This window comes from Homo sapiens, chromosome 18, assembly GCF_000001405.40.
Source record: "Homo sapiens chromosome 18, GRCh38.p14 Primary Assembly".
NCBI lineage: Eukaryota > Metazoa > Chordata > Mammalia > Primates > Hominidae > Homo > Homo sapiens.
In genome coordinates, this window is record NC_000018.10 from 53,937,977 (window position 1) to 54,514,692 (window position 576,716).

Sequence of the window (576,716 nt, forward strand, 5' to 3'; positions counted from 1 at the left end):
GAAGAGCAAGGTATTATCTTCAAAGCTTATCCAGTGACTTTAGAGATTACCTCTAATTCATCCTAGAATTCCTATGAATTATTTTTTCTCTCAGAAAAATATCCCTCTGTTACTTTTTCTATGCTTTAAACTGGTTGCCACCTTTGATAAAATAATACAGGCAATGCTACAGTGACTTTTAATACTTTTTATGCAAATATTGTCAAAGGTTTTAGAAAGTCTATTTTATTCTTATGTTCCCTTTTATCTACATGCATATTTATTCCCTTGTACAACTCTAGAAGATCAAAAAGCTGTCCCAATTTGAGAGGAAAAATTACAGTGCTACAGAAAGAGCCAGAGGCTGTTCCTCCACAGAGCTTGAACTAAAATGGAATAAAATTAAATAGAAAACTTTTTTTCATGGGGTATTTCCAACAACTTTGGATAGTCTTTTGGAATTTGGGCCAGAAATGTGTTTAAACATGTTAAATATGAAAAAAGTTTGGTGGGGGAAAAAAGTAGGAGTAGAATATTTTGTAAATATGAAGTTTTGTGCTTCATCTTTAAAAATGTTTTCAAAGAAACTTAAATTTTTAGACCAACAAAATTCAGAGTATGTACAATTTCTATTTGCAGTGCAAATAAAATTTGATTTGTAATACCGAAATTAGTCCAAATTTCAGATAAGAGAAAATTAGTTATAAAATATTTCATGAAGCTAAATCTAAACCATAAATGTTAATAAAAATCACTTCTAGGTAGCTAATGTTGTTACAGAACATTACATGACTTCCAACTCACTGGCCCTTTGTGGAGCCAAAATAGTACATAGCAAACATACTGAACAATAAAATAATATATGATCAATACTCTTGCATAGAATTCACCTTTGGCCAAAAAGCATCAGAGCAAATTAAAATCTCAGAGCCTCTTTATCTAGTTATTTAAATGTAGTCTAGAGGATTTTTAGTTCATTTCCATTAATATATATGGAAAGTCAAAAAGTCTTTTAATTAAGAGCCAAGTCTAATCACCTCTAATGCTTTTGCAATATCTTTGACAGAGGATATCCAAGGACATGAAATTGAACAATTCACATGCCATGTTTATTAAATCGCTTCAGAATAAGATTGTCTATTCCCACAAGACAATCAGAGAGGTCAAAAGACTCCATCACAGATTTTCACAATCCACCTAAATCCTCATGTTTGCATATGATCTATGTTAATTCTAACAATCCTTCATTGTTTTAAGGAAAGACAAAACAGAAGTCAGTTGTATTGATTAACACCAATTAATAAGTATGAACCAATTATCTACTAACATGATAAAGGATATAAAAAATAAGCAGTATGTCCTTAAAATACAGCTAATGATCTCTAATGTCAGGTAGCACAGGCCTTACACGTAGTAGGTACTCAAAATATACTGATTTGCATGTGACAAATAATTCAAGATTATACCAAATTTCATGCTAAACTATTTGGTAGACACTGGCAATTATCACAGGGTAATCAGACCAACAGCATCAGCATCGCCTGATGAAACCCCTCCCTCTACCTCGGACCAAATTGAATCCGAAACTCTAGGGTGGAACCAAACATCACTGTTTTAATAAATCCTTCAGGTGAATCTGATGTGCACTACAGTTTGGTAACCACTGGCATAGACTATAGAAGCTAGTTGTTCTGGAACAGCAAAGGAAATTACTGAGGCCAGAATGACCAGAAAATGCTTCATTAAGGAGGTACTTGATGAAGCTGCTTGTTCAGAGTCAGGCTACTTGCTCCCACAATGCAATTAAGATGATGAAAGGACCTAAAGCACTGATTGTTATAATCAGAAAGATTAAACAAACTTGGTCTGTACTCATGCTGACATCATTTACATAAGAAAAACGAGGGTGCAATTGCTCTAGGTAAAATAACATGGGTGAAAGAACTTTTTGGGCAGCAGAAAATGCTAAAGTATGGTCAGGTTTTGAGGTGGAGAGCAAAATAGAACATAAAAAGATTCTCTGGCAAAATCCAGCTGACACTAGCTAGATGCATGCTCATAACACAGGAGACCACACTTCCGAGCCTCCCCTGTGGTTAGAGGAGAGCTGATGACTGGGTTCTAGCCAATATAATGTCACTTGCCTGTGATATTTGTCCCACCTAGGCCTAAAAAGCACATCTCCATGTGATTTTGTGACCCTCTCTTCCCGTCCTTCATGACAGTGGAAACTCCAGGTTTGAGAGTGGGATTATCACACCATAGAAGGAGCCTAGATCCTTGTACCACTGCCTGAAGGAACACAACCCAGCAGAGCCACCCACGCAGGAGTAGACCAGGAACAGGTGTAAAAAACAAACCTTGTGTTAAGTTTCTGAGATTTTGGAGTTGTTACCACAACATAGCCTAACCTACTCTTACTAAAACACAGAAATAACCAAGTGATGTCACAGCATGTTTGTGACATTCAAGGGAAAAATTCATCAAAGCCAAGGAGAAGCCACAAGATCCTATCCTACTGTTCTAAGCAGTTGAATCAATCAAATTCTCAGAGCCAGAGAATTGTCTTTTTAATTTGCAAGTTTGGCCAATGGACTCTTTTTGCCCCTTCACTTACAATTGAAATTCAATAGACATGTACAGTGGGTTCTTCCAGTTCAGAGAAGTAACACTCAGAGTATTCCCTCCTAAAAAGACTTAGTCTTCTAAGTGCATGATGGAACAGGTCATTTGTCCTCAAGCCCTCTGAGTGAATTGGATTTGATAAATATTTTCACTCTGGCAGCAAAATAACAGCAGTGGCTTCACAATCAAGAGTTGAATGAAGGATGATAATTTTGGCCATTCCTGCATGATCTTCCGTAGTCTTTTTGTAAGTAACTGAATCTCCATACCATAATACTAGATAGTATGATTCAGTCAGGGTATTCAGAAAAGCCACTCTAGGTATCCTGATTAGGAGATTGCAACAGGAAATTGGAGGCTTACACAAACCATGGGAGGGCTGCAGGAGCCATGGTCAGGAGGGCTGCTGGATTTCAGGAAATCGGGAGTCAGAGGGTAGTCTCACTAATAATTTCAGCTCCCTGCTGCCCCAGTTGTGGATCCTCAGATGCATAGAAGTTGCCATGATGATATCAGTTGCCCACAGTACAGGAAGACCCCAGAAACCACTCACAAAACTCTACATCTGCCATCTATCAATGCCCACATACCTTTCCTCAGCTGGTGCTGGAGAAGAATGGCTTGTCCCTCCCATACACCTTCCAGACTTTACCAAAGTGACTCTCATTTGCATAAAGTAACTGAAACCTGGCTGATTAGGAATTTGAAAGGTTTAATTTCCGTGTTTCTAGCCCCCAACGTACAATGGAAAAAAAGAAGAGTAGGAACAGTGTTTATTAACAGACAAAAATCTGACTCAGAATGAGATGTATAAATGAAAAAGACAACAGTGGACATGAAGCTAGTTAAACCTTCTTTGTAAAACTACTCTTGGGGCTGTGTTGGCATCTTGGACACATGCCCAAGTGAAGCCTGGCTATGGCAGTTGAGGTGGTTGCCTTCAAATATATTGATTGCTTTCCCAAAGTATTGGTGGCAACTGACAAAAATCAACTCTGGTTAACCAGAGGGAATGTCTAGAGAAATTTCTCTTTACTATTGGACATTTGGTTTTTCTTGTGTTAATCAGTTCATAACAGAAAACCAACTCAGATTACTTTAAACAAAAAGGCAATTTCTTGACTCCTATATGTAAGAAATTCAGGTGTAGAGCAGGCTTTAGACATGACTAGAGATCCAGGAATTCAGGAGATGGTATCAGGGTGTTGGGGCTGTGTTTCCTTTTTGCATCTCATAGCTCTGTTTTTCATTCTTGGTTTTACATTCCAGAGCAATTCATTATGTGGCAGACAAGATGGCAACTGCAGGCTCTCACCTATCTGAATTTGGCAACCTCAAAAGAAAAAGAAAAAAATCTTCTCTCTTTAAAATCACTCCCAGAGAGGAATTTGATTGCTCTGGGAATGGGACTTTTATGCCAAGTGTCAGATTCCAGCTCAAGCTGAGGACCAAGGGGAGTGAACATGAGCTCATGTGGATGATCACCTAATGTGCCTCATGTGGCATGGTTACATAATGTACCCCATATGGCATGGTTACATAATATGCAGAGTTGTGTGCCCTCACTCCAAACCTGCTGAGTCATGCTGTGCCAGAAAGCCACACTGGCCTACTCCTAAGTGAAGCCATCTCCCTTACACTCCACCCCCTAGGCTGAGGGCATCCTCCAGGCAGGGACACATGCCCACAAGGCAGAGCCCTGAATTAATAACCCACAACAATACAGAGAGCAAAAGCTCCAGGTTATGGCAGGCAACCACCCCATGGTGATGTTATCCAAATGTTGCTTTATACATTAAGCCAGGTTTTCCACTCCCCTGCCTTCAGGGGTATTGGGGCAAGTAACAACAGGTTACCATTCATCCCCACACCTGGTCAGAGGAGGTCATCCTTCCTCCCATAGGTTTTGCCACATGGCTTGCCCCCACATGGGCCAGTGACCAAATGGTCACTTCTGTAACTTCTAGGTAGTTAACCACAAGCTTAAGCCTTGATAGACTTCCCAGCTATTGGTACACATTATCATAGGTGTCACCTCCTTGGTGATCACCATCCATACTGCCCTGAGGTCAGCCCATTGGCTACTTTGTCCACACCCAGTTTCAAAACATATGGTGTCAGTACTATATTGGACTGCAACAGTGGTCAAGCAACAGTAGCACCTTGGCTAGACCCGTCTGTGTACCATGCCCTTTCAGGAATGGGGGTATGCCCTTCCTTAAATGGTGAAGGCTCAGGGTCTAGGAATGACTCAGGCCCCATGGCCTTATCCTGCATTAGGGTCCCAAGACCTCCCGCAACTCTGCTGCTAAGAGACTTGTACTCAGCATTCTCCACTGCTCCAAATAGGTTCCCCACTTTGCCAAAGTGGACGTCTGAGCTGTCCCAGTGTGGGGGCCCATTACCCATGAACACACCCATCCCACTATAAGGTACGTTATCCATATGACGACTGTAGCCCATTCTGCCACACTTTCATAAGCCTAAAGGGCAGCATACGCAGTTACTAATTGCTTCCCTATCAATGAATACTGGAGCTCAGCTCCATAGTTGGGACCAGAAGCCTACTGGCATTCTCAAGTAGTCCATGTGCTGGTCCAAAACTATCTGTGGTCACATGCACAACAAGTCTAAATGGTGCCCCTGGTTAATTACCCATAGGGCTTGTGCCTTCTGAACAGCCCACTTGGCTGCTAGAAAGTCTGTCTCAGCCTCATCATCTTAATTCTAGGCAAGGGGAGCATTGCCACTTCCAAATCTGCAAGAGAATCAGAGGTTAACATAATATCATTAACAAGACCATGACATATGGTGAGGCTATACACATAGCCCTTCAGAAACCCTGTGAAAGTCCATTGTAGCCCTCCCAGGAAGGCAAACTGTTCCTGACTCTCTGGAAAAGAATGCATTAGCCAAGTTCACCATGTAGTGGTACTGTCCAATTCTGTCATCAAGCAGTCCATCAAATCTGTGATAGATGGGATAGCTGCCAAGTGGTATAAAACATCTACCCCAGAATGTATTCATGTATGGGAGAGACATACACAGTGCATGAGTGGGGAGCCAAGCAGCTGACGCTGAGGTACAGAGATACAGGTTTCACTTTCACTGACTGGTCTTCATAACCATCTATGCAGCCTTGCCTGGAAACTTATCTGGGTGCAGGGACCAGTGGATTGCCAAGTCCACATGTGGCCTCCAGTCATCCTGTGTCCTCCCAAGTTGGGAACCTTGGCCAGTTCCCTCATAAAACAGGAAAGGCTTTACACCCCTGCCTGGCTGCAGCACCCAGTCTTTGAACTGAAATGCCCAGGGGGGGACCAGGTCACTCAGCAATGTCCTCCTCCCCCTTGGGCATTTTCTGGAATTGCTTCTCTGGAGACAACTGTCTCCACAAAGTTAAGAATACTTCATTGGGCTGCTTATCAATTCTTTCCTGGTCAACCCTGGCCAAAATCAAATCTATGCACCTCTGTGAGTGTGTCACTCATTGGGGCCCCCTTTTCTCCCATGGCAGGGGCTCCTGTGGGTGGGGTATCATCTTCTCCTTCTTTACTTTGTGGACACCCAGGTCCTGCCAATGGCCTCCTTGGTATGAGACCAAGTGGGGGTCTCCAGCCGAGACAATGGAATCAGGCCTGCATTCACAGCAGCCTCTAATTCTTTTTGCAAGTTCTGGATGCCCCACCTGCACCTGGAGGTCCCCATTCATGGAAGTCTCTAATTCTTTTGCTGAGCTGTGTAGCCAGGCCTCCAGGCATCCTACCTGCATCTGGAGGGCTCTTACCTGTGCTGCATCCCTCAGGGACTGGGTGTGTACTTCTCATAGCACAGTCAAAAATGCCCATTTAACTCTGCCGGCAAAAGCTCACTCCTCAGTGCTCTGCACTCCCAGCTGCTTCAACACCTTCTCCATGCTCGTGGAGGACCCATCTACCACCACCCAGGTCTCCACCGGAGCCCATCTGAGTAGCACAGCTTGGGATCCTGTTCGTGATGCCAATTGTTATGCCAAGTGTCAGGTTCCAGCCCAAGCTGAGGACCAAGGGTAGTGGGTGGACCAGTGGCGGGTAGCTAGAAAAATACTTGAGGAATCCTAAACAGTTTTGACATGGCTTTTACTTTCTCTCCAGGCATGAGCCATGGGCACAAGCCATGGGCCTGAGCCTAGGTGCAAGCTGAACTGGCACAAGCCCCATGTACAGCATCAGCAGGGTAGTTATACCCTTTATGAACAGTAGTGGCTCCAAGCCAAGCACAAACTCACATGGGTGATCACCTAATGCACCTCACAGGGCGTGATTACATAATGTGCCTCATGTGGCATGGTTACATAATGTGTGGAGTTGTGCACCTGCGCTCCAAACCCGCTGAGTCACACTGCAGTGGAAAGCCACCTTGGCCTACTCCTGACTAAAGCGCAGCCATCTCCATCTCCCTTACACTCTACTTGAACCAAATGGTCACACATCCATCCCTAAAGCCAATCACTCTGGCCAGAAGAATGGATTGCTCTGATTGGATAGGTAAGTTTCAATAATTGATAGCTCCCCAACACTAGCAGCCCCCAACCCTCCACAAAATAATCAGACAAAGAAGACTAGGAATGCCCGCTGAGATAACAATCCACATCAATTGGACTGACTGGTGATAATGGGTAGAAGTGGAGAACTGGAGAAGCGAAGGGAGACCAGATTTGTGTACAGTCATATTTTGCTTGAGGAAGGGGATACTTTAAGAAATGCATTATTGAAATGATTTTATCTCTATGTGAACATCAGAGTGTCTTACGCAAGCTTTGATGGAATAGCTTACTGCACACTTAGGCTATGTAATATAGACTGCTGCTCCTAGGCTACTAACCTGTATACCATGTTACTGTACTGAATACTGTAGGCAATTGTAACAATGGTATTTGTATATCCAAACATAGAAAATCAATAATAAAAATACCATATAAAAGATTTTTTAAATGCTCACTTGTCTGGGGGTCTTACCATGAATGGAGCTTGCAGGATTGGAAGTTGTTCTGACTGTTTCAGTGAGTGAATAGCAAGTGAATATGAAGTCTACTACTGTAGACTTTACAAACACTGTATACTTAGGTTACACTAAAATTTAAAAATATATTTTTCTTTCTTCAATAATAAATTAAACTTAGCTTATTGAAACGTTTTTACTTTACAAATTTTTAGACTTTTTGACTCTTGTAATAACAGCTTAAAACACATTGTATAGCTGTACAAAAATACTTTTTAATATTCTTATTCTGTAAGTTTTTTTCTATTCATTTTTTAAATTTTTTACTTTATATTTTGCTAAAACCTAAGACACAAACACACACATTATCCTAGGCCTAAACAGGGTCAGGATCATTAATATCACTCACTGTCTTCTTCCACCTCTACTTTTTCTCCCACTGAAAACTCTTCAGGGGCAGCAACAGATATGGAGCTGTCATCTCCTATGGTAATAATGCCTTCTTCTGGAATCCCTCCTGAAGGACCTGCCTGAGGCTGCTTACAGTTAACTTGTTATATAAGTAGAAGGATTATACACTAAAATAATAATTTAAAAGTATGGTAAATACATAAACAAGTAACATAGTAATTTATCAAGTACTATGTACTGTATATAATTGTGCTATACTTTTATACAACTGTCAACACAGTAAGTTTGTTTATACCAGTATCACCACAATCATGTAACTATTGTGTTGTGCTATGGTGTTATTACAGCTATGACATCACTAGGCAATTAGGAATTTATCAGTTCCAACATAATCTTATGGGGCCACCGTCATACATGTGGTCCACCATTGACCAAAATGGCATTATGCAGTTCATGACTGTATACAGTGCAAGAGGATGAAGTCATCTAGAAGGGAAGAGGTGGGAGGGGAAAGGAGACTGCATAAAAAGGGCAAGAAGGATGAGAAAAAAGAGGGAAAAAATAGAACAGAAGCTCAAATGTCTTTCCCCTTTGCCTTTTCTCTTTCCACTGCTCCCTCTTCTCTTGTCTTCTTCTCCATTCCCCATCATCTATCTCCTCAACTCAGCTTTCTACTATGCAACCTCAGGAGCAGGATTTCCTCACTTTTCCCAAGAACTTTAAGAATTACTCATCTGTTAATAATCATTCTCTCTTAGTTTATGAACTCTGGTTTCTAAGAGAAAGAATCCTATTTCCTCAGCTTTGGTTAGACGTGCAGTTCAGAGCAATCAATCAGCCACATCCTGGTGACAAGGTGTTATGTTTCAAGAAATGTAGTCCTGAGATGCTCATACACTCTAGTATGTTACAGCTTAACCAGACACATGTGTCTATGTTGTCATTGCTCTCTAGAGATTTCCATATCAGAACACTGAATACAAGGCATAGGAATAACAGTTGGGAAAAGTGAGTCTAAGCCTTTCTCCCGTATCTATAAAAATTTTGACTTTTAAAATGTAGCTCAGATGTAAGTGGGAAGAAAATAGGACAAATAATGAACTCTGGATCTGTTGTGGACAGGAGGATGATTTAAAAGCGTTACATAAAAAGAAAACATGGCATCCATATTTCTGTCTAAAAAGAGATTCATTTTTATCTCAGACCTCAGTCTGACAACAGTAAGAAGTTTTTAAGAACTACCTCCATGACCAAAGAACAGGTAATAACTGCCATTGAAACAGAAAGGTAAACAAAGAGAACACAAAGCCTGTGCAAACAGAACAGAAAATTATTCCCGGGGATGAAGGCTGGCAGCGGAGATCTTCATGGTATACTGTGTTCCTGGACTTTCCACAGGTACTGGTCCCCAGGGAACAGGACCCACCTCACCCATGTCTTTTATCAGCTTGCCAAAGCATTCCAAAATTTCTAAACAAAACTCATCAGGCTGGAATGCATACATAGGTCAGCGCCGCACTACTTTGTCTACTTTGCCAGTAGACAGAGCTATTCATTAGCCAGGTCCCAGTCCCAAGTCAGAGAGCTGATCAGTATCCCACTCCTCCTCCCTGTGATTCCATAACCCTGTATGTCTCTCTCACAGTGTGACCCTCTTTGTTTCCCAGAATCAGCATGGGGACTACATAGCTATAAGTCCTCTTTTCTTACTGTGTATTAACCAGTCTTTCTATATGAGTAGTTCTCCATATTCCTCTTCCCAAGGTTGTCCTCCTTTTCCCACCAATAAAGCCACATGTATTCCTTTCCCTCAGAGCTTACCTATTTTCTATTTTAGCCATTAGAGTGGCTGGAAGATTTGTATTGTAGCTACAATCTCTAACAAGCTCACGGGTTAAAAACAGAGGGAAATTGAGCTTCCTGCTCTTATGTCAGGGAGCATTAACAGAATCTTTATAAGGCCATGTGTTGCATAACAAATTGTAAGTAGTACCATAAACAAGGATGAGATGCTTACAATTAATTTTCCAAAAAAGGAATAATAGGCTGGGCGCAGTGGCTCATGCCTATAATCCCAGCACTTTTGGAGGCTGAGGTGGATCACTTGAGGTCAGGAGTTCAAGACCAGCCTGGCTAATGTGGCAAAACCCCGTCTCTACCAAAAATACAAAAATTAGCTGGGTGTTATGGTAGGCACCTGTAATCCCAGCTACTTGGGAGGCTGAGGCAGGAGAATTGCTTGAACCTGGGAGGCAGAGGTTGCAGTGAGCCATCATACCATAGCACTCCAGCATGGGTGACAACAGTGAAACTCCATATTGAAAAAAAAAAGTAATAATAAATCTAATCCATAGAAAAGATATTCCAGTTCAGACCCAGAATGGTATAAACAGGAAAAAAAATCAGAGCCTGAATACTGTAAAAGAGAAAAGAATATAGCTTTTCTTTAATTATACTTCTTATTGCTTTTCACCAGTTTGTTGTTGAAGAGGAACTGGACATTATTTCTACAACCATCAGTTACTAATTTATTGTTTGTAAGCTTGTAACTAATTTTATCACAATCTCCACACAAAGTTCTTCCAATACTGAGGATTCAGTATTTTTCCATTAAGTATTTGTTAGTTCCTTCATAAAATTAAAGTAAAAAATATTATCTTCAAGGGCTATTAAAGACTTGTATCTAAGCAGGTAGTAACTACACCACTGATAATTGCAGTCATGAATCTGGATTTTAGAGTAGACAGACTTAGTAAGTGTTCTTCCCAACTAATCATTACCTTTCTGTCTGGGTAGACTTCATATTACATGTGGAACTTCAGGTCTTAGTTACAACTGAGTAACTAAGTTTCTTTCTATGTGTTCATCAAAGACAAAACCAAATTTGTTTTCTGGTGGGAAAAGCTCTTGGTAAAATCATGAGCTTATTATATATGCTTAGATTTCTTGGTCTACTAATTTGTTAAAAGTCCTCTATTATATGAAACATGTAGCGAGGGAAAATTGATGTGACATGGATTATACTTGAATCTGAAAGATATTATGCCAATCACAAAATACTACATATTAACCTAATTTGATTTATATAAATTGTTGTCCACAATAAGCAACTCTATAGTCAGAAAGCAAGTCTGTGGTTGCCTAGGGTTGGAAGAGTGGGGAAATGGGGAGTGAATGCTAATGGATGAGGCTTCTTTGGGGGATGATGAAATGTTCTAAAATTAGATTCTGTGATCATTGCTGAGCTCTGTAAATACAATAAATTCTATTGAAGTATATACTTTGGTGAATTTTATAGTCTAAATTACAGCTTTTTAAAATAAAAACAGATGGCAAGGAAATGAAGGAAGCATTTAGGTACATTGAGACTGGGACTACTGGAGACTGATGTGGTGGATAAATGCCTTCCAGGAGCATTAGCACCATGGGAGAGTGCATGAGTCTGCCTGGACCTCAGAAGGCAACTGACAAAATGCTATGGTCAATCATGAGAGCAAAACCCATAGGAAAATAGCCTGCTTCCAATAGGTACCAATGGTCATTTGGAAGGATAGATAGTGCTCACTGTCTCTAGTGCCAGCAGGAGATGCTTTTATGCACCCTCCACACCTGTTACCACTGACGATTCCTGCCCAACCCTCTCCTTGAGCTTCCACATGCTTAAATGCCCTCAGTCATTTTACTGAAGTCATTTGGCTGAAAGATGTGTTTCTTAACAAACCACACATTCTAGGTGAGCAAACACGAGGGGCTAATATATTCTATATGAGTAAGAAGATGAACTTTCGGTATGCATGAAGCAGAAAAGTCATCTTCAAGGCAAGATCATGAGGGCAGTATACCTGTGGGACTGAGTAGCCAACAATACATCTAATTGCTGTAACAGAAAATTCCAGAATGACCAGATGGTTAAACTGATGTGTCTTGGTGTAGAAGGAGCAAGAAGTATAAATCTAGAGTTTCTAGCAAAAAGAGAGAAAGTGACTAGGGAAGTAGTGTGGGCTTCAGTGGTTCCTAAACACTTTGACCCAATATACTGGCATCAGCTGGGGAGCTTCCCAGAATTCATCACAAGATATAGTCAGTTCTGCTATAATGTGACATACACATTCCTAAATTCACCATGCTGTGCTAACTTATGCATCAGAAACTATGAGGCTTATGGGGAAACAAGGTGAAGGGCAGATAACTAAGGTAACACAAAAAAAATAAAATAAGACCTTAATAAAAGCCAGTAGTGCAGCTTTTTACTTGTTATATGGTCAAGAAACACATAAATACTATAATAAATATAGCAATTGACCTTGAAGAAGACCTGAACTTTGTTTTCATCCAAAGGGTTGCAGCTTGTGAATTACAGTGAAGTGGTAGAAGGAGGGTTATCTGGCATTGCACAAAATGTTACAAGACCAAGCAGGAATGAGTGCAGCTCATAACACATTCAGTGAATGGAGGTAGCTGGTACCTGACTGAGGGCTGTGTGTGTGTGTGTGTGTGTGTGTGTGTGTGTGTGTGTGCGTTGTCGTCTACCTACAAGGCTTAGTTGGCTAGGTATAGATTCCTACATTTTCCTTGTACTTCCCATGTACAAAAATAGTCCATGCAAACATGAAATTTACATTATGCTCCAATTATGTTCCAATTTCATTGGAACAAATTCACATTTTTAAAACAGACGTCAAAGCAGAATTATATCTATTCTGATCAGGAGGTCAAAGAGACTGTATTTTTAAAGTCCCTTAGACACCAATATCCAAGCAGCTCCCTCTAGTGAACCAGGTTGCTCAGTTCTTACCTGTAATAGGCATCAGAGCAGGCCTGAGACTATACACTGAAAGGGACTAATTTGCTTTTAGAACTTTAGACATGAATCACAAAGATCAGCTCTCACACCCTAACCTACAACAGTGGAGAGCTGATAAATTCATTGTTTAGGTTCCTCATCTAAAATCAGGGAAATTAAGACTTTGAGAAGTTGAAGTTTGGTAAAGAATTTAATATGGGGTGCCAGGAATAAAGTCAAATCACCAAAAGATGGAGTTTGCACCTCACTCTTTACCTTAAATTCAGACAATCCCAAAGCATGCAGAGAGAAGGGCCTCTCAGGATTTAACACAATTCGACTGTGTTTTAGAATTATTTATGCATGTGTCTTATTCCTTCACTAAACATGTGATAAACAGAAACTTTATCTTATTTGTCTTTGTGTTCTTAATAGTACCTAGCACAAGGTTTTGTTCAGATACTCAAACAGTATGCTGAATAGAATAGCAGATGATACAACAAAGCAAAATAGATTAACTGAATAAATGTGCTAATCTATTGGCTCAGGTAGGAAATTCCACTGCAAATGGCTGAGCAGCAACACATAGCAACAGAAAAAAATGAAAATTGGACTACCATTTATTTGTGTATTAAGAGTCTCCAGAGTTAACTGAAACCACTGAAGCTGCTGGAGCTTCCCATCTGAAAATGGGACAACTCCTGCTGGCCTCATCACAGGTGTCAAGTTAGCCTTGCCATGTCCCATATGCATGTGCCACTCTATGTTCTTTTCCTGCTCTTGTCTGTGGGTAGGGAGTAAACTGCTCCCTGTAAATCTATTCACACTCTTTCACACATTCCTCGAATATGTATGGCTGTCCTGGAAAGCCATTCCCTGAAAGGGTTAAGATGCCTCCTTTAAACAGTCATAGAGCAGCAGATGGCACATTTGCTAACCAAAATGATGTTGCTCTCACTTGGGTCTAAATTTCCTCCCTCCACCTGGCATCCCAGACAGCTGTGTGAGCTCCATCTGCCCACCTTGAATTCATCAGGTGAATGCTCCATTTCCTTAATTGAGGTTAAGCTAACCCAAGTAATCAAAGACAAGTATGGAATGTTCCCTGTCATCACCATGCCACTGATATATATAACACCCATTCCTGCAGTAGTAAGCCCCACTTTAATACACAGAAAGCATAGCACAGTGAATGAAAAGACAGATCATGATAGCAGACAGGACACTTTTCAAGGGTTCATGGCTGACCGCAGGTGTCATTCTTCCTCCTTAAAGTAAGTGCCTTAGGAAAGCTTCCATTCACCCACAAGAACACTGACAGGTAACAGATACCTCCCAAATCCATGCCACCACCACCTATGCATATTTTATATGAGGGTCTCTCAGGGAACAGCTGGTGCTGGGCCTGCAGATCCTCCCACTAGCCCTATATTCATTTGTCAAGGGCTCTAATTGCCAAGCATTGATCTGGGCATAGAGAATACAATGGAGTACAAGATAGGCGAAATTCCCTGTCTCATTATGCTTACATTTCAGTGGGAGACAATTAATAGGTACACAGATAGACATATTTGACACTTCGTTATAAGAATTTTGAAGACTACAGATTAATAGTTACTGAGGACAGAATGGAGGATAGCAAGTTGTGGAGGGAAACAAAATCCTGTAGGTAGCGGGGTAATGACTAGGTAAGAAAGGATACTACCATAGTCTGAGGAATGTGGCTCCCTAAGTAAATGCCACTTGGAATGAGACTTTGCTTCTTTGGTCACTGAACTCTTCCTTTATAATTACTGAAGCCATAGATGGAAGGCCATACATACATAGTTGGTGATAATAAATAAAAAGTAGTCCATAGATTAGTCCAAAATGAAAAAAACATATATAGCAACATTCTCCAACCAAATTGGGGGCAGGGGAGAACAAGAAAGAAAAAAAAGTAACAACAGAAGACTACTGTTATGCCTACATCAAAAAGTCCGAAAGAGCACAGACAATGTAAAGTCACGTCTCAAGGAACTAGAGAAACAAGAATAGACTAACCCAAACCCAGCAGAAGAAAAGAAGTAACAAAAAGCAGAGCAGAACTAGATGAAACTGAGAGAAAGAAAAAAATACAAGAAATAAATGAAACAAAAAGCTGGTTCTTTGAAAAGAAACTAAATCGATAGACCATTAGTGAGATTAACCAAGAAAAGAGAGAGGCTTCAAATGAACTCAATTAGAAGTGAAACTGGAGATATTACAACCAATACCACAGAAACACAAAAGATTATTCAAGGCTACTATAAACACCTTTATGCACACAAGCTAAAAATCAAGAGGAAATGGATAAATTCCTAGAAATATCAAACCTTCCTAGATTAAATCAGGAAGAAATAGAAATCCTTAACAGACCAATAACAAGCACTGAGATTGAATCAGTAATTTAAAAAAAAAAAATAGCCAACAAAAAAAAAGTCCAGGACCAGGTGGAGTCACGGCTGAATTCTACCAGATATTCAAAGAAGAATTAGTACCAATCCTACTGAAACTATCCCAAAAGATAAAGAAAGAATCCTCCCTATATCATTCTATGAAGCCAGTATCACCCTAATACCAAAACCAGGAAATGACATAACAAAAAAAGAAAATTACAGACCAATATCCCTGATGAACATAGGTGCAAAAATCCTCAACAAAATACTAGCTAACTAAATCCAATAGCATACCAAAAAGATCATGTACACCATGATCAAGTAGGTTTCATCCCAGGGGTACAGGGATGGTTTAACATACAGAAGTCAATAAATGTGATACACTACATAAACAGAATTAAAAACAGAAAACCACATGAACATCTCAATGGATGCAGAAAAAGCATTTGATAACATCCAGCATCCCTTTATGATAAAAACTCTCAACAAAATAGGCATAGAAGGGACTTACCTCAAAGTAATAAAAGCCATCTGTGACAAACCCACAGCTGACATCATACTGAATGGCAAAAAGTTGAAAGCATTCGCCCCTGAGAACTGGAACAAGACAAAGATGCCTACTTTCATCACTTCAGCGTAGTACTGGACGTCCTATCCCTAGCAATCAGATGAGAAAGAAATAAAGAACATCCAGATTGGAAAAGAGGAAGTCAAACTGTTTGCCAATGATATCATATACCTAGAAAACCCTAAACACCCCTCCAAAAAGCTCCTAGATCTGATAAATTCAGTAAAATCTCAGGATACAAAATCAAAGTACACAAATCAGAAGCACTGCTATACACCAACAGCAACCACACTGAGAATCAAATCAAGAGCTCAATCCTTTTTGTAACAATTGCAAAAAAAAAAAAAAAAAATAGGAATATACTTAACCAAGGAGGTGAAAGATCCTTATGAGGAAAACTGTAACACGCTGCTGACAGAAATCATAAATGACACAAACAAATGGAAACACTGCCCATGCTCATGGATGGGTAGAATCAATATTGTGAAAATGAGCATACTGCCCAAAGTAACCTACAGATTCAATGCAATTCCCATCAAAATACCATCATCATTCACAGAACTAGAAAAAAAAAATCCTAAATTCACATAGAGCCAAAAAGAGCCCACATAGCCAAAGCAATACTAAGTAAAAAGAACAAACAGAGGAATCACATTACCTGGCTTTAAGTTATACTACAAGGTTAGCATTATTAAAACAGCATGATACTTGTATAAAAACAGGCATGTAAGCCAATGGAACAGAATAGAGAACGCAGGAATAAAGCCAAATACTTACAGCCAACTGATCTTCAACAAAACATTAAAAAAAATAACAAATTGTGGAAAGGACACCCTATTCAATAAACGGTGCTGAGAAGACTGGCAAGCCATATGTAGAAGAATGAAACTGGATCTCCATCTCTTGCCTTATATAAAGGTCAACTCAAGATGGATTAAAGACTTAAATCTAAGACCTGAAACTATAAAAATTCTAGAAGATAGCTTTGGAAAAACTCTTCTGGACGTTAGCTTAAGGAAAGAATTCATAACTAAGACACTAAAAGCAAATATAACAAACATAAATAAATGGGACTTAACTAAAAAGCTTACGGACAGCAAAAGAATTAATCAGCGGAGTAAACAGACAACCCACAGAGTGGGAGAAAATATTTGCGAACTATGCATCCAACAAAGGATTCATATCCAGAAAGGAATTTGCTTGAGTTCTACAAGAACTCAAATCAGCTAGAAAAAAGGCAAGAAAAGGCCAGGCGCAGTAGCTCAAGCCTGTAATCCCAGTACTTTGGGAGGCCGAGGTGGGCGGATCACAACGTCAGGAGATAGAGACCATCCTGGCTAACACGGTGAAACCCCATCTCTACTAAAAATACAAAAACAATAAAAATAAAAATTAGCCAGGCGTGGTGGTGGGCGCCTATAATCCCAGCTACTCGGAAGGCTGAGGCAGGAGGATGGTGTGAACCCAGGGTACAGAGCTTGCAGTGAGCCGTGACCGTGCCACTGCACTCCAGCCTGGGCGACAGAGCTAGACTCCGTCTCGGGAAAAAAAAAAAAAAAGCAAGAAAAAAAAATTCCATGAAGAAGTGGGCAAAGGACAGGAATAGACATTTCTCAAAAAAAAAAAAAAAAAAATACAGATAGCCAACAAACATGAAAAAATGTTCAACGTCACCAATCAGGGAAATGCAAATTAAAACCACAATGAGATACCACCTCACTCCTACAAAAATGGCCATAAGTAAGAAGTCAAAAAACAATAGATGTTGGTATGGATTCGGTGAAAGGAGAACACTTAACACTGCTGGTGGGAATGTAAATTAGTACAATCACTATGGAAAAGAGTATGGAGGTTCCTTAAAGAACTAGAAGTAGAACTACAATTCAATCCGACAGTCCCACTACTGGGTATCTATCCCGAGGAAAAGAAGACATTATATGAAAAAATCACATGCACATGCATGTTTATAGCAGCAAAATTTGTAATTGTAAAGATACAGAACCAACCGAAGGGCCCATTAGCCAACAAGTGGATAAAGAAAATGGGGTATATAGAGAGCATGTGATTTTACTCAGCCATAAAAAGGAATAAAATAATGTCTTTTGCAGCCAGTTAGATGGAGCTGGAGATCATTATTCTAAGTAACTCAGGAATGGAAAATTAAATATCATATGTTCTCACTTATAAGTGGGAGCTAACCTATAGGGATGCAGTCATAAGAAAGATAATGGACTTGAGGGGCAAGGTTGCTAGGGGAGTAAGAGATAAAGGACTACATACTGGGTACAGTGTATACTGCGCTCAGGTGACAGGTACACTAAAATCTCAGAAGCCACCATTAAAGAACTTAAGCATGTAACTAAAAACCACCTGTACCCTAAAAACTATTGAAGTATGTTTTAAAAATTAAGACTTTTTTTTAAAAAAAACCTATTGTCCTATAAATGTAAACATTCTCTTGTAAATAACTTCTGGATTAAAAAGGAAATAAACTGTGAACTGAAATTCACTCTACAAATATTTACTGAACCCCCATTAAGTGCTAGTGTCCCTTCTAGATGCTGGGAATTCTCCATGAACAATGGTCAAAAAATGTCTGCCTTCATGGGACTTAATTTTAATGAAGTTTCACTTTGCTTAAAATGAACAGTAAAATCACTGCTTTTCACAACCAATGGGATGTGGCCAATACAATACTCAAAGGTAAATTTATAGACTTAAATTCATACGCTAGAAAAAATTTTAATGTTTATCAAAATGTTAAAAGTGCATATTTCTGACAACAATTCTATTAGGAATCTGACAGAAATACTTGACACCTGTGCAATTATATATGTACAAATATGCACATGGCAGCATTGTTTATATTAGCAAAAAATTTAAAAATTTAAAGTAGAATGTTTAATTATGGCTAATCTTTAGGAATCATCAGTTTCCATCCCAGATAATGTGATAGTCATGAGGTCTTTGTGTAAAAGAAGAGGAAATGTCATCTATAATGGAGATCAACAGTGAAGAAGGGAGGGGTTCTTCTCTGGTGCCTTTTAGTCTTTTACAACATTTCACAAAACAGTATAGGTAAGGAAGAGGCTAATCTATAATCAGAGAAACAAAGGTTACAGCTGCCTGTCATGTGACTGGGATCCCATAATCACCTTTAAGTCCCAAAATAATTTAAAGTTGCAACAGGTTTGATTTTGAATTACTTATTCTTACAGCTCCTACCGGCCAAAGATGGGACAATTTAAGTGACAATACGAGTAGTAATTCTGATGGATTGAAACACATCAGTTATGTTTAAATCTATGAATTCATGCTACTACTAAATACCTCATTAATTGTATTTAGTGAATGTTCAGGAACCAGTCCAAAATATTGATAACAGGTAATAAAAGCAGAGTGGGGAAAATTAAGCAGGTACCCCATTTTGTTATACAAAATGTACCTCAAGGTAACCATAATTGATGAGGAAAATTTTCTCATTATAGAATCATTCTAATTAAAAAGCAAAAGATGACCAAATTAGATTTTACATTACTTAATAAACTAGTGATCATCAATGGTTGCTAATATTACAAAAGGAGATAAAACTAAACATTATGTTCCTCCTGATAGAAGGTACCATTTATGAAGCAGTCTTGCCAAAAGAAATCAAACTTGAATCTGATTAGCCCACTAGGTTGAACTACCAATTTACAGGAAGTACAGAGGACAAAGGAACCTGTTACACTACACAACATAGACACAATAGACACGTTGTTGGAAAACTCTACAAAACAAAGGACTTAGCTTCTTCAACAAAATATCAATAAAAAGAAAAAAGAGAAAAAAAAACAGATTTTTAAAAAAGACTTAAAAGACCTTATTTGGATCCTGATTCAAAAAAACCTCAAAGAGTAAGTATTGACTAGTTATTCAATGCTATTAAGAAATTGTGGGGTTTTTTGGAATTGTGTAATGCTGACATTGTGGTTACATTTAAGAAGAGTCCTTATCTTTTAGAGATACATCCTAAAATATTTGCATGTAAAAATAATGATATCTGGAATTTGCTTCAAAAATCAGGGGAAGGGGCATAGAGTAATGGGAAAGTTATAATACGCTCAAAAGTTGATAACTGTTGAATCCCAGAGATATATACACACAGGGGTTTATTATACTGTTCTACTTTTGTGTATGTTTAAAATTCTTCATAATTAAGAGTTAAAAGCTGGTCAGACTGCATGAAAGTGACACCGAGCCCCAAAGAATTAGATAAACATCCTCCGGTTTCCATTGTCTATTATTCTACTAGGGAAAAAACATAATCTTATGTTTTTAACTTGTCTCGTTCTTTTCTTAAGTCGCTGAATTTGGGAAAGTTTTGTTTTCTTTATTTCAGTGAACCAATCTGTTTTCTCATGAAGGAAAATCAATAGCAACTTGACAGGATCTTTCCAGTCCTTTTCCCAACTCATCCACGGCTTCGGCAGCAGGATGCCCATAAAGTATCCTATTTGGGGTTTTCCCTCCTGAACTGGTTCTCTTACTTCAAGACACACACTCATCATTGGCTTATGCATGGCCCACATTCCTTAGTTATTTTTATAACTCAGCACCTGCAAACTCATAAACCAAAACAATAGCCAAGACCTTGCAAATAATCTACAAATAGTCACGCATCTCTCCTTATATCAAATTCCTGCCTCCTCCTCTACCTGCTCAAAGTAACCATCTTCCTAAATTCCATATCCATTATTTCCTTGCTTTCCTTTTTAGACTGTTCACTTGCATTCATTTTGCTTGTTTTCAACTTAATACAAAAGATATGCCATAATATGTTGGGCCTTATTTTTTTCACATAGCAGCACATCACCAAGATTCATCCATATTTTTGGGTCACCGTGTAGTTCATTTGTTCTGCCTACTGAATATGTCATTGTATGATTTTTTTCCACTTATTCATCCAGTCTCTGAATGGGCATTTGCATTGTTTCTAGAGTTGTACTGATCAGAACTGTTATAAACCATCTTGTATATGTCTCCAGTTGTGCAAGCATGAGTTTCTCTTGTATGTGTTGCAGGATGAAACCTCTGGGTGACAGGAGATACAAGACAGTGATGCCTCCCATTCACTTTCCATCTGTAAAACCTTTCCTGCAGAAACACAAGCCTTATGTCTATCCCACAAAGGTGACCGTCCTATGCTTTGTCTATCATGGTTTGTTGCTGCTCTTTCTACCAGCGCTAATTTTTCCAGCCCTGGGGTAATCTAAGACATTTGTTTTCACATTTAGTGCTTCCGAATAATTGAAGAAAAAGTACTAGTGGAATCACTCTGAGCTTGGAGAGCTCCAGACATCTTTAATTGGCACAACTTTTGCAGGCAAAGTGATAGAAATTAAACTGACTGCTAACTATCTGCATTTCTTTTCTATGCTGCAATCAAGAAAAAAGATGCGACCTTCTTCTCAATCCACACAGAAATGAAATCTATTCCAATTTTCATTTTAAGCACAATATTGACAAATTTATTCTGATATATTTAATGTTGTACTTATGGTTTCCCCCTGCTTTTCTAAGGGGACAGATTTTAAAATGAGTAACTCTTGGGACACTACCAACATTTGTCAATCTCTTCAAATGAACCCTTCTCATATATTATAATACAAGCAAAACCACTACTTGAGGAAATAAATTGCTCCCTGACTTGAAAGAGAAATTAAGGAATGTAGAGTTTTCCGCCATCTACAGAATGTCTATACCATTTGCTCACCTCAAGTTAACTCTCACCTCTAGGATCAGGCACCAGCAGGGTGATGTGGAGAAATTTTTTTCTTCGTACTTTAATCAGAGAAAGAGAACATAAGTACTTGAAGATTCATAATATTAACAGTCTCATTAGAGTTTCTTAAATGCTGTTTTAAATTAGGATAATTTTAAATTATGTGATGTAACAACTATATAAACATAAAATGCTTTAATTAGAGACTTGTTTGTGTGAGAAAGAAAAAAAAATCCACTTGAAGCATCAATCTGGCACTCTGCATTAACTTCCAACAGCCACAAATTCCCACTGGACCACTGAACCTAAGCAATAAGGCTATATCCATCATCCTGTCTCTAAAATTTAATCTTCACTTGTTTGTAGCCAGGTCTCTGCTCTTTAAAGAAAAAAATCAAGGCAAATAACTTGAGTTGAATTCTCATTCAAATTCATAGCAACTTCTAGTGTTTCTGAATTTGCTTAATGTATCACACTAATCACAGTCCTTCTGGGCCTCCATAAATATCATGCTATGTTACTGACAAAATAAAGGTTTTGGAGTAGCTCAATCTTGAAGGATGATAAAACAAACAAACAAAAAAACTCAAATTCTCCCTCAAGTACTTATTAACATTTAAAATCACTTTCTCATTTTAGAATCTGATGAAAGCTATGCACTCCTCCCTTCAAAATATATAATTACAAAAAAGGTTACATACACATTCAGAAGACTTGTATACCTACTGATGACCACAACAACCTGCCCTCCTTGAATCCCCACACTCAACATTATGTCTTTTTATTATTATATGGAATCTGACCTTATGGGTCAGATTCTAACTCTTAAGGTATAAATACTCATTAATTGGTAAGTATGTATGAAGTGTCTACTATGTGCCAAAGATTGCGCTAGACCCTGGGAGTACAATAGAGAACGGTTAGACCTGGTCTCTGTCCTCATGGGCCTCATTATCTCGTGGAAGAAACAGATATTAAATTAATCATACCAACAAATGGAGAATATGAATCGTTTAAGAAGTACAAAAAGGAGGACAGAGTGCTAAGAGAGCCAACAAATGCGCATCTGGCCTGATCAGGAAGGTTTTTGAAGACTTCTCTGAGGTTGTGACAACAGAGCTGAGGTGAGTTAGCAGGTAGAGAGATGGAAAGAACACTTGAGGGAATAAGGACATCAAGTTCAAAGTCTTTGAGGGAGAGGGAACATGGTATATACGAAAGAGTGCCCAAGCACAGACAGTGAGAATGAGGAAGCAAGCTGAGGCTGGAGGGATAGGCAAGGAAAACTCAGGCAGGTCTTACAGCTATGTTGTAAAATATTTTTTTCTTTTACTTTGGAGCAATGGGAAGTCAGCAAACAATTTTAATCTGGGAGGTGTGCAACATAATCAGATTTGAATTCTGACAAGTTCATCATGCATGCAACATGAAAAATAGATTTGCAGAGGACCATAATGGATGACGGAGACCAGCTTAGAGGTCATTGCCATAGTTTAGTAAGATAAATAACTAGAAGAGGGTGGTGGTGACAAAAGAGATGAACATTGTTGGATTCAAGTAATATTCAGTTGGGATAATCAACAGGATGCTGTAAAAGATTGGGTTTTTCACCATCTGCCGATACATAGAACAATGCCTGCCACACAGTCGGTGCTCAACAAACATTTGTTGAGTGAATAATGAACCATGTGACAAATAATGGCTAAACATAAATTGTCAAAGAATTTTATATAAGTAAAATTGCTGAAAGAATGTGACGTACAAAAGCTGCAGAGGTAGAAACAGGTTAATAAAAACAGTAATGTGTGAGAGGAGAATTTGAGTTGGTTTGACCCTGAACTGGGGGAAAGGGTGCTTAAGGGTCTGGTTTGACTTCCACAATTTCTATAAAGTGAAAACAAGGTAGTGAATTACAAGGAACAGAAAGCCTGATAGAACAAGGAGAGCACTTTTCACTTTTGTTTAAAGTTAACATTCTGTGATTGTGTAATTTCCATGGAACATGACAAAACAATGATTTTGGAGGAAGATGTGGTGGAATACAAACATAACTTTCATAACCAGGCTTGTGCACCTCTCAGCAGTCCCATAATCATACAGCTTAGAAAGTGCCTTTGTTTTAAAGTCCATAAAAGCAGGTTGCTGTGTGGAAATTTTAGAAAACTAACCACTGGTGTGGGAACAGGACTCTGCAGTTTCTTGTCTCTGTCACAGCCATGACCACTGGAGTCCAACCTCAGATTTTTAATAAATCTCTGTGGAAATTGGCCCCTTGTACACTCAAATAATTCACCTTGATATCACTGCATGCACAACAGCATATGTATGATGGAAACAGGACAAGCTGTATGTTTTCCAACCTAATCATGTACTAAAATGTTCGTAAGATTCTGTTCCATTAATAAGAATGCAAATTAATGCATACATAAGGGAGATTCAGTCTTACTTCTAGATTCTTTATGCATTGAAAAAATCTTGATCTTTATTACCTTTGATTTGCTCTTAAATGGAAAGTTAATTCAATGACCACACTTGCTGTATATTTTGAAACCATATTTTTAAGAAAGTGTATGCATTACATGGAGGCTTCATTCTCCCAATAGTGCTTTCCATCCAAAGCTGCCATTAATAGGATTATCAGTTTAAAGACAGGCTCATCAATAAGGCTAAGGGTACTCAAAAGTCTCTGAATTTTTCAGAAGTGAAAACAAAAATAGTGGAATCAAGGACACAGCATTCAATGAATCTTTTAACTTGTTGCAGGAAGTCAGGGACCCCGGAGGGACCGGCTGAAGCCATGGCAGAAAAACATAAATTGTGAAGATTTCATGGACATTTATTAGTTCCCCAAATTAATACTTTTATAATTTCTTACACCTGTCTTTACCGCAATCTCTGAACATAAATTGTGAAGATTTCATGGACACGTATCACTTCCCCAATCAATACCCTTGTGATTTCCTATGCCTGTCTTTACTTTAATCTCTTAATCCCATCATCTTCGTAAACTGAGGAGGATGTATGTCACCTCAGGACCCTGTGATGATTGTGTTAACTGCTCAAATTATTTGTAGAGCATGTGTGTTTGACAATATGAAATCTGGGCACCTTGAAAAAAGAAAAGGATAACAGCAATGTTCAGGGAACAAGAGAGATAACCTTAAACTTTGACTGCTGGTGAGCCGGGTGGAAAAGAGCCATATTTCTCTTCTTTCAAAAGGAAATGGGAGAAATATCACTGAATTCTTTTTCTCAGCAAGGAACATCCTTGAGAAAGAGAATGCGGCCTTGAGGGTAGACCTCTGAAATGGCCGCTTTGGGGGCAGCCGTCTTTTATGGTTGTAGCTGTAGGGATGAAATAAGCCCCAGCCTCCTGTAGTGCTCCTGTGCTTATTAGGAAGAGGAAATTCCCACCTAATAAATTTTGGTCAGACTGGTTGTCCGCTCTCAATCCCTGTCTCCTGATAAGAAGTTATCAATGACAATGCATGCCCAAAGCTTCATTAGCAATTTTAATTTCGCCCCAGCCCTGTGGTCCTGTGATCTTGCCCTGCCTTCATTTACCTTGTGATATCTTATTACCTTGTGAAACATGTCATCCCTGTGACCCACATCCTATTTGTACACTCCCTCCCCTTTTGAAAATCACTAATAAAAACTTGCTGGTTTTGCAGCTTAGGGGGCATCACGGAACCTGCCAACATGTGATGTCTCCCCTGGACACCTAGCTTTAAAATTTCTCCTTTTGTACTCTGTCCCTTTATTTCTCAGACCGGCCAATACTTAGGGAAAATAGAAAAGAACCTACATGAAATATCGGGGGTGAATTTCGCCCAATATCAACTGAGAGGTGATCTCTCTTATAGTAGCATTTCCCCCATCATCATCTAGGCTGGAGTTCCCTAACATTTATGTTAATAGGAGCTATTTTTAATTTTCCCTATGGTCTTAAGATTTGAAAGGTAGAGGACTTCTTGATTTATGTCTGGAGAAAAAAACACAGAAAATGAAATCTGAGTAAAGATAAATTTAAGGCTTTAGTATTTGAACACATCAGGGCAAGGAAAGATACCATCAATTTTTCTGTCATCCTCTCTGGTCACTGATGGATTGACTAGTGCAATTGGCTTGAAATTATGCCAAATAAAATTTTAATGCCCACTGACCTGCTATTTGGAGATTCCATAAGCTAAGTTTCTTTGTTAACTGTTTGTGTAGTAGCTTGACCCTTAGGCAGGTTGGGAACACCCAGCCCAGAAAACCTGTGTAATGAGAATTAGGAGCAATGGAGATAGAGTGTAAACTCTTAGCAACCAGATAGTACTCATTGCAAGCCACTTCTCCCATCTTCACAAATGATTTTGATCCTCAAAGGTGGTCCAATCCCACCTACTTTACTACATTCCTTACTGTATTCACCACAGAGATGTCTGGCTCCAAATATGTGAATGCTGCCTCAAAGATGGGTTCTAATAAATGGCTCTATTTAGACAAGGTGAAGATTAAGATTACTTTGGCATTCTTATATACTCAACTCTTAATTATCCACATTAATAAAAGAATCAAGGGGATAAGAGTTCAAAATTAAGGATAATACAAAAGTAATTTATATTTGGCTTTAGTATTCATTATGTGATTTTGAGGGTAAGCAAATTAACTTTCTAATTATAATTTGGCTTTTCAGAATGAGTTTCTATTCTTCTCAATTAGCTCGTGTTGAAAGCCAGCTAGTGGTGTGCTAGAAGTCAAATTAAATTTGACCTGGAATTTATAAGTTTCTGCAAATGGCTCACCCATAAATTATCAAAGTCAATTTTTTCTGCTTCACAGAGGAGGTCCAGGCCACACCAATAGCCTATGGAGAGCCAAGGTTTAAGGTAATCTAATTACATAGATTCAGAATCAGATACAGTATCGGATATCACAGACTTCAAGACAAGAGTATTACTTGAGAAAGTCATTTCAACAGGGAAGCATAACAATTCAAAACTTACATCTAATAACATAGCCCCCAAAATATGTAAAGTAAAAAAGGTCTCAGAACTAAAAGAATAAATGGACCATCTCGTTCACAAGGGTTTCTGTTAATTCTCTATCCATGGCAGGTTGGCACTTTCCTCTAGGGTGGGATGCCCTCACCTCACATCTTCTGCTCAATGCTCTCCATCCCCTGGTCTCCTAAGGCACTGTCTCCCTCTCCAGTTGGACTATTTTCTTTTCCTGGATATTTTGGGCCTGAACCTTTAGATATCAGGACTCTAATTAGCAGAAAGCCTTATGAGCAAGATGACAGTTTTCATCAAAGAGAAAGAGTTCTCCAAAAGGTAAATTAAGAAAGAGGGTAAAGTATGTATTTAGTGGCTTCCTCTTAGAAGGAAAAAAAAGAACTGGAAAGATTTGTTAAAATTCAAGTCAGAGTCATCCTTCCACAGATTCCAACACTACCTAAAAATGGAGCCATCTTCACTCACAGTCGAGACATTAAAACACAAGAAAGCATGACACTTGCTGGTCTAATCCTAGAGAAGTAACTGAGGCATGGGTACGTGCTGCATGCATGGAAGGGAAGTCAGGTCAAGGAGAAGCTCTAGACCCAGTAGAGCTCAGAAATGAACATTTCTAGCACTATAGGACTTCCTCCTACCTTGAGTGAAGAGCAGTGATGAGTTCACATCCTGCAGCCAACAGCCACCTCTGAGGAACAGGTGTCTGATCATGGACAGGAGAGTCAGAAAAAGAGACAGACTACCCAAGAAAATCATGAAATTCAAGGATGGCCAGCTTTGTCTGAGGCATCCCCATTCCATTCCCTCAGGGTTCCTGTCATCCCAGCCAAGTGCTGCCAATTACGCTGGTGCTTATGGCCTGCCTCACCCTGTGTTCCTGTATGAACTGAAACACAAAATAAAAATAAGCACCATCCAGACATTAGTTATCAATGCAATAAAGAATCAAGAATATCTAAACAGCAGTAGCTTAGGGACCACAACTAGTTGAAATAGTGCACTAGAGCATTTATTTTAATGCTGATGTTTGCATAGTACCACACTGTGTAACTTAGAATGTAAATGTCTCGGGAATGGTAGGGCAACGGGCACTATTGATGGAAATATCTTAGTATGAGATGGTGTGCTAAACCATAGTTATCTTACAAATGATGTTTTCTCTACCTCCATTTGCATTCATGGAAAAAAAATTGAGTAATTGACATTATCATTTTTACCAGCTACCATCATTCATTGAATTGAGCACAAAAAGTCAAATAGTCTGTCATAGGTTCTCACCTTTTAGAATCTATAGAAGACAATATTCTTAGGGTCTAAACCCTGTTAGCTTGGACAATGAATATGAAAAAAAAAACACTGAGATTTTTCTTTATTTTAATCTTCAATAAGCAAATAATTGCTATCTAAAAGTGTGTCTATTCCTAACCAATTTTGTACAAGGAACTGTTGTGAGGATAGAGTGAGGAGATAATGTGAAACAGCTGAGGACTCTAACACTCAACTCGAAGGATAAAGGATGTTATTATTCAGCTGTGCTATTGGGATTTTATTAGCCCTTCTACTCAACACACACAGGAACACATACATATGTACACACATGGATGCACACAAACAGTGTGTAGAAGAAGAACACAAAGTAGGAAATACACAGAAATGACTGAATGGAATCAAAAATTAGGAGATGACATCAAGAACCCTATAAATGGACATTGTAGAAAAGTTATTGTTCAACTCACTCAAGTTGATCTGAAACACAAAAATCGTTTGACTACATGGAGCAGCCAAACTTGATGCAGGCAAAGATATAGTCTAAGAGACATTTTAAAAAATAATTGGAAGGGTAACAGTTGGCAAAGCAGAAAGAGGCTAAAATGATGGTTCAGGGTTGACTTACAGTGTCTGGGCACCTAAGAGGCCCAGAACCGTGATGAAATCATAACAGGTTCTCAACAAATGTTGTGTATTTGTATTGCAATCAAAATTTTGTCAGATTTGATTTGCTCTCCCCAAGCAGTCAGTGTTCTAGCAGAGCTAGAGTTTTATCGCTCTTAGTAATGCAAAGTTATGTTGTTGCCTAAGATGTAATGTTAAAATACATTTCACTTTATTTATAAAATATATAGGTTTTAGGAAGGCTGTAAGATATATTTGATATATATTTGGGACTCTAAAGATTTTCCTAAGCTTCTATAATCTTTAGTCCAAATATATCTGATCTCAGTCTTCACCCAGTAAATTACATTTGTAGTAATAGTTTAAAAAGAAAAGAAATTGTAGGATACTATTTATAGCTTCAAAGATAATTATACCACTTAACATTTTTATGATGCTTTATAATTTACAAAGGGCTTTCACTAACCTATTATAATTCCTCACCTTTTCTTATGTTTCTGTTTCCTGGTTTTGAAATGCCTACAACACAATACACCAAGACAGGCCTATTATACCCAAACTGCATATAAAAAACTGCAGCTGAATAATTAAATGAGGCAATTATTATCAAAATTTTATGACAAAAATCACTAAAGTCAGAGGTAGATGAATCCTCAGAGTCTGAGAATATAATCCAAAGCAATCTATCAAGATAAAAAATTACTCTTTAAGTATCCTGCTTTATTTTTCCAACTTCTGGATCTGGGTAGGATATAGTAGGTAGAAATAAGCTCACACAACAATTATGGAATAAAATAAATCAAAGTAAGTAATCAACACCACCATAAAAGTCATATTGTTAATGGCATTGAATATCTATTGAAGTAAAGATGACTAAGTTAATTTAATACAACAGAGGATAAAGTCTTAGGTGAGCTGATATGAATGCTTCTTTTCTACCTTGGAGGCATCTGCTGAGTATTGATTTAAAATTGAACTTGCTATAGGAGAAAATGTCTTTTGGGAAAAGAGAAACTAGTGGAGTTTTTGATAACTCCATAGGGGCTAGAATGTGAATTGGAATCTAGACGATCACCAAGGTCATATCCCAGTTTTCTGAATGAGACATTTACTGAGTCCAGGAGTAGGATGAGAGGCTAGATGCTAAGAAGAAAAGGCAACATAAAGTCACCCACAATTTCTGATGCTTAAGAAACAAAGTCTGGCTTTGGGGAGGAACCTACAACAAACATTCAACAAGTTTCATCTTCGAGACATTTGGAACCAAAAGAAAATGAAGTATAAGCTCAAGACAGCCTTAACAGACCTAATTAAACTTATTTACCCATTATTCTCTGGAGAAAAATAAAATCAACTTCAACATTTATTATTTTATACACTAATCCTGTGCATAGTAAATACATATATATTAGACATGTGAAAAGGTAAGAAATGTGACAAATAGTCAAGAGAAAAAACACACTATAAGCAGATCCACAGGTGATACACAGAGTTAAGACTTTAATATGAATGTTAAAACAAGAGATAAAAATGAAGGAAAAGACAATTTCAACAAATAATTGGAATCAATAAAAAATACAAATAACATTCCAGAACTGAGAAATACAATAAATAAAATTAAAAATTTATTAGACACATTAGCAGGTTTGGCAAAGCAGAAAACAAACTCAAAGATAGGTCAATAAAAATATATATAATTGAAACACAGACCAAAAATACACAATAGAACAGAGAATAAGAGACAGGTAAGACATAGTCAAATGGTCAGACATTCATGTAATTGAAGTTCCAGGAAAGAAAAAAGAAAATGAAGCTGAAATAATATTTGTAGAGATGATGGCTAAAAATTTCCCAAAACTGATAAAAATAAATGTCAAATTAACAGATTTCAGATGTATTGGTAACCCCAAGTAGTATAAATAATAAAGGAATCACATCTAGGCACATCCTCATGTAATTGCAGACAATAAGAAAACTAGATGCAACAAGCTCAAATATAAAAACAATTTTGCAATTTTTTTAAACAAAATCAAGGAAACAAGACAATAAAATGATACCTTTAAGGTTCTAGGGGCAAAAAATCTACCACCTTACAATTCTAACTCCAGTGAAAATATTCCTCAAATGTAAATCTATTTTCAGACAGAGCCCACCACCCCCCCAAAAAAAAGTAAAGAAGTCATATTCAGCAGACTAACACTATAATATACCAGCAAATTCCCCAGAGGTAAAATGAACCGAGATAAAAGCATTATTAAGAACACTAGAAAAGAAATATTAGGGTAAATATAAAATATTCCCCTTTAAATCAGCAATATTTAGAGTGTCTTGTGGAGTTTTAACATAGGTAGAAGTAAAATACATGACAATAATATGCAAAGGATAGAAAGGGGTAACCATATTTAAACTGCTCAAGGTTCTTGCCTTTTGGAGAGGAAATGGTAAAAATACAAATAAGGTAGACTCTAATTAATCAAACTTACTTTAATCTCTAAAGCAGTTGTCTGCAAATCACAGCCTGTGAACAAATCTGGCTAGCAACTTAGTTTTATAAAGTTTTATTGGCACACAACCACAGCTATTTGTTTACTTGTTATCTATGTTAGCTTTCACATTACAACTGCAGGGTTGAGTAGTTTCCCAGAGATCACACAGCTCCCAACAACAAAATATTTTCAGAAAAAGTTTGCAGACCCCTATTCTAAAGGAAAAAACAAAGTCCATGACTCAAAAAGTTAACAGAGAAGGTAAAATGCAATTAGAAGCCATGATTAGGACAAGAAAAGGCAGGAAAGAAACAATACATAAACATAGAATTAAAGCAAAAACAACTGGTAAAATGGTAGACATACGCCTAACCAACAATAGTAGGCTAAATACTTCAATGAAAAGAAACCAGTCTGGCGGCACAGGCCTGTAGTCCCAGCTACCCGGGAGGCTGAGGTGGGAGGATCAACTGAGCCCAGGAAGTCCAGGCTGCAGTGAGCTGTGATCACACCACTGCACTCCAGCCTGGGCAACAAAGGCAGACTCTGTTAAAAAAAATTAAAAAAAATAAAAAAATAAAAAAAAAGGCAATGAATTTCAGGCTAGACTGAAAAATATGTAACTGAGCAAAAGACACACATTTTAATTTTAAGAAAGGACTGAGAAAGATTTACCAGGCAGACAAAAAACAACAGATAGCTAGTATAGTGACATTAGTATCAGACACAATAGACTTCAAGGCTAAAATATTACTATGTAGATAAAGAGTAATTTCATCAGGAAAACATAAACATCCTAAATGTATAATAAAATAGCCACAAAATATATAAAGCAAAAATGTATCTAAAGGTCTTAAAGAAACTCTAAACTTCTAAAGAACTTGAAGAAATAGACAAAGGACTGATCATAGTTGGAGAATTTAACACACCTTGCTCAGTAACTGAAAGAACACACAGAGCAAAAAAAAAGCAAGGATACTGAAGATTTAAACAACCTATGTAAACCAAATTGACCGAGTCGACAACTATGAAAGACTGTATCAAACGGCTTAGAGTTCTTACGGAACATTTATCAAAATAATCCATATGCTAATCCATAGAGCAAGTCTTAACAAATTTCAAAGGACTGAAATAATACTAAGGTCTGTTCTCTATCGTGGCCTGCAACTAGGAAAAACATACAGAAAGCTAACTAGAAATAAAACACGCTTCCAAAAAATCCATGCCTCGAATAAGAAATCATAATGGAAGTTTAAAAATATGTTGAATGGAACCTAATAAAGATATGATATGTCAAAGTGGGATGTAATTAAGGATCTGGTCATGGGGAAATTTATAGCTTTAAATGCACATAAAAGATTGAAAATCAAAATCTGAGTTTTCATTTTAAAAAGCTAGAAAATAGCAAATTAAACCCAAAGAAGAAAGATGAAACAAAAATAGGAGAAAATACAGAAAACAGATATTATCTTTAACAAATGTGGAAACTCAGGTAGAGAGAAGTAAATTGCCCAGATTGCATTATTAGCAACGGGCAGCACTATGACTTGAATCCCGGTAGTCTGATACCAGAATTTATACTTTTAGTGGTTATCTGAACAGACTCACAGAAAGACCCAACCAGGTTTTGAGCATCATAGCTAAGCAATATTCCACTGTGCACTATTGAAGCCACCACCAATGCTCTCTCCAGCTTAGTATGAGATTCTGCCTCTACTGCTCTGGCCCTGACTATTGATGACTTACCAGGTGCCAACCTGGTCTATAACTGCTCCTGATATGAGCCCACTATACAACTGCCACTTAGACCCATATTTTAAGCAGCCTCACTGTAACTCCTGGCTCTAATCAAAGTTTTAGTTGCAGCCCTGCCCCTAAACGTGTCCTGCCCTGGAAACTCACTCTGGCCACACTCATACCTCAGAAGCTCAGCCAGTGCTATTCTCCATCTCCCATTGCCTGGACCCACTAGAATCACAAAAATGTCAACTAGGGAAATAGACCTATCTGTCTCCCACTTTGGCCACAAAATCTACAGAGTGAAACAACATAGAGAATACTATACAGAGCTTTTGGGTGGGGGGAGTGGGGAGGGATAGCATTGGGAGATATACCTAATGCTAGATGACGAGTTAGTGGGTGCAGCGCACCAGCATGGCACATGTATACATATGTAACTAACCTGCACAATGTGCACATGTACCCTAAAACTTAAAGTATAAAAAAAAAAGAGCTATACAGAGCTTTTCACTGAGCTGCTACAAAGAAATTCCAAATAAATTTGAGCAGAAATTTCCTTACAAGTTGTTCCATGGCATTTTTCCGTAAAATATACATAAAGAAGGCAACTTGTTGCCAATTACCCAAAAAATTAACTAAAGAGTTGGCTTCGGGGTTTTTAGTTTTTGTTTTGCACTGCACAGTTGTTTGGGAGACAGTAGATATTAACTAAAAATATTTTGGTATCAGAGTATGTAGTAAAGAATGACCCTGACCAAAGAAGAGATAGGGCCTTTGTCCTGGACTTCTGGGAGGTAATTTCTGAGCCCTTGGAATGTTATGCCTCATATGAGTGTCTTTGTTTGCCTGGGAACACTGAGTCATCCTAGATGCTCCAACTGTATGACTTAGGGTGAGGGCTGGCTACACCCATGAGGTCTTAGAGCGGGGCCTGGTCACACCAGAAAGACCAACAATGTAACAGGGTGGTTGCTTTCTATATACTGTATCAGGTGACCTGGAGGCTGAAGTCAACTACATGGACAATCAATCATGCCTATGCAATGGAGTCCCAATAAAAAGTCTGAACACTGAGGTTCAGTGAGCTTCCCTAGTTGGCAATACCCCATATGTATTATCCCACATAGATGCTGGGAGGTGATGTACCATCAGTAGAAGGTAACAGGAACTCATTTGGTACTCTCACAGACTCTGCTCTATGTATCTCTTCACTGGGCTGATTTTAATCTGTATCCTTTTTTCTGTGGTAAACCATAACCGTGACTATAACAGCTTTCTGTGAGTTTTTCTAGTGAATTATCAAATTGGAGAATGATTGCTGAGAACCCCTCCAACTTGCATTTGGTGTCTAAAGTAAGGGCAGTCCAGGGGGCGGCATCCTGTAAGCTTTGTAGTTGGCCCAAACTTCTCATACAGGGCACGGTCTGAGTTTGCTAGTGTTCTACCAGCCATTTTTAATAGAAAGTCAGGCAAGGTTAGAGATTGTTTATATCACTGTTTTATTAATATGTATCTGCCCTTCCATCCTTTGTCACAGACATGCTTTACAACATCATTAAAATTATATATTCCATGTCAACTGGGCCCCTGTCATTTATACAAACACAAAAGCAAAGAAAAAAGTTTGAAAACTGAGTCCTTCTACAGCTCCCAAGGTCCCTATTGTCTGATCATGCCATCTTTACCCAACTCCTTTGCCTCCTTGACCTTGATTTTAAGCAGACTCCTTCCTGCCTCACCACATTCTTTGTTCAGGCCTCTGTGACTTAATGCATGCAACTCCCTTCCCCATCAACTCCTTCCATCCCCTCCTTCCTGTTTAATGTCACCATGTTTCAGAGAAAGAAATTAAGTCATTGCTTCTCCATTATGTAGCCATCATTTATGGCAATAACCTCACAAGGTTGATAAGGCTTTCAGTGAAGTAATATTTATAAAGGAGAACATTACTTGACACATAGTAGGTACAATGTTAGCCTTAGCTACTGTTAATATTACTATTACTCCTATTGCTATTGCATGACAGTCATTTTTGACCCCATTTTATAGTGTCTATGACAATTAAGCTTTCAATTGCATCTATAATTGTTATTCTCTATTCTATACCCATTACCTTCTGGATTATTGTGCCGTTAGGGCAAAATCCATGTCTGTTATTTTCCTTTGCTGATAGAGATTTCAGGTACAAAGTGCGTGCTGAATCTTTTTGGCCTACTGATAGATTCTGAGAATATTGGAATGATAGCACATAATCTACCCATGTTAATGAGGGACACAATATTTGAACCCCTACAATATGTCAGTGTGTATCATTTATTCTCCAGGGTCCTGGGTTTTAGAGTTTTATAAAGATTTCAGATTTACAGCCATGACAATTTGTTACTAGAAAATATGAAAGAAACTATAGACACTGGGCTCTCTGCTTCATGTTCAATTTGCTCATAAAAGATATACTAGTATTCATCAATACCAACTTCTCCTATACTTGTAATCACAGGAAAGACAGTACTTCCCAGTATTTGAAAACTGTTTTGTGACCCCTTGCTTTCTTCTGTTTCTCTTGAGGATTGGTGACATTGCAAATAGTGGAGTCTTTCAGTCTAGGTCCTAGAGCAAAGCCCAAGTCAACTTGCATTGGACATGAGAGAGAAACTACTGTGGTATGGAGTGACTAATATTTATGGATTAATTTGTCATGGCACAGTACATAATCTCTTCTGGTTGGTACTCTAAGCAAATAGGAAGAAAAAAGCAGTTCAAAATACTTGTATCATTTTATTAACACTGCCTTCTTGTACCACAATTTTTTTAAAAAACCACTTCAGTTATGATTGACAAAAAGCTGTACATGTTTAATGTATACAACATTAGTTTGCAAATGCAATCATAAAATCATCACCATAATCAATGCCATAAACATATACATCAACTCCAAAAGTTTCATCTTACCCTCCTGACTTTGTGATAAGAGCATTTAACATAAAAATTTGCTAAGAGGGTAGATACTAAGTGTACAAGTATTGTCAACTATAGTCACTATGCAGTATAGAAATTTCTTTTTGGTTTTCTTTTTTCATTTTACAATGGATTTAATTATTTCTAATCAAATAATGGATTTGATTATTTGCAATGGATGTGATTTTTTATATTTTATTATACTTTAAGTTCTAGGGTACATGTGCACAACATGCAGGTTTGTTACATAGGTATACATGTGCCATGTTGGTGTGCTGCACCCAGCAACTCGTCATTTACATTAAGTATATCTCCTAATGCTATCCCTCCCCCCTCCCCCCACCGCACAACAGGCCCCACTGTGTGATGTTCCCCTTCCTGTGTCCAAGTATTCTCATTGTTCAATTCCCACCTATGAGAACATGCGGTGTTTGGTTTTTTGTCCTTGCGATAGTTTGCTGAGAATGATGGTTTCCAACTTCATCCATGTCCCTACAAAGGACATGAACTCATCCTTTTGGATGGCTGCATAGTATTCCATGGTATATATGTGACACATTTTCTTAATCCAGTCTATCATTGTTGGATATTTGGGTTAGTTCCAAGTCTTTGCTATTGTGAGTAGCGCTGCAATAAACATACGTGTGCATGTGTCTTTATGGCAGCATGATTTATAATCCTTTGGGTATATACCTAGTAATAGGATGGCTGGGTCAAATGGTATTTCTAGTTCTAGATCCCTGAGGAATCACCACACTGTCATCCACAATGGTTGAACTAGTTTACAGTCCCACCAACAGTGTAAAACTGTTCCTATATCTCCACATCCTCTCCAGCACCTGTTGTTTCCTGACATTTTAATGATCGCCATTCTAACTGGTGTGAGATGATATCTCATTCTGGTTCTTATTTGCATTTCTCTGATGGCCAGTAATGGTGAGCATTTTTTCATGTGTCTGTTGGCTGCATAAATGTCATCTTTTGAGAAGTGTCTGTTCATATCCTTTGCCCACTTGTTGATGGGGTTGTTTTTTCCTGGTAAATTTGTTTGAGTTCTTTGTAGATTCTGGATATTAGCCCTTTGTCAGATGAGTAGATTGCAAAAATTTTCTCCCATTCTGTAGGTTGCCTGTTCACTCTGATGGTAGTTTCTATTGCTATGCAGAAGCTCTTTAGTTTAATTAGATCCCATTTGTTAATTTTGGCTTTTGTTGCCATTGCTTTTGGTGTTTTAGACATGAAGTCCTTGCCCATGCCTATGTCCTAAATGGTATTGCCTAGGTTTTCTTCTAGGGTTTTTATGGTTTTAGGTCTAACATTTAAGTCTTTAATACATCTTGAATTAATTTTTGTATAAGGTGTAAGGAAGGGATCCAGTTTCAGCTTTCTACATATAGCTAGCCAGTTTTCCCAGCACCATTTGTTAAATAGGAAATCCTTTCACCATTTCTTGTTTTTGTCAGGTTTGTCAAAGATCAGATAGTTGTAGATGTGTGGTATTATTTCTGAGGGCTCTGTTCTGTTCCACTGGCCTACGTCTCTGTTTTGGTACCAGAACCGTGCTGTTTTGGTTACTGTAGCCTTGTAGTATAGTTTGAAGTCAGGTAGCATGATGCCTCCAGCTTTGTTCTTTTGGCTTAGGATTGACTTGGCAATGCGTGCTCTTTTTTGGTTCCATATGAACTTTAAATAGTTTTTCCCAATTCTATGAAGAAAGTCATTGGTAGCTTGATGGGGATGGCATTGAATCTATAAATTACATTGGGCAGTATGGCCATTTTCACGATATTGATTATTCCTATCCATGAGCATGGAATGTTCTTCCATTTGTTTGTATCCTGTTTTATTTCATTGAGCAGTGGTTTGTAGTTCTCCTTGAAGAGGTCCTTCACATCCCTTGTAAGTTGGATTCCTAGGTATTTTATTCTCTTTGAAGCAATTGTGAATGGGAGTTCACTCATGATTTGGCTCTCTGTTTGTCTGTTACTGGTATATAAGAATGCTTGTGATTTTTGCACATTGATTTTGTATCCTGAGACTTTGCTGAAGTTGCTTATCAGCTTAAGGAGATTTTGGACTGAGACGATGGGATTTTCTAGATATACAATCATGTCATCTGCAAACAGGGACAATTTGACTTCCTCTTTTCCTAATTGAATATCCTTTATTTCTTTCTCCTGCCTAATTGCCCTGGCCAGAACTTCCAACACTGTGTTGAATAGGAGTGGTGAGAGAGGGCATCCCTGCCTTGTGCCAGTTTTCAAAGGGAATGTTTCCAGTTTTTGTCCATTCAGTATGATATTGGCTGTGGGTTTGTCATAAATAGCTCTTATTTTGAGATACGTCCCATCAATACCTAATTTATTGAGAGTTTTTAGCATGAAGGGCTGTTGAATTTTGTCAAAGGCCTTTCTGCATCTATTGAGATAATCATGTGGTTTTTGTCTTTGGTTCTGTTTATATGCTGGATTACATTTATTGATTTGCATATGTTGAACCAGGCTTGCATCCCAGGGATGAAGCCCACTTGATCATGGTGGATAAGCTTTTTGATGTGCTGCTAGATTCAGTTTGCCAGTATTTTATTGAGGATTTTTGCATCAATGTTCATCAGGGATATTGGTCTAAAATTCTTTTTTTTGTTGTTGTGTCTCTGCCAGGCTTCAGTATCAGGATGATGCTGGCCTCTTAAAATGAGTTAGGGAGGATTCCCTCTTTTTCTATTGAAAAGGAATTTCAATAGAAATTCCAGAAGGAATGGTACCAGCTCCTCCTTGTACCTTTTGTAGAATTCGGCTGTGAATCCGTCTGGTCCTGGACTTTTGGTTGGTAAGCTATTAATTATCACCTCAATTTCAGAGCCTGTTATTGGTCTATTCAGAGATTCAACGTCTTCCTGGTTTAGTCTTGGGAGGGTGTATGTGCAGAGGAATTTATCCATTTCTTCTAGATTTTCTAGTTTATTTGCATAGAGGTATTTGTAGTATTCTCTGATGGTAGTTTGTATTTCTGTGGGATCGGTGGTGATATCCCCTTTATCATTTTTTATTACATCTATTTGATTCTTCTCTTTCCTTCATTAGTCTTGCTAGCAGTCTAGCTAGCAAGAAAAGATCAACAAAATTGATCCTTTCAAAAAACCAGCTCCTGGATTCATTGATTTTTTGAAGGGTTTTTTGTGTCTACCTCCTTCAGTTCTGCTCTGATCTTAGTTATTTCTTGCCTTCTGCTAGCTTTTGAATGTGTTTGCTCTTGCTTTTCTAGTTCTTTTCATTGTGATGTTAGGGTGTCAATTTTAGATCTTTCCTGCTTTCTGTTGTGGGCATTTAGTGCTATAAATTTCCCTCTACACACTGCTTTAAATGTGTCCCCGAGATTCTGGTATGTTGTGTCTTTGTTCTCGTTGGTTTCAAAGAACATCTTCATTTCTGCCTTCATTTCATTATGTACCCGGTAGTCATTCAGGAGCAGGTTGTTCAGTTTGCATGTAGTTGAATGGTTTTGAGTGAGTTTCTTAATCCTGAGTTCTAGTTCGATTGCACTGTGGTCTAAGAGACAGTTTGTTATAATTTCTGTTCTTTTACATTTGCTGAGGAGTGCTTTATTTCCAACTATGTGGTCAATTTTGGAATAGGTGCATTGTGGTGCTGAGACGAGTGTATATTCTGTTGATTTGGGGTGGAGAGTTCTGTAAATGTCTATTAGGTCCACTTGGTGCAGAGCTGAGTTCAAGTCCTGGATATCCTTGTTAACTTTCTGTCTCATTGATCTGTCTAATGTTGACAGTGGGGTGGTTAAAGTCTCCCATTATTATTGTGTGGGAGTCTATGTCTCTTTATAGGTCTCTAAGGACTTGCTTTCTGAATCTGGGTACTCCTGTATTGGGTGCATATATATTTAGGATAGTTAGCTCTTCTTGTTGAATTGATCCCTTTACCATTATGTAATGGCCTTCTTTGTCTCTTTTGAGCTTTGTTGGTTTAAAGTCTGTTTTATCAGAGACTAGGATTGCAACCCCTGCCTTTTTTTTGTTTTCCATTTCCTTGGTAGATCTTCCTCCATCCCTTTATTTTGAGCCTATGTTTGTCTCTGCATGTGAGATGGGTTTCCTGAATACAGCACACTGATGGGTCTTGACCCTTTATCCAATTTGCCAGTCTGTGTCTTTTAATTGGAGCATTTAGCCCATTTACATTTAAAGTTAATATTGTTATATGTCAATTTGATCCTGTCATTATGATGTTAGCTGGTTATTTTGCCCATTAGTTGATGCAGTTTCTTCCTAGCATCAATGGTCTTTATAATTTGGCATGTTTTTGCAGTGGCTGGTACCAGTTGTTCCTTTCCATCTGTAGTGCTTTCTTCAGGAGCTCTTTTAGGGCAGGCCTGGTGGTGACAAAATCTCTCAGCATTTGCTTGTCTGTAAAGTATTTTATTTCTCCTTCACTTATGAAGATTAGTTTGGCTGGATATGAAATTCTGGGTTGAAAATTCTTTTCTTTAGGAATGTTGAATATTGGTCTTCACTCTCTTCTGGCTTGTAGAGTTTCTGCCATTCTCTCTGGTTGCCCTTAACATTTTTTCTTTCATTTCAACTTTGGTGAATCTGACAATTATGTGTCTTGGAGTTGCTCTTCTCAAGGAGTATCTTTGTGGTGTTCTCTTTATTTCCTGAATTTGAATGTTGGCCTGCCTAGCTAGGTTGGGGAAGTTCTCCTGGATAATATCCTGCAGATTGTTTTCCAACTTGGTTCCATTCTCTCTGTCACTTTCAGGTACACCAGTCAGACTTAGATTTGGTCGTTTCACATAGTCCCATACTTCTTGGAGGCTTTGTTCATTTCTTTTTATTCTTTTTTCTCTGAACTTCGCTTCATTTCATTCATTTGATCTTCAATCACTGATACCCTTTCTTCCAGTTGATCGAATTGGCTACTGAAGCTTGTGCATTCATCACATAGTTCTCATGCCATGGTTTCCAGCTCCATCAGGTCCTTTAAGGACTTCCCTGCATTGGTTATTCTAGTTAACCGTTCGTCTAATCTTTTTTCAAGGTTTTTAGCTTCTTTGCGATGGGTTCGAACTTCTTCCTTTAGCTCGGAGAAGTTTGATCGTCTGAAGCCTTCTCTCAACTCCTCAAAATCATTCTCCATCCAGCTTTGTTCCATTGCTGGTAAGGAGCTGCATTCCTTTGGAGGAGGAGAGGTGCTCTGATTTTTAGAATTCAGTTTTTCTGTTCTGTTTTTTCCCCATCTTTGTGGTTTTATCTACCTTTGGTCTTTGATGATGGTGATGTACAGATGGGGTTTTGGTGTGGATGCCCTGTTTGTTAGTTTTCCTTCTAACAGTCAGGACCCTCAGCTGCAGGTCTGTTGGAGTTTGCTGGAGGCCCACTCCAGACCCTGTTTTCCTGGGTATCAGCAGCGGAGGCTGCAGAACAGCAAATGTTGCTGCCTGATCGTTCCTCTGGAGGTTTCATCTCAGAGGGGTACCCGGCTGTGTGAGGTGTCAGTCTGCCCCTACTGAGGGGTGCCTCCCAGTTAGGCTACTCGGAGGTCAGGAGCCCACTTGAGGAGGCAGTCTGTCCGTCCTTAGATCTCAGACTCCATGCTGGGAGAACAACTACTCTCTTCAAAGCTGTCAGACAGGGACATTTAAGTCTGCAGAGGTTTCTGCTGCCTTTTGTTCGGCTCTGCCCTGCCCCCAGAAGTGGAGTCTACAGAGGCAGGCAGGCAGGCCTCCTTGAACTGCAGTGGGTTCCACCTAGTTTGAGATTCCTGGCCACTTTGTTTACCTACTCAAGCCTCAGCAATGGCAGGCACCCCTCCCCCAGCCTCGCTGCCGCCTTGCAGTTCGATCTCAGACTACTGTGCTAGCAATGAGTGAGGCTTTGTGGGCGTGGGACCATCCAAGCCAGGCATGGGATATAATCTCCTGGTGTGCCGTTTGCTAAGACCATTGGAAAAGCGCAGTATTGGGGTAGGAGTGACCCGATTTTCCAGGTGCCATCTGTCACAGCTTTGCTTGGCTATGAAAGGGAATTCCCTGACCTCTTGCGCTTCCCGGGTGAGGCGATGCCTCTCCCAGCTTCGGCTCACACTCAGTATGCTGCACCCACTGTCCTGTACCCACTGTCCAGCAAGCCCCAGTGAGATGAACCCAGTACCTTAGTTGGAAGTGCAGAAATCACCCATCTTCTGCGTCGCTCACGCTGGGAGCTGTAGACTGGAGCTGTTCCTATTTGGCCATCTTGGAACTGCCCACGGTATAGAAATTTCTAAAACTTATTCATCTTGCATAACTACAACTGTCTATCCTTTGACTAATACCTGTTTCCTTCTCCCTTCTAACCCAAATCTTTGGCTATCACCATTCTTTTCTCTGCTTCTATGAGTTTGACTTCTCTCTGCTTCTGTGAGTTTATATTCCTTATATAAGTGGGACCATGTAGTATTTGTCCTGTGTCAGTCTAATTGATACAATTCTTAAAACAGCAAAGAACCTAGTTTGTTTTTCTCCCTACAGTTCTATTTTCAGTTTACTTTATTACTTTTATTTCAGTTTACTTTTATTTTATTATAGTTCTTTCAGTTTATTATAAAGAATTCAAACAAGTGTAGAAAATTGTACAGTTAACAGATACTCACCACCTAAATTCCACATTTAACATTTTAGAATATTTGCTTTATCACTTATCTATCCATGTATCAACCCTCTTCTCCCCTCCATCCACTTACACCTTCTACATTTTGATGCATTTTAAAGTTAGTGATATCAGATTACTTTCCCAATTCTCACACTTCACACATAACGATGGCCCAAGATCAATATCCAGGAAGTAATGAGTAAAGGTTTACAACAGATACCTATTAAGTCCCTATGTGCTACATACCTGAGATACAAATAAGTGAGCTTCAAGGCCAAAACAGCAAGATGTCCAACACTGCCAAACACTTGCCAACACAAACATCCTCTCACCCTCCTTCAAACAGTGAAGATGCTGAGCTGTCCATTTATAGCATCATTTGTTCTTTCACAGCTGCTTATAGAAAGTGCAGTTCTCAGCTTCAGACACTGAAGTCCAATGAATCAAACATAATGAGTCTGACATGTCACTGACTAAAACCCAGGCAAAATGCTGTGGGTTCCACACCATTGCCTCAATTAAAGTCATGTCTTAGATTTTCATTATTTTGTTGCTATAGACACTTTAACAAATTGTTGGACGTTATGTTTCCATTAAAAGTTTTCTTTGTGCTTTTCCTGTTTTCTCAGGATTCACTGGTAAATATCTTCAATGATATCATCTCCCAAAAGTAAAGTAGGTTTGAAGATAATAAAAATAACTTAAATATTTTAACATGTAATATTAATACACAAAGTCTTATATAATGTAAACCGCAGTATTGTATACATTCCATTGTTATCCTCCCCTTCACATTTTTAGGTATATAAAAAATTGTAGTTGTCATCATCACCATTTTACAAATGAGAAGACGGAATATCAGACAGATTAAGCCTCAGAGGTGATAAGCTATGGATCTGGAGTTCAAAGGCAGGCTTCTAGCTCCAAATCCCATAATTTTCCCTCTGCATTTGATGTAAGAATAAAATAAAAGTGTTTGGGGCAATGAATAGTTCAACCCTATGTGAAATGTATAGCTTTGACACACTAACTCAAAGTGTTAAATATGTATTGTATTTCATGTGCATGTATGCAGATATGTTGTGTGTGCATGTTACACATGGATTTAAGTATATATACACCCATATGTAACAGAAAAATCATTTGGACAGTTTCTTCCATGTCACAAGTTTTGTGCTAAGGGCTTTACAAATATTTTAATTTCATGCTCAGAGAACCCTTGTGTGTTGAGTATTATTACCCCTAAGGTACAAAGAAAACTGAGGCTCAGTGTAATTAGGCAATGTGCTCACTGTTGCACTGATAATATGTAGCCAGGACTGTCTGGCTACAAAATGCATGCTCTTGAGCATAATACAATAGTCAGTGGAATCATTTTGAAACACTAGCTAGAAGAAAATTGAATAAGTGTTCACATATTACATTTGTGTATCTATTGCCAAAAAATTGTTAAATTGAATTTTAAAAAGAGGCATGGTCATTGTCTTTGTTTACTCATTTATTTATTATTTATGCCAGGAACATGTTTCAAGCTGGTGATGATGTGATAAACATGACTAGGATGGTCTGACTTCAAGAAGCTTGAACTCTCATGGAGAATGCTAGCAAATAATAATTTTTTAAAAAGCTAAATTTTTCTCTAGACCTGCTTCACATACCCTATTTTTCAGTTGTTAGTGACTCTGTCTTTCCAGAGGTTCATCTTTGGAGGCATCTTTGATTCATTTTTCTTAGCCTTATAGTTTGTCAACTAATACTGTTAGCTCTACCTACAAAATATATTTATAATCCAAACTTTTTTTTTCATAATTCGAACATTTATTTCTGATTCTGCTGCTACTACCCTAGTCCAAGTCACAATAATCTCAAGCAGATTACTACAATATTCTCTTAAATGGCTTCACATTTACCTCCCCCCAGTCTATTCTCAACACCACAATTAGAAGGATCCTGTTAAAACTGTAAATAAGATCCATTCATCTGCTCACAATGTTGGTAGCTACCAATTTCCCTCAGGAGAGAAGCAGAAGTCCTCAATCCAATTAAAATATGGGTGAATGATCTCAATAGTTGTATCTCCAAGTAAGATATAAAATGGCTGACAAGTACATGGAAAGATGTTCATCATCATCAGCTGTCAGGAAAATGCTTATCAAAACCACAATGATACCACTTTATACACACTAGGATGGCTCGAATCAAAAAAGACAAATAAAAAGTACTGTCAAGAATGTGGCAATGCCAGGCGTGGCGGCTCACGCCTGTAATCCCAGCACTTTGGGAGGCTGAGGCAGGCAGATCACAAGGTCAGGAGTTTGAGACCAGCCTGACCAACACGGTGAGACCCCACTGCCCCTAAAAATACAAAAATTAGCTGGGCATGATGGTGCATGTCTGTAATCCCAGTTACTCAGGAGGCTGAGGCAGGAGAATCACTTGAACCTGGGAGATGGAGGTTGCAGTGAGCCGAGATTGTGCCATTGTACTGCAGCCTAGGCAACAGAGCAAGACTGTGTCTCCAAAAAAATAAAAATAAGTAAATAAATAAAAATAAAAAGTGGCAAAATTGGAGAACTCGTACACTGCTGGTGGTAGCCTAAAAATGGTGAAGCTTCTTTGGAAAACTATCAGTTCCTCAAAAGGTTAAAAACAGTCATAATATGACCCAGTAATTCTACTCCTAGGTATATACTCAAAAGAAATGGAAATATATGTCTACACAAAATCTTGCACATGAATATTCATAGCAAAATTATTCATAATGGTCAAAATGTGCAAACACAAAGGTACATCAACTGATAAATGGATAAATAAAATGGAATACAAAATACAAAGACTACCATGAAGAGAAATGAAGTTCTGATATGATGTACTATAACAAACCTTAAAGACTGTATGCTAAGTTTTAAAAGCCCATGACAAAAGCCCACATACTATGATTCCATTTATACCATTTATAGAAAATGTCCAGAATAGACAAATCTATAAAGTTGGGGCTGGGAAGGCTGGTGGGGGATGGGCAGTGATTTCTAATGGATATAGGTTTCTTTTTGGGATGAGGACAATGTCCCAAGATTGATTGTGGTAATGGTTGCACAACTATGAATATACTAAAAACCACTGTATTATATACACCTAAAATGTGTTCATTTTATGAACATGTGAACTATGCCTCAATAAAGTAATGAGTTGTGTGTCTGTGTGTGGGGGTGCCTGGATGAACAAATTCCTTAAAATAGCTTCTGAGGCCCTACATCATCTGGTCGCTGCCTCCCCCAGTAGTTCTCTAGTATATCCAGATTCTCTTTCCCAGTCACTCAGCAGGAGCCAAAGAGGTCTTTTTGCCCTTTCTCAGACATATTACTCATCCTTCAGCCTCAAGACCTTTGCACTGGCTGTTACTCTCCAGAGTGCCCTTCTCTGACATATTGACATGGCTCACTCCTCCACTTCCTTCAAATCTTTGCTAAAATGTCATCTTGTATGTGAAACATAGATTGTAATACCCTTCCCCACCATGCGTAACAAATTCCCCTTATCTTGCTCTATTTTTTCCCCAGAACATTATCTTTTTGTAGTAAAGGCTTTGGATGCTCACCCATATCTGATTCTCTTCTCCTTTCAAGCATACAGAAGAATTAATCTTCCCTGCACCCCGAACCCACCACCATAGAAATGCAGACATGTGATTAGTTCTGCCCAATGGGTCATCAGCAGCACTGACATGTGCCATTTCTACACCAAGATATTTAACTGTCAGTACAAGGCCTTCTAGTGATTTCTTGCACAACTGTAGTAATCACAAAGCCGACTTCATTTGCAGATTGAGATGCTGAAGATTAAAGCATTCCAGATTGTAAAAGCACTACAGAGATGAAAGTTTCCCTGGAGAGTCATCCGGACCTACAGCACATTTTTCATGGGTGATCAATTTTATGTGAGATTACGGGCTGCTTGATACTGCAGCATAGTTTAGCCTATGTTGATGGGTGTATCTAATAGTATTTATTTTTATTGTTCATTTTTTCTTTAGTGTCCTTCTCATCCCACAAGAATGCATGGCATAATGCCAAGGGGTTGCATCTCTTTTGTTACTAGTCTCTCTCTAAACCCCTGAAACACTACCTGGCACATCTTAGATATTTATTAGATGAACAGAATGAAGTAATATATAATTTTAAAAAGCAGGCTAGGTGTTGCAGCTCAAATCCCAGCAGTTTAGGAGGCTGAGGGAGGAGGGTCAGTTGAGGCCAAGAGTTTGAGACCAATATGGGCAACATAGTAAGACCCCAGTGCTACAAAAAATTTTAAAAAATTAGCCAGGCATGGTGGTACATGCCTATAATCCCAGCTACTTGGGAGGCTGAGGTGGGAAGATTGCTTAAGCTCAGGAGTTTGAGGCTGCAGTGACCCAAGGTCTTACCACTGTATTCCAGCCTGGGGAGCAGAGTGAGACTATATCTATATATTATATATTATATGTAAGTTTATATATATATTTAATACATATTAAATAAAATTTCACAAGTGTTGTGAAAGAGAAATACTCCACAGTATTAGCAGGGTGACCTCACCTATTCAGTGGATTAGCATAGTCTTCTCTAATGAAATGACTTTTAAGCCAAATTCTGAAAATAATCAATAGTAGTGAGTTAGGTGATGAGAATTACAGAACCAGGAGGCACTGTCTTGCAAGGCTCTGAGCAATTACAACTCGGACCAGTGCTAGGAAGGAGTTACAGTGTCATGAGAGCCTATGATGGGAGGATTTGGCCCCTTCAGGGCAAACGACAGTGTAACAAAAGTCATTGGTAGGAAGGAAGCAAAAATAAAATTAGGGGAAAAAAGTGAGATCATATACAATCAAGTAAATTTGAGGTACAACAATATGTTAACAATTATGGCAAGAATATAACAGCATATATTAAAGAATTTACAGAAGGCATTATGGAAGAGTGAGAAATGAGCTGGAATTTTAGCTGCAGATGAGGATGAGAGAGCAAAAGAAAGCAGGATACCCCACTGCTCACTGGGGTCTGATGCTATGCAGAGCAAAGATCTCACATAAACACAGACACAGGAATGCCATTAGCAAAGATGTAAAACCGTGGTGAAACCAACGTAACTACAATTGAAGGGAGAATTTTGAGGGCAAACTCCTATTGCAAAAGCAAATGGGATAGATAAGATGGGATCAGTTCCTTGGGAGCTGCTAATGCCTGGACTGAGAATATGATCAGAGCAGTGTGATGAAAAAAGTATTTAGGAAGATGACTCAGGCACCAGTGGCCGAACAGCCCAAAAGTTTTTAATGAGAGGGAAGTTGAATGGCCCAAACCACTGCTCCATCTAGCAAATATTTATCAAGCAACTACTATATACAATGTAAATAAGGCATTATTTTTAATGTCTAGAATATATTCCTTAACTTTCTGGTTCTGATATTTCTAATAAATGTGAATGTTTACACGTACAAATAATTACTCAGATGCCCTGTGAATGTCAGACTAAAACTGTAAATTGGGATCAGATTGACTTATATCAAAACCACTGGACAATTTAATTTCTACAGTCCCTTTACCTGGAGAGATGCTTACTTAGAATTCCTGTTTTGAATTAAGAAGGACACACAGTTTAGTTGCCTCTAGGGATTTGGGCCTTTTAGAGGTTATTTTTAGAAAGATTTGTTTTGGGAGAGGTCAGTTGGTCTACAGTTCCAGCTGAAAAGTTTTATGGCTAGAGCTAATTAGTTTCCTTAGTATTATTTTTGGCCCTTCTCTAATCTCTGTTAATAACAGGAAAATACACAGAAAATTGCTCCAAATCCACAAAGAAATAGGAGAGTCATGGTGCCTTAGTAGAAAGAAGCTACAAGAAGAAATAAGTCAGTTAAAAGGAACATATTAAAAACAAGTAAAATAACGTATGATCAATAATATGTAGTCTGAATATTGAAAACATTTTAGATGGATTATATTTCAGAAGATCATAAAATATCTTGACCCCTCCCACTTAGAAGTATCACAAAATTGCCCTACGATCATAAGTAATTCTCTTTCAAGTCTTCCAGAATGCCAGGATGATATATAGTTGCCATCAGTCAAATTGTCTGAGTGATGCTTTAAGTATATATATAAAGTAACACGTATAAATAATGAGATAATTTCAGAAAGAACTACATACTTATCTTTTTTTTGCTATAAGATGACCTATCAATTCACCCTTAAATACTAATCCTGATGAAAGTCTTATTTTAAAGAATTTTTTGCAGATACTTATCTTGGATACAGTATACACTGAATAGCAATAGAAATAATACGCTCTAGGACAGTACGAAAACTAATGTGTCAAAGTTAACATTTCATAAGGTGTATTGAAAAAAATTGTATAGAGTTCTCTTAAGAAGATTCGGAGAATTCTGGTTCTGCCAATATGGAGTAGCCCACTCCTCCCAGGTCCTCCCTCTTGCAATTGAAAAACCCTGGACGTAACACAAGCATAGGAAGACTCTGAAAGGTGAAAACAGAGGCAGACAATCTAACAGCCTTAGGAGTTGTGGAACTCATGGAAGCAAGTTCTCTGGGTTTCTGTATTGCTTCCTGTATGTTCCAGATAGGAGCTTACAGTTGTGGCAGGGTCAAGCAGAAGTGGATCTAGCATGCATCCTTCCCACCCACACCTCCTCCCAGAAGAAACAGACAGGGGTGATCAAATTCCCCCATTGGATGGTCTCTACATGGCCAGGCAGAGAGCTAATCTTGCATGTCCCAAACAGGAAGCAGGTAGTGTTTTTATTCCCCTGCCAGCATTGTGACCATGGAGCTGAGTAGGGAGCTGACCATAACCCTTCCCTGTTCAGCAGAAATAGGTGGTGGCCTGAGTTCCCCACCAGGAAGTGCCCATGTAGTCCAACGGCAAGCTGAGCCTCCATCTCCACCTGCTACTACAACTGTGATGAATCTTTAGGAACTGATGTGGAATGGAAAAAAAAAAAAAAGCCACTCCTAAAAGGTTGCAACTCTGGGATTCCATTTATACAATAGTCTTAAAGTGACAAAATTACAGTAATGCAGGCTGGGCGCAGTGGTTCATGCCTATAATCCTTGCACTTTGGGAGGCCAAGTGATCTGTAGATCACTTGAGGTCAGGAGTTCGAGACCAGCCTGGCCAACGAGGTGAAACCCCATCTTTACTAAAAATACAAAAAAGTTAGCCGGGCATGGTGACAGGTGCCTGTAATCCCAGCTACTCAGGAGGCTGAGGCAGGAGAATCACCTGAACCCAGGAGGTGGAGGCTGTAGTGAGCTGAGATCACCCCACTGCACTCCAGCCTGGGCAAGAGTAAGATTTCATCTCAAATGAATAAATTATATATATATAATTGTGTGTGTACACACACACACACATATATACACACATGTATATACACATATATACATACACACACACACACACACACACACACACACACACACACACACACACATATTACAGAAATGTAGAAAAGATCAGCCAGGGCCCAGAGGTTGGGAAGCAGGGAAGGGGAAGGAGGAAGAAGCTATACAGCAAATGAGAGATCCTTGTGAGGATGGAAATGTCCTATATGAATGTCAGTATCTTGGCTGTGATACTGTATTATGTTTTTTGAAGAAGTTACCATTGGAGGAAACTTGAGAAAAGGGTACATGGAACCTCTGTATTATTTCTTACAACTCTACATGAATCTGCAGTTATCTCAAAATTAAAAGCTTAAAAGGGATTTAATCAACAGGTATGAGATTATTCATTAAGGAATCTTCCAATTGTCAGATTAAACATTATTATTTTGTATTTTAATATAAAATTATTCAATTTCAATATAAAACTATTGTTTCTAAACCAAAATAGGAGAGGTAGTTATCTCCATTTTCTGGAGATTGGACTAAAAAATTTTTCTTCATCTAATAGACTAGATACCAAAATTCTATCACATTAGTATTCATTCAATCATTAAACATTTGTTAAGAACCAACTATGTACCCTGCTCTAAGTTATAGGAATAAAGTAATGAATGAAACAAACTGAATACTTGCTCTCTGGTGCTTACTTTATGAGAGAAGTACTCTGTATTTCATTCATGTTGGTCAACTAGTTCTTTTTCACTATGTAATCAGATTAACTTTCTCTCAGGCCTTTGCCAAGATATAAACCAATCACGCTGAAAGGTTGTGTTTCCTACCTACTACTTTGTTAGGTTGAAATACTTCTTTCTTCCTTTGCATTAATAATCCTTAGTGAAACTAAAAGGATATCTGAAGATATAGTAAGGTAGGAAGCTGAAAGAATGTGAGTCACTTAGGATTTTACTGGAAAAGCTCTCTAAGCTGAAAATGTTTCGAGTAGGATCAGTTCTCACTGTGTGTTAATATCTATATCTATACATGGGATATAATGTGATGGAGGGAAACTAGAAGTAAATCTGAGACTCTTCTTACTGGCATTGATGATTTCAGGTTTTTCAGTGACCCATCTATGGCATCGTTTTGAGTGTCACAAGGATAAAGTTTACATTAAAACACAAAGGGCTTTCAGAGGAAAAACTTAATTTCTAAAATAATGTAATTAGTTTTTTTAATAAACACTTGATTGCATTTTTTCCATAAATACACAAACACCTACCACAAGCACTATGAAGAATGCAAAGATATTGTATCATAGATACACCAATAAGCTCTTAGTCTTAAAGAACTTAGCCAAATCTGAAGTAGGGTATATATGGATACAGAACATGAAAAGATGGTTCATAAGGAACCAAATGGACTTGTCCTCCCATATGTGGTGTCCAGTATAGTTCCATGATCCATGACATAAACCCCATGAGACTATAAAGATCGAAAAATATGAAAGTCAGAAACACAAATATGGAGGCACAATGAGCTTTGCAAATAGCCCTAAAACAGCAGCTTTTTTATGACATGTATTTACATGTGGTTTGCCATTTTATGCATGTCCTTGATAAGAACAATATGATTGCATGCTTCATTACCATTCAAGTACCAACTGGAGGCTTCACAGATTCTACCACTTTGTATACAGACAGCATAAACAGAAGAAATACTTAAACTTTTCTATTTCACATTGCAGCCATAAAAACAGATTGTTTATCCAGCTGAACTCTTTCATGTGAGACACAAGAGCACTATAACCAAATACCGAAACTCAATGGCAGGGCCCAACTCTTCCTAGAAATACAGTAATGAACCAAGAAGCAAGTGGTCTTAAACTCAGTTTGGCTTTTCCACTAGATAAAGTAGCCATCATACTAACTAAGTACATAATCTTTATCTTGACTCTCCTGCAGTGAGGTTTTTGTTGTTGTTGTTGTTGTTTTGTCTTTTTAAGACCAAGTTTCGCTCTTGTCACCCAGGCTGGCGTGATCTCAACTCACTGCAACTACTGCCTCCCGGGTTCAAGTGATTCTCTTCTCATGTCTCAGCTTCCCGGAGTAGCTGGGATTACAGGTGCACGCCACCACACCCAGCTAATTTTTATATTTTTAGTAGAGATGAGGTATCACCACGTTGGCCAGGCTGGTCTCAAACTCCTGACCTCAGGTGATCCACCCGCCTTGGCCTCCCAAAGTGCTGGGATTACAGGCATGAACCACCGTGCCTGGCCTGCAGTGAGGATCTTTAACAGTTATCCAGATCCACCCCAGGTGTCCATTTTAGCAGTAATACTTTACCCCCTTTACAGTTAATCATGCACATAACAAAAGTTGCAGATAGATCAATGGAATTCATAAACGCCCTAACTCCAGGAATTAAGAGAAAATTTAACTTGGTATTTTGAATTCCCACTCAATTCAGTTAATTCAGAAATGCCTGGGCTGGGCACAGTGGCTCACGCCTGTAATCCTAGCACTTTGGGAGACTGAGGAGGGCAGGTCATGAGGTCAGGAGATCGAGACCATCCTGGCTAACATGGTGAAACCTCGTCTGTACTAAAAAATACAAAAAACTAGCTGGTAGTGGTGGCGGGTGACTATGCTCCCAGCTACTCAAGGGCTGAGGCAGGAGAATGGCATGAACCTGGGAGGCACAGCTTACAGTGAACCAAGATCGCGCCACTGCACTCCAGCCTGGACTATAGAGCAAGACTCCGTCTCAAAAAAAAAAAAAAAAGAAAAGAAAGAATACCTGGAAGTAAAAACAATGAAATCAAGTACAAGTTGTACTGGAAAAAAACACCATAAACATAATACTATTCCATGTGCAAAATATCCATGTGCAAAATATATTATAGTCATACCCATTTTGACAAAACATTCATCCATGCATTTTAACATATCTCTCAAACTACATCATCCAGCTCAGTGTCCCTGATTTAAGAATAGTATATCAAGTAAAGCCACTCAAACATATTTAGCACTGCTTTGATAACAGTCCATTAAAACTATTCGTAACTCTCTGTCTCTGCAGTAAATTAGATCTTGGATCACCTTAATGCCAGAACTGCTGTGGTCAGCACCATTAGAATGAACACATAGAGGCAGCCTGTGCTTCATCTGAAAACTCTGCTCCTTTGTCTTATTTGAAATTACATCCTTCATCCCAAGACCTGAAAGGGCTTGAGTTGTTGGGTAAAGCAAACATCTCTGTCCTCTCTCAGACTGCTACTGCCAGGCATCAGCAGGAAGGACTTTTGCAGCCTAAAAAGGAGAATTTGGCCCATCAGTTTAAATGACCTCGAGCTATGTTATTTGATGGCAACCAAGAGAGTACAGTGAAATGTAACATGTAGGATTTTACAAGAAAGGAGGGCCAGGGTGGGTTTTGTTCCTCTTCTCAGATAAATTTGGTCCGTCGGTTATTCTGTGGAAAAGGTACTCACTCTCCTCCAAGGTCACTTGGATAGGAACCACAGATTTCTAGGAAAGTTATGTTATTAAATTGGCTACTTACACATAAAAGGAAGATCACATGGCAGAATTTAGCCCAGGATGTTCTGGACTGGGAATAAAACAATCCTTTGGTAGGGAATCCCAGTGCTAACTAGATATTCCCAAGATCTGAGAACATGAAAAGCAGGGTACTATACGGAGTTAGGGGAAATTGCAGGGCTAACAAATTCATGGAATGACTCATGGCAAAGTATTTGCGCAAACTGGTTGCAATGAAACCACCTAGGGAATATCAGGGCTATTTCACTAGATAGAGGCCACTGGTTTTGACTCACCGTGAAAAAATGCAAGATCTATTTGTGACAACTTGGATGAACCTAGAGGACATCACATTTAGTGAGATAAGTCAGGCACAGAAAGACAAATACCACCTGATCTCATATGTCAAATCTTAAAAGGCCAAATTCAAAGCAGAGAGTAAAATGATGGTTACCAGTAGGGCTGGGGAGGTGCTGGTCAAAGTGTACAAAAACTTCAATTAGAGAGGAGAAATTTGTTCAAGAGATGTACTGTACAATGTGGTGGCTACTAATAACTATGTGTTTTTTTGTTTGTTTTTGAGATAGAGACTTGCTCTGTCGCCCAGGCTGGAGTGCAGTGCTGTGATCTTGGCTCACTGCAGCCTCCACCTCCCGGGTTCCAGCAATTTTCCTGCCTCAGCCTCCCCATTAGCTGGAATTACAAGCACATGCCACCATGCCCAGCTAATTTTTATATTTCTAGTAGAGACGAGGTTTTTCCATGTTGGCCAGACTGGTCTCGAACTCCTGACCTCAGGTGATCCGCCCATCTTGGCCTCCCAAAGTGCTGGGATTACAGGCATGAGTCACCATCCCTGACCACAGCTATGCATTCTTGAAAATCACTGAGTATAAACTAAGTTTTCTTATCACACAAAAAAAGAAATATGTAAAGTAGTACCGATGTAATTAGCTCAATTCAGCCATTCCAGTGTATACATATTACAAAACATGTTGTATATAACATAAAATTGTCAATTCTAAAATAATTAAGAAAAGAAAAAAAATCTAAGATCTGAGCTGCCTGAATCCCAGGATACAATGATGAGGAGAGGATACATTGGCTTAGAAACCACTTAGTTTGCCAGCAACAGTGGAAGAGGATTCCCTTGATCCAGAAAAATGGGTCAGGTTATATAGAGACACAGACTCATTAGAGGTACGATACTTCTTCAAAGTATCGTACAAAAGTCCCTCCTAATGATCCAGCTTTAACTTCTTTACCTCAGACCTATACTGAGGTAATGAAGTTAAAGCTAGATCATTAGGAGGGACTTTAATACAGCCCAACTAGTGTCCTTACAAAAATGGGAATTTGGACACAGATATAGACATGCATAGAGGGAAGATGTAAAGAGACACAGTATAGGGAGGAGACAGTCATCTACAAGATAGGGGATGAAGGGAGAGGCTTGGAACAGATGCCTCCCTCATAGCCCCGGAAGGAACTAACCCTGCCAACACTTTGATTTCAGACTTCTAGCCTTCAGATCTGTGAGAAAAAATTTCTATTGTTTTAAGTCGTCCAATTTGCAGTACTTTGTTATGGCCACCCCAACAAACTAATACACCTGCAAACCATGCAGATGTTTATATAGAAAAAGTCAACACTCTCTCTCACCTTGACCATTTCCTGCCCTTTGGGTAACTGATATCAGCATTGTGGAGTATATCTATTCACACTTTTTCCATACACATGATTTTTACTGGTTCATTTTTAATTAAATTATGATAGCACTTTGCAATGTACTTTTTTATCCATCTTCCAGATGGACTTATTATAACTCTCACTCATTAATTGCTATGTAATATTCAATCTTATGTATCACTCTTCTGCTGGTTAACAATCAGGTTATTTCAGGTTATATGGCATCACAAAAAAAATGCTGTGATAAACATCCCTGGACATATGTTTTCAATTTTAAAGCATAGATTTCTTAAATTAGAATTTCTCATTCAAGAATTATGTGTATTTCCTATTCTTCAATGCCCACCCCCACCAATGTATCAAAATATTTCTCAGCTAACAGTGCACATAAATTTCATAAACCTATTTGATTATGTTTCAAAAGCCTGTTTAAAGAGAATGATAATCACAAAGAATCTGATTAGACCCTTAGATGGAGGTCTTTGTTGCATTCTGGTAGATGAGGAAAAATATAAGTCATGAACACTATTTTCATCCACGCAGAAATAGAGTCCCTTCACAAATCCCTTTTTCCTGGATTTTGTTTTTGTTTCTTGAGATGGAGTCTTGCACTGTTTCCTGGGCTGGAGTGCTGTGGCGCCATCTCGGCTCACTGCAACCCCTGCCTCCCGGATTCAAGTGATTCTCCTGCCTCAGCCTCCTGAATAGCTGGGATTACAGGTGCACGCCACCACACCCAGCTAATTTTTTGTATTTTTAGTAGAGACGGGGTTTCACCATGTTGGCCAGGCTGGACTCAAACTCCTGACCTCTGGATTCACCCGCCTCAGCCTCCCAAAATGCTGGGATTACAGGCGTGAGCCACCGTGCCCCACCCCTTTTTCCTGTTTTTAATGGAATGTGTCCCATACAAACCATTGGTTTCCATGAATGTCCATTTTTATTACTTCTTTATTCATTTAAGGCAACCTAGAAATGCCAGTGCCAAAGCCCAAACTGAAGCTGACAGATGCTAGCCAGTTATTCTTTCAACTACAGAGTAATTTCCTGGTTCTAGCAAAAAGCATGGCAAGAACTCTGTTCCCCTCAATCCACTCTCAATTAACAGATGAAGCTTTAGAACCTTGTGAGGAAGTGGGAATGCCCAGACATTTCACCTACAATGGACTCTACTGGTGATTTCAGGGGAGAGCTGGCAGGAAGTAGAACACAGCCTGTGGAGATTTTGGGCACGTACTATGATTCCAAAGCCATTATTGAGGCAACTTTGCTGAAGTCAGGGCTCTTGGGAGAAAGGGACATGCATAGAGCATTTCTATTGCTGAGCAAATTGGCCATGACTTACTATGCAGATCTGCAGGAAAATGAATGAATAATGTTGAGCTTGAAAAATGCACTGGGCTTGCAAACGCTTTTGTCATGTCAACACAACTGAGATTGGCACCTCAAGAAGAGTGGCTCATCCCTGACAGATCACTCATGTGTTCCTTTAAAAAATGAGAATTTAGGAGGAGACTCAATCATAAATTATTCATTTGGGGTTTTTTTTTTTTTTTTTTCATTTTATTTCAGAACATTCTCCTGGTCATGTCTTAAGTGAATTTCTCCCTGGTCCCATCATTTACAAATGCAGACAATTCTCAGTAAAGGAGCCAGATCTTAAGAAAGGAGCCACAGGACTTCCCCTCCCTTAAGAGAAGTCACTCTAGCCCTCAGTTGCTGCCCTCAATTGCTACCCGCTTTCTAGGCCAGTAATAGCTGCAGCCCAATTAAGGCTGTAAAGGTGGCCCTTATTAACATTTTAAAAATAAAGCCATCTTCACCTAAACTTGGTAAGAACAAGTATTTTTCTTTTACCACCATCAAACCTCAAACACACCAAGATTTTCCTCTGGGAAATCACTGCATGTTTTATATGCTATATTTATGTCTCATTGTAAAGCATTCATTGGTTTATAGACCTTGGGTCCTCGAGGAAACATCACAAATCCTTATTATACTTCTTGGTATTAAATTTGGTGTTAGAATCTGATTTATCTGCCAGCCTAACTCACATGTAAACAGACATCTCTCTCAAAGCTTCTTCAAATTCAATAACCCCCCACCAAAAATAGTTCATGCTAAAGCTCTAGCCTTGAAGTTCACTGCAGTTACATTGTCAATGTGTAAGGATAATGATAAACAAATTGTACTTAGTTCTTTCCTCATTATGTTCACTTTTCCTTACACACACACACCCCCATACACAGACAAGGGACCAGAAAAGTGTAATTTTGAAGGCCTTTTAAAGACAAGTATTGGTAGGCTTTCTAAGTGAATACAGTAATCTTCTTTAAATGAAGGAATGAATCAGTCACCACGAGGTGACGGTGAAGTCCAATAAACAGGGCAATAAATAATGATCATCTAATTAATGCAGATTAAAGACTCAGCCCAAGGACATTCCTCCTTATAAGTTATCACCTTTCCAAGGAATGCAAATATTAAAAAATCTTCATATAAGTTTATGTTGCGATTTGCTTTCTAATTGCCACATAAGATTGTTCTGATGGGAACTTATATAGAAAATTTAATCATTTGAGTATCTTTTAAGAGAATCTAATTATATGTGAAGTTTTTTGCAGATGTCATCCTCCTGGTTGTTCCTTTTAGTGATCGTAAATAGCATAGCATTGCCAACTAGAAAATTACAGAAGAAACCCTTTTCTCCTTTGACATTTTCAAAATACTGAAATATTTAAGCAAATGTTTAATAAGTATGACTATGTACTACTGAATATATTTCTAATGTGAAATGCGCATTATATGTATGAAAAGCCAATCAGAACTTAATTCTGATTCAAGTTAGTAAAATGTTATTGTGTTCCAATGATGTGCAAAGCATAATGCTAATAAGGAAGAGAGTAAAAGATATGGGATGGCCCCTGCCCTCAAGGAACTTCCAAGTCAACTTACCTTTTTCTCTTTTTTTTTTTTTAAATTTGAGACGGAGTCTCACTCTATCACCCAGGCTGGAGTGCAGTGGTGCAATCTCAACTCACAACTCACTGCAGCCTCTGCCTCTCAGGTTCAAGCAATTCTCCTGCCTCACCCTCCCAAGTAGCTGGGATTACAAGTGCCCACCACCATGACTGGCTAATTTTTTGTATTTTTAGTAGAGACAAGGTTTCACCATGTTGGCCAGGCTGGTCTCGACTCCTGACCTCAGGTGCTCCACCCACCTTGGCCTCCCTAAGTGCTGGGATTACAGGCGTGAGCCACCATACCCAGCCACCTTTTTCTGTTACGTGAACTAAACGGTCTTTAGTTTCCAAAGTAGAAAGAAATCTTGAACAATAGTTTCTATATCAAGGGTCCTTATAAATCACATGTGTTGTTCTCATGCTCAAGAATGAGAAAAGCCACTGAAAACAAACCACATATTTTTTAGATAAATACACACCAGTTGTGGGGGTTGTCCAGATCAACCAAAATAATGCTTTTGAAAATCAAGATAGGATAGCATATTTAGAAAGTATATCATATTTAGATTATGATTTAATCTTTATTTTGGTTGGATCTGAACAGTATTTTGAAATTATTCTAGAAATAATGCAAGGAAAGAATCTAGTGTAATTTTATTCATAAAAATCAAGAAAGCTACTGATTTTGCACATAAGTCAAAAAAAAAGTACAGGTGAAAAATATGGTTAAATTATAGAATATTAAACATCATTAAATTTCTGTCATGGGTTTTTTCTGAAATATTTTTTGACAAGTTGTATAACATCTTTGTACAGTAAATTAAGGATTACCTTGTAAAAATTTGAAACTATGAAGTCAATTATTAAAATATTATTTCAGAGTATTTTAATAGATGAACTAAAGACATATTCAAATAAGGTGGTTATAAGTTACTTTCTATGTTTGTAGAATTTCCAAAGCCTTTGAATCCTGTAGGTTTGTAGAATTGTATCTTTTGACATCTTGAAAAAAGATAACTGAAAAATAATATGGTTCAGCGGATTTGAAACTGCCTGCACAACAGTTCCCAAACAGTATTGATTACTAGATCAATTTCAAACTAATGGGTGTTTGTTAATTTTATGCTAAAGAAATCTTCCCTTGGTTCTGTTCAAATATTAAGAGTGACTTGGATGAGGACATGGATAATCTGTTTACCAAACCCATAGATGACAAAGGTGATGCAGACAGCAACTCTGCAGGTTGATCAAGTAGATTCAGTTGGTCTCAATAGGATAGAATGATGTATTGGATTACATGAAAATGAATAGGATAAATGTATAAATCTGGCACATGAGTTTATAAAAATGTATCAGTATAGAAGAGCAATGGTACAGCAACTGTAGTACACCCTCATAGATTGCAATTCCAATACAAAAGCAGGTGAGGTGTCGGTAGGAACTAATATTTACTGAATGACTTAAGCTCCTAACCACAGGCATCAGAGATCCAAGCATTGATATTATTCCCATTTTATAGAGAAACAGACATAAAATAATTTCCCCTATGTCCTACAGACTATAAAAGATGAATCTGGAATTTGAACCTAGAGCAATCTTTCTGTAAAGCCCTGCTTTTATCAAGCCATTATCATGTAAACAGTGTAATAAAGATACTGTAATAACTAATGTAATCCTGGGTTACTATATTAGTTCATTTCCACACTGCTGATAAAGACACACCCGAAACTGGGAACAAAAAGAGGCTTAATTGGACTTAGTTTCACATGGCTGGGGAGGCCTCAGAATCATGGCAGGAGGCAAAAGGCACTTCCTACATGGCGGCATCAAGAGAAAAATGAGGAAGAAGCAAAAGCGGGAACCCCTGTTGAACCCATGAGATCTTGTGAGACTTATTCACTATCACAAGAATAGCACAGGAAAGACATGTCCCCATTCAATTATCCCCCCAGGGTCTCTCCCACAACGTGTGGGAATTCTGGGAGATACAATTCAAGTTGAGATTTGGGTGGGAACACAGTCAAAACCTTATCAGTTACATTAGCAGAAGTAGAAGGCAAAAAAAAGAAATAGTAGTCTTTCTCTAGTTTACATTAAGTCAGATGTTTATGGAAATCTAATGTAAAGATTAACACATATACACATTCATCAAGATGAAAAGAGAAAAACAAATACGAGGGTATTTATACAATGAAATACTACTCATCACTAATAAGGAACAAACTACTGATAAAACAACATAGGTGATCTAAAAAAAAAAAAAAAGTTGAGCAAAAGAGTGTGCGCTGTTTAATTCCACTAGTATGAAGTCCATGAAAAGGCCTAACTCGTCTATGCTGATAGAACAGTAGCTCCCTCTGGGAAGGTTGCCTGGAAAGGAGCATAGGGAATTTTCTGGAATGATGAAATGTTTTATATTTTGATTGAGATGGTAGTTACAGAAGTATATACTATTGTCAAATGTACCAAACTATACACTTAAGATTTGTGCATTCTATTATATGGAAGATATACCTCAAGTCAAAGAAAAAGTAATGTACAGAAACTAGAGACTATGGTACTATGACAGTGAAGTATCAAGAAATCATGACCTAGGTGAAACATGCAATCTAAGAAATACTATTTGCAAACATTTACTTTATTAGCAAGAAGTCCAGGAAAGGGGAGATAGAATGAGGTATAATATTGATGTTTAAAATTATACCCTAAGAGAAAAAGAATAGTCATAAGTACTTTTTAGGGAGTGTAATTAGGATGAATAAGCAGACATTTTACCTCAGTCTAAAAATTGTCTATAGTCAAAGCAGTTCAAACATGAAATTGTATGAAGTTGTAAATTCCCCACTGTTCCAAGTGCCAGGCAGAGCCAGACAGCCTCCTATCATAATGTTCACAGAGGATACTTGGAACCTAAAGCAGTTCTCGCCAGTGCTGACACTATGCAGCTATGTCCTGAAACACACCTTGAGCCTCCATGGATGAAGCTCACATACTAAATGGCATCCAAACTCTCAACCCCACTCTCAATCTACTCACAACCCTTGGGGTCCACAAACCCATGTGCCAGTGATTAGCAGAAGCAGCCTCTACCCAACTTCTACTCCAACCCTACCACATGCTCCAATGTCAGATTCTAAAAAACAGTGGTTAAAAAAAAAATACACTTTCATGTTTGGAGCACTTCTTAATAAAGAATATTTTGGTTCACCAAAGATTAAGTTATTTAATCTTATCTATTAATGAGGGTTACTAAATATCTAGCATGCTCTGAACACTGGAAATATAAGCAAAAAAAGACAACAGTCCCCATTTGGTGGAGCTTACATTCTTGGTTGACATCAAGTGGATTAGGACAAGAACATCTCTGTTCTTTGGACCTATCCCTAGTGTAACTCTGCTGTACATGTAAGAGGGTGATGAATAAATACCCATTAACTTAACTTGATGTGAGAAACCAACAGAGCAGGAATATATAAAAGCCTCATGGGGGAGACAGGGCTTATCCAAGATTTAGACATGGTATTTTGCTACTCAGCTCAGTAAAAACCTGTTAGATGTCAGAAGTTGACAAAATACTCATTTTCACCATTGTTCCTACACCTCAATAATAAGCCAATACACTGTGACTCAATGGATTTACTCTGAATTTACGATTTGATTAATGCTACCCCCCAGAGTGATGCCAAGAGCCTTAGTAGAGCTTAACGAAATTGACTTCAATAAAATAAAAGGAGTGATGTTGCTGAGCTATGTCCAATAAATCACAGAGTCTATTAGCTGACATTAATTTATAATTTCAGGCACAGCAATAAAACTATTCACAATGCATACCTTTAAATTGGATGAGAAGCTCAGGTAGCAAATTCTGAATGCAGCAAATCCTTCTAGAATAAAAACAGAAAACAGTCTCTATGGCAATAGCTTTGGGGAGTTGCCTTTAACCTCACCTAATGAGCCAACAAAATGTTTTAAGTGTACACTTAAATGTACAATTCAAGAAGTTAAATTGACTAGACCCACATTTTAAGACCTGCTGAAACACTAGCTGCAAACTTTACAGATTGACTCTCCAAGGAAAATTAGGTATTTGCTATACACGCATCAGAGGCAAAAAGTTCAAAGGAAATTGTGTATAAATTACACATATATAAGGATGAGAATTAACAATTCTGTTAGTTCTGTCTATGTACTTCCTCCATGTGTAATCTTTTCCTCTTCTGGTCGTTTATCTATAAACCTTTTTTTGGTCTCTAGCTACTGCCCACCACACACAGTCATATTAAATTTTCAATGGAAAAAGATAAAACACATTTCCTCAAAGGTCTAAAGTCATCAGGAAGGAGTGGGCAGGTGTGTCTTCAAATCATTACATTCATACATTTGGGAAAGCATAGAGGGGAGAAGGAAGAGGAAAATCATGTAAAAAAAAAAAAAAAACTGCTCTAAAGGTGATCCTACTGAGTAAGGAGCTGTGTCGAAAACTAGAAGCACTATACCAAAGGCCATAGTGGCAATTCGCCACAAGGGAAAATGGTGGGAAGGAGGCACTGCAGCAGAAAACAGCTTGGGAAGTATTGAAAACTGCTATCTACTTGATATTTGAGAAACCTCACATTTGGGTAGTTTAGTGCAACGTAGCTAAATGTTTAAACTAAACCTCACAGTGGTCAGAGGAATAAAAACAAGATGATAAAACCTTTTTCTAAGAGTAGGCATAAGAGGTGATAAAACTGTTTCCTAAGAGTAGACATAAGAATAACTTTATTTGGCCAGCACTTTGGGAGGCAGAGATGGGCAGATCACTTGATGTCAGGACTTTGAGACCAGCCTGGCCAACATGGTGTAACCCCATCTCTACTAAAAATACAAAAATTAGCCGGGCGTGGTGGCAGGCACATCTAATTCCAGATACTCGGGAGGCTGAGGCAGGAGAATCGCTTGAACCTGGGAGTGAGAGGTGGCAGTGAGCCGAGATCGCGCCACCGTACTCCAGCCTGGGCAACAGTGAGACTTCGTCTCAAAAAATAAAAATAAATAATAAAAAAAAAAGGAATAACTTTATTCACCTTTGGCAACTTTTCCTAAGTCACCCCATGTCATCTACGTCAATCTGTATTACACCCAGGGAATCCAAGAAAGTGAAATCGCTGTAGGGAACTGTCACCGGCCCCATAGGCTTCCCCTGGGCAGGGGATATTCTGAAAATGGGATTATCAGTGACTGACTAGTTCCAATATTAACATTAGTTTCAAAAGGTGAAAACTTGTAAATAGAAATTCTGGAATAGATAGTAATATATATGTATTCATATAGAAAAGGAAGATGCATGATGAAAAATATAAAGATAACTCAGTACCTATAAATAAATACTTAAGAGGGAAAAAACGGGAATATGACTAAAAAGACAATGAATTAGAACTTTTAACTCAATAAGTCACTTTTCTACAAGGACAAAAAAATAAATCACTGCCACACTTAATGACTTTTCACATTCTGAGGAAGAAAGGAGTTTCAATGTAATTTGATACATATATGAATGTTATGTGTAAGTCACTAGGCTAGGTGCCATAAGGACTTACAGAGATTTTAAATATAAAATGGCCAGGCACGGTGGCCCACACCTGTAATCCCAGCACTTTGGGAGGCTGAGGCAGGTGGATCATGAGGTCAGGAGATCGAGACCATCCTGGCTAACACAGTGAAACCCTGTCTCTGCTAAAAAATAAAATACAAAAATTTATCTGGGCAAGGTCGCATGTGCCTTAGTCCCAGCTACTCAGGAGGCTGAGGCAGGAGAATCGCTTGAGCCCAGAAGGCAGAAGTTGCAGTGAGCAGAGATCGCGCCACTGCACTCCAGCCTGGGCGACACAGCGAGACTCTGTCTCAAAATAAATCTTGGATTTTGCAAGATGGCAGGGGAAATTAGCCACACAGATAGATCCCACTTTACAAGGGCACACTGATCCTAAAAGGTCAGTTGGGAGCTAGCTCTTTGAAGCATAGAGGAATTACCATGGAAAAAAAAAAAAATCAGAGTTGGGAGAAACAATACACTACTTTACATTTGAATTTCTGAGTGGAAAATTCAGGCTATAAGAAGGAATGAATAAGAGGTAAATTGCAAATTTGTATTTTGAATCAATTAGAAATGTAAACTGTTAGGACTGTCAAACTAATCTTAACCCTATGCTAACTCGAAGATGATTTCTTTAGCATAACCCAAATAGATGGTTTGTCTTTTCTTTCAACTGTGTTCATACATTTGTTCAGTGCATTCTAAAACCATTGAGTACAACACCAACGGTGATGGATTAACGGGTTATTAAAAATTGATTTTATTTTAAATAATGGTTTTGCATTTCAGGTTTTATTTCATCAATTTTACTCTTTTCCCTATTCACGAGCAAGAAGTATAAAACTACCCCCTCAATTTTTCAAAATGGAACTAACAGTAAACAGAAGAGGTTATCTCTAAAATTTTTCAGCCAATAGTGATGGAGAGGAGACAGATTGCTAGGCATGTGGTTACCAACAGAGTGTACATGAATAAGTCAGTCTGTACTTCCCGAGCTATCTCCAGAAGGAAGAACTCAAAGAGGGTCTGCTTTAAGAAAAATAAGAACCCCATTCGTGGGGTTGTTGCCCAATAACAAGATTTTGGAAATTTCTTATTCCAAGTTTATTCACCCTTTCCTGTGGTGAATAAATGCTATAGAGCAACCATTTTATAGCATCTGTGGTGACAAATGCTATAGAACCACCACAGGGAAGAAGTGTTGCTTAGGTTAAAGCTTCCATTGAGTGTGCATCTTCCTGGTATAATTGAGATCTGATGTATATGTGTTTTGAGTATGTGTATTTAAAATTAATACTCTTCTTTTGTAAAAATATTAAGTAGTGTTAGAATTAATACAGTGAGATCAAAGTCATAAATTGAGTTGTGCTGATAATATCAATTGTATATAGATCTCTAGGGATTTTTAATCTGGTTATTATAAACGTGGATATGTTTTTACCAGCTATTACCCACATCCTCAAAATGCAATACTCAAGGTCATCACCACTTGCCCCTATGAGCTCCTTACTCAAGACATATATCCCTCTATAGAAAGTTATAGTAAAATAGTTTTGTTAGAACATCTGCTAGGAAAGTGTCACTTTTTTAAATCAACAATGGCTAAGATGTCAATGGCTCCTCTTTAACGCTGGTGCCATTGCATATGCATGGCACAAACTGCACAGAGAAACCACATCCATGCACGTGGGAGAAATTAGAACCGAGACATGAGAATAATCCATAGTCAGCAACAGTAGTCCCAGTACCAAGAGTTCAACTGTAAACAGTGTCTAGCATTTTCAGTTTGGGTTATAACCAATTTTTTTATTAGACTCTTAAAGATCCAAGTAATAAATACAGTATAAGGTACAAGAATTCCGCAGTTGTTCAATATAAACTGGCCTGGAGAGGAAGAAAAGGCAAATGGATAAGAGGCTACATCATGAAATTGAGTAAGGGATGATAATGGCTTTGAAGAGGGAGGGAAGCAGTTGGCCTTTAGAAAACAACTTGCCCAGTGGGTTCCCCGCCACACACACTCTACTTCTGCTTTCTGTGGCATTTTCCCTTCTACTCTGAATGTATCTGTTCCCCAAAATCCACAATGGCTTCCATAAGAGATGTGATAGAGGTTGTAAGCCTCAGAGCTAAGTAAAGCTAGGCAAGGCCAAGAACATCAACTGTTTGCATGAATCACTAGTTATAATGTGGGTGTTTATGAACTGACTTCATAACTACCTGTGAAAAGATAATTGGAACAAAGATATGAGATGAAAGGAAAGGGTTAGTGTAAAGTAGAAGCAGAGTTAGATAATACCACAGTATCAATAATATAATTTGGATATTTGTCCCCTCCAAACTCTCATGTTGAAATGTAATCCTCAGTGTTGGAGATGGGACTGGTAGGAGGTGTTTGGATCATGGGGGCAGATCCCTCATGAATGGCTTAGTGCCATTCCCTTGGTGATGAGTTCACACGAGATCTGGTTGTTTAAAGGTGTGTGGCACCTCTCTTCTCTCTCTTCCTCCCATTTTTGCCATGTGATATGCCTGCTCACCTTTCACCTCCTGCCATGATTGTAAGCTCTCTGCAACTTCAGTAGGGGCAGATACTGGTACCATACTTCCTGCACAGCCTGCGGAACTGTGAGCCAATTAAGTCTCTTAAGTTACCCAGCCTCAGGTAATCTTTTATAGTAACTTGAACAGACTAATACAGAATCATAGGCAATGAATTAGGTTTTAGAATTAAGCTTAATTGTATTAAAGTTTGTTGAATGAGTGAGCAAATGAACAAATGAGGCTATAACAACATCCACCAACCACTAAAAAGTTGACTTTGTAATTTCTCAGTTCTAGTAATCAGTAGCCACAGATTGCAATAGAGTTGACTTAAGAAATGAGAGCAGGCAGCAATATAAGTGAGTATGCAGCAACGAACCTCAGTCCCAAAGGCTAAAATACAATTGCCTTGACAAAGTCACAAACTTTGTGAGACTTGGGAAAGAAAAATACAAGCAATTCTGACGAAAGAAAAGAATTGACATGGGGGAGGCAGAGTAAGATGGCCAAACAAAACCCTCCAGCAAATGCTCCCCCTGCAGAAACACCAAATTGAACAACTTATCCACACAACAACCAAAAATAGGTGAGAGATCACAGTATCTGGTTTTAACATCATATCAAGGAAAGAAGCCCTAAAGAAGGTAGGAAAGACAGCCTTGAACTGCTGATACACCTTCTGCCCCATTCCAAAAGCAGCTATGTGGCATGGAGAGAAAATCTGTATGCTTCTGGGAGGCAGAGCACAGCTATTAAGGGACTTTTCTTCAGAACTCAGTGCTGCCTTGTCACAGCAGAAAGCAACACAGGCCAGTTGGAAAACTGAACTTGCCCAGTGGGTTTTCCCCACCAATTCTACTTCTACTTTAAGTGTACCCATGGAGGGAGCACTTAAACCAGCCCTAGCCAGAAAGCAATTGCCCATCCCAGCCATCAGAGCCTGAGTTCTGACAAGGCTCACCACCACAGGATAACGTGCTCTGGGGACCTCAATAAACTTGAAAGTTGGTCTAGGCCACAAGGACTACAATTCCTGGGCAAGTCCTGCTGCTGTGCTGGGCTTGGAGCCAGTGAACTTCGGATGCACATGACCTAGTGAGGTATTAGCCGCCAAGTGGCCAAGGGAGTGCTTGCATCACTCCTCTGCCAACCCAAGGCAGTGCAGCTCACAGCTCATGGAGAGACACTTCCCTTACGCTTGAGGAGAAGAGAGAGAGGATAAAGAGGACTTTGTCTTGCAAATTGGCTACCAGTCCAGCCACAGTAGAATAGGGTGCCAGGAAGGGTGCTCTATTTCAGGACCTAGCTCCCAAAAGACTTATCTAGGCACCTTCCGGGCCAGAATGGAACCTGCTACCTTGAAGGGAAGAAACCAGTCCTGGCAGGATTCATCACTTGCTGTCCAAAGAGCCCTTGGGCCTTGAATAAACATCAGTGGTATATGGGCAGTACTCAATGGGCTTTGGGTGAGAACTAGGGCTAGCTGTGCTGGCTTCAGGTGTGACCCAGCACATTCCCAGCTGTGGTGAGACACTCCTTCTGCTTTAGGAAAGGAGAGGATGAAGTAAAGCGAACATTGTCCTGCAGCTTGGCTACCAGAATGGCTACAGTGAAGTAGAACACCAAGCAGGTTCCTGGGGTCCCCAATTCTAGGCCTTGGCTTCTGTGTGGCATCTGTGGATCTACCCTGGAGGGAGAAACCCAGTACCATTAGTAGCATTCATCACAAGCTGACTAAAGAGCCCTTGGGGCTTGAATGAACATTGGTGGTAGTCAAGCAGTGCCTGCCATGGGCCTGAGGAAGTAGGGGCCAGAGGGAGAGAATTCTTATGTGTAAGGAAAGGAGAGGGAAGAATGGGAAAGAGGCTCACGGGTGCCAGCTCAGCCACAGTAGAATAGAGAACCAAGTAGAGTCCTCAGGTTCCCAACTCCAGGCCCTGGCTCTGAGATGGTATTTCTAGACCTGCCTTGAGTTGGGGTAGAGGAAGCTCATCACCCTGAATGGAAGGACATAAGCCTGGCTGGATTCACTATCTGCTAACTAAAGAGTCTTGGGCCTTGGATGAACATTGGCAGTAGTCAGGCAGTGGTCACCACAGGCCTTGGGCAAAACCCAGTGCTGTGCTGGCTTTGGGACCGACTCAGCACAGTCCCAGTGGTGGTGGCCACAAGGGTGCTTGTGTCACCATTTGCCCAGCACAAGGCAGCTCAGCACAGAGAGAGGGAATGTGTTGTTTGGAGGAAAGTAAGAGAAGAGAACACAAGTCCCTGCCTGGTAATCCAGGGAATTCTCCTAGATCTTACCCAAGAACACAAAGTTGGTACCCCCTAAGTCTGTAAGAGTCACAGCATTACTGGGCTCAGGGTGCCTCTTAATGCAGATACAGCTGCAGTGACCAAAGAGTTAGATCAAAATATTCAATTCCCTTTAAATACTTAGAAAGGCTTCCCAAGAAGGATGGGTACAAACAAGCCCAGGCTGTGAAGACTACAACAAACAACTGACTCTTCAGTGCCCAGATAAATGATGCACATCCATAAGCATCATGGACCATCCAGGAAAATGTGACCTTACCAAATGAGCTAAATAAGACACCAAGGACCAATCCTGGAGTGACACAGATATGTGACCTTTCAGACTGAGAATTCAAAATAGCTATATTAAGGGAACTCAAAGGAATTCAAAATAACAGTGAAAGAATTCTAAATCTTATCAGATAAATTTAACAGATTGAAATTTTTTAATCAAGCAGAAATTCTGGAGCTGAAAAATTCAGTTGACATATTGAAGAATGCATCAGTCTCAAAAGCAGAATTGATCAAGCAGAAGAATTAGTGAGCTTGAAGACAGACTATTTGAAAATACAGTTAGAAGAGACAAAAAAGAATTTTAAAAAATGAGGCACACCTACGAGATCTATAAAATAGCCTCAAAAGGGCAAATCTAAGAGTTACTGGCCTTAAGGGAAAGTGGAGAAAGAAAGACAGGTGCAGAAAATTTAGAGGATCATAAAAATGAACAAGTAAATGTCAATAAATTAGAAAACCTAGAAGAAATGTATAAATTCCTAGATACATACAACATAAAAAGATGAGCCATGAAGAAATTCAAAACCTGAATAGTCTAGTAACAAGTAATAAGATCTAAACTTTAATAGTCTCCCAGCAAAGAAAAGGCTAAAACCTAATGGCTTCACTGCTGGATTTTATCAAACATTTAAAGAACTAATACCCATTCCTACTCAAACTATTCCATACAATAGAGGAGGAGGGAACACTCCCAAACTTATTCTACAAGATCATTTTTACCCTAATGCAAAAGCCAAAAAAAGAAAAAAAATACTTCAAAAAAAAGAAAACTACAGGCCAGCTTCCCTAATGAACATTGTTGCAAAATTTTTCAAAATACGAGCAAATTGAATTCAACAACACTTTTAAAAGTTCATTCATCATGACCAAGTGGGATTTATCCTTTGGATACAAGGATGGTCAAACCTATGCAAAAAAAAAAAAAAAAAAATCAATGTGACACATTATATCAATAGAATGAAGAAAAAAACATATGATCATTTCAACTGATGCTGAAAAAGCATTTGATAAAATTCAACTTTCCTTCAAAATAAAAACCCTCAAAAAACTGAAGGTAAGAGGAACATACCTCAGCACAATAAAAGCCATAAACAATAGACCCACATCTAGTATCATACTGACTGGGGAAAAACTGCAAGTCTTTCCTCTAAAATCTAGAGCAAGACAAGGATACCTACTTTCACCACTGTTATTCAACATAGTACTAGAAGTCCTAGCTAGAGCAATCAGACAAGAGAAAGAAATAAAGGGCATCCAAACTGGAAAGGAAGAAGTAAATTATCCTTGTTTGGAGATAGTATCTTATATTTGGAAAATGTAATGACTCCACCAAAAAACTATTAGAATTGATAAATTCAGTAAAGTTGCAGGATACATAAATCAACATACAACATAAAAAAATTGGTAATATTATTTCTATATGCCAATGGTGAACAATCTGAAAAAGATATTAAGAAAATAATCCCATTTATAACAGCTACAAGTAAAATAAGATATGTAGGCATAAACCTAACCTAAAAAGTGAAAGATTTCTACAGTGAAAATGATGAAACACTGATACAAGAAATTGAAAAGGACACAAGAAAGGAACAATATTCCACGTTCAGGGATTGCAAGAAACAATATTTTTTAAAATGTTCATACTACCCAAAGCAATCTGTAGATTCAATGCAATTTCAATCAAGGTACCAAATGACATTCTGTGCTGAAATAGAAAAAATAATCCTAAAATCTAAGTGGAACCACAAAAGACCCAGAGTAGCCAAAGCCATTCTGAGATTTCAAAACTGAAAGAATCGCATTACCTGACTTTAAATTATACTAGAGCTATCTATAGTAACCAAAACAACATAGTACTGGCAATAAAAACCAAACACATAGACCAATAGAACAGAAGAAAGAACGCAGAGATAAATCCATATATCTTCAGTGAACTCATTTTTCAAAGATGCCAAGAACATACATCAGGGAAAGGCAGTATCTTCAATAAATTGTACTGGAAAAACTGGATATCCATATGCAGAAGAATGAAAGTAGACTGTAATCTCTCATCATATGCAAAAATCTACCCAAAATGGACTGGACACTTAAATGGATTGGACACTTAAATTGGACACCTCAAACTATAAGATTGCTGAAAGAAAAAAATTGGGGAAACAATCCAGGATATTGTTCTGGGCAAAAATTTCTTGATTAATACCCTAAGGGCACAGGCAACCAAAGCAAGAATGGACAAATGGGATCACATCAAGTTAAAAAGCTTCTGCAGAGCAAAGGAAACAAAGTGAAGAGACAACTAAAAATAGGGGTAAATATTTGTAAACTATATCAGATAAGGGATTAATAATCACAATATATAGACAGCTCAAATTCAACAGTAAAAAAATCTAAATCCAATTTTAAATAGGCAAAAGACCCAAATAAACATTTCTCAAAAGAAAACATACAAAGGGCAAACAGGCATATGAAAAGGTGTCCCCACATCGTTGATCAGATAAATGCAAATCAAAACTACAGTAAGATATCATCTCACTCCAGTTAAAATGGCTTTTATCCAAATGCCAGGCTATAATGAAAGCTGACAAAAAAGTGGAAAAAAGGGAATCCTCATATACTGTTGGTGGGAATGCAAACTACTATAGCCACTATGAAGCTTCCTCAAAGAACTAAAACTAGAACTACCATGTGATCCCATTGCTTAGTACATACTCGAAATAAAATTGGTATATCAGTGAGATATCTGCACTCCCATGTTTACTGCAACACTATTCACAATAACCAAGATTTGGAAGCAACCTAAGTGTCCATCATTAAATGAATGGATAAAGAAAAAGTGGTACATATACAAAACTGAATACTATTTAGCCATTAAAAAAGAATAAGATTCTGTCAATTTTTTTTTTTTTTTTTTTTTTTTTGAGATGGAGTCTTGTTCTGTCACCCAGGCTGGAGTGCAGTGGCGCAATCTCGGCTCACTGCAAGCTCCGCCTCCCGGGTTCACGCCATTCTCCTGCCTCAGCCTCCCGAGCAGCTGGGACTACAGGTGCCCGCCACCACGCCCGGCTAATTTTTTATATTTTTAGTAGAGCCGGGGTTTCACCGTGTTAGCCAGGATGGTCTCGATCTCCTGACCTCGTGATCCACCCGCCTCGGCCTCCCAAAGTGCTGGGATTACAGGCATGAGCCACCACACCCGGCCAAGATTCTGTCATTTGCAACAACATGGATGGAACTGGACAGTATGTTAAGTGAAATAAGGCGGGCATAGAAGGACAAATTTCACATGTTCTCATTCATTTGTGAGAGCTAAAAATTAAAACGATTCAACTCATGGAGATAGAGAGTAGAATGATCATTACCAGAGGCTAAGAAAGGTAGTGGAGGGTGGGAGAGGGAAGGGAAGTGGGGATGGTTAATGAGTACAAAAATGCAAGTAGATAGAATGAATAAGATCTAATATTTGATATGACAATAGGCTATGGTTAACAATAATTTACTGTACATTTTTAAATAATTAAAAGTATAATTGGAATGTTTGTAACTCAAATAAATGGTAAATTCTTGAGGTGATAGATGCCCCATTTACCCTGATGTGATTATCACACATTGTGTGCCTGTATCAAAATATCTCATGTACCCCATATATACACCTATGTACCCACAAGAATAAAAGTTAAAGAAAATAACTACATGAATTTACTTTGAAAAATATAAATTGTTATGTAAATGTTAATACAAAAAAAGTGATTTAAACAAAGAATCTTGTCTCTTCTGCATAAAATGTAGGGAACATAGGGCTTGTATGGTGGCTTGCCATCAGGTACCAGAAGACATCCAGGTTTCTGCTGCTTATCTCTATGGTATAGTTCTTATCTTCATAGTACAAGCTAGTGATTCAGGCTCATCAATGTTGCAAGCAGCAGAATCAAGGAAAAGGGAGGAAGAAGGGTAAGAGACATGTACCAGCTATCATCTAAGAAATTTCTTCAAAGCTGTCACAGAACAATTCTATACATGGCTACACCTAGCTATAAGGGATGCTTCAGTCTTCATTCTGAGTGTCTGTGTGTCTGACCAACAATTGGAGGCTCTGTCAACACAAAGACAATTGTTTGTTGACAGACAACTAGCATTTCTGCCACTGTTACAATTAAAATTGTTTTAGGCCAAGGCACAGTGGCTCACAACTGTAATCCCAGCACTTTGAGAGAGTGTATTAGTCCATTTTCACGCTGCTATAAAGAACTACCTCAGACCCAGTAATTTATGAAGAAAGGAGGTTTAATTTACTCATAGTTCCACATGGCTGGGGAGGCCTCAGGAAACTTACAATCATGGTAGAAAGAGAAGGGGAAGCAAGGCACATCTTACATGGTGTCAGGAGAGAGAGAGTGAGGGGGGAAAACCATTAGATCTCATAAGAACACTGTCAGAAAAACAGTAGAGGGGAAATCTGCCCCCATGAGCCAATCACCTCCCTCCACATGTGAGGATTACAATTCGACATGAGATTTAGGTGGGGACACAGAGCCAAACCATATCAGAGGCCAAGGCAGGAATATGGATTGAGGCTACTTTGAGACCAGCCTGGGCAACACAGTGAAACTCCATCTCTATACAAAATAGTTTAACTAGAAAGCTTGTGATAAGATCCTGAGAGGAGTCTAATGGTCATGCAATGCATACCTTACACAAAAGCTCTGAGCCAGGAAGGGCAGAGGAGACTGAAATCCAGCCAGCACTTTTCCAATCAATGTGTTATCCTGTCCAGGGGTCGTATTCTAGCACAAGGCCTTGTCTGTCATGCTTTCTTGGACAGAGACCCACAAAGACAGCAAGCCATGTGCCCATCAGGCTGTATCCACTTTCAGAAGTTACCTTTTTCTAATTCATCTACCCAGAGAGGTTCTCTTTTCCTAATTCAAAAAAAAAGTATTGCCTTGACAAACTCTACTATCTAAAGAATAACCTGGATCCACAGCAAGTTACCATTCCATTTTATTGGTAAGCATCACCATAAAACCACAGAAAAGTAACATTCTTTTCTTAAAAATGTTGTGTGTAAAACTTGGTAAAAAAAAAAAAATGGTTTAGCTACAGAAAATACACTGTCTACACACAGTAACAAAACATGAAGAGGGAATTCAAGAGTTTTATATCCTTGGTTTTACTTATTGAGAATTAAATACTGAGTAAGTAAAACACAGTGATTAAAGACCAATGGAGTCTAGGGCTAGAACCCCTGAGTTTGCATTCCAGTTGTAATTTCTAGCTGTATAACTTTGAGCAAGCTAAATTCTAGATGCTTCGGTTTCATCAATGGTAAAAGAAATCCCTCCAATTTTCAGAGATTAAATATATCCACTTATGGAACTTAGAACAATAGGCAGTCAGTAAGTGTTAAGTGCCACTTAAACACACAATTGAACATTAACAAAACTTGAATAATCAAATTTTTCAAAAAGGTGCCATTTTTAAGAGAAGAAATGAAAGAGTGAACAAAAGATATAAATTTTGCCTTCCAAAGCTGCTTGCATAAAGACAACAAAAATAAAAAGCTTCAGAATGCTCTTTAACTATTTTGGTTACTTGCAGATATTTAGGGCATTAGCTTGAAATGCCATGGCTTTCCAGCATCAAGTTCCCTTGAATTTCATTTTTATACCAACTAAAGAACTAGAAAACCACAAATCCAGAGAAAATATTTCTCAAAAGGCCCAAAAGAAACTTAAAACCACAGCTTAATATCCACCAAAATAAAAAGTATGTAAGTGCTTGCATCTAATATTCCATTTTTAGTGCCCTATTCTATATAAAAGATATGCAAAGAGGCACAAAGATATATATAAATCAGTAATTATAGTATTTTCCTTTGAAATTTTTCAAATATAAAAATGGATAGAATAGGGTAACGAACACTCATGTATTTACCTCTCAGCTATTATCAACTAATGGCCAGTTTCTGGTTTAGTGCCACCTATTTGCTCTCTACATCAAGAAATATTTTAGAGCAAACCACAGACATATTTTGGTCACAATATTATTTCAATAGGTTTAATTAAAGAATTGGCATACAACCTGCAATGTATGTTTAAAGTATACAACTTGGCAACTTTTAACATAGGTCTGTCTACACTCCTGAAATAATCACTACAATGAAGATAATGAATGTATCCATCACCTCCAAAAGAATCCTCCTCTTAACACTCCTTCCTCCCCAACCAACCAATCTACTTTCTATCACTTTAGATTAATTTGCATTTTCAGAGTTTTACATAAACGGCATCCTGTTATATATACTCTATTTTACAACATTCAGCATAATTAGAGATTCATCCATGTTGTCGTGTAGATCAATGCTTCATTCCTTTTTACACAGTAGTATTCTATTATCCACATGTATCACAATTTCTTAAGAGACAGGGAGTTGCTCTGTCACCCAGGCCCAAGAGCAGTGCCACAACTATGGCTCACTGCATCCCAGACCTCCTGGGCTGAAGAGATCCTCCCACTTCAGCCTCCTGAGTAGCTAGTACTGATAACAAAAAACTCAAAGACAGCTCAAAAACTCACTAGTCAGGCAACTAATTACACTGGACCCACCTGACCACTCTCTAACTGGGTATGCTGGCTTCTTCCATTCGTTGGTCCTCTAATATCTATCTTCCTCCTTCTCTTATTCAGGCCTTGAGTCTTCCAGTTAATCTCTCAGTTCCTACAAAACTGCATCCAGGCTATCACTAATCACTCTATAGGATAAATGCTGCTTTTGACAACCCCACAATATCACCCCTTACCCCAAAATCTTACTTTAGTCTAATCTCTCCCACTTTAGGTTCCTGTGCCGGCCCTAATCCTGCTCGAAGCAGCCCTGAGAAACGTCACCCATCAACCCTCCATACCACCCCCAAAATTTTCACCCCAAGTTTTCACTACTCTTTCTCGTTTTATTTCTTCATTATTAATATAAAAAGACAGGAATGTAAGATCCTCTGAGCTGGCCACACCATGGTCAAACCATCATATTCCCCCGCCCTTGTGATAATGTAATTTGTGATATTCCCTGTCCTTGTGAATGTACTTTATAACATTCCTCCCTGCCCTGGTGACAATGCACCCTCCCTGTCCTTGTGAATGTACTTTGTAACATCCTCCCCACCCTTGTGACAATACACCCTCCCCACTGTTGAGAATGTACTTTGTAACATCCATCCCCTGCCCGCAAAAAAAATTGCTCCTGACTCCACAATCTATCCCAAACCTATAAGTACCAGTGATAATCCCACCACCCTTCGCTGACACCTTTGTCGGACTCAGCCCACTTGTACCCCAAGTAAATAAACAGCCTTGTTGCTCATACTAAGCCTGCTCAGGTGGTCTCTTATATAGACATACCTAACAAGGACTGGTGTATACCACCACACCCAGCTATTAAATCTTTTATAGAGATGAGGGTCTTGCTATGTTGCCTAGGCTGGTCTTGAACTCCTCCTCAGCCTCCCAAAGTGTGGGAATTATAGTTGTAAACCACTGTACCCAGCCCCACAATTTCTTTATCTACTCACCTATTGATAGACACTTAAGTCACTTCCAAGTTTTGGCTATTACAAATTAAGCTGCTGTGAACACATATCTAAAACCTTTTATAGATTCATGCTTTCATTACTCTTGGGGAAATATCCAGATATGGAATGGTTGGGTCATAAGGTAGGCATATGTTTGCTCAAAAATTCCAAGATGGTTTTTCCAAAGTAGCTGTACCTTTTATATTCATATCAGTAATACAGAAAAGTTTCAGTTACTCTAACATCTCTCACAAATACTTGGTATTATGAGGTTTTTTCTTTAATAACATCCTAATAGGTACGTGGTGGCAACTCAATATGGTTTGACTTTGTATTTTCCTAGTTATATATGTTGAACATCTTTTCCTGTGCTTAACTCTCATGCATTTGCATTTTTTGCTGAAATGCCTGTTTGAATCTTTTACCCATTTTTAATTGGGTAGTTTGTTTAAGTTTTGAGAGTTTTTTATATATTCAGGATATTCCTTTATTAGATGTGTAATTTGTTATTTTATTTCAATCTATAAATTGGTTTTTCATTCTTTCAAACAGCAGCTGTTCTTAATTTTGATGAAATCTAATTTATCAAAGCTCTCTTTTATGGATCGTGCTTTGGGTGTTATATCTAAATATTTCCCTAACCTTGAGGTCACAAAGACGTTTATAATTTCTTCTAAATATTTTACTGTTTTAGGTTTTCTCTAGTCTATAATATAAAGTTAACTTTTGTATTTGCTATAGACTTTTGCATATGAATATATATTTTGCATATGAATATTATTGCTGAAAATTGACCACAAGTGTGTGGGTTTGTGGCTGGACTCTCTTCTGTTCCATTGATCTATTTCTCATTCTTGAGATCAATACCACACTGAAGTTAGATGGTAGAAGTCTTCAAACTTTGTTCTTTTTCAAAATCATCTTGCCTACTCTAGGTTCTTTATATTCCATCTGAATTTTTAAATTAACTTCTTTAGAGTGCCTGCTGATATTTTTATTAGGACAGCATTGAATCTGTTGATCAACTGGAAAAAATATACACCTTAAAAATACTGAGTTATTCAACCCATGAACATCTCTCTCCATTTTAGGCCTTCTTTAATTTCACTGAGCTATGTTTTATACTTTACAGTGTACAAGTCTTACAGATATTGTGTCAAATTTATGCCCAAGAATTTCAGTTTTGAAACTGTTAGTAGTACTGTTTTGTAAAATCAGTTTTTCTATTCTTTATTTCTAATATATAAAGACACAATTTTTTAAGCTCATCTTATGTTCTACAGACATGGCTAAACTCCCTGATTAGTTCTAGAAGCTTTGACTCCATAAGACTTTCTGCTTAGACAATCATGTCAGCTGGAAAAAAAGACAACTTTACCTATTTCCAAACTGAATTCCTTTTATTTCCCTTGTATTATTGCACTAGTTAGAACCTCCAGTACAATAAGATGAGAGTGAACGTCTTTGTCTTATTCCTGATGTTAGAGAGAAGGCATTTAGTCCTTCACCATTAAATATTATGATTGCTGTACGTTTTCATGGATAGCAGTAAATTTTTTTATCTCAAATATGGTAGTTTTCATCTCTACGAGTTTTATTTTGGTCTTTTATATCTCCCATGTCTCTACTTAACATTCAATATTTCCTTTTGCTTTTTGAACATGTGGAACACTGTCATACCTCTTTTAATGTCTCTACCTACTAATTCTATCATTTTTGTTATTTGTAATTCAGTTTCATTAGACTGATTTTATTCTTAATGGTGAGTTGTATTTTCTCTGCCTGCCTAGGATCTTTTGATTGGATGCCAGACATGAATTCTACCTTAATTGATACTAGATATTTTTCTCATCCTATAAGTATTCTTAAAAATTGCTCTTAACATGGTTGCATTACGTGGGAAGAGTCTGATCCTTTTAGGTCTTATTTGTAAGTCTTGTTTGTGAGGACAAGACCTGCATTTAATCTGGGGTTAATATTTTCCCACTACTGAGACAAGATTCTTCTTAGATTTCTATCTGATGCCTCCTTAAATATCATTTTCCACTCTACCTGTTGGAAACAGGCACTTTTGCCATCCAATATAAACCCTAGACACTATTTCCCCGAATTACTTTTCAGTGGTTCTCTCCCTGTCTCAGTAGGTCTCCTCCCAAGTGTGCACTGATCCCTACTCAATGGAAACCTCTGAGCGTCTCAGGCATCTACGCTTTCCTCTCCTGTCTCTTATATTCTGCCCTGTGAACTCCAGCCACATTGGTTTCTCCAGGTTTGGGAACATAATCTTGGAGACAGCCAGCCTTCCCTGGCTTCCCCATTCCTGCACTGAGACCTGAAAGTTTTTCTCAAACTGTAAGGTTCTGGCAATCATAGTGCTCACCTCTTTTTTTCCCATCCCTCAGGGATCACTGTCCTTTGTTGCCTGGAGTCCAATGTCTTGAATGCCATTATTTACTATATTTTGTCTGGGTTCTTTTTAGTTGTTACAGGTGGGTAGGTGAACACATTCCCCCATTACTTTTCCTTGATGAGGAACAGAAGAACAGAACAATGTTTTTTATAGCAACACTGAAGGCAACATAGATATTTTTCATTAGTGACATAGATGACTTATGGTAAGGAAATGATTTATCTGCTAAGTGAGTTTATTTCTAAACACAGCCTATTATCAATGTTCTCCAGTGAAAGACTACCAGGAACACACCTATAGTTGAACGGGTTGTGTTATTTCTTGTTGAAACAAGGAAGATAGATGGGAAACCACAGGGCATCTCAATAAGAGGGTGTTAGAAAAGATTTTAGGACTTGGGCTTGTGGAAAATTCAAAGGAGCTGGCTCCACCCCAGACTGGATGCTACCATGAAGTAGAGGTAAGTTCCATGCTTGACCAGTGTAAAAAATCCTATCTAGGAAGATGACAGAGTAGAGAAAAGCTAAAGCTATAATTAGGAAACAAACAGTAGTCACTCATTTTCCAGGATAGGGGAGTGTCTGATCTTTTTGTGGCATTGGGAATATGTTTTGTTTGCATTCAATGGTTTCATTTTTGTCTCGATCCATCATAGTCAGAATGGCCTTGTCCAATGTTGATATTCCATGAAATTGTTTATGTTAAAAAGCAGAATATTAAAGCTAGCTGCAAGTTTCAAGCTAGTTCTAGATGTCTTGGGCTACTTTCCTGTTTCTCACTAGTAAGAGAACTATAGACTCACCACTCTTGCTAAAGGAAAGACTGAACTATGTAATTAGAGGATTAATGGATTCACTTTCAGGACTAGAGTCTACACCTCCACAGACCCAGGAGTGCTGCTACTCACAGATAAAGCCTACCAGAATCGTTTGGAAGCTAAAAGTAATGAAGCATCAACATTGACTCCCATGTAAGAGAGTTACTCCTAAAGAGAAGGTTTGGTTTGCTGGATAAAAGAGCTTAAAGAACATTTTATATATGGGTCCAGAATGAACCTGACGAGGGAGAGCAGACTAGGACTGGAATGAGCATGCATGAATGGCATTTTCCTAGTGAAGGTCAAAGAACTGCAGTATTCTCTTTGTGTGGCTCTAGGGAAATCTAGACTTTGCTAGTGTTTCAGCCTCTCAACCTACAATATTCTTACAAGAATGCCCAATTCTTGAGTTAAAAAATGTAGCTACATGCTTTTCAGTCCAGAGACACACAGAGTTGGTATAGTGAGGACTAGCAACAGGACAAGGCAGTCAAGAAAGATACAATATGTGACACCATTTTTCTCTGGGATTCAGTGAAGGTGGAGGAAGGGATAGAAAAGCAATATTAACACCTCAAGTAGAATTCCTGGAGCCTCTTATTGATGGACAATGGAATAGACAGTAAAATAAGTAAAATCCACCTTCCTAGTTGCCTCAGAGGTAAAGAAAGGCAACTTTGAACGAAAAGCAACACCCAGATTTCTCACAAGGTGATACATTCCCATGTTCGTGTGCATCTATTTAACATAGTCCAAGCCATCACCATCTTGTGGCTGGATTACTGCAGTCTGCTCCTGACTATTCTGATTCTACTTGTCTCGCCCAAATTTATTTCCCAGATAGAAAAAGATCATGCTGATTCAGCTAAGATAAATCAGATTATGTCTCACACACTCAAAAAAGGAAGAAAAAAAAAATCTCTACCAATGGCTTTCCCAGCATCCTTAGAGAAAACACTACAAAGTTCTTTCCACGGCCTATGTGACCCAGCTCCTGGATGTTTTCCTGGCCTCTTTCCCCATCACTCTTCATTTGCTTGGTGTCTTTCAATTGCAGAATGCAGAGCATTGGGGGGTGGGAAGAACAGGCAGAAAACTACTGGGGTGCTGGCCAACATGCAATGCCATAGCATAGAACTGTCAGTAAACTACAGGTAGTAAAGATAAGTAGGTTTAATGTCACTTGTTTTTCAGTGTGTTTTGTGTTTTCATCCTAGGGTTGCTGTAACAAAGTATCATCAGTTGTGTGGCTTAAAACAAAAATGTATTGTCTCACAATTCTGAAAGCCAGAAATCAAAAATCAAGGTGTCATTAAAGTCATGCTTCCTCTGAAACCCTGGATAGACTCTTCCTTACCTCTTCCTAACTCTGGGTGGTTACTGGAAATCCCTGGTACCCCTTATCTTACAGATGCAGCATCTCAATCTCTGCCCCTGTCATAACACAGCCTTCTCTCCTTGTGTCCTCTAAGGAAACTGAGGAGCCACCGCACTCCAGTATGACATCACCTTACCTGACAGTATCTACAACAATCCTATTCTCAAATAAAGTCACATTCTGAGGTTCTTGGGGTTAGGATTGCAACATTTATTTTTTTGAGGGGGACACAGTTCAACCAGTAACAGTTGGGTTGGGCACAGGTGGGCTGTGTATGTTAGGAAATAAAATGCACATAGTACTGTGTGCCACAATCAGAGCAGCTTGACAAACTCTGCTTGGCTTAATCTACTTCAGTAACTCCAGCCTTCTTGCTTTTCCCAGAACAAAACAAGTTTGCTCACTCCCAATGCAGAGTCTTTTTGCTCCCTCAACCTACAGGGCCTCCCCTGCAGCCCTGTGGCTCCCTCCCGCCATTTATCTAGATCTCTGCTCATGTGTCACCTCACCAAGAGAACTTTCCCGTCTACCCTTTTTAGGTAGCACCTTCTAATCGCTGTTATTGGACTCAGCCCTACTTTTCTTCAGAATCTATGGCACTCTAACATTTTATAAACATATTTACTTTTCCTTCCACTAAAACATAAGCATCATGTGGGCAGTAACTGTTTCCCCAGTCTTCCAAACAATAGCCATTCAAATCCCTGTTGTTGAATGAGTCTATATTGATTGTGGAAATAAAGACTCATCAAATGAGAGAGGCTAAAGCTATTGATTCTGAGGCTGCTATAGAAAAGGCCTTAGTCTGTGTTTGGCACAAACTCAAAAGTAAAAGCAGAGGAGTAGGAAAGCTCTATAGTTGAAGAAGGGAAGGGTTCAGCTATGCCCTGATTGGAGGCTGTTGGCATGGGGAAGCTGTACGCAGGCCAACTAGACTTACAGAATCACATGCAATTGTTTAATTTTGCACAATTGGCTTTCTCTGGTTTAGTCCTCAGTTGGAAACAGGGAAATAGAAATTAAGGAAGATGTCAATTATCAATCAAATCCGAGCTGTCCTGGGCTGATTGTTACAGAGAACTTTGTTTGGCTTTCCAGACCAGTTTCTAGAGTTATCGTCTGACTTTCTGTAAGTCTGACATAGAAAGCAGGTTGGCTTCCTGGCTGGTTAATGTAAATAACAGGTTGGTTTCCTGAGCTTGTTGGTGGAGATTATAGGTCAGTGTTCTATTTTTATATATGGTCTGGCCATTGTCCATTGTATATTCAGTTTCTCACTATAAAAAAAGTTATTAAATGCATAGCAAAAGAAATAGAAGATACTGTTAACTGGGTGGGCTGTACCGGGGTGGGGTAGGAGATAAAAAAGGACTCAGTTTTATTTTGTATACACACTTGTGGTCTACATTTTTGCAATAAGCATGTATTATTTTTAACTTAGGAAAAAATAAACAGTATAATCAAGCAAAGGCAATTGCAAGACATACCACCTCATCTGATGTTTACAAAATCTACTTGATGAAACCCTTGGCTTGGTTGTTAAGCCTCCTGTTATTTTGTTTTTCATTTTTTGCTTTTCTGAAAACAAGATAAACATTGTAAAAATATGCTAAATCCTATCTTGGAAGTTTCAGTTCATGTATTCCGAGTGAATTTCTGGTTCACTCGTATTTTCAACTGAAACCGTAAAACCAACTCTTCCATTGACATTTATTCAATGAGTATGTATTGAGTGGCTAATATGTTCCAGACATTTTCTTCCCTAAAAGGAAAATGTCATCATTAAAAGAATGTAGTGAATTTAAATTGAACTAAAGTTTGATTTGAAAGTCTGCTTCCCTAGAGACATAGCCCCGTCTTGTGGAGCTTTAGAATATTTTTGGTGATGATCATATTTACGTTGCGTTTTCACAACCACAAATGTCATGTGGGTTAACTCTCAATTGATCACAAAATTCCAGTAACCAAAATATTTCATTCCTCAGGCATTCAGCTATGGGAACCTTTATTTATTCTAGTTCTTAGCAAGGAAAATAATGTGTAAGTCTTTTCTTAATGTTGTCTAAACACATTTGTTTCCAATGTTACTGTCAAAGAACATACCTTGCACATAGCCTCTTATGGGAGTTAATATAGTTATATTTGCAGCTGTGTATCAGATACAAGTGTACATGGACCATATGTCTGTACCCCTATTGCCCAGTTGAGGACCTCACATATAGATGTTCAATGTTTTAAAAGAATGGCAGAAGCCCCAAGGCATAACATAGATCAGGAAAAAAACTTCATTTAATTCAGTTATAACATATTTATGTATAGTAGTCAAGGGTATAGTGCTTTTTAAAAATATATAAGCTCTTGATTTAGAAGAAAAAAGTATACACAATGATTTGAGCCAGAAATATAATATTCAGAGAAGTGCTACAGAATATAAGTTCTCCCACAGTTCAGAAGGATGAGAAATTATTTCCTGCTGGGATGATTAAGAAAGGCCTCACATTTGAGAGTCACTGGGGAATATGACCTAAAACTACTTGTAATGGAATATACTGCATATCAAGGCCTCATTATAACAGGTAGATATTCTGTTTGTAAAAATCATTGCCTTCACATAAATGTATCAAATGTTCTACTAAAAAAAGTCTAACTCAAGGTACACCTTGGCTACCTGTTAGAATTAGCTTTGCTATAATAAAGGACATGAAAATAAGACCCTCACATTGATATAAAATCCAAGTTCTTAATTAACACAGAGCAGGCATCTAGTACATGATGCTGAAGAATGAATGAAGTTTTACTTACCCACAGCAGACCTCCCTGCAAGTTCCTATGCATCTGTGGGACTCACCTCCTCTCACCAAATAAGGGTTGTCAGAAGTATCAAATTAAAACAATTGAACCCATGGAGATAGAGAGTAGAATGATGATTATTCAGAGGCTGGGAGGGGTAGTGGGTACAAAAAATAGTTAGCATGAGATCTAGTATTTGATAATACAGAGTGACTAGAGTCAATAACTGTACATTTTAAAATAACTAAGAGGGTATAATTGGACTGTTTGTAATACAAAGGATAAATGCTTGAGGTGATGGATGCCCTATTGACCATGATGGGATTATATGTTACATGCCTGTATCAAAATATCTCATGTATCCTATAAAACATATCTACTATGTACCCACAATTTTTTTTTAAATACCAAACATCTTTTGCTTCTGTGTCTATACCTCAATTCATAGCTCTATCTTTTGATGGCTTGCGTGGGCATTTTTTAAAAACATAACAGTGATAAAAATATTTATGTAATTATTTTATACTATCCTTACATACATTGAAGGAAGAATTATTTATCCCACTTTATAAGTGAAGAAACAAAGGCCAGAGGCTGAGTTATTCAAGATCAGGTAGCTAGGAAGTTTCATTCGGGATTTAAACCCATATTCATTGTTGTTTGCACAGACCAAAGCTCACTCAGGCTACTTGATTTTCACAAAACTGCCCATTAATTGCCAATTCTGCCATTTATAAGCATAGATTAATTCGTTCTGTGATCTTAGAGAAGTCACTTCAACCCACTGTGCCTCAGTGTACTCAACTGTAATAAAGAAGAAAATTATACCCCTCTGCCCTACTTGCCAATTTGATTTAAGAGCACAATCAGACGCAGGAGGCATAAGCATATTGTTTAAAACATGGACTCTGGAGTTAGCTGCTTGAGTGTGTATACCACATGAGCAGCTTATTAATGGTCCATGAACAGGTTGTTTAACTTCTCTAAACCTCCATTGTATCGTCTGCAACATGAAAATAAAGGTTATTCCCTCCTAGGATTGTTCTGAGGATTAAATGAAACTGTTTATATAAAGTCCTTAGCAGGGGACATGGAACACGGTACTTATGTCAGCTATAGTTATTAACATACACACCTAAAAGCACCAGAAAAATAAGACTTTATGCAATTATGGGGTTGTTATTGTCTATTCTAAGCCAAGTTGATGGGTCCCACCTGGCCCTACCCCAAGTTGACTTTTCCCCCCATTTATGTTTTACTAAATCATTCTAAAAATATTAAATGTTTTTGGCTACTAAGGGCTGAAGTACAGGACAACAGATGAACTCCCAAGAAACCTCTATCTTCAGAATTCCTGCAAAAATACGACATAGTCAAAGCGTTAAATTTTGATGAAGGGGCTATTTACCAAGGCTTAGGCAGGGTTCAGGGAATCCCTAGTGACAGTGAAGCACCAGGACTTGGGCGGGTTGAGAGGTTTTATTCCTACTCAGCCTGAACAAAGATATAGAGAGTAATGTTCCCAGACCTGAAGAAAGCTGGGGCCACCCAACAAGATGGTAGCCACTGATGACAGCAGGTGGCCTACAGTCAATAAATACCCCGCCTCTCATCTCTTCCTTATGCCTCCCACTGGCCAAACACCACTGGAAATCAGAGGCCAGAAAGCCCAGAGATTTAGTCATAGATGGTAAACCTCTGTGAGCCAGTTTAAGATAGAGAAAGGAGAATCTACTGGTGTGGGAAATGGAGAATGCCCAGCACATAGTCTTAAATTAGAACTAAACAAAAATATAATCAGCGAAGTATAATTTCCTTCAGTATACTGGCTAATCATAGCCCTATCGTTTAAAACAAGACAGCCTGAATTCAACTCCTGGCCCTAGTACTTACTAGCTGGGTGTCCTCATGCTGGGGCTACTTTCCTCACCCGTAAAATCGATATAATAGTAATATTTATCCTCCAGGGTTGTAGTCAGAGGTAACAAGTTAGTATTTGTATAATAGTATAGGGTAGAGCACTTAGCAATGTATAAAGTTTATTATTGTATTATCCTTTGTCCTAGGGTAAGATTATAAATGCTTGTGGAGCTAAGTCATACACAAGTGAATTCTTCAAATAATAGGAAAAGGGCATGACTATACTTGTTACGTGTCACGTATACAAGCAAAACATACTGACTCAAATTGTACTGTGGCAGGGGGTGGACTGAACAGGCGGAAATACAACCCTAATGTCAATTCATCATCGCAGCTCACACTGGAGAAGTACATTTTGTGGTTTCCTGAACTTCAACCAGGCAAGCACAGACTGAAGAGAATAGAGTCAGTACACTCAAAGATTCTCCCTACAGAAGTGTCTTCTTATGAGGCCCACCAAATGCATGAAGGTATGTAGATTGACACATGTTAATATACCTTCCTTTTGAAGCACCAAACGTGACATTTCCCAAATGGGCTTCAGTGTGCTGTTTTCCTTTTCTTCAGACCAAAATTGCTTTATTACAAGTTTTGCAGATGGTATCAAGGTTCCCGTCAACAAGGCCAGATGGAATCTGAAGCTAGTAAACAACAGCAGAGAAGCAGGGTCCCTAAAACCGAGCCCAGTGCTGTCATCATCTGCCGTCCCAGACTGCAGACAGTTGAGGCCTCGGCAGCCATCCAATCGCAGGACATCCTCAATCCAAAGATGTAAGCACATGTTGGCCAGGGGAGGTGGGGACGGGGTTGGGGGGTGGGGGAAGAGCCCAGTGGAAGGAGAATTTTTTTTTTTTAAGTAGGAGAGATAACAGAATAATTGGAGAAAAAGGAATTGCAAATGAACTCCTTAGAGAAGCAACAAGAGGATCAAAGCAGCAAAGTATTCAACAGAAACACCAGGGGAACTTCAAAAGTACCAAGTTTAAATCACACCAAAGTTTTTTAGAACATAAAAGCACTCAATTCTATTTTCTCAAGCATGTTTACCTCAGATTCCTAAATACATCTCATCCCTTCACAACAAATGATCCCTTCCTCATGTACAGCTACGAAGCACATAAGCACCATATTCACCAACTCCTCCCTCCTGGATGACTGTCATTTTACCAAGAAAAACTCCATTTTGATTAAACTTCACTGTATAACCCTGAGCTGATGTAGTTTTGGGTGTTTGCTTTGTTTTCCCGTCATCAAATCACTGCTGCCCAGAGGAAGGTCATGGATGTCTAAGGCTTGTGTTTACTTTGATTCAGATAATAAATATCTCCAACTTAGAGGACTCTTAAAATTTCAGAAGTTTTACAATCATCATCCCATTGAATTCTCAAATCCTCTGTAAATAGGCTGATTTGTATTGTTTCCATCTTGCCCTCAAGAAATCCAAGGCTTAGTTTAAGTTTATGAAATGCTTAGAAAAATCATTATAGCTGTTTGCAGTTTAGAAAAAAAAAACTGTTAAGAGAAAATGTGTAGAAAATTTAAGCCAGATACTACAAAGGGGAGGAAGTTCTCCAGCTGTCCAAGGGTGAAATTGACTACAAGAATATATACAGCATTGAAATTTAGTTGTTCAGTGAGACTATCATTTCAACAAAATAACCTGTCAACCGGAGCCTACCATGAATTCGTTTAACACTGAGGGTCGGCGTAAGCACTTGTTAACAAAACAGGGAGAGGCTCAGATGGAAATGTTTCCTTGCCCAAGAGGTGACTGAACAGAGCAGAGATGAAAGCAGAGTCCATGTCTGCTGAGAATAGAAATCTCAAAATTCTCTAGGGTGGAGTTAAAAGAAGGGCCCATGCTTAATGTGAGTTTCTGTGGTTCCCTCAGAGTCCAAAAGGGCTGCAAACTTTCCCAGCCTTGGTCATTAAAAAGTGAAAGAGGACTGAGAGAAAGGAGATGGCCTCGGAGGACAACTCAGCATTGTACAGGGCAATGGGCCTCCCACCTAAGAAGGTGAATGGGCTTGTGAATGCCTCCCGGTTGTCCCTTTTCTGAGACGGGTGGGTCTTTCAAGTACCCAAGCACTAAGTTAGGGATGGTCAGTTGGAAGTTGGCAAGACACTCAGCAGCTAGAGTGCTGAGGGCAGCTCAGGAGACAGATGGAGAGCAGGGTGGGGAAAGGCAGTAGGAGGGGACAGCTCCAGCACTACCATTTTAGGAACACACGTGCCTTGCTGTGGGTGAAGTGGTCACCACCGAAGTGGCTTAAGCTGTTTGGCCAACACTCCCCAAGAGGACCACCTACTGGCAACTGTCTCTGTAATTTGTGGGGCACAGTACAAAACAGGAAAATGAGGGGTCCTGGTCAAGGGTGAGAAGTCAGTCTTCCCTTTCCATGGTTTCACCACCCCAGCCTATAGTGGAAAGGCAAGTCCCAAAGCACTGCAAACTTCCTGCCAGGATGCACTTGGCACCTTGATTGGGGGTGGGCAAGAGGCCTCTGCTGAGTTACCCACCAAAAGGACTGTGGCCCTGTCAGCCCAGGGCAGTGACAAGTGCCTCCTTGTTCTGCCTCAGGACACAACTGGACATGCCCCCAACCCAAGCATCCCCACACCCATGTTCCTGTCTCCATACAGCATTTCTACTACTCTCTCCCCACCCCCAGTCACACCCCAGGCAGAAAGCAACAACAGTTTCACGGCAAGGACAGAGATGGGGAGGCCTGGGGGACCAGGACATGAAGGAGAGGGAAAAGGCAACCAAGAACCTGTGTGGGGGAGGAAAGGGGCAGCAGGATGTGGGTTTGTTCAGGGGCCAAGGCTCTGAGCCCCTTGTTCATGTTCCATTTACCCATCAGACTTTAGTTCCGCAACAAAAATTCAAAGATAAAACAAAGAAGTTCAACATGGCACCTTCCAAGAATTAAATACCAAATGTGGAGCCCTCCTGAGTACAGGCTCTATACAACTACCCTGGTCACATGTCCAGGGAGCAGAACTTCTTGCTGGGCAAGAGGAACCCAGCAGCAACAGGCCGCAAGGTAGATTGTCCATGCTGGGGACTGGGAGTCAGGGAGGAAGGAGTAAGCTCCACTCAGAAATTTCTGAGAAACTTTATACAAGGAAGATGCCTTGAGGGCCCTCAAGGAGCAAAGGATATCCCCGAGAATGCCACTATGTGGCTGCTTGTCCTTCCAAGGGGATTGATAGATGGACAACTAGCAGAGATGAAGCCACAGGCAACAAGTGGGAGAAGTCAATTTGCTACCTCCAATCTGAAACTGATCACATTATGAAACAGTCATTCCAGACACCACATGGAGGACAGCTAGTTCTCCACCTGAGCTTGTACAAGATTGTTCCTTCCTTTTGGCACCTCAACACCCTGACAAGAGGCAACAGCATAGGGAATGGAGATTGTGAAAGTGTAACCTACACCCCAGACACACTCCTGGTTTCCAAACAGAAATGCAATCCTTGCTGGGTTTGTAGGGAAGTAGGAAAAAAGTAGGAAGCCCTGAAATGAAATATGGCTGAGGTTATAAAGACAACATGAAAAGTTAAGAACTGAAAATAAGACTATATTTCTAAAGTGACTGAAAAATTAAGAAATCAACACCAAATGTCATTAAAGGAGTCAGCTTCCCAGCAGGAACGAAATTCTGATACAATCCAGTAATGGAAAAATAACGTCATGCATGTTTATATCTGACAAGTCAAAACTGCTCAATCAAAATGGTTACACTCAGTGTAATCTCAGTGATTGCTCCAAAAAAAAGGAAGATATTTTGCCCTTATTTCTGAGAGTTTTAAAAAGCAGTTTCCCTGCATATAAATTACTGTTCTCCTCCTTGAGGCTTCAGGACATGCACCCATCATTCCCAGCCAAAATATAGATGACCTGTGTCTCATAAAATATGAATACTTAGGCAATTTGCAAATGACTTCCTGTTACCAATTTTTGCAACAACTTTAGAAGTTTCCTAATTATTTGTTTAAATTAATTCTAAGGCAAACTGTGCCCTCATTCAGAATATGATTTAATTAGATGCTCTTATACCAGGCTTAGTGAGAAATGTATATTACAAGTAGACTAACTTTCAGGTAGATTGGTTCCTGGAGGAATATCTGTGTAAATTACATCAAGGTTATGCCTTGGCAAGAGCATACTATTATGCCTGCTTGACCAATCAGTTCTGTGCAATAAACTGTGAATCCACTTAATATACTGAATGTACCAGTTGTCATGATAAATTGACTGGATAAAGAGTAGTTTCTATATCATGTAAACAAAGTGGAAAGCCATACCTTATACTTTGGTTTTGGAGAAAATACAAATTCTTGAGCCTGGTCTGAAACCTATTTGGTCTTTCTCAAAGCTATTCTTGCATTACAATTACAACCAGATCGCTCTTTTGGATGCATGTAACCAGGGGTTAGCAAAGTACAGACTACAGGTTAAATCCTGCCCCCTGCATTGTTTTTGTAAATACCTATTCATTGAAACAGTCACATCCATTTATCACATATTGTCTACAGCTACTTTTGCACTTTGACGGCAGGGTTGAGTAGTTGCAGAGACCATCTGGCCCTCAACTCCTAAGATGGTAACTACTGATCTTTTACAGAAAAAAGTTGGCTTCACTGGTAGCAGTCCAGGTCCATATCTCCCTCCCATTGCCTCTACAACAGAGGAATGGTTATTTCTGAAATCCTTTTGTTCTATCCTTCAGCTTCATTTTACAATGTCTGATCCTCTGCCATAAATCAAGAGATGCATCACTTTAGAGTAATGAAAATAATAGTCATTGCTTTATAATTGTACTAAAATTGTCCATATGCTTGCTGTTCTAGTTTCTACTAACTGGGATTTTACAAAGTCACCTTCCATCTTTCAGCCTCAGTTCCCAAATAAAGAATTTGGACTAGACAATGTCTAAAATTCCTCTTAGCTTCAATATGATGAAATGACTATGCTACAAAGAGAATGTTTTCATTTTAAGAAAATGTAGTTTAACCACCAAGGGTCATAGGAATTTTTCTGGAAGCCCACTTTTATAACAGACATTATTGGCTGCTTACATAGTATTCATCCCATCCAATCTCCTTCCTAACCAAGTTCTGCCCCATGTCAGCCCCTCCTTCCCTTGGCCCTATGCTTTGAGAGAAACTAACCCAGGAATAGTCCAGGGACTAGACCTGACTTTGTAAGTCAGTCATAGTAAGTACCTTACCCCTTGCCAGTTTTCTGTTTTGGACATGTCACAAATTCCAGCCAATGAGATGTATGAGAAAGTTGGCTGTGGTAGGGGAAGGAAGGGCGCACTTCAAGGAAAAACTTTTAATTGAGAAAAGAGACAAAATCTGTACTTTTTCTAGCAATTACCTAAATATATTGCTGGAACTCCCGCTGCTATTTTGTTACAAGTCTGAGGATAAAGTCACCCCAAGAGAAGGGCAGAGGAGCAGAGCAGGCTCAGAAGTACATCTGAAGCCCATTTTACCTCTGGGTTTGTTTTTTTTTTTCATTATTAGACAAAATAAATTCTGTTACTGTTTAGGCCAATTTTATTACTGCTAACTACTGGCAAAAATCCAACTAATATCCTAGTGGAATATGGAGCCAGGTTAAATGCTGCTTTCGTGGGGCTAAAGACAACTAGAATTATGAGAAATTACTTTCAAAGATAATAGTAACTAAATAGCAACACTGTTTTCCTAAAATAAACTTATCTCCCATTATTACATGGCTACCAATATCTAGTGGATACCAAGTGTCTAGCTTGGGTCATTTCAGTCAAAAGCAATTTGCAAGCATTCTTATAATATGCTATGGTCTGAATGTGTTTCCCCCAAAACTTGTATTTTGAAACCTGATCACCAGTATGATACTGTTAAGAGTTTGGCTTCTGGGAGGTGATTAGGTCACTCTTGATTCATGAATCCTCATGAATAGGATTAGTGCCTTTATTAAAGAGGCCCCTGAGAGCTGCCTTGCCCCGTCCACCATGGCAGGACAGCTAGAAGACAACATCTATGAACCAGAAAGCAGGCCCTCAGACGTGGAATCTGCCAGCACTTTGACCTTGGACTTCAGTCTCTAGAGCTGTGAGAAATAAATTTCTGTTTAAGCCACCTAGCTTATGGTATTTAGTATAGCAACTTAAATGGACTTAGGCAAAATAACAAAAATAGCTTCAAGAACATTATTTTTGTCAGTAGTTATTTTAATATGATGACCATATGTAACATACTTCTTAAGTTTTGAATAAAAGGTAATCCCTACATTTTCTTATACTTAGGTCCTCAGTACTGAGAATCCTTCATCTGATGACATTTCTAAGACTCCAAGCAAGAGAAAGAAGAAAAGATTATCAACATATGGCTAAGAAACAGTAGTGCCCAAGTGGTCAAACTCAATGTTAAACATCTCAGAACCAAGGACTCCCACTGTCTTGGGGGGAAGTGTAAGAGGAATCCCTGTCCAATCCCTTCTTCAGCTAGAACAGGTTGTTCCATTTTCTCTATCTAGGTGCTTCCCATTAAAGGAGCTCACTTCTTCCCAAAGCAAAACACACCACAGCTAAAATAACTTTAGAATGTTTTTAAATATCTAACAAATTCCAAATGGAGGACATTTCCATCAACACTCCTCCCATACCCCTCAATTGCCCAAGGACAATTCACCATTTTAATTACAACTGGGCAGAGGTAGAGTTGAGAAAGATACTACCACATTCAAAGCACACACATAATATGTACCACTTCACTGAATAAGCTCAAATTCCCAAACCATTTTACTGAAAAGCCCACTTCACAGAAAGTAATCATAAATCAACTTTTTATCCTTCTCTGTTCCTTAAAACATACCCAGTGGGACCACTTATTCTCCTGCACTAAAGACAAAAGTTGACTCCGTGAAGTCTCTGGTTATTCTTGTCATAAAGAGTCCAACTGTCATTTTAAGTCATAAAAGACAGTTTTGATTTGGTAACGGAAGTCTTCAGTGCCATATTATAATCCAAACTTGGTCTTGATATCAAGTTGAAACTTCTTACCCCCTTTATGTCTGCTGCAAATGGAAAGCAGAGTGGGAGAAGGGTATGGTTTCCCAGCCTAGGTTTCCATGTCCTACCCCTCAGCTCCACAACTACAACTTGTAGTTTCTAATTCCCCCAGAGTTAGAGGGGAAGGAGGGAAGGAAAGGGAGCGGGAAAGTCCCGGCATGACTGATGCTGTCATGAGCTGGTGTCAGCACTGTTCAATGCCAGCTGGCAGGACACATGTTAGATCTACAAGTGGTTTCCTTAGAATTGAGGGTTGGGGGGAGGGGATGGGGTGGAATGGTCTCCTTTGACTTGAGAAAACAGAGGAAGCACAACTTGTACCTCCACATAGATTTTATTTTGACTTATTCTCCCCATGAGGTCACATCAACAGCTCTCTGACATTATCCTTTGAAAGTCATTCCCAAATATCTAATCCCTGCCCTTTTATTATACCCTCTGTGAGCAGTGTTGTTGATAGTCATGATTTCTTTGCCTCACACCCATTAGGTTGGCTATCATCAAAAAAAAAAAAAACAAAAAACAAAACAGAAAACAAAAAGTGTTGCTGAGCACAGAGAAATTGAAACCCTTTGTGCATTTGGGTACAGATGTAAAGTAACGTAGCCATTTTGGAAGACAATATGGAGGTTCCTCAAAAAATTAAAGATGGATGATCCAGCAATTCCACTCCTAGATATATACTCAAAAGAAGTGAAAGCACAAGCTCAAACAGATATTTACACTTCCATGTTTAATAGCAGCATTATTCACAGCTACCAGAAGGTAGAAGCCACCCAAGCATCCATTGACAGAAGAATGAACAAGATGTGGGGTATATGTACACAATGGATTATTCAGTCTTAAAAAGGAAAAAAGTTCTGAACATGCTACAGCATGGATGGACCTTGAAAATATTTTGCTAAATCAGCCAGACACCAAAGGGCAAATACTGTACAATTCCACTTATGTGAGGTACTTAGAGTAGTCAAATTCCCAAAGGCCAAAAATAGAATGGCAGTTGCCAGGAGCTGGCAGGAGGAGGGGAATGAGGAATTAGTGTTTAATGGGCACAGAGTCTCAGTTTGGGAAGGTGAAAAAGTTCTGACAATGGATTGTGGTGATGGTTGCACAATAATGCAAATGTACTTGATACTACTATACTTAATACTACTGAATTGTATGCTTAAAATTGTTAAGATAGTAAATTGTTATGTTATTTTACAATTAAAAATAAGAAATTAAAAGTCCTGCTACCATCTTTGAAAATATCATTTCTATCATAGTCACAGCTAAAACCTCCATGTTAACATCCTACCATATATTCAACCACAGGTATATTCTGTCTTCAGAAATATTAAGATATGAAAACATGATTTGTCTTACAATCAGCAATATTCAATATTTTCAGGAAAATAAGCCACAACTCTAGAAAAGTTACTAAAGCTTAGTGGCCAGTTTACTCCTGAGATTATTACCTCATAATTGTTTTAGCAGAGTATAAGACACTTTTCCTTGAATGCATTTTCCAAGCTCCAATTCTCACCAGGCTGATTTATAAAATTAACTTGTCTCTCTGGAGCCACTTCTGAATTAAAATTAATGTTGCAAGTCTTTTAGACCCATACCCAATCACTCGTACACACAAAAGAGAGGAGTTTTATGCTATAGAAATATTCCATACTTAGAATTTAAAAATAGCATTACCACAAATTTTCCAATTACAGAAAACTCACCATGAGAAAAAAAAGAATAATTGGATGCTTATCCTGAAACAATCTTTTGGGCTGGTTTAAGAAAAAAAAAAAAAGTCATCGAGTTTCATTATTTTCACCCTTGTCTCAAAATATAATAGGAGGTGCCGATTCAACATAAGAAAATCCTCAAGAGGAAAATGGTAAGTCATTCATATTATGACAAGGAAAGATTTACAGTTGTAATAGACAAAGCATAAATTTAGCAAGCGAAAGGTTAAAACAGTATTATGAAGTCTGGTTAGCATTAAACCCTGAGCTCTACTACAAAGGTGTTGAAATTGACTATAGAGATCCAAAAATGGGTTAGCCACAACAGGAAAAATACTAGTTTTGCATCATACCTAAAGCAGGCAAACACTAATCAGTATACATTACCAAGCTGTGCATAGTCTGCAGTCCTCTGCACAAAGAGAGTGTAATGGGAAATTAAGAATCCCTCTACTGCAGCTTAGTGGTTATGGAAGCCAAGTTCATTTTGTGAAACCCACTCAGTTCAAATTTCAGCTCTGCCCCTTATTAGTTCTAAAACCTTTAATGAAATTCTTAATCCTTATGTCTCTTTGTCTACAAAGTGGAAATTAAAATAGCAATTAATATAGAAGATGGGAAATTTCAAGGAAATTAGGTAGCTAAAATACTAAGCATATTAGCACTTTCCAGTTAATGTTATTTTTTAATGTAACAGAAAAATAAGCTTTTCTTCAATAACAGAAGTTTTGGGAGAAATTTAAAAGTAACTTATATAGGTATTTTTACTCAGATTTCATTTTTCTTGCCTATATAAATCCCAGAGCAATCTCAAGTTAATTAACAGGTTGCTAGTGAATCTACAGCTGTGGTTCTTAAACTTGGGTTGCATCAGAATCACCAGGAGAGACTGTTAAAACACAGATTGCTGGGCCTCACCCCCAGAGTTTCTGTTTTAGTAGGTCTGGAGTATGCCTGAGGATTTGTATCTCAAAAAAGTTCCCAGGAGACCCTGATGCTACCAGTCTGGTAGCCACATTTGACGAACCACTGATTTACGATACTTGACCTGCCCCCACCTTATGACCACAATCTTCCTTTTCAGAGCTTTACTCCTAACATTCTTCCTAATCCAAGAACTAGCCATGCATGCCTCATTCCAAAGCCTAGCTGTCACTCTGTTCTGATGGCTGACTGACAACATGTTGTCTCCAACAGTACTAGCTAATGAAAGGCCAACAACCTTAGACTCCACCTTAACTGGGCCCTGATCCCGGGGAAGCCAGAGCCCATGGGTCCATTTGGAAGTGGTCACACTAAGTCCTATGCCTGTTGTGCAGGTGCCCTCAAATGTAAACAGCCTTCACATGCCTGGGAACTGACTAAGGGAGCAAACCCTTTCTGCCTTCTTTCTGCCTAGGTCTCTGGTACCTTATTCCAACCTAGAGGGTCTCCAATATCTGGGGACCTGCAGTGAAGTCATCTAGTAGATTAACAGAACCTGATTTTCTAGCATTCCTATCCAAGTTGCTCTAGGTGTTTTTATTTACAACGAGATCACAATAGCATATTTTACATGCAGATTAATAAAACTTTATTAAATGATATGTGGTTAGAGATATAATCTTAAGAATAATCTTGAAAACTAACTTCCCCCACATATACAACATAGGATAGACATGACTCCTCATGATCTGGGTACAGACATTCCTTACAGAAATTCCCTGACCCCAAAATAGATACTAGATTGCTTTTCCATCTACCATGGCTTTGATAAAAACGTTGACTTCTCCTTAAATACATTTCCTAACTTATGAGAAATCAGAGTAGCAGCTTACTACAACATTTTGCCAATTCCAACTTCTGCATGACTACAATAAAATTTAGGTACAAGCAGCATTTTAGTTGCCTAGCACAAGCAGATTTTCTGTAGAAAATCTTCTTATTGGAAATTCCCAATTTCCGTCATTGCCTGCTTTACAAAACCTTCCCACCAACAACATTAGATGTACTGAGGAACCGGATTTGACATCCCCAAGACTAGAATAGAATTCAGTTTCAGGTGTCTCTATGGTGCCTGACCCAGAATTATCTGATTAATCATCTCACACTGAGAGCCTCTTAGCCCAATACATTTGGCCCTATAACCCACTTTTTGCTCAGATTGAGCCTCTAAGCCTTTTGACATTGAAATTTGTCTGAATTTGTCTTGAGTTTGCCACCCACTGCTGGATTGTACATCGAGTCAGTAGGCTTCCAGCACTCTTGTCAGTGTCCTCTCAGCTGCACACTGATAGAAACTTGGACCCCTCTCTTCAGTAAGAGCCCCACTAACTATAATGGCAATGCTGGGTTGATGTAAACATTCATGTAAAACTGATGCTACACAAATCCCTTCCAGCAATCAGTTTCATAAAACAGCATCCAGAGCTTATCCCTACCCTGACTCTACCAGCACTGAAAGTTTTCAAATTATAGTTGAATTACCATTTCCAAAGGATTACATCAATAAGCTAACACACACACACACACACACACACTCTCTCTCTCTCTGCTTCTCTCCAATTGCCCTTTCATCCATGCCATAGAATTTCAGACCTCCAGTTTATTTTCAGAGCAGCCAGTCAACAGATCCTGTCTAAAGTCAATAGAAATACAAGCATACTATTTAAAATCACAATAATAACCAACAAAGAACAAAACAAAAACCTATTCAAAGTGTTCACTTCTAGAAAATTCGATTTTAGAAATGAAAAGTGTGAATGGCTCAGAAGAAATGCTTTGCTTTATATTTTATACCTGTCTGTACTATGCACGTTCCTTGATCTATGCATATGATTCCTATAACTGTAAGAAGCAAGTAAAAAATGAGTAAACAACATCCTCATCAATAAGATTAGCTAAACAAAGCATATGCATACAGTGGAACATTATGTAGATACAAAAAAAAGCACAATATTTAGTGATATAAAAAGATAACCTTAGAATGCCAGTTTTTTTAAGTTGCAAAGGAGTATAGTCTGATTCAACTGAAGAGAAATTACACACATGCACACATACCACAGACCTGTATAAACAGAGATATCATGGAAATATACCAAACTGTTGGGACTTGGAGAAATGGGGAGAGAGGGTCTTTCACTTTTTATTTTCTATGCTTTTGTAATTTATGAGCTTTATACAGTGAGCATACAGTGTCTTTGCAGTTTAAGATTCTTTAAAATACACACACACACACACACACAGAGGTGTGCTTCAGACCCAGAAAATATGAAGCAAAGAGCTTACATCATATTTGTAAATTCTTAGAACCTTGATAGAGAAAGAATTTTAAGAGGCCCAGAAAGAATCGATGCCTTTCGCAGAGTCACACTGCTGGAAAGTGTCAGAACCAGGTTTAGATCACAGGCATACTGCAGGAGGAGGCAGAAAACGCTTTCAGAACTTCAAGTTCTAACAAATAAATCAATCATTGTGCCTTCTCCCTACTTCACTTAATACTTTAATATAAATAGGTAGGAGCAAGGTAAATATTCTGTCCATTTTACAGATGAGTAAACGAATGTCCAAAAGGACAGATTCCCCTGAAGCCATGTAGCTATCCAGCAGCAGAACCAACTGTAACTAAGACCAGCACACTCCTGGTCAAAGCTTATTCAACTACAGTACAAAATTAAAGCACTTCAAAAACAGGACATTATCCTACGCTAGCTTTATCTTTTCCTCAAAAAAGTTAATGAACCTTGAAGGAGAGATTCTACACAAGGCATTGGGAATTAGAAAAAGAAGAGTTATTTATAGGTTATAAGGCAAGAAGAGGAAAAGAATGCTTATTAAGCCTTGATTTGCTCACAAGTCTCATTATAACAGCTCTGTATCACTAACCATGTCAAAGACAGCAATTTGTCATCCAAAGAAGTCTGATTAAATAATAAGACTAAGGCCCCATTACACACAGAGGCCACCAGGTTACTTTACAAGCAGCCTTCAAAGACAGTTTGACCTCACAAGGTCTCAAGGAAAAGAGAAGTGGTTCCTACAGCTTAGCAAAGTCATTTAGTGGCTATTTCTATCAATCAGGCCTTCCTCCAAAGGCAAGAGGACAAGTAAATTTATCATTTTCCTGCCTCTCATGTTAAAGTAGAGAAACATGACACCTTGGCAAGGTGCTGATTGCCATTTTCTCATGTGAAGTAGCAGAGAACAGCTGGGAAACCAGCAAACTCTCAGAGCTGTTACTCTAATCAGGGGAGAAAATTTTCACAGAGAAGTTCCCCACACCCCATTCTTTTATTTTACTTTAAGTTCTGGGATACATCTGCAGAACGTGCAGGTTTGTTACATAGGTATACATGTGCCATTGTAGTTTGCTGCACCTATCAACCCATCATCTAGGCTTTAAGCCCCGCATGTTTTAGACATTTGTCCTAATGCTCTCCCTCCCTTTGCCCCTCACCCTGCCATGAGGCCCCAGTGTGTGATGTTCCCCTCCCTATGTCCATGTGTTCTCATTGTTCAACTCCTACTTATGAGAACACGCGGTGTTTGGTTTTCTGTCCCTGTGTTAGTTTGCTGAGAATGATGGCTTCCAGGTTCATCATGTCCCTGCAAAGACATGAACTCATTCTTTTTATGGCTGCATAGTATCCCATGGTATATATGTGCCACATATTCTTTATCCAGTCTGTCATTGATGGGCATGTGAATTGGTTCCAAGTCTTTGCTATTGTGAATAATGCAGCAGTAAACATACAGGTGCATGTATCTTTATCACAGAATGATTTATAATCCTTTGGGTATATACCCAGTAATGCGATTGCTGGGTTAAATGGTATTTCTGGTTCTAATCCTTGAGGAATCACCACTCTGTCTTCCACAATGGTTGAACTAGTTTACACTCTCATCAACAGTGTAAAAGTGTTCCTATTTCTCCACACCCTCGCCAGCATCAGTTGTTTCCTGACTCTTACAATAATCGTTATTCTAACTCCTGTGACATGGTACCTCATCGTGGTTTTGACTTGCATTTCTCTAATGACTGGTGATGATGAGCTTTTTTTCCATGTTTCTTGGCCACATAAATGTCTTCTTTTGAGAAGTGAACACAGAAGTTTTCTATATACTTTTTCACTCTCAATATGGACATAAATGGCCAGGTGTAGTGGCTCATGCCTGTAATCCCAGCACTTTGGGAGGCTGAGGCAGGCAGATCACCTGAGGTCAAGAGTTCAAGACCAGCCTGACCAACATGGTGAAACCCCATCTCTACTAAAAGAAAAATACAAAATTAGCCGAGTATCGTGGCTGGCACCTGTAATCCCAGCTACTCAGGAGGCAGAGGTTGCTGTGAGCCGAGGTAGCGCCATTGCACTCCAGCCTGGGCTACTAGATTGAAACTCCATCTCAAAAAAATATAAAAAATAAAATAAATAAATAAATAAATAAATATATATATATATATATATATACACACACACACACACATAAGTTTGTGTGTTATTTTTTAATTAAGACTGTTTTTTACAGCAGTTTTAGGTTCACAGCAAGATTGAGCAGAAGATACAGAGAGTTCCAACATACTCCTTCCCTAATCCCCCATACACACAGCCTCCTCCACCAACATCTCCCACAGCGGTATATTTGGTACAAGAGGTAAACCAACATTTAATGCATAATCAACAAAACCTATAGTTTACCTCAAGGTTCAGTCTTTGTGTTGTATATTCTATGGGTTTTGATAAATGTATAATGACAAGTATTCACAATTATAGTATCATACAAAATAGTTTCACTGCCCTAAAAATCTTCTGTGCTCTACCTATTTATCCCTTTCCCCCAGCCAATTCCTGAAAACCACAGAAGATTATGTTTTTATACTGTAAATCCTAATGGGAGAACTTCTTATAACCTGCCAGTACTCAGCATGACCATAATTTTGAACCAGAAGCCAGGCTGCCAAACAGTATTTATGGGAATCAATAGACAAAAATTCAGGGCTGTTCCAGAAACTCCAGGACATGTGACTATCACACTGCTAGCAACATGAGCAGGTGAGGAGGGACACCAGAAAGCAAGGCAAAGGCAGGGCTGGAAACAGCAAGGGTGCCCTTGGTCACCATCATATGGGTGGAGTGTCTTTTCTCCTTGAACTCATAGCCATGTGGAAATTCATGACTCATCTTGCTTTGAGCTTCTCAAAGAAGGTTTCGTCTCCACCTGCCACCCCTACAAGTCTCCAGCAAGCCTGGGACACCATCACCCTCCCCTCCCCCACACACACACATGCACACGCACACTCTATAGGGCCCATTTGTTCATGCTCAGGGCCATAGAACTTCAGAGTTGAAACTCAAGGCCAATGAGTTCAATAGAAATGTAATGCAAGCCACACATAAGCTTTACATTGTCTAGAGGCTGCATTTAAAAAAGTAGGTAAAATGTTTAAACATTTTAGCTCGATATATCCAAAATGCTATTATTTCAGCATTGCATTTATTTAAGTTATTCGTAAACTCTTTATACATTTGTCAAACTAAGTCTTTGAAACTCTGCACAGTTTAGATTGACAGCACGTCTCATTTCAGACTAGCCACTTCTCAAGTGCTAAATAGCCCCATGGGCCTAGTGGCCAAAGTTTTGGACAGCATAGCTTGAGAACTCATCCACATCAGAAGATTTTAGATTGTTAAAGAACAGAAGCCTACAAAGTCTATGCAGGACATCAACATATAAAAGATAAAAGAAGGATGGCTTTAGTTGGAGTGGAAGTCTGGGACCCCTTCCCGCATGGATCCCTTAACTGTCACAATGGCCTCTCTCTGAAGCTGCCTGGCTCCAAGAACAAAGTTTGACATTCTCCCTACTCTCATTCAATGCCATACATTAAACAGGAGGGAGCCAAGAACTACAGAGGTGAAGCAGTTTTCCTCCCTGGGACAAAACTGAAACTGCAGACCTCCTGGCTCTCAGCTCATGTATATCTAGTCCGAGAAGGGAGCAAGCCCATCATAAACAGGCAGGTTACAAAAAGACACTGTTCTCATCAACCCCTAGCTGGAACCAGCTCCACTGCCAATTTCATGGACAAGATCATTAACAGTGAGGTGTTTTCTCAGTTTTTGGAGGAAAAGAATAGAGGGGGTAGAATAGAGTGAAAAGAACATATTGGTGGCCATTCATGTAAAATGCTCAACTTTCTAACAGTATAAAAGAGGTCAAAGAGTATCATTTATTAAGCACCAACTATATTTGGTAGACAGGCAGTGTGGTTGAAGGTCATTGTTCCCTTCTTATGACACTGCTCCTCACAAGAGTGAATGACACAAGCTGATGGGTCCAGATTTCGAGTGGGACCCTCACTGAGCAGGAAAGGTCCCAGGCAGCAGGCTCTCACCCATTTCATGCTCCCTCCACACTAGGGGACTGTTAGGCTGAACAAGGACCTCCTTGCAGGTCGGCCCTCCTGTGTGCTTTCATTTCTTCCTCTCACTTTAGATTGGTGGAGTGTAGTGATGAGATTGACAATAACTGGAGAAGGAATGGCAGTATAAAGAGATGCCAATATGATCCTTGAATCCAAATGAAAAGCTATAACACAACTGAAGGAGTAAGTGCCTTGTGTTAGAGGTTTGGGAATCCATTTGTGATTAAATGACCCAACCATTCACTCATATTTACCTAGTATCTATAAAAGTAGTGATAATAATCCCTGCCCTCATGGAATTTACTATTCTTTGTACATTTACTCTATTTAGGGATTCATTGAGAGAGAATTATAGGTGAAACAGCGCAAACAGATTCCCAAATTTCTAGCCACAATTCCATCATAATACCATGAAAGCTCCACCATACAATTCTTCAGTACTAAACATTAATTAGTCACTCTATAAGCATTATGTAGTTAAGTCTAATAATAACTCTGAAGCAAGGATTAATATCCCGCATCTTATGGATGGAGAAAGCAAGGCATGAGGAAACCAAATAATTTGACCAAGTCCTAGCAGCTAACAAATGGTGGAAATGGACTCAACTTTGTCTATGACCCTGATACTCCTGTGACTTCCATTTAACCACACCTTTGTGTCTAGAACATTAATGATCTTTATTAAAAAAAAAAAAAAACTCTTCCAAATTTGAGCATTTTGCTTGCTTCCAAAATAAAGTGCTGTTCCCGTGGAGAAAATTAAACTAAATAAATAGAAAATAAGCTACTTTCTTGATCCAGATGTATCACTATATCCCCTATGTCTGATTATTAATCCACATCATTTTTTGTATTATTTATGTACTCCATAGTCACTGGACTTTCTCTTTTGTCAAAAAGGGGGCTGGTTTCCCTGGAGTGAATGCAGCCTCTTCACGCCATGTCACCAATGGCCACGAAGCAAGCCTATAACTTGTAATAGACCTGTTAATAGCAACCTAAGGAAGGAGAAAAATCAGAAATTCTAGTGGGGGGCGGGGGGAAGGAACTCATAAAATTAAGATTTGTTAAGGAACTACTCTGCACAAGGCCTATATCTATGCTGTCTCATTTAGTTGGTTTATAGTGACATTCTTGAAGCTTTATTGAAAATAACAGGGATCTAGAGGGTTGAAGAGCCGTGAGAAGTGCCAGCTGCAGTTCAAGTAAGACCCATGTTGAAAAATAATGTAAAAACTCAGCCTGAAAGGCTTAGACAGGAGAGCTCAGGTCTTCCTGACTCAGGGTTAAAGAAGATCAGAAATCTGTAAGTGAGCCCTAAGGAGCCCATTAGATGGATTGAGGGAGTAATTTCAGCTAAAATGTTAATGACTGAAAATGGCATAGGGGAATGCACTTACAGGAGAGGTCCCAGGAGAGAGAAAGACATATTCAGTTGATGATGAGTAAGTTCTTCCCATTCCCAGCAGCTATACCAGTTGCTCAGAATCCTCTATAGAACTTATTCCAACCCCAAACTTTGAGACCTCCTTTTTATGAACATATCCAATTAACTCCGATCTTCTTACCTGGCATTCAGACAAATCTGCTTGTCACCTGCCCATTCAGTCTATTTCCACTTTGCTTTGACTTGTTGTGCTGATATTTTCCATTTCTAAATCTCTAAGTTCTTTTAGCTAACATCTAAAAGTTCCACTCTTAAAATTACTTTCAGTCATTTTTTCCTTCCCAAGCAGGTTCTTGGGAGCCCCTTGAGGCTAAGGGCAATGTGTTGAACTTTTCTTAGTTATTTACCACAGCATCCAGCAGAGTGTAGGACTTGTGGTTCCATAGATGCTCATAGTTATATGCTGATGGAGACTGATAATTATTAATGGGGAGGAAAGAGGTACTCTAAAATGTTTCTCTAGGGGACCCAGAATTAGGACTTATAACATTGGATGTAATGTAACATCAATTGTCATGTTTTTAATCCCTGGAATTAAGTTCAATATTATCTTAGACAATTTAGATTTACATCCTAGCTTACTCTAAGAATCATTTTGTCTATTATTTTATGTTTTGTTTCTTGTCAGTATTGCCAGAAACTATTAACATTTTAAGATGCTTGGAAAATACAATTTAACAAAAACCATCCTTGGGAGGACACAGCCCTCGCATGATCTCCTTTTTAACAAGGACAGATTCTAACAGTTTTTTGTTTCCATTCTGCTTAGCTGTAAGGTGATAATACTCATCCCTTGTATCACAGAGGACTAATGACCTATTCAACTGAACACTAGCTTCTTACAACATATTAACCAAATGCATGTCTTGACCTTTTGTAGTTTCTCTCCACGGTATCATATTTTCTTTGGGCTTGCATTAGAGCATTCTACTTTAAATGGAAAGCCAGCTTCAAGCTTCACCATCTTCCAGGCTTGATGCAATATGAGGTTGCAAGTTTGCTACTAAAGTTAGGAGCTCATCTCTCCCCAGAGAAATTGCCCAAAACCCTATACTATAGGAAGTCCTACTATGAGACTTCCTAAAGTACACACTATCTCGAATTGTCTTTGGCCCCCTCCCCTCAGACACTATCCTAGGCAAGTCCTTGAATTGGGTAGTGCAGTAGGGGTTGGGGGGAGCACCGAGGGAGCCTGTTTATATTGTTTTCCTTAGCACATAATATGTAAACAAAAGGCAAGCTAGAAGGACAAATTCTGGATTTGCTAATCATATAATGATAATAGAACAAAACTAATTAAAAACATCACTCATAATAAAGGCCAACATCTCTTGTATACTCAACATGAGCCAGGTTCCATGCTAGATCTGTGTAAGTAATAAGATTTGGAGGAGTCTCGGCTTACTGGGGCTTTTGGAGGGCATGGAGACTATTTTTTTCTGTTAATAATTGTCCCCATTATGCTTTATGGGATTCTGTCATCCTTACAGGATGGAGTAAAGAATCTTACCAAGATTTCTGACCCCTTAACTTCCTTAACAGTGATCAGTCTCATACTGATTCTCAGAGACCCATCCCTTTTCATTTTAAACTTGTAGACTCACTTTAAAACCAAAGTTCTCTTTTCTACAGAGTAGACTTTGAGGTTCAAGCAGCTGAGCATGGGGGCCCTGGCCCGTTCGCACCCACTTGCTCTTCTATGCTTTGCCCTACAAGTTGGGGTGAAGGGAGGAAGAAAATGGGTAGGTTTCCCCCTGTAATGTCCCCACAGCATGGTGGGGTCCTCCTGCTTCTCTGGGGGTTGCCTCTGTGTTATAGACATCCCATGCCAGCTCTTTTAGGGTTCGGGGAGGTACTGGAGCCTCCCACTGCACAGCTTCTAACCTGGAAGATCTGCTGTGGATACCACTTCTCTTGCTCTCCCTCAGACACCTCCCTGCGAGGGGCAGCCCCTGGGACACTCAGGCAGGAAGGCTCAAGTGTCTTGGGAAGACTGAGCTCCCTCATTCCTTCCTGCCCCTTTGTCCTGCCCCACAGCACTGGAAGCCATCAGCCTCCAGTCCCCAACTCAGTACAGTTGAACTTCGGGCAACTTCAAAATTGACAGCAATTCTGGGGTCTCCCACCAGGAATGTGGTAAAGGACAGGAAAGGCCTCACTACCCAAAGGGTAGGGCTTCTCCAATATCCAAAGTCTGGCAGTGGCAGAGGTGGGACATAAGGGTAAACTCTGTAAACCAGCAGCTGGTCCTAGTACTAACACCTTCCTGAATTTAGAATATAACTAACTAAAAGCATCTGTACTCAGTTCAGGGCTTTGCCACACTTCTAGGAAAACATGAAAAACACCACTAGACTTTCTATTACACAAACATTATTCCATGTAATACTCAAATCATTCCTATTAGGAAAGTATTAGCCTCATTTTACAGATGAGATTTATGTTTTTAAATAAAGTAGAAGCACTCTTGAGTGACATGGTTACAATCAGTAGTTAATAATATATCTGGTCACACAATGAAACGGCCTCAAAGCAGTGCCACCCGGTAGCAGTGACTATACCCAGATCTGAATTTTTAAACATGAAATGGAGAATTTCTATTTTCCAGTAAAAGGAAACAGCTTCTTGGACAAATGGCTACCTCTAGGGCTGAGGCAGGGAAATACAACATGAGTCCAGAGGATTTACTGTAAGAGAAAGCAAAGCAGTAGTCAAAAAAGTGTCAAAAAATCAGGTCATGTTAAAGGGACACAGCTAATTTGAAAGATCTCTCAATGCCCAAAACTAGAATAATTTGAACAATCACAACAACAAAAAATTAGTAACATAGTATTGGATCACAACCCAAAGTATGGGATAAATATGAGTTTATATTGATATAAATGATTGAATAAATTGTGGGGCAAGTGGAGGAGGAACAAGTCTTCCTTTTATGTAAAGAATAAAACAACATGAGTAGATACTCTCCCTTCCTCTCCCAGGCTTGAGTACCAGCTGGACTTAGTGACTCACTTTCAGAGAATAGAGTATGGAACAGGATTGTAACCTTACAGTGGAGAAACTTGACAGACACCACCTTAAGCAACTAGTGGAGTCCACCATTCCCAGTGAGACCATGTGGATAGCAAGTACCTGATATTATGAGAAGGGACTTCACCTCTGTGGTATTTTTTCCAAAAAAACAAAACAAAACAAAACAAAACAAAACTTGTGTCAGCCTAAACATGGGGAGTGGTGGCGGAAAATCAGATAAACACAAATTGGGCAACATTCTACAAAGCACATGACTAATACTCCAACTTATTAAAGTTATGAAAATTAAGACTGAGAAACTGCTAGACTAAATGTAACATGGTAACCTGGATTGGATACTGGAACAGAAAAGGAACATTAATGGAAAAACTGAAATATGAAAAAAGTCTAGAATTTAATAATAACATAACAATGTTGGTTTCTTCGATTTGGCAAATATACCATGGTAACATAAGTTGGTAACTGTGGGGGAAACTGAGAAGTATACTGGAATGTTTTATCTTGGCAACTTTGCTATATATCTAAAATTTTTCTAAAATATAGTTTTTTTTAAAGTTGAGGTGAAAAGTCTTCAAAAATACATTCTTAAATGTATTTCCTCTTAAGTATGTAAATGTACATTCATTATCTATTGTTAGAAATGACACTAAGGTGATTTCTTCAAATATGGATCCGCTGACTGAACTTCATTTTTCCTAAAAAATTGTAACCACAGAATTAGGCATCTATAATTTTCAATTTTAGTTTAAGTAGTGATTTGAAGGAATTGAAAAGCCTTCTGATGCCACTGTCATTTTAGAGTTAATATTTTTCCAATCCTTTACAGCTAATGTTATATTCAATGAGTTTACTTTAATTAAAATTTGTAATAAATTTTATGTAATGAATACACAAAAAAGGGAGTCCAGCAAAATAAATGTTCACGTACCCATTACTTGGCTTCCACTTTTAAACAATATTTTTCTGATTTCGATATATACTTTCTTAAATATTTTAAAGCAAATCCCTATCACATTTTGCCACCCATACTTGTGGAACATCCCCAGAATCATAAGACCTTCCCTCTAAATAACCACCATGCCTTTATCACAACCAACAAGATTAACTCTAATGCCACAGTATCATCTAATTCTCAATCCACATTCAAAGTTAATTAGAAAGCTCCTTTTTCTAGCAAATCACTTTAAGAAGGATTAAATTTGGTTTTATAAAAACTATAGCTTTCTTTTCATACTCACTTTGATGCACAATTATCCCAATCTGGTGATATGATTGAGACAGACATAGTTAAAAGATGTAAACAGTCTTTATTGGTAAAGAATGTGGAAGTTTAGCTGTTTTGGAAACCATTATTGAAATGAGTAACGTAACAGGAAAAAAAAAAAAAAAGACCAACCAAATGCCCAACAAAAAAAGTAACAGATTAAACAAACAGAGAACTGTACAAAGAAAACTATGCCCCAAGGGCATAGACATTATCCTGTAGGCAATGGGGTGCCACTGAATGATTTTGGACCAGGCAGTGTTAATAATGAGTTTATTTTTCCACTTTCACTGAAAGATTAACTAGGAGAAACAGGGAATCTGAGAATGGAAGCAGAGAGGCAAATTTGCAAAAGGAGGTATTATAATATCTTAAGAGGGAAAATTTTTTCCTATTCCCATTATTTCTCTTGAAGTGAAGGAAGTTCCACAAACTGAAGCCAGCCCTGGCTTCTCTCTATCCCCTAACTCATTCCCCTACCCCAAGAGGAGGAATTTAAAAATCAGAAAATGGGCATGCATATCCACTCATTATGCTGCTGTGAACATTTGGGAGTAAAAGAATAAAACATGCCCATATGAAAACATGTTTCCAGTTGTTCATAGCAGCATTATTCACAATACCCAAAGGTATATCAACACATAACTAAAACGTAGTATATCCACACAACTGAATGGCAGTCAACCACAAAAAATGAAGGGCTACATTCATATGCTACAAATAGACAAACCTTGAAAACTCTATGCTAAGTGAAAGAAGCCAATCACAAGATCCCCCATACTGTATGTGTCCCATACTATATGCGAACATATTAAACCTTATGTGCCCCATTATTATGTTGTGTGCTTTAAAAGAGCCTTGTTTTAAAAACTTTAACACTGAACTAATACATATGCTGATGTCCTGAAGAAATTTCACCCATTCTTTTATTTAATGTCCATGCTATGAACAGAATGGTTGTATCATGCCCCAAAATTCACGTTTTAATACTAACCCCTAATGTGATCCCCAAAATTCACATGTTTTAATACTAACCCTAATGTGATATTAAGAGATGGGGCCTGTAGGAGGTGATTAGGTCATAAGGGTATCGTCCTCACGAGTAGTATTAGTGCCCATTAGAAAAAGACATGCGATTGAGCAGGACAGACTGGAGAGAAAAAAAAAAAAAAAGAAAAAAAAAAAAAACATGGGAGAGCTTGCTTTCTCACTCCCTGCTCTCTACATTTGAGTATACAAGGAGAAGGCAGCTATCTGCAAACAAGAAGAAAGCCCTCAGATACCACATCTGCCAGCACCTTGATCTTGGACCTTCTAGCCTCCAAAACTGAGAAATTTCTGTTAAGTTACCCAGTCTACGGTATTTTTGTTATAGTAATCTAAGCAGACTACGACAGTTTAGAATAGACATAGCCATAGAGACAAAGTTGTTGCCAGAGGTAGGGAAGAGGGAATGGGACATAATTGCTAATGAGTTCAGGGTTTTTTAGGGGATGACGAAAATATTGTGAAATTAGGTCAAGGCAATTGTACAACCTTATGAATATAGTAAAAACCACTGAACTGTATACATTCACAAAGTAAATTTATGGCATGTGAATTATATGCCAATAAGCTGTTTTTTTAAAAAAAAAGGACATATTTGAAGAATTGAAGGGAACAAAATGAAATTTAAAGTGGTTTCTCATGGCCCATAGACTTCAGTGAGAGGCAGGGAGAGTCCACCCTGATGGTTTTAGTACCCCTACACTAGGTCACGTGGGTATGAACAGCTGTGCAGATGATCTTTGCAAAGATTACACAACTTGGAGAATTGAAGGGACTAAGACTCTGCGAGCTTACTGTCATAAGGCTTGATGGAGTCAAAGCACATGGAGAAAATAAGCACTAGCAAGCCTCAGGGTCTGAGAGAGCTCCAGGTGCAACTCCCAAGGGTCCTTTCTTAGTCACAGAATCTACTTTATCTCCGGATTATGAATCGCCAGGATATTGGTGAGGAGCCTTGGTTTTGTTAGAGCTCAGGCAGAAGTTTCCAGTGGTTGTTTTATGTCCCACTAGTCATATAGCCCAAGCTGGTTATCCAGTTAAGTCAGGTGTAAGCCATCAACCTAAATCTCTAGACAATGCAAACAACTTAGCAGTGGTATATTTTAAATTACTAACTTGCCCACTAATCCTTATCTTGGCCAAGAAGTCAGTTCCAGGCTTACTTGGTCAGTTCCAGACTTCCAGACATCCTCAGAAATAAATAGAGCTGTATAAACCCAGCTGTAAAATAACTCAATCATAAACAGCCTTTAACTGCTGTGGCCTGGGAAATAAGTTCCAAGTTTTAAGCCTCAAGATATTTTTATTCTTGCAGGCGACCATTCAAAGAATGACTGCTACTTGGAAAGCATGGCATCAAGGAGAGCTGGAGGTCACAGTGGTTTAACGTAGAATGATGTGGCCACAGGCTGGCCTGGCATTCCAGATTAGCTAAACAGGGATTAGACATTTTAGGGCCTAGATGGGCAGAACAACTTTTGTGCTTTTAAAACTGAAAGAAATCAGTTCTGCATGTCCTGCAACAGTAGATCTCAGCCAAGATGATTTTGCCTCCCTAGGGATATTTGGGGATGTCTTTAGACATTTTTGTTGTCACACTTGGGGTGGGTGGGTGCCGTGGGCATCTAGAGGATGGAGGTCAGCAGTGCAACTAAATATCCCTCAGTACACAGGGCAGCTTCCAACCAAAAACAAACAAACATAAAAAGAACTATCCAGCCCAAGTTACAAGGGTAACCTATAACTCACAAGGTGAATTTACAAGGCCAAGTCATTTCTCCACCACGTAGTCTAGTTCAGTCTGATTGGCTTAATCACATATGAGAAGAAACCTTCCTTAGGAGACAGGTTATTTAGGCCTAAGAAATTCCATAATACAAAGCTAAAGATGCCTGCCCAGCAGAGAAGATGGAAGCCTCATCACTAATCAGAACCTACACATGATTTAGTACTGTAGCAAGCAAAACAAAAAAGGAAGGGGAAAATAAAGTTTTTTTATTTGAAGTTTTTTTTTTTTTTGAATTTGCTGAAGCAGAAGGAAAGGGCTCTCAAATACTATCAGGGAATTGTGACAACCACCACCGAAAATTTAATTTACTCAAACACCATGTCTGTGATACAAGGCCATATGCCTAAGTGGGCTTTTCCCATAACATGGTAGAGCCAGAATTACTGGACAATTATTCCCAATAGAACTTAAACGGGCATCCATTGGTCAGCATCCCAATGAAGCTAAAAGTAAAATTTGCCCTCTCACTGGCATAATTTTTGACAGCAATGCAACCTGGATTCTAAGAATAATTTCATCAGAGAAAACTGGTCTACAGGCTTAGAAATGACTTATTTTCTAAATTATGGGCCTAGTGATGTAAAAGCCTTATGTGCCCCATTACTACTTTGTGTGCTTTAAAAGAGAGCCTGGTTTTAAAAACTTAACACTGAACTAATACATATGCTGAAGTCCTGAAGAAGTTTCACTCATTCTAGGCTGCAACTGTGAGAAGAATGCCAATTCCACCCAGCTGTCTCCAACCAGCTTCATGAGACAATCGGTGAGAAACAAGGGAAAACTCCAAAACCTTTGATATTTAACTCACAAGGGCAAAAGAGTGCAACTTTGAACAGATTTAAACTTTCATCTTACAAAGGGGGTTAATATCTGAACTTTAAATTCTGGGCTAAAATGAAAGATTAAACACGTGCATCTTTATTACCTTCCTGGAACCCAGCCAACACTACACCCAAAAAAAAAAAATTTTTTTTTTTTTTGAGACAGAGTTTCACACTTGTTACCTAGGCTGGAGTTGGAGTGCAGTGGTGCGATCTCGGCTCACTGCAACCTGCGCCTCTTGGGTTCAAGCAATTCTCCTGCCTCAGCCGCCTGAGTAGCTGGGATTACAGGCAACACCACCACGCCCGGCTAATTTTTTTGTATTTTTAGTAGAGACGGAGTTTGCCATCTTGGCCAGACTGGTCTCAAACTCCTGACCTCAGGTGATCCACCCACCTCGGCCTCCCAAAGTGCTGGGATTACAGGTGTGAGCCACCACGCCCGGCCATGATTTTTTAAACAAACTTATTTTGAAATAATTTTAGATTTGCAGAAAATTTGCAAAGATGGTACAGAGTTCCTGTATACCCTTCACTCAGCTTCCTCTAATGATAATATCTTACATATCACACATTTGTCAAACCTAAGAAATTAACATTGGTACAATATGGCCAAAAAAACTATACATGTTGTTTGGATTTCACCAGTTATTCTGCTAGTGCACTTTTTCTGTCCCAGGATCCAATCCTGTACACTATATTGCATTTAGTTGCCATGTCTTATTAGTATCTTAGTTTGTTCTGCTATAACAAAATACCTGAGATTAATTTATTTTAAAAAACAAAATGTCTTACAGTTCTGGAGGCTGGGGAGTCCCAGGTGCCAGCAGGTTCAGTTGTCTGGAGAGAGCTGATTGCTCTGCTTTCAAGATGGCACCTTATTGCTACATGCTCCAAAATATAGAAACGCCAAGTCCTCACAGGCCAGGACAAGCAAGCTGAAAGCTGGATGAAGGCTCTTTTTTTTTTTTTTTTTTTTTTTTTTTTTTGAGACGGAGTCTCGCTCTGTCGCCCAGGCTGGAGTGCAGTGGCGGGATCTCGGCTCACTGCAAGCTCCGCCTCCCGGGTTCACGCTATTCTCCTGCCTCAGCCTCCCAAGTAGCTGGGGCTACAGGCGCCCGCCACTACGCCCGGCTAATTTTTTGTATTTTTAGTAGAGACGGGGTTTCACCGTTTTTAGCCGGGATGGTCTCGATCTCCTGACCTCGTGATCCGCCCGCCTCGGCCTCCCAAAGTGCTGGGATTACAGGCGTGAGCCACCGCGCCCGGCCCTGAAGGCTCTTTTATAAGGGCCTTAATTCCATTCACTAGGGAGGAGCCCCCATGGCCCAATCACCTCTTAAGGGCCCCACCTCTTAATCCTATCACATTGGCAACACCTGAATTTTGGAGGCAACACTTTCAAACCACAGCAGTGTCCTCAACTCTGAGACACTCTCTCCACAGCAAAAGGTTTTTTAAGAGATGGAAACACAGAAGAACACAGCGAACAGGGAGGAGATAATAGTAACAAAAATGTGAAATCTGAATCATAAACCAGTAAAGGGAAAGATAAACAAACTGACATATGCTACAGATTTTTCAAACAGCTCTGTTCCTGGAAGTGATAAGAGGAAGAGAGTGGGAAGAAGAACTATTGGGAAAAACACTATTTGAGAAATTATTTGAGAACCCTCGATCCTTCCATGCTTCACAGTGCTAGGAAACTGGCCCTCACCTATCCTAGAGGAGATCCAGAGATGTAAACTCTAAATTGTGGTCTGCAATCTTGAGAATGCCAGGTGCAGGTACTTTGGACCATTAAAGAAGAAATTCTGTTTAATGTTTTAGCTGCAAGGAAGAGCAAGTTAATAACTCTAATCTGGTTAATCTTCACTTGAAACAATCTATGAATTTTTGCTGTGACAATGTGACTCAAACCACAAATACTATTGTGATTACTTATCTATTTGGCTCCTTGCTAAAATACTTATGAAGTTTAATTTATCTCTTAACTTCAAGTGAGAAATACCTTTAATGTAAGTGTAAACTTTGACTTGTATCAGTTAATATGCAATCTTTGAAGAAACAGATTTAGGTTTCTTATCGGGTCATACAAATTCCTTCGCCTGAACCATTCCACCGTTGTCTTTATACTTAGCAATATTCTATACTTCTCTGCAACAAGACCCACCCCTCCATGGCATTTATTATTTTTCAAACATATTTATGTGATTGTCTGACTTCTAGCACCCATCTATCTGTATATTTTGTTATGTATATATGTATCCCTTCTGTCTAGGTTTACTCCCTAATTATCCCATATGTACTATTCTTCGTTCCTCTGTCAAAGAGTAAACTGCAGGAACCCAGGAATCATGTTTCACATATCTTGCTTTTCATATCATGCTGAGCAAAACTCTAAACTCACAATATATCAATGTTTCACAAAATATGTTTATAATTCCCTGCCTCAAATTAACCAAGGGTTTTTAAAAAGCATATTATTAAGTTCTGGTGAGGGATAGTGGTGATGGTTGCATAATAATGCAAATGTGCTTTATTCAACTGGTTAAAATGGTAACCTTTGGGTTAAGCATATTTTACCACAATAAAAAATGAATTTTAAAGCACATTATTAAGCCCAGTGAATTGATGAATAAGGACCTGCAGGAATGGTGCCTGGGAACCTACATTTCCACAGTTCTCCAAGTATTTCTTATGCAACCTGGTCTGAAAAACCATCACATTAGATAGCCAGTAAATACCTGTGGTTTGCATGAATGACTGATTGATTGATTGTTGATTGACTGATTGATTGATTGATTGGAGACAGGGTCTCTCTCTGACACCCAGGCTGGATTGCAGTGGTGCAATTATGACTCATTTCACCCTCAACTTCCCAGGTTCAGGCAATTCTTCTACCTCAGCCTCCTGAGTATCTTGGGCTACAGGTGTGCACTATCATGCCAGGCTACCGTTTTGTTTTTGTTTTTGTTTTTTGTTTTGTTTTGTTTCATTTTGTTTTTGTAGATACAGGGTCTGTCTATGTTGCCCAGGCTTTTCTCTAACTCCTGGTCTCAAGCGATCCTCCTGCTTTGGCCTTCCAAAGTGCTGGGATTACAGGTGTGAGCCACCATGCCTGGCCTTATGTGATTAATTATTGAGAACTTTGATCTACATTTTGATTATACACAATGCTCAGGAAGCCAAGTAAGGCCCCCCTCAAAAAACGACTTACCTCTAATGCCTAGAAATATTAATTCTCTACAAGCCCCTATTTTAAAAGCCTTTCATGAAAAGAGCTTCCTATACATATTTTCTATTTCATGAAGAGTTTATGAGGAATCATGAAAAGTATAAAAGCCTGTAAAATAAAAGTGCAACATAAATCATCAGCAACATGACCACAGACACCCAATATGCCCCTGCATGATTTTGGTCAAGTTCATCATCCTCCAAACATTCAAGGGAAATGTTCTTGGTAGGAACAAAGACATTCTAAAGCTTTCTCATCACTCAAATTGCTATCATGAGTGCCACATGAGCAGTGATTTGTTGAATTGAATGATCATAAGCAAAGATTTGCTGAATTGAATGACTCAAGGTTTTCTGAATATGCTTGATGGAGATTGACTACTATATTAAACCTAGCATCTATTTTAAGTGATTGAAAACCCTGAAATAGTGCTGAGACCATATTATTCTCCATCAAGCATATAGACTGACAGGATTTCATATGTTTAACCTCCCACTAGGCTTAACTACCTCTAACTGCTGGGGAGATCTATTTATCTGTAGATGTGTGGCTACGAGAAATAGCCTCAGTCTATATCTGAGGGTGGCTGGTAGCCCAGGGCTCCAAATAGAAAGTTTTCAAGGGTAACCTGGGAAAATATTTGGAAACTCTGGGGCAGGGTGCCACTGAAGGCAGAGCTGTAGGCAAAGTGGAAAATATTGCTCTGGAAAGCACAATGATGAGGCTATTCAAAGCATGTAACTGGACAGAGTTACTTGACATGCACGATAAAGTCAATGTAGGAGCCAAAGCTAAACCTCAGAGATGTGAGTTGAAGAACTGAGTGAATAGAGGCATCATCTATAAACACAAGGAAGTAAGCAGAGGATGAAGGCTTGGGTTAGAAAAGTAATAAGCTTGTTCAGAAACAGAAAATACAATGGTGTTTGCCAGAGGCTGAGGGGAGGAAGATGGGAGGAAAAGGGAAGTTTTTATTCAATGGGTGTAGAGTTTCAGTTGTGCAAGATGCAAAAGTTCTAGAGATCTGTTGCACAACAATGTAACTATCATTAACACTGCTATACTGTATATTTAAAAATGGTTACCATGGTCAATTTTGTGTTTTTACCACAATAATAAATACAACAATAAAAATAATGGGCTTGTGTAGATTGACTTAGGCACAGTGGCCTATGGTGGGCAACATCTTATAGCTCTTCTTCATACTGATATTCAACAGATTGATCTTAAATTCATATTATAGCTTGAACAAATAGGTAATTTTATATCACTGTTACCTGGCAGGGGTAAACACTCAGAAAAATACATTTATTCTCATCATCCACAATTACACTGAGCTTCCGCAGAGGTGTGACCACACATTGAGGGCTGTCAATTGTATAATATTTTGATAGATAATCGTCCGTCCTGGAAAACACTTAAAAGATCATAATTTTTAAAATCATTTTTTGCCATTTGTCTGGCTAAAATGATAACTCATCCTGAGCAAGTGGTTTTAAGTTAGCCTGAAATAAGAAGCCACTCTAATAAACTCTCTCAACCACGTTATTCCCACTTGAAACAGATGTCTGGGTTGAAAAATATTCATGGCTATGTTTCAAATATGTTTAAGCACTAAACCAAAAATACTAATATTTGAAATAAGAATATAGTAATAACCCATGCTTCTATGCTAGTTATATTCTACCATTTGCTAAATTTAAACCCTTTGCTTTAAAAACCTTAACATGTCAATGAAATATTTTAAAAATAATATTAGAAGATAAAACTTACTAGCCACTTACTAAGCCTCACAATAATCCTTCAAGTTAAGATTTATCCTATTTCACAGGAGGAAACTGAGGCTCAGAGGGATTAAGTAACTTAATCAAGTCACACAGCCTGAAGGCAATAGATCCTAACTTGAAAGCTAGATCTGCCCAACTTCAAAGCCTGTCCCCTTTCCATTTCTCAGCCCTGCTTATAAGGAAGTCAAAACCCTTGGAATCATGCATAATGGATTAGAACCAGTAAACTTGAAATAATTTCTAACATTCTTTGGTTACATCTATAAAACATCTAGGCACTTAGATGTTGAAAACGGAAAAGTTTTAAACAATTAACAGTGCCAGAAGTAGCAGCCAGAACAGTTCTACAATTGATTAGTTTACTATCTATCTAGGTCTATCCTTACTAAACCTAGCAGTAAATAGAAAATTGAGAACCACTAAGTCATTCTCAAATGTGTTGACCACACTCATCTTCTGTTTCATTAAACAGTATTCACGAAACACTTTTGATCATACACCACTTTTGGTCAAAGAAAAAAAAAACAGCCTCTATTTGCTGGTTATCTATTGTTACATAGCAAACTACTGCAAAATTTAGTGCTTTCAAACAACCACTGTATTATCATAGCTCACAATTTTGTTGGCCCTGCTTGAATTAGGAAATGGCTCAGCTGGGTGACTCTTCTACTCCTTAGATAGGGTCTCTCAGTGGCATTCACCTAATGACTCAGCCAGACTGCTGAGGGGGTTCAAGACCACTTCAGTCACATGCCTGGTGCCTTATAGGGGACAGCTGGAATGTGGGGTTCATCTGGGCCCTTCTGTCCATCCATGAGATCTGAGGCCCTTTCCACATGGTCTCCCCAGCAGAGTCATCACACTCCATCATGTGACTCAAGACTTCATGAATGAGTGTTCTCTAAAAGCTGAAGTGGAAGCTGCCAGTCTTATAAGGACTGGCCACAGACACTGACATACCATCACTTCCACTATATTCTGTTGGCCAAAGTAGTCACAGAGCTGGCAGAGATTCAAGGGGAGGCAATACAGATTCCCCACCTCTCAGTGAGAGGAGTTTCAAAAACTTTGAAACCAACTTTAATCTGCCATACCACATTATAAATATATGCTTATACTACAGAACATTGCATGAACAATTGCAAACACACACAAAATAGAAAATGATTAGGGAAGAAACAAACACATAAATAAATATGCTAACATTTTCTTCCCATGGCCTTTGAATCATTTTGTACATCGCCTAAGGTGAACACACTTCCACTATGGAGTCTACTGCTCTACCTTCCTGCATCTCTAGTCCTTAATTCAGCAAATATATAAAGAGAGCACCTTACATGCAAAAGACATATTACACACTGCTGAACAAATGAATAAACATGAACGTTCCTCTTCAGGAATTTACAACCCAGTGGAAGAAAATGAGAGTAAATAATTACAACTTGCATGAAAATATTGCTAACTAGACCTGGAGGAGTCAAGGAAGCAGACACAGACCAATCTTTCTGGACACTACCTCGTATGTCATTGTTTTCATGAGTGGGCCATAGTTCTGCTGACCCCAAAAGACTACAAACTCCCTGAAGACAGGACAATATGTACATTCCTTTTGCTGTCCTATGCTAAATGCTCAGCTAATATTAGAATTGATGGAAGTAATTGATTAGATCTTTTTGCACCTAGGGTGAAAAACGGTCCCCCTAACCACAACCAAATTGTTGGTTAAAGGGTGGGGAGATGGATAAGAGTACAGACGTAATCAGCCTAAATTTATTAACACTCATAGAAATATAATAATGATTTATATTTGACAGCACTTAAGAAATTACAATAAGATTTTACATGCATTCATTCATTAAGTAACCAAGATATTAAGAACAAATTTTTGGCCAGGCATGGTGGTTCATCCCTGTAATCCCAGCACCTTGGGAGGCTGATGTGGGTGGATCGCTTGGGGCCAGGATCTGTTGTTGGCCAGACCAGCCTGGCCAACATGGCGAAACCACCTCTCTACAAAGAATACAAAAATTATCTGGGCATGGTGATGGGTGCCTGTACTCCCAGCTACTCAGGAGGCTGAGACAGGAAAATTGCTTGAACCCAGAAGGTGGTTTCAGTGAGCCAAGATCGCACCACTGCACTCCAGCCTGGTTGACAGAGCCAAAAAAAGAAAAAAAAAATTCTAAATGAGTAAAACAGAATTTTTTTTTCTTTTCTTTTTTTTGAGATAGAGTCTTACTTTGTCACCAGGCTAGAGTGCAGTGGCATGATCTCGGCTCACTGCAACCTCCAACTCCCTGGTTCAAGCAATTCTCCTGCCTCAGTCTCTTGAATAGCTGGAACTACAGGCAGCCACCACCAAACCTAGCTAACTTTTGTATTTTTAGTAAACACGGGGTTTCATCATATTGGCCAGGAACAGTCTCGATCTCCTGACCTCGTGATCCTCCCGCCTCGGCCTCCCAAAGTGCTGGGATTACAGGCGTGAGCCACTGCGCCCGGCAGAAAACAGGATTTTTTATATTCTTCTTAATAGTACATCACAGAACATTCATCATCATATTACTTGATTACCTTCTTCACCTGTATGTTTCTGAGATGTACATATACAACCAAAACCTCTTAGAGGACCACGGAAAGAGGCGGGAGGAAAGTAAACCATTTCCTTCCTGTTTGTGAAACAGGCCCACCTGTGATAAGTAACCACCTTTACTTTCTGAATCTGCTGAGAACTAAACCTGACAACATAGAGTCTGACTGCAGCATGAGGGCCGACAGGTAAAATATTATCACCATCATCAGCCAATGGTTACTGAGCACTTAAAGCATTCAAGATACAGTGTAGTGATAGACACTGTGAGACTCTTGATAGAGTTAGGTGGCAGAAAGGATGATTGAGGATGGTCCCAGAGACCTTTTAGAACAAGTTAGATAAAGCATCTGTCTAAAGTGATTTAGGTGGAGCTGGGACTGGAAGCACAAGTGAAATGCATGATGTTTCAGGTCACCATCCTTCTGTCTTTCTATGACATTTATAAAAAATGAGAGAATTGTTCACTTTTAGAGCTGGAGAGGTTTGATCTATTCCAACCCCCTCATTTTATGCTAAGGAGACTGAGGCCCAAACAAGTGAATTGGCTTGCCCTAAGATACCTGGCTAAAAGTTACCAAGTCTCCTGGTTCTTGTTAGTTCCACATTCTTGGCATCAACTTCCCCAAGCCAACTTGAGTAGGTCACTTTGAAGTCATGCTAAGAGACTCAGATGTAACGATTCTATGAAGCAGTCTCATAACACTTTACCTTTGCAAAGTAAAATGTTTATGAGAGAAAGCTTTAACTCTGTTTTCAAATGAAGAAACTGAAGCTTAATTAATGAGCTTAATTGATGTCAGTCAATGACAATAAGACTTGAAATACATGAGTCCTGATTCTGGGACCTGTGGTTAGTATCATAGTCATAGCTACAACATGAAGTGCCCACATTTAAGGAACAGTAGCAGGGGCGAGGCTGAGTGTTCCAACACTGCGGACAGACCAGGCTATTAGCAGTAGAGGAGCTCAGAATGAAAAGCACGATGTGTAAGGAATGCTCTGATTTCAAGATTTCATTCCATGCATTTTCTCCTCCTTCTATTCCTTGTTCCCTCTTTCATGACACCTAGATCTCCTTTGGTATTTAAAACAATAAATTTAGTATCACTTCCCTTCTTTTTAAAAATCCTATCCTCAAGCAAAATCTGTCAGATAAAAATATTCTTTATTTACAAGGATCCAAATTCTTACTTGTGCTAAGTTCTCCCACTATCACTGGGAATGAGTCATGAGGTCCTGTTTCATCTTCTCTTCTCTCGGCAACACCTGGCATCAACTGTAGGTCATTTTCAGAGCCTCCTCAGCCCTGGACTGCTAACATCATTTTGGCAATCAAACAACTTTTATTATGTTGTAGCTCTATTTAGATATCATAGGCCTTTAATTTTTCTTCCTTGGCATTGGCCATTGCTCCAGTAAAATTCCAACTATTGATTCATCCTTCATAGGCTCATCCTAATACTGACCTGTGGTTCAAGCCTCCAATTGCCATCTTCCCTTCCTACACTTTCACCGTATCCTTTAGAAGCTCTATTCCATTATCAATAATTTTGTATGCCCTCAATCTCTGTGAAAGGCATTCACTCCACTTTTTGGCACAATTGAATTCTGACATTTTCTCCAGGATCTCCACCTTTTCCCTGTTTTCAAGTAACTTGGAACTTCTATGCATCATTTTGAAGACTTCTGAAGTGGAGTCAGTTCTCTCTTCTATGCCCACATGGCAGAGCCAGCATTCTCCTAGTTGCTTATCCCCAGTTTAAAGCCATTACCCACCCACTTTCTGAAAAACCCTCTCATCATTTGATATACCTGTCACTACAGATTTGTCTCATCTCCAATATCTTCTATCATCACCAGCACCCTCTCAGATTGATTGGTTAGTTCCTGGACCTTTCATCATCCATCTGTTTTTCCACTCTAACCCCAACACCAACATGAGGGACATAAGATATGTATATAGGTGAGTTTCTGAGACCTCACACTTCCTGGAACTTTTCTACTCCAATGAGTTTATCGTCACTCTTCCTCAGCACCAGGATGAGCAATCCATCAGCACCAGGATTGCTCTATTGCATTAACCTTAAACTCTAGCTATTCAGTATGACACTTACCTCTAATCAAGTCAATTTTCTCACTTGCCTTCTCCTACTGCATTTACTCTCTGAACTTATCATAAGCTGCAGTCTCTTAACTCTTCCCTGTTTTCAAGTAACTTGGAACTTCCATGCATCATTTTCCTCCTTACAAGGCAGGACCTTGTACAATTCACGTATCCACTCTGAACAACATGCTCACTTGCTCTCTTGTCTTATTGTCTTTCCACTATACTCTTCTAACAGAATATGGGCATGGATTAATCCAGTTATCAATCTCTTTGGCTCCCTCAGGAGAGTTGGAGGCAATGTTGGGTTGATTTCAGGCTGGGACTCAAGTATGTCTGAATCTTCCTTTACTGTTGATCCCTTCCCCAACCCCTGCACAGAAACAGCCACAGCAGAATGGGAGTCAAAAATATCTTTTGTTAGTAAGCAAATACTTGGTGACTTCCACTAAAGGGCTCCTTGTTAAAAGCTTAAAGAAGAAGATTTGAACATGGAAGCTAAGAGGGGAAGTTAATGTTGGGGTTACCGTCTCCTCAGGGATGCCGAAGCAGTGGCCTCCACCAGGCTTCTTGGTCAACACTCTAACTTACTAAAAGAAAACAAAGAGAGTTACTATTGCAGGATGCTTCTGCAGGATATACCTAGTCTACATGGATTGCTTGTTGCAAATAAAAGTGGAATATATAGATTTACAGGATGCTCCTGGCTGTAGAACAGAAGTTAGTCAAGGAATCTTTCTACACGAGTGACAAACCAAGCATAAAAACTAAGGAGCTATAAATAAAAGTGGCTTCATCTGAGCTGACATATACTGCTAAAATTGTTAGTCCTCACCTTTTCTTTCAACACTAAAAATGTCCCTGTACAGGGAAAGTAGCTTTAGGAAGCTGCGTATGTTGGGTTCAGGGTCCCTCTGAGAGAAAATAGCTTTAAATTTTAACTAGCAAAGCTTGTTTTTGGATAAGACATATAATTAGCAGGACTTTGCTTTGATAATCCATCCTTTTGTAGTACTGCAAAAGTCTTAGTGATGCCTTCTTCTTTCTCCTCCCTGAATCTGAGATGACAAAATCTATAGTTTCAAGGGCAGAGTAAATGAATAGATGAAAAGACCTAGAGATTTGGCCAGTACTGACCAAGCAGGTGAGATCTGTCTAGGTCAGAGGTATCAGGTAGAAAAGGTAATATCCAGCCTGATCAGGTGGATTTGGTAATGACCACTTATACTTATCCCTGCCTGCATGTGCTTTCTTGATGGACAAAGTATAGAAATCAAGAAGAGGAGTGAATAGGTAAACTCCTCCTCTAAGGCACAGTAACTCTACCCGTTGAAGAATAGGGCCCTGACAATGCCACACTGGGATCTGGCCAACCACATGGGGTGCTCCTCCTCTCTTAGAGAGGGGTGGGTACTTGCAAAGCAGTGGGTAGAAAAAAAATGTTAAGTAGAAAAATTGAATGCTCTGTTTCCTATATCAATCAGGGTTCTCCAGAGAAACATAAATAATGGAAGATGATAAATAGATGATAGCTACATAGATAGGGTTTTTTTTTAATTTGCTCATGAGATTGTGGAGCCTGGCAAATCTGAAATTTATAGGGAGCCAGCAAGCTGGAACCTGAGACAAGCTTTGATGTTGCAATCTTCTGTCCGAAATCCATAGTTCAGGTAAGCAGTTGGAAACTCAAGCAACAGCTGATGTTGCACTAGTGTTGAGTTTCAAATTTGTGGCTTAGGACAGAAGGTTGAAAACTCAGGTAAGATTTGTATGTTACAGTCTTGAGGCAACATTCCATCTCTGGGAAACAGTGTTTGTTTTTAATGTCTTCCACTGATTGGGTAAGACCCACCCACATTGATGAAGGTAATCTCCTTTACTTAAAAATCAACTGATTGTAGATGTTAAACACATTTACACAATACCCTCACAGCAACATCTAGTCTAGTATTTGACTAAATAACTGGACCCCATTGCCTCACCAGGTTGTCACATAAAATTTAACCACCACACTCCCCAATGATAAAGTGAGCCTAAGAAATAACGCAACTATTGGCCTTGCTACTCTCTATGTGTGTGAGTTTCAATCCCAGATGCATGCTCAGCACTTCTCAGAAGCACTATTACAGCTTTCTACCGACACTCCTCCCACTCATCTAGTAGCTACTTCAAATCATCACTACCTTAAATTCTAATCCCACAAGTGCCATTTCTCCCTCTCTCAATTGATCACCCTGATTCCTATAAAATTCCTCCAGTTTCCCTTCTCACCTTCCACCCATCAACTTTCATACCTCTATCCATAATAAAACAAATCCCTCCCTCTATCCAAGGTTAGTTTACCCAAAGCCAATGCTGCAATCTCACACATCCTCAGGCAATTTTTTTTCACTTGTTATTCTCCCTATTGTGTGTTCAACCACTTGGAACCTATTAATTAACCCTTGTCCACATGTATATATGATTAAAGATCATGAAAAGAAAACTATTCCTCTTTTAACTCTATGAAACCCACCGCTGGAACTATCTACAACTCTACCTTTTTAGAGTCACTCCACTCACTCCCATTCACTTACATGAGAAGCAACAGTTCACCTTAAGCGTGTGGACTCTGGAACTAGATGCCTGGATTTAAAAGTCTAAGCCTGGCTGGGCAGAGTGGCTCACACCTGTAATCCCAGCACTTTGGGAGGCCAAGGCAGGTGGATCTCTTGAGCCAAGGAGTTCAAGACCAGCCTGCGCAACATGGTGAAACCCCACCTCTACAAAAAATTCAAAACTTAGGCAGGTGTGGTGATGCGTGCCTGTAGTCCCAGCCACTCAAGAGACTGAGATGGAAAGATCACTTGAGCCCAGAAGGCGGAGGTTGCAGTGAGCCAAGATCGCGCCATTGCACTCCTACCTGGGCAACAAAGACTCTGTCTCTAAAATAAGATATAAAAAAAATAAATAAAAGCCTAGGACTGGAGGAGAGAAAGTTTCTAAATCTCTCTAAGTTTCAATTTCTTCATGTGTAGAATGGGGGTAATAATAGTGACTTCATACAGTTGTGAGGATTTAAAAAGTTAACCCATGTCAACTACTTAGAACAGTACCTGAATCTCAGCAACTATGTAGTAAATATTAGTTACTATTTGTTGCTAAACCCTTTATTATTTGGATTCTGACATTCATACTCCACTGAAACTCTTTTTAGGGAATAAAATTATTTTAAGTCCCCAAATACATCAACTCAACTTTAGTTAAAATTGGACAGAGGGAGACCCCAAGTCCCTAGACACAATAGTATATAAACAACTTCCAGATAATTACCCTTTGTTTAATGTGATATGGAAACATTATTTACACATTATTTTATGTTCTAACCACTTCATAGTATTTTTTAAATAAGGGAGAAGGTTGAAGAATAATTATAATTCAGTTACCATAAAGGCTGATATTATTGTTTAAATTAAATTTGTATTTATATTAACTGGTTTTGTTCAGAACAGCAGAGGACTATATAATCTATATCTTTAAGATTATGGAAACAGCATCTCTTAACATGCCTACATGGGGAAAGTATAAATGTGTCATGGGACAATGCATTTGCTCACCAATCTTGTAAAAATTGACCTGTTGGCTGTGATCTTACTAATCTAGTTATAGTTGACCTAACTCATATATTAACTGTAAAACATTTGGTAAGTTTAAAAGTTTCTAAACCTCCCTCTTCTAAGTTATTTTGTCCAGAAAAATAAATTAGTAGTTCTAATGGACTCACTCTTAAAATACAATGTAAAATTTCATTTTCAACTCTCTGTGGTCACCAGAATTTACAGAGTTGGATGAGCACTTCTCAGTCACCAACCTATTTGATATATTTAAGCCATTTGGTTTTCTTCAGTGTTCTGCACATTACTCTTTTCTCTTATCACTCTTTACCAAGGGATCTCAAATTTTACTGTACAAAATAATCACTTGAGGAGTTTTTAAAATGCAGTTCCCTGGCCTCATACCCCAAAATTCTAATTGCCTTGCATTGTGCTGGATCCAAGGAATCTGTTCTTAACAAGGGGGTAATTCTGTTGCTAGTGGTCTCTAGGTCACACTTTAAGAAGCTATATCCTCAATGGATGACTTTATGCATTTCTGTGCCTTTAATGATCTTTAATTTACTAATAACTTCCAAATCTATATTTTTAACTCAAACTACTCTTTTGATATGCACATTCATATATATTCTCTATTAGACATTGCCACCTAGCTTCCCATTGATCTCTCAGAATAAAACTGACCTTCTTCTCCTATTTTCCTTAAAAAACCTGCTTCCACTTTTTAATTTTCTGTCTCATATCCTTCCCTGTTTTTACCCATCACATACAGTAACCCCCAAGACCTATCAAACATTTTCCTGCTACCTTTCTCCCCACTGCCACTGCCCTTGTTGTGGACTTCATCATATTTTGTTTCATCGATTTTCACTCAGAATTTCCAATGAAACCCTAGAAAGGCCATGTATTAAAATAACCACATGCCAGGTTACTGGCTATGTCCTAAGACTAAGGGCAAAGCCAAAATAGACTCACAATAACAAAGCCTAAAACAAAGACTAGAAAGGATCAACATGATCCACCCTATAATTTAACTGCATACTAAAACAAGTCAACACTTTTCAGAGAAAAGTAATAGAATCCAGAATTTCTATATAATACCATCCACAGTGTATGGTATACAATCAAAAATTATGAGACATGTGAAGAAGCGGAAAATGGGACCTATAATCAAAAGATAAATAGTGAATAGAAGCAGACTCGCAGATGTCCCAGATGTTTGAATTAGTAGACAAAGGTTTTAAAAATCATTATTTCAAATATGTTTTAGGGCTGGGTGCAGTGGCTCATGCCCAAATCCTAGCATATGGGAGGCCGAGGTGGGTTGATCACTTGAGGTCAGGAGTTCAAGACCAGCCTGGCCAACATGGTGAAACCCCATCTCTACTAAAAATACAAAAAATTAGCCAGGTATGGTGGCGGACACCTATAATCCCAGCTACTTGGGAGGCTGAGACAGGAGAATTGCTTGAACCTGGGAGGCAGAGGTTGCAGTAAGCCGAGATCACGCCACTGCACTCCAGCCTGGGTGACAGAGACTCCTTCTCAAAAAAAAAAAAAAAAAAAAAAAAAAATATATATATATATATATATATATATATATGTTTTGAAGTTTATAGAAAAAAATAGATATACTAAGTTTAAAAATGAGAAATTTCAGGATAGACACAGAAACACTAAATGTGCATGAAATGAAATCCTAAAACTAATATATATATATATATATATATGATAGAATTAAGAGAAATTTACACACTGCAAGAGAAATGTTCAGTGAACCTGATAAGGAGACAATAGAAATTATCAAAACTAAAACATAAAGAGAAAAAGAGATTGGAGAAAATATGAACAGAGCTTCAGTGGTCTGTGGAACAAAACACACATATATATCATATATGTCATATATATATGTTATATATGTCATATATATAACATATATATAAAATATAGTCCCAGAAAGAGAGGAGAAGGAGAATGAAATAGAAAATAAAAATTTAAAGGAATGTGGATTTAACTGTTTCCAACTTTTATTAAAAATACAAACTCACATGTATAATAAACTCAGTAAAACCCAAGGAGAGTAAATACACACACGCATAAATCACACCTAGAAATAGCATAGTGAAACTGTTTGAAATAAAAATAAAGATAAAATCCTAAAAGAAGTCAGAAAGAAATCACATATATACAGAATAATAATAATATAAATCACAAACAACTTCTCACCAAAAATAATAGAAGCTAGAAGGCAATTGTACAATATTTTTAATGTGATGAAAGAAAATAAACTATCAACCTAGAACTCCATATTTAACAAAAATATCCTTCAAAACTGAAGGTGAAATAAAGGCATTTTCAGTTCAATTGAAAGCAAAGAGAATTAATTGCCAGCAAATGTGCACTATGAGAAGTGAAAAAAAAAGTTATCCAAGACAAAGTAAAATAATACCATACAGAAATTCAAATATACAGGATAGAATATTTCAAGGGGACTAAAATTATAATAACATTAGTTAAATATATTTTCTTAATTTCTTTCAGAGACAAAGAGCTTTTAAAGCAAATGAAACAGCATTGTAAGATGAGGTTTGTAATATATGAACAAATAGGATATGACAATCACAAAGTTCAAGAGAGGAGTTAATTGATTATTGTCTCATAAATTTCTTATATAATTGGTATAATATCTATTCAAGGTAAACTATAAGTTAAAGACACCTATTGTAATCTGTAGAGTAATCACCAAAGCATAATACAAACAGATACATAGCCAAAAAGTTAAGAGAGGGATTAAAATGAAATACTAAAAAAGACTCAACCCAAAACAAAGAACAAAGAACACATAGACCAAATAGAATACGAGACAAATTCAAATATATCAATAAGTGTATTAAATATAAATGCACTGAACACTCCGCTAGACACTGCAATTAAAAAGTGATATTATATTGGATTTTTATAAAATAACACTTAACTATATGCTGTTTACAAAAGATGTACTTTAAATGTAAAGAAATGGACAGGTTTAAAGTAAAATAATGAAAAAACACACCATGTAAACACTAAGCATAAGAAATCTGTTGTAAAAGCCAAAATTGACAAATGGGATCTAATTAAACTCAAGAGCTTCTGCACAGCAAGAGAAACTACCATCAGAGTGAACAGGCAACCTACAAAATGGGAGAAAATTTTCACAACCTACTCATCTGACAAAGGGCTAATATCCAGAATCTACAATGAACTCAAACAAATTTACAAGAAAAAAACAAACAACCCCATCAAAAAGTGGGTGAAGGACATGAAAAGACACTTCTCAAAAGAAGACATTTATGCAGCCAAAAAACACATGAAAAAATGCTCACCATCACTGGCCATCATAGAAATGCAAATCAAAACCACAATGAGATACCATCTCACACCAGTTAGAATGGCAATCATTAAAAAGTCAGGAAACAACAGGTGCTGGAGAGGATGTGGAGAAATAGGAACACTTTGACACTGTTGGTGGGACTGTAAACTAGTTCAACCATTGTGGAAGTCAGTGTGGTGATTCCTCAGGGATCTAGAACTAGAAATACCATTTGACCCAGCCATCCCATTACTGGGGATATACCCAAAGGACTATAAATCATGCTGCTATAAAGACACATGCACATGTATGTTTATTGAGGCACTATTCACAATAGCAAAGACTTGGAACCAACCCAAATGTCCAACAATGATAGACTGGATTAAGAAAATGTGGCACATATACACCATGGAATTCTATGCAGCCATAAAAAATGATGAGTTCATGTCCTTTGTAGGGACATGGATGAAATTGGAAATCATCATTCTCAGTAAACTATCGCAAGAACAAAAACCAAACACCACATATTCTCACTCATAGGTGGGAATTGAACAATGAGAACACATGGACACAGGAAGGGGAACATCACACTCTGGGGACTGTTGTGGGGTGGGAGGAGTGGGGAGGGATAGCTTTAGGAGATATACCTAATGCTAAATGACGAGTTAATGGGTGCAGCACACCAGCATGGCACATGTATACATATGTAACTAACCTGCACATTGTGCACATGTACCCTAAAACTTAAAATATAATAATAATAAAATAAAATAAAATAAAGAAATAGAAAAAAAAAGAAATCTGTTGTGACTCCGTTAAGATTAAACGAAGTGAACTTCATGGTAAGGAGTATTAACAGAGATTTAAGAGGAAGACATCATTCCAAAATGTATATGTATCATACAACAGAGTTTCAAATGACACTAAGCAAAATTTAACAAAACTAAAAGTGGGAAATACATGAATCCATTTACATAGATGATTACTTAATTAGCCTACTAAAAGCTTAACTATCTATATGCTTACTGATAAGGTTGGCCACCTTCTATGAGGTTCTGATGCCAAAGTTTCCATAGCTCCTTACCATGTAAGTAAAATACTACAGCATTTAAAGTAGAGAGAGAATATGAAAATAGAACTAAAGTATATATCCTACTAATTGCTTGGGCAGAGGTGATACCTTTCTCTGTAAAAAGTCTCTATCTCATACAGATACAACCTCTAAGAGCTTAAACATCTTAAAAATCAAGTTTAATGAAATACCTCCAGTTTTTTTTAGTTCTTAGGATAAACCGATGTCATTTTTTAGCAATTCTTAAATATACAAGCATCATAACTATTTGAATCAGAGTCTACATAAAACATCTTTTAAATCAGCCTTTTTTCCCCTCCTTTCCAGAATCTAACACACAATTACCACTGTTTTATACTAGCATATTATATCTTGTTTTTAATTTGGAATAACGTATCTTTCAACCCTATTTACTTTATCTAATTTGTTAAGAACATCAGTATCATCAAACTAATTATGAGAGGCAAATGGCTTAACATAAAATTAATGTTCCTAAGCCCCCCCAAGTTAGTTATTATTTAAAGTCACCAATTCTTTTTCTTCATGTGTAATTACTTTTAGATGTATTAACGGAGATGATTAACAATAAGTAAAAGAATAAATTTATGAAATTGATTCATGTGTTCTACTTTTCAGTATCATTAAATATTTCTGAGTCTCTCCAAAGCTGAAAGGACCATTATGCAGACAATGTTCTGACAGATAGCAACCAAGACATCCCAAGGCGAAACTGTCTTCAGACTCATCTTTCTAACCTTTTTTTCCCATTTTTGACACTCCTGCTACACTCATTCTTTCCCTCAAAATCCCAAGTTCCTCCACAGTCATTGTTGTTTAATGAAGTACATGTCAGCCAGAGAAGAGAAAAAGCAATATTCTGTAGGCTGAGTTCTGGTGGTACAGAGAGCATCAGTTTTCCATTCCGGGTAGAGGATCTAGAGAATGGCTGCACTTCCTGATCAAAATTTTCCCTTTATAAAGAGTTTGTACCTAGCACATTCCAACACATCCACAGAGAGGTAAAGTCCAGTTCCTCAACTCTGTGTCAGCTATTTGACTATGACAGGTTCTTCAACCCATCATTTGTAAAATGGTAATATCTGAGCTAATTCACCCGTGCTTGATTGAAGCTAACAAGAGTTAACTGCTTACTCAAGAGGAAAAGATCATAGAATGTAAAAATTGTATTACATGGCAAAAGAAATTATTATAAAATTCTATTACATGAAAAGTTTAAGGTCATAGTAATATAACTCAGATTTATGCCACTCAGTAACCATTAAGATAATTTTCTGTGCCTTCTCTTTGTTCAGTTTTGATGTTGTGGAAGAAGTATAAACTGCAGAGTCAGCCAGACCTGGGTTTGAAGCCCAATTCTGACAAACCTACATTGTCATATTATAAAACAAGAATAATAATCCCAAACTTCCAAAGTTGTTCCAAGGATGACATAAAGTTATACATGTGAAGTGTCTAACTAATGGTCTGGTTTATAGTAGGTTCTTAATAAATAATCATTTCCAATATTCTTTTCATTTATTTAGCTTCACCAACTATAATGTAGGTTAAAAACAATAATTATATATTGGTCTTCTTAGTCATCTTTAAATATCTCAGTCTTAGCCTTCTTTAAATACTCCCTTAGAACCTGTAAAGTTGCCAAGACCACAATTAGCATGAAATAAATTCCAGGGGAGAAATAAATGGAAAAGGAGAGACAACAAAGACATTGATCTAGAAAACTAATTTGCTTTAAGGTAATGGTCATTAGAAGATGAAGGCCTGAGAACAAAAGCTGGGGCAAGAAGAAGGGGGAAAGTCCAGAAGACTTATTTTTGGTTCTAATTTTTTTTAATAGAACTGAAAAATTCAATTTCTTGGCTTTTTATTGTTATTGATACAGACATTTAACATCTTTATCATGGCCTGATACTTTATTTACATAAAATATAACTCATTTTTTGTTTCAAACAAAACAGTCCTGGGTAAACACCAAGGAAAATATTCCCTATGCTCTCCCTAAATCAATTCCTTATTTCCATTACCTGAGGCAGAGTTCTGAGTCGGCTAAAACTGGGACTGACCCAAGGTGACATTTCTCACTTTGTCAAGGTAAAAGTCTCATTAGGAAGCAGATGCATCAGCATATTGAACCTCCAGTTAGCCATTAGCAGCATTATGAAGTGCTCTGACTAGCATTCAGAAAAATTATATACTTTTCAAATGATAGATCACATAAACCGAGCCATTATCCCACCTTGCCAAAACAACTCACTAAAAATGAAGAAATCGACCAAATTGGTAATTTGGTGTAATTAAGGGCATACTCCTTCTACCCTCCAACGTCCAAAATAAATAATCACTTAACTGAATTCAACCACCTTTTAATGAATTAATTGGATGCACTAATTTTGCATTTAGAATCACTCTTGGTAAACTTATCTGGGAACTTCAAGGAAAGAAATAGAAAATCCATAAATTCCTTGGAAAACATGTCAAGTTCTTGTGTTTCTAGTCTACATTAATCCCCCATAAAGTGATTGAATGTATTGAAGAAGCTATCAGAATAATATGTTTCCTAAAAATTATCATTTTCATGACTGTGGATATTTCAAGTGAATGATTTTTAAGCTTAAATTATCCTGATAATTGCCTCAAAGACACATTTTGCTTTTCAAAAAGATACAGAAGTTCATCCTAGCATGTAGCTTAAATTCAATCTATTGATATTTGCCTGTTTTTTCTTCTCTTTAGAAAACTAAAGAAATGCTATTTTCTAACATATTTAGCTGGAGATATAACTTTGTATATGATCTAAGATTTCCAAGAAACTAGCCAATCAATTAAATTTCTTGTTACTTGTAACACATGGAGTATTTATTTAGGTAGAATTCTTCAGATCCTAAAATCAATGATTTTTTTCCTAGAATTATTTAACCAGGAATGTCCATATGTCCATGCTAGCTACCATGGTCTGATTTCTATAGTATTTAAAAAAAAAAAAAAAAAAAAAAAAAAAACCATGCTGGGGTTTCAGTATTTTTGTTCCCTCCAAAGTTTTAATGGGTTTTCAAAGGAAAAGAAAATCCTCTTCCCTTTTTGGGTCCTTTCCTGATCCAGGAGAGATTAACTAACAGTCTTTTAGGGTCTGATCAGAGACATTTACCATCTGTTTTTCTTTGAAGCCTGCTACCTGGAGGCTTCATCTACATAACAAAAACCTAGGCCTAGGCTTCCACAACCACCCTTATCTTAACTAGATTTTTTTTCCGCTGACTTCAACTCTTCAGGCAGAGTTTAGCCCTTTCAAAAAATTTTCAATCAGGAAATCTTTAAATCCACCTATGACCTGAAAGTTATCTCCAACCCTCACCCCCCTCCACCCCTCCCACCCTAACCCACACGCAGCTACCTGGCTTCAAGATGTCCCGTTTTCCAGGCTGAACCAATGTACACCTAACATCTATTGATTTATGTCTCTGCCTGTAACTTCTTTTCCCCTAAAATGTATAAAATCAAGCTGTAACCAGACCACCTTGGGCACACTTTTCAGGATGTCTTGGGGCTATGTCATGGGTAATGGCGCTCACATTTGGCTCAGAATAAACCTCTTCAAGTATTTTACATAGTTTGACTCTTTTTTGTCCACAGTAATGAGGATTCCACTCTTATAAATTGATTAATGTATTTATTAAAAGGGCTGGCAGATGTGGGTTTGTCAGAGGCATTTGAACCAGAGCAACTCCATCTTAAATAGGAGCTGGGTAAAATGAGGCTGAGATCTGCTGGGCTGCATTCCCAGATGGTTAAAGACATTGTAAGCTACAGGATGAAATAGAAAGTCAGAACAAGATACAGGTCATAAAGACCTTTCTGGTAAAACAGGCTGTAGTAAAAAAACTGGCCAAAACCCACCAAAACCAAGATGGTGGTGATGAGAGTGACCTCTCTCGTCCTCACTGCTACACTCCCACCAGCGCCATGACAGTTTACAAATGCCATGGCAACATCAGGAAGTTACATAATATGGTCTAAAAGGAGGAGGAGGCATGAATAATCTACCCCTTGTTTAGCATATCATCAAGAAACAACCATAAAAATGGGCAAACAGCAGCCCTCAGGGCTGCTCTGTCTATGGAGTAGCCATTCTTTTGTTCCTTTACTTTCTTAATAAATTTGCTTTCACCTCACTCTACAGACTTCCCCTGAATTCTTTCTTGTGCAAGATTGAAGAACCCTCTCTTGGGGTATGGATCTGGACCCCTTTGCTGTAACAGGTTTGCTCTCTTGCTTGCTTTGCCCTTCTGCCTTCTGCCACATAATGACATGGCAAGAAGGCCCTCACCACATGACCTTGTTTTGAGCTTGGACTCCCAGCCTCCAGAACTCTGAGGAAATAATTTTCCATTCTTTATAAATTACCCAGTCTCAGGTATTTTGTTATAGCAGCACAAAAAGACTAAGACAAACCAATAACACAAAAATGCCTAAAATTGCATAACTACAGTTTTATTCTTTAGTTTAAAAAAAAAATACTATTAAAAGGCAAATGTCTTTGGGGAGATAATTCTTTGAATTAGTAGTTTCAAATTTATCAAGCCTAATATTTACCTGGAAAGTTTTATAACATGCAGATTTCCAAGCTCTATCTCCTGATATCCCAATAGAGTAAGGCTGGGAATCTACATTTTTAGCATGCCTCTGAAATAACTCCAACTGCACTTTGAAAAACCAGCTATAGTATAATTTTATAATGGATCCATTGTTAATAGTTTGGATGGGAAAATAAGTAGAGTGAGCATGGATCCTCTGGGTTCCTCCAGGGAGGGGAGTAATGGAGTCAGTAAGAACAGACAACAATAAGAATTAGGAGACTGGAGGAATAAATAAGACAAATTTCACTTGTTTCATAAACTTGCCTAGTGCTTGCTACACCTAAAAATAGAGACTATGTCAAAATTCCAGTGGCTCTTTTTTTAATTTTTTTATTGATACATAACATAACATTTGGACAAATTTATGGAGTATGTGTGATATTTGTTAGATGCAGAAAATGTGTAATGATTAAGTCAGGATATTTAGGTTAAGCATCACCTTGAGTATCATTTCTATATTAATGATGGGAACATTTCTTTATATATATATGTGTGTGCATGTGTGTGTATGTGTGTGTATATATATGTGTATATACATATGTGTGTGTGTATATATATATTTTTTTATTTTTTTTAAGTTCCGGGGTACATTTGCAGAATGTGCAGGTTTGTTACATAGGTAAACATGTGTCTTGGTAATTTGCTGCCCTACCAACCAATGATGGGAACATTTCAAGTCTGCTCCTCTAGCTATTTTTAAATATGCAATACTTTGTTGTTAACTATAGTCACCCTGCTCTGCTATCAAACATTAAAACTTGTTCCTTCTATCTAACTGTATATTTGTACCCATTAAACAAACTCTCTTTATCCTTCCCCTCACCCACCCACACACTCTTCCCAGCTTCTGGTATCTATCATTCTACTCTCTACCTCCATGAGATCAACTATTTTTAGCTCCCAAATATGAGTGAGAACGTGTGATATTTGTCTTTCTGTACCTGGCTTGCTTCACTTAATATAATTTTCTCCAGTTCCATTCATATTCTACAAATGACATGATTCATTATTTTTACAGCCTAATAGTATTCCCTTATCTATATATACCACATTTTCTTTATTCATTCATTTTTTGATGAACAATTAGGTTGATTCTACATCTTTGCTATTGTGAATAGATCTGCAATAAATGGGGTTGCAAGTATCTCTTTGATATACTGATTTTCTTCCCAAGTGGCCGACTCTTTTTATTTTTAATTGAAAAGAGGTAGAGAGGAAGGAAGGAGAGAGAGTATGCAAGAGAGAAGAAAACTAGAGGAGCTAAAGACCAAAGCAATGAAGAGGAGGCTCTTGTCTATCTCCCGTCATTGTGTTCCAGCTGGTTCGTTTGTTTGTTTGTTTGATTTTAATTTTTTTATATACTTAAAGTTCTGGGGTACATGTGTAGAACATGCAGGTTTGTTACATAGGTATACATGTGCTATGGTGGTTTGCTGCACCCATCAACCCGTCATCTACATTAGGTATTTCTCCTAATGCTATCCCTCCCCTAGCCCCGCACCCCTTGACAGGCCTTGGTGTGTGATATTCCCCTCCCTGTGTCAATGTGTTCTTATTGTTCAGCTCCCACTTATGAGTGAGAACACGCAGTGTTTGGTTTTCTGTTCTTGGAAACCATCACTTTCAGTAAATTAACCAAGTGGCTGACTCTTAATGCTCAGACACTGTCTCTCATATCACCCCTTCCTTTCAAATTTGAAAACCGAGACATTTCAAGTATCAAACGGTCTGGTACCAAAACATAAGGCTCAGCAAATAAAACCCCAGAATTTATAACAGTTTGGCTCCTTAAATTAGATTTGAATGCCATATATCCTAGAATTCTAAGAAAGCTCCTTGTTTTTGAAGAAAAATATGGATAAACATGGGGACCAAATTTGTGGCCAAGACAGTTTGCAAGTAAGATTTATTTATGAAGAAAACTGAATCTGCCTTATTGTCCTCCAAACATGACAATATTTATAGCACTACTCATGTTCTGCAACTAATAAAAATGACCCGAAAAGATTCTTCACCAAACCTTATATTACTGTAAAATTATCAGAGAAAAGAAAAGCGCAAATCAGTTAAGAAAAGCAGCATTAGACAATAGCCCCAGTGATGCCTGGAACTCAAATATTTCGTTCCTACTGTAGGTAGTTTTGGAAATATCTGTGCTTTGTACATAGGGAGATACCATATATTCCCTGCAGGTAATTGTGAATGATTGCCAAAGTAAAGCATAAATTCAGGAGAAGCTTAGGCTGGTAGGAAGCAAGGACTGTAAATCTGAACTTCCTGACATCTAAGGTTGAATTCTCAGCCCTTGTATCTCATAGATAATTTTACAAGAGAAGGGATTTTTTAAAGCGCCCTTACTAATTAAGTCTTTATCACAATAACACTGTAACTCTCTGGTCTGGCAAATGACTTAACCAAGAATATAACATCAGAGAGACAATAAGAATCTCAGTCAATGGAGCAAGCTTTTTGTGTTTTTTTCTATTGAAGTTGAATGTGCCTTGAAACAGGTGTCAACAGAGCCTTATCATGCATGCGAAGGACCTGTCATTAGCGAGTAAGCCACAACAGTAATATCTACTAGCAGTTCACTTGCTATGGGCAACACTGAAGTTTCTAATAAGAAAAATAAAAACAGCTACCATTTATCAGGCACTTACTACTTGCCAAATACAATAATAAGAGCTTTATTTGATTTAACTAACTTAATCCTTGCCATGTCGCTAGAAGAAAGTGAATGCTTCTTTTTATAGATGAGGACACTGAACCTCTGATGGTTTAAGTAACCCCAGTTAGTCACAAAGTTGGCAAGTGGTATAATTAGGTTTCAAATTTTACTTCAAATTATGCTATACCAATTTTTAACTCTGGTTTTTAAAAAATACTATATTTATTCAATTTAGAGATGCCAATAATTATAAGAATTGTTTAATCGCTTGGGAAGAAGAGATGGAAGTCAAGAAAAATTACCACAATACAAAGACCCATCAACAATTAAAAGCTGCATCTATACCTAACAAACATTCAAATGTGAAATAAAGTATGTCTATTCTTTCTCATTTATTGGACCTTGTTAAAGTACTTAGCTAATGCCCAGGCATCAACCATATGACTGGCCTCATGGATAGGTATATTGTCTGTCTATCTGGAAGGCCCCATGGCTTATTTGTTAACTCAGTCTCTTGGTTCCCAGTGACCTCCCCCACCATTGGTCTTCAGCCATCCTTTCCCACAATTATATCCATAACAGCTCCATCTCCAAAAGTGCTAACTCAGACATACTGTTCTCTGACCTCACCTCTTCTCCATGTAAGTGCTCCTACTTCAACCTCCAGAGCATTGATTTCTCTGCCTTCCCTCAATCTATAAGCCCTCTATTTTCATAACTCTCTTACCTAGCTAAGATTACATTTTACATCACTTCAATAATATCTTGAGATTTTTTTATTACATTCATTTGGCAAAAATCCAACCCTGAATAAATAAATCTGTTTTTTAATTTTTAATTTTTATGGTTACATAGTAGGTGTATATATTCATGGAGTACATGAGATGTTTTGATACAGGCATGCAATGCATAATAATCACATCATGGAGAATGGCATATCCATCCCCTCAAGAGTTTATCCTTTGTGTTACAAACAATACAATTATACTCTTTTAGTTATTTTTAAATGTACAATTAAATTATTATTGACTATGTCACCCTGTTGTTGTATCAAATAGTAGGCCTTATTCATTATTTTAACCATTATCTTGTACCATTAAACATCCCCACCTCCCTCCCACTCCACCCCATCCCACTACTCCTCCCAGCCTTCGGTAACTATCCTTCCATTGTCTTTCTGCATGAGTTCAACTGCTTGATTTTTACATCCCACAAATAAGTGAGAACATTCAACGTTCGTCTTTCTGTGCCTGGCTTATTTACTTAACATAATGATTTCCAGTTCCATCCATGTTGTTGCAAATGACAGGATGTCATTTTTTTAAAATAGCTAAATAGTACTCCATTGTGTATAAGTGCTACATTTTCTTTAGCCATTCATCTGTTGATGGACACTTAGTCGGCTTCCAAATCTTGGCTAGTGTGAACGGTGCTGCAACAAACATGAGAGTGCAGATATCTCTTTGATAGACTGATTTTTCTTTCTTTTGGATATATACACATCAGTGGGGTTGCTAGATTATACAGTAGCTCTATTTTTGTTTTTTTGAGGAACCTCCAAACTGTTCTTCACAGTGGCTGTACTAATTCACAATTGTCCATTTTACCCAACTGAACACCAGTGAATAAACTTTCCCAACAAGGCGAATTAATTCCTCTACAAATTCATGATCACCAAACTCAAAAGCAGTCTCAACTCTGCACATCAGTCTTACAACACTGCATTTCATATGCCTATTTAGGAATTTTTTTGCTCACCTCAAATCACTGAACGCTCCCAACTCAAGCTCCCTCCTTGCTTTCAGCATATGACTCACCTCCTACTTTACAGAGAAATTAGAAGCCATTGGTCAAGGACTCACTCATCCTCCTCATAGCAAATATGCAAATTGGCCACACCTGCCCTTATTTTATCATTCTCGCCTCCAGCCTGCATTCATGCTCCAGTTAAAGATTACACTCCCACCTCTGGATGCCATCTCCTCCCTCTTTCTCAGGGATACTACAGAATACAATAATCTGTTTTGTCTTTTCTGCCTTCCCACTGGATTTTTTCCCAATCTTTTTTTTTTTTTTGAGACAGAGCTCCCATTAAAGAAGACTCACTTTTAATCTTATCCTTCTACTCTCCTTGGAGAGTTGGAAAGTCAGGCTCTCAAAATAATTGTTAGTATTTGCTGTCCCTATTTTCTCTTCTTCCACTTACTGCTCAAACTACTCCAATCTGGCTTCTACTCCCATTGCTACATAGAAACATCCCTCACAAAGGTCATATAACCACATGTTCTTATTTTCTAGGCCTTCAAGCATCATTAAACTTCCTCCTTATCAAAACACTGTCCCTTTGACTAATAAGACACATAGCTTTTTAGTTTTTCTCCTAACACTCTGACCATCTCTTTTCTATTTTCTTTTCAGATTCACCCTTCTCTTCCTAACCATAAAATATCAGAGTTGCTCAAGGATACATCTCAGGCCCTTTCTCTTTTTACTTGACATTTTCTCTTTAGGCGATCTCATTCAAGTGTGTGGCTTTAATTACAACTACATGCATACAGATTCATTATCTTATTTCTCCACTCCCAAAAATCTTTCTTCTGAGTCCCAGACTGTATGTCGACTATCAACTAGACATCCCCAAAGCAACTCAGACTCAGCTTGTTCCAAGTTAAGTTCATGATACGTTCTCAGTAATGTTTGTGGAATAAATGCACAGAAATGGCAATACCAACACAAAAATTCTATCAGTGTAGGAAAACTAAATCCAGAAGAGAGACAGCATTTTGGAAAAATCAGTTGTGAAAGCAGCAAATATCTGTGTACAGAAGAGAGTCTACAGACTAAATTGAGTAGATACAAACCTCAATTTTAATGAAAACAATAAACTGATGATAAAAATAATGGAGGTGAGGAAAAGGGGTATTGAATGACTAAAAAAGAGACTGAACCTGGACAAAGTAACAGTCCCCAACTGAAGATGGAACAACTTACTGACATTCATCTGTTAATAATCAAGAGTGAATATCGAATTAATGTCAATTAATTAATACCGGCATTCTATATATTGATTAAAAACCATTTACCTCATGTAGCGTCTTCTTAAAAATTAGTACAGCTTCCTCCTTCCCCCTTCCCTGTCTCTAATATCTGTTGAAAGTGACCAGTATGGTTATGGGCCAAGCCAAGAAGGCAGCCAGGAAAAGGGGTATTCCTTCCAGTATCAAGAGTTTGTGTACATGCAGGAAAATTTATCTAACAAATGAGTGTATCAGGAATACTAGGAGCAAAGTATTTCATTGTCAAAGAAGCGAATTACAAATATGGAAAGGGATAGTCTAGAATAATCCCTCTGATGTTGCATTGGAATTGGAGGAACAAAAGTGTACTCACAGTTTTTAATACACATAGAAAGATATCAAAATAAATATAGATATAAATACATATTATGTATATACATATTCTAATGTGTGCCTAAATTTAAAAACTGCTGATTCCCTCATACACACACTCACACATACACACATACACACACACACATTTATCAGTGGATTGGGAGTTTTTAAAGATAAATGTGCATCGCCAGAATCACTTGGAGAGCTTTTTAAAACACAAATTAAATTACTGCCCCCCACCCTCCCCCAGCCGCCAGAGTTTCTGATTCAGTGTGTCTGGGGTGGAGTCCAAGGACTTTCATTTCTAATAAGTTCCTAGGTAATGTGGATTTAGCTGATCAAGGGACAACACAAACCACTGAATAAAGGCAAACACACAGTGTGTGTGTGTGTGTGTGTGTGTGTGTGTGTGTGTGTGTGTATTCCCAAGCTCTATCCTGGAAGAGGTCAAGAAGCAGTGATAGCCCAGTGGCAATAGCATGTCTGGCACCTGTATCATGGTTTTTAAAAACCATTCACTACTGAAAGGAATGAAGGCTCCTTTAAGAAATGGCTGATTCTGGAGCTGGAGCAAGAAAAGCAAGAACTGAACCTGGAACATCCTTTTCTGGAAAAAGTAAGGAAGTGCTCTAAGAATGACGGAACATGGCAAAATCACACACAAGCCAGCTTAAAGGAGCTCCTGCTGGCCAAATCTGGGACAATTTGAACATCAAAATAAATAATGGTAGTAACTTGGCCAGGTGCAGTGGCTCATGCCTGTAATCCCAGCACTTTGGGAGGCCAAGGTGGGCAGATCAAGCTGAAATCAGTTCAAGACCAGCCTGGCCAACATGGTGAAACCCTGTCTCTACTAAAAATACAAAAAAAAAAATAGCTGAGCATGGTAGTGTGCACCTATACTCCCAGCTACTCAGGAGGCTGAGGCAGGAGAATTTCTTGAACCAGGAGGTGGAGGTTGCAGTGAGCCAAGATCACACCACTGCCCTCCAGCCTGGGTGATGGAGCAAGACTCCATCTCAAAATAAATAAATATATTAATTAATTAAAATAAATAATGGAAGCAACTGGTCATAACCTATTGAAAACATATTCAATAAAGTAGGAACCCATGAATATATACTGATATAGTGTAGGCTCATAGTAGAATCCAAGTTAATATTGCTTATTTATTAACAAATAATAAATAAGTATTAATTCACTTTATAATGAAGAGACCCCAAAAATACCATCTTGTGTGTGTAAATTTGGGGGGTACAAATGCAGTTTTTTTACATGGATATATTTTATAGTGTAAAGTCTAGGCTTTTAGTGTAACCATCACTCAAATATTGTATGTTTTGTACCCATTCTGTAATTTCTTATCCCTCACCCCCTCCCACCCTCCTACCCTTCTAAGTCCCCAATGTCTATTCTTCCACATTCTATGTCATTGTGTACACATTCTTTAGCTCTCACTTAAAAGTAAGAACACACGTATTTGACTTTCTCTTTCTGAGTTATTTCACTTAAGATAATAGCCTCCAGTTCCATCCATATTCCTGCAAAAGACATGATTTCATTCCTTTTTGTGGCTGAGTAGTATTTTATTGTGTGTATATCTGTATATCACATTTTCTTTATCCAATCATCTGTTGATGAACACTTAGGTTGATTCCATATCTTTGCTATTGTGAATAGTGCTGCTATAAATATATGGGTGTAGGTATGGAAACCATCTCAACCAAAAGATAAAAGTTAACATCACCAGAAATGTGATGTGTGTCTCCTGAAATGGTGCAGAATACAGCATCATATTTGAAGTGTTCCTGACAAACATGCATGATCTCATTCATGAGGAAATATCAGATAAACCCAAGTTGAAAAACATTCTATAATGTAACTGACCTATACTCTTCAGAAAAGTCAAAACCATGATAAGGAAAGACTGCTGGACTGTTCCAAATTGAAGAAGACTTAAAGAGACATTATAACTGAATGAAATTTATAAATCTGGAGTATATCCTGGACATCATTAGGACAACTGGAAAAAGTTCAATGAATTCTGTGAATTAGTAACAACGTATCAATGTAACTTCCGATTTTGATGGCTGTACTGTGGTTATATAGAATTGTCTTTGAATGAAATATGTTCTAAAGTATTTAGAGGTAACAGGCAGCATGTCTGCAGTTATATCACTCAGGGCTCTCCAGAGAGACAGAACTAATAGGATATAAGTATATAGGAAAGGGAGATTATTAGGGAGAATTAACTCACATGATCACAAGGTAAAGTCCCACAATAGACCGTCTGCAAGCTCAGGAGGTAGGAAGCCAGCAGTGGTTCAGTCCAAGTCCAAAAGCCTCAGAAGTAGGGAAGTCAACAGTGCAGCCCTCAGTCTGTGGCTGAAGGCCCAAGAGCCCCCTGCAAACCCCCTCATGTAAGTTCAAGAGTACAAAGGCCAAAGAATCTGGAGTCTGAGCATCCAGTGTGGGAGAAAGATGAAAGCCAGAAGACTGAGCAGGCCAGCTTATCTCACCTTCTTCCACCTGCTTTATTGTAGCCGTGCTGGCAGCTGATTGGATGCTGTCCACCCATATTGAAGGTGGGTCTTCCTCTCCCAGTCCACTGACTCAAATGTTAATCTCCTCTGGCAACACCCTCACAGACACACCCAGAAACAATACTTTACCAGCTATCCAGGCATCCTCCAATCCAATCAAGTTGACACCTAATATTAACCATCACAGGGGCTTACTCTCAAATAGTTCAAGGAAAAAAAAATAGTAATAATATGTAGTGTATATGCATTTACAGAGAACCAGAATGATAAATCAAATGCAAAAATGACAAGAGTTGTGAATCTGAATGAGGGGCATACCAGAGTTCTTTACGACCTTTCTGCAGTTTAAAATTATTTTTAAAAACCAAAATTAAAACAGCCTACCAAATTGATATGAATAGAAATGTTAACTTCCAGTTAATTCCAAACTTACAGTTCTGTTCTTGACCAGATTGTATTGAAAGACACTTTAAGAGGCAGAATAGGGTTGGTGTGTGACCTTGACATTTCATAGGTGTGAGTTTTAAGCAGAATCCTAATGAAAACTTAATTTCTTTTAATCATGGGCTGATCTCTTCATACCTAGATTTATTTTCAGGCAAAACCGTAATGGTGTTATTGTCATTAACATTTAAATGCTTACCCTTTTCAACTCTGAATCATAATTTGGAAGAATTTTTGGACAGTTTTTTCCTTATTAACAGTTTAGTTTCGTAGCAGAACGTGAAACATGTTACATGCAGATATCATTTCCACTATAAACAGAGAAATACCTAATCTTCTCTCATTTTTGGCAATGTTTTCATTTAGATTTTTCTTTCCCTTTTCCTTTTCTTTCATCCTTTGAGGAGAAATAAATATGTTGCTGAAAAACAACCAAAAAATGCATATGCTGCCAACTCCTATGTATTCTGATGATTTGCTAGAGTTTTTTCCTAATCATGTAGACAAATTTGTTCTTTCCTTTGCCAAAATACAGGTTTATTATGACTTGTAATGTAGTAACTTTCCTCAAAAAAAAATTTTTACAGCCTTACCCAACCATACATCTTTATGTACCGAGCAACAACATGAATCACTGTCTAGGGAGTCACTGCATAAATAGAGATGTTAACATACTGGGTCACAGATAAAATTGACTTAAACGTTTCTTTGATCTGCCTTTTAAATCCTCCTCTCTTTCTTGTGCCCTTGTGTCTGTAGATCACATTTCTATAAATTTCACATCATAGCATATTTTCAGAAATAAAATGTGCAGATGTATAATTGTAGTTTACTGGAATAGCATCTCAGCTGGGAGTATTCTTTTGTGGTTGTTGTTATTACTATCCTTAAGCTAATACCATTTAACACTTACATGGTATTTAAAACATGCCGAACCGTCTTTATCCCCAAGACATCCTCCTTCTCCTGTGTCCCCAGTCTCAGCAAGACTTTCTAGACAATTATCCATAAAGAAACTTGAGAGTCATATACATTTCCTTCCTCCCTTTCCATCCCCATGTAATAAACGTTAACTTGGGTTGATCCTGATGATATGGTTTGGCTGTGTCCCCACCCATATCGCATCTTGAATTGTAGTTCCTATAATCTCCACATGTCATGGGAGGGACGAAATGGGAGGTAATTGAAACATGGGGATGGTTTCCCCCATGCTATTCTTGTGATAGTAAGTTCTCATGAGATCTGATGGTTTATAAGGGGCTTCCCCCTTTGCTTGGCTCTCATGTTTCTCTTGCATGCTGCCATGTGAAGCAGGACCTCTTTGCTTCCCCTTCTGCCATAATTGTAAGTTTCCTGAGGACTCCCCAGCCCTGTGGAACTGTGAGTCAACTAAACCTCTTTCCTTTATAAATTACCCAGTCAGCACTAATATAGTAAATTTGTACCACAGAGGATAGGTTGCTGCTCTAAACATACCCAAAAATGTGGGAGCAACTTTGGAACTGGGTACCAGACAGAGGTTGGAACAGTTTCGACAGCTCAGAAGAAAACAGGAAAATGTAAGAAAGTCTGGAACTTCCTAGAGACTTGGAGGGCTCAGAAGACAGGAAGACGTGGGAAAGTTTGGAACTTCCTAGAGACTTCTTGAATGGCTTTGACCAAAATGCTGATAGTGATATGGACAATGAAGTCCAGGCTGAGATGGTCTCTGTTGGAGATGAGGAAATTGTTGGGAACTGGAGTAAAAGTCACTCTTGCTATGCAAAGAAACCAGTGGCATTTTGCCCCCACCCTAGAGATCTGTGGAAATTTGAACTTGAGAGAGATGATTTAGGGTATCTGGTTGAAGAAATTTCTAAGGAGCAAAGTGTTCAAGAAATTACTTGGGTGCTGTTAAAATCATTCAGTTTTATGTATTCACAAAGATATAGTTTGGAATTGGAGCTTATGTTTAAAAGAGAAGCAGAGCATAAAAGTTCAGAAAATTTGCAGCCTGATGATGTGATAGAAAAGAAAAACCCATTTTCTGAGGAGAAATTCAAGCTGGCTGCAGATATTTGCATACAAAGTGAGGAGCCAAATGTTATTCATCATGACAATAGGAAAAATGTCTCCAGGGCATGTCAGAGGTCTTCACAGCAGCCCTTCCCATCACGGGTTCAGAGGCCTTGAAGGAAAAAATGGTTTCGTGGACTGCCTGGGGCCTTGCTACTTTGTGCAGTCTTGGGACTTGGTACCCTGTGTCCCAGCCATGGGCAAAAGGGGCCAACATAGAGCTCAGGCTATTGCTTCAGATGGTGTAAGCCCCAAGCTTTGGTGGTTTACATGTGGTGTTGGGCCTGCAGGTGCACAGAAGTCAAGAATTGGGGTTTGGGAAGTTCCACCTAGATTTCAGAGGACATATGGGCATGCCTGGATGTTCAGGCAGAAGTTTTCTGCAGGGGTGGAGCCCTCATTGAGAATCTCTACCAGTGCAGTGCAGAAGGGAAATGTGGGATTGGAGCCTCCACACAGAGTCCCCACTGGGACACTGCCTAGTGGAGCTGTGAGAAGAGGGCCACCATACTCCAGACCCCAGAATGGTAGATCCACCAGCAGCTTGCACCATTTTTGTGCCTGGAAAAAGCCACACACACTCAATGCCAGCCCATGAAAGCAAACAGGAGGTGGGATGTACCCTGCAAAGCAACAGGGGTGGAGCTGCCCAAGGCCATGGGAGCCCACCTCTTGCATCTGCATGACTCCATGTGAGCATTTTGGAACTTTAAGGTTTAGTGACTGCCCTATTGAATTCTGGACTTGCATGAGGCCTGTAGCCCCTTTTTTTGGCTAATTTTTCCCATTTGGAACAGGTGTGACCCATGCCTATACCCCCATTGTATCTAGGAAGTAACTAACTTGCTTCTGATTCTACAGGCTCATAGGCAGAAAGAACTTGTCTTCTGTCAGGTAAGACTTTGAACTTGGACTTTTGAGTTAATGCTGGAATGAGTTAAGACTTTGGGGGTCTGTTGGAAGGACATGATTGTGTTTTGAAATGCGAGGACATGAGATTTGTGAGGGGCCAGGGGTGGAATGATATGGGTGTCCTCACCCAAATCTCATCTTGAATTGTAGTTCTCATAATCCCCGCATGTCATGGGAGACCTTATGGGAGGTAATTGAATCATGGGTTGGTTTCCCGCAAACTATTTTCGTAATAGTAAGTTCTCATAAGGTCTGGTGGTTTTATAAGGGGCTTCCCCCTTCATTCAGCTCTCATTCTTCTGTCTCCTGCAGCCCTGGGAAGAGGTGCCTTCCGCCATGATTGTAAGTTACCTGAGGCCTCCCCAGCCATGCAGAACTGTAAGTCAATTAAACTTTTTTTCTTTATAAATTACCCAGTCTTGGGCAGTTCTTTATAGCAGCATGAGAACGGACTAATACACCTGCCTTCACAACAGCTCTCTTATCCACCCCTCTGTATTCCCATTGCCCTGACTTGTTTCAGACATGCAACCTTTCACTCCTGCCTTAGTCACATGTCTCCTCTCCCCTCCAGCTCCCTGCACAGCCCCCACCCACCCACACAGCAATCAGATTTATAACAGTCTGACAATCACATCTCTCTTTTACTTAAACCTTTAAAGGATTCCCTTTCCCTACAAACTACATACACTCCTTACCTGATCTAATTTTATTTCCATCTTCCTCTCCAGTCCTGGTTCTTGCTGTATGTAATCTTAGACCCTATACCCTTGACTTCAGTAATAATGAACACCTTACCTTTTCTTGAATATGTTCTAGTTCTATGCTTACATTAATCTCTTTGCAATATCTTTATTCCTTATCACAAACTCAGTCCACTTATGTAGTTCTCAGTATCTATTTTATTTTACTGCACCTATAAGGTAGTAATTGTCTTACCACCACTTTTAAATCCCTAATACCCACAACAGTACCTGGCATACATTAGTCATTCAACACATAGATGCCAAATTACTAAATTCTGTATTTAAAAGTCCAAACTAGATGCTTTCTACATGACACCAATCCCAGTGGAAAATATATAGTGGCCATGTTAGGATACTAGAGATGTCCAGTCAAGGAAATAACAAGACACTTCAGCCAGGAGTCAGGACACTCAGGAAAACAGTTGAGAAATTTTAACTCAGGGACAGAAATTTAGAAAGGATTTTACCAGGCAATAAAACTAATGAGAAAGCAAATGAAACTAGAAAGTAAGATACATGCAAAAGACAAAGGCCAAAAGATCACACCAATCTGGAAGTATTGCCTGGACAAAGAAGAATTTGGAACATACAGGACACAGACCAAGCATGGAACAGAGCTGGGAACTCTATGAAGTCAAGAACCAGGAAATTGATGGGAGGAGCTGGCCAGAGGCATCCAAAAGAACAGAAAGCTTAAGGAAAAAAGCTCCTTTTTGGGTGGTGGTGCAAAGCAGTCAACGCCGCCCAATGCCTTGACTCAAACATATTTCACCTTGGCCAGGTGCAGTGGTACATGCCTGTAATCCCAGCACTTTGGGAGGCAAAGACTGGAGGATCACTTGAGGCCAGGAGTTTGAGACTAGCCTAGGCAACATAGCAAGACCCTTATCTCTACAAAAAAATTAAAACTTAGCCAGGAGTGGCAGTATGTGCCTGTAGTCTCAGCTACACAGTAGGCTGAAGCAGGAGGATGGTTTGAGCCCAGGAGATCAAGGTTACAGTGAGCTATGATTGTACCACTGCGCTCCAGCTTGGGCAACAGAGCAAGACCCTGTCTCTAAAAAAAATAAAAAATATAAAAGCACTTCACCTTCATGCAATCAGGGAGCTAAATTACCTTCAATATGAGCATCTTCACCTTTGAAAACTCTTCATGCTTCAAAGACTTGGTTTTTGTAAGTATAAGGTTATTCAATACCAATTCTAGTGAATGAGATGGGTGACCAAATTCACAGAAACACTTTTGGTCAGAAACAAGGTATGATCATGAAGTAATAAGATTGATTTTCCTCTGTAGCTCTGGCTGTAAAGGGAATCCCAAAAGAATAGTTTTTAAAAACATTTAAACATCTTAAGGTTTAGAACGGCATTACTGAGATGAATGAACAGCCTCTCCCACCTCCCCCAAGGTGACTTCTTCCAAATAAGATAGAGTATACTTGGATACACATTTCAATGTGTTTGCTTAAAAATCAATTGCATTAGGGGCTTTGCCCAGCATGCATACTACAGAGTATTAGCTCCATTGACAGGGGGCAAAAAATAATATTTCTGTGGGCATAGTAGTTTGGGAAATAATGAGTTAAGTAAATTCTCTTTCCTGGCATTCTTTTCCTGGTCTTTTATATGGTGATGCACCTGTGGCTCTTCCCATAGTACTAGGATGCTTATTTGGTGATTTGACCATTTCACAGAGCATCTCACAGGGCCAACCATTCCATGCAACACTCTTTGGTGAAGAGCTTCTAAGGAACAGAGATGAACCATAATCAAATTCTGAATTTTTGGTAAGTTATTTTCCAAAATATAAGTCAAAATGTATAGCAAATTTTATAAAACTTATATAACACATTATTTCCTCATCCAAAAATATTGGGATAATAATGCCTACTTCATATACATATTGATCCTTAAATGAGCTAATGCATTTGGAGCCTCACTGAAAAAGTCAACACTGAGGAACCAGAAAGATGAAAAAGAGAGTGCACATGCATACAAGAGGAAAAAAACACTAACACAAACATGCAAGATAAGTGGAAAGGGAAAAGGAACAGCAGCCAATGCTGTCCCATGCCTAGACCCAAACCCACTTCCTCACAGCAGGGCCAGGAAGCTACACTGCCTGCAATATGAGTATCTTCACCCTTGGAAACTCCTTATTCAGATCAAAGGTTTGGGCATGCTTTTTTTCAGATAGTTGTGGAGATTATAATTCTAGAATTCGACAACTTTTCTAAGCAAAGCCTGTTGAATATAAAGCTGTAGTCAGTGGCTATCTATCAAACATGAGTTGCGGGGTGTATTAGGCCATTCTTGCATTGCTACAAAAAAATGCCTGAGACTAGGTAATTTGTAAGAAAAGAGGTTTAATTGGCTCATTGTTCTGCAGGCTGTACAGGAAGCGTAACATCAGCAACTGCTTCTGGGGAAGCCTCAGGAAGCTATAACGTTGACGCAAGAGTAATTGCGGGTTTTGCTATTGAAACTAAAACCACAATTACTTTTGCACCAACCTAATATACTCATGGTGGAAGGCAAAGGGGGACAAGTGAAACACGTGGTGGAAGCAGGAGCAAGAGTGAGAGAGAGAGAGAGAGAGAGAGTGGCGGGGGGAGGTGCCACACACTTTTAATTGACCAGATCTCTGGAGAACTCACTATCACAAAAACAGCACCAAGCCAAGCCATGAAATTTCTACCCCCATGATCCAAACACCTCCCACCAGGCCCCACTTCCAGCACTGGGGATTACAATTCAACATGAGATTTGGATGGGGACAAATATCCGAACTATAACAAGAGGGAATGAGGAAAGGCCCGCCCAACAAAGCAGGAAACCCCAGGAACCTGCCACTCTACATTTAATGCCTGCTCAGCATTGCAACTGTTCTTTAAAAGGTAATCCACAAGGGAGGGGGAAGTGAGAGTTGTTCAAGGGGTATAGAGTGTCAGTTTTGCAAGATGAAAAAGTTCTAGAGATAAGTTGCCCAACAAGGTACATGTAGTTAACACTACTGTAATGTACACTTCAAAAAGGTTAAAATAGTAAGTTTTCTGTTTTGTGTCTTTTACCACCATAAAAAAAGAAGTTGACTCGCAAGCATCTTCTGGCATGTTCCAGAATGAGCAGAATATGTAACCTGCATTTGAAAAGAAGGAAATTTGGTGGGAAAGAGTAAGAGAGTAGAAGCATGGGTCATTTTCCACCCAGAAGAAAACTTCCATGGAGGGACCTAGGCAGCCAGCAGACCATAGCAGGGTACTGGGTGTGTTGGGGATGAGAAAGTGGAGAGGATGGAAAGGAAATTGAAGGAGAGTGGCTAAGAAATGGTGGGGGTGAATAGATCAGGGCATCTGTCACCCTGTTGATCCAATTGACCTATCTGAGTATGTCTTTACCAAGGCTGTAAAGACTAATTTTCTAATGTTGGAACATCAGTCTTTGATGAAAGATAAAGGAATAGCAATCCCCTGCTTGGACTTCCAAATAAGCTCTCAAGCCCATTTGTTGGAATCCATAGAAGCCACTCACATTTTTGCTTTTATAAGTGCCTACTCTGGTTTTTTGTACACATTAGCTCACTTAATTTAAAAAACACTATTATCATTATTATTATTATTTGCATATGTAGGTAAGGAAACAATATCAGAGATATTAGAAAAATCTCTTCAATATCACTCAAACAACAGGCTGGGGATGGTGGCTCACACCTGTAATCCTAGCACTTTGGGAGGCCAAGGTGGGAAGATCGCTTGAGCCCAGGGGTTTGAGACCAGCCTGGGTCACGTAGTGAAATCTCGTCTCTACAAAAAAAGAAAAAATTTAATTAGCCAGGTGTGGTGGCACATGCCTGTAGTTCCAGCTACTGGGGGTGGAAGTGCAGGGCTGAGGTAGGAGGATCGCTTGAGCCCAGGAGGTTGAGGCTGTAGTGTGCCAAGACCACATCACTACACTCCAGCCTGGGCAACAGAGCAAGACTCTGTCTCAAAATAATTAATAATTATAATAATAATAACAGAGCTGAAAATTAAGTCTAAGTATGTTTGGCAGAAGGCCACAGCTGATTCCATTAATAGACAAATATATTATCATTTGCTGAGAAACATTTGTTGAGTACCTACAATCACAAAGTATGATAAAAAGAAGCTTGTCTTGTAGAAAAAACAAAGAGATATAAATCTAGCTGGGAAGATAAACCATACACCCATAAGAAGATTGGTGCCACAAATTCAAACCAAGAATTGCTCATGGCTGTATCTATTATTTATTGGCACAATAGGCTGCCGAACAAACCACCACAAAATGCAGTGGCTTAAGACAATCAGCATGCAATAGCTTCCAATTGTGCTGAGCAGTGATTTAGACTGGTCCCAGCTGGACTAACAACCCATGCCTAGCAGTAGGCCGAAGTCCAGCTGTTCTAGGATGGCCTCTCCTGGAATGGCTGGGACAGCCTGGCCCCTCTTCATTCCATCCTCCAATCTTTCTCATAGGGGGTAGGGAAAGGAGAGAATCAATACAGAAAATGAAAACACATACATGCTTTTTCAGGCCTCTATATGTCCCATTTGCTGATGCCAGTCATGTGACTGAACTAGGATGGAAGAGAGGGCAATGAGCTCTAGCTCTGTAGTAAAAAAAAAAAAAAAGAAAAAGAAAAAGAAAAAGAAAAAGAAAAGAAAGAAAGGAAAAAAAAACTGCAAGTCACGTGGCAAAGAGCAGAGACCCAGGGAGGATGAAGAATTGAGGTCAGCAGTGCCATCCAAGTCCCGCAAGAGCCAATGGTGGCTGTAACAGAAGGTCTGAGTGCAGTGGGCAGGGTGCTCTTCTGAGCATCTCACATAGTCTTTAAATAATTCTCAAAGCTTTTCTACGTGACAGTGATTACTATCCCCATTTTATAGATGAGGGAACCGAAGTACACAGAGGTTGACCATGTAGCCTCTGTCTGTAAATGGCAGAGCCTAATTTAAACACTGTCATGTCTGACTCCAATGACTTTTTGTTTCAACTTGGACTTCAGAGAAAATTATTTTAAATAATGTTAAAAGGGATGATTTAAAATTTAAAATCTAGTTTGAAAAACATGACATTTTATCAAAATTCCAATCATAAGCTCTATAGTTTCTAAAAAGATATTTTATAGCAATTCTTTAATAATATTTGACAAATGAGTCAAGCCATTGAACACTTATATTAGATATAAGCACATTACCTTATTTGCAAAACTCTTCAGTAGGATTCACAAAAATTATGGTAAACCTAAATTAACACCAATTGTCTTCTGGCCTGGACACTAGGGAATATTTGAGTGTTACATGCTAAACAAGTGACAAAAAGCACCTGAGAGAATGTGCTACCTAGTATGCTTTTACATGTACAAATTCAAGAAAGTATTATAATGTATCTTTTAAAATGAAATTAAAGCTTCTTAAGTGGTCAGAACACCATTGCACTGAATTTAGAAAACCATAAGCAGGACAGTCACAAGCTATGCCATTTGCCAACATGGTCCATTACATTTTGTTCATTACTGCAGTGCATTTACCACGAAGAGCAATAAATCATTGAGAGCTATGGAAAATCTGGCCTCTGAAACAGATGCAGTGGCAAGATTCAGCACAAGACTTGATCAAGATAATCCCCACACAATTAAGAAACTGTAGCTCACTTTTGGCAACAGTACACTTCAATTTCCTTTCCACCTTTTTGTTTCTCATAGCTCCTCACTGTGATACTATCACTTAGTTTGTGTTATATTCCTCTGGTCTACCTAGCAACAGGCGAGGGAGGTGGGAAGAGAGGAAAATCCCAAGAGTCATGCATTACTTGCCTTGTAGGGAGGGCAAAAGCAAGGAAGGGGGTGGAAGGATTTTCAAGAAAGAGATTCTAACACTGGTTCCCTGCTTGGTCATCAGCTTAGGCAACAGGCTTGTTACTATGCCCTGCACTTTAAATAGCAAGATAGAGATAGGTCTGCAGCAGAGCAGCAAGCCCTTGCCAGATTTAGCCAAACAAGGATGGTGACTGTGCCATGGGCAAAGTAGACACTTCAGATGCTAATCAGCTTGAGCAATCTTGTCAGTACCCACCCTAGAGAGCTGTTCATCAGGACAAGACCTCACTGAAAGAGCCTTCAGCAAAGACCACCCACCTTGAGAACTAAACACGCTGACTGTGCATAGCAAGGAACAGTCTGCAGGTGGATCTCACAAAATCCCACTAAATCCTCCTAGGGATTCACACATTTGCCCCAAAGGGGCCAGCATTTGGACACCTGCTACAGAGAGAGCATTGAACAGCAACACCCAACACTGGATTGCAATTCCATACCCAGTTAAGTTAAAAATATGTATCAGTTTTTCTCCTACCATACCCAACCCCAGAAAATCTAGAGGCACAGTAGAGGGAAGAGAGAGAAAGCATGGAACAGCAGACTATGTTCTTTCCCCATTCCAAGCCCTTCACAGCCAGGCCTGGCCCATGCTAGGAGGAGGGGAGACGATAACCTACATTAAGACTGACATTTTAAATTGGCCTAGGCTCGACTGGAGTTGCTAATAACTGAATGTGACTGGAAAGCCATGGGATAAACCTGAGATGTTATGGAGAAATAGAAAAAAGAGATTCAGCAGAGTGTGGTAGAAGGCAATGATTGGAGAAAAATAACACGATTCCTAAATCAGACTCTCCATAAGTCTGTGACTCTTTATCTAGGTCTAAATTTTCTCCTTTGAAAATTGGAATCCTTCCAGTTTTAACATTCCCTAAGAGCCAAGCTCTTTACCTACATGACTGGATTTTTTATGTGACAACTGAATTCTAATTCTAATACAGTTCTAATGCTGTACACAGCGTGTAAAATTGCCACATTCCATCTTCAATTTCAGGTTCTGCTACAGTAAACAAAACCACCAAAATTAGTATTCAAAACCATCAGAAATGAGTAATGAACATTCACCAGTGTTGACATCATCATCATGGACCTCGCCCCCTTGGAGTGGGAGACATTAGTCCAGGTGTCAAAACATGATTAGCTTTAGTTCTGCTTCAGAATAAATTTTCTTAGTTTCTCTAGCTCTTCAACCCAATATATGCAGTCAGGCTTCTGACAGTTGTTTAACAGATGTAGTGAAAGTTCACAATGTTATGTTACACAGTAATAATGCTTCTTGAGTTTTTCTTTTGGGGGTGATTTCAATTTTTCATAGAAGGCAGTAATGAACCATTGGTCTCCCCTTAATAATTAACAAATCACTTGATCATTTCCCTTAGGACTATTTCTGCCTTTATTAAACAGTGACAGCAGAAACTTTGTTCTGAGTTCTAATGGGATCCTTTCGCTGGTAAGAGTGTACAGCTTTTTCGTAAAAGTCAAGCAAATTTACCAATGAATCAAGAACATATATTCATATTTGTGATTAAAAGGAATTCTATATAAAATTATTTTATGAAGTAAGCCATCTCTGGTTTATTTTCTTTCCTGTAAATTCTATTTCCTATTTATTAGACTGGCAAAAAAATTAAGTTCAGCTGACATTTTAAATGTTTTGTTATTATAGGTGGAGCTAAGAAATACCAGCACCTCCACTGCAGAAGGGATTGTTCTGGAAGCAGGCATCTCCCCTGGGCTCTGGGGCAGATGGAACAGAGCACACTGAGAGGATGAGCCTGGATTGTATTTGTTTCCCCAGGCCTGCAACCTAAGGACTGATAAGGAGCTCATGGTAGTTTGGTAGGCAGAGGCCTTTGTTAGCAGACCCGCCTGTGAGCAAACGGTAATTGAAAGGGATGGCCTTATGGTGTAGGACCATTGAAGGGGATGGCCTCATGGCACAAGTGACCTAATAGATCAGCCTTATATACAGGGGAGGTATCAGAGCACTGGGAATCATGTCAAGGGGGATCCCATAGAATATGGGGATAAATGGGCCATTGTTTTTACTCAGCTATTGGCAGGTTGTCTATTATATAGTGTAAAACAATCCAGCTTATAGGATGATCTAAGTTTTCCTTCTCTAAAATTCAAATCTAAATAATACTTGTTATATAAGTGGACCCTGGTTTAATTTCTACCATTTAAGCAGGTGATAACAGATAGACCCTTGCTCTCACTCTGTCTGCCAGGCTGGAGTGCAGTGGCACAATCATGGCTCACGGCAGCCTCAACCTCCCAGGCTCAAGCAATCCTCCCACCTCAGCCTCCCAAGTAGCTGGGACCACAGGCACACACCACCATATCCGGATAACATTATTATATTTTTACTGAATGAGCAGTTTGCCCAGCCCTAAACTCTGGGCCCAAATGCTTATATAATAGTAACTGTGAAAGAAAATATCTGCTTCTCACCTACTGCCGCTGCTGAGAACTGGGCTCACAGGGGCTGGTGTGGCTTGAATGTGTCCCGCAAAAGTTCATGTGTTGGAAGTTTAACCTTCAACACAACAGTGTTGGAAGGTGGGGCCTAATGAGGACAGAGCCCTCATAAATGGATTAATGTCATTCATTATCATGGAAATGGGTTAGTTATTGATAGAGTGGGTTGTTTTAAAGCACGTCTGTTTCTTCCAATTTTTCTAAAATATCAAAATTTTATATATTAGAAAAGCATGTCCAGCCCCTGGTGTCTCTCTTTTTGGCATGTGCTCACTTGTTGTCTCACTTTCCACCATTTGATGACACTGTCCAAAGGCCTTCGCCATATACCAGCCCCTTGATTTTGGACTTTCCTTCCTCCAGAAACATGAGCTAAATAAATTTCTGTTTCTTATAAATTACCCAGACTGTGGTATTCTGTTATAGCAACAAACAGACTAAGACAGAGGCTTAACCCCAGCACTCTCAGGGAAGAATTATCTTAACCATCAAAGGTCAACATAATTAAGAAATCTATATGGGTCAGTGAGTTACAAGCAAATTCCAAACATATAACTATGATAGATAAAATACTCAAAAAATGACATAAGCATGGTTCTATGTTCCTTATTGAAGAAGAGATCAGGCAGAGTAGGGGTTTAAAAAGCATTCCAATCCATACATTACTTGCCACTTAGTGCTATAAGCTCAAAGGATATATTTTCATTCGATACCAGAGGATGTCAGCTCAAGGTTCTCCTCTGAATTTTTCTTTTTTTGAGCATCCCTAAGTCACACTCAAGAGACACCAGACAAGTATTAGCACATCATTTAGACCACGATATTCAAGTGCTACTTTTCAATTAGCATAAGTCTATTAGACCATCCTCACATTGCTATAAAGAAATTGCTATAAAGAAATACCTAAGACTGGATAATTTATCATTAAAAGAGGTTTAATTGGCTCACAGTTCTGCAGGCTGTACAAGAAGCATGATGCTGGCATCTGCTCAGCTTCTGGGGAGGTCTCAGGAAACTTACAATCATGGTGGAAGGCAAAGAGGAAGCAGACCCATCTTACATGGCCGGAGCAGGAGGGACAGAGAGCAAGCAGGGAGGTGCTGCATACTTTTAAACAGCTTAACAACTCACTATCACAAGAGCAGCACCAAGGGGATGGTGCTAACCCATTCATGAGAACTCAACCCCCATGATCCAATCACTTCCCACCAGGTCTCACCTCCCTCACTGGGAATTACAATTCAACATGAGATTTGTTGGGGACACAGATCCAAACCATATCAGTAAGTCAGTCTAAGCAGTTGGGAATCAGGGAGACAGACAAGCAGAAAGAAAGGACACTGTGAAGCCAGAGAAGACCAAAGGGATACTGTTCTTGTAAAGGCTATCTTTTAAATGAGCAAAGGCACCAGCAGAGATTCTAAAAATCATTGTAGCTACCGATGTTCATTAACGGCAAATTATTGTTTCTGGGACTCTGCTAATAGATCACTAAGGCAGTAGCCCTCACTTAGAGATTACGGTTTTGCTCTGGCCTCAACCTTCTGACCTCAGGTGATCCACCCACCTTGGCCTCCCAAAGTGCTAGGATTATAGGCATGAGCCACAGTGCCTGGCCTACCATTTTGCTCTGAATGAAGCAACAACCTCATCAGATGGCCCTCCACCTACCCTGTTTGAGCGATGTGATTCTTGCCTGTCTGGAGTGGTGATGGTTGGGCCTGCCCCAAAGACAAGGGACCAGTCAGCCTCATGGGCTCTCTCACCACCTTAGACTGCTTCCATTGCTATGACCATCCATCTCTACCAAAACATGTGCTCTCTGTGTTATTTAAAATTAATTTTTCAAAGCTTTTCATTGATTTTTCAAAGTGAAACACAAAGAATAAGCAGTAAACCCATCGTTTATTATTGGCAAAGCATATTTAAACTGTCATATCCAATTTCGGTGAAAGCTGCACTTTAGTGGTGTTTGGTATGAGTGCAAACAAAATACAATGACATTTTAGAGCGGAGGGAACATCCTCATTTTACAGATGAGAAAGCCACTATCCACAGGGTAAAGGAGCTCAGGCAAGGAGTGTGGTACAGAACTAGAAATGAAACTTTGGTTTATGCTCCACTTACCCACAAGCCTCTGACACCATTACAGGCTGGCTCCACCTGTTCTCAGGTTAGGCCCACCACCTGCTAGTGGAGATGTTGCTCAGCCTCTTAAGCAACTCCACGTACCCTGAAGCGCATGCTGAGAGCCACAGACTAGGGTCGCTCTCTCTCTCTCCATTTCACTTAGTCATGTTTCCTTAAGACTATAGATGAGCCTCTGAGCTGAGAGTTTCAAGAAGGGGCATCCTTGATCTCAGCCCTCACACCTCATCTGGCCTCACCAGATTTTTCACAACTTTGTGATTTAGCAGTAGCATCATGTATTATTATTTTATTATATTTTCTCTTGACTCTGAAACTCAATGAATATGAATACTCCTCCTATTAGGGCTCATATTCCATAATGGCAGTATTTCTGCAGGCTGCCTCAAGTAACACTCCTCCCAGACTGACCCTATTTCACTTTGTCTGCCTGATTGTCCTGGTGTAACAGTTGGCATTGGCACTTGCCACCATCTAAATGTTTGTGTCCTCCCAAAATTCTCAGAGCCCTCATGAATGGGATTAATGTGCTTATAAAAGAGACCCAAGAGAGCTCTCCCTTTCTACCCCCTTTTTTTTTTGTGAGTCAGAGTCTCACTCTGTTATCCAGGCTGAAGAGCAGTGGTGCAATCTCAGCTCACTGCAACCTCCACCTCCCAAGTTCAAGTGATTCTCATGCCTCAGTCTCCTGAGTAGCTGGGATTACAGGTGTGCACCACAACGCCCAACTAACTTTTATATTTTTAATAGAGATGGGGTTTCTACTAATCTATAGCACCATGTTATCCAGGCTGCTCTGGAACTCCTGGCCTAAAGCAATCCACCCACCTTGGCCTCTCAAAGTTCTGGGATTACAGGCAGGAGCCACTGTGCCTGGCCTCCCTTGCCCTTTCTACCATGTGAAGACACAGCAAAAAGACAATGGTTCATGAACCAGAAAGCAGGCCCTTACCAGACACAGCATCTTCTGGATTCTTGATCTTGGACTTCCCAGACTCTGGGACCATGAAAAATAAATTTCTGTTGTTTATAAGCCACCCAATCTATAGCATTTTGTTATAGTAGACCAAATGGAGTAAGACAGTACCCTACCCAGATCATCTGGGCTGATATACCCATTCCAGCTGCTTGGAGAATTGGAAATTGCCCACTTCTCCAGATAATTGCCTATGATCAGGAGCCACCTCACCCAGGAGGAGAAGGGGAAAGGAGAGGGAGACAGCCCAAAGCCAATGACTGATTGAATGAGCACACAAGGCCAGTTGTTTACCTGAAGGAGAGACAGCAGTGGTGTGTGTTTGATTTATTTTCTTGACCCTTTCTTCTCCCATGGACCATGCCAAGACTAGACTTTCCCTGAGACCACACCCTCACTCAGTTCCTTCCCCTTCCTCTCCTGCTCTCCTCACTCTCTTACAGGTTTTCCTGAAGGTTCTCCCTCACTTGCAGCCAAATCTTGCATTTTGCATCTAGAGAACTCTACATAAGATATCTGGCCTTGGAGGTTAGCTGCGGCCACTCATTGAAGACACTAGCTGCTGTCAGGGTCAACACCTCGACCTACAGAGCCTTGGAGGGATTTTAATTCAAATTCAAATTCTGGGATTTATTAGCTGCTTGAAATTGGTCACATTATTTAACCTTTGTAAGCTTCGATTTCTTCATATCTAAAATTAGATATTAGTAGAAAATTAGGCCAGGTGAAGGGGCTCATGCCTGTAATCCCAGCACTTTGGGAGGTCAAGGTGGGCAGATAACCTGAGGTCAGGAGTTCAAGACCAGCCTGGACAAACTCTGTCTCTACTAAAAATACAAAAATTAACCAAGTGTGGTGGCATGCACCTGTAATCCCAGCTACTTGGCAGGCTGAGGCAGGAGAATCACTTGAACCCAGGAGGCAGAGGTTGCAGTGAGCCAAGATTGCACCATTACACTCCAGCCTGGTGACAGAGCGAGACCCCATCTCAAAAAAAAAAAAGAAAGAAAGAAAGAAAGAAAGAAAAAAGAAAAGAAAATTATTGTGAGAATTAAAAGTTGTAATGCTGCTAAAAGTTTCTAGGCTGGTGCTAAACACATTTCCTCTGATATGTCAACGTTAGTAATAGTAGTAGCTAATGTTCCTTGGGCATCTACTATGTTCCAAGATCTGCATTAAGCATGTTACATTCGTTATTGGATTTAATCCTCACATCAGCCCCTTGAGGTAGGTTCTACTATTACTCCCACTTTAAAGTCAAAGAGACTGAGACTATAACTTGACTAAAGTCTCATATTTAGTAAGTGGTAGAGCTCAGATGTGAAGCCAGGCAGTTGGTGCTGCATTTTGTGCTCAGTAGCATTACATCTGCTTTCTCAGAGCCACATCTTCCCTCTTACTTTCATTCTAAGCCCCTAAACTCTTGCTTCCCTTAAGATGCCCACTTATTTGTAGCACTTGACAATTAAACGCCCACATGCTCTTGGTCTCTATCTCCCAACAGAACTTACCCCTGGGTTCTAACCCCTATGTCCCATTCTGCATTAGTTGACCCTAATGATCCCAAGCTTGCACAGGTATCACATGACTGAAGACAATGATTGTATGTGCACAGATAACCTTTGTGTTTTAAACTTGTCCTTCAATGACATCTCCCCAAGAAGTGCATATACTGTCATAATTTCAGGCATTTTGGTGGGTCAGTAGAAAAAATACATATTTGTTGCCAGGGTGTTTATTCCCAATATTTCACAAATCCTTTCACATTGGTGATTACCACTTTCTCTCTGCAAAACATTCCTAACCAAACCTCTGTCTCAGAGGGATTACACACCTGAACACTGGAGGATCAATTTTCCATTAGCTCAGCTGGACATCTCTCTTTCAGTGATCCCTGCCATCATAAACATATGTATTCCTCTCTTTTAAGGCAGAAAACATGTTTTTATTTCTGAAAAGCACCAGGGTCAGTTTTAGCATCTTCCTTACAAATAGGGGAAAAGAGAGAGAAAGAAAAATGGAAAACAAAAATGAGCTAATATCCTCTCTTTTCTAATATGTCGCATTTTATTTTAGTTCACTTGTGCAAGTATCTAGATTATGCTTAAACAGCAAAGCTTTCTTCTTTTGCAGCCCCTTGCAGACATTTGCATTAGGTAGAGAAAAGAAAGGTTAAGAAAAAGTTCCTCTGAACAAATGAGCCTTTAGATGGGAACTTTCATTAGGCATACAGTTCGTTGAATCTAATCAGAGAGATTCCAAGGAGGGTCACACTTGACCTCAGCCCTCTTCCGCTGGGGTAGATAGTAGGTGTTCAGCTTGGCCCTCGATTTCTGAATGTCAATTAGAGAGGAAATGTCCATAGGACATGCTCACATGGATTATGCATAATGAAATTGGGACTTTAAATCTGTTTTTTTTTCTTTCTTATCCCCACAGGGAACCCAGCAAGTTCCTTAATAATCAGAAAATATGCTTCGCAATTCAAAAAAGTACTACAGGTTCACATTTCTGATATAATGGCTAAAAATCACAGCAAATAAGCCAGAAAACAAGGCTTACAAAGTGAAACAAAAGAAATCAGATAACAAAAGTTAATCACCTTAGATCGCTAACTAAAAAAGAAAAAGCACAGTAGCCTTACACAACAGTATATATAGTTCATGTTGGTTAAAAAAATACACATATATATACACATGCATTTTTTAAAAGATCTAGAAAAATATTCAATAAAGTGTTGCCAGTGATTATCTCTGAGTGGCAGGAAACTATTTGTTATGGTTTGAACTATGTCTCCCAAAAAGATATGTTGAAATTCTAATCCCTAGTACCTCGGAATGTCACCTTATTGAAAACAGGTTCAATGCACATGTGATTAGCTAAGATGAGGTCACACTGGAATCGTCCCTTAAGCCAAGATGAATGCTATCCTTATAAGAAGAGGAGGAAGTCATTCAGGGGAAGGGACCATATGATGGCAGACACACAAGGAGAGGGCCACGTGCTGACAGGCAGGGATTGGGGTGATGCAGCTGCCAGCCAAGGAACTCCAAGTCTTGTTGGCCCCAGGAGAATCTAGAAAGAGGCAAGGAAGGATTCTCCCTTGCATGTTCCAGAGAGCTACCCTGTCGAGGCCTCAGTGTGGGATTCCTGGCCTCCAGGCTGTGAGAAAAGAGATGTCTGTGGTTTTAAGCCACCCAGTTTGTAGCACTTTGTTATGGAAATCCTGATAAAAGAATACAATCATTATTTTCAAAATTTTGCTTGTCTGTAAGTTTCTACTGTCAACGCACATATACTAATTTTGCGTATATGCTAATGCATATATAGTAATTTTGTAATTTTGAAAAGGTCATTAGAATAAAAAAGAAAGAAGAGAGGGAAAGAAGGAAAGAAAAAAGAATGAAGAAAGGAAGAAAAGATGGTGAGAATAAATTCTCTTATTGTTAAGTGAACCACTTTAGATGATCCCACAGGAGGTATTTAATAAAGGAATAATAAAAATCTCATCTGGCTAGGCATGGTGGCTTACGCCTGTAATACCAGCACTTTGGGAGGCTGAGGTGGGCAGATCATGAGGTCAAGAGATCGAGACCATGCTGCCCAACATGGTGATATCCCATCTCTACTAAAAATACAAAAATTAGCTGGGCATGGTGGCACACACCTGTAGTCCCAGCTACTCAGGAGGCTGAGGCAGGAGAATCGCTTGAACCCGGGAGGCGGAGGTTGCGGTGAGCCGAGCTCATGCCACTGCACTCCAGCCTGGCAACAGAGCAAGACTCCATCTAAAAAAAAAAATCACAGCTGACAGGAGCCCTGAGATGCCAGCAGCACAGTTCCTGGGGGCCTCTCTCTATATCCCTTGGTCACTCCATTTGCTGATAAGTAACTATTGTCATACCATCTGCTAAGTTCCTCCAAATACTAGCAAAGTGCCCCTCTGCTGCTGCTCCTAAGCCCTCTCCATTTCACTTCTCAGTACTGTCACCCCAGAGCCCTGCTCTCTGCATTGGATTCTCATGAGGAGCGTGCAACCTAGATCCCCTGCATGCACAGTTCACAATAGGGTTCACACTCCTACGAGAATCTAAAGCCACTGCTGATCTGACAGGAGACAGAGCTCAGGCGGTAATGCTCGCTTGCCCACCAGTCACCTCCTGCTGTGTGGCCCAGTCCCTAACAGGTCACAGACTGATACTGGTCTGCCAGCCCCGGGGTTAGGGAGCCCTGTATTAGTGGTTTGTAAGTGACTCAATATGGAGAGTCTTGCTGGAGTCAGGGGAGAGGGTACTGGGGGGCGTGGAATGAAGCCTCTCACCAGATTTGAAGGATGTGGTGGTTAATATTAGGTGTCAACTTGACTGGGCAGAGGGATGCCTAGATGGCAGAGGAAGCATTGTTCCTGGGTTTGTCTGTGAGGCTGTCACCAGAGGAGATTGACATTTGATTGGGTGGACTGGGAGAGGAACCCCACCCTCAGTGTGGGTGTGCACCATCTAACTGGCTGCCAGTGTGGCTGGGAGAAGGAAGCAGAAGAAGGGGGACAAGCAGCCTGCAGAGTCCGCTCCTGCTTTTTCTCCCACTGCTGGACGCTTCGCTTCCTCTCTTCCTGCCTTGTACCTCAGACTCCAGGTTCTTCTGCCTTTGGACTTGGGGACTTGTACTGGTGGCTTCCCTGGGGTTCTTGGGCCTTTGGCCTCAGACTGAGGGCTGCACTGTTAGTTTCCCTGGTTTTGAGGTTTTCACACTCAGACTGAGCCACTACTGGCTTCTCTCTCTCCTCAGCTTGCAGATGGCCCATCATGGAACTTCATCTTATAACCACATGAGCCAGTTGTCTATGATAAACTCCCTTTCATATTCACATACATTTTATTGGTCAGTCCCTCTGGAGAACCCTGGCTAATACAGAAGGGCTGTGGGCTAGGGAAGGAGCTAAATCCTCCTGATTGCTTAAGTCTGGATTAATTAATTGTTCTATGAGCCCCATGCACTGCCCCATTGCAGCATTGACTTCATGACCCTATAATTCTTTCCATATCCAAACTGAGCCCCTCCCTGGACCGCAAGCTTCATGAGGAAAGGGCCAAGTCCACGGTATTCATCACTGTGTTCCCAGTGCCTAGCTTGGCACTGGAGTTTCATATATTTATCATGAGTGCACAAGTGAGTGAATAATTTCATTAATTAATTAATCCAGATGAAGGGGAGAAGATAGGGAGTCCAGGTTTGAACATGATCAGATTAAGGTATCTGTAAAATATTCAAATGAAATTACCTCACAGACAACTGGAAACAGGTATATAGAGCTCAAGAGAGTAGGTTTGGTCTAAAAATAGACAGTCAGCATTAGCAGCCTCTATAAGATAACAGAACAATGAAGAGACCTGGAAAGAAGCAGCAATATGAGAAGAGGTTGAGTGAGTGAGTCACAGTAGGTTGGCTGACGTCTCTGTGCTCTGAGGTATTGCCCTGCTATTTAACAAAACCGATAGTAAATCTCTTATGGATGATGACAGTTTTCAGAAATTCTTTTTATAGATGGAACTTTCTTGGAACTCCTCAGAAAACACCATGTGGGCAGCCATATGGTGAACTAGTCCATCTCTCTTAGTTCCAGCTGCTGTAACAAAGTACAGATGGTCCCCGACTTATGATGGTTGGACTTAGAATTTTTTGACTTTGCATAACCCTACTGTAAGGTAGGAGCATCTGTACCACAGACTGAGTGGCTTACAAACAACAGAAGTTTATTTTTCACAGTTCTGGAAGCTAGAAGTTCAAGAGCCGGGTACCAACATGGTCAGGTTCTGCTAAGGCCATGCTTCCAGATTGCAAACTGCCATCTTGTGCCCTCGCATGACGAAAAGAGGGCAAGAGAGCTTCCTGGGGTTCTCTGTAGAAGGATACTGATCCCATTCATGAGAGGTTCAACCTTCATCACCTAATTACCTTCCAAAGGTCCCACCTCCTAAAACCATCACATTGGAAGTTGGGATTTCAACATATATATTTTGTGGGGACACATTTAGTTCATTGCACTACTACCTGTCCATTAGTCTATCTCTAGTAGATAATACTGACTGAGTGCTTATCATGTGACAGGTGCTATTCTAAATGCTTCACATGGATTCTCTCATTTAATCCTCACAATACTGTCAGGCAGTTCTTATCATCCCCATTTCACAGACATGGAAACTAAGGGCCTGAGATACAGCCTATTGTGACTCCCTCTTAAACTATAATGATAGCTCTCTAGATATATTAGAAAATGAAATTGTTTGGTTGCTAAAATCAACTGTCCATAGAATGAGGAGAGTCTCCAAGCCAATAAGCTCCATGTGATTCACCTGTAAGATCTGGGGGTTTTATCCATTAAGAGCAAAGCACCATCCTCCCTTAGCAGAAATGCCCCTTCTAGACTTCGTTCCCCGGCAAGGCTTCCTGGGCACCCATTCCTGACAGCTGATTGAACACATTAAATCAGCCCACAGGAATAAGTCAAACTCTATTAGTAACTCTGTAGAAATGCTAAGTCTATTTATTTATTATGAGTTATTCATAAACATCAAGACTAGACTTTATAATTTAATACCACCTGCAATGATTCCTGAAAGTGGCAGTATTTTACCACTATGATCTGATTAATTGACCTGTTCAAACAGAGCTCCGAATCAAGCATAACTTCCCTTTGACAGAAGTGTATTCATCTTCATCTCAAAGCCAGTCTTCTTGACTCATCAGGGGAGAACAAAAGAGCTCATCTAAGGGAACCAATTAAAATCATCTGAAATAATATGGATATTCTACTAAAGAAATATGTATAAGCTCTTAATATTTTCTTTTCTAAAAATATACAAAGGAGTACACACTTTATTTCAATCATGTATGTTCAAAAACACACAAATGTAATGATGCTGTCAGAAGGCAGGACAAGGGTTTTCCTTGGCAGCAGAGGCTGGGAAGACCTAATCCCTGGGGTAGGGCATGAGAGGGGCCTCTGAGGGATTGGACAGGCTCTGGGTGCTGGTTTGATGAGTGTGTTCACATTGTGAAAATTCATCATATGCAGACTTTTCTTTATTTATGTCATATTTCAATTAAATGTTTACCAAAAATTAAGGGGGAAAAAAGCAATAATTCATACTCCAGCAGCACCACACAGTCAGAGGCTTAACTGAAGACAATACTTCAGTTAAACTCCTCCAACTCCTGGATGTAATTACTAGATAGGCAAATCACATTAAATGAACCTCAGTTTGCTCACTTGTAAAATAAGAACAATGCCCCTTCATAAGTGGATGAAAAATGACTATAAAAATTTTTATATATGTTTATATGTATATTACTATCTGCCAGTTTGTAACTTGCTATGAAAATTCAGTATTACGCTACTATTATTGTTATAATTATTATATAATCCTTAATTTCTTTTCTTGTTTTTTGAAACAGGGCCTCACTCTATCGCCCAGGCTGGAGTGCTGTGGCACGATCTCGGCTCACTGCAACCTCCACCTCCCAGTCTCAAGCAATTCTCCAAAATTGCTCAGCCTCCAGAGTAGCTGGGTCTACAGGCGCGCACCACCATGCCCAGCTAACTTTTTGTAGTTTACTGGGGTTTTGCCATGTTGCCCCAGCTGGTCTCGAACGCCTGTGCTCAGGCAATCTGCCTGTCTCAGCCTCTCAAAGTGCTAGGATTACAGGCGTGAGCCATCACACCGGCCTATAATCCTTAATTTCAACAAATGTGCATCTACTCTTCCTGACCGCGCCTAAGCAGAGAGGTTAATGTGTTGACTCTAAAATTACTATTTAGATTGGCCCTGAAATAATAAAAGGATTAAACTAACTAGAGGCCAATATTTTGCCATGTCAATGAGTCTTGAAATCCCCTTGTTCATGACAGTCACAGGCAGGGCCAGCCTTTTACCAGGATGAGTTAGCAGCCCCTTGCACAGGACTCTTCCAGGCCTTTTCCTCAAACCATAACCTAAAATTCAAACACAAGGGATTCCTTTGATTGACAATAGAGAAGAATACACAATTTGAAAGACAGAATCCAGTGGACCATTCTCAACCTTTTCTTAAATTACGAAATTTTCCAGCCACTCATTAAGGAAGCAGGATGCTGGGTGGAGGAATAAAGGAAAGGGAGATTTTCAGCTCTAGAAGATCAGTTGCTCCACCACTATAGACTGGATGTGTGGGGGCCAATATCTTGTTCCTTTTTTCTTAGGTCAATTGCCACAGACAACTTCAGATGAACTCATTCTTTTTAATGATGTCAATACAGGCAAATAGTTTACATTCAACATGATTCATTCTACAAATTATTATGAATATGTGTCAGGTGCTGAGGACACTGTTTGGGAAGACCAATAAGCTCCTGCTCCCACCGGGCTTATAGTCTAGCGGAGGCTGTAGAAGGCTTTCACGGTCAGGCAGGTATAGTCAATATTGCATACGAGGTTCCCTCAGCAAGGAGTCACAATATTCATTTGAAGTAAATGAACTGAACTCTCTTTACCACCATGTTTCAATCTCAACTAATGCTTTCATCACAGAACACCCATTAATTCTAGAATCTGAAGAAACAGTGATATAGATTAAAATCGCTCCAAGAATTCAGGAAAATAAGAGAGCAATAAAGAATGGAGTCATCAGAAAGGCTTAAATAGAGGAAATGAGGCTGGCCGTGGATAGCTTGATTCTTGTTTTAAGACAGTATGCCCTCAGGAATTAAGGATGAGTTTCAGCCTCTGTTCTACAAAAACACCCAATGTAAACAAGCTTAGCATTTAGCTGGTTCCCCAAGGACACACTTGATGTGAGGCCACTTGCTTGGTAGCCTGGCCATGTCTGTCACTTGACCTTTCTAGAATGAAACAGAATCTTGAGGCCTTGCAAAGGAGTTTTTCTACCTACAAAGGACCTTAAAACTATCTAGCCCAGAGTTTCTAAAGCTGTGATTGTAACCTATGAGTGAAATCCAATTCAGTCAGCATTTTTCTTTCAATAAGATCGAATGGAGGCCAGGCATAGTAGCTCACGCCTGTTATCCCACCACTTTGGGAGGCCAAAGCAGGAGGATCACTTAAGGTCAGGAATTTGAGAACAGCCTGGCCAACATGGAGAAACCCCATCTCTACTGAAAATACAAAATTTAGCTGGTTGTGGTGGTACACACCTGTAATACCAGCTACTCGGGAGGCTGAGGCACAAGAATTGCTTGAACCTGAGAGGTGGAGGTTTCAGTGAGCCAAGATTGTGCCACTGCACTCCAGCCTGGGCAACAGAGTGAGACTGTCTCAAAAAAAAAAAAAAAGGATAGATAGAATGGAATTGAATGTATTAGAAAATATCAGAGCACCATACACAGAAAGAGTAACACTATTTTTTCATGAAACGTTATGTTTATGTGTCTATTCATATATGTGTGTATGTATATACACACATATATATTATGTGCGTATAGTATACTAGGTTATAATATAAAATTTATTTCTTACTGTGAGTTGTAACCAAAATGTTTAAATGCCCGTGTTACAACTTAACAGCCTCATTTTATATATGAAGATACTGAAGAGAAGTAGAGTCAGTTGCCTAAAGACACAGAGCTACAGGCCAGACGCGTTGGCTCATGCTTGTAATCCCGGCACTTTGGGAGGCCACGGTGGGCGGATCACCTGAGGTCAGGAGTTCAAGACCAGCCTGACCAACATGGAGAAACCCCATCTCTACTAAAAATACAAAATTAGCCAGGTGTGGTGGTGCATGCCTGTAATCCCAGCTACTCGAGAGGCTGAGGCAGGAGAATCTCTTGAACCCAGGAGGCAGAGGTTGTGGTGAGCCAAGATTGTGCCGTTGCACTCCAGCCTGGGCAACAAGAGTGAAACCCCATCTCAAAAAAAAAAGAAAAAAAAAAAGACCCAGAGCTAGTTAGTGACAAAGCCATTATTAGAATCTAGCTCCTGGGACTCCCTGTTCAGTGCTCTTACCACTACACCAGCTATTCAAAAACAAAATTACACCTCATTGCTGCCTTTCAATATAGCACATTCCTGCCTATAAAACTTGTTTAAAGATGTATTTACAATAACTCTCTGTTCATTGCCTTAAAACTCTAAACAAGATAATAATATCGACCTTTGTTGAGATCTATACCAGATAGGCATGGAGCCTGAGAAAAACCTAAAGGTGTTTAATTTTTTGCCTTGTAAATTTTCTCACTAAATATGACAGAAGGGAATATAGCTGGAAGCACTATAAAACACCTATTAAAGAAGTTATCTCTTAAATAGGTACTGTTTACAAAATAAACCATATAGTCTCATTTTCTCCTTTATGATCTAATTTTCTTGTCAGCAGAGCTTATTTTTTTTCTAAGAAGCAAAAAAAAAAAAAAAAAGATTTCAGCTGCAGTGTTGTCTTTTTACCTCCCAATCAACCAGAGCTGGTTATAAACAATAACAACATGATCCTAGCTTTATAGTAGCTTTTAAATTGCAAAGAATTCTCTCAAGGGATTTGAGTCAAGGGGAAAAAAAACCCTAAAATATAGCATTTTCAATTAATCTGCTTACTGGCAAAAGTTGCTAAAGAAGAGAAGGAAAATGAATATTGTTTTTGTTTCTTCTTCTTTAAATCTTTTACAAATAATTACACAAGGAACTTCAAGCTATTTAATTTGAACTTCAAGCCTGCAAAAAAAAATCTGTGCTCATGTTTCTGAAGAGAAATTCTCTAAAACAATAACTGGCACAGGAGAAAATACATGCTGACAGGTATTTCAAAGGCAAGAACTTTTATTTTTGTTTTGTTTTTTCCTCCAGGGCAACTTTGTAAGCCATCATTTTTCTTGCAAGATTTCCCTCCCCTGAGGTGTTCCACATATACGCTGCAATAATAAATGAAAAAGGTGCCATTCAAAATGTATGGAAAGAGGATGTGGACAGAATAGATTTGATTCAGATCCCATGATACTGGCCTGAGTGGTGGGAATTTCACGGAAATGCCCCAGACTGCTGAGTTTGTTAGACCCATTCACTTCACTCTCCATCCTGTACCTCATTTGTGAGTCCACAAAGCAATTGCCCTGACACAGCTCCAATAAAGGCAAGTCCTAACTTACCAACATTTGTCTTTCAAATATTTGCTTTTAATGTGGTTACTTGTAGCTAGACTCTCACATTAAAAAACAATGCAATGCTATCTATAACAACAATAATAATAACAATAATAGTTCATATTTATTAAGTATATTCCTTGTGCCAATTTTTGTTCTAATTGCTTAACATGTTTTAACTCATGTCTGTAATCCCAGCACTTTGGGAAGCCAAGGTGGGAGTATCATTTGAGCCCAGGAGGTTGAGGCTGTAGTGAGCTATGATGACTCCACTGTACTTCAGCCTCAGTAACAGAGTGAGACCCTGTCTCTAAAAGAAAAAGAAGAAGAAATTGGATGGCCAAATAACTGGATTCAAGTTGTCAGGAAATTAAGTCATTATCAAGATATGCACAGAAATAAAGAAAATGCATGAGGATGGCCTGAGACATAATTAGACCTGTGGCCTCCAATTTCCTCTTATGTTTCACTAGTATCAGGAAAATATTTTTAAGTGTACACTTCTAATATAGGTATTTTTCTTTTAACATAAAAACATGTGTCACTGTATTACTATATAATAAACATTATAAACCATATGCACGAAATAGATGTTTTTAATGAGAGAAAATAGTTAAATGTCACTATTTGCCTATAACACATAATTTTTTTCTCAGAAGTAGATTTTATTGTGGAAGGAAAAGGAGGGGATGAGCCCTTGATACATGAATGAAGGATGTCCTAAAAGCCCAGCAAAGGCTCCTCAAGGAGATAATACTGTAAACAGTGGAATGATGTCCTGTTGGTCAAGGTAACGTATTTCAAAAAGATGGAAATTTCAAGAGTGTCAAATTCCCCAAGGTAATCTTGTATCATGGTGCCACCTTATTGGTCCACATCAAAGAGCTATGCTTGACTTGAGAACATCACATTCATTTTGCTTTTGATAATTCTTCCATTATATTTGCATGTGTTTCCTACAGATTACATATAAAAATCTTGTGATCAAGGCCAGTTGTGGTGGCTCATTCCTATAATCCCAGTGCTTTAAGAGGCCAAGGTGAGAGGATCTCTTGAGACCAAGAGTTCAAAACAAGCCTGGGCAATACAATGAGACCCTATCTCTACAACAAATTTGAAAATTAGCCAAGTGTGGTCATGCATATGCCTGTGGTCCCAGCTACTCAGGGGGCTGAGGCAAACAGACCCTTGACCCAGGAGTTTCAGGCTGCAGTGGGCCATGATCACACCACTGCACTTCAGCTCAGGTGACAGAGTAAGACTTCATCAAGAGAGAGAGAGAGAGATCTTGTGATTACAGTCATTTTACAGAAGAGGAAACTTATGGTTATACAATCAGTACATTATGGCTTTAAGATTCAAATGCTGAACAACTCATTCTGAGTTCATGGGTTTTCTTATTGTAATCAACTATCTTTTACTTATGGAGTTTAATTAATTTGCCTTTAATTATCATTTTAAAAAACAACTTTTTAATATTTTTTCCACATACCAATGAATTATTGCACATTGTGGCATACATTCACCTTCCTATTTGGAAACCACTGACAAGTTGACTGAGGCAGTCTGTTTTTAACAACTGTGCTTGCTTTTCTTAAATTCATTTCATCTTTGTCTTAAGGTGGCCTTGCTCATGGCAGTAATAAAGTTTAATTTTTTTCTGATCACACTCTTGCCTAATCTAGATTTTTTCCACACAAAAATCAATAAAAGGCAAATAATAGCTAAAACACTGTACTGAATCCCACATCACATTCTCATTTTATGTCATTCCCCAAAGCCATGAGATATTAGGAGAAATTTCTCCTTTCACAAATCAAATGAATAAGTAATTTGCTGCAGGCATAAATAGGCAATTCAAAAGAGAAATAGAAACAGCCAAATCATGAAAAGAATAGCCAAAACAATCTTGAAAAATAACAAAGTTGGAAGACTCAGACTTCCCAATTTCAAAACTTATTTCAAAGCTACACTCATAAGACAGTGTCGTACTGGTATAAAATACATGTACAGCAGTCCCCACTTATCTCTGGGGGATATGTTCCAAGATCCCCCAGTGGATGCCTGAAACCATGGATAGAACCAAACCAGATTGCCATAATCACAACTACTTCTGCTCATGTCTTCTACCCACAAATTTAATGCCTTTTCCATCTTAACTAAAAATGTATCATGCACTTTGGCTGTAACTTTTGCAGTTTGAGGTGCGACAGCAAAACTAGATTTCTTTTTCTGTCTTCACAATTCATAGATATATTTGTTCTTACCACAGATCTTAGCAACTTTGGCATACGGGGATTTTTTTCTTTCCTTATTAAATAGAGAACTTTCAGATTTTCACCTAAAGGAAGCACTCGAAGGCTTCTCCTTGGCGTATGCAAATTTCTACCATCACTACTTTTATGCTTTGAGGCCATTATTAAGTAAAATAAGAGTGACTTGAACTCAAGCACTGCATGACAGTCTATCTGATAACCTAGATGGCTCCTAAGTGACTAACTTAGGGTGGGGAGCTTAGACAGCAGGGATCTGCTGGACAAAGGGATGATTCACGTCCCAGGCAGGACAGAGCAGGATGGCACAAGATTTCATTATGCAACTCAGAACAGCATGTAATTTAAAACTGAGGAATTATTCATTTGTTGAATTTTTCATTTAATATTTTTGGATCGTGGTTGACCACAGGTAACTGAAACCTCAGAAAGCAAAACCACAGATAAGTGAGGACTACTGTATGTATCAATGGAATAGGATTGAGTGTTCAAGAAATAAATTCATACCTTTATGGTCAATTGATTTTTGCAAGGTTGCTAAGGCAACTCAGTGGGGAAAGAACAGTCTTTTCAACAAATACTGCTGGAACAACTGGATGTGCCCATCTCAAAGGATGAAGTTGGACCCATCCCTTGTGCCACATATGAAAATTAACTCAAAATGAACCAAAGACTTAAATGTAAGAGCTAAAATGATAGAACTCTTAGAAATCGTGAAAAGATGTTTAAAATCACTAATAATCAAAAAAATACAAATTGAAATAAGAAATTGTATTTTATTTCTCCAATTGATGAAAGAAATTCTAAAGGCCAGTACAGGTTCAGTTTGGAGGACACAGAACATGGATACACATTTTATGATTATGTGTATTGGCCCGTTCTGGAAAGCAGCTTGGCAATCTGAATCAGTGTTAAACTGTTTAACTCAGCAATTTCATTGAAAAGGGATTATCCTAAAGACATATTGGGTAAGGATACAAAGTTGTACATGCAAGGATGCTCATCTAAGTATTTTAAAGAAGAGCAAGAAATTGAGAGTAAAATAAATGCTTATTTGTCAGGGTTTGGTTATAAACAGATATACAATAAAGTAATAAGCAACCATTAAAATCATTGATTGATAGGTATATTTTATTGACATAGAAAAAATGTTGAGAATTTATTAAGGTAAAACAATTAGGCAACAAAATAATATATTTTTTCTTTTCTTTTTCTTTCTTCCCAACTTTTATTTTAGGTTCAGGGAGTACATATGCACATGTGCAGGTTTTATACGGGTAAACTCTGTGTCATGGGGGCTTGGTATACAATTTATGTTGTCACCCCGGTAATAAGCATAATACCTAATAGGTAACTTTTCGATCCTCACCCCCCTCCCACCCTTCACCCTCAAGTTAAGCCCTGGCTTATGTCGTTCCCTTCTTTACATCCATGTATACTGAATGTCTGCCTCCCACTTATAAGGGAGAACATGGCATATTTGGTTTTCTTTCTGCGTGAATTTGCTTAAGATAACAGCCTCTAACTCCATCTATATTGCTGCAAAGGACATTTCCTTTTGTTGCTGTCTAGTATTCCATGGTATATATGTACCACATTTTCTTTTTCCAGTCCACCGTTGATGGGCATTTAGGTTGGTTCCATGTCTTTGCTATTGTGAATAGCACTGCAATGAACATACATGTGCATGTGTGTTTATGATAGAATGATTTATATTCTTTTGGGTATATACTAAGTAATAGGATTGCTTAGTTCAATGGTAGTTCTGCTGTAATTTATTTGAGAAAACTCCAAACTGCTTTCCACAGTGGCTGAACTAATTTACATTCCCACCAACAGTGTGTAAGTGTTTCCTTTTCTCTGCAACCTCACCATCATCTGTTATTTTTTGACTTTTTGATAATAGCCATTCTGACTGGTATGAGTTGGTATCTCATTGTGGTTTTGATTTCATTTATCTAATGATTAGTGACGTTGAGCATTTTTTCATATGCTTATTGGCTATGTGTATGTCTTCTTTTGAAAAGTGTCTGTTCATATCCTTTGCTTATTTTTTAATGGGGTTATTTTTGTTTATTAATTTAAATTGCCTATAGAGTCTAGATATTAGACTTTTGTCAGATGCATACTTTGCAAATATTTTCTCCCATTCTGTAGGTTGTCTGTTTACTCTGTTGATTACTTCTTTTGCTGTGTAGAAGCTCTTTAGTTTAATTAGATCCTACTTGTGAATTTTTGCTTTTCTTGCAGTTGCTTTTGGAGTATGTCATGAATTCTTTGCCAGGGCCCAAGTCCAGACTGGTATTTCCTAGGTATTCTTCTGAGGTTTTTATAGTTTTAAGTTTTATGTTTAAGTCTTAATCCATCTTGAGTTGATTTTTGTATATGGTTAAAGGAGGGGGTCCAGTTTAAATCTTCTGCATATGGCTAGCCAGTTATCCTAGCACCATTCATTGAATAGGGAGTCCTTTCCTCATTGTTTGTTTTTGTCTACTTTGTCAAAGGTCAGATGGTTGCAAGTGTGTGGCCTTATTTCTGGGTTCTCTCTTCTTTTCCATTGGTCTATGTGTCTGTTTTGTGCCAGCACCATGCTGTTTTGGTTACTGTAGCCTTGTTGTATAGTTTGAAGTCTGACAGTGTGATGCCTCCAGCTTTGTTCTTCTTCCTTAGGATTGTTTTAGCTATTCAGGCTCATTTTGATTCCATATGAATTTTAGAATTGTTTTTTCTAATTCTGTGAAAAATGTCCTTGGTAGTTTGATAGGAATAACACTGAATCTATACATTGCTTTGGGCTGCATGGTCATTTTAATGATATTGAGTCTTCCTAACCATGAACATGGAATGTTTCTCCATTTGTCGGTGTCAGCTCTGATTTCTTTGAGCAATGTTTTGTAACTCTCATTGAAGAGATCTTTCACCTCCCTGGTTAGCTGTATTCCAAGGTAGTGTGCGCGTGTGTGTGTGTCTATTGTTAGTGGCACTGCATTCTTGATTTGGCACTCAGCTTGGACATTATTAGTGTATAGAAATGTTACTGATTTTTATACATTGATTTTTGTATCCTGAAACTGTGCTAAAGTTGCTTATCAGATCTAGGAACTTTTGGGCAGAGACTATGGGGTTTTCAAGGTATAAAATCATATCATTTGTGAAGAAAGATAGTTTGACTTCCTCTCTTCCTATTTGAATGCCTTTTCTTTCTGTCTGTCTTTCTTTTTTTTTTTTTTTTTTCTCCCCCTGATTCCTCTGGCTAGGACTTTCAGTGCCATGTTGTTAAATAGGAGTGATAAGAGCATCTTCATCTTGTCCTGGTTCTCAAGGTGAATGCTTCCAGCTTTTGCCCGTTCAGTATGATATTGGCTATGAGTTTGTCACAGATGGCTCTTATTATTTTGAAGTGCATTCCTTCAATGCCTAGCTTGTTGGAAGTTTTATCATGAAGGGATGTTGAATTCTATCCAAAGCTTTCTCTATATCTGTTGAGATGATCATGTGCTTTTTGTTTTTAGTTCTGTGTATGTGATGAATCACACTTAATGATTTGCATATGGTGAACCAACCTTACATCCTAGGGATAAAGCCTACTTGATTGTGATAGCTTCACTTTTTGATGTGCTGTTGGATTAAGTTTGCTAGGATTTTCTTAAGAATGTTTGAAAATATGTTCATCAGGGATATTGGCCTGAAGTTTTCTTTTTTTGTTGTGTCTCCACCAAGTTTTGGCATCAGGATGATGCTGGCCCAATAGAATGAGTTACGGAGGAGTCCCTCCTTCTCATTTTTTCGTAATAGTTTCCATAGGATTGATACCAGCTCTTCTTTATATATCTCATAGAATTCAGATGTAAATCTGTCTGACCCAGGGCTTTTTCTGGTTGGTAGGCTATTTATTACTGATTCCATTTTGAAACTTGTTATTGGTCTGTTTGGGGTTTCTATTTCTTCCTGGTTCAATCTTGGTGGGGTAGTATGTTTCCAGGAATTTATCCATTTCTTCTAGGTTTTCTAGTTTGTATGCATAGAGGTGTTTGTAATAGTTCCTGAGGGTTTTTTATATTTCTGTGGGTCGATGGTATTTTGTCGTTTCTGAGTGTGTCTATTTGGATCTTCTCTATTTTTTTAATTAGTCTAGCTAGTGGTCTATCAATCTTATTCTTTCAAATAACCAACTTTTGGTTTTGTTGATCTTTTGTGTGGTTTTTCATGTCTCACTTTTATTCAATTCAGCTCTAATTTTGATTATTTCTTTTCATCTGCTAGCTTTGGAGTTGTTTTGTTCTTGTTTTTCTAGTTCCTCCAAGTTTGATGTCAGTTTGTTAATTTGAGGTCTTTCTTTTTGATGTGGGCATTTAGCACTATAATCTTCTCATTTAATACTGCTATTGCTGTGTCTCAGAGATTCTGCCTTTTTATAAAAATGAGAAGATCTATAATCTCATTTTGTAAAAAGGCATAATCAATCTCAAAACGTTAAAATATTTATCTCTGGATGTCGCAATTAGAGCTGATCTTCATGCTTTTCTTTTATATCTGTGTTTTTTTTTTTAGTTTTCTGCAATGAGTTTCCATTCTATTTGCAATTTTTAAAATATATGGATGGCACTTGGAAAAAAGAGCCCCTTTCTTAACAAAGAAGTATGCAGCTATTTATCTATTCTACTAATTCTCATGTAGTAGCCTCACTTGCAAAATAACATGTGATTGGAAAAGCCCCTCTACTCCCACAAGTCTACCATTCCCCTATAACTGACACTGAAATTTCTTTAAGAGAAAACAAGACCATGGAGCCATATTTGACAATAAAATTACATTTTTCTAGGAAAAGTAACACATAACTCAAGCACTGAGGGTATATCTTATCTTATTCCTATCCATTCCTCTTAATACCTTTCTCTTTTGCCTCTATTCCTTCCTCAACACCAGTATACTTTGCTCAATTGTCTGTTGAATGAATTAACAAGCTCTGATTATAGATTAATCAGAGAATTTTCTTAAAGCTGATTTTGATAGGAAGATATGGAGAGCCCATGAACACGGCATACCTAAGACAAGGAAGAGAAAATGCACAATAGAATAATAAGCAGCCATTTAAATTGTTAATGAATATGTATATTGTATGGATATGACAAGTATCCAAATCTTATTATTAAGGTTAAAAAGAAAACAACTATGCATTCCTGCCTCAGCCGGGGAGTACGGAAAAGGGAAATTTAACATCCAGTGGGAAAACTTGAGTTGCTGAAGTTGAAATTTGTCTCCCCCTCTGCTTTTTCTTGGGTCAAATCTGGCTGTATACTTCCTTCAATATGCTACAGTTTGATTTTTCCTCTTATAAATGTGTCTGAGAAGTACATCATGCACTCCAAACAGCTTCTGGGCTGAAAACAATCTGAACATTTAGACCAACAATTATATGCTAATCCAATAATTTTAGATTGGCTGGTAGATGTCAAGGAGCATTATTAGACAGCTTTCTCCTATTACTCTAGCCTATGGAAAGAGGTTCTAATCTTTTTATAATTTGGATTGATGACTCTAAGTTACTGAATAATCCCAAAGACTCTAAATCCTTTAATGTAAAACAAATCATAACAACCAGCATTCTCAGTTAACTGGTGGTAATCCTTTGTAGTATAAAACACAAGCCTGAGAAATCCTTCCATGCTCACTTTTAGTTGGAACCCTCTGGAGAAAATGCCTGTCTGACCCAGGGAAGAGATGTATTTTTTCCTCCCAACAAACTCCCTGGCGACATGCATCTGTCAATACAACTAAAGCCTACCCCACCCCAAATGGAGCAAAAATCAATAGCTTTGCTTCCTATCTCCTTCAAGAGAGTGCTTAGAGCATTAAAACAGCACATAAAAGATAAGAGATCAACTGCTTTTATTACTTGTCAACTGCTTGAGCTACATTTCATAACAATTTTGGACACACTTCCAACAGCCACAAAAGAAGGTCCCTAGACGTACTACATTATGCACGTGTCCAAGAAAACAGGCAGCTTGTAAAGCCCCAGAGAGAAAATGCCAAGGACTGAGGCAACTGTCTCAAAAGCTCCTCCTTCCCTTCCAGGTGTTAAACTAAAGCACACACATTTTCATATACTATCCATGTGTCACCCAGGCACAAAGGAGATTGACATTGCAAGAAATCAGTAAGGAGTATATTTAGTTTCACTTCTGAAATGCTCAATTAAATGTGGCTATAAGTTCATAAATTTTTTTTTTAAGTTGGGCACACATCTGTAACCCCAGCTGCCTGGGAGGCTGAGGCAGGAGGACTATGTAAGCCCAAGAGTTTGAGACCAGCATGAGCAATGTAGCAAAATCCCATCTCTTAAAAAAAAAAAAATTAATTAAAAAAAAAATTTAAAAACTTGAGTAAAGTTAATGTACCATACAAGTTTCACATCTCCAAGTGTAAGCTATTTCCCAAGGTGGAAGAAGAAGGATTGCTTGTCATGTAATTCCAAGAATCACTAATGAGACAGCCTTAACTTTCTATTCTATCCCTTTCATGAGAAATCGATGCCCCTGGACCATTGCCTATGCCAGCTCAATTATCCTCAAAGATTTAACCTCATAATATTTTATCTTATTCTGAATCTGCCCTTCGAAATTATTCTTGCCACCAACTGTATTTTTGAAACCCCATGAGATATAGGGTGTGGAATTTTTTAAAGAGAAGCACTACTTGACTGTTGCAATGGGGGAGAGATGTATTTACTAGTGGTGCATGTAAAGCACCTGGTGCCCATATGTCTATCTAACAGAGGATCCATTTTTAGTTCTAACGCTGATCAGAAAGTGACTTTTGCTGTCAATAGTAATGACAGTTAAGAGTAGATCATGGAAAATACAAGGGAAGATGGCCAAAGCCCTGAAAGCAATTGGATTGAGGATCAAAGAGCTGTCAGAACAAACAGCTGGCATCCCATTCTTGGGATAATAATAACAACAGTTTTCAGAGCCTTCTGGAGATAATAAGCTTCATTAGGCAAACAGTATAAGTGAAAGAATATCTTGCTTCTTCTTAAAAACAAAATCTTTTGTTTTTCTACCACTGGGTTTCATGATGGAAGCAAATGAAATCTCTGGATACACGAGTATGGGGGAAAAAAGCATAAGAAATTCTTCAGAGAATAATCACATTTTATATAGTGGAAAAAGAGATGCCCAGAGTAGACAAGAACAGGGCCTCTTCTCTTTACATTCTCTCATCATTTTCTTACTGAGAAACTTTCTACCAGAACCGCACTTTTGATTTGTTGTGTATATTTAAGTGTATAGAAAACTTGTGTGACTTTCATTCCGAAGTATGAGTTCAATCATTACGAACTAATATATCCTCACAAATTTCTGAAGTAACAGCTACCTCCAGATTGCATTGGGGACAGATATCTGAACACAGGGGACCCAAATGACTATAGCATTTAGGATTCTAGCACCAGGAGGGAACTGTTCCAACTGCAAAAAGAATGTTACTCCAGAAAATCACCCACCTCCTAGTACGTTACCTTGGCAGGATTTTTAATCTGTCTGGGAGAACTCATTGCATTTAGTTCAGTACTTAGATGACAAAGATGTGATTCTTTCTAAGCAAAGCCTAGAAAAGAAGGCCTATTTTTAAGAACCTTATCTGCCTATGTGAACAAGCAAGGTTTCCAGCAGAGCTGAGTTCTTTGTATTGACTTGAGAAGTGACTCCATGCATAAGCATAGCCAGCCTCTGAGATAAACAAGTCTGAGATGTAACTGGTTAGTAAAGCTTTTCAGTGAAGCAGGCATCGTTTTCTTCTCCCTCTTTAGTGTTTCATAGTTATTAACATTCAAATATAGTCACAATTTCTAAGCCAAATACTAATTTTTATGATCTGATATTTTAGATGAACTGCATTACTCCTGCCTCTGTGGGAAGAGATAACAGATCAGTGTTTCACCAGGTTTTTGTAGCTGCTTTGCTCAGAGGTCAAATTCTTGCTCCTCTCTAAAAGTATCAGTAATTGTGCAATAGATTGCAAAGACTTTCATCCAACAAGCTTGTGTGAAATACTATTACATGCTAGACACTGGATGCAAAACAATGAGAAAAACAAAGTCCTTGACCTCCAAATACCCTAGAAGAAATGGTCAAAAACACAGATTGCACTATAGAAATATACATACCATATTAGAGATATGAACAAGACCCATGCGAATCTACAGGAGCTGGTGGTCAGAGTGACTATTTCAATGTGGTTTACCAGTTATAGATAATATTTTGGGGCCCAAGAAATATTTTTGTGCTGTTGCTCAGTGTTCTGCTGGAATCTATCTGCTTTCCTAGGCAGGGCTTTACTGCCAGAGAGGACTTTACAAGCTTAAATCAAGTGTTAATACCACTATTACTATTCATCAGGCTGAAGGGTTATTTTTCTTGAATTCATCTTTAGGCGTCTCCTCTGCTAATTCAATGTCAGTGAGGTCTTTGGCTTCATAAGGATGTGAAGCAATAGAGTTACATAGGTTGGTAGATGAATAAAAAGAAGTGATACCAGAATGTAGACTTAGAGAAATTAGGATGAAATGGGAAAAAGAAATGAGAAGACTGGTTAAGAGCTCTTTCAGAAATTTATTAATAATGAATGTGCACAAAACTACTATCTGTACAATCATGTCTCAATTTATGTGTTATGTGCCATCTTAAAAACTGGACTGTGAAGTAATATTTGAGTCAAATTCTATTTCAAATGTACCTCAAGGCAATTTAAAAAAATAGTTTGGAAAATGTCTCTGTAAAGCAGAGACTCTTATAATGTGAATAATCATTTCCCTATTGTATGTCTTGTAAGTTGGAGTTTTGTCAGGTTTGCTTAATGAACGACAAACTGCACCTTCTATTTATGTTAAATAAATAAGTAATATTGAAGAGTATGCTGGAAGACTTCATCTTTCTGTGCAGTCTAGTCATTAGGTGCATGAGATCAGTTGCTCTAGTTCTGAATCACTTGCACCAAATAGACCAGTATCCCAGAAAATAGTCAGAATAGGAGGGGCAGTCTCTGCTCCAGGAAACCTTAGGTAAAAAACAAAACAGAAAGTGTTATCTAAGCCAGCACTTTTCAAAATTTAACTCATACATAAAGCACCTGGATTTTGTTAAAATGCAGATTCTAATTCAGGCGGTCTGGGGTGAGGCACAAGGTTCTGCATTTCTAACAAGTTCCTGGGTGCTGATGCCAATGCAGCTGGTCCATTTACCACGCTTTAAGCAGCAAGGATCTAAGCTAAGCTGACGAAATAAATGGCAAGAAGCATGTGTTGTACTCTGCAGTTTATCAGCAACTTGAATATCCAGGCAAAATATATTTGAGGTTTCCAAACCATATCAGTGATGAAACAGGCAGAAAAAAAGGGGGACTCGTTGAGACAATGTTTTCTGTTTCCTCCTGTTTTCTCATGTCGCATTCCCATCCCCATCCTCTCTTCTGTAGGAGGGGGCGCTCTGTTTAGTACAGGGAGTCGGCTACCATAACATTTCCAGCAGAGTCTTCCTATTTCACAACAACAGTGAAAAAGCAGGGTAACTGGGGAACGGTCAAAGGTTTAGCTTTGATCTCCCACAATATCATTCCTCTGAGCCTCCTATGCTCACTCTTTCAAAAAAAAATTAATGCAATGCCTTTTACTCTGGCTTCTTCCTCTCTTGAGATGTCTCTGGAACAATAGAGAGGTGCTGGATATGCTAAGTTTTTCCTTTGAACTAAGGCAAAAGGAGTACCTAAGCCCCAGAATACCTCTAGGCTCTAAGCACTGTATCAACTTTGAAACTAACTATGAGATTATAGTTCTATATTTTTAGAAACACATCTTTAACTGAAAAATTGTGGATAAGCCATTGCACCAACTTTTTAAAAGCCATGGCCCCAAAACAGGCACATAAAGAACTTCACCCTCTCTGGGCCTCAGAATAATTTCTGTACCTTGGTTTTCTCAACAGTCAGAGTAATCCATAAGAAGACACACCTCATATTGCCATTGTAAGGCTCCCATTTCTACATGGTTTAGAGAACTCCTTAAAACCACAAATCAATCATGACACTCAAAAGGATTTAACTTCCAATCAGTAGAAGTAAATTGCAGAAAAAATATTCAAAATCAAAATATTGCCACTTAGAAATTGCAGATCGCTATTCTACAAGCTGAAAAAAAATCAGTATATCAGAATTGTTTTTTCAAAGATATATCAGGCAAAAGTAGGATATAAGAGCAAAAATTCTTGCAAATGGCATGCCATGCCAATTAATTCTACATTTATTTCTTCTTAAAATCTCTTTTTTGTATGATGACTATTTTATGCTTCAAAGGAAAACCAGCGTATACAAAACAATTTCTATTGCTAAATACCCTTTCTGTGTGCACAAAACCACTATAAGAATACACATTCACTTAGGATAGATATCAATATTATATGTACTAATATACTGTAGATGCTCATAAATATTAAAGATATGCAGAGAAGGATACAGGAACATAATTTTTAGGTGACATTTTTTACTAATGTGGTTTTTATTGTAAAACATAACCTGTGTGTGTTTCAATAGATATGCCATATCTGCCCTCTAGTGGAAAGATGGGATTAGCACTTCAAGCTTGCTGTTCTGGTTTCCACAACAGAAATTTGCCTGCAACTAGAGGAACATCGTTACTGAACTACCAGAGGAGTACGGATTCCGTCCTGACTGACCATGTTATGCTAGGAAAAAGACACATCTGGGTATGTCTTTCAGTTAGTTGAGTAGGCTCTGCAGAGGTATGAGATATGAGAGACCAGAGAAATGGAGAGGCCTTGGGTAAGAGCTCAAGCGGAAGCCATTATGCCCATCCACTTGGTCACATGACAATGTTCTAGACGCCAAGGGATCATTTTGGGCACAGCACGTATCCTTCACTCAGACTGTCCTCTGGCCCAAGAAGCTCTGGTCTTCTGCTAGAATTTTAGAAAGCTGAGAGCTGCTCATAAAAACCGATTTATTTTCAGGGTTATCATGGAAGCAGAAGGTAGCACTGCCCTGGAACCAAGAGGGTGTGACACAAAGCTAGGGGAATGATGTCCCCTCACTTCCTCTGTCAGCACAGCATGGCACCATCACATCAAGGGCACTGGACATGAAATAGCCTCAACAGTGTCAGTGTTTTAGCACAGGGCAATAACTACAGGACCCTTTAAGGATGGCACAGCACAACTTCAGGGGCCAAGAGCAAATATTGGTAACCAAGAGCTGCTTAGCAAGCAGCAGCACCAGAACCAAAAACAAGGCACCATTCATTGCAGGGAACCACATCACCAGTGACCTTGGCAGAACAGGTCAGGATATGTTGTCGAAGAGAAGGAAAATGGAAACATCTTGTGGTGGCTGACAGGATTATATTCATAAGCAGCATGAGATACTCTCTGAAGATCGCTAGAAATAACTGGCTTTTAGAAGATCCTAAAATTGCAGGACAGGAAAGAGCCAGACAAGTAGTATTTAGACTACTATTGTGAGCAAGCTAATGTGGCTTGATAAAGAAAGTCCCATCAGTCCTGTGCACCATCTGGAACATTGTCATGACTTACCAATATGCAACGTAAATTTTCTTGCTGATAAGGCAGCAACAATTCTGATGAATGAACACACATCAAGAACAAAGGAAACAGAAGAAGGCTGGAAGAAACTAAATAGTTTGGTTAAGACTGGAAAAACCCAGGCTCCATAGAGAATAAACCCCAGAGAATCTTCAATCGTCTAAACCTCAAACATACAAGGAACCTGTCAGCATCTTCACTGTGTTAATTATTCCCACCATGGGAGTTCATGTTTTCTATGTTTCAATTGGGCTTTTCATTTGGGTATCGGAACTCCTTATCATCATTCATACCAAACTTGTCCCACAGGTTTTCACCTCTGGATTTTTCCATGCCACTTTAAAAATCTTTTTCCTCCGCAATGTCTGGTACAAAGTAAGGGACCAATACATTTTAAATAAACATACTTTATAAGTTAAATATCTTCCCCAACACAGAAGGCAACCCATTCTTAAAACTTACATGGAAATCAGGCCTCACTTCACTCCACCTGCTTTTTACATCTATTCCTTCAGAATTAGTTAGACATTAGGAATATCCCAGGAATAAGACATATCAAAATCATCAGATGCTAAAATTCTCATCCATAATTTCTGCACTAAGTTTCCTAAAATCAGTGTGTATTACTTTTAACATCAAAGTCAAAAAACAAAATTTAAAAAATCTTTTCAGCTTAAGTATCTTCTCATAAAACATTTTTACCTACATTTTTACTCTCTGTTAATGGTAGGGCCACACCTCCCAATCACACAGTATCAAACCTCAGGTGTTTCTGGATTCTTCCTTTCCCTGTTGCTCACCTCCCAGATGCAAACAGTCTCCAGATTACATTTGGGTTTTTTTCCCACCTTCATAAATTATCTTGCAAACATCTTTTTTTTTTTTCCATTTCCTCTGCCGCTACCCCACTGAAGATTCTATGACCTTATGGCTAGATAGCTACAATCTCCTGTTGCACTTCTAGCTTTTCCCTGCTACATCCTGAAAATATTGCAAGGTTAACCTTAACTTAAAAATATATAGGCTGGGGGTGGTTGTTCATGCCTGTAATCCCAGCACTTTAGGAAACTGAAGTGGGAGGATCCCTTGAGCCCAGGAGTTCGAGACCAGCCTGGGCAAAATAGCAAGACCCCATGTATATAAATAAAAAAAAATAGCCTGACTTGCTGGCATGCACCTGTAGTCCCAGCTGCTTGGGAGGTTGAGGTGAGAGGATTGCTGAAGGCAAGGAGGTAGAGGCTGCAGTGAGCCATGATTGCAGCACTGCACCTCATCCTGGGCAAGAGAGACCCTGTCTCAAAAAATAAATAGAAGATAAATAAATAAATATACACGCACACACACACGCATAATTTCTTTGGTTTTGAGCAAATCACTACAGTCAAAACTGTCATTGGTCCCTGTATTAGTCTGTTGTCACACTGCTAATAAAGACATACTTGAGACTGGGTAATTTATAGAGAAGAAGAGGTTTGATGGACTCACAGTTCCATGTGGCTGAGGAGGTCTCACAATCATGGTGAAAGGTGAAGAAGGAGCAAAGGCACGTCTTACTCTTACATGGCAGCAAGCAAGAGAGTATGTGCAGGGGAACTGCCCTTTATAAAACCATCAGATCTCATGAGACTTATTCACTGTCATGAGAACAGGATGAGGGAAACCACCGCCGCGATTCAATTATCTCCACCTGGTCCCTCCCATGACACACGGGAATTATGGGAACTACAATTCAAGATGAGATTTGGGTGGGGACCAAAAGCCTAACCATATCAGTCCCTCATTGCCTTGAATAAAAAATCCAAATGTTCCAGTTTGACAAATTTCTCTCCAGCTCCCACTTGGCATTCAGCTACCCTCCTAACTTCTACAGTCCCTCTTCTACCCGCCTCATCACCACCTTCTATGAATTCTCTGCTCCAAATAAATGGGCCTGCTCTCTGTTATTCATACAGACCATCTTATTTCCCCCAGTGAATTTATGTCACTCACTTTTCCATACTTTAACATTTTCTCCCACCTCCTCTCACTAAAAAAATCTTCCTCTTTCTGGCCGGGTGCGGTGGCTCTCACCTGTAATCCTAGCACTTTCAGAGGCTGAGGCAGGCAGATCACCTGAGGTCAGGAGTTCGAGACCAGCTCGACCAACACGGAGAAACCCCGTCTCTACTAAAAACACAAAATTAGCCGGGCATGGTGGCACATGCCTGTAATCCCAGCTACTCGGAAGGCTGAGACAGGAGAATCACTTGAACCAGGGAGTTGGAGGTTGCGGTGAGCCAAGATCGTGCCGAGCCGAGATTGTGCCATTGCACTCCAGCCTGGGCAACAAGAGCAAAACTCCATCTCAAAAAAAAAAGAAAGAAAGAAAGAAAGAAAGAAAAAGAAAGAAACTCTTCCTCTTTCTTCAAGGCCTAGGTCAAGGCATCCCTCTTCAGAGATTCTGTGAACTACCAGTCTTGTAGTGATTGCCTTTTCCTCTGAACCTAGAACATTTATGGTTCACATTACACATCTGATAGTCTTCCTTACTGGGACCAGTTGTCCCCAGTTTGTGTGGAACAATCCTGGTTTGCACCTGTATTGCTGGTGAAGTACTTAATAGCATTTACAAATGCTCAAAAATGTCCCAGTCTGGATGATAAAATGCAACCATCCACCTTATCAAACCTATCTTTGCAAAAATCTAATCTCCCTGGCTGAGCTTCAAAGGACTCAATGATGGAACTGTGTCCCATTCCTCTGTACCCCATCTGCTCACACTACTCTGTGCTTTGCCCAAAGGAACGGCTCAAACAGTGCTTGAAAATCAAGTCTTATTATCCTTGACAGTGGAGAATGCTTATTTTGCTAATAAACAGATAATTCCATGGGTAATTACCTACCCCATCATCCTCCCCTACACATACACAGAGAGAGAGAGAGAGAGAGAGACCCACCAGAGTACAAAGAGTCTAAACTTCCACAGACACCATATTATTCTCTTTCTCATCCCAGCTGAGGGTGGGGAAGGGGTTCCTTTGTGCCTTGCGCAGCACAGAACTACACTTTTAGATTTTAAATGTCCTTACTAGGGATTGGCCTGAAGCAAAATTCTAACATTTTGCCATCAGTAACACTCATTTTCTCTTTTAGCACATCCACTGCCTCCTTCATTCACAAAACAATGAAAGAATATCTGCCTTGTGCTAGACATGAAGCAAGATCCCATGGACTCAAAAACTCAGCAGCAGTCTTTCCCTCTAGGAGCTTAGAATCTGTTGTCAGACAAACAATCAGGACTCTACAGGATACACTCTAGGAGCTTAGAATCTGTCGTCAGACAAACAATCAGGACTCTACAGGATACACTCTAGGAGCTTAGAATCTGTCGTCAGACAAACAATCAGGACTCTACAGGATACACTCTGGGAGCTTAGAATCTGTCGTCAGACAAACAATCAGGACTCTACAGGATACACTCTGGGAGCTTAGAATCTGTCGTCAGACAAACAATCAGGACTCTACAGGATACACTCTAGGATCTTAGAATCTGTCATCAGACAAACAATCAGGACTCTACAGGATACACACTATTGAGAAATACATCCTGTGCTGGGGGAGCATAGTGGAGAAAGCACCTAATTCTTATTGGTCTGCTTGGATGAGTTGAGGAAGATTTCCCAGAAATGACATTAGAGCTCAGTGACCAAATAGAGAATTAGTAGGAAAAGGCACACCAAACAGAATTGCAAGGAAATTGTCCTGAAAAATGTCAATTAAGTGTGTAAGAAACATGCCAGGCATAGGGGCTGGATCTGGGGAAAGGAATGGGCAGAAAACATGGTTGAACAGGGAGCGTGGAGCCAGATAGAGCCTTGCTAAGAGGTTTAGGATTTATGTTATAAGCAAAGACACACACACACACACACACACACACACACACACACACACACACACACACAGAGAGAGAGAGAGAGAGAGAGAGAGAAGATTTGTTAATTTGGGAAGTGGTATGACTAGATTTATGCTTTAGATAGCTCTCCCATGGAGAAAGCTCCAAAACTCATACACAAAAGTTTAAGGACAGCTTTCCTCAAATGAGAGGTGGCATGGAGAAGCTGTGTTTGCAGAGAAACTACATCATTATACTTACAATGTATGTTTACATAGGATGGCTGGATGGGAAGGGTGGTTTAATAGAGATTGTGAAAAGGCATCTGGGTTCATTGGCTCAGGCCTGTAATCCCAACACTTTGGGAAGCCAAGGCAGGCAGGCCACTTGATGTCAGGAGTTTGCGACTAGCCTGGCCAACATGGTGAAACTCCATCTCTACTAAAAATACAAAAATTAGCGAGGTGTGGTGGCACATGCTTATAATCCCAGCTACTTGGGAGACTGAGACAGGAGAATCTCTTGAACCTGGGAGGTGGACGTTGCAGTGAGCAGAGATTGGGCCACTAAACTCTAGCCTGGGTGACAAAGTGAGACTCTGTCTCAAGAAAAAAAAAAAAAAAGCTAGAGCCCTCTCCACCAAATAATTACCTATTTTACTCATTTGGCACTTCATATATGCCCTTTGTTATGGTTGGATTTTGAGGGAAAGGAAGCAGCCATGATGGATCAGGAATGTGAGGAATTGAAAGAGAGGAAGAGAAGCACCTGGCTTGGGCCACTGGATAGATAATGATGCCATTAATAAAGGTGGAGAATATAGGCCACTGAGATTTGGGGGTGTATGATGAGCTTCGTTTTGGACATGCTAAATTGGAAATGTTTGTAGGAGTTCCAGATGGAGTAATTCAATTGGTTATAGAACTATGTTAGAAGAAAAACTTAAGACAAATTAAATTTAACAGAGTTTAATTGAACAAAGAACAATTTGTGAATCAGGCAGCCACACACACCAGAATAGGTTCAGAGTGACTCTGGGCCTGCCATATGGCAGGATAAGATTTATGAACAGAAAAAGGGAGTGAGGTCCAGAAAACGGAAGTGAGGTGCAGAAACAGCTGGAATGATTATGGCTCAGCATTTCCGTTATTTGAACACTTGAATAGTCAGCCTCCTGTAATTGGCAGATGCGCTATGATTGGCACAAGAGTAGATTACAGTCTGTTTACACATCCAGTTGGGTTACAGTTCACTATATAGGAAGAAACCTTTAGGCTGAACTTAAAATATGTAAGGAGGTGACTTTGACTTAACAATTGTCAGTGTTAGATCAGGGGAAAGATTTGTTCTCAAGCTAGAGATTGGCATGTTTTTTGCACCTGAGTACTAATTGAAATGGCAAGAAGAGATGATGTCATCCATGGAAAGGATGGATATCAAAATGAAATGGAATCAAGGATTGTAGGAGAAGCACAATTAAGGGAGGCTGGAAAGGAGGTTTCATTTACCATGTTGACATTGATCAATTGGTAGTGTCTGCAGGGAGTCCCCAAGGAGGACTCTAGGGCCACATTCAGGATGCCAGGATGGATTCACAGAGTTGTTAGTCGGCAGGAGAGGTGGAAGTGGTGGCACCTCAGATTTAGGAGGCTGACAGAGGAAAAAGGATGCAGCAAGAGGTGACAGTGCAAAAGAATGACAAGAAAACACATCAGAAAGACATGTTTAATGGAGGCAGGTGCATCAGGAGATGATACAGAATTACAGGCTGAAGCAGGGAGGCTGGAAATTAGACATTTGCGATTTCATGGAGAGCTGTCTCATTGATTTCGAGGGGGCAGAACTGAGGAGAGTTGAAGAGCAAAGGGGAGGAGTTTAAATGACCTTAGTGAGGGAAGTCAATGCCCTCAAGAAACTCCCAGTGTCTTACCCACACTGTGAAGCGGCCCAGTTCTACCTAAAGGAGACTTGCCCTTCCAAGACAGTATCTTTGGTTTTAAAACTGGCTTTGTTTGCACCTGGCCTAGCTACATCAGGACTCAGAGCCACCTGATCGCCACTGAGTGGACGATGCTCCCCAGCTGCCCTGGAGAGTTCGCTGGGGTCAATGGGAGAAGCTACATGGTGTCTGGGATCCTCATTGCCAGACTCTCTTTGTCTGGGAATGCAAGAGTTCCAGTGAGAGTCCTAATCAATTTTCCTCTGAGTAATTGCACTCCAGCCTGGGCGACATAGTCTCCAATGTCTGCCCAGGAATCTCAGCAAAATTCTTCATCCCAGCCTACCACTTTGGTATGTCCTGTGTTTTTTGGGGTTTTGTTTTTGTTTTTGTTTTGAGACAGAGTCTCACTCTGTCACCCAGGCTGGAGTGCAGTGGTGTGGTCCTAGCTCACTGCAGCCTCTGCCTCCCAGACTCAAGCAATCTCCCGCCTCAGCCTCCTGAGTAGCTGGGACCACAGGCAACCACCACCACACCCAGCAAATTTTTAGTTATTTGTAGAGACGGAGTCTCACTATGTTGCCCATGTCCTGTGGGGTTTTTTTTTATCATCTCTCCCACAAAACCCCACACTACCCACAACATGCCCTAAACTTAACTATTCTTTGATAATATAACGAAAGAAGTTAGGAAGTTTCCAATTTAAAAGACAGGCTGGGTATGGTAGCTAACACCCGTAATCCCAGCACTTTGGGAGGCCGAGGCAGGCAGATCATCTGAGGTCGGGAGGTTGAGACCAGCCTGGCCAACATGGTGAAACCCTGTCTCTACTAAAAACACAAAAATTAGCCAGGCGTGGTGGCACATGCCTGTAATCCCAACTACTCAGGAAGCTGAGGCAGGAGAATCACTTGAACTCAGGAGGTGGAGGTTGCAGTGAGCAGAGACTGCGCCATTGCACTCCAGCCTGGGTGACAGACTGAGACTCTGTCTTAAAAAAAAAAAAAAAAAAAAGGCAAAGGCCAAAGGGACATATACATACCAAAGGAAAAGGAAACACAGACACACACACACACACACACACACACACACACACACACACACACACGCACAAAACAAACCAAGGCTGTTTCACTAAAAGAAATGAAGTTGGGGGCAGCTAAAGGGAAGTAAAAGAACAGCAGGCCCTGCCCACCCTGGCAAGAACCCATGAAAGGACAGTGGGAGGGGAGAACCTTCTAGGTTCAAACAGAAAATGTGAAAAGCATCATTTTTTAAAATAGGATTCCCAATCCTAAATTTCAAATTAGAGCTGCCTTTGATTGCAAATGTTTAAACTTATATTAAAGGAAAATGACCATCAAGGGGATTGTTTCTGGAGTCAGGCTCAGCATGAAGTAATGGGACTGTTACCTCATTAGAATGAAATAGGAACAAAGCTATGCTTGAAACCTTAAAGACCCGGCTCCAGGGCCTGAGCTTTGGCCATTTTTTACGCTGCACTGACCCCTAGAGGTTCTTCCTTTTCATTCACAATGTGCTATACACTTGGCCCAGGGGAAAAAAATAAAATAAGAGAAAATGTTGCTTTTCTTTCTTACAATCAAAAGCGGTATGAAAAGCAGGAAAAAGAAGGAAAGCGTGATCTCACTGCCAAGTGCTATCAATTAAAACCGCCTTAATAAGAGGAGCAAATCTCGTCAGTGAATTTCTCGTGCCACGAGCACCAGCAGTTAAGCTTGCTGCAATATTAGTAAAACAGATTGGGAACAAGCACTTGCATTTTAAATGTGCATCTTTGATTCCCTGCCCCATGTGGCAGCTGAGACCCTAGACCAGCTGCCAACCCCATCCAGTCCCTTCCCAATACAAGGACGGTGGGAAATTGTGGCCCTGTCTGAAGACCCAGTTGCTTGGATTGCCTTATCACTGCCACGTTGCTTAATATCTCACCCAGAGGAGAAGGTTGAGTCCCCAGAGTGTCCACATGCACATTAGGTTGAAACACACCTCTGCTGGGGGAAGCAAGCTGCATCACTGTTATAGGGTAGGGGGAAAAAGAGCGTGGCATGTCAAGTCCTCACAAGAATCTTAATGACACTCTTATGGCAATAGAAAATTTGATTTTTAACCCACAGGCCATCCAGAGATCTGTCCTCTTATGGAGAAGAAAGGCAGGAAGTCAGAAATATTGAGGGAGCTGGAATTTCCAGTCTGCAAGTGTGACTTGGGGGCAATTTTAAGAGTGCGTGTCCCTCAAATTAAGGAATTAATCCCTCTTCAGGGCAGACAGTCCAGAGGAATAAGAGATCCAAGAGGGGCTGGGACATGTGCTCTAAAATTCAAATAATCCACAACTGTGCATCCATCATTATAGTTATATAGATTATATGACATAGTTATATATAATCTACATCATCCATAGTCTCACTAAAAGGGAAGAAGGAAAAATGTAAGGCCCTTTGGAAACAACAGTTTGAAAACAATAGCTTGGTTACTCTCTAAACATCACGTACAGATTTTCTCACATGTGAATCTGCCCAGTTCTACCTAAAGGAGCCTTGCCCTTCCAAGACAGCATCTCTGGTTTTAAAGTGGCTTCATTTGCAACCAGCCCAGGATCAGGACTCAGGGCCACCTGATCGCCACTGAGTGGATGATGCTCCCCAACTGCCCTGGAGAGTTCACTGGGGTCAGTGGGAGAAGCTGCATGGTGTCTGGGATCCTCATTGCCAGACTGTCTTTGTCTGAGCGTGCAAGAGTTCCTGTGAGAGTCCTAATCGATTTCTCTCTGGGTAATAATGGTCTTACCTGCACGACAGCTACCCGAAAGCTCCTTTCCTCAGCGGTGGCGATCGTTACCACCTCAAACAAAGCTGGCCTCTCCAGAGCATGCACCTGGGAAGAGGCTGAATGTATTGAAAACTGGTGAGCCTGAAAGAGGTAATCTTAGGTAAATCTCTTTATCTCTACGAACTGTGGAGGAAGCATTTTTAAACCTGTATATATATGGGTGAATCTTATTCTTATAAAAAATGAATATGAGAAAAGAACTTTTATCTGAGGAATGCAAGTCTTTTTAACTGATCAGGCCTACAGAGACACAACAATGAGACAGCAATCACACACGACTCCCCACTTTGATCTATGTATTCATCTCTTGAAACTGCTTGCTAGTGCCACAAATAGCCATAGATTCACCTCAGAATGCTGCACCGGACACGATTACCCACATCCTGTAGCTTAACAATGTATAGCCAATCACTAATCAGTGTCATTTCTATAAACCCATGAGAATTCCTGGATTTATACAAAGCAATTTTGTATCAGCCCACTCCCTTTCCCTCTTTTTTGCCTTTAAGAATGTGCTTGTAATAAAGGCCAAAAGAAGCTCATATCCAAGATTACTAGGGGGTTGAGTCTTCCAGGCAGCTGTCTTCACTTTGACTCAATTAAACTCTTTACGTTGTCTGTTGTGTCTCAGCCTCTTCCTTTTAGGTCTACAAAACTTACAAGAGGAGGGAGTTATTTCTAGTCTAGACATTTGATTTGACACCAAAAATAAAAACATGGAAAGTAATTAAACCACTTATGTCCTGTGGTTTAACCACTTGCCTTTTTCATGAAATTACACTTGTGACTTAGACACTGGCCCAAGCATTATGCATCTGGAATTTCAGGCTGTCTTTACTACTGATCATCTAGTAATTGATTGGGCAGTGATCTGATTTAATAGGTGAGCTAGCTGAAATAATTGGATTGACAATTTCCATAGATGAGGTGTTCACTCACCACACCATCTTTCACCCATTAGGATGTTATGCATTTACTCCAATGGATTCAGAGAATCATAATTATTCACAAAATTTTCCAATTTCCCACTGCAGTTGTCACTCAGAAAGTATGCCAAGAAGCTCAGCAGAAAAAATGCCTAAATATGTAAGCCCTTATTAAATGATTCACCTCACTGTTGCCAACCTTCAGTCTAGGAGCTCCCATTTTCATCTACTTAAGGAACCTTGACACAGTCCTAAGGCATATAGGACTAAGAATGCCTTAAAAATGTATCCCATTTCCTTACACATATATTGAGTTCCCAGAAAGTATCAGAACAAACACCAGTTGCAAAATTACAAGGCTTCATGGTTACAGCTATAATTCTGGAAAACTGGGAGCATACTCACATTTCCCAATTACAGAAAGATGTCACTAATATTTACTTTCCCTGTCAGTTGTGTTTTGTTAATTAAGCATCTTTTGCCTGAGGGAATGAGGAACTTCTTGTTCTCCCTGGGTTTGGAAGGTAAAAGTAAGTAGAGATTAGGCAGCCACTGGAATCACAAAAGCAAGTGCTGCCTGGCTAACTCCAGTCCCCACCCCAGCCTGAGGCAAATGATAGAATGTTCTATTTAAAGAAGCCCATTGACAATACTATTGTTCTTTCAAAGCCTAGGAGAAAGTAAAAATTGTATTGAGAGTGTCTTTTTTTCCCTGCCTTCAAACTGTTGGGTATACATAAAGTGATTGAGAAAAGAAAAATAACTAAGGGAAGTCTGAGCTATGTGAGCTATGCAAAATGCATCAGCCCCAGAAAGGCAAAAGTATGGGACTTCAGTCATTTATCAGGCCCAGAAAGATATGAGTATGGGACTTCCACTCCTACCAACCCCTGCCTGGGGACAATTGTTTAAAGGCATTTTGTTCCTGACTTGCTGTTTCACTCGTAGTCTTTATGTTTCTGGAATTTGTGACACAAAGAACAATGTATAGCCAATCATATCTTATTATTTTAATGTAGATTTTTGGTTAACAATTTAGGAACTCTCTCTTTTCCTTTAAAAACCTACTTGTGGCTGGGCGCAGTGGCTGACACCCGTAATCCCAGCACTTTGGGAGGCCAAGGCGGGCGGATCACCTGAGGTCAGGAGCTCGAGATCAGCCTGACCAACACAGAGAAACCCCATCTCTACTAAAAATACAAAATTAGCCAGGTGTGATGGTACATGCCTGTAATCCCAGCTACTTGGGAGGCCGAGGCAGGAGAATCGCTTGAACCCGGGAGGCCAAGGTTGCAGTGAGCTGAGATCACGCCATTGCACTCCAGCCTAGGCAAGAAGAGTGAAACTCTGTCTCAAAAAAAAAAAAAAAAAAAAAAACCTGCTTGTAGCACCTGCTAATAGGAGTACATATTCAGGGCAACTTGAATCTATGCTTGCAATCCTCAAGCATGACCCAAATAAACTCTCTACTTTTATTAATTTTGCTTCTTCTTCTTCCTTTTAGGTCAACATACTATGACATTCTAGAAAGCTTGATAAAGTTTTAAAGATTGTTATTTGTATTATTAAAGCGATTTCTGATTATTATAGAGTTTACATGCAATTATCATTGTCCATATATCCCAGGCAAATATAAGAGTTTAATTTAGGAGGTTTGGATGTTGCTTGAATGCATGATTGTAGAAACACAAAATTATTGACTAAGTGGAGGTAGAGAGCTCTAATACTAGCAGTTACCAAAGTGAGATGCATACACAGCAAGGGCTTTCACAGAACTTTCAAGTTCCTTCTCATTGTAAGTTTTGGGTAAAAAAATGTAAGTTATGCCAATAGTTATTGATATAGTTTGGATATTTTTCCCCACCCAAATCTCATGTTGAAATGTAATCCCCAGTGTTGGAGGTGGGGCCTGGTGTGAGATGATTGGATCATGGAGGAAGATATCTCATGAATGGTTTAGCACCATCCTCTTGATGCTGTTCTCAGGATAGTGAATGAGTTCTTGCAAGATCTAGTCATTTAAAAGTGTGTGACACCTCCCCACTCTCTTGCTCCTGCTCTGGCCACATGACCTGCCTACTCCCCCTTCACCTTCCACCACGATTATAAGTTTCCAAAGGCCTCCCCAGAAGCCAAGCAGATGCCAACACCATGCTTCCTGTGCAGCCTGCAGACCTGTGAGCCAATTAAACCTATTTTCTTTATAAATTACCCAATCTCAGGTATTTCTTTATATTAATAGCAATGCAAGAACAGACTAACACAGTAATGAAGATCATTGATTCTGTGGGTGCAAATAACATGGCTTGGAATTCTCATGTGTATTATGATGAGAAAGGACAAGTAGTCCAAGGTCGTGGTTAACGCTCTTAACCCAGGCACCTAGTTTTGAATCCTGGCTCTGCCATTTGCTAATTCTGTGACCTGAGTTTCTTAACCTTTGTGTACCTCAGTTCCCCATCTGTAAATATTACCTTCCTCAAGTGTCCCTATGAGGATTAAATGAGATCCTATTTGGGAAGCACTTAAAACAGAGTCTGGCACATTGTCAGGGTTATACAATGCTATATATGTGTTTGTTGAATACAATAACAAAACATGGAGTGTTTGTTATTAATTGGAAAGATGTTGCGAGATAAACAAGACAAAATCCCTTTACATCAGTCGTTAGATCATTTTTTTTTGCATGACAAACATTTTAAGAGTCTGATAGAAAAATGTTCATATTGTATAACATAATAAATTTTGGCATATGATTTCAGCATGTTTATGGACTCCTACCCCAAGTAGCCCATGGGCTGTAGATAAGAAGCCTTGCATTAAACTAAAATCATGTTTATAGTGAAAATATGCTGGCACAATGAACATTCACATACATTTAACAAATATAAACGGCCAGGCATGGTGGCTCAAGCCTGTAATCTCAGCACTTTGGGAGGCCGAGGCGGGCAGATCACGAGGTCAGGAGATCAAGACCATCCTGGCTAACACAGTGAAACCCCGTCTCTACTAAAAATACAAAAAAAAAAAAAAAAATTAGCCGGGCATGGTGGCGGGTGCCTGTAGTCCCAGCTACTTGGGAGGCTGAGGCAGGAGAATGGCGTGAACCCGGGAGGCGGAGCTTGCAGTGAGCCGAGATCGCACCACTGCACTCCAGCCTGGGGGAAAGAGCAAGACTCCGTCTAAAAAAAAAAAAAAAAAAAAAAAAATATATATATATATATATATATAAACATCTGAGATGTTGTATGAGGTATTTAGGGTGTTAAGTGCAGAGCTGTGTTCCCACACCCCCAACCCCTGCCAAATTCATATGTTGAATTTCTAACCCCCAGTAGCTTAGAATGTGACCATATTTGGACCAAACTTAATCCTTTAAAGAGGTGATTAAGTTCAAATGAGGCCATTAGGTTGGGCCCTAACCTAATGTAACTGGTGTCCTTATAAGAAGCAGAAATTTGGATATAGACAGGCACAGAGTGAAAACTCAGGGAAGAGAAGATGGTCGCCCACCAGCCAAGGAGAGAGACCTCAGAAGAAACCAATCCTGCTGACATCTTTATCTTGAACTTCTAGCCTCCAAAACTATAGGAAAGTACATTTCTGTTGCTTAAAACAACTCCGTCTGTCATACTTTCTTATGGAAGCCCTAGCAAACCAATAGCCAGGGTAATAGAAAGAGTGGGAGCAATGAAGTACCCTACACCAGAAAGTGGAAAGGTGGCAAAAAAGAGGAAGAACATTGATTCCTTTATACTTTGATGTGTTGATATTGAAAAGAGAAGAAGAAAAACAGTGAATTCTATTGGAATTGCTATTATGAATTTTATTGGGACCTTGTTTTGAAATACTACTACATGCTTTGAAATTCCTAAAATATTATAATATGATACTATGTAAGATACAATTTATTACTCCCAATGAGTCAGCAATAAATACAAAGCTTTTCATATCCCACATAAATTCAATTACATGGTAAGAGGAAAAGAATTCATAGGCAAGTACTCACAAGCATGAAAGATGTAGATGTAGGTATTTATGTTTGGGGGAAAACTGTGGCTGTCCCTTGTTAAAAACACTCACTGGGTTTGGCCAGAAGGCAAAGATTGCATCTCCCTGTATAGTACCTAGACTATCAGCATACATAATTGAGGGTAATGGTAGGGCTCTATTTCAGGTAGATGGGATGTGAATGTTAACACCAAATGTAGGTTCAAGGGAAATAATTGCTCAATTCTGTCAGCCAACCTTGATTGCTTTTCCTCTCCTGAAGCAGATTCTGAAATGAAGCTATGTACACTGTGGTGCTAATGAGAGAAAAGAAAGAAGAGGAGAGGAGGATGGGTGGGGTGGCTCGTGCCTGTAATCCCAGCACTTTTGGAGGCCAAGATAGGAGGGTCGCTTGAGGCCGAGAATTTGAGATCAGCGTGGGCAACATAGCAAGACTCTTTCTCTATAAACAAACAAACAAAAAAATTAGCTAAGGGATGGTGGTATATATAAGCCTGTAGTCCCAGCTACTCAGGAGGCTAAGGCAGAAGGATTCCTTCAGCTGAGAATTCAAGGTTGCAGTGAGCTATGATCCGGCCACTGCACTCCAGCCTGGGAGACAGAGTCAGACTGTTTCAAAAAGAAAGAAAGAAAGAAAGAAAGAAAGAAAGAAAGAAAGAAAGAAAGAAAGAAAGAAAGAAAGAAAGAAAGAAAGAAAGAAAGAAAGAAAGAAAGAAAGAGAAAGAAGGAAGGAAGGAAGGAAGGAAGGAAGGAAGGAAGGAAGGAAGGAAGGAAGGAAGGAAGGAAGGAAGGGAAAGAAAGAAAGAAAAGAAAGAAAGAAAGAAAGAAAGAAAGAAAGAAAGAAAGAAAGAAAGAAAGAAAGAAAGAAAGAAAAAGGAAAGAAGAGGAAAGAAATGGTTCCCCATCCTAGAAATGGTTCTCTTTGATGTAGCCTGGGCAATTATTACATACCGGCTCTGTAAAGAAATCACGACAAAATGTCTGAGTATGGTAAACTTGAATAGGACCTCAGAAGAGTTATTTTAGAAATTTAGCAGTAACTTTTTAACGCCTGCTTCACGGAACACATTTCATTTTAAGTATTTCACTGACATTGATGAATGAGCTTGCAATGCTCATCTTAAATTTTCTTGAATACAAACAATTCAGAAACTGGTTTGCACATATTTTTTATATTATTTTTAGAAAGAATGTAGCATTCAGGAAAGACATTAAATTGATGACTTATTCCCAAGAGGACAGAAAGTTTCCCATTTACCCTGCCTGGTTCATTAACTCTGCTTGGCCCATCTGAACCTGAGCTATCTGGACAGCTAGGAAAAAAATGAAGGTAATGAGGCTGCCTCCCCAACCAAAGGCTAGAAAAAGTGAAGCATTAAAGAAACACAGCAAAGATGCAAAATGCTAAAGAAGCAATATTTTCTAACATATCTAAATGTGGCTGCTTTCACCATGGGACTAGCAAAGATGCAAAATGCTAAAGAAGCAATATTTTCTAACATCTAAATGTGGCTTCTCTCACCATGAGACTATTCCTTTATTTTCTTTCAATCTTTGACGCAAGGTTTTGTTTTTGCTTTTTTTTAATCATCATTTTTCCTTATCATTTCCTGTATATATGAGTATGGTCCCATCTATACATTTTAAAATAGGGAATAAGGAATATATATGTATGTATTTCTATCATAAGCCACATTTTCTCACCTTTCTCATTCTTTCCTCATTCCCAGTTCCCCTACTGCTCTCAAACTCTCCATTCACCACTTAATAGAGGTTATTTTACTTCTCTCAATTCTGGAGATTTTACAATAATTGTTGCCAAAAAGGTTGTTCTCTCCCTTTAACACAATCTGTCTTGCTCTAGGATCGTGGTGGTTCCCCAGTGCCATTATTTCTGCAAATATACTAACCTGACCCACACAGACAGAATTGAGAGGTGAAGATGGTGTCCTGTGTGGACCCTGGCACCACACTGCTGGGGTTCAAGCTCTGTCTGCGGCCCACCAGCTGAGTGGCCCTGCTGAAGGTCCTCTAGGACTCAGTTCTCTCATCTGCAAAATTAGGATAGTAATCTCTCTCTTGTAGGGTTACTGTGAGTTTAAATTGAGATCATGTATATCTGGTGTTATTGTTATTACAGTTGACCCTTGAACAACATGGGTTTGAACAGTGCTGGTCCACTTACATGCAGGTTTTCTTCTGCCTCTACCACCCTTGAGATGGCAAGAGCAACCCTTCCTTTTCCCCCTCCTCCTCAGCTTACCCAATGTGAAAACAATGAGGAAGAAGGACTTTATAATGATGCACTTCCACTTATTGAATAGTAAATGTTTTCTCTTCTTTATGATTTTAATAACATTTTCTTTTCTCTAGCTTACTTTATCACAAGAATGCAGCATATAATACATTTAACATACATCATATGCATTAATTGACTGTTTATGTTATTGACAAGGGTTCCAGTCAACAGCAGGCTATTAGTAGTTGAGTTTTGGGGAAGCTGAAAGTTATGTGCAGATTTTTGGCTGTGCACATTATTCCAGGGCCAACTATATTTCATGAGCTAGGCTCTGGAAGTTCACCAATTCAGTAAGGACTGATTAACATTTTCTATGGAAGCAAAAATGGATTGTGGTAAGAAACAAGAAAGTAGTATTTATCCTGGATGTATCTTACCTATGTAATTTCCCAGGCAGGAAGGGCAGTCATTGCAGGACATTCTCTCCCTTTTCCAATGTGGCCCCCTAATTGATCACAAGAGTGACTCTGGGTTCTTGCCTCCTGTATCTCTCCCCCTTCTCATCTGTTTCTTCACACAGGGTTCTAAAAGTAGTTGCATCTTTTGATAGCACATCACTGAATCAAACTGAGAGTTATTTCCTGTGCTCACTAGTTCAGCCTGCCAATTTTTCATTATTTAGGATTACTACAGATGATGAAATCAGATTTCACCTTTTCTTCTTCAGGAATTAACCAAAAATTGTCCCACAACTTTCCAAGAAAACACAGAAATTAGTCTGTCATCAAGAAAGGAAAGAAATTAAAACTGAAATGTATGTAGTAAGGAAGATGCTATTATGACTTATAAGTTCCACATTTAGACTACCATAGCCAAGATCTACCTGGAAAGTCTGCCTTTTCTCAGAGCTTGAGGAGGGTCATATTACCATATTATTTTTATAATATGGTAAAATATACATAATATAGAATTAAGTAGATTCACATTGTTATACAACCATCACCACCATTCATCTCAAGAATGTTTTCATCTTCCCCAACTGAAACTTAGTACTCATTAAACATTAACTTTCTTAATATCCCTTTCCCTAAGCCCCTGGCAATCACCATTCTGTTTTCTCTGATAAACGATAAATGAGAAAGGCAACATACCCTTTTCCGGCCAGATCTGCTGAATCTATCCTGCAGATTTGTGGTATGGTAGATGTTGCAGCCAGATGTGTAGCCTCCTATCCACATTTGTTTAATAGTATGATAGCCAAAGAAATTCTGATCTCTAAGGATGAAAGTCACTAAGATAAGAAAAAGGTCACTCAAAAATACTACAGAAATGTGGAAATAAATATCAGAATTAAGTTATAGTTCCGTAAGAATATCATTAGCATTATACTATATTGTTTCCTTTTTCTCTTTAGCCCCACAAAGATTGTGATTACCAGGCAAATCACATCCCCGTATTATCTTGGGTTAGGCCAGAGGATAAAAATGATGTCCAACTCATTATCTAACATAACTATCTTATTTTTATTTTTATAATATGGTAAAATATACATAATATAGAATTCACAGTTTTAACAATTTTTAAGTGTACAGTTCAGTGGCATTAAGTACATTCACATTGTGGTACAACCATCACCAACATTCATCTCGAGAATGTTTTCATCTTCCCCAACTGAAACTTAGTATTCATTAAATATAACTTTCTTAATATCCCTTTCCCTAAGCCCCTGGCAATCACCATTCTATTTTCTCTCTCTATGAATGTAACTATTCCAGATCTCTCAAGCAAGTAGAATTATACATTATTTGTCTTATTGTGACTGGTAGATATGGTTTGGTTCTGTGTCCCCACCCAAATCTCATGTTGAATTGTAATCTCCAATGTTGGGGGAGGGACCTGGTGGAAGGTGATTGGATCACAAGGGTGGATTTCCCCCTTGCTGTTCTCATGACAGTGAGTTCTCATGAGATCTGGTTGTTTAAAAGTGTGTACCGCATCCCTGTTTGCTCACTCTGTTTCCTGCTGCCATGTGAAAATGTGCTTGCTTCCCCTTTGCCCTTCTGAGCCATGATTGTAAGCTTCCTGAGACTTCCTAGCCATGCTTTCTGTACAGCCTGCAGAACAGTGAGTCTATTAAACCTCTTTTCTTTATAAATTACCCAGTCTCAAATAGTTCTTTACAGAAGTGTGAGAATGGACTAATACAAAAAAATGGTACCAGAAAAGTAGGGTGTTGCTATAAAGATACCTGAAAATGTGGAAGCAACTTTGGAACTGGGTAATGGGCAGAGATTGGAACAGTTTGGAGGGCTTATAAGAAGACAGAAAGATAAGGGAAAGTTTGGAACTGTCTAGAGACTTGTTGAATGGTTGTGACCAAAATGCTCATAGTGATAGGGACAGTGAAGTTCAGGTTGAGGTCTCAGATGAAGATGAGAAACTTATTGAGAACTGAAGTAAAAGTCACTCTTGGTATGCTTTAGCAAAGAGACTGGTGACATTGTGCCCCTGCTATACAGATCTGTGGAACTTTGAACTTGAGAGAGATGATTTAGGATTTCTGGCAGAAGAATATTCTAAGCAGCAAAGCATTCAAGGTGTTACCTGGCTGCTTCTGATAGTCTATGCTCATATGTGTGAACAAAGAGATTATCTGGAACTGGAACTTATGTTTAAAAGGGAAGCAGAGCATAAAGTTTCAGAAAATTTGCTGCCTGACCATATGCAAGAAAAGTAAAACCCATTTTCCAGGGAGAAATTCAAGCCAGCTGGAGAAATTTGCATAAGTAAAGAGGAGCCGAATGTTAATAGCCAAGATAATGAGGAAAATGACTCCAAGGAATTTCAGAGACCTTTGTGGCAGCCCCACCTATCACAGGCCCAGAGGCCTAGGAGGGAATAGTTGTTTCATGGGCCATGCCCAGGGCCCCGCTGATCTGTGGCCTGGACATGGCACCCTGTGTCCCAGCTGCTCCAGCTCCAGCCATGGCTAAAAGAGGCCAAGGTACAGCTTGGGCTGTTGTTTCAGAGGGTGCAAGCCTCAAGCCTCAGTAGCTTCCACGTGGTGTTGGGCATGCAGGTACATAAAAGGCAAGAGTTCAGGTTTGAAAACTTCTGCCTAGATTTCAGAGTATGTATGGAAATGCCTGGATGTCCAGGCAGAAGTCTGCTGCAGGGGCAGAACCCTCATGGAGAACCTCTACTAGAGCAGTGCAGAGGGGAAATATGGTATATGAACCCCCACACAGAGTCTCCATTGGGACACTGCCTAATGGAGCTGTGAGAAGAAGGCCACTGTCCTCCATACCCTAAAATGGTAGATCCACCAACAACCTGCACCCTGTGCCTGGAAAAGCCACAGGCATTCAATGCCAGCCCATGAAAGCAGCCACAGGGGCTGTACCCTGCAGAGTCACAAAGGCAGAGCTTCCCCAGACCTTGGGAGCCCACCCATTGCATCAGTGTGCCCTGGATGTGACACATTGAGTCAAAGGAGATTATTTTAAAGCTTTAAGATTTAGTGACTCCCCTGCTGGGTTTCAGACTTGCACTGGGCCTGTAGCTCCTTTGTTTTGGCCAATTTCTCCACTTTGGAATGGGAGCATTTACCAAATGCCTGTATCCCCATTGTATCTTGGAAGTATCTAACTTGTTTCTTATTTTACAGGCTCCTAGGCAAAAGAAATTTGTCTCAAATGAGACTTTGGACCTGAACTTTTGGGTTAGTGCTGGAATGAGTTAAGACTTTGGGATATTATTGGGAAGACATGATTGTGTTTTGAAATGTGAGAAGGACATGAGATTTGGGAAGGGCCAGAGGCAGAATAATAGAATTTGGCTCTGTGTCCCCACACAAACCTCATGTTGAATTGTAATTCCCAATGTTGGGGAAGGGACCTGGCAGGAGGTAATTGGATCATAGGGGTGAATTTTCCCCTGGCTGTTCTCATGATAGTGAGTGATTTCTCATGAGATATTGTTGTTTAAAAGAGTTTACCACTTCCCTCTTCATGCTCTCTCTCTCCTGCCACCAGATGAAGATATGCTTGCTTCCTCTTTGCCCTTCCACCATAATTGTAAGTTTCCTGAGGTCTGGCATCCATGCTTCCTGTAGGGCCTGCAGAACCATGAATCAATTAAACCTCTTTTCTCTTACCAGTGTCAGGTGGTTCTTTATAGCAGTGTGAGAACAAATATGCCAGCTTTGTTCCATCTAACAGTTATTAAAGTAAGCAATAAGTGCTTTCTGGTGATATAGACTGGCCATTCATTCAAAAAATATCTGGTCTCCTCTATGCCAAGAACTGTGGGAAATAAAAGACATTGCTTAGTCACTACAATCTGGTTATGAAGATGAGACAAAGCAATAGGATTGGTTAGGAATAAGACTGCATAGAATAACAACCCCAAATGACCGTAACCAACTGCCAGAATGTGGGATACAGACAACTGATGTCATGAACAGCAGAGGTGAGAAAAGATCAAAGTTGACTGGAGTAAGGGTGAAGCAATTTATAAAGAAAGGGCCTTAAAGAATTGATTATATTTCTGTAGAACTAAAGGGGAAAGAACTGGGGACAAGAACAAGAGCAAAACCAACATTAGTGGAAAGACAAGGACAGAAGATGAGCCTAACAGGGTGTGCAGGTTACTCAGTGTGGCCCCTTGTCCCAACCCATCTTTCTCTGACTTGCCCTGTGTTCCAGAAAGCTGGGCTCTACACACATGCCTTCTGGCTTCCTGTTCGGTTCTTGGTGTGGCTGGTCTCTGAATGTTTAACAAGCATTTGATTCAAACACTGCCAACACCTATGAAAATAATCCCTTCACTGAGTTCCTTCCTTGAGTAACATTTAGTTAATCTGTTCGAGGGTGGCATCAATTTCCTGCCAGGCTTTGACTATTATGCTGGGATATGTGTTGCATCTGTAGAGTATTTTACATTTTCATGATTGCATACAGCACAATCTTGAGCATATATTGAGGTGAATGAATGCAGTTCTCTGAAGCAAAAAACACAATGGTTAAAAACAGAGCAATTGCGTCATTTGTGCCTTTGACCTACATTGAATTTGGAACTTCATTATGTACAGGATATAAGCCTTCTCTTGTATTTGATTCTCCCAACAACAAAAAAATTTCAAAATGTGTCAAGGTTATCAATCTTTGCTATTAGAACAGAATGAAGTATTATCCTTCAACAGGTGAAAGGATAACAATGGATTTTAAAAATCTATGGCAATAAAATAATAAACTCTTGATATGTGAATTATTCTCAATGTATTATGTTAAGTGAAAGAAGCCAGACCCATAAGTCTACATACTGCATAATTCCATTTATACAACATTCTGGAAAAGGCAAAACTATAGAAACAGAGAACAAATCAGTGGCTGACAACAGATCAGGGTAAAGAAGGTGTTGACTATGAAGGAGTATCACTAAGGAATTTGGGGAGGTGATAAAATAGCTCTGTGTAATTACGGCAGTGGATTCTATTCATTTGTCAACACTCAGAACTGCACATCAAAAAGGCTAAATTTTAATGTATATTTTTTTTTAAATAAACTCAAGTTTCGTTTTAAACCAGAATGGGGTGGGGCTATTGTCTCTCACTCCAGACAGAGCTCCAGTTCCTGTCTTCACTGCTCTATGTTCTCTGCTCATATATGGCCCTGTGACCTGAAGGTATTGGGAGATCCCTAAGTCAAACACCAGGATCCCTGGAAGCCAGGAAATGAAGCTGTTGACATTATGTGGCCATAGAATTCTCTCTGGAGAAGTGGAAATTCCTCGACCCTGCTCAGCAAAATTTGTATAGGGATGTGATGTTAGAGAACTATGGAAACTTGTTCTCCATTGGCCTCACTGTCTCTAAGCCAGGTTTGATCACCTGCCTAGAGCAAAGAATAGAGCCCTGGAATGTGACAAGACATGAGACAGTAGTCAAACATTCAGCTATGTCTTCTCATTTGACCCAAGATCTTTAGCCAGAGCAATGCACAAAAGATTCATTAAAAAAAAAATACCAATACTGAGAAGGTATGGAAACTGTGGTGGTCATTATAATTTACACTTAAGGAAAGACTCATGATATAGTATGGCTCTGTGTCCCCACCCAGATCTCATCTTGAATTGTAATCTGAATTGCTATCCCCAGGTGTCAAGGGAGGGACCTTGTGGGAGGTGAGTGAATCATGGGGATGGTTTCCCCCATGCTGTTCTTGCGATAGTGAGTTCTCACAAGATCTGTTGGTTGTTTAAGTGTTTGACAGTTCCTCCTTCACATGCTTTCTCACCTGCTGCCATGTAAGACGTGCCTGCTTCTCCTTCTGCCATGATTGTAGGTTTGCTGATGCCTCCTCAGCCATGCGGAACTCTGAGTCAATTAAACCTCTTTTCTTTATAAATTTCCCAGTCTTGGGCAGTTCTTTTATAGCAGTGTGAAAATAGACTAATACAACTGGGAAAGTTTATAATGACTGTACTGATTTACATCCACACCAACAGTGTGCAAGCATTCTCCTTCTCCAAATCTTTGCCAGCATTTGTTATTTTTTGCCTTTTTAATAATAGTCATTCTAAAAGGAGTGAGTTAATATCTCATAGTGGTTTTCATTTGCCTTTCCTGGATAATTATTAATGTTTCACATTTTTAATATATCTATTTGTCATATGTGTGTCTTCCTTTGAGAAATGCCTAAGCTTTTTCCTTATTTTTAATACATATTTGTTTTTGTTACATAGTTGGTTGAGATTCTTAAATATTTTAGATATTAATTCCTTGTCAGATTCATAATTTGGAAATATTTTTCCCATTCCTAGGTTATCATTCCATTGATTGTATCTAGTGCGGTGCAGAAGTTTTTCAGTTTGAAATAATCTTATTTGTCTGTGTTTACTTCTGTTTCCTGGCATTTTCAGGTTAAATTCAAAAAGTAATTGCCCAAACCAATATCATATTTTCTTTTACCTTATGTTGTCTTCCAGTAGTTTCAGATGTTATATTTAAGTGTTTGATCCATCTTGAGTTGTTTTTTATATGTGGTATGAGACGAGATGAGGGTCTCATTTCTTCGTTCTGCATGTGGATATCCATTTTTTCCCAACACCATTTACTGAAGAGACTGTACTTTAACTATTATGTGTTTTTGTCACCTTTGTCTAAAATCAGTTAGCTGTAAATGCATGGATTTATTTCTGGGCTCTCTATTCTGCTCTATTGTACTATGTGTCTGTTTTTATGCCAATACCATGCAGTTTTGCTTATTATAGCTTTGTAGTATATTTCAAAGTGAAGTACTGTGATGCCTTCAGCTTTACTTTATTTTGCTCAATTATTTGGACTATTCAGTGTTTTTTGTGGTACCATATAAATTGGGTGATTCCTTTTGTATGTGAAGAATGTCATTGTTATTTTGACACTGATTGTATTAAACCTGTAGATCATTTTAGGTAACATAAACATTTTAACAATATTAATTCTACCAATTTATTAATAAAGAACATCTTTCTTTTTGTTTGTCTTTTACTTTTTTTTTTTCCAGACAGAGTCTTGCTCTATCACCCAGGCTGGCATTCAGTGACACAACCGTGGCTCATGCAGCCTAAACCGCCTGGGCTCAAGTAATCCTCCCAACTCAGCCTTCTGAATAGCTGGGACCACAGGTGCATGCCACCATGTCTGCGTAACTTTTAAAATTTTGTAGAGATGAGGTCTCTCTATGTTTCCCAGGCGAGTCTTGAACTTCTGGGCTCAAATGATTCTCCTGCCTTGGTCTCCCAAAATGCTGAGATTACAGGAGTGAGCCACCATGCCCAATCTTTACTTAATTTCTTACCTTAATATTCTTTGGCTTTTAATGTAGAGCTCTTTCACTTTCTTGGTTAAATGTATTTCTAAATATATATTTTATAGCTATGTAGTTGTGATTGTTTCTTGATTTCTTTTTCAGAGAATATGTTCTTACTGTATAGAAATGCTACTGACTTTTGTGTTTTAATTTTGTATCCTGAAAGTTTGCAGAATTTATTAGTTCGAAGTTTTTTGGTGGAGTGTTTAGGATTTTTATTATATAAAATTACATCATCTGCAAAGAAGGACTATTTAACTGTTTCCTTTACAATCTGGATGACTTTGATTTTGTTCTCTAAAGGCTCAGATTTGGACATCCAGTACTATGTCGAACAAAAGTGATGAAAGTGGCCTTCCCTGTCTTGTTATAGCTCTTAGAGAAAAAGCCTTACTTGTTTTTGTTTAGTATGATGTTACCTGTGCATTTGTCATGCATGGTCTGTATTGGGTTGAGGTACATTTGTTCTACACTGAATATACTGAGAGTTATTATCATAAAAGAATGGTAAGTTATGTCAAATACTTTTTCTGAATCTATTTAAATGGTATACTTGGTCCTGAGGTCAGAATTTGGGGAAATGCATCCATACCTAGAGGGGTCCCTGATAGGGCATCACATTTAACATTCTGTGGACATGACCTGTGAGTGTCTGACTCCCAAAAGAGAACTGAGGCCCAGGATTGTCATCTTTGTTCACTGAATTATGCCTAGTTTTTTAAAAAGCAACTGTACAAATTAAGTGCTTAATATATGTGTTGAATAAATGAACCCCAACCAGAAACATAAAAACAAAAATAAAATGGTATGTAGCTTTTCAGGCATGCGGGAACACTTTAGAATTCTCTACCCTCCCCTCCACCCTCCATTCACTTCTGGAGATTGACAGTTACCTGAAAGCCAAAAAGAAATGATCAGACTTCTCCATAGAGCCTTAAAAATAGGTATTTCCTTAAATCGGGTTTTGGCAGTATTGATATTTTCGGGGTGTGTCCTGTGCGTTGCAGGACTTTTAGCAGCATGCCTGGCCTTTATGCACTTGATGTCAATAACTACTGCACTATTCTCCCCTCATTGTGACAACCAAAAATGGTTTACTGTTGTCATGTATTTCCTAGGCAGTCTAAGGCAAAGCTGTCTTAGACTGAGAATCACTGCTTTAGACTAATTTTAAGAACTACTTTGGCCAGGCCCAGAGGCTTATGCCTATAATCCCAACACTTGGGAGGCCAAGGCAGGAGGATGGCTTGAGCTTGGGCAACATAGTGAGACCTCATTTCTATTTAAAAAAAAAGAAATTAGCTGGGCATGGTAGCATGTGCTGGTAGTCCCAGCTACTTGGGAGGCTGAGATGGGAGGATCACTTGAGCCTGGGAAGCCAAGGCTGCAGTGAGCCAAGATCTTGCCACTACACTCTAGCCTGATTGACAGAGCAAGATCCTGTCTCAAAAGAAAAAAAAAAAGAATTACTTTATAGAATTGAATATGCCAAACTATATATGGTGTACTTTATAGGGGTTTAGAAAGTTTTCTAGGGTAATTTTGACTGGGTGGATAGAGAGAGATATTTTTCACCTTGATATATCGACTTTGGAACCTCAGGACTGCCCAGATAATGATGACTTTATTATAGAAATAATATATGTCAAGACTTTGTCTCTTGTCCTATAGCCTCACTGAGTTGGTTTATCTCTTTTATTAGAGTCATAAGATTAGAACCAAAATAGTTCTAATATGGTATAGACAAAAAATGTATTTAAAAAGGTTTAAAACATATTAGAGATAGGAAAGACCTATGGCTTTGTAATTGCTATAATAACTAAGTATTATTGCTGAATTTTAATGGAGATCATTGCCTTTGCTTTCCAGGAGGTAAAGTGTTTGCAAGATTACTCAGTCTATGCCCTTGTTGTATATTCTTGAACTATTTATTTGCTCCATATTAAGGAAAAAGAAAGCAATTATGTCTTAATTATCTTATCTAATTTGTGAAGAAGCACAACAGAGAAATTATCTTGCTTATTTTATGCGATGATTACAAGAAAGTATTCCTACATAGAAAGAATAAAGTTGAAAAACAAAGCGTTAGTGGAATGGCATTAAATGCTAATTGCTCTTAAAATATGATAATTCTAGAATAGCTAAATATTAATTTAATTATCAAGGGAACTTTTCTCAGGGCCACAGTAATAACCAAATTAGTGTTTACTACCAAAATACTTATCACAAAGTATGAAATAAAGAATCTGGCCTTGCCCAAATAAAGAACTAGCCTTTCCCCTCAGTGTCTGGGGGATATTCTAGGTCATATCTGATAAAAGGTGTCTTCTTTTTAGGGTGTGACCTGGTCAGACTGGATTTTAGGGTAGGGCCACATGTGTCAGGGTAGGATCTGACCACTCCAGAAAGATCAACCATGTGAGTTAGGGTGGGGATTTTGTGTTATGCATTCAGTTGACCTGGAGACTGAGTAAAATCGTGTGGGCAGTCAATCAATCATGTCTTAAGCACAGTCCTGGTTAAAAACTCTGAACACCAAAGCTTAGGTGAGTTTTCCTGGTTGGCAATACCCCGTATATATCACACATCAATGCTAGGAGGGTAATGTCTCCTCACTCAATGGGAGGAGGACAATGTGGGCTTTAAGTTTGGAACCCTTGCAGACTGTGTATCTCTCTGGCTAATGTTAACATGTATTCTTTCCCTACAACAAATCATAACCATGAACATAATAATTTTTAGCAAGTCCTGTGAGTCCTTCTAGCAAATTATCAAACTTGAGGGTGGTTGTGCAAGTTTAGGAGATTGCAGTGGTGTCAGAAGTGAGGGTGGTCTTGTGGAAGACTGTGTCCTCCAACTTTGATACTTAACTCATTTGGGAATGAGTTTATGAACTCATGCCCAAATCCATTCTTTTAAGAAGTCATATTCATGTCTTAGAGGAACTTATAACTTAGGTAATATGAGAAGCATTTGAGGAACAGGCAATATGTACTCATATACAAGGTGTCAGGCAGAGTCACGCTACTGAGAAGGGACAGATTGGAGGGAGGAATGCATTTGACAAGGCTTTAGGAAAGAAATGTGATGCTTTTTTTTTTTTTGGCTTAAGTAAAAGATGGGATCTGGAAAAAAAAAAGAAAAGAAAATATAGGGTCCGGACTGATTGTGAGAAAAAAAGAAGCTAATTCTACAGAGAAACCAGTAAAAATGAAAGCACAAAGGTAGGGGAAAGCACAAAAGAATAGCAGGCAGTTTGAGACAGAAGATTGAAGCAGGTGTTGTGGTTGACCCCCTAGCAGCCCCAACACTCCCATATGATGATTAATCTAAGCCATCTGGGGTAATTCCAACCCCCTTTCTCAGCAACTAGTTTAGGAATGGGCGTGTTAACCAATTCTAGCCAATGAGGTACAAGGGAAAGTGTTTGGGGCCTTCTAAAAAGCAGGCATATGGCTGGGTGTGGTGGCTAATACCTGTAATCCCAGCACTTTGGGAAGCTGAGACAGAATTGCTTGAGATCAGGAGTTCAAGACCAACCTGGTCGACATAGCGAGATCCTATCTCTATCATATATTTAAAAGAGTAAATAAATAAATAAATAATAAAAAGCAGGCACAGGAAGACATCTATCTTCTCCTTCTTGCCATTGTCATGTCTGGACACCTGGAAGCATCTTGCTACTGAGCTGAGGCTGAAGTCAATTCACGAAGGAGAGGCCATGATTAGAAGACTACACAGAAGCAAAGCTAGAGCCCTGTGGTTTGCATTAAGAATCTAAAGTAGCCTAGAATTGTCTTTTAGATACATTTAATGTACATTTCCTTATTGTTTAAGCCATCTGAGACTGATAATCTGTTACTTGTAGCTAACAGTATGTGGCAGGCAGAAGGCCCTTTTCCAAAAAATTACCCATGCTCTAATGTCTAGAAATTGTAATCATGTTAGGTTACATGGCTAAAGTGATTCTGCAGATACAATTAAGTTTGCAGATCTCAAAATGGAAAGATTATCTTGGATTATCTGGGTGAGCTTAATCTAATTAAATGAGTTTTTGAAGGAAGAGAACTTTCTCTGGCTGGAGTGAAAGACATGAGGCAGAAGGGGAAGTTGGAGCAATAAGACAAATTGACCTGATTTCTGGCTTTAAAGATTAAGGCAGCTGGCTGGGCATGGTGGCTCATGCCTGTAATCCCAGCACTTTGGGAGGCCGAGGTGGGCGGGTCACCTGAGGTCAGTAGTTCAAGACCAGCCTGGCCAACATAGTGAAACCCCATCTCTACTAAAAATATAAAAATTAGCCAGGCATGGTTGTACGCATGCCTGTAATCCCAGCTACCCAGGAGGCTGAGGCAGGAGAATCACTGGAACCCGGGAGGCAGAGGCTGCAGTGAGCCAAGATCAAGCCACTGCACTCCAGCCTCCAACCTGGATGACAGAGCGAGGCTTTCAAAAAAAAACAAAAACAAAAACAAAAACAAACAAACAAAAACGATGAAAGGAGCCATTAGCCAAGGAATGTGGGCAGCCTCTAGACATTGAGGACAAACCCCGACTAACAGTCAGCAAAAAATCAGGGACCTCAGTCCCACCCTATCACAAAGAAATTTCCCTGAGTAATTTGAATTATCTCCATTCTTTAATTCACACCCATATTTCCTCTTGCCTTTCTACTGATCTTTAATAAAATGGCAATAGAGCCTATGGAATGTCATTTTAAAAAAAGAAGAGGAAGAACAACAACAACAAAGATTGTGACCATTCCTTGAATGAATACAAAGTTCCAGTAAAGTTGAGTGTGTTTCTGACTCACTGAGTAATAATGCATTCACCCTTCCCCCAGCCCTCCACCCCCAGTGTTAAATGTTTTCAGAGTTAGGTGACTAATTCATCCTCTTCTCACAGCAGCTTCTGTAAAACCAAAATCTTGTTTGTTCCAAAAAGCCACATGAGTTTCTTAAAATGAAAGTCATAGTTGGAAGGTTATAGTTTTCTCATTTGTAAAATTATACTAAGTGACTCGGCTCTTGTAGGAGACAGAAGAGAGGAAGAGAAAGGTTTAAAAGAAGGCATTCATTCCCAGTAGCACATTCTACCATGTTGCTATTTGTATCAGTCCCCTCAAGTTTCCAAATGTTTCTGTTTTCTCACAACTAGCTACTGTTGGGTGTAAGGCCTTCGTATGAATCATGCTGTGTTCAACAAGCATATTCTTGCTTGCTATCAACCTCTCCCAACACACACACAATTAACTCCCTGCTTTGGTTCTCTCTCAGTCCAGGGAATATTTATCCAGTCAGCGAAAATCAAGGTAACTCCCCAAGAAGCATATTCCAATACCTAACAATTTACCAGCGTTTTTTGTTTGTTTGTTTTTGGGGGAAGCGGTTGCTCCCATTTATGAAATACATTACCATACGGAGGCCACTCTATTAGGTATTTTGTTAGCATTAATTCATTAAATCAAAATGGAAAGTCATTTGGAGGCTACCAACAAATGCAACAACAACAACAATAACAAATCAAGCTGTAGATGATCTGAATTTGTATGTGACAGCCATTCTGCCTCAAGAGTGGAGTGAAATCACTAGACCAGCCCTCAGTGGTTCATTCTTGGATATACATTCCCCACTGAGAATTCTACAGAAGCTACTGATACTACCCCAGGAGAAAGGCACATCGTCATAAAATTGTGTATGTAATGGCAAGAGTCTGGCAGGCTCCTTGACTCCAGGGGAATATGGACCCCCGATGAGGAGTCCTGCACTGGAGCAGTGGTCTCAAAACTCCTTTGCTAATAAATCCTTTCTGAGACAAAAACGTATTCCCAAATTTATGGATATTTACTTACAAATAATATACATGTACTGTTCTACTAATATGTATATTAAAAAACACTCAAAAATTAGAATCACAATAACATTAGATAAAAACAAATATTAAAAGGTCCCACTCCCAGTGAATGGTTTTACACATGCCCTACATCAGGGGCCCCAAGCCCTGGGCGGCAGCAGGCTCGTACTGATCTTCAGCCTGTTAGGAACAGGGCCACACAGCAGGAGGTGAGCAGGTGAGCAGGCATTCCCGCCTGAGCTCCGCCTCCTCTCAGATCAGCTGTGTCATTAGATTCTCATTGGCGCACAAACTTTACTGTGACTCGCACATGCGAGGGATCTAGATTGCACACTCCTTATGGGAATCTAATGCCTGATGATCTGAGGTGGAATAGTTTCATCTCAGAACCATCACCCCACCCCACCCTGCTCTTTGGAAAAATTGTCTTCCATGAAACCAGTCCCTGGTGCCAAAAAGGTTGGGGACTCTTGCCCCAGGGCCTATGGTCCAGTTGCATCTTGCTGCCAGACTTCTCAGAGGATCAAGTTCATGAGGCAAAAAGCTGAAAGTACTACAAAGAAAACGCTAACCGTCGGATAAAAATAATTCCTAACATTCTGTGATTAAGAAGCTTTACCTATTCTCACCTCTTTTATAAGATAAATAATCCTAGTAAAGATTTCTCAGCAGGGAGGTTTACTGGAAAAGCTTTGACTAGTCACCCACAAAAGGACCAGATCTCCTAGGAAGAATCGCTCTGCTTTCAGGCCACAGTCATACTGTACTTGTTAAACCAAACTGTGTTGCTTTTTGTCAGCTTAAGACCCGAGTGGAGAATAGCATTGGAAGGTTGTGTGGCGTTCTCGAGACAGAAAACCTTTACATTCAAATTTCCCTCTCTGAATCTTATTGGCTAGGATAAGTCATTTAACTTATCTGGGTCTTAGATTCCTTAACTCATAAATGAGGAGAAGAAGAATATGTACATATTACATGGCTTACATGTAGATTAAAATTCAAAGATAACATTAATGGAGGTGAAAGTGTTCCATAAATTATTAAATGCTATATAAATGTGAGGAAATAAAACACTTTTTGTTTTCCCATCATTAAAAGTCAAATAATTGATAAAAGTAACTATTTTCACATAAAATTTGCATGTGCCCTTATAGAGAAAACCAGCATGCAAATTAAAATTTTAAAGCCTACTCCAGATCCTTCGAGTCATGCATTTTGACAGCCTGCTGCTCCAAGTCCAAATCCCACAGCTACTGCTAGCTAATTGGGTTGTAACTGACTGGTGTTCCCTGCCCTACCTGTGAACTTTGGGACCCCACCCCCCAGTCTGATGTCCCCTGTGCCCGAGAAACATGATCCAGAGATGTCCTTCATGGATTAAGTCATTGAAGATGACTTACACAAACAGTTTTAAAGCTTCAAAATTTATTGCTGTACATTTTCTCATAGCATTTACTATGGAAATACTAATAGTGCAAATATTTATTTTGGACTTCATAGCATTTGAGAAATCACAAAGCTTGTTTATATCTTTGCAATTATTTATGAAGATCTATATTATTTTAAAAATCCAAACGAGTAATCTTATATTCAAAGAGATTGTATAACACTCTCTAGATCTCCTCTTTAGACCAAAAAAAAAAAAAAAAACACCCTGGAAGCCACCAAGGGCATTTCTTTCCTTTATAATACATACAGCTTCTAACACTTTTCCAACTGCATGACTCTTGTTCATTCACAGATTCATTCAACAAATATTTAATGACAAGCTATTACGTGCCAGGCACTGGGCTAGGCTCGGGGAACATGAGGATGAAAAAGCACAATCTCTGCTTTTACGGTGCTTACAGTCTAATAGTAGAAACAGACATGCAAAAAAAAATTACAATACAATACAATAAAGTGCTTCCATGGAGGTATTTACAAAGTGCGGTGGGAACAGGGAAGGCGGGAAAGAACATCTGCCTGAAGAAATCAGGGACAGCTTCACAGAGGAGGTAGCCATTGAGCTGAGACTTCATCAATGATTAGGAATTCACCATGTAGACGGGCAGGCAAAGGGTGTTTCAGGCAAAGGGAACAACAGGTACAAAGACACAGAGGCCCAAGGGGCACTTCAAAGAAGCAAGTAAAGAGGTTTTTCTTGAGCTGAAGGTGCAGTGAGGAATAGTGGCAGCATGAGGCCAGACAGACAAGCAGGGATCAGATCAAGAAGAGCCTTTTGACCATTCTTCCATTTATTCAGCAAACAGTTACTGAGTGCTTACTAGGTGCCAGTCACTCAGCTAAGTGCTGGGGCTGTAACGGGAAATCAGACAAACACATCCTTGCTCTCATGGAGCTTACATTCTAGTAGAGAAATAGACAAAAAGCCAACAAATAAATAAAATACAGACTTAGAAAATGTCTACAAAAGAAATAGGGTGCTGAGGCAGAAAATAGTGTCACAGGGATAGGCGGTAGTTAGGGTTATTAGCAAATGCCTCTTGGAAAGGATGTAAAACTCACACCTGCAGGGATAGCGACAATAGTGTGCTCCAATGTGAGCACCCACTATGTGCCAGGCACTGTGCTACACACTTTAGAAACAGTCTATCTCACTGAATCCTCACAACAACTCTATGAGGTAGGTATTATTATTCCTATTTCACTGAGGAGGGACAGGCTCAAAGAGATTAAATAACCTGACAAGTCACACAAATGGCAAAAATCAGGATTCAGACACAGGTTCTCCTAATTTCAAAGTGTGTGCTCTTAAAAATCACTCTAAACTGCATACAAAGATAAGTGAGGGAAATAATACAGTCACATTTGCCTGTTTTGATGATCTTTCTGATGACTATGTGGAGGGATGGAGAGAGGGAAGGGGAAGAAAGTGGACAGGTGAGCAAAAAAGGAAGCCACTGAAAGTCCAGAGGACAGGAAAGGCAGTTCATATGAAGGCAGTGATCGTGGGGATGGAGGAGAGGTGGGGTGCAGTCAGTAGTTCTAATAGGATTGATGAGAAGTCAGAAGCAAGGGAAAGGGCAGCATTGTGCTCACTCCTGGGCTTCTGCCTTGCGTAACTGGAGAAGATGGCTTGCTTTTACCAGAGTGAGGGAATGGAAGAGGGTGGTAGGTTTGTGGGGACCAGGTGATGAAGTTTTGAACATGTTGTCTTGTGGGTATATTGGGAACACCCTGGACTTATGGGATGGTCCCCAAGGGACACCATATAATGGCTTTCATACCTTGTTCTCCACCTGAGCAAAGTATATAAGCAAAAAAAAAAAAATCAGTTTTATATGTGTATACATTGTGTTTTTGCTTTTACAAGCTGTTTAGAAAAGCACATATATCTTGGCTGGATTGGTTTGTAAAAAGAATATATGATCACCAAGGTGAAGTTACCCCAACCCTGATCACAAATGAAGAATCGTGGACTCGGGGGAGGAAGAGAAAAGCCCTTGGACATCCATTCTCACTAGTCATACTAGCTTTTAAAAAGAAATCACTATGATCCTCACCCCCACCCCAGTTGGGACAGTCTGATGGGGCGGGCAGGCACCCTCTACCAATTGGCTTCCCAGGGTCTACAAGTTTCCCTGCTCATCCACCAGCAGGACTGCTTCAAGGAAACTAATGGCCCTAGGGTCCAGGGATCAAAGTTGAGCGTAAATCAGGAATTCCAAGAAGTATTTATGTAGTTTGGCATAAAAGTCCAGGAAAAACAGCAGCCCAAACAGCAGCCCAAACCTAGCTAGTCATATTGCTTTGACTATTCCCCTCTTCTTCCCTGCCTTGGAAACTGGAGGTAGTGGTAATAAAATGTACAGGTGACACTCATGTGGAATTGGTCATACCCCTGACTGCATCATTTAGGTTCTAATTTTAAAAGAACTCAAGAGTTAAGAAATAAACACACCTTTTCTATAGAATGATTTTACTTTTGCTCTGTCTCTCAAAATTTGTTTTCATTTGCTTATAACCACTCCCTCCCTTCCTTGGTATCAGATTAAGTATGTTTTGATTTTAGAAATCGTTTAATAATGTAATGCTAGTTTTCATAATTAAATATCAATAAATTCAAGTGGTATGAAAGTTACACTCGCGAGTTTCAACAGAAAAAGAATGTTAATATTTTGGAGGCCAGGCCAGGTACAGGTAATGGTTTGTAAAGTATTACAAACCCTTTCATTAAGCAACTCTGTCTAGAAGCTGCCTCTCACTGTAGCCAAGAGTCTGACCTGCACCTGATAACTCAGTAAGCTAGTGGACGTTAGAGAGTGCCAAACATTCTTTAAAAAACAATAAACATGGACGCCTTCTAGTAACACCTGAAGGGTCCTTGTGTATCTGACTCATGCCCAAGGGAAGAAAAAGCCTTATTCTTATAGAACTATCAAAAGTCCAAGTCACAGGCAAGGAAAAAAAATTACACATGCTAGGTGATATTTAGCAGAAATTCTTAGAAATTCTGGTGAAAGCACAATTCTCACAACGTCCAGAGGCAATAGTTCATACTGCAAATATATGCGCTATCTTCCTCCACCTCCATGTCAAACCTAAGGCCCAGGGATCAGAGTTGAATGTAAATCAGAGGAAGGCTAACGAGGGGTTCTTTATTGTGTGTGCTTTTCAACAGAAAGAATTCCAATCAGTCTGTGAATATAATCATTTATTTGTCTTTACAGTGATGATGGAAGAATGTACAGGTGTCCCCTTTCAATAAAGTATAAAAATATGTTTATATACAGTGAAGTCACAATAATCTTTAACTGGGAAATTTATTTAGAATTCCTGATCTGTTCTTATTAAAACTGTGGGGGAAACAAATGTTTTACGTAAGTGCTACATTTCCAGTAGATTGCACCTGGCATCAAAAGCTCAGCTTCATCTTAGGGTCCTGCTTGATATTACAAAAGACTAATTTTAAGTCCTAGGACTCAAAATAAACATGATTTTTTGAATAATAGATATATACATCAAAAATACATCTAAAAAGGCATTGGTTAGTGCTATTAAAAAGCTCTATGTGCTCGGGTACATTTTTTTTCTTACAGGCAAAAGCCAGTGGAAACATTTTTGTTCAATTTCTAGGAATTTTCTCTTGGGGAAAGTCGGTCGAAAGTTACCTGTTAAAAAAAAAAAAAAAAGAACAAACTTAAGTAATCCAGTGATTTATCAGGTGAGAGGTCAGCAATACTCAAAAAAGAATTAGAGATTGAATTCCACTTAAGAACCATGCTTTTACAGCCTTGATGAACATGTAGTTACAGCACTTCATAAATAAAAAGTGCTCAACATATCCCCTCATTGTTTCGTTTTATTTTGATGATAACCTTTACTATCCTGTTAATTTTCCAAAGAAATCATATGTATTCTTCTATGTTTATGCAAATATTTTCTAACTACAATTAACTACATCAGCATAAAAAGAGAATTCAAAGGGCATACAAATGAAAAAGCAGAACAGATACAGACCAATCCAAATATATTTTGAGAAAATGTAGAAAAATTTCTACTCAAGATACTTTATTTTACTTCACAATTTCTTTCACATGAGAGCATTTACAGATGACACGTATGCATCGAGTCTTCCTATTGTTTAACCTGGGTGAAATGGCACTGTGCAACTGCAAATTGAACTATTTATGTATTTGATATCCTATCTCATGTATAGCTAAATATATTCACACCTTTGTTTTTACAGTCATCATCTTCTTCTTCTTCTTAAATTTTACTTAAGTAAAATTTAAGTAACACAGTAAATTGCGGCCTGTTATTTAACTAACCAAATAAATAAATGAATAAACATCCACCTTACTAATAAGCAGGATTAGAAAGAGCTGAGGCATGATGAGGCTGGCCGACCTGAAGGGACCTTGGTTATCTCTTATGAGCCCGTGAAGATGGCCACATCTCACCCTTTGCCCAACTAAGTCCTACCTATACCACAGGTTATTACGGACAGCTGATTGAGTCATGTGGTCATGCTTTAGTTTATTAAAACTTTTAGGTATATATGGGGTTATTTGAGTAAGGTAAATGTAATTTTCATAATTAAGAAGTACATCTAAATCTTCCGCAATCTATAAGTCTAATGGCTTGATCTAATAATGCCATTCTCAAGTTGGGAAGATAACATAAATAATTTGAATCTCTCCCTACCTAACATGCCAAAATAATGGCTACTTTTAAAGAACTGATTAAAATTCTAATCATTCAACATTAGTTTGTTATTACTATTATCCACATTTGTGCAAGGCAATGAGAAGTTGCCAACTTCTGTGTAAGTATAGTGCCAGTGCCTACAACACAGCCTCGCTCACATAAACAAGGGTATAGCCTGGATGTCAATCTGCAAAGTAATCTGTAAAGGAAGCAAAAGTCGGCCAGTGGCTCATGCTGTAATCCCAGCACTTTGGGAGGCTGAGACGGGTGGATCACCTGAGGTCAGGAGTTCAAGAGTTCAAGACCAACCTGCCCAACATGGCGAAAACCGTCTCTAGAAAAAATACAAAAAATTAACTGGGCATGGTGTCAGGCACCTGTAATTCCAGCTACTTGGGAGACTGAGGCAGGAGAATCGCTTGAACCCGGGAGGCAGAGGTTGCAGTGAGCTGAGATTGCACCCCTGTACTCCAGCCTGGATGACAAGAGCGAAACTCCATCTCAAAAATAATAATAAAAAAAAAGGAAACAGAAGTCTAGTAAAACCTCAATTAGGTGACCCTTGATTATCTGAAATGATTTCATGAGAAAAGTCTAGAAAAAAACCAAAAAGCCCTGACAGAAGAGAAGGGCTTTCTGAGAGTCCATTCCGAAGCAACAGTGCAGAATCTGGATCAGGTGAGATCCAGATCCCTCTGTGCTCCAGAGACGGTGTGGCTGCAGCCGTGGACAGTAGAAACACACTTCAGACTTCCCTCTGAAAGACTTCCAGCATATTAAGTATACTCATCAAAGCCCATAAATACATCCTTGCCAGCTTGGAAAACAAAATCCAAGTATCAACACAGCATCTTCATGTCTTCAATAAGGGAAGAGAAAAGAGCTAAAACAGCACTGAACTGGATTGAAATGATTTTTTTTTTTTTTTGAGACAGAGTCTCACTCTATCACCCAGGCTGTAGTGCAGTGGCGCGATCTCGGCTCACTGCAACCTCCGCCTCCCAGGTTCAAGCGATTCTCCTGCCTCAGCCTCTCAAGTAGTTGGGATTACAGGTGCCCGCCACCATGCCCAGCTAATTTTTGTATTTTTAGTAGAGACAGGGTTTCGTCATGTTGGCCAGGCTGGTCTCAAACTCCTGACCTCAGGACATCCATCCACCTCAGCCTCCCAAAGTGCTGGGATTATAGGCGTGAGCCACCACACCCAGCCTGAAATGATTCTGTATGGTCAGGAAACTGTGACCCAGAAGTGAGTGCTGCCATGGATGGACATGTAAATGTAAGACATTATATGTATTATTGGATTTTGGTCTTGCTGTGGCATGAAAGATAAAGGCACTATGGAAGGGGATAATTGTGTTAACAATTCAACTCACCCTCCCTGCAATCCCTACCCTTAGCCTGTTCCCCTACCAAACAGAGTTCCCTCCCACCCAGCTCAAGTGATGGCTCAAGTGAAAACCCTGAGGCATCCTCGCCACTCTCTCACCCGCACTTCCAGGCAGTCACCTGGTCACGTGATTCTTTCTCCAGCTATATCTCAGATCTACCCATCTCTTCTTCTCCCAACCTATTGGCATGTCAACATCCTCCTAAAGCCACCATCATCTCTTGCGAGACTACCGCAGCAACATCCCAACTGGTCTCCTTGCTTCCAAGCTTTCCCTACTCCAATCCTTGTATTCATGCAGCAGCCATAGGGCTCTTGTAAAGAAGCAAATCTGATCATGCTACTGACTCTTCAGTGATTCCTGCTAATTTTCATGATCAATCTCAAGTGGTCATCAATCTCCCTAACAACCCACAGGTCCTACGTGACTAGGTTCACCACCCACACATTCCCCCCACCCCTCCCCAGACATACTGCATTCCAACCACGTGGATAATTTCTTCATTCCTTAAAGAAACCAAGTTTCTCCTTGCTGTTCCTTCTAATGGGAACACTTTTACCCAAACCTCTCCTGGCTCACTCCTATATATCTTTCAGGCTCAACATAAATGTCACTTTCTCAGAGAGGCTCTGTTGACCCTTGACATCATATTAGCACCCCATCCCTCCCTCTGTTTTGGCTTCAAAGGAAACTAGTAAATAATTGGTTTTGGGGTGCCAAAAAGGAAGACATGGCCTGCTGAAACAAAGCAGGATGGAAGCCGGGAAGCAAGACGTCACAGAAAGCCTTAAGATCTGCACGTGCTCCTCTGAAGACAAGGTATGCCCATGGCACAGAGCCATGAGCCTGGAATGTGAGTTTGAGATAAGATCAAAATGTGCATTTTTGTTGCTGTTTTTTGAGTCAGAGTCTTACTCCATCCCAGGCTGGAGTGTAGTGGCACAATCTCGGCTCACTGCAACCTCTGCCTCCCGGGTTCAAGCAATTCTCATGTCTCAGCCTCCCGAGTAGCTAGAATTACAAAATTCCAGCTATTCTACCACGCCCAGCTAATTTTTATATTTTTAGTAGAGACAAGGTTTCACCATGTTGGCCAAGCTAGTCTCAAACTCCTGACCTCAAGTGATCCGCCTGCCTTGGCATGCCAAAGCGCTGAGATTACAGGCATGAGCCACCAAACCCAGCCTAAAAATGTGTATTTTTTAAGGTAAAGTATTTATTATACTTTTTAGTGTCCTTCTTGTTCTCCCTGCATCAAATCTGTGCTAGGGAGAATCTAAGAAAAAGAAAGAGATTTTGCCTGCTTTGCCACCATAATTTTAAAGAGGAAGCAATATGCCCTGGATGCTACTGTGATGGAGATGACAGTCACCTTCTTCTTCTGGGGCCGTTCCTCCCTACATGACAAAGTCCTTTTCTTCTGCTGCTGCTCTTCTCTAGTGACACCTTAGAGGCTTTCCACCTGGTCTTAATGAAGGAGACTAGATCCCTTGCAAGTGACTGCAGGGGTGTGAATGTCCTCCCAGTATGAGAACAAAAGAATGCAATAACTTATATGGTCCTTCAATCCAGAGAGAAGAAACAAACAACAGCACATGCAGAACCCGAGCAGAGGAGTAGCTTTTTCATTCACTGCTGAGGAAGCTACAGGGAAAATAACAAGAAAATACAGCGACACCTTTTTTTTTTTTTCTGAGATGGGGTTTCACTCTGTCACCCAGGTTGGAGAACAGTAGCACAATTTTGGCTCACTGAAATTTCTGCCTCCCAGGCTCGAGTGATCCTCCCACCTCAGCCTCCTGAGTAGCTGGAACCACACACACACAACACCACACCCAGTTAATTTTTTGTATTTTGGGTAGAGATGGGGTTTTGCCATGTTGCTCAAGCTGGTCTCGAACTACTGAGCTCAACTGATCGCCCGCCTCAGCCACCCAAGTGCTGGGATTACAGGCAGAAGCACTATGTCCGGCCAAGAAAACACACCTTAAGTTCCAAGTCACTCTCTCTGGTGTCAGTTTACCTGATCATATTCTTAGGCTTCATCTCCACTGTCCATTTCAATATCCATCTCTTCTGTATCAGCAGCTCGCGACAAGATGTCTGCCATCAGTGCTTCTTCCAATTTCTTGCGTACTTGCTGTACTCGCTCTTCCTGTTTCCTTTTTAAAAACAGAATAAAAAGGCACTGAGAATTTGGCAAGTAATGACAATATGAATCTGCTACAGAAGTTCATCCTTACTTCAAAATAATTAAATTCCTAAGAAGAATAGACTTCCTTTTCAGATTTTTGCAGAGGTTGCTTCTACACACAAATCAAACCTCACCAATGAGCCTTGCCAAAAAGAGGAATGTTCACAGAGGCAGTTATCCCTCATCACACATGAAATTCTAGAAAGAGCAGATTGACGTCAGTGACCTTTTCTTCAACTTTGAAAATGTCAACTGTGTCAAGATTTGGGTTTATTCCTATAAGGACAATTAGAAATAACTTAGAAGCAGGAATAAAAGATGGAGGGAACATAAATAACAAAGGAAAAGTGACTTGTTCATAGAAGCACTGAGAAAGATGGAGGAAGCAGAGGCGTGATAAGCTGGGGTTTGATTGACATTCTGCGGCTAGGTTAGTTAGGAGAGAGCTCTCTCCTGGATTCTGAGGTCTGCAGGCAACAGGTCAGCATGAAGGAGCCAAGACTACATGATCCTGCACACCGAGGACAGACACTGAAAAGCCTCTCTTCAAATAAGAAAGTGAGTTACTTAAGAACATGCCATGAGTTTCTCTGTGTCTCGGTGATTACAAAGGAACCTCAAAAGTGAGGGTTAATAACTCCAAGTCATTAAAAAGGCTCTGAACCATTAGAGCACAGGAAGAAAGGCTATCAGTATACACTTACCTTTAAAAAGTAAAAAAAAAAAAAAAAGAAAAGAAAGTAGATCCCCCAGATGGTAAGAGATAAATTCCTAATACGTGTCTAGCAAACAAAGCTCGGTAAATAGAAATTGACATCCAGAACCAAGTAGAGAAGCAAAGGTTGAAGAAAGACAAGAGAAGAGAGAAGACTGGTAGGAAAAGATTCCAGTGGGAACAAGAACAGAAGGCAATGGCAGAGGAGGGAGGGTCAGCAGAACAGAAAAGGGGGCAAAGCTCTTGAGACCAGAAGAAAGGAGATAAGGAAAGATGCAGACAGGGAGATGAAGATGCAACAAGGAATATACAAAGGGTTCTACTGAAAAAAAAAAAGTAATTTTCTCTACCAATAACCGAGGAAGACAGATTGCAGCAATTCCCAAAACTGGGACAGCAGAGAGGTAGAGGAGCAATGCTATAGAAGATTGCCCTAAGGGTCCCTGAGTATTCACTCCATAGGGGCTCAACCAGCTGCCAAGTTATATTCAGTCTACTCAAGATCACACCCCTTTGACCAAATAAGACTATGTCCAAGGTAGTCAAGGTAACATATATGTACTGCTTCCCACAAAAACTTTGGATATCTTTATTAAACTCCAAAACACCACAAAGAGTTAAAAGGTATAGACTTCCACTTATTAAATGAATTTTCAAAAAGAGGGAAGCTGTCACTGGGTCAGTCTTAGCTCTATAGCCTCTGTCATATTAAAAGAAACTGGAATTTGACAGATTTTCATGTCATGGGGCAGGGTCAAGCAGAACACATTTGTTTATTTCTTATACAGTTAGTCTCACCTCTGGGTCAGTGACTCAAAGTTTATGACAAATGACATATTGGTTTCACTGGCAGTCTCTCACTAATAAGAGTACAAGAATCTTCACAGCTGTCCTAGAGTAACCTCATTAGGAAGAAGGAGAAAATGGAGCAAATGGCACCATATGCAGTAATTTGGATGGAGAATTTTATCTTAAACTCTAACATTTGCCATTGATTTTCTTCTCTCTTGAGCATTACTTTCCACATTTGTGAGAGCTGAAATTTAATCATTTGCCCATTGCTGTAGGCAGAATTGTAAGATGGTCCCCAACAGTCCCTCTTCCCCAAAACCACCCTTACGTGCACTCTTTATATAATTCTCTCCTCTTAAGGGTGAGCAGAACTTGTGAATATGATGGGATATCTCTCCATGATTAGGTTACCAATCAACTGATTTTGAGTCAATCGAGAGAGATTATTGTAGTGGGCCTGACCTAATAGGACCCCTTAGTGGAGCTGGGATCTTCCTGACAGAAGCATAAAGGGGCACACGGAGGAGCCACGAGACAAGGAACTACAGGCAGCTTCCAGGAGCTAAGACAGCCACCATCCCATAGCCAAGAAGAGAACAGGGGCCTTAGCCCTAAAACACAAGGCATGAATTCTGCAACCACCATATGAGCTTGAAAGAGAACCCCAAGCTTCAGAAGGGAACACAGTCCGGTGACACTTTTAAGACCCAAACACAGAAGCCAGTCATACCAGGCCCAGACTTCTGACCCCACAGAACTTTAAGCTAATAAATGGGTATTGTTTTAAGCTGCAAAGTTTGTGAGAATTTGTTACAAAGTATTAAAAAACGAAAGTACTCATCAATGCAAACATTATAAAATACGCTAAAAATACTTGAGATATATCTTGTTGGGGTCTTCAGCTGGAGGTTTAATGTAGACAGACTATTGGATACCCAATTAGGTAAAGAGTAACAGTTCCATTTGCAGTAATTTATTTTGAACATGTACTAATTCAACAAGGAGTATTTTCTTCCTAATTTCCGTCATGACAATTAAATCAAATGAGCAATTTGTTAGACAAATTTACCCAAAAAGGAAATCATCCAGAATTGGCTTTGAGATAGTTTCCTCAACTATCAAAAGAACTGGTGTTGAAGCCACCAACATTCCTGTGATATAACTCAGAGAACCTCCGTCAACACATATAAGGACCTGGCAGAATCCCTGCTGATTAATTCAGCATTCATCCCAAGATGGAAAAGAACTTGTCTCTGGAGTAATTTTCTTCCTCAAGGGTAAGAACAATCCAATGAGCAAGTTGATTCCTTTCATTGATTTTACATTTTGTTTTCTTAAAAAATAAAGTTTTTAAGAAACTTCATTCATATTCATATGCAATCAAGGCATATGAATACAACTTTGCACCACTTTTTATCTTTGCAAAATAATTACTTTAAGACCCAAGAAGGGCTTTCCCATTATAAACCTAGCTAGACTTACCCATTTAAAAAAACTTTCATGTCAACTTTGTATGGATTTTTTTAAAAAATACAAATATAGGCTGGGCGTGGTGGCTCACACCTGTAACACCTGTATCCCAGCACTTTGGAAGGCTGAGGCAGGCGGATCATGATGTCAGGAGTTCAAGACCAGCCTGGCCAATATGGTGAAACCCTGTCTCTACTAAAAATAAAAAAATTAGCTGGGTATAGTGGCGCTCGCCTGTAGTCCCAGCTACTCGGGCGGCTGAGGCAGGAGAATTGCTTGAACCCGGGAGGCAGAGGTTGCAGTGAGCTGAGTTTGTGCCACTCCACTCCAGCCTGGGCAACAGAGCAAAACTCTGTCTCAAAAAACAAACAAACAAAAGAACAAATATAAAACATCTTAAAATTATATGATTCGAAAGTGTCATCTGCTGATTTTGTCTAGGAATAATACTCAAATTAAACTGATTTACATTCAGGGGACAGAAATAGTGAAGTATACACAAGGTCATATTTTTAATATACTATAATATAATATAAATGCAATATAGTACAGTATCACTATAAAATAATGATATTGAGGTCATAAAACCCACATAAGAATTGCTCTGTGATCTTACTAACTGGAGTACTTTTGCTTTTCCTGTGCAATGGTTTGCTTCTACTTTCTGGGTTCTACCAATCTGAGCTGGATGTTTTCCTTTTACCATTTGCTGCTGAAACCCTAACTTGTGAGTCAGCCTTAGAAAGAGTGAAAGATGTCAGTAGACATAGTTTGTGTCTTGTCTCATTCCTGGCTCTGTTTTATTGCTTTACCTGTGGCTTCTTCTTTCTTACTTGCTTCTCTTCTTGCTCTACCGTGTCACAAGTAAGTTTAAGAGCAGCATCACTATCATCTGATTTAAAGAGAGATTGGTTTCCAGACAAACCAGTGAAGGAGGCAATCAGAAAAGGCATAACTGAGTGAAAGGGGTTCTGTATTTTTATTTTTCTAAGACAGGATCTAGCTCTGTCACCACGGCTGGAGTGCAGGGATGTGACGACAGCTCACTGGAGCCTCGACCTCCCATGCTCAAGCAGTCCTCCCACCTCAATCTCCCAAGTAGCTGGGACTACAGTTACATACTACCATGCCTCACTAATTGTTAAAAATTTTTTGTGGAGATGGGGTCTCACTGTGTTGCCCAGGCTGGTCTCAAACTCCTGGGCTCAAGCAATCCTCCCACCTCGGCCTCCCAAAGTGCTGGGATTATAGGCATGAGCCACTGTGTCTGGCAGAAAGAGGTTCTTTAGAATAGAAAGTCAGAATCCCAAATTGCAAAAGACACTGTAAAAATGATGCTTAGGGAATATAACTGATCTGGTGTCTGTCCTTTGGACAGGACCATGACGATACCCCTGGCATGCAGCATTTATACCCGTTTCAAGCATGTATTTGTTATAATGGTCTTTTTTCACCTTCTATCAGTTTCTGAAAAACTCTGTTAAAAAAGAAAAGTATAACTTTCTAGGTGATATATCACTTACTAGATATGCCACTGAACCTAATGAACAGTAAAAAATTTACCCAAACGTAAAAACCCAAGTTTATGAAGTCATGTTAAACTGCATTACCTGATGTCTTCATCTGTGACAATAAAAGCTTTGCAGAGGGGTTGAGATGTGTTAAGCCAAACAGCAGGGTTCTTTTCCACAGCAGCGGAGACTTGCCCTGTGATTGGCGCAGAGCTTGTGTGCAAAGCACTGGCAACAGCAGATAAAAGGGTCTCATCATTGCTACCTGGACCAACTCCTGCAATGAGAAACAAGTACTAGTTAAAGGAAATGTCTCAATGTGCTGAGCAAACTTTATGTGACATAAAACAACTGATATTTTTATATTCATTTGGGATCATATATGTAAAACTGACATAAGACAAAGCAGCAAAAGATAATATATCTACTTAATAGATATGACACACTAAAGAATTCACACTAAAGAAATAGTAACAAAATAGCTGAGCATTTTTTCTTACTTTAAAAAACAAATCCTCATGCTTGCTGTAAGCTTATAGCTGAGCATTTTAATAATACTTTACCAGAACTTTAAAATGCATTTTCCAAGGTACTAAACTTTTAAAAAGTTGGCTATATTTCCTCAAGCAATGTTAATTATTTTAATGAGGTAAGACTTTGTGAAGCGACTATACTCAAGTATCCCTTTTAATGTATTCCTAGAGTACTGGTATAGTCTCTCCTTGTAGCTTTTAACATTAATTTCCAGCAATATCTCAACAATTATCTTCTTTGTCTCAGGATTCAAAGAAAAAGCCAATGCAAGCAAGCTGTATCTGTGGCTTTAACAGCTTTTTTCATAAACCTAACAAAATATCCAAAATCAGAGAATTAATAACTGCACACTTTGATTACTTGTAAGATACTGGTACCATGGTCACATTTAAATGCAATGCTTAAAGTCCTAAACCTGTTTAACTAGTTAAGGCCAACATTTCCAAGAACATAAAGGGATAAGGCAATAATCTAACCATGAATTATGAGGATTTTTGAGCAATCCACAATATATCAAGCTTTAGAAGCCAAAGTTTTAATACTTGAAAAATAACTCTTCTCTAGAACTTGGAGTTCTCATACAGCATGAAATGTAGACTAGTGACTGAGTTTTCCACCCCAGATCCCACTGGCTGCTGTTGCTGGACCAAAGTGCATCTGTTCCCACTTCTACTTAGAGCACCAGTTTGTGGAGGGAGGGGCAGAAGGAGAGCTGTTGGTTGTTCTTTTGGGAAGAGGATGAGAGAAAGAGCAGGTGGTAGGGCCAGATGTTGCTATAAGCAGGAAGCTTTGAGAAATTCTGTTACTCATCCGCATCCAGTGCTAAAAGCAGCACATGGGTTAGCTTCTATGATGAACCTAACCTAAAGCCAAAATTTTTACAAAGAAAAAAATCTAAGATAATATACTACACTGCAGCATCCCTGCAACATACAAGTTTCTCATGTACCTTCTTCCTGGCTTTACTAAAACACAAGAGGTACGTCATCCAGCAAGGCATATGACCTCCCAAAGCAAAGGCCTCCTGTCAGTCATTGCTGAATCCACAGCATCTAACAGAGTGCCTGGCATGCAGTAGGTACTTGATAAATGTCTGCTCAACTGAACTTAGATAATACCTTGAAGACCTTTGGGTAGTTCCATGGTTTTTATAATTTGTTCTGTTACATCTGATGCACTAAGTCCTTGTAGCCTCTTCTCCCAGAAAAGCTGTAAGGCAAAATATCACTGTTAATAGATACATTTTTGAAACAAGAAAGTAGCGCATCGATGCTGTTGAATAATGAAATTTAAATCATTTCAATAGTTTCCTATAATTTCCTCATTTTTTCCTTATAAAAAGCTAAATGATATTCCAAACATGAATTATTTCCACACATCATAATCCTCTCAGATGGCATTGCTCAAAAAAGGTTGTTTTACATAACCTATTCACTTGTTACAATACTATAGATGGTTATATGCTGTATACTATGTATAGTTTCTTATAAGGTATCTTCCAAAGAAAATAATTTGAATTTTTTAAAGATTCACCTGGCATGAAATTTTAATGCTACGACTTATTAAGGAAAAGAAAACAAATTACGTGATGTGTTATCCCCCTTTATCCAATATCATTAGAGAAAGAGCTACTCCAATATGGGATTTTTCCAGTACAATGAAGTTTAGCCCTTTAGCACACTTTAAGGGAGAAAAGACCATTTTCAATGAAAAGTTTTCTAAAATGTTTTAGATGCCTCCTTTATTTTTAAACTGGATGTCACATTCATGAGTGACTCTTTCCCTGCTGCACAGGGCCTGGGTCACCATGGTCACTTAGTAGCCCCAGGTCATCATTACGGGCATCAGTGAGTACACTGAGTGGCTCCTCGTGCCCTAGGGGCTATGGAGCCTTTTGCTTATTCAAACACTAAATGGTCCAAGGCAATTATAGTTTTTATTTTATATCCTTTTCATATTTGATTCTCTCTCCTAGTTATTACTTTTCACTAATATCACTCATCCATTCAACATATCTTTATTGAGCTCCTACTAGGTGCTGTGCTCACCCTGCAGATGTGACAGTCAGTAAGAGAGACAATGTCACTGTCCTCATGCCTCATCTCTTTTCTAGTCTGTTTCACATTTACTGCAGCCAAAAAAAAACAGATAAAGGAATTCTATAGGACTCTGTATAACTGTCTTTAATCCTGGATACCAGGGCCTGTCACATAGTTGGTACTGAAAAAATATTTGTGGGAATGACTGAAAATGGGAGCAACTGGACTCAGCGTGAGGATCTGGGGGACACACAAACCCATACTGAAATCTCAGCTGCAACACTATCTCCAGATAGACAACCTTGGACAAGGTCTAAACCCATGCTGAAATCTCAGCTGCAACACTCTCCATCTCTAGATAGACGACCTTGGACAAGGTCTATAACCTCTTCAGAATCTTCAATTTATTTTCTCTTCTATAAATATGGCAACAATGGCTATCACAAAAGATTACTGTGGGAGTTAAATAAGGCAATATGTATAAAGTATCCATTATATACTGGGCACAAGATTTATCGCATTTGCTTTTAGCAAACTGTGGCCACTCTGAGGGCTTTTGGGGCTTACATTCCGACTTCTGGATATATGTGAAGTATCAGATAATTGTCCTCCAGACAAATGAGAAGATAAAGTAGTGTAATTCTATTTATGTCAGAAGAGCAATATGCTGAATTTGTAATAAGCACAACGCTAGCACCAAGGAAGGCCTTTGGTATATGGTAACATTTCCTTACATCTCCCTGCTAATCACATTATCAGTAGAATATGTTGTCAATATAAGCAGGTCAACAATATGAGGATATAAATATATTAATCATCATGGATGAAAAGTAGTAAGGTGGAGGTAATAATTGATGAATGCAATAAATGTCCCAAGAAAACCTGCCCTGCCTGCTTTCTATTTGCTCTCTGGTGGAATAACATCATCTGTGTTTTGAATATCACAGCTATAGAAAAAAAAAAAAAAGGAAAACAAAACCCAGTTAAATTTCTAATGACAAAGCATCTAGGAGAATTAGTGAGGATAAGATTAGTAAGTGCTTTTATAATTAAATATAATTAAACTTTATATATATGTGTATATATATATACAATTATAAAAGCACTTATTAATCTCATAGTCACTGATTTGTAAAAATAAATCAACACTACCACATAAAAGCATGGGAATTATGAACAGATACATTGTTTATATTTTACATCTAAAAGTTCCAATTCCAGATATTAAAAAATAATTTGTTTTATTCTATCATTTTTAATTCTCAACTTTCAAACTTCTATCAGTAACAAGGAAAACAATACAAAAAATTTATAAAGAAAAAATTAGTAAAAATAAATCCTGGACTGAAATACAAGTATATGGCTCTAGCTTATATCACATCCTGGTACCACCACATGTCATCTGATACCCCGCAACTACAGCTGAAGTTAGAATCTGATATGTGTGGATGCCCTCTTTATAAGAGAGGACATAAGAAACTAAGATTTTGCGTATGCTCTTTCAATAGTAAAAGCACCATTTCCAGAGTCCAGGAGCAAAAATAATAAAATTGTTATGCCATGAAAATGGAGATACATATATATATATATATATATATATATTTATGTATGCATATTTGTGTGTGTGTGTGTGTGTGTGTGTGTGTGTGTGTGTGTGTGTGTGTGTATCTTCTCCCATCCGCAACCCAGGGGAGAAATGGGGAGTGAAAAAGGTCAGAGAAGGAAAGGAAGCTAGTTTAAAAAAAGAAAACACTTAACTGGTCAAGGTCACTTCCTCTCCAACCTTTCCAACACTCACTCAAAGCTAAGAAGCTCACCTAATTTCACTGAAAACTGAAACAGTCCTCAGGCGGTAAATGTCTGTTTACATCTCAGTATGTTCCTAACTCACCTTTTCTGTACATCCATCTTCTCAGATCCCTGTTTTATTTGTTTGGGCGGGGGACGAGGGCAAGGATTCTTTGCATTTTAAAATGCATTTTAAAGGTATATACAGTAGGCATTATGCTAAGTGAAAGAAGCCAGTCTTTCCCACTCTGTGTGATTCCACTCCTATGATACCCAGAAAAGGAAAACCTATAGGGAAGGTTGCCCCAGATTGGGATGGAGGGGAGTCTGACAACAAAGGCTCAGCACAAGCAACTTCTTTGGGGTGCTAGGACTGTACTTTCTGGTTTTTAATACACTGAGACTTTATCCAGCTTATATAATGACCATGTTCTTTTCTTTCCAAGCCTGTTCCTCAAGGAATGGCCCAATGTGCACTATCGCCCTTTCCCAAGTCTACTGCAACTTTATTAGCCCACCCCCTTTCTAGCCAACTTGCACTAAACGTACTCCAATAGTCAGTCAGCTCCTCTCACCAAATTCCATGATCTTTTCTCATTATCTTTGGCCACTATGGGCCTCAGTGCTTCAGAGGGAGCAGGGAAGGAAAAGGTCTTCCTTTGCCTAAGTTTAACATTTCCTGATGTACTCACTTGGGTGAGTAGGTTTTTCTTTGGCGATTCTGTTCACTTGGAGGTCTCCCCACTCTATTACTTTCTCAACCATTAGAAGTCCAAAGACAGTAATATTCAAAAGGTGAGTAATATTCAAAATATTCAAAACATATGTAAGGACTCCCCCTCTATGATGGCTACCTAGTCTCTTGCACTACACTTCATAAGCACTACTGCTGTCATAAATCCTAAACTACTCACTGAAAATCTGATTTCCCCTGCCAAATCCAGTGGTTTTCTCAGCTTAATCTTGCTGCCTGGTGTGAGGCCAAATAACCAATAAATAGAATAGGTATAAGGAACAGTGATTTAATATTTGGAGAAACTCCCAAAATGTGCTATCACCCTCAGTTATTACACCTCCCTCTAATCCTCACTAACCAGACGCTCTGAGTACATCTAATATCTTGTTCTCTTTGTTACCTTCCAGTATATTAGAACATTGGCTAGCTCCACATGCCTATCACCTTATAACACTAATGGTCTGGGCAATGTCCTATCCAGGAAACCAGCTGATTGAGGGAGAAACATGGGATGGAATTAAAAGTCACTTAAAGCCACAAAAGTGCCTAAAATTTAACTGACAGTGCAGAGCATCTTTGGAGAAACCATCTTAGTAGTCACTGCAGTTCATCTCTACACATTTTCTCCACACAGTTCTCCTAGTAAGGACATCAACGGAAGCATAGTTGCATGTACTTTACCCCACTTAGTGTCCCAAAGAACAAACATGAAGGTGTATTACAAAAACTGCTTCTTTAGTGAGGTCAATGATCAAATCTGTTTACTGAAAGTAAAATGAACCCACGATAGCATTTTCTTTTCATAATTGTTATATATTTAACTTGGACTTTGAGGGATTTGTTCAACTTGCCTTATGAAGAATATCTAAAGAGGATGAGAAAGAAACAGGGATCACAAACAACTCCTCGCCACCATTCACAGACACCGATCCCTATTCTGATGCTCTGGGAACCGAGGCTGATAATGTTGATTATTATTTACCTTCATCACTCCGAGTTTATTAATATTACTCTAAGAGATTTGTACTCTTTAGTGAAGAACAAAAGAGATGGCTTACTAGGAAAAAGGAATTTGAGGATCAACAATATTCAACAAATACTCTTTGAATGCCCATGATATGCAATGTGTTTTTCTTGCACTGGGGATGCTTGGTAGGATAATCGGCAATCGCTGCCCTCCAGGAGGTGTTTGGTGGAAAACATGCAAAACTCTACAAGGCCGACTGCAATAATGAAGATCCAAAACTAACTTCAATTTGGGAAGACCTGGAAAGGCTTCTAGGAAGAGGTAGCCCTTGAAAATTGTGTAAGAATTCTATAAGCATGTAGAAGAGAAAAGACTATTCCAACCCAAGAAATTGTATGGGCAAGGAGGTAACAGAGTGCAGGTCAGTGTTTCTAAAGATCTTATAAAGAACAATAACCAAGGTGGCTTATTTTAAAAATATATTCCAAGGCCTCATCCCCAGAGATTCTATTCAATAGATCTGGGATTAGAAAGCTAGTTTTATTTTTTTTTTTACAAATACTTAAGGTGATTCTGATGCAGGTTCGAGTTATGAGAAAGACTGGTTTGGTTTGTGTTGAAAGAGTGGTAGTAGCCAGGTGTGGTGGCTCACACCTGTAATCCCAGCACTTTGGGAGGCCGAGGCGGGCAGATCATCTGAGGTCAGGAGTTCGAGACCAGCCTGACCAAGATGGTGAAACCCCATCTCTCCTAAAAATACAAAATTAGCTGGGCGTGGTGGCGCATGCCTGTAATGCTACTCAGGAAGCTGAGGCAGGAGAATCACTTGAACCCAGGAGGTGGAGGTTGCAGTGAGCTGGGATCGCACCATTGCACTCCAGCCTGGGTGACAGAGCAAAACTCCATCTCAAAAAAAAAAGCATGCACGTAGTGGGGGTGTAGTGACCACCAAGATCTCCAAGTATTATTCTTCACTATGCTGAAAGATTTTAAAAAATATTATTCCATCCTCTTCCTTGCAGACAACAAGAGGAAGACATTTGCCTTCCTATTATTTCATTGCAGGAGGAGATATGTTTATTTAAAAGCAGATAAGTTTATTTAAAAGTAGAGCTAATTGTTTAGGTTAAATGAAGAAAGGGCTTACCCAATGTTCTGTCTTACCCAGTGAAACTATGCCCAGTCATACTGTCTTGATGAAATAGGGAGAGGAAGAGGAGGAAAACTACCACTTAGCCATCAACACCTTTCCATAGGCCTGGCACTGTGCTAAGCACCTTCTGTACAGAAATTCAGTTAAACTTTCCTGCAGCATTTTGGAGAAGATATTACTCCCATTTACAGATAAAGAAACGGAAGCATGGGGAACTTAAATAACTTACACAATTAATCAGTGGTGCAGCTGGAATTAAAACTCAGGTCAGTGTGATTAAACAGTCCTTCTCTTAACAAAAACTCTGAAAGAGCATTTACATGTTTGGCTCTTGTTAGGTTATATAGTACAAGCCTCAGACACTTCTACTCATGCCATCAAAGGCTGATAATAATAGATCAGTAAACTTTAAGAGAACTATCAAATTACTCTTAATCCATTTAACTCCTAAGTAATAGATACTGTATAAGTCTCAATTGTAGGTGATCTGTGCCTGATGCTGCCTCTTCCTTAGGCAGAATTGAGAAGACAGGCTTATAATATATTGAAGCTAAAACCAGCATAGAGTTTTATGGGGATATCAAATTGTCATGAGAAGTAGCTCACATGGTAAAAAATAAAGAATTGGTGTAACATATTTTCTCTGCAAATTAGCGTTCTTAGACCACAATTACAAATATCAATCACATAGAACATGAAATTGTTATTTGGTGGATAGAAATTAAAGAGACCCCACTCCAAGAAAACACTTCCAGATAAGCGACACTAACGATGGTATGGGAGCAAGTATTTCAAAAAATGGAAAAAGAAAGGGAGTGATTTGCATATATAACTGAAGGCTTTTGAATTTTTTCTTAAGAATACTGTTTCAGATTAATTATACTAATAGCTACTTCTCATGACCACACTGAAAAGCATCTACATCATATATCCTAGCACGATTTTCATTAATCATTATATCCAATTTGAAAAGTACTGATGTGTCTCTGTTGTGTTAAAAAAAAAAATTCACTAGACAAAATGAAACTGACTTTCCCTGTATACTCACGACCTCAACTTGACAGTCAACCCTGAGGACGGGAATATCTAACTTATTAGCAGAGTGAATGGGATTGGGTTTTAGAATCTGAACAACCAATGTTCAAACTTGCTTTTTCACTAGCTTTATAAATTGGACAATTGACCTCTCTAAATATCGGTTTCATACTATATCGAATGGGACAATATAAGCAATCTCAAAGGGTTATGGGAACAAAATGAGGAAGCGTTATAAACACTTGAACATGCCCAGTACACAGCAACTATCATTTTACTATTTCGTTTCACCTGTGGCTTGTAGCACATTGCTGATCATACAATAGCACTTAATAAGTAGTTGGTCATTTTATTAAAATTAGGAAGTATAAACAAAGCAAAAATAATCAATTCTGAAAGGTAAGTATTAGCAAATGAAGAGTCTGAGCACATGAATATGAATCTTCCCTTCCCTTCCCTTTCAGTTGGGGATTTCTTGCTACTACGAATATTTTAAAATTATTCCTCTTCCTCCCCTCCTCCAGGCCAGACTGCCTCTCACCTGGACCTAAGGTCAGTTGGGAGTACTTTGGTAAGCAGTACTGGCTATATAATTTACTGGGCCCAGAACAAATTAAAAATGTGAGGCCTCTTGTTAAAAAAAAATTAAGAATTTCAAGGGTATGGCAGCAGAGCATTAAACCAGGCATGGCCCTTCCTTCTAAGTGAGGGGCTCTTTTAAGCACAAGGCCCTGTGTAACTGCACAGGTCACATGTCCACAAAGCTGGCATTGGTGGCAAGTATGACGCAGCAGTAGAAAGAAGGAGAGAAGAGTAGAGAAAGGAGGTCCCTGTGCTGTGCAGCAGTACGTAAGGAAAGGCTGGGATGTAATCTCATCCTGAAACTTTCTTAAAAGAAGGAGAACAACAGAAAACAGTTCTGGCCAGATCTATGCAATACAATCTATGCAATAAGGAAGGGAACCTTTCCTTAACTCCTCATTAAAATAATGCAAGGATTTTTCATCCCTGTTGTTTCTCATTGGGAGGAACAGAATCACTACTAAGGCTCTCCATGGTGGAGCAGTATTAGTAAGGAAGATTGGAAGACCAGGGAATGAGGAAACCAGTATCACGGGGAGGAAAGGACTGAAGCCTAGAAAAGGATCAGAATTTTGCTCTATTTAAAGCCCAGTGGAGAGCATGGATAGCTTTTAATTAAGATTTCCTAAAACTGTAATCTTCTTGTTATTTTTAGTCCATCTAGTTTCATGTTATGATGATGGTAAAGCCCTTAGAAAAACCTCAAAAGAGCTGTGAGCTTGTTTCAAGAATAGAAGGTGGGAGAGAATCAGGGAACACAGACTATATTTCTATGCTGCAATGAATCAAAAAAGGCAAAAACAACCTTAACCAGTAGCAACTGTCTGGAGCAGAATTTCTCAGTCTTGGCATTCTTGACATTTGGGGGTAGATGATTATCAGCTTGCTTGGTTTATACACCCACAAGATGTCAGTAGAAACACCCTAGTTGTGACAACCGAAAAATATCTCTGGATATACCAAATGTACCCAGGTAGGTGGGAAGTGAGGCAGTAAGAGGAAATGGAGGAAGCAAAATCATGTCTAGTTGAGAACCACTGGTCCAGAGAAAGAGAAAAAGGATAGGGAAATAGGAGGTTTATAAAGGCAGGTGCCCAGATCTCACAGCAGAAACAGAAAGAAGGGCCCCTGCCAGCATGCACCATCACTGCAAGCTCCTCTCTCAGTTCTCAGTAGTGTCTCTCCCAGCTCCTCATTCATGGGCCTTAGAAGAACCAATCTAAATGGCTTGGAGGTGGGTGCCTCTTTTTTTTTACTGCCAGACAACTAGGAGTGGTGGAGAATCCAGTCATTCTGGAAAGTAAGATAAAGCACAACTGGGAGAAACATTTCTTACCTCAGAAAGTTGATAGTCAATGTATTTGCTGCTAGAAATGTGGTTGTAATTATTTTTAACAATTCAGATATACTTTAGGTTAAATGGTATTTTATGGGTCGGTCTGGGACACTAGAGCCATTTATAATATCATTTCTATTGGAAGATGTAGAGTTCCAAATAAATGAAACATGAAATTTTATATCACAACCTATAAACTAGAAAGTGTCTGTACAGAGAGATTTTAGATTTTAGAAGGGGCTCTCTTATTTACCACAGGATCGGGGTTCCCACACATGTGTGAATCTGTCACTGACTACTGAGAAAGGCACGGCTCCATTTAGAATGACTTTAAGTGTTCAAATGTAGGTACAGCAGCAAAATAGAACAGACAGGTTTATTTGGAACATGTTAATTTCCATAAATTAGCAGGTAGCTATCAGTAGGTCTGGCTTATTCTTACATGAAAACTGGAGAAAATTCACCAAACTGAGCCACACAAAAACCTAAAACTTATTTTAGCTCTCATGTATTGTCTTAAAAAGCATCTTCCCTTTTGAAATTATAATCTCTATTAGAACAAAGTGAACTGACCAGAGGAACATGCTGAACTTCAATAATGAAACTAAGGGAAGTTCATCTAAAATTCCTACATATCCAAACTCCTGTTTTTTATTGTTTATTTTAGACACCATAGCTGAATATTAACCCCCAAGCCAAGAAGCCTACAGAGCAACTTCAGACTGACTAGAAAAGCCAGGCGTGAAGCCTGAAGGTCTAGAGCCTCTATGAACATCGTCCTTTCCACCTCAGATCTCCTCCTATTTTAGAGAAATAAGAATCCTGCTGCCCTCCTAAGGTTATCCCACCACCTGTGCTCCTGATCACATCTTCTACCTCCTCCTCATCTTGCCCCATCAATTTGCCCAACTTCTCTTCTCACATTTTCCATTTTTCCCCTCCTCCCCTGGGACTTCTTCTTTTAAGTGACAGATGCACTTGAACACTGACAACTTAAAACATGTCCTTATTCACACTGCTTCCCCCTCAAGCCATCTTTATCTTCCCCTCCCACTAGTAGAGAGAACTTGTGTCTTATTTCCTCACATTCTATTCATTCTTTTCCTTCTAACCCAGGCTCTGCCCCTCTTATTTATATGAACACTGACCTTGCCCAAGGTCACAGTCACCTAATTACCAAATCCAATTCCTAGCTCAAGCCTCCCCTGTCCTACTTCACTGATACATTCGCCTGCCGTCAGGGGACTGAAGACATTTTGTGATGGTTCTCTGTATGTTTCTGTATTCTTTACAACTATTCAGCAACAAATTAAAATGTCTAACATTAATTGTCAAAGATTTAGACTACAAGCATTTCTTTTCTTTTTTCTAATGAAAAAAATTTAAATGCGTAAGATATGTGATATACTTTTTAAAGTATATGAGGACAACAGTGTTAATGCCTTATAAAACAGAAGAAGCAAAAGTTACCTTAAAAATCTCACCATTTTTAGAGTTTTATCTGCAATCTACATCTGTCAAGAGCATGATGCTAGACACAAAATTCGCACTCAGATGTTTGTGGGATGAATATTTGGCTAAGTAGAGGGAGGACAGGGTGATAGAAAGCGCTGGTTTGGCAGCTAAATGCTTTAATCCTGGCTCAAACACTAAATAGATTTGCTTGGGCAAAGTACTTAAACTCTTTGCATATATTTTCACTAGTAAACTAGAAGTCTTAGTAACTGTCAGATCTATCTCAGGTTATCAAAACACTAATAAAATATGAGAAAGTTCTTTGAGAATACAAATCTTTTATCAAATTGCTCAGAATTTTTTTCTAATGTTAGGATTCCATCAATTGAATGAATATCTTACTTTCATAAGACAGTTACTAAATCTAATCACATAATAGAGACTCTTGTCACATAATTGTCGATTAAAGCAAAATCCAGAAAGTGTGTACTTTCTAGTCACTCTCAAAAGGCTAAATATACAAGACACTGGGTTAGGGCTACGTGGATGAATGGTGTTTCCTGCCAAGAAGAAATTCACTGTCCAGTTTCTAAACTGCTTTATTTCCAATCAGCCCCATATAGTATCTGAATTGTCTAGTTATGGTCAGCAAAAACAACTTAAATACCATGGCCTGCAAACATCAAAGATCAAGTATGAGCTACCCTCTTATTTTGTCAGGGTGGCCTAAGAAGAAAGAGCTAGATAATGACAAGAAAATTATTGCATAAACCAAGGAGAAGGTTACTTCGTGTGGCTGTGCAAACTACAATGTGATCTCTCGTTAAGGCAAAAGATAATTTGGGCTAAACAGGATAGATGAATAAACCAAAGGGCAAATTTTAGGGCTGATGAAGACAGAGGTGCAGTAAGCGTTTGCTGTAGTTGTTTGACTAAATTTTGCCATGAATACTCTCTAACTTACACACAGTGGGTATACAATACTTGTCAAGTGCCTGAAAAGGTACAATTATCCTAAGATGACCATGGAATAAGAGTATCATTCGTGGTGCCTAGATTTTTCATGTGCTCCTCCCACAGAAAAAGCTACAATCATTTTCTTATTGATACGCAAGTTCATATAGGAACTTAGATGTGCTCCTTCACTACTTTTCACATATTTGTCACATGTCAGTATACTTGGAATTATTTGCTCAGTGTTGATTTTCAGATTCAAAGTTTTATGAAGATGGGGGCATGTTCGACTTTTTTGTTTATATAGCACCTGTTAATCAGCAATATCTGCTGTGAAATGAATAAACTGATGATTTCAAAACCCACTCGACTGCAGGAACTTTGATCTCTAATAGATAAGGATCTATCATTAGTTCTTTATAAGAAGATGTGCGCTTAAGAAAAGCTTTCTTGAAACTAATCTCGGTAGTGTAAATTAATTCCTTTTTTTTTTTTCGAGACGGAGTCTCGCTCTGTCGCCCTGGCTGGAGTGCAGTGGCGCGATCTCGGCTCACTGCAAGCTCCGCCTCCCGCGTTCACGCCATTCTCCTGCCTCGGCCTCCGGAGTAGCTGGGACTACAGGCGCCCGCCACCACGCCCGGCTAATTTTTTGTAATTTTAGTAGGGACGGGGGTTTCACTGTGTTAGCCAGGATGATCTCAATCTCCTGACTCGTTATCCGCCCGCCTCAGCCTCCCAAGATGCTGGGATTACAGGCGTGAGCCACTAAATTAATTCCTATTCTTTCTGTAGGACACTAACAGGCACTATTTTTTTTTTCCTCTCTTTTTTTTTTTTTTTTTTTTTTGAGACAGAGTATCACTCTGTTGCCCAAGCAGGAGTCAGGGATGCAGTGGGTATGATCATAGCTCGCTGCAACCTGCAACTCCGGGGCTCAAGGAATCCTCCTGCCTCAGCCACCCGAGTAACTGGAACTACAGGCCCACACCACTGCGCCAGCTAGTTTCTTAAAAAATTTCCTGTAGAGATGGAGTCTCACTTTCTTGGCAGGCTGCTCTCAAACTCATGGCCTCAAGCAGTCCTCCCATCTCAGCCTCCCAAAGTGCTTGGATTACAGGCATAAGCCACCATGCCCAGCCGTTCTTCCTTTTTAATACCAATACATCGAGAAATAGAAGTACATATGCACTATTTAGAATATGACATTAATCAACCACTAGAATTAAAATCAGGTTATAAATCCTCAAAATTACCAGAAGTATAAATTTAAATGAAAAACCCAGACCACAGAACAAAAACAGAAATACCAAAAAATAATCACAAAATATTAAAAACAGTATATAAACACAGTGACAGAATTAGGACTAAACATATCTGTAAAACAATAAATGTAAGGGTAATCTCACCAATTATGAAAAAGACCTTCAGATCATATTTTAAAACAAATTTAAAAACTCAACTGTATGTTTATGCAAGAGACAGATTTAAAAATAAAGAGACTCAGAAAGCTGGAAATAAAAAGAAAGTGCAAAGAAATAGCAAACAAATACAGGCATAAAAAAAAACAAAGATCCCAATAGTACTATAAGATTACTTCAAGGCAACAGTGTCAAATAAGACAAGGCATAATCCATTATAAAGAAATAACTTCTATAAAAGAAATGTTTTCTTATAAAAAGAAATTTGATAGAATTGGATTTGAATTTCAATGAGGAAAAGCTCATATACAGACTGAGTTCAAAACTTGTTAGGAAAGGTCTCCCCAATACCTCATTCCACTTTTCATTTGGATACTACCAATATCAGAGAAAAGAATATCACAATAGATACTGTAAACATTAAAAATATTACTAGAAATATATAAACAATCTTTTGCCACTAACTTTGAAAATTATAAAATGCACAAATTCCTAGAAAATCACATGAAAAAAACTAGAAAGAAAAAATGAATATTCTTCCATGTATCTATTTTAAAAATTGAAGCCTGAGCAACATAGTGAGACCCCATCCCTACAAAAAGTAACAAAATTTTTAAAAACTAGCCAGGCGTGGTGGTGTGCACCTGTAGTCCCAGCTACTCTAGAGGCTGAGGTGTGAGGCTCACTTGAGCCCAGGAGGGCAAGGCTGCAGTGAGCTGTGATCACACCATTACACTCCAGCCTGAGCGATACAGCGAGACCTTGTCTCAAAAACAAAGAAAAAAAATGAATCTGTAAGTTAAAACTTTTCCATAAAAAAAATAGGCTGAGATGACCTCCCAATTAATTATTCCAAAAAGAAAATTTTGTTTTTTAAAAATGCCAATTTTATAGAAACTCTTCCAGAGACTATAAGAAGGATCACCTCCAAGCTCATTTTATAAAGCCAGAAAACCTTGATACTAAAGCTTGAGAAGCAAATTACAAGAAAAGAAAAGTACAAGTCAATTTCAATCATGAATATAAAGGCAAAACATCCTAAACCTAATAACAGCAACTCTAAACAGTGATAACAATGATAATACATTACAACCACATTGGGCTTACTCCAGGAATTCTAGATCTGTTTAACATTCAAAAACATCAAACAGTGAAATTAATCACATAAACCAATCAATATGATACACTTTATTAACAGAATAAATAAACATTATTTGATCACTTAACTAGGTAGAGGAAAATAATTGATAGAATTTAATATCCATTCATAAGAAATATTCTTAGTAAAACAGAAAGAGAAGCAAATTTCCTTAATCTGACAAAGAATATTTACAAAAAAGCCTAGAGCAAGTATCACATTTAATGGAGAAACATTAAAAATGTTCCCTGACATCACGAATGAGACTAGAATATCTGTTACCATCAATTCTATTCAACATTGTATTGGAAGTTCTAACTAATAAAATAGAAAAAGGACAAAAAAATCAAAGGTTTAAATATTGTTAAGAAAGAAAGAAGGAAAGAAAGAAAAACTCTCATTGACAGATGACATGTTTATTCACATGTAAAGTCCAAAAGAATCATAGGTGACTTAATAATTTAGAAGGATAACTGAAATCAGAGTCAATACACAAAATCAATTCATTTCTAATATTAGCAAAAGATAATTAGAAAATAAAAATTTTATAAATGACACCATTTACAGTAACCTCAAATATCTAAGAATCAATTAAAGATATATAAGATCACTAGACTGAAAACTATAAAAGCTTACTGGAGGAATACCTAAGATTCGTGGACTGTAACACTTAATATTATAAAAATATTAATTCTCCCCACAGATTTACATCCTAGCAGCATAAAGAAAATATTTTTGATGAGCATGTGGCAGAAATTTTAAAATCAGAAAAGGTTAACTATAATTATATTAGAAAACCTAACATAGAGTTATTAAGATTAAAAACAACAAAGAATTATGACAGAAAGGAGTGGCAGGGCATTACTTACCCTACCCAGAAAAATTTCCATTCATAATAACGTAAACCCTGACTATTTAACCTATTTACCTAAAATTGTGATACATCTAGGTTGGGAGCATGACGGCAGAGAGAGAGAACTATGTAGTCACCTATCCTTGGGGAAAGTAAAGAAATAATGGCTAAAATTAACAAAGACAGCCTAACAAGTATATTAATTAGAAATATGAAGATAATTATAAAGAGATATGATAAGAATTAAGAATAAATGTTTCTGGCAGAGACTAGAAGACTTAACTGGAGTAGTAAACTACTGTTTTGAGAAGTAGTTTTTAAAAACACTATTCGATTTTTTCATCTGTATTCCTATGTTACTTAGAGAAATAAAAAAAGTTCACAGATCCTCCCTCATGACAGTTGTCATGTTTTTAAAATGAACTAGAAAAATACACAATTATTGGTAACTATGAACCAACAGCCTATGTATTCCTTAATTTTTTCTTTTTCTTTTTTTTTTTTTTTTTTTTTTTGAGACAGGGTCTCATTCTGGAGTGCAGTGGCCTGATCTCGGCTCACTGCAACCACTGCCTCCTGGGTTCAAGCAATTCTCATGCGTCAGCTTCCCAAGCTGGGACTACAGGCACGCGCCACCATGCTCGGCTAATTTTTGGCATTTTTAGTAGAGATGCGTTTTCACCATGTTGGCCAGGTTGGTTTTGAACTCCTGGCCTCAAGAAATGTGCCTGCCTCAGCCTCCCAAAGTGCTGGGATTACAGATGTTGAGCCACTGCATCTAGCCTCATTCCTTAATTTTTAAAAATTCACATGTAATGTCTCAATTGCAATTCTTCCCTGCATAAAGACTGACCATATCTCCAGACTCTCTTGGGCTCTAGCCCATCATCTTTTACTAGCTCAACATGCAACAATTACTTTAAGAGTATAAATTTTCTACCACTCAAATTCATATTTTATTATTTTTAAAAAATATTGAGCTACCCTTTATTATGTCCATATTTCTGTCAAAGATATCATTCTCCCACTTTATTCTAAGATTCTTCATATAGGCAGAGCTGATAAGTCAATAAATTTTGTCAATTATTTATTTTATTCTTTTTTTTAAGACGGATTCTTGCTCTGTCGCCCAGGCTGGAGTGCAGCGGTGCGATCTCGGCTCACTACAACCTCCACCTCCCAGGTTCAGGCAATTCTCTGCCTCAGCCTCCCAAGTAGCTGGGATTACAGGCACCTGCCACCACACCCAGCTAATTTTTTTTGTATTTTTAGTAGAGACAGGGTTTCGCATCTTGGCCAGGCTGGTCTTGAACTCCTGACCACGTGATCCACCCGCCTCGGCCTCCCAAAGTGCTGGGATTACAGGTGTGGGCCACTGTGCCCGGCCATCAGTTATTGTATGACCAGCATAAAACACACCTTATCGCTTATGCCCTAACTTCTGTAAGAGTTTCTTCAGTGATCTCCTAACCCTGTCAGTCCTCATACTATATACAATTGACAGACTTCTGTCTAGAATGTTCCCTCCATATTTCTCTGCTTTTGAAGACCACATGCTCTCTCACTCTTCTGGTGTTTTTTTCATTGCACTTAACACAACATGATACATTATCTATACATGTATTTGTCTGACTCACTTCCTATTCTCACACTAGATGGAAAGTTCCATGACAGCAGGGACTTTGTCTTGTTCACTGCAGTATCCCATTGTTTAGAAAAGTACAAGGTGAAGGCTCAATAAATAATTTTTGAATGAATGAATAATTTAATTCACTAATTCAACTAATTTACATATTAAGCACTTACATAATAGAGAAATTGGGGATAAAGCAATGAATAACCTAATATAGTTGTGATCAGAAAAGAAGAAAGAAGAAACACTAAGGAATGTCTCTAAATCCAAACTTGGTAAATCAGGGGTTTTCTGAACAGAAGTGACATCTAAGTTCTTGATGTCACTTGAGAGATGAGTAAGAAACAGCCGCTGAAGGAGAGAAAGGAAACAGCATGAAATCTGATCAAGGTATGTAAGGGTCAGGGGTAGGGGATGAATAGCATATGCAAAAACCTGAAAAATGTTCCATATGATTTGAATGTAGAACAAGAGAAGAAGGTGAGGCCAGAGAGGTAAGCAAAAGGGCTTGGCAGTCATGTTAAAGTGTTCTGAATTTACCCTAAAAGCTACCAGAAAGCACTGCAGGGTTTTCAGCAGTATAACACTATTAACACTATCAGACCATCATGCCAGAGGAACACCTGCCTGCAATATGAAGAGTGAAGTAAGGGAACAAGACAGGAAGCACTTGCACCCAGGAGTTCAAGACCACCCTGGGCAACATAGTGAAATCCCATCTCTATGAAAAACACAAAATTAGCCAGGCATGGTGGTGTGCACCTGTGGTCCCGGCTACTCAGGAGGCTGAGGTGGGAGCATCACTTGAGCCCAGGAGGTTGAAGCTGCAATGAGTCGTGATTGCACTCCTGCACTCCAGCCTGGGTAGCTAAGCAAGTCCCTGTCTCCAAAAAAAAAAAAGACAAAAAGCAGAGAGATTAGATGAAATGAATAATAGTTACTTAGTCTCAGAACGGAGCAAGAGAACATTCAGGAGGTAGGATCGATAGGACTTGCTGGCTAAATAGACGCTTGGGGTGAAAGATAGGAAGAATCAAGGATGATGCTCAAGTTTCCAGCTTAGGCAGCCAAGCGGACAGTGGTCCTTTCACTGAGATAAAGCACATCTAATAAAAGGCAGATTTGATTGGATGACAAAGGAGTTCATAGAGATAAAGCAATAGATTACAGGTGCTGATGAGACTTCCAAGTGAACAATGTTAGTAGGAGAATTGACACAAACGACTGAAGCTCAGGATGAAGATATAAATTTGGAAATCATTAACATATGGATGATAACTGAAGCCATGAGAATGAGTGAAATTACCCATGGAGGGTTTACATACAAAAAAGAATGCATAGTATTCCCCGGGAAACCTCAACATTTTAAAAGACAGATAGAGAAAGAACCTAAGAAGGGGATTCAGAAAAAAAAGTATGAAGGAAAACAAAGAAAGTGTAGAGTCAAAGAATGAAAGCAAATGTTTCAGAAAGAGAGGTAGTCATATTGTTTAACGTTAAAGCAGGGCAAGAAATTTAAAGACCGAAACTTGTCCATTCAGTTTAACAAGGAACATCAGCAATTCTGAAAAGAACAGTTTCAGTGAGAACAAAAGCTATTATTTCAGAGACATAAACATACTGAGTAAGAGGTAAAGCAGATAGTAAACACACACAATGCCAAGAAGTTTGACTTTAACAAGAAAAGAAAGGGAACAAATGCTAAAAGGGGAGCAGTGAAGTGGATAATTTTTTTTAAGATGGGGTGGATTTGAGTATATTTAAATGCTTTGGGAAGAAGCCAGTTTAGAGACAGTTGGAAGATAAAAGGTAAGTGACATATTCCACTGGATGGGGTCTCTGAGAAGGAAGGAGGAAGTGTATCTGCAGAGTACAGGTGTTGGAATTAGCTTTAGGCCACCAGGATATTCCTTCAAGTTCAGTTCAGATGGGTAATATAAAAGCTACTCCCTAGTTAAAAAAGCTCTAAATGTTTCTCATTTTTAAAATTTAACACAAATGCCTCAGTCTATTTAACTTTATACATATTGAAATAAATATAAATTTAAAATAAAATGCCCTTTTAAACTACTGAATTACTTCCCCCCACCCAAAAAAAAAGTACTAATAATACTCAAAGCTATAGAAAAAGAGTCCCCAACCCCCAGGCCACAGACGGGTAGCGGTCTGTGGCCTGTTGGGAGCTGGGCGGCACAGCAGGAGGTAAGCATTACCACCTGGGCTCCACCTCCTGCCCAATCAGAGGCAGCATTAAATTCTCACAGAGGCGCGAACCCCATTGTGCTCTGCGCATGTGAGGAATCTAGGTTGCATGCTCCTTATAAAAATCTAATGCCTAATGATCTGAGGTGGAATGGTTTCATCCCAAAACCATCCCCCTCGCCCTCACCTGGTCCATGGAAAAATTGTCTGCCACCAAACCAGTCCCTGATGCCAAAAAGGTTGGGGACTGCTGCTATAGAAGGTAAGCTGAAACTGGAAAGTATCTAACTTATTGATAGTCTTTTAATTTGGTACAACCCTTTGGAATCAATTTGCTAGTATGTACCAAAAATGTAAATATTCACACTAATTATATTTCTGGGAATCTAGCCCAAGGAAACATTATAAAATATTGTTAGAAAATATTTTTTACATTTTAAAAATATGTCCAGCATATGTTTCATGCCTGTTCTAAAGATTTCCTCAAGCCTCCTAGCAACAGTAACCTCACTTTTCTTAAACACCTATAGCACTTGCCTGTACTACTCTACTATTCATTTGGCACTTTGTATATGGCATCTTCCCAACAGTACCCAGAGTAATATTTTTAAGTGTTATAGGACACATCCTCTATTTTCCCTGCCCAGACAGTCAATTTTTCTGTCCAGAGCAAAGGAATATATCCACCATGAGACTCTGCTTTAGCTTATCTATTTGTCAGTCATTAAGAACATTATAATGAGACTATACTAGAAATAACTGTTAGAGATTAGAAACAAGAAAATGCTGCTAGAATGCCTGAAATAGTAACCCTCTGGGTTTTAGCAACTGAAAGCTGATCTATTTTACACACTTTTCATACACAGTGACTTTAAACTGCACATTTACAAAATTTATCTTTTATCAGGAAAGTTTCTTCTAATACAATTTAAAACATTCCTTCTAAAAGAAAAGGCTGGCTTCTGGAAGTAGGTAAAGGAAAGTTTCATATCCTTGAAAGGGGAATTGGCAAAATGAAATAAAAGGAAAAAAATCTAAGATCAAGTGGAAGATTCAAATCTGCTTCTTTACTGTTAAACAATTACCCCTACAAAAAAGTGAATATTCTATAAGAAATGAAATTACTATTCAAAGACTGTCAAAAACACAAAAGCCTTTTAGCCCTCTATAATCTAATAATTAAAAGGAAGAAGTAATAGTTCAAAGATGAAGCTTCTTTGGTTTGAGGCTAAAAGAGAAAAAGAAGCAATCAAGAGACCAGATAGTATCAAAGATGACAGCAGCAAAGAAATAAGAAATAGAAATGGTAGTTCTTCACATTATGAAGGGGGTAAACTAGGAAAGGCATTGTTACCAGCAAAAATTACAACTCAATTAGACTAAAAAGACCTTGAGATGTGTTTTATGCATCTAGCTGAATAAGGATATTTCAGTGATTACTGTTTGGGATAATAGTCTGATAACTGGCAGAGTTCCCTCCTCCCCACTACAGGGGTCTTTTTAATCTAAAGAAAAGACAAGCAATCATCAAATACACTGATGCTATATACAAAAATGGCTGGCTACTACCCTATTATAACTAGGTTTTACAAATTCCATCACTACCTTAAAATTTTAATTATAAGTAGAAATCACTACTGAATTCTGTTTAATGCTTTTCTTTTCATACCCTAATTTGCACTTTTAAAGCTAAGGCATTTTCAAGGAGTCAATACATTAAAAATTCGTAATTTATATATTTTATAGAATTCAAATTAGGCTGCCATATAAATGACCTGGGCATAGGATGTTGGTTATAAAAGACAGAATTATTATTTTTAATGATTGCTTCTCATCTAAATTAAACATTTCAGATCTTCTCACAGTAAAGCCTAGTTAATATTCAGAAGCCTAATCCTAGTTATAGGCCTCAAAATTCAACACTTTAAAAGGAATTACAATATCACTATCTTGAACATCTTATTAAAAGAATGTGATACAAAGAATAAAAACATTTATATCTATGGGAACCTCAAAAATAGAAACCTCATTGTCTAATTCATTTACTCTCTAATAAAAATAACTTCTCCAATTGGAATATTTGGCAATTTATATTATCAACTGAATTCAATGAATCTAAGAATGGATAGCAAAATTGGAAGAATCATTTCTGCCTATGTATATTTTGCCAACTATCTCCTCAATTACAAATAGCTGATTAGCAGTCATCTACCATATGTATATCAAAATAGAATTAAAACCAACATCTTTCCTTTACTAACAAACTGAATCTAAACTGGAATACTTGGGATAACAGATCATGATTTTTAAAACATTAACATGAAAATTGTCTTTTTACTATTTTCCAATATTCTGCCCAATGCACAGTCCTATTGGTGAGACAGTGGTCAAATATTACCTCAATTCTTACATTGATGATAAAGAAAGAGGAAAGACAACTAATATCTTAGCACAATCAAAAGCATCCAGCAAAAATTGTCAGGTACCATAAGGATAAAGTAAAAAACAGCCAAAGCTTTTGGAGAAGTGGCCTGCTAAATAATTTTAAACACTTCCTGTCTATGCAAGCTAAAAGGAAGATTAAACCCTCAAAAGATCTGGGTTGAAATGACGTAAGTTTTTTGGGGAGAGATGGAGGAGATAGAACTTTGCTCTTTGGACACATACCTTTCATTTGAGAATAATCTCATACACCATAATAAAAGAAGGAAAACTTAAAACTATTCAACATACCAAAGAACAAGGAGCAACTAGTCTGGTTATTTCAACTTTAAAACTCTAAGTTACCAATATCTCTATAGCCAGGTAAACACCCAGTAAATAATTACTAGAGGTTTTTAAAACTGTGACTGAATTTAGGTGCAGAAAATAATTAAATTACTGTTAAAACGGCCAGAATTTGCTAATCAATTCATCTTTAAATAAAACATTTGGGTTTACAGACTACATTGAGAATGATTTGGCAAAGAAAAGATGAGGATAAAATCTATTAAATACTATCTGATCTCATAAGGAAACTCAAATTTCCAACGTGGAATGATATTACTAATTAAAGATTACATTCCACCTTCTTTATCTTTCAGAATTTTTGAAGCAAATCTGTTTTACCCAATTATATACTTTCAAAATTCTCAATTAATAAATATATTTTTGGGGAAATGATTTTTAAATCACCAAAAAGTCAAAGGACAAGATGTTCAAGACTTTAGACAGTATCTGAGAAAGAATACAACCAGGGAACGGCTTTATCAAGGTGGGCAAAGTTCAGAATGCCAGAATTCCTTCCCTGTTGTAATGAATATACTGCAACCTCCTGTGGTTTCGTGACTATCACTGGGTGTGGTAGTAAAACAGAAGGGAAAAGCCTCACACAGAAAGCTGAATGGCCCAAAGAAAACCTAAGTGGTGACAAGAGCCTAAAGGCACATGCAGGTACGCATCTTTTATGTTGGATGTGATACACTTACATGGCCCCTGTTGAATCTCTTGGGGACCAACAGTAAAGCAAGTTTAGAACTTCAAATCTTGAGACATCTATAGCAAGATGCTGATCCAATGTGGCTCCAAATATCTTCTGTTTTCCTGGCTCACCTGAAGAGGAAAAAACACTACAGAGGATGTGGGAACTGAATTTCTTTATGTAGTTTCTTCTAGAGCAACTGTCTGAAAGTTTTGGCCCAATCCTTTATGAAGTCTGGAGATGAGACACTTGAAGGACTAGTGAAAAACAAAATTCAAATGAAAAGGTAGAGTGAGACATCTAAAAGGGGAATACGAGAGCAAAAGATAACCGTCGTAGGTAAATCAGTGTTTCTAATCCTTAGGTGGACTCAGGTGGGAGGAGGCAGAGAAAGGAGAGAAAAAAAAACGCACAGATGTTTCTCCCTCCACTCCCTCACCCCAATTGCTACTAAAAATTCATGAACTACCTAGGCTTTTTGACCACAATTAGGGAGTGAATAAGTAAGGTTACGTGGAAGGTTTCAGCATTTTGTCCAGTCTCCCTCCCCGGGCTATATGGCATTAACAGGCAGCAGGGAGGCCTTTCAGGTAATGCTTTTTTTCTAAGAAAAGATTCTGGTGGAATACAGCTTGAAGCAATAAAGAAAGAGAAAAATAAATTGAATTGGTACAAAAATGGAAGTCACAGGACAATATACCATATTGACAAAGTTTATCTAATTCTGTTTTTCAAAAGGGGTGGGACAGATTTCACAAAACAAGAAATCAGAATAAAAAGTAGTTTTAGCTTCCAAATAATACAAAATATTTTTAAACTAAGCAACACAAACTACATGCTTCATTCTTCTATGAAATATTATCCTTGGAAAGATAATCTTTAAAAAACTAAGATTAGCAGAACCAAGTCTGATGTATATTACCACACGAAAAGCATAAAAATTTAGTCCATATTATGAATTAGATTCATTATTAACTTCTTAAATTTTTTCTTAAAAATATTTTACCTAAATTTTGCATACTTCAGCATTCATGTAATAGCCTAGGACATAAAATAATTTTCTTTCCAAATATACTCCATTTTAACCAGAATTTATTTGAATTATTTCTGGTAAAAATACCAGCATTTTTCTGAAAAATAAGATTGGAGAACGAATTAGATCCTTACCTGACGTGGCTGTTCATTCATTCGTTGTGGGTCTGATTTCACTTTATTACTAGGATGATTTGTGACTTTGGTTACCGGTTGTTTGAAAATTGATGCTGTTTGTCTAATTGGCAATGTTGTATTCAAGTCTGGTTTACCCTGTGAATATAAATGTATTTTTATTTAAAATATTATATATAAACACAATCAGATGACTTCCTACTAATTCAATATCTATTACTTTAAATCAAATTATTCCAAACTTCTCAGTCTATCGCAGCATTTTAAATACTCTAGGGTACATGTTAAGCACCTAATAAGTGAAACATGTATGAAGTTTCCTCAAAATATATGAAAAACTTTTTGTATACTTTTTTTTTTTTTTTTTTGAGACGGAGTCTCACTCTGTCGCCCAGGCTGGAGTGCAGTGGCGCGATCTAGGCTCACTACAAGCTCCGCCTCCCGGGTCTGCTTACGCCATCCGCCTCAGCCTCCCGAGTAGCTGGGACTACAGGCGCCCGCCACCAAGCCAGCTAATTTTGTGTATTTTCAGTAGAGACGGGGTTTCACCATGTTAGCCAGGATGGTCTCGATCTCCTGACCTCATGATCCACCCGCCTCGGCCTCCCAAAGTGCTGGGATTACAGGCGTGAGCCACCGCGCCCGGCCAGCTTTTTGTATACTTTTAAGTGTAAGAAAATTCTCTACATAAATTTCCTATCTGATCAGCAAGGCACTAATGACTTTTAAATGAACAAATATGTTTAAGATTGGTTTATCCAAAAAAAGAACTTGGGGTTTTGCTTGTTTGTTTAGGGGCAGGGTCTCACTCTGTTGCCCAGACTGGAGCTCAGTGGCATGATCATGGCTCACGGCAGCCTTGACCTCCTGGGCTCAAGCAATCCTCCGACCTCAGCCTCCCGAGTAGCTGGGACTATAGGCAGTGCCACCAGCAGGCTAAGTTTTTGTATTTTTTTTGTAGAGATGGGGTCTCCCTACATTACCAGGCTGGTCTCAAACTCCTGGACTCTAGCAATCTGCAGGCCTCAGCCTCCCAAAGTGCTGGGATTACAGGTGTGAGCCTCCACACCTGGCCAAGAACTTTAAGGATACCAATCAGGATAGCAATCATTTCTACATTCTGAGAATGGAGGAAAATATTGGCATACTTGGCATTAAAATATAAACAACCTGATCAGCAATTAGGAGGCCAGACTTACATAAAACCACATAAATTAACCTCTTTTATATAAAAACAAATATGTACAAATGGTAGTTCTAATTCCAGCAAACAGAACTCAATTTAGAAAAATGTGATAAGGAAGTGTTCCTTATTTTTAATATACAGTAGGTCTTTGAATAATGTCGTTTTGTTCAATGTCATTTTGTTATAACGATGAGAAAAAAAAATCCATTCCCAGCCTAAGCCCATCTGTGTGAATTTGGCATGTTCTCCCCAGGTCTGTTTGGGTTTTCTCTGTGTACTCCTGTTTCCTCCCACATCCCAGTGATAAGTGCACTTTAGGTTCAGTGGAGCATCCACATGGTCCCAGCCTGAGTGAGCGTGAGTGCGACCTGTGATGGGATGGGGTGCTGTCCAGGGTGGGGTCCCGCCTGGCACCCTGAGTTGCTGGGAGAGGCTCTGGCCACCCACGACCCTGAACTGGAATCAGTGGGTGAATAATAATCTTGTTTATATTAATCTTTCTTAAATGTGTGGAGAGCTCACGTTAATTTCAGTGTTTATCATTAGAAGTGTTTTGGTCTTTATTTAGAAGTTTGGGATGTTTTGTGACCAGAAATATGCCACAGGAACTTAATTTTTGTTTACATCAATTAGCCTAGAGTAAATATGTTTCATTATACATCATATGGCTAAAAGTCAGTTTCCAAGAACCTATCAACAACATTAAGTGAGGACTTACTGAATATTATATTTAATACTTTTAAAGGAGACTTAACACTGAAGCTTCGTAAAGCCATATAACTTATTTACCTAGTTTTAATCAATCAATCAATAAAATCTACGATGTGTTCCAGTGAGGTCAAAATGTGGCACAGAATTGCTATTAAGTTCATTTGCAATACTCTTAACAAACAAGAAAGAAAAGGGAGAAAACACAATTATCGTGTTTTCTCAGATTCTGGCAAAAAGGATGAAGTAACATATACCTGAAAACAAAATACGTCTGATATATTTTTGATATTTACAGGATATTTGATGAACTTTTATCTTTACTACTACCCCCACATATAAATTGTAATCTCAACTTCCATGCTCCAGAACAGGGGTTCTCAAGCCTGAGCATGCATCAGAATCACCCAGAGGGCTTGTTAAAACACAGGTGACTGAGTCTCACCCCTGGCACTGGGCATTCAGCAGGTCTGAGATAGGGCCTAGGAATTTGCATTTCTATTAAGGTCTCAGGTGATATTGATGCTGCTAATCCTGGGACCACACCTGGAGAAACACAGCTCTAAAACAAAGATTGCAATTTGATGGCAGGTGGATCAAGCCTAACCCAGAGATGAGTGTTCATTTTTTAGTGCCTTTAATGAATTAAGTCAGCACCTAAAAATCTAGAGTCTTCATATAAAATCCAGAATTCTAGCTTCTCTTAAAAACTGAAAGATCTAGAAATACTGGACTTGGTTTGGCAACAATAGGCTGTGACTGATTAGAAATGGCTGTCCAGTAGTGGCCTCAGGGTCTCCTGTTGCAACATTCCTCAACAAGTCACATTTGCATTACCTGTCTGGGCCCTGCAGGCACTGAGTTTGTGACCTCTACTTAAAGAACATTAGCATGCCTAGAAATGTAAGCCTCACAATAATCTGACAATTATTACAATTACAGTATTCTTTAGATCCAATATTAAATGTGTCCTCACCTCTACACCTCTCCACACAACACAGCCCTCCTGTTTGTATTGGGCAATCCTGTCATTCCTTTATCTCATTTTTTTCCCCCAATGTCTCTGCTTACCTTTAAAAGATATGCTCATCTCAAATGACTAACAGTATTATTTCTCAGGTATTTAGCTTTATCTTTATGGATTTTCAAAAAATATATAAAATGTGCAAATTTGGCTGACAAGCTGCAAAGTAACCACTTAGGTTGCTAACTCTACGAAGTGTGAGGCTCAGGAGTACGCATTTTAAATGCTCTCCTGGTCATTCTGTGATGCAAAGAAAGTTTGAACACCTCTGATTTATGACATCTCGACCATTTGGAGGCCCTAAGTGAAGTCACCCAACCTGTTAACAACAGTAGACAATATTCAATCCTTAAGCAGCTTCACACATAAATGCTTACAGGGAACTTCTTGTCACTAATTAGGTATAATCAGTATGTATCACTAAACGATGCCTTGTTTGGCTTTTAATGTTTTTGTTCTTGAGACGGAGTCTTGCTCTATCACCAGGCTGGAGTGCAGTGGCGCGATCTTGGCTCACTGCAACCTCTGCCTCGTGGGTTCAAGCAATTCTCCTGCCTCAGCCTCCTGAGTAGCTGGGACTACAGGCACGCACCACCACACCCAGCTAATTTTTTTATTTTTAGTAGAGACAGGGTTTCACCATGTTGGCCAGCATGGTCTCGATCTCTTGACCTTGTGATCTGCCTGCCTCGGCCTCCCAAAGTGCTGGGATTACAGACATGAGCCACTGCACCCAGCCTTTGTTCTTAATAAAGAATGATATACTCTGCTGGTATTAGAACAAAGGTGGCATCATGTGTCTACTTCAGTAGACACACAGAAGTATTTGCAACCGTCTGCATGAGTAAACATATTCAAACCTGTGAGATTCTCATTGTTACCAAGGATGACTGGAGGCAACTACTCTAAACTGTTTCAAACTATGAATCCTGAATCCATGAAGACTGGAAGGAAGCATGGAACAGGTCAAACTATTGATGCTACACTGGTAAGATGGACGTTCTTCCATTCACTTATGTTTCTGTGCAATAAAAAAAAATTAAAAGAAAAGCCTGGCTAAAATATTTAAGATATACAACTAACTTCCATTGTCTAATGAGACAGTTCATTCCCTACTGGCACAGAATGAGACATTATTCAAAATGTGCTGCATTATTCTTCACTCAATCTTATTTTGGTTTTTAGTATTTTTTCTCCTTTTAACTGGCCTAGAAGCTCTGACGACAGAATGTCTTTAATTTATTATTCTAAAACAGTATCACATGAAGCTGAGCAATCTGTAAAGCTGGACTAACTAGTTTTCCCAGGAACTGTCAAAGAAACAGTCAATTCTATTACCTCTACCCTGAGGACTGCCTTGAGTCACTATTAATTTATGCCCAGTTGTGTGTCTGAGTTTTTCTACAGTTTAGTTTAGAATCTAAAGGACCAATCTACCATCACCGTCGGAGTTAAAAGCCAGACACTTTTTTATGGGACAAGATTAAAGCTGTTTATGTATATGCAATCTTCTTATATCTTCAATATAAGAAAAAGTGAAGCAGAAATTCTTTGTTACAAAATTAAACTGGCAAACACATTCTAATATCAGAACTAAGTTTCCAACCTTTGACAAAACTATGTACAGACTAGCCCTCAAATCAAAATTTAATACATTTTATAATAATGTGTATATTAGGCTGAAAGTATTTTTCTTGAGGATCTATTTTATCCCCTAGTTGCAGGGAGGAACATAAAAATAAATCTTTCTTATTTTTAAAAATTTTACTTCCTCTCTTTCCAGTAAGTATCTGAGATATATCTTTTGTACACTCCCAAAGGACAAAATACACAAAAATTAATTTTTAAAAACAGAAAATCAAGAACAAGGAAAAAAACAGATATCCTTTGGAAAAGATCAATAGTGATACTAGAGCTAAGCATCAAATGTGGATCTGAATTTTCAAGGGGCCTGGGCAAAGAGAGAAACATTCAATTACACAGATACCATGGTCAGAAAGGAGGACGCATACCAAGTAATGAGGAAAACAAAAAATGTCCAGGTATTAAATCTAGAAGAAAATCGATAAAGACACTAAACTTCAAAACAAATATTAAGCAGATTTCAAATGCTCTTTCTTTTTTCAGTGACTTTCCATGAAAACCAAGAACATAAGACTTAAAGGACAACTCAGTAAAGGTGAGTCTGAAAGGGCCTAATTATTGTGTAACCTTCCAATGATCTCACATGATTAAGGATACAAGAGAATAACTAAAGAGGCAGATGAAGAACATGTATCATAAGCCAGTGGCTGTCAAATATTTTTGTATTTCTACCCCTTATGAGAAATTTGAAAATATATATACCCCACCTGCATTTTAAAGTCAGCAAGAATATTTCATATTTTAATGTAATCAGTTGCAAAGGATGCACTTACCAGAATTTAAATGCTAATATTTAATAATAAACTGTTAAATCTAACAGAATCTAAATGCACCCACCATTACCTACATTACCTATTTATATACGAACAAACTCTTCAATGGTTATAAATTTTCATTCCCTTTACTCTTTGAATAATTCCATTTCCAAACTTATTTCTTATTTTAAACCTGATAATCTTTCACTGATCATGAAATTATTTCACTTTCTGTGACCATAAAGCTCTTAGTGATAAAACAACAAATTTCTTCTGGTTTATTATAATTATTAGTATATATGTGACCAAAATAAAGTATTACAATTTTTAGTACCTAAATTACATATATAGAAGTTGTGTGTGTGTGTATATATATATATATGTAGCTTAATGAAAAAAATTTTTTAAATAATTTTATGTTCTCAAGTGTGTATTACTAATTGCTAGAATGGGACAAGGTATAGCATCAATTCTATTCCTAGTCTTCCTTTTTCATAGATGTAGCACTGAGAAATGTTGTTCACATTAATGAGTAGATAGAATGAATTTTATTCCACGCCATTCAAATTCTCTGAACTCCTTTTGAGTTATATGATAGAATGTAACAGTGAACCATCAAAAAAATTTAACAATCAGTCAACATCTACATAAAGTCCTCTAAATTTTGTTGAAAGCAAGTAATTGTACTTGTGGAAAGAACTGACTGTGCCTGAGTCATTCGTGTTCTCAATCCAGTATCTCATAGTGTCCCTTTATGATATCAAACATTTTGTACCATGGTAATATTGCATACAAGTGAGAAGTATGCTGTTCTGTAAAATGGGAGGTTGACTATAAAGGAGAATTACAGAAAAAATAATGTGTACTTCTATCACAGGTTACATTCTCAGATCAGCTGAAGGAAAGAGTGTATATGGAATTTAAAGATATCGAAATGGATTCCTTTAAAACCATCCATGTCTATGAATATCATGTAAAGCCTCCACACAGCATAGTTTGAGCACCAGGGACTTACGCTATACTATATTGTAAATACCACTTTTTTTCAGTATGGCTTTGAAATAAAGTGATATGACAGTTCAAATTGTACATATTCTAGGGTCCAAGCCTAGTAGACTCATTTTATCTTTAAAATTCACACAAATTTTGCACGTTACCTTAAACATTAGTCATGTTTAAGGTAAAAATGTTGCTCTACCTACCCAAAATGTTCAAATAAAACTGACAATTCCAAGTATTATTCAAGCGTCATTTTAATTCTGTGGTTTTTGCATACACCGCACACTCCCCAAAAGATACTCCAATTTGAGAAGCAGAGACTATATCTCTAAGGTCAGTTTCCTCATCTGTAAATGAGAATAATAATAGCTATTGGATAAAATTCTTATAAAAATCAAACGAGATAATGCATGTTATGCTGCTGCTGCTGCTACAAATGCAGCTTTCATTCAGTTGATCATTGAACAAAACTGAGTGCCTACTATGTGGCAGGCACTAACTGGACCATCCATATATAGTCATAAAAAAAAAGAAAAAAACCAGCGCTTAGTAAAACAAGTTTAGAGTTTATAGTCATGTTGGTACAAATTCTAAATAAATAGCAGTTATTTATTTAACCTAAACAGGTTATTGAACATGCTATTAAAATTTAGAAATTTAACCTGTTAAGTTTTCCCAGAAATAAAGCTATCCCCTGGTTCAAACAAAGGTGTGCCTGAGTGATACCTTTAGGTCAAATCAAGGCTATTCTCAAAAAGTAATTGGAGATTTGCTCCAGAATATATACGGTAGTCCATAGTGAATGTCTTTCCACAAAATCAAATGCCAACAATGGAAAGTGCCTTACAATTCTTCGTAAGTTTTTAATTAATATAATTCACATACCACAAAACTCATCATTTTAAAATATATAATTCAGTGGTTTCTAGTATATTCACTAATTTGTGCAACTTCATAGGTTTTTACAAAAAGTAAAGAAAAAATTATCTGGTACCCATGATGTCTATGCAGAAAATCCACTTAGTCTAATATTCTATATGGGTAACAAGATTTTTTAAAGGAGATTAATGGCATATTAAAATATTAATAGGATGGATGGAGTATACTTTGAGCTCATTAAAAAGGACTACACCTGTTCACAGAAGAATGATTACAATTCATCAATGAAAACACGTTTTGAAGAGTTCTGCTTGAAAAATAACTTACTGGAGCTTTAGTTAATGTAACGGACATCACCAAAGATGCCAGAGTTTCAGCCAGATATCCTAGAACAGTCCTACTCAAACTCAGACAGTTATTCTATGGCGTTAATCATCTCCTTTACTTCTCAGTTGGCATTAGCTATGTACACATCCTTGGGAGAACTATGGAAATAGTGACACAAATGGTTTTCTGTAGGGCTTAATTCTATTGCTGACCTGGAGTCTGCAAGTTAGGTTAACTCTTCAGGACCTATAAAAGTTCTGTTAACACCTGGGCATACCAAACAAATCTTGTTAAAGCCATATCATGGACAACTCTGTCTCCGAATCTCCCTTCATGATTATCACTATAGCCAAGTCCAGACCCTCTCAGAAAGTTCTATCACGCTTAGACACATTTGAAGCACTAGTTTATAATATAATACAGCTAGTATCATACTGAACAAATCATTCTCATCAGCAAGCCTATTTGCTAACATGGCTAACATTCTTCTGTCACTCTGCTTCCTAGCAATCGCTATCCAATCAATAGCTACATGACTCAAATTAGCCAAAAAGATGGAACAGTACTATTATTAATAGCTAATAACCTGATTATCTTCATTAGCTAAAGAATATCAGCTAAATATCCTTTATGTATTCACTTATTAAAAATATTTCTGTATACGAGAAAATTAGAAGCTCTTTGAACAAGAGAACATGAACTCGTTCTACTGTCTTTTGCTACATCTTTCCCTTTCTTCCTTTATTCATTCATTAAACCAGCACTGTCCAAGTCATCATCATCCCCACCTGGACAAATACAACAGCTTCCTAACTGGCCTCCGACTTCCACTTCTGTGTCTCTACATTTTCCACACACAGTCAAAGCAGTCGTATTTCCCCCTATGTAAAACCCTCAGACAGCATTCTATACTATTCCTTATGCTGGCTGGCACAGCCCTATTACCAGGCTTGCCTACTTAAACCTCACCTAGTACTACTCCTCCACTCCCTAAGCTCCAGCCAACCTGGCCTTTTTGTCTTCACATGATGAGTGCATCCTTCCTTAGGGAATTTACACTGGCTACTGCCTCTACAAGGAAAGCTTCTCCTTCTGGTTTTGTATAGCACCTCAAATGTTGAATATTTAAAATTGATTTTATTTACTCACATAAATTATTTCCCTAAAGTGACCTCAGTAAATGGCACCTCTATCTACCCACTTAATCTAAAAACCAAGAACTCACCCTTTAGTACTCTTTTTGTGTTATGCTCTACACACGACTCATCAGCAAAACCAGTCAATCCTATTTTCAAGAGATTTAGAATCTGTCCACTTCTATCTCCACGGGCACGCGTCTAGATCATCATTATCATCATCAAAATCATCATCATCATACTACAACAGCTACTTGCTCCTCACTTCTACTTTTGATTTCAGTATCAAATTAATAGAAACCTGTACTCAACAGTGGCCCACACTTATCCCTTGGAGGGACTTTAGGGCCTAGAAATGCTAGACTTATCACCTACGACCTATTCGTTCCCCTTCCCTGTCCCCAACTTTATCTACAGAGACCAGACAACACTCAGTTGAGCAAGACTTTAATAACTGACAAAAAGGGTATCAGTATCTTTGGCAACAATTTTACTTTCTCCATAGGTCAGGAATGTTGGTGGAATAAATGAAGTCTTTGTTTTCAGTTTGGATGGAGGAATCCTACGAAGGTAGAAGCCAAGAGGCAGTTCTTACCACACTATGCCCTACCAGGAGCTGGTCATCAGAATGGTCCTACCACAGGGCTCTGATGGTGGTGAACTGACCATGAAGTACCTCAGGCAGAAATAAGTCAACCCAGTAAGGCATTACTTCATTAACTGAAAAATCCATAGTCAAACAAATGCCTAATCTGAGCTGCAGCAAGTGACCTGGCTCTTCACCTACTCCCTCACATCTTCTGCCAAGCTCCTTCTCCTGCTTTTAAAAAAGTGGTTATTTTTCAGTTATAGATTCCATTGAGAATTTGAGGAAAATAAGCTCTTGGAGAAATGTACACAAGGCTGGATGCTGTGGCTCACGCCTGTAATCCTAGCACTTTGGAAGCCAAGGCAGGTGGATCGCTTGAACCCAGGAGTTTGAGACCAGCCTAGGTAACATGGCAAAACCCTGTCACTACAAAAAATACAAAACGTTAGCCAGGAGTGGTGGCCTGCACCTGTAGTCCCAGCTACTCAGGAGGCTGAGATGGGAGGATCACCTGAGCCCAGGTCAAGGCTGCGTGAACTGTGATTGCACCACTGCACTTCCCCCTGGGTGAGAAAGTGAGACCGTCTCAACAATAAAATGTACACACACAAAAATTGCACACAATTCAAAGGTTCCTGGAGGTCTTTCTGAGGCATGGTCGCCCAGATTAGAAACCTCCCTGCCTACTGGTTCCTTCCAAGCTGACCTCTTTAAATCTTTAAAGGAAAAATAACCATAATGTTCTTTGATCATGCATTCTCTTCTGAATATTGTCTTCTCTCTTCTTCTCATTCAAGCTTCTTAAGAGTAGGCCAACCATTTGTGAGGAAAGGGGTAAAAAATGCATGTATGTGTACATGTTTGTAAATGCATATAAGCTCTAGACAAACATACAAAAAGCCTCATTAACAAGTTTCCTCTAAAGAGGATTGGGACTAAGAGACAGGAGAGAGGGAGACATTTTTCACTGAATATCCTTTTCATTATGGGCCCAAATTACTTAACCAAATAATAATAAAATTTTAAAACATTTGAAAGAACAGGCACATTGTGTTTCTAGTCTCTCATTTCCCAGAAACTTTCTGGAATTCTAAATAGGACTTATCCTTTCTATCCATTGAAACTGGTAAAGTCACCAGTTGCTTCATAATTTAGAAATCCAATGGCTAGACAAAGTCTTTATCCTCCCTGATCTCTAACAAAAATCTTGTTTTCCAGGTTGTTGTAACACCACATTCTCTTGATTCTCCTATTTATTTTCTGGAAGGTCCTCTTACTCTCCACAAGATTCATTTATTCATTTAATTCATGGACCTACAGAGTGACAAGATACACTTCATTTGTCCTTATTTTGGGCATTATCAATGACAAAAACACTATGAAAGGAGTTCTCAAAGTGTGACCTGAGAATTCCTGGGGGTCCCCAAGATCATTTTGGAAGTCCAAGAAACAAAACTATTTTAACTCGATCTTCCTCACTCCACCCCCAAAACTTGCCCTTATTCCCCTATTCCCTGACTCCTCTGCCCCAAGTGACCAAAGCCAGGGTTATTGCAGCATCCATTCTCTTTGTGTAACCATCAGGTACTTACATCTAATTTCTCGAGTCTCACCTTTCCATACTTCCTGCACAGAATTCATTCAGGCCATCTTTATTTTTCTAGACTACAAGAGCCCAACTATTCTCCCTACTTCTAGTTTCATCCCTTCCCAAATCCAGTCTCCATACTGTGCCCCACTCTATATACCCAAATCTGATTCTTATCATCACTACTAAGTTTCTCAAACTACACAGAAATTGCCACCAAGATAGGTAAGCTCTCCACAAAATTTTTTATTATTGTTGATAATTAAAACAAGTACTTTCTAGATCATGTGACTGAGAACCTAGTATACAGCCATATACCAATCCAAGTGTGTATTTATACTCACAAAAACATACTACCACCTTAAACCAAGATCATTCATGAGAAATAAATAATGGCAGACTTAACACACAACTGATTCCATTCAAGAAAATATGATGTTCTTTATTTTCAAATGTATCCAATTTGGGTGAATAGAGAAATGTGACGAAAGAATTGAGCCTTTCCAAGATACCAGTAGTATTGTCAAGCAAAACTAAAAAATAATTTGTTCCATACCATATTCATATTGTAAGCAATTTGTAGAATATGTCATATGTCACATTAAATTAATGTTAGGGAACTTGAATTTTATTAGTTTTGTAGATTTAATTTATAAAACATTTGATGTTAAGACTAGAAACACAAATTCAGTATGTTTATACATCTAAAACACTAAAATAAACTTCTAGTGACAAACCAAGCTGCATGAAGTCCCCTAAAACATATCTTGCACTTAGAATCACTGTACTCTTCTTTATCCAATCCTAGAGTGTCTCCAATTCAATTTTAGTATCATCTTGCCTCTCCTCCCAGTTCCCTGCTAAAAATGTTGACAGTCACATCTGTGAAACCCTGCAACACCACCTCTTTGAAAAATCAAACATAAATCCCTAAACAATATTTAGCTTTTGAAGCAAAGGTTTGGTTTTTATTTGCATATTGAGGCGCAAAGCTTATTTGCATATTGAGAGGCAAAGCTCCGTGCTGTTCAATAGGATAGTGACTAGGTACATCTGGCTATTTAATTTTAAAGTAAAACTAAAAATTGAGGCCGAGCGCGGTGGCTCACGTCTGTAATCCCAGCACTTTGGGAGGCCGAGGCGGGCGGATCACGAGGTCAGGAGATCGAGACCATCCTGGCTAATGCTGTGAAACCCCATCTCTACTAAGAAATACAAAAAATTAGCTGGGCGTGGTGGCGGGGGCCTGTAGTCCCAGCTACTTGGGAGGCTGAGGCAGGAGAATGGCATGAACCCGGGAGGCAGAGCTTGCAGTGAGCCAAGATCACGCCACTGCACTCCAGCCTGGGCGACAGAGCGAGACCCCGTCTCAAAAAAAAAAAAAAAAATTGAGTTATTCAGTCAGACTAGCCACATGTCAAGCACTCAACAGCCACCTGTGGCTGAAAAGAGTCCCGTCATCACAGAATGTTCCCCTGGATATGCTGCTCTGTAACTTTTTCCCTTTAAGGTCTGAGAAACCTGCTCATGACTTCAAATATAAACTGTGCTGATGACTTCCAAATCTTTCTCTAGTCTTTTTCCATTAACCTAATGGAATATCTTCAGTAACCTTCTTGATATTTCAACGTCAGTTGAAGAGATGGAGGTGGTGGTTGGAAATAATTATGGCAGTCAAGAAAATCAATAAGGTATAATGTAATCAAGAATGGAATCGATTTTCAGGGTAAGGTTAAGATTGAGTTTGAGATATCTGAAATAGGTACTGCAAAAATAGTAGTAGAGATTAAAAATGATGCCCACTTCACCCTACCCACCCATCCTAAAATAATTAAAAACCACTGTGCAGAGTTCTTAAAAAGATATCTTTCTGGCCGGGCACGGTGGCTCACACCTGTAATCCCAGCACTTTGGGAGGCCGAGGAGGGCAGATCACGAGGTCAGGAGATCGAGACCATCCTGGCTAACACGGTGAAACTCCGTCTCTACTAAAAATACAAAGAAATTAGCCGGGCGTGGTGGCGGGTGCCTGTAGTCCCAGCTACTCGGGAGGCTGAGGCAGGAGAATGGCGTGAACCTGGGAGGCAAAGCTTGCAGTAAGCTGAGATGGCACCACTGCACTCCAGCCTGGGCGACAGAGCGAGACTCCATCTCAAAAAAAAAAAAAAAAGACATCTTTCCAATCACACCTAAAGATATTATTCATCACCAGTAATTCACCTCTGATATGGAAAACATGTTAAAATCATAGCTTGTAATTACTTAATGTAAATTATAATGTAGCCTGTTTCAAAGTTTATTTTGTCAATTAAAGCTCTAATTCTTTCAAGATAAGAGTTTAAAAACAAAACATGTTGGGCGTGGTGTCTCACGCCTGTAATCCCAGCACTTTGGGAGGCTGAGGTGGGTGGATCACCTGAGGTCAGGAGTTCGAGACCAGCCTGGCCAACATGACGAAACCCCAACTCTACTAAAAATACAAAAATTAGCTAGGCGTGGTGGTGGGTGCCTGTAATCCCAGCTACTCAGGAGGCTGAGGAAGAGACAATCGCTTGAACTTGGGAGGCCAACATCACCCCACTGCACTCCAGCCTGGGCGACAGAGCAAGACTCTGTCTCAAAACAAAACAAAACAAACACAATAATGTACTGAAGCCAGATTCACAACCACAAAGCAAAACATTACCTCAGATTTCTATTAATTACTTTAAAGCTCTTAGCTTTCTTTACACTGTACCATCATAAAAAAGACATAATATAGTTATTACTTAACTAGCCACAAATATATTTTCTGCTTTATAGAACTATCTAATATGTTGCTGGTGTTACTTTCCAAGAGAACTTATTTTTTAAAATGCAAAACTCCACTTTCTGACCATTTAAATAAAATCAGATGCAAAAAAAGACCATGCCTCCAAAAATTAAGGCAGAAAGCTTCAGAAAACAATGAAAATGAAAGGTATTTCCAAAATAATGTACGGTATAATTTATTTATTTAATAAACATTTATTACCACTATACACTTCTAGAATGAGGTGGATGGTAAATCAAATAAACATAAAGCAATATTAAGTACCTACCGTGTGCAAAAGCAAAAAAAGACATGGTCCCTGCCCTCATGGAGCTCACAGTCTAGCTGAAGCAGACAAACAAGTCACAAATACAATGGCAAAGCACCAGGGAAGCATTATGGAGGAAAGGATTGGTTCTGCCTGGAGTATGCAGGGCAGGCTTCCCAGAGATGGAGACAATGAAGCTGGGTCTTGGATGAGTAGGAGTTCACCAGATGAAGGGGAAGGGGGTAAGCACATTCCAAGCAGAGCAAACAGCGTATGAGCAAGCAGAGTCTTGAAAGCGCATGCCATGGTGCAGGACGATGAGTGTTCCAGCGCAGCTAGAGCAGAAAAGTGCACACAAACTGAAGAGATGAATTAGTGTTTGGTTTTTGATGAAACATAAGTGTCAGAAAATAAATCTGCACATTACACTTAACATAACTAAACTGTGGTTCTGGTAACAGTACAGTAATCTAAAAGTACTCTTCATTTCATAAATACTGAAGCCCCTTTTATAGGTACCCAGCACTGTGTTTTAAGATGGCAATTTTAGAAAAATACACCTGAATTTTCCTCTGTGCATTTAAGAAGCAAAGTAACCCCAGAATAAAGGTTTCCTGAAGCTGAAATCACAGTGATTTACACACACACAAGGTCCTAACTTTTGCTAACTTGGGCTCCCTCTACTGCTATTCTTACCTTTCTTAACATCTTCATAATGACCAACTCAAATCCACCCCATAGTTAAGCAATACAGAGGCAATTTAGCCTTCTCTTTCATTCTGCCTCTCTAAACAAAGGACCTGCCAATGTCCCTATGAAAACCAATGCGAGGTATGATATGAAGAAACAATGCATTTTGACCTCTGTATCAATTATCAGGAATTATATTACTGTAAACTGCACAAATTGAGTGAAGCCAGGTATGAAGCAGAGACCCCATGCCCCTCAGAAAATGTAACATGACAAGAGGCAAGAGAGCTCGGGTCAGAAAGTTTCCAATGCAGGCCACCAGGCAACACTGTTCACCAAGGTGGCTTGGTGCTCAGGAAGGGGGTGGCTTAGGGAACGAGCAGTGTGGAAAGCAAAGGAATTAACATAGGTCAAATTTACTTTGCTAGATGTTCTATATAAATTCCCATTTACTCCTTACAACAATGCTAAGGGAAAATTTTCTTACTTTAATTTTACCAATGAGAAACTGAAGGCCCTTGGAGCCTAAGAAAGTTTCTCATGACTGCATCAGCTAATAAGTAGCAGAGCCAGTTCACCAAGCCATGCCTTCCTGGGTCCAAAGCCCTTCTTATTCCACTACACTGCCACTGGGTTCCTAAAATGAACACACACTCCCAAGGGACTTATGGGGTTACATCAGTCACATCTTAAGAAAGAGAGCCCCTACTTCTCCCTCCACTATGTTCACTGTCAGTGTGAAGACAATGGTGGTGGCAATACCCATACACACAGATCCTTGAAGTTTAGAGGAAGAAAAACTAAGAAAAAATAGTCACATATGTTTAGTTGTCCCCAGGGAAAAAGCAGCTTTCTTTGTAAAGATATTGGGTCCTTTAACATAATTAAATTAGTACAGGCTTAAGTATCTCTCATCTGAAATGCCTGGGACCAGAAGAGTTTCAGATTTCAGATATTTTTCAGATTTGGAATGTTCAAACTGTATCATAATTCAAATGAGATTTGCTTAAATTGCTATACAATAAACTATCAACCAAACAGCTCGATAAAACTAAGCGCTAACGGAAAAATATCCAAACATAGAATTAGGATATTATTCAAAAAGTCATTATCCTCAACATCATCAAAGGTCAAAAAAACACTGCCCTTTCTCAAAATCTGAACCTGAAAATCAATACGTAATTATAAACTATGGGGTGAAGATACCTGACACATTAAAATTTTGCCACTTTTTGGTCAACAGGAACTATTTTGAGGGGAAAAAGAAAAAAGGAGACAATTAACACCAAAGAAACCTTTTGTAAACAGCCCCAGTGGGTCAGAAAGTATGATGTTCACTGACCTAGAGAGATACTGAAATGCTGTTTTCTACTGTGCACAATTTACTTATGCTCTCTCTTGCTGGGACAGGGTGGGCAGGGTATGGGGACATGCACGGGACATTTGGACAACCAAAATTCCAGTCACTTAATTATGATGTGAGATACTTTTTGAAGAGCTTTCGAAGTAGCATATACATGCGATAAGTAAATTAACCAACCTTATTTTGATTGAGAGGATCGTTTCGCAGTCTCTGTTTGTTCTTCTGTAATTTACTAGGCATCATCTTTCCAGTTCTGAAGTCAAAACTGCTGAGATCAACAGTATTTCCCAGGTACCTTGCCAACTGAGGCTTGCTTCTGAACTTCTTACCACTTGGACTAGAAGAAAGTAAGGTTAATTGAACAAAAGGCAACAATATTCTCCACATAAGCCTTTTCTTCATGTCTTCCCCTACCCTCAATTGATACCCCATTCTAATTTTACATATTTTTAAAGAAATGTTAAAGTTTTGCTAGGCGCGATGGCTCACGCCTATAATCCCAGCACTCTGGGAGGCAGAGGCAGGTGGATCACCTGAGGTTAGGAGATCAAGACCAGTCCGGCCAACATGGTGAAACCCCGTCTCTGCTAAAAAAAATAAAAAAATAAAAAATACAAAAAATTAGCCGGGCATGGTGGTGGGCGCCTGTAATCCCAGCTATTCAGGAAGCTGAGGCAGGAGAATCGCTTGAACTCAGGAGGTGGAGGTTGCAGTGAGCCAAGATCGCGTCACTGTACTCCAGCCTGGGCAACAAGAGCAAAACTCTATCTCAAAAAAAAAAAAAAAAAAAAAGTTAAAGTTTTACAGGGAACTCCGTAACTTCCCTGTAAGAAAAAATCAAGTGTCACCTAATATAATGCTCCCCTAGGTAGTCCACTGGAATACATAACATGTTGCCACAGCCTATCCCACTGGTCACTCAGCAACTACTGCGAGAACCTAAATCCAAACTTCATGCACAGTGTAACAGGCATACTAAAAATGTCTTCAATCTCACAAACTTCCTTTCCAAATTGATTTTGAAATGCTTTTTTTTTCCCTGCAAGTACTACATATACAACTACGCCAGCAATAATCAGAAAAAACTTGAGAACAAATTCTTCTCAAGTCAGCAACCCTTGTTTAAAACACACACATACACACACACACACACACACACACACAAATATGTGGAATCTATGTGATATCTGAGCTACCAATTTGGGCTCATAACACTCACAATAAAAAAATTCTTACATCTTGACAATATTTAAATGCTCTCTAATACTACTGAAATGAGAAAACTAGAGCAAATATTTGTGAACATGCTTGTACAATGCTGACCTGAGTTTTGTTAGCCAAACTCCTCCCTTAGGGAAGCATATGAAGAATAATTTACTTCTTGTAAGTAATACTGCCAAAGCTGGAAAGTTACAAAAGTGCCAGAATTATACGGAGGACTAGTCTTTCCTAAAAAATTTTTTTCCTGTGTGGCATTAATCTGTAAGAAAGTTTTTATAGGAATAATGCCCCAAAGTGTTACCTAATAAATTTTCTGAACTAAATAAATGTGCTAGAACAAAGTCAGTGTGATATGTCACAAGAAAATTGTGAGAATTGTAGAATACTTCTCAAAGAAGCCAATGTGTCACATTTAGAACTTAACCTTGCACCAAGTGACCACAATAAAAGAAAAATAACTCATAGGAAGATAAAAGGAAAAAGGCTGAAAAACCAAGCAATAAATATTCTCTTGGAACAAGAAAACTTCTATCTGGGTCAAATACACAGCAATACACCCCGGACTTGTCACAAACTCTTTGGTATTCTGTCCCACCACACTTCAAGATAACTGAAGATGCTATCAACATTCTTTTTCCACAACCACATGACTTAAGTATTCGTGAAACACAATTCAAGGTATAGAGTTCAGCAGGCAGATGAAAATAACAACCAGTAACAACAAGAACAATACAAGAAAAAACCAGAGGAAAGAGTACAGGATTCTACACAAGCAAAGCTCAACTCCAACTCTAACCTAGACTTCCAGAATACTCGGTATCACAAAATAAAATAGCAAGTCACTCGCAATATTGTCCGAAACTTGAACCATCTCTGCCCACCAGAGTTCCACCCCAAAACCTGATCTTCTATATTCCGCACCTGTGTCAGTGGCGCTGCTGTCCACTTAGTGCTTTATTCTCCAAGCTAGAAGGCCACATCACAATCTTTCAGCGCCCCCATGTCTCAGCCACACATCCAGTACCAAGTTCTAAATGTTCAAGCTCCTCAATGTTGACAAAAAAGCTTCACCTCCTTAATAAGTCATCGAAAGCTTTATATCTGTTATATAATTTTTCCCAGACTCTTTTCCCACCAGCTTTGGTAGCCTACATTCCAAACTCTAAATCACCAAAATATGCCATATACCTTTGAATCTTCCAGTCATGTCTTTCCAGATGGAAGGAGGAGCACAGCAACATCCTGCCTATCAAAAAGCTATTAAATCCTCCAAGCCCAGCTAAAATATCCTCCACCTCAACTAGGAAGTCTTCTGGGATTCTTCAATTCAAGTCAGAAATAATCTACTACCACTCGAAATTCTATTTTCATTACAATATTTCCTATATATTTCCTTGCTGAGTCAAACAACAATGCCACTCTTAAACTTCAAACACCATTATAGGCTAGCACTGAACAAGGTAACTTTCTGAGAGCAAAAAACGTTATCAGTTCAATACTAAAGGATGTAGTTTTCATTTGCAGACACAATGGGATAAATATTATTGTTTATTTAAAAGTTATATGGCAAAGAATTTTTAAAACTAAGCTAGAAAATATTTTCATGATTAATGTGTTTTACCACATAAGAAATAAAGTATTACTAATGACCTAAATTAATATGAAAAATTAGTAACATTACTCTGCCATTATGTCACTTATAAAATGCTGCAATAGCCAGGCGCAGTGGTTCATGCCTGTAATCCCAGCACTTTGGGAGGCCGAGGCGGGCAGATCACGAGGTCAGAAGATCGAGACCATCCTGGCTAACACGGTGAAACCCCGTCTCTACTAAAAATACAAAAAAATTAGCCGGGCGTGGTGGCGGGCGCCTGTAGTCCCAGCTACTCAGGAGGCTGAGGCAGGAGAATAACATGAACCCAGGAGGCGGAGCTTGCAGTGAGCTGAGATCGCACCACTGCACTCCAGCCTGGGCGACAGATCGAGAGTCTGTCTCAAAAAACAACAACAAAAAACAACAACAACAACAAAAAGCTGCAATAGCCATATGGTCCTTATTATCAGATATCAGATACTCAAGTTATTGGTAAACGACATTCTGATAAACTAGTTAACATACCACAAAAAAATGAAAACACAAAATCCACAAAATAAAAATGACAATTCTGTGGCCAGGCACGGTGGCTCATGCCTGTAATCCCAGCACTTTGGGAGGCCAAGGCAGGCAGATCACCTGAGTTCGGGAGTTTGCGACCAGCCTGACCAACATGGAGAAAACCCATCTCTACTAAAAATACAAAATTAGCCAGGCGTTGTGACGCATGCCTCTAACCCCAGCTACTCGGGAGGCTGAGGCAGGAGAATCGCTTGAACCCAGGAGACAGACGTTGCGGCAAGCCGAGATGGCGCCACTACACTCCAGCCTGGGCAACGAGCAAAACTCTGTCTCAATAAAATAAAATAAAATGACAATTCTCAATCAGCTGTCTCTCACATAGATCTCTTTTGTGCAATAAAAAACAGCTCTAGAGTAGACACCTTATTTCAACAAATTCATTTTCCAGAAGATGAAATACTCAGGCAGTAACTCTTACCAAAAAGATAAGCATACTGTTCTTAGCTTATGGCTTAGAGACAAATAGGAAGCTATTTATGAGGGAATCAATTGACAAACTTCACAAATTAAACCTGCAATAAGTAGTTCCTTATCTTAAAGTTGAAATGTCAGTTATCCACTGCAGCTGAAAACATAATAGAGCCTCACCACAATGTTCCTCTACAGAACAAAACTCATTAGAGACCAGTTCATTTTAGATCTCTCCCCCAAATCAAGATAATTTGAACTCAATTAAAAGGCTATACTCACGAAATGTGATCACTTATGTTTATCATCTAGATTAGCAGTTCATCAGCAGTTTAACACGGCTTCATATTATTTCTATTGTTTATTAATTTTAAAAATGAAATGGGGGGCCAGGCACGGTGGCTCACACCTGTAATCCCAGCACTTTGGGAGGCCAAGGAGGGCGGATTGCCCGAGCTCAGGAGTTTGAGACCAGCCTGGGCAACACGGTGAAACCCCATCTCTAATAAAATACAAAAAAATTAGCCCAGCGTGGCGGCGTGCGCCCGTAATCCCTGCTACTTGGGGAGGCTGAGGCAGTAGAATTGCTTGAACCTGGGAGGCGGAGGTTGCAGTGAGCTGAGATTGTGCCACTGCACTCCAGCCTGGGCAACAGAGTGAGACTCCATCTCCAAAAAAAAAAAAAAAAAAAAAAAGGAAGGTATTTATTATAAACAAAAAGGCTAGACATCCTTTACTAATAAACTAAGTTGGCAATGAAGGAAAAAAGGTAGAAGTTTTAACTATTAGCATATCCAAAAGAAAGCTGGAATATTCACTAGTAACCAGTAAATTCTTATTCATAATGAATAACCATTTCCTGTTTTACAGATGGAATTCTATGAAACATCTGTATTGGATAGCTACAAGTATCTATCATATATACTGCTGCCTTCAGAAAACAGTAGTACAAGCCATTTTCTTCTCCGTAACTGCTACAGTCTGTCTGTGGTGCTTTAAGGAAAGTCAACCTGGCTGCCCCAGGGGATTTTAGGCCAGAGACTTTACTCTTCAGGAGGTGAAAGCAAACATGGAGGAGGGCAAGGCCCAAGGGAATGATTAAGTAGGAATTCTGCCCATGAGATGAGATACAGACCATCTGTACAGTAGCAAACTGACCCTGGGAGAGGCAAACTGAGGAAATAAATGCTAGATGAACAAAAAGACTGTCACCTAAGTTCTAGTCTTACCCAAAGTGATTAAGTTTAATCACCTGTCTACCCTCAATAATGGCTGCTGTAGGTCCTGGTCTCAGAAACACCAAGACTTAAAGTGACTAAGCTTTTATTTTAAAAGCATCAATTTGTAACTTAGGGAAGTTCAAAAACTCTAGAAGACTGAGTGAAGGATATTAGTCATTTTCAGTTCTCTCTGCCCATTATGATTACTTCTAATCCCAGTAATGAAATACTATTTCACTTTCAACCACAAAAAAAAATTCCCTACCAACTGCCCCCTAGATATGCCATTCCTGAACCAACTGTGATCACACCTTTAACTTCTTCTACCCACTATTTAAATAAACTCTGAAAAAAGCCCTGAAGAAACATACTAATTAAATGAAAATCAAAACATGAATTGTATTTTTCCAGTTCACATAGGAACATTTCATCACTTAAAAATAAAAATAAAATAACAAAAAAAAAGTAATTGAAACCAGAAATACTCAGATTACGCTCACTTTAATTTAGTGGTACTCATATTTTGTCGCACTGTGAACTTACCTGTAATTACCATTACCTGAGCTAGACAACTATAATATGCCCTGCCAGTCTATGACATAAAATTACATCTCCAGAAGACCTGCTGCCTGCATGTGAAACTGTACTCTGAAATCACCGCTCTAATATAGCAGAAGATACCTTTTCTTGTTTCTTTGATAACATGGATAATCATAATGTTCAGTCAAACCATTATGAGGCCAGGGCTCTAAATAAACACAAGTCTATTTTCAAATCAATTTCTAACATGATGGGGGTAGCAGTCACCAGACTGGAGTAAGATGAAATGGCCTGTGAGTGACAAGGGGTGTCACAGATGGCAGATGGCTAGCTAGATAGCTAAACAGCATGTTCAGAGGCACATCACTTCCCATCAGTATCAGGAAATACTTTATGGGGAATAATAAAAATCTCCACACTAAAAATTCTGTAAGCTATAGCACTGGAAATGTTTGAGACTAAAAGAAACATCAACTTTCTATTTTTTTTTTTTTTTTTTTTTTTGAGACAGAGTCTCGCTCTGTCGCCCAGGCTGGAGTGCAGTGGCGGGATCTCGGCTCACTGCAAGCTCCGCCTCCCGGGTTCACGCCATTCTCCTGCCTCAGCCTCCCAAGTAGCTGGGACTACAGGCGCCCGCCACTACGCCCGGCTAATTTTTTGTATTTTTAGTAGAGACGGGGTTTCACCGTTTTAGCCGGGATGGTCTCGATCTCCTGACCTCGTGATCCGCCCGCCTCGGCCTCCCAAAGTGCTGGGATTACAGACGTGAGCCACCGCGCCCGGCCAACTTTCTATTTTTTAAAATCTCTTTAAATGTTAACACTTACTTCTCACTTACAACAGTAAGTATTCAACGAAACATTTCCCTAACTTTAAATAACAATTTTCTTCAGAAATCAAACTTCATCTGAGACTAAAAACATGAAATTAGAATTATTGTTTTGTACTTAGATACAAAACAATCAGAAACCCGCCAAATTAAAAGAATGTATATTATTGCTATACACACACACACACACACACACACACGCACACACGCAAGCACGCACGAGAAAAATCTACCTAAGTCAGCTCCCTGTACCTCCTTAACTCCTTTCCCCTTAATCTTTAAATGTAGGCCTTTCCTACAATGCACCATCCTCAGCACTCCTCTACAGCTTGTCCCTGATAGATTTTATCTGCTCTTATTTTATTCATATCTCCCATGTCTGATCACTTCCTAAGTGATCACCTTTAAACACAGCCTTCCTTTCCATTGCCACTGCCCAAATCAAGTCTGCATCACCTCAGGTCTAAATCACTATGATAAGCTAACTTTGCTCGTCTCTTTGCATTCTACACTATCCACATAGCCCTTCCTAAAACACCACTTTGACAACAGCTCTGGCTTAACAGCTTTCAGTGGACTTTTACCCCATAAGCAAAAAAGCCAAACATCTTAGGCTTGCATTTTAGATCCTTTTTCCTATGGCCTCCTTTTTTTTTTTTGAGACAGAGTCTCGCACTGTAGCCCAGGCTGGAGTGCAATGGCACAATCTCAGCTCACTGCAACCTCCGTCTCCTGCCTTCAAGCGATTCTCCTGCCTCAGCCTCCCAAGTAGCTGGGATTACAGGCGCCTGCCACCAAACCCAGCTAATTTTTTTCTATTTTTAGTAGAGACGGGGTTTCACTATGTTGGTCCTATGGCCTCCTCTTAACCTTTCAACCCTACTTTCCACTCTTACCTAGTGACCTTTGCTCCAGCCATATTGGTTTAATCACTCTATTCTGAATAGTCTAAATGGCTTCTACAGTTCTTTGCAAGCACCATGTCTTCTACTTGGTCCATAATGCATGATGCTACCCCTAGTCTCCAAGAGCCCAGAAATACCAATCCACCTTATATACTACCTCTTCCACAAAGCCTTCACAGAACCCAGTAATAGGAATTTTCTTTCCTCTGAACCCATATAGTAATTATTGCCTATGTTAGGCAAATAATCATGAACTGCCTGTTGGCCTCATTCTAGCTTTGAAACACTGAGTTCTGCACTGGTAGAAATTTTCACAAGTTACATCTTCTCAAATAGCATATTGAATACTTATTTATGAATGAACTTACTTGACGTCAGATTTCCTTCAAATAATGAAGGTTGGGTCAGGAGTAGTAAATTGGGATGGGGATGAAATAAGATTGACTATGTGTTGACAAATTGTTTAAGCTGGGTAGTTCCCACTACTTTTGTATGTATGAATGAAAATTTCTCTATTTTGTTTAAACATTAAGTATGCTAGCTGAAGATTTCCCCCCAAAATAGGAAAGCTTTAAAAAAAAAATATCAAGACTCTGGGCAAGTCAATTTGAGCATTAAAGAATTTGCTGGTTGGGCAAAGTGGCTCACACCTGTAATTCCAGTACTTTGGGAAGCCGAGGCGGACAGATCACTTAAGCCATGAGTTCAAGACAAGCCTGGGCAAAAAAGGCGAAACTCAGTCTCTACAAAAAAAACACAAAAATTAGCCGAGCATGGTGGCACGTGCCTGTAGTCCCAGCTACTCAGGAGGCTGAGGTGAGAGGATTGCTTGAGCCTGGGAGGTTGAAGCTGCAGTGAGCCATGACCACATCACTGCACTCCAGCCTGGGCAACAGAGCAAGACCCTGTCTCAAAAAAAAAAAAATTCCTTGGCAGTGGGGATGGGTGGGGAAGGATTATGGGGGCGGGGGGGGGGATTATTTTTAAAGTATAAGGAAAAAATTTATTAGAGTAAATTACTATAGCTAATAGTATTATCTCTATTTCACGGATCCCTAAGCCCTAGCCCTGGCCACTGACCGTGGCCCGTTAAGAACCGGGAGGTACAGCAGGAGACGAGCATTACAGCCTGAGCTCTGCCTCGTGTCAGATCAGTGGCAGCTTTAGATTCTCATAGGAGCATGAACCCTACTGTGAACTGTACATGCGAGGGATCTAGGTTGCATGCTCCTTATGAGAATCTAACTAATGCCTGATGATCAGAGGTGGATCAGTTTCATCTCAAAACCATTCGGGATCCATGGAAAAACCGTCTTCCATGAAACCGGTCCCTGGTGCCGAAAAAGTTGGGGACCACTGCTCTGTATCATTTGTTTAAAAAATTAAAAACCAGGGTATGCCACTAAAATGCGAAAAAATGAATTTATGTAGAATTCTACCTAGTCTCATCCTTAAGGCATTTGCTTTCTGAGAAAGGAAAAAAGAAAAATACTGGTTATTTTGGTTGAATTGGGGACTAGACACTGCTACGACACTGTCAGAAATTAAGTATGTTTGGGAATTATTTCAAAATATAACTAGGGGGAACGGGGTGAATACAGATAAAGCAAGACTGGCCAGGAGCTGGTAACTGTTGAAACTGGATGACTATATAGGGATTCATTATACTTTTCCATCTATTTTTGCCTATGTCTGAACTTTTCCATAATTACAAGTGTGTGTATGTAGGTATATGTGTGTGTGTATACACATATATATCCTTACACATATATCTTACATATATACATACACACACATATTAATATTTACTTAGACAAATATGCCCAAAAACCAGACTGGAAGCTACTATGTCAAAATTAGCAGTGGTTCTCTTTTCTTTCTTTCTTTTTTTTTTTTTTTTTTAACAACAAACATTGCCTGATAAAACAGTAGTTCTCTTTGGGACTATAATAATGACTGTCATTACTTCACTATACTCTTCTATATTTTCCCAACTTTCCCACTGAGCAGGGGTTACTTTTATAACCCATACATACTATACATATATATATATTTTGTTTGTTTCTTTCTTTCTTTGTTTTGTTTTTTTTTTTAGAGACAGGGTCTCACTCTGTTGCCCAGGTTGCAGTGGCGTGGAGCAATTGTGGCTCACTACAGCCTTGAACTCCTCGACTGAAGGAATCCTCCCACCTCAGCCTCCAGAGTAGCTGGGAGTACAGGCTCAGGCCAACATGCCCAGCTAATTTTTAAAAATTTTTTGTAGGGACAGGAGTCTCACTATGTTAGCCAGGCTGGTCTCAAACTCCTGTCTTCAAGTGATCCTCCTGCTTCAGCCTCCCAAAGTGCTGGGATTACAGGTATGTGCCAGCATACCTGACCTATGCATAATATTTTTTTAAAACTCTGAGGAACCTTTATAACCTAAGGTCTGCCCTAATCACATTTCAGAATACAACAAAATACAGTAAACCTTCACATAATTACCAAGCATGCGCTTCTATTTCTGTTGGCTAATTAAACGAAGAGAAAGGAGCTAACATTTTACTGATGCACTAACCACCTACACATGGCAAGCACATTTAATCTCAAAAAATTTCCACGAGGTAGAATTCTTTTAGAATTCTTTTTTTTTTTTTTTTAGACGGAGTCTCGCTCTGTCGCCGAGGCTGGAGTGCAGTGGTGCGATCTTGGCTCACTGCAAGCTCCACGTCCCGGGTTCACGCCATTCTCCTGCCTCAGCCTCCCTAGTAGCTGGGACGACAGGCGCCCGCCAACAGGCCCAGCTAATTTTTTGTATTTCTTAGTAGAGATGGGGTTTCACAGCATTAGCCAGGATGGTCTCGATCTCCTGACCTCGTGATCCACCCGCCTCAGCCTACCAAACTGCTGGGATTACAGGGGTGAGCCACCGCGCCCGGCCTCCACAAGGTAGAATTCTTACACTAGATTTATAGTTGAGGAAACAAAAGCTTACAAAAACTTATCCATCCAAGATTAACACAGTAAAGCAAGATACAAGCCCCGATCTTCTGACTCAAAAGTCTCCATTGTTTATTCTAAACCAGGACAACCAAAGTGTGGTCTGTGTGCAAACTTACTGGTCCTCAAGTAAGTCCACAAGTGTAGAGAAAGCATTTGGAAACTGTCATGGTAACTTGACAGGGTAAGTTTATGTGACTCAGGAATCTGGTACTAAGAAGTTGCAACATGTTTTTTGTATGTTCACTTTTACTTCATTTTTCTCTTCTTTTTTAATACAGACCACTCGAACAAACGCTTCACATTTACAGCAAAACAAAAAATAAATTAGTTAAAACTAGATAGAAACATAGCCTCCCAAGATGATACAAAAGCAATTTCTGAGGATAGATTTTTTTTTTTTTTTTTTTGAGATGGATCTCCCTCTGCTGCCAGGCTGGAGTGCAGTGGCGCGATCTCAGCTAGCTGCAATCTGCAGTCTCCAACTCCCTGGTTCAAGCAATTCTCCTGCCTCAGCCTCCCGAGTAGCTGGGATTACAGACACACATCACCACGCCCATCTAATTTTTGTATTTTTAGTAAAGAAGGGGTTTCACCATGTTGGTCAGGCTGGTCTCGACCTCCTGACCTCGTGATCCGCCTGCCTCGGCCTCCCAAAGTGCTGGGATTAAAGGTGTGAGCCACCAAGCCCGGCCTTTTTTTTTTTGTTTGTTTGTTTCTGAGACAGAGTTTCGCTCTTGTTGCCCAGGATGGAGTGCAATGGTGCAATCTCGGCTCACTGCAACCTCCACCTCCCAGGTTCAAGCGATTCTCCTGCCTCAGCCTCCTGAATACCTGGGATTACAGGCACCTGCCACCATGCCCGGCTAATTTTTTCTTGTATTTCTTAGTAGAGATGGAGTTTCACCATGTTGGTCAGGCTGGTCTTGAACTCCTGACCTCAGGTGATCCACCCACCTCGGCCTCCCAAAGTGCTGGGATTACAGGCGTGAGCCACCGCATCCAGCCCTTGAAGATAGATTTTTTTCAAGCAAAATATAAAAGAATTTTAATATTAAAAATGAAACCAAAAGTCCTATAAATCATTTTAGACCTAAAAGCCTAGGTAATATATATACATCAACACTACACACACACAAGTTTGAGGAAAAAAATTACATTTACTTCAGCTATTCAATATTTGTATACCTGATTTAGTGCAAGGCAGGATGCTGGTAACTGCAGCCCCTATAAGGGGAGTCAGGCCTATGTATACAGCCAGATTAACCATAACTTTTTGGATTAATAGAGAAATGTATTTACTGTTTGCTTCACTTAGCGAAGATTTATGAAAAACGTTCCATATTATACCAGGGACTATGCTGGATACTGAAGATTCAAAAATGAATCAGACACAGCTCCTGACACTGAGGAGGTTCAGAATCTCATGGGTAACAAAGACTTGCCAACTATTTCTTAAAGCAAATGTGATAAGAGTTAACAGAGTAATACTCAAATGCCATAGGAGTTTCCCATTTCTGCTAGGGGACTCTAGGAAAGGCTTTTTAAAAGAGATGAATGCCTGTTAAAAAGAATTTTAAGGACACGCATCCTTGCTTATCCATGCATTCTTCCAGTATAAAAATAACAAAGAAAAGAATACCAAGACACAGCATTCAAAAAAAAAAATCTTCAAAAGGGGATGATGGGCCAGGCGCGGTGGCTCATGCCTGTAATCTCAGCATTCACATGCCTGTAATCTTAGCATTATGGGAGGCCAAAGCAGGTGGATCACCTGAGTTCAGGAGTTCGAGACCAGCCTGGCCAACATGGTGAAATCTCGTCTACTAAAAATACAAAATTAGCTGGGCATGGTTGACACATGCCTGTAATCCCGGCTACTTGGGAAGCTGAGGCAGGATAATCACTTGAATCCAGGAGGCAGAGGGTGCAGTGAGTGGAGATCACGCCACTGCACTCCAGCCTGGGCAACAAGAGCGAAACTCCGTCTCAAAACAAAACAAAACAAAATAAAAAATTAAAGGGGACGATGTTCTTCTTCCTCACATCTGTAAAACACTCGATTACTCCTGAGAAATGCGAAGTGTTCAATTTTAAAATCTAATTTTAAATTTTATTATTTATATTCACATAGAGTTTATGTACATCAAGTTCCCAAAATGAGTTTGAATTTGTATTATACTGAGAACAAAGACAGGATGAAATCATGAAATCTGCAGATATTATTCAAACTTCATTATATTCCATATTTTTATTCTCCTTCCTTGGGAAGTTTTAGTTTTTAGAAGTTCTGATAAAATTAAGTAAAACACCATATTACAAAATTTTCCTAATCGTTTCTCACTGGAAATGGCAAAGAACAATGAAAGATCAATACATAAGAGCTGTAAGAGGCATTAAGATTCCCAGCCAAACACTAAATCCAGGAAGAGTTTATGGTTTATTTCTAATTCATCATGCATGTCTTGAGAAGATTTTAAACATGAGTAAAAAAGTTATGAATTTCTATGAGCCCCACTATAGAATCTAAAAACCAAAATCAAAAAAAGCATCACTTCCTTTAACATTCCATTAAAACTAAATTATGAAAAAAATGATGATATCTCATTAACTAAATTTTTAAAAGCAATGTGAAAAAATCTACCAATTTCTGTTGGAGATTATTTTTAGAATGTATATGCATCAGTTCCTTTGAGCTATGTATTTCCTCTAATACAAGTATTGTGGGTGTTGCGGCAGGTGAGACTTTGCATGTCAGATTCTAAAAATCAGATGTAGGACAGACAGCAATGCTGCACCCTAACAAAAATTCCTTTGGTATCTCACAAAAAGATGTGATAGTACAGCTAAGGAAGATATATCAGAGCACAATCTCCACCACACCTATGTCTTTCATTTCTGGGTGCAGGCTTCAATCACACAACATCAAGAGAAAAGACTTAAAGCAAGCCAAACTTTCTATTATGCAATTAAGCTCTTAATAAATATTGGATTTCTTTCCTTTCTCTAACTAGAGATTTTTAAAAAATTGATCTGTACGGTATATTTCAACTGTATCTCAAACCTCAATATCTGAGAAATAACAGGGTTAATCCTAGGTTGAACATTTATCAAAGAGAGAATATTTCTGAACAAATTGATCACTTTTATTACTCAGAACAATACTGCTTTAATTATGTGGATTTATTACATTTTTTTCCCCTCCAGGATTATTTAAAGCTGGAGGGTTATCCTTTGGTACAATAGCTTCACTACCAAATAGGATTTAAAATTTACCCTTTGACATCTTCAGGATACAAGTGTAATAGTAAATAATCACATTATCTCAATGGCACACTAAGCCCAATAAAGTAGATTAGACATGGGGTGTTGCAATATTTGAGAATACAAGTAGGGATCTCTATGCCATGCAACAGAGCATGGTGGTTAGGAGTTCTGAGGTTAAACCACCAGCTTCAGGTTGTATCTTTGCACTTACTAGCTGTACAACCCCAAGCACACTACTTCCCTTTGCTAACTCCCAATCTGTAAAATGGAGATAACTGTACCTGTTTCATAGGGTTATAAGAATCCAGTATGATAGGCTGGGCGCGGTGGCTCACGCCTGTAATCCTAGCATTTTGGGAGGCTGAGGCAGGTGGATCTCAAGGTCAGGAGTTCAAGACCAGCCTGACCAACATGGTGAAACTCCGTCTCTAACTAAAAATACCAAAATTAGCCAGGCGTGGTGGTGTGCACCTGTAATCCCAGCTACTCAGGAGTCTGAGGTAGGACAATCACTTGAACCCAGGAGGCGGAGGTTGCAGTGAGCTGAGATTGCACCACTGCACTCCAGCCTAGGTGACAAAGTAAGACTCCGTCTCAAAAAAAAAAAAAAAAATCCAGTATGATAGCTCATGTAAAGCATTTAGCAAAATACTACTAATAGGTGCCAAAATTCTGAGAGCTGTAACACAAATACACATAGAATTAAGGCACAGAAGACCCTACACTACTATACCCGATGTTACACAGTCGATGAAATTCAAATGCCGATTTCTCACTTGTGTCTGTGCACTATGAGCAACCTATTTACCATTTTCACTGTATCTCTAATATTCAAAATTCCAGAAAAAGGCTTTCCACAGTACCTTCACACTGATGATGAAAATTAGAAACTACAAAATGCATAGCCTTATTAATAAAATACCTCAACCAATTTTATCCCAACACACCACCACAAGAACAGAAATAAAGCAAAAACTACAAAGTCATTTTAAGGCTTGTTTTACAAAACGTTAGGTGGAATATCAATTGGTAAACCCTTATTTAGCATCTGAGTGTTTGGCATTGTGTCGAGGGGAAAGACAGCTATGTGAGAAAGCCACAAGTTCTAAGTAAATGAATATGAGAGTTATACAAGGGACACCAAGTTTAACTACATAGGAATTATGAGAAAGAAGACAATATCAGAAAAGGCTTTTTATTGGAATCCAAGAAGACTTTAACACAAATATGTAAGAACTATGACAATAGTCACATTGCTTACCTGGGTCCACTCAGTCAGTTTTCTAGATACTACATGGAGGGTCCATTTATTTTTTGTTTGTTTGTTTTTAAAGGCAAACCAAGGTGAGGGGAGGAGCATGGTTGAACCTCAGTGATTCAGAATTCATGCTCTTGAAGCATCATACTAGTCTTTAGCAACAAATGGCACACACACACACACATATGTATATTTGAGACTGTGTCTCGCTCTGTCGCCCAGGCTGGAGTGCAGTGGCGTGATCTCAGCTCACTGCAAGCTCCGCCTCCTGGGTTCACGCCATTCTCCTGCCTCAGCCTCCCGAGTAGCTGGGACTACAGGCATCTGCCACCATGCCTGGCTAATTTTTTTGTATTTTTAGTAGAAACAGGGTTTCATCATGTTAGCCAGAATGGTCTCGATCTCCTGACCTCGTGATCCACCCGCCTCAGCCTCCCAAAGTGCTGGGATTACAGGCGTGAGCCACAGCGACCGACCTAGACTTGATTTTTTTAAAAAAGGCAAGAGGGGGCTACTAAAAGACTATGTGAGGAAGAAAATATCTCAAAAATATCAATCAGCAAGTGTTATGCAAGCAACTAGAAATGACAGGAGTCAAGTAGACAAGTTAGAAAGTTATTGTTCAAATGATGGCAACAAACTTTTTCAGAAAATATACCAATGGATCCAATCAAACCACACCCTTTTAAACAAACACACTAGATGATAATATATGAACCACCACAACACTATCAGTAATCCTGACAGAAGGCATAATTATATTGCGTTAACTGGCAACTAGGGGCACGCCTTCCTATTAGAACTTGGCAGTTTCAAAACAGCACCCAAAAAACATACTACCAAAATTTGAGGCTTTCTCGATGAGCTTAATTTCAGTCCAATTAATAAGTGCCTGCCACACCCTACATTAACAGGCACAGATTTGTTTAAATTAATCTCCCCAGGGGCAGGCTAATTCAAGGGTTAGTATTATTAGAATCTGTGTGAACAATTGGGTGCAGGTGTTCACATTACCAACAGGAGAATTAACTCTTAACCCACTTTTAGCAGATAGTGGGTGTTTGGTGAACTAATGGAATTTTTAAATATGGGGACACTAATATGTAAAGCAGTGACACTGTAAGCTGAAAAATAATTTGTCTTCCTTTACAATAAGTGACTGCCATCATTCATCACAGAAAGCTACAGTCACAAGTCAAATTAACTACTGTATCACAATTATCATATTACGCTACATACACCTTACTGACTCAGAATGTAACGTTTCAGAAGAAAAACAAGACTGGTTGTTAACAATCCTGCAAAGTAACGGAACCTCTGTAGACAGTTAATAAACAGCAGACAATGCTCCTTTTGGCCCTGAATGAAACAGGTTTGGCACAAATCTGTTCAATGTGTCCTTCCCATTTTACATAAACAAGTAAAAGGCAAATCATGCTGCAATGTCCCAGAAAAAGACTTTCATTTTAGAGAGCAATTACCACTATAGTGGCTTACGACTTGCCTTAAGATGAATTTGTTTAGAAAGTTTGTTTTAAATTGATCATATCGGGGCCGGGCGCGATGGCTCACACCTGTAATCCCAGCACTTTGGGAGGCCAAGGCGGGTGGATCACGAGGTCAGGAGATCGAGACCATCCTGGCTAACACGGTAAAACCCTGTCTCTACTAAAAGATACAAAAAATTAGCTGGGCGTGGTGGTGGGCACCTGTAGTCCCAGCTACTCGGGAGGCTGAGGCAGGAGAATGGCGTGAACCCAGGAGGCAGGGCTTGTAGTGAGCCAAGATCACACCACTGCACTCCAGCCTGGGCAACAGAGCAAGACTCCGTCTCAAAAAAAAAAAAAAATTATTAAGTTTGTATTTAAAAATTTAATGGCCAGGCCTGGTGGCTCACACCTGTAATCCCAGCACTGGCCGAGGCAGGTGGATCACAAGGTCAGGAGTTCGACACCAGCCTGGCCAATATGGTGAAACCCCATCTCTACTAAAAATACAAAAATTAGCCGGGCATGGTGGCAGGCACCTGTAGTCCCAGCTACTTGGGAGGCTGAAGAATCACTTGAACCCGAGAGGCGGAGGATGCACTGAGCCGAGATCGCACCACTGCACTCCAGCCTGGGCGACAGAGCTAGACTCCATCTCAAAAAAAATAAAATAAATTTAACATCAGAAAATTTACACAACATCCAAGAAAATGTTAAGTGGCCACAAATCCAAATGAGCACTACAACAATCTGACTTCTTGAAATAACTTTTCCAACTACAAGGAAAACCAACAAACAAAAAGCTCTGCAATACCCAAAGTCAGTCTGAACAAAAACATCATCCCAAAACCAAACAAACCATATCCCAGGAGAACTGCCACAGAGTAAAATTCAAAGTTTAAGATGTTCTACTGAGAATAGCCTAGTCATCTATTCCTCAAGGAGTTCAATCACAGATACAGAATAATCTTGTCAAATATAATTGCCTACAAGACATCAGCACATAGTTCACAGAAGGTTATGCAGACAGCCTGCTTAGAAAGAAAACAGAATGCTCTGTTAATGAAAGAATACTAGAAAACGAACAATTGTGAACGGCACTAAATGAAACTAATGAACTTGAGAAAACTAATCTTTTTTTAACCACAATAACCTTTTTTTTTAATCAGAAGAAATTGTCCCATTGAATGACAGCTGCCACTGGCACAGTCCCAGGGCAAGGATGCCAACAAAGGTTTTCTCTCAGCACCAGCTACCAAATCCTGGCCCCACAGCCTGAGGGAGGACCTGTGAAAGTGCTCACAATAACTTTCTTACCATTAAATCAAATATTTAATGATGAGGAAATACAAACCAAGACTATCACACTTTTTCTTTTTTTTCTTTAAAGAGATGGGGTTTCACTCTATTGCCCAGGCACAATCATAGGTCATTGCAGCCTCGAACTCCTGGACTCAAGAGATTCTCTCGCCCCAGCCCCGTAACTGGGACCACAGGTGATTACTACCTTCTTATGTTTAAAAGAAGTTCTCCATTTTATCATATGAGGTTTCAAGATGAGGGTCCAGATCAAGTGGAAGACTAAGTTCTATGAAACATCACTTTTATTTTTTAGTTGAGGTGAAGTGAACTTACTACAACTACTCATCCATATATAGCAACCATCAGGAATGTGTTCGTATTTACATGCTGCACCAGCAGTGATCACATTCTTGTGTGTGCATATGTATGTATATATGTGTATGTACATTTCTTTAACCTTTTCAATCTAGTTAAAAGTATTTTTAGTTCATAAGCATGGTATGTGTACAGACACATTTTCCCAGAGCTACTTGAAGAGGACAGGAAATCCTTTATAACATTATTACAATAGCTAAATGACAATTGTCTCCAATACCCATATACATTCCCTGAAAAATGCTTCAGTCAGTCCACAAACACGTACCTCCAAACTACTGAATACAAGTTTATATTATCTTCTATCAATAGCATGGCTTATTACAAAATTTAGTAAATGTGTATTAAGTCCACGGATGTCAATTGCCATAGGCACTTTCTTGAGCTTACTGGGTCACACAAACTGAAGACATCAGCAGCATGACCACGGGATTGCAAGATTACACTAAGGTGAAAAACCTTGAATCATTTAAAACAGGATGTCTCAACCTCAGCACAGGTGACAATTTGGGCCAGATCATTCTTTGTTGTGGCAGCTTTCCTTTGTATTATCGAATATGTAGCAGCATCTCTGGCCTCTACCCACTAGATGCCAGTATCACACCCTCCCCAGGTGTGAGAACCGAAAATGTCTCCAGACATTGACAAATGTTCCCTGGGGAGCAAATTTTGGTCTAGGAGTCTAAAAACTTAGTACAGTGTGTCAGTTTCAAAAGAGTATATTCTGCAATACCAAGAAGTTCCAAAAAAACTTCAGGCATTCCAAATAGCTGCTTTATACAAAACTTTCTTGGATGAAGTAAATGAAACCTTGTTACTGTAGATAGCTCATTCTTCCACATGTGCATGCTTAACACTTGTGATGATGAATCTGGGACAGGCTGGGACAGGAGCCAACAGTGACTGGGTTTTATAGTTTCGATGAATTACACCTCCTTTTAACCCTTCAGTGGACTAACCATCCCTGCCAGGCTAACCCTTTCTTCGCAAACCATCTTCCCCGACGCCTTCCACATAAGATGCCCTCCTGCGGGCCCTCACCTTTTGACACTGCCTCCCACCGCACTGGGGTCAACTCTCACCCAAGGGTTCCGCCACCTTCCACCACCAAACCAGCCTGTCCCTGCCACATGCCCCCCGGGCCCCAGCGCTCATCCTCTGCCCAGGCCCGCTCTTGACCCCTGACCCCGGCCTGACCCCGCCACCCCCTCCCCGCCCCCAGGGAGGTACCTGAAGTAGTAGACATCGCTCTTGCCAGCACTTAGCCCAGATTTTCGGATCACTTCCTCCTTCTTCCATCCGGGGGGGAGGGCCGGGCAATCCATCCTCTTCCCGCTCTCCGTGGCCCGGGGTCCCCTGGGCCCCGGCCCCGCGCTCCCCGACGGGAAAGGGACCGGCTCCCGCCGGGGGGCGCCGCCGCCACCGCTGCCGCCGCCGCCGCAGCCGCCGCCGTCGCCGCCAAGGCCGCTGCCGCCACTCGGGGGACGGCCGCGGCCCCGGCCCCGGCCCCGTCCCCGTCCCCGGCCACGGCCCCGGCCCCGGCCACGGCCACAGACGCCGCCGCCCCGGCCCGCCTGCTTCCACCGCCCCCGGCCACGGCCGCCGCCCCGAGCGCCTTCCCTGCGCACGCCGCTCACCGGGGACGGGGCGAGCGCGCTGCCCTGGCCCCCCTGCTCTATGGCGGAGTCGCCGCCAGCGCCGCTGCCGCCCGCCGCACTCTCCCCCTCCTCCTGCTCCGGGCAGCAGCGGCCTCCCCCCGGGTGCGCGCGCATCCAGCCCCCTCCCCAGCCGGCGCTGCGCTTCTTCCGTAACCGAGCCCTTGGAATCCCGGAGACCCGCCCCGCCCGCAGCGCGGCGCGCGGGGGACGCGCGCAAGCATCATAGAGCGGGCGCGCACAGAGCGGCCCTCCTGCCCGGGGCGTGGCCCCGGCCACCGCCTCTTAGGTCCTCCAAGCGCTATGGGCGGCCATCTTGTCTCCGCCTTCTCGGGGCCACGCCCCCTCCCGCGCTTTTCCGGCCCCCACTGGGCGCGCGGAGCTGGGAAGGTTGGTCGGGCTAGCCACCAGCTGGGGGTGTCATAGTGACTGTGGTTAGTTTGTTTCAAACGGGGTAACCTCCACCATTATGTGATTTTACCTATGTTTGCTTCCCAATTAATGAATAACAAGCAAAATAGATCTTATATTACATACCAACTCGGCTATTCATTTAAGGGGGTGATAGCCCCTTTTCCCGCCCCTCTGCACAAAGCTTGCAGGGGAGCTTATAATGAAGGAATGAAGCAAAGTGTCCCATTCGCTGAATACCAGTTCCCTCCTGAGCCTGGCTTCAGAGCCATTGACAGATTCTCCTGGAACCTTGTAAGGATGTAGGAAAGGAAATGATAACTTGGAATATGCCCATGAGTCAGATGGGGCTTACCTCTAGATTCTCCTTAGAATGACCAGAATCCCTAAATCCATCTAGAAATTTCCAGATGTCTTTGTCTAATACAAAAATCAGTGGCCTTTTATTTGGTAAATATTCCATTATGTTGAAAGTCCAGCCTAACTTACTGTCACAAGCCTTTAGGAAACTGTGTGGTATTCTTTTCGGTCTGCCAACTTGAATTTTAGAAATGCATATTTTCTATAAGTTGTCGAACACTTATAGAAGTGTGCTATTGATATTCAAGATAATATATTATGAAATATTTGGAAGATTGAAAAATGTAAAGCACATGTTATCAGCCTGATGATAAGCTATCTTGGGTTTCTATACTCATATGCCCTAAAAACTGAGGACCAAGTTTAACGTATAGAAAAAGTTGATTAATATAAAGCAACAAAAATCTAAAATTAATTTGGTTTATCTTTGCAGTATATGCAAACATTAACTCATACACACAAACTTGTCTGTCTCTAAACCTGACCTTAGTCTTCTTTTAATGTCCTTTAGTTGAAAGACACTAATTTGTGGTTTCCTACAAGAAATTTAGAAATGTGAATGTAAAAAATCATCAAGAAATGAGTTCTGAGGAGATCAGTACTGGAGACATTCATTTAGAAGTCATCTGTGGGCCGGGCGCGGTGGCTCACGCCTGTAATCCCAACACTTTGGGAGGCAGAGGCGGGCAGATCACCTGAGGTCAGGAGTTCAAGACCAGCCTGGCTAACACGATGAAACTCCGTCTCTACTAAAAATGCAGAAAATTGGCTGGGCGTGGTGGCGGGCGCCCGTAGTCCCAGCTGCTCCGGAGGCTGAGGCAGGAGAATGGCGTGAACCCGGGAGGCGGAGCTTGCAGTGAACTGGATCACGCCACTGCACTCCAGCCTGGCAGACAGAGCGAGACTCTGTCTCAAAAAAAAAAAAAGAAGTCATTTGTGGCCGGGCGCGGTGGCTTACTTCTGTAATCCCAGCACTTTGGGAGGCCGAGGCCGGCGGATCACGAGGTCTAGAGATAGAGACCATTCTGGCCAACATGGTCAAACCCCATCTCTATTAAAATACAAAAATTAGCTGGGCGTGCTGGCGTGCGCCTGTAATCCCAGCTACTCGGGAGGCTGAGGCAAGAGAATCGCTTGAACACGGGAGGCGGAGATTGCAGTGAGTCGAGATCCCGCTACTGCACTCCAGCCTGGCAACCGAGCGAGACTCCGTCTCAAAAAAAAAAAGTCATTTGTGAAAGTGACAGTTGAAGGAGGCCCTGGAAGTAAGTAAGCTCTCCAAGGAAGGGCTTGCGTGGTTAATAATAAAAGGAAAGAGGATCAAGAACTGAATCTTGAGGAATGCCAATACTTAAGGTTCCACTGAAGGAATAAAGGAAAAAAATGATATTAAAGTTTGTATGACATAAGAGAGTACTCTGATTTTCACACATAATTGAAAGTAAAGGGTAAACATGAGCAAAAATCTCAGTAGAAACGGTAATTGAGACAGGTAGTTGAGACAACAGATGGGAACAGGTATGCTTTTGGAAAATTCTACCTTTTCATGCTGTGCTAATAAGGCTGTAGATCAAATGATATATTGGATATAAAAGCATGCTTAAAGAAATAAATCACAGGATTTTCGGGTCATTATTTTAACTTCTACTACCAGATTCCATTTGCTAAATCCCAGAAGATGTAGCTTAATGTTCCCTCTGTTAAGAAAAATCTCATTTAGACATGTCAAAAGCTTTTTGGTTACACTTGAACTTTTCTGCTGTGATACCATAGAGCAAAGTAAAAATATATATATATATATATATATATATAAAATAAAAATAAATGCTCTTATTTATTCTCCCACTAAAAGAAAAAAAAATACTCCAATTAAGGCAACAATAAATTCCAAAGGGGACTAGATTGAGATCTAAAAGGGTTAAGAATAGATGCTAAATACCTGAGAGACAGACCCCTTTGTTTCTCTTAAAATACTGGACAAATAATAAACCTTTTATAATTCTCGGAAACTGCATTTTCTATCACTCCTCCAGGAAGCATAGCAACGTTATTTTTCTCGGGTAGTAAAGTTGTGACCAAATTTTCAATTTGGTCTCTCTTACAATGGAGAAGGTTTGCTAGCTTATCTCTTGGAGAAAGTGAAAGACAAAAGCAAGATAGGATTATGTATGAAATCTGGTCCACTAAATGAACAACAGAGATGTAACCACCTGTGATCTCTGCCTCCCAGGTATAAAGGCAGGTGCTAAAACACCAACTGTCACCCCTAGAAGACTATTCTTTCTTTGATTTTTCCCTTTATTGTTTAGCAGGTAAAGCTGAATGAAGTTAAGCCATTAAAGAAAAAGTTGTGGCCGGGCGCGGTGGCTCACGCCTGTAATCCCAGCACTTTGGGAGGCCAAGGCAGGCAGATCACAAGGTCAGGAGATCGAGATCATCATGGCTAACACGGTGAAACCCTGTCTCTACTAAAAATATAAGAAATCAGCCAGGCGAGGTGGCGGGCGCCTGTAGTCCCAGCTTCTCGGGAGGCTGAGGCAGGAGAATGGCGTGAACCCAGGAGGCGGTGCTTGCAGTGAGCTGAGATCACGCCACTGCACTCCAGCCTGAGCAACAGTCTCAAAAAAGAAAAGAAAAGAAAAGAAAAAGTTGTTTTAAAGAAAGCTGTTAATTTGGATTTTTATTTTGAAAATTAGAACAAATTCAGGTAATGAAACTTCAAAGAATATTAGGAGGTGAGACTGATTTTGAGAACTATATATTTTGTCAAATATATAACCTGCGTTTAAATCTTTGAGTGTGATAAAATACCCAATAAAAGCAGGTGTTTTTTTTGGTTTGTTTGTTTGTTTGGTTTGGTTTGGTTTTTGTTTTTTGGTTTTTTGTTTGGTTGGTTGATTGGTTTATTGGTTTGTTGTTGTTTTGGCCTCCTGTGTAACTGGTACCACAGGTACGTGCCATCACACTCAGCTAATTAAGACAATTTTTTTTTTTTTTTGTAGAGATGGGAGTCTCCCCGTATTGCCCAGGCCGGTCTCAAACTCCTGGGCTCAAGCAATCTTCCCGCCCCACTTCCCGAAGCCCTAGGATTACGGGAGTGAGCCACCGCACCCAGCCAGAAAAACGTTTCAAATATTGGAAAACCTTACTTTTTTCAATGAGCATTTTTGCATCAAGGGGTAACAGGGACATTAGGCTTTTTTTCTCTTAGACTCCAAACAGTAAGGTCAGAATTTATCAAGACATTACATAGGAGTAAGGGCACAGCCAGGGGTGGTGGGGGGAGGACATTTTCCAGCACTAATTAACAGGTTTTATGATTCACTAGGTTGGCCCAACTACTGTTCTCACCTAATTCCCAGGCACAGCATGTCAGGAGGCCAAATGACACTTTCCAGTGCAAGTGCTTGTAGTATGAAGGGGGCAGAGATCACCTAGTGACCATCAAGCAGGCCATCCAGAGGCAAAACTCCTTATGTGAGGAATTTAGAAGTAATTAGACTCCCCTGTTATTTAAAGCTGGCATCTGGGTCCAGGCTTCTTCCCCAAAAACTTGTAAGTAACTAGAATTTCTACATGTCTCCCATGCATGCATGTCAAAACTTATCGTGCAACCCTTGCTGACATTAAGACACCAAAATGTCCAAAAATGTAATCATTTATCATGACCTAAGTGGTTAATATGGCCCAAATTCCCTTTAAGCTCCTGCTTTAAGGTTCATAAATATCCCTAAGGAAAATCCACTCAGTCCTCTCTTGCTGAGGCACCCTGCTGTACTCTTCTGCACTGTTCTTTCTTTCTAATAAAACTTTCTTTTTCGAACCTATACTGTCTTCTGTAAATTCTTCTTACTACCCTATGACCCGTGAGCCAACCACTTTCCGATGCCAGGGTTCTGACACCTCACCTGGCATAATATAAAGTGTTTTTTTTTTATACCCTTCCACTTGGAAAGACTACAGAGGAATCTTGCACTGCATAGTTCAAACTAAAAAGAGAAGAGTTAATTACCTGAAAAGCAAGAGAAAACAAGAAGGGGTAAATTTTGAACCAAGGGAAATCATTTAAGAAGTGTCTGGTATTTTTCAAATTTCTGTCAGTTGTTACATTTGTCATAAGTAAATGTTTAGGAATAAAGGATGGAGACATGCTTATTTTATTTAACTCCCCCAAAATAAAAAAAAAAAAAAAAAAAAACAGTGCAACCAGTAGAAAGAAAATGATCTTTAGGTTTTAGAGCCCTCGGATACCAATTAATATGCTGAACAGTGGTTTTTTACTTTAATTCTGGCTGCAAAACACCAGAATGCTAGGACATGTGATCCATTAGAAATGAGGGCTGACTATGCTATGATTGCGGTTCACAAGTGAGGGAGGAGTAGTCACTGAGTAAATCAGAAAATACATCTCACCAAGAGACTTTGTACCTAAAATGGCTTTCCCAAGGCCTCACGCATACCTCACAAGAGGCAAGGCAAAGACTAGAACTCCAGTTTCCTGACTCGAAGTTTAGAGCTTTATCTGCTTTCACTGCCTGTCCCACCTTCAATGGCCTCTTCACTCTCACGCTTGCTGCTACTTCAAATTGGAAAAACATTGTCTGTTTCCACCCACACTCTCACCCCAACCTTCCGTTTGGCTATTTTCTACTTATCTCTTAGGTTTCACCTTAGACATCACTTCATCCAAGTTGCCTTTTCTAACCTCCCCAGAAACCCCACTGCTGATTCAGTGCCCCCCAGGTTGTATACTCTACGCCACACTAGTATCATTTGGTACTTCCTCATCCATTTATTGTACTTTATTGAATTAGTTTTTTAATTGTCTTTTGTCCCCCACCAGCCCACAAGGCACTTTTCATATTCAACTGCATTCTCCATGCCTATTACTGGATTTGCCGGGCACATGGGAAGGGTTCATTAGATACCTGATGAATACATTGAATTAATACTTTTTTTTTTTTTTTGAGACGGAGTTTCGCTCTTGTCACCCAGGCTGGAGTGCAGTGGCACGATCTCAGCTCACAGCAACCTCCACCTCCTGGGTTCAAGAGATTCTCCTGCCTCAGGCTCCTGAGGAGCTGGGATTACAGGCACCTGCCATCATGCTCAGCTAATTTTTGTATTTTTCATACAGACAGGGTTTCACTATGTTGGCCAGGCTGGTCTCAAATTCCTGACCTTAGATGACCCTTTTGTAAAAATTGTATAGTCTTAAAATAATGAGCAGCATGTTTGCTTCTCAATGAAAGTATAATCACATGGATTATATAAAAAAGAAATTCGGCCGGGCGCGGTGGCTCACGCCTGTAATCCCAGCACTTTGGGAGGCCGAGGCGGGCGGATCACGAGGTCAGGAGATTGAGACCATCCTGGCTAACACGGTGAAACCCCGTCTCTACTAAAAATACAAAAAATTAGCCGGGCGTGGTAGCGGGCGCCTGTAGTCCCAGCTACTCGGGAGGCTGAGGCAGGAGAATGGCGTGAGCCCGGGAGGCGGAGCTTGCAGTGAGCCGAGATCGCGCCACTGCACTCCAGCCTGGGCGACAGAGCGAGACTCCGTCTCAAAAAAAAAAAAAAAAGAAATTCACAGCTCATCCAATCTTTGAAAATTTGAAAAGGTTTCCATGCCTAAGAGATATTTAACAATAAATTTGACTTTTTTTGTATAAATGTGGGGTACAAGCGCAATTTTGTTACATGCATCTATTGTGTAGTGATAATCAGGGCTTTTAAGGTATCCATCAACCATATAATATACATTGTACCCATTAAGTAATTTCTCAGCAACCACCCTCCCCCACCCATCACTCTTCCAAATCCGCACTGTCTATTATTCCACACTCTATGTCCATATATACACAATAGTTAGCTCCCACTTATAAGTGAGAACAGTGATATTTGACTTTGTGTGTCTGGCTTGTTTCACTTAAGGTAATGACCTCCAGTTCCATCCGCATTGCTGCAAAAGACATGATTTCATTCTTATTTATGGCTGAATAGTATTCCATTGTATATATATATGCCACATTTTCTTCATCCAATTATCTGTTGATGAACACTTACATTGATTCCATATCTTTGCTATCGTGAATAGTGCTGCAATAAACATATGAGTATGGATATATTTTGGATATAATGATTTCGAATAATTTCTTTAACTTTAGGTTGATAAGCAGAATTTAACTTTATTTTAATTAAAAATGAGGCTTAAATTCATTTTACAAATATGCTTGTTTATAACAGTTATAATGTTTTATTTAGTCTCTTCTACATCAACTTTAACTTGAACTTTTCATTAGCTCCTCAAAAATATTGTAGACTATATATCATAAAAGATAATCACAAAATGACTACTTCTGAAAAACTATTTCTGAATTGAAATATTTATCTGCATTCATGTTTCTGCTCATTTGACTTCAAATAATTTGACTCCTCCTAATACTCCAAGTTATATATACTCACATGTGTCTCATGTCTTTTTATTTTGGAACCATCTACAAAGTTGTCAGGGTATTTTCTTTATGGCTTTGCTCATTTCTAACGGGCCCCTAATCTGTAGTACTTTTGAGCATAGTTTAAAAACCTAATAGAGGGCCCATGATTTGGCCCAGTGACCTTGTTCTGAAACACTTTCAGACTTTGTATCCCAAATCGTTACCTACCTCAAGACTCCCCAACAAGTTAATCACAGTTATATACCATTGTACACAATTGCTTCTCTCCAGGCAGCTGTTATTATTGCCACGTATCCTTCTACATATCTTGGAAGTCTGTCCTCTGGGGTGGGGGATTAGAGCAATGGTGACCCAGCAACTTTCTCTGTCACCATCTGTGGCAGACACACTGGTTGGCAAAATCAAACACCCATTAGCAATTTGAGTTTCCCTTGCCCACCTTCTCTATAGAAACTAGAAAGTATAAATACTCACTCTCCCAATCTCACTTAGGCAAGAATAGGAGAGAAGCAACAGTGACTGTGGGAAACTGTTTACTTCTTTATCTAAAAAAAAAAAAAAAAAGAGACTGGGCATAGTGGCTCAGGCCTGTAATCCCAGCATTTTGGGAGGCCGAAGCGGGTGGATCACCTGAGGTCAGGAGTTCAAGACCAGCCTGGCCCACATGGTGAAACCCTGTATCTACTAAAAATACAAAAAATTAGCCAAGCATGGTGAAGGGCGCCTATAGTCCCAGCTACTCAAGAGGCTGAAGCAGGAGAATTGCTTGAACTTGGGAGGTGGAGGTCGCAGTGAGCCGAGATCATGCCATTGCACTCCAGCCTAGGCAACAAGAGCGAAACTCCATCTCAAAAAATAAAGAAAGAAAGAAAGAAAAGAAATAAAAAGATATGATCGGCACCCCCCTTTTGCCCTTGCTCCTGCTGGAACTTGGGCGTGATTTCTGAAGCTGTGACAGCCGTCTGGCAACTATGAAGCAAAGAACACTAAGATAAAAGGCCAGCATCCTAAGAATAGCAGAGCCAGAAAATGGAGAACTGAATGACATTATTGAGCGGCTGAACTGTCTTGCAACTGTTTATCTCCAGACTTTTTGTTACATGAGAAAGACCATGTTTGATTAAACCACTGTTTAGTTTTTGGATACGTGCAGCAGAAAGCATTTTTTGCTCAAATAAAATTTCTTCCTTTAATGGATTGTTTAAATCTTGCTAAAATTCAGGCAGCTCCTAAACTTGAGACCTCGGTATAAGAGATTGCAAAGAGTAAAGGAAGAAGCCAGAGAGAAATATAAAGAGAGAGAGAGCAGGGGAAAGTGGTTAGTAGGCTTTCCCCTAGTAGCAGCAGTCCAGGAGAGGTCTCCCTTTCACACTCTGGTGGAAAGAAAGGCATTCCAAGGGGCCACCTCTACTTGGGCTCTAATTCCCTTGCTAGGCACAATGGAAGCTCCAGCTCCAGAAGGTATGGCCCAGTAAATTATCTTTGAACTTGATCATTTCATAGCAACTGTCCTCTTTTCTGAATACAGTAACAGGTATGGGGAAGGAGACCCTTGATCAGCGTTTCTCCAACTGAGATCCACAGATGGACTCAGTTTGCCAATTCCCTACCACAAAATTTTGGCATAAAATTTTCATTTCCATAATAATGTTTTTATTTTCTTTTAAGCCCCAACATAAGCATACAATGGACTGTCTGCATAACCATCTGGTATCTGAGTCATGTTTCCTTATTTCACTGCCCCAGCTTGATCTAGTTGGTAATAAGGAGTGCTACTTTGAATGACATTGACTAATGATAAAGGAACAGATGCCAACATAATACGCAAATAACGAGTTTGTGCATATGAAGACTTCAGGGCACATTGAATGAAAGTTTTGTAATCATTCCATCAGAGAAAAGTGGTGGGAAAACTTAGTCACCTGAAGAACACAGTGGCATCTATAGGCCAAAACCCAAACTATCTGACTAGTGTCAATTTGCATCATCACTTTGGGATCAATAATTTGGTTTCTAGGAAAATAATAATCTATAATAGCAATTTGACTTGACTACTGTTTAATAATTTGACTTGTATTTAACTTATAAATTTATTCAATGTTTATAATTACGTAAGAGCCGTAAGGTTAAAATGAGTTAAATGAGGTTAAAATGAGTTTTATGTTTTCACATATTTATGTAACATCAGAACAAGAATATAACACAGGTTGGGTGTGGTGGTTCATGCCTGTAATTACAGTACTTTGGGAGGCCGAGGCGGGAGGATTGCTTCAGTTCGGGAATTCAAGACTCAAGACCAGCATGGGCAAAATAGTGTGACATAGTCACTACTAAAAATAAAACAAAAAAATTAGCCAGGCATGGTGGTGCCTGCCTGTTATCCCAGCTACTCAGGAGGCTGAGGCTGGAGACTTGCTTGAGCCCAGGAGGTCAAGGCTGCAGTGACCTAAGATGGTGCCACTGAACTCCAGCCTGAGCAACAGAGTGAGACCCTGTCTCAAAATAATAGTAATTCTTATTATTATTTAACTCAACACTGTGGAACAGAGTCCTCAGTAACTTTTTCCTTGAAAAAGAAATATATATCCTTTTTCAATTTTGAGAAACAGTTCTCTAATTTTCAGTCTCACCATCAAATTCTTTCTTCCTATGTGATGAGATTTCTGAGAAATTAATAAGTGTAAGTGTCTCTCATGACCCATCTTGAAATTCTTTCTCTCCTTGGCTTATGAGATATTATACCCTTCTGATTGTCCTTCTATTACTTTCCAGTTCTGTTTGGTATACCTTTTTTCTTGGATAGTTCCTCAAATGCTCTGTTCTCCCAGGTTCCATCTTTACATGCCTTTTCTGCTCGTTCTACCTGCTCCGCCTTGTCAATGTCACCTACTTACAAGCTTTAGCTACAGGAACTCACCCTTGCCCTCCAATGACAACATGGCTTGTGCGACATTGGCAAGATCATCCTATATATGCTGTAGATAACCCTATAGCAGTTTTCCAGATGAAAGATCATACTCATTGGCTACTTCTGAGGTCTTGAGGAGGTCCTAAAACTAGTACCCCTGTCCCTCCTGAGTAGTGAAACTAATTAAGAAACAAGAAAAGGAATGAGAAAAATGACATCCAGAATAACTCCATCATGAGAAAGTATCGCTTAGAGGATGTGTGAAAGCTGAATGGGCTTGTCACTGAATTCCAAAATTTAATGGCCAAACCTACCTTGCTGTAACGAGGCTGTCGACAGTCTCTCTCCATCCACTTCTTGAGGTCTGGCCTTTACTCTTACATTTTGTAACATGACCAAGAATAACCAAGAACAAATGTGCTAAGCAGGCAGGAAAATGCCAAACAAAGAAGAAAAGAGAGGAAGGAGCTGAGCTACCAAGATCCTGTTCTTTCCAAATTCACCATTCACTCTATCTCTTCAGGGGATTGGGGAAAAAGACCACAAGTGTGAAGAGAAGAAGAAGGAAAACAACAACAACAACAACAAAACACTGTTGAAAAACAGGAGAAGAAAGGTGACATTCCCCTTTAATAGTAATATCATTTGTGAGTGCTAAAAACTGTTTCCTTAAGTGTTGTTTCAAAATCATGTTACCCCATAAATATATATCTACTACCTACCCAGGAAAATTTTAAAAGAAATTTTAAAAAATTTTAAGTTAAAGTGTTGGTATTTTTTCTGAGAAGTTTGGAAAATATTCAGATGAATTAATACTAAATTTAGAATACCAGATTATAAAATCTAAATGGTCCAAAAAGATAGAAGGACAAGATATTGCCATAATATTTCAGTAAAGTAAAGCAAGTTTATAGATTTCACTGGGACATATATTGTAAAGGTAGGGGTAGCACAAGAAAAAGTCAGTAATGTGATTTAAAAGAAATATAATTTTATTCAGGTCTAGTTTTTGCCTAACCTTGTTTTATCATGAAACAGTTAAGATAAGGAGATAATCTCTGAACATACTTCTTTTAAATGAGCCTTTTGTGACCATTGTGAGAATATATATATTTTCTTTGCCAAAGAACTATGACTTTAGAATATGTGTTATTTACTCTTCCAAGATACAGCTGAATTGGAGGGGGATTGGGTTGTGCAGATGGCACTTTTTGCATGTCCCTTGCTCAGATAATTGGATTGTAGAAATAAAAGAAATAATCAGGATGTCAAATTTTAACATTCCTTTTACTCATGGATACTTTGGTGTTGCTCTTATTTCCATAGGCAGAGGGCAGATGATTTTCAGCCCCATAGAAATAGCAGAATGTGCAGGCTACTAACTTCGCTTCCTTGAACTAACATTATGATATCATCACCGGATTCCTCAGCACAACAGCCTGTTCTTAACTCAGTTCCGAATGTTTTCTCTCACTATCATCTCGATCACTTCCAAATGTTTTCTCTCACTATCTTCTTGATCAGGCCATCCCATTCTTAGGTTCTTACTGTGCCTTCTCACTTTGTCTTAAACAGATAAAGTCCTTCAGCTGATTACATTTCAAATGCGTCACCAGGTTGGCCAGAACGCGTCGGTTTCTTCCTATCTTGTTTCTTCCACTTTTTTAAATAAAATAGATTTTTCTAGGAGGACACTATTTAACTTTTCAGCACATATCTCCAAGTTTTTTTTCTAGGTACATAGAAGCCCTGCTTTCTGTATATTGTACCATTTTCTTATTCCTTCAAGACATTTTAAGGGTCTTTCCTGCCCGTATACACAGAGATTCCAAACAGCTTTCCTATGTTTTACTCATTAATATGGGCAGCCAGGATCTCCAGGCATTTGAAGAAAGCCTTTAACATGGAAAAACAGCGCAAGAAAAAAAAAAAAAAAAAACACAGCGGAAAAAATAACTTTGGCAGAAACAGAGGAAACAAAGGGAACTGAAGAAGCTTTTAAAAAATCTGATGATATAACATTATTCAGAGATTAACATACTCGGAAGATCCTTTAGGATGAACCAGACAATGTTAGAAAAGAACAATTGGACGGGCGCGGTGGCTCACGCCTGTAATCCCGGCACTTTGGGAGGCCAAGGCGGGCTGATCACGAGGTCAGGAAATTGAGACCATCCTGGCTAACACGGTGAAACCGTCTCTACTAAAAATACAAAAAGTTAGCCGGGCGTGGTGGTTGGCGCCTGTAGTCCCAGTTACTAGGGAGGCAATGGCATGAACCCGGGAGGCGGAGCTTGCAGTGAGCCCAGATCATGCCATTGCACTCCAGCCTGGGCAACAGAGTGAGACTCGGTCTCAAAAGAAAAAAAAAAAAATTGGAGGATAAGGAAGAGCTCTTAGAAATGTAACTATAATAGCATAATTTTTAAAAAAAATCAGTAGAAATATTAGAAAATCGTTAAGAAAATCTCCCAGAAAAGGATGTTAAAAAAAAAAAAAAGGAGATCAAACAAGGAGGTCCAGAAACCTTGTTTGATTTATTATTCCTTGTCCAGAAATAACAGACATTCCAGAAACAAATAGCAGACATAACATAGAGAAATGATTTTTTTCTAATTAAGGAATTTTTCTTGACATGAGTCCTCTAGATTGAAAGGCCCACTGAGAACCCAGCATAATGAAGAAAATGCAATCCCACGCCTACATGCAATGTCATGAAACTTCAGAACATCACAAATAAAGGCCATAAAAGCTTCAGAGATAAGAAAATGCGCATGTAAAAGATTGACAATAAGAATATCGTTGAATTTCTCAACAACACTGAAAGCTACAAGGCAAAGAAACAATGCATTTACAAATTTGCTTTTAAATTATTTTCAAACTAGGATTCTATACCCAGTCAACAATCATCCTCAGAACTACAAGGTAGATCTCAAAAAATATGTTTCTCAAGCACCCTTCCCTAGAAAGCTGCTGGAGGATGTGTTCTACCAAAACAAAGGAGTAAACTAGATTTATGAAGGTGAGAGATCCAGGCAAGAGGGATTCCAGCACAAGAGAGAGGGAAAGAACCCCAGGATGATGAGGAATGAAGCTCTTAGCTGCACAACAGGCCTGAAGAGCAATATTCCAGGTTAAAGGAAGAGGACAGAGGTTACGGAAGGCACATCTCTAGTGGGGAAAAAAAGAGGATTGGTTATCTGTGCTGATGGCTATGTAGAAAATTATATTAAAAAGCTCTTGGAGTGTGTGGGGAAAAGATCGGTGATAGTTACATAGAATACTAAGAAAATTTTAAAAAGAGGTCATCATTGAACTTTGATGAAATTCTTTGATGAACTTCCTTGATGAAGGGAAAAAAGAAAAGAAATATAATCATGGTCATAATATAGTGATATTTTGTAGTATGTAACGGTGGTTAAGTGATTGAATCAAAAATTAGAAAGGTGAACCTACACTAGAGGAAACAGCTAAAAAAGCAGAAATGTGTTACCTCGGGGGAGTGGGACTAAGAAATAAAGAGATGCAACAAGGTACTGCATATTTCCTTTATATACTTCCATTCTTTAACTTTTTGAACCATGTGCCTGTATTATTTTGAATAAAATTTGACAATTTTAAAAAATTGTAATGTGATTTTCTTTTGGTACCTTCACTAACAACCTAATGATATTAAGGTTAATTATCTCTTTTTCCTGAGTGGCTATTACATGCCAGCCCCTGTGTTAGACACTATGCATGCATTATGTTTAATCATCACAACACCATGCAAAGTAGATATTATTATCTTCAGTGTACAGATGAGAAAACTAAGGCGTTGAAAGATTAAATTACCCATCGCTGTTTACCCAAATGACAAATAATAAATTTGAAGTTGAGCCTAGGTCCATCTAGTTTTAAAACCTAGGCTCTTTCCATTACACATCGTGGGTAAGTACAACTATACATTTCTTTATATGAAATTTTAATTTTTGTACGGTAACTAATTATTCCCTGTGTGCACTTTATGTACATTTGAGTCACTGTTGTTTGTGATGGCGTTATTCCTTAAATCGACATTTTCAGCATGTAGCTTAATATCTTCTTCAGGCTCCTAGTATATAGTACTGGAGTACTCTTCCTGTTTTTCCTTTAGCTGACCTGAGGTTCAGAGATTGCTCTCGGCTGTAATTCTGAGCCAAAATAAATTTTTAGCACTGAGTGATAGCTCTGAACTGTTCATGGTGTTTACTGGCAAGTCTGATTGCTTGGTGAAGGCAGAATAAAAATACCTGTTAAAGAAGGAGAGTTGTGTCTAGAAAATCAGAGTCCCTGTAGGCTCAATGACTACAAAGCTGAATATTAGAGCAGCAGTCTTACCAGAGACAGAGAGGAAAGCTTGCTCTTTGAGTGAGAATTATGCCCTCATTCCTTCCCCTTACTCATCTCCTTCATCTATTAATCAGGGAGTTCTAATATAGGAGTTTCATGAAGATAAAAGTAAATAAAAAGATTAAAGCAATATCAAAACATTTAATGAGAAATATTTTTTCTTTAAAAGACATATAAACAGAAATGTTTGCAAATGTTTCTAAACATGCCATTTGTCTAGAGTAAATACATAAGAAGATAACACTTCTTGGAATCTAGTAGCAATGTTTTAAAATTGCTCAAGCAATCCCCCAGCTTCAGCCTCCTGAGTAGCTGGGACCAGAGGCATGTGCCACCATGCCTGGCTAATTTCTATATTTTAAATTTTTCTGTAGAGACAAGAGTTTTGCTGTGTCGCCATAGCAAACTTCTGGCTTAAGCGATCCTGTTGCCCCTGACTCCAAAAGTGCTGGGATTACAGACATGATCCACTATGCCTGGCATCAAACTAATTATAGAGAGAAATGGAGAATTAATAGATGTATGAAAATATGAAAAGATAAATTTGTTCTTATTTTAGCATATATCTTCTGCAAACTTTTCAAAGCCAAATCATGATCTATCACAAAGGAAACAAGTAATTAGTGAAACCACAAATTAAAAAATGATGAATTTTACAGTTTTAAAAATGAATAAAAAATTATATGGTTGCCATATAGATAAGAAATACTTTCATTAAACATTGTTATTTTTCTGAAGAATAGGCAAAACAGAGACTTTTAAAACAGTGCTTCAGGGGAATTTTTTGAGGCGTTTCCCAAATGCATAATTTTTTTAAAGTCCAAGTTTTAGCTTTCTGTATACTTTTCATTTTAAAGCAATCTCAAACTTCCGGAAAGATTGCAAGAACATCTGTTTCCTCACCATTTTAAAACAAAATTGCTAACATGACCTTCTATAACCCCAAATATTTTAATTTGTAATTCTTACAAATAAAGACATTCTCCTCCTTAATAATGGCAATGTAACCATCAAAATAAAGAAATTAAAATTGATACATTACTATGATCCTCAGACGACATTCAAGTTCTGACAATTGTCTCAGTGATATTTTTTGTTTTTGTTTTTGTTCTTTCGAGACGGAGTCTTGCTCTGTCACCCAGGCTGGAGTGCAGTGGCACGATCTCGGCTCACTGCAACCTCCGCCTCCCAGGTTTAGGCGATTCTCCTGCCTCAGCCTCCTGAGTAGCTGGGACTACAGTGACATGTCACTACGCCCGGCTAATTGTTTTGTATTTTTAGTAGAGATGGGGTTTCACTGTGTTAACCAGGATGGTCTCGATCCTCTGACCTCGTGATCCGCCTGCCTCTGCCTCCCAAAATGCTGGGATTATAGGCGTGAGCCACTGCATCCAGCCATCCATCAACTTTTAACTTATTGGAGGTCATTTTATGCTGCTGGCTTAACTCATTTTTGCATAGAGCTTAGCAAGCAGTTTATTGTTTTCCTCAGGTTCTTAGTATAATATTGAAGGACTCTTCATATTGTATTTTTCTCTAACTGAGCTGCATTTCAGAGATTATGCTCAGCTATAATTCTGAGCTTAAAGAAATTTTAACACTGAATGAGAACACTGAACTGTTCTCAGTATTTATTTGCCTGGGAATAAAGCATCTGTGTTAGTTTTCTTTTGCTAGATAACAACTTACCACAAATTTAGCCGCTTAAAGCAACACACATTTGTTATTACACAATTTACATGGGTCAGGAGTGTGGAAATGGCTTCACTGGGTCCTCTACTAATGGTCTTGTCATGGGATCCTTGGGGCGTTTCTTTGCCAGCTGGAAACCTCTGTGGTTAGTGGCGCCTTTGCCCGAGTTTTGCTCTGGCCCACTGGGCTTGTTCCGCCCACTCGGCCTGGCAGGCTGCGCTCAGCTTCCACTACCAGCCTGGATCCCATGTCTGCCAAGGGTGAGCCAGGCAAGGAGCAGTGAGGGGTTTGTGAGCAAGCGTGGGGTCTGGTCACTGCGCATAGCCAGGCATGCTGGCTGCAGTGGGGCGGGCAGCTCCAGGCCCAGCACAGGCACCGGCTCCCTGCGATGCTGCAGCTAAACCAGGTGTACCATAAGCAGCTTCCACAGCTGACACCGGGGAATGCAGTGGTGCCCAAAAGCTTGGAAACACCAGGAACCATAGATCCCTAAAGAGGGTGTCACAGCCCCAGCTTGGGGAGCTTCTAGGTCTGGGATCCCTGAAGGGTTGCAGCTGTTCTCTGCTTCTCTCTTCTAGTCACCCTCAATGTGGCGAACAAGGGACATGTTTCAGCCCTGCTTGTGTTACAGCTCTTTTTAGCCCTGCCATTCAGCGGGTCCTGAGTTCTTGTCCTGCATCCAGGAAGAATGAGGTATGCAGACAAGTGGAGGATAAGCAAGACAAAGAGGAGCTTTATTGAGTGATGGAACAGCTCAGAGGAGACCCACAGTGGGTAGCTCCTCTCCATAGCCAGGGTGCCCTGATGAGTGTTCAGCTCTCAGCAGAGAGGGTAGCTCCTCTCTGCTAGGCAGATTTTCCCTGTGAGTGCTCAGCTCTCAGTAGAGAGGGTACCTCTTCTCTACAGGCAGGTTATACCAATGAGTGTTCAGCTCTCAGCAGAGAGGGTAGCCCCTCTTGGAAGCTGGTTGTCCCGTGTCTCTCCATCCTCACCTCAAGTCTAGCTGAATGAGGTGGGGGTATGGGCCTCAGGGGGAGGAAGTGTGGGCTGATTGGTCTATGGGTGGCCATGGGCGGGCCCGGGTCAAAGCACCACAAGTTCCCACTCTGGCCCCAGGGATGGGCAGCCTGGCCCCCAGGCTTCAGGCCCAATGGGCTTGAAGGTGGCGCTTCACCAGGGACCCACCCCCTTCCATCCAGGAGCCTGTCTGCCTCCTGCCATTGTTCATGATGCCCAGGCTGTTCATGCCAAGGGCCGCCTGCAGGCCAGTGCTGGGCTGTCCTCAGTACCCCCTTGGCCTCTCTCTCATGTTTGTCGGCACCCAAAGTCCGGAGGGGTCTGAGATGGCAGGTGCTGCTGTGTCAGCACTGCCCCAAGCCTGTGCACACCCTGCCAGGCTGCAACAGCACTCGGGTTCAGCCCCAACTTTGCTTCAAGATTGGATTGGGCAACCGGAGTGGGAGCCAACAGTGGGGAGAAACCAGACAGTGGGAGCAGGCACTTCCAAGCCTGCAAGGGAAGCGGCGGCTCCCTGGGTCCCCAAGAGTGCAGAGATCCCTGGGCCCATAGCCACAGCTTTTGTGGCTGCAGCTGTGCCTGGGAGGGTAGAGCTCCTGCCTGCTCCTGGCTCCCAAGAGCACAGGGGTACCTGGGTGGCAGCCGTGGCTTGGGCAGCTGCCGTTGGGCCTGGGGAACTCCTGGCTCCCAAGAGAACAGGGGTGCTCAGGTCACAGAAGGCTTGAGCGGCTGCAGGCGCACCTGGGGAGCTCCTGCCCCACCAACTCAGAAGCGGCGCAGCTTCCACTTGTCCCCGGCTCCAGCAGGCTCAGTGGAACCCCGTGCAGCCCTGGCGGTGCCTTCTCTTCACGTTTTCCCCGCAGTGCGTTGGCCCCGGCCATCCCCACACAAATGAACCCAGTGCTTCCAGGGCTGGCCCTGTGAGTCCCGGCTGCGCCCTCAGCTGGGTGCTCGTGGGCTCCTGGGATGCAGCGGGCAGTGAGGTTGAGGTCACGGTGGAGGCTCCAGACCTGGGAGCAGGTCCTGCCCAGCTGTGCGAGGTAGGGGTGGCACATTTGGCTGCGTCGGAAATGCGGGGCACAGAGCACCCACCGCCACTACTGCTGCTCCCACAGCCACCGCTGCTGCCACTGCTCGTGCCTCCCTGCTGCAACCAGCATGATGGTAGCAGCCGCTCTGGACGGCCTGCCATTGCCATCAGTCTCATTTCTGAATATTATGCTCTTGGGTGTATTGAAGGTATTGACAAGGGCTACAGTCTCATCTGAGGCTCAGACTCCTCTTCCAAGCACATGTGGTGGTTAGCACAGTTCATTCCTTGCAGCTACCGAACCCCCTTTTTTGAGCCAGGATCTCACTCTGTTACTGGGGCTGGAGTACAATAGCACTATCACAGCATACTGCAGCCACAACCTCCCCGGCACAGGAGATCCTTCTGCCTCAGCCTCCCGAGGAGCTGGGACTACAGGCACAGCCACCACATCCAGCTAATTTCTGTATTTTTTGTAGAGACAGAGTCTCACTATGTTGCCCAGGCTGGTCTCAAATTCCTGCACTCAAGCAATCCTCCTGCCTCAGCCTCCAAATGTTCTGGGATTACAGATGTGAGCCACTACATCCGGCCAGCTAGCTATAGAATTCTTGATGGTTTGTTTCTTCAAGACCTGCAGGAGAGCCTCTGACTTCCATCTGGATACCCTTTGTTGAAAGGGGTCATCTGGTTAAATCAGGCCCACTAAGGATAATTTCCCTTTGATTAACATAAAGCCAACTAACTGGGGACCTTAATTACATCTGCAAAATTTCTTTACCTTTGCCAGCTGACATAATGTAATCACAGGAGTGATAGCCCACCACTTTTGCCATATTCTATTCGTTGAAAGTTATTTAAAGGTTCTGCTCACACTCAAAGGGGAGGGGAGTATACAAAATCTATAGCTTTTCAGGGTCACACGTACGATTCTGACCACCACAACTTTTCTACCATCTGGATTAATATATTTAAAGTGTTTGGTTTTTTTTGTTTTGTTTTGTTTTGTTTTTTTGAGGCGGAGTTTCATTCTTGTTGCCCAGGCTGGAGTGCAATGGCGCGATCTCGGCTCACCGCAACCTCCGCCTCCCTGGTTCAAGCGATTCCCCTGCCTCAGCCTCCTGAGTAGCTGGGATTACAGGCGCCCGCCACCATGCCCAGCTAATTTTTGTATTTTTAGTAGAGACAGGGTCTTGCCATGTTGGCCAGGCTGGTCTTGAACTCCTGACCTCGGGTGATCCACCCGCCTCAGCCTCCCAAAGTGCTGGGGATTACAGGTGTGAGCCACCGAGCCTGGCCAAAGTTTTTGTATTGCTTTAATGGTTATTGACTGTTCTGACTTAGCTTTTTGTTTTTTCTCGTCAATTTTAATTTAGGTTTTTGCATGTCTGAACACATAAAATTGTACAACTAAAAACACTCTTAGAACATGTGGGTACCATTGTGAATTATCAGTAACAAGTAAATGTACAGCATATTGAATTGTGATGTTTTCACATTAGATCAGTTTGACATTTATTTTAAATTTTTGTGTTTCTTCCCCGAAATTTTTTATAAGGAATGAAATCAATTGTTAGATATCCTTAGTAATTCAATTTAGAGGCAAATATTTGTTGTCATCCTCTCAAGCTTCTGAATCAGTTTAATTGAAGAGTATACTCAGTTTTCAACTGGCACTGGTGAAAAAAAAGAAAAAAAAAAGAGAAACAACCACCACCATTTGGAACTTCTTGTTTGTGTGAATCTGGAATTTCACACAGACAAGATATAGAAATGAATGCTGATGCTGATACATCACCAACGGTCATCCACAAACTCTCCTTGGGAAATCGTGTGGCCATTATTCTCTAGTTACATTATTTTTATTAAGGATTACAAAGTAAATACATAGTCATAAAATTATTCTGTTATGCACAGCGGGGTGGTGATTGAGGTGTGTGTGTGTGTTTTTTTTTGTTTTTGTTTTTGTTTTTAGATGGAGTCTTGCTCTGTCGCCCAAGCTGGAGTGCAGTGGCGCGATCTTGGCTCACTGCCACCTCTGCCTCCCGGGTTCACGCCATTCTCCTGCCTCAGCCTCCCGAGTAGCTGGGACTACAGGCACCCACTACCACGCCCAGCTAATTTTTTTTTTTTTTTGTATTTTTAGTAGAGATGGGGTTTCACTGTGTTAGCCAGGATGGCCTCGATCTCCTGACCTCATGATCAGCCCACCTCGGACTCCCAAAGTGCTGGGATTACAGGTGTGAGCCACCGCGCCCGGCCTGAGGTGGGTGTTTTGAGTGAGATTTTGGAAATTTTGCTTGACTAAAGGGTCTGTTGCCTGAAAAACATTTGAAAGCCACAAAACAATTTGAGCAATGATAGTAGTGTATTGGGAAGCCTGGACCTGTAGCTGGTAAATGAATCTAAGAAATTCAGGAGTCTCATCAAGTAATAATTACATTCAATTCCTCCTTCGATTACAGCGCTATTTTATAATTTGACCATATCTACCTAGTCTGATAACAGGACTGCTGACGTCACCTCTTTAACCTACAGGTTTTTTGAACCCACTTAGGATCACATTCATATTCTCCTACAGTGACACATGATAACCCATCTTGTGTGGCTGATTAAGCCATACATCTGAATAAATAACTCTCCTACCACCAAGAGCTGACTATATGCATTTTATCAGACAAGGTCTAGTCTTGACTGTCAGCTATAGTTTTAGTCAACTGTAGGCTTCAAGATGTTCATGATACAATTTTCCAAACAGAGAAAACAAAGTAGATTCCTTGGTATAAGTGACAAAGATTCCTCCTCTGCAATGGGGCCAGGAAAGGACCTAAATTGAAAGATCCTGAAGTGCTAGCTTTTTCAATGTATTTTGTTGTTGTTGTTTTCGATTTTATTGAGGTATAATTGAAGTACACCAAACCAAACACATTTAAAGAGTACAGTTTGATCAGTCTTAACATATATACATACCATAGTCAAGGTAACAAACGTTTTCATAAGCCTCAAGTTTCCTTTGCCCCTTGGCAATGCTTCCCTGCCTCCAACCCCTTCTCCAGAGAGCCACTGAGCCTTCTGTAACCATCGATTAATTAGCATGTTCCAGACTTCTACATAAATGGCATTATACAGTACGTACTTTTTTTTTTTTTTTTGGCCTGACTTTTTTCATTCAGCTACTTTTTTTCTTTCTTTCTTTTCTTTCTTTTTTTTTTTTTTTTTGAGATAGGGTCTTGCTCTTTCACCCGGGCTGGAGTGCAGTGGTGCAATCACAACTCACTGAAGCCTTGACCTCCCAGGATCAAGTGATCGTCCCACCTCAGCCGCCTGAGTAGTAGCTGGGACTGCAGGTGAGTACCACCATGACTGGCTAATTTTTTCTGTACAGATAGAGTCTCACTATGTTGCCGAGGCTGGTCTCCAACTCTAAATCCTGGACTCAAGCAATCCTCCCACTTCAGCCTCCCAAAGTACTGGGATTACAGGCATAAGCCACAATGCCAGCCTTCATTCAGCAACTTATTTTAAGATTTATCCATGTTGTGGTAAACAGTGAACATCAATACTCTGTTCCTTTTTATTGTTGAGTAGTATTTAACTACATGGTTGTACCACAATATATCTATTCATATATTGATGGACATTTGGATTGTTTTTGACTATTGCTAAAAAGCCTGCAATGAATATTTGCAATCTTTATACAAGCATATGTTTTCATTTCTTTTGGATAAATACCTAGAAGAGGAATGACACATAATAGATGTATATTGAACTTTTAAAGAAACTACCAACAACTTTCCACAGTCACTGCACCATTTTGCATTCCCACCAACAGTGTCTAAGTGTTCTAGTTGCCCCATATCCTCATCTTCATGTGGTAGAGTCAGTTTTTTTTTTTTTTTTTTTAAAAGAGTTGAGACTTTCCTGAGGCAGGAGAATCACCTGAACCCAGGAGGCAGAGGTTGCAGTGAGCCAAGATCATGCCACTGCACTCCAGCCTCCAGCCTGGGCGACAGAGGGAGACTCTGTCTCAAAAAAAAAAAAAAAAAGTTTAGCCTTTCAGTGGGTGTGTGTATTGGCATCTCATTGTGATTTTAAGTTACATTTCCCTGATGACTAGTAATGTTAAGCGTCTTTTCAGGGCCGGGTGTGGAATCCCAGCACCTTGGGAGGCCCCAAGGTGGGCAGATCTCTCGAGCCCAGGAGTTCAAGACCAGCCTGGCCCACAGGGCAAAACCCTGTCTCTACAAAAAATCAACCTAAAGAGGGGATAGTTTTTAAACCCTTTTGGTCTTTACCATTTGAATAATGAAGAGTTCTGTTCTCCTCTTTCAGAGACGCTGTATTTACACACACACACACACACACACACTCTCTCTCTCTCTCTCTCTGTCTCTCCACAGCCCCACCCCCCATCTTTGTTCTTCCCCAAGGCAAGAACAGATGTTTATTTAATTAGTGAAAGGAGGAGAGTCTGACAATCGTAAGGCTATTGTGGGGTTAATGGTGCTGTGGCCCAGCCTTTAGAATCCTTTCTGGGTTTCCTCCCCCGAGGCATTGTGGGCTGACTCTGCTTCAGGTTCTCATCAGTAAGCTGGCAGGTGTGTTCGGCCTCCTGCAGGCCCCGACAGGCCTTTGTTCTCTCAGAAGCAGCTTCTCACCCTGCCACTAAGTGGAAGAATCAGGTTTGCTGTTCACATGGGGCTCTTCATTTCCAATTCACCATGGGTAGAGCTATGAGAGATGTAGGAAGGGGACCTCAGGATAAAACTTCTTTTTCCCCTCCATAACCACTTTTACTGCTAATAAAGTTGAGAATCAAAACATTTTTTACCTTCTTGGGTCTATTTCTGAGTTAGTAGAATCTGGAGGGGATTTTAACTATGGCTTTGAGATTAAAAAACAACAACAAAAATAAAACGCTGTGATTGACTTATGTAAACACATGGCTGTTCTGTTCCCTTCGTGGCCGACTTGCTCAGCTCAGCGGAAACGCAGTTAATGAAGAACTCTGTTTGTTGTCCCACCTTCTTTGCAGATGTCTTCAAGATCAGACTCCCTCCTGTCTCGTTCAATACTTAAGTATTTAGATACCTTGTAAAAAGCCTGGGTGTTACACAGGCATTTGCTGAGACAGGAAACAGAGGAAAGCATAAGTCAAAGAAACAGTAAATTTCAAGGCAGAAAGGGCTGATTCAAAAGCATTAAATAGAGCTATAGTCTGATAACATGATGCTAACCTGAGAAGCTCAGAAATTTTTCCTTGAAGAATTGATAAAGGTGACTCAGGGAAAATACCAGAGCAGGTATGGATGCCAGCAAATCTGGTTTGTTTCAAAAGCAGACGACGTCTCCTTTAATTTACTGAGTTAAAAATGCATATAATATTTTTATGGCATACATTTTCCCCTTAAAACTGTATATTCTTTGTGATCATGATCTTAGCAATAATAGTTTTGCCAACCACAGTCCCGTTCAGGAACATAACCTCTATAATTGATGAACATGTTCCTTTTAGATTTGTGCGTGGGGGGGGGTAAGGGAATCATTAAATATAAAAATAAAATAATTTAAATGTTCTGATTGAAAATCATAAGCTGGAGGCACATCCAAAATACCCATGGGTGTTGGAACAATACTGTCTTTGACATTATAAAATTATAAATTATATCAACATTATAAATTATATTGATTCGTTCCTGAAATTTTCTCCAGATATTTAAAAACAGATCAGTAAAAACCTCAAAACTGACTTTATCCTTCTAAAGTTTAAAATTTCATGACTGGCCGGGTACAGTGGCTCACACCTGTAATCCCAGCATTTTGAGAGGCCGAGATGGGTGGATCACCTGAGGTCAGGGGTTGGAGCCCAGCCTGGCCAACATGGCAAAACCCCGTCTCTATTAAAAAATACAAAAATTTGCCAGGCATGGTGGCACCCACCTGTAGTCCCAGCTACTTGGGAGGCTGAGGCAGGAGAATGGCTTGAATCCAGGAGGTGGAGATTGCAGTGAGCCAAAGTCACATCACTGCACTCTAGCCTGGGTGGCAGAGTTAGATTCTGTCACGGAAAAAAAAAAAAAAAAATGTTATGATTAGTTAGCCAGCTAGAGGTACAAACTCACACGAGGCCATCTGAGAATTCGATAATTTTTAGTGTTATCATAAATTTATTACCTATAAAAGTATCTATAAAATCCTGGATCTGGCCATTCAAACCTTCCCTGACAGTAGGGTTAATCTGGTGTTTGAGATTATGAAGGTTCTATATCTGACAGACATTTTGGAGGCCTTTTCAATTCTATCATCTTAAGACAACTGCCTTGAACTCTGTAAACTGCAGTCTTTTCTCTGATTGAAGTCTACTAATATCTCCTTATATAATTCAAGTGAATAAAAGGTTTGAATTAAATAGGGCATACAGTAAAAGACTTTTGCTATCAGAACAGTTCAAAAACCTTTTCAGATTTGTGGACTTCAAGTCTTGCCAATCTTTTAACCTACTTATATTCAATCAATGAGATCTGTTTGAATGCACTAAAGAGTAGATTCAACCCAATGTCAAAGAGAATATTCTTCCAACACCTAACACTATAGACAAATTAATTTGTTGCCTATTTCATCTACTAGTTATGACAGCATCCTCTTCAATAATTGCAAGTCTAAATTTTCAGATCAATACTGAAATGGGTTTCAGGCATGACTATTCTGCTATTAACCTGTTATACTATTTTAACATCTTATAATGAAGTCAATTGAAAAAAGATAATATTATTGGCAGCTTTTATTGGCCACTTACTGACCTTGAACTAAAGGTTAATCTGTACAAGCTCAATATAGATCCTGGTTGTTGACACTTTTATAAAACCTGCACTTCAGTGGACAAGAATAATGTCCTGGCATATTTCAAATAATGTCCTGGCATATTTCAAATAATGTTAAATATAATTCGAAGCCACCTACAATTCTTGTGTATTTTCTTTAAATAATCTAGCTTTTTCTAAATTTTATATTTATTTAAACTCTCTACAGTGGGTGCTTAAAAAAATAGTTGGCTCTTGTGTTTGTGTTCTTTACAATATCAAACCATGATATGGAGAGGATAAACTTGAGCCACCAAGAAGTGGACTCTGCCTAGGAAGACAGTTTGCTGAAGTTAGAAAGTACTGGTCTAGGAACCAGAAAACCTGATTCTGCCCAAGAGTTAGAATTGTGAGTGAGTTCTTTCTGGTTTTTAGTTTCCTTATCTGTAAAATAATTACCCAGTTCAATTGGATAATCTCTATGATCCCTTCCACATTCTGCATACTTGGATATCTACTGTTTCTAAATATTTTGGCATTTCTTATAAAGCCCTTTCACATTTACTTTATTATTTTTTCCTCACAAGAATTCCTGAAATAGATAAGGCAGAAGTTTAGAGGATAGATAGGTTGGGTATCATTTTAGATGTGGTAACTAAGGTTACGGGAGATTAGGTGTGATATGATTTGGCTGTGTCCCCACCCAAATCTCATCTTGAATTCCCACGTGTTGCAGGAGGGACCTGGTGGGAGGTAATTGAATCATGCGGCAGGTCTTTTGCGTACTGTTCTTGTGATAGTGAATAAGTCTCATGAGATCTGATGGTTTTAAAATGGGGAGTTTCCCTGCACAAGCTCTCTTCTCTTGCCTGCTGCCGTGTGAGACATTCTTTTCACCTTCTGCCATGATTATGAGGCCCCCCCAGCCACATGGAACTATAAGTCCCTTAAATCTCCCTTTCTTTTGTAAATTGTCCAGTCTCAGATATGTCTTTATCAGCAGTGTGAAAATGGACTAATTCAAGGTGATTGGTAAAAATTACCTATCTGGGGACTGGAGCAGTGGCTCACGCCTGTAATCCCAGCCCTTTGGGAGGCCAAGGTGGGCAGATCATGAGGTCAGGAGATTGAGACCATCCTGGCTAACACGGTGAAACCCCGTCTCTACTAAAAATACAAAATTAGCTGGGCATGATGGCACACACCTGTAGTCCCAGCTACTCAGGAGGCTAAGGCAGGACAATCCCTTGAATCTGGGAGCCAGAGGTTGCAGTGAGCAGAGATTGCTCCACTGCACTCCAGCCTGGGTGACAGAGCAAGACTCCGCCTCAAAAAAAAAAAACAAAAATTACCTATCTGGTAAATAGCAGGACTGGAACATAAACTCAGATCCTCTGATTCCAGCAAATTTCTACATAGGCCACAAAAACACACACAACAGGAAGTATAACTGCTTGGAATCATTAGTTATATGCATGAATTACTTCTAAAGGAAGTGATACTTCCTTTAACTACTGAAACTACACTACACTTAAACTCAAAGTTAATAATAGAAATAAAAGTAATAAAATAACCAGTGCTTTATTGTAATATGAATAGGAGGGTAATTACAATGGTTTGGAAAATAACAGCTGAGCTCTGAGGGTTAGGTTTGAGGCTACAGTGTGGAGCACAGTTATGATTCAGTTATGACTCCCCCCTTACCGGAAATGTACCGAAAATGTACAGAGGTGTTTGGAGAAGCAAAGCTATGAGGAAAGAGGAAAAACTGGGAAACCCTCATTACATAGCTAGGTGAAAATTAATGAGAAAACTAATGGCATAAAAACATTTGAAAAGCAATAGCATATGAGAAACATATCATGTATCACGTTGGATAAAAGTAAGACTAGGAGAGGATATAAACTTGATGGTTAGATCGCAGTAAAAACAAAGTTTGTGCCTACAGAATTACAGCTTTAAAAAGTGATAGGACACAAGAAGCACACACTGAAATACCAAGGAATAAAGGACATGATGTGCAAAATGTATTCTGAAATAGTTAAGAAAAAATAATTGTGTTTGTGTGTGTGTGTGTTGTGTGTGTGTCTCAAAATGTTAAAGAGTGATAAATCTGGGTAAAGGATACATGATAGTTCTTTCCATTATTCTTAAAATTTTTCTGTAGGTCTGAATCATTTCAAAATCAAATGTAAAAGAAAAAAGCAGTGATAGGAGCACAGCCATTAAGCCATTCAGCAATGTTACAAGACTTTTAATAGAGCTGAGAAGAATTTCATGATTTCATGTAGTATTTCATACACAGATCAGTGGACTTGAATTCTGGTTCACATTTGTCCTCTAAGTAGCTATGCAGTCTTGGACTATTCTTGGAAAAATTGGTTTTGGACTAGATCAGTGATTTAAAAACTCTTCTGTGGATTCTGGAAAAGTATTTTGGGCCCAAAACAGCAAAGCAGGAAGTATGCCAGGCGTGCCTTCCATCCCTGTCCCCGTTTAACCGGAGAAGCATTCCTTTTTTTTTTTTTTTTTTACTTACTTTTTTTTTGAAGTTCCCATTGTTTCAAAACATTTTTTTTCCTCCCAAAGCCAGTGAACTAGATGACCTTTAAGGCTGATTTCAAGCATGAGTTCACAGGCTTCAGTTGTTTGGGGGGAAACTGTGGTATATCAGACCCAAGGGCCAAATCCCCCAGCCATTGGCTCCTGTAGAAACTCTGAGCTAAGAGTGGTTTTTAAATTGTTTAAATGGTTAGAAAAAAAAGAATACCTTGATGAAACACACCCATTTGTTTACATTTTGTCTCTATGGCTGCTTTCACTTACAACAGCAGAGTAGAATAGTTGTGATAAACATCAGAGACCTTATGCCCAGAAGGCCTAGACGTTTATTATCTGGCCCTTATAGAAAATGGTTGCCAATCTCTATGGTAGAAGTAATAGCCATTAAAACCAATAACCATTATAAATTATAAATTTTAGGACACTCAGTGATTTCTGTGCCAGATATTTAGACCAAAAAGAAAATTGTCCTTTTTTCTTTTTGAAACAGCGTCTTACTGTCTCCCAGGCTGGCGTGCAGTGGCATGATCATGGGTCACTGCAGCCTTGACCCCTAGGCTCAAGTGAGCCTGCCACCTCAGCCTCCCCAGTAGCTGGAATCACTTGCGTGTGCCATCACACTCAGTTAATTTTTGTATTTTTTGTAGAGACAGATTTTTGCCATGTTGCCCAGGCTGGTCTTGAACTCCTGGGCTTAAGGGATCCTCCCGCCTCGGCCTCCCAAAGTGCTGGAATTACAGGTGTAAGCCACTGCACTTGGCCATGATAATCCATTAATTTTAGTGAAAGAAACTTCTTCTTTCTTTATTTCCTCAATTTCAAGGCATGTCTCATTAATCCTGCTGAATCTATGTTACTGAAACAAAGGAGTATATAAGCTTACCCTGCATAGTATTGCAAATGGTGGACAGTGAATTCAAAGACCTACCATGTGGAATTCTAACATACCCAGCTTGGTGTATCAGTCTTTCAATATACAGATCTTTCTCCAAGAACTTAGGAACAGTAAGCGAAAACGCAACTTAAAACTTTCTATAGGACCCCTGGAAAATGAGAGAGGTGTGTTATGGTTGAAGTCAAGCTGTGGGCTTAGCTACAGACTATAGTGTAACGAGAAGCCTCTGAGGATGGGTGTTCACTGGTGTTAAAGGGAAAATAAAAAATAATATATATATATTATTTTCTGAGTCGGAGTTTCACTCTTGTTGCCCAGGCTGGAGTGCAATGGTGCGATCTCTGCTCACAGCAACCTCTGCCTCCTTGTTTCAAGTGATTCTCCTGCCTCAGCCTCCTGAGTAGCTGGGATTACAGGCATGCGCCACCACACCTGGCTAATTTTGTATTTTTAGTAAAGACGGGGTTTCTCCATGTTGGTCAGGCTGGTCTTGAACTCCTGACCTCAGGTGAAGAATATTCTTCTAGGGAATATATCAGTGATAGAACACTTACAAATACCAGATCTCAATAAATTCTGTTGGACAACAAACTCTTTAAGGAACACAAGGGCTGGGGCGTGGTGGCTCATGCCTGTAATCCCAACACTTTGGGAGGCTGAGGCGGGCACTGAGGCTAGGGGTTTGAGACCAGCCTGGCCAACACGGTGAAATCCCCATCTCTACTAAAAATACAAAAATTAGCCAGGCTTGGTGACATGCACCTGTAATTCCAGCTGCTCAGGAGGCTGAGGCAGGGCAGGAGAATAGTTTGAGTCTGGGAGGCGGAGGTTGCTGTAAGCCAAGATTACACCACTGCATTCCAGCCTATGCGACACAGCAAGACCCTGTCTCAAAACAAAAAACAAAAAACAAAAACAAAAAGAAACTCAAGGCATTGGAGAAGGCTTTCTATGGCTAAAATATTTGTAAATCTGAGAGTGAGTCTACTTATTTAAAAGCAATATTAATTTCATGTGCCATTTTCATAAAATTATTCCAGCAAAAACATTAGTTGCAACAGCAAGCCTTTCCCATTGTTCCCTCAGTGAACACCCAAAATTCAAAATATAATCTTCATTTTCATTTGTCTTACACTAACATGTGCCATACATCTTACAGGCAATTACTGAATATGTCTTTGATGCAGTAAGACAGGTTCTGCCTAATTCTCTGTCTCCACAGGGTTCAATGATAAACTCTGGAAATGAAAAAAACTCAAAACCTTTTCACGAAGTCTTCCCCCGATTTTTATTTAAGCAGTAACAGGTTTAGTTATTAGCTGTAGGTCTCCCCTGCTAACAACAATTCCTATGGTAGTAAGAGCTGCGTAGGAAACTATCAGTAAAGCCCATATAAGAAGCCGTGAAACCAGGCTTAGAAAAGACTGAAAAATGAGTGTTGTCAGCTTCACTCCTGCAGCAGCGTGCGAGGGCAAAGGTCTGAGAAAGAAATCCTCAGTTACCTTTTGCAGTAGCCTGATTTCCAGCCCATGCATTTGTTTATTTATGAATGCCTTTCCCTCATGCAAGAGCTCAAAGTGTACCCGATGGACTTAAACCAACAGTAAGAAGCGGCGATGACAGACGCTGAGTCCCAGCTGAGTTGAAATATTGGTACAAGAAACATAATGAGAAGGAAAGAATCTAGCATTTTCTGAACACTTAGTGATTAGGTCAGTGCCTCCCTCCGACTTTGATGTGCATGTGAATCATCCGAGGATTGTTTTAACAAGCATATTCTGATCCAGCAGGTCTGGGAAGAGACCTGAGATTCTGCATTTTTTTTTTTACGAGGTTTTAGCGACTGCTACCTGCTGTTTCCCAGACCACACTTTATCACAAATCCAGATCCTTCATATTTAATACTTAAAATAAATTTGAGAGATAGATATTATCATCTTTTAAAACAGACCTTAAAAGAGACGTTAAAAATTCATAAATGGGGAAACATGAGGGTTATCTAATAACAAAGTTCATATTCTTTCCAGTACCCTAATAACACCCCACAGGAGTAACTGATGCTTTATTGTATGTTACTGTTTTGAAATTTGAGACCGATGCCTCAAATATGCCTGATCACCAGTGACATTTGTCTAAAATTCAGATCTTCAAGCCCCTGCACAATCTATTTCACCATAATTTATTGATGAGGTGCCTAAAAGAAGGTACTTTTAATGATAACTGATTGGTGATTCTTGGGACCAGGAATGTTTGGGAAACTGATCATCTAGGTCACACTTTAGTTTTGAAAACTCCAGTAGGGAACATTGGTGTTCTGTGTTTATTAGAGAACTTTGAGGGAACATTGTCTGCTCAGGCAAAGAGGATATCAGAACCACTTTAATGCTCATCGGCTCCACTGAGAAGGGCTGCTGGGTCAGATGGAGTGAAACTTGTTGGTTTCATGATGTAAGGGATAGGTTTAAACCTGTATCTTATAACAGGGTGCTAAAGTATAGGATCTAATTATGTCACTTTTAATTGTAAGGTGAAAGCAACAATAGCCACAGAGTTTAATTGCCCTCTTTATCAGGTAAATGATCTTTGTCACTCAATCCAATTATAAAGCATACATATTAGAATAAAAGATCAACTAGAAAATATTTCCCATATCCGAAGTCCATAATTAAATATTTTATTAGAAACGCTCAATGAGATCAGAGTAAGGGTAATTATTTATTTCTGCTTTGAAAGGATACCTTTCAGCCAAGGAGATTACCCATAAATTTTTTACTACGGCTCTGTATGGTAAATATAGGGCCAAGGAAGTAGACTTTTTCTTTTCTTTTTTTTTTTTTTTGAAATGGAGCCTTGCTTTGTCACCCAGGCTGGAGTGCAGTCGTGTGATCTCAGCTCACTGCAACCTCCGCCTCCCGGGTTCAAGCAATTCTCCTGCCTCAGCCTCCCAAGTAGCTGGGACTATAGGCGCGCACCACCACACCTGTCTAATTTTTGTATTTTTAGTAGAGATGGGGTTTCACCATGTTGGTCAGGCTGGTCTCGAATTCCTGACCTTGTGATCTGCCGGCCTCAGCCTCCCAAAGTGTTGGGATTACAGGCGTGAGCCACCACCCAGGGCCAAAGTAGATTTTGAAAGTAAACATTAAGAGTTACTTCTTTCAGATCATTGATACTTTTTCTTGCTTAAACAAAATACATTTAGAGTACTATAGTTATACATTTTTAAAGGCATTCTTGATCTTGATACAATTAAGTCAATGTACTTACAAAATACATAATTTTTAGCTTAATATATTCTGTTGTTAACAGAACCTAATAATTCAATTAATTACTAGAAGACTTTGGGTTTTCTTGACTTTCTATATTTTGAAGAAAATATAATTACCTATGACTATGTTCAAATGAAATATCCTATTTTTTTCTTAAAATTAACAAAATATTTCAAGTAAGTCAAAAGACTTCTATATTGAAATCTCATTATGCCACAATTCACTAAGGGTAGAATTTCTTGCAGGGTAGGTCAACCAGTAAATAGTTAGACATTTAGAAACAGCCCAAACTGAGTTTGAAGCCTAAATTAGGCAAGTGACTTAATTTCTCTGAGCCTCCATTTCTTCATCTCTAAGGAAATGGGACATTTCATTGCTGGATTCTGTATTAGACTAGAGACAGTTTAATGGTCAAGCATGTGGTAGGTGATTAATCAATGGTCACTATTATAAAATAGCGTATAATTACTGAGCCGCCAAAAGGGCCTCCTTTTAATGATTGTAATTTACAGGGTAATCTCAAAGAACGAATCTCCCATAACCAGTTTAGCAAAATTCCTAAATATTTACTTCCCCCATTGGATCACAGTGAAGTCACATGATATCTACATTTAACATATTTAAATTCAACTATATGCATTTGATAAGAAAAAAAAAGAAGGAAAAAAATCCCTCAATTTTAATTTATCTGGGAAAATCAGCCCAATATTCCTCTCAATGAGCAAATACTCTGGCATAAATATAAGAAATGTGAACCTTTTTTTCAATGGCCTCTCAAAAGTATCAACATCTCAGTGTATAGAGCATAATTCTAGTATTTAAAAATATATACTTTTGTGCAAACTGCTACTAAAGCACAAGCCAACTGCACTTTATCTGCTGCTCAAGCGAAGAAACAACGTTCTGCCTCAAAGCTGGAAGAAAAACTCAATTAGAACATTGAGAAATACTATGCCTCTCTCTGAAGTAACAACTTCCTGAGGAATTTTCCAATGTAATTTAAAAAATATTTTTATTTTGAAATAATTTTAGACTTACAGAAGTTGCAAAATAGTTGTCCAAATAGTTCAGAAAGTTGTTATCTACTCTCTACCCAGTTTCCCCTAAGGCTAACAACTTACATAACCATAGTATAATTATCAAAACCAGGAGATAAACACTGGAACAAAACTATTAACTAAAAAACAGACCTTATTCACATTTTGCCAGTTTTTCCCCTAATGTCCTTTTTCTGTCCTGGAATCTGATCCAGGATCTCATCTTTGATTTATTTATTATATTTACTTAGTCTCCTCCAAACTGTGACAATTTCTCACTCTTTCTTTGTCTTTCATGACTTTGATCTGTGGTTGCATGAAGGTAAAGAAATGTAAATCAAGTCAACAGTTTTTTCTTCAGTGTCTTCAGTATCAATTTTTCAGGTAATTCTTTATAAATCCAAAACCAGGATATTTTCTATGGTGGATTATTAATTAATTTGTCATTACACACGTGAATGTAGCAAATGGCATTACCAACTTGAATTTAACTGCCCAAGTGACCAAAAAGAACAAACTCCTCTTATTCTTGAATAGTTGCTACCTTATAATAGGAACCATTTCAGACACTGGCAGAAGACTCTATAGCTAACGTTCCATTTATGTTATCCTCAGATGGATAGGAGATTCCTCGGCCTTCACAGAATTTGTGAATTCTTTCGTCAGGTACTCATTACCATGTCTTTCTTTCTTTTTTTTTTTGAGGCAGAGTCTCACTCTGTTACCCAGGCTGGAATGCAGTGGCGCAATTTTGACTTACTGCAACTTTGCCTCCTGGGTTCAAGCAATTGTCATGCCTCAGCCTCCTGAGTAGCTGAGATTATAAGTGCATGCTACCATGCCCGGCTAATTTTTGTATTTTTAGTGGAGATGGGGTTTCACCATGTTGGCCTGGCTAGTCTCGAATTCCTGGCCTCAAGTGATCTGCCCACCTTGGTCTCCCACAGTGCTAGGATTACAGATGTGAGCCACCGTGCCCGGCCTACCATTGATTTCTTAATAATCTTTCTGGCATTTATTCAAAAGAAAAATAAGCCAAAGCTTATAGACAAGTAAGAATCATCTTACGTACAAAGTTTTTAAAGAAGTGATTATTTCAACAGCAGTAATTGTCTGTTTGGTACCAATCTGTTCAAAAATATTCTTCAATTATAAACACTACATAGGCATTAACTCTAATGATAGCATCGTTTAAAGATTTTAAAGCATGGTGACAGAAATGAAAAAGAATAATTGAGACCTAAGAGGTTTAAAAAAGTTTTAAACAATTCAGAGGATAGTAGTTATCAAATATGTGTATGTTAGTAACATTAAAAGGTAGGGTTTATATTACACTTTTGAGTACCAGTAGCAACATATGAGTATTTCTCTAGATAACTTTTTTTTTGACAAGGTCTCACTCTGTTGCCCAGGCTGGAGTGCAATGGTGCAATCTTGGCTCACTGCAGCCTTGACCTTCCCTAGCTCAGCTGAACCTCCCATCTCAGGACACCATTGCCTCCACTGCCCATCCTGCATCTGCCTGCCTACCCCAAAAGTGTTGAGAATACAAGCATGAGCCAGAGCCACGGAACCTGGCCTCTAGAGAGACTTTCTACTTTAGTTTTTTCTTCTCTTATTTGTGAAGCCTTGAAAAAACTACTGTGGTTTATTTAGATTCTGGTTTGTGACTTTTTTAAATAAACTTTTTATTTTGGAATAAATTTATGTTTAGAGAATAGTTGCAAACATAATAAAGTGAGTTTTCATAAACGCCTTACCAGTTTCCCCTGTTGTTAACATTTTACATCACCATGCTGTTGCATTGGTCAAAACTAAGAAACTAACATGGCTGGATGCAGTGGTTCATGCCTGTAATTCCAGGACTTTGGGAGGCTGGGGTAGGAGGCTCACTTGAGGTCAGGAGTTCGAGATCATCCTGGCCAACTAACAAGGCCACATCTCTAAAACAATTATTTTAAAAAATAAAATTTAAGTAGAAACCAAAATTAATGTATTTCTATAAACATCTTGTCTTTTATGACCTTGACACTTTTGATGAATATTGGTTAATTATTGGTTTTGTAGAATGCCTCTCAATTTTGATGTTTTCTTATGATTTGATTGAGATTATGCATTTTGGGCAAGAATTCCACAGAAGTAACGCTGTGCCCTTTCGATTACCTTTAATAAGGGATACATCCATGTGGTTATTTGGTTAAGTTAGTGACTGCAGATTTCTCCACTATAAATTTACTATTCCTCTCTTTTTTTTTTTTTTTTTTTTTGAGACAGAGTCTTGCTCTGTCACCCAGGCTGGAGTACAGTGGTGCAATGTCTGCTCCCTGTAACCTCCACCTCCCGGGTTCAAGCAATTCTTCTGCCTCAGCCTCCTAAGCAGCTGGGACTACATGTGCACACCACTGTGCCTGGCTAATTTATTGTGTTTTTAGTACAGATGGGTTTTCACCATGTTGGCCAGGCTGGTCTCGAACTCCTGGCCTCAAGTGATCTACCTGCCTCAGCCTCCCAAAGTGCTGGGATCACAGGCATGAGCCACTGCGGCCGGCCCTATTTCTCTCCTTCTCCTTTTTTTTTTTTTTTTGGCAGAGTTTCGCCCTTGTTGCCCAGGCTGGAGTGCAATGGCACGATCTCAGCTCACTGCAACCTCTGCCTCCCGGGTTCAAGCGATTTTCCTGCCTCAGCCTCCCGAATAGCTGGGATTACAGGCATGCACCACCACCCCGGCTAATTTTGTATTTTTAGTAGAGACGGGGTTTCTCCATGTTGGTCAGGCTGGTCTTAAACTCCCGACCTCAGGTGATCCACCCACCTCGGCCTCCCAAAGTGTTGGGATTACAGGCGTGAGCCACTGCACCCAGCATATTCCTCTCCTTCTACACTCTATTCTTCAGCAACCAGTCACTATGTCTAGCCCACCAGCAAAAAGGGGGAGATTAGGAAAGGGGGAGATTAGCCTTCCTACAGGAGGGCTTATCTACATATAGTGTTTGGAATTTGGTAAGGAAAATTTGTTTATAACAGTCTTTTAAATCTGACATCATTCAGGTGTCAATTTTTCCACTGATGTTGAAATAATATTTGTTGGCCAGGCGGGGTGGCTCACACCTGTAATCCCAGCACTTTGGGAGGCCGAGGCAGGCGGATCACAAGGTCAGGAGTTCGAGACCTGCCTGGCCAGCATGGTGAAACCCGGTCTCTACTAAAAAAATACAAAAAACTATCCAGGCATGGTGTTATGTGCCTGTAATCCCAGCTACTGGGGAGGCTGAGGCAGGAGAATTGCTTGAACCCAGGACGTGGAGGTTGCAGTGAGCAGAGATTACACCACTGCACTCCAGCGTGGGCGACAGAATGAGACTCCATCTGAAAAAAAAAAAAAAAAGAAATAAATAATATTTATTTACCGCAAGTATATTTTTGGTGGATTCTATTAAAGTACAAGGCATACACGTTTTCCACCCTAATATGTTCTAATAGGAGAGAGAGACATTAAAAACAAGTAAGATGTAAATAAGATAATTACATATTGGGATAAGTGTTATAAACGAAACTCAGTAAGATATGAGAGAATGTGGTAACTCTGGGGGAGGCCTTCTGAGTCAGTGCAGTTTGGAAAGGTCAGTCTGAGGTGTTGACATTTGAACAGAGAACTCAAAAAAGAGAACAAACCAGTTCTGTGAAAAACGTTCCAAACTTCAGAATGATTTGGAGGCAGAAAATTGTCCTGTGATGGTTAATTCATGTATCAACTTGACTAGGTCATGGTGGACCCAGATATTTGGTTAAACATTATTCTGGGAGTATCTTTGAAGTGTTTGTAGATGAGCTTAAAATTTGAATCAGCAGATGGAGTAGAACAGTTTTCCCTCCCCACGGTGGATGGGCGTCGTCCAATCCATTGAAAACCTGAATAGAACAAAAAGGTTGAGTTAGGGAGAATTTGCACCCTCTATCTGACTGTCTTTGAGCTGGGACATCAGTCTTCACCTGATGTTTTAGGCTTGGGCTGGAACTTACATCATCAGCTTTCCTGGTTCTCAGGCCTTCTGGTTCAGACTAGAACTATACCACTGGCTCTCCTGGGCCTCTGGGTATCCAACCCACAACTAATATGTGTCGCCAGAATAGAAAAGGGGCTAGAGGCTGGGCGTGGTGGCTGACGCCTGTAATCCTAGCACTTTGGGAGGCTGAGGCAGGCAGATCACCTGATGTCAGGAGTTCGAGACCAGCCTGGCCAACATGGTGAAACACCATCTGTACTAAAAATACAAAAATTAGCCAAGCATAGTGGTGCACGCCTGTAATCCCAGCTCTTTGGGAGGCTGAGGTAGGAGAATCACATGAACCCAGGTGGCATGGGTTTCAGTGAACCAAGATCGTGCCACTGCACTCTAGCTGGGCTACAGAGCAAGACTCCATCTCAAAAAAAAAAAAAAAGAAAAAAAGGAAAAAAAAAGGGGCTAGAGTAGCCCAAGTGTAGGAAAAGATGGTCACTTGCTATGAGAAGTAGAGAAGAGATGGAGCCTGCTCCATCAGGGCCTTGAGGACCATGGCGAGTAAAGGGTTTGATTTTTACTTTAGGTATTGTAGGAAGCCTTTGAAGGATTTTTGGCAGGAAAAGGAAATTAGATATTACATTTTTAAAATATTATTCTGGCTGTCCTAAGGCTCACAGATTGTAAAAAGCAGATACTAGGAGCCCAGTACAGCAGGCCAAACCAGAGATAACTGTATGTATGTGGGCTGGGGCGCGGGGGTGGGGGTAGTGTCAGTACAGACACAGAGAAGTAGAGGGATTTGAGAGAACATTTGGAGGTAGACCCGACAGGCCTCATGTGTCATAATGTGCTTGTAAATAAAGTCTGCAAGTTTCAGTCATTGAGAGAAAGGGAACTACTTGATGTAATACAGAAAGTGCAAGCAGATTAACATAGATCAGGCACACTGTGTTAAATTTATAGACATCTAACTTTAATGTAATTTTTTAAGTACCTCATTTTTTGTTTGTTTTTGGAAAACAATGTCCCTCTGTTGCCTAGTTTGGAGTGCAGTGGCGTGATCATAGCTCACTGTAGTCTGGACCTCCTAGGCTCAAGCAATCCTCCCACCTCAGACTCCTCAGGAGCTGGGACTACAGGCACACACCATCATGCTTGGCTAATTTTTAAAGTTTTGTAGAGATGGGATTTTGTTATGTTGCCCAGGCTGGCCTTGAACTCCTGCACTCAAGCAATCCTCCTTTCTTGGCCTCCCCAAATGGTAGGATTACAGGTGTGAGCCACTGCATCCAGCCAGTACCTCATTTTTTTAATTGAAAAAGTAATCCATGATTATGATGGAGAATTTGGAAAATATAACATTATTCTAGAATTTTAGGAGATTGGATGTGTCTTAGGGAAGGGTGGGATCAAACCCATGAAGAAGGGCACAAAGGTATATGAACAAGAATGTTCACTGCAGCATTACTGGTAACAGCAAAAAATCAGAAATAAGTGTCCATGATTATGGAATTGGTGAAACAATGTAGCCATTAAAAAGAATGCAGTACATTTTTGTGCACTGAAAGGAAATGGTGTTCAAGATATACTAGGTAAAAAAGTCTAATGCAAATAGTATACATAGTGTGATCCCACTCATGTGAATTAGAATATTTTTCATTGTGTCTTCCTTATACTAAGAATATTATAAATAAAAGCCTAAATGTATCAAATTTTGTTAGCAATGGTCACCTCAAGGTGGAGTGGGGATTAGGAAGGATTTTAACTTTATGGTTTATACCTTTTTGTTTTAGTAAGATTTCTTAAACAATGGATATGAAGAAAAAAAATTTTTAAGTAGACACAGAAGCAGTAATTTTAGGATCAATAAGTACTTCAATGAAGTCTTTGAAGCAACAGTAAGAAAAAGTCCTATAAATATAAGCATTACTTTTCTTTATAGAGAGTTTATATTAATCTCAAACCAGAAAAATGGAGATTATTAAGTTGAATTTGTTAGCATTTCCAAGATGAAGTTGAGACTGTCTTTATTCATGTTCTTCGAATTAACATTAAAAACAAATACATGGATAGAACGTTTTCTGTGTCATTTATTTAGGCAATGCATCTTACAGTGGTTTTCGTGGTTTGGTAAATAAATACACAAATTTATTCATGGAAAATACAGAAAATTAGTGGGGCATGGTGGTGCACACCTGTAATCCCAGCTACTTGGGAGGCTGAGGCAGGAGAATTGCTTAAACCTGGGAGGTGGAGGTTGCAGTGAGCCAAGATCGTGCCACTGCACTCCAGCCTGCGTGACAGAGTGAGACTCTGTCTCGGGAAAAAAAAAAAAAAAAAACCGCAACTTTCTTTTTGTCATGCTTTGTGAAAAAATGATTAAAGCATGGTTTTCTGAGCATCAAGATTATGGATTATTACAGATTATTTCCATCATTTTCTTAAGTCCTATGTTTTTCAAATTCTCTATAATAATAATGTATTACTTTTGCAATCAGAAAAAGAGGTACTTTACAAAATGTTTCATTAAAGTTAAATGTCTATAAACTTAAAACAGTATACCTGATCTCTACTGATCTGCTTGTACCTTCTACGTGACACCACGTAGTTTCTTTCTGTCAATGGCTGAACCTTGCAGACTTTATTTACAAACTAGGACCAAATGACTTGTATTGTGATCATATTGGTCTGCACCTCTCTCCATCCAAAATGATGAGGCTAGGTCCATTAAGCACACACCCTGGCAAACAACATTTAAAATATCATTACTGAAATGACTATGCAGGCTTTTCATCAGACTTTTACAGCACCACAAAGAAAAGTCAGAGCAAGAAGATGACTGTTAGAAAAACTCCAGTCTCTTACACCTTCTTTTAGCCCCAATCACATGGTGTGCAGCAGATACTTTTAGGTTACACAGAGTAAACCTGAAACTGCAATCTGCAGCTATGGTGTGCAATGTGATGGTGGAAAAAAAAAAAAGGTTTCTTTGGACACTTGAAATGTTCATGCAAAAGGTTTGAGACCCATGGATGAAAGGTAAGTAAATACCGCAGGACATGTACATTGTACTACAGCCAGCATAGCATAATTATAGTTTGCTTTTAACCTTTTGAAGCCTGTGTTTTCTGGTTTTAGTCTCTTCGCTTTTCAAATTATTCCTGACTCATTAGCTTTTCACCCTAGGGGCAATTCATAAGCTCCATAAAAGTGTGGATATTTTTTCTTTTTCTTTTTCTTTTCTTTTCTTTTCTTTTTTTTTTTTTTTTGAGACCTAGTCTCTGTCGCTCAGGCTGGAGTACAGTGGCAGGATCTCTGCTCACTGCCAACTTCCACCTCCCGGGTTCAAGTGATTCTGCTGCCTCAGCCTCCTGAGTAGCTGGTATTATGGGCCATGCCCAGCTAATTTTTGGATTTATAGTAGAGATGGGGTTTCACTGTGTTGGCAAGGCTGGTCCTGAACTCCTGACCTCAAGTGATCAGCCCACCTTGGCCTCCCAAAGTGCTGGGATTGTAGGTGTGAGCCACCACGCCAAGCCGTGGATATTTTTCTTAAATTTCTTTTCCAGCAAATGCATACCATTTGTTTTTTAGTATCAGAATGTAAATTCCCACAGTGAGAAGCAACTAAATAATACTTATTTTCATCTTTTATACCCTTTTTTCTTTTCTTTTCTTTTCTTTTGTGTGTGTGTGTGTTTCTTTTTTTTTTTGAGACAGAGTCTCACTCTGTTGCCCAGGCTGGAGTGCAGTGGTACAATCACAGCTCACTGCAGCCTCAACCTCCCAGGCTCAAGCATTCCTCCCACCTCAGCCTCCCTAGTAGTTGGGATTACAGCCATGTCCCACCAGGCCTGGTTAATTTTTTTTTTTATTACTTTTTTTTAGAGACGAAGTCTCACTATGCTGGTCTGAAACTCCTGGGCTCAAGCCATTCTCCTGCCTTGGCCTCACAAAGTGTTGGGATTACAGGCATGAGCCACCAAACCTGGTCCTATCTATAATTAAAAGCACGTAACTGAAGACCAATTCTTCATTACAACTGGAGACCCTAATCTGAAGAGGCTAGTTGGGAGCAAGGTGGTGTAGACACTACTGGTATCCCAACCACGGACCAATTGACACTTTGGGATGAATAATTCTTTGTCATAAAGGTTTGTCTTTGCACTGCAGGATGTTCAGCAATATCCCTGGCCCCTACCCATTAGATGCCAGTAGCACAGAGCTCCAACACAGAGATGTGACCACCTAAAATATCTCCAGACACTGCCAAATATTCACTAGGGAACAAAATCAGCTTGCTTGAGAACGATTGCGTTAGGCCAAAGACCTCACAAAATCAAATCCTCTGTGCCTTTGCCAATTCAAATTGCTCCTTTAACTCCATGGTCAACTCTACCCACTTAGCCACCCACCAACATAAAATACAGACACAAACACCCTCACATTCTTCATATGAAATACCTTGAACATTGTCTAGTGTTCTTCCTCTGAGCCATATGTGGCCAATTTGGCTAAGAGGAGAGAAGTAACCACTGATGCCTATTTCCTACCCTCCACTGACATGGGAGTTCATGCTTATCCTTTTAAATGTATTTAAGTTCATAATGTGCTGACTTTCTTTCTTTGTTTCTTTTTGGAGATGGAGTCTCGCTCTGTTGCCCAGGCTGGAGTGCAGTGGCATAATCATACATGACTGAAGCTTCAAACTCCTGGCTTCAAGCAATCCTCCTGCCTCAGCCTCCTGAGTAGCTGGGATTACAGATGTGAGCCACCGTGTTGGCATGTCTTGACTTCTGAAGCTCTAAAATGCCTCCAGCTTCTTTATCCACTAGCCACGCTCTGTAAATCCATGCTCCTCCATAAATTTTGTTTGACCATAATATTATTTAATTAACTATGTCTATTCTGCCTTGAAATTGTTTTCTTCATTTGGCACTTAAATATACAGTTATGACCCAAGCTCAAGACAGCTATTTCCTGAAGTTATTCTAGATTAGATCCTATTAATTAAAACTGGGAGTAGGGATTTTTAGAATCAAACCCCAAAATCCTTTTTTCCTAAAACATTCCAAAACAATGAGACACGTTAGCTTATATAAATTTTATTTTCGTGCCTCTTAATACCTTTGAGGGATGTTTATTCTCCCCACTACCAGCCGTCTGGTGTTTGAAGCAGTGAGGAAAATGGTCAGAGCTAATTGATTTCCTATATGGAGAAAACATTATTAATGAATTCTTCACTGTGGAAAATTCTGAAAAGTGGATCTGCCATTACTAGATTCATAGCCTTGAGCAAGCATGTTAATCTCTCCTAGGCTATTTCATCTTTGGTAAAATGAGGATGCTGACATCTACCCTCTAGGGCTATTATATTGAATGAAATGACCTGTTTCAAGCTTTTAGCCCTGTGCTTGATATACAGGTGTTTTATGAGTGTCCTTTTTAGTGCTGCTTCTCTTCTTTATTTCCAGCACTTGCTAAATACTTTCTGGGGTCCAGGGCAAAATGAAAATATGGGGCTTCCTTGTTAAAAAATTAAGAATTTCAAGACAAGAGCAGAATATGAAATCAAGTGTTGAGCCCTATGTGACTGCCTACGTCACATACTCATCAAGCCAGCCCTGCTTGCTCCCCTAGGATTTCCAAGGGTCTACTTTTCTATCCTTTCACGAAATTAAAAGCCACTCTTCAAATTAAACAACGGATGGGGAAATAAATGCAACTAACTAAAGAGGGCTTGATTACGTGCATTGTTTTTTAACACTGTCTCACTTAAGCAACATGTTGAATGTTAGTGAGCCTAGGGCTCTTCTAGAGAGACCGTTTTCATCTGCCATAGTATTTTAGTGTTTATATCATTTTCTATCTGGAAGAATGAAAAGAAAAACAAACTTTGGTTGTCTATTAGTAATCAGACCACTGAATGTTGTCCAAGAAGCACTTAGTGGACAAAGAGACACTCAATTCAAAAGCTCTCTATGTAGGCTGGGTCGCGGTGGCTCATGCCTGTAGTCCTAACACTTTGGGAGGCCAAGGCGGGCGGATCACTTGAGGTCAGGAGTTGGAAACCAGCCTGGCCAACATGGTGAAACCCTGTCTCTACTGAAAATACAAAAATTAGCTGGGTATGGTGGCACACGCCTGTAATCACAGCTACTCAGGTGGCTGAGGCAGGAGAATTGTTTGAACCCAGGAGGCAGAGGTTGCAGTGAGCCCAGATCGCACCACTGCACTCCAACCTGGGAGACAGACTGAGACTCTGTCTCAAAATAAATAAATAAATAACTAAATAAAATGAAAAACCACCAAACAACTATCTAGACTTATCAAACAGCTTTCACAAAGATAGCAGCCTAGCTCTCTGAACAGGTAATTTATAACCTAGATAGCAGACTTTGAAAGAACTGGTCCAGACATCTAAGAATTAAATATGCAAAGAGGAAGATTTTGTTTCCAAACCACTGAGACCCAGCTCTGCTTGTTATTCCCTTTTCTTCATGGATGCATCAACATATCCTTTAAAGCAGGGGTCCCCAGTCCCCAGGCCATGGACCAGAACCAGTCCCTGGCCTGTTAAGAACCATGCCGCATAGCAGGAGGTGAGTAGCGGGCCCGGGAGTGCAGCTTCATCTGTATTCACAGCCACTCTCCACTACTGGCATGACTGCCTGAGCACTGCTTCTTGTCAGATCAGCAGCGGCATTAGATTCTCACAGGAGCCTGAACGCTACTGTGAACTCGCATGCGAGGGATCTAGGTTGCATGCTTCTTATGAGAATCTAATGCCTGATGATCTATCACTATCTCCCATCACCCCAGATGGGACAGTCTAGTTGCAGGAAAACACGCTCAGGGCTCCCACTGATTCTACCTCATTATCTATTAAAATGTAATAATAATAGAAATAAAGTGCACAACAAATGTAACGCACTTGGATCATCCCAAAACCATCCCCCTCCCTTCTGTCTGTGGAAAAATTGTCTTCCATGAAACCAGCCCCTGGTGCCAAAAAGGTTGGGAATGGCTGCTTTAAAGGGTTTCTCAAGGTTCTAATATTTTATTTGATAAGAAGTAGAATCATATAAAAAACCAAACATATGTGTTAATTTGGGTATTTATACAGATATAGTGTATATACATACATACAGGCATGGAGGAATTTCCAAATTTCCTCTATTGTAAAACATACACATACACACACCAACACACACATGCACACATGGTATCCTAATAGAAGGCAAGGAGAATAGACATTTACTGAGCACTTCCTATGTGCCACATGTTTTATATACATTAGGATATTACAGTATATGGTAGCTTTTATCCATTCATTCAATCTCAATACTTTTTTTTTTTTTTAAGAGTAGAGCAACTGAGGCTCACAGCAGTTATGTAACCTGCCCAAAGTCACACAGCATGATGGAGGGTCTGGATTGGAGATTTTGTCTGACTACAACACTCATGTATCAAATCCTATTCAGTTTTGATGTTAAAAATTCTGTGGTTGAATTCGTCACAGTGTCTTTAAATAAAACAACAACAAACAAAACACAGCAAACCTTAACATAGTTGCTAATCATATGAGTTTACAAGGCCACCTGTGTCTTTACTATCAGTTACACTCCTTCCCACCCCATCACATTAATCACTCAGGTCTAGGGATTTGCAAGTTTGCTAACAGCCGAATGGAACAAAGACAAAACGCTAAAATTTGTGATGTGGGCCTAACTCCAAAGCCTTCAAGAAAAAAAAAAAAAGGCCAGGCGCAGTGGCTCATGCCTGTGATCTCAACACTTTGGGAGGCCTAGGAGGGTGGATCACCTGAGGACAGGAGTTCGAAACCAGCCTGACCAACATGGTGAAACCTCGTCTCTACTAAATACAAAAAAATTAGCTGGGCGTGATGGCGCATGCCTGTTAATCCCAGCTACTTGGGAGGCTGAGGCAGGAGAATCGCTTGAATCCGGGAGGCAGAGGTTGCAGTGAGCCGGTATTGCGTCACTGTTGCCCACTCCAGCCTGAGCAACAAGAACGAAACTCCGTCTCAAAAAAAAAAAAAATAGCCATTTGTGCTTTCAATCTCTCCGCTTCCGGCCTCCACCCGGCGGGAAAAAACTCCCGCACGTGGGCCTCCACGATTCCTTGGCATGCGTGTCACTCTGGGCAACAGGCTGGTCGGCCACGACTGCGCAGGCGAGAGGCACAGAGCGACTGGAGACTGTAGTCCCCCGGTTTCCCTGGAGACCAGGCGGAAGCGGCCGGAAGTAGCGCTGCGGTTGGCAGCGGCGGGATGGAGAAGCTGGGGGTGGAGCCGGAGGAGGAAGGCGGCGGCGACGACGACGAGGAAGACGCCGAGGCCTGGGCCATGGAACTGGCGGACGTGGGGGCGGCAGCCAGCTCGCAGGGTGCGCCGCAGCCAGAGGAGCCAGCGGCCTCCTTGGGTGTAAATGAGAAGGGTGGGGCAGGCGGACGCTCGGGGCGGCGGCCACTGGGGCGCGACCGTCCCCGCCCCACTCGGCTCCTCTAAGAGAGGGCTGCCTCCCTCTGCCTTGTGTTACGCGGCGGGTACCTCTAGAGGAATGGCTTCACCCAGCAGGAGTAGGGTGGGGCGCGTCCACACTACAAATACGTGTCGAGGGTTTATCTGCGCCGTCCTTTCCTCTGTGAGGGGCGAGGTGGGGCGGGAATCCCTCAGCCAGCCCGACGAAAACTGCAGAGGCTTCTGGGCCTTTTAACTTTGGAGAAGTTGAGGACCTTGTCGCTCATTTGGCAGAAGGTGGGACCCGGATCTCAGTCCTGGCAGGAAGGGATGGCTCAGAACCTAGGCGGAGTCAGGTCCGCTGTGGTCACGTCTCCGGTGACCCACTTCCAGCTCTGGTCTTTACCTTGTACCGCCCACCTCAGGGCCTGGATGTAAAGGCACCGGTTCTCATTTCCTGCTGGTTTTGTTTCATTCATTAATTTAGAGACAAGGTCTCCCTGCAGCCTCGAACCCCTGGGCTCAAGTGATCCTCCGCCCCAGCCTCTCCGTCCCGAGTAGCTGGGACAGCAGGCACGTGCCACCACACCTGGCTGATTTTCAGATTTTTTTAGATCAGGTGTAGCTGTGTTGTCCAGGCTGGTCTCAAACTCCAGCCACAAGCGATCCTTCCACCTCAGCTTCGAAAAGTATTGGGATTACAGTAGTTAGCCATCGTGCCTGGCCTTTTAAATTTTGGAACTTTAGGTTTACCTGAAAGTTGCAGAGCTAGATCCCCCTAGTGTTAACATAAACTCAGTACATTTGTCAAAACTAGGAAATTAACATTGGTATAATACTATTAATTGAACTACACGCTTTATTAATATTCTACCAGTTTTTCTGCTAACGTTCATTTTCTGTTCCAGGATCCCAACCAGAATATTGTATTGTATTTTGCCTGTCTTGTTTTTAGCCAGTGTTGAGAGAAGGAGTCGCCTCTGTCATTCCCTCCCCGACAAATAATGACCTAACAACTTTTTAAAATCAAAGAACTATTCAGTCTTTCAATTTAGTGAATATTTATTGGTGGTCTGTTATGTCCTAGACACTGTTTTAGGCACTGGCGATTTAGCATTAAACCAGATAATCCTGCTGCCATGGGAGCTAAAAATAGCCCACACTTGTACCCACTGGTTGTCTTTTGCCATTTTGTATTTCAGTTTTTGTTGGTTTGTTTGTTTTAAATGTAAGGGCATGCTGCTTAGAATAATTTTCAAGCTGTGTGAAAATCAACGTCATTTCAACTTTTCTGCCCCTTCTGGTTTACACTAAGAGCTACTATAAACTTCCAGGTGATAGTATTAGCTCTTTCATCATCCATTATTTATCACATTTTTTCCCTTCAAACTTATTACTATCCTGAGAAAAACGCAGTGCACAAACAGTAATTAAGAGGACTGAAGACCCTACCCTAAGTGGAGTTTCATGTCTTTGTAATTTTTCGATGCTTTCACACATAATCCAGGAGAAAACACGTCACTCTGCATTCTTCCTTCACAGGTACCATGTTTTAAGGAACTGTCAGTTGCTCAGAGATAATAAGCAGCCTGAATTTCTTTTTATTTCTTTGCATATTGTGCAGGAGTTCATGATCAAGTGTTGCCCACACCAAATGCTTCATCCAGAGTCATAGTACATGTGGATCTGGATTGCTTTTATGCACAAGTAGAAATGATCTCAAATCCAGAGCTAAAAGACAAACCTTTAGGTAACTGTAGATTTATAATATTTTTAATTGCATAATGATTAGATTAGCAACTCATCATGCTCATTATATACTGATTTATTAACCTTATTAAGAAAGATTTTGGAAGCAGTTCTTACAGTGCTTTATAGCTGGTCATTTTTGCTTCACTACCAAGTGTAAATTTTACAAGCCTCATTTAATAAGTGGTGAATCTGAGAATAGTGTAGTCGGCAGAACAAATGAAGAGAAAGCAGAATAAATGTTACTTTTCTGTGCTGGTTAGTAGCTTAGTTTGCTGGTCAGATTTCTTTTTCTCACTATTTGAAATTTTACAGGCTTTGTTCTCAAAAACAGCCTCTTATTACATTTTAGTGGAAGTGTTCGTCTGTCCTCCCCTTTCTGAAATTATCTCTTAAATTGTGTAACATCTAACTAACTAGTTGGATTTTGAACATAAACCTAAGTATTATTAAGACAGCAAACTTGCCGTAAAAACATAAGCATCTTTTTAAATAAAAGCCAAAATAAATTTTATATTGGATATTTGTTGATATGCTAGCTTGTTTTATCATTTTTATTATTCATATTTTAAATTGAGAAAGATAAAGAGATTTTCTTTCATGCATGCAGGAAAGATTCCTCTTTTAGTGTAAGCATAAAGAACATTTTTGGTTCACTTGCTGCTACCCTCTTGTGCCCACTTTGGCTTAATAAATCCCAATCCAGCCTAGCTGATTTACTGAAGAACAAAGGGATGACTAGTTTTTGCTACGCCAAGGTGAGTCTAGGATCTTAAAACTTTTCTAAGGGTGCCAAGGAGTTAGAATCAGGGGACCTAAGTTTTTTCTCCTGAAGGCATTTCTGAGTAGTAGCACTGTGTTATAAGATGTTCTGTAGATAATGCTTAATAAAAAAACTGTAATTAAGTACGAATGAATGATTATTGGGAAGTGAGGGATATGAATGCTCCATGTTTTTGGGGGAAAACGAAAGTAGTCTTTCATTTTGTTTTTGTTGTTGTTGTTGAGAAGGGGTCTCACTCTGTAGCCCAAGCTGCAGTGCAGTGGTGCGATCTTGGCTTACTGCAAGCTTTGCCTCTGGGGCTCAGGTGATTCTCCTGCCTCAGCCTTCCAAGTAGCTGGGACTAGAGGTGTGCGCCACCATACTCGGTTAATTTTTTTGTATTTTTAGTAGAGACGGTTTCACCATGTTGCCCTGGGTGGTCTCGTATGCTTGAATTCAGGCGATCCACCTGCCTTGGCCTCCCAAAGTGCGGGGACTACAGACGTGAGCCACCGTGCCCGACCAGTAGTGACATGCAGTGATGAGGCCATATAATGTAATGCTCTATTAAAGGACTCCTTTTTTTAGTTAAGAAATCTAGCAATCTGATTTTTTATGTAGTTCACTGAGGAATCTCAAATTATTATTACCTTTGGTTCCATGATTATATTTTTGGGCATTACCTGATATATGAAAAAACTTTATATAAAAATAATGTTGTTTATGATATCAAAATTTTAGAAACAATGTCTAATAGAGAAGTGGACATAACCTTTTTTTTCTACATGTTTGTATTTTACATATTTTAGGTGAACATTACTCTTACAGTGGTAAGCAAGTAGTCAACTTGTATAAAAAAAGAGCAAATAATTTTTAGCAATCTTGAGTCACCAATAAACTAGAATTTTTTATGCAGTCTGTAAATAAATGATCATAATTTAATCATTTTTGATAGAACAGTTCAATAAGTAGTACATAACTGTTAGATCCCTAAAAATTGCTGTAGCCCAGCACTTGTTTTATATATTTTATATACATATTATATTTTATATTGCTTTATATTAGCAAGTTACGGAGAAGAGAAGTTGAGTTTTTCTAGCAGCAACCAGTATTTAGTTGTACTCAATTATTTTCATCCGTTTTTTTTTTTTTTGGTAGAACATGCCCTATTATATGGCAGTATAAATTAATCTGCTTTTATATTGTCTGGAAAAAAATCCTAGAGAGATTTGATTTGTATCTTATCACTGAAGATTCCATAGAATATATTGATTTAGGTTCATTTTTAAATTTTAGAAATGTAATACATAGATTGCCTTTTGTATATGAATAATTGATCTATCGTCTAACTTTTAATTCTGTGTTATTCAGTGTTTTGTTATTTAATAATAACTTTCCTTCTTCAAGGAGACAAAACAACTAGAGATTAAAAGTGGGGTATGGAAAAATAATACATTGGTATATTATAATTCATAATTAGGAGATAGCTTGAAAACCTAATGTTTCTGCATTATAGAGATTTGATATATGGAGGCTATGTTTTTTAATTGAGACAGGGCTTTTGATTCTTATCAAAACTGATTGTCTTACAATTTAGACAAATGTAATACGGAATTAATAATATCTTTAAATGTTTTCTTCAATTGTGCTTGGGTTTCTCATAAAATATTTTTTACAGGGGTTCAACAGAAATATTTGGTGGTTACCTGCAACTATGAAGCTAGGAAACTTGGAGTTAAGAAACTTATGAATGTCAGAGATGCAAAAGAAAAGTGTCCACAGTTGGTATTAGTTAATGGAGAAGACCTGACCCGCTACAGAGAAATGTCTTATAAGGTTACAGGTACAAATGATAAGCAATGTACTTTTAGCATTAATTTTTATGTAGGATGCCTGTTCATTACATGAATTTTTTAATAAATGTAAAATAACATAAGTCAAGATGCTTTTTCCTAATAACTTCTTATTTTGGGTCTTGTCAACTTTAAAAATTATGTGAAAGGATAACTGTATGCTATGAATAGTATTTTTAAGAAGATGTATAGTTGGAAGTAATTTTAACTCTTATTATTGATGTTTATATAACAGGGAAAAGTGGAAAACAAAGTTTAAAAGTGAGAAAATGGGAAACTGTACTGTAAAAGATGCCAGGTCTTTAAAATTTTAAGTTTAAATGAATTACGAAGAAATATGTTGTTTTCTAATGCACTAATGATAATTGAAAGAGGCTTCTGTAACATTTGATCAACATAATTAAAAACTGATTTCTTATGAAATATTAATAAAAATATTGGATATATTAATATTTTCTTAGGTTTTATATATATACTAAATATTACAATGTAGCTAAACTTTCCTATGCTAAGGTTTGGGTTTAAATCTTAGTGTTATAGTAAATTACAGGAAAAATGAAAATGAGTGTGCACTGGCACATTGCAAATATAGTAGGTTGATGCAAAAGTAATTGTGGCTTTCACAATTACTTTTAATTGCGAAAACCGCAATTACTTAATATATAGTGTAAAAATGTATAATGATCAGCTTTGCAATTATTTGTCTTTTTTACTTTTTTTGTTTTTCTTTTATGATAGCAATTTTCAGATGACTGGATTAAATGTCTATAATATACAAAGACCTCTTAGAAATTAACAGGAAAAATAAACCTAATAACAAAGGACAAAGGATATGAATAGGCAGTTGACAAGAAGAGCCTAACCCAGTGTCTAACAATTATAGGGAAAAAATGCTCAAATTCATTAGTGGCCAAGGAAATTTGAATTAGTAAGATATTTTATATCTGTCATACTTGCCCAAAATTAAAAGCAATGTGAGAAAAAAGTATCAAGAACACTTACTGAGTTTAAAGATGAATGTTCTTCAATCCAGTGATATCATTGCTGGGAGTTTATCAAATAGAAATAAAATCATAAGGCTGGGTATTGTGGCTCATACCTGTAATCCCAGCACTTTTGGAGCTGAGGTAGGAGGATTGCTTGAGCCTAGAAGCTCGAGGCTGTGAGCCGTGATTGTGTCATTGCATTGCAGCCTGAGTGCGCATGACAGAGTGAGACTCTTGTCTCTAAAAAAGAAAGAGAACCACAAGTACATAAAGACATATGTACAACAATGTTTATCATAGCATGGTTTATGATTGTCAAAAGTATGGAAGGAAAAATGCCCATCAAGAGAAATAGCCAAATAAACTAAAACATCTGTATAATGGATATTATATAGCCATTAAAAAGAATTCATTGGTGCAATACTATTTGACTGATGGAGATAGGGCTTGTTGAGTGAATAAAAGGCAAGGTACAAAGTCATGTATCATGTTTTTCCAAATGTGTAAAATTATGGCCTAAATGCCTCCTCTCATATTCATCATATAGATGAAGAAGAGTAAATCATTGTTTTGATTTGCAGTTTTCCATGAGTAAGGTTGAGTATTTTTTCATATATTTTTGGTCATTTATGTATTTTTTTCTGTTAACGTATTCACTTGCACCTGTTTTTAATTTGGGTTGTTCATCTTTTTCTAAGTACTAAGTACCTAGTACTTTTTGTGTTAGGTATTTTTTGAAAAAAGTTACTTTATCAATTTTTCTCACAGTATTTTTCTGAGTTGAAGTAGGCGCGTAGCCAGTTAGTCCTTTACTGTATTTATCTCTGATCTGTTTATAACCTTATTATTTATTTCATATTTTGATGCTACTGCATATATACCTTTCTTCAAGGTATTTTTTTTTTCTGTAATTACAGACTCCTCTTTTGGGCCCTATATAATTATATGTTTAATAAATGTATCTTGCTTATGAAGTTGATACCAAGAAAGAGGTTAACTTCAGGAATGGAGGCTGGGCATGGTGGCTTATGCCTGTAATCCCAACACTTTGGGAGGCTGTGGTGGGGTATCATTTGAGGTCAGTCTGGGCAATATAACATAGCAAGACCCTGTCTCTACAAAAGTTAAAAAAAAAAAAAGTTAGCTGGTAGCATGTGCCTGCAGTCCCAGAGGCCGAGGTAGGAGGATTGCTTGGGCCCAGGAGGTCAAGGCTGTACTGAGCTGTGGTGTGCTACTCCACTCCAGCCTGGGCAACAGTGAGACCCTGTCTCATTAAAACTACAGCAACAACAAAAACCTTCAGGGACGGGATAATTAGGGATTTGTCCTGTGACCTAAAATCAGTCAATATTTAGTGATCCACCAGCTTCGTGCATGATTCTGTATTTAACTTGCTTTTCTATTTAGTGCTTAAAGCCTTATCCTTTATTTTTCTTATGTAGTATTCTTTTGATAAACTCTTGTTTTCTACATGTTACTTTGCATATCAGGTATATACTTTTGAAAATAAATTGCCGAAATTGATGAAGGAAATGCAAAACAATCATTTTCTTTGATTAGACATATTGTCAGTCTGTCCTGAAAGGAGGTAATAGTTTTCTCTAGGTAATAGTTTTCTCAGGAGTGATTTTTGGTGTTTGCCATGTCACATTGTTACCTTTATTGGTTTCCCCTCACATTGTCAATGTTGACATCAACAAAACAAAAAAGCACCTTTGGTGTTTGTGAAAAAACATGATCTATGTGGAATGAGATAGTCCTTTTATTTCTGAGCTTCAGATTATATGACCTTAAGAATCTATGCATTTTTGTATACTAAGAGACTTGCATTTGTTTTCTCTTATCCAGCTGGTGTCAGTAGAAAGTGATTCAGAGGGAAGTGAAAAACTTTCTCAATGATTTTAAAGTTATTAGTCTCAATGTTAATATATGAAAATTGATAGTTTTTTTGAATTTATTTTGAATTTTGGTTCAGCTTAATCTAGTAAACATTTGACTTGAGGACTAGATATTGTGCTAGACGCTGGGCATTTGAATACCTGTAAGTTGTGGTTCATCTCTGCCTCTCTGTCCTAAGGAATATTCTTGGGAATGGCTAATAAAAATACCACGTTATAGTATATTTTGAAAGTTGACTGACTTTCTGTTTTATTCAGTAATAATTGGACATTTTAAATATTATTTTGTTTTGCCTCTTTTAAACTCTTGGAGAAAATATAGCTAAAATATACTATTACTTGTTTTTAACTTTCCTGAGCAGCCTATAGTTTATTCTTTGACACATTTCTTCAAGGTCACCAATTTACTATAAGCATTGATATTTAATGTACTACAGATATAAAAATTATAGGTGTAGAAGATTGAGCTAGATATATTGCCATGAATAACTGCCCTAGGAATGTCATTTTTAGACTTTTTTGAAAATATTGCCTTTATACAAGATGTGGTACAGAAAAAACGTCAATTAACTGAGGGCTTTATTAAAGATATTATGGAACTATGAATGTATATAAAACCTTTAACAATAAATTTGATAAATTTTTAAGCACTAGATAGTTAAATTTATCCTAGTTATAACTTCATTTACATTTGTGCTCCAATATTATTTCAATTTAGAATTACTGGAAGAATTTAGTCCAGTTGTTGAGAGACTTGGATTTGATGAAAATTTTGTGGATCTAACAGAAATGGTTGAGAAGAGACTACAGCAGCTGCAAAGTGATGAACTTTCTGCGGTGACTGTGTCGGGTCATGTATACAATAATCAGTGTGAGTGGGTTCTTATTCATTCTACCTACTAACCAAAAGTACATACATTTCTTAATGTTCAGTGAGTTCGCTGTGTGATTCTGAAAGATTCATGACTTTTGTTGGAGGTATAGTTATATTTAGTCAGTAATCTGTCTAGGACAGCTAAAATTAGGTGCTGCTATTCCATAATAAGTGTTAAGATTTTGATGACATGTAGCTCAATGCTCTGTGCACTTTTCATTTGCACAGAGCATTGTTCCTGTTCATCTGCACAGAGCATTCATCTGTGCAGAGTTTTCGTCTGACACAGTGCATTGGTTCCCATTTTAGAAAGCCATACCCAGCTGGGCACAGTGGAGCGCCCCTGTAGTCCCAGCTGTTTGGGAGACTGAGCTGAGAAGATTGCTTGAACCCAGGAGTTTGAGTCCAGCCTAGGCAACAGAGCAAGATCCCATCTCTTAAGGAAACAAAAAGCCATACCTCTGTAGGTCATTCTTAAGTTGTAAGAGTTGGCTTCTTAATATGCTTTTTGGAATAATTTTTTATTATTCTAAAACAATCTCTAAGCAGAGTTTTCAGGTAGGCTAGATTTGCCTTTGATGTGTCTTTTACATGTTCCCTTCGATTCCCCTTTGATGTGTGTTTTACATGTTCACTTCGATTCCCCTGAGACCCTCATGTTGCTCTCTGAATTCCCAAGTTAGCACTTTTGGAATGTTGTCCAGGGCTATCTGCCATGTGCTAGAATCTTCTCCAAGCTCCTATTTAATCTGTTCAAATAATCTTTGTCAAAGTTAGCAAGAAAGCAGAATGGTTTGTCTCCTTCATATATTGAGATATGAATGACTGATGGTGTTTCCAGTGATATTTACATTTGAAAATAAGCTGCAGTAAGCACCAGTGAATATCTGATTAGGCTTTCAGACATCTTATGACTCTGCTGGTGACTCCCCTATCATACCACATACAAGACAAGGTACTCTGCTGTTGTGTAAGACTTGTCTGACCCTTTTGCTCTTAAGCCTCCCCATGCATTTCCTCTTATCCTCTTTTTTGAGAACTAGACATCGGTCTACAGAATAGTTCTCCACAGAAGAAAAGCAGTAGAACCACAGTTTCTAGAATACATGGAGCTTTTCCTGTATCTTTTGTACTTGTGCTCATTTGTAACTTAAAAGGGCTAACTAGCAAGAATATTTCAAATATATTTCTGTATAATTTTTAAGGCAAACTTGGATTTTATTGGTTAGAGTACATTATAGAGAGCTAGGTTTTATATCCCAAAAAGGGAAATGTGGAATTATTGATTAATTCTTCCTCTTTCATACAGATTTTATTAAAATTTTTTGTAAACCTACAGAAAAGTTGACAGAATAGTACAAAAAATACCCATTATGTCTTTTCTTTTTTTTTTTTTTTTTTTGAGACAGAGTCTCACTCTGTCGCCCAGGCCGGAGTGCAGTGATGTGATCTCGGCTCACTGCAACCTCCACCTCCTGGGTTCAAGCAATTCTCCTGCTTCAGCCTCCCGACTAGCTGGGACTACAGGCATGTGCCACTACACCCGGCTAATTTTTTTATTTTTAGTAGAGACGGGGTTTCACCATGTTGGCCAGGCTGGTCTTGAACTCCTAATCTCAGATGATCCGCTTGCCTTGGCCTCCCAAAGTGCTGGGATTATAGGCATGAGCCACTACTCCTGGCCCATTATGTCCTTTCTTGTAGATAAACCAGTTGTTATCGTTTTGCCACATTTGCTTTCTCTTGTTCTCTCTATGGATTGCTTGGTTGGTTGATGAGCTATTTGGAAGTAAATTGCAGACATCCTGACATTTCATCTCTAAATACTTTTAGCGTTAGTCTCTTTGAGGTTAGGATGGTTTCATGTCATTCCAACACTGTTTTACACCTAAAGCAAATTTATTTTTATATAATTTTCTTACACTTTTCATAAAAGAGCTCTAAAACTGTGTACAGGTCAGAGATTGTTTCTAGCAGCATATACTGCTAGTGCGTGGTTAAGATTTAGATCTTTAAAGTATAATGTTAGCTTTCTTGTTATATAATAATACTTCTATGCCTACTTACGGGTAAATATGAGTAAAAGTTTTGCCAATGTCAGTAGGAATTTTTTTATGAGATCAGTTTTCACAATGTGTTAATTATTAAGCACTCCCACTACACAGTCACTATCACAGGCCCTTGGAATTTGCTTATTGAATTTGTTTACAGTATTCCTATGAAGCATGAAAGAGATTAGTCAAGTGGATAACAGGGTGGCAGTGATCTCTTAGTCCATTTAGTGTTGCTTTAACAGAATACCTGAGACTGGGTAATTTATAAAGAAAAAAAGGTTTATTTGGTTCATGATTCTTGTGGCTGGAAAAGTCAAGGTTAGGCCTCTGGTGAGGGCCTCAGGCTGTTTCCACTCATGGTGGAAGGCAAAAGGGAGCCAGTGTGTGCAGAGATCACATGGTGAGAGAGGAAGCAAGGGCTGGGGGAGGTGCCAGGCTCTTTTAACAACCAGCTGTCTTTGGAACTAATACAGTCAGAAACTTACCCCTGAGGGAGGGCTTTAATCTATTCATGAGGGATCCACCCCTGTGATCCCAACACCTCCCATTTGACCCCACCTCCAACACTGGGGATCAAATTACAACATGAGGTTTGGAGGGGACAAATATCACAACCATACCAGGTGATGATGGTGGTGGTTGTGGTGGTGGTGGTTGTTGGATATAGACTAAGCCCTCTACCTTTTAAAAATTATTTTGTGAAAAAGAAAAAGGTTTTTCTTGTGACTTTGAATGACATTTGTTGTTTTTAAAGCTATAAACCTGCTTGACGTCTTGCACATCAGACTACTTGTTGGATCTCAGATTGCAGCAGAGATGCGGGAAGCCATGTATAATCAGTTGGGGCTCACTGGCTGTGCTGGAGTGGCTTCTAATAAACTGTTGGCAAAATTAGTTTCTGGTGTCTTTAAACCAAATCAACAAACAGTCTTATTACCTGAAAGTTGTCAACATCTTATTCATAGTTTGAATCACATAAAGGAAATACCTGGTAAGACAAATATATTTGAAAAGTACATATACGTCTTATTTTATTTCTTTTAATTTAAAAAATTATAGATACAATGTAATTAATTCTTAGGTAGAGTTGTCTGTGAGTTTGTGTGCATGTGTGTGTGTGTGTATACTTGGTTCCTGGAAAAAACTAAGAAAAACTGTAATGTTTTCTCAAGCAAATTTGGATTAAGAAATATGTGAAGGTACTTTTCTTATTTTATCTACTTTTGTATGGTTAGAATATGGTCATGAAAGTTATAGCCTAGAAACATATGGTCCTTTATTTCCAGTCCCTGGGTCATACTCTTATACTGTACATTGCCTCTAGAGAGGGGAGTTCGTCTTTTACTAACTCTTTTGGGATTACATATAAAATATTAAGGCTACAATGGACTTTCCAAAACATCTAGGCCAAGGTCCTCATTTTAAAGATTAGGAAACTGATTTCCATGAGGAGTTCGGTGACCTATTTAGGTCATGGGGCAAGTTTGTATCTTTGAAGATTAAATACCCAAGTTTTTATAGGCCATCAATATGTTGAACTACATTTCTGTGGTATTGCTAGGGAATAAGATGTTATAAAAGAGTTCTGTGGAAGTGAATTTCTAATACCACTGAAACTTAGATGTCATACTTCACATTTTTAACTGATACTTGCGTGATTCCAAAATGTATTATACACTGCCTTGCCTTCCTTAGTATAGTATAACTATAATTTGAAGTTTTTTGGATGACTTTGGTAGTGCATTCTGAAGAACAATGTCAGGTTGTAATAAACTGAGGACTATATACTGGTGCAAAACATTCTTACTTGGCTTTACTTTCGAGTTCTTGTATCTTTTTTTTTTTTTTTTAACAGGCTTTCTCCTTTCTCACTTATTGCCAAATTGCCAACCTTCTTTTTTTTCTGCTGTGAAAAATCTGTCACTCTACTTTAATAGTTCCCCCTACATAGCCATCTCCTCCAACTTACTGCTTTTACTGTGCAAGAAAACCAGATAACTGTGGAATTACTGTTTTTGAATGAAAAGAATAAGGAGACATTAAATAGCCTGTTTTCTCTTGTGAATAAAGTATGACCGAATTTTAGTGCAAGAACTTTGTGACAGTTTTGCTAGCAAGATTTTTTGTTTGTTTGCTTTCTGGCTCATAGTTGTATTCTGGATGGTAAATGTTAGATATGACTTATGGATAAATGTGTGGTGGTGCGTATAGGAATCAGTTAGGTTACCTAATATGTACACTTAATTTATTTTAATTGCTCTAGTGGCAGCCTTTTTGTATATTAATAATAATCATGATTTCTGAATATTTCTGGAATATTACATAACAGGTGGTAAAATTTTTGTTTTAGTAAGACAGCATTTATTGGCTGTCTCTGTATTCATTTTATTTTACTGCATTTTGTGAGGACTTCAAAGAGGTGCATATAATTCAGGAGCCCTGAGTGGAAGAACAGCAACCTAGTTTGCAATGGGGTTTGATCTTTGCAAAATACAGTAGTCCCCCATTATCTGCAGTTTCACTTTTCACAGTTTCTATTACCTGCAGTCAACTGTGGTCTGAAAATAATAAGATATTTTGAGAGAGAGAGGCAGAGACCACATTCACATAACTTGTATATTGTATATTGTTATAGTTCTGTTTTATTATTATTGTTAATCTCTTACTGTGCCTAATTTATAAATTAAACTTTATCATAGGTATATATGTAATGGGAAAAACAGTACTGTATATATAGGGTTTGATACTGTCCATGGTTTCAGGCATCCACTGAAGGTCTTAGAATGTATCCCCTGTGGATAAGGGGGGACTACTGTATAAATTATAGAACTTAAAGATAAGATTGATATATTTATAATATTTTAATTAGCTTTGTTTTAAGGAGAAAAGCTATTTTAACATTGTATGCATTTCTTTTTATTTAGGTATTGGCTATAAAACTGCCAAATGTCTTGAAGCACTGGGTATCAATAGTGTGCGTGATCTCCAAACCTTTTCACCCAAAATTTTAGAAAAAGAATTAGGAATTTCAGTTGCTCAGCGTATCCAAAAGCTCAGTTTTGGAGAGGATAACTCCCCTGTGATACTCTCAGGACCACCTCAGGTACATGATGATACTTATTTTAATTAAGTACTGGTTATCACATTATTTGAGATAAAGATTTCTAGTTTTAGTACCATGTTCTTACTATTCTAGTTTGCTTAGTATGTGATCCCTTTCCTATTAGAAGGCTGATTTATTATTAATAGATTGGATTAATAAGTATTCTTAAATGGAATCTTAAGCATTGATATTTTGATATCTTAAGTTAGCTACTATGATTGAAGACAGTGCAACTTAATTTTAATAGCCTATAATGCATATATGAGGCAAAATATTTTAATCTGTTAAAAATCTTGTTTTCAGAGTAGTCCAGTGATTTAGCAAATGGGAAAGGTATAATCACCCAGTTAACATTGACTGATTTTTTTGCTATGGGACAAGCACTTTACTGAGTGCTTTAAATATGTTAGTCCATTTAATCTTCACAACAAAGCATCAAGGTAGGTAGTACTGTTGTTTGTCCATTCCTTCTTACTTCTCTTCTTTCCTTCCTTCCTTCCATTCTCTCTCTCTCAAGATGAGGATACCGTACTTTAGAAAGGTTAAATAACTTGTCCAAGGATAAACTTAGATTCAAGTCCTAGGTGATTAAGAACTCTTGCCATAATCATACAATAAAGCTTGGAGTTGGTACTAGAGCTTTAGAGTTTTCATAACTTTGAATTATTTTATATTAACTGTTTTATATTAACTGTTAATACAGTAATATTTTATATTAACTTTCTAGTGAGTACAATAGCTTGCAGATAAAAAACTGTTAATATAAAAGTGAACTAAATGGCTCAAACTAAGGACAAGAGGTAAGTTAGTGAAGAATGTATTGAATATTTATTTGACTGTACACTGATAATAATTAGATATAGTTATTTGAGTTTGTGCTAATCCTTATTTATGCTTCTTTGATAGTCCTTTAGTGAAGAAGATTCATTTAAAAAATGTTCATCTGAAGTTGAAGCTAAAAATAAGATTGAAGAACTACTTGCTAGTCTTTTAAACAGGTGATTTTCAATCCATTTTGCCAAGTCATCCTATGTATTCATTCTATATACGGTATGTGGAAAGAATATTTGATGTTCCATCTTGGAACTGACAGATTATCTGGAGACTAAACAATGTAAAAATAATTTATCATGGGATTTCTCTGCTTTATAAACTGTTGTAAAGATGGTAATAGGGGGTCTTACCTAAATTGAATTCATTGGTCTTAATTCTGTTAACACTGTGGTTATGCTATGGATCTAAAGCTGCAGATAGTTACCTAAAGGGGTTTTATGGATATTTCTAACATTTCTAGACTTATTCTGGTCTTCAGGTGAGAAGAAGAAGTTTTAATTTTTCCCTGTGGCAATTGCAAAGCCTCTGCCCTCAACCTAATAGTTAGTTGCATTTCATTAAGTTAGTACCATGCTAAATACAAATACATGCGAAATACAAAACCCGTGAAATTAACCATTTATCTGTGCCTCTGCTAATAGTTACTTGCATTTCATTAAGAAGAAAAAAATGCAAAGAGGAATAATACTGTCATAATTCTAAAACTCCTGATACAGGAACAACTATATAAATTTGTGATTGTTGAGGATAGGAAATTATTAAAGTAACAGTGATGGAAGAAGCAGAAGAACCCTTGTATCTCTTTTGCCTCAGACTGTAAAATAAAATGGAGTCGAAGGAAAGAATGGCTAGCTGGCGCTGTGTGTGAGTAGGGTGAGTGACTGCAGGTGTGTGCAGGGTTTCTGATCTGTATGTAAAGAGTATCAACTGGGGTTATAAATATATGAGTAGTACAAGATAAACTGAAAAGGAAATTTAATTTTGTGGTGCTCCTTGTCATTATACATGTATTTCTCAATATTCCATATTCCACAGATGAGTATTATCTGTTTTCGTCCCATTTCTTTGTTTCTCCTCTTCTTGTTAGAAATTTCTCAAATTGTGGTTTCAGGGCTCTAACAGTTTAGAGTAGGTGTGCTTCTCTAATGATTCTAGGAGGACTAACTGTATTTAGAGAAAATGGTTTTTGGTTGGTTCTAAGTCTGAGAAAACTGAAGAAGTGAAATTTCCTCCAACTTTGCTGTCGTGTGCAATGTGGCACTCAAATGTCTTGAGCAGAGCCATGCAGCTCATTGTTGGCTGCATGCAGCTGGGGCTGGCTGTATGACTGGCCTCCCGTGATATGACTCAGGCTGGGCCTGCGAGTATGCTAGTGAAACTGGGTCATTTGCTTCAGCTAAATAGAAGACTACCCTGAAATGCCTAACCTTTGGAGACAGTTCTTCACATAGAAAAACCACAAGAAGTATAAGTTTTACAGGTTCTCTTATTTGAAGAGTCAACCCAGAAGTGAGACCAGGTGCTCTAAACCTGTGACATACAAAACCTGTGAAATTAACCATTTGTCTGTATCTCTGCTTCCCGGCTCCTTTTCTCCCACACCACGGGCCCTTATTTCAGTGACTGAATTATAACACCATCTAAGTGACTTGCAAAAAAAAAAATTACAGGAGTGTGTGTGTGTGTGTGTGTGTGTGTGTGTGTGTATTTGTGTATAATTAGTTTTGTTTTCTCTAGAGTATGTTATGATTAATACTATAGGTATGTAAGAAATGTAAAACCGTATTATTTTTAATCCATCCTCTAGGCACTAGTTTAAGATTGCTTACGATACAGCCTTTTTCTAATGTGTCTTAATTAGCATATCATACTCTTTGAATTGCATAATTAATATAACACGTTTAACTGGAAGATATTTAAACTAGTAACCATTTAAGGTATTTTATCCTAGTTAAGCAGCCATCGAGAAGTTTTGTCACAAAGCAGTAAGAGATAGAAAAAATTATTTACTACAGAACTATTTAATTTTTTATGTTTTTGCGATAGGGTCTTGCTCTGTCACCCAGGCTGGATGGCAGTAGTGCAGTTAGGGCTCACTGCAGCCTCAGCCTCCTGGGCTCAAGCAATCCTCCCACCTCAACCGCCAGAATAGCTGGGAAGGCACCTGCCATCAAGCCTAGCTAATTTTTAAATTTTTGTAGATGAGGTCTTGCTATGTTGCCCAGGCTGGTCTTGAACTCCTGGGCTCAAGTGATCCTCCCACCTCAACTTCCCAAAGTGTTGGGATTACAGGTACGAGGCACCGTGCCTGGCCCAGAACTATTTTTTTCAGATCAGAATCTTCAAGTTGAGTGTGTTTAACAATGTGCAATACTTGCATTTTATGTTTGAGATTTGGTTTTATATGCATTGCCATGTGTATAAAAAGGGAAATGTTATCCTTTAATGACATTTTTTCCAGTACTACTTAAGTGAATTTGTCATATCACTAAAACCTTTGTTTCAACACCAAAACCAAGACATTTGCATGAAACTCTTCTAAAAAATGCATGTACTCATATTGTATATTAATTATATACTAAATATAGTATATGCTCTTTTAAGATATTGCTCTAATAAGCTATCATATAATGGTAATAGTGATTACTCTTTAACAAAAGTAATGTCATTTTGTAAAAAAAAATCTTTTTTTTGGTAATCTCGTAAGAAAAAAGTTTGAAAAAAGTTCTTTTGTTATTTTTCACTTATTTGCTTTTGTCAGTGAATGATTCAGTTTCTTAAATTTCCTGCTGATTTTAATTTGTTGCCTTTTGGTTAGGTGTGTTGGCTTACGTCTGTAATCCCAGCATTTTGGGAGGCTGAGGTGGGGGGATCACCTGAGGTCAGGAGTTCGAGACCAGCCTGGCCAACATGGCAAAACCACCTCTCTACTAAAAATACAAAAATTAGCCAGGTGTGGTCACACATGCCTGTAGTCCCAGCTACTCAGGAGGCTGAGGCAGGAGAATTGCTTGAACCTGGGAGGTGAAGGTTGCAGTGAGCTGAGATTGTGCCACCACATTCCAGCCTGGGCAACAGAGTGAGACTCCATCTCAAAAAAAAAAAAATTGGTTGCTTTTAGTTTTGTTTTGGATCTGTATTATAAAACAGTTTGTTATGATTGTATCTTATATCTCTTCTATTTCTGACAGCACTCAATTCTGAGTGAGGCCTGAGAGCTTGACATCTAAACATTCAGAGTTTTAGTGCATAGACTTTGTGATGATTATTTGGATACTCAGGGACCTTTATTGCTTACTATTTTGTTATCTGCTATATGTATAATTGTCATATTTAACAAAATCTGGCACCTTTAGATAAATGAGATGTTACATAATTTAAAAAGGTAATACTTTTCTAATTCCTTATTTCCACTTTCTCTTTATTTTTAGAGTATGCCAAGATGGAAGGAAGCCTCATACAGTGAGATTAATAATCCGTCGGTATTCCTCTGAGAAGCACTATGGTCGTGAGAGTCGTCAGTGCCCTATTCCTTCACATGTAATTCAGAAATTAGGGACAGGTATGGACTAGTTTTCCAACAGTTTCATTAGCAGGTTGAACTCTTAAATAAGCCAACTTTGAATGAGAAATATGCTCCAAAAATGGAGGGTCTTCACAGGGAATTAGCAAGCAATTAAATGCTTTTATTCTATCAGGAATTTTCACTGGAAAACTTTGTTGTTTGTTTATTTATTTATTTATTTTTTGAGACAGGGTCTTGCTCTGCACCAAGGCTGAAGTGCAGTGGTGCTGTGATAGCTCACTGCAGCCTTTGTCTCCCAGGCTCAAACAATTCTTCTGCCCCAGCCTCCCGAGTAGCTGGGACAGTAGGTGCATGCTACCAGACCTGGCTAACTTTTTTGATATTTAGGATAGACAGGGTCTCAAACTCCTGAGCTCAAGCAATCCTTCTGCCTCAGCCTCCGAAAGTGCTGGGATTATGGGCATGAGCTACTGCACCTGGCCTTGTTTTTAAATAGATAATTAAGTAAAGAGTCATTTAAGAATGTTTTCCAAGTTCAAAGAGAACAAAACTGTGATAACTGTATAGCATGAGATAACTTCTTTATGGGCATTTAGATTGTTTCCATTTTGAAGAACATTTAAATGCAAGTCATTGGATGGGCATATGCATATGTTTTCATTTATCTTGGGTAGATTTCAAAGAGTGGAATTGCTGGATCATATGGTAACATGAACTGTTTAAGAAGCTGCCAACTTTTTTCCAAAGTTTGTGTATTAATTTACATTTTCATCAACAATATTTGAAGGTTCCAGTTTTTCATATTTTCGCCAATATTTGTATTATCAGTCTCTTTGATTATAGTTGTTCTAGCGGTATATAGTAGTGTGGTTTTTCTTTTATGGATAGTGTTTTTGGTGTTATATGTAAAAATTCTTTGCCTAACTCAAAGGTCACAGATATTTTTTTCTGTTTTCTGTTAGAAGTTTTATAGTTTTTAAGCTTTATGTTTAGGTCCATTTTGAGTTAATTTTTTTATGTGTGGTATACGGTAAGGGTCTTCATTCTTTGCTTTGCATGTGGGTATCCAGTTGTTCCTGCATCATTTGTTGAAGACTATTCTCCACCCACTGAATTACCATGACATCTTTGTCAAAAATTAATTGACCATAAATATAAGAGTTTATTTCCTGACTTTCTTGTTTCATTGGTCTATATGTTTATCCTTAACACTGATTCCACCCTGTGGTGGTCTCTGCTGCTCTGTTTATTTTTCTGTAGTCTTTTTTTTTTTCCGTTTTTTCTTACAAAGTGGATAATTTGTATTGAGCTGCCTGTAAGTTCTCTGATTCATCTGTCATCTCATAACCGCTGTTGCCCCTGTAGTGATTTGTTGGTTTTGGTTACTGTACTTTTTAACTCTAGAATTTCTGTTTGTCTTTTGTTTATATGTTTGGTTTTGTTTCTTTATCAAGATTCTCCTTTTTTTGTAGTCATTATATTTTACTTTAATTCTTTAAACATGGTTGTCTTTAATTCTTTGGACATATCTATAATAATGAATTTGAAGTCTTTGCTAAGTTCACCTCAAAGTCAATTTATGTTAACTGCTTTTCCTCCCAAATATGTATCACACTTTCCTGTTTCTTTGCATGTTTTGAACTATTTTATTGAAAACTGAACCTCATAGATAATGTATTGTAGCAACTCTGGATTTACAATTTTTTCTTGTAGGGTTTTTTCTTTTTTGTTTCCTGTACTTCTTTTTAGGTAACTTGTCTGAACGTAATCTGCAGAATTTACCTCCCCTGTGCTGTGTAGCCACTGATTTCTCTGCTCAAGTGTTTTTTTTTTTTTTTTCCATTCAAATTTTTATTTTAATACTGGCTTCTGGGAAGTTGCCCATGTCTGTATAGTTTCATGGTTAGCCAGTGATTGGCAAAGGTTTTGCTCAAACACTAGAGTCTGGAAGCCGTCTACCTCTGCCAGTGGATAAGTGTATGGGTTGGAGAGGGCTTAAAAAATTTAGGCCATTTTCCCATACTGCCCAAAGTAATTTATAGGTTCAATGCCATCCCCATCAAGCTACCACTAACTTTCTTCACAGAATTGGAAAAAAATACTTTAAATTGCATATGGAACCAAAAATGAGCCCCTATAGCCAAGACAATCCTAAATAAAAAGAACAAAGCTGGAGGCATCATGCTACCTGACTTCAAACTATACTACAAGGCTACAGTAACCAAAACAGCATGGTACTGGCAGAAAAACAGAGATACAGAACAATGGAACAGAACAGAGGCCTCAGAAATAACACCACACATCTACAACCATCTGATCTTTGACAGACCTGACAGAAACAAGCAATGGGGAAAGGATTCCCTATATAATAAATGGTGCTAGGAAAACTGGCTAGCCATATGTAGAAAGTTGAAACTGGATCCCTTCCTTACACCTTATACAAAAGTTAACTCAAGATGGATTAAAGACTTAAATGTTAGAACTGAAATCATAAAAACCCTAGAAGAAAACCTAGGCAATAGCATTTAGTACATAAGCATGGGCAAAGACCTCATGACTAAAACACCAAAAGCAATGGCAACAAAAGCCAAAATTGACAGATGGGACCTAATTAAACTAAAGAGCTTCTGCACAGCAAAAGAAACTATCAGCAGAGTGAACAGGCAACCTACAGAATGGGAGAAAATTTTTGCAATCTACCCATCTGACAAAGGGCTAATATCCAGAATCTACAAAGAAGTTAAACAAATTTACAAGAAAAAAGCAAACAACCCCATCAAAAAGTGGGCAAAGGATATGAACAGACACTTTTCAAAAGAAGACATTTATGCTGCCAACAGACATATGAAAAAATGCTCATCATTGCTGGTCATTAGAGAAATACAAATCAAAACCACAATGAGATACCAGCTCATGCCAGTTAGAATGGCGATCATTAAAAAGTCAGGAAACAACAGATGCTGGAGAGGATGTGGAGAAATAGGAACACTTTTACACTGTTGGTGGGAGTGTAAATTAGTTCAACCATTGTGGATGACAGTGTGGTGATTCCTCAAGGATCTAGAACTAGAAATACCATTTGACCCAGTGATCCCATTACTGGGTATATACCCAAAAGATTATAAATCATGCTACTATAAAGACACATGCACGCGTATGTTTATTGTGGCACTATTCACAATAGCAAAGACTTGGAACCAACCCAAATGTCCATCAGTAATAGACTGGATAAAGAAAACGTGTCACATATACATCATGGAATACTATGCAGCCATAAAAAAGGATGAGTTCATGTCCTTTGCAAGGACATGGATGAAGCTGGAAACCATCATTCTCAGCAAACTATCACCAGGATAGAAAACCACACACCACATGTTCTCACTCATAAGTGGGAGTTGAACAACGAGGACACATGGACACAGGGAGGAGAACATCACACACCGGGGCCTATCTGGATGGAGGGCTGAGGGAGGGATAGCATTAGGAGAAATACCTAATGTAAATGAAGAGTTGATAGGTGTAGCAAACTAACACGGTACATGTATACCTATGTAACAAATCTGCACATTGTGCACATGAACCCCAGAACTTAAAGTATAAAAGAAAAAAAATTAGGCCATTTTCAAGTTTTTCTTGAATTTTAATTTCTGCTAGGCCCTCTTTATCTCCCCATGATGTGCATGTAGCCCTTTCAGTAAGGAGTGTATGGGGAGCTTGGGCCCTCTGTGGCCTTCCATTTATTTGCATGTAGCCTCCTAGTCAACTAGGGTTGTACGGGGAGCCTATGTAGTCCCTCTTTGGTTCTCTCATTTCCAAATCTCCTGGTGACATATCTGGCTGGTCCACTGATCTGTCCTTCACCCGAACCACGACTGAAGCTTCAGACTAGCAGAGCTGTGGGATCTTCCCATTCGTTTCCTATCAAATTTGCTCATTTTACTGGCAACACTGCTGAGTGTGGGCTTTTGCCCACTGCCTCAAATCAGGTCTGTCCCCTCTGGAAGTGAAACTGCTGGCTTTTGCAGCCTTCACCCTGTACCAACTGAGCTATGTAAAGGGACATTCGAACAGTCCCAGACAGTGAAGCTGCTATCTCCTACTTTCTTAGCTAACATATAGCAGCTGTTCATAGATCAGTACTTCTCACTTTGTTTGCCTTTGGTTCATTTCCAGATTTCCACCAAAATGATTGTTTTTGACAATGTTGTTCAGTTTTATAGTAGCTTTTTGAGAGAGGATTTTCTGACCATATCAGTGTAGTATAACCAGAAATCCCATATTTCAAATCTTTTGAAAATTTTTAACCATTTAGTATTAATATTGAAATGTCTTAATTTGGTATATAATGTCAAGATGCCCAGTGATATTTAGGATTTTAATTTCTTAATCTCAGCAATATAAAATATATTATGCTCTTAATATTAATTATAATGTTTATTCTTAAACATTTTATTTAGGAAATTATGATGTGATGACCCCAATGGTTGATATACTTATGAAACTTTTTCGAAATATGGTGAATGTGAAGATGCCATTTCACCTTACCCTTCTAAGTGTGTGCTTCTGCAACCTTAAAGCACTAAATACTGCTAAGAAAGGGCTTATTGATTATTATTTAATGCCATCATTATCAACTACTTCACGCTCTGGCAAGCACAGTTTTGTAAGTACACTCTTTTTTGTTCAGTTTTCTAAGTATACTCTTATGGGATTTGTGTGGTTACATTACAAATCTAAGTGCTTGTCTTTTTGATATAGTTTAGAGATTCTTTTGGGTGATATTGTTTAGGTGATTAACTTGTTTATAATACCTATCTTATGGTTTCTGGCCTTAAATATGCTGTGATCTAAGAAGAAAACATAAGCATCACTGGATAAAAGAGAGAACCATTATGGAGGTTCTCTATTTTGGAATTGTTAACACATTTTATAGTATATAAAAATATGATGGATTAGCTCATAAGTATTAAAATATTTGCAGATATTAGAAATCACATCTTTTTGTCTTTTAGCTGACACATGAGCTACTAGTACCTTTCCCATGATTCTTTTGTTAAAGTATTTACATTTTCTTCATTTTGAAATAGTATTGAATTTTGATAGCAATATTGATAGATTTGACTACTGATTTCATAGTTGTAAAGTTAACAGTGTGGCAATAGAAAGGCAGAGGCCAGTCACATTTTCAGACGACTAAAACAAAACCCTTTTATTAATAGACAAACCACTATTTAGTAAATGTGGGTTGCCTTAAAAACAATTATTTTTTACTAAATTGTTCATGCCTATAATTAACTCAATTTAAAATACTTTTGTGTTTGTTTAGTCAGTATAATTTTAGTAACCTTTTCATTTTCATTTAAGTTTAAAGTGAGAACAGGATAGTGTATGGAAATAGTGAATTAATGCTCTCTTCAAATTACTTTTTTCTGTGACCCTTCTTATTCCATTTATTAAATTTAAAAAAGTGTTTTCTTTTTACATTTTAATTAATCTGTGAAATTGGAATTAAAAGTGCTCATTTATAGTGGCATTAGAAAAGTAAATATAAGTGAAAGTACCTTGTATGTATTTGTCACACAGTAGGTAGTCAATAAATATAAGGGCCTGAATCTTTTCTACTACTTTTACTTTTTTGGAGTTCATATTGTGTTGATGTTTACGGAGTTATATTTGACTATGTTTATATTTTTATGGTGCTTGAAACTAAAGGATTTAAATGAAAAACTGTATAGAAAAATTATGCAAGTTAGAGTTGAAAGTGTCTTTAAATTTTTATTTTATATAAATATAAACTAGTACTATATCTTGATGATGTTGGGTTTTGTTATAGGCTTTTTTTTTCTTTTTGTTAAAAGTTACCCTTTAGAATAGTAATTTTTGGAAAACTAGCCCTTGATGCTATATGTGTATGTTTTTTTGAAAAATACCCTTAGGTGAACTTGCTTTTCTAGGCCGCCATTCTTTTATTTATAGAATTGAAAGTTTGGTTGCATGATTGTTACAATCTTCCCAGGTCTCCAAATGCATATTTACCTCTGTCTCAGTGCTATCTAGGAAGGAAACCTCTTCCTGGAATAGTGGGTAGAGATTCACAAAATAGTGTGAATAATTGTGGTAGTAGATCTCTAGTTGTTTGGAACTGGCCACAAAGAGTTGTATTTGTTGAGTAGGTTAGAAACATGTCAGATAATAGCTACAGGCACACAGCAGCAGCAGCGATATTTAAAAGATATCAGATATGTAAATTAGTCTGTTATTCTTGTGTTCTAGAAAATGAAAGACACTCATATGGAAGATTTTCCCAAAGACAAAGAAACAAACCGGGATTTCCTACCAAGTGGAAGAATTGAAAGTACAAGAACTAGGGAGTCTCCACTAGATACCACAAATTTTTCTAAAGAAAAAGACATTAATGAATTCCCACTCTGTTCACTTCCTGAAGGTGTTGACCAAGAAGTCTTCAAGCAGCTTCCAGTAGATATTCAAGAAGAAATCCTTTCTGGAAAATCTAGGGAAAAATTTCAAGGGAAAGGAAGTGTGAGTTGTCCATTACATGCCTCTAGAGGAGTATTATCTTTCTTTTCTAAAAAACAAATGCAAGATATTCCCATAAATCCTAGAGATCATTTATCCAGTAGCAAACAGGTATCCTCTGTATCTCCTTGTGAACCGGGAACATCAGGCTTTAATAGCAGTAGTTCTTCTTACATGTCTAGCCAAAAGGATTATTCATATTATTTAGATAATAGATTAAAAGATGAACGAATAAGTCAAGGACCTAAAGAACCTCAAGGATTCCACTTTACAAATTCAAACCCTGCTGTGTCTGCTTTTCATTCATTTCCAAACTTGCAGAGTGAGCAACTTTTCTCCAGAAACCACACTACAGATAGCCATAAGCAAACAGTAGCAACAGACTCTCATGAAGGACTTACAGAAAATAGAGAGCCAGATTCTGTTGATGAGAAAATTACTTTCCCTTCTGACATTGATCCTCAAGTTTTCTATGAACTACCAGAAGCAGTACAAAAGGAACTGCTGGCAGAGTGGAAGAGAGCAGGATCAGATTTCCACATTGGACATAAATAAGCATATTCAGCAAAAAGGTCTGAAAAGCAAGGGAATACCATTATTTTCGGATTAGCGGTTTATTAAGCTCTTCTATATTAAACACTAATAGATATTCAATAACGGAGTAAACTGTTCCAGATAAAGCAAGAATAGTTGCAAGAAGTAAATTCTGGCACAAAGCGTAAAAATATAACAGAAGAAATAATGTAAAATACTATCTTTTATGTCTAAAGCCATTTTATATTACTTTTCAATAAAAAGAATATCATGGTCAACATAGAATATTTTTCATGAATTGGTGGGGAGATGTATATGTTTATATATAAAAAATAGCCAAATCGTTGCAATGATATGGTAAAGGACACATTTTTTTTTTTTTTTTCCTGTGAAATGTGGAATATCTCAAATTCAGCCTCTTAGGCTGAATAGCAAATCCTACTGCCAACTAACCTATTAAAAATATAGATAGTTTTGACTAAAGTACTACATTACATTTAGTATGTTGACTTTTAAAATACCAAAGCAATTTATATTCAATTAATGCTTCTTCATACACCAAGAATCTACCACAATACACAGCACACAAAGGCCGTTCAATAAACATTGAATGAATGAATGGTTTGGCTAGGGCCAGGGTGGGGAGTTAAAGTGAGAGGAGGGTATATGTTATAGAGAACAGTGGTAGAAGGAACTCTCCGTGCAAGTAAATTAAGGGAAAGATGGACACCAGAAAGGCAAGGTGATGGGCCTATAAGCATACTGGATAATGGAAGAAGTCCATTTCTTTCTAGCTAGTTTGAAGGGCCTAAAAGCACTGAGATGTTTTTGTATCTTCCCTACATTTGGAGATGATATTAGGTTGTCATAACAACCACAAATATAGACCATTACTAAATTGGTGGATGTCCTCTTTCTCCCATTGTTATTGCCTTCCTCTTTTGCCTGCTAAACTAAAAATTGGATATAAGATTGAGAATGTATTATATAATTTGCAAGACATAGAGGATGTTTATAGAATATACTAAAGTATCCCTCAGCACCAATATGGGAGTATCCTGGTCTCAAGTTTATAATTTTTGCACATATAATCTAAAGAAGAGACTTTAAAAATAAAGTACACAAATATGAACCAAAGAGTAGCTTAAAAATACTTTCTTCTAGGTCTGAAATTTTCTTTTCTTTCTTTTTTTGTTTTGGAGACAGAGTCTCACTCTGTCGCCCAGGGTGGAGTACAGTGGCGCAATCCCAGCTCACTACAACCTCCGCCTCCCAGGTTCAAGCAATTCTCCTGCCTCAGCCTCCTGAGTAGCTGGGATTACACGCATGCCCTACCACACCCAGCAAATTTTTGTATTTTTAGTAGAGATGACATTTCACCATATTGGCCAGGCTGGTCTCGAACTCCTGGTCTCAGGTGATCCTCCACCTTGGCCTCCCAAAGTGCTGGGATTACAGGTGTGAGCCATTGCTCCTGGCCCCAGCTCTGAAATTTTAACTTAGTTTTGGATTCCTTGGAATTTGAAAATATGCTAACACGAAGGATTGTAAATAGGTAGTTTGAGGTTATCAGGAACAGTAACTTGAAGCAAGAACATCAGAAATTGTTCACCATGCAAATATTTAGTACTCTGAATCAAGGAACATAGTATTTTTTACATGAGTATTCCAGTAAGGTAATTAAACTTATGAAAAGGGTATATAACTTTTTGTAAATCATTAAAACATTTTATAGTCCTTGTAATGATTTCAGGACCTTGGACAGCTAGAAGGGGCTTAAGAAAAAATGGCTAAGAAAACAAAGTAAATGGTTTTGGCCAGCTTAAAAAGAGAAAGCAAAATAGTTAAAAATACATTTCATAGATTGAGAATGTACGGGCTATGTCACAGTTACGCTACTTATTTTGTGGTTTTAAGTTAGTCTCAACATCTTTGGGCCTCAGAATCAACTTTTTTATGGGATCTTTTTTCTCTGTTTTTAAGATTATCTCTTTTTTCTTTGGTGCTTTGCAGGTTTACTGTATTATTTGGAAGTGCGAATTTATTTTTATTCTTAGTATATACTGGCTTCTTCCTGTATCTTTTAATTCATGTTCTGTAAAATTCTCAACCACTAGCTCTTCAAATATTTCTTCTCTATTCTAGGACTGTATACAAATGATAGACTTTCTTACTGTATCCTTCATGTCTCTTAATTTCTCATATTTTTCATCCTCTTGTTTCTCTTTACTGCATTTTGGGTAATTTCATCAGCTCTATCTTTCTGTTTACTAGTTCATTTTTCAGTAGCATCTCACCTGCTATTTAAAACAATGATGGTTTTAATTTCAATAAATATATTTTTCATTTGATTCTTTTTAACTTCCCGTTTACTCATTACAGTCCCTTGTAAGTCTGTTTCTAATTTTTAAAAGTCAAATATATGATATTTTTGATAATTTCAATATTTTAAGTCTTTATAAGTCTACATTTAAGGTTATTATTGCATATCATTGTGACTTATTTCCTTGAGTATGTGTTAATCTGCGAGAAGACAGAGGGCCTAAATTGTGTATGTTTTCCTTCAGTATGATTTGAGTTCGTTGCTTCTCTGGGTGAGGTGGTACAAACTCCTTGGCATACTCTATTCACCTTTGTGGATCCTGATTGAATGCCTTGTCTTAAGTGTAAGCTCCCTGACCCTTACTACTAGCCGAAGGTTTTGTCTCTGCAGGTCAATTCCAAACTAACAGGCAGATGCTGTTAGCTATCTGCCTCCAGGGATAAACCCCATCTTTCAAGCTTGCTTCTTGCTTGATGCTTTCTGCTGCTTTCTTGCTTTTGTTTCAGCTCGAGTTTGTTGTTGTTTTTTTTTTTTCCTGTTTCTGTCTTGAATGTAGAGGGTATTTTTATTTTTATTTTTTCTGTTTCTCTCTTGAGTGTATAGTGTAGAGGGGGTTTCTGTCTTGAGTGTAGGCCTGGAGATTTCCCTTATATGGTACAAACCAGCAATGAATTAAGAGGTCTCTTTTCTCCAAGATCTAGTGTTTTGTACTAGGAGAACTCTAAAAAGTATCTATTCCACTGTAGTGCCAAAGTACAAATTTATTTGGATTTATTTTTTGCCATCTTATTTTTTAATATATTTCTTTTTCTATGTTGTGCTTCTTTCCCACCTTTATCTCTCCTCCTATCTTTTGGGATCAGTTGGGTTTTCTATTTAATCATATATTTTCCCTTTACTGATTTGGAATGTGAATGTTACAAGTCCTTTTGATTATCCTTAAACATCTAAAAATGCTACCCTCTTTCCAAACAACACAAAGGTATTGAAATAACATTAATTCTAATTAAATTCCACAAGTTCTTTATTAAATCTCCAAATTGGATATTATTAGTATTTTATATAGTCAATGTTTATTTTTTTGATGGGACATGGTGGGGGCTTACCTTTTTTCTTGTGTGTCAGATGTTCCTTCTAGGTAGAATTCTTTATACCTTCTGAAATTATGTCCTTAGAGCTGTAGATTTAGAACTGACATCTCTTGAGCTGTTCTAAGATAATATCTTTTACTTTGGAGATACGCAGTTTTTATTATATGTCTAGCTATAGATTTATCATGGATTTAGGTTCATTATGAATCTGCAGATTTGTGTCTTCCATCAAATCTGGATTGTTTTCAATATTAAAAAAACTTCTATTTTAAAATCTGTATATAGAAAGGTACATAAACATAAATGAACATGTTAATGAGTAATTGTAACAACTATGTAACTGTCCAAGTCAAGAAATAAAACATATCAAGTAATCAAGAAGTCCAGAGTTTTCTTTGGGGTTTCATTACGTAGGCATGATTTATTAAAACCTTTACTGTGTGCTTGAACTTAATCTCCAGTTTCCCTCCTCTGTCTGGACATCAGGCTGGCTCAAAGTCTCAACACCCTAATCATGGTTGTTTTTTTGAAGTGAGCTACCTCCATCCTAAATCATCTTTTTAGCATTAGCTGTCTAGGGCCCACTGTGGGTCACATCATTAGCATACAGTGTCAGGGCTTACCATGAATAATGAAGGCACTTCTGTTGTTTAGGAAATTCCATGGGTTTTAGGAGCTTGGTGTCCAGGAACCCTGAACGAAGACCAGACCAATTATACTACAGAATCTTTTTTTTTTTTTTTTTTTTGAGATGGGGTCTCGCTCTGTCGCCCAGGTTGGAGTGCAAAGGTGTGATCTTGACTCACTGCAACCTCCATCTCCTGGGTTCAAGTGATTCTCCTGCCTCAGCCTCGAGTAGCTGGGATTACAGGCACCTACCACCACACCCAGCTAATTTTTGTATTTTTAATAGAGATGGCATTTCACCATGTTGGTCAGGCTGATCTTGAACTCCTGACCTCGTGATCTGCCCGCCTCAGCCTCCCAAAGTGCTGAGATACAGGTGTGAGTCACCACCCCTGGCCCTACTACAGAATCTTTTAAAATAAGTTTTGAGATGTATTATGGCCCCAAAGTGATCTACTTTAGTAAATATAGGTATGACTTGACTGACAATGTGGTTATGCTCAGATAAGCCCATTGTAAATTGAAAATATCATGAGTGAAATACATTTAATACATCTATGAAACATCATAGCTTAGCCAGGCCTACCTCAGACATACTCAGAGCAACTCACGTTGGCCTACAGTTGGGCAAAGTAGTGTAACACAAAGCCTGTTGACAGAGCCTGGGCCGGGCGTGGTGGCTCATGCTTGTAATCCTAGCACTTTGGGAGGCCGAGGCTGGTGGATTGCCTAAGCTCAGGAGTTCGAGACCAACCTGGGCAACATGGTGAAACCCTGTCTCTACCAAAATACAAAAAGTTGACTGGGCGTGGTGGTGCACGCCTGTAGTCCCACCTACTGGGGAGGCTGAGACAGGAGACTCGCTTGAACCTGGGAGGTGGAGGTTGCAGTGAACCAAGATCCCACCATTGCACTCCAGCCTGAGTGACAGAGCAAGACTCCATCTCAAAACAAAACAAAAAAAGCCTGTTTTATAATAAAATGTTGAATATCTCATGTAAGTATCATACTGCATATCAGTCACCGAATGGAATTAACAGCAGATACTGCTGGAGAAAAAATTAGTGCACTAGAAGTCAGAGCAATAAATTATTCAGAAAGAAACAGAGAAAAAATAATAAACACAGCATCTGTGAGCTATGAGACAACTTCAGGCAGGCTAATACATGTCTTATTCAAGTCCCCAAAGAAGAGAAGAGGGTGGGAGATGTAAAAAATATGTGAAGAAACAATGGAGAAATTTTTCCAAATTTGAGGTTAACTATAAACCCACAGGTCCAAAGAGCTTGGCAAATCCCAGGTACAATAAACGTGAAGAAAACTATACCAAGGAGTAACCTAATCAGAGCTCTTAAAACCAGTGATAAACACCATCCCTTGAAAAAGACATACTATTGCAGAAAAACAAGCAAAGCCAACAATTTTGAAAATATTGGAAGCCAGAAGACAGTGGTCTGACATCCTCAAATAAAGTAAAGAAGTGGGGGAAAAGTTGGTTAACTTAGATATCTTAAAAAAAAAAGGAAAATAAGAACATAAGGCATACATATGAAAGAACTCATGCCCGGTAGACCTACATTACCCATAAAATTAGAGGAAGTCCAACAGGCAGGAAGAGCACACCAGATGGAAATACAGATCTACACACAGAAATGAGGAGCACCAGAAATATGAGTATATTTAAAAGCTTTTTTTGTTTCTTATTTCTAAGTGTCTTTTTAAAAGTTGGCTATATAAAACAAAAATAAAAATTATTAAAAATATATTGTAGGATTACAATATATGTGGGAGTAAAATGTAACAGTACAAAGGCCAGGAGGGGAAGTATATAATTTTAAGTATAGAAATGGTAGTATATTATTGTAAGGCCCTTAAACTAAACATGAAGTGGTGGGTTACATCTTGAAGACAGACTGTGATAAGTTAGAGATGTATAATATAAACCCTAAAATAACCACTGAAATAGCAAAATAAGTTTTAATTAATAAGCCAGTAAAGAAGATAAGAAATAGAATAATAAAAAGCCACAAAATTCAATCCCCAAAAAAAGCTTAAAAGGAGAGAAAAGAGGAATAGGACACATGGGGAAAATAGAAAACAAATAGTAGGTTGGTACATTTAAGTCATATCAAAATCATGTTAAATATAAATGATCTAAAAACCTCAATTAAAGGGCAGAGATTATCAGATTGCATGAAAAAGTAGGACCCAACTGTCTGCTGTGTATATAAAATTTTTTAAAAAATAAAGACAAATATGTTAAAAGTAAAAATTGGATAAAAGACACGAGTCTAACATTAATCAAAAGAAAGATGTAATAGCTTTCAACAGGAAAACTGCTTGTTAGAGCAAAGGAATTTAATCAGAAAATCATTTCAAAATGATAAACGAGTCAGTTCATCAGGAGAATGCAATAGTCCTAAATGTTAATGCATCCTCAAAATACATAAAGCAAAAGCTGATAAAACTGCAAGGGGAAAAATATCCACAATTGTAGTTAAGAGATTTGAGGCTGGGTGTGGTGGCTCACACCTGTAATCCCAACACTTTGGGAGGCCAGGGTGGGCAGATCACAAGGTCAGGAGTTCGAGACCAGCCTGGCCAATATACTGAAACCCCGTCTCTACTAAAAATACCAAAAAGTAGCTGGGCGTGGTGGCGGGCACCTGTAATCTTAGCTACTCGGGAGGCTGACGCAGGAGAATCACTTGAACCTGGGAGATGGAGGTTGCAGTGAGCTGAGATTGTGCCATTGCACTCCAGCCCAGGCAACAGTGTGAAACTCCCATCACACACACACACACACAAAGATTTGAATACTTTTTTCTCAATAATTGCTAAAATGAACATACAAAAAAAAATCAGTAAGGATACAGAAGACCTGAACAATTGACATTTATACAAAAGTCCACACAACAGCAAAACATTTTGTTAAAGTGCACACAGAATACAGATGTTCCCTGACTTACAATAGTTCAACTTAAAAATTTTCAACTTCATAATGGTGCAAAAACAATGTACATTCAGGAGAAACCATACATTGGATTTTACATTGTGATGCTCCTTCTGCTTCTTTCAGGTGCTTTCTTTCTCAGAGTTCATATGCATATAATAATCAATACTCAACTGAGGACTTAAGGGGTATTTTCTGCAGATTTCTGCAGCTATCTGAATTCTGAACTCTAGCTGTTCGTGCCTCCAGACTCCCAGGTCCTTAATTCACAGAGACTGCTGGGCTCTCTCTGGCTTCTCTCCTCCAGGGCTGCACCCTGGAAACTTCAGGCAGTAAGCTAAGGCAATTGTAGGGCTCACCTCATTTGCTGACTTTTCATTTCTGCTATTTTGTTTTTATTTTACTTTTTTAAAAAGTTCTTCCTTATTCTCTAAATGTTTATTTCCATAGCACCCTGTTCTTGTTCATTTTTTCTCAGATACAGTATCTTCTCATCTCTAAAGATGTGGTAAAACTTCCAAAGATTTCCTTATACTGTATAGTCTCTCTTGAAGTTGCTTTTATTTGTTTAAGAATGTGGGACTAAAAATATGACTGGAAGCTCTGATAGCTTGGGTAGGACTTGTCAGCTTTGAGTTACATACAGGATGATCTGGCTAGGCCATTGTTGGGGGAACTCCTGATGTCCGTATCATTAGATCTTTCCTTTGGGGCTGGTTATGTTTATCAAATATGATGATTAAAATATCTTACTTAGATTATGAATGTCTGTCTGTCTGGCTGGCTGTGTTATAGGAACAATGTGGGGAAAGGGACTAGAAATCTCAGCATTCAATATGTATACTCATTTAATCTTCCTGTTCTTAGTATACTTCCTAGATTCTCAACTAAACCAAACATTCTCTAGTTCAGAGACCATTTGTTTTACTGTCCTCTAGAGGAGAGTAAAAAAAGAGTTTTACTCTTTTACAATTCTCTAGAAAAAAACTCCAACCTTTTGTTGGATTTGAGGAGATAATTTCTCAATGTTTTTAGTCTTTAATTTTTGTTGGTACATAGTAGGTATGTATATTTATAGGGGTACATGAGATTCTTTGATACAGGCATGCAATGCATAATAATCACATCATGGTAAATGGGGTATCCATCCCCTCAAGCATTTATCTTTTGTGTTTACAAACAATCAACTTATAATCTTTTAGTCATTTAAAAATATACAATTAAATTATTATTAACTATAATCACCCTGTTGTGCTATCAAATACTAGGTCTTATTCATTCTAATTATTTTTTGTACCCATTAACTATCCCCACTTCTCCCAACCCACCTCCACTACCCTTCCCAGCCTCTGGTAACCATCCTTCTACTCTATCTTCACAAGTTCAATTGTTTTAATTTTTAGCTCCCACAAATAAGTGAGAACATGGAAAGTTTGTCTTTCTGTGCCTGGCTAATTTCACTTAACATAACAACCTCCAGTTCCATCCATGTTGTTGCAAATGTTTCTCAATTAGTTTTCACCCACTTCTCCTTACCAAGTCCCATTAGCATCACATCATTGATGTGGAATTAGCCCTGTGGGTTATCAGCTTGTGGATGTCCAGTATTTGTGAAAGCAAAAGTAATGATGTATTGCTATTTGAATTACAGCTGTGATATATAGTCTTGCATTTAATGGTTCCAATGTAGACTTAAAGGTAGAAGCTCTCATGGTAGGACACCTACATAGTATACTTGGAGGCATCCCCAAGAGCCTAGAATCTGCCCTTCCCACTTTTCCAACAATGCCCTAAGTACCTAATTAGCTGTAATAAATTCACCCCTTTCTGCCTAAACTACCTAGATTGTTCTGCATTATTCCTAGAATGACAGAATGGTAGAAAACTCAATTCTTTTAAAAATCCGCTTGCACTTTTTCTTACACTGTCTGTGTTAAAACTGTCATGTTTTATTTTAATTACTATTTTCAACAAAGTCATTTTTATTCTATATGAGGTAATACAAATATTTGAATTATTTGGTGGGGGACTATAATTCTTTGTCTTATTTATTATTTCTGCTGACTACTCACATGCTGGCATTTTTCCTCATGTGCTCTGTGATTTTGGAGTGTGTGTTCATGTTTGCTAGCCTTTATTTGTGGAACTCCTGCAAGGTCTGGATGAGGATGTGTCACTCCAGGAAATATTTGCACTTGCTTCTGCTGGCACTTGGACTATTTTGTTAATTTCTTATCTTGCAAATTAAACCTCAAATCTTGGCAGACTGCAGGCATGCATTCTCAGATGATACTTCCACCTCTCTCCCAGTTCATTTTTCTTTTTTTTTTTTTTAATTATACTTTAAGTTCTAGGGTACATGTGCACAACATGCAGGTTTGTTACATGTGTATACATGTGCTGTGTTGCTTTGCTGCACCCATTAACTAGTCATTTACATTAGGTATTTCTCCTAATGCTATCCCTCCCCCATCCCCCCACCCCACAATGGCCCTGGTGTGTGATGTTCCCTGCCCTGTGTCCAAGTGTTCTCATTGTTCAGTTCCCACCTATGAGTGACAACATGTGGTGTTTGGTTTTCTGTCCTTGCGACAGTTTGCTGAGAATGATGGTTTCCAGCTTCATCCACGTCCCTACAAAGGACATGAACTCATCCTTTTTATGGCTGCATAGTATTCCATGGTATATATGTGACACATTTTCTTAATCCAGTCTATCATTGATGGACATTTGGGTTGGTTCCAAGTTTTTGCTATAGTGAGTAGTGACACAATAAACATACATGTGCGTGTGTCTTTATAGTAGCATGATGTATAATCCTTTGGATATATACCCAGTAATGGGATTGCTGGGTCAAATGGTATTTCTAGTTCTAGATCCTTGAGGAATCACCACACTGTCATCCACAATGGTTGAACTAATTTACACTCCCACCAACAGTGTAAAAGCGTTCCTATTTCTCCACATCCTCTCCAGCATCTGTTGTTTCCTGACTTTTTAATGATCGCCATTCTAACTGGCGTGAGATGGTATCTCATTGTGGTTTTGATTTGCATTTCTCTGATGACCAGTGATGATGAGCATTTTTTCATATGTCTGTTGACTGCATAAATGTCTTCTTTTGAAAAGTGTCTGTTCATATCCTTTGCCCACTTTTTGATGGGGTTGTTTGCTTTTTTCTTGTAAATTTGTTTAACTTCTTTGTAGATTCTGGATATTAGCCCTTTGACAGATGGGTAGATTGCAAAAATTTTCTCCCATTCTGTAGGTTGCCTGTTCACTCTGCTGATAGTTTCTTTTGCTGTGCAGAAGCTCTTTAGTTTAATTAGATCCCATTTGTCAATTTTGGCTTTTGTTGCCATTGCTTTTGGTGTTTTAGACATGAAGTCCTTGCCCATGCCTATGTCCTGAATGATATTGCCTAGGTTTTCTTCTAGGGTTTTTACGGTTTTAGGTCTAACATTTAAGTCTTTAATCCATCTTGAATTAATTTTTGTATAAGGTGTAAGGAAGGGATCCAGTTTCAGCTTTCTACATATGGCTAGCCAGTTTTCTCAGCACCATTCATTAAATAGGGAATCCTTTCCCCATTTCTTGTTTTTGTCAGATTTGTCAAAGATCAGATGGTTGTAGATGTGTGGTGTTATTTCTGAGGCCTCTGTTCTGTTCCATTGTTCTGTATCTCTGTTTTTCTGCCAGTACCATGCTGTTTTGGTTACTGTAGCCTTGTAGTGTAGTTTGAAGTCAGGTAGCATGATGCCTCCAGCTTTGTTCTTTTTGCTTAGGATTGTCTTGGCTGTGTGGGCTCTTTTTTGGTTCCATATGAACTTTAAAGTGTTTTTTTCCAATTCTGTGAAGAAAGTCATTGGTAGCTTGATGGGGATGGCATTGAATCTATAAATTACCTTTGGCAGTATGGCCATTTTCACGATATTGATTCTTCCTATCCATGAGCATGGAATGTTCTTCCATTTGTTTGTGTCCTGTTTTATTTCATTGAGCAGTGGTTTGTAGTTCTTGAAGAGGTCCTTCACATCCCTTGTAAGTTGGATTCCTAGGTATTTTATTCTCTTTGTAGCAATTGTGAATGGGAGTTCACTCATGATTTGACTCTCTGTTTGTCTGTTATTGGTGTATATGAATGCTTGTGATTTTTGCACATTGATTTTGTGTCCTGAGACTTTGCTGAAGTTGCTTATCAGCTTAAGGAGGTTTTGGGCTGAGACGATGGGGTTTTCTAAATATACAATCATGTCATCTGCAAACAGGGACAATTTGACTTCCTCTTTTCCTAATTGAATACCCTGTATTTCTTTTTTTTTTTAATTTCTTTTTTGAAACAGAGTCTCGCTCTGTCACCCAGGCTGGAGTGCAGTGGTGCTATCTCTGCTCACTGCAAACTCTGCCTCCTGGGTTCACGCCATTCTCCTGCCTCAGCCTCCTGAGTAGCTGGGACTACAGGTGCCTGCCACTACGCCTGGCTAATTTTTTGTATTTTTAGTAGATACGGGGTTTCACTGTGTTACTCAGGATGGTTTCGATCTCCTGACCTCATGATCCGCCCGCCTCAGCCTCCCAAAGTGCTGGGATTACAGGCGTGAGCCACCGCACCCAGCCCCCTTTATTTCTTTCTCTTGCCTGATTGCCCTGGCCAGAACTTCCAACACTATGTTGAATAGGAGTGGTGAGAGAGGGCATCCCTGTCTTGTGCCAGTTTTCAAAGGGAATGCTTCCAGTTTTTGCCCATTCAGTATGATATTGGCTGTGGGTCTGTGCTAAATAGCTCTTATTATTTTGAGATACGTGCCATCAATATCTAGTTTATTGAGAGTTTTTTGCATAAAGGGCTGTTGAATTTTGTCGAAGGCCTTTTCTGCATCTATTGAGATAATCATGTGGTTTTTGTCATTGGTTCTGTTTATGTGATGGATTATGTTTATTGATTTACGTATGTTGAGCCAGCCTTGTATCCCAGGGATGAAGCCCACTTGATCGTGGTGGATAAGTTTTTGATGTGCTGCTGGATTCGGTTTGCCAGTATTTTATTGAGGATTTTTGCATCAATGTTCATCAGGGATATTGGTCTAAAATTCTCTTTTTTGTGTGTGTCTCTGCTAGCCTTTGGTATCAGGATGATGCTGGCCCCCTAAAATGAGTTAGGGAGGATTCTCTCTTTTTCTGTTATTTGGAATAGTTTCTGAAGGAATGGTACCAGCTCCTCTTTGTACCTCTGGTAGAATTCGGCTGTGAATTCATCTGTTCCTGGACTTTTTTTGGTTGGTAGGCTATTAATTGTTGCCTCAATTTCAGAGCCTGTTATTGGTCTATTCAGCAATTCAACTTCTTCCTGATTTAGTCTTGGGAGGATGTATGTGTCCAGGAATTTATCCATTTCTTCTAGATTTTCTAGTTTATTTGTGTAGAGGTGTTTATAGTATTCTCTGATGGTAGTTTGTATTTCTATGGGATCGGTAGTGATATCCCCTTTATCATTTTTTATTGCATCTATTTGATTCTTCTCTCTTTTCATCTTTATTAGTCTTGCTAGCAGTCTAGCTAGCAAGAAAAGATCAACAAAATTGATCTTCTCAAAAAACCAGCTCCTGGATTCATTGATTTTTTGAAGGGTTTTTTGTGTCTCTATCTCCTTCAGTTCTGCTCTCATCTTAGTTATTTCTTGCCTTCTGCTAGCTTTTGAATTTGTTTGCTCTTGCTTCTCTAGTTCTTTTAATTGTGATGTTAGGGTGTCAATTTTAGATCTTTCCTGCTTTCTCTTGTGGGCATTTAGTGATATAAATTTCCCTCTATAGACACACTGCTTTAAATATGTCCCAGAGATTCTGGTACATTGTGTCTTTGTTTCAAAGAACATCTTTATTTCTGACTTCATTTCGCTATGTACCTAGTAGTCATTCAGGAGCAGGTTGTTCAGTTTCCTGGTAGTTGTGCGGTTTTGAGTGAGTTTCTTAATCCTGAGTTCTAATTTGATTGCACTGTGGTCTGAGAGACAGTTTGTTGTGACTTCTGTTCTTTTACGTTTGCTGAGGAGTGCTTTACCTCCAACTATGTGGTCAGTTTTGGAATAAGTGCGATGTGGTGCTGAGAAGAATGTATATTCTGTTGATTTGGGGTGGAGAGTTCTGTAGATGTTTATTAGGTCTGCTTGGTGCAGAGTTGAGTTCAAGTCCTGGATATCCTTGTTAACCTTCTGTCTCGTTGATCTGTCTAATATTGACAGTGGGGTGTTAAAGTCTCCCATTATTATTGTGTGGGAGTCTAAGTCTCTTTGTAGATCACTAAGGACTTGCTTTATGAATCTGGGTGCTCCTGTATTGGGTGCATATATATTTAGGATAGTTAGCTCTTCTTGTTGAATTGATCCCTTTACCATTATATAATGGCCTTGTCTCTTTTGATTTTTGTTGGTTTAAAGTCTGTTTTATCAGAGACTAGGATTTCAACCCCTGTTTTTTTTTTTGCTTACCATTTACTTGGTAGATTTTCCTCCATCCCTTTATTTTGAGCTTATGTGTGTCTCTGCACGTGAGATGGGTCTCCTCAATACAGCACACCAATGGGTCTTGACTCTTTATCCAATTTGCCAGTCTATGTCTTTTAATTGGGGCATTTAGCCATTTCCATTTAAGGTTAATATTGTTATGTGTGAATTTGATCCTGTTATTATGATGTTAGCTGGTTATTTTGCCCGTTAGTTGATGCAGTTTCTTCCTAGCCTCGATGGTCTTTACAATTTGGCATGTTTTTGCAGTGGCTGGTACCGGTTGTTCCTTTCCATGTTTAGTGCTTCCTTCAGGAGCTCTTGTAAGGCAGGCCTGGTGGTGACAACATCTCTCAGCATTTGCTTGTCTGTAAAGGATTTTATTTCTCCTTCACTTATGAAGCTTACTTTGACTGGATATGAAATTGTGGGTTGGAAATTCTTTTCTTTAAGAATGTTGAATATTGGCTCCCACTCTCTTCTGGCTTGTACAATTTCTGCCGAGCGATCCGCTGTTAGTCTGATGGGCTTCCCTTTGTGGGTAACCCGAGCTTTCTCTCTGGCTGCCCTTAACATTTTTTCCTTCATTTAAACTTTGGTGAATCTGACAATTATGTGTCTTGGGGTTGCTCTTCTCGAGGAGTATCTTTGTGGGTTCTCTGTATTTCCTGAATTTGAATGTTGGTCTGCCTTGCTAGGTTGTAGAAGTTCTCCTGGATAATATCCTGAAGAGTGTTTTCCAGCTGGGTTTCATTCTCCTCGTCACTTTCAAGTACACCAATCAAATGTAGATTTGGTCTTTTCACATAGTCCCATATTTCTTGAGGGCTTTGTTTATTGCTTTTAACTCTTTTTTCTCTATACTTTTCTTTTCACTTCATTTCTTTCATTTGATCTTCAATCACTGATACCCTTTCTTCCAGTTGATCGAATCGGCTACTGAAGCTTGTGCATGCATCACGTAGTTCTTGTGCCATGGTTTTCAGCTCCTTCAGGTAATTTAAGGTCTTCTCTACACTGTTTATTCTAGTTAGCCATTCGTCTAATCTTTTTTCAAGGTTTTTAGCTTCCTTGCAATGGGTTTGAACATCCTCCTTTAGCTCCTAGAAATTTGTTATTACCAACTTTCTGAAGCCTACTTCTGTCAACTCGTCAAAGTCATTCTCCCTCCAGCTTTGTTCCATTGCTGGCAAGGAGCTGTGATACTTTGGAGGAGAAAGGGTGCTCTGGATTTTAAAATTTTCAGCTTTTCTGCTCTGGTTTCTCCCCATCTTTGTGGTTTAATCTACCTTTGGTCTTTGATAATCGTGACCTACAGATGGGGTTTTGGTGTGGATGTCTTTCTTGTTGATGTTGGTGCTATTCCTTTCTGTTTGTTAGTTTTCCTTCTAACAGTCAGATCCCTCAGCTGCACGTCTGTTGGAGTTTGCTGGGGGTCCACTCCAGACCCTGTTTTCCTGGGTATCACCAGCGGAGGCTGCAGAAAAGCAAATATTGCTGCCTGATCCTTCCTCTGGAAGCTTTGTCTCAGAGGGGCACCCGGCTGTATGAGGTGTCAGTTGGCCCCTACTGGGAGGTGTCTCCAAGTTAGGCTACGTGGGTGTCAGGGAAGAGGCAGTCAGTCCACTCTCAGAGCTCAAACACCGTGCTGGGAGATGTCCCATGTCTTCAGAGCTGTCAGACAGGGATGTTTAAGTCTGCAGAAGTTTCTGCTGCCTTTAGTTCAGCTATGCCCTGCCCTCAGAGATGGAGTCTACAGAGGCAGGCAGGCCTCATTGAGCTGCGGTGGGCTCCACCCAGTTTGAGCTTCCAGGTTACTTTGTTTACGCAGTCAAGCCTCAGCAATGGTGGATGCCCCTCCCCCAGCGAGGCATGCCAAGCCACCTCGCAGTTCCATCTCGGACTGCTGCACTAGCAGTGAGCAAGGCTCCATGGGCATGGGACCTGCTGAGCCTTGCCTGGGATATAATCTCCTGGTGCGCCGTTTGCTAAGACCATTGGAAAACTGCAATATTTGAGTGGGAGTGTCCCGTTTTTCCAGATACAGTCTGTCAGGGCTTCCCTTGGCTAGGAAAGGGAAATTCCCCGGCCCCTTGTGCTTCCCAGGTGAGGTGATGCCCCACCCTGTTTCGGCTTGGCATCCGTGGGCTGCACCCACTGTCCAACCAGTCCCAGTGAGATGAACCAGGTACCTCAGTTGGAAATGCGGAAATCACCCGTCTTCTGCATCAGTCACACTAGGAACTGCAAACCAGAGCTGTTCCTATTCAGCCATCTTGTAGCGGACCCCTGTTTTCTTTTATTTTTATGGTTGGATTATTTTTTTCTAGTTCGCTGTTTTACTGAGAAGATAGTCCTTCAAGGTTCCTGAGCTGTCACATTCTAGTTACTCACCTTCTGTGGGTCCAAAGTCTTATCTCCTATCTTCAAACTTAGATTTAATCATTTTTTGTTTTCTTATTTGCAGACTACCACCACTTGTAAATAAGTTATAAGGATAGTGTGGAATTCTCTCTTATCCTGTTACCTCACAGTATTACCTACTATTTTTTTTTTTTCTGGGAGAAAGGTATGCTCTGCATTTCAGCCTTGTTTTATAAAATTGATTCATGTTAACAATTTTAGTTCACAAAGAGTGTTACACTTTTGATACATAGTGGTCAGGTTCTCACAATTTGGTGATATTTGGGTGTCCGCCCTTTCTTTTCTAAGTTGTATTTATTATATATTAGATATACTAAAGTCCTCAAATATTGAAAAAATCTTTTAAAAATATGTTAAAAGCTTTTGAGAAAACTATAAGCTTTTTTTCAAATGTATTAGTCAGGAAAATGGAACTGGTGTACATATTTTAAGTAAGAAGGAATTTAGTGTAGTGAATTAAATGCTTACAAAATAATTGAGAAGCTGAAGGAGTGAGTTCTAGGTTTGGCCGCCAGAAATGAATCTGAGAACTATACAGAATCAACCACCAGATAAGCTCTTTTTATTAAAAAAAAGTAGAGATGGGATCTCGTTATGTTGCCCAGGCTGGTCTCGAATGCCTGGCCTCAAGTGATCCTCCTGCCTTTGCTTCCTGAAGTGCTAGGAAGGATTACAGGCATGAGCCACTGTGCCCAGTCTAGCTATTTCTTTTGGATCTGTTGTAGAACTATGAATTGAAGAAAGTGAAATCAGTATGCTGCCACCCTGCCACTTCTTCTTGAAATCTGGAAAGCTGGAGAAGTTACTGACAATTGTAACCCAGTGATAAGGAACCAGGAATTGAGAAGCTGCTGTTGCCTCTGTTGTTGATGCATCTACCTCTTGGCACACAAGAGTCTGGTAGTTGGACACTGGAACACAGAAAAGAAGACTCACATATCCTTGTTTTTGCTAGCCATCAGAAATGGCAATAAAATAATAATAATAATGAAGAAACATGGCTTCTGCTTCACTAAGAAAGTACTATTGAATTACTATTGAAATTACTATTGAATTTTAAAAAGTGGTCAGTATAGTATATTTGTGTCATAGTGGTCATTCCTTTTTGTTTCAAATTACCAACTTGTATTCTAATAAAGTTTAGCCAATAGTTGATTTATCTAAACCAAACCTATGTAGATACATGTATACTGAGACAGAACAATTTGTGATGTTGACAGAAGAATATTTCATCTATTTAGGCTTAGCCAGACTATAGTGTTCTACTTCAATTGTCATCAACTTTTTTGATATAACACCCTAGCAGTGAAAAAAACTTGGGAGGTACACACTCACAGAATCTGTATATTTACTAAAGATGCACCAAAGTTTAGGTTTAGCCTTAGTATGCACTTCCTTGGTGTTTGGGTGGCCGAATAATCAAATAACTACATCAGCATCAATTTGTGGCATCCCATGAAATTGTGCACAAAATTATCATGTTCCTCACATAGTTTACATCATATCTAATCAGGATTAATGATTCTAGCCATAAAAATAGGGCATCACATTTAGATTTATTATTAACATCTGAATATTCACTTTCTTTTTTTAACTTTTATTTTAGAATTGAGGGATACGTGTGCAGGTTTGTTACAGAGATATATTGCATGATGCTGATATTTGGAGTACAAATGAATCCATCACCCAGATAGTGAGCATAGTATCCAATAGATAGTTTTTCAACCCTTGATCCCCTCTCTCCTTCTCCCTTATATTCCCCCCCAGCGTCTGTTGTTTCCATCTTTACATCCATGCATACCCAATGTTTAGCTCCCACTTATAAGTGAGAAAACGCAGTATTTGATTTTCTGTTTCTGTGTTTTTTGCTTAGGATAATGGTTTCCAGTGGCATCCATGTTGCTGCAAAGGACATGACTTTGTTCTTTTTTATGGCTGTGTAGTATTCCATGGTGTATATATGCCATATTATCTTTATCGAGTATATCATTGATGGGCACCTGGGTTGATTCCTAGGTGTTCATATGTCTTTGCTCTTGTGAATAGCGCTGCAGTGAACATATGGGTGCATGTGTCTTTTTGCTGGAATCATTTATTTTCCTTTGGGTATATACCCAGGAGTGGGATTCCTGGGTTGAATGATTGTTCAGTTCTTTGAGGAATCTCCAAACTGCTTTCCACAGTGGCTGAACTAATTTACATTCTCACCAACAGTGTGTAAGTATTCCCTTTTCTCTGTAGCCTCACCAGCACCTGTTATTTTTGACTTTTTAACAAAAGCCATTCTGACTGGTGTGAGTTGGTATTTCATTGTGATTTTGGATTGCATTTCTCTGATAATTAGTGATAAGCATTTTTTTCATATGTTTATTAGCTGCTTGTATGTCTTCTTTTGAGAAGTGTCTGTTTATGTCCTTTGCCCACTTTTTAATGGGGTTATTTGTTGTTTGCTTGTTGATTTAAATTCCTTATAGATCCTGGATATTAGGCCTTTGTTGGATGCATAGTTTGGAGATATTTTCTCCCATTCTGTAGCTTGTCTGTTTACACCTTTGATAGTTTCTCTTGCTGTGCAGAAACTCTTTAGTTTAATTAGGTCCCACTTGTCAATTTTTGTTTTCATTGTAATTGCTTTTGAGGACTTAGCCATAAACTCTTTGCCAATGCCAATATCGAGATGGGTGTTTCCTAGATTTTCTTCTAAGAATTTTGTAGTTTGATGGCTTACATTTAAGTCTAATCCATCTTGAGTTAATTTTGTGTATGGTGATAGGTGGGGGTCCAGTTGCATTCTTCTGCATATGGATAGCCAGTTATCCCAGCACCATGTATTGAATAGGCAGTTCTTTCTCTATTGCTTACATTTATCAACTTTGACAAAGATCAGATGGTTGTAGGTATGTGGCTTTATTTCTGAGTTCTTTTACTCTGCTCCATTGGTGTATATGTCTGTTTTTTAACCAGTAACTTTCTATTTTCGTTTCTGTAACCTTATAATACATTATACTTCGAAGTCAAGTAATATGATGTCCCCAGCTTTGTTCTTTTTGCTTAGGATTGCTTTGGCTATTTGGGCTTTTTTTTGGTTTTGTATGAATTTTAGAATAGTTTTTCTAATTTTGTGAAAAATGACATTGGTAGTTTGATAGGAATATCATTGAATCTGTAAATTACTCTGGGCACTATTACCATTTTAATGATATTCATTCATCCAATCAATGAGCATGGAATGTGTTTCCATTTATTTGTGTCATCTCTGATTTCTTTGAACAGTGTTTTGTAATTCTCATTGTAGAGATTTTTCACCTCCCTGCTTATGTGTATTCCTAGGCATTTAGTTCTTTTTGTAGCTATTGTGAATGGGATTGTGTTCTTGATTTGGCTGTCAGTTTTGATGTTGTTGGTATGTAGGAATACTACTGATTTTTGTACACTGATTTTGTATCCTGAAACTTTGCTGAAGTTATCAGATATAGGAACTTTTTGGCAGAGATTATGGGGGTTTCTAGATATATAATCATATTGTCTGCAAACGGGGATAGTTTGACTTCCTCTCTGGCTGTTTGGATACCCTTTATTCCTTTCTCTTCCTTGATTGCTGTGGCCAGGATTTCCAGTACTGTTGATTAGGAGTGGTGAGAGAGGGCATCCTTGCCTTGTTCTGATTTTCAAAGGGAATGCGTCCAGCTTTTGCCCATTCAGTATAATGTTGGCTGTGTATTTGTCATAGATGGTTTTTATTATTTTGACATATGTTCCTTTGATGCCTAGTTTGTTGAGGGCTTTTATCATGAGGGGATGTTGAATTTTGTCAAAAGCCTCTTCTGGATCCATTGAGATGATCATGTGGCTTTTGTTTTTAATTCTTCCTGGGATGCAAAGTTGGTTCAACATAATAATTTATTCACATTTATTGATTTGTATATGTTGAACCAACCTTGCATCCCAGGAAGAAAGCCTATTTGATTGTGGTTAATTAACTTTTTGATGTTCTGCTGGATTCAGATTGTTAGTATTTTGTTTATGGTTTTTGCATCAATGTTCATCAGCAATATTGGCCTGAAGTTTTCTTTTTTTGTTGTGTCTTTGCCAGTTTTTGGTATCAGGACGATGTTTGTTTCATAAAATGAGTTAGTGGGGAGTCCCTCCTCCTCAGTTTTCTTTGGAATAGTTTCAGTAGGATTGGTGCCAGCTCTTCTTTATATGTCTTATAGAATTCAGCTGTGAATCCATGTGGTCCAGGGCTTTTTTAAAAAATTATTACTGACTCAATTTTGGACTCATTAGTGGTCAGTTCAGGGTTTCAGTTTCTTCCTGGTTCAATCTTGAGATGTTGCATGCTTCCAGGAATTTATTCATTTCCTCTAGATTTTCTAGTTTGTGTGCATAGAGGTGTTCGTAATGGTCACTGGGTATCTTCTGTATTTCTGTGGGATCAGTTGTAATGTCATCTTTGTTTATTTCTGATTGTGTTTATTTGGATCTTCTTTTTTTCTTTGTTAATCTGATTAGTGGTCTATCAATCTTGTTTATTCTTTCAAAGAACCAACTTTTGATTTCATTGATCTTTTTGTATGGATTTTTGGGTCTCAGTGTTATTCTGTTATGCTCTGATTTTGGTTATTTATTTTTTTATGCTAGCTTTGCAGTCAGTTTGCTCTTGTTTTTCTAGTTCCTCTTCATGTAATGTTAGATTATTAATTTGAGATCTTTCTAACATTGATGTAGGCATCTAGTGCTATAAACTTTACTCTTATGACATTGCTTCAGCTGCGTCCAAATATTTTGGTATGCTATGTCTCTATTTTATTAATTTCAAAGATTTTTGGATATCTGCCTTACTTTCATTGTTTACCTGAAAGCCATTCAGGAGCAAGTTGTTTAATTTCCATGTAATTATATGGTTTTGAGAGATTTTTTGGTATTAATTTCTATTTTTATTGCACTGTGGTCTGAGAGTGTGCTTGGTGATTTCAATTTTTTTTCAATTTCTTGAGACTTGCTTTATGTATGGCCAAGTATGTGGTTGATCTTAGAGTATGTTTTGTGTGTGGATGAGAAGAATGTATATTCTGTGGTTGCTGGGTGGAATATTCTATAGATGTCTATTAGGTCCAATTGGTCAAGTGTTTGCTTTAAGTCCAGAATTTCTTTGTTAATTTCTACCTTAATGTACTGTCTAACACTGTCAGTGGGGTGGTGAAGTCTCTATTACTATGTGGCTAAGTCTTTTTGTAGGTCTAGAAGTAGTTGTTTTATGAATCGGTGCTCCAATGTTGGGCGCATATATATTTAGGATTGTTAAGTCTTCTTGTTGAATTGAACCCTTTGTCATTATATAATGCCCTTCTTTGTTCTTTTTGACTGTTTTTGATTTAAAGTCTGTTTTATCTGATACAAAAATAATGACCCCTATTCTTTTTTGTTTTCCATTTGCATGATGGATCTTTCTCCACCTCTTTACTTTGAGCCTCTGTGTGTCATTAATGTGAGATGGGTTTCTTGAAGACAGCAGACAGTTGGGTCTTGATTTTTTATCCAACTTGACATTTTATGCATTTTTTTTTTTTGAGACAGGGTCTTCCTTTGTTGCCTAGACTGGAATGCAGTGCTGTGCTTATAGCTCACTGCAGGCTTGAACTCCTAGGCTCATGCAATCTTCCTGCCTCAGCCTCCTGAGTAGCTGGGACTACAGGCATGTACCACCATGCCTGGCTAATTTGCTATTTTTTGTAGAGACAGGATTGCACTGTGTTGCCCAGACTGGTTTCAAAGTCCTGGGCTCAAGTGATCTTCCTGCCTTGGCTTCCCAGAAAGTTGGGATTATAGGTGTGAGCCACTGCACCAGACATCTATGCCTTTTAAGTTGGACATTTAGACTGTTGACATTCAAAGTTAATATTGGTATGGGACATTTTGATCCTGTCATCATGAATATGTACTTTCAACTATGGGTAAACATTCTAGATGTTACCTAATAAAATCTCATAAGCTTTTCTTGTGATTTCATCAGAGTCTAAATTTGTGATTATTATTGCAAAGAAAAATGTTGATATAATTGAAGATTGTGAAGCTTATTTTATGTACAAAACAATTATTAACAGCTTACAAATTATTGAGAGAGTGGATTAGCTTGGTCATTTTATGATGTAACATATTCTTTTTGAGTCCACAGAATAAAATGTGTGGTTATTTGTTTTGTGGTGTTATTTCAGTAATAGATAATAGCTATAAAAGTTGGTACATAAAAGTGGAGGGCTATACAACAAAACCCCAAATATGTGGTATTTAGGCTTTTGGGCAGTAGAGGGCTCAGAAAACTGTTAGCAGAGGCTGGAGTAACAATGAGGAAACTGCTTTAAGAAGTTCTTATGAAATATTTGGTAAAAGGAAAAAAAAGCTGCTTATAGTACATTGGAAAACAAAATATTGTACCTTATGAACTTTTGGCTTAGAATGTCTTCAGGCAAAATGTAGAAAGCACCACCTTGTGCACTTAACTGCATTAGATTAAAGTACTGTAAGGAAGTTGATTGAGGGTTGCTATTTGCAAGCGGAAGTTAAAGGTAATATATAGGAGTCTGGAATTACTAAATTGGAGAGTAGAACTGTTTCATCTCCAGCTTTTGGTTATACTATCTGAGATGTCCTCCTTTTTCCATCATTATCTTTTCAAAATTCTTTCTAAGAAATGATCATTTTTGGAAACTTATTGATTATGAGTTTAGACATGTGATTTTGCTAATGGAATGTTGGACTTTAGAAAGTGCTTACAATATTTCCACTTCCTCCCTTGCTCCCTTGCCTTCTTATGAGAACATACAAAGGCTAGGCTGCTAGTGGATGAAATTCATGAGGCAGAGCTAAGTCGCCCCAGTTACGTCAGCCCACCTCATCCTTTCTCAGATAACCCACAGCCAATTGCCAGGCATGTGAGTGAGCTCAGACTTAAGAGATAAAGTTAGATTTGTATGTCACTGAGATTTTGTGATTGTCTGTTACACATAATTGTGGCAGTTGATATTCATACAAGTGTGTACAGTAATATGCACAATAAAGCAACTTCATTATTAGAAAAAAATGAAGTATATTAAGAAAGTGTTAGCAAAAAAGTGTTAGTGAAAAACAAACTAATTTTGTTCTGACGAATTGAGTCCCAAAATAATCTTTAAGTGGTGGATAAATTTTAAAGCAGAACGTATTAAAATTATTTATTGGGCTGGATGCAGTAGCTTATGTTTGTAATCCCAGTGCTTTGGGAGGCTGAAGCAGGAGAATTGCTTGAGGCTAGGAGTTGGGAGACCAGCCTAGGCAATACAGCAAGACCCTGTCTTTACAAAAATTAAAAAAAATTAACCCAGTGTGGTGGCATATGCCTGTAGTCCCAGCTACTTGGGAGGGTGAGGCAAGAGGATCCCTTAAGCCCAGGAGGTCAAAGCTGCAGTGAGCTATGATCATACCACTGCACTCAAGCCTGGGCGACAGGCTTTAATAAACAAAAAGGATTTATTATAAATTGCTGTCTTTGGTAGTTGAAGATTAAGAATTTTTTAGATTCGCCAAAGCTATTAATCCTAAATCAAAGTTGATTCTGAAAATCATATAACTTAAAACCTATTCTAAGATTTAATGTCCAAAAAAATTAGTAATATAATTATGCATACCACTTGAACCTGGGTGTTTTATAATATTGAATTCGTGCAATATAGTATATGCCTTGAAGCTAGCTCACAGTTCTGAGAGGTTTTTTTTGTACTCTAATGACAAATTTTAAAATGTTGACTATTTTTAAAAACAAAGTTGTAATAAATATTTTTGGATAAAATTTCAGATTTATCTTTATATCGTAGTTTATTCTAAGATAGTAGTAATAATAGGAGCTGGGTTTAGTTTGACCAAATACTGATTTAAATACTCAGCTCTTTGTCCAAAGTGTGCTTTTAATTCAATGTACATCTATTTTTACTTATTTTAAAAGTGTAAACATGAACCACTGTCATTGGATAACATCTCAATATATGAAAGATATTTCTGGTGAAGTTCGTTTTCATTGACATTAGATATAATTTCATATTTCAAATAGTCTTGATAATTTCTATTTTTTGCTAGCTTATGAGATCTAAACTATATTGTCGTTTACTTTTAATATTGCAAAGATCTCATATTAGTAAAATTTCAGCTGCGTTCATGTTTGTATTATTAGTATTTTCAATCCTTAATTTCTTTGTAGAAATCTTTTAAACCAATTCACAATTTTCTGATGATTTTTTTCATTAAAAGTATATCTGCTTAACTGTACCCCTATAAAACATAATTTGTCAAAATATACTGAAAGCCAACAACCAATTTCAAACCTTCCACACTGTGGAACTCATCCTTATTTCTCAGAATATCTTTTATGCTCATGAATGGCTAGGTGAGGCACCAGAGTCAAGCTGCATATTCTGTATTAGTAAAGCTTAATTTTCTAAAAAAATAAATATAAATATAAGTTGTGCTATTTTATTTCTGCACTCTGGTGGAGCTTCTTTGCTTTTTTACTATAGATACTGGAATACCTTTCCAGATGCCTTTGCAGCCAGGTGTGAACAGTGTTCCATTTCTGGCTAATGAGATGTAAGCATCTTTCTTGGGGTTCCCAAGAAAGCTATGAAATAGGGCTAAACTCAGCTAAAATATCTTTTGCCTTTCACTCTTTTTCTTCCTGCTTAGAACATTGGGACAATGCCACCAGAAAGACAAATGCTATAAGCTAAGTATGGCAGAGCTGAGTGCTGTAAAGAGCCTTGGTCCCTAATGACATTATTAGGCCATCATATCAGATCTCTACTGCAGACTCCCAGACTTCTTGTGTGAGATCAATAAACCTCTCAACATTTATGTCCTCTATAAATCATATTTTTGTTGTTTGCAGCCAACGTTTTCTTAACTGATATAATAATGTTGCACTCCCCTCTATGGAAACCACAGTTCTGATTCATTAGTATTATGTGTCCAAAACCATGGTAGAGAAGGGACATTGAAAAGGGACATGGGGCATGGGGCATAAATAGTCTTGATAATTTCTCGATAAGACTATGACTATTTATATTTAGTTAAATATAAACATTTTTGTTTTGGTAAGTCCAGTAATGTCTGAATATCTGAAAGTATTAGAGGAGTTATATGGTAAGAAAGATAAGATTTATAGAAAAATCTAAGTTCAGAATTGTTAAATTATTTTTATTTGTCATATTGTTTGGATACCAGTATTACTTACCTTTAAACCTTTCCGTTTTGTGGGATTGTTATTATTATATATGGTACCTTCTGCAATACCTAGCTATTTAGAAGTAATCGAAGTGACAAAATACCATAATATATGGAGATGATGACAGGGCAAGGAGAAGGAATCAAACATGCAGTACCTGGTATTATTTCCTTTTAATTTGTTTGCTATTATTATTTACATTTTACCTTAAATAGGAGACAAGTTAATTAAATATCCAATTTTCCTATTTGTAAGACAAAGAAAAAACTTATGTTTGGCTTTCTGATTTCAAGATTTTTATCTTTCTTGGGATATGTATTTTATTAAAATGTGTAATTTGGTGATTTGTATGTTTATGAAGTTTAGGGGTGGCTGAAAGTCTCACATTCTTCTAAGAGTAAAGTCTAAATTGGAAAATAGTAAAAATTGCATACTCACAAAATTAGGCATATTCTAAATCATAGTATAACTACATCTTTAATTATGTCTCCCGAACATTCAGTAGAAAAGGGAAAATAACACTCAGAATCCCAGTAGATTTAGGAAGAGAGTTAGGAACAGAAGACAGTCTCCCTTTAGTTTTGCTCCTCTTTTAAATAGTAGTGGTTTTTTATGTGCCTTCCAGCTTCTCCCCCACTGTGCCCTTCTTCTTCCCACAGGTCTCCAGTCCCCAGATTTCTGTGCATCCTCTCTCATGCAAAGAAGGCTGGAAGACAAACTTGTGAAGCTAGAGGGTGTTTTTACTAAACACTAAAGGAGTTTTACTAAAGGAGTTTCAAGTGAGTGCCATGAAAAGACCTAATTATTCTTAAGGAGAATGGTATTTCTGTATGTTCCTACACTTGAATTTTGACAATATTTTTCTATGAAGCATCAGAGCTGTTCAAGCCACAATTCCAAAAGGGTGTGTGCTTTTTTAGATTTGATACATAATATTTTTGAATAAAAGTAGGCTTTTTGCTGGGGCTAAATATTAATATTCTTTAACAATCATTCCAATCCATAGAGTGAGATTACAAAATCTTTACTAAGGAAATTGCTTGTAAAGTGTAATGTCAAACAAATATTAATAACGTAAACACATTAACTATATATTGGTAAATAATGAGTGATATGGTAGATAAATGAAAAACAAATGCTATCGATTATGATATAGTTTTTAATGACATTCTTTTTTGGCTTGGATAGGCTTTTCTATTTTTTTTTTTAAACTTATTTTGAGATAATTGTAGATTTGCATGCAGTTTTGAAAAATAATAATACATAATAATAATACCATATTCCCTTTATCCAGTTTCTCCCCATGGTAATATCTTGCATACCTACAGTACTGTATCACAACTAGGAAAATGACATTGATACTACCCGCTGCCATTATTTAGATACTACCAGTTTTACATGCACTCATTTATGCATGTGTGTTAATTCTATGCAGTTTTATTGTGTGTATAGATTCATGTGACCACGCCACAGTCAACACACAGAACAGGTTTATCACAAGGATCCCTCCTGCCACCCTTTCAAAGCGAAAGCCACTTTCTTTCTGCTCCTCCCCCACCTCCCTAACCCCAGAAACCACTAATTCTGTTCATCTTTATCATTTTGTCATTTCAAAAATGTTAAATAAATGGAAGAATCCACTATTTAACCTTATGAGATTGGCTTTTTCATTCAGTATTATTCCTCTGAGACAATTCCAGTTGTTGTGTGCATCAATAGTTTGTTCCTTTTCATTACTTGGTAGTATTCCGTGTATGGATTACCAGTTTAGCTATTCACCCATGTGGGTTGTTTCCAGTTTTTGGCTATTTGGAATAAAGCTACTATCAACATTTGTGTACATGTTTTTGTGTAAATGCTTTCATTTCTATGGGATGAAGAGTACAATTGCTGGGTTGTACAGTAAGTATTTGTTTGATTTGCAAAACACTGCCGCACTTTTCAAGAGAGGCAGTTACTGTTTCACATTTCCAGGTGCAATGTCTGAGTGATCCACTTTCTCCAAATCCTTGCCAACACCTGATGTTATCACTATTTAAAAAAAAATTTAGCTATTCTGGTAAGCTTGTACTGATATGTACCCTTACCTAATAGCCAATGATGCTGAACATCTTTTGATATATGGGTATCTTAGTGAAATGTCCATGTCTTTGTCCCTAATTAGATTGTTTCTTACACAGTTGAGTTTTGAAAGCTCTTTATGTATTTTAGTTACAAGTACTTTGTTGGAAATGTCTTGCAAATATTTTTTTTCCAGTCTGTCACTTATCTTTCCATCCTCCTCACAGGTTTTTCACATAGCATACATTTTTTTAACTTTGATAAGGTCAATTTATCATTTTTTCTTTTAAGAATCATGCTTTTGGTGTCAAGTGTAATAACTCTGCCTAGTTGTAGGTTCTGAAAACTTTATCCTGTGTTTTTCTTCTAAATATTTTATAGTTTTATATTTTGCATGTAACTCCATATTCCATTTTAAGTAAATTTTCATACTTAGTGTAAGGTTAGATCAAGGCCTATGAATGTTCAGCTGCTCCAACACCATTTGCTGAAATGCTGTTCCACTGAATTGTTTTTAAACCTTTGTCGCCCATCAAATGTGATTTAATATACTCATGAGAACACTTTATTTTTACCCATTACAGTGTTCTTTCCTTTCTGAAGACCTCTGGATCCTATTTAATCTTCATTTTTAGCAGGCAGTCCTGCTGTTCAGGTGTAGTATAAGGACTGGGTGGATGTGTTGGTTCAGCCTTCCATTGGGCCCTGCCATCACCACTCTGGCAAAAGTAGAGCACAGACTGCCTCTCATTGCAGATGGGTGAGGTGGCAGCTCAGCTCCCCTTCTGGCCCTGCTGACATCCTCCTGGCAAAGGTGGGGCACTGATTTGCACATCCTTTTTGCTTTCCAGTGGGACTGGAAGCTTACCTCCCCAGTGGAACCTGATGACACAGGGGAGGTGACAAGGAAGTGGAGTGCTGCGTAGGCCCGTGTCCTACCTCTTTGTTTCACCTTGTTGATACCCAGGTGGGAATGGAGGCTCAGATCCCTGCTGAACCCTGCTAACACCAGAGAGGGTATATTAGTTTCCTTTGGCAACTATAACAAAGTTCCACAAATTTAGTGGCTTAAAAAGACAAATTTGTTGTCTCATAACTCTGGAGGCCAGAAGTCTGAGAGCAGGGCCACACTGCCTCTGAAAGCTCTAGGGGAGAATCCTTTTTCACTTCTTCCAGCTTCTGGTGGCTCCAAGTGTTCCTGGGCTGTGGCTGTAAAACTCCAGTCTCTACCTCTGTCTTCACATGGCTTTCTCCTCTTCTACGTGTCTCTATCCTCTATGTATCTCTTATAAGGACATTTGTTTTTGGATTTAGGGCCACCAGGATAATCCAGGGTGATCTCATCTTGAGGTCTTTAATTATCTTTGCAAAGACTCTTTTTCCAAATTAGGTCAGATTCACAAGTTCCAGGGATGTGACATGGACATTTTTTTGGTGGGTCACTGTTCCCACTACACCCTGATGCAGGGTGGGGATGGAGGCTTAGCATCCTGCTGGGCCTTGATGACTCCAGGGGTAAGAGTAGGGGTGGGAGAGGGTAGTGAAGCTCCCTGGTCACTAGCCTTTCTTTGCACTACCTAGCTGCTATGGGTTGAATGTCCCTCTGCTTTTATGAATGGATTAATGTTATTATCACAGAAGTGGCTTTGTTATAAAAGTGAGCTCTCTCTTGCTGTTACCCTCGTGTCATGTGATACCCTCCACCATGTTATGATGTAGCAAGAAGGCCCTCACCAGGTGTCGGTACCACACTCTTGGACTTCTCAGTCTCCAGAATTGTGAACTAAATAAACTTCTTTTCTTTATAATTTATACAACCTGTGGTATTGTTATAGCCCCAGAAAATGGACTAAGACATTGGTTAAGTCTCATTGCTGCCAGCTGGAGGTGGAAGCTGTCTTTGTCTCTGGACTTCACTCATACTGCCTATGTTACCTCCTGCTTCTGCTGAGTGGAAGATAGAAATCAGCTCCCTGCTTGGTCAGTCTACATCACCTGGAAGGGCAATCAGTGCTGTCTGCATCTGCCAGGTAGAAGATGGGAGATTAGCTCCCTGCTCAGCTTTGTAGACACCATGGGATAGGGGTGTGTCAGGGCACCACCATCTGCTTCTGTGGGACAGGGGTGGGTAGGATAGAAAAGTGTCTCCTTGCTCTGCCACACTGAAACCATGGGGGTGGTTTGTAGGTTGATGCTTGGCTGGTGTAGGGTAGGCATTATAAAAAAGTGTTTTGTTCTGTTAGGCACCTGGTCCTATGACTAGGAGGAGAAGGCTTTTCATGCATGCAGTTGTGTGTGTGTGTGTGTGTGTGTGCATGTGTGTGTGTTTCTTTCCCACCTGGGATATGTGGGAGGCAATAAGGAAACCCAGAGAACTCACTGAATGTCATTCCTTAAGTCCCGACGTCCATAGATAGCTTGCTGCATTCTTTCCACCTATGCTTGAGTTTTCCTATGCTTGTTTATTGTGTTATGTGCAGGGTCTTTAAGTTTTAAGAGGAAAGACTTGGGAGGAATGGGCTATTGCATCTTGGCCACACCAGAAATTGTTTGATGACTCATTGCATTTAAAATTCTAAATGTCATTGGTCATACATTTTAGTGGAATTCTTTTCAATTTTTATGTTCATGTTTCCTACAATTGTCAGTTTAAGCAGTAAGTGAAAGAAAAACAATTTAAAATGTATTTTAACTTTTAGTTAATGCTGACCTCTGACTGTATCTGCTTTCTTATTGGTCCTTATACAGAGGATTTTACAGGGACAAAAGCAAAAGATAAAAATATACTAATAACACTTATTTAACATCATTCTTACGTGAGATTAAAAACGGTATTTAATGCCATATTCTTGTACAACTATGAGTTCTTATTTTTATGAACTATCTTCAGCCATGTGTACAAGAATACTGTCTAGAATAGTTTAACAGTATTATTTATGTGCGTTGACTTAGAAGTAAACAGCAATAACTACTACACATGATTTTATAGCAGAACGGCCTCATTTCTTCTTTTGGTATCATGAATGACTATTATGATGAAATCCACGTCTTGATGGAGTTCTGTGTGCCTTTATTCCATCTTTTGCATTGAGGATGAAGTTTACTAAGTTGGAAGGCATGGTTTTTTCAATTATTGATGGGGACAATTTTCCTCTCATTTCTGTCTGGACAAACATCACTAGTTTGGAATATGCTGGGTTTCTGTAAGCAAAAGAAGAGTTAAAAAAAGATAAGAAATTTTTAGATTTAACTACTGACTTTACAGGTTTTTGGAGAGCAGGATTCTTATCTTATTCACCGTTGACATACTTAAAAATTGTACTTAAAAATATTAAGTGGCTAGAATATTTCTTAAAATCTTGAGTTTTAGGCACCATTTCCTTTTTGTCATTTTATTGACTTTAAAAAATTCTAACAGTAATGTATGCTTATTATGAAAATTTAAACAATATAAATTTTTCATAATTAAAGAAAATTTTCCCTCCCTCATTTCCCTTATCCTGTTTCCCAGAGATAATCACTGTTTACAGTTTTAATTGTTATATTTTCGCGTGACTATCTTTCTCTCTCTCTATATATATACACAAAAACAGCATACATTTGTACATAAATGAATATGTTCCCCACATATATAAATATAGTTTTATTTTTTAATGGAGATATTTTTCTGCAACTAGTTTTATTTTTATCTTAATAGGACACTATGAACTTCCTTCTGTGTCTGTACATACAATCTACTTAACTGTTTTTCATGGCTACAGACAGTATTTCATTTTCTATTTAACAGTCCTTTTATTGACTATCATTTAGGTTGTTTCTCACTTTTGGCTACTGTAAGTAAAGCTGCAATAAAATATCTTTGTAATGTATCCATTTATGCTTTTTTTTTTTGAGACAGGGTCTTACTCTGTTGCCCAGGCTGGAGTGCAGTGACGTGATTCTAGTTCACTGCAGCCTCGAACTCCTGAATTTAAGCGATTCTCCAGCCTCAGTCTTCTGAGTGGCTGCGATTACAGGTGTGCCCAATCATGCCTGGCTAGATTTTAAAATTTTTTTAAAGAGACAGGGTCTCATTATGTTGCCAAGGCCAGTCTCAAGCTCCTTGCCTCAAGCGATCCTCCCACTTCGGCCTCCCAAAATGCTGGGATTACAGGTGTGACCCACCTCACCCAGCCCCATTTACACTTTTATAAATACTTATAATTTCTAGGTCAAAGGTTTGTGCATTAAGGTTTTTGACACATTAATTCCAAACTGCACTCTAAGTGGTATTTTATATTCTAGCCCATTGATCTTCACACTGGGGTCAGAAAGGGTGAATACTTTTAAGAGAATAAATTTTCCAATCTCTAACTTCCATATGCATTTTTTCCGTAATCAGATCTGTAAATATGTCTCTGTTGGAGATGTGGGCTTTTTCTTTCCTATCAGCCTGTTCAAAATCGCCCTTCTCTTGCTTTATGCAACAAAGGCATACCTGTTATCCACACTAAGTGGTACTATGGTGCTTTACCTTGGTATATAAAAATCTTTGAGATGCTAAAGGGAAAATCTGATTAGTGGCTAGTTGAGAAAAAATTCTTTTCCAAGTCATGCCATTTTTTTTTTTCAGTAAAACTTAAGGATCTAATTGAGTTGTCAGCTGACAGGTCTTTTTTTTTTTTTTTTTTCTTTTGAGACGGGGTCTCACTCTGTCACCCAGGCTGGAGTGCCGTGGAGTGATCTGGGATCACTGCAAGCCCCGCCTCCCGGGTTCAAACGATTCTCCTGCTTCAGCCTCCCGAGTAGCTGGGACTACAGGCCTGTGCCACCATGCCTGGCTAATTTTTGTATTTTTGGTAGAGATGGGGTTTCACCATGTTGGCCAGGCTGATCTCGAACTCCTGACCTCAGGTGATCCACCCGCCTCAGCCTCCCAAAGTGCTGGGATTACAGGTGTGAGCCACTGTGCTTGGCCAGGTCTTTTTTTAATGATAAACATTTTTTGATGATAGGTTACTACATAATTTATGGTATATAATTCATAAATTTTTTATATAAAAATAAAATAAAAAATATTTTTATATAATTCTCAAATTTTATTTTTATTTATTATTAAATCAAAAATTAATTGAATGACAGTGCTGGAATTATACTCTCTCCATTTCAACACATTTATGTTAATAAATTTTCTTTGATTTTCTTAAAATGAAAGCAGTAGTAGACTTGATATTGAATGCTGTCTTATTTTTCAGTAATATACACCCACAGTTAAATGAAATGAGTGTAATGGTTAAAAGCGTGGACTCAGGAACTAGTCTGCCTTGATTTGAAACTGAGCTTTGCTATTACCTATATGTAACCTTCAGATAGTTAATCTCTTTGGGCTTCCACTTTCTTTCCTGCCCATTGGGCATAGTCACACTACCTACTTTATGGGGTTACTTTGAAGATCAAATGAGTCAATATATACAAATTGTTTATAATAGTGCCTAGCACATAGTAAGTGCTATTTCAGTTTTGCTAATAATAAAATATGTGTTTCTAATAACAGTTTGCATTATGTTTAATATTTGTATACAAACATTTTTAATTTTGATCAATATATAATGATAACAACTTAATCCAGAAGGCATATATATATTTTTAATTGTTAGATAGTATGGTTATAGGAAATAAAACACATTTTAAAACTTTAAACACATGTCATTTTTACAGAGAATTAGGATGACTACGAAAAAATTCAAAGCATAAAATATATTCTATTAGAATAAAATTATATGAGGGAAAAATAAAAATGTGAGTTCAAGGAGGAAAGGAATGATGTAAAGTTTCTGACTGTTAAAAGTTGTATTTATTTTGAAATGAATAATTTAATGGTGGGTTTCAAGTTATGGTATTTATAATCTACTGGATACGTTTATAAGGATGGTATAACCGCTTTTTAAAAAATGTCAATGTTTAGCGCATGCTGGGAATTGTACTTTTCATCAACGTAATTTACTTTTCATCAATGTAATCCCTATGAAAAATTTTAATGTCAACTTAAAAATGTGCAAGAGAGAATATAGTTTTATAAAATTTTCAAGGGAGACTACCCTTCCAACAAATAGTGTGAGCGTCCATTTTCTTATACTTTTCTCTATGCAGGGTTTATACTATTTTTACAGTGCCTCAAATGGCTACACCGAGAACAGAGTAGTTCCCTCTTATACTCTGTTTCACTTTCTGCAGTTTCATTTATCCAAGGTCAACCTGTTCCAGAAATAAGAAAAATTCATAAGCTTTTAATTGTACATTGTTCTGAGTAATGTGATGAAATCTTACACCGTCCTGCTCTGTCCCACCCAGGATGTGAAATCATCCCTTTACCAGTGTATTCAGGCTGTATAGGCCACCCACCCGTTAGTCACTTAGTAGCCCTCTTGATTATGAGATTAAAAAAACCATGGTGTATACATAGGGTTTGGTACTATCCATGGGTTTAGGCATTTACTTGGGGTCATGGAACGTATCTCCATGGATAAATGGGGGAACTACTGTCCTTACTAGTAGTTTGTATGGTCTTAAATCTTTATTTGTGTTTACAATGGCTTTACACACATGAGAAAGCCTTTCTAATATTTACTGGAGTGCACTTCTACATTGACAAGGTGCAAGAAGGGGACTTGGCCTGTGAAGCACACTTTAAGCTGTGTAATTTTCCAACTCTAGTCCATGCCAGCAGTTGATTTACCTTGCTGAATTGGAGTAATTACCCTTCATTTGTTTTGTTTTCTCCTGCTATGGAGAATAAAGTCTTGGCCATAGATTCAAAATTGACAAATGGGTAGAAAGACCATACATTGTTATTATTATTATCTGCATCAACAATCGTATACATTAACATGAATAATTGTGAGGTTTTTTAGTTTTCCAGTTCAGTAGAGGAAATGTTAAGGAATACAGGTCCAAAATTTAATTTCATTTGGGCTTCCTTCACATACATTTTTTTTTTTGTACTGAGACATTTATATCTGACCAATACATCTGTTATCACGTGCCAATATCTTTTACTTAATAAAAAATCATTTAGCAAACATTAAAATTTAAGGAACTTGTGAAATGATATACATTGAATTTGAGTATATGCTTTTACAAAATAAGTATATTTTATGCTGCCATTTTATCCCAAGGCCACCTTTAGGCAGTGACTCATCTCTGATTTCTTCGGCTTTTCTTTTTATCTGAATGTACCTACTGGATCTCATTTTGCAGGTATCTGCTCTTAGTAGGTAGTCCATTGGGAAGAATTCATTCAAAGTAAAACATTCATTACTGATAAATGTTAAGTGTGCTATAATTCTAGGAAAGTTTATTTTTAATTCACAAAAGTTCCTTAATAATTTACAGAAATGACTCTAATGGAGAAATAGAAAACATCAAGGAAGCTTAACTGCTGGGAAATGTTTGTGTGTGTTTGACTGTTCTCAGAAACCTCAGATCATACTTTATAGGGAAGTATCCATTCTGATTATACTTAAAATGAAAACGATTATAAGAAGTTATTTTAAAAATCATATTTAGGGGAAGTTTTTTTCCCGCAACAGAATATGCTGCTACATATTTCTACTGATGAGCCAGCAATCTTAAACTAAATCACAAGTTGAACTAAAAAAACCTGTTAAAATAAATAAGTGCAAACAACACTTACTCTTCCATTGGTGAACATACAAAGCCACAAGGATGGTTATAACCGCGGATATAATTTGAAGATGGAGGATATTCTGGAAAATCCACACTTTTAGCTAAGAGATTTTAAAAAATTAAAATGAAACCTATTCACAAAGAGGAAAAACTATTTCCAGCAGCATATTTTTAGAAACATATAGCATTTAAGTTAGTTAATAGCATTAACATTAGTTTTATATATGTGAATGTGTATTTGCACATGTGAAGCCAAAATTGAGAAAATACCAGTATCAACACTATTGTCCTCTTGAACTTTTTCCTGCTAGTTATTTCTAAAGATGCTGTCAACTTCTGTATACAAGAAAAATGGTTAAAAGTATCATTGAACTATTTTCTGAGATTTGAAGCAAAAGATAGCTCAAATCTCAGAAAATAGTTAATGCTGATAACTAACTTAAATCTCACTGGGTTTGAGTGAAAACTGTTAACTGGCTTTGGGTGAATACTATTCTGCTAGGGTCCTGGGTTCATAGATTTTTGTGTTAATCATGTTTTTTTTTTTAAATAAAATATTCAAAGTAGTTAGATGGTCTGTCAGTAAAGGTACTTTAAAATGCTTCCTTCTGCAATTCCCTGTAGCTAACTTCAAACTCTAACTAAAAATCAATAGAGTTTATTTTAGAATTATGCAACCTAGTGTCTGTATTCTATGTGAATGCAGAGGGGGGTGGTTTATGATTTCATTTATGATAATATATATACTCTTCTAAAACTATTTTAAAAGATATATTTGTTTATTCTGTGCAACTGAATCCTGCTCTTGTCAGAGAAGATGGATTTTCTGATATGATTTTAACATAAAGCAAATCAATTCCATGGGAAATACAATGTAAAACACTAAGGAGACTAGAGTTGTTGAATGAATTTTCCATTTTTATGACTTATATCATTATCTTAACAGAGCCTATAATAGTACTGCCAGAGTGATCTTATTATAAAAGATTTTTTCCCTGTTTGAAATATGGAAATTATGCTTGTCTTCTTTAAAAAAATCTGTTGTAGTCTACAAACAGGTATGGGTCTTTTATGAAGCATATGGTGTGGTAGTTAGCACTTATTTTGGAAAATCAGAAAGATCTGAGTTTTAATTCTGGGTTACCTACTTATTAGCTATGTAACTTACTTTCTTAACTGCTTAATTTCCATGAACTTCAGTTTCCTCACTAGTGAGATAATGCAAGCAAAATATTTAGCTTAAAGCAAGGTGCAGGGCAGGATAAAAAAAAAGAAATGTTAAGAAAACTATGAGTACTGATTGAAAATTCATTCAATGGAAACTTTTAAAAGCAAATTGAGTAGTGATTTGTGCACCACGTGGTTGATTACCTCTAGTTGTTGATTTTAACCTCTACTTCTTTTTTTAGCTTCCCTCTGATCACTAATAATTATATAGAAATGGTCTGCTTTCAAAATGTGGAAAATAACAGATCTATGATCTGTTCAGACAAACTATTTTATGTTGTAGGCAGTGAATACATTATATGTGCCCTCATTTCAAAAATGAGACAACGAAACATATATGAACATTATGAACATCAGCCCTTAGTGGTATGCTGCAGAAAGAGCTAACTGGGTTTGAATGAGTGCTATGACTTAGTCTGAACTCTGAAATGTAGAGTACTAAAGATATCTCGGAGGAACTGAAATCTTGTTGGGAAATAATAATTAACGAAACGTAGTTGTCCCTGGTGCCAAGTAGAAATGGTGAAATTAATTCAAATTATAGAGAAAAACGGGCTCTATGCCACTGTGATACCCAAGTTCCTTCACCATGAGTTATCTTAAGTTATCTGAGTCCATAGATCTGTATGGTATGAAATGGTATGTTCTCATCAATAATGCAAGTTAGAAAATGATTACACATTTGCATTTTACAGAATGACATATTTGGGAGTGGGGATAGGGATACATCAAAACCGGCAGTTTCTAAAAGAAATAAAAGCACATTTATGTAAAGAGCCATCTAGTGGAAATTTCTTTAACAGTTTTATCAGTTACTGGATATGTGCATTATAAGCAATTCAAATATAAAATTATATCTGACAATTAATTTTGTTTCTTAGGATTTAAAAAATGTATACCCAAAGTTTTAGGCTACAAGTATCTATCTATACTCAGTGCTACAGGATATATGCTGCAAAAGTCTAAGAGATGTTGCAAATATTGACCATTATATAAATGGCACCTTCAGAGTGTCACTAGGCATATCTACATGATACGTCTAATTGTTGATCCCACTAAGTAAATTTAAAAAGGAAATAATTAAAATATAATTTCTTTGAAGCTGTGAATAAAGGGAAAACATTTATTAATGGCTCGCAGTAATTCCAAGATATGGGCAAAATGTTTCAACTTACAACTGATAATGTTCATATTTCCTTCGTAGCGCTTGATGTACACTAAGTCGATAAAGTCTCGAGGGGAAATGGAGCCCACGGCAAAACTTTGTGTAATGGTATGACATATGAATGTGTCCTGCAACAAATCAAACCGTAAAGATAACAAACGTTACTTAATATCTATTCTTTGTATTGTTTCCCCCCCAAATTTTATTGCATATGATTGGCCTCTATTTGGAAAAAGCAGGGCTTTGAAATTTTAAGATCTCGTCACCAAATCAGCTTGGATTTTGAGTGTTAAAGGAGCATTAAATCTACGAGTGTAGAAAATTCAAGAAGCAATCTTGATATCATCTACTCTTTCAATTTTTAGATGGAGAAATTGAAGCCTAACAGATTAAATCACATTCACATCTAGAGATAAGTACAGAAATAGAACCCAGGTTTCCTGATTCCCCATACAGTACTATTTCTACTACTCCACATAGGCTAAGTAATATATTCTGAAAAATACATTGATTTAGCACCCTGTGGTGTAAGGTCTAACATTAAAGACCAATGTTGTATGCTGGTAAAACCAGCATAGGGTGAAACCAGGAGGGTCTTGAATGGCCTAACTGCACATTCCTTTCCCTCTTCATTCCTGCAGATAAGATCCCCTAGCCAAACAACCCTCCTTCTCAACAGGACCAGCACAGTTACTATTTATCCCTGTTGAGCGGTTTCAGTTCCCTGGTGGCCCATGGAATCATTCAAACAAGTCAATCACATTCTTCTACAGGAACTGGGGCTCACCCTACCCTGTTGACACAAAGGCTACCTCCCACAGCCCCTAGGTGTTCACCCTGTTCCCATGTTGCCCTGTGTGGCATAGTTTGTTCTCCCTCCTTGGTCTGTGATTAATGATTAATAAACTTCAGTCTACCTCACTTGTCCATTGGTGGGTATTATGTGTTTGGCCATCCCCATAACCCTAGAGTGGGAATCTCTCCCTCACCAGTAGGTTGAAGAGGAGGCAGTTAAGACACATCCTTGACCAGGCATGGTGGCACATGCCTGTAATTCCAGCTACTTGGGAGGCTGAAGTAGGATGATCACTTGAGCCCAAGAGTTTGAGGCTAGAGTGAGCTTTGATCACAACACTGCACTCTAGCCTGGGCAAGAGAGTGAGACCCTATCTCTAAAAAGAATAATAATTATAAAAATAAATAAGTAAATAAAACATACTCCTGGAGATGAATACTACAAATCTTTACAAAAAGGGAAAATAATTCTAATTTAGAATTAGGAGACCAGGTACGAGTCCTGGTTCTATCACATATTGGCTGCATCATCCTTGAATAAGTCATATAATCTCTCTGAATTTGTTTTCAGGTTTTTGGATGTCACGTCTAGTATTCTTTCTATTATAACATATGACTTGCAACAACAATAGAAATTTCTGGGCTGGGTGCGGTGGCTCACGCCTGTAATCCCAGCACTTTGGGAGGCCGAGGCAGGCTGATCACAAGTTCAGGAGATCGAGACTATCCTGGCTAACACGGTGAAACTCTGTCTCTACTAAAAATACAAAAAATTAGCCGGGCGTGGTGGCGGGCACCTGTAGTCCCAGCTACTTGGGAGGCTGAGGCAGGAGAATGGCGTGAACCTGGGAGGCGGAGCTTGCAGTGAGCCGAGATTGTGCCACTGCACTCCAGCCTGGGGTGACAGAGCGAGACTCTGTCTCAAAAAAAGAAATATCTGAAGTGCTAATCAAACTGTATGATTAGTATCATACAAAGATGAATGAAATAGTTAAATTTTTGGATTTTCATTTGTGATGCCCAGTGGTTCTCAAACTGAATGTTCAAATCCCAAGAAGATCATGGACATGTGTTTTCTGTGGATAGGAACTTCCTCTCTACAAAATAAAACTGATTTACAAGATGAAGATCAAGGACTTTCTACAAGATGAAACAGATTTACCTTCATGGGCTTTTCTATAACTCTTCTCTCCTAGATTTTAAGATGAGTTTAATAAAAGTAGGTAAAATTACAGAGTTCTAAATAAATGATAATATGATGGCAGATATGTGGGATGTTTATTTATTTATTTACTTATTTTTGTTTGCTTTGATAAATGAAATGCAGGTTGGAGACTTAAAGAACTAAAGGCCTAGTGATCTGAAATTTTACAAATGCAATCATTTGTGAAAATCATAAAAATTAGTTTTATTCCATCATTCACATTCTCATCTCTTTTAAATAAAGTTATTATTAGCCAAAAATCTAGGACTCATTTTTAAAAACAGCTTATTGAGTATAATATACATACCATGAATTCACCTATTTTAAGTATGTAGTTCAATGAATTTCCCAAAGGAACTTTATTTGTGCAATTTCATCACAATCCAGTTTTAGAAGACTTATCTGATTCCTCTCTCCCTGCATCAGTAAGCCCTATTGACTCTATATATCTTTGGGTTCCCTGACTTACCTCCCTCTCCACGTCTACCACCCTTGCACAAGCCACCATAATGTCTCATTTAGATTACTCTCATAGCCTCATAACTTTTTGCTGATTTCGTAGCCTCATAACTGTTTTTGCTGATTTCTTTCTTACCTCCTTATAATCCATGCTCCTTTCAGCAGCTGTCTCTTAAAAGTGTAAATCAAATCAGTCACTTCCCTGCTTAAAACACACCAATGGCTTCCCACTGAACGTAGAGCAAAACTTCTCCCCCTGACCTTTGAGACTCTTGCAGAATCTGATCCCAGCCTAACCTCTCACCTCTTAACCACTCTTCTCCTTGCTTTTTATGGTCAAACCCCACAGACTTTGTTTATCTCTTGACTAAACACTGCCAAACTCTTTCTACCTCAAGGCCTTTGCATTTGCTTTACCCTGTGTCTGCTACTCTCTCCCAGATCTTTGCTTGTCTGTCTCCCTAACCTCCATTTTGTTACCCAGGTTTCTAATGTGTCTCACTCAGAGAGGCCTTTCCCAGTTCTCTAGCTATAAATTAGCTTCTCCTGGTTATTGCCTATACTATTATCCTACATAACACTTATTCTTACCAGTCCTAGCCTTCATTATCTGGTAAGTTTTAAAAAACTGTTTATTTGTTTATTATGTCTCTTCTGATGAGAACGTAAGTTTTGTGAAAGCAGGGACAATTTCTGTCTTCTTCCCTTATGTGTCCCTAGTGAACTGAAACAGTATGGAGTTCACAATAGTTGCTCAAAAAGTATTTGTGAAGTGTGAAGTATTTTGTGAAATATTTGTCAAGTGAATTAATTAGTCAAAAGAACATAAACATCAGTCTGGAAGAGTATGGAACAAAGTCAGGATTCCCCCCAAAACAGATTTCCTAAGATGGAGAAAACACAAACAACTGGAATGGAGAATGAATTTTAATACATTAATGGAAGAGAGGAGAATCATCCCCCCATCCCTCCAGGTGGTTATTTATTTATTTATTTATTTATTTATTTATTTATTTATTTTTGAGATGGAGTTTCACTCTTGTTGCCCAAGCTGGAGTGCGACGGCATGATCCTGGCTCACTGCAACCTCCGCCTCCTTGGTTCAAGTGATTCTCCTGCCTCAGCCTCCCGAGTAGCTGGGGTCACAGGCGCATGCAACCACGCCTGGCTAATTTTTTGTATTTTTAGTAGAATCGCGGTCACCATATTAGCTAGGCTGGTCTCAAACTCCTGACCTCAGGTGATCCACCCGCCTCTGCCTCCCAAAGTTCTGGGATTACAGGTGTGAGCCACCGCGCTCAGCCCCAGGTGGTTATTTTTATCATGGCCTTAATACATAAATGAGATATCTATAGTGTGCTGGACCAAAGTTTGGAATCACTTATCCCACTTCTTCATCCTTGTTTCTACTTGTGATATGGTTTGAATTTGTGTCCCTGCCCAAATATGATGTTGAATTGGAGGATCAGCCTGGTGATTCGATCATGGGGCAGACTTCCCAATTGCTGTTCTCATGATAGTGAGTGAGTTCTCATGAGATCTGATGGTTTAAAAGTGTGTGGTATCTCCCCCTTAGTTCCCTCTCTCCTGTTCTGCCATGGTAACAGAAGAGTTACCTGTTACCTCATGCCAAGGTGTTCCCCTTCACCTTCTGCCATGACTGTAAATTTCCTGAGGCCTCCGAGTCATGCTTCCTGTGAAGCCTATAGAACTGTGAGTCAATTAAACCTTTTTTCTTCATAAATTACCCAGTCTCAGGTAGTTCTTTAGAGCAGTGTGAAAACAGACTAATGCAACCTCTTTTCACCATGTATCATTATTCCTGTCATTTCATTCATTTTTTCTCCTCCTGAGCTTTCATTCTGCCCTTACCTCATACTGATCCTTTCTTCTGTTTCTCTGTAAACCATACTTGCCTCTCACATTCTCCCTTCTCTCAACTTTCTACTCCAATTACATTTTTGTTTTCTCTTTGTTTTTATTCTCTCTCTTTATATCTATTTAACTGAGATAATGTATTTGAAAGTGTTCCTAAACTTCAACCTTCTATATAATGTTATTTCCTTACTTTAACTTTACTGATGTGGTTTGGCTCTGTGTCCCCACCCAAATCCCACCTTGAATTGTAATCCCCACATGTCAAGGGCAGGACCAGGTGGAGATAATTGGATCATGGGGGTGGTTTCCCGCATGCTGTTCTCCTGCTGCCCAGTGAAGAAGGTGCCTGCTTCTCCTTTGCCTTCTACCATGATTATAAGTTTCCTGAGACCTCCCCACCAATGCGGAACTGTGTGTCAATTAAACCTCTTTCCTTTATAAATTACCCAGTCTTGGGTATTTCTTCATAGCCGGCGGACTCATACACCTACTCTTAAACATTATATGCCGTTCGTTCTTTAAGTCCTTATGGTATATGTCTGCATTGTTCCTGTTCTCATGATAGTGAGTGAGTTCTCACGAGGTCTGATGGTTTAAAAATGTGTGGCATCTCCCCCTTTGCTCCCTCTCTCTCCTGCTCTGCCATGGTAAAATGTGCTTACTTCCCCTTCGCCTTCTGCCATGATTGTAAGTTTCCTAATATCTGATGTAATATGACTAAAATAAGTCTACAGACTTCCCATCAATAAGGCATACTTAACCTTTGTTTTCCATGTAATGGAGGTGAATCCCTGAGTTCTGTTCCTTTATAACAAATGGCACACATTGCAGGAGAGCTTACCAGATTCAAAATGTAATATGCATTTACAAGTAGCATAAAGCTAATTGGAATTAAACTGTTGGAAAGTAGGGAAGTTTTAAAGCTTTTATAAAGACTTCAAGTCAATTTGAAACTATAAAATACTGTGTCTACATAACATAGTTTTAATCAACTCACTAAGGTATAAACTAAAAATATATTAATGTTCTAGAAGTCCAGTATTAAACAACAAATTACCGAATCAATCCTGTGTACCATATTATACACTTGCAATGATTTATCCCATGTAATTCTGTCTCCAGTTTGGTAGAGGAAATCAGATAGTTTAGCTGGTGATTCTGGAATTATCCCTTCAACACGATATCTACAGTTAACAAAATAAAGAAAATTCAAAGCTTAAAAAGTTTAGTCTAAGCTGAAAATATAATACTATCAAAGCATAAAGGTAGGCTAATTTAGCAAACAGCAATGAAGAAAACTTGAAGGTACTATCAGCAATTCAATATATTAATATTCAATTGGAAGTAGCAAGGTTTATTTAAATATGCACTGCAATAAATACATTATTTCAAAATTCATTTTTCTATAAGTAGGCTATTAGTAATTAAGTTTTTGGGGAGTCAAAACTTATAATGGGATTTTTGACTGTACGGTGGGTTGGCACCCCTAACTCCCACATTGTTCAAGGGTCAACTGTAATGTTTTATTGAAACATAGCCACACTCATTCATTTATGTGTTAGCTCTGGGTGCTCTTGTGCTATAATGACAGAATTGAGTAGTTGCAAGAGACCAAATGAGTTGCAAAGCCTAAAGTATTTACTGTCTGTCCCTCTACTGAAAAACTTTGCCAACCCCTGGCTTAGGGTATCCATTCAGTGGCTAATCTTGCATTTTCCAGTCACTTTGTAAAGGTAAGAAAAGTACAAATTACAGTTATATGGCTGTAAGGCAGAAATTATTTTTTGTTGGTGAACAATTAGAAGGCCAATAGCTGCATAAAACTAATAGCAACAAAGAAACAAAGACGACCAGCCAGAAGTTTAACAGAGAGAAGCAGGGAAACATACAGCTAAAGTGGCCCACTACGAGCACACTCATCTCTGGGGTCTGGAAGGCTGTGTTTATGCACCGGCTCTGCCTACTCAGTACCAGTCAGAGCAAGATGTAGTGCAGACTTGTAAGTATTTCCCAAGCCACATTCAGATTGATTAGCAAAGAGCTGATGCCTTACTGACTCAGGGACAAAAGTATAGTACAACCTGTAATGCATCACTGACTGGAAAATAATATATTCTATCCACTTTAAAATAAAATATACTCATAGCTGGGTCTGGAAGACTGTGTATGCTGAAGGCTGCACCCTCTGAGGAGTGACTGGTGACAAAACTTCCAAGCTACCAGTCCCTGGCTAAATCCAGAGCAAAACCACAAAACTCCCTGAATTACAAAAGCGGTCTTCAATCCACATACATATTTGACAGTAGAGGGTAAAAATTACCACAAAATGGCTTATGTTGACCAAGGAGTGATCCATAGGAGGCCAGGCTAAAAGATAACCGCAAGTAAAAAGTCAGAGCAGAGATATCAGAGGCTACAGACTCGGGGGAAATAGACTTCACAGAATTAGTCCAGCCAAATCACCAAACAGATGAACAAATGACCAAACAAATAACCACAAACCCAGGATGGGTGGATGGAGTCAGTATCCAGAGTTGCTACACTATTTTACCTAAAACGTTGTTTTAAAAAAAAAACTGCGAGTCATGCAAAGAAACATGAAAAGTATGATTTATACTTAGGAAAAACAGCAAGCAGGAGAAACTACATTTTAGGAGGCCTTATCATATAAAGATGTTGGAATTATCATGTAAAAAATTTGGACGGGCGCAGTGGCTCACTCCTGTAATCACAGCACTTTGGGAGGCCGAGGCAGGCAGATCACGAGGTCAAGAGATCGAGACCAACTTGGCCAACATGGTGAAACCCCGTCTCTACTAAAAATACAAGAATTAGCTGGGCGTGGTGGCATGTGCCTGTCATCCCAGCTACTTGGGAGGCTGAGGCAGGAGAATCGCTTGAACCCAGGAGGCGGAGGTTGCAGTGAGCCGAGATCGTGCCACTGCACTCCAGCCTGGCGACAGAGTGAGACTCCATCAAAAAAAAAAAAAAAAAAAAAAAAAAAAAAAAAAAACTCAAAGCAATGATTGTAAATATGTTCAAAGAACTAACGAAAGCAGGAAAAAAAAAAGGTAGAAAAATAAACAGTGCCTCAGAGAAATGTGATATGCCATTAAACACATCAATATACACATTTTGAGAGTACCAGAAGGAAAGAACTGACACTGCACTCCAGCCTGGATAAGAGAGTGAGACCCGTCTCTCAAAACAAGAAAGGATAGAGAAAAAGAAAAATATGCAAAAAAATATAGAAATAAAATAATGAGTAAAATTTCTACAAATTTGTAGGAAAATACTACATTCAAGAAGTTCATTGAATTCTAAGTAGTATAGGTGGAAAAACATCCACTTCCAGATATATCATAGTCAAAATTCTGAACATGAAAATAAAAATAAAGTCTTGAAAGCAGTTAAAAAAAAAAAAGGCATTACATAGAAGAGAACCATAATAAGACTGACAGCTGGCATGCCATTAGAAACAATGGAGGCCAGAAGGAAGTAAATGACGTTTGAAGAGCTGAAGAAAAAAAGCTACCAAAAAAGAATTCTATATCCAGCTAAGTTATCTTTCAAAAATAAAGGTTAAACAAAGACATTCTGAGATAAATAAAAACAGAGAATTTATTGGTAGTAGTCCTGCCTTACAAAAAATGCTAAAGGGAAGTTCTTCAGGCAAAAGGAAGAGACACAAAATAGTAAGTCAAATCCTTACAAATAAAGAGTTACAGTAACAATAGTATGTAGCTAATGTTACAATACAGTATAATTACATATTTCTTCCCCTTTCTTCTATTAACTGATTAAAGTCAATTTCCTAAAACAATATAACATTTTATTGGGCTTATAAAATGTATACATATAATTGACAATAAACACAACAGAGGGGGATGGAAATAAAGCTATATGTGAATAAAAAAAATAACAGCAGATAGTAACTCAAATCCACAGAAACCAATGAAGAGAACCAGAAATGGTAAATAAGAAAGAATATATTTCTAAAGCTATATTTCTATATAGATGTATTCTTACGGATATATATGTGTATTTAGATGGGTAAGATAGAAATATCTTGAAGTATGTTTGTATTCTCCTATTAAGTTCTTTAAAAGATACTATATAAAGCAATAATTATAACAATATGGTATTTGATTTGTAACATATATAGACATAATATGTGCAACAAAAAACAGCACAAAATGTTGGGGAAGGGACTGGAACCATATAGAAGTAAAGCTTTTATATCTTACTGGAATTAAGTTTGTATACATCTGCAGTAGATTCTGATGAATTAAAATATATTGTAGCCCCTATAGTTATCACTAAGAAAATAACCAAAAAATGTAGTTCAAAAAATTATTAAAGGAATTAAAGATGATACACTTGACAAAACCTACTTAATACAAAAGAAGATAGTAAAAGAACAGAGGAACAAAATAGCCATGAGACATACAGAAAACAAAATAAATTTTTAAAATACAGGAAAAATGACAGACATAAATACAACCATATAACAATAACATTAGGTGTGACTGAATACGGCAGACATAAATACAACCATATAACAGTAACATTAGGTGTGACTGGATTAAACAAGCCAATCAGAAGGTAGAGATTGTCGACAGTATTTCTTTTAACCCCAAACAAGTTCCAACTATATGCTTGCTGTCTATAAAAGATACGCTTTAAATTCAAAGATACATATAGGTGAATGTAAAAGGCTTGAAAAAGATACACCCTGTAAATGGAACCATAGTGAGCTGAGGTGGCTTTACTGGTATCAAATAAAGTAGACTTTAAGATAAAAACTATTAGCAGAGATAAAGAGGGATATATTACAATGATAAAAGGGTTAACCTGTTAGGAAGATGTAATAACTATAAACGTATATTCATCTAATGATAGAGCCCCAAATACATAAAGGGAAAATGGACATATCTCGAGGGAGAAATAGATAATTTCACAATAATAATTAGATACCTCAATAGGTCATTTTCTTTTTTCTTTTTGAGACAGAGTCTTGCTCTGTTGCCCAGGCTGGAGGGCATGCAATGGCGCGATCTCGGCTCACTGCAACCTCCGCCTCCAGGGTTCACGCCATTCTCCTGCCTCAGCCTGCCAAGTAGCTGGGACTAGAGGCGCCCGCCACTGCGCCCGGCTAATTTTTTGTATTTTTAGTAGAGACGGGGTTTCACCGTGTTAGCCAGGATGGTCTCGATCTCCCGACCTCATGATCCGCCCACCTCAGCCTCCCAAAGTGCTGGGATTACAGGCGTGAGCCACCGTGCCCGGCCCACGTCATTTTCAATAATGAATGAAACAATCAGAAGAAAATCAGCAAGAATATTGAAGACTTGAACAACACTAGATCTAAGAGACACCTATGGAACACTCCTAAAAATAGCAGAATAGACATTCTTCTCAAGTGCATCTGGTACATTCTACAAGAGAGACCATCGTTCAGGCAATAAAACAAGTCTCAAATTCAAGGATTCAAATTTTACAAAGTATTTTTGTCATCACAATGGAATTAAATTTTAACAACAGAAATTTGGGAAATTCCCAAATATGTAGAAATTAAAACATTCTTAAATAACCAGTAAGTCAAAGAAGAAAAATTAAGTCAAAGAAAAATTAGAGAATAATTTGAGATAAATCAAAATGAAAACCCAACATGCCAAAACTTATGGGATGCTGCAAAAGCAGTGCTTAGAGGAAAATTTATAGTTGTAAATGTCTATATTTTTTAAAAAAAGAAGTTCTGAAATCAATAACCTAGCCTTTAATTTTAGGAAACTAGAAAATGAAGAGCAAACTAAACCCAAAGCTAGCAGAAGGCAGGAAATAATAAGGATTACAGTAGAAAGTAATGAAATTGTGAATAGAAAAATAAGAAAATTAATAAAACCACAAGTTGTATCTTTGAAAAGATCAACAGAATTGATAAATGTTTAGCTAGATGTACGCAAAAAAAGAGAATAGACTCAACTAAAATCAAGACTGACCCTATACAAATAAAAAGGGTTGTAAGAGAAGAATGATGTGTCAACAAAGTAGATAGCTTAGATGAAATGGACAACGTCCTAGAAAAGCACAAATTACTGAAACTGATTTAAGAAGCAATAGCACATCTTAATTATCTATAACAAGACAGAGATTGAATTAGTAATCCAAATAATCCCCACAAAAAGAGCCCATGCTCAGATGGCTTCACCGGTGAATCTGACCAAAAGTTTAAAGAAAAATTTTTACATAAATCCTCCACAAACTATTCCAGAAAATAAAAGAGGAGGAAACATTTCCCAAATTTTAGCTTGATATCAAAACCAGATAAAGATATCATAAGAAAATGCTCTCCGTCTCCCTCTCCCTCTCCCTCTCCCTCTCCCTCTCCCTCTCCCTCCCTCTCCGTCTCCGTCTCCGTCTCCCTCTCCCCACGGTCTCCCTCTCATGCGGAGCCGAAGCTGGACTGTACTGCTGCCATCTCGGCTCACTGCAACCTCCCTGCCTGATTCTCCTGCCTCAGCCTGCCGAGTGCCTGCGATTGCAGGCACGCGCCGCCACGCCTGACTGGTTTTGGTGGAGACGGGGTTTCGCTGTGTTGGCCGGACCGGTCTCCAGCCCCTAACCGCGAGTGATCCGCCAACCTCGGCCTCCCGAGGTGCCGGGATTGCAGACGGAGTCTCGTTCACTCAGTGCTCAATGGTGCCCAGGCTGGAGTGCAGTGGCGTGATCTCGGCTCACTACAACCTCCACCTCCCAGCCGCCTGCCTTGGCCTCCCAAAGTGCCGAGATTGCAGCCTCTGCCCGGCCGCCACCCCGTCTGGGAAGTGAGGAGTGTCTCTGCCTGGCCGCCCATCGTCTGGGATGTGAGGAGCCCCTCTGCCCGGCCGCCCAGTCTGGGAAGTGAGGAGCGTCTCCGCCCGGCCGCCATCCCATCTAGGAAGTGAGGAGCGCCTCTTCCCAGCCGCCATCACATCTAGGAAGTGAGGAGCGTCTCTGCCCGGCCGCCCATCGTCTGAGATGTGGGGAGCGCCTCTGCCCCACCGCCCCATCTGGGATGTGAGGAGCGCCTCTGCCCGGCCGAGACCCCGTCTGGGAGGTGAGGAGCGTCTCTGCCCGGCCGCCCCGTCTGAGAAGTGAGGAGACCCTCTGCCTGGCAACCACCCCGTCTGAGAAGTGAGGAGCCCCTCCGCCCGGCAGCTGCCCCGTCTGAGAAGTGAGGAGCCTCTCCGCCCAGCAGCCACCCCATCTGGGAAGTGAGGAGCATCTCCGCCCGGCAGCCACCCCGTCCGGGAGGGAGGTGGGGGGTCAGCCCCCCGCCCGGCCAGCCGTGCCATCCGGGAGGGAGGTGGGGGGGTCAGCCCCCTGCCCGGCCAGCCGCCCGGTCTGGGAGGTGAGGGGCGCCTCTGCCCGGCCGCCCCTACTGGGAAGTGAGGAGCCCCTCTGCCCGGCCAGCCGCCCCGTCCGGGAGGGAGGTGGGGGGGTCAGCCCTCCGCCCGGCCAGCCGCCCCGTCTGGGAGGTGAGGGGCGCCTCTGCCCGGCTGCCCCTACTGGGAAGTGAGGAGCCCCTCTGCCCGGCCAGCCGCCCCGTCCGGGAGGGAGGTGGGGGGGTCGGCCCCCCGCCCGGCCAGCCGCCCCGTCCGGGAGGGAGGTGGGGGTGTCGGCCCCCCGCCCGGCCAGCCGCCCCGTCCGGGAGGGAGGTGGGGGGGGTCAGCCCCCCTGCCCGGCCAGCCGCCCCGTCCGGGAGGTGAGGGGCGCCTCTGCCCGGCCGCCCCTACTGGGAAGTGAGGAGCCCCTCTGCCCGGCCAGCTGCCCCGTCCGCGAGGGAGGTGGGGGGGTCAGCCCCCCGCCCGGCCAGCCGCCCCGTCCGCGAGGGAGGTGGGGGGGGTCAGCCCCCCTGCCCGGCCAGCTGCCCCGTCCGGGAGGTGAGGGGCGCCTCTGCCCGGCCGCCCCTACTGGGAAGTGAGGAGCCCCTCTGCCCGGCCACCACCCCGTCTGGGAGGTGTGCCCAACAGCTCATTGAGAACGGGCCAGGATGACAATGGCGGCTTTGTGGAATAGAAAGGCGGGAAAGGTGGGGAAAAGATTGAGAAATCGGATGGTTGCCGTGTCTGTGTAGAAAGAAGTAGACATGGGAGACTTTTCATTTTGTTCTGCACTAAGAAAAATTCCTCTGCCTTGGGATCCTGTTGATCTGTGACCTTACCCCCAACCCTGTGCTCTCTGAAACATGTGCTGTGTCCACTCAGGGTTAAATGGATTAAGGGCGGTGCAAGATGTGCTTTGTTAAACAGATGCTTGAAGGCAGCATGCTCGTTAAGAGTCATCACCAATCCCTAATCTCAAGTAATCAGGGACACAAACACTGCGGAAGGCCGCAGGGTCCTCTGCCTAGGAAAACCAGAGACCTTTGTTCACTTGTTTATCTGCTGACCTTCCCTCCACTATTGTCCCATGACCCTGCCAAATCCCCCTCTGTGAGAAACACCCAAGAATTATCAATAAAAAAATAAATTAAAAAAAAAAAAAAAAAAGAAAATAAAACTACACCCCAGTATCTCTTATGTATATGCAAAAACCTTCAAGAAAGTACCAGCCTACCAAATCTAGCAATGTATAAAAAGGATTATAAAGCATGACCAAGTGGGATTTATCCCAGAATGCAAGGTTGGTTTACCATATGAATTATCAATTACTACAATACACAATTTTAATAGACTAAACAACAAAACCACATCATTTCAATAGATGTGGAAAAAGCATACGACAAAATCCAACACCCATTCAGGATAAAGCATTCATAGAATGAGGGGTATAGGGAAATGCCCTCAACTTGATAAAGGGCACCTATGAAAAATCCACTGCTAACATCAAACTTAATGGTGGAAAAACTAAATACTTTTCTATTAAGATCAGGAATAAGACAAGGATGTCCACTCTTGTCACTGCTATTAAACATTGTATTGGAGGTACTAGCCCAGGCAGTTAGGTTAGAAAAAGAAATAAAAGTCATCCAGATTGAAAAGGAAGAAGTAAAACTCTTCATGACATGATTTTATATATAGAAAAAAACAACAGAATCCACTAAAATAATACAACTAAGAAGTCCAGTAAAGCTTCAGGATACAAGATCAATATATAAAAATCAATTGTATTTCTATATGCTAGGATTAAAATTTTTTAAAAGTAATTCAGAAAACAATTCCATTTACAATAACATCAAAAAGAATAAAGCTTTGAAATAAATTTAACAAAAGTCATTGAATGGTGTTAGAGTAAAATAAAAAAAAATAGAACACGTTTAAGACATATACTGAAACTTATAAAACATTCTGAAAGAAGTTTGAGAAGCTCAAAATAAACAGAGAGACATCCTATGTTCATGTACTGGAAGACTTAATATTTTTAAAATGGCAATAATTCTCCAAATTGAACTACAGAATCAAAGCATCTTTGTCAAAATCCCAGCTGACTTTTTTTTGAGATGGGGTCTTGCTCTGTTGCTGAGGCTGGAGTGTCTAAAATTCATATGGAAATGCAAGGGAACCAGTATAGCCAAGATAGTCTTGAAAAACAGAAAAGTTGTAAGACTCACACTTCTTAATTTCAAAACTTACTAAAAGGCTATAGTAGTGAAGGTTGTGTGGTATTGGCATAAGGACAGACAGAGAGATCAACTGAATATAATTAAGCATCCAAAGGAAACTCCTAATGTATATGGTCAATTGATTTTTGACAAAGGAGCCCAGACAATGTAATGGGGAAAGAAGAATCTCCAACAAATAGTGCTGGGACAATTGGATATTTACATGCAAAGATTGAATTGGACTCCTGCCTCACACCATACAGAAAATTAACTCAAAGTGATCACAACAGACCTACATGTAAGAAATAAAACCATAAATTCTTAGGGATAAATCTTTGTGACCTTGGGTCAGCCAATTATTTCTTGGATTCAGCACCAGCAACACAAGTAACACAACAGAAGACGGATAAATTGAACTTCAAGAAAATTTTTAAAAATTGTGCTTCAAAGGATACCATCAAGAGAGTGAGAAGACAACCTACAGAATGGGAGAAAATAGTCGCAAATCATATATGTGATACTAAACTAGTATCCACAGTGTATAAATAACTCTTCCAACTCAACGATAAAAAGAAATTCAATTTTTTAAAAAAGAGTTTGGATAAATATTTATCTAAAGAAGATATATGAATGGTCAATATGCACGTAAGAAGAAGCTTATGGTCACAAGTCATTAAGGACATGTAAATCAAATCCACAATGAGATACCACTACATACCCAACTAGGATAGCTATAATCAAGAAGACAGATATGAAAAATGTTGCTGAAGAGGTGGAGAAATTGGAACCTACATACACTGCTGTTAGGAATATAAAACGGTGCGGCCAGTCTCTAAAATGATCTAGTAGTTCTTCAAAATATTAAACATAGAATTGCCATATGATCCAGCAATTCCAGTCCTAGATCTATAGCCAAGAGAAATAAAAATATATGTCCACACAAAAATTTGTACACAAATTTCATAACAGCATTATTTATAATACCTAAAAGATAGAAACTAAGTATATATTAACTGACGAATAGATAAAATGTGGCATATCCGTACCATAGAACATTATTCTTCAATAAAAAGAAATGAGGTACTGACACAAGCTACAACATGGGTAAACCTCAAAAACATGATAAAAGAATTTGTGAAAGAAGCAAGTCACAAAAGACCACATAGCATGTGATCTCCTTTATGACATGTCCAGAATAGGCAAATATAAAAGGCAGAAACTGTCACCTAGTCGCCTGGGGCTGGGGTGAATCGGATAATGGGAAGTAAATGCTAGTAGGCACAAGTTTCTTTTTTGGGGAGGAGAATGTTCTAAATGAAATTATGGTGATCCTGGTACAACTCTGTATATATACTAACAATCACTGAGTTGTACACTTAAAGTAGGTGAAATTTAGGGTACATAAATTATCTCAATAAAATTGTTAAAAATGAATTAGTTCCACAAGTCCTTTTTTTCTGAATTAGAGAATGACATTAAATTTATTTCTCATCTAATCTATTGCATAAAAACAATTACAACAAAAATTCTTAATGTCTCTTGAGTAGGTAGAGAACCTATATTTTATCTAAGTAACTTGCTCTAAACTGCAAACCAAAATAAGATGATTCAATAACGTATTTTATAAACTAGTCTTTAGCAATTATTTTGTTATCATATCTTTTATTCTCAACTTGTATTTACTCATTATAAATATATTTCCTAATTTCCTGCTCTGCCCACACCCAGCATTAACTATAAACCAGCTGATGTTAATGGTTGTGGAGTTATTGATGGATACTGATGTTACCAATTTTTTATTTGTGAAAGAGAATTGTGTGAAATGACCTAATATAAACCCCAAATTCTATTTTAAAAATAGTACTACAATATTCATCACTGAATAACATAACTTTTCATTCCTTAAGTTTTTCATAAAATGGAATGGCAGCAGAGTTTGAACAACGCTTTCCAAATTATTATATTAATAATATCTGAATTATTTTTGTAGTTAAGAAAAATGTTAAGTTTAGGAAGATATTGAACCAGGTTTATGAAGATACTAAACTGGGGTGTTTTTCATTGTTCCTCCAAATATATCTACACATTATGTAGAACCAGGATGAATCCTGAGCTGTTAGAACTCTTTATTTTGGTCACAGCAACTTTATTAATTACATTTGTTACTTTAAAAAATGTTTAACCTGTGATATGGGTTGGTTCTGTATCCCCACCCAAATCTCATCTTGAATTGTAGCTCTCATAATTCCCAGGTGTTGTAGGAGAGACCTGGTGGAAGATAATTGAATCATGGAGGCGGTTTCCCCCATATTGTTCTCGTGGTAGTGAATAAGTCTCATGAGATCTGATGTTTTTTATAAGGGGTTTCCCTTTTCACTTGTCTCTCAATTCTCTCTTGTCTGCTGCCATGTAAGAATGACTTTCATCTTCTGCTATGATTGTGAGACCTCCCCAGCTACATGGAACTGAGTCCATTAAACCTCTTTCTTTTGTAAACTGCCCAGTCTCAGGTATGTCTTTATCAGCAGCGTGAAAATGAACTAATACAACCTGTTTAAACCTGAATGCTTTAATTTATAAAACTTACAAACTGTCTCACATGTCTGCCTCAGAAGGTAGAATAGAGGATTAAATGTAGTGGTGGTAATGATGGTGGTAATAAGTAGTAACGACAATGGAGGAGAAAGTAGTATCCTAAACAAGCATGAAATGCCTAAAGGCAGAAAAGGTACATTCTGCCAGAATCCATCTCTGGATAATCTGCCTTCATTATTCCACAGATACATCTTGACAGTTTTGATGAGGTCAGAGAGAATAATGATTAAGAAAGTACAGCCTTTGAGGTAAAGTCTTGGTGTCTAAGTTTTTGTCTCACTAACACTAGTTAGGTGACTTGGAGATAGTAACTTACATAGGCCCTTATTCATTTGTAAAATGGGGATAATAACAGTGCTTACATTGTGGGAAATATGAGAAATATATTTAGAAAATGAAAGAAAAGTATTTAGCATGGTGCCTGACATATAGTAGGACATTACTGTTCACTGCTTCTAACACTGAGAGAAATGTGTAGACCTATGTGCTGGTAGGTCTGTATTTCATCCCTTAAGAGCAGAAAGGAACGAAATTCCAACCAAAGAACTGCTTCTCTTCCAGGCAAATGCTTAAAGCTAACCACAAAAGGCCCTTTTTGAGTAGCAAATTATTAAGAAAAGGCATAAGTGTTGAAAAATTATCTTGAGTTTATTTTTTTGTACTGCAGTTATAAGATATATAACTTCCCATTTGGTAGCCAATATAATATAACTGAAGTCCATAAATTCATTCAATATTTATTAAGTGTCTTGGTGAGAGACACTGTTCTTGTGCTAGGGATACTGCAATGAATGCAGTGATTTATTTCTAGTCTGGTGCCTATTAAAGTTAGTATCCTCATCAAGTTTATATTCTAATATGAGAGACATATAATACGTAAGAAAACAAAGAAGATAAATTTCATATAGTGAAGTGCTATGAAGAAGATAATAGCAGAACAATGTAGTAAATAGAGGTTTAGTGTGTGTATTTGGGAACTTTGGCCACGTGGCTAGGAAGGTCATTCTGAAGAGGAGATAATGAAACTGACATCTTGAACATAAAAATGACATTAGCCTTGGAAACATTTGGGGGAATAGCTTGCCAGGCAAGAGGAGAGCAACTAAGAAGGCTCTGAGATGGGTTTAAGTTCAGTGCATTCAAACAACAGAAGTCCATTGTGGCTGTGACACAGGGACAATGAAGAGAAGTGGTCAGAAATGAGGTCAGAGAGGTAAGTGGGGCCCAGATAGTTACCTGCACATCACGATAAAATGTTTGGACTTATTTCAATAGGTTTTGGGGAAACAGGTGGTTTTTGGCTACATGGATAAATTCTGTGGTGGTAATTTCTTGAGATTTTGGTGCACCCATCACCTGAGCAGTGTACACTGTACCCAATGTGTAGTCTTTTATCCATCCTCCTCCTCCCACCCTTTCCCTGGAGTCCACAAAGTCCATTATATCATTCTTATGCCTTTGTGTTCTCATAGCTTAGCTTTCATTTATAGGTGAGAAAAGATGATGTTTGGTTTTCCATTCCTGAGTTACTTCACTTAGAATAATGGTCTCCAACTCCATTCAGGTTGCTGTGAATGCTATTATTTTGTTGCTTTTTATAACTGAGTAGTGTTCCATAGTTTATATATACCACATTTTCTTTATCCACTCATTGGTTCCATATAATTGCAATTGCAAATTGTGCTCCTATAAGCATGTGTGTGCATGTGTCTTTTTCATATAATGACTTCTTTTCCTCTGGATACATACCCAGTAGTGGGGTTGCTGGATCAAATTGCAGTTCTACTCTTAGTTCTTTAAGGAATCTCCATGCTGTTTTCCATAGTGGTTGTACTGATTTACCTTCCCACCAACAGTGTAAAAGTGTTCCCTTTTCACCACATCCATGCCAAAATGTATTATTTTTTGATTTTTAAATTATGGCCATTCTTGCAGGGGTAAGATGGTATCTCACTCTGGTTTTAATTTTCACTCCCTTGATAATTAGTGATGTTGAGCATTTTTTCATGTTTGTTGGCCATTTGTATATCTTCTTTTGAGAATTGTCTACGCATGTCCTTTGCCTACTTTTTGATGGGATTATTTGTTTTTTTCTTACTGATTTGCTTGAGTTCTTATAGATTCTGGGTATTAGTCCTTTGCTGCATGCATAGTTTGTGAATATTTTCTCCCATTCTGTGGGTTACCTGTTTCCTCTGCCGATTATTTCTTTTACGATGCAGAAGGCTTTTAGTTTAATTAGGTCCCAACTATTTATTTTTGGTTTTGTTGCATTTGCTTTTGAGTTCTTCGTCATGAACTCTTTGCCTAAGCCAATGTCTAGAAGAGTTTTCCCAATGTTATTTTCTAGAGTTTTTATGGTTTCAGGTCTTAGATTTAAGTCTTTGATCCATCTTGAGTACATTTTTGTAAAAGGTAAGAGATGAAGATCCAGTTTCATTCTTCTACATGTAGCTTGCCAATTATCCCAGCACCATTTGTTGAATAGGGTGTCCTTTCCCCACTTTATGTTTTTGTTTACTTTGTTGTGGATCAGTTGGCTGTGGGTATTTGGCTTTATTTCTGGGTTCTCTATTCTGTTCCATTGATCTACGTGCCTGTTTTTATACTAGTCCCATGGTGTTTGGTAACTAGAGCCTTGTAGAATAGTTTGAAGTTGGGTAATGTGGTGCCTCCAGATTTATTCTTTTTGCTTAGTTTTGCTTTGGCTATGTGGACTGTTTTTTGGTTCCATACGAATTTTAGGATTGTTTTTTCTAGTTCTGTGAAGAAGGATGATGGGAGTTTGATGGGAATTGCATTGAATCTGTAGATTGTTTTGGCAGTAGGGTCATTTTCACAATACTGATTCTACTCATCCATGAGCATGGGATGTGTTTCCATTTGTTTGTGTCAGTGATTTCTTTCAGCAGTGTTTTGCAGTTTCCCTTGTAGAGATCTCTCACCATCTTGCTTAGATATATTCTTAAGTATTTCTTTTTTTGCAGTGGTTGAAAAAGGGGTTGAATTCTTTATTTCATTCTCAGCTTGGTCACTGTTGCTGCATAGCAGTGCTACTGATTTGTGTACACTGACTTTATCCTGAAACTTTATTCACTTATCAGATCTAGGAACTTTTTGGATGAGTCATTAGGGTTTTATAGGTATACAATCATATCACTGATCAACAGTGACAGTCTGTCTTCCTCTTTACCCATCTGCATGATTGCTCTGGCTAGGACTTCCAGTACTATGTTGAATAGAAGTGGTGAAAATGGGCATCCTTTTCCCGTTCCAGTTTTTAGGAGGAATGCTTTCAACTTTTCCCTGTTCAGCATAATGTTGGCTGTGGGTTTGTTATAGATGGCTTTTACTTCTTTGAGGTAAGTTCCTTCTATGCCTATTTTGTTGAGGGTTTTAGTCAAAAAGAGATGCTGGATTTTGTCCAGTGCTTTTTCTGCATCTATTGAGATGATCAAAATTTTTGTTTTTAATTTTGGTTATGTGATCTATCACATTTATTGACTTGGGTATGTTAAACCATCCCCACATCCTGGGTATGAAATGCATTTGATCATGGTATATATTATCTTTTTGATATACTGTTGGATTAGGTTAGCTAGTATTTTGTTGAGGATTTTTGCATTTGTGTTAATCAGGGATATTGGTCCGTTTTTTTTTTTTTTTTTTTTTTAATGTCCTTTACTGGTTTTGTTATTAGGGTGATACTGGCCTCATAGAATGGAGGATTCCTTCTTTCTCTATCTTTTGGAATAGTTTCAGTAAGATCATACCAATTTTCTTTGAATGTCTGATAAAATTCAGCTGTGAATCCATCTCGTTCTGGACTTTTTTGTTGGCAATTTAAAAAATTATTGTTTCAATCTTGCTACTTGTTTTTGTTTTTTTTTTTCAGATTTTCTATTTCTTCCTGATTTAATCTAGGAGGGTTGTATTTTTTCCCAGAATTTATCGATCTCCTCTAGATTTTCTAGCTTGTGCATGTAAACGTGTTCACAGTAGCCCTGAATGATCTTTTTGTATTTCTGTGGTATTGGCTGTAATATCTCCCATTTCATTGCTAATTGAGTTTATTTGGATCTTCTCTCCTTTTCTTGGTTAATCTTACTAATGGTCTGCCATTTTTTTCTTTTCAAAGAACTAGCCTGTGGTCCCAGCTACTTGAGAATCTTGCCAACAACAATGTGAGTGAGTTTGGAGCATAGCCTCCTTCAGTTGAGTCTTCAGATGAGACCTAAGCCCTGTTGACACCTTGATTACAGCCTTGTGGATTCCTTGAGGCAGAGGCACCTAGCAAAGCTGTTCCTGGATTCCTAATCCAGAGAAGCCATAAGATAATAAATGTTTAAGTAGCTAAGTTATGGGATAATTTGTTGTGCACCAATAAATACCTAGTATACAGTGCATATAAATTTCACTCAAACTGTGAGTGCAAAAAGTACCAATTGTTTAGTTTTGCATGTAAGAGTAAAATATCTCTGATGAAAATTTCCAGTAAAGCTTTAGAACAGCTTAACAGAACCTATTCTTTGGCTCTAGGCATTTGTATAGCACTCTCTAAATAAATACTCAATAATTACTTGTAGACTAAATAAATAACTTCCAAGCTTTTAAAAAATGCCAAGGTTGCTGTCTACACTGGTCTGATCTGTAAGATACCAAAAAGCCAAATTATCCAAAAGTTAATTCCCCTAGTGTACCTAGGCTTGACCATACCCACTCCTCCCTGTTTATTTTTGAAAGTGCCTGTATTAGAACCATTATTTCAATAAGGTAGGGATTATTTTCCTGATCATTGTTAAAGTGAGTGGGAGAAAGCATATCAGCTTTGTCCAATGGTAAAAAATTGGGCTGAAATATAATATAGGTAAATTTTATTGAAATTTTAAAAAAGCAAGAAACATAAAATGAGGTAGTTGAAAGAAGGAGTGGACTCCAAAAGAAAAGGAATTGAATAAAATTTGATGATCTGATGGCCCTGATGTACTATCATGAGCAATAAATGAACTCTGAAAGATTAAGCTAAAAAAAGTCAATATACTTTCCCTTAGTGTACTTGTATTTGAAATAATTTTATCCTTAAAAGTATATTTAAAAGAAGCATACAGAAAAAAATGCATATTTAAAATGAGGAAGTAGGCTGGGCACAGTGGCTCACACCTGTAATCCCAGCACTTTGGGAAGCCAAGACAGGCAGATCGCTTGGGCTCAGGAGTTTGAGACTGGCCTGGGCAACCCCATCTCTACAAAAACATATAAAAATTAGTCAGGTGTGGTGGTGTGCACCTGTAGTCCCAGTTATTCAGGAGGCCGAGGCGGAAGGACTGCTTGAGCCCAGAAGGCACAGGTTGCAGTGAGCTGAGATTGTGCCACTGCACTCCAGCCTGGTGACAGAGCAAGACCCTGTCTCAAGAAAATAAAATAAAATGAAGAAATACACTTTACTTGTTAGTGGTTCATTTAATGGACACATGAAGGGTTTAAAATTCCATAAAATATTACTGTTAGCAAGAAAATACCAATCTGCTTTTATAGTAATTATTTCTTGAAGTGAAAATTTCCTATTTAGTGAATTAGTAATTAGAAGAGATTTTTTATCTGATTGTCATCAGATTTGAAAATAGAAGATTAGATGGTATCTGATTGCTGTATTTTATTATTATCACATTTCTGCCTAGTGACTTAATAATTTCTATTTATTACTATAAAATAATTTATTATAGCTAATGAAGCAGCACTGAAATTCCAGATACATCAATGGCATTGAATTTAAAACAGTAATTGTAAATAGAAGATTGTACTCACAGATTTCCATGGAATTTTCTAGAAGCCTTACTGGAAACAGTTATCTTTTTCTCAAAGGGGAATAAAAATCCACAAATAATTAGCTGTCAAATGCAGGAAAAATGAAAATGAAAAACTAACAAAAGTAAAAACACTTTTTTTTCTGGTTTGTAAAAGAAAAAAATATATATATATATTTTTCAGAGACAGGGTCTCACTATGTTGCCCAGTCTGTAGTGTACTGGCTATTCACAGGCACAATCATGGTGCATGACAGCCTCAAACTCCTGTGCTCAAGCAGTCCTCCTGTGTTAGCCTCCTGAGTAGCTGGGACTATAGGTGCACACCACTGCACCTGGAACAGAAAATATTTTTTTAAAAAAGTCTTTACAATGAATTGTTTCTTACTTAAAAACAAAGTCTTGAAACATAATTTAACTTATTTTCTTACTGAAGTTTTAACCACTTTCCAGCCTGATGTATCTCGATTATAACCTAAAACTTCTTGGGCAGTTTGTTGGGCAATTGCCTTGAAGTCCATCTATCTGCAAGTTTTAAAAACAAACAACTGGTAAGAATATAACCATATAAAAACTTAAAAAGTGCTATCTTACATTTTAATATTATTTCTATAATGCCTGTCACATAGAAATGAACATAATTACTTGATGAATGCATGTATGCATGAACCCCTCTCTCCTTACAGTCTTTCAAATGAGAAACTGTGGTATAGTGGAAAAATCTAGACTTTGAAATCAGAAACCTGGGTCATATCTTGTCTCTGCCACCTATTGTGTGAAGCATGTTACTTAATATTTCTGTTTTTCCATTTCTCTCAAGGTAAAATTAGGATAATATATGTCTTGTAGAATTAGCGTGAGGATTAGATGAGATGATATGCTTAAGGTTCTATCCAGTGCCTGGCATGCGATAGTCATTCAATAAATAATTTTAATTTCTAACAGTTTAATCACACGTCCTTTGTCTTGTGAAGCATTATGAGCTGTTGGTTATGTGTTCTTGAGGATTATTTAAAGTGCGTAGCAGTGGCACTACACGATCTGACCCCTGGCTTCCTCTTCAAATATACCTCCTACCAGTCTTCTTCTTGTCCACTTAGCTCCAATCATTTGATCTCCTGGCTGTTCCTCACATACAATAAAGCAATTTCTGACTTCAGGTTCTTTGTACTTGCTGTTCCTTCTGCTTGTCACTGTCTTCTGCAATGTGTTCATATAACTGACTGTTTCATAGGTATCTTTGCTTAAATGTCACCTCCTCAGATAGGATCAAGTTTAAATCAACTCAATTTAAACACATTGAACCCTGCTTGAAGTTAGAAACTGCAATGGACTGAATGTTTATGTCTCCCTAAAATTCATATGTTGAAATCCTAACTCCCAGGGTGATATTAGGAGATGATTAGGTCATGAGGGCAAAGCCCTTATGAATGGGATTAGTGCCCTCACAAAAGAGACCCCAGGGAGCTCAATGGCCCCTTCTTCCATGTGAGGACACTGCCAGAAGTTAGCAGTCTGCAACCAGAAGAGGGCCCTCACCAGAACCTAACCATGCTGGCACCCAGATCTCAGACTTCCAGGATCCAGAACTCTGAGAAATAAATTTATTGTTTACAAGTCATTCAGTCTTTGGTAATTTCTTATGGCAGCCCAAAAGGACTGAGACAGGCACTGTGGTAGATGTAGCAACAACAGTTGAGTAAGATACTAGACATAACTATTACTGCTGTGAATGAGTTCCGGAAGCTGCAGTCTCACTGGTCCTTCGGGTCATCATCCAGCTTTCAGTTAGGGGAAGCTGGCAGGTAAGGTGAAAACAGAACTGGATTCAAATCCTGACTTTGTCACTTAGTACAGCTATATTATTTTGGATAAATTGCTTAACCTTTGAACTTCAACTTCCATATCTATAGAATGGGGATAATAATATCTATCTCACCGAATCATTATAAGGATTAGTTGAGTTAATATATGTAAAAATGCTTTAAACAGTGTGGAGCCCTATACTAGGTTATCAAAATAGTTAGTTTCTCTTTAAAAAAATGGACACATATAAATCCATCATTTAAAAAACTCTCCAAAGATCTGCTTCCTTAAGCACTTAAATAAACCTTCTTAAAGTTTAATTATTGGAACATTTCTTCCTTAGCTCTCACTTAAAACTCTTCAGGTTGGATCATAAATCTATTTTCTCTTATTTAATTCTCCAGCAAGGCACAACAGGTAGTTGATAGTCTCTATATTTGAAAAGTTTTAGTAAACCATTATTATAACCTCCTCTTTCCTAGCAGAGTCCTGGTTTCTTTACCTTTCCTGACAGATCTAATGCAGAATTTTAGTAACTACTGGGGCTCCTCTCCAAATCCTTGTGGAAATCTCCATATCTCTTAACCTGTGAGGAAACAAGGCAGAAGTAGAATTATTTTGATCCATGAATTAGGTCAATATATTTGATAATTTTCTTTATATCTTCTCAGTGTCCTTTATCTATACTTTGTCTTCATTAGGAAACATTTGCTACATATATGCCCCAAGATGAAAGAAAAATATAGTACAAAAAACTTTAAAAGATACTGTTTATAAAAAGAATCTTTAAGAAACTATTTTAAAGGAACTCAGTTTAAAAAGACACTTAGGTGGAACGTGGATACAAAAATTTAAGTTTTTAAGCTTACGTCACTAACAATTAACAAGGATTGTTAATCCCCGACCAGGGCTCGTCTTAGCATATAAAACACCGTTCTTGATTTCCTATTGGAAACCTACTTGATATTAATTGATCTAGAGACTTTGAAGATTATTGGGACATACCACTAGCAGGGTATGTCTTATTTTCAAATCACCAACTATTACTGCCACAATAGACCTGTGTTTAACCACTAAACTGAACGTTATAGCTTCCGGACTTTTTCATTTGCTAAGAGAAAAGGGAAGGTAAAATTTAGTAGGCTACAAAGGGTAAAAAGAAGAAAGTGCAAACAGTAAGACTACAATTGTATTACATGGTGGTGGAACGTCGGATGAGCTGGAACATATTCAGATGGACTCATGGTCAAGGATATCTTCACTCATAGGGTCAGTGGAAAATAAACATAAACCAACATTGGGATGGCCTCTTTTTTTGATACACCAATTGGTTGAAACTGGATTCCTTCCAGACTTACAGACAGGTTCACACATGTTAGTGAGTCTTTACATCTGTTTGTACAATGACCCTCTTTCTGAGCTGCCTGACTGGGTCCCCAATCCGTGCGGGGTCACTGCCATTCTTCCCTGGGAATCAAGGCTTCCTAGGAGTTTGTTAAATCCCATCCCTGGCTAAACTCGGGTCTCCAATCTCCCATCTGCTTTGTGTGTGAGAGGCTCCGGGGTGTGAGAGGAAAGGCACTGAAGAGGGAGTGAAAGAAGTGGTGAGGGGGGACTGCCTACTAGCTGAGACGATATCTTATTTTTGGCGGGGGATGCTCTGGAAGCGGGGAGGCTGAACTCACTTGGAAAAACTGGAGCTGTGGGGCAGACTCTCAGCGACCGGAACGACAGCCGCCAGCGCCCTTAAGTCTCCCTCCCCACCCAGTCCCCTCCCGCAGACCCCGGGGCCGGCTGAAGGGAGATCAGCAAGTCCCCGCGCAAACTGGCCGAGAATAGCTGTGACGGAGGTTGGAAGGGCGTGGGGGGCAGCGACTTGGATGCAGCCCACATCCCCCCATTCCCAGCCCCAGAAAGGAGGGAGAAACAGCACCTTCCAGCAGGGGTCGCGACCTAACGCTCAACAGCATCCTCTCTTCTCCGGCCGCTCCCTCATCTCCGCTCGCGCCCGGCGCCCCACTGCCGCGCATGCGCACCGCAGGCCGGCGCCATGTTGGGGCGGTTTGAAAGCGAGCGCGGGTGTCGAGCTCTGCTGTGACTGCGGAGGAAGCTGCGAGTGAGCCGAGCCTGAGGCGGGGCGGTGTCCGGGTTGGGGATGCTTTGTGGTGTCTCGCGTTGGGTAACAGGCCTGAGCTTTCGGCGGAGAGCTGTGGAAGTGTGCGGTTTTTGTTTTTGTTTTCCTTTATTTTTATTTTGGGGCCTTAGGGGTGAGTTAGGACGGAAAGGAGGGTGTCTTTTCGAGGGTTGTCCCATCCTGTGACAGCCGAGAAAAGGCGAAAGGAGAGTGGCGAGGAAAGAGGAGGAGACGTCTCCTGAGGGAGGGCGCTTGTGGAGTCTCTGTGGAAGGAAGAACACTGTAGGGGGAGTGCCCCCTGGGCGAGGGAGGGTCGCGGGACGCGGCGGAGGGGGCTCACACGGGCGTCTGCGGACCTGAGGCGGCGACAGGAAGGGGCTTGCGCTCTGGGGCTGTCGCTTCGGAACACTTCTCCTTCAGTCCATTGCTGCGCTCGCCCTGGCTGCTGAATAAATGGTTTCGGAGTGAAAAGCATCTCACTGAAGAACTTGTCTGTGTCTGTGACTGACGGGCGGTGGAACACCAAAGGGAGGGTGTCGCCTGATTGGGACTGGAAAAATTGGAATTCAGGGCGCCCGGGGTAGGGGAACGATGCGCACTGCTGGAGACGGGCGACCTTCGCTGGCCGGTCGGTGGGTTCCTGGTTTTCTGCTGCCGAGTAAACAAACGTTCCCTTTCCTAACTTAGCAGTCACAGAGCTATTTCCAAGAGTTGTTCTTAATTTCCTGTGCGATATTCCCATTGGCTATTTAACACTGAACATTCTGTTTTTGAATCAAAGTTAGTTAAAATTTGTTGTCAATAAGTTTAACATTCTGTTCTTCCGCGTGATGGATTTTCTTTTGGAGATTCGAACTGAAGCCTGTACGGAGGAAATGGTAAGATATATGGGATTTGCATGAGATATGTGGGGTTCAAAATAATCCTGTGGCTGAAGTGGGGAGAAGTGGGTGGGTCCCTACCCACTTTAGCTACAATTGGGGTCTGTTCAGCGATTGTTGGAAGCAGGATGATGAGTACATAGGGGTTTATTGAACGATTCTACTTTTGTATACTCTTTTGGGGAAAAGTTGGAAAACTTTTCATAATGAAACTTAAATTGTGCATTTTCTTTTTGTCTGTCCTGTGAGTTGAAATAACTAGTAAATGTTATCACCCACTTACGGAGACCAATACAACAGCTTTCTCTTTCAAGGTTTTGTAAAATAAAATCAGTAGCCTGTTCGGCATTCAAAGACAGAAAACATTTGGTCAGGCTTATCCAAACAAATTTACTTGAGTGAGTTTAAACTTCTTTAAATAAAAGGGATACGAAAAAGGTAAAGCTGGCTTAGTTTAGCCATTCGTCAGAGATATACCAGTATTACAGAATTCAGATAAATCAATGAGACGAAACAACTGTTACCTTATGTTCTGCCATTTGCACTGACCACGGTCAGATCTCTTGTAATGGCCATTGCATGCTCTAACGCTGTGGTAGGATGATGTTTTACTTTGTCTCTTATTTAATTAGAAAACTTTCGATGTTTTAAAGCCAAATTTAATAGTTACTAAGATTACATTAAAAGTTGTTATAACAAATATTTCTAAAATTATAGCCAAAAATTAAACATTATAACATCATAGCATATGTTAAGTCCTCAACATTAATACTTTTTTAGTATAGGAAATCCATTCATTTAATTTTAAAAAGAATGTCATCATGGACTGAATTAGTGCCGGTTCGTTCTGTGATTTCTTAGGTTTTCAAATATACATCCTGTTACTGTACTGAGGTAGACAGGGATTCTCTCAATTTTAATAATGGAAAAACAGAAGAACACATTGAGTTGATTTTCACATTATTTAAGCTTCCTTTGAAAGAGGTGAGCTGAATCCATTTAACATAAGAATTGAAAATAGGGAGGGTGGTACCAAAAACGAAGGTCAGGAAATGATTAACTATTTTAGGAAAAGTGTATATTGCTAACTCATTCCAGAATAAGACCTGCAGTTTATTTACAGTTAAATGTTGTAAATGTACTAGCATTTATAACATTGAAAGTGAATATTCTCCATTGTTCTTGTTTTGAATACTTCATTTGATGGCTTTAAAAAATTTATTGAGCGCTATTATCTGCAGCACATGGTAGTAGGCTTATGATTTGAAAAATATGATGTATAGGGGAATATTAGGTATTGTGATGTCATAGAATATATCACCATAAGAGAAAAGAGGTTCATAAGTAGTTTTTAGGACTTTTTAAGAAGTGAGTACTCTCTCCTTGGTATTTTCCATGTATATTCTCAGATAATTTTTGTATACATACTTCCAGCCACATAGTAGGTACTCAAAAAATGTTTTCTAAATCATTGATGAAGGAATTCACAATAATAAATATAACAAAAATCTACAATTCCTAACAAGGAGTGTCTGTTATAGATAATGGATTTTATTATTTAAAGAAAATTACAAAAGGTTTACATATTTAGTAATTTTGTTTGTGTATGGTCACTTTTAATTGGCATCTTAACATTTCGTTTTTGTATTACAGTTGTTTTTAAGGGAAATGAATAGAAACAATCCACTTTGAAGAAGCCATGGCGAAATCAAAGACAAAACATAGACTTTGTTCTCAGGAATCTTCAGTATCTGCCCTGCTGGCAAGCTGCACCCTGAGTGGTAGTAATTCCTCTAATTCTGATGGCTCGTTTCACTATAAAGATAAGCTGTACAGATCTGCTTCTCAAGCTCTACAGGCTTATATTGATGATTTTGATCTAGGCCAAATATATCCTGGTGCAAGCACTGGAAAAATTAACATTGATGAGGATTTTACTAATATGTCACAGTTCTGCAACTATATTTACAAACCAAACAATGGTATGCTTTTATTCTTTGTTTTCTTTGTGTTCAGATGTTTTGAAGCATTTGGGAGATGTACTGTAGTATTGTAAAGTTTGACATTATTTTTGTTACTTTGGAGTAAAAATAACATAATATTGAGATCTGGGTGTTTTTGTAAAATGATTATATAATTCTCTGTGGAACAGTAATATTCACAAGATGTTAAGAGTTTGTCCATAATAAAGCTTCCTTGAAGACAAGTTTGGAAAATGCAGTTGTTGATAAGTCAATTACTACTTTACTTAACACTTGCAGAATGACCCTAGAATAGAAAAAGTTTGTATTCAGTTCTTGGAGGGATGTGGTCAATATATTCCGGAAGCAAAGAATGAGAACAGCTGTTCTCTATGTATAATCCATGCCATTGAAGGGTTTGTAGGTGAGAAAACAAGTTATTTTTCCACCTAGTTTAATAGCATATTTTTTTCTATGCTGCAACCAATATTGAGTGACCAATGTTACTGTGATTGTATTAGTGTATCAGATATGTCTAGATGATGAAAGTTGAAGGAACAGTAAATTAGAGAACACAGGAAAATTCAGGAGGTTGGAGAGAAACGTAGAAATTAACACAGAACGAAGAATCGTGAGAAAAAAAGCACATCCTGTTTTATCCACCTACACCTTTTTATGCTTTTAATCAAAGCTTTAGTGAGGATAAGGGGAAAGCAGCAAAATGCCTCTTAAATTCTTAATTCTCATTTACTGTTGGATATTATAAAATATTTGTATGTAATAAACAAAACTGTTCTTCGTTTTTCAGCTTTTGAAAACCTTGATCACAAAAAGCACTCAAACTTCATATCCTGTAGAAGACACACCGTTAATGACATAGACTCCATGAGCCTAACAACTGATGATCTATTAAGACTCCCAGCAGATGGATCATTTTCTTATACTTATGTTGGACCGAGTCACCGAACGAGCAAGAAAAACAAGAAATGCCGTGGAAGACTGGGTTCATTGGACATTGAGAAGAATCCACATTTTCAAGGACCCTACACTTCCATGGGCAAGGATAACTTTGTTACTCCTGTTATACGCTCAAATATAAATGGAAAGCAATGTGGTAGGCTGAAAAACCCAAAACTTATGAATAGGACTAATAATTGCATTTCTGAATCATCTTTGTCTTTTCCCAAGAAATCGTCTTTCAAGGACAGTTCAGAACACAGTCTTGAAAAGAATTACCCAAGATGGCTCACTAGCCAGAAATCTGACCTTAATGTTTCAGGGATAACTAGTATACCTGATTTCAAATACCCAGTCTGGCTGCACAATCAAGACTTGCTACCTGATGCAAATAGTCAAAGGGTTTATCAGATATTTAAAGATGATCAGTGTTCCCCTAGACATAGTCATCAGGCACAAGGAACTTCTCGGCTTATCAATAAATTAGATTGTTTTGAATATGCTTTTGAACCCTCAAACTTTTCAAATTCCTTGAGTGATGATAAAGAATTAGTTAATGAATACAAATGTGATTTTGAACATAGCCAGTGTCAATGTGAGAATCCACTTCTCCCAGGACAATCCACAAAGCCATTCAGTGGTAATACTTTGTTTATTGCTTATAGTTATTTATTTTTCTTTTTTTTAAACCAAAAGAAGTGCTGTAAAGTTGATGTGATATCTGGGAGCTTTTATGTTTTGTTTTCATGTAATACATCTTTTTGGAATGCTTATAATCTTCACATACAGCATTTTGTAACTAGAAAATGTCTTTTCTCCCATTTTTTTCTTTGCTTGAAATGTCACATTTTAACATAATTTGCTGTTATAGATGAATGTACATTCCAAATGATCAGAACTCTTGTTGACTTTGTGAGATTTTGCTATGCTTTACATTAATTTTTTTCTTCAAGGATTAATAGTCATCTTTTACAATTAGGTGACAAAATTGAATTGCTTATCTTGAAGGCCAAGAGAAATCTAGAGCAGTGTACTGAAGAATTACCAAAGTCCATGAAAAAGGATGACAGTCCTTGCTCATTAGATAAACTTGAAGCAGACAGATCATGGGAAAATATTCCTGTTACTTTGTAAGTAAGTGGCAATGGAAAAACTGTTTAGTTTTCCAAATGAAAAATGTCATGCGAATATCTGATTTATATTTAAACGAACGGTAATTAATAATATTGTAACTCCATAGAACATAGCTTTGTGTTACTTGCTTTAAATTGCATTTTTCATTTATTACCACAAGATGGTATAATGGTTCATAATCTTAGGTACTTTATATAACATCTGTCTTTGTTACGTACTCATTTTGTTTCATTATAAAATATTGATAAGCATCTTAATATGAGGGATTAGAACCAGAAACAATTATTTTGCAGAGTAGTGTTATGAAATTCTTGTTATTTTCTTCTGACTTAAAGCTTTTCCTCTGTTCCTCTATAGTCTCTCCATATAATGGAGTTGTACATTTCTTTTTCTTTTCTTTTCTTTTTTTTGAGATGGAGTCTTGCTCTGTCACCCAGGCTGGAGTGCAGTGGCACCATCTGGGCTCACTGCAACCTCCGCCTCCTGGGTTCAAGCCATTCTCCTGCCTCAGCCTCCCCAGTAGGTGGGATTACAGGCCTGCACCACCATGCCCAGCTAATTTTTGTATTTTTAGTAGAGACGGGGTTTCACCATGTTGGCCAGGCTGGTCTCTAACTCCTGACCTCGTGATCCGCCCGCCTCTGCCTCCCAAAGTGCTGGGATTACAGGCTTGAGCCACCGTGCCCGGCCTGAAGTTACAAATTTCTTATCATTTACTTTTTACTTTCCCTTTTAGTTGTTGTTTTCCTTAAATGATGGTACATTTTCTATTATCAGAAATGCATTATTGCTAACCCCATATCATGCCTTAGGCTTTGATAATTTATTATCTTTAGTTGTCTAAACTTTCATTCTGTTATAGACAGAGTCTATTAGTTCCTGGATTCTTTTTGTTTTTTATTCTCAGTTGATTGTCTCTTTTCAGAATGTAGGCATTGACTATAATTCCAGTTTAGAAGCCTACGTCTGCCATTTTCTTGCTGTATTGCCTTGTACAATTTACTTGACTTCTCTAAACTTTAAAGATGGAGAAATAACGTCTGCTTCAGGGTTATTGTGAGGATTAATTTGACTAGAAAATGAAAATGAAGTTTCTGACCTAGGATGAGCTCTCTTAGAAATTTTAGTAGTGATGATGATTATCTAGAATATTTTATTTTCTTCTTTTAGCTTCATTTCTCCTTATATATTTCATATATATATGTTGAGATATATATACATATTTTTTTTAAACTTGATTTGATAATGAGTTCACGTAATGCTTAACTTCTCTTATCCTTCTTGTGTCCTAGTTGCTTATTTTATCACTTGTTCTGTGTATTAATAAAGTATCATAGCTGCAATACTTTGATTTTAATTGGAACCAAAATGGGCAAGCAAGTAGTATCAGAGGTGCTTAAAATTATTGAATGCACTTAATGTATTTTATTATTTGATAATGTAACTTCTAGCTTGTATAATTAATATTATCAATAGTTTGGCTCAGTACCTTGCATATAGTAATTCATTTTTGGAAGACTGAATTTATATTGTGAAGGGAATGTTTGTAGATAAAACTAAGGGTGAATTGCTGAGAAGGAATAGATCTCAGTTTGAGATTGACAAATTATTATCAACCTGTCATCAAAAACAAAATTGAATAGGAAGTACTCAAGGTAGTATTTTAAGTGGTAGAGCAAAACCACAATCAGATCATTGCTTTTTTAAAGAAACTTTTTATTATGGAAAAGCTCAAATAAATTACGAAAGTAGAATAGCATAATGAACCTCTGTGTACTCTTCAACAATCTGGTAAATGTTTTTTAATAACAGATGGGTGGCTCTACAAAGTGTTAGCAAAGAATAGGGGAAAGGACTACCTGATAGTATGAAAGAGCTTGTGAATTAGAAATCAAATATGTCAATAAAGAAGCATGCTTATTAAGAAAAAACATCAGCATTCTGTAAATGTTAAAAAAAGATTCTTAGATATCTGAGTTCTTGAGTTACAAACATACCTCATAGTGTTGTAAGAATAAGAGAGAAATAGGTTGAATTCATTTTTGTGATTAATAGAATTTGATTCTCGGAGCATTCTTATTTTTGGTGGGGATACCCTTTCTTCTACTACCCCGTGAATATCAGGAAAGAAATGGGTATTTATTAAATGTACTAGGTACATAGAAAATTAATTCAGTTTATGCAATATGTCTGTGAGATAGATGGGACTACAAATGTTGAAACTGAAATTCAGATAAATTACTTAAGGTCATATAGTGAGTGGGACTGAGATTGCATGCAGGAATGTTAAATTTCAGAATTCTCTTCCCAGAATAATCTGTTCTTTATGTTAATACCAGTTATAAAGGGGAAGTCTGTTCTGTTGCCTTCAAGTAGGAGAACATTTAACTGCCATTCTAGTAAAAACTTTTAAGAGTTTATGGGGTTGTTGATTATTAGATGGTAACAATGTTTAATTGGAAAAATGTACTGTTTATTTCAAACAAGGTGAGCTTTTGGAGCACAGTCTGTAGTTCAGGCCTTGTTTAGCTGAATGTTAATATCTTCAGTTTCTTCATAGTGTTTTCTTAAAGCTTGAAGACAGAAGCAGGGAGATAAGAAGGGGTTGGATTCTGGTATCAGTTTAGGGAGAAGATAAGGGAATTACCATACAACATTAATATGAATCATATCCATGATGATTATTTCTTGGTGACTACTTGTATTTAAATGAGAATTCTTAAATTATATACTGTTTACTTTTTAGAAATTGGGAACTTAATTGCTATCTTGCATCCTTTAAATCCTGTTTAGCAAATCTCCTGTTCCCGTTAACTCTGATGATAGTCCTCAACAAACTTCAAGGGCAAAGAGTGCTAAAGGGGTTCTTGAAGACTTTCTAAATAATGATAATCAGGTGGGTGAAATTAAAAGTTTTAAAACTTATTTAAAGATATATGAATAATATGTAGATACTAATTTTTAAGTTACTTAGATAATTTAAAGCAAAAAAGACTCAAATCTTCTCCTCTCAAATACCCATCATTCCTTCCAGAATTATTGATTATATTATTTTTTATAATATTTTAAATTTTTAAATTAACACATAATAATCATACATATCTATGGGATACATGGTGATGGGATACACTGTGAATATACAGTGATCAAATCAGGGTGATTTGCATACCATCATCTCAAATATTTATCATTTCTTTGTGTTGGGAACATTCAAAATCCTCTCTTTAAGGTATTTGGAAATATATAATAATTTATTGTTAGTTATAGTCAGCTGATACTGCTTTAGAACACTAGGACTTATTTTTTCTATCTAGCTGTAATTTTTTTATCCTTAAACCAATCTCTCCTTATTCCTTACCTCCCTCCTACCTTTCCCAGTCTCCGGTAACCACTATTCTACTCTCTATTTCTATGAGATCAGCTAGTAAGCTTTCCCATATAAGTGAGAACTATGATATTTATCTTTCTGCTCCTAGCTTATTTTACCTAACATAATGTCTTCCAGAGTCATACATTTTGTCACAAATGACAGGATTTCTTTCTTTTTGAAGGCTGAACAATATTCTGTTGTCTATATATGTCACATTTTCTTTACCCTTCTATCTGTTGATGGATACTTAGGTTGAGTCTATATCTTGACTATTGTGAATAATGCTGCAGTAAACATCAGTAAACATGGTTGTGCAGATATTTCTTTGGCATATTGATTTCATTTCCTTTGGATATATACCCAGTAGTCAGATTGCTGGATCATATGGTAGTTCTATTATATATTTAATTTTTTGAGGAATCTTCATACTGTTTTACTGTGTCTGGCTGTGTGTGGTGGCTTATACCTGTAATACTAACACTTTGGGTGGCCAAGGTTGGAGGATTGCTTGAGTGTTTAATAAAAAAAAAGTCCATAATTGATAATACTAATTTATATTCCACAAGTGATTATTTCTTAAGGGTAAGTTGTAATGTGAAATCTTAAACCATAATAATGACCTTCTTTGTCTCTTTCTACAGTTGTTGACTTAGTCTGATTTGTCTCGTATAAGTAAAGCTACTCCTACTTCCTTTTGGTTACCACTTGTGTGGAATATCTTTCTCCATTCATTCACTTTATGTGTATCTTTAAAGGTGAATGGAGTTTCTTGTAGGCAACATATAGTTGGACAATGTTATTTTTATCCATTCTGGAAGTCCATCTCAAATTTTAAGTGGGGAATTCAGTTTGTTCACGTTCAAGGTTAATATTGATAAGTGAGGACGTATTCCTGTCATTTTGTTTACTGTACTCTGGTCATTTTATATGTTCTTTCTTCCTTTTTTCCCCTCATATTATCATTATGGTTTGGTAGTTTTCTGTAGTAATGTTTTATTCTTTTCCTTTGTGTATCTGCTCTACCAGTAAGTTTTATATTTCCATGTGTTTTCATGATGGTGCTTATCTTTTTGCTTCCAGATGTAGGATTCCCCTGAGCATTTCTTGTAAGGCAGGTCTAGTAGTGGTGAATTCTGTTGGTCTTGGTTATGTAAGAAAGAGTTTATTTCTTTCATTTCTGAAGGAAAGCTTTGCTCCATATAGTATCTTGGCTTGCGATTTTTCTTTTCAGCCCTTTGAATGTATCATCCATCCTCTCCTGGCCTTTAAGGTTTCTGCAGAGATATCTACTGTCAGTCTAATGGGAATTCCTTATATGTGACTTCATGGTTTTCTCTTGCTGTTTTTAGAATTGCCTTTGCAGTGTAACCATAGTGTGCCTCTGGGAGGATGTTTTTGGCTTAAATCTACTGGGGGCCATTGAGCTTACTGGATTTGGATGTCATATGTATTCCCAGACGTGGGAAATTTTCAGCTATGATTTCATTAGGTTTTCTGTGCCTTTTGCCTTCTCTTCTCCTTGTGGAATTCCCATGATAATAACATTTGTTCATTTTATAGTATCCTTAAGTCTTGTAGGCTTTCTTTACTCTTTTTCCTTCTCTGACTGGGTAATTTCAAATGACTTATCCTCAAGTTCGGAGATTCTTTTGTCTATTTGATGAAGTCTATTAAGCTCTCTATTGTATTTTAAAATTCCATTCATCGAATTCTTCACTGTGTATTTTCTGTTTGGTTCTTTTTTTATGATTTCTGTTTGTTGACTTTGTTGCTCATATTGTGAATTGTTTTCCTGATTTGGTCAAATTATCTGTCTGTGTTTTTTTGTATCATTGAGTTTTTTTAAAAAAACATGATTTTGAATTCTTTTTCCACCCATTTGCTGATTTCCTTTTCATTGGAGTCTGTTACTAGAGTTATTATATTCCTTTGGTGGTGTCATATTTTCTTGGTTTTTCATATTTCTTGTGTTTGTTTGTTGGTATCTTGGCATCTTTCTGAATTATTTTCTGTGTGTTTTGTTGATGTTTGCTGTGTTTTCTTAGAACAGCTATTTTGAATTCTTTGTTTGCCAGATCATCTGCAGGTCTTTAGGATCAGTCACTTATTTTGTAGAGGTTTTCTGTTTGGATTTGTCTGAAGTTTTCTCATGATTAGAATGAGGTTATGCATTTTTGGCAAAAATACTGAAGAAGTGATGTGCTCTTCTTACTGCATTATCTCAGAGGGCTCATTATATATTGATATCATTAATATATTGATAAGTTAATGCAGTAATAGTAATATATAATAAAGATATAATATGTAAAAACTGGTTGTATTAACTTTGAACACTTGGTTAAGGTGATCTTTATCCTTACTAAAGATACCGATTTTCCTTGTAATTATTAAATATATTATAAAGCACTTTGAGACTTTGCAGATATCCTGTTTCTCCTCAAACTTTTGTCTACTAATTTTAGTATCCATTTGTGAATCCTATCTTTTTTTCTATATTTATTAACTGAAAACCTTGTATAATGAAAAACTATCTTTATATTTGTTTAGCAAATTATATTAGTACAGATTCACTAATTTATTTTATTCTTGGTTTAGAATGCAGTATAATTAGTTACGCTGCTGTTCAAATTGTTTCAGGTTAGGCCATTAGGAGTTCCTTCATGTTGGCTCCTGTGCCTTTTTATATGTCTGCATTCTTTTTTGAGCATTTCTTTGAGGAGCCATGGTTCTTTGTATTGGAAAATGGCACTTAGAAACTAGGATCTAGGCATTAGTTGTGCTGAGTGCTACTAGGGTGTTGTTCATTCTAAACTATGTCAGCAGGAAGACCTAGGAAACAAGTTTGCCAACCCACATATACTCACATATGTACATTTCTTTATCTGTTTATCTGTGTACATATATGTGTATATGTGTTTACATATAAATAAACACATATATGTATAAAATCATGAGTATTGATACCTCTGATTCCAGTCTAATACTGCAGTTTGTTTTAGCTTTTCCCATTCCCTATTTGTAACTTTCTCCCCATGATAATCCTTTCATTATCTACAGTAAATTTACTTGTTTGTTCAGTCTTATTATACATGCAAAGTGGTTTTAGAATTGCTAACCCATATTCCTGTAATTAACAAATGTACTAACTAGATTACATTATTTGTATATTGCTTTTTTTTTTTTTTTTTTTTTTGGAGACAGTCTTACTCTGTCTCCCAGGCTGGAGCGCAGTGGCACAATCTCTACTCACTGCAACTTTGCCTCCCAGGTTCAAGCAGTTTTCCTGCATTAGCCTCCCAGGTAGCTGGGATTACAGGCACCCACCACTACACCCGGCTAATTTTTGTATTTTTAGTAGAGGCAGGGTTTCACCATATTGGCCAGGCTGGTCTTGAACTCCTGACCTCAAGTGATCCACCCGCCTCAACCTCCGAAAATGTTGGGATTACAGGCATGAGCCACCATGCCCAGCTGAATATTGCTCTTTTCGTCTTTAGCCTTATAATATCATAACAAAATACTGTTTTCCAGAGTTACTTAGGTTATTTTCTTCCCAACTCTCTTTGGTGTGGTTGTGCTGTTTATTTATAATACTGCTAGTTGGTTCATTTGTCTTTGTATACAGTTGGCCCTCTGATGTGTGGGTTCCACATCTGTAGATTCAACCAACTGCAAATTGAAAATCTGGAGAAGAATAATAAACATAACAATACAATAATAAAACATAATTTAACACTTTGGGAGGCCGAGGCGAGCGGATCACGAGGTCAGGAGATCGAGACCATCCTGGCTAACACGGTGAAACCCTGTCTCTACTAAAAAATATAAAAAATGAGCCGGTTCTGGTGGCGGGCGCCTTTAGTCCCAGCTACTTTGGAGGCTGAGGCAGGAGAATGATGTGAACCCAGGAGGCGGAGCTTGCAGTGAGCCAAGATTGCGCCATTGCACTCCAGCCTGGGCAACAGAGCGAGACTCTGTCTCAAAAAAAAAAAAAAAAAGTTTAAAACACAATGTGCAAGTATTTACATACTGTTGACATTGTAGTATTTATTATCAGTAATCTAGAGATGATTTAAAGTCTACAGGAAGATATGCATAGGTTATATGCAAATACTGTGCCATTTTATAATCAGGTACTTGAACTTCCTTGAACTTTTATATTCACAAAGTGTCCTGGAAACAGTCTCCCAAGAAAACAGCGATGACTATATATTGGGTTGTCCTCTTGTTCTGTTTGGTTTAAATAATTTGTTTTTTGAATATATGAAATGTCACTATGGTTCTAAGAGTCAAAGATATACAGAGATGTACCCGGAGACATTTACTAGCAGGTTTCAATGACAAGTCTCAGAACAAATTGTATTATCCATACAATATTTTTAAAACATTCATTAACATTGGCACAAACAGTTCATATGTTTTCTAGTTTTCTGTCTTCTTTTGATACTCTGACCACTGCTTTGCATGAAAAGTCACTTAGCTCAGACATAAATTCCAGAGGCAGCCTTTTGTAACTATTATGGTTGGCATAAGGCAGCCGAAGTTCTAAAATAAGATAGTGGCTGGATGCAGATCATTTGGAGATTATGCCTCAGATGCTATCTCCCAGGGTGTAGGAGTATATCCTAACTGGATCCTTTTACCCTGTTTTTTTTTTTTTCTTTTTAAAATGTTTCTTATATTGTTGTGTTAAAATATACATAACATAAAATTTACCATTTTAATCATTTTTAAGTGTACAGTTCTGTGGCATTAAGTACCTTCACATTGTGTGTAGCTATCACCATCGTCCATCACCAGAACTTTATCTTCTCACACTGAAACTTTGTACTCATTAAACTCTAACTCCCTATTTCCCCCTCTCCCTAGTCCCTGGTAAGTAGCTTTTTACTTTCTGTCCCTATGGACTTGTTACTATAGGAACCTCGTGTAAGAAGAATCATATGTGTATCTTGTTGTGACTGGCTTATTTTGGTTAGCATAATGTCTTTAAGGATCATCTATGTTGTAGCATTTGTCAAAATTTCCTTTTCTTTTTAGATTGAACAGTTTTCCATTGTATGTATGTACCACATTTTGTTTATTCATTCATCTGTTGTTGGACTCTTGGGTTATCTGCATCTTTTGGCTGTTGTGAATAATTTTGTTGTGAACATGGGTATACAAATATCTACCCAAGTCCCTGTTTTCACTTCTTTTGGATATATACCTAAGAGGGAAATTGCAGGATCATTCAGTAATTCTATGTTTAATTTCTTGTGGAATTCCTATACTGTTTTCTACAATGGCTATAGCATTTTACCTTTCCGCTCCATTTCTTATATCCTGTTCTATAACTGTGGAAGTGTCTTTAAAATCTTTTTAACCATACTGCTTACCTTGAGTATATTATGCTAATCAACAACTTTCTATAGAATTGAAGTTTAAGTAGTACTTATGGTGCACAGTCTATGCTGAAATATATTAAATTACAGACATCTGTACAGTCCTATTTGTTACTTGGTAGATAGCTGTTAGGACACAGAAACTCATTTGAAAGATGTAAAATAATAGACTGGTAAGACTTTTAAAAAGAAATTTTAAAATATCCCTCACCGATTATCTTAAAAGAATCCTGACCATCTTATGTGTCTTAAGTACTGCTGCGTTCTTTGAACACAAATAAGTCCAGGGGTAATCGAGCTATGAGTGTTATTTAGGTAGAAGGAATGTATGGCCCATGAAGAGGTGAAAAGCTAGCATTCTGTTATAAAAACATATTTTAAAGTGTGCAGAGAATACTGTATTTGAAATTTTAGTCCTTGATCAGCTGTAAAGAACATGTTGGTTTACCTGTCCTCTGAAGACCTTTCATTTCATTTACAATTTGTGATTTTAAATGTGCGAAATTAATTTGTCATAAATATAAACGTGCACTATTTATTTCAAAACAGCAATGACTAGAAAGGATATGCCAAACTGTTAATCATGATTGTCTTTAAGTAACTTCACCTGGGGCCTGGGGATGGGGAAGTGGTGAGTTACAATTTTGATTTTTTAAAATACTTTATTGACATACATTGTTTGGAGTTTTACATTAATTTTCTATTGGGGAAATTAATACAAAATAAAACTCTTCTTTCCCTGAGCTTGGATGGTTAACTTTATACTATCATCTGTTTTAACCTTAGAGCTGTACTCTCTCTGGAGGCAAACATCATGGTCCTGTTGAAGCCCTGAAACAAATGTTATTTAACCTTCAAGCAGTACAAGAACGTTTTAATCAAAATAAGACCACAGATCCAAAAGAAGAGATTAAACAAGTAAGCACAAACATGATTTATGAATTGAGATTTGTGAATTTGTATAAAGATTTTTTTCTACATCTTTTAATAGACCTACTTATAGTTTTATGTTAGTAAGCATGCCACATTACACATGTTGTAAGTGGCAGTAGTTTTTTTTTGTTAGGAAGTAATGTACTCACGTTTAATTCTGTTTGATTTCTGTAGGTGTTTATCTCTAAACAGATTGTTCTATTATGGTTATAAATCCAACATCTTATTTAGTTATGATGGTGTTACAACTATAGTATCAAAGGGTTGTAAGAGTTTTGTAATCCTCTACAAAATTAATCTATGTGGCCCATCTTCTGGTAGTTATATTCGAGGAGGCCTAGAAAACTTTTTCAACATTAGATTCCTTCACACACCTTTCTCCTTTGAAATTTAATTTTGTTACTGTGTGTTCATTGGCTGTTATGAATACAGTTATATCAAGTTTTATTTTAGAGCCATTTTATTTTTTCAATTTGTGTATTTCCCGGGAATTTGAAAATCTGTTTCTGTTTTAGGCTGCCATTCTATATGATGAATTTTTTCCCACAAAAGTATAGTGTTTAAGAACATAGAGTTTATATTTTCCCAAATATGATTGTGAATTCTGTCACTTACTAGCAAGTGCAATATTTGTGCAAATCATTTAACCTCTTTAGTTTCAGTTTCCTATTTAAAAAATTATTGATTTTTAATTGACAATATATATATATTTTGGGTGTACAACATGATGTTTTGAAACATCATGAAATGGCTAAGGGAGCTAATTACCTCACATACTTTTTGTGGAGAACATGTAAAACCTGCTCCATTAGTAATTTTCAAGTATACGATATGTTGTTTTTAATTTTAGTCACCATGTTGTACAATAGATCTCTTGACCTTATTCTTCTCGCCTAACTAAAATGTTGTATCCTTTGAAAAACATCTCTGCAACTCCCGTCCCCACATCCAGATTCTACATATAAGTGAGATTATTATTCAGTGTCTGTCTTTCTGTGCTGGGCTTATTTCATTTATCAATTTCCTTTTCTGTATAGTGAGGTTGTTGAGAAGACAAATTGAGACAAACTATATAAAGTACTTAGTATAGTGCTTGGTACATGGTAAGTGCTCAATAAATGATGGCTCATTGTTTTATTGTTATTCAGTAGATCTGTGAAATTGAGTTTTCATTACAAGTGAGTGGATCAGCTTTTGAGAACCTTCATAGTCTGCTCATTTGAGTTGTATTTCTTAATTTCTGTCCTTACATTCTAATAATCATAACATTAATATGTAGAATGTAATCTATCTTTCTTTCCCCTCTCATTCTAAACATCATTGAGATATAAGCCTGTTCAATAAAGTCATAATTTTAAGCGAAGACTTGATTTTTAATGGACATATGTGTAGAAGTATACTTTAGGACAGTTGAAAAATGGCTGTTAGTTGTAGTGTTTTTACAGTAAATGGAAAATAAAAATATTTAATACTCTTGAAAATTAGAATTGTTTGGAAATGTAGAAAATATTTTTTAATGTTTTAATCACATTTTCAATACCATTTAATTTTGTAGTTATATAATTTTAATATTTTGTTATATTTGGTGTTTTTAATAATAGGTTTCAGAAGATGATTTCTCTAAATTACAGTTGAAGGAAAGTATGATTCCTATTACTAGGTCACTTCAGAAGTAAGTATTCTTTACTAATATGGATACAAATCCATCTTAGCCATTTCTTTGACATATGTAAAGTTACAGGGTAGAAGTAAGTAGTTTTAAGAGTAGCACTACTAGGCATATTTAAGCTTCTTGGAGCACACTGTTTACACTAAAAAACATTGTTTTCTTTTAAACTTGTGCTTTTTCCTATTCAAAGTGTTCTAAGGACCTAATGAGATAGCCTTAGACCTCTAAAATATAATGGATATGACTCATTTTTGAGTAGTAATAGCAACAATTTATGATAGTATTTTTGTGAGTATCCTATAACAGTAACTTGTATGAAATGTGTTTTCATATATTCTCTCTAGAATAAATTTAATAATAAATGGATCGTGATTTGGAACATCATTACAGAAATCTAAAGTAGATATAATGACCTGGATATAAAGATAGGTCTAATTTTCTTAGTTACAGTGTCTTAAATAATAAAATGGAGAAAAATACAAGTTGTTTCTATAGTCATGATATTGACAGAAGAGAAGGGTATTTATTTTGGAGTTTGTTGTGTGACTATGAAGTGTCCTCAGAAGATGGAATACTGAACTTAGGAAATACTGAGATTAAAAGTTTCTACTCTAGTCACACCATTTCACTTGGCTACCTTTTGTACTTTGAGAATTTGCTTAGGCTTCTGTGATCTAAGGAACTGGTGGAAAATAAAACACTAGACATGTAAACTTACGAATCTAATTGTCACAAATGTGTATATAGTTTTCATAGTTAAAATGTATCATGTATGATTACTTTTTTCTCTCTACTTAATTTATTATCTTTAGGGTATAAATAATGCACCTTTGTTTGTAGCTTGCCATAGTACTGGGGTATAATGTTTCATACCTAATAGAATTCAGTGAATAATGATAGTAATAGCTAACATTGAATGTTTACCAAATTTCAGTATTCTAAGTGCTATTGAATATAATTCATGTGATCTTCACAACCTTATGAAGTAAGTACTATTATTATTTTCATAATACAGATCGGAGAATAGGCATGGAGTAGTAAAGTAACTTGCCATAGCTAGTAAAAGAAGCGGGATTCAGATCAGGTAGTGTGATTTGAAAGTCTGTATTTTTAACACTACTCTCACTAATGATAGTGATGAATTATTCATTGAGACTAAGAACAGGGCCTCAGTTGATCATCTAGTATGAAGACTTCATTCTGCTTTAAAATTTGAGGTGAATGACCATAAGTTTTCCATTGCTCTTTAAAGCATTATACTGCACTTGTCACAGACCTATATGTGTTTTCTGAGTTAATGTACATATCCTAGATGTTTTTCCTGGTGAAAACTAACAGTGGATTGTAAGTCATTTAATCACCACAAAAATCGATACTGATCTATAAGTGCTTTTACCATTTGCTAGAATTTTTTTAATAGTAACTTTTTTTCTACTATAAGCAATCAATAGTCTTACCTGTATATGGAGTTTCATTTTTAGAGAGAGTAAGTTTTATGTTTTGTTAGATGGCCTTTAGTTATTAATTCTGTTGTATTAACTGGAGCAGTCTTAATTTGTCTTTACATTTCTAAAGTATTATCAGTAAGACGTTTGTACTGTAATGAAGTAAGCTTAGACTTACAAAAGTTATTTTCAGTCTGTAGATTAACTGTTTTAAGGACAATTTAAATTTAATTACATCTCAGAATTCCTTTTTCCAGGCGGCAAAATATTCTGGTTAGGTATATGGTCATCTTTTCATACTTCAAATATTTCAAATGTATTTCAAAATTTACAAAATATTTCCAAAATATTTCAAAAGTTACTGATTATACTTTGTAGGCTTTATTGGCCTTTCCTAAGGTAAAATCCTATTATGGCTCTTTACATTCCTCAAATAACAGTTTTTGTTTTTAATAATTTGGATGGCTATCCAGTTTTAAGATATATTTCATTAGCCATAGGGAACTGTAAGCTAGTAGTCTGGCCTTGTCTAGTCCCTTAAATACTCAGTTTTCTTATATTCTTCAATTAGAAATATGTGTTCTCTAGGAAGACTCATTGGAGCTGGGATTACAGGTGCATGCCACCATGCCCGGCTAATTTTTGTATTTTTAGTAGAGATGGGGTTTCGCCATGTTGGCCAGGCTTGTCTCAAACTCCTGACCTCAGGTGATCCACCTGCCTCGGCCTTCCAAAGTGCTGGGATTACAGGCACGTGCCACCATGCCTGGCTAATTTTTGTATTTTTAGTAGAGACGGGGTTTTGCCATGTTGGCCAGGCTGGTCTTGAACTCCTGACCTCAGGTGATCCACCCACCTCGGCCTCCCAAAGTGCTGGATTACAGTACTGGCCACCACGCCCAGCTGAATATTTTAAAATTTTAGTTATTTTACCTCTGATTGGTTAGTAACTTTGGGTGAATTATTGTCACTTAGTCAATGAAGGTGGGAATCTCAGAAATTAACTGAAGTTGCCAAAAAAGGTGAGAGAATTGAGAGTCTTCTTATTACATTTGAGTAAAAGTATCCAAGAAGTGTATAGTACAGGGAAATAGATATACATGCAGTAAATAATGCTACTAGTTTCCTTCCATCTCCTTGTCCTGGGTAAAGTGGAAGATGCAGTTTATTATACATTTATTGAACAACTACTGTGTGTTAGAGACTATAGAATAGAGTGTTGTAGTCATTACCTTTCTGCTCACCATAAATGGAAATTACTAACATTGGAGGTTATTACACAGCTTATGTTTTTTTTTTAAATTTAATTTTGTTTTTTTGAGATAGAGTTTCGCTTTTGTTGCCCAGGCTGGAGGCTGGAGTGCAGTGGCGCGATCATGGGTCACTGCAGTCTCCACCTCCTGGCAAGCGATTCTCCTGCCTCAGCCTCCTGAGTAGCTGGGATGACAGATGCCAGTCACCACGCCTGGCTAATTTTCTGTTGTATTTTTAATAAAGATGGGGTTTCACCATGTTGGCCGGGCTGGTCTCGAACTCCTGACCTCAGGTGGTCATATCATCAGGTGATATGCCCATCCCAGTCTCCCAAAGTGCATGGATTACAGGCGTGAGCCACTGCTTCCGGCCCTTCCTGCACATCTTAATTACTATATTGTCACTCTGTTTTTCCTTAATATCCTTCTTATTTATTAAAGATCTGAAATATGACTAATTGATGTTTTCTGAGTGGTCCTCCAGGAACTGAAATATAGGGGAGAGAAAAACTGGAAAAATATAAATTAGAGAAGGCTTGGAAAGTTAAGGGCCTCTTTTCCTGGTTTGAGGAATGATTGAGTTTTCTCCACTGAGACCTGCAATACAATCTTGGCATTATTTCAGAGAAAAATCTAGGTTGTTGGTATAACAACACATTATATAGACTTATTGGAGTAGTTGGCAGCTTCCCCTATGATCAATAAAAATGAGTTTTGTTCAGATCTGTAACTAATCCTTAAATGCTATTTAAAAAATAGCTATCTTGAATGTAAATGTTAAAAATAATTTCTGTATTTTACTTCTTAACTAATATACACAGGATACCAAAAGCAAAGGTGTCATTTCACAGAGCTGTAGTGAAAATTACTTGAAAAAAGTGTTCTTGTTAAGTGTGATACAACTGATACCTATTGTTTCTTGTTAGGGCACTTGGCAGACTATCTTAAAAAAAGTTAATGTCAAAAAATATAATTTTTAAAGTAAATGTTTATAGAACTTTAGATAAATTATTTTAACCCTCAATTATTCAGATCTCAAGGTTTTATAAGGAATAAGTCTCAAAGTTTATATAAATTTACTTCTCATACCAATTTTGAAGTTAATAGTCAACTTTATTTATTTTTTTGCTGTCTGCATTGGCTATTCAGTTCTTAATAACTGGTTTATAATGTGTTTTATACTTTTTAATGAAGGGCTTTGCACCATTTATCTCGCCTGAGAGACCTGGTTGATGATACGAATGGAGAACGGTCACCGAAAATGTGAAGAGGAAAATGAAACTGTCACCACAATGAATAGTCACCACAGAACAAATAGGCATTTTTTCTATTACTTAAACTGACAAAGTAAATATAAGCCATACATTATTTTGTGGTTGGTTCAAGGATTATATATTTCTAAAACACTAAACTTGAAAATACCCATAGGTTTTGGGACCTATCTTTATTTTGTGCCAACATACTAGAATGTGAACTGCAAGGACCCACAATATATCCTGAAGTCTTACTTTCGCCTTCTGGCCAGCAAATGTCTAATATTTAAAGATGGATGACTTCTGTTCTTGAAGCTTACCTGGATTTAACCTTCTTCAGCATCCTCAACATTTTATTACCTGGTTCAGGATCATTAAGAAACTTACTGGTTTTTATCCAAAATCTTTTACGTTAAATAGACTTTTTTAAAGATATAGTTAGCATCACTTTTAAACAGCTTAAAGGAATATCAAAATTGTTATTGTGTATCTCATCTATAAGGAAGTCTGTTACTTTGAAATTTTCATAAATTTAATATTTAAGATACATTGTATTTGAAAATTGCATTAATAGTGGGGTGATACTGTGTTAAAAGGAATGTTGTGTTGTGACATTCAAGAGAACCTCCTCATTTAATTAGTACTTTGATTCTGTGTAAGATAATCTTGGTAGTGCTTGACAGTTTCCAAACCTTTTTTTGGAGAGATATTTAAGAATTTAATATTTTGATATTAGATTGTTTCCCAGATTTTAATTTTGGGGTTGGCTCAAACTAGTGAAAACTATGACTCAATGGCCAATTGCTTTATCAAATTTGATAACTAAAACTTAAAATGAATATGGAAAATCAGAAAGCAACTCTATTTTAGAGCTATTTTGTAAGAGTTGTGCTTTCTTTAACACCATCTGTAGTCTTAAGTTTGTCTCTAGCTAGAACTGAACAAAGCTCTATAATTTTTACCAAGCACTTATTATTAATACTTCTTATAAGTAGTAAGCATCTTTACTAACACAACTGAGAATTAAGTCATAAAACATAACTAATACAGCACATTACTGCCTGACAAAATTAAAGAGTACTGTGTGTATGTATAACTACTACAGGTTAACACTTCACCCAAATGATAGCGTTTTTCCTCAGTAGATTATTGTCAAATAGGAATTTCTAAGCACATTGAGTCAAAGCATTTTTTCCAAGTTAATAAAGTGTTATTTACTATCTTTGTTAGAGGTGACATGTCAAACACTACAGTGAGCTCTGTGGGGTTTTTTTTTTTTTTTTTTGCCCGTGAGTTTTTTACCATGCTGCTCTGACCAGTTTGAGTGGCAATTACCAATAGATTTGTTTTCTTTATTCTATGGAGATGTTTTTACCACTGACACTGTTTTCTGATTATAGTCTGCTTCATAGAAAATAGCCTGCATAATCAAACAAGGAGTTACTTTGAAATTAAAGTATGCCTGGCTATTAAAAATGCAGATTTTAGGTGGGTAAACATCAGGTAGGTCTGGGTGGGTCATGTTCTAGGCCTAGAAAAATACACTATTAGACAAGTTCTAAAGAAGGCAAGGAGATAAAGGCATCAGGTGGTAACTTCTAATTGAATATTATATGTTGATCATACATAATATATACTATGCCTGGAAATTATGACTGAAAAGCACCTATTCGGTTAGTGCTCCTATTCATGAGAACATATCTCCAATACTAAATGAGATAAGCCTGTTCTAAAATCTTATAGCCAGTATTTTAAGAAACTTGATTATACTTACCAAAGGAACATTGTTTGTTTTCTCTTGTTTTAAATATGGAGAGGTTTAATCCTTTACATAACAAAGGAATTAATTTTAGCAAAATGATTCATTCCAACCTTCTTATAAGAAATATCTAGGAGAGTCAAGTAAGAAAAATAACGAATCTAAGTGATAAACATTCAAGAAATTCTCTAAATAAGAGATTTATTTATAATTTTAATATCTCAGGGTTCTTTTTAGGTTTCCAGGGGAAAAGAGCAGGATAACAGTGTGGAGACTGCTAAGTTGAGAATTTAAAACAAATGAGAACATAAGATTTTTAAAATTGCATTGTGAATGTAAAATTTTTATCAATCCTTTGCTCTCTTTTAGACATATTGAGAAAATGTTAAATAGAAAAAATTAAGAAATTTTAATAAGATGTTTCAGATCTTTGAGTATGAAAAACATAACAAAAAAAGCCTAATTTCAAAAAACTATTTGAGATCAAGGGACAATGGTGTGACCAATATGAAGGGTCAAGACTGAAATGTATTGTCTTTACTATCAAGAACTCTACTTTCAGTTGTTTCTCAGACAGTTAATTTCAGCTTCATAGAGATTTCTGAGCAAATTAAGAAACACTGTTTTCCTGGGTTTGTTTTGGGTATATGTCATTATAGTTATGTTATTTCTTGTTGAAATTTATAATTGTAGGTTTTTTGTATTGTTTTAGTATTTAATGGTGTATAATGTGTTATTACATTATATGTAGTTATACCAAAATATTGCCTGAAGATAAATCATGACAAGGTCCCCTGTTTATTCCTGTGTTACAGACGCATGGAATTGCTCCTGTAGATTTGAATTTTTGTTTCATTTTTTTCTGTCCCACCCTTCACTCTCTCTGTTTCAGAACATTTTTGGTAGAAGTGCTATCCAGAAGTGAACTTGTCAAAAGGCAAGTAGCATGAAAGAAGACAGAAGAAGCAAAAGGCTAATACAGTGGATAATTTCTGAGCACTTGAAGTTTCTTCAAATGTGCAAGACTGTGTGTCTTCCTATTAGATGTATAAATTGGATATTTCATGCCTAATTAAATGTTGCGTTGGATTGCAGTGCCTATCATACAGTGATTGGAGTAAATTGAGGCCTAATCCTGAACACATATAGAGCATATTGTTAGATATTTTTCCTGTGACATTTGAAGTTATTATTCTCCCATTTCCTTTTTCTTTTTTTGTTTATAATCATATGTCCCTAAGATTGTTTTCCTTTTTTGGACCAAAAAAAAGAAAAAAAAAATCTTAGCTTTTCATCCTCCCAGTGTATTCTGCATTGTCCTTACCCTAGATCAGCCCCTTCTGTGTTAACAGTTTTTCTCACAATGTAGCAACTTTTATCCACCCTTCAGGACCTTCACTGGGACTAGTTCATTCATTTTCAAATAGCTATTTCAACCTTTAACATCTACTGTCTTAGTCTTTTACACAGAAGCCAGAGTGACTGGTCTTGGCAAGACTCTGTTGTGTATCACCACTCTAACCTTACTGATTTGTTTCAGCAAATTTGCTTTAGTTAAATTGCTTTACTCAGATTCCCCCAAACTTTATATGTGTATTGTCATCTTTGTGCATATTATTTCTCATGCATGAAATACTCAATTTTTATTCTTTTATCTAACGCTTACTCTTACATTTCTTTAAAGCTCTGGCCAAGTATTTTATTTCGTCCCTAAACATTCTAACTATCCACCAAACTGGTAAGTTGGCTTTTCTTTTTCCTCCCCCTGTCATTCATTTAGCTGTTATATTTCATTTTAATGTTTTGGGTGGTGCCTCTTATACTATGTTGTATTCCTAGACAAGGAAATGTATATCAAAATATGTTAGATGATTGATTGTTTTATCTCCTTGATGATAGCACCTCTTATACTGCTTTACAGAATCAGGAAAAAGTAAACTGCATTTTACATAGTGGTTTTAAATATTGATTGATTGATATTCTAAACCTGGTTTCCTATATAAAGTTGTAAGTTCAAGATAAAGAGACCACATTCTTTACTCATGTGAGGTTCTGGAAATCCTTTATTTCTTTTTTAAAAACATTTTGATAACTTTTTTTTTAAATTTAAACCTTTTTAAGAGCAATTTCAGGCTCACAGCAAAATGAAGAAGAAAATAATCTTCACAGAGATTTCCCATAAACCTCCTGCTCCTGCACATGCCCAACCTCCCGTTTTCATTGTCTGCCACCAGAGTGGTGAACAATTGGTGAACCCACACTGAATCATCATAATCACCCAGAGTCCATAGTTCATGTCAGGGTTCACTCTTGTACATTCTGTGAGTTTGGGCAGATGTATAATAAACTTTGGCTCCACCCCAGTATGCAATCCTCTCAGTGCACAGGCCAGTTGGATTCTGGGGACCCCTTCCCACCTGGCTGTCTCATTCCCCTCTAAAGTACATCTAATTGCCGTTAGAAGAAGGATAAGGATAAGGACGAAGACCCATCTTAACTGCTTCCTGATGACAGGGAGCACTATTTTGGGAAAATGGCAGTCAGAGCTTCTTCATAGGCCTGTTTAAGGGTTCCCAGCAGAAGGGGCCATCATCGGAGGCTCCGGTTGCATGACCATTTGGAGTTTGATGGCCTAAAGGCAAGAACAGACAAACCGGGTTATTAAAAAATATATGTCAAAACGAAACAAAGGGAGAGGTAAGGACAGCTCAAAGATCCCAAGGCTTTTTACCAGTTAGCACAGCAATAGGGAGGTCAAAAGCCTGACTGGTAATAAACACTTTTACCCTTTTGCCAGCATGTTGGGCTTCTGGATTCCCTTCCCCTGAGCCCAATACTAAGCCAACCAGTTTAAGGTTTGGGAAATTAACTTTTCCTAGTGCGAAGGGTGCATCTGAGGGGAGTGTCCTGTAGCTTGGAGACACAATTACCTATCTGTGAAGAGAGGACAAAGGAGGGAGAAAGATAAAGGCTCTTTTCAAAAGAGTCCTAGGAGCTCAGGATGCATTTGAAAGGGGTACAAACTGAAGAAGAAAGGCCACCCATCTAGAAAGAGGGGAGCAGGCATCCCTGGTTCCCTTCTCTTTTTAGCAGATACCCGGGGTACGTGAGAGAAGGATGAGCATTCTCCTCTTTCGTCCTTGTATCCCTGAGTCCTGGCGACCTTGGCGGGTACCGCCATGGATGTTAAAGTGACTTTCACTCATGTTAACGGGGCCTAGGGGGTGGGAATTATCCACTCTTCCCACATATGTTCTGTTTCCCCTGCTGTCCATAGCCTTGAATTCCCTAGACCTCATTTATGCCATGAATACTAGCATGGCCTTTATCTATGAAATGGGAAGCGTGGCTTAATTGACAGGAATCAGCCACGTTCACCTGTGTTGTGCCTTTTCCGTTATCATCTGTCTCTGGATCCCTCAGATCCAGTTTTCCTTCCTAGGGCTTTGACCTGAAGCTTGGAATTGAGTTTGGGACAGAAATATGTCTCAGAGGGATTTGCACGGACTTATTACCATAAGACAAATGCTAAGGTGAAGCTGTGGAATTGAGTCCTCCAACAAGGGAGAGAAAAGGATGTCTTGTGATACATCCAGATAACTCGTGGCTATAGTTATGCTGCTAAGATTTGGGTGCATTGTGCTTGGCTTTGTTTAGCTCCCTTGGTCTTACTTTCCCATAAAGGAAACCTCCAAGTGATGGGCATACTATTTATTCCCATCACCTGGCAGGATTTGCAGGATAACTGCTCAGAACTAGAATATTGATCCAGATTTTTACATTACCCATCCCTGTGTTCTTTCTGAGCTGCAGCTGGAGATTGCTGGTTGGTTCACAGGAACAAGTAGGGTTAATCTAAAATGTAGGTGAAAACTTAAAAACAACTAATGAGTTTAGAATTTAATAACAAATGTATGATAAATTTTGAAACCTAATTTTTCTGTCACCAGTCATCATTTTTGTTTAAAAAACACAAACCATCATAGGACTAAGTGGTTTCCAAAATGGACTTTAGTCTTATACTTGGCCTGATTATTTGCATAAGGTGCAGCAAGAATAGTTATTTGTACATAGTCCTTTTGGATTGGCTTTGATGGAACACTGGTCCACAAGGAATCTCAGGTGAGACTTTTTAAGCTGAGCCCAGCCATGGGTTTGTATCCTCAAATACCTGTAAGTTGGGTGATTCTCTCCTTTTAAGGTCCCAAGATAAACTTGGAGCTCCTAGGCCTGTTACAAAGTGACATTCTTTACTGACCACAGGCCAGGAACCCTGTACAGGGACTGTGTAGGCAAGGGTATGAGGCCAGTTCTTCCTACAGGGCTTTTAGCAGCTCTGCAAGTCAAGATTGACTTCTTAAAGGGAAGCATACCCTTCCAGTCAAAGCCTTGGTAAAATAACCAGTTTCTCCAATTGCATACTGTTGAAAAAAAAATGGATCCTTATTGCACTGATGCAAATAACTGTATTGCCATAAGTTAAGAATACTCACACATAGTTTCCAAATTCTAGAGGAACCAGGCAGAGAGAAACAAACATACTCCAAATTTTGTTCACAGGAGTGTAACTTAATTAAAGGCCGTAAATAGTGCAAAATAAGTTTCCTTGACTTTGAAAAACAAAACATGGATCAGCAGTGTTCCAAGCAAAAGTCAAAAAGATTTGCTTTAGTTTCCTGAGTTCAGTCCATTTAGTGAACTCGTTTTGCCTGATATTCATGAACACTTCAGCTCTTTTGAGTCTTGTACATTTTTCCTTTATTCCAATGTCACAATCTCCAAACTTATCAGAAACCTGTATTTGAGAGCACCTGTCACAGTCCTATGGCTTATAATAAACCATCTTTTGAAAAGGATTAAAACAAGATAATAATTGTCAATAGCAAAATGTCCAGGATGGTTAGAAACACAATTGACAAAGAAGTTTGGTTATCTCTGTGGTTTACAACCTTAATTATGATTGATAGCATATACTTAGACATTAGAATTTTAGAAGTCCCATATAATTTTGGAACATATATTATTCACCAAAATATAACCTAAAGAAGATTGAACATCATCTTGGCAATCCCATGTGACTAAGTATGTCAAATAACCATGTTTACTTGTTTTCTGCATGTTTCAGGGGCCCTCTGATCCATCCAAAAAGCCCGGCATCAGGAAAGACAATTTCAAAACTGAAGTTTGATTTTGGGAAGCCTATTAAATATGTTAGAAGTTCAAACCACTTGATATTATGAAATAGAATTTCATATTACCATAAGTTATTTATTTTGTCAAAATGATGACTCCAAAATTTTAAAGAAGCAAAAACCTTTTTATAACCCTTTACAAATTTTGCTAAAGATGTGCTTTTATTTTAATGCTCAATTTACAGAAAAAATATATAATACCTTTTTTGAATTTAGTCAATATGTTGAAACAGAGAACCTCTTCTGCAAGATTAATTCTTATAATCCTTTCACCACTTGTTTGACCCTTCAGCTTTATCTTATCTAATTTAAAACAATCCTTTATCCCTAGGCAAAAACTTACATTTCCATGCCTTCTTATAACCTTTTACTAAAAAACACATTTTACTGTTCTTACACACCTTGCATGTAAATATATTTCCAGTAGTTTCAGTTACATGTTATAATGGTAACTCCTAGCAATTTTAACTTTAATGTAAAACCTGGTAAGTTGTTTTAATTGTGTGCCAGGTACAACCAAGATTTGACTCCTTCCAGCATAATAGAAGGCGTGGTTAGTTCCATATGTCCCCAGGCCTTAACAGTTGTGGATCAGGCAAGTCAGATAGTTCTCAACACCCCAAAAGCAGCTTATAACCTCAAAACACTTCGCAAACTTTACATCTAACTTGCATAATTTAGTCTACTATTTACATTTTGATGGCATCTGCTTTTAACCAATAATCTTTAAGGCTATTTTATTTTTTTCTCAAAGATTAAAGTCACGTGAACTGAGAGGTACCACAGCTTTTATCTTCCCTTTAAAAAATATTTGATCTAAGCGCTGTGTTTCTTTAGGTCAAATTAATTAGAGCTCTTTTTACAGACATCATACACACAACACATACAGCTACGCAGACAGGTAGGAGAAAACTCAATCCCCTGGTGGAGCCCTGTAAGAGAGCAGGCTAGGAAAACATACAGATATCAAACCAGAAAGGACTTATTCCCTAAGGCAGGATTGCTAAACAAAGCCTTGCCGCACCCCCAGGATGTAGAACAAGATGGAGGCCTGCAGCGAAGTTTGCTACGAACCATGCAGACATGCAAAGCACACCAGATTGGCTACAGCTGAAGATCAGCCTCACAAATCCTTTTTCACAAAACTTTACAGAGGATATAAACAGTGATCCTTATCATTCCTAGCCTAGTAAAACATCTTCTGAAGGAAAAACCTCACTTAAAAGTTAACTGCTGGTGGGTTGGAGAAGGGGAAGAAAAGAAACAGTTTAAAAATGCCTGAGGAAGAGCATCTTATTCTTATACAACTGGTTGCTCCACCAGGGAGAAAAACTTAATTACTATCTGTTGGAGTTGAACCCCTTGGCAGGGGAAGGGGAAGATCTCGTGGCATTCCCCAGCCCCAGCCAGTTAGAGACAGGACCAGCTGGATTTCCTAGGCTGATTAAGAATCCCTAAGCCTAGCTGGGAAGGTGACCACAACCACCTTTAAACAAGGGGCTTGCAACTTAGTTCACACCTGACCAATCAGGTAATAAGGAGAGCTCACTAAAATTCTAATTAGGCAAAAACAGGAGGTAAAGAGTAGCCAAGAATCTATTGCCTGAGAGCACAGCAGGAGGGACAATGATAGGGATATAAACCCAGGCATTGGAGCAGGCAGCGGCTACCCTCTTTGGGTCCCCTCCCTTTGTATGGGAGCTCTGTTTTCACTCTATTAAATCTTGCAGCTGCACTCTCTTCTGGTCTATGTTTGTTACGGCTCAAGCTGAGCTTTTGCTCGCCGTCCACCACTGCTGTTTGCCGCCGTCGCAGACCCGCCGCTGACTTCCATCCTCTGGATCCAGCAGGGTGTCTGCTGTGCTCCTGATCCAGTGAGGCGCCCATTGCCACTCCGGATCGGGCTAAAGGCTTGCCATTGTTCCTGCATGGCTAAGTGTCCAGGTTTGTGCTATTCGAGCTGAACACTAGTCACTGGGTTCCACGGTTCTCTTCCGTGACCCACGGCTTCCAATAGAGCTATAACACTCACTGCATGGCCCAAGATTCCATTCCTTGGAATCTGTGAGGCCGAGAACCCCAAGTCAGAGAACACGAGGCTTGCCAGCATCTTGAGAGCCGCCCGCCGCCATTTTGGAAGCGCCCACCACCATCTTGGGAGCTCTGGGAGCAAGGACCCCCAGCTAACACCAGGAGGGAAGGAGGAGTGAGAAGCCCCTGCTTGCCTGTCTATCCCAAAAAAGAAAGGAAAAGGCCATGGAAATGCCCCGACCCCTGGGAGTGACAGAGGTAGGAGCACAGTTTCCCCTACCCTTAGAAGTCCAAGGATGAAAAAGGTTAGAAAGGACAGTGAGAGGTTTTGAGTCCCCATTTCATTCACTTCTAAACATTGGGCACCAAAGCTGTTGTAGGACTTACTCCTTAGTGCAGCTAAGAGCTGGGTCCTTGTGACATAGCCCTGAAATATTAGGCTTGTAGACCCTTTGAGGGGTGAGAATAATGGAATTTATCGGGCAAAAAGGAAAAAAGGGAAACAAGGACTCTGAAAAACCAGAGTCCCTGCTAGTGTGCTTCCTGCCTCCCAGATCGAATTCCAGGTTTCACCCAGGAAGAGGAAGGGCCAGGCTTTTCCTTGCTGCAAATGGCATGAACTTCTGTGGCTCCACCCCAGTGCACACTCATCCCAGTGCACAGGCCTGTTGGAATTTCTCTGGGAACCCATTTCCACCTGGCAGTCTCAATACAGACTATTTTCACTGCCCTGAAAATCCTCTGTGCTCCGCCTGTTGGTCCCAACTCCAACTGCCTGAAAATCCACTTTAAAATGAGGTAAATTAAACCTATTTTGGAGGAGCTATTTCTTTTTTTGATGTTGCTGCTCCTGTTCATTAAATAGGAGCAACAGTTGTGTATTTTGGATGACGTTGCTGTAGCCTTCTGACCTCTTGAGCCCTCAAAACAGATTTTTTAGTTTTTAAATGTTTTCCATTTCATCAGTTATATGTTCAGTTTTACAGATTTAGGACTAAATCTAGGAAAATTCAGTCCATTATAAAGAGTCAAGTCCATTTATGTTGCTACAGCAAAATGCTTGAGACTGGGTAATTTATAGAAAACATAAATATATTTCTGACAGTTCTGGAGGCAGGGAAGTCCAAGCTGCTGGCAGATGTTTGGCTGTCTGGTGATGGCTGCTCTCTGCTTCTAAAATGGCGTCTTAATGCTGCATTCTTTGGAGGGGGGGAACTTTGTGTCATTACATGATGGAAGGGACAGAAAGCAAAAGGGATCCACCAGCTTCCTTCACCAAGCTCTTTTAGAATGACATTGATTCTGCTCATGACTTAAATACCTCCCAAAAGTCTCTGTCTTCCAATACTGTTGCATTGGGAATTAAGTTTCCAACACATGAATTTAGGGAACACATGCAGACCACATGTGGTTTTGCATTGTGTTGCTTTTTCAAGCCTGGCTCAATGGTCACTATCAGTTTGGGTCTAATCTAGAAGCAAACCAAATAGTGATTTTAAACAAGGGAAGTTTAATAAAAAAGTTTTAAACTAGTTGAGGGAGAGTACCCAAGAAAGGGCAGACTTGGAAGAGGGAGCCCAAAGTCTGGATTCAGACCTTGTTGAAAAAAGGGTAACTGTGGCTCGCTGGATTGCAGTGAAAGTTATGGTTTGCTCAGACCAGTGCTGGCTGGTGTTTAGTTACCAGGCAAGCAGGAAGCCACAATGGTGACTCAGTGTGTGAGAATGCAGAAAGAGTTGGGGGAGGGGCACTAGTGCTGGCAGGACATCTGGAGTGTGAGGTGTCTCTTTTGGGAGGGTCGTAGAAGGTGATCACCAGCCCGGATGAGGTCTATAAAGTCACTAAGAATAATACATTACCAGAGCGTGGCTAGGGCAGAGCTGCCCCAGATGTCTTCACACCCACGCTTCTTATTGATGGTGTAGCTGCCAGAAAGCAGCAGGAGAGACCCTCTGGGGTGAATTGGGAGCTGAGAGACCGTACATTGATAACTAGTGCAGAAGCTGATCAGGTTGTAGGAAGGTTTTGATGAGAGAGCTCATCACAATGTAAATATAAAATATCTCACTCATCCTCCTTTGCCCTCCTTGTTTTGCAACATATTGCATAGCCTGTCCAAGAAATGTGGGCATATGGGTAAGGTAGTGAAAATACCAGGTCATTTAGAAAACTGAGGAACCGTGAAAACTCTTGAGCCAATATTTTCAAAATCTAATGAATGTGATAACTTCATAAAATAGTTCATGAACTAGAAATTGGGACTACTGTTTATATTCTGGAGTTACATGAATGGCACCCTCAATATAGCAGGAGCATAGAGCATTCCTTTCATTACTTTTCATCAAGATGGTCATATAGTTTTATATGAGCAATTCTGGAAGTGGAAAATTCTCTGCAGTCGGAATGCTTTGTTTCTTAGCATATACTTGCTTCAGTTAAGTCATGATTTACATTTCTGTCTTCACATTTTACTCTTAATTTTGCCTCTTAAGACAATTTCATATACATATTTCAATCTTCCTAATTTCTGTTGAAATCAACAGAAGTAATGTTCCATCCTTTAGGCTCAATGTTTCTAAATTATTTCTTTGGTAAAAGTTTTATTTCTTCTTTACCGTTTCACCTTTCTAGATGCTTTCTAGCTTTCAATTTTTTTTTTTTAATGTGGCACCAGATGTCCAGAATTCATAGAGTAGAATGTGGGGACTCTGTTTAATAGTTTATTATAGTACTTTATTCAACTAGTATTTATTTGGCTCCTGGCACTGTTCTAGGGCTGTGTGTGTCGGGGGGTGTGGGGGGTGGTGATCACAAATAAGGCGTCGCTCTATCATGAGGAACTCAGTGGAGGAAATATGTAAGTGGAGAAATGTATACTATAACCAGGTAAGTGTTGCTTCAGAGAAATGAAGATAGAACAACTGATAAAGAAGCACAGAAGATGGATCAGCTAAGTGGCCTGGGGAAAACCAGGAAAGATTTCACTCAGGAGAGGATACTTGAGTTGATATAGAAAAACAAACAGAAGTTTGCCATCAAGGAAATTGAGTAGAAGGGTGTGTGTTTTTGTTGTTGTTGTTGTTGTTTTTTGAGACAGAGTTTCACTCTTGTTACCCAGGCTGGAGTGCAATGGCGTGATCTTGGCTCACTGCAGCCTCTGCCTCCCGGGTTCAAGCGATTCTCATGCCTCATCCTCCTGAGTAGCTGGGATTACAGGCGCCTGCTGCCACGCCCAGCTAATTTTTGTATTTTTAGTAGAGACAGGTTCTCGCCATGTTGGCCAGGCTGGTCTTGAACTCCTGATCTCGGGTGATCCACCCGCCTCGGCCTCCCAAAGTGTTGGGATTTCAGGCATCAGCCACTGGGCCCAGCCTGAAGGGTGTTTTTTCTAGCCAGGAGATAATATGTGTGCAAAGATTGAGTGGTGAAAAGCCTGCTACAGAATTTGTTGAATCAGAATAGTGTGTGCTGTAAAAGAAGTCTGGGCTTCAGAATCAGCAGATTTATGATTCCACTATTTTATTAGCTCTTTACTGTGGACAAGTGTCCTGACCTTGCCTGAGCCTTTTTTGTTTTCCCTCTCTTTTTTGATATCTACTTTGCAGTTTTGTTTTGAGGATTAAATGAGAAAACGTATGCCTGGCACATATGAGCTCAGAAAATACAAATTGCCAAAGGGCTAATACATTTAGTTGAGGGAGACACTAGGAATAAGACATAAAGCTGCTTTTGCCTCTAAGGCAATAAAATGCCCTCTCCATTCTATTCTCCACACTACAGCAAGAACAATCTTTTGCAAACATGTCATGTGATGTTTATCTCTTCTTAAAATTTCCCCTGCCTTCCTTTCAGAGTAAAACGGAAATTCCTACCGTAGTCTAGAAAGTTCTATGGTATGCCAATATCTCTCAGTCCCCTCACCTTACAAAACCAGTGCATTTTCTACCACTCCATTTGCTATATAATTCAGCCATATTGGTCTTGCTCTTCTCAATTACTATGAACATGAGTGTCTGCTTTCAGAGCTTTGCACTGTTTCCTCCACCTGGATAGTCTTTCCTCAAATATTCCGTGATTCACTTCCTTACTTCAGGTGTATGCTCAAACGTCATTTACCAGAGGCCAACCCTGGCCACCACCATTGCTTACGCCATTACTCTTTGCCCCTTTCCTCCTTTGTTTTTCTTTAATTAATATTGAGGTTGGGGCCTTTGTTTGATTCACTGCTGTATCCCTAACAATTAGAAGAGCACTTAGCAGTTATGTAAAATGCTCCAAAAATACTTGTTCTCTGAATGAATGAGGCTGAGAAAGTGGCTTGGGGGCCCATCTGAGGTACTTGATATACTCAGCCAAGAATTTTAGATTTATTCTGTGGGCAGAAGGAAGGGGATTAGCATTTTTGATGCAGCCTAAAATGAATATTAATTTTTTGTTAGTCCCTATATTGATTTGTGCTTGCAGTAAGTGGAACTTTTTTTCAGATACTAAAGCCATTTTTTTTTTTCTTCTTTTTAGTAGCCAGTCCTTAAAACCTGATGCCACGGCAACAATATACTATGTTAATTTCATTAGATAGTAATGAAAGGTAGAATGAAGGCTTATTGTTTTTGTTCAGAGATAGAGCTACTCTTCGTGAGGTTTTTGTGATGTTTTAGTGTAAAACAAGTTCCCAGAATATAGTATTTTAATAATGTTAAGAGGGCTATTAATTTATTTTAGGTTGCAGTAGTAGATATTTAATTAATTGAACAATTTTTTGGGTGTGGGAGACACAAGTAAAAGAAAACAGAAATGAACACAAAGAAGTTTCTTTTGGCAGGTGGTCCAGAAGCACTGGTGACAGTGAGGAATAATATTGTTCATGACCTGGCTCATGATGGTGCCTCTAACAATTAAAAAGTCAATGCCTCTTTAAATCACAAGTATTCAATAATTTTTTAAAGAGAAACCTGGGGAAACATAAAATTTTATTCAGAAACAGATTTGCTCATTCCAAGCCAAAGCAGAATAGTTAGATATTCTATTACAAATGAGCAAAGCAACATCAATCATACCTTAATAAAATGGTTTTAAAAAAGATGGGGGAGGAAAAAATGAGCAAAGAGTAGCAGATATTTAAAAAATATAGTTCTTGTTCTCTTTCTCTCTTTCTCTGTCTCTGTCTCTCTGTGTGTGCACGTACATAGTTTTATGAGGCAGATTTCTTAGGAGGGTTTAAAATTTAATTGTAATCTTTTTCTTCTCTTATTAGCTGGAGTACGTTAGGCAAATTAAACCTCTGATCTTCAATTTCTTAAGGGGAGCTATGGTATCTATCTCATACGGTTGTGAAGATTAAGTGAGGTAATGCTTGTAAAGTGCTTACTTAGCACAGTTCCCGGAATATAATAAGTGATTTGTGTTAGTTGTTGCTGGTAAAAAGAATTATGCCAGTTCATGGTGTCAGAATTTCAGCCAGTAATGACTGCCTGTAGAAACAGAAGCGTTATTAATAGTAAGAGCTGTTATGCTTTTTTATTCCACTAGAGGGCACCTTTCTCCTTCTGGAAACCTGATGTAGACATAAAGCATTATGACTCTGGCCCCAACTCACTTCACTTCCCTTTAGCATCCTCAGCCCCAGGATTCCTGTTAGACCACTAATAACTTCACATTATGCCAGGTCTCTCCCTGGTCATCCTCCCAACACTCACATAATGGAAGGATGTTTTAGCCTTGGCATATGCTTTTTGCTAGTCTAAAGGGCGGTCCTTAAGAATGTAAAAAATGTAATAATAATTGGCTTTGGGTGTTCAGCAAGACATAAACTTGATATAGTGAGCTAGGAACAGGGATTCAAAGGAAATATCCTTATTACTTCTTACCCTGAGGCGTCCTTCTCATATGCATGATTAAATCAAGTCTACCTAGTGGACTAAACCTGTGGTGGTAGCCTCCCCAACATCTCTCCTATTTTAAGTCAGGGAAAAAAAAAAACAGAAAATGTGGGATGCGGAAAGAGGCAGGCGGGGAGCGGGGGGTGGGGGGGAAGGATAAGATACAAACTTTGAGAACATCGCTATTTATAAATGACAAATCTTGAACTGTACCTGGGAGATGAAGTCCCTGCTCTAGTTTCTGGAAAGCCGCATTCTCTATGACCCGTGATCTTAGGTTTAAATGAAAAAGTGCAAACATGGCACCAACTGTGTACTGGAGTTCCCTGGCTATTGGAAGTTCTCACTTGTTAAGAATGAGCCAAATCCTTCCACAGGCCTCCTTATCTGGGAGACGCAAGTAAATCAAGGATCTGGTTCAATAGTTTGAACAGCATCTTCTCAGGACCACACATCTCACCTTGCATAAAAAGAGGGCAAGTTAGGAATGATTTTGATGTTGACAGATTTGTAATAAAGGTCAAAACTGAGACATGACTAGAGGTTTTCCAAAAGGTAATTAAAAATGGTCAATCAGTGGTTCTTCTGGAACTAGATTATTAGCAATCTAGTAGAAATAATCATCCTTTTAATAAAGCAGGATCTACCCTGCCTGGAAGAGGAGGCTGTCAGTGCTGATTAACTCATTCTGATCATGCACCTTTCTAGATCATCGTAGGTCCTGAACCAGGAAGTGGGGAGAAGTAAGATCAAATCAGGGGTAGGTAAACTACAGTCTGACTCTAGCCTACTACCAGTTTTTGTATGGCCTGCCAGCTAAGAATGTTTTCTACATTTTGAAATAGTTGGATAAAAATTAAAAGATGTGTCATATTTTATGACAAAAGAAATTTAAACTTTAGTGTTCATAAACTTTTATTGGAACATAATCACAGTTAATCATTTATGTATTTTCTTTTCTTTTAGACAAGGTCTTGCTCTGTGCCCAGGCTGGAGTGTGATGGTACAATCACAGCTCACTGCAGCCTTGAACTCCAGGCTCACAGGATCCTCCCATATTAACCTCCTGAGTAGAGGGGACAACAGGCACATGCCACCATGCCTGGCTAATTTTTTATTTTTTGTAAAGATGGGATTTTTTCCATGTTGCCAGGATGATGTTGAATTCCTGGGCTCAAGCTATCATCCCTCCTTGGCTCCCAGTGTTGGGATTACAGGTGTGAGTGCCTGCCCAATTTCTCTCTTTCCTTTCTTTCCTTTCTTTTTCCTTCCTTCCTTCCTTTCCTTCCTTTCTTTGCTTCTTTTCTTCTTCCTTCCTCCCTCCCTTCCTCCCTCCCTCCCTCCCTCCCTTCCTCCCTCCCTTCCTACCTTCCTCCCTTCTTCCCTCTCTCCCTCCCTCCCTTTCACCCCTCCCTCCCTTCCTTCCTTTCTTTGTTTCTGACACAGTTTCGCTCTGTCACCCAGGCTGGAGTGCAGTGGCGCGATCTCTGCTCACTGCAACCTCTGCCTCCCAGGTTCAAGCGGTTTTCTTGCCTCAGCCTCCCGAATAGTTCAGATTACAGGTGCACACCACCACACCTGGCTAATTTGTGTATTTTTAGTAGAGACGGGGTTTTGCCATGTTGGCCAGGCTGGTCTTGAACTCCTGACCTCACCTGCCTCGGCCTCCCAAAGTGCTGGGATTACAGGCCACCTTTTGCACTACATTGGCAATACTGACTAGTTGCAACAGAGGCCATATATGGTATTTTCATCACTGCACTGCTGTTCCATGCACTACGAATTAAAGTGATGTGGTTATTACTTGTCAGCGTTTTGAGTTCTGCACATATAACTGTACCGTAGTGTTTCCAGAACCAAGCCGGCTCTGGCTGCATTTTCTCGAGGTCCAATAATGAGAAGCAGACAAACTAGGACAGAAGGGAATTGATTGTTGTAACTGGATACAGGGAGAAGGTCAGAGATAATTCCATCAGACCAACTCAAAGTGTTATAATTTTCTTGGTGCTTATATAGGTTGGGGTTATGTGCCTACGTGCAGTATAGCATTCGCCTAAGCCTATTGGTAACTAATTTTGTTTCAACTAGAAGGTCAGAGGCAAAAAATGCTTGCTAAGTCTGATTAAAAGGGCCCCAGTACCACCAGTACCTTCAGGCCTGTCTACTGTGGAACCGGAGTGATTATTTCTATCTTATCTCCTTTATAGCTTGGTCTGGAGAGCTGCCTTGCGCTCTCCAGTGAATCTATTCAAACAGCTGCCTCTGTTACCTTGACTCTCAGACAGATCCCGGCACTAAGAATTTAAGATTGTCTCTATTATTTTGACTTGCTCCAGGTTAGGGAGAAGCCCATGCAAGGCTCCTACTGACAATATGTTTCATTTCTAGCTTTGATGTCTGGGCACTGGTTTCCCTAGATTTAACTATTTGCTCAATGTTAAGGCAGTGCTGTGGAAATTTGTCTGTGTAACTGAAGTACTGTGTAGACCTGTCTGTGTGATTGTCGGGGGAATTGGCCTGCCACAATAGGATTTTATTTATTTGTTACTGCCAGTGCATACCCATCATGTCAAACAAGATGGGGAAAATGAACTTCAAATATCATACTTTTAGGCATGGTGGAGTGTAGTTTATTTTGTTATTAAATTAGGTGGCAAATCATTGTGTTTGTTATGCACTGACATTACAGCTGTGCTAAAAGAATACAAATATACATTACCATGACTAGGCTGAAGATCTATCACAGTATTTCCAACTCACAGGAAAGCAACAGTGAGATAAACTAGAACATTTAATAGCATCACTGTAGAATTTCTTTACAAAAATAATAAATGGAAATGAGGCCACTAAGTTTTGAGTGGCTCATTTGTGGGTCAAGTAAGGAAATCTGTTTATCAATGTTAGGTTATTTAAACTGAGTTCGACTGCAGCAACTGAAGGAATGTGTGCAGAGAAAATACACGTGTTTAAGACTATTAGCCCTTTGGGGAGAATAGTTGTTCAAAGAGTTGAAGACATTGAAAGCGACATCAATAGTCAAATAAAAAGCAGAGAAAAATTCATTTCAATGGTTTTGCTTGTCTCTTGATGAGTCAGTGATGTTACTGATACTGCTCAGTTGTTTTTTATTTAAGGAGTCAATCCCAAGTTTGAAGTGTCTAAAGAATTAATCTCTATTAATAGCCTGCAAGTTACAAGCACAGGAGGAGTATTTTTAAAGAAGTTGAGAAAAACTATCCAGTAAACTTGAAATGGAATTTGCTAAGATTTATTACAACTCATTGTGGTAAAAATATGTGTGAAGCAGAAAAAAATCTTAGTTGGACAAATTTACAAATCTTATCAAAATGTAGGATGTTGAAGCCCTATTCATGGCATTATTAGCCAGGCATGAATAATGCCTATTCATGGCATTATTCATTAGCAAGTTCTTTGCGGAAAGTATTTGGGTCTACCATATGTTACTGAACCAATAGTATCAACAGTGAACTTCATTTGCTCTTGTGGATTTAACCATCATCAGTTCTGCATTTTTTGGGGGTCAGAAATAGAAGTTTGATCTTCTCTCTTGCCCTACTACACAGCAGTTTGATAATTTAGTAGTTGTTAAGTTTTATGTGATACTTTTGAGTTTAGGGGAAAACTAAAATTTTTCAGAATGAGAAAAATTAGCTTCAACTATTAAGGAACACTATATGGCTTTGAAATTAACACGAGGTAGACTTCATAATGTTTCTTAATGAATTCAACTTAAAATTACAAGGTAAAACATCACATACATGCAAATATTATACTGTGGTAAAGTTATTTTGATGACAGTTAACATTTGAATCACAAGTAATGTCATCAGTTCTCATGTTTCCAAATGGTAAAACAAGAAGTGAAATCTCCACTCCTACACAGACTTGCAGTGGATGTAATTTCCAAGATCAAATTATAGTTTCAGGAGCACTTTTGGACTTCAATTCAAATGCAAAGGGACTTCCTATATTTAAACATTCATTTAATTGTGCAATTGAGGAACTTTCACCTTACCTTCAATTGGAGGTTATTAATGTAATGACATACTGAAAAGCAAATATCAAAGGTAGAATCTAATAGAATTTCATAAATGCTTTCTAATCATGAATATGTTCAACTAAAATAATATGTTTATAGATTGACATTAGTATTGGGCAGTACCTATCTGTACAAAAACATTTTCAAAGATGAAATTTGCAACTGTTCATCATTAACAGATGAACATTTATGACAAGGAGCACTACTTTGAACCCCAATTAAGCAAAATGTTATCTCCTAAAGAAGAGAAAGAAGAGTTCAGTTTTTCTCATTAGTAGACTTGTATTACAAAAAATTATACTCAATTATTATTATATTTTAAATTTTATCTATAAATTTGTTTTGAAATTAATTTTCTCTCTTGGCATGTAAGTACCTACATAATATCTTTGATTTTAGTTCTTGGACTACAAAGCCTAAACCCCTGCTCTGGCAGAGTGTTCTTAGAATATAGGGTTGAAGTAACCTTTTAAGTCATGGCAGAAATGCATATGAATACTTACATTCTTGTGGGGACTCAATTGCAGCCTAAGGCCTGAAGTTTTCTATATATTTTAAATTCTTATTGATAGGTCTTTTGTCCCAGAGATCTCTGAAAATGGAAAGCAACACCAACCACTGTGCATTTTGATGATGAATTAAATACATAAAATTAAAAAAAGCCAACTTTTCCAAACATTTAAACAACAATTGCAAGTTGATTAATTCCCTGAAGCAATTTAGATTATACTCAAACTAGTATATCTGATTCTTTTAACAGGAGATAAACTATACACAAATACAATCATTTCAAAACTATTTCTAAAGTTATGCTTAAACCTAAAACATCAGCACCATGATTTTGATTCATACTCATGTATTAGATCTTATATTTTCCAAGTGTTATACTTTGATAGCTTCGTAGGGTTTTATTATTTTGATTTTTTCTCCAGGGATTTTGTAATTTCATGTGATGTTATAGGAACTGAATATCAAGTTAATTATTGGTTGAGATATTGGACCTGCTTATAGGAACATTAGATGGAGTTGCTTTTCTTTTGACATTGAAGTTTTATGTATTGTATCATGAGACTCTTAAGTACTTATTGTTCTTAACTTTTGAATGGTGTTTATCACAAAAATAATTTAGTCTTTAGATTTCCCATAGCCAGCAATACCCGAGCCATTGTCCTGTTATTATATTTTAATGCCTGGGTATGTTGGCCTTATGACTCTGCTGATTTTTCCTGCCCTAGATGTAGACACAACCTCCTTCCAAGGAAACAAGAGTTCTTGCTCCTCATGGTAAAGAATAGTATAAGGTACCATAGTCTGAATACTAGCAAAACATATGAGAGTGAACGTAGGGCAAAAGTACAGCTACTGCAGCTGTTGTTGGACTGTTTTTGGTAGTAATGGAGCTGGAAAATGACATGAATTCACACTGATATTTCTTATTTAGCATCTGGTACTGCTATACCATTTCTATGTGTTTTAAAACCATACTGTACATGGTTTAATTGACCACTTACATTTTCTCCTATGTTAACAACACTTTTAGAAAGGTAAGAGAAGGAGAGAATGATGATGGCTGGATACATTGGTCACTTCTTGTTAGTGGTTTAGGGTAAGAAATGTGGTTGTACTGAATTATAAGTATCACATAAGAGTCAATCATTTATTCATTTAAGTCTACTAAGTGCCAGGTTTTATGCTAAGCCTTAATGATGGTGTTTCTGCTCTATGCAATCTGTAATCTGGCAGTGGAGGCATTCATGTAACCAATAATTCTACAATTATTAACTGGAAGGAACACTTTGAATGAAACATTCAGGGTGTGTTGAGAATGTATTATAGGAGCACTTAACCTAGTTCTGAGGATATTAGAGAGTTTTGATAGATGTGTGCAAGGAAAGGAAATGGCATTTAGCACGTTGGTGGTAAAAACAGTGAACCATGCTCAGAAGGAACTTGCTGTATTTGGAGGCATTAAGTGGCCCACCCAGAAATGAAATTGCAACCATTGAAGGTTTGTTATTTTTTAAGAAATAATTTCTTTTGCTTCTAAAGCTTTGTGAATTTACAAAAGAAGTCCATGTTTACAGACAGTGTTCATTCATACTAAGAATGCAAAAGAAGGGAGCATCTGTGCCACCACGAATGGTAGCCATAACGTCAGTGTTTGTCAGCAAATATACACGGACCATTATTCAAAACAAGTTCCTCTAAACTTGAATGATTGCCTCAGAGATCCTGCAGTCATTACCCACGATCTCACATTATGTACTTGGGTCATTGGTATGACCATTGGGCACTGGAATGATACAGAGGTTTCTCTGCAGTGTGTTTATTTTTTCCCCAGGGTAGCTTCTATGAAAAGGAAAATTTCAGCTTACTTTTTGAGGGTAGAGATCGTGGTTTATGTTTTCTGGCATTCTCAGCTCCTCAGCACGCTATCTGTACAGAACAAGCACTTGATGCATGTCAACCGATCCGTTAGTGTGCTGTAATGGCTTTGAAAAAGGGTGCCCTTTAATTGATTGCTTCATTCTTAGGACCATACTTGGTGTTTCTTTGGTTTTCCCATTCTTTTTTTTTTATTTTATTATTATTATACTTTAAGTTTTAGGGTACATGTGCATAACGTGCAGGTTTGTTACATATGTATACATGTGCCATGCTGGTGTGCTGCACCCATTAACTCGTCATTTAGCATTAGGTATATCTCCTAATGCTATCCCTCCCCCTTCCCCCCACCCCACAACAGTCCCCGGTGTGTGATGTTCCCCTTCCTGTGTCCATGTGTTCTCATTGTTCAATTCCCACCTATGAGTGAGAACATGTGGAGTTTGGTTTTTTGTCCTTGCGATAGTTTGCTGAGAATGATGGTTTCCAGTTTCATCCATGTCCCTACAAAGGACATGAACTCATCATTTTTTATGGCTGCATAGTATTCCATGGTGTATATGTGCCACATTTTCTTAATGCAGTCTATCATTGTTGGACATTTGGGTTGGTTCCAAGTCTTTGCTCTTGTGAGTAGTGCTGCAATAAACATAGGCGTGCATGTGACTTTATAGCAGCATGATTTATATTCCTTTGGGTATATACCCAGTAATGGGATGGCTGGGTCAAATGGTATTTCTAGTTCTAGATCCCTGAGGAATCGCCACACTGACTTCCACAATGGTTGAACTAGTTTACAGTCCCACCAACAGTGTAAAAGTGTTCCTATTTCTCCACATCCTCTCCAGCACCTGTTGTTTCCTGACTTTTTAATGATTGCCATTCTAACTGGTGTGAGACGGTATCTCATTGTGGTTTTGATTTGCATTTCTCTGATGGCCAGTGATGATGAGCATTTTTTCATGTGTCTTTTGGCTGCATAAATGTCTTCTTTTGAGAAGTGTCTGTTCATATCCTTTGCCCACTTTTTGATGGGGTTGTTTGTTTTTTTCTTGTTAATTTGTTTGAGTTCATTGTAGATTCTGGATATTAGCCCTTTGTCAGATGAATAGGTTGCAAAAATTTTCTCCCATTCTGTAGGTTGCCTGTTCATTCTGATGGTAGTTTCTTTTGCTGTGCAGAAGCTCTTTAGTTTAATTAGATCCCATTTGTCAATTTTGGCTTTTGTTGCCATTGCTTTTGGTGTTTTAGACATGAAGTCCTTGCCCATGCCTGTGTCCTGAATGGTATTGCCTAGGTGTTGTTCTAGGGATTTTATGCTTTTAGGTCTAACATTTAAGTCTTTAATCCATCTTGAACTAATTTTCGTATAAGGTGTAAGGAAGGGATCCAGCTTCAGCTTTCTACATATGGCTAGCCAGTTTTCCCAGCACCATTTATTAAATAGGGAATCCTTTCACCATTGCTTGTTTTTGTGAGGTTTGTCAAACATCAGATAGTTGTAGATATGCGGCATTATTTCTGAGGGCTCTGTTCTGTTCCATTGGTCTATATCTCTGTTTTGGTACCAGTACCATGCTGTTTTGGTTACTGTAGCCTTGTAGTATAGTTTGAAGTCAGGTAGCGTGTTGCCTCCAGCTTCGTTCTTTTGGCTTAGGATTGACTTGGCGATGTGGGCTCTTTTTTGGTTCCATATGAACTTTAAAGTAGTTTTTTCCAATTCTGTGAAGAAAGTCATTGCTAGCTTGATGGGGATGGCATTGAATCTATAAATTACCTTGGGCAGTATGGCCATTTTCATGATATTGATTCTTCCTACCTATGAGCATGGAATGCTCTTCCATTTCTTTGTATCCTCTTTTATTTCACTGAGCAGTGGTTTGTAGTTCTCCTTGAAGAGGTCCTTCACATCCCTTGTAAGTTGGATTCCTAGGTATTTTATTCTCTTTGAAGCAATTGTGAATGGGAGTTCACTCATGATTTGGCTCTCTGTTTGTCTATTATTGGTGTATAAGAATGCTTGTGATTTTTGCACATTGATTTTGTATCCTGAGACTTTGCTGAAGTTGCTTATCAGCTTAAGGAGATTTTGGGCTGAGACAATGGGGTTTTCTAGATATACAATCATGTCATCTGCAAACAGGGACAATTTGACTTCCTCTTTTCCTAATTGAATACTCTTTATTTCCTTCTCCTGTCTGATTGCCCTGGCCAGAACTTCCAACACTATGTTGAATAGGAGCGGTGGGAGAGGGCATCCCTGTCTTGTGCCCGTTTTCAAAGGGAATGCTTCCAGTTTTTGCCCATTCAGTATGATATTGGCTGTGGGTTTGTCATAGATAGCTCTTATTATTTTGAGATACGTCCCATCAATACCTAATTTATTGAGAGTTTTTAGCATGAAGCGTTGTTGAATCTTGTCAAAGGCCTTTTCTGCATCTATTGAGATAAACGTGTGGTTTTTGTCTTTGGTTCTGTTTATATGCTGGATTGCATTTATTGATTTGCATATGTTGAACCAGCTTTACATCCCAGGGATGAAGCCCACTTGATCATGGTGGATAAGCTTTTTGATGTGCTGCTGGATTTGGTTTGCCAGTATTTTATTGAGGATTTTTGCATCAATGTTCATCAAGGATATTGGTCTAAAATTCTCATTTTTGGTTGTGTCTCTGCCAGGCTTTGGTATCAGAATGATGCTGGCCTCATAAAATGAGTTAGGGAGGATTCCCTCTTTTTCTATTGATTGGAATAGTTTCATAAGGAATGGTACCAGTTCCTCCTTGTACCTCTGGTAGAATTCGGCTGTGAATCCATCTGATCCTGGACTCTTTTTGGTTGGTAAGCTATTGATTATTGCCTCAATTTCATAGCCTGTTATTGGTCTATTCAGAGATTCAACTTCTTCCTGGTTTAGTCTTGGGAGGATGTATGTGTCGAGGAATTTGTCCATTTCTTCTAGATTTTCTGGTTTATTTGCATAGAAGTGTTTATAGTATTCTCTGATGGTAGTTTGTATTTCTGTGGGATCGGTGGTGATATCCCCTTTATCATTTTTTATTGCGTCTATTTGATTCTTCTCTCTTTTCTTCTGTATTAGTCTTGCTAGCGGTCTGTCAATTTTGTTAATCTTTTCAAAAAACCAGCTCCTCGATTCATTAATTTTTTGAAGGGTTTTTTTGTGTCTCTATTTCCTTCAGTTCTGCTCTGATCTTAGTTATTTCTTGCCTTCTGCTAGCTTTTGAATGTGTTTGCTCTTGCTTTTCTAGTTCTTTTAATTGTGATGTTAGGGTGTCAATTTTAGATCTTTCCTGCTTTCTCTTGTGGGCATTTAATGCTATACATTTCCCTCTACACACTGCTTTGAATGTGTCCCAGAGATTCTGGTATGTTGTGTCTTTGTTCTCATTGGTTTCAAAGAACATCTTTATTTCTGCCTTCATTTCGTTATGTACCCAGTAGTCATTCAGGAGCAGGTTGTTCAGTTTCCATGTAGTTGAGTGGTTTTGAGTGAGTTTCTTAATCCTGAGTTCTAGTTTGATTGCACTGTGGTCTGAGAGACAGTTTGTTATAATTTCTGTTCTTTTACATTTGCTGAGGAGTGCTTTACTTCCAAGTATGTGGTCAATTTTGGAATAGGTGTGGTGTGATGCTGAAAAGAATGTATATTCTGTCGATTTGGGGTGGAGAGTTCTGTAGATGTCTATTAGGTCCGCTTGGAGTGGAGCTGAGTTAAATTCCTGGGTATCCTTGTTAACTTTCTGTCTCTTTGATCTGTCTAATGTTGACAGTGGGGTGTTAAAGTCTCCCATTATTATTGTGTGGGAGTCTAAGTCTCTTTGTAGATCACTAAGGACTTGCTTTATGAATCTGGGCGCTCCTGTATTGGGTGCATATATATTTAGGATAGTTAGCTCTTCTTGTTGAATTGATCCCTTTACCATTAAGTAATGGCCTTCTTTGTCTTCTTTGATCTTTGTTGGTTTAAAGTCTGTTTTATCAGAAACTAGAATTGCAACCCCTTCCTTTTTCTGTTTTCCATTTGCTTGGTAGATCTTCCTCCATCCCTTTATTTTGAGTCTATGTGTGTCTCTGCATGTGAGATGGGTTTCCTGAATACAGCACACTGATGGGTCTTGAGTCTTTATCCAATTTGCCAGTCTGTGTCTTTTAATTGGAGCATTTAGCCCATCTACATTCAAAGTTAATACCGTTATATGTGAATTTGGTCGTGTCATGATGTCAGCTGGCTATTTTGCTCGTTAGTTGATGCAGTTTCTTCCTAGCCTTGATGGTCTTTACAATTTGGCATGTTTTTGCAGTAGCTGGTACCAGTTTTTCCTTTCCATGTTTAGTGCTTCCTTCGGGAGCTCTTTTAGGGCAGGCCTGGTGGTGACAAAATCTCTCAGCATTTGCTTCTCTGTAAAGTATTTTATTTCTCCTTCACTTAGGAAGCTTAGTTTGGCTGGATATGAAATTCTGGGTTGAAAATTCTTTTCTTTAAGAATGTTGAATATTGGCCCCCACTCTCTTCTGGCTTGTAGAGTTTCTGCCAAGAGATCAGCTGTTAGTCTGATGGGCTTCCCTTTGTGTGTAACCCGACCTTTCTCTGTCAGGTTTTGCCATTGTATCTTAAAAAATTCATCTGTGGTATGCAAGTTCAGGAGACGATGTCAAAGGAAGAGACTGTTCCAGGTGTGTGAAGCCCAGTGAAGTGTCGATAAAGTCTGAACAGTAACCTGGCTTCCAGTGGATTGATCATCTGTCAGAAGAATTACCTAAAATCTCTAAGTTTTAACTAGAAGGAGGAGTTCATTAATGGATAGATCTTATCCCATCTCTCTGCAGTAGGTCTGTAGCAAATATGGCAGGTGAAGATTTGAAGGAAGAGTGATGTAGAGGCATTGCCAGGAGTGTGAGAAATCTAAATGTATATTTATTTTCCCCTGAATGGGAGAAGAAGAGACAACTGCTAATCCTTTCCATTTTATGATGAGTTAAAATTTTTCTCAAACACTGTCTGAAATCTCTCCTTGGATTTTTATCACAACCTTCTGAAGTGGTTCCCTCTTCTATGTTTACTATTGTGCCTAAACAGAAAAAGTATATATTCATAATTTATAAAGAGATATATCATTAATAGAAGAAACAAAGTTCTTATAGTAATACTGTTTTACTTATTAAAATATAGCATACAGACTGGGCGCAGTGGCTCACACCTGTAATCCCAGCACTTGGGGAGGCCGAGGCAGGCGGATCACCTGAGGTCAGGAGTTTGAGACCAGCCTGGCCAACATGGTGAACCCCTGCCTCTACTAAAAATACAAAAATTAGCCAGGCATGGTGGCCCGCACCTGTAATCCCAGCTACTCAGGAGGCTGAGGCAGGAGAATTGCTTGAACGTGGGAGGCGGAGATTGCAGTGAGCTGAGATTGTGCCACTGCACTCCAACCTGGGCGACAGAGCAAGACTCCATCTGAAAAAATAAATAAATAAAAATAAGATAAATAAATATATAAATAAAATACAGCATATATTCTATTACTTTATCCTTTTATATTACAACTACGTTTATCAACACTCTATATTACCTTTTAGCCTTAGAGTATCACCATGAACATAGGACCTTTCATAGGTTTAATATATTCCAATTAACTGCAATGTAGCTATTACATATTTGAAGCTCAGTTTGTCACAGTCTGGCTTTGTGTGAGCCCTTGAAAGCCTCTATTGTGTTGACATTCTTGAAAGCATCATTGCTTTCTGACAACAACAGAATGTTCTGGATTCTATTGATTTTTTTTTCCTACCCTAGATGTAGACACAATCTTCTTCCAAGGAAACAAGAGTTCTTACTCCTGAAGTGAGTTGTTGGCAAGGAGTGGGGTTTATGACTTTACCCATTTATCTGAAGAGTGAATAAGGCACAGGAATCTATATTCTTTGCCTAAGGGTACATATTTTATTACCAATAAAACTGAGACTAGCATAGAACTCTAGGCTAAACTCCAGACAAGGCTTATGTGATCACCTTATTAATTAAAATGGCTCCCTCTGACATCACACACTCCTGCCTCCCCCTGCTTAATTTTTTCTTATAGTACTTATCACTTTTTAACATAGTATTATTAATTAGTTCTGACTCCTACTAGAATGTAAGCAACATGAGGGCAGGGAATTTTTGTCTGTTTCATCTACCAGTAAAACTGAAGCATCTGGAACAGTGTCCTGGACATCGCGAGTCCTCAGTCAATATTTGTTGAGTGAATGCACATGAGCTATAACAGAACTTTTCTGTAGCTAGACTCAGCTGGTCTTGTCCATATGATCACTCAGTAGCCATCCTGAAGTTTGACTTACCTTCTATTATGCCATTAGATTGGCATTATACATTATATATGGAGTACTTATTTGGGGAAACGAATTGCTGGAATGTTGAATATCTTTTTTATTTGAGACAGTCTCACTCTGTCACCCACGTTGGAGGGCAGTGGCACAGTCTTGGCTCACTGCAGCCTCCTTCTCCCAGGTTCAAGTGATTTTCGTGCTTCAGCCTTCCGAGTAGCTGGAATTATAGGCATGTGCCACCACACCTGGCTAATTTTTATATTTTAGGTGGAGACAGGGTTTTGCCTTGTTGCTCAGGCTGGTCTTGAACTCCTGTGCTCAAGCGATCTGACCACCTCGGCCTCCCAAAGTGCTGGGATTACAGGCATGAGCCACAGTGCCAGGCCTGAATATCTTTATTATTATGTCCAATGGAATCTTAAAAAATGGGAGTGTTGGGAAGCTAGCAATTTGATGTTATTTCTCAAAATAATTATATCACCAACTCAAGTGGCAGAGCTAGACAGTCATTTAATCCAGTCATAATTGTATACAGTTGAGGAAACTGACCTAGGACGGTTAAGGAACTAGCCTAAAGTCATATTGCTATGTAGAGTAGAGCTGAATGAATAGAACATTTTCATTTTTTTTAACTTCACAAGGTTAGGGGTCCTTCCCAGCATTCTCTGATGCCTGTATTAGAAGCCCACACCCACCCAATGCCTGCCGGGTTAGGGTTCTCCTGAGAGCAAGGGTGTTTCGGGAATAGGTAATGGCGGGGGTGGGAGCAGCAGGAATTTGTATTGAGCCTCTCCTGCAAAGGAATTTAAATGTATGGCATTGATTTTGAGGTGATAAAATATTTAAAGTTCTTATTTAAGTTTTTTTTTTTCTGACTATTACAAAAGTTTATTTCACAAAAAGTCTAATATGAAAATGTACGTGACCTAATTTTTACATCATAGTAAAACAGGCTCTATGGAGAGAGGACATGGGTTTCTCTGCTGAACAGCCATTATTTATACTCGTTCCAAGGCTTCTAACATGATGATACTATTTCCTCGTATTACCACCATTCCAATATTGTTCTATTGACCACTAGTCGCCATCTCCACACATTCGTCTATCACAAGGTTCATAAAAGGATCAAATCCCCGCAATATTCCTTGCACATGTCTGCCACCATTTAATTTCAATGATAACTTCTTGTCCATAAATTTTTTCAACTCGGGAGGGTGAGCTTTGCTCATGGTGTATACTCCGCGGGCTCACGGATGCCTTGGAACGGAATGCATGGCTTCCCTCATGCTCCCGCGGTAGGCCCGGCGTCTCTATTTAAATTTTATCTATGGGACCAGTAATGTGATTTTCCCATCTTGTTTTCAGGATACCATAAAACATGTTTTTTTTCCTGTTCAATTTTCCTTGTATATTTGTTAGCTGGAATGAATCATACATTGTAAAATCTTTGAGGCAAGGGTCCGTGTCTTCTAAATTTACTAACTCTTCCCAGTGTCTGTTATATACTACCTTCTCATACATCTCTGATATCCAGTGGTCATATGAAAGTTGAACAATAGATAAGAAACATTTGCATAATGAGAATATTGATCAGTCCTGTTAGTAGTAGACATTTCAAAGGAAGTAATTAGAAAGAATTGCCCAACATTGCCTTATCAGCCTTTTCCACCTGAATGGTTATAAAGGTAGACTAACATAGAGATGGGGGAAATTTCTTATTGGAACTTAGTAGCATTGCTTTTTCTCCTTTACCAGTATGGTATAAAGAAGAATCTACTTGGCTCAGTTTTTCTGAGAAAAACAATATTCTTTTGTGATTGGATATATTCCAGGAAAATAAACTCAAATCATATAATGAAGAGTTATATCTTATATATTCAGTTTCTCCCTTTGACAGATATTGCAATCAGCAGCTCTTTGTACTTGCCAAATTTATTATTAGTTATGTCTAGCCCTTGTGATGGAGATAAACATTTCAAATAATAAAAGTTGTAGCATACCCTAGTGAGAAATAAGAGCTAGAAAAGTTATCAATATGTTTTCATTTTAGTTTGTGGTAAAAAATAGACCTACCAAATGTAAAATGGTAGAATACAACAGAACTTTATTGCTTGTATATGCAAGAGTTTGAAAAGGGTGTTTTTCCCTGGTCTGGTGGGTTTCCTTTACAGTGACCTGGGGACTCAGGCCCCTTCCGTCTAATGGATCTGCCCTTCCCACCAGGGCATCACTGCATTCACCTGCTGAAAGTGTGAGGGGGAATAGTGGGGGATTACCTTCTTTTTTTAAAAGTCTGAGCCTGGAAATAGCACACAGCATTACTGCTCATAGTCTGTTGATTAAAACTCAGCCACATGGCAAAACCTGACTGTAAGGGATGGTGGGAAATATAGAGTAGCCATGTGCCCAGGGAAAAGATGTCATGGATGTTTTTCATGATTTTCCTTCCTCCTTTCCCTTTTCTTTCAATTTTTATTTTGAGATAATTTTAGACTTTAGACTTTAGAGTTGCAGAGATATTCCCTGAATAACTTTCTTTCAGCTTATCCTTATGTTAACATCCACATAATGATAAAAGAATTTTCAAAACCTGGCACAATACTATAAACTATAAACCTTACTCAGATTTCACTAGTTTTTCCTGTAATGTCATTTTTATGTTCCAGGATCCAATTCATTTAATTGTCACATTTCCTTAGTCTCCTCCAATCTGTAATAGTTCTTGTCTTTCTGTTTTTTATAATCCTGTCACTTTTGAAGAGTCAGTAATTACTGTTCAGTAGTTTGGTAAAATGTCACTCAATTTGTTTTTTTTTTATGTTTTCTCATGATTAGATTGAAATTAAGCATTCTAGGGAAGGCTACCATAGACTGGAGGGGATCTGCCCTTCTCAGTGCACCAAATTGTGGGTATGTGATGTCGATGTGTATTATAGGTGATGTTAACCTTGATGACTTGGCTAAGGTGGTGTCTACCAGAATCCTCCACTATAAAATCACTATTTTCCAGACAGGTGCAGTGGCTCACTAGAAGTGCCAGGCATGGTGACACTAAAGTGCCTGGAATCCCAGCACTTTGGGAGGCCGAGGTGAGAAGATCACTTGAGCCCAGGAGTTCAAGACCAGCCCAGGCAACATGGCAAGACCCTATTTCTACAAAAAAATTTTTAAAATAAAATAAAATTACTATTTTCCCTTGGCAATTATCAGATATTTTGGAGAGATAATTTAAGAATATGCAAGTATTGTTTACAGTTTACCTTTCAATTAGTAATTTTAGTACCCATCAAGGGATCTTGCCGCAGCAATTTTTACTGTGACATTCTAATGATAATTTTCTGTTTCCTTCATTAAAAAATAAAATTTTGGTGGCTATCTGATGGTTACATAGATATTAAGGATCCTTGCCCTCCTCTCCATGCCCCCCATTTTGGAGATTAAAGGGACTGTGGTTTAAATGATGTTAAGCCATCATTTAAAGATGACAAAAGGGTTAAAGGATAAGGGACACTGCCACAGCTCTGTAGTGCTTAGATGTGGTCCAAATGGGAAGCTTCCTGGAATGGCAGTAAGAAAGCCGGGGTTTCAGTTACAACTCTCTTATTAGCTGAATGTAAGGAGCTGTTTTTACTCTAATTTTCTAATTTGTAAAATAAGAGTAATTCTATACATTGTCCAAAGTAATGTGTAAGGATGCAGTACTTTGAATTACTAGGAAGGGTAATATCTGTTTTATGAATTTGGAGTGTCCTTATTATACCAATTAAAATATAGGTATTATCGAAGTGGAGCAAGCCTACTTGTGCTTATTTAAAAGGAACAAGACTAACATTTGTTGTACATTTACTATATGCAGGCCCAAGCTTTGAATCCATTAACTAATTTAATCCTCTCAGACTTTTATGAGAGCAATGTTATTAGCCCCATCATATAGATGAATAACTTGAGGCCCAGAGAGGCTAAATAACATGCCCCAGGCCACACAGTCGATAAATGGTGGGGTTAGGAATTGAACCATGGTGGTCCAGCTCCAGAGTTTGGACTCTTCACCACTTCACTATGTACTTGTGCCCTGGGTGCAGAACGGATGTTCATCTAGTACATGCTAGCGTGGCCATATCAGCTAACTGCTTCTGTTCTGAAGTATTTAAGTTCTTGAATATTTAAGTAAATATTTTGTTAAAAATTTATATTTAACAAGGTTGTTAAATAGGTTGTTAAATATTTTGGGCATAAGCCTGGGTACTGGTAAATAAAAATATTTGTATGTCCTAGTTATGTTTGAACTGAGCATGTATTCCATTTGAAATAAGTGAACTTCAGGAAATATTTTTGGTGTTTATGATTGGAAGAACAATAATTTAAACATTGAAGTGAAAACAGAAGTATTGGACATGTATTTGTTAATTGTTCTTCCCAATTTTGAGGCATTAGTCCACGTTTGTCCATGGCCACAGCATATAAGTAGTATGGCTCTTGTTTAAAGGTAATTATTAGGTGGGTGATTGGATATGTTACAAGGAAATCTAAGTAGGGTCACCAGTTTTCTATTCTTTCTATACATCTGGCACTTGCTTGGTGATTTGGCTCCTATTGTAGAATCTGGTTCAGTTTACAATTCTGCCTATTTTCTTAGCAGCCTGCCAAGCATTTCTGAGTGGTCTAGAGAACTCACTGCATTTCTCTGGTTTATGTGAAGAACTGGTGTCCCCTTTATTGGTGGTGGTGCAAGAGTCCTCTGCACTACACCATAGAATTAACTTCATGTGCATTAAAATGATTAAAAAAATATTCCTGCTTTCAGCTGTATGGCTTCAATTCACCATGAACCATTTACATGTATGTCAAAGGCATGACGTTCTCCTGCAGCAAATAGAAATTGTAGGGAAAGCTCTGGCTGACAGTGGGAGAGCTGGGCTTTCGTTTTGGCTCTGCCAGTGACTTACTCTGTTACCTTGGGGAAAATCCTTAGCCTCTTTGGGCTCCTTATCTGCAAAGATCAGCCAGGCACAGTGGCTCACACCTGTAATTCCAGCACTTTGGGAGCCGAGGCAGGTGGATCGCAAGCTCAAGAGATTGAGACCATCCTGGCCAACATGGTGAAACCTCATCTCTACTAAAAATACAAAAATTATCTGGGCATGGTGGCACATGCCTATAGTCCCAACTACTCAGGAGGCTGAGGCAGGAGAATCGCTTGAACCTGGGAGGTGGAGGTTGCAGTGAGCCGAGATTGCACCACTACGCTCCAGCCTGGGCAACAACAGCGAAACTCCGTCTCAAAAAAAAAGAAAAAAAGATCAAAATGACCTTATCCAGCTGCAGCTTTCTCTGATTCAGTGCTTCAGTGAGTTTTAGTGTAGTTTAGTTAATGATTTGTTTGTCTTGCCATTTAAATGAATGCTAAGCACAGCCCCCAGATAATGCTTATGACACAAGGCTGCATTTTCACATTTCCAAGAAATAACAGTAAATGGTGAAGTTGTGTAAAACTTGTTTTGAAGATTCACATAGTACTATTGTCAGATAAGACCAAAGAAAAGTGGTCACACTATATTTCATGGAGTCAAAAAGACCACTCACTTTAAAACATATCTCATTTTCAGAGATATTAAAATGTGGAGAAATATGTATTTTAGATTTGATCAAATATGATATGAAAGCCCCAAGGTCATCTCTCCATCACTTGATCATAGATTAACCTGCAGCCTTTCTTGGAGCCTAGGCTGCCTGATACAGATAGGGTCTACATTCTTACCACATGGTCTGTCATAGAGCTGCTTAGAGGCAAGTCAGAAATTTGGACTAGAATGTAATTGACTAAGTGTGCCCACCTAGTGTGGCCATGTTGGGATGTGAAGCCTCAGCTCACAGTTGCAATTTCAGTGAAGACTTGCCTTCTTTCTCGATACAATCAGTCTTCTGTATACTCACAGGACTTTGTATATATTTCTACATAACACTTAGCACATTTTGTTGTAGTTATTTGCTTTCTTTTCTGCTTCTTCTCCTAAATTATGAGCTACTCAAAATTCTCTTAATGTTGTACAGGAGTGGTGTACAGCCTGCAATATAGTAGGCACACATCATGTTTATTGAAGGAGTAAAGGTCCAAAGGTATGAAGGAAAGAAGGGTGGCTGACTGTTTTGTGGATTATAGTAGGGGTTTTTAGATTACTCAGCCACCATTCATCACCAGGAAAAAAGATGCAAAATGAATTTTATGTAAAGATTAACTTTTAGGTAACAGGATTATTTCATAAACTATTAGGAAAACTACATTATTAAGAAATAAGACTGATTTGAGTAAAAAAGAAAGAGTTTACTAGGCTAAGCCCCCACCATCAGATGCCAAAAAGAACCAATGTCATGGAAGAATATTATGACAAAAGGTGCTTTGCTCCAACACTAAACTGGCTCTGTCTGTGATTTGGGGCAGTTACCACACCTCCCTATACCTCAGCTTCCTCTTCTGTAAAATGGGAATAATAATAGCACCTGATAATCACTGTAGGAATGATATCACATAATGTTTGTAAAACACTCAGGACAGTACTTAGCACATAGAGAAGGAGATAAGTGTGAGTTATTATTGTTACTATCTCTATATGTGTCATCAGTGGGCAAAGAGTTGGGGACCAAAGGATGTGTTTTATTGGTCTTTCATTTGGCAATTCTTTCAAGGATTTTTTTTTAACCCAAGATTATGATTGAATAGATAATTTACTTATTTCATGTCCTTCACTTTCAGCTCTATACAAGTATGCCCTTACTTAAGAATCCTCATTCTTCTCCTCTGGGATCTCCCAGTTTGCTAGAGCTATCTTTTCCTCTCCCCTCCTTTCTTTTTCAGTGAATTGATTGTTCCTCTTTGCCAATGGACAGCTCAGCATTTGAAATGCATGAAGATGCAACACAGAATAGTTTGTCTATGGGGACGATAAACACTATCTCTAGAATGGTAAGGTGGGGATTTATATCTTGTGATTTGTTCCCTCCAAGACCTTACACAGAGCTCAGGCAAGAACCCCTCTTTAGATCAGTTCTTCTTAAGTGACCCTCTTCAGAAAGATAGCGTCTCCTCTTATGAACATTTCTTGATTTGCCCCCTCTCATAAACTCTAAACTCACACCCATTTAGCTCTTTTTTAAATTTTATTTTATTATTATTATACTTTAAGTTTTAGGGTACATATACACAATGTGCAGGTTAGTTACATATGTGTACATGTGCCATGCTGGTATGCTGCACCCATTAACTCGTCATTTAGCATTAGGTATATCTCCTAATGCTATCCCTCCCCCCTCCCCCCACCCCACAACAGTCCCCAGAGTGTGATGTTACACTTCCTGTGTCCATGTGTTCTCATTGTTCAATTCCCACCTATGAGTGAGAACATGTGGTGTTTGGTTTTTTGTCTTTGCGATAGTTTACTGAGAATGATGATTTCCAGTTTCATCCATGTCCCTACAAAGGACATGAACTCATCATTTTTTATGGCTGCATAGTATTCCATGGTGTATATGTGCCACATTTTCTTAATCCAGTCTATCGTTGGACATTTGGGTTGGTTCCAAGTCTTTGCTATTGTGAATAATGCCGCAATAAACATACGTGTGCATGTGTCTTTATAGCAGCATGATTTGTAGTCCTTTGGGTGTATACCCAGTAATGGGATGGCTGGGTCAAATGGTATTTCTAGTTCTAGATCCCTGAGGAATCGCCACACTGACTTCCACAATGGTTGAACTAGTTTACAGTCCCACCAACAGTGTAAAAGTGTTCCTATTTCTCCACATCCTCTCCAGCACCCATTGTTTCCTGACTTTTGAATGATCGCCATTCTAACTGGTGTGAGATGGTATCTCATTGTGGTTTTGATTTGCATTTGTCTGATGGCCAGTGATGGTGAGCATTTTTTCATGTGTTTTTTGGCTGCATAAAAGTCTTCTTTTGAGAAGTGTCTGTTCCTATCCTTTGCCCACTTTTTGATGGTGTTGTTTGTTTTTTTCTTGTATATTTGTTTGAGTTCATTGTAGATTCTGGATATTAGCCCTTTGTCAGATGAGTAGGTTGCAAACATTTTCTCCCATTCTGTAGGTTGCCTGTTCATTCTGATGGTAGTTTCTTTTGCTGTGCAGAAGCTCTTTAGTTTAATTAGATCCCATTTGTCAATTTTGGCTTTTGTTGCCATTGCTTTTGGTGTTCTAGGACATGAAGTCCTTGCCCATGCCTATGTCCTGAATGGTAATGCCTAGGTTTTCTCCCAGGGTTTTTATGGTTTTAGGTCTAACATTTACGTCTTTAATACATCTTGAATTAATTTTTGTATAAGGTGTAAGGAATTAATACAATAACAAATATTGTTTTGTGAAACTTTTGTTTCAGTAGTGTGTGTGTATTTACGTGTGTGTGTGTTTGTGCATGTATATCTGTACATGTACTGGATCACAGGGGGAAATGTATTTCTTGATGTGAATGTAGTTAAAAAAAAAAAAGTTTGAGAAACACTGATCAAGGAAGTGTTTAATCACTTAATCCAGTGATTAAGGAAGAAATACTAATGTCTAGCAAAGAATTACTCTTAGATATATAAAGTTATATGCTATCATTTTCTTTTAAAAATGTAAATGTGACCTTACAGTTGTGTGTAAATGTAAGCTTTCCTTTGAGAATGCTGGATCATGAGTATTACATTTTAATGATCTGGTTTGGTGTTGTGCACTTGTATAGTCCCAGCTACTTGGGAGGCTGAGGCAGGAGGATCTCTTGAGGCAGGAGTTAGAGGCCAGCCTAGGCAACACAGCAACACTCGATTTCTAAAACAAAAAAGAGAATTTAATGATCCTGAAATGATATGCAGTGATAGTACTTTGATTTAGTGGAATAACAGAGGAATCAGGAGAAATTCTTTCTACACCTATAATTACAGATAATAGTGTGGCTTTCCACAAGTCATTGCTCCACCCTGGGCTTCAATTTCCTCATCAGGAAGATGAGACATAGAAGCTAAGCTGGAATCTTTAGTATTCTTTACAATGCAGCATTTCGGTGTTTATATCTTGAGGCTAGTTCCCCTTAAGACCCTTAACACAGAGCTCAGGAAAAACTCTTTAAGCCAGCTATCATCTTAAGAAATGTAGTACCCCCTGCTCTGATCATGTCCTGATTTAACGTGAAATAATTAAAAGATACATTTTAAGTATACTTTAAAAAATAGCTCTTTTCATCATGTTTGTCAGTGAATTTTAGTTGAAGTTAGTTTAAAGAAAAATTTAAGAACCGAGAAAGGAGGCAATATTTCTAATGTGTCTTAAGTAGAGAATAATGGCTTTCTAATTTTCCCTAGGCAAAGAACAGGCTGTGGTCACGGGTGAACATTTTCCTGGTGTGTCTCTTGGCCTGCATCATTACCACAGCAGTAGGAGTGCTCATGCTCTCCTTGGTCTATATTAGCAACTCATGCAGACATTCATTTCAAACCTGAAGCCTGGCCTCTGCAAACAATGACTCCCATAGTATCAAAAGCTATTGATCCAGAATTTCAGTTTCTTAATCACTTACCTAAATCTAAAGTATGAATTACACACATTAGGAAAAATAATTATTCTTAATGGCAACTTTAAAACCACCTTCTCATTGTATGTTTACTAAGCTTTATTCTCTATTGGAAGGGATGAACTGTGAGCCAGGATGAAGGAAGGTGAGAGATAGAGAAGAGGGGAGAGTTGCGTTGTTGACCTCAGACAGAAATGTTCTTCAGTAGACAGTTCCATGTCTGACTAGAGTAGAGAATTGCACGTGGACAAATGGAAATTCCTCTATTCTCTTGCCACCCTAGGTGTCTCTTTAAATGTCTAACAGGGTCTAGACTGATAGCACTGCGTGTGTTACTATTGCCATTCCTGGACTCGTACAGACCTATTCCTCCTCTTCCTTTCTGGGATTCCAAAACTCACCTCACCACCATTGCCTTTTCCCTTTTGCCTCCTTCTTACTCTATAGGCCCCATGCTCTTAGGAGGTGGCCTCCATGCTTATGGTGGCTTGTTTATGGTTTTCCGGGTGTTTGACTTCCTTGATGGTACAATCCAGTGGGCCCGGTACAGGAACAATGTCAAAGACTATCTCAGCAATGAAGAAGAGGCCTTTGGCACCAGCTTGAACAGTCAGAGATCACAAATGACTCTGGGGACACTTAGGATAAAAAGCAATGGCCTCCAGGCCCTTCACTGGCACTTCAACGCCAGTGAACATGACTGTCTTGCTCAGGTATAACTAGTTTGCCCACACTCTCCTCTTAAGAATCTATGTTTTTTGTCCTGAGAGTAGTATTTTAGTTGTTACAAAATCTGCTTAACTAAGAGATAGACAAACATTCAGGCTTTGGCTATATATTCAACTAGATTAGTTAGCAGTGCCTATAAGCATTAGTCTGTTTGTTTAAATTATTTTTGGCATAACTTTGAACTCTTTTCTTCAGTATGAAATCATTTTTCACACACTATTGTTAAAATAAGATCACTGTTTGGTCCTCTGAGCCAAAGCTAAAACCGGCAGCTCTGATCTAATGATCAAAGAAACAGCAGCTTTTCTCTAAAGAAAATAACAGCAACCAGAATAACAAAGTAGTTTGCTGTGTTCAGTCAGTCTGGAGTCTCTAAGATCAGGCCAATTGGATGCCCTTTTGTGGTTCAGACTTTTCAGAATGTTCTTGAAGTCTAGTGAAATAGAGATAGCTGGAGGTAAAATGAGTGTCCTTACTTGAATTTCAAATAATTCATTAATTCCCTAAAGTATTTATTGGCTTCCTTCTGCATTCCAGACACTGGGGAAGCAGTAGTGACTAAGCCCTCACAGAACTTTCAGAGTTTAGTCTTTCCCTGGTGATCTAGTTAAAGACGCATAGCCAATTTTACGTGATGTTTTTGTTGTAGTTAATAAAGCCTTCTTTTTTATTCTTGGACAATGCATTCAATTTTAGAATTTACAACAGAGAGAGAGATTAGAGTTTCCTTTATATGAGACCAAACTATTCTTTTTTTTCTTATAAGAGAACAGGAAGTCAGAGAGATTAGTTGGGTTTTCTAAAGATAAACCGTAGTCACTGGATTCACTGGGACAAAGCTCATGTTTTCTGACTTCTTGTCTTTTTCCACATAGACAAAATATGTGAAAGAGGGTAATCTCTAAAACATTCATTTTCATGGTCTTGACTGAGCAGTGGCAGAGCAATAGGAAAAAGAAAAGGCAGCTCAGTGGACTTTCCTGGGGGGAGACCCCTAAAAAGAAACTGCAAGCTAGGGAAATTCACCTGGAGCCTTCTCTAGTTGAAAATAGGCCCTGGGACCTAGCTCAGCCTGAGAAGGTTGTTCACGCAATCCTGAGAGTTCATAATGTGAGCTATATGGAGTTGAATATTCTCTAGATACCCAGAAAATTGTGGGATTACTGTTTCTCACAATCAGGGTAAGAAACCAAGCAACAGGATGTGAAGAAGTCCATCTATTCCAGTCGTCCAGGGATATTGCTTCTGCTTCTGAGTGTCTTCGTGGAAGCTTTGGAAGGGACCCTGAGAGTACGGTGGGCAAGCTGACTGGTGTGCCTGGCTTCACCACAAAGATCACATTGACTCCCATGCTATCTCTGCTTTGTATCTGGAGTAATTGGTGCCCTGATATGAATAGGTACACATTGCTGCTGCTCCCTGCTTGTGGATGAAGAGAGAGCTCTTTAGAGGGCCACCTTTCCCCTGTATATTTAATACCCATCTGGATTCGAGTTATACATGTCTATGTAGACAGAACGAAAACTTCTTTTTCATCCGCCCCTGTGGCTGCTCCACTATGTGACCATGAGTCTCTGGTAAAACAGAAATAATGGTATCTTCTCTGCCTACCTCACGGGGTAATACTGAGGAACAGATTAGAGAATGAGAAAGTATAGAATTTTATAGAAGCAGAATCAAAATATGGGTTAGTATGAATAAAAAGTATAGACTTTGGAGCCAGACTGCTTAAGTCCAAATCTTGGCTTTTCCATTGATTAGCTGAGTAATCTTGGGAAAATATGTTCTCTCCATAGTTTTCTTTTTTGTAAAATAGGGATAATAATATTACCATGCTTCATAGGATTGATGTAAGGAATAATCAAGCTGAATCAAGTAAAGTGATCACATGAATACCTGACATATATTAAAGGCACTACATGTTAGCTGTTATTGTTAAAATTGTATGCACACTTTTTCTTGTCTGGAAAGCACACACATATCTGTATGTATACATACACACAAACGCATACACTTGTACCTGTACAACCAACTAAGAACATGCACACATCCTCCCCAAGTGGCTTCAGTCTTTTTAAACTTTAAAATATGCAGTCTTTGTTTTTGTTTTGTTTTCTGAGACGGAGTTTCGCTCTTGTTGCCCAGGTTGGAGTGGAATGGCACGGTCTCCACTCACTGCAACTTCCGCCTCCCAGGTTCAAGTGATTCTCCTGCCTCAGCCTCCCAAGTAGCTGGGATTATAGGCATAAGCCACCACGCCTGACTAATTTTGTATTTGTAGTAGAGACGAGGTTTCACCATGTTGGCCAGGCTGTTCTCGAACTCCTGACCTTAGGTGATCCACCTGCCTCGGCCTCCCAAAGTGTAAAACATGCAGTCTTAATAGGAGGTGATATTGCCCCCAAGGGGGCAACAACTTTTGAGGGAGACAAAAGTCTTACCCTTTTTATGTATAAAGAATAGATATGCATAGAGTATATAAACAATGGATTTATACGGTATACTGATCTACAGTATATGTACAGTATTAAAATTGCATAGGGTGGTAATAGAAAAAAAGTCTAAAAGCATACCTTAAAGGGAAAGTAATGAAAAGATGTTGAGAAACATTGCTCCAAAGTGATGTTGGTTATGTTTTTCTGCTTATATTTTAGGGAACAGCATAGATTGGGGTGGTTGATGATGATGGTGAAGTAGTTACACGCACAGTGTTATAGCTGGCCAAGTAATCTTCTTCCCTAAAAATATACTATACTGGATAAAGAATGTGGGGAATGAAGATTGTTTTTTCTTGCTCTTCTTTTCCACACATGATGAACTTCAGACTTTGAATGTTGATGATGTATTTTTTTCTGTAACTGAGACATTGCTTCCAGGTAACTTAAAGTAGGTACCATATCTGAAAACACGTATCGCCCTGAAGGTATGTATTATGTACCATATCTGAAAACACATATCACCCTGAAGTTATGACACAAAGAGAGCATGAGTATTTGTGTTTCTGGGGCAGCAGTCAGCTAAGTCCAGGGAAAATTGACTAATAGGTATATATAATAAAAGTTGGATAATGGACTCAAAAGTACATCTTATATTCTTCCTAATGACAAAATCTTGTTGAAATTGAGTTGTTTTTTATTTCCTTTAATTTTAGTCTTCCATAGGAAACTATAATGTATTGGCAGAAAGATTATGATATAATTAACAGAAAACTTGCTATAATTTGTATCTCTCAAGAGTCATAAACTCACCCATTCTTTCTATGGGAAGAAATTTGCTGCAGATAATGCAATCATGTTTTCAATGGTTGATTGAGGCTTCAATGTGGATTTAGGAACTAAACTTCTCTGGTATAGATAATTATATTAATGAAAAGACTGGATGCCTGTGAGAGTTCTCTTTTCATTTGTTTTTAAATGCTCAACTGGTTATATTGTATCATTGCCATTTCTTAGCTTGTGAGGACCTAGGTAAATTCCTCAACCAACTTAGATTTGAATTCCATCATCTGTAAGATGGGGAGAATAATGCCACTGACATTATAAGGTTGTTGTGAGGAAGAAGTGACATAATAAATGTAAAAGCCGTAGAAAATTGCATGTTCTTGGTGAGGGCTGCATAAATGTTAATTATTATGATGATTGTATGAATTGCTAAGTAGGATGTTGGCTAATGGGGTTTCTTTTTCCTTTTTCTTTTGTAAGCATCAAAATGCCCTTACCTTTAGTGCACTCAGAATTTGTAACAGAATTATAATGGATTATGACAGCCACATTTTCGTTTTAATGCAAATGAAATGCACTATGTGTTAAGTGGATGTGGAAAGGTAATTTATCTCCAAACTTTTTTTTGGCGGGGGGGGGGGGGTGATTTACTTCTTAATGCAAAAAGAAGCAAATGGGAGGAATTTTTCGTTTTGCTTCAGTTGTTAATAACATAAAATGACTCAGTCCTAATGGCTTTCTGGGCACAGTTGCTACAGAGAAAACCATGAAGATCCTGCAAGGTAGTTTCTGAGTTTAATGAGACAGAAAGATTCAAGATGTGCATGAAAAGAGGCTAAGAATATTTCAGAAGTGGTAAAGATGTTATCACCATGATGGAAGATCTGGAATGCTTGCTTAGGTTTTCAGTTTTGCATCCTCAGGTAATGCATAGTGAAAGGTGCCGCCCTTGGCAGAGTGTGAAATAACAGATTGCCTCTCAGTGCAATGTGAATGTGGGTAGCTGGGGAGACATGGAGCATCAGTAGGGTGGCCATATTCCAGTTTGTCCAGGGTATCCCTGATGTATACTTGTTTTCTTGGTGAAATTATTGATCACCGTCTTTAACTCTCCAGAAAACCTGGTTTGGATGATCAATTATATGGGTACCATAAGAAAAGACAAGCTGTGTAGCATGTTTCTCTAATGATTTGACTGTGGTTCTTCCAGAGTTTCATGGGTTTCCCTCGGGAAACCAACAATAGTATACACAGATGGAATGAGCTTAGCTCTAAGAAGCCTGTACCTTTCTCCATCTTGAAAGAAAGAACTAAAACCAGACTGGAATTTATTCATTATGTCATCATAGCAAAAGTCTTGTTTTATGTTTTTAGAAGTGAAAGCTATAATAAATCGGAAAAGGGCATTGTGATTTTTCACAAATTATATTTCAAGGATTAGACTTTACTTTGTCATGTTTGTGTGTGAGCATTTGTGTACAAATATAGTCTTTAACCCTTTTAAGGAAGATTGTTAGGATGTTGCTATCCTAGAAGGATGATTTTTGCCAAGCAAGTGCAGAGGAAGGCATGGGGGTAGTGAAACACTGAAATGTAAATCTTCTACCTGTTGTGTTAGGGAACATCATTTGTAACCCTTAATTAGGACATGGCGATTGATGCCCTTTTTCATGATGCCTTACTCACTAATACATTTTAAGGAGCACTTACTTTAATATCTTTTGATTTTTGTGGGGCTAGGAGATTTTATGTGAAGGAGTGAAGGATGGCCTCTACCTTCCACTCTTACCCTTATAAGGAGTTCCTGTATAACCATGTGCTTTTATTCGTCTGTTCTTCACTATTAATACTTATTCTTAATGAATATTTGATTGAATAATAAATTGGATTTTCTGATGGTATCCATATAATTGATCATCCAAATTAGGCTCTCTGGACAGTCAAAGGGGTGTGATCAATAATTTCACCAAGACAACAAGTGTACATTTTATTTGCTTAAAGTTAAATAGATAGTTTTTTCCTCCTTAGGTGGGGATTATTGGCACTCAGAGTACCATAGAATTCAACACTCCCATTGGAGATGTGATATTTTTCACTATTGGAATCCAGCATTACATTAAGAGCACATGTGATTAGGATTTGCTTTTCATTCTTGCCTACAACCCTGAAGACTGGGTGAGAATAAGCCAGCTTGAGAGAGATTGCCAGGTGTCAGTGTTCTGCACAATATTCTGCTAAGCAATGTGTTTGGACCAAAGGGAGCCCTCAGTAAATGTGTATTAAATGAATGAATAAATAAACTGGATGAATCAACATGTGACCAGGAGAATCAAATAGTCTTCTCATCTGTTTATAAAGGGATCCAATATATCACATTCTCTCTTAATGCTCCAAATTTTGAACCCTGAAAGATCAAAAAGTCAATATATAGAGATCCAAGTCACTTTTATTAGTAATAAATCAGGTATTAGTATTAGAGAATGTATTAATACTGTGGGCAGGTGGGTTTCCTAATAGTGGTCCCCAGAATTGGATAGGCCTCCCTGTGTTGAGGCAGGTCTTTGTATACCTTATGGCATAAAGTAAAAGTGCATGCTCTTGGAAGGTTTGACAGCTCCCAAGCAAAAAGAGGGAGGAGATGAAGTGAGCATGCCCAACTTATTCTTTTCAAGTATACTTGAGGGGGAAAGGGTGGGGAGAGAAAAAAAAAAGAGGGAGAGAGAGAAATGGAGTTTATTCTATATGAAGAGAAACTTCAGGAGTAGTGAAGTAGCATTTCTTCCCTTTCATTCTTTGAGAAATCTATGATGACCTGTGTATACAAAACATAGACTAAGATAAATTGTTCACTGCATTAAATAATTATTTGCTTAAAAAAAATTCACCCCTGGGCTCCTTGATGAGATGAAATGATGGGTTTGAGAGACAGAGATACATTGTGGAACTTAGATTTTAAAAATTCTTAGGACTAGGTTGCCTTTTGAGACTGGGTGGGAAGTAAAACAGTCTGATTGGGCACCCCTGGGGTGAGTCCGGGAACAGACAGGCATTTCTCTTGGCTGTGGTTCTTCCTACAAGGAGACCCAACAAGGCCTCCACGGAGAAGCACAGATGAATTCTGCAATCTCCTCAACAGGGCCTAAGCCCAAAGGTGGATCTGATCCTGGTGACACTCATTTCCCAGGATGACCCCCTCCATTCTTTGAGGGAGACTGGCAAATTCTAGCACCTGGGTCTCAAAACCTTCCTGGGCCTACCTGGCGAGAGGTTTATGGAGAGCTATATGAGAAAGAGTGGAAAGTTGGCTGTAGATGTTATTGGCAGGGGGTGGCAGGGAAGAGGGATTCTGGTGACCCCTAATTTCGGTGTGGGTCTCACTGCTACTGCCACCCTCTTGGCCATCATTCTCAATAGCCATTATAAGAACAAATCATAAAGCAAAATCAGATCAAATAAAATATAAGTAGGAAAATGAGGGAAAACTCAAAGATAGCAAGTTAAAGTTTAAAAAGTGAAGAATAAGAAAAGAGAATAGAAAAATGATTAGAATAAAAATGTTACATATGTGCAAAATATGACAAAGGTAAAATGTTAAAAATCAAAATTAATATGGAGGCAAAATAAACAAGATTTAATGTGACATGAAAGGCTAATACCGGCAAATTAAAGCTTAAAATTATAAAAGATAAAAATGACAACTGAAAACCATTAAATACAAATCCCAAATTAGAGAGTACAAATCTTTTAAAAAGAGAATAGAAATATGGAGTTTTTAAATGAAAGGAAACAGGAATCGACTTACAACAGGAAAGAAATAAATGAATCAGAATTTGGGGGGTAGAAGGAAGTTTTTCACTCCTCACCTACCCTCAGGAATACCTGATTTGCATCTTGATGAAGGATAGTCCCCCAGCCCCCAACCCCCATCGGAGTAAGTGATGGGAAGTGCTTCTGATGGGGATGTGTTTTGTATCAGGAGTGTGAAGGGAAAAAGGAGGGAGGGAGGATAGACAGGCAAGAGAGGGAGGGAACATATACCCAGAGAGAAACACAGAGAGAGTCACACACATACAGAGGGACAGAGACACACAGAGAGAGATACATGGAGAGATGCACAGAGAGGAAGAGACACACATACACACACAGACATACAGCCCCCAATAAAGAGAAAGACACAGAGAAACAGACATGAAAAGGGAGTGACACAAAGAGAAAGAAACAACACAGCCATACACAAATAGGAGACACACAGACATGCACACAAAGAGGGACAGAGACCCGTAGAGAGACAGAGAGATAGAAGGAAAGACACACAGACACACACATGCCCACATACAGACAGACCTATACACAGAAGAAAGACAGACACACAAAAGGACAGACATACATAAAGACAAATGCACACAAACATAGGCACACATGCAGACAAGACAGAGATTCAGAGGCAGATGTGCACAGACGTGTGCACACGGACACAGGAAAGAAAGAAAGGTAGATGCACATGCACACACACACACTCACACACACAGAAATTGAGAGGCAGAGTGAGAAAGAGAGATAATGTCAGAGAGGAGTGGGGGGAAGAAAGAGAAGGACAGCAACAGCCTTATAGGGGACAAAGGCAGACAGAGCATCAGACCCAGCCCACTGGACATCCAGGCCTGGCAGACTGTGATTACTGGCCCCAGCAGAGAGAGGCCATCAGCCTCTGGCTGCAGAGCACCAGGACCAATTACTTGGCAGCCTCTGGGCATGGAGTTCTGAGAAGCCCTTTTGTCTCTAGGTCCTGTCATGGGAAGAGAGATGGTCCTTCTCCATCCTTAAGGAGAATCACCTTCCCCGTAGGACAGAGGTCCCTTCTAAAGAAAGTTTCAGATGCTTCAGTCCCTCTAGTTATCAGACTCTCCCTACCTCTTAGAGTTGAAAAGATGAGCTCCCCATGGCAAGGCAAAACTGGTACACAAGGTGACCATTTGCAGGAGGTCATAGCTGTGCAGGTAGCCAAGTACCGTGCAGTACTGCAAATGCCTTGACAGTTGTAAGACCTCTGCAGGGATCTGGGTAGTTAGATGCTGACATATCTTCTTTTGGTTTACACTATCAGCTGCAAACCCTTGACATGGACGATTATATCTAGGATACAGCAGACCCCATCTTGGCCCAGCTTTCTTCAGGAAGCAAAGTGAATTTAACAAGAGCCCCCAGTTTAAGGAGCACCAGGTAATCAACCTGCCTTAGAGTTGCTGATGAGTTCCTATCTATTCTTCCTTCCTATTTGTTGTTATTGCTGTTAAAGAAGGACCACTTGGTTAATGAACTTGCAGCTCTTTACAAAGTGGAAGTGGGAAAGCAGGTTCAAAGCAGCCTGAGGGGCTCAGTTAACTTCGTGCTAAGGGAAAGTTTCAGTACACTCTGTAGATGAGCAGATCTATGTAGGAGACCCAATAAATTAAATTAATAGATTTTTATATGGATTTTAGCATGTGTGTATATAGTTGTTTACTTGCCTTTTATTACTTCAAATTTATTACTCCAAATGTAAGTCCATTCTTGTTATGTTCATCAGTAAAACTTAATACATTGCAAGTATTTTTGTTAAGAATCTTTGTGAAAGGAAGTAAAGAGGTTAGCCTACATATATACACATTAAGGCACTGGAACCCAGAAACTCAAACCTCCTCTGCAGAGTTTATAAAGAACCCTAGACTAGCAATTCTCAATCCTTTTCTTGGCACGAGATACTTTTAATAATGCCAACATTTTCAAGGACTCATTAATACTTATTTTATATTAGCTAAGAAAATATTTAATGATAAACTGATTATAAATTCAATACCATCTTTAAACGTATTTGGATTTTATTAATCATACCATCCTCTATTTGTACTTGACAAATAGTCATCCCTGTGTTTGAGAAGCATATGGTTTGTCTGTTGGCAATGCTGCCTGTAAATGTGAATTCAAAGATACCTTATTATGATCGGAAGCTGGTAGTTTTCAAGTTGGGAGATACTGTCTTAAGTAAAAAATAATTTGATTAGACCTAATCTGCACTTCATTTTTGTTTGCAATTTATTTTATTTATTTATTTTTTTGAGACAGAGCCTAACCCTCTTGCCCAGGCTGGAGTGCTGTGGCCTGAACTCACCTCACTGCAACCTCTGCCTCCCAGGTTCAAGCAATTTTCATGCCTCGGCCTCCCAAGTAGCTGGGATTACAGGCATACGCCACCATGCCCAGCTAATTTTTATATTTTTAGTAGAGTTGGGATTTTGCTATGTTGGCCAGGCTGGTCACGAACTCCTGACCTCAAGTGATCCACCCACCGTGGCTTCCCAAAGTGCTGAGATTACAGGTGTGAACCACTGTACCTGGACTTGTTTGCAATTTATTTCAACAGGTATTTGGTACCCTTGCAGTATACTGGGTACCACCATAGTTTTGGACTACTCTATATAAAATTTTAAAGTAGGTATAGCTGGGTTTTAATGCCTTTCCAACCCCTTTCAGTCATTGCCTTGATATCTAGTGGGATATTTAAAAAGATATTTTAGGCTGTTTGTTCCTAGGCTACAAAGAATCTGTGTCTATCTATCTGTCTGTCTGTCTATCTATCTATCTATCTATCTATCTATCTATCTATCTATCTATCCATCCATCCATCCATCCATCCATCCATCCATCCATCCATCCATCCATCCTTCCATCCATTGACCCATCTATCTCTATCTCTGAATGGTTACTTCTCTTGACTACAAGTACAGAATGTAGTGAAAATCAGGAATGGCTCACTTTTTGCAGCAGGAGGTGGCCACTTCCATGATGTACTTTAGGAACAGGACAACCTGTCCCTGCCCTTGACTATTTGTTTATCTAGCTATTCATTTACTAAACATTTAAAAGCAATGACTATAAGTGAAGCATTATGTTAGATGTTAGGGATATAAAATTGACTGTTAAATGATCTTTGCCCTGAAATAGCTTTCAGCCGATTGAAAGACACAGTAAAAACAGTGATACTTTGTAATAGTGCTATGATTAGTATACATTGTAATAAGTGATATATATGTATATACACACATACAAAGGATATATCTGTACATGCATACCTAAATGAGACACCACACCCAGCTATGGGGTGTGAGGTAGACGGTGTCAAGAAGTTTTCCTGGAGTCTCTCTGAATGAAGATTAAGAGTTAGCCAGTGGGGTGTTAAAGTCTCCCATTATTAATGTGTGGGAGTCTAAGTCTCTTTGTAGGTCACTGAGGACTTGCTTTATGAATCTGGGTGCTCCTGTATTGGGTGCATAAATATTTAGGATAGTTAGCTCCTCTTGTTGAATTGATCCCTTTACCATTATGTAATGGCCTTCTTTGTCTCTTTTGATCTTTGTTGGTTTAAAGTCTGTTTTATCAGAGACTAGGATTGCAACCCCTGCCTTTTTTTGTTTTCCATTGGCTTGGTAGATCTTCCTCCATCCTTTTATTTTGAGCCTATGTGTGTCTCTGCACGTGAGATGGGTTTCCTGAATACAGCACACTGATGGGTCTTGACTCTTTATCCAACTTGCCAGTCTGTGTCTTTTAATTGTCAACATTAGACAGATCAACGAGACAGAAAGTCAACAAGGATACCCAGGAATTGAACTCAGCTCTGTACCAAGCAGACCTAATAGACATCTACAGAACTCTCCACCCCAAATCAACAGAATATACATTTTTTTCAGCACCACACCACACCTATTCCAAAATTGACCACATAGTTGGAAGTAAAGCTCTCCTCAGCAAATGTAAAAGAACAGAAATTATAACAAACTATCTCTCAGACCACAGTGCAATCAAACTAGAACTCAGGATTAAGAATCTCACTCAAAGCCGCTCAACTACATGGAAACTGAACAACCTGCTCCTGAATGACTACTGGGTACATAACGAAATGAAGGCAGAAATAAAGATGTTCTTTGAAACCAACGAGAACAAAGACACCACATACCAGAATCTCTGGGACACATTCAAAGCAGTGTGTAGAGGGAAATTTATAGCACTAAATGCCTACAAGAGAAAGCAGGAAAGATCCAAAATTGACACCCTAACATCACAATTAAAAGAACTAGAAAAGCAAGAGCAAACACATTCAAAAGCTAGCAGAAGGCAAGAAATAACTAAAATCAGAGCAGAACTGAAGGAAATAGAGACACAAAAAACCCTTCAAAAAATCAATGAATCCAGGAGCTGGTTTTTTGAAAGGATCAACAAAATTGATAGACCGCTAGCAAGACTAATAAAGAAAAAAAGAGAGAAGAATCAAATAGACACAATAAAAAATGATAAAGGGGATATCACCACCGATCCCACAGAAATACAAACTACCATCAGAGAATACTACAAACACCTCTATGCAAATAAACTAGAAAATCTAGAAGAAATGGATACATTCCTTGACACATACACTCTCCCAAGACTAAACCAGGAAGAAGTTGAATCTCTGAATAGACCAATAACAGGCTCTGAAATTGTGGCAATAATCAATAGTTTACCAACCAAAAAGAGTCCAGGACCAGATGGATTCACAGCCGAATTCTACCAGAGGTACAAGGAGGAGCTGGTACCATTCCTTCTGAAACTATTCCAATCAATAGAAAAAGAGGGAATCCTCCCTAACTCATTTTATGAGGCCAGCATCATTCTGATACCAAAGCCAGGCAGAGACACAACCAAAAAAGAGAATTTTAGACCAATATCCTTGATGAACATTGATGCAAAAATCCTCAATAAAATACTGGCAAACCGAATCCAGCAGCACATCAAAAAGCTTATCCACCATGATCAAGTGGGCTTCATCCCTGGGATGCAAGGCTGGTTCAATATACGCAAATCAATAAATGTAATCCAGCATATAAACAGAGCCAAAGACAAAAACCACATGATTATCTCAATAGATGCAGAAAAAGCCTTTGACAAAATTCAACAACCCTTCATGCTAAAAACTCTCAATAAATTAGGTATTGATGGGACGTATTTCAAAATAATAAGAGCTATCTATGACAAACCCACAGCCAATATCATACTGAATGGGCAAAAACTGGAAGCATTCCCTTTGAAAACGGGCACAAGACAGGGATGCCCTCTCTCACCGCTCCTATTCAACATAGTGTTGGAAGTTCTGGCCAGGGCAATCAGGCAGGAGAAGGAAATAAAGGGTATTCAATTAGGAAAAGAGGAAGTCAAATTGTCCCTGTTTGCAGACGACATGATTGTTTATCTAGAAAGCCCCATCGTCTCAGCCCAAAATCTCCTTAAGCTGATAAGCAACTTCAGGAAAGTGTCAGGATACAAAATCAATGTACAAAAATCACAAGCATTCTTATACACCAACAACAGACAAACAGAGAGCCAAATCATGGGTGAACTCCCATTCACAATTGCTTCAAAGAGAATAAAATACCTAGGAATCCAACTTACAAGGGATGTGAAGGACCTCTTCAAGGAGAACTACAAACCACTGCTCAAGGAAATAAAAGAGGACACAAACAATTGGAAGAACATTCCATGCTCATGGGTAGGAAGAATCAATATCGTGAAAATGGCCATACTGCCCAAGGTAATTTACAGATTCAATGCCATCCCCATCAAGCTACCAATGACTTTCTTCACAGAATTGGAAAAAACTACTTTAAAGTTCATATGGAACCAAAAAAGAGCCCGCATTGCCAAGTCAATCCTAAGCCAAAAGAACAAAGCTGGAGGCATCACACTACCTGACTTCAAACTATACTACAAGACTACAGTAACCAAAACAGCATGGTACTGGTACCAAAACAGAGATATAGATCAATGGAACAGAACAGAGCCCTCAGAAATAATGCCGCATATCTACAACTATCTGATCTTTGACAAACCTGAGAAAAACAAGCAATGGGGAAAGGATTCCCTATTTAATAAATGGTGCTGGGAAAACTGGCTAGCCATATGTAGAAAGCTGAAACTGGATCCCTTCCTTACACCTTATACAAAAATCAATTCAAGATGGATTAAAGATTTAAACGTTAAACCTAAAACCATAAAAACCCTAGAAGAAAACCTAGGCATTACCATTCAGGACATAGGCGTGGGCAAGGACTTCATGTCCAAAACACCAAAAGCAATGGCAACAAAAGACAAAATTGACAAATGGGATCTAATTAAACTAAAGAGCTTCTGCACAGCAAAAGAAACTACCATCAGAGTGAACAGGCAACCTACAACATGGGAGAAAATTTTCGCAACCTACTCATCTGACAAAGGGCTAATATCCAGAATCTACAATGAACTCAAACAAATTTACAAGAAAAAAACAAACAACCCCATCAAAAAGTGGGCGAAGGACATGAACAGACACTTCTCAAAAGAAGACATTTATGCAGCCAAAAAACACATGAAAAAATGCTCATCATCACTGGCCATCAGAGAGATGCAAATCAAAACCACTATGAGATATCATCTCACACCAGTTAGAATGGCAATCATTAAAAAGTCAGGAAACAACAGGTGCTGGAGAGGATGCGGAGAAATAGGAACACTTTTACACTGTTGGTGGGACTGTAAACTAGTTCAACCATTGTGGAAGTCAGTGTGGCGATTCCTCAGGGATCTAGAACTAGAAATACCATTTGACCCAGCCATCCCATTACTGGGTATATACCCAAATGAGTATAAATCATGCTGCTATAAAGACACATGCACACGTATGTTTATTGCGGCACTATTCACAATAGCAAAGACTTGGAACCAACCCAAATGTCCAACAATGATAGACTGGATTAAGAAAACGTGGCACATATACACCATGGAATACTATGCAGCCATAAAAAATGATGAGTTCATATCCTTTGTAGGGACATGGATGAAATTGGAAACCATCATTCTCAGTAAACTATCGCAAGAACAAAAAACCAAACACCGCATATTCTCACTCATAGGTGGGAATTGAACAATGAGATCACATGGACACAGGAAGGGGAATATCACACTCTGGGGACTGTGGTGGGGTCGGGGGAGGGGGGAGGGATAGCATTGGGAGATATACCTAATGCTAGATGACACATTAGTGGGTGCAGCGCACCAGCATGGCACATGTATACATATGTAACTAACCTGCACAATATGCACATGTACCCTAAAACTTAGAGTATAATAAAAAAAAAAAAAAAAAAAAGAGCCAAAGCATGAAGAGGAAGCATGTGTGTGAAGGCTGCTCCACGGTGAAGGTTGAAGGAGCCAATCATGGCAGGCATGGAATTGTGAGAAAGCAGTTCACTGTGGCTGTAAAGGAGAGGCCCAGTGGTGAGAGGTGAGGGTGGAGGAGAAGGGAGGAATCAGGTTGGAAAAGACCTGTTATCCCTTAGATCCACCTTATTGTGAATTTAGCTTATTCTCCTTTTCTGGGAGAGCTAGACAATCTGAGAGCCTGGCAGCAATGGGAAGTTTGTGGTGGCATTGGTGTTTTAAAGAGATTTTGTAGCGAATGTTCACAATCCAGGAGGAGGAGTGTAGCTGAGAAATACAGTGAAAAGCACAGGGCAATGGGTATACGGAAGAGGATGTCCACATAGAAAATAATCACAAAATTTAAATGATAATGTATGCAGTTTATCTACTAGTTTTGTTTTACCTTGGGTTTTAAAAAATATGTTATAAACCAGTTCATAATTCATTCTCTTTTATCAGGAAGTATTGTATCAGATTATGGTGTGGTCATTTAATAAAGATTTTTGCCTCTGTATATTATTTTATCATTGTAATTTTGAATAAAATCTGTTCTAATAGGTTTGTGCATTTGAGGCAGTATTGGATTCCTTTTAGGCATTCTTCAAATATGATTTATCATTACCTAAAGAAAATATGGGCCGGTCGCTGTAGCTTACGCCTGTAATCCCAGCACTTTGGGAGGCCAAGGTGGGCAGATCACCTGAGGTCAGGAGTTTGAGACCAGCCTGACCGACATGGTGAAACCCTGTCTCTACTAAAAATACAAACATTAGCTGGGCGGGATGGTGCATGCCTGTAATCCCAGCTATTCGGGAGGCTGAGGCATGAGAATTGCTTGAAGCTGGGAGGTGGAGGTTGCAGTGAGCCGAGATTGTGCCACTGCACTTCAGCCTGGGTGACAGAGTGAGACTCTGTCTCAAAAAAAAAAAAAAAAAACAGAAAAGAAAAGAAAAAATATATATATATATTATAGTGCAGGAACTTTCTGTATTTTCTGATAGTAATATATTGAAGTCTGATTTAGAAACTTAATCCACCATGAAATTAAAAAAGAAAAATCTTAAAAATAAGAATAACCTAATAAAACATCCCACTGAAATATTTTTGGTAGATTATTTTACAGTGGGAATGCATTCTTTCATTTCATGAATTTTGTTTTATTTTTCCCTTTCTTGGGATGGTATCTATTTCTTCATACTACTTTATTATTCAGGGTAAGTTTGTCTATTACCCCGCAAGTGCTTTTAGGGGTTTTGGTGTATCTACTTCATTTATTAAAAAATCACCGTATTGAAGTGTGAATTGCTCAATCAGATTGATATTTGTTATAATGTAGGTAAATAGACTTTTAACAGAAAATCTCCTTTAAAACTGAATTCACCCTAACAACTTTATACACACATTCTATGATATAGCCACACTTGATGAATTTGAAATGGCATAAATTATAGTACATAAAATATACTTGGATGTTGAAAAAGATTTTTAAAAAGAATTTTCTTTTTAGCAGCTTTGACTGAGTGGAATGAATTTAATCTGAATAGAGGAACTACAGGTTAGGTGAAGAACCACTGCACGCTCCTTATTGCTTCTAAATAATGGAAAGTGGTTATAAAAGTTTCTTTGTTCATAGTCTCATCCTTACCTATGGATGGAGGAGTCACTGGGCTGCTTTTTATCACCCAAATGATCTAAGGAAAGGAAAATAGTTACTGTTACTATATAACTTGATTCTCAACTACCATAATTTATCAATGGTCAAAAATGAGCCAGCAGTATATTATTGCTTAAAAAACTAAAAAAGAAAGGAAGTAAAAGTTACAGTGATTTTGTGTTATAATTAGAATTTACAAGTGATGTCTCCTCCATATTATCCACTAATCATAAATTTATGAAACTGCTATATTTACTTTGGATCACTGTTCCTCTGGGAAAAAAACAGGAAGAAACTGTAGAGTCCAGAAAATAATAGTGATGGCTAAAGAAATGGGAAACTATTTTCATTATGTAATTAAGTAGAAACTATTTAGAGAAAAGCAGTTAAGGGATACCTTTGAATCAGAGAATTGTAGAGCTGGTAGCAGCCATGTAACATCTGGTCCCATTCCTTTAACTTGCAGAAATGGTAACTGAGGCCTGAGAAGTCTAAATTGCCCAGGCAGCAAGTAAGATATTTGAGACCAAAGTTCAGGTCTTCCCACCTCCAGCCCATAGTATTTTGGGGCTAGTGTCTTCAAGTGTGTGAAAGATTGCTTCACAGGAAGCAGAAGTCTCTATTAGCAAATACACCATCTTCAAGTGGGAGAGACAGCTTCTATTACCTACAAATCAGCCAGCCCCAGTACCAGCACTGCTGCTCCTTTGCGGGGCTTCCCACACGTGGGGGTGCTTGGGTTCCAGAGGCTTCTGTGAAGAGGTGGCTAGAGCCTCCTGAGAAAACAGTTCACTATTCCTGTCTAGCCAAGCACTCAATGCTTGCTATTTTTATTTTTATTTAAAAATTTCAATGTAGTAAAATATATATAACGTAAATTTTATCATTTTAACCATTTTTAGATGTTCAATTCATTGGCATTATGTACATTCATGATATTATGTAACCATCACCACCGTACATTTCTAGAACTTTTTCATTATTCCAAATAGAAATTCTATACCCAGTAAACAACTCTTCATTCTCCCCTGCCCCATCCTTGGTAACTTGTATTCTGCTTTCTGTTATTATGAATTTGCCTATTCTAGGTACCTCATATAAGTGGAATCATACAATATTACTCAATGTTTGTTTTTATTAAGTTCTTGCTTGTTTAAAAAATTGCGCCTTTACTATATGCTTAACATCGTGCTAGGATTCTATGAGAGACATAGCATGTGGCCTTGGAGAATTTACAATTTAAATGTTTTGTATTCAGTTCTGTATTTCATTTCCCTCCCTACCCCTGCCCGGGATAAACCCAGCCCTTTGCACGTCACGAGCATCAAAAAGAATGTTTGTTCATTTAGACTTTGTTAGGGAGTTTGCACTAACAGATATGAAAGAAATTAAACAGGTGGGTCTATACTAAGCTTTAATATCTCCAGAGAAGGCAACACACACTCCTTCAGTGATTCCTATTCTAATGTCTTAACAGTCCTTAGTCCTCCAATTTTTTATAAATCACCTAACATTTCTTTGCTCCTGCTTTTTTGGAGGGGGGCTTTATTCTAATCCCTAAAGTTTAAACATCCAGATAAGAGTGTTTAAAATCTTGTATTAGTTTTTTTTTTTTCAACATTAGCAAGAAACCCAAATGGCCAAAACTGGTGTCTTTCTCATCTCTTATCTTGGTTCAGTATGTTCAACTTCATCCTGCTGCCAATAAAGCTGTCACATTATTAATTGAGCCTGATGTATTCAGATTCTTTCTCAGTTCAGAGTGCAGGAGTAGCTCATGCTGAAAAGAAGCAAACCGCAGTGTTCAGCCTACATACATAGAATACTGTACCATGTGGGCTGCAGTGAGGAAGCCACTAGATTCTTTGTAAGCCAATGCATTAGCACATATTCAAAAAGCCCACTTTTGGTGTCAGTTAACAAAAAGACTTAAAATTTTAAATCATCATCCAGAAAAAAAAGTAATTAGTAAGCATGTATTAATTTTTGTACCTTTTTTCAGAAATTGGGCAGGTATGAAGAAGGGATTTTTATTTGTTTTTATTCTGGTATTAAGGATGCAGTGTGCTGTAGGTGTTAAAGTGTCAGGTATAAATTAAATGAAAAATAGAACAATGGCCAGTAAAACTGGTCTCAAGTGATTCATGTAAAACCTTTAAATGTCTCCTGTACCTAGATAACCTTCTCCCCAGTATCAGCACTTCTCACACGATTATTGTCCTTGGAGACAGTTTTGTCTCTGTTCATAAAGAGTTTTAGATAGTAAAAGCCAACAAGAAAAAATTTCTGCCAACCAGGATGGATTACCCTTTCAAGTATACTTTTTCTTATCTTGTAAAATAAGCCACTGTACATGGTTTTACAAGTGTGTAGTGCTGAGCTCCCAACTAGCCTGGGTATGGGAATGAGTTTTTAAATACATAGTTACAGAACAGAGAGAAGCAGGAACACACAAAATAAAAGGGAAAACTGTATATCTGGTTTTTGTTTTAAAATGTCATGACTTGACCAAGGGCTGCAGTAGAAATCTTCAACTTTCTTCCAAATGAAATTTTTTGACTTGTGCATTTCTCTATAAAATATTTGCTTTTGGATGGGACACTTTTCTACCCAGGCATGATCTATTTCAGCCATATTTTCAATGACCACCCCTTAGGTTTTTAATGTTTAACTTATTTCAGTACAAACATCCATGGAGAAAAGTGCACACATCCTAAGTGTACAGCCCGATGGATCTCAGCTCACTGAACGTGCCCATGCCCATCTAAACAGTGACTTGAGCCTCCATCAAGAACCATGATATTAACTCCAAGTCCTCTTGTGCCTGCTCCAGCCACCACTTCCCAATAGGATAAAAAGACTTGTGGCTATTTTTGAACTTTATGTACATAAAGTCATACTAAATGTGTTTTTTCATATCTGATTTCTTTTACTCAACATTATGTTTGGGAAATTCATTAATTTCTTCACTTTTATGCTTCCTCCTTCATTTTTATGCTTCTCACTTTTTTCTTCTCTCTTCTCTGATAAACAAACACTTGGATTTTATCTGTCACCTACTTGATTCGGTCATGACACTCATGGCATATACATAGTATAGAGTGACTCGAAGCCATGTCCTCATCGTGGCTTTGATGGCTGAGGTTGTCCTTGATCTATCTCCTCTGCAGTTATCTGGGGAGAACTGAAAGCTAAGAAGAGAAAGGAGGAAAAGACATGGTCAGCTCTCCTCTGCCTTGTGGCATCTTTTCCTTCAACACTCCCCTTTTCAGGTCAGGCATAGTGGCTCACGCCTGTAATCCCAGCTACTCGGGAGGCTAAGGCAGGAGAATCACTTGAGCTCAGGAGTTTGAGAACAGCCTGGGCAACATAGTGAGACCCTGTCTCAAATAAAAACCCAAGCAAACAACAAGAAAACCTCCAAACCAGTGCCTAACACTCTCCTTTTTACTATAACCCAACCTCTCAAGTGGGAGGAGTTTGTAGATACCAGCTGCACCGGCTATGTCAAACTCCATGGCAACTTTTCCCAAGCAAGAGAGAGGGAGAAGTAGAGGAGGGAATTCTGGAACAGATTACTAGCTTTCATAAATGGATAATTTGCTTAGGTGATAATTTGTTCTTGATTTTCCCCCCTCTTCTGGTGAGTTTGACCATATTAATAGTTTATGAAATATATCACTAAATTTAACTTTAGCAACGTGTTATATGGTTTGAGAGAGAAAGAAAGAGAGAGAAAGCGATTTCAACTGCATAGGCACATAGTATAGATGAAGCAGTCCAAGGGCTCTGATCAATTCAAGTTTGGGCAATTTTATGAAGATTTCTTTATTCCAAGACAATTTGTGGTACACAGTTGATGTTAGTAGCTCTGTAGTTTTTGTGAAATACTAGTCAAATTCATTATTTTCATGCACTATTCAAAAGCTAATAGCTCTCTGAATTTGTCAACTTCAATTCCTAATGCAGTATCAAGAAAATTAATAGGATGTCTAACCACTCTTTCAACATACTCTTCTGGCCTTAAAGGTGAAGAATATTTATCGGAATGCAGTCAACTTAGATTTTTAAGTTATAGTCAAAGCGGTTATGAAAGAAAGTATTTATAAGAGAAATATGCATTCTTTTCTGAATACTTCTTTGTATGTTACAATTGACATTTGCAGCACTGGGAAAAATTTTAGACTGAAGCTGGATATTGGAGGAAGTGGGAGGAAACAGTTATGGCTGTTGTGATTTTAGATGCTACGGAAGATATAGAGCTTCCTGTAACTGCAGTGACAGCAGGAAGGGGAGTCAGGGTGGTGGAGTATGGACTAGGGGCTGGCGAATCCTCTGGAAAGTTTCCTCTTAGGCTACTTGACGCTGGTTATCTTTCTGGGAAAGTCACTCTAGACATGATGGCTCATTCAGAGAGGCCCCTTCCGTGCTCCTCTTCGTGGAGTATGAGAACTATTCTGACTTACAACATAAAATGTTGAAAAACCTGTATATACAGGCACTAAAAATTCCCCAAACCCAACATATAAAGGACATAGGGAATCAGAAACTTCTTTCTAAAGGACTTAAGAGTAGAAGATGTGTAGAAAATTTGACTTTAGGTATTTTGGGACAGACACTGATTAAGGGCAACTTGATCTGCATGATGAATTTCAAGTAGGACTGGGGCTTCATCAGTCATGTATCCACAATAGTCATATAGGAAATTCGTATGGACTTGAATTACTAGCTGAAACTCTTCCCCAAAGTGTCTTTGTTTAAAGGAGAGAAAAACCACTGTTCACTAAGTGTCCCAGCCAGATTACTCTGTCACTTGCTACAGCATCTCAGTGTCTGGAATTCCACATGGCTTCTTACTGTATTTTAGAGACTTCCTGCTTGTAGTAAACCACTTCCTTTGCGAGTACGTCTGCTACTGTACTTGTCTGCTACTGTACTCGCAGCGTTCCAGACCCTCACTGTCACTTTGTTACCCTACAACTATATTCAATTTAACAAAAAGGGACCCTCAGAGCTGGGAAGGGACCATCTGGACCAGCTAGTCCAGGAAGCTCAGGGTGTGTTCCTAACAGTGTCCAAAGCAGACTCCATAGAGTTGGGCTTGGAGAAGGGGTGAGTCAAACTGGGGTGCTCAATGCCTCTACCAGCTTTCACCCTGCTCTGCTCCAAACAAAACAGAAAAGGGCTTGAAACTCAATGACCTAGTCCAATCCCTTCCTTTTTCAGATGAGAAAACTGGGGCCTGAAAAGCTGCTTTTCTAGATACAAAGCACATGAGAGTGATAACGATGTAACTGCTCTAGAAATTGATATTACCTGGTTAACTGAACCTCTAGTCTCACTGTGGAAGAGAGAGGTAAAAGGTAACACAACTTTGTAAAGCTTTGGTTTCATTTAGAGACTTTAACCTACCTAGAATGTGCTTGCCACCTCTTTTGATTCTCTTCATTATCGGAACACAGCTTTGGAGAGTTGTGCATGCTGTTGCAGGATTTTTTTTTTTTTTTTAAGAGACAGTTTTGCTTTGTCACTCAGGATGAAGTGCTGTGATGCCATCACAGCTCATTGCATCCTCCAACTTCTGAGCTGAAGCCATCCTCCAGCTTCACAGCCTCAGCCTCCCATGCAGCTGGCTCTACAGGCATGCACCACCATGTTTAGCTAATTACAATTTTTTTTTTTTTAAGAGGTGGGTTCTCTCTATGTTGCCCAAACTGGTCTCAAACTTTTGGCCTCAAACAATCATATTGCTTCAGCCTCCCAAAATGTTGGGATTACAGATTTGAGCCACTGTACTTGGCCAGGAAAGAATTTAATGGCAACTTTCATCTAGTGCTTCTCATGGCAGTGTTAGGCTGAACACTGGATACTATGGTGAAGACTGTTAGTTACTTTAAGCTTAACTTTAGTGCACAGCTCTCCTTTTACATGCCGTAAAGAAAACCATGATGAAATGATATACATGCCTAATCGACACCACACAGTTCCTGGATGACTTGTGATGATGCTGGAGGTCTTTGCTTTCACTCCTCCACCTGGCTAAGCCCATCTCTCCCTTAGACCCTCTGTCTAAAACTCTAGACTCTTGTCGGCATTCCCCACTTGACATTTCCACTTGCTTGTCTGATAAACATCTCCAACTCAACAGGAACGAAAGTCAATTTCTAATCTTTTGTTCTAAGACTGTTCTCCCTGAGCATTTTTCATTTTGGTTCCTGGCAATTCTATCCTTCCAAATATCCTATCTATTCTATACTCAGGTAAAAATCCTTGGAGTCATTTTTGCCTTTTCTCTTTCTCTCACATTTTCTCTCTACTCTGAGCTAATCCTGAATTTGACCAGTTCTTGCTACTGCCACTGTCACCACCTTGGGCAGAGTTATATCATTTATCTCCTGACTTGCTTCAGAGGCTTCCTAAGTTGCCTTTCTACTTCTGCCTTTGCATCCCACTTTCAGTCTATTTTTAGAAAAGTAGAGGGATCTTTAAGTTAAGTCAGATCATGTCATCTTCTTGTCAAAACCATCCAGTGGCTCCCCATGTCATCCAGAGAGAAACTAGAATCCTACAGGGTCCTATGTGATCTATCTTCTATTCTCTGCCCCTTTCCATGTCCCATCTGTCCATGGCCCACCACAACTCCCTCTCTGACTTCATCTTTACTACTCTTGTTCCTGGTCACTCACTGCTCTCCAGCCACATAAGCCTCTGGGCTGAGCTTCCAATTCCCTTGGCACACTTGTGTCTTACAGCATTTGCTCTGGTGGTTCCCTCTAGCCAGATTTTGAACCTCCCACACCTTCAGGACTTTGCTTAAATGTCACTTTCTCAATAGTCATCCCAATGAAAATGGATAAATGATTGCCACTCCACACATCATCCCATGCCTCCAGTTTTTGCGTGTGGATCTCATAGAAATATTTCTAGATATGGACTAGCTGAGTTCAAGTTATACACATTTAAAATGTTGCTGGCTCTTGCCAAACTACCATCCAGAGAGTCTTTACCAGTTTACATTTTCACCAAGAGCACATTAATTTCCTTACTCCAAACCCTTAATCATACTCTGAATTATCATTTAAAGCCATATTTGCCAATCCCATAGTCAAAGAATAATAAATTATTATTGTTTTAATTGTAGATGCCTTAGATTACTGTTGAGGATGATCATCTTTTTACATCTTTATTCATAATTTGTAATTTGTGCTTCTATAAATTATCACTTGTCTATTTTTCTTTTTTAAAATTGTCAAATTATTAAAGCTCTTTAAGAATTAACCATTTGTTAGTATTGCACATTGTACCTGGTTTACCTTTTATCTTTTTTATGGTGATTTCCTGATTATGCAAAAGTTTTAGATATTTAGATGTCAACTAGGTCAATCTTTTCTTCCTTTTTTTTTGAGACAGAGTCTCACTCTGTTGTCCAGGCTAAAGTGCAGTGGTGCTATCTCGGTTCACTGCAACCTCCACCTCCCAGTTCAAGTGAACCTTGAACGCCTCAGCCTCCCAAGTATCTGGGATTACAAGTGTGTGCCACCACGCCCAGCTAATTTTTGTATTTTTAGTAGAGATGGGGTTTCACCATGTTGGCCAGGCTGGTCTTGAACTCCTGGCCTCAAGTGATTCACCCACCTCAGCCTCCCAAAATGCTGGGATTACAGGTGTGAGCCACTGTGCCTGGCCTTAACCTTTTCTTATGTGGGATCTAGTTTTCTTGTCTTGCTTAGAAAAGTGTCTGCAGTCCCACATATGAATAGTCACTCATATTTTATTCTAAGATGTTTATGATTTTATCAGTACATTAACATACAGAATTTGCAGTTTATTTAGATTTAGTATGCCTGATTGATTAGAAAAATGGCTACAATTCTGCACGCTTTTGAGTATGAACCCCCATTTGCAATGTGACTTTGCTGTTCTGTTCATCAGGAGGTGGAGTTTGTTTTCCTACCTCTTAAATCTGGGCTGGCCTTGTGACTTGCTTTGACCAATCAAATGTAGTGAGAATGATATTCTGTTAGTCCCAAGACTAGACCTTCAAAGGCCCTTCATGCTCTGCTTGCTCTCTCAGAACCTTACAGTGCCATAGGAATAAGCCTGCTAGGCAGCAAGAGGCATATGACCCTGCTACTCTCATCATTTAGCTGACAGCAAGCCAACTTTTGGAGACATGAGTGAGGCCATCTTAGACCAGCTGGCCCTCAGCCAAGAAGTCAGCTGGACAGTAACTGATGGCAGACCCGTGATGAGCCTGGCCAAGTTCAGAGGAGGTTCTCTGCTGAGTCTAGGCCAAACTGATGACCCATAGAAAAGTAAACTAGACAAATGGTGGTGTTTTTATGCTCTGAGGCTTGCTTTATTATGAAGTAGAAGTTAACTGGTATCTGAAGTAGGGAATTTCATTTATTTATCCAAGGGTTAGTCTGTGGTCTAACATCACTACTACATACATAGTTCATCTTTTCTCCATTGATTCAAAATGTTGCTTTTATTTCAAATATATTGATTTGTCTGTCGCTTGTGGTATGGCCTCGCTCAATGATATGTTTCAGTATCTGGAAGGACAAGTCTCATTTCATTACTCTTTTCTCCTACAGTCTTAGCTACTCTTACATTTTTATTCTTCCAGATGAACTTGATATTATTTTTTCAAAAAGGGAATGCTGGGTTTTTGATTGGGGTAGTATTAAACATATAATTGAAAAAATATTGACATTTAAAAAATATTGAACCATTTCATCTAGAAACACAATATTTTGAATCATGTTTTAAGTCACATTTTATATAATTCAGAAGAATTTTTATAGTTTTTCTCATGTGGCTTTCTCACATTTCTTATAACATAGTTTATATAAAAATGGATTTTTAAATTTATATTTTATTATTATTTTTGATATTTTGAAAAACCATTAACTTTAGTATATTAATATTGTAACTGACTACCTTACTGAGCTCTCTAATTGTTTTTAGAAAATATTTAATGTTGATATTTTTAGCTATACACATCATATCATTGCAAATAATGACAATTGTTCCAGGGTTTTTTTGTTTTTTTTTTTTATCAGCTCCTGTACAAGGGTGGGGGTGGAAATGTGATTCCTGTGCACATGGGAGGTGAGAAAGGAGAGGAGAGCTCTGCAGCAAGTGCAGAGGAAAGGGTCATACTATTAGTTGGCTTGGTGGATGGTGCATTGCTCAAAACCAGGCAACATCTATTGCTGGGGTTCAGATGTGTCTTTGGGGAAGTCTTCTGTACTAGCAGGCTGGCTACAACTGAAGCCCTATGTCTGCTAGAGGCTGAGAAACCTCTTTGGCATGGAGCTAACAGAGTGTAGCCTCCAACAGGAAAGAGGCTCTCCCCACTTGCTGAGGGAATGCAACATGTCATCCGCATGCTGAGGATTCCAGAGATTGTAGAGCAACTTAGACTTCTTCAGGGCTCCAGAGCAGCAGCATGGTGGACAGTGTGCTTCTCAGCAGCGTGGGCTGCCAGGCCTGGAAAATGGGATAGTACCTGGCAGAAGAAGCACTGGTTGCAGGCATAATCATGATACCTAGTGGCAGCAGCAGGGGCTGGAGGATGCAGATCTCCCTGGAAGAAATGGTACAGGTGCTTGTCATGAAGCAGCTCCCAGTGGGCATGGCAGCACTTTATGGCACCAGAGATGGTGGCTGGGGGACTTCATGTGATACCTAACTGAGCTTGCCTGTGTGAGTCCATTTGAGGCAGCCCTTGGGTATTCTAAAAAGTATACAAGGGGACTTTGAAGGGTTTAGGGACCTGTGTGGCAGGCAAGGGTAAGAGCCAGCAAAATATGGGGAATGACTATTCCTATAATCCTCTGTACCCATGAGTGAAGGTGTGCCCTAAGCAACATGGGTTACCAAGTGAGGGGATTATTCCCAAATTGGCCATCAGAGCACTAGAAGAACAAGACCATTTGCTACCGCCTGTAGGGTTATCTCTTCATTTCAAAGTTGTTTTAGTAGGACAAACACACATACACACACACACTCATACACACACAGAGAAGTAATCTGGGACACAGGGGGTTAAAGAATATTGAACAGGTTTTCTTTCTTACATAGACCCTGTCATACAGGCATACAGGGTCTCTGGTATCCTGACTCATTCAAGTCGTGGACATTTGGCTAGAGACTGAGAACCTGTAAGCCATGAAAATTACGCCATGGCTGGTTCAGGTTCTAGGGCTGTAAAAATGACAGTAAGACAGGGCTTAAGTAACTTTCACTTTGGTTTTCTAGTGCATTGCTTTCCTCCCTTTCTCCTTCCTTCCTTTCCTACATTTCTTTCTTCCTTCCTTCCTGGCTTGCATCACCTCCAAATAATTTGAAAACCTATATATTTCCTCTTACATTTATATTTTACATAGAAATATTAAAAATTGTAAACAAATAATTGCAAATGACACGGTTATCAGATTATTTCATATTACATCTGTGCTTCAAATAAATTTTTTGGAGTTACAGAAGGAAGCTACAAGGAAGGCAGGCATGCAGGAAGGAAGGAAGGAAGACAGGAAGACAATGCATTAGAAAACTAAGTGAAAGTTACCTGTTATCTCTTCATAGAATGTGCCCACCACATAATTAATTGACAAAACCATTCCTCATCGTCAACCCAAACAGCCAAATTAAGCTTTCTTTCTGACAAAAAGTGGCTTCCTTGATGTTTTAAAATTCCATTCAAATGCATTCCTGGGATAACCATCCCACTTCTCAACTCTCATCCTAAAATAGAGGGAAGAAGAGAGAGTACAAGGAATGGGAATACAAACAGGCTGGGAGACTAACCTGAGTTTGTCATTTGGGTGCAATAAGACTTTGCCCCTCCATATTTTCTATTTCACTGGCTTCGATTGCCCTCACAGAGCTCTTCCTCAGGGGTCATCCTTTTTCAAATTGCCCATGGTTTTAGTGACCTGGAGGTCTTTCTGGCCTGAGGTGATGCTCCACAGTAAAACTGGGGAAGGCCATGCCATTCTTCTGTGAGGAGGGAGAGGAGGATTGTAACAGGGGCGGTGACGGAGGGGACCCTGCCTCACCATCAGAGGCTGTGCCGGGACAATCACTTTTAAGAAAAGACACGGATGTCGAGGACCCAGACCTTGATTCCTTCCACAGTGTCCAGCCCATGTATTCCCCTCACAGCCTTTGTGTGCACCAGAATCTTATGTCAATTAAAAGACTGATAGGGAACTAGCAAGAATGTAATGGAAAGGAGACAGCTCTGATTAAGTCATGGGCAGTGCAGAGGGCCTTCGTTCTTCCCCCGGGAGGCACTCCTAAATTCAAAGCCCAATTTTGGTGTCTCAGCAGCCCACAGGGAAAGAGATCTGCCACGTGAGGAGCCTACAGCCGGAGCTCATTTATCTCATCTATTTGTGCCATTTTAAGTGTTGGTCGGCCGGTCAATCGGTCGGACACACATCATCACCTGGAAGTTCATCCTTTTACAAAAGAAGGAAGTTCTCGTTGTGCCTGGGTTGCATTCTTCTGCCTGATCCTTCTCTCTGTGCTATTGGGTCTCCCTTACTACCCCAGCCCCCAGGTTTCAGTAAAGAGGCCAGTCTTCACCTACCACAACCCACCCTTGCTAAGCCACTGGCCTCAAGGAGAAAAGTAATCCTCCCCAAGTGCAGTGTCTCCCAGGTAATCTCTTGCCCACATTACACAGAGCCTCTGTGAGTCTTCTCACCTCAGACAGCGAGTCCTTCTCTGGATGTTCCCTGAGCTTTTTCCAATCATAACACTTAGAATGTTGACTTATGCTGACTTTTCTCCCTAAGTCATCAAGATGTTTTATTTCTCCTGCAGAATGGAAACTCTTTGGAGGTGGAGATTTTATTTTTCCTTTTTATTCATTTTTGTTCCCTCTGCAGCATCAAGAATGGGGTGTCGCACATAGTAGGTGTTCAACAAATATTGGTTGAATTAATAAACTTAGAGGTGACATAATATACACATAAAATAGGAGATGCAACTCAGGCCCCAAGTACAAATTCATATAAAGACAAATATTTACAACGGACGTTTTAAACAGTTATAATGGATGTTATTGGCTCCATGTTATTGACAAAGAATTTCATGGAATCCAAGTGGATGGCCTCGCGTTTTGATGACATTTTGTGGTTAGGATATCAAGCCTGTAACCAGGTCTGAAACTGAAGCCACCCTGTCTCTGGGCGTCAGGTGGCGCTCATACACCACCAGAGAAGTTTTTGCAACTCAGACTGAAGTTTCTGTTTTACAAATGGGATAGCTGTGGCTCTCAGGGAAATTCTGTAAAAAAATAGATTTCCTGTGGACTACTGGGCCATAGCTCTAGTCTCCAAAGGGGAATTTAATACACATGCATGAAAACCTTATTATAAAGCACCAAGCTTTATAATAGCTGTATTGAAGGGCAAATCCTCTTTCTGTGAACACAGACACTCTTTTCTTGCTTGGTCTTTGTGCTTTTTAAATAGCTTCCTTACAAAGAAAGAAAGACTAAAGGAAAGAGCAGGGAAAGAAAGCTAAAGAAGCAGAGTATTTTAGACTGGAGAGTTACCGATAATCTACAAAGAAATCCAGGGCACAAGCCTGTGAGTTTGGACAAATTACTTACTCTGGGTTTTTCACACAGGAATGAGGACACTTGATTCAGTGTTTTCTGATCTTTAAAGGGAGGTGAATTTTTACACTGTACTGTCAACTCTCATCTCTTTGCTGTGCAAGTATGATTGTGCCTTGATCCCTCTCCTCCTGCCTTCTCTCCTCTCTTATTTCTTGTGTCTAAAGGGGGAGATTAGGGGTAGTTTATCAATCTGCAGGAAGCAAATGGTTAAAGAGAAACAACAGGCTTGGCGATTTACCAATGATAAGACCCTGAGTTAGTGTCCTCCTTAAGCCTCAATTTACTTATCGGTAAGATAGGGTTAAAAATACCTATTTGGAAAGGTTGTTTTTGTAAGTATTGAACAAAATAATAAGTATACGATGAATCCTTTGCTTTCTTCTACCTTTGAATAGACAACAAATGCAGACGAAGGCTAAGAATTTGAGTCTACAAACTTCGTGGATTCATTTTCAGTCTTATGATTTCCAAGGCATCATATCTGTTTTGCTTCAGTTGAGCTGACTCTTTGGGACATGATTGTCTATCCATTCATTCAGGTATGGAACAAATATTCATTGAGCACCTACTATGCTCCAGGTATTATACTAGGTACTAATAAGAATAAGTCAACAAGAACGAAATCCTTGACCTCATGGAATGCATGTTTTGTAGCAGAAATAAGCAATAAATGAGTACACAGACATATAATATGTAATTACAAATATTTGCTATGAGGGAAATAAACAGGTGCCATGGTTTTTTAAAAAAGTAACAGTGAGTGGAGGAATACCTCAGATACGATGGCCAGAGAAAGCCTCTCTGTGGGAGGTCAAATCAAAATACAGTGGAAGTGGAGATAAAGTGAACCCTTCCCTGTGGAGTAGGTTGTGAAGCAGACCATGATCTGCTGAAAGATCTTTCTTTTATCATTCTTTTATTTTATTTCATTTTACTTTAAGCTCTGGGATACACGTGCAGAATGTGCAGGCTTGTTACATAGGTATACATGTGCCATGGTGGTTTGCTGTACCTATCAACCCGTCATCTAGGTTTTAAGCCCCACATGCATTAGGTACTTGACCTAATGCTCTCCCTCCCCTTGTCCCCAACCCCCCGACAGGCCCTGGCCCTGGTGTTTGATGTTCCCCTCCCTGTGTCCATGTGTTCTCGTTGTTCAACTCCCACTTCTGAGTGAGAACACGCGGTGTTTGGTTTTCTCTTCATCATTCTTAAATTGCAAATGCAACTATATTTATAACAATGTAATGATACCATCCATTTTTCAGTTTATATTAGCATATTTCTTTGGGAGATTCTATCAAATTTGTCTTCTTAGCCTAACACTTTTTATTCGGCCTGGCCCAGAGTAGGTGCTCAATAAATGCTTGTTAAATGAATAAATAGTTACAACAATCCCCTAATGTAGGCAAGGCAGATACCCTAATGTAAGCAAGGCAGATATTATTGACCCATTGCAGAAATATTAAATCTCTGAATTATAGGGACAAGTCATATGGTTCACAAGGGAGTGGAGTGAGAACAAGATTTTTGATTTTTTTTGAAAAATGTTTACTCCAGTGTTCTTTTATTTTCATCTTTGGAACCAAAGTCTCATCCTTATGTTTGTGGGAGTTCTCTTTCCTATATAAGAATTTCTGGGTGAGATACAGTGTAAATATCTGACAGAAAGTCTGTGCAATCTTGAACAGAATGAATTGTTTTTAAGTAACACTGGCATTAATCTGAGTGGGGTGATCCACACCACTTACACTCCACCCATAACATTCTGGACAGGCTTATACCTGCCTATTGCTGATTGTTGGCCATGTTTCACAAACCAATGATTAGCTCCAAAATCGTAATGCTTCTATGAGTTGCTATTGAAGAATGGCTCCAATATTCCTGAGGAAGATGTAGTGGCAGCATCATACATAGTGTAGAAAATCAATCAATTTTAGCAGTGAAGGATGGATTCCTTCACATTCCTGTCTATATTCACCTCTCCTTTGTAAACATTTTTTTTTTGGTATGAGGTAAAGTTCAGAGAGATCTGATGTGTTGGAAGATTAAATAGGTAACTACCGAGATGCTTGAATAGAACTATTTGAAGAGAAGATCTCTGGCCAGGAAAAAAAACCTCTCCTGAGCATTTAGAATGCTACCCTAGTGACTTTGTTTCCTCCTTTCGGTGGGATCTTTGTCTTGCAGCCTTTCTTGAAATACAAAATTTGTTAATCAGTCACTGTGCTAGGCTCTGGGAGAGATGCAAAGAAAAATATGTTTCTTCCAAGAAATTTATTCATTCATTTATTCCAGAGTATTTCTTGAACAACACCCTCTATGTCAGAGACTGGACTAGGCTTTAGGGGAGCTAAATAGCTAACATATTTTGAGTGCTTACTATGGGCAGGCACTGACTGTTCAAAGTGTGTTTCATGTGTTAACACATAGTCTCACAATCTCCCTTTATAAACCAGAAAGTGAGGTCCTTTTTCTCCACAATCTCACCAGCATCTGTTGTTTCTTGACTTTTTAATAATTGCCGTTCTGACTGGTGTGAAATGGTATCTCATTGTGGTTTTGGTTTGCATTTTTCTGATGATCATGTTGAGCTTTTTTTCACGTTTGTTGGCTGTGTTAATGTCTTCTTTTGAGAAGTGTCTGTTCATGTCCATTGCCCACTTTTTAATGGGGTTGTTTGTTTCTTGGAAATTTGTTTCAGTTCCTTGTGGATTCTGGATATTAGACCTTTGTCAGATGGATAGATTGCAAAATTTTTTCCCAATTTGTAGGTTGCCTGTTCACTCTGATGATAGTTTCTTTTGCTGTGTAGAAGCTCTTTAATTTAATTAGACCCCATTTGTCAATTTTTGCTTTTGTTGCAATTGCTTTTGGCGATTAGGTCATGAAATTTTTGCCCATGCCTATGTCCTGAATGGTATTGGCTAGATTTTCTTCTAGAGTTTTTATAATTTTGGGTTTTACATTTAAGTTTTTAATCTATTATGAGTTAATTTTTGTTTAAGGTATAAGGAAGGTGTCCAGTTTCAACTTTCTGCATATGGCTAGCCAGTTCTCCCAGCACCATTTATTAAATAGGGAATCCTTTCCCCATTGCTTGTTTTTGTCAGCTTTTTCAAAGATCAGAAGGTTGTAGATGTGCGGTCTTATTTCTGAGTTCTCTATTCTGTTTCATTTGTCTATGTGTTTGTTTTTGTACCAGTACCATGCTGTTTTGGTTACTGCAGTGTTGTAGTATAGTTTAAAGTCTGGTAGCATGATGCCTCCAACTTTGTTCTCTTTGAATAGGATTGTCTTGGCTATATGAGCTTTTTTGCTTCCATACAAATTTTAAAACAGTTTCTTCTAATTGTGTGAAGAATGTCAATAGTAGTTTAATGGGAATAGCATTGAATCTATAAATTAATTTGGGCAATATGGCTATTTCATGATATTGATTCTTCCTATCCATGAGCATGGAATGTTTTTCCATTTGTCTGTGTCCTCTCCAATTGCTTTGAGGTGTGGTTTGTAGTTCTCCTTGAAGAGGTCCTTCACTTCCCTTGTTAGCTGTATTCCTAGGTATTTTATTCTCTTTGTAGCAATTGTGAATGGGTATCTCCACTTTTTTCTAGGTTTCAATTGTTATTGAAACTCATAGCTGAGGGTGAATTATTTTTGACATTACATTGAATACTGTGATTTTAAATCTAAAATTTAATAATATGAATATTACTACTATTACTACTACTACACATAGCTAACACTTGTCAAGAACTTACTATATTGCCAGGCACTATTCTAAGTTCTTTACATAAATTGACTCATGCATTGAAAACATCAATTACCATCAATGTGCAGAGTAGTAATTTATATCTTCCCATGAAGTCAGGCTTCTAATGAATGCAGATGTCTCTTGTCTTCCCCTTGGGTTGTTTTTGGGACATAAAGTACAGGTATTATAGTTGTTATGGGTTAAATAGTGTCCCCTCAAAATGTTTACATTGAAGTCCTAGCTCCCAGTACCTGAGAATGTAACCTTATTTGGAAATAGAGTAGTTGCAGAGAGAATTAGTTAAGATGAGATCAGACTTGAGTGGGGAGAGGGCAGTTAATTCAATATGACTGTGTCTTTATAAAAAGGGGACATTTGGACACAGGCACACAGGGAGAACATCATGTGAACATGAAAGCAGAGATAGGGTGATGTTTCCATAAGGCAAGGAACGCCAGTGGCCAGCTAACCATGGGAAGCTAGGGCAGAGGCATGGAACAGATTCTTCCTCATGGCCCTCAGAGAAAACCGTTTCTTCTGACACCTTGTCTTGAACTTCCAGCCTCCGGAACTGCGAGACAATAAATTTCATTTGTATGAGCTACTTAGTTTGTGGTAATTTGTTCTGGAAGACCTAGCAAAATAATACAATAGCTTACAAAATGTAGATGACTAGCAAAATATACAAAATATACTAGATAAGCAATTCCTTGAATTACTTATTTTTGATGACCCAAGTCTTACTTAGCACATAAATGACTGAGAAATAAATTAATGAATATTACTTTAGTAAAGGCAACAAAATAACAGCATCACGATGGGCTTTAAAATGGCAGGGGAAACAGCTATGAGTATGCAGCTAGAACTACCTGCTGTTAGGGAGGGAACTATTCCTGTCATGAAAAAATTTAAAGTACATGCTATTGGCTTCGCATATGATTGCAAATGTCAAAATTCCATTAATTTGATTTTTAAAGTTTAAGGTATTCTGCCATTTGGTTACCCAGTATATGAATAGAATGACATTTATTCTACTTGGCTCTCTGTAAGCTACACATGCACATTTGTTTGAAGGGTATCATTTATCCCTTTAATGAGTATTTTGGGATCACACCATGTTGGATTAAATAGGATGTGTGATCAGAAGGAAAAGAACATACTCTGAAACTTTAGACTCTAATGGAAGACAGACCTAACGAACACGAATGTCTTAAGTTACAATGAAAAACAGTGTGGGATTAAGTGGCAATGAGTGACACAGACAAGACAGTACATCTATAGACTTCAGAGAATGGAGAGAAAGAGCAGATAAGGCCTTGTGAAGGAGGTAAAATTCTGTTTAGACTTTGCAGGGAGGGGAAAAGAAGGGCCTTTTAGATGAGTGGAGGGAAACTGTGACCCAAAGCAGGAATGAATAAGGTCTGTATTTTGAGGAAAAGTAATGATTTTCTCTTAGCTGGAGTGGGAAATTTTTTTAAAAGGCTATATATTCAGCACCTACTATATGCCAGGTGTTCTACCAAGTATTATTTAACTTAATTCATAAAATAGCCTTGGAAATTAGCTGTTATTAACTCCATTTCCAAATGGGGAAATCCTGGCTAAGAAAGGATAAGTCACTTGCCCACGGTCATATGCTGGCCAGTGGTAGAGTAGATGCTTAACCTCACATCTGTCCCATGTCCCTCACATGGGTTTGTGTGCTGACCCATCTCCTCCTATCTCAATTTTTCCAAGTTTAGATATAATCCAAGTGGACATACACGTCCAAGGAAGATTTCTCTTCCTTCAGTCTATTTAGGGAAAGGTGGGTTTATACTTTTATTTTCCTGAGCTATTTCTTGGTGTCACACGTTCCTATCTCTGGGAACATGAGACCCAGATTGGCTCTGGGTCTCTGCTTGTTTCATAGGTGACCGCTGCGTGGACCCTATGGCCATTGTCCTCATGATATGATGCCGCTACTATAATGTTGGCATCAGTGACATGGTGATGTTGAGAAGGACACAGTATCTTTTACTACTCTGTTGTGTAATTCTGTACCACACCACCAATACAAAAAATTACTGAGGGAATTAACTGGAGGTTATATTCATTAGGATATAGGTTTAGCTATGGAAACAGAGAACCAACATTTGTAATGGGTTAAATAAAGTGGAAGTTTGTTTCTCTGCCATATAAGAGTCTGAGCTGTTATGGTGGTGCTTCTTCATGACAGGGACAGAGAAACTTCCACCTTGTTGTTCTACTACTGCAAGGCAGCTGCATGCAAGATCCAAGATGGTACACCATTGTGTCTATATCCTATTAAGGTCTTTCTAAGGACATGGCCTGGAAGTTGCGCACAGTGCTTTCACAATCAACCTACTGGCCACAACTTAGTCACTTGGCCCCATCCAGCTGCAAGGGAGGCTGCTGTCTATATTCTGGGTGGCCAAGAAGCCAGGTAGAGCTCAAAGGCTCCCTGACTATGGAAAGAGGAGAATGAATATTGGGGGATAGTTAGCAATCACTGCTATAGAAGGAATTCTAAAAACAGAGAAAACTATGAGACTTAGATGACAAATATGGCCATCTCCAGAGTCTAGTAAAAGAGATAAAATTATTTAAATCCATTTGTGAAGATATTCTATCCTATAAAAGACATTGTTCAGTTACAGTATTTCCTATTTCAGATGTGCCTTTTTCTTTTAGAGAGAGATGAAAAGATAGAGGATGGGGTTGGGGGGAAAGAGAGAGAGAGAGAGAGAGAGAGAGAGAGAGAGAGAGACAGACAGACATCCAAAGGTACATCTTCAGTCTTTTTTTTTTTTTTTTTTTTTTTTTGAGAGAGAGAGAAGATCTTGCTCTCTCACCCAGGCTGGAGTACAGTGGTGCAATCATAGCACCTTGATCTCCCAGGCTCAAGCAATCCTCCTGCTTCAGCTTGCCAAGTAGCTGGGACCACAGGTGTGCACAGCCATGCCTGGCTAAGTTTTATTTTTATTTTTTGTAGAGACAGGATCTCATGTTGTCCAGGCTGCTCTCGTGCTCTCAGGCTCAAGCATTCCTCCCATCTTGGCCACCAAATGTTGGGATTACAGGCATAAGCCACCAAGTTTAGTCTCATCTCTAGTCTTTTAAAGGAAACTATATCCTCTTCTCACTCTTGGATCTCTCCCCGAGAACTATTCTTAGACACAGTAACATGCAGCTGCACCTTTGAAAATTCTGAGTTATCCTATCTACAGCTGGCCACAAGAGACATAAAGCAGAAAACCCCAGGGTCACCTCTGGTTGATGTAAAGTTATGTTGCTTCATTCTCTTGTGTACCATGTGGGTGGTTAATGGAATACGTGTGTGTATGTGCACCCACAGATACACACTCATATCCCACTCACTGGGATGACAGTTATCTTAGAGTTGATGCAGTCTAAGTCCAAATTAATGAAGAAAACACTTTTTAAGTGTATAATCTGCACAGATATGCAACCCACAGTATGGAGAGGGCTTGGTGCTCTACATGGAGCAGTGTGAATTTCTTCTTGATTACAGGAGATCTATTCTTCTTTACAAACATCAGAGCCATCCGCCACTAAGAACTGCTCTTCAGCTATTCAAAGAAGCATTGAAATTCCACTTTTTTTCCCTTTGGCTCAGATAAAAGTTTCACTAAAACTATGCTTCTGTCTTTCCAAACGAATCTATGAAGTTCACAATATAACAAAATATGAACATGTATTTGCCTCTTTTCAAGGTAAACCCTAGTGTTTGTGAAGGTGTGGTAGTTAGAGTTTTACTTCTAATTACATTTGGTTAAAAACTCCTTTACAATTTTTTAAGTAAATTTACACATTTCCTTAAAAATGTGAGACTTCTCTGAATTTGATCATCCTGTGATGAAGGTAAGTTTTTCTGGTGTGCTGAGATTTCTTTGGCATGTCTCTTCTGTCTGGCTGTGCCTCCTTTGATTCCTAGCTCTACTTTAATTCAGGATGCATTGCATCCTTTCTGTTGCTAAATACAGGCACATGTCACTTAATAATGAGGAGAAATGTGTCATCAGGTAATTTCTGTGCAAACATCATTGTGTACTTAGGCAAATCTGGATGGTCTAGCCTGCTATACACCTAGGCTATATGGTATAGCCTATTTCTCCTAGGCTACAAATCTGTAAGTATTGTCACTTATTGAATATTGTACGCAATTGTAACACAATGGCAAGTACTTGTGTATCTAAACATATCTCAACATGGAAATGGTCCAGTAAAAATAGGGTATAAAGGATAGAAATGGTACACTCTGGGCACTTATATATATAGAGCATTTATCATGAATGGAGCTTGTGAGATTATAAGTTGTGAGTAAGTCAGTGTATTGGTCTGTTCTTATGCTGCTATAAAGAACTACTTGAGACTGGGTAATTTCTGAAGAAAAGAGGTTTAGTTGACTCACAGTTCCACAGGCTTAACAGGAAGCATGACTGGGAGGGCTCAGGAAACTTACAATCATGGTGGAAGGTGAAGGGGAAGCAAGCACCTTCTTCACATGGTGGCAGGAGAGAGAGAGAGGAGGGGGGAGTGCCACACACTTTTAAACAACCAGATCTCATGAGAACTGACTCACTATCATGAGAACAGCAAGGGACAAATATGCCCCCATGATCCGATCACCTCCCACCATGCCCCTTCTCCAATTTGACATGAGATTTGGGCAGGGACACAAATCCAAACCATATCAGTCAGGGAGTGAGTGGTGAGTGAATGTGAAGGTCTCAGACATCACTCTACGCTAATGTAGACTGTAATCACTGTACACTTAGGCTACATTAAGTTTATAAAAAATTTCTTTCTTCAATAATATATTAACCTTAGTTTACTGTCACTTTCTTACTTTATAAGCTTTTTAGTTTTAGAAAACTTTTTTACTCTCTTGGTAATAACACTTAAAACACAAACACATACAGCTGTACAAAAATATTTTATTTCTTTATATCTTTATAAGCTTTTTTGTATTTTAAAATTTCTTTATTTATTTTTTACCATTTAAACTTTTTTGTTAAAAACAAAGACACAACACACACTTAGTCTAGGCCTACACAGGGTCAGGATCATTAATATCACTGTTTTCCACCTCCACATCTTGTTCCACTGGAAGGTCTTCAGGGGCAATAGCATGGATGGAGCTGTCATCTCCTATGATAACAAGGCCTTCTGGTATCTCTCCTGAAGGACCTGCCTGAAGCTGTTTTATAGTGTTTTTTTTTTTTTATGAGTAGGAGTGCATTCTAAAATAACAATTAAAAGTATAGTAAATATATAAACCAGTAACATAGTCACTTATTATCATTATTAATGATTCTATATTGCACATAACTGCATGTGCTAGACTTTTATGTGACTGGCAGTGCAGTAGGTTTGTTTACATCAGCATCACCACAAACAGGTGAGTAATGTGTTACAGTACAACATTAGGATGGCTATGACATCACCAGGCAATAGGAGCTCTTCAGCTCCATTATAATCTTATGGAAATACTGTCATGTATACTATTCTGTCATTGACCAAAATGTCATTATGTGTCACATGACTGTAGTTATTTTTAACTGAAGAATTGTCTTTTCCCAACAGCTCTGTTCTTCAACAGTTCCTCTCCAAAATCAAAACAAGACAGAAATGTTACATGGAAACACTAAATTTGTAAGTGAGAACCATTAGGGTGAATAGCTTTTATTTTTTCTTTCCTTCTACTTGTCTCCTTGCATCTTTCTTTCTAAGCAAATGAGACATTTGATTACAATGAAGTTCTCAGAACTTAAGGATCATTTAGGTCTCAAAGATCACTTTATGTTACCAAAAATTACAAGTTGAACAGACGTAAGAGAAGAGTGTTACAAAGGCAGATAAAGTGGTTTTTTTATTCACAGCATCAGCTATTTCCTTTTCAGAAGCTAATTAGAAGTAAATGTCGACCCAGCCTAGTTCCTGGTAGTAGGTCATGAGTCTCCACATGGTGGATCTCAAACTTGACTATAAAAATGCCAGTGTCTGAGTCTCACTCCCAGGGATTCTAAGTTAATTGGCCTCGAACATGGCCTGGGTCTTATGATTTAACAGGTGATTTTAGTGTGCAGCCACTGTTGGAAATCTGCTCTCAACCTTTTCACAGAGCTATTTCTGATAGGATGCCATTCTGAGCAATGATTTATTTAAATTTTGTTCTAAAGCACTATATCTGGCTGGTAGAGAGAATAAGTTGATGAGCTGCATTGAGGATCAGGTAGAATGTAATTCTACCTGATATAGAATTTATATCTATATAAAGTGGAGATTCTAAATCCTCTGGATCCAAAATAAAGTAAGGTCCATGTGAAGCAAGACACGTGTCATTGTGGGGATAGTAGACAAAGGTGACTGAGCTGGGCAGGAGTCAGCGAGTATACAGATACAGGCAGGAGAGGGTGAGGGGTAGGCTTTGCTATTCTAGCCTTTGGAGTCAAAATTCTGACCATAAAGATTTAAATTTACTGTGTGCTTTGGGAAAGTGCACAGGAAAGGAGGAATCCCAGGCACTGGGTAGAGTTAGGATTCCCTTCTCTAAAGTGTCCGTGTTTCAGAGTTGCTTGGCTGGGGCTGAGGCAAGGCAGGCTGGACCCACTCTGCCTCTCCTCACGACCTCTTTTCTATGTGCTTTCCCACCTGGGGACCAAGGACAATTCTTACTCAGCCTAGGGGGCATTTAGATTTGACCTGGCCTTTTAAATTCTCCTAAATCAATTTTACATCCTTACCACCTGGTTCTGTTCATCTCTGAAATCCAGGGGTTTTAGAAGGCAGTTTTTAAAATGAGACAGATAGAAGAAATGGATGAATAGGAGAGGGAATTCAAATTGGTCACGTTTAGCCTATTAAAATTTGGAGACATTGAGCCAGCTGGTGATGCTTGGATGAATAGCATTGGTATTGCCCTAGTTTATTCCTCAAAGGTATTTTTGCGCTTTGTAGGCATTTATTTGGTGTTTTCTTTTTTTCTTTTCTTTTTTTTTTCTTTTGAGACGGAGTCTCACTCTGTTGCCAGGCTGGAGTGCAGTGGCATGATGTTGGCTCACTGCAACCTCTGCCTCCCAAGTTCAAGCAATTCTCCTGCCTCAGCCTCCAGAGTAGCTGGGACTACAGGCACACACCACCACGCTCAGCTAATTTTTTTTTTTTTAAGTAGAGATGGGGGTTTTACCATGTTGGCCAGGATAGTCTCGATCTCTTGACCTTGTGATCCGCCCACCTCAGCCTCCCAAAGTGCTGGGATTACAGGTGTGAGCCACCGTGCCCAGCCTGGTGTTTTTTTTTTTGTTTTTTTTTTTTTTTTTCTGTTTTGCATCGACTTGCTCTTCAATGATTTCATGTATAGCCAGATAGAATAACATTAAACAATTACGTTTTGGCTCATTTTACATTTCTGTCCTATAATAATTTGTTTTAATGGGCCATTCATTTTTCATGCATATGTAAGGCAAACTCTGAATTTGGCCTTTCTTTAGTTTTTTTCTGCTAATCACTGGAGGCAATAGTGTATAAAATTTATATTTGCCTTGGAATCTTGTAATTAAGGGTTCAAATCATTCTTTTTTGAAAATTATTTAAGATCTCTGAGTCTCAGTTTTTCTTTTTAAAAATTGGGAAAGACTAATCTTTGTAAGATTGACTTTGCTGTTTTAAAAATCACTAATTTTTTTTTAAATTTCGTAATGCTGGAACAATTTGGGCAACAAAATAAATAAAACAATGTTGGATTATAACCCAAAGTATAAAATAAATATCAATACTGATATAAATAAATGATCAACTAAAAAATAAATGGCGTGAGAATAGACAAATCTGAGCAAAATAATTGCAAATAATTCCAAGGTGTAGTTCATTTTTCAATATTAGGTCAAAGCTTAGTGCCTAAAGGTAAACAAGCAAACATTAATGACAAAGAAATCCAGTAGTACCTCCTAAAGAAGTCTTAACATTAGTCTAATGGTAACGAGTTAAACATTGGAGAAGTTAAGGAGGTTGGAGAGAGATAGTCTTCAAAAAGCTACTAATACGATGTCGATAACTTTCTGTCTTTGAAAACTTTGGAGCCCTTGTCGTTCTTCCTATTTAAGTGATTTTTAAGCTTGCTAGTTGGTAATATAGAGTTCTGATGATCCCTTACAGTTCTTTTACTTTTATTTTTTCTCCTCACTCAGAAAAAGGAGGCTGCAGTGGTTATGTTTTGCTGATGTCTAGGATAATAGGCTTTGAAAGTTTCATTCTTTCTTTTTCTTTCCATCTTTACCTGTTCTCCAGACCCCTGATCCCACCAAATATTATTTTATTGGTACTCAAAAATGTATCTTTAGTGAAAGACAAATATTTTTGGAAAAGTTTAAAAAATCTGTTTCTTATTCTCAAAGGGATGTTTCTATTTCCCCTTTGGTGAGCCTTGGAAGAGATGGATAAATGTGAAAGTGTGAAGGCTCAGGGAGCATCTGAAAGGACACTGGGTGTGTCAGGGATTTCTACTTTTGTTAAGCAAGGCTCAGCCATGATGGCATCACCTACTTCCCTCCCAGAAGAAAGATTATGGTTTATCCAGCAGCTTTGCACCATGTCTGCAGGGCCTATTGGAAGTTTATGTTTGAATAATGCTTCTTAATGCATGCTTTCAACTGTGCTTGACTTTACAGTTTTGAGGAGTCGGTCTTGTTAAATCTTGTCTCATGTGAAATGATGTTGTGACAATGCCTTACTCATTTCAAAGACCTTTGTAGTGTGGCAGAATTAATACTGAAATATTATCTGGTCCTATTTTCATGGCTCAGGGATTTTTGTGGGATGGAAAAGAGAAGCAGCCTTACCTTTCTTTCTCTTTTCTTTCCTTTCGTTCATAAAGATTTGAGGATTTAAGAGCTAATGAAAATGTCCTACCAGGAAAAAGGAAATGGACAAGGTCTTTGAGAGTCTGGAGAAAGCTAGGAGGAAGATTCTTCCCAGACTGATAAGAAGGGAGGTTTGAGTGTTCCATGGGAAGTGGGAGTGAAGGCATTATGTCAGGGCAATGACTGGGGAGGTGGGAAGATTCTAGTCATTCCCATTTTTCTAGTGCCAGAAAAATGGCACCTAGGGGAGGAGAGACCTTGGACACAGGGATTTCTGGACCAACAGAAGATCCCTAATCTCTGGAGATGGCATGGAGGCCAGAGTCTCTGGCCTTCCAGGAACACCCTGGGCTTGGAGAATGAGGATGTCAATGGTCATCGAAACAACTTGTTGGCTAGAGGCTCTTCCTACCTTTTCTGCACTCCACATAACCCTAATTGATTCTGCTGCAGCCTGAGAATGGAGGGAGTTCTCTTAAGAACTGGGATGAAAATGCAGGCTTGGTGCTATATTAAGTTGATTAAAAAGCAATAAAATGGTAATATTTCTTGAACACCTGCGCTTGTGCACTGAGACTCATATCTGTTACACTAGAATTAATTCATGGCTAATCGATTTGAAGGGAAAATATTGATCTTTCACACCAAAGGCAAATGTCTGAGTAAGTCCCAACAAAATCAGAAACTGCATATAACCTGTATCAAGGGAGATGAGAAGTACAACATGTGAATAAATGTACAGGGTTTGTTTTTCTATACAAACTCAGCTCAAAAACCCTAGGCAAAGTTTCTTTTAAAGAATATATATGTTAAAATTATAGGGATTTGCAAATCATGTGGCCAAAATTTTGGATGTGAGTGCAGAGGGTAGTCATCAACTTTATTATCTCTTCTATAACTTACTATTTCTTATCTGTTGAAAGAACACTGTGCTGGGAGTCAGGACACTAAATCCCAAACTTTGGCCTTGGACAATCCATTTTACCCCTGAATGTGTAAAATGAGGGTTTTTGCATACCTGAGAGTCCCCTAGTTGTGGAGATCCAGGATTGGAAACTGGTTCTGGGGAATATGTAGTGCAAACAACGGTGGGCTTGCTCTGAGGACACGGGCTCAAAGTTTGGTTTTTATCACTCACTGGCCTTTGTGATCTTTGACAAATTAATTTTCCTCAACTTCAGTTTCCTAAACTGGAAAATGTAGATACTTTTTCAGGTGAATCGATGCAATACTATAGGTGGAAGTGCTTTGTAAATTATCAAGTGCTATACAAAGTTAAGGCCTTACTAACAATCGATCAACAATGCTTTATGAGAGCCTGATATACGGTGGTTGGATTTGAAGGAAAAAAGAGAGAAGTCCTTAAGATATGACTTCAGGCCTTAGTGAACTTTCAGTTCAGAAGGGAATAAGGCAATTAGAGGACAATAAACAATTAGAGAATACTAGCAAAATAAAAATTTTAAGAAAAAGTTTCTTGGGGCGGGACATGAAGAGCTGGGGCCAGATGTTTGCATATTTAAAGAAATTGTGAACTTAAATAAAAACCAATTACTCACCAAGCCTTCTAAAATCTACAAAACAACCGAGATAGATCTTACTTTTTTTTGTTTTTGTTTCCTCCCCACTGGAACTTAATATATGATAACCATAAGTAGTTCCTATCGAAATCAGAAAATGTGGATGAACTTCTCTAAATGGGAATCTCCATGCCTGTTAAATCCTAGATCAGTAAAGAATCTTATCACTTTGATTTCTTCAAAGTAGTCTATCATCAGTGTGTGTTTTAGAAAGAAATGATTGTTAAGTTCTAGGCATCATCATTCTTTATATAAATTAACCCATTGAATCCTCACAAAGATCTTATAATCGTACTATTATTATCATCAACATCCTGATTTTTTAGAGAGAAAACTGAGGCACAGAGATATTAAATACCAACAGCCAAGCCCAAATTTGAACTTAGGCAGCCTGACTCCAGGGCCTTGCACTTAACCAGTGTCCTATGCTGCCACCAAAACACAGAGTCATCTTTTGTTTCTTAACCTTTGCTTTGCTAACAACAAAATTTATACACTGTCCAGTATAGAAAACTTAGAGTTCTCAAGGACAATTTTGTTGGGAGAAACATTATTTTATTTCATTGAAAATGAGTGTATCTGCGACAATGTTTGTTTTTGAAGCAATTAGTGAAAACGATATTCCAGGAAAGCTAGTTAATTTATTTTTTGCTAATAATTCTCAAGAGTGATAATACTGGGATCTTGAGTCCTAAACTCATTCATAAGTAACTAATTAGGAGAAAAAGAGAAAAAGAAAAAGGAAGCAAAGGAGACAAGAGGATGAGGCCTTGAAAACACAGAGTAGAAAAACAACATATGTCAAATTTATTTTAACACAACTCACTCAAATTCAGTGCATATTGTGAACCGTGTTTACCAAGATATTTGAATTTTCAGAGAATTTTCTTTCTTTCTATTAGTACCTTCTTTCAAAAAATATTGTCAGGTATTTATACATTTAGATATCATCTTTAAGGCAAAAATAGCTACCAATGTACTTTAAAATAAATCATTTGTACAGCCAATATGTTGAATAAAAAATATTAGCTTTTTGGGCCAAAAATTTCTATTTATGCTTAATTCTTATTTATTAAAAAAGTTACATGTAAGTATAAATCAATTGAAAAAATACAGAGAGCTGTAGTAAAGTGATTACATGAGCAACAATAACAACAATTTACAGTTGTAATGGTTGGGTGTTTTATTTCTCCAGTAAAACCTACACACCTTCAAACATTTAGGGCACCTTTTGAGGAACAAGGAAGAAGTTAGTGAACACCTAATGGTAATTATATTAAATTGCCAACACACAGTTGGGTGTAATATTGAAAAAAAATTCTAATACTAGGTGGCAAGTTTAGATGGAGAAAAGGGACCTTGCTTAAAGAGAACTAGACAGACATTTCAAAAATTTGAGAAGTTTCACAGTAAAAAGTCCCAGCGTATAATGGCTGTTTACATCTTCCCTCCCTGCCTTCCTTCCCTCCTTCCCTTCAATCCTTCCTGCCTGCCTGCCTTCTCTCCTTCCTTCCTTTCCTTTCTCCTTCTCTCCCCCTTCCTGCCTCCTTTTATCTCTTTCTTTCATTTTTAAACAGCTTTATTGGGATATCATTGACATATAAATATTTATATATATATTTAAAGTACATGACTTGGTGTTTTGATATACATGTACATGGTGGGAGAAGGAAATGGGGAGATGTTGGTCAAAGGGTACAAATGTTCAATTATTCAAGATAAATAAGTTCTGGAGATCTTGAACATGTTAAGATCTCCTTGAACATGTTAAGATATCCTGACCTTAATAAAAATTGGCAACTATCCAGCATGGTGACAATAGTTAAAAATGCCATATTGTTTGCTTGAAATTTACTAAGATGATAGATCTTAAGTAAAATCTTCTTACCACACACACATGCAAAGTTGCAAAGTGATAACTACATAGAGGTGATAGACATGTTGAGTAGCTGGAACAGAATGATTCCTTCTTTCTTTCTTTAGCACATATTCATTGAGTGTCTACTCCAGGTATTGCTATAGGCAATAAGGTTCAGTAGTGATCAAAGCAGATCATGTTCCTGCCCTCCCGAGGCTTAAATTCTAACATAACACATCTGTAATATTGTTTCCATTTCCTTCATTTTTGCTGCCATCCCTCATTAATAAACCTGGGCTATTGTAAATAGACTTCTGACTGGTTCCCTGGACTTCAACTTTCTCCCTCTACTTTGTTTAGCATATTGCGAGCAATTTAATTTTTCTAATATGTTGCTTAGCTAATTTCTTTATATAATGAAAGCCATAATACTATCAACTTTATATGATTATCCTGACACTTAAATGAAACCTACAGGTAGAAAGCACAGTAGATCCTCATTAAATAGTGGCCCATGTCAGCATTGGCTTCTTCCTCTCCACTAGGGAAATGTTAAGCCCCTCATCCATCACTGGAGCTCTCCAAAGTTTTGGTTAGGGTGTGGCATATGACATGTTAGTGCAGTTCTGTTTGGTTTAGAGTTTATAACATAGTTGGGTTCACATATAAAAATAATTCAATCCCCAAAGGGATCATCTTTCATGGGTAATAAGGAGAAAGTATTTTTCTCTAGAATGCTTTTCAGTATTTCAGATTCTGCCTTGTCAGCCTACATCCAGCCTGTCCAGATGTGGGATATCATTATTACAACTAAATTATGATGATAACCTCTACATGTCCATCACCATCACTTGTGGTGATGGTAAGGCCATCGCCATTTTTCTAGATCCCTGACTCAAACCTGTTCTTACCTACTCCTCCCTCACCCTTGCTCTTACAGGTTCCCGCTCAGGGCTGTGTTCCCCATATTGATAAATGGTACTGCTAAGCCTTCACTGGCTGAGTCCAGAGACCTTGGAGTCATGCTTGTTTTTTCCCTCTCTACTATTCCATACTGAGTTCTTAAATTAAGCTTTGAGACTCTAATTTCCACCCAGTCCAATCCTGTCTCCTCTACCCTGGTCCAAAGCGTCATCTTCTCCGCCCTGGGTTACCACAAGAGCCTCCTACCTTGCCATCCTGCTTCCACTTTTGCCCCTTAAGTCTATTCTCATACAGCAGCCACAGTGATTCTTCTGTAACATTAAGTCACTTTAAAAATGAGTCCCCTATTCCCTGAGTGACTTGTCATCACCCTTCAAATTGATACAAACACTTTTACAGAGGCCGTCTCTGACCCAGCTCTCTTTCTACTCCTCTCATCTCTTGCTCACAGCCTTCCAGCCACACTGGCCTTCTTCTTGTTCCCCTGACTCACTGTGCATGCACTCTGCTAAGAGTCTTAACTCCCTATGCTTTAGTTTTCTTTGTACAACAGGGATATCTGTACAATGAAAAGTTTCTTTTTATAGAATACTTGGGAAGATTACATTGGATAAGGCCTGTAAAGTTCTAGGCACTGAACATAGTATATAGTAATTTCTCAATAAATGTTTATGCTTGTTTGTATTCTAATGCTAGTCTCATTTTTTCAATGGTCTAATTGACCTACATGTCCCACTAGCAAATCAAATTTAATATTTCCAGTCTGAACTCACAAACATCTTCCCATAAATCAGTTCATTTGATTGGCATTCTTATTCTCATAAGGCCATCATCATTTTTCTAGATCCCTGACCTCAAACCTGTTCTTACCTACTCCTCCCACACCCTTGCTCATATTCCACCTCTAACCAGTCATCAAGTTCTATTGATTCCATTTCTGAAAATTTCCATCTATCCCTCTCTTTCCTTTCTCAATGCTGCCACACTAGGCTCTTGTAGTAGATTCCTAGTTGGTCATCCTGTTTCTGGCCTGTCCTTTCTAAACTATACTGTACTCCACTTTCAGATTCCCACAGCTCAGCATAGCCCTAGTGAAGTCACTTCTGTTCTTGGAAATCTTTGAAGTCTCTCTATTACCTACAGGAGAAAGGCTCTGCTACTTGGTCTGCTATTTAAAGCCTCTGTATCAGTCAGAGTTCTCCAGAAAAACAGAATCAATAGGATACATGTGTGTATATTGTGTGTGTATATCGTGTGTGTGTTTGTGTGATGCATGTGTGTGTGTGTGTATATATATATATAGAGAGAGAGAAAGTGTGTGTGTGTGTGTATATATATATACACACACACATATAGTTGGCTATGCACATCCATGAGCTCTGCATTGCAGATTCCACCAAGCACAAATTGAAAATATTTGAGAAAAACAGTAAAAACTAACAATACAACAATAAAAAGTAATACAAATAAAAAGAGTATCACAACTATTTATATAGCATTTAGATTGTATTAGATATTATAAGTAATCTAGAGATCATTTAAAGTATATTGGAGAATGTGCATAGGTGATATGCAAATACTATGCCATTTTACGTAAGTATTGTGGCAGATGCCTGAATTGGGTGGGTCCATACATTAAAAATGTTATAATACATAAAATAAAAAAGTGAAAATGCCTTATTTACTACTATTTATTAGTGGTTGATTCATTTCATTAAAAAAGTACAAAGAAATAAAGAATTACAGAAAGTAGGCATTGCTTACCTCAAATAATGAAAACAGAATGTTTTGAAGGGGAATATACAATAGCAAGGCAAATTTCCACAGTCTACCCAAAGTCCTAAATAATCATATTTCCCATTTTAAAAAACAGTATATATCTGCAACTTCTAAAGTGAATGTTACCTATTCCAAGTTACAAAATATGCATTTAGCATATTTAAAACAAAGACAGGATGACAGATTCTATATATAAGAATTTTTAGCAAGACTACAGAATTCTAACACTGCTTTTTGCATATGAGGGATTTTTGGGCAACAAAGAACACCATGACACAGGAACATGTTAGGGGATTCAGCTACAAAGTGACTGCAGTCTTGCACACGCTAAATGCTTACTTAAGGTATTTGATATTTCTGAGAGCTGGTGAAAGAATTTCCTTTCTTTCTCTCATTTCTTTCATTCTATCCCTTCAGTAAGCCAGCTCCTCAGAAGTCAAAATATGCCAGGCCATATATTCTTTTATTTTATCTCAATTCTCAGAAATGTTCTTCCTGCATTAATAGTTAATGTTTTGTCTTCTACTTTTATAGAAGGCAGATAAAAATATTCATTTGAAGAATGAATCAGAATAATTACAAAACTGTGGTCAAAGATATTTTAAAAAATTATATTCCATAGGCATATTGGAAGGATTAATATTATTTTTGTATTTCTGTTTTATTGTTAATTATTATGGATACATAGTAGTGGTACATATTTATGGGGTACATGTGATGTTTTGTACAAGCATACAGTGTGTAATGATCAAATTAGGGTAATTGGGGTGTCCATCACCTGAAGCACTTATCATTTGTGTTACAAACACTCCATTTCTACTCTTTTAGTTACTATAAAATATGCAGTAAATTTATATTAACTGTAGTCACTCTGTTGTGCTACTGAATACTAGATCCTAAATAAGATTTAGTATTTAATGGTTGTATTTCTTAGGAGATTATATATAAATATATATAATATATTTATATATAAATTTATATATATTTATATATAAATATACATATATATTTATATATAAATATATATAAATGTATAAATATATAAATATATAAACATATATACATATATAAGTATATAAATATATATACATATATACATATATAAATATATATACATATATACATATATAAATATATATATATGTATATATACTACCAAGCCCAGAGCCTAGCTGAGTGGATACTCACTAAATGGTAGCTATTGTAATCTTAAAAAATTCCTTTTAAGATTTATTGCCAGACAAATAATTGACTATTCTAAGAAATTTGTTTGTTTTTCAATACAACAAAAAACAAGAATTATATGCTCACACATATTTACATATTTAATACAACTGATAGAAACTCAGAACTAAATTTTGTGCCTAACTTCAATAATTATCTTATTTTGGATACTTAACACATCTATTTCTAGTCATTTTATAATTGTAAAAAATTAGCTGTCTTATTTTACATAGGTTTTAATATTCCGTTCTGTTCAAATTGGTTTTTGGAGGGAGGAGAACATAATTAAAACACAATAAAGCAAGATAGTTCCCTGACCCCTTCATGGGCAGGAACTGGAGTGCAGGGGCACTGGAACTACCCAACAGCTTTGGACCTGCTGTGCCTCACCCCTTGCAGGAAGGGGAGCATGCAGGTTAGTGGGTACAGGAGCTGGAACAAGTGCTTTTGGGCACTGCCAGCAGGAGCAAACCTCCGTGCGGGCCCTGTGGCCAGACTCCTCTTTGAAGCTATGCTTTCAAGCCATCCTTCTGATGTCAAACCCCTTCTCTCTGATGCCCAATCATAGTCTCCAACATCCAGCTGTTTCTCTCTCTCTCTGCTTGCTGAGCCTGGGGTTTTTATGGGCAGCACAAGATAGAGGGCAGGGCAGGCTATGGGTGGTTTTGGAAAACACAACATTCAAGTGGGAAAAGAGAGATATAAGTTCTCACTATGGGCTGCAGTTCCAGACTTGAGGGTGGGGCCCTCCCTCGGGACCTGCCCTCTTCTGTCCAGAATTTTCCTGCCTCCTGTCCCTAGCAACAACAATAACAAGAAATAATGCTGCAAGGCCTCCAACTACTGACATGTTTCATAGACATTAGGATACTTCAAACAAAATGTAGAATACTTATGTCTTGGAAATAAAATTGATCTAGATGCCAACAATACGCAAAAAATTTTTTATTCTAGAGTTGAATGTTTATAATATTAAAAATATCACAGTAAAAATAGTCTGGATAATGTTTATGCCCCATTTACAGGACAAAACAAAATTAAGAACATTGCCATTTTCTAAAGAGAATTCTGAGAGAAGAGAAAGTTTTACTGTGACTAAAATATTAATTTATGCCATGTTGTAACACTTGAAAGCAGTGTACTATATACATGGGCATGTTATAGAGAATCCCACACACTCATACCTGATTCTGCTGCCACTGCTCCTATTGGGTGATCTTTGCAGAGTTACTTAGCCCCTCTGAGGCTCTATCCCTATTTGTAAAATCTTAGAAAATAATTTTTGCCATTCATTGTTGTAAGGATTTATAATAATTTATGCAGACAGCCTAAGACAGAGCCTGGTACCAATATTCCATAATTAGTAGCTGTTAAAAATAATAAGATCAATGATATATACCTGTGCTAGCCTAGAATTGTGCAGAACATGAACCCTCAAAGGACTTTCAATGACTGAATGGGGCAAACAGAGTAACATGTGCAACAAAGCAGGCTAGTTCTTCCTTCTAAGATGATGCTGGCTTGACTAGCTTTCACTCTGTTTGATGAAACTGGAAGTGAAAATGGCAAGAATTGTTAACTATTGGTTTTTGCTTATTTCAAATATCTAAAGTGACAACACTGAGAAAATAACAGCATATTATTGACAAAAAGTTACACTTCACCTCTTTTTTGTAAGAAAGAGAGAAAAATAATCCCTTATAACAATCATGACTAAACATGTTTTTCAGGCCGTGGGTTGTTTCCTGTAACACCCTGGAATAATTATTTACTTTTATCCATAACCTGTTCTTGGTTAATTGCATGTCATTTCTGTTGCTCACCTTACAGGTATGCTAAGGTTCTAAAAAGCTGAAGTTTGCACGTAACATAACACATAAATTGAACCTGGAAATTGTGCCCACTGGAGACTAGATACTGACCCAGATGGTGACTGTAGCATGACTACATATAGAACTGCCCTTTCATCATGTATAGTTTCTCATGCCATAATTGCAATTGTTTTGCTGTAAAAGAAACTGACAATATGCGTCTCAATGTTTTAAGGTTTTGCATATCTATTATTATAACAATTTGATTTTGGTACTCAACATTTCGCAACTTCTTGGATTGGTAAGAATAAACTCAGTGGAAAAAGTGGAGCTAAATGTACATCAGTTTTGACTCCTTAACTTTATTTCTAAGAAAATATAAACACAAGTAAACAGAAGTCTTTACCTGTTAATTTGGTCATCCTCTATGAAAACAAAAATAAACAAAAGCTACTATACATACTACCTAGGAAGGCAGAGAGGTGTTTTAGCACAGTGTGGCTATAAAGTCTAGAAACACACCTTATTTGACTTAGTCAAGATGCGAAATGTAGGCTGGGCACAGTGGCTCATGCCTATAATCCCAGCACTTTGGGAGGCCAACACAGGTGGATTGGTTGAGCCCAGGAGTTCAAGACCAGTCTGAGCAACATAGTGAGACCTCATCCCTCCAAAAATTACAAATATTAGCCAGGTATGGTGGTGTGCACCTGTAGTCCCAGTTACTCAAGAGGCTGAGTCAGGAGGATCACTTGAGCCTGGGAGGCAGAGGTTGCAGTGAGCCGTGATTATGCCACTGTACTCCAACCTAGGCAATAGAGTGAGATTCTGTCTCAAAACAAACAAACAAACAAACAAACAAAAAACAAGACACCAAATGCTGATTGCACTTGACAGGCTGGGGGAGGTCTCGTGAAGTAGGGCCTGTAGGGTGGTGCATGACCCCCCATCACACCATCCCACACGTGGTGGGATGATGTTAAACAAAACTTATTGAACGATGTGGCTGTGTGGAGTGAGATGCCTACTTCCAAGATATGAAGCCCTTGGTTATTTCTTCCAGGGTAGGCTAAAGGCATAGGTTTATGTAGTGAACACCAAAGACACAAATCATCTGAGGCAACACATTGCAGATGCATGTACAGGGATTGATGGTAATGCTGCATTAATGCATTACATTCATTGTCATTTTGCCCAGCATAGGGAAATATGCATTGATAATGAGAAACAACACATTGAACTTTCATGTAATGTCATTGAACACCCATGTATTTTAATGTAATGTCACCAATCTGTTTGTTATGTCTATTTGTGTTTCCAAAATTATGGTCATCCTATAGGTCTCTGATCTCTGAGTAGCACACTGACTAGGTTGACAAACCATCCTTGTTTGCCTGGGCCTGAGGAATTTCTAAGAATGCTAGACTTCTAGTTTTAAAATCAGGAAAGTACTGGGAAAAGTAGGATGAGTTGATCACTCTGATGGTGACGTATCAAGATATGAAAAACTTGGTTAATATGTGCCACCCCGAATACTAGCATAGTAAGTGTGGAATCCACCTAACATTAATTTCTAGACCTAAAAGATGGGTAGCCATGTTCTTACTATAAGACCTGTGGTTGCTTTGCATCTCAGGAGTATTTTATCACTATCTTTTGAATGGAATTTGTAACATACAAGAGTGAAAGATAATGACCAACCAAGAATTAATGGACCAACTCAGCTACCCACATCAAGTCCCAGCATGGAGTCAGAGAGGTACAATGTAGAAACAAAAGCATAGTTAACCAATCCTGTGAGCATTTGGAAACCTTTTCTTCAGAAGTGAATAGATCTCTTCAGGAAATATTAAACTGAATGGGCTGAAAGAAAAGGAGGTACAATCCACTGCAAGGAATCCTCCCAGTTTTGTAACTGCCTCTCATCTCTCAAGCAGTCATCTTAATAAGCAGTACCCCCACCCCCGCCACACACAAAAAATAGAAAAAGAGAGAAAGGGCTCTGGGGCCAGCAAGGATTGTGAAGGAATCCTACCTCCATTCCTTCTTGGCTGTGTGACTTTGATCAAGTCCCATAACCTCTCTGAGCTTCTGTGGCCTCATCTCTGAAATGAGGGATTCCTGGTCTAGGCCACCTTCCTTTGTCATCTACTCTTACAGAATTACAGTCTTTTCCATCAGAGCCCAGAGCTCAGTGATGATTATTTGCTGTCAAGTCCCTGTAAGCCCTTTGAGAGCAGAAGTAATATCTTTTTTTAAGTTAGATTGTGTTCTTTTTCTTTTTTTTTTTTTTTTGAGACGGAGTCTTGCTCTGTCGCCCAGGCTGGAGTGCAGTGGCACGATCTCGGCTCACTGCAAGCTCTGCCTCTTGGGTTCATTCTCCTGCTTCAGCTTCCCGAGTAGCTGGGACTACAGGCACCCCCCACCGTGCCTGGCTAATTTTTTGTATTTTTAGTAGAGATGGGCTTTCACGGTGTTAGCCAGGATGGTCTTGATCTCCTGACCTCATGATCCGCCCACCTCAGCCTCCCAAAGTGCTGGGATTACAGGCATAAGCCACCGCGTCCGGCAGATTGTGTTCTTATAGGGGCACTCAATCACTTTTTGTTGAACAGAGTAAATTGTTGGAAGATTTTTTTTGAAGATTATGTGAGATAACTTATCTGTAGGGTTCCTAGAACCTTCTTTCCTTCGTGTCTCCCAGTCAACCCCACTCAATGCCTAAATGTTCCAGTTTTGCTTTTATATTTGTAGAAGAAGGTTTAGTTAAAAGACATTTTGTAAATATATAGAGAATCTGAAAATCGACATATCAGATGCCATATCTGCACGTTCATCAAATCTGCATATTTGGCTGGAATGCCAATTTCCATCCAGTTATTTGAAAGTACTGTACATGCACACTTAGGATCTGGTCGAGGAATTGTGACCAGGGAGAGCAGGTGTTTATTTGTGATAACTAGTGATCTCTATTTCTGTGGTGAGGCTGAACTGATTATCAGCAATTTCCATGGATTACATAGACTTTTGCCAATTTTGAGCCCTGTTACTGCATCCCAGGCAAGAATTCTGTCTGAGCAGGCAGTGAAAAGTGAAGACTTGTGGGCAGTTTATTTCATTTTATCCAATCAACTCAATATTTCAGCTGTATGTGATTTTTGTCCAAATTATGTAGTTGATTGCTTCAATTTTTAACTTCCTTATGCATGTCTAGACACATCATTAGAACTGACAAAGAAGATGAGAGAATTTAAGAGGCATGCCCATCTCCGCAGCAAAGGGCCTTATGAGATAGATAAATTTAGGAAGTTACTCCTTTCTAAAAAAAATTCATATGAAACAAGCTATAAAATTTATTTGTACAAGGAAAACTGCTCAGCTCACCAATAAGTTAATATGGGACAGATTTGACAAATGCAGCTGTATCTGCAATTTTTATGGTGGGCTTAAGGAAAGTTCCAATACCCTTTCAAAGAGCCTTTTAATTTTGCTTGTCATTTTACAGGGTTATCTAGGTATAATAGTCCAAAAACTTTAACAGTTGCTCCATGATATGGTCCCTAAATATCCACAGTGGGTGGTGCCTGCTTACCATTGTTCTCCAGAATGGTTTTGTTATTGCCAATCTCTTGCCTTACCACATCCTCTGCTCTTCTTGAGTATGTCACTCTCAGCTATACTTCCTTAAAGTCAGGAAGAAGGACAGAAATTAAAAACATGAAAACCAAAATCAAATACCCCCAAAATAATTGTTTTATGCATAACCCTAGTAAGAATGCAAAATCCAGGTTGTTGCCAAACACTTAAAAACATTTGTGGTTTACCACAAATGCTATTTTCTTTTTTCTTTTTAAAATTTTTAAAAATTTTACTCTTTTACTTGACAATTAATAATTGTCCATATTCATAGGATACATAGTGATGTTTTGATACATATAATGTGTAGTGATCAGATCAGGGTAATTAGTATATCAGGGTCTCAAACATTCATCATTTCTTTGTGTCAGGAAAGTTCAATAGCTTCCTTCAAGCTATTTGTACATTATTGCGATCTGTAGTCATCCTACAGTGATATAGAGCACTGGAACTTGTTTCTTCTATCTGGCTATAAGTTTGTATTGTTTAATAAATCTCTCTTCCGTCCTGTTCATGTGTTTTCATTGTAAACAAAGGTGCACATGCTTGTTTGTTTTGTTTTCTCTTTAAGCTGTAAGATGAAACTGATGGAATTAAGGGCCCATATGGTAGCAATCTCTATGTATCACTCATTGGCGTATTCAGAGTTCAAATTAGATATACTTTGTAGAGCTCAATTATGGACATGAAATGTGAAATTAGTGACTTTTTGAAACAGAAAAACATACTAAGATCACTTCTTTTACCAATTGTACTAATTTATACTCATAATTTAGGGCTAAATTTAAATATAGTGCTCAGCAAATAAAATGTCTAGAATAAAAATTTGGAAACACTGTTCTCCCCCAACTCCAGCGTCTTATAACTACATGGTGGGGGTCGGGGAGTTCATACTATGACATGCTTGTATGTGTTTTCCAGCAGAATTTATTCTCTCATTCAGAACGTTTACTGAGTACTTCCTATTTCCCAGGCACTAGTGCTGTGCTGCTAGTTTTAGGAAACAGAAAGTGAACAAGACATTGTCCCAGCCACAGGGGAGTGTTCCGTGAGTGAGACAAGTGGATGGGTCATTCTTCCATGGTGTGATGAATGCTTTGATAAAGACAAGTCCAGCGCTGCCTGTCAGTTCTCCTTAGAGATAGATCTTGGACCGAAGTAATGGTTAATGAGGCTGATGAGTTAGTCAATGATCTTTGAAATTAATCATGGGAATGGGCTAAGTGGGATCAAGAAGGCATGCGATAATAAGAATGTAGCTTAGGAGGACGTAACCTTCTTAACCTGTAATTGTCAAAAGGTGCTCTTCCCTGAGTTTTAGAGAGTACGGATAGCTACGATGGAGATGAGTCACTATGATGTGCACTTTGTGAAAAATAAAAAAACAAATTTCTGGATCTCCTCCCAGGTCTTCAGTGCTCATTTTACACTCTGTGCTACACTTACATATGATGTTTCCTGTATGCAGGAATTCATTTGCATTTTACCACCTATAAAGTTTATATAAAAGCAAAAAGATACAGAGATTTGCAGAACCCCAACTATGTTGTAAGTGCTCCTGGAATGAAACTCACCTTTCCTTTATTCTTTTTGAGCACATGGGCAGCTTTCTTGCACTAGAGTTATTCATTAACTCAAAAGTCTATACAGTCCTGTTGTCAAAAAAGTGAGTTCCCAAATTTTGAATTTGTCAAATTTAGGTCACCTAAAGAAGTCAGGTGATTTTTCCTACTGTAAAATCCCCTTATTAATGTTGTAAAATATCTGAAGATACATATATTTAAACAAATTTTGGAAGAGAGAGAGAAATTAGAAAATTGGATTGATCATTAAAGTTGAAAAGATTGAAATCAGAAGAAAATAACTTCTTTTATAAAAAGCAAAAGACATTTGGGTAAAGAATGATTTCTTATTTTCTGTCTTCTACGTGAAGAAGAAATAGATGAATTCTGTAGGAAGAGGAATGTAGCTAAGAATTCTTGGAGAGCAATTTCCTCTAGAAGGTCTAATGATAGTGGAACTGGTCTGTGTGGAGATTCCTATAATTTCCTTTTTGACTTTCAAATTAATGTTGATATTCATCTGACTGTTGCTGCATTTGTGTTCTTGTCTGAAAGGCTAGTTGGCTTCTTTCTTTGGGGCCTATTATTCCTTCATTTTATTTGTTTTATGTGTACAATGACTTGGACCAGTTTATCAACTCCTCTAAGCTTCTATTTCCACTGAAGCAGGATGAGGATAATCATAGCCCCTACATTTCAGGTTGTTGTGAGGATTAAATGTGACAATGCTTCTAAGACTCCAACAGCAAAAGCCCTGGTGCATGGTAAGCAATCCACAAATGTGAATTATTATTTTAATGATTATTAATAAAGGTGACACTCTGACCCATCATCGGCAGGCATGCATCTGAAATTTTTGTTACAGGAATTTCCACTTGTCCTCATTTAGAACACTGACATACATTGTGAGCCTACTGATTGGGTAAATGGACATGTTCTCTAGGCAAAGAAAGCCAACAGGCACTTCTTTTTTTGCTTGTTTTTTATTTATTTTTGAGACAGGGTCTTGCTCTGTCACCCAGTCTGGAGTGCAGTGGCACAATCATGGCTCACTGCAGCCTCGACCTTCCAGCTCAAGCGATACTCCCACCTCAGCTCCCTAAGTAGCTGGGACTACAGGAACATACCAGTATGCCCAGCTAATGTTTTTTTAATTTTTTTGTACAGAGGAGGTCTCTCTGTGTTGCCCAGGCTGGTCTCAAGCTCTTGGGCTCAAATGATCCTCCTACCTTGGCCTCCCAATGTGCTGGGATCACAGGGGTGAGCCACCACTCTGGCCAGCACTTCTTAAAGGTAAATGTGGGGGTGGGGGGCTAAAAAGTTGCACTAGGAAAACTCAGAAAATGGACAGCCCCCATAATGTGGTCTTACTTAGTAACTTCACAAAAAGTAGAGTAAGTGTTCTCCATTTTTGAAGTGATATAATATTTACATAAAAATATCAATTAGATCTCTAAATAGCAAAGATATCAGTATATTATTTAATTTTTTACATTCCCTGAAGGTAATTTCCCTCAAACATTTAAAAATGCTTAGAAAGCTTTGGAAATGAAAAAAATTGTCCTCCAAAGAAGCCAAGATTAAGGCTTTTTGGAACAATATATTAATGATGATGAAAAATAATATTAATGACCAAATTTATATGCTGTCTATAACAAATTGATTTCAAATATACAAAAAATAGGTTAAGAGTAAAAGCATGGAAAAGATATAGCATGATAATACTAGTTGAAATAAAGCTGATGTGGCTATATTAACATCAAGCAAGGTAGAACTTCAGAACAAAGAACATTATCAAGGATAAAGAAGACTATTCCACAATGATAGGGTCAATTCATCAATAGAACATAACAATCCCAAATATTTATGCAGGTAATAACAGAGCTTTAAAATATATGAAGCAAAACCTGATAGAAGAAATAGACAAATCCAAAATTATAGTAAGAGATTTCAATATTCAAACTTGATAAGTGATAGAACAAGTAGGCGGAAGATAGGGATATAGAAAGTAAGGATAGAGAAGACTTACCATTATCAATCAACTTGACATAATTGATGTTTATAGAACATTCCGTCTAACAATAGCAGAATATTCTTTTCAAGGATATTTGTCTAATTTATGAAGATGGATAATATTCTGAGCCATAAAACAAGTCTCAATATATAAAGTGATAAAAATCATACAAAGTATCTTCTCTGACCAGAATGGGATTTAATTAGAAATCAACAACATAAATGTCTTTAGCAAACCTTCAAATATTTGGAAACTAAGTAACAGATGGGTCAAAAAAGAAATCAGCAAGAAATTATAAAATATTTTCAACTGAGTGAAAATGAACAAACAAGATACCAAAATTTGTGGGATATATCAAAAGCAGTAATTAGAGGGAAATTTATGGAACTAAATTTCTCCTTTGGAAAAAAAGAATGATCTCAAATTAATGACCTTAGCTTCCATCTTTAGAAACTACAAAAAGAAGAACAAATAAAATTCAAGGTAAGCTGAAGAAAGAAAATAATGAAGACCTGAGAGATCAATAAAATAGAAACAAAAATTAGAGGAAATCAGTGAAACAAAACCAGATTCTTAGAGAGGATCAATAAAGTGGGTAAACCTCTAGTCAGACTATACATGAAAAAAAGATAAAGACAAACTATCAATATCAATAATGAGAGAAGTGATATGAGTAGAGATTTCTCAGATGTTAAAATGATAATCAGAATTGTATGAACAACTTTATGCCAATTCATTCAAAAACAAAGATGAAACTGACAAGTTTCTTAAAAGACAAACTACCAAACTTCACTCAAGAATAAATATATAACCCAAATAGCCCTGCATCTATTAAAGAAGATGAATTTGCAGTTAAACATATTCCTATAAAAAAAAATTCAGGCCCAGATGGCTTCAATGGTGAGTTCTAAAAACTAATACCAACTCTCTACAAAATAATTCCCCAAATAAAGAGGAGTGAACATTTCCCCACTCATTCTATAAGGTCAGCATTACCCTGGTTCCAAACCTAGAAAAGGACATTGTAAGAGAAGAAAACTGCAGCCTAATATGACTCATGAATATAGATTTAAAAATTCTTAACAAAATTTTAGTAAATAAAATCTAAAAACTATTAAAGGATAATATATCTTAACTAAGTAGGGTTTATTTCAGGAATGCAAGGTTCATTTGAAAATCAATTTTTTCGAGATTTGAAGATCAATCAATGTACTTCACTTTATCAATGGATGAAAGAAAAACAACCGTATGATCATCTCAATATATGTAGAAAAAGCATTTAATAAAATTTGACATTCATTCATGAAAAAATCTCTCAGCAAACTGCAGACTAGAAGGAACTTCCTTGATCTCACAAAGTGTGTGTATAAAATGACCTCTGGCTAACATCATATTTAATAATGAAAGATGGAATAATAAAGTGTGTCCCTAACATTTGGAACAAGGCAAGTATTTTTTTCTCACCAGTGTTTCTAAACATCATACTGGAAGTCCAAATGAGTGCAATAAGACATGAAAGTGAAATAAAAGGCATACAGATTGGAAAACTGTCTTTATATAAAATTGTCTTTTTTACAAATGAAATAATCATGTATGTAGAAAATACTATGGAATCTACAAAGAAGATACTAGAATTATTAAGTGAGTTTAGTAAGGTTGCAGAATATAAAATATTCAATAATCATATTTTTATGTACTAGTGTGGTACATTGAATAACACGGCCCTTTCCCAAGATGTTCATTACCTAATCCCTGAACCTGTGAATATGTTCCCTTCCATGGCAAAAGAGATTTGAAGATATTACCAAGTGAAGGATTTTGAGATGGGGAGATTATCTTGGTTTATCCAGATATGGGGCTAATGTAACCACAATGGTCCTTATAAGAGAGAGTAAGAGTTAGAGAAAAAGATGTGGTAACTGACGCAGAGGTTGGAGAGATGTGTTGGCACAAGCCAAGGAATGCAGGAAATTTCTAGAAGCTGGGAAAGCCAAAGAAATGGATTCCTCGAGGAGGAATGCAGGTTTGCTGATGAATTTTAGATTTCTTACTTTAAGAACTGTAAAAGAATACATTTCTATTGCTTTAAGCCACTAAATTTGTGGTAATTATAGTGGCAACAAGAAACTAATACAAATAGCAATAAATAATAGATTGAGATTAAAAACAAAACCATTCATAAAGGCACGAAAATATAAAGCATTCCTACACTAAAAATTCAAAATGTGAATGCAAGAAATTAAAAATCTAATTTAATGGCAACACATGTCACCTTTATGGATTGGAAGACTCAATATTTTAAAGATATCAATTCACCCCAAATGGGTCTATAGATTCAATGGAACCTCAATCAAAATTTCATTAACTTTTTATAGAAATTGAAAATCTTGTTCTAATATTTATATGAAAATGCAAAGTACATATAGTAGCACAAATAATTTTTAAAAAGTGGAACACATTGGAGGACTTATACTGTCTGACTTCAAGGCTTATTATAAAGCTACAAGAATAAAGTTAATGTGGTATTGGTGTCAAGTCAAATAGATAAATAGGACAAAATGAATAATTGAGAAGTAGAACTACTTATATATAGTCACTTTAATTTTCAAAAATAGGTAAAGTCTATTCAGTGGAAAAAGAAACGACTTTAACAAATGCAAAAACAAAATCTAAACTTGAAGTAATACCTTGCACTATATGCAAAAATTAACTCAAAATGACCACAGACCTAAATTGAAAACATATAACTGTAAACTTCTAGAAGATGACATAGGAGAAAATATTTTGAGACCTAGGATTATACAAAGATTTATTAGATATGATGCCAGAAGTATGGTATATAAAGAAACCAAATTGATAAATTGGACATTGTTCAAATTAAGATGTTCTGCTCTTTAAAAACCACAGCTAAGAGAATGAAAGAGAAGCCTCCGTATGGGAGCAAATATTTGCAAATCATATATAAAGGACTTATATCCAGAACATACAAAGAATCCCCAAAACTCAATATTCAATTAAAATATGAGGAAAAGACAGACATACTTCATCAAGGAAAAATTTGATGGCAAATAAACATATGCTCATCATATTTAGTCATTAGAGAAAAACAAAACAAAATCACAGTGAAATACTACTTTGCACTAATTAGAATGTATAAAATTGAAAACATCTACCATTCCAACTGTTGACAAGGATGTAGAGTAAGCACACTGCTTTGGGGAATGTAAAAAATGGTACAACATCTTTGGAAAACAGTTTGGCAGGTTTTGAAAGTTAAAAATACCCTTAACCATATGACCCAGTCATTCTACTCCTAGGTAGTTACCCAAGATAAATGAAAGCATAGGTCTATATAAAGATTTGTACACAAATATTCATAGCAGCTCTATGTGTAATAGCCAAACACTGGAAACAACTCCAAATGTCCATCAACACATGGATAAATAATTATAGTATATCCATACAATTAAATCTACTCAGCAATAAAAAGGAATTAACTTTGGATACATGTGATGACATGAATAAATCTTAATTATACTAAATGAAAAAAGCCAGTTTACAAATCTATGTACTGTGTAACTATTTATATAATATTCTAGAAAATGCAAACTTATCTATAGCAACAGCAAGCAGATCAGTGGTTGCTTGGGGATGGGCAGTGGTGGGGAGGAGCAGGAGGGAGGTATTAGAAAAAGGCTCAAGGAAATTCTAGGAGAGGAGGGATATGTTCATTTTCTTAGTATTGATGATGGTTTCACCATTGCATATAAACTGTACACTTTAAATGTTGCAATTTGTTGTGTGTCAATTATATCTCAATAAAGCTGTTAAAAAATGGTCGTTTTGACACATGTATAAAAATTACTTAGCTTCAGAGAAAACTTGTCCCTTGGTGCCGTGGAATACAGTAGCGAATGAAGCAGTTAAGTCCCTCTGAGTTCTTGTTCTGAATGGGAGTGTCTTTATGTGGGACCAGTGGAAGTGGCGGCAGATGTCCCTTTCCCAGAGAAGCAATGTTCTTCATTCTTTTTTTTTTTTTTTTTTTTTTTTTTTTTTGAGATGGAGTTTCGCTCTTGTTGCCCAGGTTGGAGTGCAATGGTGCGATCTGGGCTCATCACAACCTCCACCTCCGAGGTTCAAGCGATTCTCCTGCCTCAGCCTCCTAAGTAGCTGGGATTACAGGCATGCACCACCACTGTATTACAGGCATGCACCACCATTGTATTTTTAATACAGACAGGATTTCTCCATGTTGGTCAGGCTGGTCTCGAATTCCCAACCTCAGGTGATGCGCCCGCCTCGGCGTCCCAAAGTGCTGGAATTACAGGCGTGAGCCACCATGCCCGGCCTTTTCTTCATTCTTTTATGTTCAGATTTACTGATATGAAGATGACCGCCTGGGATAGTTTTGTCCTATATATATTCTTCTATTCCCTACCCTATCAAATATTAAGGTGTTATTTTATGCTGACTGATATTTGAAACTTTATTTTTAATTTATAAGTTTGGATATTTATAATCTTCTATCCAGGGAAACCATGCAAGCAAGGCTGGTGCTCCTGCCAGTGCCACGTGGTTGGGTGTAGTTTCCAGAACAAGGACTTGGGCAGTATTTTCAGTATTGGTCATCTACAACAAGCAGAAGAGGATGGAGCCAAAAACAAGGACAAAACCATGTCTGAAGAAGGCACCCAGGATCAAAACTAGATACTAGATTTGATGGTCATCAAATGAGGGTCAGTATGGTGATGGGGGCAGATATGGGAGATTTTCCAGAGTTCAGTAGCCTGAAGAAAAGGCATAAAGCAAAAATGAGGCAAGAGGGTACATGTCTTTGGTCATAAATAGGGATGGGTTGCCTGGAACTTTCTTCCATTAGGTGTTGACTGCAGGATGATGTGTCCGTCATCCAGTTCAAAAGGCACGGGGTTTAAGGCTGGAATAATGAACATAAAGCATATTTTCACTTTAATACCCTCTGAGTAATTAAAGTTAATTGAAGTCAAAAGTTAAAGTTAATAAAAGTAAATTAAGTCATCCAGTGTGGAGAAGGGTGCAGCAGTCAATGGCTTTTTCAATTTTTTACTTTTGAAAACTTGCCAGACAGGATGTAAGATTTCTCCTTCTTCTTTAAAAGGAGGGAATTATCTCTCAAATATTTAACTTCACGATAGGAGAAACGAGTTGGAAATGGGAATGAGAACAAGAAGAAAAGGGGATACATAAATTACAGATATTTAAGATACATATGTGCATTGTGAAATGTGTCATAGAAATGTGAAATATGTATTGGAAGAACATCACTCAGATAACTAAAGTGATTAAAGTGTCTTACATTTAAAATATTTCTGGGATCAGAGGATACATAAGATACACCTACTTCTTTACTTAGGAGGAAAAACTCGAAAAAATCCAGGGCCTTTTAGTATCTGTAAAATTTTGAAATGTAAAAATGATATAGGTTTCAAAAAGAATTTCTTCCCCAGCAAGTTTGACTTCAGTTTAACAGACATGAGTATAGAGCTTTCAGCTTCACAGGACACACCATCCTGGGCTTTGTTTTCTGCTCTGGTGCAAATGAAAGAAGATGACGTCATAGAAAAATCTCAGCTCTTTCATCGTACAGACACATTGCTGTTCTAGAGACTCATCTGCATGAGAAAAGTCTGTTATGACCAATGGTTATTCTTGAGTAACATGTTCATACAACTTTCTTCGAATTGGAGACGTTTTATGTGGAGAACTTTTAATGGATAAAAAAACTCATAAACTTGGAATGTTGAAAAATATTTTTATTATAATGTTACTTGAAATGTACAACTATAAAAATACATATGCATGCCTCATAGTTTTAGCTAGGAAACAGATATGACAAAAATTAACTTGCAAAAAAATGAAATACCAATGAGACTTTAAAACCAATAAAATTCAAATTGATACCATTAATTTGATGTGATGTATAATGCTATACTGCTAAAACTAAATTTTCTCTTCTAATGAGAATTTTCAGACCACAGGTGCACAGATCTCAGCTGACAAATGTTCTATAATAGCAATGTGACCCCTTTATGTCATCCTAGAGGCAATGGCAGTCTAGGCGATACCATGTGGGATTTAGGGACAAACAGAATTCGTTTAAATCTCTTCTCTGATTTTGTTTGTAAGTGGTGTGAGTCACGACAAGTTAACTTCTTATCGTCATTATTATCATCTGTGAAACAGGGAGGATGGTGAGGTGGATAATACCTTTTTGATGTTGTTTTGAAGAGTTAATGAAATAATTTAGAAGGTATTCCATAAAAATTAATTCCTTTTTCCCTAATACATTTTCTTTTTAAAACAGTTTTTGTAAGTTTGGCTTTCCAAAGAAAATTAAAGCCTATAAAACTGCATTAAAAACTAACTAGTTAAGAATTAATTTTGGGAAGCAAAGAATAACCAAAACTCCCTTCCTCCCATACACTATCATTTTTCCTTTTTTCTGTGGTTGCTCTGCTTTTTTTCCTCTCCATCCCCAGTGTCCTCCCAACATTCTGATGTCCAAATCCAGGTCCTCTCACTTGAATGTCCAGATGAGGTGCACTGCAGCCAGATAGCTTCTCCAAATTCCCTTGGCTAGAAGTGACCTCTTCCTTCTTATGATGCCCAAAGCAGATTTTATATGTATGTCTCATGCGATACTCAAATTTGACAGGACTTGGAGATAACTTACACAATGGCAGGACCTTGAAATTGGGATTGGAGAACAGATTTCCCATAGCTCAGCCCAGCCGGAGGCTGCTGGGAGACAACTGCAGGTGGACTCGCCCAGTGGGAGCAGCCGAAGCTAAGCCCCTCAGCACGCAGGGTGAGGAGGCAGCATCAGAGGTGTGAAAGGGTGTTTTGTTGGGAGGATTACTGGCCTCTCATCAACCCTTTCAGCCAGTCATGAATGCATCCACACAGAACAGTCCTGTCAGCAGCCTAATTTCTTTGCAGGAAAGGAAACGATAGATTCATGTAGGTGAGGTGGGGCTACACTTCTTACATTCTTGGTTGTAAAGAAACTGCACTTCTGGAAGCTTCTTTGTAGGCAAGTAGGTACTGTTTAGTGGCTGATTTGCTGCTGACTTGCGCAGGAAACTGAATCAGCTTGTGGGTCAGCCTCTGAGATTGGAGCTGTGAGGAGTTTCATACAGTAGGTTTCAGGGAGGGATCTCAGGGTTTACCACTTGGAGTGGAACAGACCATTCCCCCATGCAGAAGATTTGCCCTTGTCTTTCTTAATCTTGACATTTAAAAGTCCCGTAGGGACTGAGAATAAATATTTCTCTTTAGAAGGGGTAGATGTGTTAGTCAGCATCTCTCCAACTGACCCAATCATGGAAATCACCTGGTGAGCTTTTTGTTAAAAAGCCACAAATTTCCAAGCTCCATCTCAATTGTGCTGGAAATAAAACAGCTTGATAACAATTAAGTATCTATCTTTAAGTTATTCTCTGTCAATACCCTTTTAGCTTCTTCAGGATCACTTTACTATTTGGTTAGAGACCATTTGATAGCCATAGAGTTTGAGAATGAGACTGATGCTTAGCCAACCTAATTTTGCTAGTCATGTTTGCTATTTGTTGATTCATATGATTATTATATTTGTGTATTTCTTTAATCACTAATTAATACAACAAAGAACAAATATTTTGAGTTTAGGCACTGTACCAAATGCTAGAAATATAAACATGAATAAGACTTAAACTTGCCTTTAAGGAGAGCTTTTTCTTTCCTCAACATCTTTCTAGCTTACCATATGATTTTACTGCTTTGCTGCTGCTGCAAATAATAAAAATATGCACATTTTTTCACCCTTACAGTATGTACCCAAAACAAATTAATTAATTAATTCACTCACTAGTAACTAATTAACCCATTATAAAAAGTACTATGAATTCTCAGAAGAAAAATTGCTCAAATGTAGCAGATTATGTCTTTATAAATTTTGTTCAAAGTTGTCCATTGTGTTAAATTTATGATGCTTTATTAAATTTTTTTGTCCCATGCTATATATTTAGTTCATATTTAAAACATGCATTTGAAAAATCTACTTTATTGGAATTGCCCAAAAACTCTTCAAAAACCACCACAACCACCATCACCACCACAACCATCACAAAAACCTCTGTTTCTCCCAGGGTAAATAAGAACATTGGAATGAATTCTAATTTTTTTTAAAAAGAAAACATTATGCTTTAGTAAAATAAACTTTTACTTCCTAATTTCAAGTTGCTGACAAGCAGTAATATTTGTCACAGAAAATATTATGATATGCTTTCTCATGTTAAAAATGAAAGCGTAAGAACCAAAGGAGTTTACTAAAGATAAACAGAATGTCAATATAAACCAAACATTTCTTTCAAGTTTCTGGCCTTCCTGGCCAGAGAAGCAACTTTACCCAGGGTATGAGCATTACTAAATAAAATTAACAACTTATCTAAACAGTCAACTAAAATTCTGGAAGAATAGCTTCTTGGAGATTTGGACACCTCTAAGAGATGATATCACTATTTTATTTTTATAAAGGAATGTGTTTTCTGAGCTGGTAGCCTCTATCTCAGTGAATCTCTATGAATTCTCAACAAACTAATCAGTAATAATTCAGACATATTGCTCAATGGAGACTAAACTAACCTCGTGATAGATACTGTGACTGCCATGTACACTTACACTACCAAGCAAAGTTGCTTTATCTTTAAACCCCATCCCTCTGTGGCTCTTTCCCTCCTTCTCAGCTGTCTCTCTTCTCAGCCTACAAGTTTTCTCAAGTCTCTTCCACATTAATAAAACAAATCACAGAACCCTCAATAACGTCTTTTGACTCTGTGACTCCCTCTCTAGCCCCCTTTGGTTGGTTCCACATACTTCATTTGTGGTCAAGCTTCCAGAATATGTAATTTACACTCTAGGTTCATTTTCTGTGATTACCCCTTCCCATTACATTTTGGTTTTGCTCCATCATACAATTAAAATTCCTCTTATTGGAGTCATTTCCACCTCCCATTTGGCATTTTTCAGTAATTATCTTAGTTTATTTCCTGGGGCATTTGACATTGTTCCCAATGCCCTCACTCCCAAAATGCCTTTATCTTTCTTGGCTACTTGAACAACACTTTCTCTGGGTTTTCTTCCTGCTTCTTTCTTTGGTTGCTGCCCCTTAAGTTTCCCCGAGTATATTTTAAATCTGCCTGCCTCTGAAAAATGTAAGAGTTACACTTCCAAAGACTAGAGAGAAAAAGTGACTTTATAGTGGAGAACCTGGCAAACACTACCTTACCTTTAAGGCTAATATCCCCAATGATGTCATATGGGTATCAGATACCCCTGGAATGCTGTGATGAGAAAGGCTGCTTTACCTTTGTGGGATATTCTTTCCAAAAACCCATAACCCCATCTAATGATGAGAAAAATACATGAGGCAAACCCAAATTGAGGAACATTCTACAAAATACCTGGCCAGGACCCTTGAAAGATGATAAGGTCATTTTTTTTTTTAAAGGAAGATTGAGAAGATGTCAGAGACAAAAGAAGACTAAAGGGACATATTAACTCAATGGAGTGTGGTATCCTGAAATTGAGCTTGGAACAGAAAAAGGACGTTAATGAAAAATGGGTGAAATCCAAAAAAAGTCTAAAGTTTAGTTAATAGTAGTGCACTAATTTTGGTTTCTTAGACTTGGCAAATGTATCACAGTAATGTGAGATGGTAACATTAAGGGACATCGATATTGGGCAAAGGGTATATTTGAAAATCTTTCTACTGTCTACACATTTTTGGCAAATCTAAAATTATTTTAAATCAAAGGTTTATTTTTTTAAAAGTGTAAGAATCTTAGGCTCCTATTACATTTTGATTGTGTATTTACATGTTCCTTATTTAGATACTGAACCCTAGAATAGGGTTATTTAAGGCTATTGGTAGCAGAAAGGCTAATCTGAGACAAAATACTTGGGGAAGCATTTCATGGGCTGGGGAGACTAAGAACAATTTATACTCAAAGCCAGAGGCAAAATGGGGTGTTAGAAGCTCAGAGTCATTCAGAGTCAGAGTGTGAACCAAAGCAGGTGGGAAATACATAAAAAGAGATAAATGCTAGGAAAGCCCTTGGGAATATATTAACTAGTATGACAGTAGGACTGCCCTTTAAACATACTGTTACCTACTAGTTAAAATCTATTTGACTGACTTAAAGCATCAGAAGTATATGATGGCTTTTAGTTTATACAGCATACTTTGCATATGTTATGAGTTCCTTTGTTAATTCTTGCAGCAACTTTGTGAGGTACTATTATGTAGTATTTCCACTTTATAGATAAGCACACTGAGGTAAAGCAGCTAGTATAGAGCAACATGCCAAGAGACAGAGTCATGGCTCAAAACACTGCTAGTATCAGCTATGTTTTTTATTATTGAATTTCTTTCTTTCTTTTCTTTGTCTTTTTTTTTGAGACGGAGTCTCACTCTGTCACCCAGGCTGGAGTGCAGTGGCGACATTTCGGCAATCTCGGCTCACCGCAACCTCCGCCTCCCAGGTTCAAGCAGTTCTCATGCCTCAGCCTCCCGAGTAGCTGGGATTACAGGTGCCTGCCACCATGCCCGGCGAATTTCTGTATTTTTAGTAGAGATGGGGTTTCACCATCTTGGCCAGGCTAGTCTTGAGCTCCTGACCTCAGGTGATCCACATGCCTCAGCCTCCCAATGTGCTGGGACTACAGGTGTGAGCTACTGCACCCAGCCATTGTTGAATTCTTTAAAAATAAAAAACAAACCTTCTTCAATTCATATAAAGGACACTTATCCTTCGACTCTTTGAAGTATTGTGATGTCTCTTCATCTTTAAGGTTTCTTTGTTTAACCTCACAGGTTTGGCTAAACCAAGACATATGACAAAAAATGCTGCTGGATTCCAGGTCTTAATTTGCACTTTTGTGATGGAGTGCTGGGTAGGACTTGACTGAGCTGATCAATTGCTTAAGACATTTGGAAGAACTACAGGAAATACAGAGTGGTGGGAGTCCGTTTTGGTGTAGCCTCATGCTATTTGGCGACATACTTGTATTTCTCGCCTTCCTTAGGAGATTCAGATAGGTTTTTTGTTGTTGTTAAATCTCTCAGAGTAACAACTTTTATTTAAGATACATTCAACACAAGCTTAAAAGCAAAAATGTAACAAAAAGATCTGGCTTGCTCTTGTTGGAATGTTCCTTGAAAATTTCAAATAGTCCAAAGGACCAAGTTTCTTTATGTTCTTTAGACCTACCAGCTTCACCAGGTAATATATTTATTTCTTCATAAACAAGGCATGGTTTAGAAGATTAGAGTTTGGGCTTCCTAAATTCATTATAAGTCTTTCTGCTAAGAGGTTTTAGCATTTTTCTAATTAAGTTAACTTCAACATAACCTAAATTCTACAATGTAAACCCATGCAAAGTTCTTTTCCTCTCCTGGACTTAAGAAACATCAGTTGGGATGACTTTTACTGCTTCAGGTATTTTTGATCACCTGCATGTTAACACCTAAATGTAAGACAATGGTTTCTGTTCACACACCAACTGGAAAAACAAACATAGAAAAAATAATAAAAAACAGCATAAGTTACATGTCTGATGACAGGTAGCCGTAGCAAGAACTACAGAAATTTAGAGGAGAAAGTGTGCCTTAGGAGTAGTCAGGAGAAATGTAGTGAGAAAAAAGAAAACAAAACAATGAGGTAAGTAGAGACTTAAAGACTGAAGGGTCTGGAAAATAGCATTAAGTGAGGATTGATTTAGTGGATTGGAGGAAGAAGTAACTAAACTCCATACTGAGTATATTAGTCTGTTTTCACACTGCTGTAAAGAAATACCCGAGACAGGGTAATTTATAAAGAAAAGAGGTTTAATTGGCTCACAGCTCCACATAGCTGGAGAGGCCTTAGGAAAAACTTACAACCATGGCAGAAGGCAAAGAAGAAGCAAGTACCTTCTTCACAAGGCAGTAGGAAAGAGAGAACAGGAAAAACTGCCACTCATAAAACCATCAGATCTTGTAAGAACTCACTCACAATCACGAGGACAGCATGGGATAAAACCACCCCATGATCCAATCACTTCCCACCAGGTCCTTCCATCAACATCTGGGGATTACAATTTGAGATGAAATTTGGGTGGGGACACAGAGCCCCACTCTCAGGAAGAGTCATTCTTTAAGAAATTGTTCCTGTGAGAACAGTGAGAGATAAGAGAGCATATATTTGAAATTGTGGGAGAATTTGTATGTCAGGATGTCTGTGACCCCTGTGTCAGAGACCCTTTCAGATCTCTGTGGCTCCTTCCTCAGCCATGAAGTGGATAAATAGCGACACTCTTGTCTGTCATTTATCATCTCTTACCCCAAAGCTTCAGCTACTTGTTCATAAGGCACAGGAAAAGCCTTCTTACATTATGCAAGACCCAGACAGACAGACTACCAGGAAAGATGTTCTTTTCAGTGTGCAGTGAGGCCTTTGTCCTTCTAAGCATGATTTACACTAGTGCAAGGAAATTGTTCTCTGAACCAGTAAATGAAGAGGGGATTATAATAATATCTGTTTCTCTTTTATTTCTTTGTTCATTATTGAAGGGTTATACTGCTTTACAAAACTGATTTAATTTTCATAGGATATAAAATGATCTACGAAACTCACAGAGACCAAAAAGTACCTGATTTGTATTCAAGCTCTGAATGAAAGCTCTTCTTTTACAAGTGACAATATAAACAATAACTCTAGTTCTTCTGGCAGTTAGTTATTGCTTGGAATTATCCAGGAATTCAGAGTCCCTTTTGAGAATAATAGCATTTTGGTGTTTGATGTTATTTCATTTTGAAGAACTCAAAGGCTTTTATTTTTCACAAGTTTTTTAAATAAATGTGTTATTAGAATTTTCATATTTTATTTGATAATGTACATTAGAATTTCATAAAATATACAATGTTTAAAATCTCTAAATTATTTAACTAATGGTCTTGAAAGATAAACTTGACTTCCTATCATTAAGTGAGGCCAATAGATATGTTGCTGTGCCTCCAATTCAAATTAATTGAATCAGTCTAGATTTTATGATGTTAGACCAGTTAGATGTGAGAACTCCCTGGGTATTGGGTACTGGCAACAAAAAGGTAATAAGAGCATACATATCATTATGAATCAAGACATTTTTGAAGTAAATTTTCAGATAACCTGCTTAAGACTTTCTGAAGGGAAATTAAGTGCAGGATGCCTTTAACGAGAGCTCCAGATCTCAGAACACTTCATGCATTATTTTACAAAATATTCAAGTTAATTCTCTGAGTTTTTCTTAATCAAAGAGAAGCCACATAGATTGAGGTACATGAAATGAAAGAACCATTGAAAAGTATGTAGTTTTCAAATAAGTGTAAAATAAAAATATGAGTAAATGTATTTTTCCAAGATTTAAAATTAATTTTAGTAAAATTTTTCAGAGTGCCCAAGTAAGGAAAAGAAAACACTTCTGGTTTTTGAACTATCTGAAATTCAGCAGGAATGAAAATATTTCAGGTTTAATGCAATCAAACTCTGGCACAGTTCTTTGCCTGAGTAAAATGGGAACTATTAATAAACATAAAATTAGAGAACAATTATTTAAACTACCCCTGAGTGAGCCATAGTTATTTCATTTAATAGAAAATTTTTGTCTTCTTTCTTTTATCTTTTGCCGAAGGAATGCCAAAACCATTTGGGGATGTTTACTGAAGCAACAAGAGAAATAAGCAAAAAGGGATAAGAAAATAGGGAGAAAAAGAAAAATATCTGATCTTCAATGTGCAAGTCTGTTGGGAAAATTCTATTTTTCATTTTGCCAAGTATTTGTTGAGGTTCAAGTAAGTAGCAGGATAGAAGGTTTTTCTTGCAAAGAATTGGCATTCACATCTTATGAAAATTAAAATGTTGAAGTCCCATTATAGATTTTCATTCATAGTGCATTTTTCCTTTGTAGTGTTTAGCACAGCTTATTAAACATTTATTTGTGTGTGCTTTTGCTAAGCTCTGAGTTCCCTGAGGGAAAGACTAGAAAGGATCTCTGGTCCTTTACTTACTTTCTAAGACTTAGCACAATGGCTGACACCTAATAGAAAACAGTAAAGAGTCATTGCATGAATGAATGATGCAAATGAAATAAAAAACTGAACTCACAGGGAAAACTAAGAGGACATTTGATTATTTTAGTCATTATGAGAAGACGGTTTTGTGGGGACAAGTGAAGAGTACACATATGAGAACAAAGAGAAGCTCTTTATTCAGAGCTTGCAAGAGCATCAGCCACTATCTTTTGCAGTTGTCACAGAGAAAGAGGCAGGCAGAGGAGTACGAAAGCTTTATAGTGATAAAAAGGGAAGGCTTCAGGATGCCCAACTGGAGGTGTCAACTTGAAGCAGCTGTAGGGGCTACCTAGAAGCAGCTTCTCTTCTCCAGTTGGTTTGGGGACTATATTTGGCTTTCTCTAGTTGGTCCTGAGTTGGGAGAGAGGGCAAAAATTATGAAAACTGACAGTCATTGACAAAGTCCTGACCAGTCTAGGCCAATCATTGCTGAGGTTGTGTTTTGACTTCTCTGGCTGGTTGCTTGCTGCCAGAAGTTATGGGTCAGAGTTCTACTGTCGTTTATGGTCTGGCCATTGTCCATCTGTATATTCAATTTCTCTGTTTAGTGATTTACGGCCTCATGGGATTTTTTCCCCACAAATTTTATCTCCAGTACCATATAAAGGTGGGTACTTGATAAACATGCGTGGGATGGTGAAGAATGGGAAAAGGGCTGAAGTCCTTTTTCTCTCTGCTGTAGAGACTGTACCATCTAGCGAAATAGCCACTAGCCAAATGTAGCTGGTAGGCACTGGAAATGTAACCAGTCTGAATTGAGATATAGTGCAAGTATAAAACACATACCTAATGTCCAGGATTTGAAATGAATGAAAGAATGTAAAATATCTCTTTAGTAATTAAAAAAGACATTTTCTACATGTCAAAATAATATTTTGGACATATTGGGATAAATAAATACATCATTAAAATTAATTTCACTGTTATTTTTACATTAAAAATGTGGTTACTAGGAAATCTAAGATTATATATATGGTTTGGATTATATTTCTACTAGACAGGGTTGACCCAAGGTGACATTTTTGTGTATAAGTTTCCTCTTCAATGAAATAAGACAAATACATTGTATGATTTGTTCCTTCTTCATTGCCTCAACATGAGTATTGAAAATGGCTGGAAACAAATTTGTGCATTAGTTTATTCATTCATCAAAGTATTTTTTGAATTTACTGTGTGCCAAACAATAAGCTAGGGGTTGCTTACTCTTGAATAGTTCCCAATCATTGCCTTTGGCAACCTGAGGAGACGGAAAACTTAAATGGTGATTTGCTTAATAGGTGTAGGAAACTACTTAAGTCCAAGAAAATTTCATGAGCAAACACTCATGCAGCCTAATGCTCACAATTATATATCAATAATGTTATAATTAACTTTTCTAAAAAAATAAAACCAGCACCAAAAATATCTAAAAATTCAGTGCAGGAAGATCTTTGTTTACATGTTTTCATGAACCAAGACCTATTCCAGCTGTGATTTTTTTCCCCACTTATAAAAGCTGTCTGACCTTGCTAAGCCCCAGAACCCTATGGGAATCACAATCCCCTCCCCCATAAACTGGGTTTATCTCATGAAATTGCTCTGAGGCTCAAACATGATAATATGTGTGAAAAACCAATATAAATATGAAGGATAATTATGTTTATTATTAGAAACAATTATGGTCATTAGGTTAAAATGAGGGTACTGGGAAAAAGCAGTTTGGTGACCCACAGAATACATTTTAGCTTGTGTAGATTCCCATAGAACTAGAAGAAGCTAAATAAGGAAGCCTAAAAATACAAAGCATAATACGTGATAAAATCTAACCCTTCACATACTTCTAAATCATTTTTTTAAACTGCCTTCATCGTTGAAGTGAACTAATGTATGACAGAAAGCTCTCAGGAAGAAATTGCTTTAGGGCTGCATTTTTTATTAAAGGTATGGCCTAAAGCCTTATTCTTTAGAGGAATCAAAATGAAAAAAGAAAATCATTGCTCCGTATGAACTCTGGTGGCCTTTTGACAAATTTTGGTTCTCTCTCCTCACCTAGCCAGATTAAGATAACATCTCCAGCTATAACACTGGATTACAAAAAGCTAGATGCAAATGCATATAGTCCAGGGCTATATGAAAAAGATAACCTCCTTCCAGGCTTCCATAGTTCAGTATGGTAGCCGCAAGTTATGTGTGGCTGTTACACACTTGATATGTGGTTAGTCTGCACTGTGATATGTAGTAAGTGTAAAGTACACACCAAATTTTAAAGACTTAGCATGAAAAAAACAAACAAAAAATATTTCATTAATTTTTTATAATGATTACACATTGAACTAATAATATTTTGGATGTACTAAGTAAAATATATTATTAAAATTAATTTCACTTTTATTTCTACTTTTTGGAATGTAGCTACTAGAAAATTTAAAATTACATATGTACTTTGAATTTGTGGCTCACATTGTATTTCCATTGAATAGAGCTACCCAAGATCTTTCCTAGTGTGTTTTAAAGGCACAAGTCCTTGCCTTGATGGATTTTTGGATTCATCCATTTGGCTAAACTGCCAAAGCAGGTATCAAGGTTGGCTACCTGGAAAATAAGATGCCAATCATTCTTTCCTCCGGTTCTCATGTGTTTTCTTCATTCTTTCCCCTACCTCTGGTTGGAGAGAAGACAAACTTTGATTTTTTTTTAAAGGTTTTGAAGATTTATTGCCAGTATTAACAATATAACGAATGTATTTAAAGGGTGCAATTTTTTTGGCTCCATATTTAAAGCCTCAGCCTATATCACTCTTAATGTGATGTAATATGACAGTGTTTTATTTTATTTATTTTATTTTATTATTATTTTTTATTATTATTATACTTTAAGTTTTAGGGTACATGTGCACAATGTGCAGGTTAGTTACATATGTATACATGTGCCATGCTGGTGTGCTGCACCCATTAACTCGTCATTTAGCATTAGGTATATCTCCTAATGCTATCCCTCCCCACTCCTCCCACCCCACAACAGTCCCCAGAGTGTGATGTTCCCCTTCCTGTGTCCATGTGTTCTCATTGCTCAATTCCCACCTGTGAGTGAGAACATGCGGTGTTTGGTTTTTTGTCCTTGTGATAGTTTACTGAGAATGATGATTTCCAGTTTCATCCATGTCCCTACAAAGGACATGAACTCATCATTTTTTATGGCTGCATAGTATTCCATGGTGTATATGTGCCACATTTTCTTAATCCAGTCTATCATTGTTGGACATTTGGGTTGGTTCCAAGTCTTTGCTATTGTGAATAGTGCCGCAATAAACATACGTGTGCATGTGTCTTTATAGCAGCATGATTTATAGTCCTTTGGGTACATACCCAGTAATGGGATGGCTGGGTCAAATGGTATTTCTAGTTCTAGATCCCTGAGGAATCGCCACACCGACTTCCACAATGGTTGAACTAGTTTACAGTCCCACCAACAGTGTAAAAGTGTTCCTATTTCTCCACATCCTCTCCAGCACCTGTTGTTTCCTGACTTTTTAATGATTGCCATTCTAACTGGTGTGAGATGGTATTTCATTGTGGTTTTGATTTGCATTTCTCTGATGGCCAGTGATGGTGAGCATTTTTTCATGTGCTTTTTGGCTGCATAAATGTCTTCTTTTGAGAAGTGTCTGTTCATGTCCTTCGCCCACTTTTTGATGGGGTTGTTTGTTTTCTTCTTGTAAATTTGTTTGCATTCATTGTAGATTCTGGATATTAGCCCTTTGTCAGATGAGTAGATTGCGAAAATTTTCTCCCATTTTGTAGGTTGCCTGTTCACTCTGATGGTAGTTTCTTTTGCTGTGCAGAAGCTCTTTAGTTTAATTAGATTGCATTTGTCAATTTTGGCTTTTGTTGCCATTGCTTTTGGTGTTTTAGACATGAAGTCCTTGCCCATGCCTATGTCCTGAATGGTAATGCCTAGGTTTTCTTCTAGGGTTTTTATGGTTTTAGGTCTAACGTTTAAGTCTTTAATCCATCTTGAATTAATTTTCGTATAAGGTGTAAGGAAGGGATCCAGTTTCAGCTTTCTACATATGGCTAGCCAGTTTTCCCAGCACCATTTATTAAATAGGGAATCCTTTCCCCATTGCTTGTTTTTCTCAGGTTTGTCAAAGATCAGATAGTTGTAGATACGCGGCATTATTTCTGAGGGCTCTGTTCTGTTCCATTGATCTATATCTCTGATTTAAAATGACTTGAGCAAAGTTCTTATAAAAATTCCTTCAGTTAATGAACAGATGGAAATTATAAGATGAGTTTTCTTTGCAGGTCAGTCACTTTCCGTTTAGTTTGAGGTCACCTGCCTCTGCTCATGTGTGCAATAGGCATGATTTATTAGTGCTTTTCAGGGACTCATGTTCTCTTTCACTAGACATTTCATTTAAGTACCTTGTCTGACCACAAATTTGTACCAAGAAGGAAGTCCCATGACAGAAACCAGTTTAAACACCTTTTTCTTGCCTGTGTGCCCCCTAGCCCTTATGAGGAAAAAAGAAAGTCAAAGAGAAGCAGAGATTTATGGGATCACGCTTAAAAGTCAACAGAAAGAAGAAAGGTGTTCAAGATGATGTAGAATTTCTGAAAGTCAAATTCTCTATTTTCAAGGTTTTGTGCTCACAACATGCCCGGTATGGCAGTAGGCACTGGTCATGCAGGCAAAAATCCCTTCCCTCATTCAACTTATATTGTAATGTAAAGAGGCAGACAATAAACAAAGTGTTAAAGCATAATTTTCAAGAAGGTTTTATAATGATTCTCTTGCAAATATAAAATGGATACATATCAAAGAATATGAAAGACTGTATTCAACTCATTAATTAACAAGGGAACCAGTAAGATTTAAAAACAGGTTTAAAGATCTTTGGAGAAGTTAGGTATTTACAGTTAATGTTAGGAGAAATTTGTTGGGTTATACATAAAACTAGTTCATGACCAACAGGGACATAAATCATAACCATAAACCATAAACTGTTACGCCAATTGTTAATCATGTGTATTCTCTTCATCTTTCTCTATGCTTATGTAAGAATTTGCAACCATATACACAGTTTAAAAATGGAATCATATTCTCGATTTTAAGCAGAGTAATAATGTTCAGGTTTTACTTAATACATCATGGACATCTTTCCTGGGCCACATGCCGGGCTGGACAGAGTGAACACGTCTCTCAGCTGGTGGGGACCTTGTGCCATCTCCTACCGGCTCAGAGGAGCGGACTGTCAACGTGTCCTTCCAAGTCTGCATTCAGTGACCTATACTCTGGAAATTGTCCTATGCTATAAAGCAGGCCCTCTCTCCCAAGAGCTGATTGTTAAGCACTTACCATCACACCTGGCCAAGATAACCTCCCAGTCCTCTCAGCTTGACTAAACTGTAGATAGGTTTCTTCCTGACTATAGGCCGCTCTTGGATTCTTAGGGCATTTACTTTAGAAAAACTTCTGTTGAAAATTCTTTCTCTGCCCCTTTGAAATATTCTCCCAGGGTCTTGCTAGTTGCACAACCCAGGACTGTTTTTCTCAAGGACCTGGGAACCATCTCTTTTAGATGTAATCATCAAGGAGAATAGTGCCCTTGTCTCCCTGTCTCTGTGGAAGAGTAGGAGCCTAACTCGGATAAACACCAATTAGCAAGTACAGATGGCTTCATCACATTGACCAACCTCCCCTCTAATGTCTTGTAGTGCCTTTTCCCTGGCTCAGCCCAATGCTTAAAATCTGTCATTCCTTTTGTTTCAGTCGGGTTAAATTGAATCTCTCTCCACTATTCCAATAGTCTCGAATAAAGTGTTCCCTGCTTGTTTTAACTGGTACTAATTTTCTTTGACATACCACTGTCTATAATTCATATGCCTTAAGGGTGATACAATGTGCCCAGCCTCATAGGATCTTAGATGCTATTCTTAGATGCTATGTGCCATAGCATCTAAGTAATGGTAGGTTACCAATACTTCTACCCACAGGACAAAAGACAAATATCATGAAAACCATGACCAGACAGACTCCTTGTAGGAAAGGGGTCAGGCCAATATCAGGTAGGTCTATAAAATTAGCTTTCTAAACAGAGGGCTAATGGCCCCAGAGTCCTGTTCTAGTGGTCTTATGGGAATGCTTGAAAAACCAAACAGTAGAGTCAATGCAGATTTAAAGGTGTGTGTGATCAAATTTTGGGGGCCTTGGGGAGGCTGTTCTTTGGTGAATAGAACCTGTGTTGAAGAGATTTCTTGAGATACGTGACTGAATGAAGGATGGTGGAGATGGCATCAGTGAAATAAGTAGCATGTAACTTAGCAGGACATTTGGAGTACCATAAATGGATATCAAACTCATCAAGAAATAACTGCAGGCCAGGCGCAGTGGCTCAAGCCTGTAATCTCAGCACTTTGGGAGGCCGAGGCTGGTGGATCACAAGGTCAAGAGATTGAGACCATCCTGGCCAACATGGTGAAACCGTGTCACTACTAAAAATACAAAAAATTAGCTGGGCGTGGTGGCATGCACCTGTAGTCTCAGCTACTCGGGAGGCTGAGGCAGGAGAATCACTTGAACCCAGGAAGCAGAGGTTGCAGTGAGCCGAGACTGCGCCACTGCACTCCAGCCTGGCGACAGAGCGAGACTCCATCTCAAAGTCTCAAAAAAAAAGAAAAAATAAATAACTGCCATATGTTCAAGTAGTATGAATGTCACATACCCTATTCAACCAGTCCCTTCTTGATGGGCATTCAGGGGTGGTTTAAAGTTCTTGGAATTGCAACTTTGCAACAAACATCTTTGTATAGTTATCCTTGTGTCATAGTGCCTTTATTTCTGCAAGATAGATTCTTAAAAGAGAGAAGGTGAAATCAAAAGACAAAAAAAATTAAAAAGATATTTTAAATTTCAATAGTTATTGAAATAGTAGATTGCATTCTAAAAATAATATTTTGTAACCTTACCAGCGAAATGTAAGTGTTCAGCAGTGTATATAACTTCTGTTTCTGTGCATATTCTTGAACACTGGATGATACTGCTTTCTTAAAACCTTTGCCAATATATTGGGGGAAAACTGTATTTTCTTGGATTATGAATTTGTATCAGTACTACCACTTGGATCAGTGATAACAAGTGAAGTTGAGTGTATTTTTAGTTTAGATTTTTTTCTTGTGAGACTTGTCTTTCATATCCATTGCCCATTTTTCTATTGGCTTGTGCCTTTTCCTTATCAACTTGAAGACATGATTTTTATAGTATGTTTCATAGTATATTTTCTATTTTTATAGATAACATTATATTTTGTATTTGTCTGTTATATGGGGCAATCTTTTCTGAGTTCATCATTTATCTTTTGACTTTATTTATGGTCCAATTTTTATGTATGTGCAAATATGTATCTCTTTTCATTTGACTTCTGGGTGTTTCATCTCATTTATGAAAGTCTCCTCCTCACCTCAAATTTACCAATATATATTTTTTACACCTCTTGTTATATTTTTAAATTTTTAATATTTAAATCTTTAACCTTTTAGCATTTATTTTTTGTTTTAAAGCCAAATAGTTTCAAACAGAACATAAAACTTCCTTTTAGGGCAGGGATTTATTACTTTGAAAAGGCACACTTAAAAATTTTTAATAATTATTAAACTAACACGTGTTCATTGTGGCACTTTTGGAAAATATGTACAAACACTTTGGGAACTATGCCCATGACTTTTAGCATTAACTAATAGCACACACTTAATGCTATTTAGTTAGCTAACTCACTAATAACATTTTGATATATCCCTTTTACTCTTGTTGTATGTTACCATGTATGTAGAAAAGTGAGGTCATACTGCATAAGTAGTTTTGTATCCTACTTTTTAATGTAATATTTGTAGGTGTATCACAAAATAATATCTGGAAATATGGGTGCATAACATCCGGTTATTTGAACATACCATATTTGATATCACCTTTGGTCCAAATGCTTTCAGTTGCCAACCACAGAAAACCCAAATATTAATGACCTAAACAATAAAGGCATTTACTGTTTTCCACAACAAAAAATTCCAGCAGTGCTACCCTAAATGCCAGTTTGCAAACTATTTGATACCAGCCAGTGATGACCTAAGTAGCCTGCTCCAGAATGGAAAGCAAAAAAACACCCTTAGTTTAGTAGATAAGTAAACACTATTTGGTAAACTTTTTTTTTTTTTTGGTAGTGAGACTTTCTCAGTGAAGGAAATGGCACACTGCTTTATGCCTTGCATGTGATATCTCACTGAGGCCTATTAAAGTTCACAACAGCTACTATTACATGGACCCCACTTTGAGAAGCACAGGTCTAAAAAAAGGTCTGGTAGTTGCAAGCTTTCTAGATCCTGCAGCTCCACACCATCCAGGACTTAGGATCTTGGATCTTTTTGCACTGCCATTCTCAGCCTGTTGGCTCATACCCTTAGACTGATTTCTCTCAAACTCTCAAGCTGGCTTTAGTATATGCAGATGGACAACTCCGGAGGCAAAAATAAAGCATCTTTTGTGTTATATTTTAAGAGCAAGAAATATATCAAGCAAACACACTCTCAGGTTTCATTGACCAAAATTGCATCACATGCCTGTGCCTAAACCTATCACTGGCAAGGAGAGTGGTATTACATCAGTTATAATTCACCCCTCAGGGTAGAGAAATTCTGTGTCCCTGCAAGCACATGACCACTGAACCACTCTAATATTTGCTAATAGTTAATACACGATGGGGCTTCTGCACATGGGGAATAATACTACTTGCCTTAAAGGGTTACTGTAGGAAACCCAATGGAATAATGTATGGAGAGCAGTTAGCAGAGTCTGGCATTTAATACATGCTCCATAAATGTTAGCTATTAATTTCATTAGTGTTATTTTTAATTGTGCTTTTTTTCACTGTAGTTTTGCTTGGAAAATTCTTCCCTTTCTACCCCAAAAGTGGACAGTTATTCAGCAAAGTTTTCCTGTTTTCTTGTGTGTTTTGAAATTTTTGATTGTGATTTTATATTTAGTGAGGTTCTCTCTGTGGAAGCCCTGGGAAGCCTAGGTTAAGAATGGCTTTCCCCAAAGAGGACCAGGATTTGCATCTTCTACATGCCCTAGGGTGCAATCACCTGGGAAATATGAGGTAATGCCCCTGCTTGGGGTGTCTGGTCCCATTGAAGGAGTGTACATTCTAATTCCACACCTGAATGAGGGCTAGTCTCTGAGGGTATAGCTGATGGAGTGTTCCCACATTTGTGGGAATCTCAATCTCATATCTTCACCTCGTGCCTTGACCGTGATCCTGCTGAGGCCATTAAAACCCCAAATAGTGTTTCATGGAAGATAATGACTTCAGTCCCTGATTTCTACTATGATGAAGAGTCCTCCCCACTCCCTCTATTGCCTCACAGTTTCATTTCCTGGTGTCTTGTAGTGGGAGAGCTTTTGTGAGATACATAGTCATTTATGCTGGCACAAATGGGTGCTGTCCGTCTATTGTATAGGCCTAATACTTCTTTCAGTAATTTCCTTCTTTACAACTTTGCAATTTATCTGATATATTTTAGCATATGGTATGAGGTAATAATTTCATTTGATGTATTTTTTCCAAACAGTTATCTATTGAAATAGAACCACTTATCATTTCTGATTTGTCATATGCTAAACTATATTCTGTTAGGCCTACTCCTGAATTTCATTCTGCCCTATTAATCTACTGCTATATTTGACAGCAAGTAACACACTTGAAATATTTTCTAAATTGTGGCTTGATAATATTTTTACTATCTATTAATGAATTTTTTCAAAACTTTGCTTTTCTCATTTATTCCTCCAGATATATTTTAGACTCTGTTCTGAAGTATATATTATAAATTAATTTCAAAATCATTGATATCTTCATAATATTTACTCCAGAATTATGTTAGGACTCTATTTATTCAAGCTTATTTAAGCTAAGCAATTAATCTAGAGATAATTTTTTTAGATCGCTTAACTCAAGTAACCAGAATGATAGAGAAATTTTAGAAGGACATAGAATGGTAATAGCCAGCCTATGGGTATGAGGGGATATCTTGTGTTTTTGACTTGCATTTCTTTCATAATCAACGATGTTGAGCACATTTTCATATGTCTGTTGGCCATTTGTATGTCTTTTTTCAGAAATGTCTATTCAAGTACTTTGCCCATTTTTTAAATCAAGTTTGTTTTTGCTATAGAGTTGTATGAGTTTCTTATATATTTTGGATATTAACCCCTTATCAGAATAGGGTTTGCAAACATATTTTTTCCCATGCTGTAGGGTTTCTTTTCATTTTGTCATTTCCTTTGCTGTGCAGAAGCTTTTTATTTGAAGTAGTCCCAGTTGTTTGTTCTTGCTTTCGTTGCATGTGCTTTTGGTGTCATATCCAAAAAATCATTGCCAAGGACAATGTAAAGGAGTTTTTCTCCTATATTTTTTTTTCTAGGAGTTTTATGGTTTCAGAACTTACAGTGAAGTCCTTATTCCATTTGAAGTTAATTTTTGTATATGGTGTAAAACAAGGGTCCAAAAACAGTTTGCAATTTCCTCAAAAAATTAAAAATAGAACTATCATACCATCCAGCAATCCCACTGCTGGGTATATATCTAAAGGCTATGAAATAAGTATCTTGAAGAGATATCTGTATCCCCATGTTCATTGCAGCATTATTCATGGTAACCAAGATATGGTGACAACCTATCTGTGTCTACCTAACCTAACCTAAGTGTCTGTGGACAAATGGATGGATAAAGAAAATGTTTCTCTCTTTCTCTCTCTCTTTGGCTTAGTCCATTTGTACTGCTATAGCAAAATGCCAGATACTGGGTAATTTATAAAGAACAGAAATTAATTTTTCACGGTTCTGGAGGCTGAGAAGTTCAAGATCAAGGCACTGATGATTTTGGTGTCTTACGAGGGTCCTGTTTGCTGCTTCCAGCATGGCACCTTGTTGCTGCATTCACCAAAGGGAACAAATGATGTGTCCTTACATGGTGGAAGGCTGAAGGGCAAAGGGCCTAAATAGTTCCTTTCAGCCCTTTTACAAGGCACTGATCCATTTATGAGGGCAAAGTCCTCCTGACTTAATTACTTGCCAAAAGGCCTTACCTCTTAATGCCACCACAATGGTGATTAAGTCTCATCATGAATTTTGGTGGGGACATATTCAAACCACAGACAGACAGACAGACAGACAGACAGACACACACACAGAATATTATTCAACCATAAAAAGAAGGAAATCCTGCCATTTGCAACAACATGGATGAACCTAGAAGACATTATGTTAAGTGAAATAGCCAGAGACAGAAAAATAAATACTGTGTGATCTCATTTACATGTGAAATCTAAAAAAGTTGAAATTATAGAAACAGAAAACAGTGGTTGCCAAGAGCTGGGAGTAGGGATGGGGGGAATAGGGAGACAGCGATCAAAGGGTACAAATTGTCAGTTATAAATGAACAGTTTCTGGGATCTAATGTACAGCATGAGTGGTCATGGATGTGTTAATTAATTTGATTGTAGTAATCATTATACAATGTATATGTACATCAAATCCATTGCACACCTTTAATATATTCAGTCTTTGTTCATATTTAAAAATAAAAAAACCTAAAAAATGACTATATAGTGGGTTTTCTGCATTTGCTAGTAAAGTGTTGTTTTTTGATTTAGTGTAAAGATTAGAGAAAAAAGAGAAGAGAAAGAGAGAAGGAGAAACAGGGAAAGGTAATTATATTGAAAGTAGGTTGTTATGTCAGAATTTGTTGATAGCTTCTAAATCCTACTTTGACTATCAATTCCAAATTTTAGTCCCATCAAATTCTCATAAAAGTAAGTTTATAAATAATACATTTGACTGATACATATTACAGTCTCTTCTTTTCCCTCTCATTCTCTGTGGAGAAGAAGAATTGTGAAAATGTCTGAGCAATCATCAATCTGCTTAGCTGGCCCTGGAATAGTCACGAATGCCCATTACTACCAGGATTTTAATACCCAGTGTAATGATCCAGTGAGACTTCTTTAGTAGACCACCAATGACAGGGGTCTTTATAAGGAGCACAGGCGTTTGGTCTAATGATCCAATTATAAATTTGACAGGGGTCTTTATAACAGCACAGGTTTTGGTCTAATGATCCATATTAACAAAGACCTTCCAGTAGTTAATATGACCTAAGTTATTTTTTGGAAAAGGGATTGTGTGGATGGTCCTGATTGTTAACTCATGAATGAAGGTTGTTGGGCCCCTTTGTTGAGCTCGTGGTCCTCCCTAAGCTGACTAGGAGCTTTCAGAAATACCATGTACACATCCTGTTGTTGCTTTAGTCTCAAGACAGGAACCACAAGGCTGTGGATATTCCTTCACTTTATTCTAGAAGTTCAGCTGTGGTTGCTAAATGGCTCTGTTGTTGCATTGGAGGTTCTTCTATGATCCTCTGCTATGTTTGATGTTAAGGGGAATATATATTGCTCTATTAATTGTGTGACACAAGAGATCTGAAAAGTGTTCTGAGTTCTAGTCCACACTGGCCTTGTCTGGTAACTAACTCTTGCTTCTTTGTATTAAGGTAGCAAGACTCTTAAAACAGATTTTCCAGAAGAAAGAAAACATGTTTATCTTACTATATTAGAGAGTAAGAAGAAAAACAGAATCAACCTGGAGACCTTTTTTACTATTTAGATTTTGACAGTTCTCTAAAACCCATTTTATGTGCTTCCCTCCATGACATTTTTCCTAGATACCCTACTGTCTATATCTATTCTCCTCTGACTCTTGCAGCACATAGCTCTATGGCTTCAGCAGGAGCAGGAGTCATATTTGATCCTGATTATTCATGGATTTTTTATTTGTAAATGGTTACTTACTAAAGTTTATTTGTAACTCTAAAATCAACACCCAAGGTGCTCTTGTGGCCATTCATGAAGATGTGCAGAGTAGCAAAATATTTGAGCCTCCTGAGATGCATGTTCCCAGGTAAGGTCAAACAAGGACATGCTCTGCCTTCTTGTTTCTGCTCTCATACTATAGACAAGTGTCCCCTTTCTGCTCTATTCTTGTTTTTGCTCTCATACTGTAGACAAGGGTCCCCTTCCTGCTCTATTTAGTAACATGTATTTTGAATTTTTATGTTTTTGTTGTTGATCTAATTGCTTAAAATGGCTTTCAAATGTAGTGAAGATGTGTTGTCTAGTGTTCCTAAGCTCAAGAAGGCTGTGACATTACTAACTGAGAAAATACTTTTATTGGGTCAGGTGCGGTGGCTCACTCCTGTAATTCCAGCACTTTGAGAAGCCAAGGTGAGCGGATCACCTGAGGTCAGGAGTTGGAGACCAGCCTGGCCAACATAAAAATACAAAAATACAAAAATCAGCCAGGCATGGTGGTGGACACCTGTAATCCCAGCTACTTGCGAGGCTGAGGCAGGATAATCACTTGAACCCAGGAGGCAGAGGTTGCGGTGAACTGAGATCGCACCACTGCACTGTAGCCTGGGTGACAAGAGTGAGACTCCATCTCAAAAAAAAAGAAAAAAGAAAATACATTTATTAGATAAGCTTTTTTAAGGCATGAGTTATAGTGCTGTTGGCCATAAGTTCAGTGTTAATGAATTAGCAATATATCTTAAGTGTCTTTAAACAGAAACACACATAAAACAAGGTTATGTATTGATCATTTGATTCAAATGCTGTAACCAAAGGCTCTCAGGAACCTAGCCCTATATTTCCCTTAGGAGCAATGGGTCAGTATTTGCTAATTCAGTGTTTGTGGTGACTGATAGGATATAATTACTGCAAAGGACGGCAATTGACTGCATGCTGTTTCTATAGCTCCAGGGCCTAGAGAATGGTAAATCTCAATATATGTTTATTTAGTGAAATAGTCAGTGCCCATCAAATATTTGCCAAGTGAATATAAACGAGGAATGTGGTAGGAGGTGCAGAGCAGGGAAGACATTCTGCTAGGCCAGGGTCTTGGGGGTCTGTCTGTTGGTCAGGGCAGTTACCATGAGTGAGGAAGGCCCAGTCCAACAAGCCAAAGTGAATCCTCTAGAGTGAAGCAAGGAAGCAACTTGTGAACACTCAGGACCTTGTGTGGTGACCTGGAAATGGCTCTGGAATGAATGGGCCAGGTTCCTAGTTGGCATTTGCCACTATTTTTTTCTTTCTTTTTTTTTTGTTTTTTGAGACGGAGTCTTGCTCTGTCACCAGGCTGGAGTGCAGTGGTGTGATCTCGGCTCACTGCAATCTCTGCCTCCCGGGTTCAAGTGATTCTCCTGCCTCAGCCTCCCAAGTAGCTGGGATTACAGGTAAGCTCCACCACACCCAGCTAATTTTTGTATTTTTAGTAGAGACAAGGTTTCACCATGTTGGCCAGGATGGTCTCAGTCTCCTGACCTCGTGATCCGCCTGCCTCGGCCTCCCAAAGTGCTGAGATTACAGGCGTGAGTCACCGCACCTGGCCAGCATTTGCCACTATTTCAATGTGTCATTTGGAGAAAGTGATTTTATCTCTCTTGACCTCAGTTTCGTCATATGCAAACTGGGGCAACTGGGCTAGTTTAATGTTGAAGGCTTAGTGAACTTAGAATATGAAAAGAGGGAGCTGGCAGTTCCTGGGCTGCAACAAAAGCTTAAATGGCACATCATCTTTTCATAAGGCCCAAATGCAGAAATACAAATAACTACAGGAGTTTCAGTGTCTGAATTCTGCCTTCAACTTATTGGCACCTCGTTCAGACAATCTCATGGACAGTTCTGCAAACCATGTGCTCTCTCATCATACCTTTTGACATAGAAAGGGCCACTTCTACAGAAGTCTTTGTATCATCTGCATGGGGCTTTATGTCACAGTCATCTTAAAGTTTGTAGTTCAGGTCAAATGAGATATTTTCAAAGCTCAGTCTGTATTCCCAAAACAGCAATAAATCACTCAGAAAGTTATGTGCTCATTTGCACATAGCTTCAAATTACTGATTTAGCCAGCTGAGGGCATGCATTATGGTTTTTTAGCATATGATTTTTTATTTCTGGTGTTCTGATCATCCAGTAATTAGTGGATACAGATGAAATTACATGCTGCTGCCATTGCCTCAGATGGTCAGGTTTTCAGGATGCCAACTCCCAGCTCCTTTAGAGTTGACATAAATATTATGGAAGCAAAAAATTATAGTCATTTGCAGGGAAATCATGTGTTTAATTGCCAAGTGAAGCAGGGAAAAATAGCAGAAGCACGCATCATGTATCAGTTAATGTGAGTGCATTATTGCATGTTGCAAAGGGGTCTGGAAGGACTTTTCAATAGCAAAATGAAAACAAAACTATTATTAAAAAAATGCCATCTGTGAAGTCTCCAGATATGTCTGCCTGGCTCATTTCCTTTCAAAAATATTCCCTGCATTCCAAGAGATGATAATAATGAACGAAAATAACCATGGGGTAAACATGGACCATGGCTGATGGAGTGGGACTTAATGTAAGGAGTTGATGTTGAAATAAACACGGAAAGGAATATCCCGCAGACACATTTTGTGCAGCTATTTCAATGTTTGCTGTAGATGGCACTTTAACACAACAGAAGACTCCTCAGATCCTACACATAGGTGGGTTATTTTGATAATTTCAGATGCAGAATTTACTTAAACATTTATTTCTAAGCAAATGTTATTTGTAAAAAATGCACAAAACTATGGAGATATAATAATATTTCCAAGTTACATTAATTTTTGCCTTCCTATTTTAATTTAATCTTAATTTTAATTCACTTTTTTGTTATTTGGTAAACCTGTCATTTTGGGAAAGATAGTTGATAATTGATAAGGTTTTATAGGAGGCCAAGAATCAAGGTAACTTGGAAATATTGCTATCATATTTCTGTATTAGGTAGACAAATAATCACCACAGAAAACTTACCTAATCATGTGTCACATATCTTCCTCTATTTAAATTATGGTTAAAATTAGGGGCTTTATCTATTATTCTATATTATTATAAAAGCAAAGGTAAAGCTCTCATAGGTTCTATGTGGTACACTGTGATCAGCAGAGTATGTCAGTCAAGGACAAGAACTCTGGAGTCAGATTTTCTGGTTTGATTCCCTGTCTGCCACTTACCAATATGTGTCCTTGGACAAGTTTTACATTTATATATAACTCAGCTTCATCACCTTTAAAATGGAGAGACTATCAGTATCTACCTCGTATGCTCTTATGAGAATTAAATGAGACAATTCACATAAAGCAATTAGTCTAATACCTGGCATATATTAAGGGCTTAATATATGTAAGTAGCAAACTGCAAAAGCTAGCATTCAACCAGAAGTTAAGTGTGGCACTCTCTGTTATATGACAATCTTTAGGTGAGATGATGAGAAAAGCTATTACTTTATGACAGTCTATTATAATATTACCTGTATAATATTCTTTATTCTAATTGGACTATTATAATAGCTCATAATATAATAGATATGTATTATGAGGGGCCATTCTATGCCAATTACTGACATAATTTTTCTGAAAAGAAGACACATAAATTAAAATTACAATGAGATATGATTTTTTACCTATCAGAATTGTAAAATATAAAAGGATTAATAGTGTTGTTGATACAAATTCTATAAGTTCAATTCAGTGGAACCTATAGAACCTATAAAAAATGAGGAATGCACATACCTTTGATCCAGCACTTCAACATACAGAAACTTATTTTACAGAAATAATTATGCAAATACACATGAATATTTGTGTAAAGATATTCATTGTATCATTATTTGTAATAGTGCAAAATTGAAAACCAAAAAACATGAGCAGGGGAATGAATGATTAGATACATTGTTGTCTTTTCATACTATTGAATATTATGTACCCACTCAAAATACAGAAAGTAGATCTATATGAAATGTTACATAAAGAAGTCTGTGACACTCTGTTCAAGGTACAAACCAAGTTGCATTATGCTATGTATTTGGTATGATTCTTTTTTGGCAAAAATATACTCATCTACCTTCATATTTGTGTATTTATAGAAAAAGACTAGAAGGAAATTTATGAGATACAGTTTTACACTACATAATGATATTTTGGTCAGGGATGGACCACATGTATGAAGGTGGTCCCATAAGATTATAACAGAGCTGAAAAATTTCTAGCATGTTTTAGCATAATGCATTACTCATGTGTTTGTGGTGATGCTGGTGTAAATAAATTTACTGTGCTGCCAATCATATAAGCGTATAGTATATACAAGTATGTATACTGCATAATACTTGATAATGATAATAAACAACTATATTACTGGTTTATGAGTTCACTATACTATACATTTATTGTTATTTTAAATTGTACTCCTTCTATTTATAAAAAAAAAAAGTTAACTATAAAATAGCCTCGGGTGGGACCTTAGAGAGGTATTCCAGAAAAAGGCAATGATATAGGAGATGACAGCTCCATGCTTGTTATTGCGTCTGCAGACCTTCTAGTGGGGAAAGATGGGGGGATAGAAGACAGTGGTATTGATGATCCTGACTCTGTGTAGGCCTAGACTAATGTGTGTGTTTCTGTCTTCATTTTTAACAAAAAGTTTTTAAAAATAATAAAATTCAAAAATTTTAAAGTAGAAAAGGATTATAGAATAAGGATAAAAAGAAAGAAAATATTTTTGTACTGTTGTACAATGTGTTTGTGTTTTAAGCTAAAAGTGCTATTACGGAAGAGTCAAAAAGTTAAAAAAGGAAAAGATTATAGAGCAAAAATGTTATAGTAAGCGAAAAATAATTTATTACTGAAGGAAGAAAAATAATTAAAACATAAATTTAGTGTAGCCAAGTGTACAGTGTTTCTAGGGTCTGCGGTAGTGTGTGGTAATGTCCTGGGTCTTCACATTCACTCACCACTCACTCACTGACTCACCCAGAGCAATTTTCAGTTCTACAGGCTCCATTCATGGTAAATGTCTTACACAGATGTGCCTTTTAAAATCTTTTATATCATATTTTTATTGTATTTTTTCTATCTTAACATATGTTTAGATACACACATACTTACCATTGTATTACAATTGGCTACAGATTTCAGTACAATAGCATGCTGTATGGGTTTGTAGCCTAGGAGCAATAGGCTTCTGGCTTTCATAGAGAACCCTGAGCTGATATTTAGCTGACCTAACTCTGTTGTTTTCTTCATTCAGGGCTGCTATGGCTTGTAATAACAGCTAACCAGCTCTACATATCTTTCAAGCTCCAGAGTTTGCAGAAGTCAGTGCATCCCTTTCTGCCTGCACCCCATCCCAATCCACTACTGGTGGAAATCCTACTAATTTTATGATGCTACTGAGTGCTGGAGGTACCACCATACTCGAGAGAGAAATGGGGCCCTCAGGTCCTCCTGGGTCCTTGTTGCCTCGATTCCCAGAATCTCACCCTGAAGTCTGCTCTCTATACTCATTTTTGTTAGCAACTGTCTTAATTTAGGTTTACCCAGAAATCTACACTGAGATAAGAATCTGAGTAAAGTAGTCCATGTGGGAGGAGGTCTGAGAAAGCATTAACTGGGCAATGAGGAAGTGAAGTTACAAGGGTAAGAGTTAAATACACAGCACATGTAAATGAGCAAGTTACTATTGCAGGCACCTGGAGCCCAATCTGGCTGAGAAAAACTGTGTAGAAAGGGGCTTTACAAATTAAAGCCCAAGGGCCAAGTCTCACTGCGGCCTATTTTTCACCTACAGGTGAAGATACAGAAGAGGCTGAATTCACTGCCCTGGAAAATCTCCTGTTGAAAGTCAAGGATCTGACAGGCATGGAGTGGGGCTCTTAGATTTGAGGCAGGTTCATTTGGGGATGTGCTGGGCTGGATTGCTGGAGCAAACAGCCTTCCTTGTCCTGAAGACTATGCAAATGCCTTACCTGAGGTAATGGCCTTGCAAGAGATGCTTTGTCTCTTTGAAATCAGTTCCTGCTTCCTCTCATTACCTAAAAGTAAATGACTAAGGTCAAGGTAACTAAGTCAAAAGTAAATAACTAAGGCATGGCTATATTGAGCACCTACTGCCTATGCTATGGGAGGAAAAGAATAAAAGGATTATTCACCCAAAGAGCTGTGGGACCTGGCTAATAGGTACCAGCAGAACTAGGAGAACATACCTGGGGATGGAACCTGAGGATGCCGAGCCAGGGAGGGCAGGCTATGAAGCTAAAGATAATTGATACGGGGACATTCTCTAATGATCCAGGATTTAACATCTTGTCAAGGACACCTGGAGCCAGTCCTCATGCCCTGCTGGGATGTCTCCTTTGAAGCCTGAGCACATTGGTGGCCCACAGGAAATACAGTAGATATGATAGAATTATCTTGACAAATTATTGGAGAAGGGATCAAAAGGCTCAGATAAATGGCCAAGTTAAAAGAGATTTATTCTGTAAAACCAGAGAACCCACCAATTGACTATGTTCCTTGAGGAGCACAAAGGGCGCTCTCTTCACTAAAGTGCTAGGAGCATGGCACTGAGGGGGACGCTGGTGGCATTGTTGGGAAGCTCTGTGATAACTGTACTCTGTAGGCCAGGTGTGGTCTATGGAATCAGGCTCCCTAATGTCACTGAGATAACAGAGTGGCTTGGTGGTGGCATTTAACATTCTGGGTGAGTGGATAAAATTACCACACTGGCAGTATGGTTGAAGAGTAAAAAAGGGCTTTGAATTGCATTTATCTGTAACAGTCACCAGTGGGGCCATGGTGCAGTTAAAAATGTATGGCTTGGCCGGGCGAGGTGGTTCACGCCTGTAATCCCAGCACTTTGGGAGGCTGAGTCGGGTGGATCACAAGGTCAGAAGATCAAGACCATCCTGGCTAACACAGTGAAAACCTGTCTCTACTAAAAAAATACAAAAAAATTAGCTGGACGTGGTGGCGGGCGCCTGTAGTCCCAGCTACTCGGGAGGCTGAGGCAGGAGAATGGCGTGAACCTGGGAGGCGGAGCTTGCAGTGAGCTGAGATCGCGCCACTGCGCTCCAGCCTGGGCGACAGAGCGAGACTCTGTCTCAAAAAAAAAAAAAAAAAAAAAAGAAATGTATGACTTGGCTTGTGCTACTGCAATGCCCTACAGAAAGTGTCTAAGAGAGAATGTGCAGTCAACAGTCAGGTGGTTGAGATTAATCATCCATGGAGCTCAGCCATCCTCTGTCTCTGTTCCCCCCAAGTATTGGCACAATGGGTCAATAATAAGAATAGATATTATGGCACGATGGAGGCTATACCTGAGACCAACAGCATGGGCTTCCACTGCCCGTGGCTGATATAGCTACCACTCTGATGAATATGTCCCCCGATAGCACCAGAGACTGACATTGTCCTCAATATGGTTCCACCCCTGGGGAAACCAACCAGCCAGTTAGTGATAAATTGACTACATCAGACCCTTTCCACTCTGGAGCACATAGCAATTTATCCTTACAGGGATTAATACATATTTTAATACCTCACTGGCAATAGTTTGCCTTCTCTGCCTGCAGTCCTCAGCTAGGATCACTGTCTGAGGTTTCACAGAGTTTCTGATATACTGACATAGAATCCCACATAACATTGTCTTAGATTGAGATTCTCAACTTTACCACTATTGACATTTGGATAATTCTTTGTTATGGGGGTGCTGACTTGGGCACCGTAGGATGTTTAGTAGCGTTGCTGGCTTCTGCCCATTTGATGCCTGTAGCATCATGTACCCTGTCCCTCTAGTTTGAAAAACAACAATGTCTCCAGACAATGCCAGATATTCATGAGGGGATGGAATGTTCCCAGTTGAGAACCACTGGTTTCAGACAAAGGGAATCACTTTATGGCAAACAAAGTTTAATAGTGAGCACAAAACCACCAGATCCAGTGGTCTTTCAGTATCCTGCACCATTTTGAAATCTGCCTGTCAGAATCTTAAAGGAGCAGCTAATGTACCAGTGAGGGGCAAATAGTCTGCAACATTAGAGTGCTGTTCTTCTAGATACTTAGAACCAAATGGTCATTGTATGTGCCATGGCCTCAATAGCAGGAACATATGGGTCCAGAAACCAAGGAGTGGAAGTTGGAGTAGTCCCTTTACCATTACTTCTGCTGATCATTTGGGGGGAAATCGTGTTTTCTGTCTCAGAAATTTTAGCTCTGTTGTATTAGGGTCCTGACTCTTGGGTGATGGAAGGGAATGGTATCTGGTGGGGGACATATGTGTTCTACTAACCTTAAAGCTACAGCTGCTGACCTGCTTATTGTGGACTTCTCATTCCTGTAGATCAGCAGGCAAAGAAAGGAGTTAATATATTGACCAGGGTGCTTGATCATGAGTATTGTGGGGAGATAGGGTGGCTTCTACCTACCTGGGAGTAGGAAAGACATGTCTGAGATTCAGCACATATACTGCAATGCTTTTTGATGCTTTTGGTCCTGATAATAATAATGAAAGACCAATTTTAAGAACTATGGCCCAATCTACTATGGTGAAGTAAGTAGGTTTTACTCATGGGTGAGTGCTATATTACCCCATCAGAAATCTGGATGAGCAAAAGTTCTGGTCTAAGGAGTGAAGACTCTACAATGTGTAGTAGAGGAGAGAGATGAAGAATATCAGTGATGACCTTGGAACCAAATGCAGCAGCTTCAACTATAGTTTATCCCACCAATCTTGTTTAAGCTTCTATTATTTTAAACTTCAGTTTTAGCAGCTGAACTGGAACCCTAAATAATACACACATCCAGAACACTTATAAATCTGCAAAAAAAGGAAAAGTAATTTAAAATAAAATTTGGCTCAACCTCACCACTTATTAACAAAATTCGAATTGAACACCTATGAGATTTACAAAAATTGATGTGGTAAGCAAATATTACAACACTGATTTTTTTTTTTAGAAAATACATAGATTTTGATCTTATATGTAACATTGTATTTCAGATGGATTTATATTGTATAAACATCTCTTTAAAGTACTAGAAAGTTAAAAACCATATAATTTCAACTGATGCTGAAAAAGCATTTGATGAAATTCGACATCTCTTCATGATTAAAAGCCCTCAAAAAACTATGTATAGAAGGAACATAACTCAACATAATAAAAGCCGTATACGACCAGATGCACAGCTAGTATCATACTGAATGAAGAAATATTGAAAGCCTTTTCTCTAAGATCTAGAACACAACAAGGACGCCTACTGTCACCACTGTTATTCAACATAGTACTAGAAGTCCCAGCTAGAGCAATCAGACAAGAGGAAGACATAAAGGGCATACAAATTGAAAAGGAAGAAGTCAATTTATCCTTGTTTGCGGATGATATAATCTTATATTTGGAAAAACCTAAAACTCCACATGAAAACTATTAGAACTGATAAACAAATTCAGTAAAGTTGCAGGATACAAAATCAACATTCAAAAATCAGTAGCATTTTTACATATCAACAGTTAACAATGCAAAAAAATAAACAGAAAAAGCAATCCCATTTAAAATAGCCACACATAAAATTAAATACCTAGGAATTAACCAGAGAAGTGAAGATCTCTATTATAAAAACTATAAAACATTTATAAAAGAAAGTAAAGAGGACACCAAAAAAGAAGAATATTCCATGTTCATGGATTAGAATAATCAATATTGTTAAAATGTCTATAGCAATCTACAGATTCAATGAAATCCTTATCAAAATAACAATGACATTCTTCACAGAAATAGAAAAAAGAATCCTAAAATGTATATGGAACCACAAAAGACTCAGAATAGTTAAAGCTATCCTGAGCAAAAATAACAAAACTGGAGCAATCACATTACTTGACTTCAATTTGTACTACAGAGCTATAGTAACAAAAACAGCATGGTACTGGCATAAAAACGGACATATAGACCAATGGAACAGAATAGAAAATTCAGAAACAAATCCTCACACCTGCAATGAACTCATTTTTGACAAAGGTGTCAAGAACATCCAGTGGGAAAAAGACAGTTTCTTCAATAAATGGTTCTGGGAAAACAGAGTATCCATATGTGGAATAATGAAACTAGACTCCTATCTCTCACCGTATACAAAAATCAAATAAAAATGGATTAAAGGCTAAGACCTCAAACTACGAAACTATTACAAGAAAACACTGGTGAAATCTCCAGGACATTGGTCTGGGCAAATATTTTTTGAGCAATTTCCCGTAAGCACAGGCAATCAAAGCAAAAATGGAAATATGGATCGCATCAAGTTAAAAAGCTTCTGCACAGCAAAATATATAATCAACAAAGTAAAGAGACAACCCAGAGAATGGGAGAAAATATTTTCAAGCTACCCTGATAAGGGATTAATAACCAGAATAAATAAGGAGCTATATAGGAAAAAAAATCTAATAATCTGACTAAAAAAATGGGCAAAGGATTTGAGTAGACATTTCTCAAAAGAAGGCATACAAATGGCAAACAGGGATATGAAAAGATGCTCAACATCACTGATCATCAGAGAAATGCAAATCAAAACTGCAATGAGATATCATCTTACTCCAGTTAAAATGGTTTATATTCAAAAGACAAGCAATAAGAAATGCTGCCGAGGATATGGAAAAATGGAACCCTCATACACTGTTGGTGGGAATGTACGTTAGTACAATCACTATGGAGAACAGTTTGGAGGTTCTTCAAGAAAGGAAAATTTGAGCTACCATGTCATCCAACAATCCCACTGCTGGGTATATAACCCAAAGAAAGGAAATCAATATATCGAAGAGATGTCTACACTCCTGTGTTTGTTGCAGCACTGTTTACAATAACTAACATTTGGAAGTAGCCTAAGAGTCCATCAACAGATGAATGGTTAAAGAAAATGTGGTACATATACATTATCGAGTACTATTCAGCCATAAAAAGAATGAGATCCAGTCATCTGTAACAACATGGATGGAACTGGAGATCATTATGTTAAGTGAAATAAGCCATGCACAGAAAGACAAACATTGCATGTTATCATTTATTTGTGGGATCTAAACAGCAAAACAATTGAACTCATGGACATGGAGAGTAGAAGGATGGTTACTAGAGGCTGAGAAGGGTAGTAGGCGGCTTAGGGGCAGGTGAGGATGGTTAATGGGTACAAAATAATTAGAAAGAATGAATAAGACCTACTATTTGATAGCACAATATAGTGACTAGTCAATAATAACTTAAATAATAATAGCTAAAATGCTCCAGGAAGAAATGAGGCAAGAAGAATGAATTGACAAGGAGAGATACCTGCAATAGCAGAAAGACAATGGTGATGATGATGATGATAGTTAATATTTATTAATTACTTTCTAGCATCAAGGATTTTACTAAGCATTTTTATGTATCACCTTATTTAATTTTTCATGTGTTTAATTTTTCATGTATTACCTTATTTAATCCTCCAAATACTATGATGTAGATATTATCATTCCCATTTAGACAATTACACAGGTTAAGACATCCAGGAATTTGCAAGCAAGATAAATAAAGAGAAATCCACACTTAGACACATTACAGTGAAACTATCAAAATTCAAAGATGAAGAGAGAATCTTAAAAGCAGCCAGAGAAAAAAAGATGGCAAAATAATGACATTGACAGACAAACTAAAACGGAGAATTGGTCGCCCAGGGACCCTCACCAAAGCAAATTCTAAAGGATATTATTCAGGCAGAAGGAAAGTAATCCTAGAAGGAAAGTTTGAGAGACAAGAAGGAATGACAAGCAAAGAAAGTGGTAAATATCCAAGCAAATGCAAATAAACATTGGTTGTATAAAATAGTGACAATATTATGCATAGGGGTTAGGGAAACCCCAACAAGATCCATTTAAAATGCCAGAAAACACAGTATATATATATATATGTCAGAGGGAGGGTAAATGGAATTAATTGGCTCAAAAGTTACTACCTTTTCAGGGGGAGCGTGATGAGGGTTGGAATAAGCTTAGACTTTGATAAATTCTAAATTCTAGGATAAATATAAAAAATTCAAACTTGTGGAGGAAAAAAATTGGAGTAACAAAAGTTGCTTAGACTTGCATATGCATGTATAAAGAAAAGCAAGAATGTAATTACTATAAAAAGCAAGGATATAATTACTATGAAAATCAGAATAGTGTTACCTTTAAGCAGGAGGTATCTGTATCCCTGTGACCTGGAAGGCATGCAGAGAGTTTCTGGGATACTGGTAAATTTTTGTATCTCAGGTTGGGTGGTGATGCAGTAGGTGTGAGTTTTATCATTGTTTTTTTAAATGTACAAGTATATTTAATGTAGTTTTATGTTTGCATGTTTTTTTAAGTAATTAATTAAAAAAATTAATTAAAAAGCAAATAACCTGAGGTTGAGATGAGCAGATTCCAGGAACATTCTTAGGGTAAAAATAGGCAAGAGAAAGTATTAATGGAGTTGAAAACAAAGTCACCTACATTTAGCAACGTGTCTTTGATGAGTGGCTTTATTTACTGACACTTTTCCTAAAACTGAACATGTATAACTGAACAAAAGTGACAAAGATCTCTGCCCTGCGGATCCTAGAGCGGGGGACAGATAGTAAACCAGTTTTAGTATTCTCCTGTAATGTTGCTTATTGCTAAAGCAGGAGGGGTCAGGAAATCAAGTCCCTTTAGAGAGACACCAATAAAACTGCTGGTTTGATTTATATGAGACCAGTCGAAGGGGTAGCTTTTAAGTCCCTCCTGTCTGTAGAAGGTATAATTCCATGATTGTTGTGAAGTTTGTGACCAAAAAGCATTATAATAGTAAGAGCAAGAATCAGCTATAGCCTCAAATTTCTGAAAATGACCTCAGAATTTCATCTCAGAAAGAGCTTGGCAATGAAACAAAAGACATACAAATCAAAAGTGGAAAACAGCTCCAGGAAAATTTTGATTATCTTGAATAAGAAGGCATCCAGAGCTGTAGCAGAAAAACTAATTTTGCTGAAAACACAGACAATAAAGGCGTGAAAGTCCTGGTGGAAAAGGAACTGTGTTTCAAATGTGTTCAGGTTGATATTAGGCTAATATTGTGTGTCCAGGCTTGGACCTCTAGGATCTGGGTTCCCGGGATTGGCTGCTATCCTACCGAGTAGAGTGACCGGATTTGTACCCAATGTGCTCCAGCCTTCCTGAGCAAAATCAACCTTCATGAGCGGATGCCAGCTGAAGGCTTGTCCTTAACCCGTCATCCAGCAAATCATTAAAAGAGGTTGTCAAAGACAATACAGATTTCCTCCAAGTCGTTTGCTGGATTAAAAACAATTCAGGGGACCATGAGGAAGCCAGAGTGGAAGGCCAGAACACAGCATGTTAGTGATTCCAGGTCCAAGGTAAGCCTGAAAATTCAGCTCCGGCTTTCAGAACCCACTGGCCCATTCTGACACAGCCTATTCATTTATTTTAAATTATATTCTCCCATTATGTATGCTGTGTCCGAATACCACTATGTGCTGGACAGAGCTCTGGGTGGTGTATTCTTTTGTGTAAATAGCATTTAGAACATTCGGTAATAAATTACAGTCTACCAGATAACCCATATGTACTTACTGAGGGTG

The 576,716-nt window shown here is 38.5% G+C and overlaps 4 protein-coding genes, 2 long non-coding RNA genes, 1 other non-coding gene and 2 pseudogenes across 39 annotated transcripts, besides 30 other annotated features; 3 read left to right on the forward strand and 6 right to left on the reverse strand.

The window, feature by feature from the left end:
• Nucleotides 42,665-42,834: an enhancer, noted in NCBI's record as "experimental_48020 CRE fragment used in MPRA reporter constructs". NCBI's record gives its function as "activates a minimal promoter by MPRAs in K562 erythroleukemia cells, with activity observed for both the introgressed and non-introgressed 18:51507096 variant alleles {active_cell/tissue: K562}" and the evidence as "EXISTENCE:reporter gene assay evidence [ECO:0000049][PMID:34662402]".
• Nucleotides 131,640-132,150: an enhancer, noted in NCBI's record as "NANOG hESC enhancer chr18:51595986-51596496 (GRCh37/hg19 assembly coordinates)". NCBI's record gives its function as "activates a minimal SCP1, AML or CMV promoter by ChIP-STARR-seq in naive H9 embryonic stem cells {active_cell/tissue: H9 hESC(naive)}" and the evidence as "EXISTENCE:reporter gene assay evidence [ECO:0000049][PMID:30033119]".
• Nucleotides 148,996-149,045: an enhancer, noted in NCBI's record as "active region_13338". NCBI's record gives its function as "activates an Ori minimal core promoter by ATAC-STARR-seq in GM12878 lymphoblastoid cells {active_cell/tissue: GM12878}" and the evidence as "EXISTENCE:reporter gene assay evidence [ECO:0000049][PMID:35858748]".
• Nucleotides 185,719-186,483: an enhancer, noted in NCBI's record as "OCT4-NANOG hESC enhancer chr18:51650065-51650829 (GRCh37/hg19 assembly coordinates)". NCBI's record gives its function as "activates a minimal SCP1, AML or CMV promoter by ChIP-STARR-seq in primed H9 embryonic stem cells {active_cell/tissue: H9 hESC(primed)}" and the evidence as "EXISTENCE:reporter gene assay evidence [ECO:0000049][PMID:30033119]".
• Nucleotides 187,543-187,837: an enhancer, noted in NCBI's record as "tiled region #14779; K562 Activating non-DNase unmatched - State 24:Quies". NCBI's record gives its function as "activates a minimal TATA promoter and a strong SV40 promoter by Sharpr-MPRA in K562 cells {active_cell/tissue: K562}" and the evidence as "EXISTENCE:reporter gene assay evidence [ECO:0000049][PMID:27701403]".
• Nucleotides 189,600-190,157: an enhancer, noted in NCBI's record as "NANOG hESC enhancer chr18:51653946-51654503 (GRCh37/hg19 assembly coordinates)". NCBI's record gives its function as "activates a minimal SCP1, AML or CMV promoter by ChIP-STARR-seq in naive H9 embryonic stem cells {active_cell/tissue: H9 hESC(naive)}" and the evidence as "EXISTENCE:reporter gene assay evidence [ECO:0000049][PMID:30033119]".
• Nucleotides 189,680-189,739: an enhancer, noted in NCBI's record as "active region_13339". NCBI's record gives its function as "activates an Ori minimal core promoter by ATAC-STARR-seq in GM12878 lymphoblastoid cells {active_cell/tissue: GM12878}" and the evidence as "EXISTENCE:reporter gene assay evidence [ECO:0000049][PMID:35858748]".
• MBD2 (methyl-CpG binding domain protein 2) lies at nucleotides 213,630-286,693 on the reverse strand. Of its 2 annotated transcripts, NM_003927.5 has the most exons (7): nucleotides 286,042-286,693; nucleotides 267,022-267,181; nucleotides 250,898-251,035; nucleotides 228,100-228,190; nucleotides 226,547-226,724; nucleotides 221,789-221,927; nucleotides 213,630-217,335 (listed from the first exon to the last, which is right to left on the reverse strand). In NM_003927.5, the coding sequence occupies exons 1-6, from the start codon at nucleotides 286,581-286,583 to the stop codon at nucleotides 221,801-221,803; spliced, it is 1,236 nt and encodes a 411-aa protein (NP_003918.1). In that variant the 5' UTR covers nucleotides 286,584-286,693; the 3' UTR covers nucleotides 213,630-217,335; nucleotides 221,789-221,800. The 2 variants fall into 2 exon arrangements, with proteins under 2 accessions (NP_003918.1, NP_056647.1); NM_015832.6 differs by lacking the exons at nucleotides 213,630-217,335; nucleotides 221,789-221,927; nucleotides 226,547-226,724; nucleotides 228,100-228,190; nucleotides 250,898-251,035 and adding an exon at nucleotides 264,695-265,126.
• Nucleotides 270,670-270,870: a silencer, noted in NCBI's record as "peak3156 fragment used in MPRA reporter construct". NCBI's record gives its function as "represses an SCP1 promoter by STARR-seq MPRAs in K562 erythroleukemia cells {active_cell/tissue: K562}" and the evidence as "EXISTENCE:reporter gene assay evidence [ECO:0000049][PMID:32103011]".
• Nucleotides 271,741-271,790: an enhancer, noted in NCBI's record as "active region_13340". NCBI's record gives its function as "activates an Ori minimal core promoter by ATAC-STARR-seq in GM12878 lymphoblastoid cells {active_cell/tissue: GM12878}" and the evidence as "EXISTENCE:reporter gene assay evidence [ECO:0000049][PMID:35858748]".
• Nucleotides 271,881-272,220: an enhancer, noted in NCBI's record as "active region_13341". NCBI's record gives its function as "activates an Ori minimal core promoter by ATAC-STARR-seq in GM12878 lymphoblastoid cells {active_cell/tissue: GM12878}" and the evidence as "EXISTENCE:reporter gene assay evidence [ECO:0000049][PMID:35858748]".
• Nucleotides 284,308-284,436, reverse strand: SNORA37 (small nucleolar RNA, H/ACA box 37). The gene has a single exon (NR_002970.1). It is a non-coding gene; the product is annotated as a small nucleolar RNA, H/ACA box 37 (small nucleolar RNA).
• Nucleotides 286,394-286,783: a silencer, noted in NCBI's record as "silent region_9470". NCBI's record gives its function as "represses an Ori minimal core promoter by ATAC-STARR-seq in GM12878 lymphoblastoid cells {active_cell/tissue: GM12878}" and the evidence as "EXISTENCE:reporter gene assay evidence [ECO:0000049][PMID:35858748]".
• Nucleotides 287,534-288,076: an enhancer, noted in NCBI's record as "H3K4me1 hESC enhancer chr18:51751880-51752422 (GRCh37/hg19 assembly coordinates)". NCBI's record gives its function as "activates a minimal SCP1, AML or CMV promoter by ChIP-STARR-seq in naive H9 embryonic stem cells {active_cell/tissue: H9 hESC(naive)}" and the evidence as "EXISTENCE:reporter gene assay evidence [ECO:0000049][PMID:30033119]".
• Nucleotides 288,077-288,617: an enhancer, noted in NCBI's record as "H3K4me1 hESC enhancer chr18:51752423-51752963 (GRCh37/hg19 assembly coordinates)". NCBI's record gives its function as "activates a minimal SCP1, AML or CMV promoter by ChIP-STARR-seq in naive H9 embryonic stem cells {active_cell/tissue: H9 hESC(naive)}" and the evidence as "EXISTENCE:reporter gene assay evidence [ECO:0000049][PMID:30033119]".
• Nucleotides 291,735-291,814: an enhancer, noted in NCBI's record as "active region_13342". NCBI's record gives its function as "activates an Ori minimal core promoter by ATAC-STARR-seq in GM12878 lymphoblastoid cells {active_cell/tissue: GM12878}" and the evidence as "EXISTENCE:reporter gene assay evidence [ECO:0000049][PMID:35858748]".
• Nucleotides 308,505-309,390: an enhancer, noted in NCBI's record as "OCT4-NANOG-H3K27ac hESC enhancer chr18:51772851-51773736 (GRCh37/hg19 assembly coordinates)". NCBI's record gives its function as "activates a minimal SCP1, AML or CMV promoter by ChIP-STARR-seq in naive H9 embryonic stem cells {active_cell/tissue: H9 hESC(naive)}" and the evidence as "EXISTENCE:reporter gene assay evidence [ECO:0000049][PMID:30033119]".
• On the reverse strand, nucleotides 309,144-310,735 carry LOC124904306 (uncharacterized). Its single transcript, XR_007066378.1, has 2 exons — nucleotides 310,654-310,735; nucleotides 309,144-309,838 (listed from the first exon to the last, which is right to left on the reverse strand). It is a non-coding gene; the product is annotated as an uncharacterized LOC124904306 (long non-coding RNA).
• Nucleotides 309,391-310,277: an enhancer, noted in NCBI's record as "OCT4-NANOG-H3K27ac-H3K4me1 hESC enhancer chr18:51773737-51774623 (GRCh37/hg19 assembly coordinates)". NCBI's record gives its function as "activates a minimal SCP1, AML or CMV promoter by ChIP-STARR-seq in naive H9 embryonic stem cells {active_cell/tissue: H9 hESC(naive)}" and the evidence as "EXISTENCE:reporter gene assay evidence [ECO:0000049][PMID:30033119]".
• Nucleotides 313,183-313,252: a silencer, noted in NCBI's record as "silent region_9471". NCBI's record gives its function as "represses an Ori minimal core promoter by ATAC-STARR-seq in GM12878 lymphoblastoid cells {active_cell/tissue: GM12878}" and the evidence as "EXISTENCE:reporter gene assay evidence [ECO:0000049][PMID:35858748]".
• Nucleotides 314,740-315,242: an enhancer, noted in NCBI's record as "H3K27ac-H3K4me1 hESC enhancer chr18:51779086-51779588 (GRCh37/hg19 assembly coordinates)". NCBI's record gives its function as "activates a minimal SCP1, AML or CMV promoter by ChIP-STARR-seq in naive H9 embryonic stem cells {active_cell/tissue: H9 hESC(naive)}" and the evidence as "EXISTENCE:reporter gene assay evidence [ECO:0000049][PMID:30033119]".
• Nucleotides 319,233-331,929, reverse strand: LOC124904307 (uncharacterized). Its single transcript, XR_007066379.1, has 2 exons — nucleotides 331,850-331,929; nucleotides 319,233-323,185 (listed from the first exon to the last, which is right to left on the reverse strand). It is a non-coding gene; the product is annotated as an uncharacterized LOC124904307 (long non-coding RNA).
• Nucleotides 324,177-324,236: an enhancer, noted in NCBI's record as "active region_13343". NCBI's record gives its function as "activates an Ori minimal core promoter by ATAC-STARR-seq in GM12878 lymphoblastoid cells {active_cell/tissue: GM12878}" and the evidence as "EXISTENCE:reporter gene assay evidence [ECO:0000049][PMID:35858748]".
• Nucleotides 326,022-326,071: an enhancer, noted in NCBI's record as "active region_13344". NCBI's record gives its function as "activates an Ori minimal core promoter by ATAC-STARR-seq in GM12878 lymphoblastoid cells {active_cell/tissue: GM12878}" and the evidence as "EXISTENCE:reporter gene assay evidence [ECO:0000049][PMID:35858748]".
• Nucleotides 330,903-331,052: an enhancer, noted in NCBI's record as "active region_13345". NCBI's record gives its function as "activates an Ori minimal core promoter by ATAC-STARR-seq in GM12878 lymphoblastoid cells {active_cell/tissue: GM12878}" and the evidence as "EXISTENCE:reporter gene assay evidence [ECO:0000049][PMID:35858748]".
• Nucleotides 331,313-331,442: an enhancer, noted in NCBI's record as "active region_13346". NCBI's record gives its function as "activates an Ori minimal core promoter by ATAC-STARR-seq in GM12878 lymphoblastoid cells {active_cell/tissue: GM12878}" and the evidence as "EXISTENCE:reporter gene assay evidence [ECO:0000049][PMID:35858748]".
• POLI (DNA polymerase iota) lies at nucleotides 331,503-383,290 on the forward strand. Of its 18 annotated transcripts, none has more exons than NR_147257.1 (10): nucleotides 331,503-331,685; nucleotides 333,384-333,509; nucleotides 335,950-336,114; nucleotides 339,727-339,879; nucleotides 342,691-342,927; nucleotides 344,861-345,039; nucleotides 345,767-345,839; nucleotides 345,946-346,037; nucleotides 349,305-349,435; nucleotides 382,297-383,290. NR_147257.1 is itself a non-coding variant. In XM_011525797.2 (10 exons), exons 1-9 carry the CDS (start codon nucleotides 331,571-331,573, stop codon nucleotides 382,389-382,391), a joined length of 1,293 nt encoding a protein of 430 aa, XP_011524099.1. In that variant the 5' UTR covers nucleotides 331,503-331,570; the 3' UTR covers nucleotides 382,392-382,416; nucleotides 383,090-383,290. The 18 variants fall into 18 exon arrangements, 17 of the variants coding, with proteins under 17 accessions (XP_011524099.1, NP_001338550.1, XP_005258249.1 ...); XM_011525797.2 differs by lacking the exon at nucleotides 345,767-345,839 and having other exon boundaries at nucleotides 382,297-382,416; nucleotides 383,090-383,290; NM_007195.3 differs by lacking the exons at nucleotides 345,767-345,839; nucleotides 382,297-383,290 and adding exons at nucleotides 353,857-354,062; nucleotides 355,673-360,258 and having other exon boundaries at nucleotides 331,541-331,685.
• Nucleotides 331,653-331,902: a silencer, noted in NCBI's record as "silent region_9472". NCBI's record gives its function as "represses an Ori minimal core promoter by ATAC-STARR-seq in GM12878 lymphoblastoid cells {active_cell/tissue: GM12878}" and the evidence as "EXISTENCE:reporter gene assay evidence [ECO:0000049][PMID:35858748]".
• Nucleotides 331,973-332,022: an enhancer, noted in NCBI's record as "active region_13347". NCBI's record gives its function as "activates an Ori minimal core promoter by ATAC-STARR-seq in GM12878 lymphoblastoid cells {active_cell/tissue: GM12878}" and the evidence as "EXISTENCE:reporter gene assay evidence [ECO:0000049][PMID:35858748]".
• Nucleotides 347,234-347,423: an enhancer, noted in NCBI's record as "active region_13348". NCBI's record gives its function as "activates an Ori minimal core promoter by ATAC-STARR-seq in GM12878 lymphoblastoid cells {active_cell/tissue: GM12878}" and the evidence as "EXISTENCE:reporter gene assay evidence [ECO:0000049][PMID:35858748]".
• Nucleotides 371,328-371,878: an enhancer, noted in NCBI's record as "H3K4me1 hESC enhancer chr18:51835674-51836224 (GRCh37/hg19 assembly coordinates)". NCBI's record gives its function as "activates a minimal SCP1, AML or CMV promoter by ChIP-STARR-seq in primed H9 embryonic stem cells {active_cell/tissue: H9 hESC(primed)}" and the evidence as "EXISTENCE:reporter gene assay evidence [ECO:0000049][PMID:30033119]".
• A 3,225-nt stretch (nucleotides 383,291-386,515) lies between the features above and the next one.
• On the reverse strand, nucleotides 386,516-419,882 carry STARD6 (StAR related lipid transfer domain containing 6). 6 transcript variants are annotated; one of them, NM_001394379.1, is made up of 9 exons: nucleotides 419,568-419,882; nucleotides 418,385-418,468; nucleotides 417,795-417,874; nucleotides 416,508-416,601; nucleotides 416,078-416,160; nucleotides 399,149-399,275; nucleotides 393,766-393,883; nucleotides 391,371-391,464; nucleotides 386,516-386,899 (listed from the first exon to the last, which is right to left on the reverse strand). In NM_001394379.1, exons 4-9 carry the CDS (start codon nucleotides 416,595-416,597, stop codon nucleotides 386,716-386,718), a joined length of 696 nt encoding a protein of 231 aa, NP_001381308.1. In that variant the 5' UTR covers nucleotides 416,598-416,601; nucleotides 417,795-417,874; nucleotides 418,385-418,468; nucleotides 419,568-419,882; the 3' UTR covers nucleotides 386,516-386,715. The 6 variants fall into 6 exon arrangements, 5 of the variants coding, with proteins under 5 accessions (NP_001381308.1, NP_631910.1, XP_047293256.1 ...); NM_139171.2 differs by lacking the exon at nucleotides 417,795-417,874 and having other exon boundaries at nucleotides 416,078-416,127; nucleotides 419,816-419,882; XM_047437300.1 differs by lacking the exon at nucleotides 417,795-417,874 and having other exon boundaries at nucleotides 419,816-419,882.
• Nucleotides 419,883-419,929: 47 nt separating this feature from the next.
• Nucleotides 419,930-444,059, forward strand: C18orf54 (chromosome 18 open reading frame 54). Of its 10 annotated transcripts, none has more exons than XR_001753148.2 (9): nucleotides 419,930-420,894; nucleotides 422,551-422,879; nucleotides 423,667-424,455; nucleotides 424,795-424,945; nucleotides 427,743-427,845; nucleotides 434,490-434,621; nucleotides 436,238-436,308; nucleotides 440,198-440,350; nucleotides 443,700-444,058. XR_001753148.2 is itself a non-coding variant. In NM_001288980.2 (9 exons), the coding sequence occupies exons 3-9, from the start codon at nucleotides 422,597-422,599 to the stop codon at nucleotides 440,268-440,270; spliced, it is 1,602 nt and encodes a 533-aa protein (NP_001275909.1). In that variant the 5' UTR covers nucleotides 419,930-420,099; nucleotides 420,798-420,894; nucleotides 422,551-422,596; the 3' UTR covers nucleotides 440,271-444,058. The 10 variants fall into 10 exon arrangements, 8 of the variants coding, with proteins under 8 accessions (NP_001275909.1, NP_001275910.1, NP_001357238.1 ...); NM_001288980.2 differs by having other exon boundaries at nucleotides 419,930-420,099; nucleotides 420,798-420,894; nucleotides 440,198-444,058; NM_001288981.2 differs by having other exon boundaries at nucleotides 419,930-419,998; nucleotides 420,865-420,894; nucleotides 440,198-444,058.
• Nucleotides 420,434-420,945: an enhancer, noted in NCBI's record as "H3K27ac hESC enhancer chr18:51884780-51885291 (GRCh37/hg19 assembly coordinates)". NCBI's record gives its function as "activates a minimal SCP1, AML or CMV promoter by ChIP-STARR-seq in naive H9 embryonic stem cells {active_cell/tissue: H9 hESC(naive)}" and the evidence as "EXISTENCE:reporter gene assay evidence [ECO:0000049][PMID:30033119]".
• Nucleotides 420,447-420,516: an enhancer, noted in NCBI's record as "active region_13349". NCBI's record gives its function as "activates an Ori minimal core promoter by ATAC-STARR-seq in GM12878 lymphoblastoid cells {active_cell/tissue: GM12878}" and the evidence as "EXISTENCE:reporter gene assay evidence [ECO:0000049][PMID:35858748]".
• Nucleotides 448,596-449,281: an enhancer, noted in NCBI's record as "NANOG-H3K4me1 hESC enhancer chr18:51912942-51913627 (GRCh37/hg19 assembly coordinates)". NCBI's record gives its function as "activates a minimal SCP1, AML or CMV promoter by ChIP-STARR-seq in naive H9 embryonic stem cells {active_cell/tissue: H9 hESC(naive)}" and the evidence as "EXISTENCE:reporter gene assay evidence [ECO:0000049][PMID:30033119]".
• Nucleotides 454,809-454,878: an enhancer, noted in NCBI's record as "active region_13350". NCBI's record gives its function as "activates an Ori minimal core promoter by ATAC-STARR-seq in GM12878 lymphoblastoid cells {active_cell/tissue: GM12878}" and the evidence as "EXISTENCE:reporter gene assay evidence [ECO:0000049][PMID:35858748]".
• SNRPGP2 (small nuclear ribonucleoprotein polypeptide G pseudogene 2) lies at nucleotides 468,778-469,219 on the reverse strand (annotated as a pseudogene).
• CUPIN1P (cupin superfamily member 1, pseudogene) lies at nucleotides 474,787-486,656 on the forward strand (annotated as a pseudogene).

Coding starts and splice junctions, on each gene's coding strand:
- MBD2 (NM_003927.5), bottom strand. CDS start 286,583: ATGCGCGCGCACCCGGGGGGAGGCCGCTGCTGCCCGGAGCAGGAGGAG. Junction 267,182..286,041: donor AGCGATGTCTACTACTTCAG/GTACCTCCCTGG, acceptor ACTTTCTTCTAG/TCCAAGTGGTAAGAAGTTCA. Junction 221,928..226,546: donor GTCACAGATGAAGACATCAG/GTAATGCAGTTT, acceptor GTTTTTAAAAAG/GAAACAGGAAGAGCGAGTAC.
- POLI (NM_007195.3), top strand. CDS start 331,571: ATGGAGAAGCTGGGGGTGGAGCCGGAGGAGGAAGGCGGCGGCGACGAC. Junction 336,115..339,726: donor AATGTCTTATAAGGTTACAG/GTACAAATGATA, acceptor ATTTCAATTTAG/AATTACTGGAAGAATTTAGT. Junction 342,928..344,860: donor TCACATAAAGGAAATACCTG/GTAAGACAAATA, acceptor CTTTTTATTTAG/GTATTGGCTATAAAACTGCC.
- STARD6 (XM_047437300.1), bottom strand. CDS start 416,597: ATGGACTTCAAGGCAATTGCCCAACAAACTGCCCAAGAAGTTTTAGGT. Junction 399,276..416,077: donor AGAAAATTCCATGGAAATCT/GTGAGTACAATC, acceptor TGTTAACTGTAG/ATATCGTGTTGAAGGGATAA. Junction 393,884..399,148: donor TGGTACACAGGATTGATTCG/GTAATTTGTTGT, acceptor GATTTGTTGCAG/GACACATTCATATGTCATAC.
- C18orf54 (NM_001370309.1), top strand. CDS start 422,597: ATGGCGAAATCAAAGACAAAACATAGACTTTGTTCTCAGGAATCTTCA. Junction 424,456..424,794: donor ATCCACAAAGCCATTCAGTG/GTAATACTTTGT, acceptor TTTTACAATTAG/GTGACAAAATTGAATTGCTT. Junction 434,622..436,237: donor CAAAAGAAGAGATTAAACAA/GTAAGCACAAAC, acceptor TTTTAATAATAG/GTTTCAGAAGATGATTTCTC.